The sequence below is a fragment of the Homo sapiens genome, chromosome 8, assembly GCF_000001405.40.
Source record: "Homo sapiens chromosome 8, GRCh38.p14 Primary Assembly".
NCBI classification, from domain to species: domain Eukaryota; kingdom Metazoa; phylum Chordata; class Mammalia; order Primates; family Hominidae; genus Homo; species Homo sapiens.
The window spans coordinates 25042359-25602150 of NC_000008.11; the positions used below are offsets into that span (position 1 = coordinate 25042359).

General features: G+C 41.5%; 4 protein-coding genes, 4 long non-coding RNA genes, 1 other non-coding gene and 2 pseudogenes across 18 annotated transcripts, besides 26 other annotated features; 4 read left to right on the top strand and 7 right to left on the bottom strand.

Moving 5' to 3' along the window:
- Positions 20856–21150: a silencer, noted in NCBI's record as "tiled region #9467; K562 Repressive non-DNase unmatched - State 13:Ctcf". NCBI's record gives its function as "represses a minimal TATA promoter and a strong SV40 promoter by Sharpr-MPRA in K562 cells {active_cell/tissue: K562}" and the evidence as "EXISTENCE:reporter gene assay evidence [ECO:0000049][PMID:27701403]".
- Positions 25461–28559, top strand: LOC124901911 (uncharacterized). Its single transcript, XR_007060860.1, has 2 exons — positions 25461–25611; positions 27651–28559. It is a non-coding gene; the product is annotated as an uncharacterized LOC124901911 (long non-coding RNA).
- Positions 28560–98843: 70284 nt separating this feature from the next.
- LOC100421161 (ependymin related 1 pseudogene) lies at positions 98844–99477 on the bottom strand (annotated as a pseudogene).
- Positions 132732–132935: a silencer, noted in NCBI's record as "fragment chr8:25032605-25032808 (GRCh37/hg19 assembly coordinates)". NCBI's record gives its function as "represses an EF-1alpha promoter that drives an FKBP-Casp9 reporter gene in an ReSE screen in HepG2 liver carcinoma cells {active_cell/tissue: HepG2}" and the evidence as "EXISTENCE:reporter gene assay evidence [ECO:0000049][PMID:32094911]".
- On the bottom strand, positions 135423–142019 carry LOC124901912 (uncharacterized). Its single transcript, XR_007060861.1, has 2 exons — positions 138459–142019; positions 135423–137686 (listed from the first exon to the last, which is right to left on the bottom strand). It is a non-coding gene; the product is annotated as an uncharacterized LOC124901912 (long non-coding RNA).
- Positions 142149–142228: a silencer, noted in NCBI's record as "silent region_19031". NCBI's record gives its function as "represses an Ori minimal core promoter by ATAC-STARR-seq in GM12878 lymphoblastoid cells {active_cell/tissue: GM12878}" and the evidence as "EXISTENCE:reporter gene assay evidence [ECO:0000049][PMID:35858748]".
- Positions 142239–142408: a silencer, noted in NCBI's record as "silent region_19032". NCBI's record gives its function as "represses an Ori minimal core promoter by ATAC-STARR-seq in GM12878 lymphoblastoid cells {active_cell/tissue: GM12878}" and the evidence as "EXISTENCE:reporter gene assay evidence [ECO:0000049][PMID:35858748]".
- Positions 142331–373353, top strand: DOCK5 (dedicator of cytokinesis 5). 2 transcript variants are annotated; one of them, NM_024940.8, is made up of 52 exons: positions 142331–142593; positions 201316–201399; positions 226487–226527; positions 233028–233083; positions 236211–236307; positions 249666–249814; positions 254155–254290; positions 256586–256743; positions 258218–258299; positions 259967–260096; positions 261897–261969; positions 266425–266567; positions 268049–268174; positions 274649–274773; positions 277220–277318; positions 278622–278694; positions 281490–281593; positions 283006–283189; positions 289893–289990; positions 290245–290334; positions 291738–291838; positions 293881–294015; positions 298519–298630; positions 299381–299451; positions 300043–300149; positions 303117–303253; positions 309373–309468; positions 316605–316703; positions 320689–320783; positions 322268–322346; positions 324512–324612; positions 325834–325892; positions 326213–326367; positions 327198–327283; positions 330201–330360; positions 331260–331300; positions 332206–332296; positions 334947–335066; positions 337947–338036; positions 340316–340420; positions 346733–346874; positions 347848–347929; positions 349538–349622; positions 350438–350524; positions 353185–353361; positions 357553–357636; positions 358571–358708; positions 361200–361366; positions 365625–365796; positions 366444–366582; positions 367741–367844; positions 368836–373353. In NM_024940.8, the coding sequence occupies exons 1-52, from the start codon at positions 142551–142553 to the stop codon at positions 368938–368940; spliced, it is 5613 nt and encodes a 1870-aa protein (NP_079216.4). In that variant the 5' UTR covers positions 142331–142550; the 3' UTR covers positions 368941–373353. The 2 variants fall into 2 exon arrangements, with proteins under 2 accessions (NP_079216.4, NP_001309739.1); NM_001322810.2 differs by lacking the exons at positions 233028–233083; positions 236211–236307; positions 249666–249814; ... (44 more) ...; positions 367741–367844; positions 368836–373353 and adding an exon at positions 228432–228863.
- Positions 142579–142628: a silencer, noted in NCBI's record as "silent region_19033". NCBI's record gives its function as "represses an Ori minimal core promoter by ATAC-STARR-seq in GM12878 lymphoblastoid cells {active_cell/tissue: GM12878}" and the evidence as "EXISTENCE:reporter gene assay evidence [ECO:0000049][PMID:35858748]".
- Positions 154644–155584: an enhancer, noted in NCBI's record as "NANOG-H3K27ac-H3K4me1 hESC enhancer chr8:25054518-25055458 (GRCh37/hg19 assembly coordinates)". NCBI's record gives its function as "activates a minimal SCP1, AML or CMV promoter by ChIP-STARR-seq in naive H9 embryonic stem cells {active_cell/tissue: H9 hESC(naive)}" and the evidence as "EXISTENCE:reporter gene assay evidence [ECO:0000049][PMID:30033119]".
- Positions 155585–156523: an enhancer, noted in NCBI's record as "NANOG-H3K27ac-H3K4me1 hESC enhancer chr8:25055459-25056397 (GRCh37/hg19 assembly coordinates)". NCBI's record gives its function as "activates a minimal SCP1, AML or CMV promoter by ChIP-STARR-seq in naive H9 embryonic stem cells {active_cell/tissue: H9 hESC(naive)}" and the evidence as "EXISTENCE:reporter gene assay evidence [ECO:0000049][PMID:30033119]".
- Positions 156676–156765: a silencer, noted in NCBI's record as "silent region_19034". NCBI's record gives its function as "represses an Ori minimal core promoter by ATAC-STARR-seq in GM12878 lymphoblastoid cells {active_cell/tissue: GM12878}" and the evidence as "EXISTENCE:reporter gene assay evidence [ECO:0000049][PMID:35858748]".
- Positions 219282–219482: a silencer, noted in NCBI's record as "peak6954 fragment used in MPRA reporter construct". NCBI's record gives its function as "represses an SCP1 promoter by STARR-seq MPRAs in K562 erythroleukemia cells {active_cell/tissue: K562}" and the evidence as "EXISTENCE:reporter gene assay evidence [ECO:0000049][PMID:32103011]".
- Positions 234556–235172, bottom strand: LOC124901864 (oocyte-secreted protein 4B-like; annotated as a pseudogene).
- Positions 240055–240349: a silencer, noted in NCBI's record as "tiled region #2993; K562 Repressive non-DNase unmatched - State 24:Quies". NCBI's record gives its function as "represses a minimal TATA promoter and a strong SV40 promoter by Sharpr-MPRA in K562 cells {active_cell/tissue: K562}" and the evidence as "EXISTENCE:reporter gene assay evidence [ECO:0000049][PMID:27701403]".
- Positions 266395–266689: an enhancer, noted in NCBI's record as "tiled region #10341; HepG2 Activating DNase matched - State 5:Enh". NCBI's record gives its function as "activates a minimal TATA promoter and a strong SV40 promoter by Sharpr-MPRA in HepG2 cells {active_cell/tissue: HepG2}" and the evidence as "EXISTENCE:reporter gene assay evidence [ECO:0000049][PMID:27701403]".
- Positions 302993–303052: an enhancer, noted in NCBI's record as "active region_27123". NCBI's record gives its function as "activates an Ori minimal core promoter by ATAC-STARR-seq in GM12878 lymphoblastoid cells {active_cell/tissue: GM12878}" and the evidence as "EXISTENCE:reporter gene assay evidence [ECO:0000049][PMID:35858748]".
- Positions 303035–303329: an enhancer, noted in NCBI's record as "tiled region #6380; HepG2 Activating DNase unmatched - State 17:Gen3', and K562 Activating DNase unmatched - State 20:ReprD". NCBI's record gives its function as "activates a minimal TATA promoter and a strong SV40 promoter by Sharpr-MPRA in HepG2 and K562 cells {active_cell/tissue: HepG2 | K562}" and the evidence as "EXISTENCE:reporter gene assay evidence [ECO:0000049][PMID:27701403]".
- Positions 303044–303116, top strand: MIR6876 (microRNA 6876). The gene has a single exon (NR_106936.1). It is a non-coding gene; the product is annotated as a microRNA 6876 (primary transcript).
- On the bottom strand, positions 308250–319154 carry LOC105379331 (uncharacterized). Its single transcript, NR_159962.1, has 2 exons — positions 319111–319154; positions 308250–308381 (listed from the first exon to the last, which is right to left on the bottom strand). It is a non-coding gene; the product is annotated as an uncharacterized LOC105379331 (long non-coding RNA).
- Positions 317363–317972: an enhancer, noted in NCBI's record as "NANOG-H3K27ac-H3K4me1 hESC enhancer chr8:25217237-25217846 (GRCh37/hg19 assembly coordinates)". NCBI's record gives its function as "activates a minimal SCP1, AML or CMV promoter by ChIP-STARR-seq in naive H9 embryonic stem cells {active_cell/tissue: H9 hESC(naive)}" and the evidence as "EXISTENCE:reporter gene assay evidence [ECO:0000049][PMID:30033119]".
- Positions 317973–318580: an enhancer, noted in NCBI's record as "NANOG-H3K27ac-H3K4me1 hESC enhancer chr8:25217847-25218454 (GRCh37/hg19 assembly coordinates)". NCBI's record gives its function as "activates a minimal SCP1, AML or CMV promoter by ChIP-STARR-seq in naive H9 embryonic stem cells {active_cell/tissue: H9 hESC(naive)}" and the evidence as "EXISTENCE:reporter gene assay evidence [ECO:0000049][PMID:30033119]".
- Positions 375835–376129: an enhancer, noted in NCBI's record as "tiled region #10380; HepG2 Activating DNase matched - State 5:Enh, and K562 Activating DNase unmatched - State 15:Elon". NCBI's record gives its function as "activates a minimal TATA promoter and a strong SV40 promoter by Sharpr-MPRA in HepG2 and K562 cells {active_cell/tissue: HepG2 | K562}" and the evidence as "EXISTENCE:reporter gene assay evidence [ECO:0000049][PMID:27701403]".
- Positions 376900–382682, bottom strand: GNRH1 (gonadotropin releasing hormone 1). Of its 2 annotated transcripts, NM_001083111.2 has the most exons (4): positions 381843–381903; positions 380832–380973; positions 379215–379310; positions 376900–377102 (listed from the first exon to the last, which is right to left on the bottom strand). In NM_001083111.2, exons 2-4 carry the CDS (start codon positions 380970–380972, stop codon positions 377061–377063), a joined length of 279 nt encoding a protein of 92 aa, NP_001076580.1. In that variant the 5' UTR covers position 380973; positions 381843–381903; the 3' UTR covers positions 376900–377060. The 2 variants fall into 2 exon arrangements, with proteins under 2 accessions (NP_001076580.1, NP_000816.4); NM_000825.3 differs by having other exon boundaries at positions 380832–382682.
- Positions 385489–416075, bottom strand: KCTD9 (potassium channel tetramerization domain containing 9). Of its 6 annotated transcripts, none has more exons than NM_017634.4 (12): positions 415841–416075; positions 403771–403892; positions 401934–401977; positions 398219–398315; positions 397248–397306; positions 396921–397049; positions 394060–394127; positions 393877–393972; positions 393005–393154; positions 390972–391077; positions 390146–390279; positions 385489–387615 (listed from the first exon to the last, which is right to left on the bottom strand). In NM_017634.4, the coding sequence occupies exons 1-12, from the start codon at positions 415886–415888 to the stop codon at positions 387499–387501; spliced, it is 1170 nt and encodes a 389-aa protein (NP_060104.2). In that variant the 5' UTR covers positions 415889–416075; the 3' UTR covers positions 385489–387498. The 6 variants fall into 6 exon arrangements, with proteins under 6 accessions (NP_060104.2, XP_047277870.1, XP_047277868.1 ...); XM_047421914.1 differs by lacking the exon at positions 415841–416075 and adding an exon at positions 414943–415184; XM_047421911.1 differs by lacking the exon at positions 385489–387615 and having other exon boundaries at positions 390189–390295.
- On the bottom strand, positions 407165–411217 carry LOC124901913 (uncharacterized). The gene is made up of 3 exons (XR_007060862.1): positions 411186–411217; positions 408022–408123; positions 407165–407312 (listed from the first exon to the last, which is right to left on the bottom strand). It is a non-coding gene; the product is annotated as an uncharacterized LOC124901913 (long non-coding RNA).
- Positions 415124–415173: an enhancer, noted in NCBI's record as "active region_27124". NCBI's record gives its function as "activates an Ori minimal core promoter by ATAC-STARR-seq in GM12878 lymphoblastoid cells {active_cell/tissue: GM12878}" and the evidence as "EXISTENCE:reporter gene assay evidence [ECO:0000049][PMID:35858748]".
- Positions 415784–415833: a silencer, noted in NCBI's record as "silent region_19035". NCBI's record gives its function as "represses an Ori minimal core promoter by ATAC-STARR-seq in GM12878 lymphoblastoid cells {active_cell/tissue: GM12878}" and the evidence as "EXISTENCE:reporter gene assay evidence [ECO:0000049][PMID:35858748]".
- Positions 416194–416403: a silencer, noted in NCBI's record as "silent region_19036". NCBI's record gives its function as "represses an Ori minimal core promoter by ATAC-STARR-seq in GM12878 lymphoblastoid cells {active_cell/tissue: GM12878}" and the evidence as "EXISTENCE:reporter gene assay evidence [ECO:0000049][PMID:35858748]".
- Positions 416544–416773: an enhancer, noted in NCBI's record as "active region_27125". NCBI's record gives its function as "activates an Ori minimal core promoter by ATAC-STARR-seq in GM12878 lymphoblastoid cells {active_cell/tissue: GM12878}" and the evidence as "EXISTENCE:reporter gene assay evidence [ECO:0000049][PMID:35858748]".
- Positions 416573–465559, top strand: CDCA2 (cell division cycle associated 2). 3 transcript variants are annotated; one of them, NM_001317907.1, is made up of 15 exons: positions 416573–417115; positions 417882–417942; positions 418026–418196; positions 419696–419850; positions 423817–423967; positions 425859–426055; positions 427538–427622; positions 437555–437766; positions 441041–441128; positions 441608–441852; positions 443401–443479; positions 444888–444976; positions 446194–446331; positions 461015–461205; positions 464152–465559. In NM_001317907.1, the coding sequence occupies exons 2-15, from the start codon at positions 417882–417884 to the stop codon at positions 464195–464197; spliced, it is 1908 nt and encodes a 635-aa protein (NP_001304836.1). In that variant the 5' UTR covers positions 416573–417115; the 3' UTR covers positions 464198–465559. The 3 variants fall into 3 exon arrangements, with proteins under 3 accessions (NP_001304836.1, NP_001304835.1, NP_689775.2); NM_152562.4 differs by having other exon boundaries at positions 416875–417115; positions 461015–461186; positions 464152–465553; NM_001317906.1 differs by having other exon boundaries at positions 417882–418196; positions 461015–461186.
- Positions 436814–438013: an enhancer, noted in NCBI's record as "CDK7 strongly-dependent group 2 enhancer chr8:25336688-25337887 (GRCh37/hg19 assembly coordinates)". NCBI's record gives its function as "activates an origin of replication core promoter dependent on BRD2, BRD4, P300/CBP, MED14 and CDK7 cofactors, with strong dependence on CDK7, by STARR-seq in HCT116 cells {active_cell/tissue: HCT116}" and the evidence as "EXISTENCE:reporter gene assay evidence [ECO:0000049][PMID:35650434]".
- Positions 438741–439242: an enhancer, noted in NCBI's record as "H3K4me1 hESC enhancer chr8:25338615-25339116 (GRCh37/hg19 assembly coordinates)". NCBI's record gives its function as "activates a minimal SCP1, AML or CMV promoter by ChIP-STARR-seq in primed H9 embryonic stem cells {active_cell/tissue: H9 hESC(primed)}" and the evidence as "EXISTENCE:reporter gene assay evidence [ECO:0000049][PMID:30033119]".
- Positions 439243–439742: an enhancer, noted in NCBI's record as "H3K4me1 hESC enhancer chr8:25339117-25339616 (GRCh37/hg19 assembly coordinates)". NCBI's record gives its function as "activates a minimal SCP1, AML or CMV promoter by ChIP-STARR-seq in primed H9 embryonic stem cells {active_cell/tissue: H9 hESC(primed)}" and the evidence as "EXISTENCE:reporter gene assay evidence [ECO:0000049][PMID:30033119]".
- Positions 449058–449558: an enhancer, noted in NCBI's record as "H3K27ac hESC enhancer chr8:25348932-25349432 (GRCh37/hg19 assembly coordinates)". NCBI's record gives its function as "activates a minimal SCP1, AML or CMV promoter by ChIP-STARR-seq in primed H9 embryonic stem cells {active_cell/tissue: H9 hESC(primed)}" and the evidence as "EXISTENCE:reporter gene assay evidence [ECO:0000049][PMID:30033119]".
- Positions 465135–465429: a silencer, noted in NCBI's record as "tiled region #1118; HepG2 Repressive non-DNase unmatched - State 15:Elon". NCBI's record gives its function as "represses a minimal TATA promoter and a strong SV40 promoter by Sharpr-MPRA in HepG2 cells {active_cell/tissue: HepG2}" and the evidence as "EXISTENCE:reporter gene assay evidence [ECO:0000049][PMID:27701403]".
- Positions 557535–558458: an enhancer, noted in NCBI's record as "OCT4-NANOG-H3K27ac hESC enhancer chr8:25457409-25458332 (GRCh37/hg19 assembly coordinates)". NCBI's record gives its function as "activates a minimal SCP1, AML or CMV promoter by ChIP-STARR-seq in primed H9 embryonic stem cells {active_cell/tissue: H9 hESC(primed)}" and the evidence as "EXISTENCE:reporter gene assay evidence [ECO:0000049][PMID:30033119]".

Below are 559792 nucleotides of genomic sequence, written 5' to 3' on the forward strand. Positions count from 1 at the left end.
GGGCAACATGGTGAGACTCCATCTCTACAAAAAATACAAAAATTCACCAGACATTAGTGGCATGCACCTGTAGTCCCACTACTCAGAAGGCTAAGGTGGGAGGTTGGCTTGAGACCAGGAGGCAGAGGTTGCAATGAGCCAAGATCACATCACTGCACTCCAGCCTGGGTGACAGAGCCAGACCCTGTCTCAAAAAAAAAAAAAAAAAAAAAAAAAATATATATATATATATATATATATGTGTGTGTGTGAAGTTGTGTGAGGCAGTACTAGCATAATAGTTACATCTACAATGTGATGACCACTTTCCATCTTATAAACTACACATTGACCTAACATTATGATATATATACATACATATGTATATTAAAAATATCTTTATATAACATACATAGAGGATATCTTTAGGACATTGCACACTTTTCATAATGGTCAGTAAAAAATGCTTTCCTTAGAGGTAGGGTCTGTGTTTTACTCACTCTGGGACTAGCCAGAATATATAGAATAGTCCTGAGCACACAGCATTCAGGCAACACCAAGAATGAGCTTTTTAATTAGTCAAACAAGCTACAAGTTCATTTCCATGACACTGTGTAAGTTCAGTCATTATCAATTTTGTGTGAAGCATTTGCAAATCTGCATGAAATCTGATCACTGCTCTCATGGAGCTCTCAGCACAGTATGGAGACAGCGGTATACATGCTTACATTCCTCTGCTCAGGCTGCCATATAAACGCAATAGATGGGATGGCTTAAACAACAAAAGCTTATTTTCTCACAGTTTCAGAGGCTAGAAGTCCAAGATGAAGGTATGGGCAGGGTCAGTTTCTTCTGAGGATTTTCCCCTTGGCCTGCAGATGGTTACCTTCACTCTGTGTCTTAACAGGGTCTTTTCTCTGTACACACACATCCCTAGTGTCTCTCTGGGTGTCCAAATTTCCTCTTCTTATAAGAATAGTCAGAATTAATTGGGGCCCACTCTAAAGACCTAATTTTAACTTAATCACCATTGTAAAGTCCCTATCTCCAAATATAGTCACATTCTGAGGTATACTGGGGATAATACTTCAGCATGTGGATTTAGAGGGAAATAATTCAGCCCATAAGAAAGTTGATATTGCAATGTGAGTGATTAAACAATAAGGTGAGAACATTTAGCAACACATAGACTTTGTTGGATAAAGGACAGCGTGATTTTGGAAGACACAAAGCTCTTGAAGGCAAAGTAGTAACACCAGTGTTACTGCATTTTTCACTTACTCTCTAAAATCCATTGGGTACTAAGTAGAACCCAGATTGGCAGTACCACTTGTTCTGGTTTCAGAAATAGTATTCTTCTCTTAAAAAATAAAGAGAAAAGGCCAGATACGGTGGCTGACGCCTGTAATCCCAGCACTTTGGGAGGCCGAGGTGGGCAGATCACAAGGTCAGGAAATCAAGACCATCCTGGCTCATGTGGTGAAACCCCGTCTCTACTAAAAATACAAACAATTAGCCAGGTGTGGTGGCAGATGCCTGTAGTCCCAGCTACTCAGGAGGCTGAGGCAGGAGAATGGCGTGAACCCAGGAGGCGGAGCTTTCAGTGAGCCAAGATCACGCCACTGCACTCCAGCCTGGGCAACAGAATGAGACTCCATCTCAAAAAAATAAATAAATAAAAATTTAAAAAAAGAGAGAAAAAATGATCTGGTGTTTAATATGTCACTTCAAGGAAGAGAGCCAGAGTTTAAGTTACCTTTTCATTAAGATTTATACTGTCTCTTCGATGTTTCAATGCAAAAATCATTTGGCTTGCTCTGTCCTTAACACACAGATACTAAAATTCTGCTCCCTAAAATTGCACCTGGAAGTGACTGAAGACATATTTTGATCCCAAAAATTTATTTATGGGAGTCCATTCTAGGAATTGTTTAGAGGTGGAAGGAAATAAAATATTAAGCATCCCTCACTGCCCAAATTAGAGTGCAGAAAACTGAGCACAATATTGAATGGATTCAATAAACAGAACCAATCAATCAGCCAAACTTCGATTTATTCACCCAACAATTTATTCAGTCAAATGAGTGTTTGTTAAATTAAGGAGTAGTAAATCAATGAAAGATTTATTGAACACATATTATTTTCTAAAACTATGCTGAGCTCCATGGGGAGTGCGAGAACTAGATGAAAGGACCCCTCCCACAAGGAATTTATAATTAAAATGAGAGATAAAACTACCAAACATAAGCGAGAGAATAATTAGTGATTAATTGCACAGTACCAACAATAAATAGAGTGGGAATAATCAGTAAAGTTTTCACAGGAGAAGCGACATGTGAACAAAACCTTAGATGATGATTAGAATTTGACTAGGTGGACAACAGTGAAGGGACACTCTAGGTGCAAGTGATGTCATTACACAACATGGAGGTAGAACTGAGCATGGAGAGTGAGTGGAGCAGTGAGGCCACTTGACTAAGTCAGATGATGCAAGTTGAGGGAGAGTGGTAAATAAGGTTGGAAAGGTTGACAACATTGACAACATTGTCAACATTGTCCAATAATGTTGGAAATGGTCTTAAACAGCAGAGTGTGACACTTTGGCATGAAATAATAAAGCAATAATACATACAGATCTCCTAAATGTCCTTTGCTGGGGAATAGACATGGTGTAACATGTGTGTCTCAGTCTATAACAGAATACCTGAGAAACGGTACTTTATAATGAAGAGAAATTTGTTGTCTCACAGTTTTGGAGGCTGGGAAGTCCAAGATTAAGGTACCAGCACCTGGGGAGAGCCTTTCTGCTGCATCATTATGTGGGAGAAGGTGGAAGAGGAGGCACTCAGCAGAGCAAACCCACTTCTATAAGCCTCTTTCATAATGGCACTAATCCACTCATAAGGGCAGCACCTTATGACCTAAGCATCCCCATTAGGTCTCACCTCCCACTACTGTTGCACTGGGGATTAAGTTTCCAACACATGGATTCTGGGGGACATGTTGAAATCATAGCAATGTGTTTAGGTAGATGAGAGAAAAAGAGGCAACAATCTGCTAGGGCAGCATGAAAGTTACAGCAATTTGGGCAAGTGGTCAGAAGGCCTGAAAATCAACAAATGGAAATGGGTTGGGGAAGCTGTGGATACAAGAAATTGTGAAGGAAATGTAGGCTTATGTCATAGGATGTTTTACATCATTAAATCTGAGTAACTTGCAAAATGATGATGCCACTAACAGTGGAAAGGAAGAGACTGGATCTTTTTGGGAGAAGAAGGTAATGAGTACAGTCATATTGGATTGGGGTGCCTTGAACATTGCAAGTGAAACAACCCACAGACTCTTAAAGATAAAAATGAAGGTTTGGATAGGAAAACTGACTTGGAGATACAGGAGTGTCTAAAGGTGGGTATTCAATATGTTGCTCTGTGATGGAATAGAATGTATCTACACATTTGAAACACAACTTATACATTTTAGGGTCAATAGAGTAGCAATGACAACTGAAGTCATGAGAATGAAACAAGCATCCTCAGACCAAGAAGGAAGAGCAAAGAATCAGTTCAGGGGACTGAGGGAACAGTCAGAATAATAGTGGGAAAACTGAAAGAGTGAAATGTAATGAGAGCCAAAGGAGGATAGAGTTTCACAGAGACAGGGAGTAGCGAGAGGTGTGTAAGGGCTGTGGGAAAGGAGGAAGAATCAATAGTGTCAGATTCAGCCAAAATTCAAGATAATTAAGAGTTAAGAATAGATTGATTTATAAAGCACCACTGGTGTCCTCCAGAAGAGCTGCTATAATACGGTGTCAGAACTGGGACCCAGATGTCAAGGGTTAAAAGTGAAGAATGAGACAGGAAGAGAGATAGGCATACCCTTCAGCATAAACCATGTCAATCAAGTGTAGATTTGAGAATGGGAGCTCAGAGACCCAATGCTATGGTCTGAATGTTTGTGTGGCCCCAAAATTCGTATGTTGAAACCTAATCCCCAATGTAATAGTATTAAGAGGTGGGGCCTTATGCACTGATGAGGTCACGAGGGTGGAGCCCTCATGAATGGGATTAGTGCCCTTAAAAAAGAGGCTTGAGGGCCAGGCGCGGTGGCTCATGCCTGTAATCCCATCACTTTGGGAGGCTGAGGTGGGTGGATCACGAGGTCAGGAGATCGAGACCATCCTGGCTAATATGGTGAAACCCCGTCTCTACTAAAAAATACAAAAAAATTAGCTGGGCATGGTGGCAGGCACCTGTAGTCCCAGCTACTCAGGAGGCTGAGGCAGGAGAATGGCCTGAACCCAGGAGGCAGAGCTTACAGTGAGCTGAGATCGCGCCACTGCACTCCACTACAGCCTGGGCAACAGAGCGAGACTCCGTCTCAAAAAAAAAAAAAAAAAAAAAAAAATGGAGGCTTGAGGGAGTGTGTTCACCTCTTGAACCATGTGAAGACACAACAAGAAGGTGCTGTCTGTGAGGAACAGGCCTTCATCAGACGCCAAATCGGCTGGCACTTTGATCTTAGACTGCTCAGCCTTTAGAACTGCAAACAAAAAATTTTTTTTTTTGAGACAAGGTCTCACACTGTCAGAAAGGCTGGAGTGCAGTGATGCCATCATGGCTCACCGCAGCCTCGACTTCCTGAGCTCAAGCAATCCTCCCACCTCAGCCTCCTGAGTAGCTGGAACTACAGGCATGGGCCATGATGCCTGGCTAACTTTTGTATTTTTTGTAGAGATGGGTTTTGCTTGTTGCCCAGGCTGGTCTCGAACTCCTGGACTCAAGTGATCCTCCTGCCTTGGCCTCCCAAAGTGCAAGAATTACAGGTGCAAGCCACCACACCTGGCCAAGAAATAAACTTTTGTTATTTGCAAATGACCCTGTCTAAGACTTTTTTTTATAGCAGCCCAAATAGACCAAGACACCACCTTATTTTAGACATTGTGAAGAACGTCACATGCAACTGGTTGTCCCCTTTGGGAGGAGACATTTCCATTTGGGACTATAGACTTGGTAATAATCTAAGCTGGTGGTGCCAAGAGTCTAACTTGTGAGATTCAGACTCTAGAGGAGAACAGTTGAAGGCAAAAAGCAGAATTATAAACACTGAACAAGTGTTGTTTATTTGTTTACAAAGTAGTTTGAGGGCTCCAACAAATAAGTATAATTATCTCTATGAAACAAATCCAATAGCAGGACATTAGCAAATCACAACAATTAGCAAATCACAATATGGGTCCATGCTTGTCTGGTGCAATCAATTGTTTGCTTTATGTACTGCTGCTACCTTGATGAAAGGTACTAGTGATGCCCTGAGTGGTCTGAAAGCGGACACTTGAAATCAACCCATGCAGCTTCAGCGAAATTATTTAATTAAGGTTAACAAAGTGGCTTTATTGCATGTGCCAACTCTGAGAAGTTGGTTGTGGCTACAAAGTGTGCAGGGTCAAGAAAGACTCTGAGGCTTTTCAGGAAAGGGTGCCTTCAACGAGCAACTTTTTCCGAGGGATTGTAAGGGGGATGTGGAAGCATTGGTGTTTCCCATCTTCTATCTTCCATTAAATGATTATCTCTTTGAATAGAAGATTCACTAAAGCCATAACACTTTGCATTTTTCTCTTTATCCTCTCGGCTTTTACGTTTAGTTAAGCCAAAATCTTATATTACAAATGCAAAACAGCCTAATGATAGGGAAGAGCAAATGAAGAGGAAAGAGTCTAGAAGTGAAATTAGGAGTATATAGGGAGTGACATGTGGGTGGATTAGAAAGAGAGATGCCGGAGAGAGAAAGAGGAACCAACACAGAGGAACGGGAGGGACAGAAATAGAGAGGGAACATGAAGATGGGTCTCCATTTCCTTCCCACTATTTTCTTTCCCACCAAGTCTTCTTTTATTTTCCCCTCTTTTGTTCTCATGCTGGATCTGGCAGTCTGGGGTTCACCAGGCATGTATCAATCTACCTTCTAGTGATTCGGCAATTCCTAAGAGCTTCTTAAGTCTCAGATGACACTGACGTCACAGGACAGCTGCCTTAAGAATTCCTCTAATCAGTGACTAAAATCTGCTTTAATCTAAAACTTGTACCTTTCCTAAATACCAGAGGAACCAGCAATCCAACCACATCTTTGGTTCCTGAGGCTTACCTAAGCTTTTTATTCAAAGAAAGTACAGAATCTCTATTTAAATTTTAGTCTCAGTCCTTGAAAATGTCTGTGCTCCACATACCCAGCTACAGGTACTATGAAATATTTATTTAACCTTCAGCACTAGGACTTTGCAGCAAATTGGCTAGTTCTGACCACACTAAAAGCTTACAGCAGTCATCGGTGGCCTTTTCAGTTTAATTCAGAGTCACAAAAGCAATTCAGGCCAGGAATGCAACAAATTCAAAACCACTGCTTGTCTTGATATCTTAATGTCAATTATTTATAATTTCTCATCCTGGAGACAGTGAGAAGAAGAATAGAATGAATCAGCAATTTTCTTTGCAAAGCTGTGCAGAGAATAAAAAGTATCTGCCTAGCAGGGGCGAGAAAGAAAGGTATATATTCTTTACTATAGTACTTAATTTAAAATCACAAACTGGCCTACCCTTACTGATTTTGTTATTTTATTATTATTTTTTTAATGACCAGACCACAGTCCAGTAATAGGTGCTCTAATTAGGCAGCAGTTTATGTGAGGCAGCGTAGCTCTTCCATGGCTGCGAGAAACAAAGTGATGTTTTGAGTGGCATCAGAACAAGATGTTGCCCGCGAGTGGTGGTGCTGCCTGCATTTTATGTCTGGCATTGCCACTTATGCAAATCTCAAGGATCTAGTCTACAGGATCTAGTCTCTTTTCATCCACGGGGCCAAATAAGGGTAAAAGAATGCAATGGGGCCAGGTGTGGTGGCTCATGCCTGTAATCCCAGCACTTTGGGAGGCTGAAGTAGGTGGATCACCTGAAGTCAGGAGTTCAAGACCAGTCTGGCCAACATGGTGAAACCACATCTCTACTAAAAAAAAAAAAAAAAAAAAAAAAAAAGAATACAAATATTAGCCAGGCGTGGTGGTGTGCTCCCGTAGTCCCAACTACTCATGAGGCTGAGGCAGGAGAATCGCTTGAACATGGGAGGCGGAAGTTGCAGTGAGCCGAGATTGTACCATTGCACTCCAGTCTGGGTGACAGAGTGAGACTCCGTCTCAAAAAAAAAAAAAAAAAAGCAATGAGATTACAAATGTTCAGCAGGCTTCAGGAGAAATGAAGTATTTGTTATGGATGGCTGGGGTCTGGCTTATTTGCAAATGAAAATCTTACTCTGGGGCTATAATAATAATAAAGTTTTCTAAGATCCCAAAGCTAAATTCATGTAGGGTCCTCTCAGGGATTGAACAGTATATCCTGAGAAATGTCTTCTAGCTAAAGTCAGGGCAAGGCAGAGCGTCCCCCTTAATAGGAGTCTGGGGATGTATTTCCCTTCCAGGAAAGAGAGGACAGTGATAATAGCTTCCAAAGCGGGGAGCTTTTCATGCTATTGAAACCAACTTGAACACAAAGCCACCATGAAGATATTCATTGTCTGGTGACATTTACTCATGAATTCTGTCCCTGACTCATTCAACAAACATCCTTCCTAAGCCCCCTATAAAATAGACATTTCTGTGTGTATACAAAGAAGCTAGGGAGCTACGGCCCCCACCAGAGTGAGCCCATGACCTAATGAAACAGACACTTATAGGGGATTATAAAACACTGTGGCAAGTGACCATGGTACCCTCAAACTGCCAGGGAAGCTTTGTGCAGGGATGTACAGCCAGCAGAGAGGCCAGAGGGTTCCCCAGTGGGAGGGATGCCTGAGACAGGCCTTTATTTCAACGTGATTTATTATTTTCTTTTGAATTCTCAAAACGATATGTTCGTTATCAAAAACTTGGAAAATAAAGAGTAGCACAATAAAGGTTAAAAATCACTTCCAGCTAGAAAGAACACCTCATTTGATGTCATCCTTTTCTTTCCATGTGTGTCTGTGCATGTATTGTACTCTACTCAGCGGTGTCAGTCTCAAAGCCAGAGAGACCAAGGGACGCATCCTTTCATTCTAGCTGAAGCCGATGGAATCCTACACTGAGAGCTGTGAGATGGGGACATTTGGGACAATCAGCCATGTAGTTTTAGGTCAATCATTTATACATTTTGGCCTCTGTTCTCTTGTTTCTATTATTCAAGTGGGTGGATGACCTCTCTAAGGTCCCTGCCAGCTCTCTGAGTTTAAGATCTTTATCTAAAGAGATGTTTAGGTTGATCTTAAAGATCAAGGCCGGCCTATGTAAAAGTCACATTGTCCAGGTAAAAAGGGGCTTATAATTCAATATCCATACATGACATAGAAGGGGCTTATAATTCAATATCCATACATGACATAGTTAAAATGCACAGGCATGATGTATAGATGAGGACTGGGATGAAGCTTTATTTAACAGTTTCTCTTAGACTTAAGAATCCTCTGTAAATAGCAACCTGGGGTGAGTGCTGCTTAATAATAGAAATGAATTACTTTGATGTATGTATGAATTAACTTCCGAGGTAGGGCTCCTCTGAATTGCATTCTGAACAAAAGCCCCTGTTATAGCATAATCTCTCCCTGCTTCTGCCTGACAACCTCCGCCCTGCTGCAGTGTTTTGCTGCATGCCATTAGCATTCAGTATCAGATCTCCTGCAGACTGGGTCTCACATGCTGCAGTGGCCACTTTGAAATTTCAATTTGTTAAGAGGAATTGACTTTGGCTTGAAGAAGGTGACAGACCATGGGAGCTTTTAGCTAATTGCAGACATCACCCAATGTCTTGTTCTTAGCAGACAATAATTAGTGAAAACAAAGGTGAATGTTCATAGGCATATTCCTGCTTGCCCTTTACTTCAAACCCTGCGGCTATGAGGATAGATAAAAGGCTACAAATTCATAAGATATGGGATTGTACTTCTAGCCCGACATCTGGCCTTTTGCTTTGGGTTCCTGCAAGCTTAAGCTTTATGATCCATTACCACCCACCACACACACTCCTTTATTTTCAGTACTTATAAAGCAGAATTTGTGAAAGAGCCTTTGATGTTAATAAGCCTGGGTCTAAATAGCATAAAGCTAAGTAACTCTAGGTAATTTGATTATTATAGATTAATCAGCTGAAACTGAACATTCAACTATAGATGCCTATAGTTTATAGTTTATTCATCTGTCCCCATGATGCTGCAGATAAGCTCTCTGGAAGGTTTACTAGTTACAAATGCAGATGGCTTCTCTCTGTGCTCAGCTGAATCTGGAAACCCCAACAGGGGACTCTAATATCCAGCAAATATGCTATTCTTGACAATTAATTCCACCAAAGAATATGTTTTTTCCTTAGGTCCAGTGGGATTTACTGTCTTTTACAAACATTGCTTTTAAGGAGAATAGCCCCCTCTCAAAGTGAGCAGATGCAGTTCTAATTTATTATGCTGGTATTAATTTGATCATCTAACAATTTTTAAAGAGGTACCCAGATGCTTTTTAGAGCCTATTGAATATGTATGATTTAAAGATTAATTATGTTAATCCAGGCCAATTGGTCACCTCCCCACATGTGATTAACAGTATGTGGGCCTAACGGGAGATCCGTTATTAGATTATTTCTTTGTAAAGACGAAAGGAAAGGAGACGGATGATGGATTTGTAGGGCTCTCTAGAGAAAACATGCAATGGCCTGAAAGCATTTACAGGCCATGAAGTTAGGAAGCTTTCTGTAAAAGCCCATCAAGTTCTCTTCTTACCCAGGCAGTCAAAAGCCTCTTTGTTCTGAGCATGGTAAATTACAGTCCCTGATAGGATGAAGCAAATGCCTGTCTTGCTGGCCAGTTCAACGTTCAACATGGGTCACCTCCCATGCCTGATGCCTCTGGCCCAGAAATGAGTTTCTTTTCAGTGGAGCTTATATTTTTCTTTCATATTTCTGACCATCCTAAGGGAAAGTAATGAAACACCTCCAGTAATGGGGTGCCATTCTCACGTGATCAATATCTCCGGGCAGAATTAGGCTAATGGACTTGAACAAATCAATTGCCTCCATTACTCTGAAGCACAGCATTCCCCAGCTTGTTGTAAGTTCTCCTCCTGGAAACTTTGTCTGCAGGCAGAATTGAGTGCCCTCTCTGGTTGAGTCATGTGGCTTCATCAGTGGCCCTGACGCCACTGCCAGCACTCACCCCTCTGCACTGGGCTGCATCCTGCCCCTTGTGAAAGGAGTTGCTAAGTCTTCTTTGCTAGGGGTTTTCAAATGGACCAGAGTTATCCATATGAGATGGTGTAAGTGGCTAGGAGGAAGCACCATGTCTAGAGGGCCTCACCTGATAGAGGTATTTTTTGTGGTTGTCTTTTTCCTGGATGCTACTGCAGTATTTCCTTTTATTCAGATGAATTGGATAGAACAATGACTTTGGTCCCCATTTTTTGAATGGGGAATCTGAAAGTGAGACAGCAGACCCAAGGGTTGGTCTTGTGTCCACTGATGCAGTGAGAGGGGGCTACCCCTGCTCATTCCTAAAGGCTAGGAAGGAGAACCCTGCTCAAACATCTATAAGCTGAAGTGTGCTCTCTCTGTTTCCTGGAGGTGGACAATTTCCATGAAGGAATCACAGTGCCAGAAAGCCCCTGCCTTCCCCATTCTGCCTGGCTAACTTGAGAAACATGTTGTGTTATGTCTGTGTCCAAGGACCTAACCCATGATATTGAAATTATTTGTTCAAGAGTCTTCTCTCAGTAAACAATAAGATGTAAAACCACAAAACCAGCTATTAGTAAATATTTGCTAAGTGGCATGCAAGTATAACCTAGAAACTGGTCTTTTTAAAAAATGCTCAGTGCTAAAGAATTGAAATCAAAATACACTTCTTTTACAACCTTGCATCTGACGGCTTTGGTTTTTTTGCACGGGTTATGACAGCTCTCTTATCTGCAATGTTTAACCTATTTTAATAAATGGTTTGACTACCTGGTGCTGAGGCTTTTCATCATAGGAAGCATTTTTATAGATCATATGATAAACAGGGAAGCGGGTGAGAATCACTAAAAACACTCATCATTTTCTTGAAGAAAAGATTTAATGTGGATACTTAGGAAAAATAATACTATGATGTTGAGCACCACTGCACTGTCAGGCAGTGGAAATTAAAAATTACTGGAGATTGTGATGTTATTGAAACCATTCCTGGCCACCTTCAATAGTAGAATCTTAATTAGGGTAAGTAGAAAGTGACACATGAGGAGAGGTTACCATCTGTGGGGAAAGAGTGATAAGAGAGGAAGGAATGGAAAGAACAGTAGAGAATTCTAAGGATTCCTTGAATGAGTCAGCTGTTGGCCTGAACAGTCTTTTCCATGCTGCTGTAGTAGAATCCGGTCTCTCCAATGCCCCTGGTTTTCAGTACAGATGCACTGTTGGGTATTGTGTATGTGTGTGCTTGCACATGTGTGCACATGTTCAGAGATATCAGGAGAATCATAATAGCAAATCAATGAACTTTCATGTATTAAAAGTTCAATCCCCAGGAATGACTCATTTCTTTCCAAAGAACCTTCTCTTCATGATTGATAGGTAGTCAATTCCTGTCGGCTAATGCATGCATTCCCCTGAGGTCCAAGAAGATAAAAAGATTCTGTCTAAGGAAGGACATGACAATAGCTTTTTCATGGTTACATGCAGAGGGAAGATAGAAGTGCAATTTGGGCATGGTGAAAGGTGGGAAGTGGAAGAACTCAAATCGTAGAGGATTAAATTAGTCAGAAGACTGTGTTAGTCCACACTCTGCTGTTAGCTGACTATAAAACCTTGGGCAAAATACTTCCTGTTTGTGAGCCTCAGTTTCCTCCTCTAACAAAGGATTAGACAACATGATATTTAATATCCCTTTGAGGTACATGATCTTAGAGCTACAATGCATGTCCTCTCATGAATTTTGAGCTACAATTTTCTAATAGAATTTCTTCTAAGTTATAGTCAGCTATATCATTCATTCATCATTTGTTCCTTCACCAAACTCATATTTATTGAACACCTATCCTAGGCCATACCCTGTCATATCTCCACATTATAATCTCCCTGAAAGCAGTTTGCCTTCATATTTTTTACTGTCTAATCTAGTGTCACTGGATGTTCAGTAAGTATTTGCTGGATTGAGTTGAATGTCTTTCCATCAAAACCAAAGCTTAGGTAGGCTATCTGAGTGCCTTCATACCTTGTTGTATTGAGAATAGCACAGGTCTTTAGAGCCAGACAGACCAGAGTTCTAATCTCAACTCTGTCACTGACCAGCTGTGAAACCTTGGGCAAGTTACCCAACTATAAAGTGCCTCATTGTTTTCTCCATTGTAAAATGGGAACAGTAATGCCTATCTCATAGGGTAGTTGTTGGGATTCAGTAAGAACATCCATGTAGGCTGGGTGTGGTGGCTCACAACTGTAATCCCAGCACTTTGGGAGGCCGAGGTGGGCAGATCACGAGGTCAGGAGATCGAGACCATCCTGGCTAATACAGTGAAACCGTGTCTCTACTAAAAATACAAAAAATTAGCCGGGCGTGGTGGTGGGCAACTGTAGATCCAGCTACTTGGCAGGCTGAGGCAGGAGAATGGCGTGAACCTGGGAGGTGGAGCTTGCAGTAAGCTGAGATCACGCCACTGCACTCCAGCCTGGGTGACAGAGTGGGACTCTGTCTCAAAAAAAAAAAAAGAATGTCCATGTGAAATGGTCCTCAAAGTGGTTGAAACATAGTAGGCTTAGTCAATGGTGGTGATTATTTTTCCCTAAATCCATCCAGGTTTCTGGAGGTCCACTTTATCATCACTGCATTTACCTTGTATCTTTCCTCTGGACGAATGCTCTCTGGTGCTCTGAAGGGTTAGCCTCACTCTTAGAAGCTAACTCAATGAGAAAATCGGCCTACAAGGGTTCACTGGTAACATGAAAATGCATCACAATGTAGCAGAAAGGCACCAGCCTGGGAGTCAAATGACTGGAGTGAAACCCAGATAAGCCACTGTTTTTCTGTTTTTGTTTTTGTTTTGTTTTGTTTTGTTTTGAGACAGAGTTTCGCTCTTTGTTGCCCAGGCTGGAGTCCAATGGCACGATCTTGGCTCACTGCAACCTCCGCCTCCTAGGTTCAAGCGATTCTCCTGCCTCAGCCTCCTGAGTAGCTAGGAATACAGGCATGCACAACCACACCCGGCTAATTTTGTATTTTTAGTAGAAATGGGGTTTCACCATGTTGGTCAGGCTGGTCTCGAACTCCCGACCTCAGGTGATCCGCCCGCCACAGCCTCCCAAAGTGCTGGTATTACAGGTGTGAGCCGCTGCACCCAGCCGAGCCACTGTTAACAAGCTATTAGCAAGTTACTTAAGCCTCTCTGAAACTCGGTTTTATTGCCTAAAAATACTAGGATAAAATCCATCTTCCCGTATTCACATTCACTTTTCATTCAACAAGTGTTTATTATAAGTCTTCTCTGAGTGGCAGGCATTTAGGGTGCAGATAAGAAATGGGTGATCACTGTGCCTTTTGACCTCATCACCTAGGGATATGCAAGGACCAAACCAAACAAGATGTTACATGGTCAATGCCTGGCACATACTCTGTGTCTGATAGATGCCCTCAAATGCCTTCTGCTGAATGGAGCAGGCCTTTCAGGTCAATCCATCTCTCATTCTTCCCTGGCCCCTTGATGCCAGAAGATGAACTTAACTTGCCTCCTATGAGGCCTAGCAAGGGAAAGAACAGCACAGAGTAAGGACTCCCTCAGCTTTCTATCTATTATTGTTAGCCTCTTCAGTTTCAAGCCACTTACATTATCTCATAGGTCAAATGATAGGGGAAAGCTCATAATTCACATGATAGAGAAATTTCATGGAAACCCAGGAAAGCCAAGTGGCTTAGTTTAGTCAGGTCAAGAATTGTGTCAAATCTGGGCTGCAGGAAAAACAGAAGCTGCAGAGATAGGCTCTGAACCTTCCTTCCCAGGCTGGGACAGTGGGCAGGTAGCTTTTTGGCAAAGAGAAGCACCTGAGATCTCCAGATGTGGCTCAACACTGTCCTGTTTGGTAGGTGGGAATGGGAGGACAGGGGTTGTACAGTGTTGACTTTTTAAAACATACTGATCATACTAATTGATATTGCATATGTACCTTGGTAACTTCCAATCTCCTTAATGATAATCAAATCCTGATCCTCCAAGTTGCAAATGCTGAACTTTATAGGGAGTAGAGGTGGGCCTGGACCTCAGAGCCCCTCCCTCTGTCACCTGAGACTTGTTTACTCTCGAGGCTTTCTCCCTAATTATCAATCTTGAAGATTGGTGCAAACCCCATACATTCCACCTGAACATAATATACTTCCCAGAGAATCAATAAATATTTAGTTTTCCTATCAATTAAGTTTGGAGGATAAAACAGATGATTTTTTTTAACTTTTTTTTTTAGGTTTGGGGGTACATGTGCAGGTTTGTTACATGGGTAAGTTGCATGTTGCTAGGAGTTGGTGTACAAATGATTTCGTCACCCAGGTAGGGAGAAAAGTACACAACAGGTAGTTTTTCAACCCTCAGTCTCCTCCCACCGTACTTGAGGGTGGAGGCCCCAGTGCCTATAGTTCTCCTCTTTGTGTCCATGTGTACTCAATGTTTAGCTCCACTTATAAGCAAGAATATGTGATGTTTGGTTTTCTATGCCTGTGTTAGTATGCTTAGGATTATGGCCTCTAGCTCCATCCGTGTGGCATGATTTTGTTCTTTTTATGGCTACATAATATTCCATGGTGTATATGTACTACATTTTTCTATCTGGTCCACCATTAATGATCAGCTGGGTTGATTCCACATCTTTGCTATTGTGACGGACTGGGATGAACATAAAAGTGCATAATTTGTTTGTTTGTTTGTTTGTTTTTTGTAGAACAATTTATTTTCCTTTCCAGTAATGGGATTGTTGGGTCAAATGGTAGTTCTGTTTTAAGTTCTTTGAGAAATCTCCAGACTGCTTTCCACAGTGGCTGAACTATTTTATATTCCTACCAGCAGTGTATAAGCATTCCCTTTTCTCCACAACCTTGCCAACATCTGTTATTTTTTGACTTTTTAGTAATAGCCATTCTGACTGGTGCAAGATGGTATCTCATTGTGGATTTGATTTGCGTTTCTCTGATGATTAGTGATGTTGAGCATTTAAAAAATATGTTTGGTGACTGTTTATTTGTCTTCTATTGAGAAGTGTCTGTTCGTGTCCTTGGCCCATTTTTAAATGGAGCCGTTTATTTTTTCCTTGTTAATTTGTGTAAGTTCCTTATAGGTTCTGGATATTAGAGCTTTTCCAGATGCATAGTTTGCAAATATTTTCTTCCATTCTGTAGGTTGTCTGTTTACTCTGTTGATAGCTTCTTTTGCTGTGCAGAAGCTTTTTAGTTTAATTAGGTTCTAGTTGTCTATTTTTGTTTTTCTTGCAATTGTAAAGCAGAGTACCCTTATATGAGTCCAAAAATCTCTGGAAATTCTAGTTTTTATTGACTTTAGGGAACACTGTAAATTATAACCTCAGTGTTCAGATTCAACTGACCACATTCATCAGCCTCATTTGACACAAAATCCTATACTTCAAGAGACAGGACAACATTTCAATTGCTCTCCCAGCATCAATCTTTCTACTTTGAGTGTTTTGGGCCTAAAATAAGAATTTATTTAAATTCTAGCCCATTTAAATTCTAAAGAAACAGGATTTGAAGGTTATTCTATAATTTATTTATATTATACAGTAAAAAATTTATACCCTATTCTGGATCCAAAACTAAAGGTTTTGAGTGGTAAATAAGTATTTATGTTCAAATTTTTTTCCGAGGAAGAAACTAGTTAATATACCACAGCTTCTTATATAGCATCTCATTTCCTCCCAAGGAATCATTTTACTAAAAATGTTTTTCTATAGTGGTATATCAGTGCACCTTATGTTTCATTAAAATGTTTAAACTTCATGTCTTATAATACTATTATTCAAACACATTTTAGATTTACTCCTTATCTGCTCTTTTCTTCTTCTTCTTTAATCATGCAATTCTGGCTGGGCACAGTGGTTCATGCCCGTAATCCCAGCCCTTTGGGAGGCCACAGCAAGAAGTTCGCTTAGTTCAAGACCAGCCTATGCAACGAAACAAGACCCCTCTCTACAGAAAATACAAAATTTAGCCAGGCATGGTGGCATACACCTGTAGTCCCAGGTACTCGGGAGGCTGAGGCAAGAAGATTGCTTGAGCCCAGAAGTTTGAGGCTTTGGTGAGCTATGGTTGTGCCACTGCACTCCAGCATGGGCAACAGAGCAAGATCCTATCTCAAAAAAAAATAAAATAAACAAAAACAAACAAGCAAAAACTACCACCATGCAATTCCAGTGGGTTACCTCAGAGTCACTAATTCTTTCTCAAATTTTATCTTCAGGTCATCTTTTCATGGGTACACCAAAGCAAAAAGTCTTTTTTCCCATCCAGCTTCCCAAATCATTTGTATTTGATTAAAAATACCTTTTAAGGCTGGGCACAGCGGCTTACACCTGTAGTCCCAGTGATTTGGGAGGCCAATGCAGGAGGATCACTTGAGCTCAGGGGTTAGAGGATTCAGTGAGCTCTGATAGAACCATTGCACCCCAGCCTGGGTGACAGAGTGAGACCTTGTCTCTAAAAAAGTATAATATAACATAATATAATATAAATAGATAAATAAATAAACTAAAAATATCTTTTAAGCCCTCTTTCTCCCCTAGATTCAATGGAAATCTTTGCCTCTTCCAGTTCAATCTGGACATCAAGTTCCTGATACCCTCTCTTGATCCTCAAAATGATAAATTTTTTTCTTTTTTATGAGTTCCACCACCCATCACCTGCCACAGAGTCCTCGAATAAGAAAGTCAACTATTGTATAAAATAGAAAACACTGGGTCAGAAATGAAAGGACCCAACTTCCAATCTACCATCTGTCATTTGCAAGCTGTTAGAAGTTTCACAAATTACACAGTCTCTCTGAGCCAGAACTTCCTTATGTATAAAAGAGGGGTAAACATTCTTCCTTGCAGGTTTTTGACACCTGGAAAAAAATCCTACATGAGGCATAAAAGCACCCACTATAGTTCTGGGAACACAGCAAAGGGTCAGAAAGTTGACTGACATTGAACGTAAGCACAATTGCATTTAGGACTCACGTGTCTGTGGCAATAACTTTCTAACAGATAGGACTTCTTTTCCTTTTTAATAGCTCCTGCACTACAATACCAGATTAATCAGCTAAAAGCATCACTGTCATCATGCCACCCTTGGCTTAAGGACATATGTAAGAAAAGCATAAGAATCCTCACTCTGCCATTCAGGGTCCTCTGTGACCTCGAGACTGCACGGAATTTCACCTCCAACCTGGCTAGTCTTCTCGCCACCCCTGGTTTTCCCTACCCTGATCCTTCCCATCTTCTTGCCCTTTACCCTCATTTGTTGTTGAAAATCCTTTCCTCTCCAAGCCTTCCTCATTCTCCTATCTTGTTCATAAGCTTTGCAGCTAATTTTATCCAAATGTCTCTATAATCTCTTATCCTCCAAGAGCCCCACGTGCACACAGAACACACATATATTCTGTAGTGTATATTGATACACTTGGTACATATATTTGGTACTGTATATTTTGTACACACACATTAATCAATTAAATATATTCAATTTATTAATGAAAATATAATATGGCATGTGTACCTCTTTGTTCATTTGTTAGGGGTGAAAACTGTATCACCCCCAAAAAAGCTCTGAGCTACCTGAAGGCAAGAGCTATGCCACTGTCTAGCACAGGCTAATTAAAACACACTTTCTAAAATATACATATGCCCCCATCACCTACTAGACTTTTTTTTTTTTTTTTGAGACAGAGTCTCATTCTGTCACCCAGGCTGGAATGCAGTGGCAAAATCATGGTGTGCTGCGGCCTCAACCTCCTGGGCTCAGCAATTATCCCACCTCAGCCTCTCAAGTAGCTGGGATCACAAGTGTACACCACCACACCCAGTTAATTTTTAAAATTTTTTATATTGCCCATGCTGGTCTTGAACTCCTGGCTTCAAGCAACCGTCCTGCCTCAGCCTCTCAAAGTATTTGGATTACAGGCATGAACAAGCACACCCAGCCTACTATGCTTTTTGAGAACCAATCTCTTCCTTTATTCAGCAATCACAATACCTTTTTGTGCTTCTATCACATATACTCCCTAACCTCTAAGAGTTCATAGCCTGAGAAAAGCAGGTAATTAGAGTAAATGGAGGTGCACTAGTACTGAATGCCTAATAGTAGAAATAACAACACTTCTACTGGTAACTCTCATTTATTGAGTGGCTACTACACGCCAGGCACTGTAGCACCTGTAACTGTGACAGAAACTTGAGTGCAGGTTATTTCATTTCATCCTCTAAAAAAAAAACAAAAAACAAAAAACTATCAACTGCTAGACTGGGTGTGATCCTCATTTTATGCAAGCTCAGAGCAGTAAAGGGAACTGTCCAAGGTCATGGGGCTGGTAAGAAGCTGAATTGGAACCTGACACCACGCCTGCCTGCACCTAAAAGGTTTTCACCACTCTGCAGAATGTTATATTCATACCCAGGCACGCTTTTCTCTTTCTTCAAGGGGCGTATGTGCCATCCCTCTGCCTTCTGGATGCATCTTCCCCTTCCTAGGTGGCTCTTTCTCATTCTTTCCTAAGGCCTTTCTTCCTCTGAGAGCAGGGGCCTGCTATCTCCTCTCCAGATCTGTCACAGGCCAGCCTTCTGCACTTGCTGCAAGCTGATGCCCAGCCAGCTCTGCCTCTCCTCTCTGCCGATGCTCCTGACGCAGACAACTGCAGTGACTACGCCCTTCCTCAGCCCCCACACTCCTCAAAAAGTGCTTTTCTGGGTTTCCACGACTGCCTCCCTTCCTCCCCAAAACGATTCTCCATCCGAGGAATATTTGAAACAGCTGCTGCCCGTCCTAATGTGCCAGGGCTGAGATTGCTGCTGGAACTTCCCAGGGCTGCTGCAGTAACCCCGCCCCACTCCTGGGAAGAAGATTCTAGGCAAGTGACCGCTTCCACCCTCTTTATGGCCCTGGTCTGGGGTCAGAAAGGAAGAGGACTGGTATGCATTGAATTCTTCTTGGGTGCCTGGCAACTTCTAGCACATGTGTGCATGTTGTTTCATTTAAGTCTTCACAATAATTTGGCCAGAGGAGTATTACTACCCTTGTTTTTGCATGAGAGGGAACTGGGCTCAGAGAAATTAGGGGACTGGCTAAACTCATACAGCAGGGCAGGGGATCAGAAGCCCAGTGCACCTGCCCTGTCTCATAGCGTCTTTTTATTGGGGCACACTGTGGTTATATATTGAGCCCAACTGGCAAAACTATGCAGTAGGTGAAGTGAAAGTTGAACTCAGCATCCTTCACCTCTCCCTTGTGTGAGCCTCTCTGGCCTCTCTTCTATCAAATCACCCCATGTTGGGCACTGTGCAAGCACTTTATGCTTATTATCTCATTTGGTTCCCCAAACAGTGCTGCCAGCATATGTGTTATCCTTAACTCCATTTTACAGATGAGTTAACTGAGGCATCCAGGGGCTTCGTGCATGCCCAGGCCACACAGTGAATACATGCAGAGCTACACTCTTATTCTCGGTAACTGTACTTAAAAAAAAAAAAAAATCAGCATTCCTCTCCCAGGCACTCAGTGACAAGGGTCCCCTGAGGTGATCTATAATCTCTAATCTTCCAGCTTCTTGGCACTGTAAAGGAATTGAAAACTAACATAGCCAAGTCAAGAATGCTTTTTGTCCTTCCCTTTTTCTCTCCTAAATTCATCTTTTTTCTTTCTTCTTCTCAATTTTGAAGCCCTCCTTACTAAAGTCAGGGGCAAGGGGTGCTGCAGAAAGTCTACATTTATGCTCACTAACTGGGGAGGAAACACTGAAGTATTTATTTTTGTTTTCAGAGGAAAATATAGGTAAAGGCTGTCCTTGCATTGTGAATGTCCAGCCCAGGGGAATACTTGGCACATGGTAAATGCTCGAATATATTGTATGAATGAATGAAGATAATGAATGAATGAATGAATGAATGAATGAATGAATGAAGATAAAAAGGGAATAGGATCCAGTTCCTGGTAAGTACATGAATAAAAAATTAAAAGTAATAATTAAAAAGGGAATAGAAAAAAATCAGTACTCTCATAGCAAACAAATCAGACTTAGATGGTAATATCTGAGGACAGCAGGAGGATTCATTTGCATACATTATTTACCTCCATCTGGAATATCCACTCTTGAACTTGCCTGCAGAAAGGCCTTCTACTCTTCGGGTAACATCTCAAATGCTAACTTTAAAAAAATCTTCTTCAGTTGGATGTAATTTCTCTCCTCCTTGGCATCTCATAGGACTTTAATTTCTCCTGGCATTTACTCTCTTCTACCTCAAAGTCTATTTATTCATATGGAGACAGGATTCCATAGTGTTAAGTAGATTCTAGTTTGCTGCCAGGTTCCCCGAGTTTGAATCCCAATTTGGCACTTGCTAGCTGTGTGACCTTGAGCAAATTACTTAACCTCTCTGTGCTTCATTCACCTTGTCTGCAAGATGGGAATAATACTAATCCTTCTTATATGTGGTTATTATGAGGATTTAATGAGTTAATATACTAATATACAAGTTAATTTCATCCTTAAAACAGGTCTAGCCGCACAGTCAGCACTACATAAATGCTGGCCATTATTGTGGATCTGTCTGGCTGGAAGGCAGTAACAGCATCTTACTCAGTTTAATGTTTCCTTTAGTTCTGACCACAGGGCTCTGGACAGAGGTTTATTGACCATCCTAATTGTATTTGGGCTTTAAGAAAACACATGTCCTTAATCAGAGTGCCTGGAACCTGACCCACTTTGGGTCTGTGACTTCCTAGCCCCTCTTCCAGGAGCTAAGCTCTCTGTTCTTCTCAGAGGGAGCAGCAGGCAGCTCCTCCACCAGGAGGAGCTCAATGCCCTCAAACCCAGACCCTGCAAAGCCTCAAACCCAGACCCTGCAAAGCCTCGCCTCCATGCCACCACCTGTGCCCTCCCTAACCTCCTTCTGCACTAAAGTTTCTGCTGTTTCCCAATATGCCGGGCTCTCTTTCCACTTTTCACCTTGAATATGTATGCCCTTCCCTCTGTCTTGTTGAATCTCTGTAAGGTTCAACACCTGCCTTTCCCACCTACCCAGTGTCCACAAAAGCATATATGCTTAGACTACGCATGTAACACCAGCTGCTGTCCTGCTTGGCTCCTTGCTTCTTGTAAAGAGTCCACATCAGTAAATGTAGACCTGCTTCTATCAAATTCCACTGCATAAATAGACTGTCTTTATTTAACTACTGAGAGATAGAAAAACAGTTTCCAGGCTTTTGTTTCTTTTACAATAGAAGTACCCCCAGGAAGAATAACTCCTTAAGTTCCTGATGCTTTACTGTGAACAGGTTTACCAGATGCTCTGAATGCAGACAGCAGGTAGGTTGAGCTTAGGGCAGCCTGAGAGGAAGAGGCCTGTGAGGATAAAGAGGCCTGCCCAAGACTCTCTTAGGATGCAGGTTGTGCAAAAACGCAGGATCTCACTACCCCTTTTACAGATAACTTCACTGGGACCCAGTGGTCACTGGCGCAGGGAATACAGTCCTTGGCAGAGATTCTCAGAAAGTTTAAAATGAGCTCGAATACGCAGGTGGGAAGCTGAAAGGCATTTCCCCCTGGAAATATGACTGAGTTTTCAACAGTCACAAATCTAAGAATTCCAAGAAGAAATGTAACCTAAAAATACCGTCTTTCTGCCCTATACACTTTACAGCCCTGGAGGTTGGGATCCTCCTGAGATCTGAGGGTACCCCTTACTGAAAACCAGCCCTTTTTCCCATGGTGCCAGAGCCTGCCCAGGCACAGCCAAAGATGGAGTTTGGCTGGAGGGAATTCAGCACTGCGACTTTAACAGGGCGTGCCAGTCCACTGCTGCAGTCTCTACTGCAGTGAGCTCTGGGCGGCAGCAGCCCCAGGCTGGGCGGAGGCTGTCCAGTGCCTGGGCTGAAACCAGTGCCCTGAGGTGCCACCCCTACAGAGACCAACCACCAGGGCCACCCGTGAGCTACTTGGCTTCGGTGATGATACCATGAGCTCCTGGTATCTACAGATTAATACACAAGAGACAAACAGCACAAACTGCTTTTTTAAAACAAGTCTCCCAACAGACGTTCAATAATTCATTAGAGACAAAGCACTTAATGGGGAACAAGTAATTTCTAAAGCTTAGGTCAGAGATGCTTTCAGTTACACACAACATTGGGCTTTTACAGAATTTTCAAGCTTAAGCCCTGAATGCAGATGGGTTGTCTTTTTTTTTTTTTTTTTTCACTTTTCGCATTTTTCACACTTTGGGAAAATTTTTCTTCTCTAATTGTGCTGTTTGCGAGGGTTTATTTAACCTTGTTATAGCAAAAACTTCACTCATTTAAGGACTGTGACTCATCAAGAACATGAGACCACATGAGCCTGTTAGAAACAAGTTTTCGTTCACGGTCATGGCCGCGTCAGTGACACTCCTAGCAGAGTTTGTGTGCAATTGGAGCGTTTGCCTGCATCCTCCCTTGATTAGACTTCCTCAAGTTCTTTATATAAGATTTTCCCCCTTTTTCAAGAGCCTGCAGTTACATAAAGATATATAGAACACAGCACCAATTAAATGTCTTCCCTCTCCTCTTAAACTTCCCACCTTCCAGATCTTACTAACAAAGATGACAAACCCAATTAGGTGGTTTAAAATAGCAGGTCTCTGTGATAGCCCCATGGAGGCAGCTATATATTACTTTACAGCATCTTACACCCCGAGCGAAAGGTACAAAAAAGGAAACAAAGATATTAATATGTTCCTGCTCCTGTTGGATCGTAATTTGGCTTGTTGAGCTAAATCGGATAGAAGAGCTGAATGTTCCAGCCCATTGCAGGATGCTCAATATATATTTCCCTCCCACTTATTCCTTTATGGGGGAAGCAAAGCACTAGGCAGAAAGGGAAAAAAGGTGAGGGTTCCATAAACTTTTGCTTTATTGGAGAATTTGTCCTCATAGGATTCATTCTATAAGTGGCTAGTTACAGTGCCCTTAGAATAAGAGTCAAAAGAGTGAGGGGACTCTGTGCTCACTTTGGCAGCACATATACTAAAAAAAAAAAGATTGAGGGGACTTAATATGCTTGCACATACATACAATATTTGCACAGATGTAGTCAATGCCTTTTTTTTCCAACTTAAATTTTCTCTTTGGAGGCTCCTGCCACCTAATGGTCAAATTGCATCACTGCAAAGCACCAAGCGCAGGCCTTGCACAACCTGGTAGGATTCTTTCCTGGGTCAAAATTGCTCAAAGACATACGAATATCTTTCTACACAAAGTTCACATGCCCAAGTGGTAGAAGAGTTAGTTTGAGTGTGACCTTCTAAGTCTGTTGAGAAGAGCTTATTGCGTTCTTGTCATCAGGAAAACTAGATTTGGGTTTTGTCTTTGCCCTTAGCCTGACGTTGAGAAGCTTAACCATTCTAGGTTCACATACCTAATGTAGAGGTTGAGCAAATCAAGATAATGTCTTATTTCCTTCCAAACTGTGTTGAAAAGAAAATATTGGTGGACTTAGGTAGGTTGCTGTATATTGCTTTACTCCCTATTACACCTTGAGAAAACTATGCAAGAAAGGAAACATATATCTTTTTGATGAATACCATAATATCTTAAACACACAAGTTGAAAGCTTACTAAGATAGTGGTCTATTTGAACTTAGAGTCAGTTTAGACCATCATAATACAGCTGATTGCGCACAACTTCATTGGATCAATATAATGATTAGTATAGCATATATTTTAAAAATATATTTATGCTATGTATAAATTGTGGCAATAAAAGTGACAAATACCAAAAATAAAAATCTTCCAGTGTATTGTCTATTGTCTTTGGAGCTAAGGTTGTTTTGTTTGTGTTTTTTTATAGTGTCTTCTGAATCTGGAATGTGGCATGACCTTCTTTTCTACCCTGTTCTCCTAAAATTGTCATGGATTTATAGCATGGTGGTAGGCTAGTGGGTAGGAAAGGGGCTGACATCTAAGAGCCCTCTGTATACTGAACACTGTGAGTGTTTTCAGGTATGCCTTCTCCCTTTGCCTCCCAGTACCCTGATAAGAAAGCATTTGTCTTTGTTTTTACATAGGAGGAAATGAAAACACAGCCATCAGGTGACTCAACCAGTTAATACGGTGAATAGGGAAAGAGCTGGGATTTGAACTACAGATAGGGTAGAATGTCCTTATGGGATTTTAACTGTTGTACCATGGTCAGACTCAACAGGTAGTATTTAATATCAGAAGTTAAAAAGGACCTGGCACATAAATGCTCAAATATTACAACTCAGCTCCCCAAGGTGCATGTATAAGAATTGCGCGTGCCTAGTCATACTCACTCGGCTAAGCTAGGAGAAGGCAGTGGTCACCAGGGCTTGACCAGTATCTGCCTCTGAACCTGATTAGAGTTGACCCCAGCTCTGACGTTAGGATGGTAAACACTGTAGACATAAGTTAGGAGGTGACTGGGGCTTCACCAGTCCTTGAAAACACTGTGACACCCAGAACAGTCACAGCAAGTGGGGACAGACACTTTGTTTCGAATATTCAGAGACATCTCAGGAGGTAAGTGTGGTCATTGGTCCGTAGCCAGAGGAGGTCAGCTAAAGCGCCTCCCCCAGCCCTCAGATAGCATATTCAATAACACCACTTGACTTTATCCTGATCAAAACAGACAGCCAAGCCCACAGGGAAGACAGCAAACCTTAACTCAAGGACACAAAACGACCCAGCAAGGGCAACATGAATGCACTGGCCCTAGCATTTGTAGTGGCTCTGTCTGGGGGGACATGGGAGAGGCAGTCTGCCTGCACTGTCACTAGCATTTTATTTTAAAATGCGGTGTGGGTGGATGAAATTGAAATCTACTTGCCACCAGACAGGATGACACTGTTGCAGGGCATGAATCAGGTTATCTGAAGGTTGTGATGGATTAGGAAAGGCTCTCTCCTGCTGACAACAGGGTAAGTTCCTGCCAATTCCGCAGTGATCAGAGGAGACAGAGCATTTTTTTTTTTTTTTGGTCTTTTCTTCTCTCTTTTCTGAGCATGGAGGAGGGAATGAGCAGAGGCAAAGGCAGGCCTTCAAATTCAGTAATCCTTGGCTGTTGCTGGCAGAGTCATTTCCCCACTTCTTTCTTTGCCCTTGCTTCCTCCTGCTGTGGGGTGGGGGCATGGGGGACAGAAACCGGCCCCCATCTCAGCAGCTGCCCCTGAATAACTGAGGAAGGGGGTGCTCTATTCTATCTCCATTTCCAGGGATGCCCCAGCTCAAGCTGCTGCTCCAACAGGACAGTCCTACACTACAGGTTTTGATCCAGGCCAAAAGGGGTACGATTGATTCTGCAGTGCTCAGATTCTGGATGCAGTATGAGGGGACATCGTTCCTCTGCAGATGTTACGGCTGCTGGTAAGAACCTCCACTATGTCAGGGTGTCAGCCTGGTAGACCCGAGGAAACAGATTTCAATACGAGTGGATCCTGGCTTCAAAATAAATAGTGAGACCCTCCCAGCCCACGCCCTTCCTCCATGTGCCTAAGAATAGCTGAAAAGCCTTCCCCAGGAGACCAACCTTTGAACCCATACTAAAGTGGAGGCTTCAAGCTATGATGAAATTCTTAACCTTTGTTTTTTTTTCCTCTTTTTTCTGTCGTTTAAAGAAGCCTATGAACCCCATCTCAAAATAATGTTCTAAATTCCATAAAAGAAAATAATAGGAAGTAAATTGTATTGCAAAGTCCTCTAAGAATCTTTGGTTTAAAATATAATTATGATCTAATAACTTCGGAAGTAAATTCTGTCTCCCCAGTAAGATTATAATACATTTTCAGTTCAGCTAAACCTCCCCTCACCTCTTTTTTTCCTTAAAACTCCCCTTTCAAAGAGTCCTTCCAGACCTCTCCCTCAAGTACAGTGCCTAACGTAGTTTTTGAGTTCATTAAAGGCATATTTCTCTTTAATGAGTTATAAATTATAGGTTAAAAAAGGTAACTTAAAATACCTCAGTTTCTCATTGTTCCTTACTCATCCTCTGCTGATGGGGAAAATAAAATTCCAGCCCCTTAATTAAATCTGTCAATGTGAATTTTAAAAAAATCAACATGTTTTTATCATTTAGAAATTTGCACTAAGTAATGAGGTTACTCCTGGTTACTTGTTAGGATTTTTTCAGCCAATGCTCTCTGAGCTCATAGGCTCTGTCCTGAGACCATCTGTAGAATTACCTAAGGTTATTCTGTGCTCAACATTGGAAGAGCTCACATGCTGAAAAGGACGGAAGCTTGTTGGTGGGGTCACTGCTTACCCCTTACCCTAGCAGAAGGCACAATACAGGGTCCACCCGCAAACACATAGATGTAAGTTGGCCTTTTGAAGGCATTCGGTGATTTACTGCTTGGTCAGGCCAATTATGAGAGAAGTGTCTTCTACTGAAGGGTTCGCCTGGTGAAAAACCTCAGCAATTGTTTATTAAATTAGAAGACACTCAAATTATTTATTGAGCTTGGAAACAGCTATGACAGGTAGAGCGACTCCTAGGTGTCAGACTTTCTTCTAGATATTTGTATTGTTTCAGGTAATTTTCATCACAACTCTGTGAGTAGTTACTGTTATTCCCATTTTCCAGGAGAAGTAAGGTTCAGAAGTCAGATTGGGAGAATATTGATTTTTCATTCCCCAGTCTGCTTAGGTCCAAAGCCCACACACTTCCTTCCTCCCTCCTGACCCTCCACCAATGTCACACAGACAATAAAGAGATCAGCTGTGCAACGCAAGGGGTTGGAGGAGCTTAAAGGGAGTCCCTGCAACCTCTGCACTCAGCAGAGCATCCTTGTACACGATAAGTACTCAATTGAATGTGTTATTTATTATTATTATTATTAGGTTTATTTTTCTTCTGTGTTTGAGGAGGTAAAACTGAAAAGGCAGTTTGAGTTCCTTTTATAGGACTGGGAAAGGCTTTTGGAATGCCCAGTTGAGCCTCAGATTTTATTCTGAAGTTTATAAGAAGTCATTAGCTGTCTTTTATAGGGAATGACATTAAAAAAGATTAGCCTGGGTGCCACATGGATGGAATGAGAAGGCTGATATTACAGACAGCCAGAATCAATTCTATAAGAGTTTTGACTTCAGGGCTTCTGCAAATCTCCTGATACACTCAAAATGTAATTGTGTCTATGCACAATTACATTTTTCTGGGGAAAAAAGGATTCATAAATTTTAATAAAACCTCAAAGGAGTCTATACGCACAATAAAGTTTATGGATCACAAGATAAAAGCCCAGACGTAGCTGACAGTGGTGGGAATACAAAAGCAGGGATCAATTAAAAGATTTCTGGGTAAATTAACAGGATTTAGTGACTGATTACTTGTAGGCAACAAAGGGAAGAAATGAACCAAAAATAATAAAAATATTTCAAATTTGACTGTCTCATATTGTTATCGGCAGAAATGAGGAAGAAGGAAAGGAAAGGAAAGGAAGAAAAGAAGGAAGAAAGAAAAGTCAGGAACCTGTTGAGGTTGTAACGACAAGGAAATATTCAAGAGGAAGCCTTTCAGAACCTTCATACACTTGGTGAGAATGTAAATTCGTACGACCACTATGGAGAACACTTTGGAGCTTCTTCAAAAAACTAAAAATAGAGCTACCATATGGGGCGATCCAGCAATGCTCCCACTGGGTAGAGACCTGAAAGAAAGGAAATCAGTAGGACAAAGAGATAGCTGCACTCCTGTGTTTGCTGCAGCACTGTTCACTATAGCCAAGATTTGGAAGCAACCTAAGTGTTTACCAATAGATGAATGCATATAGAAAATGTGGTACAAATACACAATGGAGTATTATTCAGCCATAAAAAAGAATGAGATCCTGTCATTTGCAACAACATAGATGGAGCTAGGGATCATTAAGCTAAGTGAAATAAGCAAGGCAAAGAAAGACAAGCATCACATGTTCTCACTTATTTGTGGGATACAAAAATCAAAACAATTGAATTCATGAACATAAAGAGTAGAAGGAAGGTTACCAGAGGCTGGGAAGAGTAGTAGCAGGTGAGGGTGAGGTGGGGATGGTTAATGTTAATGGGTACAGAAAAAAAATAGAATGAATAAGACTTACTATGTGATAGCACGACAGGTTGACTATAGTAATAACTTAATTGCACATTTTAAAATAACCAAAAGAATATAATTGGATTTTTTGCAACACAAAGGATAAATGCTTGAGGGGGTGTAATTCTCATTCTCCATATGTAATTATTACACATTGCATGCCGGCATCAAAGCATTTCACTTACCCAGTAAATATATACACCTACTATGTATCCACAAAATTAAAAATAAAAATTTGTTTAAAGAATCTTTAAAAATAATGGCAATGACATAATCAAAATACTTCATAAATAATTTAATATTGATTACATGTGGAAATACTATTTTTTATATATTTAGTTAAATAAAAAAAATTCCAACTTCAAAAAAAAAAAAAGAAATCTTTCATTGTAGGGAAAAGTAGAAACAAATCCTGAGGAAGACATAATTTTATTGTCATCTCTGTGGAGATGTTCACTGAGAGTCTTGAAAATGAGATGCTTTCTGGGTAGAAAGAGACCAGAAGGGTGTATGATCCCAAGGGCTAAGAGAGTTTTGAGATAAAAAGAAATAATCAGGCTGGGCACAGTGGCTCACGACTGTAATCCCAGCACTTTGGAAGGCTGAGGCAGGCAGATCACAAGGTCAGGAGTTCGAGACCAGCCTGACCAACACGGTGAAACCCCATCTCTACTAAAAATACAAAAATTAGCTGGGTTTGGTAGTATCCGCCTGTAATCCCAGCTACTCAGAAGGCTAAAGCAGGAGAATCATGTGAACCCGGGAGGCGGAGGTTGCAGTGAGCTGAGATCACACCACTGCACTCCAGCCTGGGTGACAGAGCAAGACTCCGTCTCAAAAAAAAAAAAAAAAAAAAAAGAGTAAGCAGATGCTTTTAAGAGATTAAGGAGATTGCTGGCTTTGTGAAATCACCGCCTAGACAACTTGTTGATGAGACAAAGGCAAGTTCACTGGTGAGGGAGAGCACTAGTTTGATAGAGCCTACATAGCATCTCAGAGGGATGGGGCAAAGTCAGAATATATATGACATTTGGCAGTTTGGTTTAAGATGAGTCTTTGTTTGTTTGTTTGTTTGAGATGCAGTCTCACTCACTCTGCCACCCAGGCTGGATGCAGTCACACGATCACTGCTCACTGCAACCTCCACCTCCCAGGGTCAAGCAATTCTCCTGCCTTAGCCTCCCAGGTAGCTGGGATTATGGGCAAGCACCACCACGCCCGGCTAATTTTTCTATTTTTTGTAGTGATAGGGTTTCACCTTGTTGTTCTGGTTGCTCTAGAACTACTGACCTCAAGTAATCCACTCACCTCGGCCTCTCAAAGTGCTGGAAGTACAGGCATGAGCCACTGTGCCTGGCCAAGGTGGGTATTTTAATGCAGGGTATTTTTAGGACAGTAGTTACTATATAATCATTAGGATTAGTGGACATCATAAGAAGAGGGTTTTCAGGTGAAGCTTTTTAAGAGACTTGTACAGTAAGCAGATATCTGATGCTATCTATTAAAAGATGGAACAGTCTGATGTTCATTTAAATGAGCTTTTCAGGAAGTTCCTGAAGTGAATAATAAAGTTATTAGCAATTTTCTTCTTATTGGGCAAGAGTTTCCAGTAGAGGGGAGAAAAATCTTTTCCCTGTATCCTCTTATATTCCATTTCTGAGGCCTGCTAATTAAACTGATAAAAGAAAAGACAAGTTAACAGGAGAAAAGGCATACTTTTTTGTTGTTGTTGTTAATATTTTAATCTTTATATGCACAAAGACCTTCACAGAAAAGAAGTGGAGGCCCAAAAAAGTGGTTATAGCTGGAGGGTTATATACCATTTTAACAAAGGGTAATAAATTGTGGTGAAATGATAAAATGAAGGAAAAGAGGTTTGGGCTTCTAGGAATAGTAAATGGTAGGAAGGAGGAGCAGTCTAATGAAAAATAAGGGCAATTTTAATAAGGCTTGCATGTACAGACCCTTGTTGGTGCCAAATTTCTGTCTCCAGGGATAATGGTTGTTTTTCTTCCTCTTGCATGTGAGAGTGGAGGGGGAAGAATTTCACAAAGGGAAATTTATCCCCTACTTCTAGAAAGATAGGGGAGGACAGAGAGCGAGCTCCTTGTGTGCTTACTACTTAATTGACTTCAGCTCAAAATAATCTTTATGCCAAAGTGTCATAGTTTGGGATGTTATATTCTGATCTACTTCACTGAAATAGTAAGGCACATCAGTGAAGTCAGCATGAGAATAAAGTCATGTTAGCGAAGATGGCCAAATAATACAGTGATGTTTACATAGGCAACAAGCTGTTGATGTGGATGGTTTTGAGTCTCAGAAGTAACAAATTGCCAGCAAAGCTAGTTAGTGAGAAGCTGTTGATGCTCTTTGAAGCTACAGGGATTTGAATTGCTCAAGAATTCACCCAAATTCCTTGTCTCCCTTCACGGCTGCCATACTTTCACTCCTCAACCCCTAAGGTCTGCCCAGATGTAGTCCAATCTAGTCCTACAGCCAGCAGCGTGCTCTACCATCTAACCTCAGTCCCATACAGAATGGTGCCACCAGATTGTTTTCAGCTCTTCCATCATCGAGGTCCTAATGTGTCTATTATTTGAACACATTTGCAGTGCTAACTTCAAAACACTCCATTTGAGAATCAAAAGAACAAAATTTTTTCCAGCCTGCTGCAATGCTTCTCAGGCCAAACATTCACCCCCACCAAAAAAAAAAAAAAGTAGAAAAGAGGATTTTAAGTCACTACCAAGAGTAAGGAAGAGAAACTCTTCGCTTCCCATATTTGGAATACTTGTACGGCTCTGAAGCTTGTGGCAAGGGGGGCAGCTTAGCAGTTTCCTTCTCCCCTCAGCCTTCGCCTTTCCTTCTCTCTGTTTGCCCACTACTGGTAATTGTAGCAGGAAGCAGCCTGCTCCCAGACAATTTCCTGAAAATAGAACAAGAGGAGCAAAGGATTTATTCCCTGAAACAAGGAATCTCAGGAATCTTCATTCATCCTCATTATTATTAGATATCTGCATTCCCTCCCAGAGAGAAACAGAATGTTCCCACCCTGAGGTTGAGCAAATATACCACACCATCTGTGATTACAGGAATATTTTTTTCTCAGAGGAATTTTTTTCCTTTGAGAATTTTTGTCTGCAGGACACAAGCCCTGCCGTGTTAAAGCTTATTGCAGACATAAAGCCCTTACTGCTGTGTGTGGCACTCACCTTTCACGGTGAAGGTCGAGGCAACAATTCAGATATGCACATCTCCATTATGTCAGCTTCCTGATCTTACTCTTAAGGGTGTCTTGAACGTCTGCGTTAAAAGATTTTATTCTCTGAACCAGTTCCTGCCTTGAAAATGGCTGAGATGATGGAGAACTGTACCATGAGTCAGCTAAAAAGAATGCAGGGAAGTCAGAGGTTCTGCCGTGGGTTTGGATGCTCTAATGCATGATCTTAGAGCTGAAAAAATAAAGACAAGCTATTCTCTGAGGGTGGCATCCACATAGTGTTAATATTCACAATGAATACAACTCGCTGGGTCACTTTACGTGTATGGCACATATGAATTGCAGTCCATAACATCAGTGTGCAGGAAATATCACATTTTCCCCTAAACCAAAAACAGTCTGATGTGATCTGCCATCCATTAGGTCACCGAAAAATTTTATTTCAATTATGACATGGGTTCCCACTTTACAGTCCATTGTTTGAGAAGGTCCCAAGAGGCTGTAAACAGTACAGGACATTTAGGAAAATGCCCTAGATGTTTTAGATCACACAGGTCACTTCTGATTTGTTCTTTGTCCACAATTGTAGACAGATGAAAGACTGAATCCAGCTGTCCAGTTGGGTAAACTATTTAATCTCCCTAAATCTCAATTTTCTTTTCCACAAAATAATTGTGCCTACCTTGTAGTGAGGATGAAACGAGAGAAGAAAAGGGAAGTACATAGTGGAGTTGCTCAGAGTCTTTTCTTTCCACACTTCCCCTCATAAACCTTCTGCCTCTAGTCATGCTCCACTTATCTTTCCCTACTTGGTTGCCAGTACTCTTTCTACTGAGGGTGCACAAAAGACAGTTTGGGGTTTGTTTTTTTGTTTTGTTTTGTTTTGTTTTTGAGACAGGGTCTCGCCCTCTTGCTCAGGCTGGAGCACAGTGGCAAGATCATGGCTCACTGCAACCTTGACCTCCTGGGCTCAAGCAATCCTCCCACCTCAGCTGCCTGAGTAGCTAGTACTACAGGCTCATGCCACCACACCTGGCTAATTTTGCCTTTATTTATTTATTTATTTGTAGAGATGGGGGTCTCACTATGTTATCCAGCCTAGTCTCAAACTCCTGGACTCAAACGATCCTCCCACCTCAGCCTCCCCGAGTGCTGGGATTACAGGCGTGAGCCACCATGCCCAATCAAGACAATTATTAAGGCTTAACTTTGGCCTCAAAAAATTCTGCCATCATTTTCCCTCCTAATCCAGATATTGGAACTCCACACATCTGTAGCAAATACTGCTATCCAAATACTGGAACTCCACACATCTGTAGTGATGCTGTGAATAATGACAAAGAAAAATTGCCTTAAAAGCATGGGATGCCTGGGGACTAAAGAAGACTAGGAGGTGTAAGTGACTATGGAGAAGAATCTGTGATTGTTTCTGTCTCCAGGTGATATATCACATGGACTTCCTTCATCTAGAAAGTGTGGGTCTTCTGCTGGAGCAGACATTTCAGTAAATCACGAAGGCACCATCAGCAGACACAAGCAAGTTATGTAGACAAAGGGCTTATTTATCTTTATCAAAGCTGGTTACCATGTTTTCTTTTCTGACACTGTAAGCAGGTTCTTTGACACAAGTGATTTTGCAAACCTAGGAAACAATGAAAATGACAAATGAGATGCACCAAAACAGAAGCTGGGGGTGTGAAGGGAAGCCCTTTCCATTTCACATCACAACTGTATACACTTCATCTTCTCTTGCACCTAACTCTTCCTCTTTTCTCTACAAGGAAATTAATTTTTTGGCAGAGAGCTACAAAAATTTTTCCCATGGAGATTATTAGAAATCTGTCATGCACTGGGCGAAAACTGACTACCTGGATGCCTGCAACTATTAAATCAGCAGCATTTAATTTCACACTGTTATACTGTTTGCTCATTGCTACATGTGCTCTTTTAATTAGTCTTAAAGGATCGTGTTTCTTGGAGCTATAAAGTCATATCTGTAGCAACACTCCATAACAGTAGGTGTTCAGCACTTTTTGATGAAGTCCCACATTGGTAAAATTGCACATGGAAAGGGGAGACCTATGTAGCACATCTGTGCAAAACCAACAAACAAAAAATCCCATAAAGGCAGGGCAGGAACTCCAGTCTATAGTCTGTTTAATAGCAGGGACTTTGTCTTCTGTTATCGCCACAGAATCTGGCACAAAGCTGGGTATACAGTAGGTTTTCAATAAATGCTTGCTGAATTGAACCTCCTTCTACCACAGGTGGCATGGAGACAGAAATGACAATTCAGGTTTGTCATGCCTCCTGGACATTCTGTATTTCTTTTGAAAATTGGTCTGAGAAAAACAATTCATTTGCTGCAAAAGACAATATGTCAAAATTTCCACTTTGAACTCTAAAGAAAAAAAATTATCAAATAATGTAAATAAATTATTTCAATAAGCATAATAATAGCTTCAGGAAGGTAAATCACAGCTAATGTGTTCATTGTTTACAAGGAAGATAGCAATAAGAAAGCAGCGTAATAATAAACACAAAATAAAAACACCCCATCAGCATCTTAACCAGCAAACCACAGCTGTTCTGAGTGCATTCAGCATCCAGGGTTGTCATGTCCTCACATGTTTCTCACTCCTCCTGATTCATATGCCCAGTGATTAGTTAAGATATAAATTCAGTGGTTATAACAAAGTCTCCACAATTTAAAAATGGCTTAGACCAGATTAAGGTTCATTTCTCTTCTATCTAAAACACCATGTAGGCACTTCAGGGTAGATGCGGTGGCTCTACAATCTTGAGGGTCCCAGACTACTTCTATCATATTTCTCTGCCATTCTCATCTTCAGGTTTCATCTCCTATCCCAGTGTGGCTGCTTTGGCTCCTACCATCACAACTGCATTCCAGCCAACAGAAATAGGAGAGGTGAAGCTTAAAATATGTTGTAACATGGAGGTTTCTCATATTGGTTCCTCCAGAATCCAGTGTTTTTACCTCCTGCAAAGGAGGCTTGAAAGGAAGAATTTTCTGGGCTTTTCTTTGCATTGTTAAAATTTGGGAGTGGTATTATCAAAAGAAAAAGATGAGAATGGATACTGGGGAACAATCAGCAGTCTTTGCCGTACTATGCCTACTGTTTAGTAATCTCCCAGGCTTTTCTGGTGACATAGAGCAGTAATTCTCAAGTTTGTTTAGGAGATAAAATACCCAGGTATCATTAGCTAAACATGAACATGAGATGCTCAATATCAATGTTTAAAACAAACAGAAAGCCTTCTATGGAACACTAGCCCCACAAGATAGAGTGGAGAAAAACTATGGTGCTGAGGTCAAATATGTTGGGAAAATGTAGCTCCATTTTTTCCTGGAGATATGTAAGGTACAACTCATTTCATAGACTCTGAGGAACAGTTTAATTTTGTTTAAACCAGTATTCCCCAAACTTATTTGACTGAAGAGTTTTTTTAGGTAAGCCCTGAATCCCACAGAATTAGTGTGCTACAAAATACACATTGGAAAAGAGATTTCATTTCATCCTTCAAAGTGGGAAACATAATTGCTAACTACTGTAATCGCCCAATGGGTTCACCTTGCCTGCTACCTAGACAGAGCTGATTTATCAAGACAGAAGAAGGGGGAATTGTAGTGGAGAAAGAATAATTCATGCAGAGCCGGCGGTGAGGGAGACTGGAGTTTTATTATTACTGAAATCGGGGATTGGAGGGGTTTTTTTCTTTGTTGCGTTTTTGTTTTTGTGTTTTTGAGACGGAGTCTCGCTCTGTCCCCCCGCCTGGAGGGGGATCAGAGTTTTTAAGGATAATTTGATGGGTAGGGGCTTGGAAAGTGGGGAGTGCTGATTAGTTGGGTTGGAGATGGAATCATAGGGGGTTGAAGTGAGGTTTTCTTGCTGTCTTCTGTTCCTGGGTGGGATGGCAGAACTGGTTGAGCCAGATTACCTGTCTGGGTGGTGGTGATCCATCCAGTGCAGTGTCTGCAAAATATCCCAAGCACTGATCTTAGGTTTTACAATAGTGATGCTATCCCCAGGAGCAATTTGGGAAGGTTTAGACTCTTGGAGCCAAAGGCTGCAGGACACCTAAACCACAATTTCTAATCTTGTAGTAAATTGGTTTGTCCTGCAAAGGCAGACTGGTCCCCAGACAAGAAGGGGGTCTTTTCCAGAAAGAGCTGTTATCAATTTTGCTTCAGAGCCAAACCATGAACTGAATTCCTTCCCAAAGTAAGTTCAGCCTATGCCCAGAAATGAACAAGGAGAGCTTAAAAGTTAAGAGCAAGATGGAGTCGGTTAGCTCTGATATCTTTCACTGTCATTATTCCCTCAGTTATAATTTTGCAAAGGCGGTTTCACTGTAAGAAGAAGAAAATCACAACTGTAAGCTCTCGTATTCCAAAATAAAACAAGTCCTTGGACTAAGAATAATCAGGTGTTTCTGACTCTGTTGTTATATGTGTGTGTGTGTGTGTGTGTGTGCACGCGCGTGTGTGTGTGTGTGTGGCACTTTCACTCATTTTATCCCACAAGGGTAGCAGGTATAAAAGGTTTTAGTAACAGTGTAGGAGAATGACTTGCAAAAATTCTTACTGATTAAATTCTACCAGGAATTGGGAAATTTCCTCATTAATGAGTGAATAAAACACCTGAGCCCATGTCACAAAATAGTTCATAGGAGAGTAGCTTGAAAATCCATAGGCTTTTAAGCCACAATTTCTGCTTTCAAACGCATGTAACCTATTTTGGAAGCCATGACTCACCCACAAGATCAGGCACGTTTGAGGATTCTTTTCCCCTCGAGTGCTGGTTCTTCACACTTGTACTGCTTTCCAATTATTATTGACTCTTGCCTCTCAAAAGAGTTTAAATAAATAATAGCCATTTTGCTGATCCATTAGATAGGGACAGCAATCTCACACAGTAACACACAGGCTGTCCTACATGGCCCCCACTAAGAACTGTAAAGTGTCTGCATGCTCATGTACTAAGACATGGTCTCCTTTTCCCCCTCAATATACCAGCAGTAGCAATAGTTTCAAAATTTGATCACATGGACCCTGGATCACCCATAGTTTTGAAGATCTATTGGCAACTGTTCCTATTAAATGGTTCTTTCCCTATAAATGGTTAATTTAAGTGAAGATTTCCTATTTGCAGGAAACGATTTGGAAGGTAAATGAGTTATTGTGAGGTGGATAACCTGAGTCTCAGTCCATTTGTTTCTTCCTTTTGCCTTTCGTTTTTGAGTGATCTGATACATAAGTGTGGCTTCAATATTTATCCACACCAATGATGTCAAGTATATTTCTAGCTCAAACTTCCCTTACCTTAACACCAGTTTTCAATTTAGACACCAAACAAAACTAGTACCACAGCATACCCAGTTCCCCTAACGACAAACTTGAATGTCATCCAAGACGCTATCTTCTTTTTTAACGAGCATTGTTGATTCTTCCTCCTAAAACTACCAAATACATCCCTTACCCTGAAACTTAACAGATACTCTTCTTCTCTTGTTTGGACTATTACAATAGCTTTTTTTTCTTTTCTTTTCTTTTCCTTTTTGAGGCGGAGACTCGCTCTGTCGGCATAATCTTGGCTCACTACAACCTCCGCCTCCCGGGTTCAAGTGATTCTCCCGCTTCAGCCTCCAAGTATCTGGACTATAGGTGCGCGCCACCACGTCCAGCTAATTTTTGTATTTTTAGTAGAGACAGGGTTTCACCATGTTGGCCAGGATGGTCTCAATCTCCTGACCTCATGATCCATCAACCTTGGCCTCCCAAAGTGCCGGGATTACAGATGTCAGCCACCACACGATCTCTCTGTCTATAATCTTCACCTTTTCCAATTTACACTCCAATTCAACTTACCCTTTCTAACACTTAATTCTTAAATTCCTCCTCTACAACAAAATTTATAATAGTTGTCAATCTCCTACAGTAGTGATTCTCAAATTTAGAACTGTAATGTCTCTTTATATGTGAAAAAAAATCCATGTGAATTAGTCTCCTTTTGCTGCTATAACAAATTCCTGCAAACTTGGTGGCTAAAATGACACAAATGTATGATCTTACAGTTGCAGCGGTCAGAAGTTTGATATTGAGTGTCACTGGGCTAAAACCAAGGTGTCAGCAGAACTGCATTCCTGCTGTGGAATCCAGGGAAGAGTCCCTGTCTTGGCTTTCTCTAGCTTCTAGAGGCTGCTGCATTCCTTAGCTCCTGGCTCTCTTTCATCTTCAAAGCCAGCAAAGGCCAGGCGAGTCTTTCTCATGCTGTGTCACGTCTCCTTCTCTGACTCTGACCCTCCTGCCTCCCTCTTTCACTTACGAGGACCCTGTTCCGGGCGTGGAGGCTCATGCCTCTAATTTCAACACTTCGGGAGACCGAGGCGGGTGGATCACTTGAGGTCAGGAGTTCAAGACCAGCCTGGCCAATATGACAAAACCCTATCTCTACTAAAAATACAAAGATTAACCAGGCGTGGTGGTACATGCCTGTAATCTCAGCTACTTGGGAAGCTGAGGCATGAGAATTGCTTGAACCCGGGAGGCAGAGGTTGCAGTGAGCCAAGATCACGCCTCTACGCTCCAGCCTGAGTGACAGAGCAAGACTCTATCTCAAAAATAATAAAAATTAAAAATTAAAATTAAAATTAAGGACGCTTGGGATTACATGGGGGCCATCTGGATAATGCAGGAGAATCTCCCTGATATAGGCTGAATAGCTGTCCCCACCCAAATCTCATGCTGAATTGTAATCCCCAGTGCTGAAGGTAGGGCCAGGTGGGGCCAGGTGGGGCAGGGGAGGGCAGGCAGGGAGGTGTTTGGATCATAGGGGTGGATCCCTCATAGCTTGGTACTGTCTCTGTGATAGTGACTTCTTGAGAGACATGGCCATTTAAAAGTGTGTGGCACCTTCTCCCTTCGCTACTCTCTCTGTTGTTCCTGCTTTCACCATTGAGGCACAAGCTCCCACTTAGCCTTCCGCCATGTGTGAAAGCTCCCTGGGCCTCCCCAGAAACCGCCCAGAGCCAAATGATGTCAGTGCCATGCTTCCTGTACAGCCTGCAGAACTGTGAGCCAATTAAACCTCTTTTGTTTGTTTTCTTTCTTATTTATTTATTTATTTATTTATTTATTTTTGAGGCAAGGTCTCACACTGTCACCCAAACTGGAGTGCTAAACCTCTTTTCTTTTTCTTCTTCTCTCTCTCTCTCTTTTTTTTTTTTTTCTAAGACAGAGGATCTGTTGCCCAGGCTGGAATGCAGTGGCATGATCTTGGCTCACTGCAACCTCTGTCTCCCAGGTCCAAGCAATTCTTCTGCCTCAGCCTCCCAAGTAATTGGGATTACAGGTGTGTGCCACCACACCCAGCTAATTTTTGTATTTTTGGTAGAGATAGGGTTTCACCATGTTGGCCAGACTGGTCTTGAACTCCTGACCTCAGGTGATTCGCCCGCCTTGGCCTCCTAAAGTGCTGGGATTACAGGTGTGGGCCACCAGGCCCAGCCCTAAGCCTCTTTTCTTTACATATTACCCAGTCTCCAGTATTTCTTTACAGCAATGCAAGGACAGCCTAAGGCACTCCCCACCTCACCATCTGTAACAGAATCACACCTGCACAGTCCCTTTGGCCATGTGTATTAGTTTGCTTGGGCTGCCATAACAAAATACCATGAACTGACTGGCTACACAACAGACATTAATCTTCTCCCAGTTCTGGAGGCTGGAAGTCCAAGATCAAGGTGTTGGCAGGATTGGATTCTCCTGACACCTCTCTCCTTGGCTTACAGCTGGCCATCTTCTCACGGTGTCCTCACAAGAACTTTTCTCCGTTCATATACACACCCCTGGTTCTCTCCCTCTTTTTATAAGGACAGAAGTCCTATTGGAATAGGGCCCCACCCTAACACCTTATTTTAATTTAATTGCCTCTAAAGACCTTATCTCCAAACGCAGTTACATTCTGAGGTACTGGAATTTGGGACTTCAACATACGAATTTGGGGGGAAGCTGATTGAGCCATAACATGAATTTAGCCCACCTATGAGCTCCTTAACTTTGATCAAGCTGACTGCTCTATTTATGAGTTTCCTAATATGTAAAATTGGGAAATAAGAGTGCCTACCCCAAGTGCTTATTTTCAAGAGTAAACAAGATAAATCATGACTTGGAACAGTGCCAAACATGGAGCATGCACTTGGTAAATGATACCTAATTAAGATATAAAAGTAAGAAAGTTATCTGTTCTCACTCCCTATCTTTACCTTTGGTTTAAGCTGCCCCTTGGGCACGTTTTTCCATTGTGTTAGTGCTGAACCTCCAAAAATAAGAGTAAAAACCGATGCTAAAGAGAAAACGTAAGTTCTCTCTTAGTTTTGGCTTCAGAAAATGAAAAGTAACAAAGAATATGAAGAAATAAGAATGACCTTTGAGATTCAGGACTGCTTAGGAACATGGTGGTTTCATGAATGTGGTCCTCTATCAAAACTCATCAAACTGCACTGTTGAGATCTGAATGTTTTACGTCTTCCCAAAATTCATGTGTTGAAACCCTAGTTCAAAATGTGAGGGAGATGGGGCCTCTGGGAGGTGATTAGGTCAAGAGGGTGGAGCCCACATGAATGGGACTAGCGCCCCATAAGAAGAGATGTAAGAGAAACCTCTCACCCCTTTCACCATGTGAAGACACAGAGAAGACACAAACTGTGAGCCAAGAAGTGTGCCCTCACCAGACACCAAATTCATCAGCACCTTGATCTTGGACTGTCCAAGCTCCAGAACTGTGAAAAATGAATTTTTGTTGTTCATAAGCTACCCTATTGTATTTACTTATAGCAGCCTGAATGGACTAAGACATGCACTCAAACTAGGTCCAATTCATTAGGGGGAAAGTATTTACCAATAAAAAGTGTTAACAGCTATATATTTGTATCGATAATTTAAATTATTTAGATGTTTAAGGGCAATTATTTTCAGCTTAGCAAAAATTAATAAAAATAATTCTAGAACTGCTGGGAGGGGTGGCTTACACCTGTAATCCCAGCACTTTGGGAGACCAAGATAGGCAGATCACTTGAGCCCAGGAGTTCAAGACCGGCCTGGGCAACATAGCGAAACCCCATATCTACAAAGAACACAAAAATTATCCAGGCATGGTAGTGCGCACCTGTGGCCCCAGCTACTTGGGAGGCTGAAGTGGGAATGTCAATTGAGCCCAGGAGGGTGAGGTTGCAGTGAGTCATGATTGTGCCACTCCAGCCTGGGTGATAGAACGAGACCTTGTCTCAAAATAATAATAATAATAATTCTAGCACCCTCAAGTGGGGTGGGAGGGAAGAATGCTACTCTGTGCGTACCCATTAGGACTCTTTCAGTTGCAGGTGACTGAAACCCCAATCCCAGCTGCCTTGAGCCATAGGGATTTTATTGGCTCAAGTAAATAAAGCAGTGGCTGTAGGTGCAGCTGGTTATGGACCCAGCTGATGTAATCAGGATCTGGTTTCTCTCTCCCCATCTTGGCTTCTTCAGTAATACCTGACAGTTGCCAATTCAGCAACAGCCAATTTCACTGCAGTTGCCTCAGGGAGCCAGGAAGCACACAGATGAGCTTTCCTTATGGTGCTAATTTGAACACAAATTAGAAACAAGTAAATTAAAATCAAATCATTAAAAGAAATAAAGAAATCTGGAAAAGTGTTACGGCTAAATTGTGTCCCCTCAAAATTTATTTGTGGAAGTCCTACTATTCAATATCTCAGAATGTGACTGTATTTGGGGATAGGGCCTTTTTTAAAAAAAGTAATTAAGGTAAAATAGGTCAGGTGATGTGGCTCTCGCCTGTAATCCCAGCACTTTGGGAGGCCGAGGTAGGTGGATCACCTGAGGTCAGGAGTTCAAGACCAGCTTGGCCAACATTGTGAAACCCCTTCTCTACTAAAAATACAAAAATTAACCAGATGTGGTGGCAGGTGCCTGTAATCCCAGCTACTTGGGAGGCTGAGGCAGAAGAATAGCTTGAACCCAGGAGGCAGAGGTTACAATGAGCCAAGATCTCACCATTGCACTCCAGCCTGGATGCCAAGAGCAAAACTCTGTCTCCAAAAAAAAAAAAAAAAAGAAAGGTAAAATAAAGTCTTTAGGGGTGAGTCCTAATCCAATATGACTGGTATCCTTATAAGAAGGGATCAGGACACAGGCACAGAGGGAAGACCGTGTGAAGACACTGGAAGAAGATGGTCATCCACTAACCAAGGAGAGCGGCCTCAGGAGAAACCAACCCTGCCAACACCTTGATCTTGGACTTCCAGTCTCCAGAACTGTGAGGAGATAAATGTCTGTTGTTGAAGCTGTACTTTGTTATGCCAGCCCTGCTGACTAATACATTTGGCCCATGTGTCTTCATTGTCCAATTCACCTCCACACAGCAAGATGGATGCTAAAGGCCAGGAATGGTGGCTCACGCCTGTAATACCCACACTTTGGGAGGTGGAGTGGGGGAGAATTTCTTGAGCCCAGGAATTCAAGACCAGCCTGGGAAACACAGTGAGACCTCACCTGTACCATGAAAAAAAAAAAAAGATGGCTGCCAAGACCCTGGGCTACATCCTCCCTGGTTCACAACCCAACACTAGCTGGGATCCTGAGTGTCACTCTGATTGCAGAACAAAGATAATGTATGTCATGAAACAGTACTTGACATTTATATGAAAATTCTTTTTGTATTTGGTTTGTACTTGCACCTGGGTGACCTCCCCTACTCTCTAAGGCAGAGTCAAGTGTCCACATTTTGACTTCCAAAAGAGACTCTTGAAATCTGTAAACCATAGTTGTAAAAATTGAAGCTTTTTTTCTGCATGAGCCAGGCATTGTAGGAGGAAAGAGGAAGGCTTTTTTCCCTCAAAAGGCAAAGCCTGAAAGGAGCAGGGCATAACGTTCATTCACTAAATTAGACGGAAAATAGAAGTTCACAAAGAGTTAGGCCTCCTTGCTCTGCAGAAGAAGATGAAGGTTTTCCCGGCTGGAAGGGCAAGAAGACAGAGGAGGAAGAGGAGAGAGGAGACTGGAGGCTTCTAACCTAGAGCACCACTTGAAGAAGTGTGGAGCCAATGTCAAGGACAGCCAAATGCAGGCAGGTGACACCCTCAGTCTACAGTGCTGAGGCTCAGGGGAGCTGTCGCAGAGGCCAGAGCCAGTCTAGGCAGGGCAGTGTGCCACCCACCTGTGCTGAGCAGCAAGGCATTGCTAAACTTCTTATGCCAGGCGGGGAAGCATCCAGCCAACAACAGACCACCCAGGACCTATCAAGAGTGTGAGGGACTCAAACTTTACTTTCAGTACACTGCCTGTGTCAGGACAATTCTAATTCCTTCCCCCCTCCCCCACCCAAATACAGGGTGATTCCTTGAATACTCAGAGAAGGTAGAGATGTTGGGGAAAGGAAAGTTCTAGGACCTGTACTTGTATGCCTGTATGGGACTAAGTAGAGCTAGCTACATATTTCTGCCCCATCACCCTCCTACAGCAAGCTGACAACCAACCTCCTTTATATATGTACACTTCTGGCCCAGGAACTAGGGCAATACCCCAACTGACTTAGGCTTGGTCCTGTGCTCCACCACCACTTCCTCTGAGTGCGAAGCAGATCCCCCAAGTGCATAGAACAAAGATGAGAGAAGCATCAAATGCAAAAAAGGCAGGTACCAAAATGAGGCTAGGCTGATTTGCTACTTTTGCAGCAATGTATGTTTGGGCAGCCAAAACAACCGTTTTTCACTAGACCTGATCATATCTTGTTGTCATACTTTAGATTTTCCCAGAAAAGACAACGGTTTTTTTCCCTCTCAAACTCACATATTCTCTTGACCCAGAGGCTCTTGACCTTCCTGGATTCTTTGATGAACAGTTATAGTTAATGCATAATAACTGCAGACCACAAGTAAGAGACATCAGTAATTGGATGACAAGGCCAGAGAAGGTCAGTGTCATAGGAGTAAATAGGAATTCAAACAAAAAAAAAGGAATGAGCAATTTATGTAAATATTTCCAGTGTGTCGACCCCATTAAATTACATTTTGCAAATGTGGTTAGGGAGAACAGTGTGTCTCCCACAGATCTTTAAAATCCCAAGGATGCCTCCCAGAATCTCATCAAGAAGACACCAATAAGATATATTATGAGTAGTGATCAGGAGAGAGCATGAGGGGAGCCCCTGGGGTGCTGGGTGAGGTTCTGTTTCTTGATCTGGATGTCAATTATCAGAGGTATTGAGTTTATGAAAATCATCGAGCTGTATTCTTATGATCTGTATTCTTTTCAGTATGTGTTTATACTTCAATTAAAAAAAACTTAGGCCAGTTTCAGTGGCTCATACTTGTAAGCCCAGCACTTTGGGAGGCCAAAGTAGGAGGATCACTTGGGGTCAGGAGTTGGAGACTAGCCTGGGCAACATAGTGAGGCCCCATCTCTACAAAAAATAGGAAAAGTAGCCTGGTCTGGTAGTGTTTGCTTATAGTCCCAACTACTTGGGAGGTTGAGGTAGAAAGATCACTTGAGCCTGGGAAGTGGAGGCTGCAGTGAGCTATGCTCATGCCACTGCACTTCAGCCTGGGCAACAGAGCAAGAACCTGTCTCAAAAAATATATGTGTATATATAAAGAGAGAAGAGGAAGAGAAAGAGACACACAGAGAGAGAGATACTCTTGTAAATTAAGTTATGATTTGATGTCTAAGAATTTTGAAGAAGTCCCCCAATAATAGAAGTCATTTGTCATTGCTAGGGAATATGGACACACAATAATTTCGTGGTAGGACCATTTTGGGTTTATCTAGGTCTTTGTATGGGAAAAACAAACTGACAGATTGAGTGGTCTGGTTAAAGAGTGGGCTCTTCTGTTACAAGCAAAGAGGATTCTCACAGGTCCTTCAAGAGCCTGGTGCTCAACCAGCGTCTTCTGATTGGGTGCCATGCTCCCCTGCTGGCCTTGGGGTCCTGTTTCTCAGGCACTTTGACACCAGCGAGGGGTTTCACCCAGGGCTGGGTGTAAGGTCTCTGACCTCTGGCAGCACAAGTGCACTGTTCCTCACCTGAAACCACTGGGACCAAGTGTACTTTAAAATGCATTTATTTTTGAATTCTAGAAAGAAAACAGTGCCTATATTTAATATCTGTTGTGTAGAAATAATATACATATCAATTTTGTGTGCACATATATACATATATATAGTGTATTAATTATGTACCAACTCCAGCAGAGTCTAGGGCAACACCATGAAATGAAACACATATTTCTGGAGTGCAGTTCATAAATATTCACATGAAGGAAGATGAAAAGGAAACTTTAAATATCTCATATCACTTTAGGAAAGTTTTGCTCCATAATAAGTATAAAAACTGTTTTTTAAAGATGGGGCGATTACAATTTGTAAAAAAATATTCTAGACCCATATATACTTACCATTTTAAAGCGGTAAATTAATAGCCTGGGTTTATATTTTTTGCATAACTGTTATTAGTGTGAATTCATGTCCTAGAGTCAAATACTCATCTACTCTCGCCCCAGGTAAATTGATAAAATAAAATAGCTGGAGTTGGTAAAGCCAAGTAAACTGCTGGGCAGTTTGCCCCTCTCTTGCCCCATTCTGGGCAGGACAGAAAACATAGGCCTGCCAGTAGTCTCTCTCCAGCTTCCCACTAGCCATCATTAATTTTTGGATATCGTGCCCTGTCTATGACTTTCTCTTTCACCCCTTTCTGGAAAATCTTCTAAGAGACCTCAATGGTCAAGTAAATCATTGCTGAAGAAAAAGTCATTCGATTTAATACATTTAACAAATATTTGAATCTATACATTAGTACTGTGCCATTTTACCCTATATAATTTTGATCATCAAGTTGTGATAAGGTACCCTAACAGAGAGTCAATCTCAATTTTTCTAAAACTTGGTGGCTAGCATCAGGATTTGGCTGCAAGTCTAAAACTGGGAGTTTTCTGCCCTTTTGTTTGGGGAGAGTTAGGAACCTCATTTGGAGGGTTTTTTGAGAAAGAAAAAACAAAGGGGATGCGGAGGGAAGGGGCAGGGGAGGGGCGGGGAGGGGCAAGGGAAGGGAAGGGGAGAGGAAGGGAAGGGGAGAGGAAGGGGAGGGGGGAAAGGGGAGGGGAAGGGGAAGGGGAAGGGGAAAGGGAAGGGGAAAGGGAAGGGGAAAGGGAAAGGAAAGGGAGAAAATCCCAGTTCCTGCTCAAGAATGGAGATTTTGGGAAAATGTAGAGTTCAACTGCTCTGTTTTCATTGTGCATCTCTGCAGGGCAGGGCAAGGAAGGGAGAGAATCCCAGTTCCTGCTAAAGAATGGAGACTTTGGGAAAACACGGAGCTCAACTGCTCTGTTTTCATTGTGCAACTCTGCAGATTATCAGGCTGTCTGGAAGGCAGCCATGAAACGGGAAGAGGTTGTCTCCCTCTCTTTAGGCTGCAGAAGGAAAAAGAACCTGAAGAGAAGGACGTGCTCAAGGCAATCCTATTGTGGAGGATGGGCTTGCTACAGCAACACGGCACCCAACCAGGAGCTAAAATAGAGAGGTGGCCAGCAGAGGGATGGCCTAAGAACTGTCAGCAAAGGCGTCCATTTTTAGGTTGTTTTATGGTTTGGTTTGGTTTTAGTCTTTCTGGGTTAGTAATTCCCTTTAGCTATCTATTTGCCATGCTTTGTTAAACATTTTGGAGGAGAGTGCTGGATTGCAAATAAAATAAATACAGCCAAAAAAGAAAATGCTGAGACCACGTATGAGAAGAAAGAGGTCAGATAGCTGCAGTGCAACCCATCCCATTTATTGACTGGAAAAGGCAGCCAAAAATCTGTAGAGAATATTAAAAGAAAGGATAGACTTCTGTAAAAAAAAAAAAAAAAAAAAAAAAAAAAAAAAAAAAAAAAAAAAATCAGTGGATAATGACTTGGCACTTGCAACAATGCAGGTGACAGCCCGTCAGTGGAAAGGGTAGTGGAGTCACAGAACAAGGGGCACAGCTTCTGCCTAGGACATACAGGACGGGACAGTGGGAGACCCACAGAACAACCAGACTGTACCACGCCAAGATCGATTTCAAACCTTGCCTTCACCTAGAAGCTCTGTGACTTGGAATTATCCTTGAAAACTCTGTTTCCTCATCTAATAAATAAATTTACTTATTCCTGCTTCATTGGACATGTATAAAACCAAAGATTGCTTATATAAAGTTTTTAGCAGATATTCAATAAATGCTAATTATCATTATTGTTTACACACTAATTAAGGTTTATTAGAGATTGAAAGTTGATAAATCCTTTAGCATTTATTATGTATAAAGCTGTTCATAAGTAATGCCGTTCTCATTACAGAATGGACTCATTATTTGCAAATCACTGTGTTGTAATGATGAAGCCTCAGAAAAAAGAACATTTCAAAACCTATCAGAGTCCTAAAAAATGTAAAGATCTGGTGTGCCAAGTGTTGGTGCCTGTGTAACTACATATCAACTCCCAAACACTGGTTTTGGCAATGAAACGAGGAACAATTCAGCAACATGACCCAGTATTTCTAACCCCAGACATATATCTTCTAGGAACTCTCATCCAGGCAACAAGGAGACATGTCTGAGAATCCTCACTGCAGCATTTCTAATCAAAAATAAAACAGGCTGGGCATGGTGGCTCACATCTGTAATCCTAGCACTTTGGGAGGCCGAGGCCGGCCGATTGCCCGAACCCAGGAGTTTGAGACCAGCCTGGGCAACATGGTGAGACTCTGTCTCTACAAAAAACCCAAAAATTAGCCAGGTGTGGTAGCACACACCTGTAGTCCCAGCTACTCAGGAGGCTGAGGCAAGAGGATAGCGTGAGTTTGGGAGGTCAAGTCTGCAGTGAGCCATAATCGCGCCACTGCACTGCAGCCTGGATGACAGAGCAAGACCCTCTCTCTAAAATAAATAAATAATAAAACAAACATCTAAGATAACCTAATGTCCATGAAAGGAAGAATGAATAAGTAAATTCAGTTGGAGACAAACAGAATATGCTTTAGAAGTTGAAATAAATAAACCACAAGAAAAGCATGTTGCAAGAGGATAGGTACAGCAAAATACTATTCCTAAAAAATCTTACAAACATTTAAAGCAATAATGCATTGTTTAGAAAAATGTAATATTTAGTTAAAGTAGGAAAGCATATGTGACCATTATAAATATTGAGGTCAGGAGGGGCATGTGACTGTTGAGGGCCACAGAGGAAGCTTTAAGTGTATCTGTGAAATATTTTTCTATTAAAAGAAAAGCAATCTGGTAAACATAGCAAAAAATAAATTAAGGGAAAAAAGATGGGGCTTGGTATCAAGTATATTGTTATTCATTATATTATTCTCTTTAATTTTCTGAATATTGAAAATAGTTCACAACAATCAGGATTTCAAGGTACCTATAGAACAATGGGGACAAGTGAAATCTAAATTCCTTCATACCCTATTCAAAAACCATGCAGATGAATTAGTATGAAAGAGATAAAACCACCTATCACCAAAGTCTGCAGCAAAACTAGGAGACAAAGAACATTGAAAATCTCATGTATGCAGGAAAATTAATATCCAACACCAGTAAGACAGCTGTAGAGCTCATGTCAGAATGAAGAGACAGGTTGGGAGTGCGTGCAAAGAGGGGAAGGCAGTTGATATGATAGTCCATCTGGGAAAGCCAAGAAAATCAGTGGCAAAGCTAGTGTGAACAAGAGAACTCAATAAGACAGCAGGCTATGGACTAAACACTGTAAAATCAGTAGCTTTCATATGTACAATCAATGACCAGTTAGAAGGTGTGAAGGAAAAGAAAACATCATTTTTGGTACCAATAAAATAAAAATACATTTCTTAGGAATAAACTGAACAAAAACATTTGCAAAAGCTGTACAAGGGAAACTTTCAAAGCCCGCCTGAAAGACATAAAAGTTGACTCAGACAAAGAAAAGGGCATTCCTTGTTCTCTGATAGGATAGCAACATCTGAAAGATGTCAGCTCTTCACTAGTTAATATGTAAGTTTAAAGTGATCCCAATAAAAATAATAATTTCTTTTTCTAGAGATGGACAAGTTTTATTTAGAGTCTGTAGGAAACACACACACACACACACACACACACACACACACACACACACACAGAGAGAGAGAGAGAGAGAGAGAGAGAGAAGGAAACCAGGAACCAGTTGAAAAAGAAGAGGAAAGAGGAGAATTGGCCCTACAAGACAGTGGAACACAGTGTAAAACTTCTGTAATTGAAACTGCAATGGCACGGAAAACAACAATCCAACAGAATAGAATAGAAATGCAGGAATAGTCCCAACTACATGTAAACATTTAGTATGATGCTGATAGCATTTCAAATCATTGAAAAGACAGACTTTTTACTAAATGATGTTGGAACAACAGGAGAGCCATTTTAATAAAAGGCTAAATGAGACTATAATTCATGTCATTAAAAAGTACAGTGAAAGAAAAAGGTGCAAGAACCATGAAAAATATGATTACGTTCCTGGGTGTAGGATATAAGGAAAGCTGTTGTATCTATGACTCAAAATCTGGAAGCAATTAAGAGAAAATTAATAAATTTGACCATGTAATAACAAAGTCCAATTTTTAACATGGCAGAATCCCATAACAACAACAACAAAGAATGGCAAGCTAGGATAAAATATTTGCAACTGGCCAGGTGCAGTGGCTCATGCCTGTAATTCCAGCACTTTGGGAGGCCAAGGTGGGTGGATCATGAGGTCAGAGGTTCGAGACCAGCCTGGCCAACATAGTGAAACCCCATCTCTACTAAAAATACAAAAAATTTTCCAGGCGTGGTAGTGGGTGCCTGTAATTCCAGTTACTCGGGAGGCTGAGGCAGGAGAACCACTTGAACCAGGGAGGCAGAGGTTGCAGTGAGCCGAGATCATACCACTGCACTCCAGCCTGGGTGACAAGAGTGAAACTCCATTTCAAAAAAATATATATATATATTTGCAATCTATATAAAGAGATCTTTAAAAAATAAAAGGAATAATAAAAAAACTTGAGAGAAAGATGAATAGAAGACAAGAACCAACATATCACAGAAAAAGACTCACAAATGGTCCTCGGGCATGTGAATAGAGGCTCAACTTCATTTGTACTAATAATGAAAATTAAAACCTCACAAAGCTACAATTTCACATATGTCAGACTGATAAAATTTTAAAAGCTTGATGACACACTTTGTTGGTGAGAAAATAGGGAAATGGGCACTCTCAAGCCTTGCTGGTAAAACTGCACAATGTTATACACGTAATACAGAAGGGAATTTGGGAATAGATAAAAAACTACCTATGCACTTACCGTTTGACTCAGCAATCCAGCTTTTAGAAATTCACCCTGAAAATACACCTCCAGAAATTCTAAACAACTTATACACTACTCATCTTACAGTATTTGTAATTTACTAGGTTTCTAATTTATAATTAGAAACCACCAAATTCCCAAACAGGAGACAGGTTTACTAAACCATGGTACAATCATACAACAGAGAAATCTGTATAAAAACAAAAGAATGACTCCCTTTGAACTGATATGGAGTCACTCAGAGTAGCAATCAAAATCTCTAAAATAACAAATAAAAGCCCCCCTCCCCATTGCCCCCACCACATCCCTGACCTTATCTCTGATTGATTTTTTTTTTTTTTTTTTTTTGAGACAGAGTTTCATTCTTGTCGCCCAGGCTGGAGTGCAATAGCGCGATCTAGGCTCACTGCAACCTCCGCCTCGCGGATTGCAGATCAAGCAATTCTCCTGCCTTAGCCTCCCAAGTAACTGGGATTACAGGCACCTGCCACCATGCCTGGCTAATGTTTGTATTTTTAGTAGATATGGGGTTTCGCCACGTTGGCCAGGTTAATCTCAAACTCCTGAGCTCAGGTGATCCACCCATCTTGGCCTCCCGAAGTGCTGGGATTACAAGCATGATCCACAGCGCCCAGCCCCCTCTTACTGATTTCTCTCTGGATTAGTCCATGACAGCTACTGGTTGTAGTGTCAGTCAATGCTGGGTGCACTCCTGTCTTCCCTCGCTTGCACTTGATCAAGAGGTCCACGTGGCTTCTCCTTTATGTCTTGTAGAACTTACTAAACCATAATCTTCTCAGTGAGACATTCACTGGCTATCTTATCCAAAATTGCAAGCTCTCCTGCCACTCTCCTTCCTTTACCTACTAGATTTTTCTTCCTTAGCACTTACTAATACACTCTCTATGAAAGAAGCTGAGTTTTGCCTCCTGTCAGACCAGTGGCAGCATTAGATTCTCATAGGAGCTCAAACCCTACTGTGAACTGCAAATGCAAGGGCTCTAGGTTGTGCATTCTTTATGAGAATCTAATGCCTGATGATCTGTCACTGTCTCCCATCACCCCCAGATGGGACTGTCTAGTTGCAGGAAAACAAGCTCAGGGCTCCCACAGGTTCTACATTATGATGAGTATGTAATAATAATTGAAACAAAGTGCTTGAATCATCCTGAGACCATCGTCCCCCTACACTGTCCATAGAAAAGCTGTCTTCCACAAAACTAGTCATTGGTGCCAAAAAGGTTGGGGACTGCTGGTCTAGGTAGTAGCCATTCTTTTGTTTCTTTACTTTGCTAATAAACTTGCTTTCACTTAAAAAAAATCTGGGCACCATGTATACAGAGATTATCACAACTAAATCCTGGCCCTTTCATAAGTTCCACTCTGGGGAGGAAATTGACAAATTGCAATAACCATTAGTAAAGGAACCCAGCAACTCTATTCTGGTGTCTTATTTCTGTTATTAAAATGTTTCCATATCTTAGTTTTCCTATCTGTAAAATGGTTGAGAGATTCTTGGTAAGATACATCAGACATTTTGAAGGGAATTCTTAGTATTGCTTTCACTAATTGGCCACTGAAATTACTCTTTCACGAGGAGATGCAGAGAGAATTGGCATGGTTTAATCACCCCTTCCATACACAATTTTCCTAATGCAGAAAAGCAGAGAGCCCAATATGAATGCAAGCACCTGACGCCAGCAACATGACAGCGAGGGCATCTCTAGGTAGTCAGGGCAAGTAGAGTCAGAAGGAGACAGAGTGACAAGGGGTAGAAATGAGAGTAGGGGGGAAGGACCAGAACATGGCTTGCTTTTTGCTATCTTCTAGAATATAATACAGGGACCTAAAGCAACTGTTTAGGGCAAAACAGGCTGTGCAAAAGAAAGAAAGTTGAAAAATTTATTTCAAATTCCTACCTCTCTTTTTTTTTTTTTTTTTTTTTTTTTTTGTGACGGAGTCTCGCTGTCTCCCAGGCTGGAGTGCAGTGGCGCGATCTCGTCTCACTGCAAGCTCCGCCTCCCGGGTTCACGCCATTCTCCTGCCTTAGCCTCCTGAGTAGCTGGGACCACAGGCACCCACCACCACGCCTGGCTAATTTTTTGTATTTTTAGTAGAGACGGGGTTTCACCATGTTAGCCAGGATGGTCTCGATCTCCTAACCTCGGGAGGCCTCGGCCTCCCAAAGTGCTGGAATTACAGGCGTGAGCCACTACGCCCGGCCTAGCTTTCCTTCTTAATTCTAACTAAAGCCATAACGTTTCTCTATAACAATCAGAATTTACCCAATCACAATGAGCTTCCAAATGGCAAAGAGACTAAGTGAGCCAGTCACGTTGAATGAACTTCTGAATTTGCTTTACAGATGTTTGAGACTGCTCAGGGAGGACAGATCAGGGGCCTGTGTGCAAGCTCACTTTCATTGTGCAGTACACAGCAGGCATTCACTAGAAGACCTCAAGGTGGACAGCATTCCTTGGAATCGTGCAACATGATGCCCTGATGGGGATATGTCTGGACTGGCAAAAACCCATCCCAACTACTTAGAATCAGAAATAGCATACGCTTCACTGTAGCATTGTCTTTTGGCAGGAGAGGCAACAATCTGACTTCTATCCATCCTGCTCAGTCTTAGAAATCATCTCCCAAACTCAGGCCTTTTTTTTTTTTTTTTTTTTTTTTTTTTTTTTTTTTTTTGAGACGGAGTCTCACTCTGTCGACTAGGCAGGAGTGCCGTGGAGCGATCTCGGCTCACTGCAAGCTCCACCTCCCGGGTTCACACCATTGTCCTGCCTCAGCCTCCCGAGTAGCTGGGACTTCAGGCGCCCACCACCATGCCCGGCTAATTTTTTGCATGTTTAGTAGAGACGGGATTTCACGGTGTTAGCCAGGATGGTCTCCATCTCCTGACCTCGTGATCCGCCCGCCTCGGCCTCCCAAAGTGCTGGGATTACAGGCGTGAGCCACTGCTCCCGGCCACTCAGGCCTTTTTAAGTAGATTTTTACTCTTCTGGGGTATTTGCTTTAAGAAATTGTTTACATGGGAAAGAGAAGGTTGCGCTTTTCCCGATTTAGCCATTTCTATCTCTGTACTTAGAAGAATAATTTTTTTTTACATTCACTAAAGTGTCACTTAAATAAGATGGGCAAGATGATCTCCAGGTACTAAACTATTAATGAGAACTTTTTCTTCTAGAAGGAAATTAAATGAATAGCAAATAGTCCTATTATTAGATTTTAAATGACTTTAATTTCTTAACACCAACTGGAAAGAAAATAGCCAGTGTTAGAATGTGTAATTGCTTATAATAGTAACAATAAAGATTTTATTTGCAATCTTATTATTCAGTGAGAAGGTTACTAAGCAATTTACCAGAGTGTGGGCCAAGGATTATAAAATTTCATTTACACACAAATGATAAAATGTGTTGCCATGGTGAAGGTCTGGTCAAAACAGGATAATGTTTTAGCTCATTTTAAATTTATCGGTGCAAGAATTGTCTGATATAAAGAAAGCAGCTTGATTCTCATAATCCATGAACCTTTTGGAAATAATGCAAAGAATAGCTGAAAACTAAAAACTCTCAATTACTCTTTCTTAAACTTTCACTTTGATACTACCTGTAAAGTTTTTAAATATACTGATGCCCTAGTCCTTCCCCAGAGATGCTGATTCAATCAGCATGGGGTACAGTATGGGAACCTGAATTTTTTATATTTTTATTTTTTTATTTATTTATTTTTAGAGTCACGCTCTTGCTCTGTTGCCCAGTCTGGAGTGCAGTGGTGCAATCATAGCTCACTGCAACCTTGAACCGGACTCAAGGGATCCTCCCATCTAAGCCTCCCGAGTAGCTGGGACTACACATGCGTACCACCACACCCAGCTAATTTTTGTATTTTTTGTAGAGATGGGATCTAGCGATGTTGCTCAACCTGGTCTCGAACTCCTGATTTCAAGCAATCCTCCCACCTCAGCCTCCCAAGGACTGGGATTATAAGCATGAGCCCCTGTGTCACGCCTGGGAATTGAAATTCTTAAAGCTCCCCAGGTGATTCTAATATGCTTCAAGTTGCAAAAATTTATTCAGGCGGCACATCCTTCTGTCCAAAGACTACAGTAAAAGTGAAGCTTATTTATCACATATTTGTGCCTCAACAAGGGCTTTGCTTTAGAGATATTGTATTGGTGTGTCTAAAGACAAATGAAGAAATAGAAATATAGAAAGATATATAGAAATAAAATAGAAATAGAACACTTAATAATAGGCAGCAGCAAATTATCTATTACTATAATAGTATTCTGTTTTATATAATATCTATTAAAATAACTGAAATATAAAATAAATCAAAATAAATATAATCTCAGAGTTTATAAAGACTTACATTCAAATAAACTTATCAGAGCCATATTAGTACATGATGAAATGCATTTTGTTTCCAGAGAAAGTTTAGTGCTTATGCATTTTAAAGAATACTAATTCCACTGTGGGTATACCCAAAGGAATATAAATCAGTCTAATATAAAGATACATACATGTTATGTTCATTGGAGCACTATTCACAATAGCAAAGACATGGAATAAACCCAAATACCTGTCAATGATAGACCAGATAAAGAAAATGTGAGTACATATATACCATGGAATACTATGCAGCCATAAAAAGGAGTGAGATCATGTTCTTTGCAGGGACACGGATGGAGCTGGAAGTCATTATCCTCAGCAAACTAACACAGGAACAGAAAACCAAACACCGCATGTTCTCACTTATAAGTGGTTACTGAACAATGAGAACACATGGACCCCGGGGGTGGGGAACAACACGCACTGGGGGTTTTCAGGGGGGCAGAGGAAGGGGGAGCATCAGGATAAATAGCTAATGCACACGGGGCTTAATGCCTAGGTGATGGGTTGATAGGTGCACAAACCACCATGGCACAGGTTTACCTATGTAACAAATCTGCACATCCTGCACTTGGGTCCTGGAACTTAAATAAAATTTTTAGAAAAAAAGAATACTAATGCCATCCCATCATAAAATCAGGCTGTAGCCAGGTAACACAGGTGGTTTGGATACAAGTAGAGGCAACAGATTTAGTTTCTATTCAAATCTGAATTAGCCTCATTGCATTTCATGGAGTCAAACTATTATACAGATGTTAGCAAATGATCGCAGAAATGCATGGATTTGATCATAAAGGAAATCAAATTTAAATCAACTACCACCAGTGAGAAAACAGTTCACTGGTATCAGACTTCACGTGTCCATTCACAAAGCATTTCTTGAATACTTGTGAAGTAATGAGCTTTGCAAAATGGAAGAATGAGGATTCCAATTCTATCTGTGAAGCTTTATTACTGAAAACGAGTCTAAAGCAAGTATCAGCAAATTATAACATTTGCTCAGTATGGCTGACAAGTACATTATGTTTGCTATATTATTCTTCATACTTCTCATATATACTTGAAATATTTCACTTAAGAAAAGTTCAGTTTGGCCCAGGCACGGTGGCTCATGCCTGTAACCCCAGCACTTCAGGAGGCCGAGGTGGGTGGATCACCTGAGATCAGGAGTTTGAGACCAGCCTGACCAACATGGTGAAACCCCGTCTCTACTGAAAATACAAAAAAAAATTAGTTGGGCCTGGTGGCGGGTGCCTGTAATCCCAGCTACTTGGGAGGCTGAGGCAGGAGAATCACTTGAACCCAGGAAGCAGAGGTTGCAGTGAGCCGAGACTGTGCCATTGCATTCCAGCCTGGGCAACAGCATGAAACTGCATCTCAAAAAATAAATAAATAAAAAAGAAAAGTTGAATTTGAAGAAATCTACAATCAAGGAAACAAAAGAGCTTATGAACAATAACATAAATTTGAAGGTAATAGGGTGGTACATGGTACAGGATAGTAATGTATTTCCCACTCTTTCAACAGTTCAAACAGTTGAGCAGCCAACTCTATATGATGGTATAGAGACCCAGGTTCTGTCATCTCATGTCTCCACCATTTCCTAAAGCGTCTTGGTGCATCACTGGACCCTCAGCATCCAGCTGGCATTCTGGGGAACAGAGTGGAAGATTGCACAGAAGATGTTTTACGAGACAGACTGAGGACTCACATACATCACATCTGCCCACATTCTATTGTCTAGGACCCAGTCACGTGGCTGCCCCTCCATGGAGGCTGGGAAATGTGGTTCAGCCCTTTGTCCAGGAAGAACAAGAAAAGGGCTAGGGGAGCATCTCACCAGTCTCTGTTGGTGGTGATTGCATAAGAAAGCAGATAAAGGGCTGAGGCAGCTCAAAGGAAAGAAACACTGCTTTTGGCAAAAGGGATTACGAAAAGCCTCACAGGAAAGGTGACTTCTGAATTGGAACTTGAAAGATTTGTAGGATTTAGAAGTGCAGAGATAAATTTTATTTGGGGTGGGGGTATAAACTATGTACAAAGGTAGGAAAGTAGAAAAGTAAAAGTCCATGCAGGGAGCAGAGAACAAAAGGGGGACAGCAGAGTATAGATAGGCTGGGCTGATACTCAGCTGTTACATACGGGAAGGCTATAAAAGTTGCTCAGAGAATGAGATGCTTCTGAACTACTTGACATCAAAAGTCACCAGTCCCAGCTCCTGAATGCCCACATGGCCATCCCAGCTGCCACTGGGACATCCTGAGCTTCTCCCACTGTCCAAGGAGATGCCCCCAACAGAGCCGACTCCTGCAGGACCCTGCTCCAGCACTGTGGTCATGTTAGTTTTGATTGTTAGCATCTGCATTTTACTGGCTGTTACATATTTTTCACATCATCTCTGAACACCAGACCATAAGCAGAACTAATGGCAGGATTTGGAGAGGTAGACTGGAGCTAGTTCACAGTGTCCTCAAATGCCACAACATGAACTTTGGATTTTATTCATTAACAGGGAATTGAGTGTTCATCACAGACCTTTTCTGAGGAGACAAGTAATATGATCAGAGCTCTGTTTAGAAAGACGATTCTGACAGCAGCTAATTTAGGATGATATGAAGAGAGAGAAAATAGATTACAAAGATTAAGTGATCTTTGTAAATGAATGGCACCAGGTTATTAAAACAGCATGGAGGCTCCATCTAACTAGTTATTACAGTTACTAAGATAAGGAAAATATTGCCAACAAATTATATCAGACCTGTCCTTATTACTTTGTTCTAATAATCAATGTTTATAACTGTAGTTGCTATTGCTGTATCTATAAGAGTGGACATATTGGCTGGTCGCAGTGGCTCATTCCTGTAATCCCAGCACTTTGGGAGGCCAGGGCGGGCAGATCACCTGACGTCTGGAGTTTGAGGCCAGCCTGGCCAACATGGTGAAACCACGTCTCTACCAGAAGTACAAAAATTAGCCGGGCATGGTGGCAGGCACCTGTAATCCCAGCTACTCCGGAGGCTGAGGCAGGAGAATCTCTTGAACCTGAGAGGCAAAGGTTGCAATGAGCCGAGATTTCCCACTGGACTTGGACTTCGGACTTCAGCCCAGGGGACAAGAGTGAGACTTCGTCTCCAAAAAAAAAAAAAAAAAAAAAGAGTGGACATGTTATTCTGATATATGTCTGAGGGCTCTAGTGCCACAATTCACAGAGCATCACTGGATAACCGTCCTTCATACTGTCCCTCAATTATCTCTGTAAGGGCAAAAATCTACTGGTTCTATTATTTAAGGAAAATACCTGGAATTTCCCCATCCTTATATTTTCCGCTGCTTTAACTCCCTACATACACATACATGCACACACGGGAGCAAATGCACACACATGCACAGAGACACACATATACACATGAGCAAGTGCACACACACAACCATGTGCATATAGATGAACACCCACACATGCATGCAGGCACCCACCAGGACACTGGCATCTATGAGGGATCCTATGCCTGCCCCAGGATGTTGATGAGAACCTGCTTGCTTGCTCCATCTTTGCCACCTCCATATCCCAGATAGACATGATTTTAATTCTTTTCTTTCTAGCTTTCAGACTTTTTTTTTTTTGACTTAAAAATCAAAGCCAGGTTATCCTTACCATGTAAGCGTATAATACTTCTCACTGAGGCCATAGTTCATCCCACTCACCTCAGACCTGATCCTTCCCTTCCCACATCTCCCACCCGTGCTCTTGAAATGAATGGTGTTTTCCCTGCCCATTCTTGGGCTCCATCTCCATCTCCATCCCATCTGAGCACAGAAGCTTCTGTCCCCATGGAGTTGGAGTGCACCACCCTATCAGCACGTCAATGCATTCACCAACCTGGAAGCTTTTCAAACTTCATCATTTACGGGTTTTTTTGGAGGTACCATTACATACGCATGATTTATTAAATCATTGGCCACTGGTGATTAGCTCAATTTCCAGACCCTCTTTTCTCCCTAGAGGTCTGGAGTTTCAGCTGAAAGTTCCAACCCTCTTATCATACCTTGTTCCTTCTGGCAACTAGCCCCTACCCTGAAGCTATCTAGGAGTCTACTCTTTTGATCTAAGAGTAGCCTCGTTATATCAAAAGATGGTCCTATCACCCAGGATATTCCAAGGGATTTGGGATCTGTGTGCCAGGAACCAGGGATGAAAACAAAATACTTATTTATCATACATACCGTCCTAACATCAATTAGTGCAAGAAAATCATCTCTCCATTATCATTTTAAAATGTGTACTGAAGTCATAACTGTGCTAATTTTAATAAGACCAATCCCTGGTATATTAGTTCATTTTCATGCTGCTGATAAAGACATACCTGAGACTGGGAAGAAAAAGAGGTTTTTAATTGGACATACATTTCCACATGGCTGGGGAGGCCTCAGAATCATGGCAGGAGGCAAAAGGCACTTCTTACATGGCGGCAGCAAGAGAAAAATGAGGAAGAAGCAAAATCGGAAGGCCCTGATAAGCCCATCAGATCTCGTGAGACTTATTCACTATCATGAGAATAGCATGGGAAAGACCAGCCCCCATGATTTGATTACCTCCCCCAGGACCGTTCTACAACACGTGTGAATTCTGGGAGATACAATTCAAGTTGAGATTTGGATGGGAACACAGCCAAACCTTATCACCTGGACATAATAGTACTATATTAGTCTGAGTCAAGTTGGGAAATTAGAAGCCACATTAGGCTTTACAAATAGAGGGCATTTAATACAGGGAATTGGTTATATGGTGTTGGAAGGTTGAGGCAACTCAGATATTAATAACTGCAGGAAGCAGTTCCCACTCCAGGTTGGAGGAACAAAGTGAAGAGAATTACCACAACTTAGGAGCTCGAAGGGTAGGTGGTTAGATTTCTGGTTAGATTCGCCAGTGCTTAGATTTCTGAGGGGTGGTGCATTGCACAGCTGCTGGAAGGAAAGACTTTTGAAGGGTGGGCACCACACAGCAGGTTCCAGAAGTACTGAAAGAAGCTGGGAGCCTGGCATGTGCTGCTGGCAGGATGCTAAAGGAAGCTAGAAACAGGACGTCTCCCCTCCTCCTGCTTTCCCGTCTCCCACTGGAGCTCTACTTGGTAACATGTTACCATGTAACAGGACACCAGACAAAACAGAATCCAGGATATCTAGTTTGCACACTCCAACCCTAACCAAGACAAATTTCACATGAATACAAAATGAGGTGAGGCTCGACTCAAGGTGGCTGATTGGAACGGTCATATTGTAAACACTGGGAGGCAAGAACCACAGAAGATAATGGCCAACATACCCTTTAATATTTACAATTAGGGCCAGGCACGGTGGCTCATACCTGTAATCCCAGCACTTTGGGAGGCCGAGGCAGGCGGATCATCTGAGGTCCGGAGTTCAAGACCAGCCTGGCCAACATGGTGAAACGCCATCTCTACTAAAAATACAAAAATTACCCAGGCGTGGTGGTGGATGCCTGTAATCCCAGCTACTCAGGAGGCTGAGGCAGAAGAATTGCTTGAACCTGGGAGATGGAAGTTGTAGTGAGCTGAGATTGCACCATTGCACTCCAGCCTGTGCACAGAGCGAGACTCCATCTCAAAAATTAAATAAACACATAAATAAATTATAATTTGGCTTCCCAGCATTGTTTTCTATTTTAGTATTATGATTTTTTTAACCTAGCATGGAAGCTAATTTGTATTTTTAAAAATCTATCTTTGGCCTCTCCCTCCCCCTCTTTGCACGGTCTCCCTCTGATGCCCAGCCGAGGCTGGACTCTACTGCCGCCATCTCGGCTCACTGCAACCTCCCTACCTGATTCTCCTGCCTCAGCCTGCCAAGTGCCTGGGATTGCAGGTGCGTGCCACCACGCCTGACTGGTTTTCGTATTTTTTGGTGGAGACAGAGTTTCACCATGTTGGCTGGGCTGGTCTCCAGCTCCTGACCGCAAGTGATCTGCCAGCCTCGGCCTCCCGAGGTGCCAGGATTGCAGACGGAGTGTCGCTCACTCAGTGCTTGATGTTGACCAGGCTGGAGTGCAGTGGCATGATCTCGGCTCGCTACCACCTCCACCTCCCAGCCGCCTGCCTTGGCCTCCCAAAGTGCCGAGATTGCAGCCTCTGCCCGGCCACCACCCCGTCTAGGAAGTGAGGAGTGTCTCTGCCTGGCCGCCCATCGTCTGGGATGTGAGGAGCCCCTCTGCCCGGCCGCCCAGTCTGGGAAGTGAGGAGCGCCTCTTCCCGGCCGTCATCCCATCTAGGAAGTGAGGAGCGTCTCTGCCCGGCCGCCCATCGTCTGGGATGTGGGGAGCGCCTCTGCCCTGCCGCCTCGTCTGAGATGTGAAGAGCGCCTCTGCCCGGCCGCCACCCCGTCTGAGAAGTGAGGAGCCCCTCCGCCCGGCAGCCGCCCCGTTTGGGAAGTAAGGAGTGTCTCCGCCGGGCAGCCGCCCCGTGCGGGAGGTGGGGGGCAGGGCCAGCCCGGCCGCCACCCCATCTGGGAGGTAGGGGGGTGCCTCTGCCCGGCTGCCCCATCTGGGAAGTGAGGAGCCCCTCTGCCCGGCCGCCACCCCGTCTGGGAGGTGGGGGGCGCCTCTGCCCGGCCGCCCCGTCTGGGAAGTGAGGAGCCCCTCTGCCCGGCCGCCACCCCGTCTGGGAGGAGTACCCAACAGCTCATTGAGAACGGGCCATGATGACGATGGCGGTTTTGTCGAATAGAAAAGGGGGAAATGTGGGGAAAAGAAAGAGAGATCAGATTGTTAATGTGTCTGTGTAGAAAGAAGTAGACATAGGAGACTCCATTTTGTTATGTACTAAGAAAAATTCTTCTGCCTTGGGATGCTGTTAATCTATAACCTTACCCCCAACCCCGTGCTCTCTGAAACATGTGCTGTGTCCACTAAGGGTTAAATGGATTAAGGGCGGTGCAAGATGTGCTTTGTTAAACAGATGCTTGAAGGCAGCATACTCGTTAAGAGTCATCACCACTCCCTAATCTCAAGTACCCAGGGACACAAACACTGCGGAAGGCGGCAGGACCCTCTGCCTAGGAAAACCAGAGACCTTTGTTCACATGTTTATCTGCTGACCTTCCCTCCACTATTGTCCTATGACCCTGCTAAATCCCCCTCTCCGAGAAACACCCAAGAATGATCAATAAATACTAAAAAAATTTTTAAAAAAATCTATATTTGGACACATTTTCTTATATCCTTGTTAGTACTGGCAAGGTAAAATTATTTCAGGCTATGAAACTAAATCCGAAATTTTTGCAACACTGAATATATTCATGGAAAATATGTAATTTCAGTTACTATATTAGAATATCAGAAATAATGCTATTTCCAGTTTAATTCTTTGTTTTATAAATGTGCAAAATCTTTCTACAGCAACCCATTGTTTCAAAGACTGTTCTGATGCAAAGATTTTGAAACACATAAAAACCCATAATAAATACATTCATTCTTTCAAAAGTGCTCATTTCTATGACTCAAAAATGAAAAACAGATGATAAATATTTGTGCAAACTGGAAAAAGAAAGACATCGATTTCAAGAGTCCCAAATCTGGCAACTTTTGTTTTGATTAGCCAAATAGTGCCTCTCAAAACTCATTTTATTTCAATGCCTGGTTTCCGTGGGGGAAAAAAGGGGTTACTTAACCTTAAAATGTCAGATCATTTGGCTCCAGGACTCTTTGGATTTTATGAGAAATGAGCTATCTCTGGGCTTGGATCCACTCAGCCTTTCTTTATACTTCACGTCTATGGCACGAAATACTTTAGTTCCAGTATTAACAGTTAGTTCCTAGAGACTGAGAGGTCATGGGAGAGAGAAAAGTTCACAAATTTTGTTGAGAAAAGTTCTCAAATCTTGGCCGGGCACGGTGGCTCATACCTGTAATCCCAGCACTTTGGGAGGCTGAGGCACATGGATCACAAGGTCAGGAGATCGAGACCATCCTGGCTAACAAGGTGGAACCCCATCTCTACTAAAAAAAAAAAAAAAAAAAAAAAAAGAAAACAAAAATTAGCAGGGCATGGTGGCGGGAGCCTGTAGTCCCAGCTACTCGAGAGGCTGAGGCAGGAGAATGGTATGAACCCAGGAGACGGAGCTTGCAGTGAGCTGAGATTGCACCACTGCACTCCAGCCTGGGCAACAGAGCGAGCCTCCGTCTCAAAAAAAAAAAAAAAAAGCTATCTCAATTATGGTATCTCTCAATCATGGTATCTTTTTTGGGCAACCAGTAGTATTAACAGCCATCCTGACGGGCATGCATTTTAAAATCCTTCTCAACTGCTGTTAATAACTCTGGAAAACAAGTATATTAAAGGACAGAAACCCTAAAATGGCCAAGACATCTCAGAAGGAGTGACAGTAAAATGACAACGCAAATACATGGTGTCCTTCAAAATAGGCACCATGGAGAGGATAACCTATTTCAATGATGCTGCCATTATACAAGTGTTTGGGGACCATTCTGAATCTTTTTGAAGCCACTTTAAATGACCCACAACCATAAAACAATCTATTTAATCACTTTCTTCTCAATCTTGCTTTTTGCCACCATAGAACATTTACACACCTCAGTGGGTTCCAAGTGACTTTTGAATGTTTTCCATTTTTAATAGCTATCATCAAAGACAAGCGTATATGAATGCTCCAAAAAATAGGCTTCATTACCAAAAAAAAAATTCCAGAATGAAAGTTTCAAGATATTTTGCATCCTGGGTATAACACAAATGTTAGCTCCCCAAGTTTCTACATTAAAAGAAAAAAAAGCCATTGTAGTGTTCAGATTCTGGTTTTGCTTTTTTTTTTTTAATGGATCATAACATTTTATATAGCACATACGTTACCTGTGCCTTTAAGGGCAAACACGCTTCAGTGATCTTCCCCTGAGATTTTGCTGTCATTACTTAATTACAGTTTCATTTAAGAAGATGTTCCTCTGGAATGAGTTTCCCAGTGATTTTATCACATCCAATTACACCACTGAAGGTTTATAATGAATAAAGGCTCACAGAGTCAGAAAAACATTTGTCATTGGTAAACAAACACTAGAATGTCATGAAAGACAACAGTGGAATAATTTCTCAACAAGTCAAGTGACCACAAGGAAACCAATGGACCAGCAGATGGAAAATGCTTCCAAAAAATAAATGTTGGGGCCGGGTGCTGTGGCTCATGCCTGTAATCCCAGCACTTTGGGAGGCCAGGGCGGGCAGATCACCTGAGGTCAGGAGTTAGAAACCAGCCTGGCCAACAGGGTGAAACCCTATCTCTACTAAAAACACAAAAATCAGCCAGGCACGGTGGTGCACACCTGTAATCCCAGCTACTTGGGAGGCTGAGACAGGATAATCACTTGGATCTGAGAGGCAGAGGCTGCAGTGAGCCAAGATCACGCCACTGCACTCCAGCCTGGGTGACAGAACGAGACTCCGTCTCAATAATAATAATATGTTGGGTAAGGATGGCTTCTGTGCTGTATGAGTCATCTTGGGCTGCCCTAACAAAATACTACAGAAATTTTCTCCAAAAGGAGGCTAAAAAGTCCAACATCAAGATTTAGACAGGGTTCAGTTTCTGGCGAAGGCTGTCTCCCTGGCCTGCTGGTGGCCCTGTCCTCTCCTGGCCCTTCCTCTGAGCATGGATGGACTGGGTGAGCTCTGGCATCTCTTTTTCCTATAAGGGATCAGACTTATCGGATTACAGCCCCACCCTTACAACCTAATTTAACCTTTATCATCTCCTCATGGGCCCTGTCTCCAAATACAGTCACTGATATGGTTTGCATCTGTGTCCTCACCCAAATCTCATGTTCAATTGTAATCCTCAATGTTGGAGGTTTACACCAGATGGGGCCTGGTGGGCAGTGATTGGATCATGGGTGTGGATCCTTCATCAATGGTTTAACACCATCCTCAGTGCCATTCTCGTGGTGAGTTCTCACAAGATCTGGTTGTTTAAAAGTGTGCAGCACACCTCCCCCACCCTTTCCTCCTGCTCTAGCCATGTAAGAGATGCCTGCTTCCTCTTTGCCTTCCACCATGATTGTCAGTTTCCTGAGGCTTCCCCAGAAGCAGATACTGCTATGCTTCCTGTACAACATGCAGAACCATGAGTCAATTAAATCTCTTTTCTTATAAATTACCCAGTCTCGAATATAGAGACTTTATAGCAATGTGAGAACTGACTAATACAGTCACATTGGTGTTAGGGTTTCAACATAAGAATTTGGGGAGGACACACACATTTAGACGATAGCTGCCTTCCTCCTGAACAGTAAAGTCATTTCCAATGGAGTCAACAAATAGGTTAAAGTAAAAAATAGGCCAAACTGTCAAGCAAATGGATCCACTAGAAGTTACTCCAAGTTACTGGATAAAGGTCAGAATAAAAATCTGAATCCAGGGCAGGACATGGTGGTTCACACCAATAATCCCAGCACTTTGGGAGGCTGAAGCAGTAGGATCACTTGACACCAGGAGCTCAAGACCAGCCTGGGAAACATGGTGATAGGCCATCTCTAGAAAAAATTTTAAAAAATTTTTAAATGAGCCAGGCATAGTAGTATGTACCTGGGGTCCCAGCTACTCAGAAGGCTGAGGAGGGAGGATCACTTGAGCCCACAAGCTCGAGGTTGCAGTGAGACTGTGATCACTCCACTGCCCTACAGCCTGGGTGACAGAGCAAGACCCTATCTCTAAAAAAAAATTAAAATTAAAAAAATCAGAGTCTAAGAAAGAATTAGAGGACACACACACACAGATGTCAAGCAGGAGACTGTTGGGACAACAAAGTTCAAGCTCACTACCTGTTTGAAAATTAATAAAGTCAAAGGGAAAATCCACCAAGAGGGGCAAGAATGAGGCTTAAACATCCACCACCACTGGCTCCCATTGTTCCCTGGAAGGCCTGACAAGTTCTTGCCATGCTGTTGGGCCCTGTGCTCTCAGCTTCCCGTGTCAACTCCTTGGCAGCCAAATTAGTCTCCACACCCCTCAGCCCAATGAGAATCTCATCTTCATTCTAAAGTCATGTCTCCCTAGTGCCCCTTCTGTTGTGTCACAAAAGTCAAGTCCATTTTGGAAATAATGTACAGGGAGCATTCTGGACTGCCTGGCTCCTTTGGGTCCCCTTCAGAGTCGAACACCTACCTTAAACCTTACAGCCACTCTCCCTTCCATATTGCCCAGAGAGACATTGATGATTGATTGATTGATTGATTGACTGTTCATCATCTGAACCCCCTTTCTGTGTCTGAGGACTCTCATTGTGTGACTTTTGGTGGTTGGTCAGATGCCTTCTCACCTTGGAAACCCCAAATTTGGACAGTTGTTTTCTCAGACCCTGGAAGCTGTAACTTGGGCCTGGGATGAGGCCTCAGCCACCTAGATGCCCTCCCCCAACCCCCCCGCCAACCCCGGGAATTTGCTCTGGATTAAGTGATGCAAGCTATCAGTGAATTCCCAAGAAGTTTCCCTGGTGGCAGTGTCAGCAGAAGCCTGGAAATGGCATTTAGCTTCTCCTGGCTATAGCAGCGCTGGGCCCAGGCCCATACTCTGCAAAAGCAGTGGAGATACCCCAGCCAGCCTCTTCCTGGGGCATCCTCAAGGCCACTGACCCCCTGGTCTCCTTTGACTACTGCATGATTTCTGTTTTCTCCAGCTCCCTGTCCTTTCTGTAAGTTTTCTGATACCCTTCTAATAAATTCCATTTCTGCTTAAACTAACCAGAAATGACCTCTATCTGCAACTAAGAAGCTTCAATATCACACCTTCCCTGGCTCTGAGCATTGAAATTGAAGTAAAATTCTAGGCCAGAAGAATCATGGAGAATTGAACATAACAAGCATTGAGTAATAAAGCTGGACACAAACTTGATTTGGAACCAATTAAAATACAAATGCAAAATAATCCACAAGTAATTCTTTTTCTTTTGTCCCTGAGGCTTTGTGAAGGTCGTGTGGACTTTTCAACAGCAGACTTAAAACATTCCCTGAATCAAGATCTGCTTGGTTAGGAATAGAATACCTTTTTGATTTGCTTGGCTAGTTCTTGAAGCCAACTCTGTGCAGTGTCTTGCAGAGGCCAAACAACTTTAAAACTTAGATTGCTTCTAGACTGCAAAGCTTAGCCAAGTTTTGAGAAGTAATTTATTCTCGGCCTCATGTGTTCCATCAGATAGAAGCCCAAGGGTCCCTTTCATATTGAGTGTGTCAGGGACAAATTGGCTTTGGTGGATTCCAGAAAACAAAGACAATTTGGGAACAATTTTGGAGGGGAACATTCAAAACTTTCTAGCACCACAGGGCCTAATTTGCTGCTGTATTGAATTTCAGCAATCCTAATTTTGAGAGTTTTACAACACCTGCTAGTGAAGCCATCCAACTTTTTCTTACTGAATTGATAAGTAGGTAAGAAATAATGTGGCCGCAAGAGTGGGGTAATCAGAAAACTCAGGAAAAAAAAAGATGAATTGCTCTTTCTCTCAGAGATAAACCCACACAAAACGGCATGAGACTTCTACATTTTCGCACAAACTAATTAGAGTTTCTTGGCCTTACCTCATTAGACTAAATTCATCTGAACTAAACACATGCAGAGACTCCTACAGTCAACGCACTTCAAATAATACAGGATATGAGGCTGGTGTAATTGCCAACTTAGCAGAGGAGCCTCTCTTTGCAAAGAGAGTGGAATACTGGTTAAGCACATTCACGTATTTCCTGCCTAATGTAACCGCTAATTAGATGAAGGGGTTAGACCCAAAGGTAAATATAAAAAGAATTGCATTGCAGGCCATGAGCTGATCACAGTGGGCAAATCAGTGCTGATTACTTTGATTACAAACATAAATGATTAAACCAGATTTCTGTTTCCAACTACCAAAGCTTTCACCACTTCCTTTTAGTTGAAGTTTTACTTTTCATTTATTTTGTATAATAACAAAATTAAAAACTAGTAAGCTTCTCAGGGGGTTCTGGATGTCATTGCTGTAGTAGATTGGCTGTTTGATATTGAGTATCTGATATATCTGATTTGTCTTTGATGTTTCTTCTCTACTTGCATTATTCCTTTTTTCTACTGCCTGAAACAAAATTTCCTATTAGGTAGCCTGAGGAAAACCACAGCTGTTGGGCTCCACTCTTAATTTAGACTCTGTTCAGATTTCTGCCTACAGGGTGGGCATTTGTCACAGTGGGAAGCACACAAAGATTCTGGCGGGGACAATGCTGCATCTCAGAATCAAGCTCTCCTTGGCATTTGTCGCAATTTGCTCTGCGGTGGGCAGGGTATGCTGCCACGTGGCGGCGTTCTTGTGAACACAGGGACACTACTGAGGGGAGGGACATGGCAGCAGAAGCAGAGGAATCTTGAGGCGAAACAGAGAAGCAATGAGCAAGTCCAAGCAGGGCTGCGGCCTATTCAGCCCTAATTCTAGGCCAGCACCAAGTCAGCTGACCAGCCAGGGGCTGGGAGCAGGGCAGGGGGGTAAGGGGGAAGTTTGGGAGGAAGTCCCAACTTTGCAAGTGAAAGGCAGAAATTATTAGAACATCAGGCAGAGTCCAGGTCATTGCAAGAATTATATCTACAAGTCAAGGGAGGGCAAGAAGCAAGGTCAAGACTTGCAAATGACTCTGGAAGAGACCAAGGAGAACCCCAGACCCCCGCTCTTGGGTACAGTGCAAGGCGGGACTCCACTCTCAAGTCAACCTGGCCCCAGTACCTTCAGGAAGTCCCCCCACTCTGAGCACCTCACCCAACAGGACCTGGTGACAAGCTGGCCTCCATAGAAGTTGTACTGTGAGGGAAAGGGTGGTCTAAAACATGGCAGCTTTATGGAGACTTTGCCTTATAGCTCAGCACAGCACAAAGCAAATATTTTCAACAAGCAAGAGCTATTGTTATATAGTGGCCTTTCAGACACTAGGTTTTGGGGTTGGTTTATTTGTTGGCTTGCTTGTTCATTTGTTTTGTCTTTTTGCTACATAGAACATAACAATACATTAGGCAAGATTTTGGGTAGCAAGCAACAGATATCAAATCTGGCTAACTTAAGCGGGAAGAGTGATGTTTTAAAAAGGTATTAGGTAGCTCATAGAATTACTAGGAAATCTAGAGAGCCAGACCAGGAACAGGACCCAAAAACCCACAGCAGAACTGGTTCCCAACTCCAAGTTAGCAGTCCTTTCTCCTTCATTCTTCATCCACTTACCCCCAGGAGTAGAAACCACAGGCTGCACTCCTATCACCGCTACTGTGGAATCTTCATCTTATTGTATCCTGTAACCATTAGTCCCGCAGCCACTGCTGCAGTGGGGAGATGGTCATGCTGCAGCCACTGCCACCACCAGAGGATTCACTGCAGGACTTGCTTCTGTGTGTTCCCAGATCCTGGTTCAAAGTCAAGGAGTGTGTGAGGTTGGCAAAGCCCAGGTTGCATGATCATGGCCTCACTGCAAGAGAGGGTGGGAAAGTGAGTGCCTGCCGATCTTTGCTTCCATCATGGTAGGTGAACTCACTCCCACCACAACATTCATAAGGCAGAGTTCTGCACACTGGAGACACTGGAATGGGACTCAATCAATGGGCAACCAAAGAGAATGACCAACATCTACTGCAGACATCTATTACATATGTAACAGTCGGAGTGGAGAGAGACCTTATCAGGGGCTGACAGTGCTGGGCCTTTCACCTCTAGCTCACCTGGTCTTACTCCTCCTGTTCCATAGTTATCCCCGTGCCCAGCTGCCTACTGGGGTTTCTCAGTGTTCACGTCATCTTTGATCTCATCTGCCAACTACCCAGTTCTTGACCTGTCACTCCCGCTAATCTCTAGAATCTGGCTTTAGCTTGCTTTCCTGGTTGCTCAGAACATTTCTGAGTCTCAGGTTCTGGCCTCTTGTGCTGTCTGATGGTCCTACCCCTGCAAATGATGCTGATACCACTTCTGAATGATGACTATGCAGTCCTCAGTGTACCTTAGGACTGTGGCTCTGTAAAGTTCCATTATTGTAAGATCCTATAAGTAATTGAGTCCCCACAGATGGGACTATGGTATATGTGGTTCATGCCAAACCCTGTGTCTCAACAGACTGCATTAAGCCAGCTACACTGTGCCATTTAAGAAACATTTTTGCTGACTTGCAATAATCAGCTCCCCAACCAACCATCCCCCTCAAACATGTCTGAATTTTCAATAAGTACATTAAAATATTACTTTAAAATACTTCTGTTAAGCACTCTTTTACAACAATTGCCAAAAATCTGACAAGAAGTTTGAGGGAAGAAAAAGCGGTCACATCCACACCTCCGCAATGAAGTCTTGTGTTCCCTGGTACAGCCCCTTATTTGACATATTTGCAAGCAGAGCCTCAGCCTGCAGTGGCTGTATTTCTTCAAACATGAAAATACTAAGGACACACCTCAGAACACTGTTAGAAGAGATCATTCAAGAATGTTTGGCAAGACTTTTTGCAAAACAAACTGCTGAGTAAATAATCTGGGATGCATGTTGCCATTCAGAAGGCAAATAGAGAGAGGAGGAACCATCTCATCAGGACCAGTCATGTTCTTTTCATCAAGAATCAAATCCAATATGGAATATACAATGCAGCAGCATTGCCTTCTGAAGGGTCCCGGAGGTAAGCAAGGAGTTGGACTCCAAGGAAGCAAAAACAGGAAAAGAACCAAAACCATGGATAGAGATTTGGTCTCTGGTCAGAAGTTACTGATAAAACCTCTCTAGGGCAATTTTACACAGCTGTCGTCTTCATCTACCCTGAGTGCAACAAAACTCTTCACTGTGAACTTGGAAGTCTGTTTCCTGGTGTGTTCAGCTTTGTAAGCTACTGTCTGTGATGCTTTCAAGCACAGCCACTTTGGAATTTAAAATATCTGCGTGGTATGATCCTCTATATTCAAACTACTCTGCAAAACACTCTCACATCCATTCTTTTGTCTGAATCTGAGAAGCTCAGTGGATAAGTGAGGGGATAAGGGTACAGGAATCAAAGCACAGACACAAGGTCCCTCACTTTCCCAAGATAGCACAGAGAGTCAGAGGTAGTCAGTCGAGGTCCCCTAATTCCTACTTTGTGACTGTGTCCCCCTGTTTCCCTCCTCATTTCAAGTAAAATATGTTATCTCCTCCAAGGGGTTCAGAAAACAGATTTCCCTCCCTTACCTTTCAAGGAGACATTGGCTGCTTTTATCTACTCAGCATCTCTTATTTTCTTTGGAGAACTAACCCTTCCCTATTTTTGATGGTTCTGATGTCACCGCCATCAAAGGTTGTCCCAGAGCCTCTTGTCCCCACTTGGTATGTTACAAATAGGTAACATATGTCTAAAAACTGAGTTATGAAAGGCTTTCTGCTACTCCCAAAAGAAAGAACTGGCTTGCATCTGCTCCCGAGATCTTCAAACATCCCTGGCACTGTCCTTCTTAAGGCTGGAAATTCATGTCATGCTTCAGTTTGCTAGCCTATGCCAACCTAACTCATTCAACTCCGTTATTGCCCATTAATCAACCACATTGGGAGATGGGAAAGCCTTGGTTTTTAAGTCCTAGGAAAGCAAACAAACAAACTAGTTTCTGGGAAGCATATCAAGTCATTTTTCCTGCATGCAGGCAGACACTTTTGATTTGAGATTTGGCTGTAAGTGTAAACTTCGCCTGACATCATAATCTAAGTTTACTCAGGCTCTTCAGCTTCAGCAAAAAAGGCCTCACAAATCATTGAGGGAGTGGTAACACATTTCAGACAGTCACTTGTGGAAGTGCAATACTCATTAAACATCTTCATTGTCTTTACTAGACAGATGTAAATGGCTTCTGAGTCCAGACTGACGGGCATCTCAGGGGATCTTCAGTAACTACCTTGCCAAGCATTTCTTTTTTTTTTTTTTTTTTTCTTCTGAGACAGAGTCTTGCTCTGTCACCCAGGCTGGAGTGCAGTGGTGTGATCTTGGCTCACTGCAGCCTCTGTCTCCCAGACTCAAGCAATTCTCCTGCCTCAGCCTCCTGAGTAGCTGGGATTACAGGCACACACCACCACACCCAGCTATTGTTTGTAATTTTGGTAGAGACAGGTTTTCGCCACGTTGGCTAGGCTGGTCTCAAACTCCTGGCCTCAGGTGATCTGCCTTCCTCGGCCTCCCAAAATGCTGGGTGAGCCACCACATCCAGCTGCCAAGCATTTTCAAATGCACATCAAGTCCCCCAAGTTCTATTTGGCCAAAAGGCTGGTGTAGGCTCAATTGCTCCTTCCCTGCCCTTGGAGATCTTCCCCTTCTTCCCGGTACCGGCCTTAAGCAAAAATGAAAACCCAAGAAAATATAGGTTGGTTTTCTCCAAACTCTTTCCTTCACTGGGACTATAACCTCTTCCTGGATCTCCTCCTTAACAGAGTTTGCTTACAGCAAAAGAGACAATATCCATTATTTATTCTGCAGCACACATTTCAATGAGCATGACCTGTCCAGAGTATTAGCATGCTCCCTTTCAGCTGTCGGCCAGCAGGGAAGGAAGGAAACATTAGGGGGATGGCACTGGCACAGATGAGCTCAGACTTCTATGCTCACAGACAAGCCTGGTACTGCCTTCAGAACGAGTCTAAGAACACAGAGCCTGTGTTGAAACCATCATAACCTCTTCACATTCGGAGACCCTTACTCCTAACCCCCAGAGTGAAAAAGCTGCCAGACGGATATTACGTTTCCTTTTCTTGCTAGGTTTTCTCAGGCCTATATCAATTTTTTATTTTTTGCAAATGGACAAATGTGTCCATTTGCAGAGCAGAGAGGCTCAAATAACAAACAGAAGAGTTGACAAGATGCCAGAACCCGATTTCTAGTCCTCTCTTCCATCCATGCAAGCAAACCACTTAGACCTCTACGTCCCACACACCTCATCCTTCAGAGGCATTTCCACAAGTGTCATTAGCAGCTTTAAAAAGTGAGGAGAGCATTAAATAATTCCAAACGCATTTTCCCTTTTGGAAATGATCCTTCAAAAGCACCATCTTGAGACAAAACTTTAAAGGTATGTTGACTTTTATTCCACTGCATAGCTTTAGAGCCCCTGATGTCACATTGTCCTACTGCCTTCATGGTCGGTGGGGATGAGAACAGTGGGAATCACTGTGCTGTGGAGGAGAAAAGGAGAGCAGGGTCTCGTTCCATTTCTTCCAGAACTTCCCACAACCTTGGCCAGGTCACTCCTTCTCTGGACTTCAGTTTCTGCATCTCCAAGGTGAAGAGATTGGAGATAATGAATGCTAAGGTACCTTCAGCTACTAACCTCCTCTCCAGCACCGTCTACACTCTACAGACAGCTGCTTCTCTTCTCTGTGATGGCCTAGCCTGGCTGGAATGTGAAAAATGAGAAGAAAGCCAAACAAAGCAAACCAAATACCCCCTAGCAATGCTTGTAAATTATAAGCAATTATTTTGCACAACTAAGAAAAAGACAAACTTTTTTTTTGAAATGTAACATATTAATGGTGCTAAGAAATAGAAACACTCATTGTGTATCTGTGGTACTTTTATTAAGATTAGGACAAAAATTAAAGACATTAGTCCATTTCCATAAGCAAAGTTTGGGGTGGGAGACAACAGTGAGGAGAAGGGAAGGGAATAGAGATTATTTATATCTCACTCAATTATCTCTGAAAAATTATAAATCATCTGAAGAAAGTAGGTAACTTTGATATTTTAATCCTTAGTTTGAAATTTTAAAAATTGATTCTCATTATTTTGATGTGCAGTAATTTAAACAAGGCTGCCAACATGTTAGGTAGTGCAGGGAGCTAAATGGTGGCCTCAAAAAGATACACACGCATCCTAGTCTCCAGGACCCGTGATCATCACTTTATAAGGCAAAAGAGTTGATGTTACTTAATATAGCAAAATTTATGTGATTAAATTAAGGATCCTGAAAGGAGGTGCTCATCCTGAATTATCTGGGTGGGCCCTAAATGCCATCATATGTATCCTTAGAAGGAGGAGGCAGAGGCCGGGCATGGTGGCTCACACCCGCAATCCCAGCACTTTGGGAGGCCAAGGCGGGTGGATCACCTGAGGTCAGGAGTTCAAGACCAGCCTGCCCAACATGGCGAAATATCATCTCTAAACTAAACATACAAAAAATTAGCCAGGTGTGGTGACAAGCGCCTGTAATCTCAGCTATTCGGGAGGCGGAGGCAGGAGAATCGCCTGAACCCAGGAGGCAGAGCTTGCAGTGAGCAGAGATCATGCCATTGCACTTCAGCCTGGGCAACAAGAGCGAAATTCCATCTCAAAGAAGAAGAAAAAAAAAAAAAGGAGGAGACAGAGGGAGTTTTCAGAGACACACAGAGAGAAGAGGAGGAACAATGTGACCACAGAGGCAGGCACTGGACTGATGTAACCACAAGCTAAGGAAAGCATAGAGCCGCTGGCTTCAGGAAGAAGCAAAGGAATGTATTTCCCCTCGGAGCCTTCGGAGGGAGTGCAGCCCTGCCTACACCTGGCATCAGACTTCTGGCCTCCAGAACAGTGAAAGAGTACAATTCTGTTGTTTTAAGCCACCTAGTTGGCATAATTTGTTCCAGCAGGCTAGGAAACTATTATGGATAGCAATGATGCTATAATAAATAGATAATAATTATTCATAATTATCATAACAAAACAATAGCCTAAGTATGAGAACATGGCTTATATTATTGTTCTAACAATTTGCTTAGAATTATGGCTGCATAAAACCTCAAGATTTTTATGAGGCTGAGGAGGCCACCTAACTTTCTCTACATACTCTTTAAAAGCCTAAAAAATGATTTCAAGTTCAGTTTCAAATGCCATCTGGTTAACATGACCTAATACAGTCTTTCTCTACTTCTCTCAAATTAATCTCAAAGATCCTGGAAAAAAATACCAAAATCTAAAATTTAAGGCTAACAGATAAACTATTGTAAACTCCTGGGTTCAAGTGAGTCTCCTGCCTCAGGCTTCCAATTAGATGGGACTACAGGCATGCACCACCATGCCCAGCTGGGAATTCTTTTAAAAGAATTTGAAATGTCTATGGTTTCAAAGGTAAATGCTTGAATCTACTAATAAACATAAGAGAATAGAACAGGTTCAAGAAGTTTACCACTTAAAGTATCACTTCTGGGAGTCCCCTGCCCTGGTGTAAGAGCAGGGCTGGACCCAAAGTCCCTTCCTCTTCCATGGAAAGAAGAAGGATCTGGCTTCTCCCTGGACTTCTGTGAATATTTATTCTATTTATGGTTCCTAGGAAGTTGTTTGGTGACAGAAGCCCCTTCCTGGGCACTTTCTACCAGTGCTGGAGTAGCCTCCTCTTCTGGACCTGGCTCAAGAGGCTGGGATTTTAACATATTTTTTAACACAGGACTTTATCTTGGCAAAAATAAGAATAAAGAAAAAGATACAACTTTTTCAAATGGAATAAAAGCATATAAAGCTTTCTATCTATATTAGGTAGGTATTATTTACAAGAGACATAATTAAAACCTAATAGTATGTAGAGATAGAAAGTAAATCAATCAGCATATGCACAGACACACACATGCACACTCACACACACGAAACACATACACCAGGCAAATGGTACCCAAAAGACAACTGATGCTGCTCTAACTGGGAAAAAAAGCATTATTAGAGATAAAGTTAATCACTACTTAATGTGGCTCATGCCTATAATCCCAGCACTTTGGGAGGCCGAGGCGGGCGGATCACGGGGTCAGGAGATCGAGACCATCCTGGCTAACACGGTGAAACCCCATCTCTGCTAAAAAAAAAAAAAAATATATATATATATATATATATATATACAAAAAATTAGCCAGGCGCGGTGGCGGGCGCCTGTAGTCCCAGCTACTCGGGAGGCTGAGGCAGGAGAATGGCATGAACCCGGGAGACGGAGCTTGCAGTGAGCCAAGATCGCGCCACTGCACTCCAGCCTGGGCAAGAGAGAGACACTCCGTCTCAAAAAAAGAAAAAAAAAGAAAGAAAAAAGAACAATTCACCATGAAGATTTAACAGATTTAAACACATATATGCCTAACTATATATGTTCCAAGTATATAAAACTTTTCAGATTATGAGAAGAAAATGATAAATGCATTTATTGTGGTAAGAGATTTTAACACAATTCTCTGTAAGTGATACATTAGGCAGACAAAAGATTACTAAGAATATAGTTGTAGACCACAACTAGCAACCTTTATCTAAGTGACACAAGGATAGAACCCTGAAGCCAATGGTGAGAAATTATAAAACCTCCCACAGGTGTGTGAATTGTTTACAAATACGGATGATGCACGAGGCTAATATTCTACCAACAAAATTCTCTGACCACAATATCCTGAAATTCAGAAGAAATGAATAAAGGACAATTCCAAAATGTGTATAATTGGATATTAGAGAATATACTTCCAAATAATTCAAGAGTAATTGAAGAAATGCATGAAAATTTAAAAATAAAAATGCATATAAAAAGCATTAATATAAAGCTTAAGCAGATTGGAGAAAAATATACACACTACATGCATATTTTAGAAAAACAATTGAAATCATGAACGAAACATCAAATTTGAAATTCTTCAGTATAAATCCTAAGAAAGTAGAAGAAAAAGTAATAAAGAGAAGAAATTAAAGAAACATGAGTATAAGAAAAGCTGTTTTTTGAGAAGATAAAATAGAAAAACACTGATTACTGACCTAGAAAAAGAAAAAAAGAGATAATCTCTCTCAAAAATGAAAACAAAAACATACAAGTAGAATAGAGATTTTTTAAGTATAAAATAGTAATATAAAATGTTCATGCCAATAAATTTGAACTAGGATAAGATTTATAATTTCTTAGAATTTATAGTAAGAATCCTAAAGTAAATCAAAGAAAATATATGTGAATATATAGAACCACCTCAGAATGGAAAAGGATTGTATAATCATGATGCTAGAGACAAACTTGTAATGAAGAGATTAAGTTGAAAGATAATAAATTGAAAAATATAAACACTAAAAATTACACTGCAAGTTTAAAAATAACCTAAAATATTTTAAATTTAAAAAACTACGAAAATTTTCAATAAATATGAGACAAATGTGAATATATTAAATATTCAAAAGAGTTATTTCTAGTACCTAAAAAGACAAACACCCCAGTAGAAAATAGAAAAGGTATACAAGCACATAATTCACAAAAGTAAAAACCAAATTGCCATTGAATTATTGAATATATATATTTTTGAATATATATTGAAAAAATATATATATTTTAATCCACCTTTGGCACACTAGTAAATTAAAAAGCAAAAACAAAATGGAGAGACATAGTTTGACCTTAGCCCAAACATAAATTTACAGATAATTTTAAAGAAATGTATAAGCATTGGTGTAAAGATGCACTGTCATGTAATATCGGCAGACACTTAACTTGGTATATTTCTGACAGCAATTAGAAAAAGTATAGGAACACTTACAACATGTACATCCCTTAGATTCAGCAATTCTAGTTCTATAATTTACCCTATGGGGAAAAAAGTCATGGATCTGCATAAAAGCCTATTTCTAGGGATATTCATGCCTACAAAAGAGAAAGTTTAGTAACAAACTACATAACAATGGGAGAAATTAAACCAATGAGCTTTGAAATCATTAAAAACAATGCTATAATGGCACAAAGATAGATGAATAGACCAACAGAACAGAGAAAAATAATAGACCCACACATACACCTGACTTACAACAAAGGCACCAGTGAAATTCACCGAGGAAAGGATGATCTTTTCAATAAATGGTGCTGGAGCAACTGGATATTATATGGAAAAAATGAACTTTGATCTCTAGCTCACACCATACACAAACATTAATTTATGATGGATCATAGACTAAAATGTAAAACTTTCAAGCCTCTAGAAGAAAACATAGATGAATGGCTTTATGACCTTGGGGTAGGTATAACTTTTTTTTTTTTTCTGCTCTTGTTGCCCAGGCTGGAGTGCAATGGGGTGATCTTGGCTCACTGCAACCTCCACCTCCTGGGTTCAAGCAATTCTCTTGTCTCACCCTCCTGAGTAGCTGAGATTACAGGCATCTGCCACTACACCCAGCTAATTTTTGGTATTTTTAGTAGAGACAGGGTTTCACCATGTTGGGCAGGTTGGTCTCAAACTCCTGACCTCAGGAGATCCACCCGCCTCTGCCCCTCCAAGTGCTGGGATTACAGGTTTGAGCCACCATGCCTGGCCGGTAAAACTTTCTTAAACTGGAAACTAAAAGCTTTAACTACAAAAGAAAAGGAATTGATAAATTGGACTTCATTAAAGTTAAAAAATTCTGTTTACCAAAAGGCATCACAAAAAGATGGCACTTCACAATAGAGGATGTTTAAACAGCCAGTAAACATGAAAGAAGTACGACATCATTACTCATCAAGGGCATACTCATGAAAATGGCAATGATACCACCACATACCCACTAGAATAGTTGCAATTTAACAAACTGAGAATACCAAATGTTGGTGAGGATGTGGAAAAATTGGAACTCTCCTACACCACTGGTGAGAGTGTCAATTGAAACATACACCTACCCTGAGATATGTTCTTCCTAGGTATGCAAGAGAAATGACAACATATGTCCACGAAAAGACTTATACAAGAATGTCCACAGTAGCTTTATTCATAATTGGTACAGCAAATGAAAACAACCCAAGTATTTGTCAATAGGAGAATGAATAAAGCAAATGTGGTATATTTGTACACTAGAATACTAACAGCAACAACGAAGAAGAATGAACCATTGAACATGCAACAACATAGATGAATCTCTTTTAAAAATTATGTTGAGTAAAAAAAAGGCAGATCCAAAAGTGTACTTTTTAAAGAAAAAATCTGTTTATACAAAATTCAAGAGTAGGCAAAATAATCTCTGGTGAGAAAAGTCAGAATAGAGCCACCTATCAGGATGTTGAATGGGAAGGGACTCAAAAGCGCCTGTGGAGTGATGGAATGTTCTGTGTGCTGATTAGGGTGGGGCTAATAGATGCACACAGATGTAAACATGTATTGAGATGTATATTTAATATATGTACAATTTCTGTACGTAAATTATACCTTAAATATTTTAAAGGGATGCTATAAAGAATATTTAATATGGGGAAATATTAACATTGTTTTAAATTTTAAAATTTTTACTAAGTTGTTCATTCAATAGACATTTGTTAGGCATCTACTAAAAGCCAGACATTATCCTAGGACACAGATAATAAAAATGAATAAAATGGAAAATATCTTTAACCCTTGGCAGCTTACCTTCTAGTGTGAGGTTTGTTATACAATAAGTACATACATTCAGTATAGGGTAGGTATTATTTTGTGTGTGTGCGTGTGTGTGTGTGTATCTGTGTATATGCTCATTCTTGTCGATATATGTTTAAAATACACGTAGAAAAAAGAATGAAAAACTTTAAGGATGGCATCCGTTTTGGTGATTTAAATTAATTTGTATTATTATCTTTGTGCTTTCATCATTTTCTACAATGAGCATGCATTCCTTTCATAATCAGGGAAAAAACATTGTTAACAAAACTCTTAATGCAGACATATTGGTTCCTGCAGTTTCTCAGCAGAAGGAGAGCCACAGCATGCTCCCTGAGAACTTGTAGCTAGTGAGTTTCAACAGCTGTGTAACACCTGGAGCATCTGCATACAACTTGAATGAATCTCTTCCAGGCAATTGATGTGGAAAGTTTTATTAAGAAAGGAAGGAGAACAAAAACATGACCAGGAAAACTTTAATTGGCATCGTGAAAGGGTCTCTGTAGGGATTATTAACTAAGCCAAGATTTTTCACTGAACATTAGGTCAAAGTAATTAAATCAGAGCTAGGAACATATCTGAACTGCAGTGGAATGTTTGCCCAGGCTACCAAGTTATATCCTTCTGTCATTGACTTATAGAATAATACCCTTATGTAAATTCACACAACTTAATTTCCTACCTATAAAATGGGAATAATCATCCCTGTATTAGAGGTCTACCACAGTTTTTCACATGGCTCTCACTGACCTAAGTTATATTCTGACATCAAAAAATTAACAGTAGAGCATGCACCCAGCTCCCCAACTGACCACAGTTTATTTCTCACTTAAATCCCTTCATGTGACACATTCCTTATTGCCAAACTCGATGCTAGGGAAAAGTTACTCTGTGCAAATATCTTAGGATTTAGGTTACTTAGAAATCTATATTCTACAATTAATTAGATAATTAGATACAGAACAATTAAGTGAGACATTAACTCTGAAGTGTTAAATCTTGCTGTACATGCATCATCATTTCTTTTTTTCTTTTTTTTTTTTTTTTTTTTTTTTGAGACGGAGTCTCGCTCTGTCGCCCAGGCTGGAGTGCAGTGGCGGGATCTCGGCTCACTGCAAGCTCCGCCTCCCGGGTTCACGCCATTCTCCTGCCTCAGCCTCCCAAGTAGCTGGGACTACAGGCGCCCGCCACTACGCCCGGCTAATTTTTTTTGTATTTTTAGTAGAGACGGGGTTTCACCGTTTTAGCCGAGATGGTCTCGATCTCCTGACCTCGTGATCCGCCCGCCTCGGCCTCCCAAAGTGCTGGGATTACAGGCGTGAGCCACCGCGCCCGGCCGCATCATCATTTCTTTATATCCCAACACATAAAGGCATTCAGTGATATGAATCTGCTTCACGTGTAAGCCCTTACTTTCAGAGCAAGTAAAGTTTCTACATGTATTCCGGGTAGTGCTGACATTAATTGTAAAATATACAGATATAGAAAAAAATATATGTATGACTGGGCCATGAGGTGCCCAGATATTTGGTTAAACATTATTCTGGGTATGTCTGTGAGGATATTTCTGGATGAGATTAACATTTGAATCTGTAGATTGCCCTCTAACAAGGGAGAGTCTCATCCAATCATTTGAAGCCTTGAATAGAACTGAATAAGGCTAAGAGGGAATTTCTTCTGCCTGACTGCCTTCATTCAGGGACATGGGATTTTTTTCTTCTTTTGGACTCAAACTAAAACATTGGCTCTTCCTAGGTCTCAAATCTGCCAGCTTTCAGACAAAGAACTACACCATTTCGTTTCCTGGGTCTCCATGTTGTCAACTGCAGATCTAGGGACCTGTCTGCATCCATAATCACAAGAGCCATTATAATAAGTTTTTTTATACTTATATATTTTATTTGTTTTATTTCTTTATATATACTATTTATTCTGTTTCTCTGGAGAAACCTGACTAATCCATATTTGGTAGTGAGAGGGGTTCTAGAGGAATAGAATTTTAAGAATGAGTTCTCTGAACTATTTCTTGGGTTTCTGAAATTGGCTAATCTGATCATGTTTAAAGACATTAATGACTCAATTTCCAGTAGTAAAGAGAGCACTGATAGTGGTAATGATCTGGCAATAAAGATACACAAAATAATATCATTGGATATTCCTAATTTATCACTTATAAGAAGCAACTCTCTGGGTGACTGTATATTTCAAACATTTCTAGCAAACTAATGCATACAATAAAATTGACTGGTTGCTCCTAATGTCACTGGACAAAGTGGGGAAAGAAAAATATGAGGTCAGAGATTTTAATTCCCAGCTCAAAAACCACATAAATGATCTGAAATCTTCTATGCATGCCTGAAGGAGACCCTTCTATCCTGTAGCTGCAGGGCTGAGATTGCTGAAAATCAGAATCAGAATCTCATCCCAATGACTAGCTAAATTACAACACTATATATATATATATATGGAGAGAGAGAGAGAGAGAGAGAGAGGCCCAAGCAAGCCTTCAAGTCACAAGTAAGTTGCATGAAGAGGTAGCCCAAATACCCATGATACCCTGTCCAGCTACAATGCCTTCTCTCTCTCAGCCTGCACCTATGCCCTAATGAGGAGTTCCCTACAATCAGTTGACAGAGCAAGAAAAGATTTGGAACTGGTTTATAGATGGCACTACTCAAAAGTAGGCGGTTGCAACATTGCATCCACTTTCCAGGAGATCCCTAAAGGACAATAGTGAAGGAAAATCCTCCCAGTGGGAAGAACTTTGAGCACTGCACTTGGTTGTTTACTTTGCTTGGAAGGAAAACTGGCCAGACATGGGTATCCTCAGCACAGGAGGATTTTAATAATCTAGTGGATAGGATGACCAGTCAGCATGATGTTATGTAAAAGAAGATGTATTGACTTTATATCAGTATTTAAGTGTTAATTTTACATTACAGTATTTTAGGTTATTGCGTATCAAAAAGAAAAGTCAATATTACTTAAAGGCTCCACCTCCCCTTTGGGGGAAGGAGTTACTGTATTTTCATTTGTACACAAAATAGTTGTGTCAGGTTAGGCAGAATTATGACATTGTTATTGTCTTCATTTGGAGATTAAGTATGGGTTAAGTAGATGTATATGGGTGCCAAGTTGACAAGGGTTGAGCCTGTGATGGATAAAGTTTGTATCAACTCGATTGGGCCACAGGGTACAGAGTACTTAGGTATTTGGTCAAACACAATTTTGGATGTGTCTATGAGGGTGTTTTGGGATGAGATTAACGTTAGAATCAGATTGAATAAACAGAGGGTGGGCCCCATCCAATCAGCTGGAGGCCTGAGTAGAACAAAAGGGCTGAGTAAGAGGGAACGTCTTCTGCATGATGCCTTCGGTTAATCAGTTGGGTTTTCTCCTACCTTTGGACTTGAACTGAAACATTGGCTCTTCCTGAATTTTGAGCCTGCTGGCTTTTGTACTGGAACTATACCATCAGCACTCACTTGCGTGCTCTCTCTCTCTCTGCCCCCCACCCCCATATATACATATATATTTTTTAATTTTTTTTTCTTTTTTAAGAAGGAGTTTCACTCTTGTTGCCCAGGCTGGAGTGCAATGGTGCTATCTCAGCTCACTGCAACCTCTGCCTCCTGGGTTCAAGTGATTCTCCTGCCTCAGCCCCTCTAGTAGCTAACTAGGATTACAGGCATGTGCCACCACACCAGGCTAATTTTTGTTTTTTTAGTAGAGGCGGGGTTTCACCATCTTGGCCAGGCTGGTCTCGAACTCCTGACCTCATGATCCACCCGCCTCAGCCTCCCAAAGTGTTGGGATTACAGGCGTGAGTCACTGCACCCAGCCATACATATATCTTATACACACACAAACACACGCATATGCATATATATATATATATATGTTCTGTTTCTCTGGAGAATCCTCATATACATACATATCTATGTATGGGTATATATGTATGAATATGTATGTATTTGTACATATATATACACATACGCATAATTTAAACATAATATTAATAAAGATTTTTAAGTCACTGTGGTGGCTAGAAATATTATGTCTCTAGATCTGTCAAATATAAGTGGTGTTTTTATAATTTACTCATTTGGCAGGTTTTAATCTTATAACTGCTAAAATGACTGTTAACTAGCTATGTGAATATACTACCTCACAGAATTCATCCATAATTATTGGACCTATTCCAGCTTAGTTTTCTCTAGAAAATAAATTATATAAGTAAGATTCTTGTGACTGTCTTTATGTAATTACTTTTATTAACATTTCCTTGTGGGTTACTCATCTCCTTGATCTCTAAATGTTGGAGTATTCCAGTGTTTTAACTTTGGACCAATTTTTGTTTCTATCTACACTCACTCTCTTTGTACTTGCATCAAGTCCCATAGGTTTAATTACCATCTTTTTGCCATCCAAAATTTACTTTCCCAGCACAGACATTTCCTTAGACTTTAAGCACACATTCCCACTTATAAGCCTCATGAACATTTCAAAATTATTTTTTCTAAAACTGAGCTCCTGGTATTTGCACACTGACTCTCCCTCTTTTCAGCCACTGGCAATTCCAATCTCCCAGTTGCCTCTTTATCCTTAATATCCTATTTGTCAGTAGATTCCATCAATTCTGCCTATAAAATATATTTAGAATCTGACATCTGCTGCTACAACCCTGGTCCAAGCCACCATTACCTCCTGCCTGGACTATTGCAACATTCTTATAACTGCTCTGCTTATTTTTTTCCCTTGACACCAGTCAAGCCCACTCTCAAGAAATCATCTATCCAAAATCCTTTCAAAGTATAAATTATATCATGTCATTCCTCTGCTCCAAACCTTCAGAGCCTCTAATTTCAATCAGAGAAAAAGCAAAATACTTTTAAATTCTTTTAAGTCTATATTCGTCTGTGGTCTTAGAGAAGTAGATGCAAAGATGGGATTAAAATTACAAATATAGAAGTTACATCAACAAAATGGCAAACTGGGGAGATCCAAGCACTCATTTCTACTGAGAAAAAAATAAACAGAACCTCAATAAAATTAATTTTTGGCAGGGCATGGTGGCTCACGCTTGTAATCCCAGAACTTTGGGAGGCTGAGGTGGGTGGATCACCTGAGGTCAGAAGTTTGAGGCCAGCCTGGTCAACATGGTGAAACCCTGTCTCTACTAAAAATACAAAACTCAGCCGGGCGTGGTGGCACATGCCTGTAATTCCAGCTACTCAGGAGGCTGAGGCAGGAGAATCGCTTGAACCCGAGAGGTAGAGGTTGCAGTGAGCCGAGATCGTGCCTCTGCCCTCCAGCCTGGGCAACAGAGAAAACTCTCTCTCAAAAAAAAAAAAAAAGCAAAGAAAAGAAAAGACTTTCTAGGATTCTTGGAAACCAATGAAAGATCTACAGCAACCAAGGAAATAACAAATCAAGGAAAAGCTAGATGCAAAACAGTAGGGAAATTTCATGGTGTTTTACTCCTCTTGTTCTTCCCCCTTCCCAGTGTGGTGCAGTCTGGAGGAAATGGTGACCTGGTTCCCAACCCTCTCCCATTAACCAAATTTTCACCTTTCTAGCCTGTCTGTGGACTGCCTGAAGTATTGTTCTTTGTACTGACTCAGAGCCCAGACAGCCAAAAACAACTCAGATTTCTGGCTAGAACAAGCAGTGGTAAGCAGTGAGCATGGTTCCTGAAAACTATAAGAGGACTATAGAACCACAGACACTTGGGCAAGAGATTACTGATTGAGGAATACAATAAAACGGCAAAGGCCCTGAGAAGAATCAGGGGTGAGACTCTTAGGCAAATTAAGACATTTAAAAGTAGCCATGAATATAGGGGAATTGGAGGGGGGAAAAGCATACACATGGCCCATGGAAGATGCATGCCCAAAAATTTCTTGAGAAGACCTTAAGCCTTTGTGCTACGCCAATCGCTGAATGTCTTCTCTTAAAAGGAGTCAGTCTGCAAAGACTAGTGAAGGTGGCTGTTTCCCCAAATGCCCAACTTTCAACAGAAAGTCACAAGGTATACAAAAAAAAAAAAAAAAAAAACCAGAAAACTACTACACATGCAAAGGAGGAAATAAATAAATTTTCAGAAACTGTCCATGAAGAAACACAGGCATCAGACTTGTTTGACAAAGGCTTTAAAACAACCATCTTAGCCAGGTATGGTAATGCATGCCTGTAATCCCAGATACTCAGGAAGCTGAGATAGAGGATTGGTGGAGCCCAGGAGCTTGAGACAAGCATGGATAACAGCGAGACAGACAGACAGAATGAATGAATGAATGAGAGAGAAAGAAAGAGAAAAAGAAAAGAAAGAGGGGAAGAGGAAGAGGGGAAGAGGGGAAGGGGAAGAGGGGAAGGGGGGAAGGAAGAAAGGGAGGGAGGGAGGGAGAGAAGGAAGGGTAAAACAACTGTCTTAAATATGCTTAAAGACCTCAAGGAAAACATGAACAAAGAGCTGAAGGAAATCAGGAAAATGACTTACGAAAAAAATGAGAGAGAATTTTTTCTCTCTCAGAGAGAAAATTATAAAAAGAACCAAACAGATATTCTAGAGCTGAAAAAACATAACTGAACAGGAAAATTCACTAGAGAGTTTCAACAGCTCACTTGAAACAGGCAGAAGAAAGAATCCGTGAATTTGTGAGTTTCAAGTCAGTAAAAAATTTATAATTTTAATAAAATTAAAGTCAATAAATTTTATAATTTTATTTAATTTTTAATTAAATTAATTTTAATTTTATTTAATTTATTAATTTAATAATTTTAACAAAATTAAAAAATAAGATGGCCCACGGGACACAGCCATGTGTAAGAGCTTCCACGCAGAAACGAAGAGGACTGGCACACTCCTAACATCTTCAGAGGGAAGTCACAGAGTGGGCAGAAGGAAGACACAGAAGCTGGGCTGAAGGGGGAGGAAGCTGGGAACCCTGCATGGGGCTGCCATGCACCAGGACTCATTTCTGGCCCCCACCCAACTAATCTGGAGAAATGGATGAATTGAACTGGCAAGGAGCAACCCGCTCTCACCAGGAGCCGAGATTCTGAAATCTCGGCGGGAGACCCTTCGACCATGAGTTGACCTGCTCCACTACGTGACACTGCATGGAGCGATGTGTAGTGTGCGGACTCCGATCTTAGAGGTCAGATGTGGATGCTCAGGGATTCACCGAACTAGATTCCTGACTGATTGACCAGCGGGTGGACTCTGGGGAACACGATTGAGAAATGCGTACTTTGGGAGTGAAAACTGGCCCCGGGACAGGAGGGAGTGTGGTGCAAGCTGTCTTCTCCGTGAAATCCACGCTGTGTCCGGCAGCGTGGATTTCATGGACTTCGTTCCAGTGTGACAGATATTGCCACTCTGAGGTCGTGGGTCTGGAGTCTACTCTGAACTGCTGCTTAGAGAAGTGGTAAGGGCAGCAGCCCAGCTGATACCTAGTCCAGGATTTGGTGCTGGTGCGTCTGTAGCCCACCACAGCTAGGAACACCCATTTCCCAAAGCTCAACTTGCTCCCTTAGGAGACTTTAGCCCTAGGGGAACTGTCCAACCTGAATTCTGCAAGGTGGTCTTGCCCATCAGATAGGGCCATCCAACCTGAGGACTCCTTGGTCTGCTGGCCTCTCCCAGGGGTCCAGCCTGGCTGTGCCTGCTTACAGGGTAGCCTTGGGTGCCCTAGGGGCCCACACCATAGCTCCTGTGCTGATGGAGCCTGCCTGACTGATGGGGAGCTCCAGCCGGGCAGCCCCCACAGCCGCACACCAGCCTGCCAGCTCCCTCCCCACACTACAGACTTCCCTGGGCCCACAGCAAGCCCCCACATCGCTTTGCTGGCACTTTTGTGCACAGGCGGGTTTTGCCTTCCTTGCCCCGCCAGCATGTGTGTGTGCATGCACCCCGCCCTGCCACTGCTGCAGCAGGAGTACACTCTGGCACCCCCACATGGAAGCCATTGCAGTTGGAGCCAGCCCCACCAGTGCCCCACCCTTGCACCAACACTGCTGCAAGAGTGAAACTAGGCAGAGAGAACAGCCGACCATCCCCCTGCCCTAAGCAACCACCCTTGCCTGCTGTACACAAAAAGCATACACAGACCTGCACCTGCCAGCCCCCCACCCCCAAGCTAACACCACACCGCCACCAGCGCAACCGCACCAGCAAGACCCCCCCAGCCCAACCCCCAAGGCATGCTGCCTCTGCCACTGTGAGTGAACACCAGCATGGAAGAAGGCACCCCAGCATCCACTACTTAGGTCTTAGGAATTGATTTCTTGATTTCTTCTTTATTTTATTATTAAGGAGATATTATTAATAAGCACATTATTAAGGTGCTCCAACACAGGAGCTCCCAGGTTCATAAAGCAAGTTCTTAAAGACCTTCAAAGACACTTCAAAGACACTTAGATTCAGATAAAACAGACTTTAAGCCAACAATGATCAAAAATGTGAAAGAAGGGCATTATGTAATGACAAGGGATTCAATCCAATAAAACTTAACAATCCTAAATATATACACACCAAACATTGGAGCACACAGATTCATAAAGCAAGTACTTTTAGACCTACAAAAAGATTTAGCCACACAATAATAGTGGGAGACTTAAACCACTACACTGACAGCATTAGGTGGATTATTGAGGCAGAAAACTAACAAAGAAATTCAGGACTTAAATTTGACGCTGGAAAAATTGGACCTAATTGACATCTACAGAATACTCCTCCATCCATCAACCACATTCTTCTCACCTGGACATGGAACAAACTCTAAGATCGACCACATGCTTGACCATAAAATAAGTATCAATAAATCCAAGAATATAGAAATCATACCAACCATACTGTCAGTCCACAATGGAATAAAAATAGAAATCAATACCAAGAAGATCTTCCAAAACTACACAATTACATGGGAATTAAACAACTTGCTTCTGAATGTCTTCTGGGTAAATAATGAAATTAAGGCAGAAATCAAAACATTCTTTGAAATAGATGAAAATAGAGATACAACATACCAAAATCTCTAGGATGCAACAAAAGCAGTGCTGAGGAAAGTTTATAGTGCTAAATACCTATATCAAGAAGTTAGAAAGATCTCAAATTCAGATCTAACATTACACCTAGAGGAACTAGAAAAAAAAAAAAAACTAACCTGAAAGCTAGAAGAAGAAAAAAATTACCAAAATCAGAGCAGACCTAAATGAACTTAAGACCTAAAAACCTATACAAAGGATCAAAAAAACCAAAAGTTGGTTTTTTGAAAGAATAAACAAGAGCAATAGATCATTAACTAGATTAACAAAGAAAAAGAGAATATCCAAATAAGCACAATCAGAAATGACAAAGGTGACATTTCAATTTATCCCACAGAAATACAAATATAAAAAATCCTCAGAGACTATTAAACAGTTATAGCCACCTGATCTTTGACAAAGTTGTCAAAAGTAAACAATGGAGAAAGGACTCCCTATTCAATAAATAGGGAATAGCTGGAATAGCTGGCTAGCCATATGGAGAAGAATGAAACTGAATCCTTACCTTTTAAAATATATAAAAATCAGCTCAAGATGGATTAAAGATTTAAATGCAAGACCTCAAACTATAATATCTCTAGTAGAAAATACTATTCTGGACATCAACCTTGATAAAGAATTTATGATTAAGTCTTCAAAAGCAATTGTAACAGAAACTGACAAGTGGAAACTAAACTAAAGAGCTTCTGCACAGCAAAAGAAACTATCGACAGAGTAAACAGACAACCTACAGAATGGAAGAAAATATTTACAAACTATGCATTCGACAAAGGTCTAATATACAGACTCAATGGGGAACTAAACAATGCAACAAGTAAAAAACGATAACCTCATTAAAGGGTGGCCAAAGAACATGAACAGACACTTCTCAGTAGATAACAAATGGCCAAGAAACATATGAAAAAGGGTTCAATATCACGAATCAGAGAAATGCAAATAAAAACCACAATGAAATACCATCTAACAGGGAGTATGGCCATTATTAAAAAGTCAAAAAAATCAGTCAATGAAAAACACCACATTAGTAGAATGAAGGGTAAAAACTCATTATTATCTCAAACAATGCAAAAAATTTTGACGAAATTACTGCCTTTTTATGATTAAAAAAACACTCAATAAGCTAGGAATAGAAGGAAACCACCCCAACATAATGAAGTCCATAAATGAAAAAGCCAAAACTAACAGCAAACTCAAGGATAAAAGACCAAAAAAGCTTTTCCTCTAAGATCATGAACATGTTACTGAAGTCCTACCCAGAGCAATTATGCAAGGAAGATAAATAAAAGGCTTCCAAATTGGAAAGGAAGAAATCAGATTATCTCTGTTTGCAAAGGACATTATTATTTATTGGGGCATATCTGTGAGAGAGAATGGGTAGAGACTGGAAGAATTTGAGAGAGCCATCACCATGGAGCTAGTCTGAACCTAAGAAAGGGAGAGAGGAAAAAAGTTTGGATGGAAGGATCCTAGACCTCCATGCAATCTAAGGAAGGTTTAGCAAGTACATTTGCCAATGTCACCCATTAGAGAAATCCCCATTGTCTCCCAGAAATGGGTCTACTGTAGTATTCCTGCCATACTTAGTTATAAGCTAAAAGCAGTTCTGAGAAATATTGGTGGGTTTCAGAATGCAGTAACTGGAGTGCATCGTCAATTACACTCTCTGTAGTAGGAGGTCCACAAAGTATATTCTCATTGCCACCCCAAAAGCCTTACATAATATGCATCCACCACTGTCTTTTGATGCCCTAACCTTCTTCCTCTTGAACCCTTTTTTCCAGCCACACTGACCTTGGCAATCCTTGACAACAGTAGGCATATTCCCCTGCAGAGCCTTTGTACACATTACCACACCTAAATTTTCTTCTCCCAGATACCCCATGATTTGTTCATTCACTTCCTCCAGGTCTTTACTCCAATATCACCTTCTCAGTGAAGTCTGCCCTAGCCACCCCGTCTAAAAGTCCAATACTTCGTTACTCATCCTTACAATGTACACATACATTTTTCTTAGCAATTATCACTAAAAAACATATTATACTCACTTATTTATCTTGTTTCTTTTCTATCTCCCCTACTAGACTGTAAGTTTCATGTCAGCAGGAGCTTTGATTTGCTTGGTTATTGTTGTTTATTCAGAAAGTGGAATACTATATTGAATATATTAACCACTCAATACATACTTGCTGTATTAAAGATTGAACACAGAAGAAAAAAAGGGTTTTAAAATAATACATTTATTGCTGGTATACAGATGAGTTACTACAAGAAATCCAGAGGGACATTTTGGCAGCATTTTTTTCAGTTAATCCAAGTCTCTATGTACACTTGGAAGGAAGAAACTTCATGAAAAATCTATAAGTAAATGTTTCTCAAAATCAGAATGGTTTTTCATGACAGAAATCAAGAAGTCTTTCAAAGATAAAAATGACAAAACTAAAAGATAATCTTCAAATGGCACCAAAACCAGCCTTCAGTAACTTCTTTGACCAAGAATGGAACAATTTGTGCATCAAAACAGTTAGTAAAAGCAATTAATTTGAACATATTGACTTATTTTTAAATAGCCGGTTTTTTGTATAATTATACCAAAAAAGGAAGAAAAGAAAGAGAAAGTCAAATAAGGGCAACATCAAAAACAAAAACCTGACCCACGGGAAACCAGTAGGAAAGACCAGGAAACTAACTTTTTACTCTGAAGATTTGTAATTTAAATACAAAGATTCATTGCTTAACCTAATTTTAGGAAAACCAAATAGCTCTGGTGGATGAGAAAATGTCTCTCTTCTCAGAAAACATTGAGCTAATCCGTGAAGAAATGTAATAACTTTTCTAAACCATCATTTTGCAACCCCTAGTGAAATATCATCAGTAGGGAAAACAATTAAAGGATAAACTGAGGGCCGGGCACAGTGGCTCACGCCTGTAATCCCAGCACTTTGGGAGGCCAAAGCGGGTAGATCACCTGAGGTCAGGAGTTCGAGACCAGCCTGGCCAACATGGTGAAACCCTGTCTCTACTAAAAATACAAAAATTACCCGGGTGTGGTGGCATATGCCTGTAATCCTGGCTACTTGGGAGACTGAGGCAGGAGAATCGCTTGAACCCGGGAGGCGGAGGTTGCAGTGAGACAAGATTGTGCCACTGCAGTCTAGCCTGGGCAGCAAGAGTGAAACACCATCTCAAAAAAAAAAAAAAAAAAAAAAGATACATTGATGGGGAACTTATAATGCAAGTTTCAAGCCATCGCCCATTAAAACAAGCGACGAATCTTAGCATCACTAAAGGCTGAACAAGCAGACATTTGTGTGCCTTCTATTATGACACAATAAAAACACAAAGCATCACCAATGAAATTGGTCAAGAAAGCAGAAACTGAACTTAAGCAAGCTCTGTGGCTAACTTCTGTGTACGAGAAATATGAGGAATAGAAGAACAAATTAGGTGGCAGCCCCAGAAAAAAAACAAATTCAAAACATGGCATGTTCTGTACGACAACTGACCCAGTTTCTGAAACAAGTAAGTAGCGTGGAAAAAAAGGTGAGGAGATAATTGTTCTAGAGTTTTTGCTTAACTTAAGAACACTAAACAACAAAATATAATGTGTAGAGTTCTTCTGGGATTCTGTTTTAGACAAACTAAATATAAAAATACTTTTGAAGGCCATTGAAAGCTTCTGGTTGTGATCTGGATACCAAAAGACATAAAAGAGTTGTTAGTAATTTTGCTAAACACGAATAATGTCATAGTTAGTTCAGAAAATATCCATATTTTAGATCCACACCTAACTCTGGAAAGGAGAATGACATGACTTATTGAATCATATGGAAAAGGGGAAAATAGATAAAGCTAGTGGGGCAAATTGTGAGAATAACTGAATCTGTATAAAGCATGTAAAAAGGTTTATTTTACAGCTCTCTATTTGTGTATGTTTGAAGAATTTTATGATAAAAATGTAACTGTTTATTCCAATTAATTCTAATGAATAAGTGTTTACTGTAAGTTACAATTAAATTATCTACTTAACCAACTTATACTCCAAAATATTTATTCGTTTCATTAAAGGAAAAATATAGCATGAAGACATTTAATCTTAAAACAGATACTTGGAAGATATGATATCCATTAATTCAACCTATATTTATAGAGCCCTTATGATGAATCAAGCATAGTCCTAGATGCTAATACAGAGGTGAGTCAAATTAAGTCCTCTTCCTCCTAGAATCTATATACTAGGAAGGAGAGTACTAGTAACAAATAAAAGATAATAGCAATCCCATAGTGATGAATAATCACACACTAATAAGTGCCATGAAGAAGATAAAGCAAGGAAAGATGACAGAGGGACAAAAGGAATGGAGCTATATGGGAAAGGTGGACAGGGAAGGACTTTCTAAAAAGGTGAGGCTTGAGGTTGAATCTAAATGATAGGTAGGTTAGGTGCATGCATGCCTTATGGATCTGGGTGGTAAAGGGGCGTGGAGGTGGGGAAGAGCAAGTATGAAAGCCCTGAGTTGTTTTTAAAAAAAAAAAGCAAGTTATATGTAATGGACAGTGAAACACAAGCGTGGAAAGAGAAGGGAAGAGGGTAGGAGGAATCAGACAGCCAAGTATAGAACAAATGGTGTAAAGCCTGGTAGAGCCATGGTAAGGCATTCTGATTTTATTCTACATATGACAAACCGCTGAAGAACCCAAATTAGGGGATGGTCATGATTAGATTTAATATTTTCAAAAAATATACATTGCTAGATTTAGATTTTATGTATCTGTGTTCATGGCAAGATTAGCTTAAAACTTTCCTCTTATTGCCTTGAATGGTTTTGTTGACAAAGTTTATTAGCATCATAAAATGAAGCTGAGAAAATTCCTTCATCTTTTGTTCTCTAGAATATTTTGTATGAGACTAGAGTTATCTGTTCCTTGAAGAATTTATAGACATTGACTGTAAATCTGCCTGATCTTGATGTTAATTTCTGCACAGACTTCAGTTTCAATTTATTTTGTAGTTACATATCTCTTCATATTTTCTAGTTCTTTAGTTAAATTTGGTAAGTTATATTTTCCTAAAAACATACCCCATTTCTGAAGATTTTAAAAATATATTTATATAGCCTTATATTTCTGACCAATATAAAATAAATGGTTACATGAAATGATTGTTAATAAGTAGCAAAATATATGAAACAAAGTTTGTAACACATTGAACATCAGACAACAAAGAGGAGTGACCCCACAGAGATAGAAAACTAACAATATGAACATTATGACTGACCAGATTATGGCCTTGAGAGAACTTCCAGGATGCAGCACAGGGTGGAAAATCCCATGTGGAGTGTAGGGGACTCTCAGAGTTTAGAAGGTAGAGCTGAGTCCAGGGAGACCAAGGTGGCTACAGTTTATGGGCAGAGTACCAGAGAGGAGAGACTAGGAGCACACGAGAGAGAACTCCAGAGATCTGCAAACTGTCCACTAGCAAAGCATAGATGGGCCTAAATATGTGAGAAAACTACCCCAGGCCAAAGAAAGAATGTCCCAAAATGAATAAAGGGAACAGTGTGCAGAGCTCACACAGGGCTGGGAATTGTGCCTGTTACCACCAGCCAGTCAGGAGAGCCTCATAATTCATGGTACATTAGGTAGAGCATTCAGAAGAGTCTTGCTTTCATAGTGGAAAATGATTAACTCCAGATTAAACACTGCTCTCATCCTACCTAATAAATCTTAAAAGCAAGAACCAAAAGAATCAAACAATTTCCATGTAATTTAATAGTCTATCAGAATAAAACTCAAAAACGTTTCTAGAAATGCAAACATATCCAGCAAGAAAGTACAATTCACAAGGTTTGGTATCCAGTCAAAATTTACTAAGTAAGCAAAGAAGCAGGAAAATACGACCCATAATGAGGAGGAAAATAAATCCATCAAAACCAACCCAGCCTTGGCACAGGTATTAGAATTGGCAGACAAGAATACAAGAATAGTTATAACTGTATTCTATAAGTCCAAAAAGTTAAAGAATCAACATACTAAACACAGATTCAGAAGACAAAAAAATTCATATCAATAGTCAAATGCCAATATTTTTCAAAGATCCGTGAAAGTGATAAACCTCTAATCCAATGCTTCTCATTTGGAGGTGATTTGCCAATGTCTGGAGATATTACTAATTGTTACAACAGAGAGTACTGCTGGTATCTAGTAGGTAGAGGCCAAGAATACTACTAAACATCTTATAACCTACAGGAAAGCCCCCATGACAAAGAACCATCTAGTATTTGGTTTCCTGTTCCTGCATTAGTTTGCTTAGGATAATGACCTCCAGCTGCTGCAAAGGACATAATTTGGTTCTTTTCTATGGCTGTATAGTATTCCATGGTGTGTATGTACCACATTTTCATTACCCAGCCTATCATTGATGGGCATCTAGGTTGATTCTTTGTCTTTGCTATCGTGAATAGTGCTATGATGAGCATATGAGTGCATGCCTCTTTTTGATAGAACAATTTATCTGGTTTCATGTATATACCCAGTACTGGAATTGCTCCGTCAAATGGTAGTTTTGTTTTAAGTTCTTTGAGAAATCTCCCCACTGCTTTCCACAGTAGCTAAACTAATTTACTTCCCCACCGGTAGTGTATAACTGTTCCCTTTTCTGTCCATCCTCACCAGTACCTGTTATTTTTTTACTTTTAATAGTAGCCATTTTGACTGATGTGAGATGGTATCTCATTGTGGTTTTGATTTGCATTCCTCTGATGATTATGATGTTGGGCATTTTTTCATATGTTCATTGGCAACTTGTATGTCTTCTAGAAGTGTGTGTTCATGTCTTTTGCCCATTTTTAATGGGGTTATTGGTTTTATGTTTGTTGAATGGTTTAAGTTCCTTATAGATTCTGGATATTAGACCTTTGTCAGATGCACAGTTTGCAAACATTTTCCCCCATTCTGTAGGTTTTCTGTATACTCTGTTGATAGTTTCTTTTGCTGTGCCAAAGCTTTTTAGTTTAAATAAACATGAATTCAAACTAGATTCCTGTAAGCATGCTAGTGGTAATCCAGGACAACCACCAAGAAAATAACTCAAATTTCAGGAAAGCTTCATTATAGAAAGTATTTGTTTGAGGGCAACTTGACATGATTTCTTATTCAGGAATGGCCCAGAAAGAGTGTCATTGATCTCTCTCTCACTTGGCCATAGCAACCCAGATGGGATCTTTCAATATGGAGGGCAGTTGCCTTCGTGGTTTTCTACTTGCTCTACCTGCCTTTGGGAAATCTTTTTGGAAACTTGCATTCACAGAGCAAAATATCTGCACAGACTGGACCAGTCATTATCGAGCCAAATCAGGCCAGAAATGTCTCTCAAGGATCTTCAGAAAGATGTAATGGATGGCCCAGATTATCCAAATTGTGGTAAATGAAAACATTAAAGACATCAATGAGTGTTCAAAGAACAGATTCCGTATGGCGTCCAATAGCGTAATTGAAAGGACTTGAAAGATGTGAAGACTGAGAGTAGAGAAGGAAAATTTTGAAGGAGAAAATAGGTAATTCAAAAGTAATAGTTGGAGTTATCAATATCCCATTTTCTTTTTCTTTTTTTTTTTTTTTTTGAGATGGAGTCTTGCTCTGCCACCCAGGCTGGAGTGCAGTGGTGTAAACTCAGCTCACTGCAAACTCTGCCTCCCAAGTTAAAGCAATTCTTGTGCCTCAGCCTCCAGAGTAGCTGGGACTGCAGGCGCCTGCCACCACGCCAGGCTAATTTTTGTATTTTTAGTACAGACGGGGTTTCACCATGTTAGCCAGGCTAGTCTCGAATTCCTGACCTCAAGTGATCCACCCACCTCAGCCTCCCAAAGTGCTGGGACTATAAGCATGAGCCACCACACCCAGCCAATATCCCATTTTCAATAGTGGGTCGAAAGCAGGCTGAAGAGCAATAAGATGACTAAAAAAAAAACTATAAACTAATCCTACCTAACAGACATCTATAGAACAATGTACTCAAAAAGATAGAACACAAATTCTTCTCGAGTTCACATGGATGATTCTCCAGGATAGACTATATGCTAGGTCATAAACCAAGCCTCAATACATTTAGGAAAGTTGAAATCATACAAAGTATGCTTTCTAACCACAGTGGAATAAAAGAAAAAAACAATACAAAGAAATTTGGGAAATGCACACACATTGAAATTAAACAATATACAATTAAATGACTAATGAACTGAAGAAAATCATAAGGGAAATTAGAAAATTTGAGATTAATGAAAATGAAGATACATCATACCAAAACCTATGGGACACAGCTACAGCAGTGCTTAGAGAGAAATTTGTAGGTATAAATTCCTATATTAAAAAAGAATAAACACCTCATATCAACAACCTAATGTTCTATTTTAAGAAACTTGAAAAATAAGAGGAAGCTAAATTAAAAGCAGAAGAAAGAAAATAAAAATTCGAGTTGCAATAAATGAGACAGAAAATAGAAAAACAGGGAAAATCAATAAAACAAAAAGTATTTTATTAAAAAGAACAACAAAACTGACAATCTTTTAGCTATACTGACCAAGGGAAAAAAAAGAAGACTCAAATTACTAATTCCAGAAATGAAAGAAGAGACATTACTATTGACCTTACAGAAATAAAAAGAAATATAAAAGAATATTTTGAACTATGGTATGCCAACAAATTAGATAACCTAAATGAAAGGAGAAATTCCTAGAAAGCCAGAAAGTCCTGAAATGGACCAAAGAGAAAATCTAAAATCTGAATAGACCTGTAACAAGTATTAATTTTAAAAAATGAATTAGTAAGGACCAGGCCTAAATAGCTTTACTGGTAAATTTTACTATATGGTTAAAGAATAGCTAACACCAATGCTTCTCAAACTTCCAAATAATAGAAGAAGAGGTAACACTTCTCAACTTATTCTAAGAGGTTTGTATCACCTTGAAAGCAAAAGAAATCACAAGAAAACTGCAAACAAATATCACTTATGAATATATTTGCAAAATTTATCCACAAAATACTAGCAAACCAAATCCAACAACATATAAAAAGGATTATACCCTTTGATTAAGTGTGATTTATCACAGGACTGCAAGGTTGGTTCAACATATGAAAATTAATCTATATAATAATCCATATTAATAAATAAAGCAAAAACCCACATAATCATCCCAATAGACACAGAGTCTGACAAAATCCAACATTTCATAATACAAACACTCAATAAACTAAAAACAGAAGGTAACTTCTGCAACCTTATAAAAGACTTCTGTGAAAAAGCCACAGCTAACATTATACTTAATGCTGAAATATTGACAGATCTCTCCTTAGATGAGGAACATGACAAGGATGTCCAATTTCAGCACTTCTATTCAATATTCTAATGGAGGTAATTAGACAAGAAAAAGAAATAAACAGCCCTTTGATTGGAAAGGAAGAAGTAAAACTATCTCTATTTCCAGACTGTGTCTTGAAACTCCTAAGTAATTCACAAAAATCTATTAGAACCAATAAATGAATTTATCCGTTTTCAGGATACAAAATCAACATAAGAAAATGAATTATATTTCTATGCACTAGCAAAGGACAACTGTATTAGTCCGTTCTCATGCTCCTATGAAGAAATACCCAAGACTGGGTAATTTATAAAGGAAAGAAGTTTAATTGACTCACAGTTCTGCAGGGCTGGGGAAGGCCTCAAGAAATTTACAATTGCAGCAGGAGCAGGAAGTGCAGAGCAAAGCAGAGCTTGAGAGGGAAGCCTCTTATAAAACCATCAGATCTCACGAGAATTCACTATCAGGAGAACAGCATGGAGGTAACCACCCCCATGATCCAATTACCTCCCGCTGGGTCCCTCCCATGACACCTGGGGATTATGGGAACTGCAATTCAAGATGAGATTTAAGTGGGGACACAGCCAAGCCATATTAACAATCAAAAATGAAAACAAGTGCATTTACAATAACATCGAAATAATAAAATAAATAAATTTAACAAAATAAGTGCAAAGCTTATACTAACAATTATAAAATGTTGAAAGAAATTAAAGAAGACCTAAATATATGGAAAGATGTCCCATTTTTATGGATCAGAAGTCTCAGTATTATTAAGATGGTAACACTCCCCAAATTTATCTACAGATTCAATGCAGTTGCTATTAAAATCCCAACTGACATTTTTGCAGACACGGAGAAGCTGATCCTAAAACTCATATAGAAATGCAAGAGACCCAGACTAGCCAAAACAATCTTTAAAATTAAGAACAAAATTGGAAGACTCACACCTTTTTGTTGTTGTTGTTTGTTTGTTTGAGACAGGGTCTCGCTCTATCACCCAAGCTGGAGTATAGTAGTGTAATCACGGCTCACTGCAACCACAAACTCCTGGGCTCAAGCAGTTCTTCCACCTCAGCTTCTCAAAGTGCTGAGTTTACAGGTGTGAACCACCATACCCAGCTTACACTTCTTCATTTGAAAATGTATTACAGCTGGGCATGGTTGCTCACACCTGTAATCCCAGCACTTTGGGAGGCTGAGGTGGGTGGATCGCGTGAGGTTAGGAGTTCAAGACCAGCATGGCCAACATGATGAAACCCCATCTCTACTAAAAATATAAAAGTTAGCGAGGCCTGGTGGCACGCGCCTGTAATCCTAGCTACTGGGGAGGCTGAGGCAGAAGTTGCAGTGAGCCGAGACTGCACCATTGCACTCCAGCTTGGCTGACAAGAGTGAAACTCTGTCTCAAAAAAAAAAAAAAAAAAAACATATAGATCAATGAGTGAGAATCAAGAATCCAGAAATAAATTCTAAACATTCATAGTCATAGTCAATTGACTTCCTTTTATTTTTGACCAAAATCATTCTGCTTTTTATTATCACCAACAATGTGGAACAATGTTGGTAAAAAAACTACTCCTTCCTGCCAAGGTAAACTGCTCCTACTGACCTCTCCCTTCTTTGTATGGCATTGCACTACACTGCATATATACCTGCACATGCAGAAAACCCAGACCCAAATAGGCACTGGAAATATGTGAAGTGTTCATATTAGCCATCTAGCCAGCCCATGTTACCACATCCTCTCCATTCAATTTTCTTCTGTAAACATATCTTGAGTAGTCAAAATCAAACATACCAAAAAACCCACAGCAATGTGTATCTTCCTAGAATTATATTTATCTCAAATAAAGATTCTTATCCCAACTAGCCTCAAAACCATCTCCAGCAGAATCCATTGGCAACTGACATCCAATGCTATAACTTCTGTGTGTTCACAGTCTCACGAGGAACAATTCTTGCTCTTCTTCTGTGCCTGGGCCATCTGGCATGTGCTCGGAGGGGTAAACACCAAGGGATCTTTAAAGCCCAGCCATGTGTCAAAAAATCACACGGACAATATCACACTGTAATTTTTGATAAATGCTTCCCGGACAGGGCAACAATCCTTGACTGTATAGATGCCAATCCAGATTTCCTAGGATCTGGCTGACTTTCTGTCCGATGACACCTGGACAGTGGTCTGCACCTGGGGGCCCCCAGTAGAGTATTGATCTTCAAAGGTGGAGTTCTGTGGAATGTCAGGAGGCTCCTAGGGCTCTGTCAGAGTCATCTTTGAGCACTGCTTGGTAGCTTTCTCAGTCTGAAACATCACTCCATCCTTACGGAGCAAAATATATTCAAATAATCTCTTGCAGGGAATTATTACACCGTCCTCTCATCCAGCACTGCATGTGCTGGTTCAGACTATCCTAGGAGAATGGGGCACAGCTGATGCAACTGTTGCTCTGCTGGTACACAACCTGGTGACCATCTGATTTTCAATGAATGGCCATGAAATTTACCCATGTAACAAACCTGTACATGTACCCCTTAAACCTAAAATATGTTGGAAATAAAATAAAATAAAAAGTTGGAGAAATTAAAGAAATAAATAAGAATGTTAAGACACTACAATAGGGGAAGAATACAACAAACGGTGCTGGGACAAGTGAATATCTACATGGAAAAGAATGAATTGGAACCTCTACCTTACACCATATTTAAAGATTAACTCAAAATGAATCATAAACCCAAACATGAGAGCTAAAATATAAAATTGTTAGAAGAAAACATAGGAGTAAATACTTGTGACTTGGGGTTAGGCAATGATTTTTTTTAGATATGACACCGAAAGCACAACTGACAATATTAAAAATAGATGAATAGAACTTAATTAAAATTAAAAACTTTTGTGCATCAAAGGAACCATCAACAGAGTGAGAAGGCAACCCGGGGAATCGGAGAGAATATTTGCAAATCATACCTGAGAGGGGATTAATATTCAGAATATATAAAGAACTCCTAGAAATCAACAACAAAACCCAAACGACTCAATTTAAAAAATGGATGGCAGCCTGGGCAACATGGCAAAATCCCATCTCTACAAAAAATACAAAAATTAGCTGGGCATGATGGAACACACCTGTAGTCCCAGCTTCTAGGGATAAGGAGAGGGGCGCTGAGATGGGATGATCACTCGAGCAAGGGAGGTGGAGGCTGCAGTGAGCTGTGATCTGGCCGCCACACTACACCCTAGGAAAGAGTGAGACCCTACATTTAAAAAAAAAAATGACTTGAACAGACATTTCACTACTAAAGGAGACAGAAAAATGACCAGTAAGCACACAAACACATTCTCAAGATTATTAGCCATCAGAGAAATGCAAATAAAAATCACAGTAACATACCATTTCATATTCACCAGACTGGCTATAATAAAAAAAGACAGACAAGTGTTGGTGAGGATGTGGAGAAATCAGGACCCTCATTTATTGCAGATGGAATTTTAAAATGGTGTAGTCATTATGGAAAACAGTTTGGTAGTTCTGAAAAATTTTCACAGTTATCTAGACCCTCAAAATTTTCGGAGTTATTAGCTGGGCATTGTGGTGGGTGCCTGTAATCCCAGCTACTAGGGAGACTCAGGCAGGAGAATCGTTTGAATCCAGGAGGCGGAGGTTGCAGTGAGCCGAGATCACGCCATTGCACTCCAGCCTGGGCAACAAGAGCGAAACTCTGTCCCAAAAAACAAAAAAAAATCAGAGTTATCTAGACCCAGTCCATTCTTAGGTATATATCAGAGAGAAAAAAAAACATATGTATACACAAAAACTTGCATATAAATGTTCACAGAGGAATTATTTATAATAGCTCAAAAGCAGAAACAATCCAAATGTTCTTGTATTGGTAAATGAGTAAACAAAATGTGGTATATTCATACAATGGAATAGTATTTACCAGTAAAAATTAATGAACTATTGACACATTCCATAAGATGGATAAACCTGGAAAACGCTAGTTACAAAGGTCATATAAGATTTCATTTATATAAAATGTCCAGAATAGGCAAATCCATAGTAACAGAAAGTAGTAAGTCATTGACAAAGTCTAGGTGGACCTCAGCTTCCCAAAGTCCTGGGATTACAGGCTTTAGCCACTGTGCCTAGTCCAAACGCCATTTTATAGGAAATGCAGAGGACAGGGGAGCTTGTTCAAATACTCATGTAGATGGAATTAACAATATCTAGTACAATTTCTATAAGGAAGCCAGGAAAAATGCTTATTTTCATTTTTAAGAAAAACAATATTAAAAACAATGAGTTGATTCCCTATCACCCTTCAAAGAGAGCCAAATTTTTAAAGCATCATTATGAACTCACGTATTTACTTTCACTTAAGATTAGTATAAATTGTAATTTGTGTTTTTCAAAAAAATTTCCAACTTTGTCTAAATTTTCAAACTTATTAGCATATAGTTATTCATAATTTTTGCTTATTATACTTTTAACATATGTAGGATCTACCTGGGTATGTATAAAAATGTGCCCAGATATACATCCATGATTTTTTACTCTTGTAGGTATGTTTTATTTCAACAATAAAAGTTATTTAAAAATAAAACAAAGAAGGCACAAGAGAGTCTTCCTTAGCCTGCTTAATTTACCCTTCATTTTTTATTTTAGGAAATGTTGCCTTTTGGTATCATCTGTGTCATGGGAGAAATACATAATTTCATGCTCAATTTAGAAAGAGTCCAGATGCTGTTACATTATTTAGTTGGCACTGGGTGGAAGTGTTGCTTAAAGAGAGACTTACGGTGCCAAAAATTTCTTTGCAATATATCATATTAAACACTGTTGATTTGTGTTTTAAATGTTGCCTAATGCTTTTTGTAGTATTTGAATTCTTATTGTAAACTATGGGAGCTATCTGCAGGGAATCCAAGGCCTTTCCTGTTTCTCATTTCCTTCATTTTTGGAGATAACATCACAGTATGGAGAGAGAACCCAGTTATTTCCAAATCCATAGATTCACTGGGGCTGGGCAATGTCAAATCAGCACCTGAATAAATAAAACATGAGCCCATTAGTGCAAGCTTATATGACCTGTCAGCATCATTAGGCTTTGCTGTGCACAGGAAGCCAGCAGGGATAAGGCCTTTCATAATTATGGCATCTCTCAAGAGAGCCTAACAAATCCAGGCTTTGCTTTTTGAATAAGCATTCTGGTGTTTACTTTCCAGGCAAGGGTCTCACTTCATTTCTAGGTTGCTGTAATTCAAACCCTGCCCTCCTAGGAGTCCTCCTGCCCTGCTGTGAATGGATGCACCCAACTAGATTCCATGGAAATTCAATTCCGCCAACTTAACACACATAATGACCAAGCAGTAGCAGGCTTATTCACCAGGGTTTACATCCCTGATACTGGTATTCTCAAAGGTAGTCTCTGCAAGAACCCTCATATTTGACAGGATAAACTTGTTAACTTTATGATTCAAGCTCATGCAGTGCATGTTAATGTTTAGGAGTGCAAAGCTTAGGAGCGTGGACCTGCACCCAAAATGTCCAGATTCAAATCCAGCCTTGCCACTTGTGTTAGTCCATTCTTGTATTGCTGTAAAGAAATACCCGAGACTGGGTAATTTATAAAGGAAAGAGGTTTAACTGGCTCACAGTTCTGCAGGCTGTACAGGAAGCATGACAGCATTTGCTTCTGGGGAGGCTTCAGGGAGTTTTTACTCTTGGTGGAAGGTAAAGCAAGCAGTTTACATGGTGAAAGCAGGGGCAGGACAGAGCAAGGCTATTCTGACATTACAACACACTTGTAAAGAACAAGATCTCGGGCCCGGCACGGTGGCTCACGCCTGTAATCCCAGCACTTTGGGAGGCCAAGGCGGACGGATCACAAGATCAGGAGATCGAAACCATCCTGGCTAACACTGTGAAACTCCATCTCTACGAAAAACACACACACACACACAAATTATCAGGGCGTGGTGGCGAGTGCCTGTAGTCCCAGCTACTCGGGAGGCTGAGGCAGGAGAATGGCATGAACCCAGAAGGTGGAGGTTGCAGTGAGCCGAGATCATGCCATTGCACTCCAGCCTGGCGACAGAGTGACACTCCGTCGCAAAAAAAAAAAAAAAAAAAAAAAAAAGAACAAGATCTCATAAGAACTCACTCACTATCACAAGAATAGCACCAAGTGGGCAGTGCTAACCATTCATGAAAAATCCACCCCTATGAGCCCGTCACCTCCCACCAGGCCCCACCTCCAACACTGGAGATTACAATTCAACATGAGATTTGGGCAGAACCACAGATCAAGCCATATCACCACTTACTAGCTGAGCAGCCTGAGACAAGTTTCTGAACCTTCCTGGGCCTCAATTTACTCATCTATAAATGGGGGCCATAATATTGTCTATCACACAGGGTTCATGTGAGAATTAAATGGCATTATTATACATAAAGCACTTAGAGAAGCGCTCTAATACAGTAAGTGCTCTATGCATTTGTTTTGATTATTATTGTTATTACCTGTGTGAGCTCACGCAAGTAACAAGCTCTCTGTGCTTTTGTTTCGTATCTATAAAATGAAAATAAAAACAGTACCTGCTCTATAGGGTTGTTATAAATATTGAGTTAGTTAATTCATATACAGTATCTAGTGAATTGCCTAGCACATAGTCAGCACCCAATGAATTTTAGCTATTCTCATTTGATCTTTTCTATTTTCTTACATATGGAAATGCAGACAGGACGGTAGGTTGAATGTAATTTATGCCAAAGTTTTGCTGATTTTCAGGGAAAAAAATATTGCTTTTTTAATACATCTGTTATATTTTTCCTATGATCAAGGAAATACATTTTTATAATAATAAATTTGTAAAAGAGAAAAAAGTAAAATGTTCATAATCTTACTCTGCAATTACGTGTACTTTATATTTTTATATTAGGTTGATGGAAAAGTAATCGCAGGTTTTTGCCATTGAAAGTAATGGCAAAAACCGCAATTATTTTTGCACCAACCTAATATTAGATTTTTCTTTCCAATCTCTTCTTTACCATGCACAAACTCAGATCAGGGTAAAAGAAAATCATAATTTTAAAATTTGGCCATTGATTTCCTTTTAGAGGAGAACAATTTCCCTTTAGTAAAATTCCTTAAAAAAATCACTTGGGTGGAAAGTGAGACTGTAAGGGCGTAATAAGTAGTTAAGAACACAGAAAGAAAGCTAAGCCACTCAGCATTCGGAATGAGCAATAATCTGTAAATACAGAGTGAGAAAAGTAAAGAGAAAGCAGAAAGGGAGTTAAAAAATATAATGAAATGGCTGAGGATCTTTAAAGAAAAAGAAAGTCCTGGATCATTACTGCCATATGATCCAGCAGTCCCACTTCTGGGAATTTATCCAGAAGAATTGAAATCAGGACCTTGAAGAGATATATGCACTCCCATGCTCATTACAGCACTATCTGCAGTAGCCAAGATACAGAAACAACACAAACCTCCATCGAGAGATGAGTAGCTTAAAAAAATGTGGCACATGCACACACACACGCACACACACGCACACACACACACACACACACACATGAATGTTATTCAGCCTTAAAAAAGAAGGAAATCCTGCCATTTGCAACAACAGGTATGGACTAGAAGACATTATGCTAAATGAAATAAGCCAGGCACAAAAGGACAGACACAACATGATTCCATTTATGTAAGGTACCTAAAATAGTAAAACATAGAAGCAGAAAATAAGATGATGCTTTCCAGCAGATGGGCCAAGGGAAGAATGGGGAGCTGTTCAATGGGTATAAAATTACAGTTAACATAAAATAAGTAAGTTCTAGAGATCTGCTGTACAACATTGTGCCTATAGTTAACAATACAGTGCTGTACACTTAAACAGTTGTTAAAAGTGAAGATTTCATAAGTGTCCTTAACACACACACACACACACACACACACACACACACGGCAAAGGGACATAAGGAAACGTTTAGAGGTGATTGTTTATTACCTTGACTGTAGTGTTGGTATCACTGGTGCATGTGATGTCCAAACTTATCAAATTATATACATTAAATTAGTGCAGTTTTTATGTATATCAATCATACCCCAGGCCAGGTGCGGTAGCTCACACCTGTAATCCCAGCACTTTGGGAGGCCAAGGCAGGAGGACTGCTTAAGTCTGGGAGTTCAAATCCAGCCTGGGCAACATGGTAAAACCCTGTCCCTACTAGAAATACAAAAACTGAGGTGGGGGAATTACCTGAACCTGAGAAGGCTGAGGCTGCAGTGAGCCGTGATTGTGCCACTGCATTCCAGCCTGGGCAACAGAATGAGATCTCATCTCAAAAACAAAAAAAGAAAGAAATTATATCCCAATAAAACTGTTTCTAAAAGTTCTAATATTATAACTTTAATCATGTGTTACATAATGCCATCAATTTCCCCAAACTTAATAGTCTATTATCACCAACAAAAGCTTTGTGTGTGTATGCATTTATGTGTGTATGTGAATCATGGAATCATGCTGAGGTCCATGTTTGGGCCAGTGTGGTGTCGGAGAGAGACAGCCTGCCCTGGTGTGACAGAAACTGACTATTCATGAGTATCCTTTATCTAATAAGAGGTTCCTTAAGTTTTAGCCAAGGACAAACCCATCTAGTTGAAGTCTACATTTCCTACACTTGCAGTCGGGTATGGCCAAGTGTAAAGTTCTGGCCAATGAATTGGGAGAAGAAATGGTGAGTGCTAGTTCCTAGAATCGACTATAAAGCCTCCAACACATCATTGAAAAGACAGTGCATCAACCTGAGATCCTGGACTTTGAACCAGATACAATAGTTTGTTAAGACTTTTGATTGCCTCCCCGGGGAAGAGCTGAGTGTATCCTGCAACGAGACGACATAGGTGGTGAAAGCTACACAGACTTCAAATGGGCCAGACTCTCTAGTGTCTAGTGTAACTGCAGAATTAGGGGCCACAGAGAACAACAGACAAGGTGATTCTTCCCGAAGAGTAGAACCAGAGTCCAACCAAAGCATCACTCCATTGCTAGCTAGGGCAGGGAGTCTTCACAATCCAATGCTTCCAGATTTGATCATTGCTATGGACCACTGGCTGTGGTGACTTCACATTCTTTGCTTTTCCAAGTAAGTGTTTTTGTAACAGTTGTACTGGTCCTAGTCCACCATTTCATACTGCATACAAAGGAAAAGATACAGATGATGTGATTTTTTTATAGGTCATAAGACCGTGCGTAGCATCTCCAAACTTGGTGGAGAAGAATGCACATCACCTTGAGATCCTAGCCATTAAACTGGATGAGATTTTGAGGTGTCTCACTGAAGGAGGTATCAGTGTGTTCTGTACAGTGGAAGGGAACAGTGCATTAATTTTTAAGTGTCCAGAGAGAACAACAATGGCAGACTGCTAATAGTTCCCCACCATCTCCATGTTTCCCTTCTTCCACAGTAATAGCTGTTACTGGATCCAAGTAAGCCAAGTAAAGCTACATTTTCCAGCCTCCCTTGCAGCTAGGTATGGCATGGGATATAAACAGGATTGATATGTGCCATTCCCAAATAATTTATCCAAAAGAGTTGAGCATGCACTGTTCTGGCTCTTTTTGTCCCTTTCTTAATGCTTGGAAGATGATGAGAGCTGAAAGCACTTACCAGACCTAGACTTTCTATCTCTAGACAAGTGTTTTCCAAGCTATCTGTGATGAAGGACAATCTCTCATTAACTCACACTTTTGAGACATATTATAAAATGGTTAGAAATCATGAAATAGACAAAAAACAGATTTTTTTATTATTTTATTATTAGTCAGTAATATTTTATTATTAGTCAAATAATATTTTATCATTAGTAAGATTATATTTCAATAAATATAATAACAAATAATATAGAAAAATTTTTTAAATTGGCTACATTAAATTTACCAAAAGACATGCAGACTTCTTCACTGAAAAGAATAGAATATTGTTGAAAAAAATTAAAGAAGACCTTAGTAAATGGAGCAATATAGCATGTTCGAGGATGGGAAAACTCGATATTCTCAGTTCTTCCCAAATTGATTTATGGAGTCAATGGAATCCCCATCAAAATTCCTGCTAGTATCTTTGTTGAAATTCACAAGCTAATTCTAAAATTTATGATGGGAATTCCTGCAGACGTAGAACGCAAAACTCATTTTTAAAAATATAAAGTTGGAGAGGCCAGGCATGGTGGCTTACACCTGTAATCCCAACATTTTGGAAGGCTGAAGTGTGTAGGATTGCTTAAGCTCAGGAGTTCGTGACCAGCCTGGGTAACATAGCAAGACCTCATCCCTACTAAAAATTTAAAAAATCAGCCAGGCATGGTGGCACATACCTGTAGTCCCAGCTACTCAGGAGGCTGAGGCAGGAGGATCACTTGAAACCAGGTGACTGAGGCTGCAGTGAGTCATCATTGTGCCACTGCAATGCAGCCTGGGTGACAGAGTGAGATCCTGTTTCAAAAAGAAACAAAAAAGAAATTGAAGGAAAACATCTGATTTCAAGATTTACTATAAAGCTACAAAAATTAAGACAATGTAGTATTGGTGAAAGCAAAAAGATCAATGTACAGAATAGTGAACTTAGAAATAGACCCATTTACATATGGTCAATTCATTTTCTACAAATGTACCAGGGCAATTCAATGAAGAAAGGAAAGTCTTTTCCAGAAATTGCGCTCGAACAATTGTATATTGTTCTGTATAGGAAAAAAAGATCATTAATCCTTACCTCACACAATCACAAAAACTAGAAATATATTGTAAACCTAAATGGAAAAACAGCAATTACAAAACTTTTAAATGAAAACATAGTAGAGAAAATCTTTATAACATTAAAGTATGCAAAGTTGTCTCATATGGGACACAAAAAACTCAAACTATAAAAAATATAATTATTTTCTTTTCAAAAGTCATCATTAAGAAAATCAAAAGACAAGCCACAGGATGGGAGAGTTATTTATAATTATTCATAATATATGTCTTTATTTAATTTATTTATAATATATTTATTTATAATAGATAAATTTATTTATAATAGATTGTTTATAATATAAATATAAACTTATTTATAATGGATATATATTTATATATATTATATATAAATCTATTTATTTATAATAGATATATATTTACATATATTATATATAAATCTATTTATTTATAATATATAAATCTATTTATTTATAATATATAAATATATTTTTATATATTTATATAATTAAATATAAAATATATTTATTTATAATATATATAATATATATCTAACAAAAGGCTTATGTCAGGATATATGTCTTACAACTCAATAATAAAAAGACAAATGACCACATTAAAAAAGCTGAACATACACTCTACGAAAAAAGATATGCAAATGGCTGATGAACATATGAAAAGATGCTCAAGACCTCATCTCTATAAAAATTTTTAAAAAAAATTAGCCAAACATAGTGACATGCACCTGCAGGGCCAGATACTTGGTAGGCTGAAGCAGGAGGATCACTCAAGCCCAGGGGGTGGAGGCTGCAATGAGCGGTGATTGTGCTACTACATTCCAGCCTGGGCAACAGAATGAGACCTTGTCTCAGAAAATAAAAAAAAGTAACATTATAGTGCATTGATTGAAATAGGAATCTTGAGACATATATATATATACATACAAAAAAGGGAAATGCTAACTTATGGTAGAATGCCAACTGATAAATGTGGATGGGGCTGGGCGTGGTCACTCACAGCTGTAATCCCAACATTTTGGGAAGCTAAGGCAGGAGGACCACTTAAAGCCAGAAGTTCAAGACCTGCCTGGGCAACATGGTGAGATCCCGTCTCTACCAAAAAATAAATAAATAAATAATGTGGATGGAATAATGAAATTTAAAAATCAATATTTAGCAACCACTATAGTAACAGCTGATTAAAGCAAAGAATCACAAATGGACACTAAAACTAGTGGGTGAGATTCTGATAAAGAACACAAAATTTACACAAAATAATAAGTACAATGTTTATTAACCTTACAGCTGAGAACTTAGCAGGCACAATTTTAACCAAGCGATAAACAGTAAAATCACGTGCCTCCTAATTTAATGCCCTAAGAAGAACACAGAATCACTTCAATAAAACTTCTGAAAAAAATACATAACCTGAGGAAACCTGTGAGGAAATAAAGAAATATCCATGAACAAATGTCAGACAAATCCAAACTGAGGGACATTCTACAGAGTAAATTGCCTGTGTTCTTCAAAATTGCTAAGGTTATAACAGCCAGATGGAGGCTGAGTTCCAGATTGGAAGAAACTCAAGACACATGACAACCAAGTGCTACATGTGATCTGGATCGGAGCTTAGAGCTGGATGGGACACTGTTGGGACAACGTGAGTGGGATCCATGGATTTGAAGGTGGTATTGTCTCAATGTTGATTTCCTGATTTTGATGGCTGCTCTGTGGTTATGCAGGAAACTCTCCTGGCTTTTAACAAACATTAAGAGGTAATGAGCATCGTATCCCTAATGAATTCCCTTAATGGCTCAGAAAAAAAGAAAGAAAGAAAGAAAAAAGATTATTAATGTGTTGTTCTAGTTAATATGGCTGAGTAACTACCCCAAAAATGCAGTGGCTTATAACAACCAGTTACTATGCTTGTGGTTTCTGTGTATCAGGAATTTGGACAGAAAACAGCATGGGAGGCTTCTGTCTGCTCCGTGATACCTGGGGCCTCAGCTGGAAGACACAAAGGGTTGAGCATGGAATCACCACTCCCTTGTCTGGTGGTGAATGCTGGCTGTCCGCCAAACCAATGCTGATGCTTTTGACTAGAAAACCTACCTGTGGCCTCCCCATATGGCCTGGGTTTCCTCATTAAATGGCATTTGGGCTCCTAGGGTGAGTGTCTCAGGAGTGGTAACGAGGCAGAAGTTGTATCCTTTCTAGGACCTAACCTCAGAAGTTGTGTAACCTCACTGCAGCCATATTCTATTTGTTGTAGCAGTATCAAATCCAAGAGGAGGGGCTATAGATGCATCTCTTGATGGGGAGAGGCAAGATTCTAGAAAAGCCTGTGGGACAATGGCTAACGCTGTGGCCATTCTCAGAAAGTACCATCAGCCATGTATGTACATACAGAGAAAGAAAGGGAAAATAACACAAATGTGATAAAATATTAAAAGTAACAACCACAAAATATGGCTAAAGATTATACAAGGGTGTTTTACATTTTCTCATAACTTTTCTGTGGGCCTGAAAGTATTTCAAAATACAAAGCTAAAAAATAAGCAATAAAAATGTAATTATCAAATTGAACTAATAATGTTAAACTGTGAATTTCAAATAGAATTGATTAAAAATAAAATCATCATTAAAAGTAGCATGTTTAAAAATGTTTAAAATGCGGTTACATTATCCCAGACTAAACTCAGTATTTTTGCATTCAGTTCTTAATTGTAAAAGAGTCCTACTGCCCATGACTAGCCTATGTAGGCCCCATGACCATCACCGCACCACACATGTTCTCAGCATCCAGACGGCAACGTACACTGCTCAGCAAGACTGGCCCAACAACCACACACGTGGAGGTCACAGCAATGTAAATTGCTCTAAAAGTTTCTAGATGCTTACACTCAATTTTAGAAACTACCTCATCATGGCCCTTGAACAGGCTGTGGATCAACATCAGTGTGTAAACCACACTTAGAGTAGCACCATTTTAGGCTGCATTTTTGGTACTTTCGCTGAAGCGGCTCATGCTACCCTTTGTTAAATATTTTAGAGTTTTCCATCTAATTTGAAATGTCATTTTACCATAAATTAAATTCTCATATGTACTTGGCCTTGTTCTGGGTCTGATATTTTATTCCACTAGTCTTCACTGGCATCATGTTGGTTTAGTTACTACAACTTTAGATAATGGTTTACGTACTACTCTTCATTACAAGATTTTCAGAAATCTCCCTGATGACCTCTAAAATACCTTTTTAGGCCAGGAGCAGTGGCTCACGCCTGTAATTCCAGCACTTTGGGAGGCCAAGGCAGGCAGATCACTTGAGGCTAGGAGTTCAACACCAGCCTGGTCAAGAAGATGAAACCCCATCTCTACTAAAAATACAAAAATTAGCCAGGCATGGTGGCAGACACCTGTAGTCCCAGCTACTTGGGAGGCTGAGGCAGGAGAATCACTTGAACCCGGGGGCGGAGGCTGCAGTGAGCCAAGATCATGACACTGCACTCCAGCCTGGGCAAGAGAGCAAGACACTGTCTTAAAAATAAAATAAAATAAAATAAAATAAAATACCTTTTCAACTTGGAAAAGGATTACATTTTTACTTTTATTGGAATGTAACAAATAATTAATTTAGAGAGAAATATCATTAAATTTTCCCTTTCAGGAACATAGTATCTCTTTTAATTCATGTGCCTTCATATATTTCCTTCAGAAAAGTTTTACAATTTTTATTTCTTGTTTTATTTTTGTTTTTTAAAGTTTTTATTTCTATAGGTTTTGAGGGAACAGGTGGTATTTGGTTACATGAGTAAGTTCTTTAGCAGTGATTTGTGAGATTTTGGTGCACCCTTCACCAGAGCAGTATGCGCTTAACTCAATTTATAGTCTTTTATCCCTCACCCCCTTTCCACCTTTCTCCCCAAGTCCCCAAAGTCCATTGTATCATTCTTATGCCTTTGCATGGTCATAATTTAGCTCCCACTTATGAGTGAGAACATATGATGTTTGGTTTTCCATTCCTGAGTAACTTCACTTAGAATAATAGTCTCCAATCCCATCCAGGTTGCTGCAAATGCCATTAATTCATTCCCTTTTAGTATTCTGAGTAGTATTCCATCATATATATATATATATATATATATATATATATATATCACAGTTTCTTTATCCACTCATTGATGGATGGGCATTTGGGCTGCTTCCATATTTTTGCAATTGCAAATTGTGCTGCTATAAACATGCATGTGCAAGTATCTTTTTCGTATGATGATGTCTTTTTCTCTGGCTAGATACCCAGTAGTGGGATTGCTGGATCAAATGGTAGTTCTATTTTTAGTTCTTTAAGGAATCTCCATTGTTTTCCATAGTGGTTGTACTAGTTTACATTCCCACCAGCAGTGTAGAAGTGTTCCCTTTTCACTGCATCCACACCAACATCTATTATTTTTTAATTTTTTGATTATGGCCATTTTAGTGAGAGTAGGGTTATAATTTTTATTTCTCATTAGATTTGTGTTATTCCTGGATATTTGAGGAGGCACTAACCAATACTGAAAGGAAGAATGAACATGTCATCAAGGCCAGCTTGAGCTTCAGCTGTGACAGTGGTAGGAATCAGAGTGGAGACCACAAGGCCTCTGCAAGAAAGGTCATGTCAGAGTCCAGAGAGTCTCCTAGGGTACACTTATCCTAAGGAAGAAAGTAAGGTGTGTAGGTTTGGTCTTGTGACAATACTTATATCATTAAAAAAGGAAGAGTATATTAGAGTGTCTAAGTCCTGAAGAAAAAGACTGGGTATAGTGGCTCACACCTGTAATCCCAGCACTTTGGGAGGCTGAGGAGGCAGATTGCTTGAGCGCAGGAGTTCAAGACCAGCCTGAGCAACATGGCAAAACCGCATCTCTACAAATATAAAAATTAGCCAGGTGTGGCGGTGGGCGCCTGTGGTCCCAGATGCTGAGGAGGCTGAAATGGGAGAATCACTTGCGCCCAGGAGGTCCAGGCTGCAGTGAGCCAAGATTGTGCCACTGCACTCCAGGCTGAGTGACAGACACCCTGTCTCAAAAACAGAACAAACAAACAAAACCAAGACAACAAAAAAAGCGATAAGTAAAAATGAAAAACTTGTTTATATAGTAGACTTCTGGAAGAAACTGAATCAAAAGTGTATGTAAGTAAATAAGAAAGCAAAAAGAGGCTAGGAGCAGTGGCTCACATTTGCAACCCCAGCACTTTGGAAGGCTGAGATGGGAGGATTGTTTGAGCCCAGGAGTTCAAGACCAGGCTTGGCAACACAGAGAGACCCCATCTCTAAAAATAATAATAATAATCATGTAAATATGAACTAAACTAAACTGAATATCATTTTCAACCTTTGAATTTGACAAAAATCCATATATTTGGCAGCACATCCTATCAGTAAGACTGTAGAGAAATCAGCATACTCACAAACGTCTGCTGAAAATGCAAATAGTTTCCATTCTCATCATCAGCTATCAGGAACATCTGTTGGCATCAGAGTATTGAGTAGCAGCAATGAATGTGAGAGGAAAATTAAATGACAACTTCAAATTTCTGAGAGAATTAATTTCTCACCAAGTATTCCATATCTAGCCAAACAATTATCAACATTTCCAAAGAAGCAAAGACCCGAAAAGTTAACCTCCAATGAACCATTTCTGAAAAAATTACTTCAGGTGTTATTCCAGCAAAATGAAAATGGAATCCAAGAATGAACACGAATATAACATGAATAACTTTCTTTTTAAGTGGCGTTTACAAAACATACAGTTTGAATAGGACACTAAGGCTTTTTTCTTCTCTTCCTTGAACATGACAGTCAAAAAAAAAAGAAAAAAGCAATAGAGTACCCAGTAAAACAAAAGCTATCCAAGAAAGTCATGGGTCTGTATGAGGCAAATTAAAATGTAGACTGATAATGAGTAGTTGCTCAAGGGGAAAAAGATTCCATTTGATTTTGATGCTTACGATATTTTTTTTTCCCAAGCAGTACAGTTTCAGTGATGTAGGATTGTTATTTTCTTTTCTACAGGCCTAAAACTCACTTGATTCTTCAGTGGTTAATATCTTCATCATCATTATAGTGAAAGTCCCACTGATTAATGTTCAATTTTAGAATAAATCTATACACAACGCACATGAAAGGTTTAATTATAATTACAGAAAAGTAATCCTTAACAATGTACAACTAATGATATCATAGACAGAAGCCAAACATAGAGGAGTCAGAGGGAAAATGGAGGAAAGTACAGGTACAATAACGTTCACATCTTATGTGTGGGCAATCAATAAAGAGTGCTGAAAGTCAATGTCAAAAGTTATATAAGGCTGGGTGTGGTGGTTCATGCCTATCATCCCAGCACTTTAGGAGGCTGAAGTGGGAGGATCACTTGAGACCAGGGGCCTGAAACCAGTCTCGGCAACATGGTGAGACAACATCTCTATTCTACACATTAAAAAAGGGGAAAAAAAGTTATTTAAGCCAGGCATGGTGGCTCATGTCTGTAATCCTAGCACTTTGGGAGGCCAAGGCAGGCAGGTCACGAGGTCAGGAGTTCGAGACCAGCCTGACCAACATGGCGAAACCCCATCTATACTAAAAATACAAAATTACCCGGGTATGGTGGCGCATGCCTGTAATCCCAGCTACTCGGGAGGCTGAGGCAGGAGAATTGCTTGAACCCAGGAGGCGGAGGCTGCGGTGAGCTGAGATCATGCCATTGTACTCCAGCCTGGACAACAAGAGTGAAACTCTGTCCAAAAAAAAAAAAGTTATTTAAAATATAACTAAGTTAAAGAAGTAAGGAAGTGTCAAGGGGCAAGAGAAGGGAGGCAGGTGTGTTAAGTTCAGAGATTCAATAGATACTTTTTAAACTTTTATTTTAGGTTCAGAGGTACATGTGTAAGTTTGTCATATAGGTAAATTGCATATCATGGGGGTTTGGTGTACAGATTATTTTGTCACCCAGTAATTAGTTTTTCAATCTTCACCCTCCTCCCATCCTCCACCCTCTAGTAGGCTCTGGTATCTGTTGTTCCCTTCTTTGTATTCACGTGTATTCAGTGTGTAGCTCTCACTTATAAGTGAGAACCTGCGGTATTTGATTTTCTGTTCCTGTGTTAGTTCACTTAGAATAATGGCCTCCAGCTGCATCTGTGCTGTTGCAAAGGACATGAACTAATTTTTAATGGCTGTGTAGTATCCCATGGTGTATATGTGCCACATTTTCTTTATCCAGTCTATTGTTGATAGGCATGTAGGTTGATTCTATGTCTTTGCTATTGAATGCAATGAACATATGCATGTATGTGTTTTTTATGGTAGAATTATTTATATTACTTCGGGTATATACATAATAGGATTGCTGGGTCAAATGGTAGTTCTGTTTTAAGTTATTTGAGGAATTGCCAAACTGCTTTCCACAGTGGCTGAACTAATTTATATTCCTACTAGCAGTGTATAAGTGTTCCCTTTTCTGTGCAACCTCACCAGCATCTGCTGTTGTTGTTGTTGTTGTTGTCGTCGTTTTAGACGGAATCTCACTCTGATGTCCAGGCTGGAGTGCAGTGGCACGATCTTGGCTCACTGCAACCTCTACCTCCCAGGTTCAAGCGATTTTCATGCCTCAGCCTCCCAAGTAGCTGGGATTATAGGCATGCACCACCACGCTTGGCTAACTTCTGTATTTTTAGTAGAGATGTATTTTCACCATGTTGGCCAGGCTGGTCTTGAACTCCTGACATCAGGTGATCCGCCCGCCTCGGCCTCCCAAAGTAATGGGATTACAGGCGTGAGCCATTGCATCCAGCCGCATCTGTTGTTTTTCGACTTTTTAATAATAGCTAATCTGACTGGTGTGAGATGGTATTTCACTGTGGTTTTGATTTGCATTTTTCTAATGATTAGTGATGTTGAGCATTTTTTCATATGCCCGTTGGCTGTGTGTATGTCTTCTTTTGAAAAGTGTTCATGTCCTTTGCTCACTTTTTAATGTTTTTTTGTTTTTGTTTTTTGTTTGTTTGTTTTTTGCTTGTTGATTTAAGTTCCTTACAGATTCTGGATATCAGACCTTTGTCAGATGCCATAGTTCGCAAATATATTCTCCCATTCTGTAGGTTGTCTGTTTACTCTGTTGATAGTTTCTTTTGCTGTGCAGAAGTTCTTTAGTTTAATTAGGTCCCACTTGTCAATTTTTGGTTTTGTTGCAATTGCTTTTGGCATCTTTGTCATGAAATCTTTGCCAGGGCTTATGACCAGAATGGTATTTCCTAGGTTTTCTTCCAGGGTTTACAGGGTTTACATTTGAGTCTTTAATCCATCTTGAGTTAATTTTTACATATGGTGTAAGGAAGGGGTCCAGTTTCAGTCTTCTGCATGTAACTAGCCAGTTATCCCAGCACCATTTATTGAATAGGGAGTCCTTTCCCCATTGGTTGTTTCTGTCACAGAAAGTTAATATATATTTTTTTAAGCTGATGAATTAAGAAATAGAGATATAGAAGCAAGTTATCTAGCATTTCATGTCAAATAAGCCAAAGAACTAGATAATAGAAGCAGTCAAAATTATTGGAGGTGAATTCACTTTTTACTTTATATCTCTGTGCTACTATTATTTTTTTAGTAAGTATGGGAGACAGAATAACGGTTCCAAAGATGTCCATGTCCTAGTCCTAGGAACCCATAAATATGTCACCTTACATAGTAAAAGAGATTTTGTGGATGTGATTAGGCTAAGATTGTGAGATGGGGAGATTATCCTAGAGTCTCTGGATGGGCTCAATGCAATTACAAGGGTCCTTACAAGAGGGAGGCAGGAACGTGAGAGTCAAAGAGGAGATGAGACAATGGAAGCAGATTGAAGTGATGCACTTTGAAGATGGAGGAAAAGGCCATGAGCCAAGGAATTTGGGTAACTTCTAGAAGCTGGAAAAGGTATGAAAATGATTCTCCCATAAAGACTCCAGAAAAAACAAAGCTTTGCCAACATTTTGATTTTATCCCTAAAGACTCATTTTGGACACCTGACCTCCACAACTTCAAGATAATAAATTTGCATGGCATGGCAGCTCATGCCTAAATCTCAGCTACATGGGAGGCTGAAGCAGGAGAATTGCCTGAATCCAGAAGTTCAAGGTTGCAGTGAGCCATGATTGCACCACTGTACTCCAGCCTGGGTGACAGAGTTCCCATCTTTAAAAGTTAATAATAAAAATAATATTTTAAGACAATAAATTTATGTTGTTTGAAGCCACTAAATTTGTGGGAAATGGAATGGAGTCCTACTCTTTTTCCTTGGTGAAGGTAGGAAGGGGCATATTTTCATTTTATATGTATTAGCTTAAAAAGCTTTAACCAGCCAGCAAAACTTCAGGACTATCCCTTATGTCCCTGAAGGCCCAAATACTAAATTATCAGACACAGTTCTGTCCTGAAAGACTTCAACATAGAAGAATTTTTTGCCATCCTACCCACCTGCAGCTGACCTAGGAAGCAAAGCAATGTCCTTATAGAAGGACAGCTCTGAGAAGTCTAGAGGCTAGCCCTCCCTAGCCCTCCCACCTGACCCTGTCGTGGCCATCCATTATGAAATTGATGTCACCATCAGTCAGAGAGATTGCTAAGAGGTCACAGGACATTGCCTAGGAAATCCAGGACATGGCACTATTTTAGCCAGGCAGATTGGGGCCTCGCTTCTTGTATCACGGCTCCAAGTCACCATTCTCAGCGGGGAGGGGTCTTTTTTTTTTTCTCCCAATGCCAGAACTTTACCCTTTAGAAGAAGTGTCCAGCAGAGTGACTTCCAGGCACATCACTAATTTAGAGCAATATGGCAACTTTTTTTTTTTTTTGAGGCAGGGTCTCGCTTTGTCACCCAGGCTGGATTGCAGTGGCATGATCACAGCTCACTGCTGCCTCTACCTCCCAGGCTCGAATAATCCTCCCACCTCAGCCTTCTGGGCAGCTGGGACCACAGGTGCAGGCCATCATGCCTACCTAATTTTCTGATTTTTTGTTGAGACCAGGTCTCACTACTTTGGCTCAAGCAATTCTCCTGCCTTGGCTTCCCAAAGAGCTGGAATTACAGGTGTAAGCCACTGCACCCAGCCTATGTAATGATTTTGAAGGCACTACAACTCTTGGTCTGACTAGTGGCCATTTATAAAGGCACCCTCACCCCTAGCCTTCTCACTTTTTATCACAACTACATCCTTGGTGGTCTTAGCTCAGGAAATCTGGTTGGTATAACTCAAGTGAAATACAATCTTTCTCCCACGGAAAAAGGAAAAGAAAGTGACCAGGGCAGGTGAGGAGCTCAATTGGGAGCTCTGAAATGTAGCATAGAGGAGTTAAGGGGGAACTAAAATAGTGCATTGCAGCTCCTTTTACAAAATTTCTCCATCAAAACCCTCAACACACTCAAAAGGGTTTGCATTTTATCCAACATCCTGAGGTGTTGATGTTTCTCCTGTACCTCCCAAGTCTCTCCTGAAACAGCATTCTTTTTTTTTTTTTCAGCCAATGGAATTGTTCTCCCAGCTACTCAGGAGGCTGAGGCAGGAGAATGGCGTGAACCCGGAAGGCAGAGCTTGCAGTAAGCCGAGATCGAACCACTGCACTCCAGCCTGGGCGACAGAGCGAGACTCTGTATCAAAAAAAAAAAATAGAATGAGTAGATTTTTCACTGCTTTGGTTCATGGAAGGAATATTCATTTTTAGGGGGAAAAAACCCAACTTAATGAATAAGTACTGGGACAAACACAAAATTTAATCAACAGAACATATACAAGCAAAAAAGGACTCAATTTAAGGACAAAGAGTTCTCTTTTAAGAGATTATTATTGCGTGGTTGATCCATGGTATACTACAGCAAGATGAAAAGACAGTGTGACATCAGTATAAATCCATCATTTGAGCCCATTCTCCCAATGAAGACACTGACACCATGAAACCCAACAACTGGCCCCAGGCCTGTCAGGTAGTAAGTGGCAGAGCCAGGAACTGAATCCAGATGTCCTGATTCCAAGCCCTGGGCTTCCTTCCTGGTCAAGCTGCCTACCTGTTAGGAACCTTTGTGGATACCAGTTGCCTTACCTCTATATCATATGACTCAACATAGAAGTAATGTATATCCGGTGAAACCCTGTCTCTACTAAAAATACAAAAAACTAGCCAGGCATGGTGGCGGGTGCCTGTAGTCCCAGCTACTCGGGAGGCTGAGGCAGGAGAATGGTGTGAATCTGGGAGGCAGAGCTTGCAGTGAGCCGAGATCGCGCCACTGCACTCCAGCCTGGGGGACAGAGCAAGACTCCAACTCAAAAAAAAAGAAGTAATGTATATCACTTCTCACATGTTATTAATCAAAGCAAGCCACATATCAACAACATATGATATATACTTCTCTTACTGGGATGGTAGTGAGTCATTACAGGCAATACCAGCCTGGGCAACATAGTGAAACCCCCTCTCTACAAAAAATAAAACATTAGCCAGGCTTGGCGATACATGCCTGTAGTCCCAGCTACTCAGATGGCTGAAGCAGGAGGATCACTTGAGTCCAGGAGGTTGAGGCTGCAGTGAGTAGCGAACACGCTACTGCACTCAGCCTTGGTGATAGAGTGAGACACTTTCTCAAAAAAGAAAGAAAGAAAGAAATTGGGGGAAATAAACGAATACAATCCATACAACCTCTTCCCTCTCTCCCTTTAGCTTAGCAGTGGTAGCAGCTGGTTATTATCTCTAGGTGAACTTGCTGTTCTGTTCGGCTTTTCCATCCTCTGAGTACACAGTCCCTGCACTGGCATCTCTCTGTTTAAATGCTCAAGTGGTTTCTGTTTCTTAGTTAAGCCAATAATCTCTACCTCATCAAGTTTTGGACCCTTTCTATGTTTTAGGATATGCTAGACACAGAAAATAATGTGTGCTGTGGATTTTTAAAAAGTAGTGTAAGTAAAAATAGCATGTGAGAAATAATTATGAAGATGATCTTATATCGGTTGGGATTTGGTTCCATTCTGAGCTGCCGTGGTGGTGCACGCCCATAGTTCCAGTCACTTGGGAGGCTGAGGCAAAAGGATCACTCGAGCCCAGGAGTTCGTGGCTGCAGTGAGCTATAATGGTGTCATTACACTCCAGCCTGGGTGACAGAGTAAGACCTCATCTTAAAAAAAAAATTAGGCCGGGCGCAGTGGCTCACGCCTGTAATCCCAGCACTCTGGGAGGCCGAGGAGGGCGGATCACGAGGTCAGGAGATCGAGACCATCCTGGCTAACACGGTGAAGCCCTGTCTCTACTAAAAATATAAAAAATTAGCTGGGCATGGCGGCGGCCACCTGTAGTCCCAGCTACTCGGGAGGCTGAGGCAGCAGAACGGCGTGAACCCAGGAGGCAGAGCTTTCAGTGAGCCGAGATTGTGCCACTGCAATCCAGCCTGGGAGACAGCAAGACTCTGTCTCAAAAAAAAAAAAAAATTAAATAAGTAAATTGATAGATAAGTAAAAATGCATGTGGCTCCATTCTGAGTGAACGAAAATTTAAAGCAGCAGTGGTAGCTGGGTATGGTGGCGTGTACCTGTAGTCCCAGCTACTTGGGAAACTGAGGCAGGAGATAGTCTTGAACCCAGGAGGTTGAGTTTACAGTGAGCCAACATTGCACCACTGCACACCAACCTGGGCAACAGAGCAAGACTCTGTCTCAAAGGAAATAAATACATAATAAAAATAAAGCAGCAGTAGCATAAGTAAGAAAGAACTTTATTTCTCTTGCACATAAACCATGCCTAGACATGAATGACACAGGGGGCTGATTTGAAAACCCCCCAATCATTAGGGACTCAGATCATCACTTGGCTTCCACTTCATGTTCTAAGATGGACAGCAGCAATGACAAAGTGTTCTGGAACTTGGTAATTCAAGTGGCAGGCTTCTACTACCCCTCAACCCTCAAATATATATATATTCCTCAAATATATATATATATATAGAGAGAGAGAGAGAGAGAGAGAGAAAGAGTTTCGCTCTTGTTGCCCAGGCCGGAGTGCAATGGTGCAATCTCGTCTCACTGCAACCTCCGCCTCCCGTGACCAAGCCATTTTCCTGCCTCAGCCTCCCGAGTAGCTGGGATTACAGGGGCGTGCCACCACACCCGGCTGATTTGGTATTTTTAGTAAAGACAGGGTTACTCCATGTTGGCCAGGCTGGTCTCGAACTCCTGACCTCAGGTGATCTACCTGCCTTGGCCTCCCAAAGTGCTGGGACTACAGGCATGAGCCACTGCACCTGGCTTCTTCAAATATTTTGAAAGGGGGTAATTAACTGCCTGGATTAACCTTTTCTGTTTTTTATTTTTCCTTAAAAAAATATGGAAACACATATCATTTCAATAGCCAGAGCTCAGCACATTCTAGCCACACGGGAAGCGGGGAAGTACTAGTCTTTATTCTTGACAGCTTTGTGTCCAGCTAAAAAACGGGATTTCTGTTACTAAGGAAGGAGGGAGGAGAATGGACATTCAGGAAAAACTAGCAATCTCTGGCACACCCCACAAATGTTCTCATTAATTAATAAATCTTGAGTAACCACTTTGTATTTACGGTAGCCGTAAACCCCAGGGAAGACACAGGCCTTTTTGCATTAGGATTGAGAGGGGAGAATTATCCTTCTGATTCCTTAGAGAGATCTGATAAAGAAACTTGCACAGAGTTATGAAGAGAAAGGAAGCAGCTATTAATAAAAGACAAGTAGAATAAAAAATGTATTAGAAATGCTATGCAATGATAATCACTAAAACTAATATAGACACTATGTATGTAAAACTTCTTTTGGCCTGGTGTGGTGGCTCACGCCTGTAACCCCAGCACTTTGGGAGGCCAAGGCAGATGGATGGCTTGAGCCCAGGAGTTTGAGACCAGCCTTGGCAACATAGCAAAACCCCATGTCTACAAAAAGTATAAAAATTAGCCATGCATGGTAGGGGGCGCCTGTAGTCCTAACTACTCAGGAGGCTGCGGTGGGAGGATCACCTAAGCCCAGGAGGTCGAGGATGCCGTAAGCCGTGATGGTGCCACTGCACCCCAGCCTGGTTGACAGTGTTGAGAGGTGACAGCGTGCTGGCAGTCCTCAGAGCCCTCGCTTGCTCTCGGCACCTCCCCTGCCTGGGCTCCCACTTTGGTGGCATTTGAGGAGCCCTTCAGCCCACCACTGCACGGTGGGAGCCCCTTTCTGGGCTGGCCAAGGCCGGAGCCCACTCCCTCAGCTTGCAGGGAGGTGTGGAGGGAGAGACACGAGCGGGAACCGGGGCTGTGTGCAGCACTGGCGGGCCAGCTGGAGTTCCAGGTGGGCGTGGGCTTGGTGGGCCCCGCACTCGGAGCAGCCAGCCAGCCCTGCTGGCCCCGGGCAATGGGGGACTTAGCACCCGGGCCAGTGGCTGCGGAGGGTGTACTGAGTCTTCCAGCAGTGCTGGCCCACCGGTGCTGCGCTCGATTTCTCGCCAGGCCTTGGCTGCCTTCCCACGGGGCAGGGCTCAGGACGTGCAGCCCGCCATGCCTGAGCCTCCCACCCACTCCATGGGCTCCTGTGCGGCCGAGCCTCCCTGACGAGCGCCACCCCCTGCTCCACGGCGCCCAATCCCATCGACCACCCAAGGGCTGAGGAATGCGAGTGCACGGCGTGGGACTGGCAGGCAGCTCCACCTGCAGCCCCGGTGCGGGACCCACTAGGTGAAGCCAGCTGGGCTCCTGAGTCTGGTGGGGACGTGGAGAGTCTATATCTAGCTCAGGAATTGTAAATACACCAATCAGCACCCTGTGTTTAGCTCAAGGTTTGTGAGTGCACCAATCGACACTCTGTATCTAGCTGCTCTGGTGAGGACGTGGAGAGTCTTTATGTCTAGCTCAGGGATTGTAAATACACCAATCAGCACTCTGTATCTAGCTCAAGGTTTGTGAATACACCAATCAGCACCTTGTGTTTAGCTCAAGGTTTGTGAATGCACCAGTCGACACTCTGTATCTAGCTGCTCTGGTGGGGCCTTGGAGAACCTGTGTGTGGAAACTCTGTATCTAACTAATCTGATGGGGACGTGGAGAACCTTTGTATCTAGCTCAGGGATTGTAAACGCACCAATCAGCGCCCTGACAAAACAGGCCACTCGGCTCTACCAATCAGCAGGATGTGGGTGGGGCCAGATACGAGAATAAAAGCAGGCTGCCAGAGCCAGCATTGGCAACGCGCTGGGGTCCCCTTCCACACTGTGGAAGCTTTGTTCTTTCGCTCTTTGCAATAAATCTTGCTACTGCTCACTCTTTGGGTCCACGCTGCTATTATGAGCTGTGACACTCACCGTGAAGATCTGCAGCTTCACTCCTGAGCACAGCGAGACCACGAGCCCACTGGGAGGAACGAACAACTCCAGACGCACTGCATTAAGAGCTGTGACACTCACCGCGAAGGTTTGCAGCTTCACTCCTGAGCCAGCGAGACCACGAACCCACCAGAAGGAAGAAACTCCGAACACATCTGAACATCAGAAGGGACAGACTCCGGACACGCCACCTTAAGAGCTGTAACACTCACCGCGAGGGTCCACGGCTTCATTCTTGAAGTCAGTGAGACCAAGAACCCACCAATTCCGGACACAGTGTGAGACCCTGTCTCAAAAAAAAAAAGAAAGAAAAAGAAAAACCACTTATTTTAAAGTTTACAGTTATTCTCATTGAATCCTTACCAAACATGTGTAAAGTCTTTATTATCATCCTCATTTAACAAATGGAGGCCGGGCGCGGTGGCTCACGCCTGTAATCCCAGCACTTTGGGAGGCCGAGGCAGGTGGATCACGAGGTCAGGAGCTCGAGACCAACCTGGCTAACAGGGTGAAACCCCGTCTCTACTAAAAATACAAAAAAATTAGCCGGGTGTGGTGGTGGGTGCCTGTAGTCCCAGCTACTCAGGAGGCTGAGGCAGGAGAATGCCGTGAACCCGAGAGGCGGAGCTTGCAGTGAGCCGAGATCGCGCCACTGCACTCCAGCCTGGGCGACAGAGCGAGACTCTGTCAAAAAAAAAAAAAAGGAAAGCTAAAATGTAAAGAACTTAAATTATTTACCCAAGTTTGAAAACAATGGCAGTGTCAGGACTAAAATTAAAGTCTTCAGAGTCCAGAGTTCAGAACCTGTGCCCTTTCCTCCCCATCATTAGGCCTCCCTTCAGGCAGTTTGGCAGAGCACATACCCCCACGTTGGAAGTGAGTGGTTCCTACAAAGTCGCTGGGTGAGATATAACGATGCTGGAGATATGAGCTATGTGACATGGTTGGAACATTGGAAAAAAGATCCACCCCTTTGTGGCAAGATAGTCTGCTAAAGTCTGAATGTTGGTGTCCCCACTCCCTGCGAAAATTCATAAGCTGGAACTTAATTCCCAATGGGATAACATTAAGAGGTGGAGCCTCTGGGAGATGGTTGAGTCTTGAGGGCTCCACTCCCATGAATGACATTTGTGTCCTTATGAAAGAGGCTCAAGGAAGTTTCCTGGGCCTTTCTGCCATGTGAGGATGCTCACAGCAAGAAGGCACCATTTTTGAAGCAATCACCCAGATGCTGAACCTGCGGGAGCCTTATCTCCACTTCTCAACCTCCAGACCTGTGAGCAATACATTTCTATTGTTTATATCAATAATTTCCCAGTTTAAGGTACTTTGTTTTTTTCTGTTTGCTTGTTTGTTTGTATATTGAGACAGGGCCTCACTCTGTTGCCCAGCCTGAAGTACAGTGGTGCAATCACGGCTGACTGCAGGCTTGACCTCCTGGGTGTAAGCCATCCTTCCACCTCAGCCTCAGCTGGGATTACAGGTGCATGCCACCACACCCAACTATTTTTTTTTTGTATTTTTTGTAGAGACAGGATCTTACTGTTTTGCCCAGGCTGGTTTCGAACTCCTGGGCCCAAGCAATCCTCCTGCCTCAGCCTCTTGCCTCAGCCACGTGGGATTACAGGTGTGAGCCACCACGCCAAGCCTAAGGTATTTTGTTACAGCAGCAGAAACAGATCAAGACGTTGCCTTTCTATAAACCAGAGGTCATGCTAAAAGCCAAACTCTTTTTCCTAAGTGAGATGTACAAGTGTTCAGGTGATGTGAGCCAAGAATTCTCCCACGCAAGCTGCTTCCTGAGATATTTAGCCTGCTACTGCCCAGCACCAACTTTTTGCCTCAGTTTTCATACATTCTCCCTAGACTGCTATACTTCCAGTTACCATGGCAGTTTTGATTTTCAAAAAGTAAAAGCAAAAACCCATATTCATCTCAATATTATTCACAATAACGAAGAGGTGGGAGCAACTCAAATGTCCATCAACAGATGAATGGATAAACAAAATGTGGTATATCTATACAATTGTATATTATGCATCTTAAAAAGGAAGAGAATCATATCTCACTACAACATGGATGAACCTCAAGAGTATTAGGCCAAACAAAATAAGCTACACACAAAAGGACAAATCTCATATGCTTTCACTTAATATGAAGTATCTAGAGTAGTCAAAATCATAGAAACAGAAAGTTAAAAGATGATTAACGAGGGCTGTGGAAAGGGGGAGGAAGAATTAGGTTTAATGAGTATAGAGTTTCTATTGCATAAGATGAAAAAGTTTTAGAGATCTGTTATACAACCATGTGAATATAATAAACACTATTTAACTATAAGATGTTACGATTTTTGCCACAATTTATTTATTTATTTATTTAGAGACAGGGTCTCGCCCTGTCATCCAGGCTGGAGTGCGCTGGGACAATCTTGGCTCACTGCAGCCTCAGTCTCCTGGGATTAAGAGATCCTCCTGCCTCAGCCCCACTGAGTAGCTGGGCCTACGGGTGTGCAACATCATGCCCTGCTAATTTTGATAGTTTTGTAGAGATAAGGTTTCACCATGTTGCGCAGGCTGGTCTTGAACTCCAAGACTTAGCTATCCTTTTGCCTCGGCCTCCCAAAGCGCTGGGATTACAGGCATGAGCCACCACGCCTGGCTGTGAAAATTTTTAAAAAGGAAAAAAAGTTACAACATATCACACACACACACACAAACACACACACACAAACACACACACACATGTATGAAGTAGGGTTTTCCAGGCAAGAGGTAGGATGCTGGCCCAGCAATCAATTGCACAGCTTATTGTTACAGCTTACAGCTACAGCTCAGCTGTAACTAGGTAATTGGGCTGTGGTTCTTGGGTTCAGATTGAAACTCAGCAACCCAGGTTTCTAACTATTTACAGCTGGATTGAATCAAGTGCTGTCAATGGTAAATCCGTGGAGGAGAAGAAAGGGAAAGGATATGAGGCAGATTTTTGACTACTCATAGCATGCAACGACAATGTTTTCCACAGCAAAGACGCTGGATAAATCTTTATTCAACTGAACTGACTGGACCCTAATGGTATCTGGTGTTGACTCACTTGCCTTCAGAGATGTTCTCCTAAGAAACAACACACATTGCCGTGGCGTCCCCAACCACTTGCCTCAAATCTGCCAGAACAAGGAAAGATTCCAACTATTTGAACTGCATCTCCACTTCTACTCTTCCAATAACTGACTCCTGGGTACACTTTCCTGATTTTGCTGCTCTTTTCCACTTGGATTTATTAACCTGCCTATGTCTCCCTCCTGGTTTTGCCCCTCTGCCCTACTGGACTCCAGCTATTGCTGTATTTTTCCATCTGCTTCATCCCCTCTCCGTTTTGTGCTTTCAATTCTTGGACACAAAATATCACATTTAGCAACAAACCGTTAGACTCATTAGAACATGGTGCTAAGAGTTCTTAGCATGTGCATACAATAACCAAAAAATGTCTTATAGCAAGCCGTGTACATTATACCAAATAAGGACCGATAAGCCATTCTTGTCACCCTGATAGAAATACAATGTTTGTACCATCCTCAGTCTAAGGGAGTGCCTTTCAGGGGAAATCTAATTCATCTTCTCACTTCTAAACTAGGTTACTCTGAAAATATAGGAGTAAAAGTTATTAGTGTCCATTATGCAATGCAAATTAGCATGAAGGAACATAAAGGCCTAAAATTTGATAAGAATTTTGGTTTTTTGTTTGTTTGTTTGGGAGACAGAGTCTGGCTCTGTCGTCCAGGCTGGAGTGCAGTGGTGCAATCTCAGCTCACTGCAACTTCCACCTCCCAGGTTCAAGCGATTCTCGTGCCTCAGCCTTCCAAGTAGCTGGGATTACAGGCATGGACCACTATGCACAGCTAATTTTTGTATTTTTAGTAGAGAGGGGGTTTGATCATGTTGTCCAGGCTGGTCTCAAACTCCTGGCCTCAAGTGACATACCCACCTTGCCCTCCCAAAGTGCTGGGATTACAGGTGTGAGCCACCGCTCCCAGCCAAGAATTTTGTATTAAAATGTGAAAGACAGAACAGGCACAATGGCCCACATCTGTAATCCTAGCACTTTGGAAGGCTGCGGCAGGAGGATTGCTTGAGCCCAGGAGTTCAAGATCAGCCTGGACAACATACTAAGACCTCGTCTACACACACACACACACACACACACACACACACACACAAAATGTAAAAGACCACCCCAAATAACCTGCAGAACCTTTGTTGGGTCTAGTAATGTTTCCTAATAATCCATTCCACTAGATTAATCCTTTTGAATATAGAAAACTGAGGCTGAAGTGATAAAAACATAAATTTCCTGTAAGATCTCCAAAAAGGGAGATCTCAATGAAAAGTAACATAGCATGAAAGGCAGAGATTGTATTCTGACTGGACATACCGAATTCTGATCTGCCAGCCTCCCTGGCTCTGCCACTCACCAGCTCCCTGTCCTGGGGTAAGTTATTTAGCAACTCTCAAGCTCTCTTCTGTTCACATATATAATGGGGACAAAAATGCTACCTACCTGGTAGAGTTGTTATGACATCTAAATGAGAGGATTTATGTAAAGCTCTTGGCACCATAATTCTTAGCACGCAGTAAGATTTGGATAAGTGGAAATAGTGAAAGCAACATAAAACTCATGGTTCCCGCCATGAGGGGGCAGGTTTTAAAAGAATACTGAATATTCAGAGCAACCAGCTATTAGATAGCTGCACTTTGTATCTACAACAGCAGGTGGCACTAGCACCATATCTATCTAGTTTTACCTTGAACCAATTTTTTTTCTTTTTTTTTTTTTTTTTTTGAGACAGGGTCTCCTTCTGTTCCCTCTATTGCTCAGGCATCCAGTGGCACAATCACGACTCTCAGCAGCCTCAGCCTCCTTGCGTTCAAGTGATCCTCCCACCTCAGCTTCCCAAGTAGCTGGGACCACAAGCACACATCACCATGCCTGGCTGATATGTAGTTGGGTTTGTTTGTTTGTTTGTTTGTTTGTTTTTAAAGATGGGGTCTTGCTATGTTGCCCAGGCTGGCCTCGAACTCCTGGGCTCAGGCGATCCTCCTGCCTCAGCCTCTCAAAGTGCTGGGATTATAGGCGTGGTCTTAATTTTTTTTTTTAAGCTTTTTTTTTAGCTTTCTTTTTCAGGAAAAGCAGCACTTCTCCCTGATCTTTTTTAGTTTTTGTTATTCTTACATAGTTTCATAAGCTATTTTCAGTAGTATATGATACATTATTGCTATTTCAAAATGCATTGAATTGCCATGGACTGATTTCATGAAATTTTAAAATTTATTGAAGTTTTGTCTGATTTCTAATTCGTTTTTTTAAAATTAGATAGTGTTGTTCTACTATGGGCCACTGAAACAAGAATATTCCATGTCTGTGACCTTTTTTAAATCTGGAATGGTCAAGCAACCTTTTCTAGGATAGTACAGGTTATGCATTTGTTAGTAGGAATGTTCAAAAGACTTTGAGTATCGTGACGGGAAAACTACCAATGTCTCTGAAATCACTCCTAAATTGCTTGATGGATATGCTTATGGTTAATTTAGCAGCAATTGTAATTATATTTTCCAATTATATTTTTGTTGCTCTCACAAGTATCTTCATATATTTAATTTCATACGCTGCTGCCTTTACAACTGATGATAGTTCATTCTCTAGGCCCGCTTGGGAAGCCACAGATTTTTACTGACTTGTGTGATCAGACTTGGACTATAACATGGCTTGGGATTCCCTTGTACCACAGGTTTGGAGACACTCTAGAAGATTGAACTCAGTCAATAGGGGTAAGACGCTCATTTTGAGTCAACTTCAGGCAAACACGGGCTCTGTGCGAAATATATTTGTGCAAACACCACCACTAAAGTCTCCATTGCAACCAGACTTCTGTGGTTAGTGCAGAAAGGATAATGTTGACAGAGACCGCAACACCATGCCAACCACAGGGGCAGGGCTGTCAGCTGCCACTGGGCTGGGAGGTGAACTGTGAGGTCCTCCAAATGCCTTTTATGGGGGCCTTGGCATCTGCCTTGCTGGAAGGGTTCAGTATGACACCATGTAACCCACTGCAAAGACTGATTTCCACCCAGAGAGTACCCCAGTGACAAGCAGAAGAACAACAATCGGGTTGACCTATTTAAACTTTTCCGTAACAAATTATTTGCAAGTTAGAGTCTCTTCTGTGTTTAAAGATGAATAAATTCAGAGAGGAAAACGGAATTTGCAGAATTGAAATATCATACATTACAATAATAGCAAATTAGTAAATTTAATGAATCACATTAGTATATTTTATATATTATGTTATATATTTCATATATAATGTATATTATATGTTATATATTTCCTATATAACGTATATATGTTATATATTTCCTATATAACGTATATGTTATATATTTCCTATATAACGTATATGTTATATATTTCCTATATAACGTATATGTTATATATTTCCTATATAACGTATATTATATATTTCCTATATAACGTATATTATATATTTCCTATATAACGTATATTATATATTTCCTATATAACAGACAATATGTTATATATTTCCTATATAACAGACAATGTTATATATTTCCTATATAACAGACAATATGTTATATATTTCCTATATAACAGACAATATGTTATATATTTCCTATATAACAGACAATATGTTATATATTTCCTATATAACAGACAATATGTTATATATTTCCTATATAACAGACAATATGTTATATATTTCCTATATAACAGACAATATGTTATATATTTCCTATATAACAGACAATATGTTATATATTTCATATATAACATATAATATGTTATACGGTATGTTATATGGTATGTTATATGTTGTAATATATTATGTTTTATATAACATAATATATTATGTGTTATATATCATAATATATTATGTGTTATATATAACATAATATATATTTTATATAATTTATATATAATTTGTATTATATATATTCATATAATTTATATTATATACATTTATATAATTTATATTATATATATTTATATATTATATAATATATAAATAAATATATATTATATATATTTTATATAATAAATATATACTATATAAAATAAAATATGTATTTATATTATATATCATATATTATATATTATATATTTATAATATATAATATATTTATATAATATATTATATATTATATAAATATATTATATAAATATATTATATAAATATATTATATATTATATATTATATATTTATATATAATATATAATACATATAATGTATTATATATAATATTTTTTTATAATATATTATATATATAGCCTGAGAAGTCCCTTTACATGTACTTCAAAACAAGAGAAAAAATTTAAACATGATACAATTCTGATTTATTCAACCACGAACAGTGGCTCATGCCTGTAGTCCTTGTGCTTTGAGAGGCCAAGGTTAGGGGATTGCTTGAGGCCAGAAGTTCAAGGTTGCAGTGAGCTATTATCATGCCACTGCACTGCAGCCTAGGAGACAGAGCAACACCCCATCTCTACAAAAAATTAAAAAATAATTAGCTGGACATAGTGCCTCTTGCCTGAAGTTCCAGCTACTAGGGAAACTGAGGTGGGAGGGCCGCTTGAACCTGGGAGGTTGAGGCTGCAGTGAGCTATTATCGTGCCAGTGCACTGCAGCCTGGGTGACAAAGTGAGATCCTGTGTCCAAAAAAAAAAAAGGAATTCTGATCTAATCAAAAATATTCGCTGTTGATTCTACTAGCGAATTATGTCATGAGCAAATATTGACAATTAATGTCTCTTATTTCCTTGCATGGGATAGAGCAACCTCTGGATACTGCTTTCACTATGCTGTGATAGGACATTCTTCTCTTATTTCTGATTAATAGGAATTCATGGCAATTCACGTTTAAGTGTGATGCTGGCTGCTTGTTTCTATTAGTAATATATACTCTATCATGTTTAGGAGGTATAGCCTGTTCTTAGTTTACTAAGGGTTTGGATCAAGAATGAGTGTTTTCAAATCCCTTTTACGTATCAATCCAGATAATCATTTGGCTTTTCTCTACTGACCTTTTGATGAAATGAATTCTATTGATAAGTTTCCTATTATTGAACTTCTCTTGTACTTTAAGAATAAAACTTATAGCTGGGCGCCATGGCTCACGCCTGTAATCCCAACACTTTGGGAGGTGGAGGAGGGTGGATCACCTGTGGTCAGGAGTTCAAGACCAACCTGGCCAACATGGTGAAACCCTGTCTTTACTAAAAATACAAAAATTAGCCAGGCATGATGGCAGGCACCTGTAATCCCAGCTACTGGAGAGGCTGAGGCAAGAGAATCACTTGAACCCGGGAAGCAGAGGTTGCAATAAGCCGAGATCACACCACTGCACTCCAGCCTCGGCAACAGAGTGAGACTCCATCTCAAAAAAAAAAAAAAAAAGAATAAAACGTATTTAGTCATCCTGTATCATTCTTTTCATGCAGAACAATATGAGATTCACTAATATTTTCTTTACTTTTGCATCTCTGTTTATAGCTGAATTTGTATTACATTTATACAAATACATGTTTATATTTTCGGCTCCATATTTTAGCATTCTTTACTGCCAGGGTTAGGCTAGTTTCATAAAACAAACTTTTCTTTTCCTTTTTTTTTTTTTTGAATCAGAGCCTCACTTCATTACCCAAGCTGGAGTGTAGTAATGTGGATCTCGTCTCACTGCAAACTCCGTCTCCTGGGTTCAAGTGATTCTCGTGCCTCAGCCTCCCAAGTAGCTGGAATTACAAGCGCATGCCACCACACCCAGCTAATTTTTTTTGTATTTTCAGCAGAAACAGGGTTTTGCTATGTTGTCCATGCTGGTCTTGAACTCCTGACCTAAAATGATCCACCCACATAGGCCTCCCAAAGTGCTGGGATTACAGATGTGAGTCACCACGCCCGTCCTCACTCTATCATTTTCTGTGAAACGGTTTATATTACATTTAGCTGACCTGTTCCCTGAACGTACAAAAGTATTTGTCTTTATAGCTAGGCCTGGCACATTTTTTAGCTATAGTATTTTGACCACATTTTCAATTTCTTTTATGCTGTTTCGTTGGCTCAGGTTTTCTATTTCTTGGCTCAATTTTGTTTATTTACATTTTCCTAATGAGTTCTGTTTTTATTGTGATCTTTACAATTTATTATGTAAGAACTATACTGCACATCCTAGTCTTACGTAAGTTGCTTTTCTATGGTCCCATACCCTTTTAATTAATTACATCTATTTGTGTTTTTCTTTTATTCTTGACTAGATTCACTAAAAGTATATTCATTTTATTGCTATGTTTCTACTCAAATAGCTTACAGAATATTAAGTAAAATACATGGTCATTTGAATTTTCCTATTTTTCACATTCTAGGTAAACTGAGGTGGAATTTCCTGTCTTCAAATAATACACCATCCTGAAGAATTCTAACATTTGTACCCAGGCAACACATCACAACAACAATTTTACAAATAAGAAGACTGTGTTCAAGAGAGGCCTTTTTGGCAATTCACAGGAGAAATAAAAATGTAACTTCCAGGGCCAGCGTTTGCCCAGCTCTTGCTGTGGGGGCCAAGCCCAAAGTTAACAAGGACTGACATTAATCATCACATCATTTCTAAATGGAGTTTGCATCCAGGAAGAACCTAAGCGAGTTTTCTCTCCTCTTATGAGACTTTTTGCGTATGTGCTATAAGTCATTCAGGGGAAAAAACCCTGGGGCATAATTTCATGGGAGGGAAGGGCTTGTTTAAATAGGAACTTTATGCCACAGTACATGACTAAGAAACTATGTAAGTATGAACCCTAGGGCCCTGTCTTCCTGATTCAGCCAAGCCAGGTAATTGCTGCAAAGTATTCAAAGATTCCTTGTTATTTTGAATGAAGTGAGTTCAGAAATATTGCTCAAATATGACACAGACAACCCTGGGGTGAAGCCAGACTTTGAGATTGGAGATTACACACACACACACACAAAAACCCAAACCCCAAACTGTAATAGCATAGCCTACATTTTAATATTAAAGATGTGTAGTTTGGCTATTATGAGGGAGTATTGCAATCACATAGTTGCTTAATTAAAATGCTGCCTTTCAAAACATCTACTAAGAAATTCAAAATCTGGCCATCCAAATGAACATTCCCTAAAACTTTAAGTCACTTTTATTGGTGCTATAACAATTCTACACTAAATGTAGTTTCTCCCAAGAGGGTAAAGACTGACATTCAAAAACATGAATTCTGAGGACAAGGACCAATTAGAGACAACAAATAGCTGTCCCAATCTCAGTGAGATAATGAACACGAAAGTGTTTAGGAACATTATCCATCTGGAGCTGGTTCTACGATTTCATCACCCCCACCTCCTTTTCAAGCCTCCTTCAGGTATTTCTGGAAGATCTCAGGGTGTATATCTGAGTACTCACAAATCAGTTGGGCTATTTTGTTTTTTTCTGCTCTGACCTTCACCAGGTGGTATCACCAATATCTACTCGGCCTTGCAAATATTTTAATAGATGTTGTCATACCTCCTTCTAGCACCCTTATCTCAGGCAGGCCCCATGTCTTTTCCATTGGGATACCCATGAGAATGCCACACTCCCCTCTGTAGAAGCCTGCTTGTTCAGTGGGTACCAAAGCATTGTTTGTGTGTTGCTATCTTACCAGGGCTTAGTCAAAATTTTTTTTTGAGACACTCTTACTCTGTCGCCCAGGCTGGAGTGCAGCGGTACAGTCTCCGCTCACTGCAACCTCCACCTCCCATGTTCAAGCGATTCTCCTGCCTCAGCCTCCCAAGTAGCTGGAACTACAGGCGTGTGCCACCATGCTCTGCTAATTCTTGTCTTTTTAGTAGAGACGAGGTTTCACCATGTTGGCCAGGCTGGTCTCGAACTCCTGACCTCTGGTAATCTTCCCGCCTCAGTCTCCCAAAGTGCTGGGATTACAGGCATGAGCCATTGTGACCAGCCAAGTTTTATATTTATAGTTCTTATCACTGGGAATAGAGTTCAAAGGGCTAGGCCAGTAGACAATTCCCCAACACACGATATTCACTGCTCTCAGAAGTGCCCCCATCCTCTGATTTCTATGGCAACTTTTACTATTGGAGTCCTCCTCTTCCCATGACTTTTTTTCCAAGGGCTTCTCACAAATCCTTATGCAAACAGACTTCCAGTGGGAAAGCACCACACATGCTTCCTTAGTTATGCTGCTCCTTCTGGAGGCCCCCAGCCTTCCCACCCACCTAAAGGGGTGACAGTCATAGTGTAGAGCAGGGATTGGCAAACTAAGGCCCAAGAGCCAACTCTGCCTCACCACCTGCTCCTGCGCAGCCTGCAAGATAAAGATAAGATAAAGATAAGAATTTTTTTTTTTTTTTTTGAGACAGTCTCGCTCTGTCACCAGGCTGGAGTGCAGTGGTGTGACCTCTGCTCACGGCAACCTCTGCCTCCCAGATTCAAGCCATTCTCCTGCCTCAGCCTCCTGAGTAGCTGGGACCACAGGCACATGCCATTACACACAGCTAATTTTTGTATTTTTAGTAGAGACGGGGTTTCACCATATTAGCCAGAATGGTCTCGATCTTCTGACCTCGTGATCCGCCCGCCTCAGCCTCCCAAAGTGCTGGCATTACAGGGGTGAGCCACCACGCCTGGCCAAGATAAGAATGTTTTTTACATTTTTAAATGATAAAGAAAAACATCAAAAGAAGGATAAACAATAATATTTCTTTTCTTTCCTTTCCTTTTCTTTTCTTTCCTTTCCTTTTTTTAAGATAAGGTATCACTCTTATCGCCCAGGCTAGAGTGCAGTGGCACAACAATCGCAGCTCACTACAAGGTCAACCTCCCCAGGCTCAAGTGATCCTTTCACCTCAGCCTCTTGAGTAGCTGGAACAACATGTGTGTGCCAACACACATCTAATTTTTGTGTTTTTTGTAGTGACAGGATTTCTTCATGTTGCCCAGGCTGGTCTTGAACTCCTGGACTTTAGCAATCTGCCCACTTCGGCCATTCAAACTGCTGGGATTACAGGGGTGAGCCACTGCACCTGGCCAGAATAATATTTCATATGCATAAAAATACATGAAATTCAAATTTCAAATCTACTGTTAAAAGAAAGACCATAGCCAAATTAAATTTAACATACTTTAATTGAGCAAAGAACGACTTGAGAATCAGGCAGCCTCCTGAGCCGGGGTAGGCTCAGCAACTCCAGTGCAGCCACGTGGTGGAAGACGATTTATAACAGAAGAAGGAAAGTGATGTACAGAAAACAGAAATGAGGTACAGAAAACGGAAATGGGGTACAGAAACAGGCGGATTGGTTACAGCTCAGCAGCTGGGCGTTTACCTTATTTGAAGACAGTTTTAACAGTTTGCCTCCTCTGATTGGCCAAAACTCAGTGATTGGCACAAGAATAGGTTTTGGTCTGTTTACACTTCCATTGAGATTATAGTTCGCTATGTACAGAGAAACCTTTAGGCTGAACTTAAAATATGTAAGGAGGCAGGTTTAGTCTAAACTTGATCTAACACAACTAATGAAGTTTTACTGGGACACAACCACACTCAATTCATTGTATGTATTGCTCATAGAGGCTTCCCTGCTACAACTGCAGAGTTGAGTGGTTGCAACAAGGCCATATGGCCTGCAAAGCCTGGGAACTATCCATAGTGGGGCCTTTATAGCAAAAGCTTGCAGACCTCTGCTTTAGAGCATGGACCCTGGAGTCAGGCTGTCTGGGTCTGGATTTTATTTTGCCACTAATTAATTATGTAGGTAATTTCTGGACACCTCCTAAGCCACATTTGTGAGGTGGGAATGACCGGAGAGTTATATTTACCTCATTAGGTTGTATGGGGATTAAACAAGGTGATTTGGAGCCAGTACTCATTACTTCATACGCAGTTATTATTGTTACTTTACAGTTGGTGGCTGTGAAAAAATAAAATCGTTCTGGTATTAAATACAAGTTCTGGATTAAATGCTTGTTTTCTTAACTGACCACAAACAGGAAGAAAAATCTGCTGAATATGACAGTCGTCTAAACAAGATAGTCATAGTGTCCGTGTGCCCAAGGAACTGAAGAGTGAAACTTCACTCTTGTCACAAAAAATGATCAGATTTAGGCAAATAACTTCCTACTCTTGCTACATAGCCCAGAGACTTCAGCAATCAAGTATTTTTCTTTATTTTGTTTTGAAGAAGGTTGAATAAAATTTGTCATTTATTCATGTTCTTCTATGGTCATTTTCCCTGTAAATCTATGACTTTCTATAGCTACAATCATTTTGCGGCATAGACAATCTAATTATTTTCATTTATGCCTACATTATACATTTTCCACATTTCTTCTAAGTTTTCATCATCTCTCTTTTTGTTCTTTTTTTTTTTTTTTTTTTTTTTTGGCAGGGGGAACAGGGTCCCCCTGTCACCTAGGCTGGAATGCAATGGTGCCACATCAGCTCACTGTAACCTCCACCTCCTGGGCTCAAGGAATCCTCCTACCTCAGCTTCCTGAGTAGCTGATACTACAGACACACACCACCACACCCTGGTAATTTTTGCATTTTTTGTAGAAACAGGGTTTTGCCGTGTTGCCCAGCCTGGTCTCGAACTCCTGGGCCCAAGTGATCTGCCCGCCTTGGCCTCCCAAAGTGCTGAGATTACAGGCATGAGCCACTGCGTCCAGCCCATCATCTCTTATTTTAAACAGTTTTATGAATATAATTTTTCAATGTATATAGGAATCAAGACATACGGTAAATAAACATAGTTTGTTTTTTTTAAAATCAGGTAGTTTGATTTCATCTCACCTAAATATGGATCTAGTTTTCAAGAAACTAATGCCTTCTTACTGCTCACATCATCCACCTCTCCCAACAGTGGAATCAGCTCATTTAGACACAGCAAAGAACATTCCAGAAACAACACTAGAAAAAAGAATTTTCCCATGTTCATGAAAAGGGTAAATCATAAGTATAAATCTCCTTGTGACAGAGATGAGGAGATAATAGCATTGGAGCCCCGAGCATTATCTTCCCATCCATCAGAGAAGCCGGACCCCCACAGCCACATGGCAGAGCCTGTGCAGACTCAGAGATGCTCACGACCTAAGTCACTTGCAGAGTGGAGAGTGAATAATGATGTTGGAATCCCTGGGGCCTATGAAAAGGTACTTCTGGGACTAGGGTGATTCATGGTTTCCTTTGTCCTGCTAAGCTCATGGGTCCCAGAATTACAATGTATCACCTACTCCTGGCTTACTTAGAACCATCCTTAGGAGCCTGCAAAGCACTGCTTAGAACCAATTACATTATTTGCATTGTTATCATTTTTTTGGTAGTTCCATTAGCCACTGACTCGTATAGGATCACAGAATAATCTTCTTTTATCTAGAGAGAGAGAGAAAAAAGACACTTTAAACGACTCCACAGCATCTCATAGAGAAGCCATCAGACCAGCCTGATTTGGCAAAAACAAGCCTGGTAATCAACAGGGAGGTGAGGCTCTTGCCAGTTCTCTTCACATCCTGTCCATTTATTCTCTAAGGCATTGTAAGGGTTAGTCACAATACTCATGTCAAACTAACCCTCAAAGCCACTTACCCTCATTTCTTTCTCCATGGCTCCTTCAAGCAGAGCCTGTGAGTGTCTGTGCGTGCTTAAGTGTGTTTGTATTTGTGTGGGTTTTGGAGTCTGAAGATCTCTGTGGAATATGCTTAATGTTTCTTCTGAAAAGATATCAGAGGAAAAAAAAAGGGTATTTCTGGGCATCACGCTGTCATTCCAACTGCCTGTCTGGTTAACTGTCTAATTTTAAGCCTCATTCTAATAAAAGACTTTGAAAAGCTCTGCTTTTATGATTTAAAAGGACATTCACACTAGGATTTAGCCATCTGATATAGCAAAGTGAGTGGATTTCAGTTTTCAAAAGGAAATGATAAACATACTGAAAGCTGTAATTAAAATTTTCCATTTTCCTCCAACTCTCTTAAAGCCATTGTCAAATTTGAAATCTCTGGCACCCAAATTCAAACCTCTAGTTTTGGAAGAAGAAGACTTCAATGCAAAAGTGGGATGAGGCAGTTGAAATCGCTTTGGTAGAAACCCAGTTCCACTGGATAAGAGCATTAACATTCTGATGTATGGTACATTTGAAATATACCTTTGGTCAGAGAACAGAGGTCATCCAATTTCCCTAAGCACGGAGAATTCATGTAACTTTGAGAAGCCCTGAGTCCACAACAGGCAAGTCATATAATCCAGTGCAGAGCGCTTTAGCTCCTAAGGGGCCACATGGAGAAGTTGCTGAGGAAGGCGTGAAGAAGTGGGTCCTAAAGAAATATTGAAAGGAAAACTTTGATACAGAGCAACTGGGACAGGAAAGGGTGAAGACAAGATAGATATAAATGGTGACCAAGACAATGGCAACTCTACTCCCTTGCTATTCAAGCCCCAAACCTTAGAGTCACTCTTTTTGTTTTGAATTAATATTTGTTTAGAGACAGGGTCTTGCTATGTTGTCCAAGCTGAAATGCAGTGCCAATTCACAGGTGCCATCCCATTATTGATCAGAAGGGGAGCTCAAGAGAGGGTGCCACCTGGAGCCTGAGGCAGTTCAAATGTGAAGTCCCGGCTACGGGATCTTTGTCAATAATGCAGTCAGTGACAGAGAAAAGACAAGGATGCATCCAGTTGCTTTCTACACAGGGATGCTCTCTGGGCTGCTGGCTGGTTGGAAAAGGGAGGTCTTGGGGTAGATTTCCCCCTGGATATGTGGGCCTGAATTTCTTCAGCTAAGGAGGAGTACCGAAGTTTTGGGATATAGGACTTCCAAATTAGGGCTTTCCAAATAATTGACCCGCTCCATTTCTGACCTGGACCAGTTCACCCCTCCTTAGGCAACCTGGTGGTCGCCTGCTCCCAGGATGTCACTATATTGATGCGGAACTTAGTGCAGACACCTGATCAGCATAGCTCACTGCAGCCTGGAACTCCTGGGCTCAAGCAATCCTCTTGCCTCAGCCTCCCTAGCAGCTGGGACTACAGGCATGTGCGACCTAGCTGGCTTTAGAGTCATTCTTGACCCAGCTTGTATCTCACATGCAGGGACAAGAACCAAGGTGTGTGGGGCCTGAAGGGTGTACGATACGGGTAGGGCTCTTTAAAAAAAAAAAGAAAAATACAAGCATATCTCTTTCTGGGGGAAAACTTTCCAAAAAAGATTGAAGCCTCACAGTAGTAGATCCCCCTGCCGTTCATGTGGCCCTCCTCTTGGTTCTTTTTCATGCTGTGATGCAATCATAGCTCACTGCTAGCCTCGACCTCCTGGGCTCAAGCAATCCTCCCACCTCAGTCTCCTGAGTAGATAGGGCCACAGGCACAGCCACCATGCCCAGGATATATATATAGTAGAGGAGGGTCTCACTATGTTGTCCAGGCTGATTTTGAACTCCTGACCTTAAGCAATCCTCCCACCTCAGCCTCCCAAAATGCTGGGATTACAGGTGTGAGCCACCACATCTGGCCAGGCTCTATTTTCACGTATGTCAAGAACCCAACATCTTTTTCACCTCCATCCTTATCCTCCTGGACCCAACTACCTTCATGTCTTGCCTGAATGACTGAAATAGCCCCCAACATCCATCCATGTGGGCCTCCCTTGCCCCTTTACAATGGATTCATACCACAGCAGGCAAGTTCAATATGTTCCAGGTTGGCTCAAAGCCCTCCAAACCTCGCTTGTAGTAGTAATATATAAAGTCCATATGCCTGCCAGGGTTCTGCTCTATCTGGCATTCCTCTGCCTCTTAGACCAAGTTTCCTCTCACCTGTTACTCAGCTCTCATTACCTAGGATCTCTGGGTGACCTGGGAACCTGCCAAACACGCTTGGTGTCCTTTGCCTTTGCTGTTCCTCTTTTCCAGAATACTTTCTCCCGGAATCTTCACTTCCTTCAGGTCTACACCTCAACCTCAGCTTAGCAGAGCTGCATTCCCAGACCACTCCATAAAAACAGCAGCACCCTACACGCCCTATCCTCCCTGCTTTGGATTTTTCTCTAATGTTTACTCTCGTTTGGTGTACATTTCTTTACTGTCTTACTCTCCCCGTCTAGACTAGAAGCTCTGTGAAGGGACACATTCTACTGTATTCACCGCTGCACCCTCATTCTTAGAGTGATGCCTGGCACTTAACGTGTAGGCATTTAATATGTGTGTGAAGAAGGAAGAAGAAATTACCTAACCTGGGAAATTAGAATCATGATATACTAATGGAGGAAGATAAATTATTTTAGGGAAGATGGTGGAATTCTTTCTGGATGTCAAGTCTAAAGTGACAGAGGAATTTCTTAAATTATTGTTAAACATTGTGAATAAATACCTATTGGTTGATGGAGAAAAAAAAAGCCAGCTCTAGTAGTTACCCACCGTGAATAGGACTTAAAAAAAATTTCAGACCTCGTTTGGTAAAAAACCACCAAAGTTAAAATGCACTAATTCTCCAATGAAACTTTACTATCTTGTTACCTTGTTTGCCTATCTATCTTTACTGTCTTTTTTTTTTTTTTTTTTTTTTAGACGGAGTTTTGCCCTGTTGCCCAGGCTGGAGTGCAGTGGCGCGATCTCGGCTCACTTATAGCCTCTGCCTCCCGGGTTCCAGCGATTCTCCTGCCTCAGCCTCCTGGGTAGCTGGGATTACATGAGCACACCAGCACGTCTGGCTAACTTTTGTATTTTAGTAGAGAAGGGGTTTCACCATGTTGGCCAGGCTGGTCTGGAACTCGTGACCTCAGGTGATCCACCCGCCTCGGCCTCCCAAAGTGCTGAGATTACAGGCATGAGCCACCACGCCTGGCCAACTACCTGTCTTTACTATCTTTACTACATGTTTGTCTTCCTTTCTTTTATATTCCTAAAACGCATGAAAACCTTCACAGGCTGCAAGGAGGATATAATTTCTCTCTAGAGGAATCTTCTTCGAAGGTGAACGTAATTAAGCTGGTCATTTACTCTACTTGCAATGTTACTTCTCGGTACAAGGTAGGGAGAAACCCCTGGATCTTCATTCTCCAAGTCTCTCCAGGAAGAAATGAATTCCAAGAGGGGAGCTCCAGAGAGGGCGCCACCTGGAGCCCAAGGCGGTTCAAATGCGCAGCCCCTTTGGGATCTTCGTCAAGAAAAGGCAGTCGTTGACGGAGAAAAGACGGGGATGCGCCTTGGCCCTTTCTCCACGGGAATGCTCTCTGGGCTGCTGGCTGGTTGGGAAAGGGAGGTCTGGGCATGAGGGTCTAAGTTTCTTCAGCTTAAGGTTGGGGGGTCCCCGGAGTTTGGGGATACAGGACTTCCAAATTAGGGCTTTCTAAACAATTTCCCTGCAGAGGATCCCCTAGCAAACGGTCTGATACTTCTGAGGAGCCCACCTCCCTTGCACCAGCTCTCCGGTGATAAAAGTTCTGCTTTCCAGGCTCTAAGCGGTGGCCCCGGGAGATTCAGTCTGCCCTGAGTCCGGCTTCTCCCGCTCGCGGCGCGGGTTCAAGCTCCAGGGGGTGAAGGCAGAAGTCAACTGCTCATTCATTCAACAAATATTTATTGCGCGCCCGCTTAGTGCCAGGCACCGGAGGTGCCCCGAGCAAGAAGCCGCTCTCGCTGATCCGTTTCCGCTCCCCAAGTGTCCGGCGCGCGCCGTGGGAGCGCAGCCCGCATCCCTCGCCCACCGGCCGCCCGGCCTGGGCGTGCCCGGCTCCTCCAGCGCAGCCCTCTGTCGGGAGCCGGACCCCCGGGACCCAGCCTCCGGGGTATCAGCCGGGTGGGGAGGGCGGGAGAAAGGCAAAGTGCCGCCAGCGTCAAAGTCCCGCCGGCCCAGGAAGCCGCTCCAGGGAAGCGCGCGAGGCGGAGCCGCAGTCGGCCCCCGCCCGGCAGAGCGCAGAGAGCGGCGCGGGCGGGAGAGGCCGGGCGCCCGCGGCTCGGAGGCGGCCCCGGCGGGCGGAGGGTGCGGCCGGCGGGAGGGACTGGGGCGGCGCCAGGAGGGGCGCGCACTGCTGCGCTGCAGCCCGGCCCAGCAGGTGACCGCGGGCGGCGCGGGCACGGGCACGGGCGCGGGCGGCGCGGCGAGGAGGCGGCCCGCGGAGTCCAGCGAAGTTTGGCGGAACATGGCGGAAGCGTCTGGGGCACGCAGGAGCGCGGGGCGGCGGCGGCCGGAGCCCGAGGAGCTGTAGCAGCCTTAGTCGCCGCCGCCGCGGGGCGAGGTCGCCGCCATGGCCCGCTGGATCCCGACCAAGAGGCAGAAGTACGGGGTTGGTGAGTGCGCGCCCCACCTTGTCCCGGCCCGACCCACGCGGCCAAGTTCGCGGACAGCGGCCCTGCCAGGTTTGCGCAGAGCCCGGCGGAGGACCCTGGCCGGGGGCTCGGCCCGGCTGCGCAGCTCTGGGAGCCGGGGACGGTAGGAGTCCTCTCCAGGGAGCGCCGATGGGGAAGTCGCCCAGGGTTTGGGGACTCCGAGTGCTTCCAAGTGCAGCTGAGCTTCGGGACCGTAATCCCGCTCTTGCATCCCAATCTCCGGCACTTCACACCAGGGAAATGTCAACGCGAGGGGGGCGCGCCTGCTGCTCTTTTGGGGCCGCAGCTCTGTGGCTCGCCCCGGTGCGCCCAGCGTGGGTTTCACCTGGGAGTAGGTGACCAGCCCGGGTCGGCACATGGACTGGTGCTCATTGTCCCAGTGCTTTCTGCCCCCCGCTTTCGTAGGTTCTTCTCAGACGCCCCTTAAGTGAGGAGTTGAGGGTGGAAAGCCGCCCTGCCCCCTTTCCTCCAGAGACTGGGATCTTGATGACAGTTGTGAGCTGGATGGAAACTAGAGTCGTGGCGTGGAAGTGATGGAAGGGACAGGAAGTTGTGGCACGGGAAGGGGGTGGCTGGCCCCTGGGGCTGTTTGTGCGCACTCATCCCCTAACGGAGCCTGTCTGGAGAGGGTGTAAGGCTGCCTTCCGGATCCTGAGTTTCATCCTGGAGACGAGAAGAGGACATTTTATTAAGGAAACTGTGCCAGACCCCGTGCTGGGCACTTGGCATTCAGAACAGCGGTGCTGGAGAGCCCCGGGTTGTGCGCAGGGGTTGCTGGTGGTGGTGCTTTGGCTCCGAAACAATAGATGTGCGGGGATTTTGACCCAGGTGGAAAGTCAGGCTCCTTTGGCTTTTTATCAAGGATTGAAGTTATTGAGGGCCTGTGGGAAGACTTCTGCCCTGAACGGGGTGATTACAATGGCAGTTAGACCTGGGGTGATTCCCTACAATAAACACGGCTGAGTGTGTTGCGAATTTTATCACTTCCTCTCAGATCCATTCATTTGGCCTGTTTGTAATTTAGTCTTTGACTTTACTCCCTTACTGAGGTCCTGTTTTTCCTCACCTCACTGGTTAATGAAGTGCAGTCTCAATTAAGAGCTACTCAACGTGTCTAGGGGCTTTTCAACTCTGTAGCCAGGAGTCAGGGTTTTTTGTTGTTGTTTGTTTTGTTTTTTAACAGTCTCATATTTACTATATTATTCTTAGGTTGTGATCCTTTATATATTTATTATTTTTTGTTTTCCCTCAATTCAAAAGACATTTTCTTTTTTGCTCTTAAGTTGCTTTTAGAATCTTAGTCTCTCCCTTAGCTGCATCTCAGAAATGGGTAGAGATGTTGCTTCTGCCTCAGGGCTCTTTTTTTTTTTTTTTTTGGTTTGTTTGTTTTTGAGACGGACTGACGAGGGAGTCTCACTCTGTCGCCCAGGCCGGAGTGCAGTGGCGCAATCTCGGCTCACTGCAAGCTCCACCTCTAGGTTCCAGCAATTCTCCTGTCTCAGCCCCCCTCCCCGAGTAGCTGGGATTACGGGCTTGCATCACTACACCTGACTAATTTTTGTATTTTTAGTAGAAACCAGGTTTCGCCATCTGGGCCAGGCTGGTCTCAAACTCCTGACCTCAGGTGATCCGCCTGCCTCGGCCTCCCAAAGTGTTGGGATTACAGTCATGAGCCACCTCACCTGGCCCCTAGATGAAAGCATATTTACAATGCCCAATCACTACAGAAATGTTATCAACTCTAATTTTATCAGGATTAAAAGCTCTTTTCAAAACTATTCAGTTGAGGGTAATTAATGCAAACATGTTTCAAAAATGTGGTTTTTATTGCCATAGTCCTAGGAGCAAGTATAATTGTTTTTAATATTTTGTTTTTATGTTCTGGAGTCAGTTTACTGTGTCACTTATCAGTCAAGAAAAATATTTGGGCCAGGTGCGATGGCTCACGTCTGTAATCCCAACAATTTGGGTGGCAGAGGCAGGAGGATTGCTTGAGCCCAGGAGTTCAAAACTAGCATAGCAACATGGCAAACGGGTCTTTACAATAAATACGAAAAAAATTTAGCCGGGCATGGTCGCCTGTGCCTGTGGTTCTAGCTACTGAGGAGGCTGAGGTGGGAGGATAGCTTGAGCCTGGGAGGTTGAGGGTGCACCGAGCCCCCATCACGACACTGCACTCCAGCCTGGGTGATACTGTGAGACCCGATCTCAAAAAAAAAACTATATATACATATATATACGTATATATATATATACACACACACACACACGTATACACACACATATATGTATATATGTATATACATATATATGTATATATGCGTATATGTGTGTGTGTGTATATATATATGTATATGGAAATATGGGTGGAAATTGTGTGTGTGTGTGTGTGTGTGTGTGTGTGTGTAAAATATTTGGATTGCATTTCCAGGGCCTAGGTGTTAGGGAAACTGCTCCAGGATATAATTCTGAACACTTATTTCACCAGACATAGATTCTGGTTTGTCTGGGTTTGACAAAAGGACCCACAGTTGGGATAAATTAACTGAAGAGAGAAATCTCCATTGCTTATTGCTAAAACTCATTGTTTTTGTCACCTCCTTGCTTATGTTTATGTCACCTCCCTGCTTGGAAGTCTCTCGTGGTCAACAGGATAAAGTCTGAGCCTCCGTTCCAAGGTTCCTATAATCTGGTTCAGCCTATCTTCAGCATTATCTCTCGAGGCTTCTTTCACTAGCTCTCCAATGCAGACCAACTGCCCTTCCCACTGTTGTGCAACATACCCTGCAGAGTCCCTCCTTTGGGACTTTGCTCCCATTGTGCCTGTCCCTGCCAGGAGTGCCCTCCCAACTCTGCCTCAGACAGCTCACCTTTCCTTGAGGGCTCAAATCCATTCCTACTCCCTTCTTCAAATTTGCTATTTGTCAGACTGTCCCAAACCTCCTTGCTTCTTCCTCGCAGTTCCTGGACTGTGCCATCCTTGGGTTCAGTGAATCAGACCATTGTGGTTTTGTATTCCTAGCACTCAACAGGTGTACCAGGTATTAGTGCATTCAGTTTGCTTGTCCTTGATGTTGGGGTGCCGTTCTAAAGTACACTAACCTAGCTTGTCTGGTAATTGAATGCAGTTTTTTCCTCTTCTTTTTCTTCCCATTAGGCATAACATCTCATTCACCCCAATATGAGTTGAATTTTGTTTGGTTAGATGGAGGAAGGGAGAGCCTCCACTCTGTCTTTATCTCTGCAAGTAAGAGAATGAGATATTCTGCTGAGAAAACAAGGAAGCATGGAGCAGACAGACTTTCTTAAATATAGTTGGGAAAATTGGCTTTCTGGACTTCTCTAAGTGTGTACTGGTCAGATTTGGTTTCTGGATGAAGGAACCGTAGGATAGTCATGTTGAAGCATTTGGATGACTCAGAGCTAGCTATGACTTTGCCTGTTGTGCTCTAAGAGGAGTGTGCCTCTGCAGAGCTAGTCTGTGTGAGGATAGAGCTTTGGACTCAGTATGAATTGTGCCTGCTGAAGCTGGCAGTCGCTACTGTCATATTTTATCTTGGTGCCACTCTTGGCTGTTCCTGACATATCCTAGATGTTTCTACAGGGACTGAAATGCAGCCTGTCTGGGCTTTCTTAGTTCTTAAACAGCAGTGTTGGCTCAGGCTCTAGCATTAAGTGGATCTCAATGGTTTCTGTGTGTTATCAAGTGAAGTGACTGATCTATTTGATTCTTTAAACTTATGGTGCTCTAGTACCCCAGTGTTAAGTGCTCAGTGGCTAAGTGTTCTTCCCTGGAGACGTGGAAAATGTGCTTTTTTCTCATCTTTTTTCTTTCTTTGTTTCTCTTTTCTCTCTCTTTTTTCTGTTTGAGCATATGAAGATATAAAACACTTTTAAGCAAACATTAGTGATAAATATCCAGAATAGTCTGATTATAAAAACATTTATTTTTAAGTTTGCTTCCACACAAGCCATTATGTAAAGAATAGCCCCAGATTAGGTTGACTATGGATTCTTTGCAAAGCTTTTTTTTCTTTTCTTTTCTTTCTTTCTTTCTTTTTTTTTTTTTTTTTTTTGAGACAGGGCCTCACTCCACAGCCCAGACTAGAGTACAGTATGATCATAGCTCACTGCAACCTGCCATCTCAGCCTTCCAAGTTGCTGGAACTGCAGGTGTGCACCACCATGCCTGGCTTAAGTTTTTTGATTTTTTAAGTTTTAAAATATTAAACTTTTAAAATAATCATTTTAAAGATGGAGTCTTTCTATATTGTCCAGGCTGATCTGGAACTCTTGGCCTCGTGTGCTCCTTCAGCCTTAAGCCTCCCATGTTGCTAGGATTACAGGGGTGAGCCATGAGCCTGGCTGATTTTTTTTTCTTTTCTTCTGAGACAGGGTCTCGTTCTGTAACCCAGGATAGAGTGCAGTGGCAAAATCATGGCTCACTGCTGCCTCAACTTCCTGGGCTCAAGTGACCCTCCAGCCTCAGCCCGCTGAGAGCTGAGAGCTACAGGTGCGTGCCACCACAACCAGTTGATTTTTGTATTTTTTGTAGGGATGGAGTTTCACCATGTTGCCCAGGCTGGTCTGGAACTCCTAGGCTCAAGCAGTCCTTCTGCCTCAGCCTCCCAAAGTGCTGGGATTACAGGCATGAGCCACCACACCCAGCCTTATTCTTTGAAAAGTAGCTCATTGTTGCATGTTGGGATTTGTGATCACATATATTTTTATGATGTAACAAAAGGCAGTTTTGGGAAATATTACTAGTTAGCTCTTCAGGTGTTTACTTGTTTAAAGCTCTTTAGTTGTTTAGAAGCATCTGACTTAACGGAGTAGAGCTTTGAATGCTGATTTAAGACTGACTTCAGACTTGGGCTTTTGTTGTGTTTTTGTTTGCTTATTTGTTTGTATTTTGAGATGGAGTCTTGCTCTGTCGCCCAGGCTGGAGTGCAGTGGTGCAATCTTGGCTCACTGCAACCTCTGCCTCCTGGGTTCAAGCGATTCTCCTGCCTCAGCCTCCTGAGTAGCTGAGATTACAGGCGCACGCCACCACGCCCGGCCAGTTTTTGTATTTTTAGTAGAGACGGGGTTTCACCATGTTGGTCAGGCTGGTCTGGAACTCCTGACTTCATGTGATGTGCCCGCCTTGGCCTCCCAAAGTGCTGGGATTACAGGCGTGAGCCACCGCTCCTGGCCCAGAATGTTTTTAAATGCATAAAGTACGATACAAAGTTCCAAGTCACTGTAGAAATAAAAATTAAGTAAATTACAAAGGATAGAAAATGAAAACAGCCGTATTGAAATAGGCCGTGAAGGTGTTTTTCAAAGTTCGTGATACTGCAGTATATGTACTTCTTTATTAATGCATAAAGTACCAAGATCTAGTGACAGGTCTAATAACTAGCATAATTTTGAATTAGTCACGAGCATATATGATTTTTCAAGATATCTGCAGTAACCATACTATGATATAAAAATCCCTGTTTTATTGGTGACAGTATCACAGGCGCTAGTAGTGCAATTGCGGTTTATTGGCTACAGTCGTAATTAAAGTGAGTGCTGAATGTCAGAAAATAGAGATGTAACTTTTTTCTTGTTCAAGTTCGTGGATCCTCTGGATTTAACAGATTAAGTATCCTTGGCTGAGGATCACATAGCTAATTAGTTACAGTGCCATCTGAGCAAGACAGTGATACTTGTTGACCACCTCTTTGCACATAACACTGTACCGGATATTATATAATTATAATGACCCGAAGAAGGCCTGGCCTTAACTTGGTCATGGGTTTTTTTTTTTTTTTTTTTTTTTTTGAGACGGAGTCTTGCTCTGTCGCCCAGGGTGGAGTGCAGTGGCGCGATCTCGGCTCACTGCAAGCTCCGCCTCCCGGGTTCACGCCATTCTCCTGCCTCAGCCTCCCGCATAGCTGTGACTACAGGCGCCCGCCACTGCGCCAGGCTAATTTTTTGTATTTTTTAGTAGAGACAGGGTTTCACCGTGTTAGCCAGGATGGTCTTGATCTCCTGAACTTGGTCATGTTTTAACAGCATTGAGGCTAAGAACAAAAGGAAGAGAGAATTAGTATTCATTGAGAACTTCTCTTGTGAGGTACCATTCTGAACCCTTTATTTTAGTATGTTCCAGGGACATGTGGGGTCTTGGAGACACGTTCAGAATGGGGGGGGTCCATGAAATTAAAACTTTCTTTTTGCAATAATGCTAAGCCGTTATTGGCCTGTTTACATTCTCATTCTCTCGTTAGTGGAGTTTTCCAGAGGCTTTGCAAAGTGCGATATGGCCACCGATGGAATGCAGGGGCAGCTATAAAGACCCAGCTGCCTATAGTGAAGTCAGACATTAAAGAGACTTCCAAATATGCAAAACAAAGCCACGCTTCCAAGTGTTTTTGTTTGAGAAAATAGTTCTGTTCCTTGAAAATATGTATTTTTACAAACATGTATTGGATTTATCATAGTTATTTTAAATTAATTACCAACTACTTTTTGAATGTTTCAATTTGAATTTCTGATATGGCAAGTTGTGATAGATGTCACCCACATAGAAGCTCTTTGGTGGTTCTCAGTAACTTTTAAGCAAGTAAAGGGGTTCTGAGACAAACATTTGAGCTGCTTTACCTGTTATTTCATTAAATCATTGTGGCAGTGATATGAAATGCTGTTGTCCCCTGTTTCTGATATAGGAAATGAGGTTTGCAGAAGATGAGTTTCTCATCCATGGCCATATAATCTCACTCCAAAAACAAAATCTTTTTTTTAAAATTATATATATATATTTATTATACTTTAAGTTCTAGGGTACATGTGCACAACGTGCAGTTTTGTTACATATGTATACATGTGCCATTGTGTGCTGCACCCATTAACTCGTCATTTACATTAGTTATATCTCCTAATGCTATCCCTCCCCCCTCCCCCCACCCCACAACAGGCCCTGGTGTGTGATGTTCCCCGTCCTGTGTCCAAGTGTTCTCATTGTTCAGTTCCCACCTGTGAGTGAGAACATGCAGTGTTTGGTTTTTTGTCCTTGCGATAGTTTGCTGAGAATGATGGTTTCCAGCTTCATCCATGTCTGTCCCTGCAAAGGACATGAACTCATCCTTTTTTATGGCTGCATAGTATTCCATGGTGTATATGTACCACATTTTCTTAATCCAGTCTATCACTGATGGACATTTGGGTTGGTTCCAAGTCTTTGCTATTGTGAATGTGCCACAATAAACATACATGTGCATGTGTCTTTATAGCAGCATGACTTATAATCCTTTGGGTATATACCCAGTAATGGGATGGCTGGGTCAAATGGTATTTCTAGTTCTAGATACCTGAGGAATCGCCACACTGTCTTCCACAATGGTTGAACTAGCAAAAACAAAATATTTAACCCATGTTGTGTTTCCCAAGTTCCACTTGTTCATCGTCACCTTGGTTTTGCCCTGTTCAGGTACCACTGTGTAGCAGCTTCAGGGCTATTGCTATACCCATTTCCATCTGTATTCTTTTTTGTTTTTCTTTTAAGAGATAGGGTCTCACTGTGTTGCCCAGGCTGGAGTGCAGTGGTGCAATCTCGGCTCACTGCTGCCTGGACTTCCTGAGCTCAAGCGATTCTCCCACCTCAGCCTCTGGAATAGCTGGAACTACAGACACACACTACCATGCCTGGCTAATTTTTGTTGTTGTTGTTTTCGTAGACACAGGGTTTCACTGTGTTTCCCAGGCTGGTCTTGGGCTCCTGGGCTGAAGCAGTCCTCCTGTCTTGGCCTCCCAAAGTATTGGGATTACAGGCGCCAGCTACCACGCTCAGCCTATACTATTTTCTATGTTATATTTTCTTTATATTGTCTGCTTGTTTTCTTTTTTAATTTTAGCAGTTACTGAAAAAGAAAGCCTTATCTTTCTACCACTACTTGCTGTAGAAAAGAAACAATTGTAAAAATGAAAGCAACAAAAATAAAAGCGGTGTATTAGATTCTGGCTAGATACTGTTGCTGTCAAGCCTAGAGCCCCAGACCTGCTTTTTCTTCATTAAAAAAGGAGGAAGCTGATACCCAATGGAATCTTTCTCTTCAGTATAGTGTCCATTCTCATTATTCATGGTAATTATGTTCTATTTAGTCACAGTGAACACTGAGTTAGTGAATACTGACCCGTTGCTCCTAGGGGAGAGGCAGGGTTCCTGTGAGCCTCTGGTCACAAGCTTTTCATCAGCCAATCAATACATAACCTTATTTTATGTGTGTTTGTGTTTAAAGTTACCTTATTTAACATATATAGTTGGTTCACTAACATTGAGCCCATGGCAAAAAGCACTGTAACTCATGCCTGAATGAAGAAACTTATCTAACGTGTATTTTTTTTTTTAAGGCACATTACAGCTTTTTTTTTTTTGCATTTAGGTACTTAGACAGCACTGTAGCACTATGCTTGGGACCATTTTAAATAGAAAAATCACCAGCAAAAAGCACAAAAATGAGGCCAAATGTGGTGGTTCACACTTGTAATCCCAGCACTTTGGGAGACTGAAACGAGAGGATTGCTTAAGCCCAGGAGTTTGAAACCAGCCTGGGCAACGTTGTGCAACCCCGTCTCTACAAAAAAAAATACAAAAATTAGCTGGGCATGGTAGCATGTGGTTGTGGTCCCACCTACTTGGGAGGCTGAGGTGAGAGGATCATCTGAGCCTGGGGAGGTCAAGGCTGCAGTTAGCTGTGATCGTGCCACTGCACTCCAGCCTGGGTGAGCGAGTGAGACCCTGGTCAAAAAAAAGGCAGAAAAATAAGAGAAATGTGGCAGTAAATAGACCCTGAAAAAGACACTTGTTTACAATATGTTAGCTGAAAAAAGAATGCAGAGCGTCACCTTGCTCACCCTTAGCTAGGAACTTGTGCAGGAGTATTGGTTTTAAGGTTCCATGTATATTTTAGTGAGTAGGTGAATTCGCAAATATGGAGTCTGTCAACAATGAGGATCTACTGTAGTTTCACAAAACGATAATTGAAGCCGGGCATGGTGGCTCACACCTGTAATACCAGCACTTTGGGAGGCTGAGGCGGGTGTATCACCTGAGGTCAGAAGTTCGAGACCAGCCTGGCCAACATGGCGAAACCCTATCTCTAAAAAATACAAAAAAAAAAAAAAATTAGCCAGGTGTGGCGGTGCTCACCTGTCATTGCAGCTACTAGGGAGGCTGAGGTAGGAGAATTGCTTCAGCCCAGGAGGCGGAGGTTGCAGTGAGCCAAGATCACGCCACTACACTCCAGCCTGGGTAACAGAGCAAGACTCTGTCTCAAAAAAATAAAAGATAATTGAAAATGGAATCACTTCCTTTCCCCATGTGTTTGTTTTTGTTCACATATTGGATGCAGTTGACTTTACTTCTAGAAACATTTTCTTCTCTAGACTTTTGATCCCATTTCTCCACAGTTTTCCTCCCATATCCCCACCCTCCATCCTCCCTGCCTTCCCTCCGCTTTGCCACAACTTTAAGTCTTGCCATAGCCTGGCTGGCTTTTGTGTCTCCTTTATCTACCTGATAACAAGTGATCTCATCCCCCGCCTTGGCTCTCATTCCCATTCATTTGCTGCAGCCTTCCACATGGATAGCCCCAGACCCCTTCCCTGTGCTTCGGGATCACATACAGCTGTTCACTGGGCGTCTCCCAGTGTTTTTCTTAACAGGCAGTCCCTGCTTCCAGAACAGAAGTTTGGATCCTCTCTAACCCCAGAACCGCACTTTCCCCAGTTTCTTGCTGTCTGTCCAGTGGCCCAGGCAGAACACTAAGAGTCACCCCACATTCTATCTGTCATCAAGTGCAGTCTGTCCTTCCTCCAAAATATGTCCTCAGATTACTGCTGCTGATGTTTCCATTTCAATGCAAGCCTGCATTAGCGTCTGCAGGGCTACTGCAACGGTATTTTTTTTTTTTTCTTTTGGGGACGGAGTCTCGCTCTGTCGCCCAGACTGGAGTGTAGTGGCGCAATCTTGGCTCACTGCAACCTCCACCTCCTGGGTTCAAGTGATTCTCCTGCCATAGCCTCCCGAGTAGCTGGGACTACAGGTGCGCATCACCACACCTGGCTAATTTTTGTATTTTTAGTAGACATGGCATTTCATCTTGTTGACCAGTCTGATCTTGAACTCTTGACCTCAAGTGATCCACCCGCCTTGGCCTCCCAAAGTGCTGGGATTACAGGAATGAGTCACCACGCCCAGCTGCAATGGTCTTCTAACTGGACTCCTTATCACTTTTTTTTTTTTTTTTTTTTTTTTAAGATGGGCATCTTGCTTTGTTGCCCAGGCTGGTCTTGAACTCCTGGCCTCAAGTGATTCTCCTGCCTCAGCCTCACAAGTGCTGGAATTACAGGCATGAACCACCAAGCCCAGCTAAGAGGAACTTTTTAAAGGCAAGAACCTGACATTGCCACCTCCCTGCTTCCACCTTCCCATTGCAGTTGGGATGGCACTGAAGTTCCTGGTCATGCCCTCCCGGCCCTGTGGGATCAGACCTGCCGCCTCCCTCTTTCCCTTCTGCATTCCAGCCACACCAGCTTTATTTCTGGTTTTTGAACTTGCCAAGCTCAGCTTGACTCAGGACCTTGGCACTTACTCCTCCCTCTTATGGAATGTGTTTCCCTAGATCTTTAGATGTCCGGTTCTCTGGTCTTCCTTCAAATAATCCCTGCTTAGAGAGAGCCTTCTCTGAGAAGAACCCTAGCTGCATGATCCCACCTCCTTGCTGACACCTCACAATGTCTAGCCCTTTTCCTTTATTTATTTGTTAGTGTTTACTGTCTGTCTCCCATACTAGAATGTAAAGTTATGAGGACACGAACTCTTTTTCATCAGTGTGCCCCAGCCCCTGGAATAGCACCTGGCTCATAGTAAGTCCTCAGTGAATATATGCTGTATGAATAAATGAATACTGACCCCATCATCTCTTTAAATTCATCTTGCTTACCATCAGCAGGATTTTGCCCACACTTTGGAAAATACCACCCTGTGTGTATTTCCCATGAGAGAAACATCAAAGGCAGAGAGAAAGGGACATTCAAGTAATGGAGAAAATAGATTTAATAAACTGCATAAGCAAAAGATTACGTGAATCCTGTGGGGTGGGTGAGGACTTAGAATCATAAATGTTGCATTATTAGATGGAAGTGATGGGATTTGCTTTTTTATTTTTGGGTCATTATTTCTGGAGGCTTTATGGAGGAAGGGGCACTGCAGACTTGGCTACCTGGAAAGAAAATGCTTGACCATGTGGTGTACAGAGTTTAGGAGGTTCTGAGTCATTGGTTGGTGCTGTGTTGAGCACATGAATTGGAAAGGAAAGAAGGCGCAGTCTCATGGAAGAAACAAGACATTTAGATTCATCTGTTATTTCCCATTTCTAATACAAGGAGTTGAGATTCCTTACAAAAAGAGCATATGTACTGTACACTCAATAATTAAATAAAAAATCTGAGAAATCACAAGTAATTTGGAGAAGAAGAAAAAGTAATTTAGAATACTGGCAAGGGGCTTTGAAGCCATGGTTACTCAAACATTAGTCTGTCTAAATTTTTCTTGTGGCCATAGCTGTCATGTAGCCATCTTGTTAGCTGAAAATATAAATTAATTTGTGTTTTCTCCTCATCTAAATTTCAAGAGACAAATCAGTGGGGCTTGAATGTAAGGAATCAAATCTCATTGTACTTAATTTTACCATAAAGCAAAGTTTTTCTAACTTCTAGCTTATTGCCAGCAGTATTCAATGCAATGACGTTATAATGCAATGCATATAAAAGATTTTAGTACTTTCAAAAGAATTAAAAAAAAGGAATCATCCAGTTCTTTGGAATGAGTTGTAGCGGAATTGAACCGTATGTCTGTGGTCAAGGAACACACAGTTTGTTCTTCACTAAATATTTTGGCTGGGCACCGTGGCTCATGCCTGTAATCCCAGCACTTTAGGAGGCTGAGGCTGGAGGATTGCTTGAGCCCAGGAGTTTGAGACCAGCCTGGGCAACATAGTGAGACCCTGTCTATTATTTAAAAAAAAAATTAGTAGAAAGAAAAATCGTTTTCCCCTTCCTCAAACAGGTAAAATCACCCAGAATATGCCTACTCTCCGTGGACATTAAAGGACATAATAAGCCCTTTGGGAGTCCTTTGACTGATTTATAACTACACCAGCATACCTCCGGAATAATGGGGGTTTTATTGTCAAGCTTTATAAAAGTGTTTTTTGAGAAATTATTTTGAGGCAGAGATGTGGATGAGCACGTTAATTGTGTTTTTCCAAGTAATGTTTGGGCCATGTCCTCTCAGAGCCTGGGCTCACTCAAACGATTGTCTGAATGCTGGCAGCCACTTCCCAAGCAAGAGACAGAAGTGGGCTTTGTCTTTCAGAAAGCTCTGTGCCATTGCAAAGCCACTGTTGTTCGAATGGGTTCATGGTCATTATCCACCTTTTCCCAAATGTGCCGTTTGCTCTCATATTTCCACAGCTGATTAAACCCTGTCACTATCCACATCAGATAATAGTTGGACCCCAAAGATGCCCTCTCTTTAAGGATCGTGTCTTTGTCTTTTTTTTTTTTTTTTTTTTTTTTTTTGAGAAGGAGTCTCGCTCTGTTGCCAGGGTGGAGTACAATGGCGTGATCTCGGCTCATTGCAACCTTCGCCTCCTGGGTTCAAGAGATTCTCCTGCCTCAGCCACCCAAGTAGCTGGGACTACAGGTACATGCAACCATGCCAAGCTAATTTTTTTTTTTTTTTTTTGAGACGGAGTCTCGCTCTGTCACCCAGGCTGGAGTGCTGTGGCGCAATCTCGGCTCACTGCAAGCTCAGCCTCCCTGTTTCACGCCATTCTCCTGCCTCAGCCTCCTGAGCAGCTGGGACTACAGGTGCCCACCACCATGCCCGGCTAATTTTTTGCATTTTTAGTAGAGACGGGGTTTCACTGTGTTAGCCAGGATGGTCTCGATCTCCTGACGTCGTGATCCGCCTGCGTCGGCCTCCCAAAGTGCTGGGATTACAGGCATGAGGCACTGTGCCGGTGTCTTTGTCTTTTAAAACAGCTTGAGGGAAGGAAAACACAGTGGAGACTAATTCCCTCTTGAAAATAACTCTTTGCTGACTCAGCCAAGGTGCATTAGAATGCACCCTCCTGATGGGTTTGTTACCTGTATACCTGCAACAAGTTGCATCGTATTTGATTTGTACTTTCTGTGAGCCTGGAACAATGCGGCTCTCATGACCCAGCCTTCCCTGCCAGAGACCAGTTATAAGACGAAGTGACGACCAGACACGGTGTCTCATACCTGTGATCCCAGCACTGTGGGAAGCTGAGGCGGGTAGATCACCCGAGATCAGGAGTTTCAAGACCAGCCTGGCCAACATGGTGAAACCCCATCTCGACTAAAAATACAAAAATTAGCTGGGCATGGTAGTGTGTGCCTGTAATCCCAGCTATGCAGGAGGCTGAAGCACAAAAATCACTTGAACCCGGGAGGCAGACGTTGCAGTAAGCTGAGATCGTGCCACTGCACTCCAACCTGGGCAACAGAGCGAGACTCCATCTCAAAAAAAAAAAAATACTAAGTCATAAATAAGACTCAGTTGTCAAAATCTAACAGTTTTGCCCTCTTGTATGTAGAATCAGAAGATATTAAGAGCCGGAGTTTGTAAGTATTACCTCTTGGCTAACACCCTCATTTTATCAGAAGAAAAAAAGCCCCAGAGACATCAGATGACTTACCTAAAAGTCACACAGCTAGTAGCAAATTTTTGTTTCAACTTGCTGTCTATCTTTCTCCTTACTTACAACTCTGGAGAGGGGTTTGTTAATCAGATCTCCTTAAGGTTGGAAGAGTAAATTCTCCCCTCTCCATCCAAAGGGGAAGATGCCTGTGTCTCCTGGGTTTTTTCCAGGTGGAGGTTTTGTTATAAGTAAGGTTTGGCTGTTAAATATCTTCCCTTTTTTAAGAGTTCTAGGAAGGAAGTGTGTTTGAGGAGGTTTGAGCCTGCAAAGTGGAAGTGACACTGTGGGTTGCACGGTTTGGCCACTGACTTCTCACGTGGTTTCAGTCCTTAGCACCGTGGTATTGACATGACATCAGTTGCAAAATTAATAAGTAATGTGGCATTGTTACTACATCACAGGCATATTTGAGAATGAACATCACTGTGTTTTGCAAAGTAAACGTTTAAGGGGTGAAGAAAGGGTCATGTATTGCTAATAAAGGATTATGTTAGTAACCTGGATGTGAGAGAACATTTCTACTTTTTCAGACCTGTATTTCAAATAAAATGTGATGTCATCTTCTGAAGACTTAGGAAAAGTTTGAGTGAGTAAGCGCCTTCTCCCTCAGCTTCCATTTCCGCTCTGTTCTTTTTTTTTTTTTTTTTTTGTGAGACGGAGTCTTGCTTTGTTGCCCAGGCTGGAGTGCAGTGGCACCATCTCAGCTCACTGCAACCTCCACCTCCTGTGTTCAAGCAATTCTCCTGCCTCAGCCTCCCTAGTAGCTGGGATTATAAGCATTTGCCACCACACCCGGCTAATTTTTGTATTTTAGTAGAGACGGGGTTTCACCATGTTGGCCAAGCTGGTCTTGAACTCCTGACCTCAGGTGATCCTCCCGCCTTGGCCTCCCAAAGTGTTGGGATTACATGCGTGAGCCACCACGCCCAACCAACTTCTGCTCTATTTTCTTTGCTGGGAGTGGACAGCTTTACTCTGGAGGAGGAGATGCAGCCTCTTCTCATGCAGAGACAATCACTGTCATTCTCCATCGGGAGCAAACTCCTGAAATGGGGCAATATCTACCCACGTGGAACCAGAGGTGCTGGTGCTGGTGCTGGTGCTGAGCTTTGAACTTCCTTCAGAACAAAAGTAAACAGCAAGTTGCCCTTGTTCTTTACCATAAGCAGAGAAGGCCTGTCTATCCAATTGTGACTGCATGATTTGTTTTAGATTTGTTAATTTACATTTTGCAGAATACTGAGGCACATTTTCTGTGAACTTATGTGGTTATATATACTTTCAATCAGTGGATACTGGAAGCATTGTTATACATTTGATGTCTTTTATAAAAGAATCCTAAGGGCCAAAAATGTTGGGAACTTTGGAGTAACTGAAATGGCAATGTGCTGTATCTTATCATAATACTTTGGAGTTCATTGTGACTTGAAAATTCCAATTAAAGTTGGTATAACCTCTATCATGTATTGATTAAAAATGCACATACCCTTTGACTTAGCAACTCCGTTTCTCTGAGTTTATCTTACAAATATACTCCACATGTGGGGAATAATACATGGACAAGGTTATTCATTATAGCATTATTTATACCAAAAACATGGAAACTCTCAAGTGTTGGCTAATTGGGGATGGATTTAGTAATTTATAGCACATGCATACAATGGAAAACTATATAGCCATTAAAAAGATTCTGACGCAGTGATAGATAAAGTGTTGACAAAGGTGAGAGTGGCATGTAGTGGTTGAAGGATGATCTTTTCAAAAAATGATACTGAGTCGTTTGTTTATCTATACTGAACAAAATGTATCAGGACCCCTACCTAATACCACATAAAAAATTGATTCCAGCTGTATGAAAGATAAAACAGTGGAAGCTCTTAGAAGAAAACATAAGAGCACATTTTTGTTACCTTAGAATAGACCATCTGTAATTTAATACATTTTGCTTTCTGCCATTCAGTTAGTTACTTATGACCATCTCTTTGTTAATCAACAAAAACCAAATCCAATATTTTACTTCAATAAAGGGCAAAATAAAACATGCCTGTGCTGGTCTCATCTCTTTATAATCCTACTTTTTAAAACTTGTATAATTACATCTTATTAATTGTAGTGTTAATTTGTTGGTTGTTTAAGGATCTAAATGGCTATTTCTTCTTCTTCTTTTTTTGTTTGAGATGGAGTCTTGCTTTGTCACTTAGGCTGGAGTGCAGTGGTGCAATCTCGGCTCACTGCAACCTCCGCCTCCTGGGTTCAAACAATTCTTCTGCCTCAGCCTCCTGAGTAGCTGGGATTACAGGTGCATGCCACCATGCCCGGCTAATTTTTGAATTTTTAGTAGAGACAGGGTTTCACCATTTTGGTCAGGCTGGTCTCAAACTCCTGACCTCAGGTGATCCGCCCACCTCGGCCTCCCAAAATGCTGGGATTACAGGCGTGAGCCACTGTGGCCGGCCTAAATGGCTATTTCATGGTGAATAAACCATTAGCCTCAGGCTTCGTCTCCTCTCTCTGTTTGAAGACAATAAAGTATGATGTAATTGTATTATTTTGATAAGGTAATATTTAGTCCCATGACATACAAAACACTAGTAGCATTACATAAAACAAAGTATTTCAATAGTGAAAGAGAACATTTATATACAATTATTTCTATAGTCTAACAGTATCACTAACATTACATGCCTTTTAAAAAATATGTTTGAGTTACTGAAGAAGATTGAGATACAGATGTTGACTTGTTTAGGGCAACAGGTTAAGCTAACTTTAGAACGCTGATTACTACCTTTAGTCCTGCAGGCTGTGGAGCCGGGCAGCCAAGCCATGCTTGAAATCAGAATCGTCAAGGTGGATGCAAGAGCCATTGGCTGCAGAGTGAGGTTTTGGAGAGTAGTTGCTTGTGGCTGGGATTTTTGAAGTCCAAGTCTCCTAACTTTTATTACTCTTTACCTTGTGAAGTCATATAAGGCTCTAAGTCAAGTAAGACGGAAGGAATAAGATTAGCACACTTCCTGGTACAGTGGGCAGTACGTGATAGCTATCTGAAAGTTTGCTCAGTCGCAGCCTCCCTGACAGTACCCTAGCCTGGCAATCAGGTGCCTTTGTTTGCAGAGTGGGGCTGATTACCAAGTAGTTAATACTGGTTGGCTCAGAACCTGTCCTCAAAGTTCAGAATAGATTTGAGTATATTTTTGATTTTAGAGCCTTATGGCCAGAAATGGCCTTATCTTGCAAGAATCTTCCTGGGAAAAAAACATATATATATATATTTTTTTCTTCTCTTTGAGACAGAGTCTCGCTCTGTCACCCAGGCTGGAGCGCAGTGGCACAATCGTGGCTCACTGCAATCTCTGCCTCCCGGGTTCACGCGATTCTCCTGCCTCAGCCTCCCCAAGTAGCTGTGACTACAGGCATGCACCACCACCCCCAGCTAATTTTTGTATTTTTAGAAGAGATAGGGTTTTGCCATGTTGGCCAGGCTGGTCTCGAACTCCTGTCCTCAAGCGATCCACCTGCCTCGGCCTCCCAAACTGTTGGCATTACAGGTGTGAGCCACCGCACCCACCCCTGGAAAATATTTGAATTCCCAGGGATCTCTGGGTGATGGGACTGTTACTTTCTTCTGATCCTGTGCTTTTGGGGTGGTACTCACTCACTGGCTTAGAACAGCCTGGAATCCTAAGAGGAATGGATGAATGAATGAATTCACACACAACAAACTAACGGAAATGTTTTGAGTCACGCCACCTTGCGTGTGAATCCCCTTACTGTGGCTAACCCACCTCACTGTTCTGAGGAAGCCCATGTTCACTGAGCACCTTTTATGTTCCAGGGTCTTGCTGGGCTGGATGGTGGTGAGGATCACACAGTAGTCCCGCCTTATCCTCAAGGCATGCTTGAAACCACGGATAGTACCCAAGCTTGTATATACAATGCTGCTTCTATACAAATATATTTATGATAAAGCTGAATTTCTAAATTAGGCACAGTAAGAGGTTATCAACAATAACTAATAATAAAAAAGAACAATCAACACAATATGCCAGTATTACCACTCTTGCACTTTGGGGCCATGATTAAGTAAAATAAGGGTGACTTGAACACCAGCACTGCAATACCCCGGCAGTTTGTTTTTGAATTTTTTTATTTAATATTTTTGGACCTTGAGTACCTGAAGCCACAGAAGGTGACACAGGGGACACTAGGAGACTACTGTGTAAGATAAAGAGTCTATAGAAACACACATAGAAGCAGTAGGCAGGGATTCATAATGGCTGCTTTCCTTTTCTTTAGCTTGATAAGAGTGCTACCAAATACATCTCCAGTGTCATGAATTCATGGATGTGTGACCAGTAGCTCTTGGCCAGCCATTTCTGGTCTTAACACCCAGATCATCATAGAATATGAGGATAGGAATCCACTGATGACAGAATCCTGAATGACTATCTTATGTGCCTGAAAGCCTGCCTCAAAGAAGGCTGATGTCTTCTTGAATTAAAGAGTTGCTTGCATATAGAATATACTGGAGTCATTTTTCAGAAGATCCTTACATGGCTTGGCAGAGGGTGGCATCCAGTTTATCTTTGGCGGAATTAGATTTGCTGCTCAAGATTGTTTTCAAATTGTTTGATAGCTTCAGGGAGGTCCACTGGTAAGCTCACAAATTCAGAAATAGTTTGAGGCTACAGAAGAATTCTTTTCATGTTTGAGCTGTGATCTAAGCCAAGAGCCTTGGAAATTTTGAATCCGTCTTATATTTTCTTTCCTGAATGAGAAATGGGTATACTTGCTCAGTTCCGATTCTGACAACATGACTTATTTCAAAAACAAATAGCTCACTCCGTGAAGCAAACCCTGTATCACTCTCCTCTGGTGACATTTCGATTCTGATACAATGTGGTGGCATGGGGATAGATTTTAGACCAGGAAAAGAGAGAGCCTCTCATTTGTGGCCCAAAAGACTCAATTTTAAAGATCAGATTGGAATCTGTCAGGGAGGACATATGGACATAGTGATTTTTTCTTTTATTTGCCTTTTTTCGCCTCTCTTTACTTTTGGTTTAATGTCTTTTAGGACTTGAGGTACAAAATCCCATGTTGTGGAGGCATTAGCTAACAGTTGTAAAACCTTAGGAAAAGTACAGCATCTCAGTGATCCTGCCTTCCTAAAATTGCTCCTCAACAAATACAGATGGAGGAAATAGAAATATCTAAAATGAAACGTGTTCTTTCGTCTTAGATGTCTTTATCTTCTTGCTTTTATCAGCAGCCTTGAGTGACAGGATTTTATACTTTTGGAAGATTAGAGGGTTTGTTTGTTTTTCTTGCAGAAATAGTTACTTATACCATGTTCATTTATCTGCCTCAGTTCTGAGAATTCTTTGCCAATTTTTTTAATAGCATGTGTTTGGATGAATTATAGACTTCATAGAAGTAACTTCAGGAATTATCGACTTCATAGTCGATACAACATAATGAGACCCTGTCTGTACTTTAACTTTTTAATACAAGAAATTTTTTAAAATTTTAGGGGCATTTAGGTTTTTGGGGGATAGTGCATGGAGTGAAACTAACAGAAGTATTGATCCCAGGATTAGGAAGTTGGGTTTGTATTTCAGTCTCTGTTACAGGAGTGACCAAGTGGCTTGACTCTCTTTAGCTTAGTTTTTCCATCTGCAAAACAGAGATAATATTTTCTATTACCTTCTAGATTCTCAGAGTGTGATGAATTTTCAGTTGTTGAAAATTTCTGCAAATGAATTAAGCGATGCCTGTTAGGCCACATTAATGGACTAAAAACTGCTAGGATCTAAAGTTGACATGCCATTGAACTTTCTGCCTGAAGACTTACTGAGGAAACTTTGTCTACAAAGGTTTGGTGCAAAGAACCCCATTACTTTATGGCCAAATTTTCTTCACATGCCGATGGTAATCCAGTAGTCTTTCTTCTAACTTCTTGGCGGCTTTCATATACTCTTCAGACTGGCTAAGTCATACGTTAATAGGAAGAACTAATTTTCTCTCCCTGAGGCTGAACTTGTGATCTTTTTCATCTGGTTTCCACTTCTCAGATTTCCCCAAATCTCTCAGTCGTCTTTCCCAAAGTATTTAAAGGAAGATTGATTTTAACAGAGTGCTATGGACTGAATTATGTCCCTCACAAATTCCTATGTTGAAGCCTCAGCCCCTAGTGTGATGGTATTTGGAGATGGGTCCTGGGAGATAATTAGGTTTAGATGAGTTCATGGTGGGGCCCTCATGAGGGGATTAGTGCTTTTTTTAAAAAAAATTATTTTTAAAAATGTCTTTTATTAAAAAGTTAATTAAAGTACAGACAGGGTCTCATTATGTTGGCCAGGTTGGTCTTGAACTCCTGGCCTCAAGCAATCCTCCCACCTCAGCCTCCCAAAATGCTTGGATTACAGGTGTCAGCCCCTGTGCCTGGTCTCTTCTTTTATGTGGAGAGCGCTCTCCCTCTCTCTCGCTCTTGCTGTCTCTCACTCTCTCTCCCTCTGTCTCTCTCTTTCTGTCTTTCTCTTTCTCTCTCTATGCTATGTGAGGATACAATGAGAGGGTGGCCACCTATAAGCCGGGAAGAGAGCCCTCACCGGAAACTGACCATGATGGTAACTTGATCTTGGACTTCCAGCCCCCAGAGCTGTTAGAAAACACATTTCTGTTATTTAAGCCACATGGTGTGTGGTATTTTGTTATGGCAGCCTAAGCTGACTGAGACACAGGGAGTTGCGTGTTATTTGAAATACGAGTCCACTGTTGCCAGATCAAAGTTCAATCTCTGTAGTTTAATCCTAGATTTTTCCCTCCTCTTTTACAGGGATTTGAATCTAGTGAAAGTAATTCACATGCACATCAGATACATGCCTTTAGCAGCCTTCTGGCCTTGAAAATCCTGCTGTTGCTGATTCAGTTGTCAGGGCCCAAATCAGCTGGTGAACTCATGAGTTTGCAGGTCTAGAATTGTAGGTGTGGGAAGGGGAGAGAGACATGGGTTACTGAAGACTTGTGCAAATAAATGCTGTGTTCATCTTCACCGATTCACCAGGTATCTGAGTAGGAGGTATGCACTTAGCACTTGGAATACTCAGAGATAATGCCATTGCACACTTAATTGATACTTCTCCTAACACTTAAGAGAAGTGGACATAGATTCTGTTTGTGGGAAGTTTATAATGAATTAAAAGACCCCAAGTATAAAGCCATAAATAACTCCAGGGAAAGGAAGGCTGAACATGAAAAAAGTTGCAAAAAAAGTCCAGTTGGGGTTATTGGAGTTTAGAGAAGCAGAGATTATTCTAATTGAGGGAGTTGAGGAAGCTTCAGGGAAGTAGTTGAACTTTATAGAGATGGACATCAGGTTTGGGAAGGCTGGGGACCTGGCACAGCGTGAGCCCTGGCCCTAACGCAGTTATTTGTGGCAAGTGGATAATGAGGAAGTTGTCCATTCTTGCTGAAGCAAAGGGTGGGTAAAGTGGAAAAGAGGGAAATGATATAGATTTTGTCAGATTATGGGGAGACTTGTTTACCTTGATTTTTTTTCTTCCTCTTTAACCATTCATGCTGCAATAGTGTGCTGGTAAACTAGCTCTGTAGAGTGGGAGGAAAAAACTTGAGTTTGTAGCATTCACCAATATCTGTGGTGTAAATACTCCCACAGTGGCCAATTTCAGACCAGCAGTGGATTAAGAGATAGCTCACAGAATTCCTGAAAATTCCTGAAAATGTAACAGTTGGCCCTTCCAAACTAGTACAAGTTTGCTCCAGTATTCTGTGAAAAACCTGGGCTAGTTCCTACATGACAAATAGTTACAGTACCTGCCTGCCCACAGCCTGGATAGAAGACCCAGGGAAGGCCTAGGTAGCCTCGTTTTACACCATCTAAGATTCCTGTGGCCATCACTGATTGTCCCTGGATGGACACACTACCTAGAGGCCATTCCGTAGCCTGGACAATGACATATGGTTTGACGCAAAGAAGTAAGTACTCAATCAGGTTCCTTCTCTTGGGAATTTGAATGAGGAAATACCAATATGTTTTGCCACAGGGGCAAAAGCTAAAAGGATGTCGTTTGGGAGTTGAGTTGGTGGCAACCTGAAGCCATGTGGAAGCCAATGTTGTGAATGGAAACCACAAGGAAACTGAAAAAGCTGATTGATAGAGAGAGGGGAGCAGATGTGGAGAGACCCTACAGCCCTAGAGTGGCCCCTGTTCTTAGCAGCTTTCCAAGTCCAGGTCTAAAACATCCCTTTTCTGAGGCAATTTGAGTGAGTCTCTGTTCCTTGCAATACCGTGGCATCACTGAAGAAGTTTATGTGGCAACTCAGGGTACTTTGCAGAGCTTTCTATGAATGCAGACATACCTCCTTCTATATAGCACATCACTTTATTGATCGACCATAAGATTCATGGTCGATCAATAAAGCAATGGTTCATGAAGTTTGATGAAAGAAGTTTAATAAAAGAAGCCATTGCCATAGCATAGAAGTGCAAGGTGAGGCAGCAAGTGCTGATATAGAAGCTGTGGCAAGTTATCCAGAAGATCTAGTGAAGATATTGATGAAAGTGGCTACACTAACAACATATTTTAAGTGTAGATGAAATAGCCTTCTATTGTAAGAAGATGCTGTCTAGTACTTTCATAGCTAGAGAGGAGAAGTCAGTGACGGGCATCAAAGGATAGGCTGACCCTCTTGTTAGGGGCTAATGCAGCTGGTGACTTTAAATTGAAACCAGTGCTCTTTCACCATTCTGAAAAATCTGAGGGCCCTTAACAATTATGCTAAATCTACTCTGCCTGTGCTCTATAAATGGAACAGCAAAGTCTGGATGACAGTACATCTGTTGACAGCATGGTTTACTGACTATTTTAAGCCTACTGTTGAGACCTACAGCTGAGAAAAAGAAGATTCCTTGATTCAAAATATTACTGCCCATTGACAATGCACCAGGTCACCCAAGAGCTTAGATGGAGATGGACAAGGAGATTAATGTTTTCATGCCTGCTGACACAACATGAATACTGCAGCCCATGGATCAAGGGATAATTTTGACTTTCAAGTCTGATTATTTAAAAGAATACATTTCATGAAATGGTGGCTGCCATAAATAGTGATTACGCTGATGGTTCTAGGTGTAGTACATTAAAAACCTTCTGGAAAGGATTCCCCATTCTAAATGCCACTAAGAATATTGATGTTTCATGGGAGGAGGTCAAAATATCAATATTAGTAGGAGTGTGGAAGAAATTGATTCCAATTCTCATGGATGACTTTGAGGGGTTCAAAACTTCAGTGAAGGATGTCCCTGCAGATGTTGTGGAAATAGCAAGAGCACTAGAATTAGAAGTGGAGCCTGAAGATGTGAGAATTGCTGCAATCTCTTGATAAAACTTGAGCAGAGAAGAGTTACTTTTTATGAATGAGCAAAGAAAGTGGTTTCTTGAGATGGACTCTATCTTGGTGAAGATGCTGTGAACATTGTTGACAACCAAGGATTTAGAATAATCCATAAACTTGTTGACAAAGCAGTGGAAAGGTTTGAGAGGATTGACTCCAAATTTGAAAGAAGTTATACTGTGGGTGAAATACTATGAAATGCTATCAAATAGCATCACATGCTATAGAGAAATATTTCATGAAAGGAAGTATCAATTGATCTGGCAAACTTAATTGCTGTCTTATTTTAAGAAATTGCCACAGCTGCCCCAGTCTTCAGCAACTGCCACCCTGATCCATGAGCTGCTATCAATATCAAAGCAAGACCCTTCACCAGCCAAAAAATTAAGAGTCCTTGAAGGCTCAGATGATCATATGCATTTTTTTAGCAATAAAATATTTTCAAATTAAGGTCTGTACATTTTTTAGACATAATGCTATTACACACTTAATTGACTGTAGTGTAAACATAACTTTTATAGGCACAGGGGAACCGAAAAATTTGTGTGATTGGCTTTACTGCAATATTTGCTTTATTGCACAGTCTGGAACCAAATCCACAGTATCTCCTAGGTATGCCTATATAGCAAATTTCTTAAGAATAGAGGACAAATCACTTGCTTCTGATTGAGGTTAAAATATGCCCATGACCTTCATTTCTTTGCCTTCCCTCCCTCCCTGCACTCCTCCCAAATGACTTGTGAATATTATTTTTTCATTCTTTTTCATTCCAGCAGAGCTGGTTTGGAATTCATGATGTTGAAAGAATAGCCAGTAGGAACATGTGGTGGGGTGATGTTTTGTTGGCATTTACCATTACAGAAAATCACAAGAAAATTGGAGCCATTAGCAGCAGGGAAAGGAAAATGAGTTCTTTATCTGCTGAGGGCATCTGGTGAGGGAGGGTCTGTGAAGATGCCGCGGGTGCACTGCTCTAGTATGAAATGCCATTTGAAGGAGGCTCAGAGCACATTAGCGCCGTCATCCCTGTCTGATGTTCTCACCACACGCAAGTTCGTGAATAATTAAATTGTTAGGAAGGGGAAAGTCATGCATGGCGGGTCTTGCCCGAGGCTCAGGCAGACACACAATGAGGTCGCTACTCTGGGAGCCCAGTGGTCCAGGATGCCAGTCTGGCAGTGCCAGGGAAGGATGCTTCCTTTCAATAAGCGAACATTGTGAGGGAGCGGGGTGGAGGCAAGAGACCGCTTAGAAATCAGCACATGTGAATTCTGCTTCAAACTCTGCCACTAACCAGCTATTTGACCTTCCAGAAGTTGCTTCTTCATCTATAATGAAGGATGATGCCAAGAGGATTTTAACTTTTTGAGAAATAAAGCTCCTTTGAGACTGTAATGAAAGCTGTGGATTCTTTCCACAGAAAATGGTGCATATGTCTGTCGATGACATTTCACATACAACTTTAGGAAGTTTAGAAATCTTTGGGGACTCAAGGATCCCAGCTTAAGAAGAAGTCTTGCATGAGATGATGTCTGAACTTTTTTTGTATCTCTACAATTGCATTTTTCTGAGACTTTGGATCTTGGAAGGAACCTAGAATGTCAGCTGGGCTCTCACTTCTACTCTCAACAAGAGGCAAGCCTGCCCTGCCAGCATTTCGTGCAGAAGGCGCAAGCAACATGGGAGCCTCCTGTGTTTTCCTCAAAAGACACCATACTTCTTTTTCATTAGAGACAGGGTCTCAGCCTCGCTCTGTTGCCTAGAGTGCAGTGGCGCCATGATCCTCCCCCCTCAGTCTCTTGAGCTGCTGGGACTACAGGCACATGCCACCATCCCCGGCTAATTATATATATATATATATATATATATAAATGTGTGTGTGTGTGTGTGTGTGTGTGTGTGTGTATCTGTCTATTTATCTATCTATCTATCTATCTATCTATCTATCTATCTATCTATCTATCTATCTATCGAGTAGAGATGGGGCCTTGCTATTTTGTCCAGGCTAGTCTTGAACTCTTGGCCTCAAGCGATCCTCCTGCCTTGGGCTCCCAAAGTGCTGAGATTACAGGCATGAGACACTGCATCTGGCCCTCTATAACCTCTTGATGTGTGCATTCTAAGCGGGAAGAAACAGACAGCAAATGCACAGTATGTATAGCATGATGTCAGTGATCAGGGCTTTGAAAATATTGATGAAGCACAGTGATGCCATAGACAGTGATGGGGTGAGGTGCTGTTGTCGAGTTGGGATGGTCAGATAACGGCTCTGTGGAGGGGATATGTGGGAAAAGATGTGAATAAAAGAGGGATTGGGACCGGGCGCTGTGGCTCACACCTGTCATCCCAGCATTTTGGGAGGCCAAGGTGGATGGATCAGTTGAGGCCAAGAGTTCAAGACAAGCCTGCCCAACATGGAGAAACCCCATCTCTACTGAAAAATACAAAAATTAGCCAAGTGTGGTGACACATGCCTGTAATCCCAGCTACTTGGGAGGCTGAGGCATGAGAATTGCTTGAGCCTGGGAGGCAGAGGTTGCAGTGAGCTGAGGTGGCACCACTGCACTCCAGCCTAGGCGACAGATCAAGACTGTCTCCAAAACAAAAAAGAGGGACTGAGCCATGCAAATCTAAAGTAAGAACATTCTAGGCAGAAGATGTGGCACAGTTAAGGAGCAGTGGAAAGTGCCAATGTTCCTGGAGCTGAATGAGGGGAGGGGGAAGGGAGGAGGGAGAGGTGGGAGACAGGTTGAGAGACTGGCAGAGCTGAGGTTGGGGTAGTTCTTTGTCTACTGGAAACACAATTATCTGTACTCAAATGACATCTAATAATAATGGTTATTGATAAGCCACCCATTCATTTCATAGGCTTGGTTCATTACCAGCAATGGGCTGCTTTAATAAGACAGTGGTCCTCAAACCTCCTTCTGTCAACAGCACCTGGATAGCCTGCTTTGCAGAGTACCATTGGAATCAGATATCCCTGTCTTTAAGGAACTTACAGTACAGCAGAGGGGACAGGATGGTGTCTCCATTATTTTGTGCACATGGGAGAATTGCTGTGTCTCATAAGAGAAGCACAGAAAGTGCCAAATAGAGTTTCAGGAGAGGAAGTGAGTACTATCTATTGGAGAGGTCAGGAAGGCCCCAGGGAACAACTACGCCAGTTTTATCACCCATGCACTGGGGATGGTATTAGAACCTCCCACAGCATTGTATAGATAAACTGTTTGAGTGCCTAGAAAGCTTTCCACACAGGGCCTGGCACACACCTAGTAAGTGCTCAATAAAATATGGGCAAGCATTTGACTTGCGTCTTAAAGAAGGTTTACGATTTCTGAAATATAAAATGCTGTCTGTGGCCAGGCACAGTGGCTCATGCTTGTAATCCCAACACTTTGGGAGGCTGAGGCGGAAGGATCACTTGAGCCCAGGAGTTTGAGAGCAGCCTAGGCAACATAGAGAGACCACATCTCTGCAAAAACATTAAAAAATTAGTCTGGTGCAGTGGTGCATACCTGTAGTCCCAGCTACTCTGGAGGCTGAGGCGGGAGGATCGCTTGAGCCCAGGAGGTCAAGGCTACAGTGAGCTACTATCATGCTGCTGCACTCCAGCCTAGGCAACAGAGCAAGAGCCTATCTCTAAATAAATTAATTAATTAATAAATGCTATCTACGTAGTTTATCATGCAGATTTTTTAGAAATACAGCTTCCGCCGGGCACGGTGGCTCATGCCTGTAATCCCAGCACTTTGGGAGGCCGAGATGGGCAGATCACAAGGTCAGGAGATCGACACCATATTGGCTAACACGGTGAATCCCTGTCTATACTGAAAATACAAAAAAATTAGCCAGGCATGGTGGCGGGCACCTGTAGTTCCAGCTACTCTGGAGGCTGAGGCAGGAGAATGACGTGAACCTGGGAGGCAGAGTTTGCAGTGAGCCGAGATTATGCCACTGTTTTCCAGCCTGGGTGACAGAGCGAGACTCCGTCTCAAAAAAAAAAAAAAAAGACAGCTTCCATGTAAAGAACTATTCAGGTCAAAATAGCTAGCTATTTTTTTTTAAATCTGGTTGTTTGCTTTATGAGTAGTCTTAATTAACAAGAGGATCAAGATTTTTCCAAATCTAAATCCATCTGTATAGCCTTGTTCAGGAAACATTTTGTTCTTGACTTTGGCTTGTGTTTGATACACTTGAACTGTCTGTGTTATTTATTGCTTCTTTAATTAGAGCAGCTTTTAAGGACCAACTGTGGGCCAACAGTGTGCTAAGGGCCACGGGCAAGTTTCATGTGGGGTCTTGAAAGAGCTTACATTCTAGTCGGGGAAATAAGAAGTATACACAAAAGTCAAATTATGTTGAGTCTTCATTATGTGGGTACCACCTAGGAAGGGGACTGGATGTACCTCTGCTCAAAACATCTGGATCCCATTTCACTTGCGAAGTCTGTTTTGAAAGGAAATATCCAGATGTGTCACGTGACTGTGACCAATTCATCTGAAGTAGCTAGAGAGTGTCTGAATAATTTTATTTCGATGCTTGCAAGAGAGAGGGTCGAAAACCCCTTTATGCTGGACTAGAGGAAAACCTCAGCAAGGGAGGTCTGTGTCAGGCCAGCGTGATTCTAGATGGGGCTGACACCATCCTCTACCCTCCCCAGCCATGGCAGGGAAATGCTCAGGAAATAGATTAAGGCACGAGGGCTTGGCGTGGCTTAATTGACCCCTGAGTTTTGACTGCCAAAACCCTGAATAAGGATGAATCTGCTGTTTGGAGAATATTCCCTGAGCAATTTAAAGGCTAGTTTCTGGGTTTGCAGAAAAAGGCAAGGTTCACTGTGAACGGAGTCTTGGAGGTTGCCTACAATGGTCATGGGTGGACGAGTTTGTTGGAAAAGCCCCCGTGACTGGGCTCTCGGTAGAGTGGCAGGGCGTGTGTGTTGGAATGGAAGATGGAAAGTTAAACCTTGGGCTCAGTGGGCGTCTAATCAAGAGAGAAGTTTCCTGTGCGTCAGGCCCAGACCTAGGAAACGGGGAAGGTCTCCGTGTTTCCAGCCTCAGCCTCAAATGAATGGGCACCAGGATGGGCCGCAGTGACTTCTCCGGGGTCTCTCTGATGTCCAAAGCTCTCCCCACACCCAGATATTTTTGTTTCACAGGAAAGTCAGGAGCCTCCTGAAAACAGACATGAATGTAGCAAAAAAAAAAAAAAAAAAAAGCTGATAATCTCTAGGTTTCATCCCCCTTCTGGCTGCTGCAGCTATTTGTAACCTTTCCTTTGTGTGCGTCTGGTAGTGTCCCCTTTTTGAAGCCTTTTAACGTTTGAGAAACTGGAGACCTGGTGTTTTTTGTTTGTTTGTTTTTTTGTTTTCCTAGTTTTTACTCTTGTTTAGGGTCTGGCATTTTCATTTTCCTCATGCTACATCAGGGTTTAATTAGCAACTGTCTTTGAAATAGCCTTCAGGGAGGAATGAACTTTCTTTGTGAATACCTCCTCACCCCCCAAAGAAAAGCAGTAATGCAAATTAAATGTGTATCCAGAATTGCAGTCACTCTAATCCTGACATCACAAACGCATTTGTTCTTGGAAATGACTTTGGTGGAGCCTGACAGTTTTATGCTTCTTACTGTGGCTGAGGTGGAGTGTCCTCTTTAGATGCAATAAGAGATGGGGGAGAGGTTGATGCTTTGATTAGTAAACCTGTTACAGGTTGTGTGTCCCTTATGGAAAGTACTTGAGACCAGAAGTGTTTTGGATTTTGTATTTTTTTCAGATTTTAGAATATTTGTGTATACATACTGAGACATCTTGGGGATGGGACCCAAGTCTAAACACAAAATTCATTGGTTTCATATACACCTTATGCACGTAGCCTGAAGGTAATTTTGTACAATTATTTTCAATAATTTTGTCCATGAAGCCAAGTTTGTGTACATTGAACCATCAGAAAGCAAAGGCATCACTCTCTCATGGCAACGCTCTAACAGTTTCAGATTTTGGAGCATTTTGGAGTTCAGGTTTCTGGATTAGGGATGCTCAGCCCTTAGCAGGTTCTGTTGTCTCCCTCACTGACCCCTCTGCTTTTAGAGAACGAATTCTCTGCTTTGCCTGTTCCTCTTTGATCTTAACCTTGGATATTTTCCTCTTTCTCCTGGATGTTTGGTATCCAGGAGGGCACAGAGAGGTGAGCCTGGACCCCGTGTTGGGTGTGTGTCTTGGGGTCAAGGGATCCTGGGCACATGAGTGGGGAAGCCATTTCTGAGCACCTTTGAAAAAGGAAAAGTGGCATTTTCACAGCAAATATGGGTTGTGTCTAATCTGGTAGTTCCCAATTTCAATCTCCTATTTACCTCTTCAACATCCAGGCGGGTGACACACACTGTCAGTATCTATAAGTATACACAGTGATTCCTGTACCTTCACTGTAAGACTGTCAGCTGCCAACCCCTGACCCCCAAGCCCCACTGCCACTTCTCTTAAAGTGTGACTTAAATGCCATCCCCTGGCACCTCTTTTATCCTGTGGGAATAGTCTTATCGATTCAGCAGTCATCGGTTGGTCATTAATCTTCCACAAACCACGCACTTTATCATTGCGAAAGGGGACAGAGAGGATCAGGATGTTGGGTTGTGACACGCGAGAGAGCCCCATCTGTCCCTGGCTGCTCCGCTGAGGTCATGGTACAGCACAGAGGACCAGATGGGATGGCTAGAATCTGTGTCCTACCCTAACTTTGTTTTTATCCGCCACTGGCCAGCTGCAAATTTGCTCTTGCCAGCAGAGGCTAGGGCCTGGAATGAAAGACTTCCTATACTGCTGGCTGGACATATTTCTCCCATGCATCAGCAGATGAGCCTTTTGAAGGGTGAGACATGATCTGTGACTAGGGGCTGTGGGAAAACATGCCTGTCCTGGAGCTGGGGGAATCCTGGACTCCATTTTGGAGAGGGAGTCATCCAGCCCCCGTTGGGATATGGTTCTTCAGGCCAGGGAAGGCCCTAACAATGGCTCAGCTGGACTCTTTGTGTCTGTTTGAAAAACAGGGGAATTGGGTGACCAGTTTGATTTCAGCTTTAAAACATGGATAGGCTAGGGTGACACTGCCATCAACATATTCCATGGGAACAGAGGGCCTTTGGACAAGGCAGTGTCTCTGGGTGAGGGTAGGATGGGGGTGGGGGGATGTCTTTTCTCCTCTGTCCTGGATCTGTAGAGGCTGGGGAGAGAGAGAGAGGCACAGAACTTTCAGTGCTTCAAGTGCAGGAAGTGTTTCTTCTACACCCCGATCCCCAGTACCCTGGCCATCATCAGAGGCCGAGTAAGGTCACTGGTGCAACTTGTCCACTATGTGACAGTTGCCATTTATTGTGAAGGTAGGACAGTGACTCTCGGGAGGGCACAGATAAGGAGAAAGGAATTCTTCCCAAGCAGGGCAGGAGAGCAATTTGCAACCTACTCAATCCCTTGGTCATTGTGTTATTTCTATTTCCAGCAACATTTCTGACAACAGTATGTATGATTAGAACACATCTCTTTTTTTTCACCTTTAAATATAAAAAAGGCTTTATTAAAGCAGTACTGTTCTGTTTTTAATGAATATATAATAATTCCTATTACAATAATAACAGAAAGTGATAGCTATTAACTTTGATATTGCTTCCCCCAGTTTGGATAGAGAAAAGGTTATTGTCATTTCTATATTAGATTATTAAAAGTAACACCTCTCAGATTTTTTTCTTAATCTTTTCAAATCCTGGAAATAAATACACACACACACACACACACACACACACACACACACACACGTATACGATATGAATATATATCTGCATACAGTATGTATATATGTATACAACATGTATATACGTGTATACAATATGTATATATGTATACAATATGTCTATACGTGTATACAACATATGTACACAATGTCTATATGTGTATACAATATGTATGTATACAATATGTCTATACGTGTATACAATATGTATATATGTATACAATATGTGCATACAATATGTATATATGTATACAATATGTGCATACAATATGTATATATGTATACAATATGTGCATACAATATGTATATATGTATACAATATGTGCATACAATATGTATATATGTATACAATATGTGCATACAATATGTATATATGTATACAATATGTGCATACAATATGTATATATGTATACAATATGTGCATACAATATGTATATATGTATACAATATGTGCATACAATATGTATATATGTATACAATATGTGCATACAATATGTATATATGTATACAATATGTGCATACAATATGTATATATGTATACAATATGTGCATACAATATGTATATATGTATACAATATGTGCATACAATATGTATATATGTATACAATATGTGCATACAATATGTATAGATGTATACAATATGTGCATACAATATGTATAGATGTATACAATATGTGCATACAATATGTATAGATGTATACAATATGTGTATACAATATGTATAGATGTATACAATATGTGTATACAATATGTATAGATGTATACAATATGTGTATACAATATGTATAGATGTATACAATATGTGTATACAATATGTATAGATGTATACAATATGTGTATACAATATGTATAGATGTATACAATATGTGTATACAATATGTATAGATGTATACAATATGTGTATACAATATGTATAGATGTATACAATATGTGTATACAATATGTATAGATGTATACAATATGTGTATACAATATGTATAGATGTATACAATATGTGTATACAATATGTATAGATGTATACAATATGTGTATACAATATGTATAGATGTATACAATATGTGTATACAATATGTATAGATGTATACAATATGTGTATACATGTATAGATGTATACAATATGTATATATGTATATATAATATGTGTATATATACACATATATACGTATATATGTGTATATATACACGAATGCAGGAGAAGGTGATAGCATTGTTCACTTTCCTGTTGTAGGGAGAGAGAGAGATATATATATATATACACATACACATGTATACATACAATATGTATATATGTATACAATATGTATATATGTATACTATATATGCATATATATGCATATATACACACAATATCATATTAGTGGGAGATTTTTAAAACTAGTTTGTATTTAAACAATTAATTATACTGATGATCTCTGGACACCTTAGTAATGAACAACTTAAAAACGGGGAACTGAAGTTAGGGGTTTGAGTCACCATGAGTTTACTGAAGTTACTACCCCTGGGACTTGCCCTGACCAGTAGCATTCACTTGTTGGAGAGTTTGAGATTCTTCTTTCTGTGCCAGCTGATACCAGCAACGCATGTGCCAGACATCAGGCAAATAGAGTTGTTCTAATGCCTTTAGTTCCAGTGGCACAGAAGTCAGCAGTCAAGGTTGGGTGCTTCTTGGGTGGGTTATGTTGGTGGAGAACAATGTGTCAAAGTTGGTGGGAAAATATTATTGCCCAGACCAGCACCTGCAAGAAGGGGACCATGTCTGTGATTTCAGAGAGCCATATGGTAGTTTGAGAGGGTGCAGTATGCATGACATTAATCTAACATTGAATCATGTAGTGAGGAAATAATTCTTTAAAAATTCTCTTTCAGTATTTCTGGTTTCACCAAAGAGAATGGGACATGTTAGTAACGACTCTCTAACATTTGCAATCCCAGTCTTGCAGGCCACTGCACCTACTAAGATTGTTCTTTATTACCTTTTATTCAAAGGGAATGGTGCTGGTTTTCCAATTACTATAAAGAAATCAATTTAAATAATTTGATTTCAAATACATCTAAATGATGTACTTATGAGAAAAACAGTGAATTCGTTTAAGCAAATAGTAAGCAAATAAGTATCACAGGTGGCTGATGGGACTGAAATCCTGGAGGCAGGTACATGAACAAACAGAGCCTGGGAAATCCTGAGCTAGGTCATTGGTGTCTCTGGAATTTGTTTTCAAGTGGGTTTCATGAATCTTTTCTTCTATGAAAGTTAAACTTTTTAAGATTTTTTCAGAATGGTTATGACCTGATTAAGTGACAGGGACTCTCCTGCCTCCGTGGACAGGAATGGAGTGTGGAATCCCAGGGTGCCCTCAGGTTGGTCACACAGGCTCTGATTATCATAGGGCATCCCTGCAGGGCCCGGGGTGGCCGCAGAGCTCAGCTTCTGTCCTGGTTACCACACACATGCCACCATGACCACTGTGCTCTTACAGTTTTATTTCACGCTGCTTGCCTCCATAGTGCCTCTGTGTGGTGTCTGGACCTTGCCATGGTCCAGGGACAGCTGGATTGTTACAAGGGGGCATCACCAATGTCACCTTAGTGGTGGCTAGGAGATGTTCCTAGTCCCTGACTAGTAGGATCTTTTAAGTCCCTCCTGTGGTGTTTATGACACGTTCAGCTGTATGCTGGGGGCAATGGACAATGCAGGAGAAGGTGATAGCATTGTTCACTTTCCCGTTGTAGGGATAAATCTAACATAGAAGGAAACACTAACCGATTTGTCACAATTAAGGACTGTCTTGTGTGGAGCCTCTGTGGCAGTGCTGTGGCTCTTCTAGGGAGAGGCTTGAAGGCTAGAGCAGGAAGACAAGTTTCCAGGAAGAGAGCTTAGGTGGCAGGACCTTGAAGGCTGGGTAACAGAAATAATAATCATTGTAATCAAAATAATGCATGCATATACTTTTTAAAAATCCAAGGAGCACTAACAGGCTTATAATGTATCAAGTAACACTTTCCTTCGTCTTCTTCTCACCCAAATCTCACTGATACTCCTTTTTAAAGAGGATTCTTTTGGTATTCATATTGATGACTCTAAACATGCTTATTTTGCTCTCTTGTGATTCATCGGTTTTAGGCATTATTTACTGACTTCCGCTATCTGTTGGTAGACGAGTATCTGCTCTTCTACCTGGCTACTTCCCCTCCCCTCTGAGTCACAATTTTTTTGTTAAATTCACATTCCATGTTTATGATATTATGACTATGCAGATATTCTTGGCTGAATAAAATATGTATTATGACCCTGAGCCCTTCCTTGTACAGTTTTCTTTTTCTGGAGTTAATAATTGCTTCATTTCTATGTCCTCCAATATATCCCCTCTGATAATCTGTCAGTGGCATGTTTTTTTATTAAAGACCTCATCCCTGGAGCACTTTTTCTGTTAATTTCAATCTGGCATAGTCGCTCTTTATATCTCTGTCCATGGCTATCATCCGAGACCTCCTGTCCTCCTCATTTTGGGACCTTCCTTTTCCTCTCTCCATTGTTGGATTTTGTCTTTCCCCTTCTTGGTTTACTTATTTGTTTTTCTGGATTGCATCCTGTAGTAACTCTTTGAGGAAAGGTTCCGTGGTAACTTTTGAGAGCCTAAATGTCTGAAAATATCTCTATTCCACCCTTCCACTTCCTTGACAGTTTGCACATAGAACTTGAAAGTGTTTTCCCATGGGAATAATGCATATGTAGTAGTCTGTTGTCCTCTGGGGTCCGTGTTTTTTTTTTTTGAGACGTTCACAACCACTTTTGACTTTCTGTCCCCTTCAACTGTGACCTGGTTTTTCTTTCTGGAAGGTTCTAAAATCTTCTCTTTATTTTTGTGTTGGCATGCCTTGGTAGGAATCGTCTTTCCGTTATTTGTGCTAGGTATTCATTGATTCCAGAAAGTTATGCTCTTTACCTGGAAACTGTCTTGTGTCATTTAAGATAATATTTTCTTCTTACTCATTTTGTATATTCTTTGTGAAATTTCTAACAGATGTTGGTCTTTGGGAATTGACCCTTTAGTTTTCTTCTTCTTTTTTTTTTGTCTATTGTCCTTCTCTTTGTTTCACAGACATGATATTTCATCTTCTCTGCAGGTATCAATGATCGCTTTGATATTATTATTATTATTTTAGTTTTTCCTCTAATACTTGCACTGCCTCTTTTTCTGCCAGGTTTTGTTTTGTTTCGTTTCGTTCCTTTCCTTTCCTTTCCTTTTCTTTGTGTGTGTGTGTGTATATGTAGGTGTGTGTACTTCCTGTTAGAGAATTTCCCCAGTGGTTTCCTGGTCCTTGGCCGCTTGTTCCTATATAAAGGTGAGAAACTGAAAGTTGATTGGATGCTCTGTGTATGGCTAGGCATGTTGACGGGTGGACTTCACACTTAACTGCCTTTTTTGTTCTCTTTCTCTCTAAGACTTTCAAATGCCTTTATCTGTAGAAATTTCTCTGTGGCAATTCAGATTCTCCAGGAAAAGATTTTCTGATTTCATACCGAGGCAGGACACACCTGCTGCTAGGGCTCTTTGTCTGCAGCAGGAGGGGCTGGGGTCACAGCACGTTTCATGTGTTCTGTTACCCCCAGCTCTCCACAGGTACCGGGTGTCCCTGAGGCCGGAACATCTCTCATTCAGTTTTGTTTTGTTTGTTTGTTTGAGACAGAGCCTTGCTGTGTCGCCCAGGTTGGAGTATAGTGGCGCAATCTCGGCTCACTGCAACCTCCGCCTCTGGGGTTCAAAGTGATGCTCCTGCCTCAGACTCCTGGGATTACAGATATCTGCCATCATGCCTGGCTAATTTTTGTATTTTTGTAGAGTTGGGGTTTCACCATGTTGGCCAGGCTGGTCTTGAACTCCTGACTTCAGGTGATCCGCCCACCTTGGCCTCCCAAGGTGCTGGGATTACAGGCACGAGCCACTGCGCCTGGCCTCTCATTCAGTTTTTACAGGGGATGAACTTTCCTGTCTCCCGTGGGAGTGGAGAAGGGATTGTTATCTGGACCTGTGGAGGGGGTGGGTAGGGATGGTGGTTATTTGTCCCATCTCTCAAATTTCCCTGTTTCTTAGCAGTCTACCTCTCCAGTCTGTCCCTAACTGGGACCAAGCTACCTATATCACTTTATTTCTACAGTTCATTTTTCAGTCCCCCCCATTGTTGGGTATTTAGCTTGTTTGCTGCTTCTCCCAGTTTATTACTGAACTTTATGTTTAATTTGTCTTGTCTTTCTCTTTCCAAAGGAATATATCTGATAAGTGAAATTATTAGATCAAAGAATTAAAATATTTAAAATACTTGAAGCTTTTTAAAAGCTTCAGCTACATTCTGCCAAATCTTTTTTGTTTGTTTGTTTTTTGAGATGGAGTCTCGCTCTGTCGCCAGGCTGGAGTACAGTGGCACAGTCTGGGCTCACTGCAACCTCCGTCTCCTGGGTTCAAGCAATTCTCCTGCCTCAGCCTCTTGAGTAGCCGGGATTACAGGCGCCCGCCACCATGCCCGGCTGATTTTTGTATTTTTAGTAGAGAAGGGGTTTCGCCAAGTTGGCCAGGATGGTCTCAATCTCTTGACCTTGTGATCCGCCTGCCTTGGCCTCCCAAAGTGCTGGGATTACAGGCGTGAGCCACTGTGCCCGGCCCATTCTGCCAAATCTTAAATTCCACTTCTGCTACCTACCATCATCATCATCTCCATCACCATCCCATCATCATCATCATCATCATTAGTTGAGTACTTACAGGGACCATGCTGAGCAGTTTTCGTTCTCATCTCATTTAATCCTCACAGGAATCATGCATAAAGTGTACAGTTATTCCTCAGATTGGCAGAGGAGAAAATGAAGGCTTAAAGAAGTTTAATGACCTGTCCAGAGCCCCAGGGTTAGTGGGTGCTTGGAGCTGGGACTTATATCCAGGCTCACCTAATGGCATAGTAACGCTGATCATATCAGCTCCCCACTGCCAGGGCTATGCTGACCCATGCCAACCAAGACTCACCTTCAGGGCCTTTGAGAGTGAGGAAGTGTGCTCTGAATCTTACCTTTTCTCCTGCTGTCAGCCCTGCGAGTTAAGAGAGAGCATTGCTTTTTGCTAGGGGTTTTTGCTGTTTAGGACACTCTGTTTTCTGTGAAGGAAAAAGGATGAGTTCGTGATCTCGCTTTCTTCATGCTGGTCCACTCTGCACTGTTATTAGATAGAACAATGCTCTCCCCAAGGTCCTGGCATATGATTAATGCTTTGGTTTGCTTTCTAGGGTGGCTATGGATTTGTCTTTCTTTGAATAATTCCAGTATTATTTCAAACGGGATCTGAGAGGCAGACCATACTCTTGAGGGCCATGCCTTATTACTTATGAATTGTTTCCAAACCCTGTCTTTAAAATAAATGGAAATATAATTCAGTGGGTCATATTATGTTCACTTCTAGGCTGGGGGGATATGAGAGCTCTCCTAGGAGTCAGGTGGCCTGAACCGGCCCCTGACTCAGATGGTCCTTTATTTTCTGAGCCGTTGAGTAAAAGCGTGTGATATGCCCCGTCTCTAGCTGTTTCACAGGAGTTCCATGAGAATAAGTAAGAAGATCTCTAAATTCATTCTTTTACCCTCTAATCTGATAGGATGAAGACCAGGAATCATAATTATTGCCACATTAACACACTTAGTTAGAGCACATTAGAAATCCTTTCTTCCTTTCTAATCTCCCTTTCTTCCATCTGTTCCTCGCCTCCATCAGGGGCTCCTGGCAGCCCTGGGCTGTGTGTCCTCATCTTCCGCAAGCACCAAGCCCATGGCAGCTCAATGAGACCTTCATAGAGGCTGTCGGTCCTCAGCATTTCCCTGCCTGCAAGCAGATTCCCATCATCCAGTGAGGACAAAGTATGTGAAATTTGCCAAAAGTGTCTTGCACGCTTGGTGCCCTTGGCAGCTACGTCGCCAGCAGATGACACCCCAAGTAATGCCCTTCCTAAAGGGCTTCTCACCCTACCTGGAGTACTGCTTGCCCAGGTGCCCATGAAGTGCTTCCATGGAAAGTCCTGGAACCGAGGAGCTAATTAATCCATCCTTGCTTGAGCCCAGTGGCTTACCTAGGAGCCAAGTTTTGGAATATGTATTCAGGGTCTCAGTCCCATAAATAAAGTACATGTGCTGGAATGTTTTATGATTGGGACTATTGATATGTGAAGGTTTTTAAAAAAAATTTTTGAAATCTTATTTTAAATATAGAGACAAGGTCTCACTACGTTGCCCAGGCTGGTCTTGAACTCCTGGCCTCGAGTGATCCTCCCACCTTGGCCTCCCAAAGTGCTGGGATTATAGACACAAGCTACCACATCCAGCCAGAATGCTTTATTTATTTATTTATTAATAGACAGGTTTTTGCTCTGTCATCTGGGCTGGCATAAAGTGGCACAATCACAGCTCACTGCAGCCTTGACTGCCCCAGGTTAAGTGATCCTTCTACCTCAGCCTCTTGAGTATCTGGGACTACAGGCGTGGGCCACCACGCTCAGTTAATTTTTAAATTATTTGTAGAGATGAGGTCTCGCTCTGCTGCCCAGCCTGGTCTCCAACTCCTGTCCTCAAGCAATCGTCCTGTCTTGGCCTCCTACCATGCTGGAATTATAGGTGTGAGCCACTGCTTCTGGGACTGGCCGTGATTTTTAATACCACCAACAATGGGCATAAAAAATGAAATAAGAGCGAGTGATAAGAATGGTTTGCTATTATTGTCAAGAGAGGTAACTTACTTTTGTAACAAATGTGTTGATTACACATTTACTTGTTAAGATGGATTTGGGCCCTTTTGGGTAGATGATTATTTTGTTTTATTAAAATCTCTCTGAGATTAAATTTCTGTTAAACAGCGAGACCCTGTACTTTATGGATGAAGCATTGAATTCATGACCTGTCAAAACTGAGGCTCATCATAACAGACAGTTTCCCTGACCATGCTTTGTACTATTTTGTACAGCACTTATCACCTCCAATTTCTCTGTTTTATTTACTGCTGTATCTCCAACATGGAGAACAAGGCTAAATTGCACTCAGTTAATATTTGTTGAATGAATGAATGAGGCATTTTTAACTTTATCCTTTTTTCATGCTTTCCACGTTTATATACTATCCTTGAGTTCCAAATCTTTGTTTTTGTTTTTTGTTTTCTTTTTCTGAGACAGAGTCTTGCTCTCTTGCCCAGGCTAGAGCACAGTGGTGTGATCTTGGCTCACTGCAACCTCCGCCTCCCGAGTTCAAGTGATTTTCCCGCCTCAACTGCCCGAGTAGCTGAGACTACAGCCGGGCACCACCACACTCAGCTAATTTATATATTTTTAGTAGAGACGGGGTTTCACCATGTTGGCCAGGCTGGTCTCGAACTCCTGGCCTCAAGTGATCTGCCCACCTTGGCCTCCCAAAGTGCTGGGATTACAGGCATGCGCCACAGCTCCCGGCCTTAATCATCTTTGTCATTTCTGTGTGTAAACAAATATCTCCTTTTCACTATGTGGCATATATTATGGACATTCTTATATCCATGAGAAAAAGTGCAAGGAAGTGTGTCACTCTGAATCTTACTAACTTGTTGTTGGAAAAGGTACAAATGAAGTAAGAACGCTTCAACTAGGGGAGAGAAACTTTCATTTAAAATAGTTATGGTTGAGGGAAGATGGACTGCAAATTGTAGAGGCTGGCCTGAGGCTCTTCTCTGCATTGAAAGACATGGCATCATATTTTCTTCCTATAACACATTAGATATAAAAACAGCCAGAAAGGCAACCCCCATGTGTTTTATAACAAATCAAATAATACAGAAATGTATAAAGAAAAAGTTACTGTGTTCATTGGCCCCACCTCTGCTCTGGGCCACCCTGGCACCCTTCTCAGGAGACTGATGTGAAGAAAGTCATCTGCCCTACAGCTTAACCATCAAAAAACCTCATAACTCAATTAACAAATGGGCAAAAAACTTGAAAAGACGTTTCTTCAAAGAAGATATGTAAATGGCCACGAGCATATGAAAAGATTCTCAGCACCACTAAGCAGTATGGAAACGCACAACAAAACCACAATGAAATATCACCTCACATCCATTAGAATGGCTGTTATCAAAAACAAAAAACAAAAACCAAAATAAATGGTCATCCAGGATGTGGAGAAATTGGAACTCTTGTGCTCTGCTGGTGGGAATGTAAAATGGTGCAGTCCCTATGGAAAACATTGTGGTAGTTCCTCCAAAAATTAAAGATAGAATTACCATGTGATCCAGCAATTCCACTTCTAGGTATATCCAAAAGAACTGAAAGCAGGGTCTGGAGGAGATATTTTTACACTCGTGTTCATAGCAGCACCATTCACAATAGCAAAACATGGAAGCAACAAAATTGTGTACAGATGAATGGAGAAATAAAATGTGGTCTGACCATACAAAGGAATATTATTCAGCCTTAAAAAGGAAGGAAATTCTGCCGTGGTGGCTCACGCCTGTAATCCCAGCACTTCGGGAGGCCAAGGCAGGCGGATCACTAGGTAAAGAGATTGAGACCATCCTGGCTAACACAGTGAAACCCCGTCTCTACTAAAAATACACAAAATTAGCCGGGCGTGGTGGTGGGCACCTGTAGTCCCAGCTATTTGGGAGGCTGAGGCAGGAGAATGGCATGAACCCGGGATGCGGAGCTTGCAGTGAGCCGAGATCTCGTCACTGCACTCTGGCCTGGGCGACAGAGTGAGACTCAGTCTCAAAAAAAAAAAAAAAAGGAAATTCTGACACATGCTACAACATGGATGAACCTTGAGGACGTTATGCTAAGTGAAATAAGCCAGACACAAAAAAGCACTGTGTGGTTCTACTTATATGAGGTCCCTAGAGTAGTCAGAGTTAAAGGGACCCAAAGTAAAAAGGGAGTTACCAGGGGGTGGGAGTCTGGAGAGTGAATGGGGAGTTATTGCTGAATGAGTGTAGAGTTACACTTTTGCAAGATGAAAGAGTTCTGGAGGTTGGTTGCACTACAGTGTGAATATACTTAACACTACTGAACTGTACAATTGAAAATGCTTTAAGATGGTGAATGTTATGCTATGTTTATTTTACAACAATTGAAAATTAAGAAAAAATACTGAAGTCATTTAGCAGGTAAAATAAAACAAGAAAAATTGAATCTGTTTATTAGTTAAAATGAAACAAACATAGAAATAAATTAAGAAAAAAGTAAAATAAAATTTAAAAAGAGGGTAGTATGTATCCTCCACACTAGTCTTAATGCTTATATGTGCCAAATGTGTGTATAGGCTGCTTTTTTTTTTTTTTTTTTTTTTGGACAGAGTCTCACTCTGTCACCCAGGCTGGAGTGCAGGTGGCATGATCTTGGCTCACTGCAACCTCCATCTCCCAGGTTCAAGTGGTTTTCTTGCCTCAGCCTCCTGAGTAGCTGGGATTACAGGCTCGTGCCACCATGCCTAGCTAATTTTTTCTATTTTTATTAGAGACGGGGTTTCGCCATGTTGGCCAGGCTGGTCTCAAACTCCTGACCTCAGGTGATCTGCCCGTCTAGGCCTGGGATTACAGGCGCAAGCCACCATGCCTGACGTTACCCATGTTTTATTTTTTTATTTTTTTAATTTTAAGTTTTTTTTTTTTCGAGAGAGAGTCTCGCTGTGTTCCCCAGATTGGAGTGCAGTGGCGTGATCTCAGCTCCCTGCAAGCTCCGCCTCCTGGGTTCACGCCACTCTCCTGCCTCAGCCTCCTGAGTAGCTGGGACTACAGGCGCCCGCCACCACGCCCGGCTAATTTTTTGTATTTTTAGTAGAAACGGGGTTTCACCGTGTTAGCCAAGATGGTCTCGATCTCCTGACTTCGTGATCCACCCGTCTTGGCCTCCCAAAGTGCTGGGATTACAGGCGTGAGCCACCGCACCCGGCTCCTCCATGTTTTAAATCCATACCATGGACATCTTTCCAGGTCAGCAAATATAGATCTGACTCACTTTCCTTTAAAAGGTGACTAATTATCTGTGGGATGTGTGTACCATGATTTATTTCACGTTTCCTTTTTCTGAACCTTCAGGTTATTTCCAGTTTTGTTGCCACTACAGTGTTGCAATAAACAGCCTTATTCATATTACCATTTTATTGTGGTTGTTCTGACTTCTGCCGAATTTCAAAAAGTGTTGCTAGGTCAAGAGTAGTGCCAGATTGTTTTTCAAAAAGTCCAGAGCAGCTCACGTTCACACCACATCTGGTGAGAAGCCTGACTGCCGACCTCCCATGAGGGCCAGGTACTGTAATCTGCAGGTAGAAAATGGCTTGCTGTGATCTTTCAAACATATAGTTAGGAAGTTGAGTAGCTTTTATAAATTTATTACTTGCATTTTTTTTGGATGTGATAAAAGATAGGGAGTCTAATTTTGTTTTTTTTTCAAGCAAATAGCCAATTATACCCATGCTGTTTATTAAATCATTTGTCCTGCTAAATTAAAATACATAATTATATGCATTTTGGATATTTTCTTATTTGATTCCATTGATTTATTTTTTTATTTCTGTGTCAGTGCTAGATTGCTTTGGGTATGTAAACCTTATAGAAAGTTCCAATGTCTTGAAAGCAAAATCCCTTGCCATTTTTCCCTTCTCAAAATGTTGTGAACTCTCAGATACTTTTTCCTTCTTATGACGTTTTAAACCATTTGTTCAGTTATTTAAAAAAGTCCAAGTGAGGTTCTAATCCTATTTAAATCTACCACATATAATCTGGTGTGTGTATGTATTTGTATGTCTCATTGTGTTTTATGAATAAAGATATATCCTCATCTTTGTCAAGCAAACTACAAAGTATTAGATAATACTTTCTCTAGTTTTCTAAGCATCCATTAATAATTTATAGTATGGACATGAAGATGTTTTTCTGTGCTTTTGTTGTTGTTGTTGTTGTTTGTTTTTTTGAGACAAGGTCTCTCTCTGTCACCCAGGCTGGAGTGCAGTGGCAGGATCATGGCCTACTGCAGCCTCCACCTGCCAGGCTCCAGTGATCCTCCCACCTCAGCCTCCTGAGTAGCTGGGACCACAGACATGCACCACCACACCTGGCTAACTTTTTGTAGAGATGGAGTTTTGCCCTGTTGCTCAGGCTGGTCTCAAACTCCTGGGCTCAAGCGATCTGCCTGCCTTGGCCTCCCAAAGTGCTGGGATTACAGGTGTGCGCCACCATGCCTGGCCATTTTCTGTGTTTTTGAAACACACATTTACTTATTTAATGAAAATAGAACATCATATACTAAGATATTTCAGCATAGTTTTGTTCCACTTAGAAAAAGTTATGGCAATTTTATCAGTAACTGTCTAACTTAATACCCATACATGATGCAGGATAGGTGTGTCCCCAAATTGGGGCTTAACCTGGGAGGGTTCTTGGCTTCACTTAGGATGGAGTTCAAGGGTGAGCCAGTGGTGTTAAACAGTGACTTTGATTGAAGTGGCAGTGTACAGCAGTGGCAGAGGGGCTGTTCCTTGTGGCTACCCCATAGGCAGTGTGCCCACAATGGCAGCTCTGGTTCTACAGTCATATTTATACCACTTTGAGTTACAGACAGATTAAGGGGCAGAGTATGCAGTAATTTCTAGAAAAAGGATTGTAGCTTCTGTGTCTTTGGGTTGTTGCCATGGGAAGGGCAGTAACTTCCATGCGTTGCCGTGGCAGTGGTAACCTGACATAAATATGCTGAGGCAAGTCTCCCTTTAATTTTTCATTTTCAAGCTATTTTAAACTATTTTTAACCTTTTTTCACATGTTTATTCTTCCAGATATATTTTATTACCATTTTTGTGTCATTTTCTAAAAACCTTTTTTATTTCATTTGGAATTTAATTTAGTCTATGTTTTATTTAGAGAATTGAACTCTTCGTAAGATTACTTTTTTTCCTACAGGAACATGATGTGTATCTATTTTCTTGGTTCTTCTTTCAATCTTTTAAACAAAAAAAATTTGTGGGCTGGGCACAGTGTCTCACACCTGTAATCCCAGCACTCGGGGAGGCCAAGACGGGAGGATCACTTGAGCCCAGGAGTTCAAGACCAGTCTGGGCAACGTAGTAAGACCTCATGTCTACCAAAAAAAAAAAAAAAAAATTGTGATGCAAGAATTTTACACTCAGTTGAACTTGAAGGCAACGAAAAGTCGCAGATGCAGGAACCAGAAAGAATGCCACACATACGTTTCTTGACTTAAACAAATTGCTTGGAGCCAGGTGCAGTGGCTCACGTCTGTAATCGCAGCACTTTGGGAGGCCAAGGCAGGCAGATCACCTGAGGTTAGGAGTTTGAGATTAGCCTGACCAACATAGTGAAACCCCATCTCTACTAAAAATACAAAAATTAGCCGGGCATGGTGATGGTCACCTGTAATCCCAGATACTCTGGAGGTGAGGCAGGAGAACCTCTTGAACCCGGGAGGCAGAGGTTGCGGTGAGCTGAGATCTTGCTACTGCACTCCAGCCTGGGCGACAAAGCTAGACTCTGTATCAAAAAAAAAAAGTGCAGTTCCGGTGAATTTAAGTTTTCATTTCTTTTAAAATTAAGTCATAGAAATACTGATTTACCTTTCTTCAGACTGGAAGAAGAAATGAGATTGAAAAGAATTTTTCGTTTCTTTGCTTTGAATTGATTGCGACTAATTGTATCTCAAAAAGAAAATTTTATTTGGTTGCTTACATATATATATGAAGAAGGAAAATATATCAGAGGGTCATTCTAACCCTCTGATATATTCATATTTAATAATTCATAGACCTGAATGTTTCATTTGTTTATTTGATTGATTATCATTCCTTCATTGCATAAAAGGTAATTGGTCATTTGTTTTTATTCCTCCACTGTTTTTATTGTTCACTGTAAAAGTATAATTTAATACAGGGTAAAATTTATTATAAAGATCACTAATGTGGCCCTTGAAAAAAATGGTTCCAGCTTGCTCATCCTAGACTGCTTTTAATTCTCTATGATTTTAAGCAAGCTACTTTATTCAGGTCATAGTTTTCTCGTAAGTGAAAACTGCAATTGGATCTAGAATTACCTTCAATAAGAATCAGCAAGTATAGAGCCAGGGTTGGACATAAACAGTCTGAGTCCAGAGCTGGTGTGATTAAATATTATGTAATACTGCAGACCTCTTAATCTCTCAGAGATTATGTTTCTTTATCTGTAAAACGAGGACTATGAGCTCTTTCTTCTCTGCTGGTTTGCATGAGGCTCACATATAGTAATGCAGGAGTTTTGCAATGTCATCTCTGAACCAGGAGCACCAGTGGTATCTGAGAATGTGCTACAAACACACATTCTTGGGCTGTATTCCCAACCTACTGAATCAGAAACTAGGTTTGGGACCTTGCAACCTGGGTTGGAGGAAGCCTCTCACGTAATTCCGATGTGTGCTAAACGTCGCGAACCACTGGAATAATACCTATATGTAGGTTTGTGTTAACGTGCCATCAATTATGTAAACAGGTTTCCTTTTGTCATTATGATCCTCTCCTGCATACATATATAAATATCTGTCTAACTGGTTTTTGTTGTTTTAATTAAACATTGAATGCATGAAGAATATTTATACCAGGCTGGGCATGGTGACTCATGCCTGTAACCCCAGCACTTTGGGAGGCCAAAGTGGGAGGATTGCTTGAGCCCAGGAGTTTGAGACCAGCCTGGCCAACATGGTGAAACCTTGTCTCTACTAAAAATACAAAAATTTGCCAGGTGTGGTGGTGCATGCCTGTAACCCCAGTTACTTGGGAGGCTGAGGCAGGAGAATCACTTGAACCTGGGAAGGGGAGGTTGCAGTGAGCCAAGATGGTGCCACTGCACTCTAGCCTGGGTGATGATGTGAGACTCCATCTCAAAAATAAATAAATAAATAAATAAATTTACACCATTTGCGAAGAGTATGAAGAAGAACAGTAGCAAAAGTACCTACATATCCCTGTCAAATGAATTGCAAACAACATGATTCTCAGTATATTAATCCTATACTCATGCTCTTCCCTAATTGTCTGACACCTTGGCCCCACCCTGGATGTAAACATACCCTCGGGTTAGTGTGTTTCATTTCCTCCTTTTTTTTCTGTAGTTTTATCATCCATACACATATGTATATGCAAATTCATTTCACTTAGTTTTGTAAGACTTGGTATTATATCTAAAGGCATCATCCTGTGTATATTTTTTCTATAATTTTTCAATTCTCTCTACATTCTGTTAGTGTCATGCATGCACTCATTTTCCCTGCCATATAGAATTCTATATCTGAATATGCCATAATTTATTTCTCCGTTTTCCTTTCCATGGACATTAGGGGTGAATCTCTTTTCAAAGGGCTATCACACACAGTGCTTCCGTGAACTTTCTTGGACATATTTCCTGGTACACTTGTGCAAGTGTTTCTCTGGGGCATAGTCTTCAGATTACTACACTTGCACTTCGTGGGAAGAAATGCACTTTTTATCATAACCAAGCAATTTCATATTGTTTGTTGTAGTATAGAGAAATACAATGGATTCTTATACATTGACCAAAAAATTAGGCCCTGAAACCTCCCTAAAAACTCACATATTAGTTGTAGTAACTTTGTTTTTGCAAATGCCTTAAGATTTTCTATATAGATAATCATGGTATTTGCTCATAAACACAATTTTATATTATCCTTTGTAATTAATATGCCTTTTATTTCTTTTTCTTGCCTTATTGCATTAGCTAGACCCACCCTTAAAATGTGAAATAGAGCGATTCAAGCAGATATCTTTGCCTTGTACCTGGTATTAGAGGAGCACATTTAATATTTAACAGTTCATTATGGTGTTTTCTAGATGTGTATGATGGATTTTTTTTCTACTTTGCTGACAGGTTTTTATTATGAATAGAGATCAGATTTTACCAAATGTCTTTTCTATATCTATTAAGATGATCATATTTTTTTCCTTTTTTCATCATAATATGTTGGGTGATGTTGATATTGGAATGTTCCTCGGGTTATTTAGAGGTGTGTGTTTAGTTTTCAAATATTTTGAGAGTTCCTAAGTACCTTTCTGATACTAATTGGTAATTCAATTCTATTGTATTCAAAGAAAATGCTTTGTATGATTTGCATCCTTTTAAATTAATTAGGACTTGTTCTGTTGCCTGATCTATGTCATTTCTGGGTCTTTTTCTAAAAGTCTCTTTTCTCCTAACTATGAGTAATATTTTTCTTCTTCTTTGGCTACTTGGTAATCTTGAACCAGATGTCAGTCATGAATTTAATCCTCTTGGGAGGATTCTGCAATGCAGAATGCAATGCAATGCAATGCAGATGCAATGCAATGCAGAACAAGGCTGAGCTAGGAAACGTATTCAAGGTTTGCATTTAAGCTTTGTTATGCAGGACCAACACAGCCTTTATTCTGGGGCCAGTTTGGCTACATGTCTAAGTCTATTTGGGATACTATAACAAAGTCTCATAGACTGGGTGGCTAGTAAACAACAGAAATAGATTTCTCACAGTTTTGGCAGCTCAAAGTCCAAGGTCAAGGTTCCAGCATTGTCAGGTTCTGGTGAGGGCAGTCAGGTTCTGGTGAGGGCAACCTTCTGGGTTGCAGACTGCCAACTTATCACTGTGTCCTTGCATGGTACAAAAAGGGCAAGTGAGCTCTCTGGGGCCTTTTATAAGAGCACGAATCCCATTCATGAGAGCTCCACCCTCATGACTTAATTACCTCCCAAAAGCCCACCTCCTAATACCTAATACTATGGGCGTAGATTTCAACATAAACATTTAGGGGTACAGGAGACAAACATTCAGTCTGTAACACTGCACTACCGAGTACTTAGTACCCTTCTGAGCTCTCAGCCCAGTACCCTCATATTCCAAGCTTTCTCTACTCTGGTTGTGGGATCTGTAAGCTGTTCTCATCCATGTGCGTGGGTTGGGAACAATGCCTCTTGCTCTTTTCCAGTGATTTTTTTCTTAGCCTCGGGTATTTTCACACACATGCACTGACCAGTACTCAGCTAAAGACTTGGGGAACCTTCTACACATCTCTAGCACTCTCTCTGAGCAGCCCTCTTCTCTCTGGTTCTCTGCCCTGCACATTCTAGCCACCTTGACCCCCCTGAATTCTCCACTCTCCTGGTCTCAGAGTGACCACTGGCTGCCTGCACAATAGCCTGGAAACCCTGTTCAAGCAGTAAGTGCAGGCAGGTGTAGACTTCACTTATCTGTTTCTCTCCTCTCAGGTATCACTCCCTGCATTGCCTGCTGTTCAGTGTCTGAAAACCAACGTGTCATGTACATTTTGCCTAGTTTTTAATGCTTAAAGCAGGATAATTCATCTGGTCCCTGATGGGTTGCTTCCCTAGTCCACCTGGGCAACAAGTAGAATTGATATATGTATTTTTTAGGTAGAAAACAAATCCCAAATTCAAACTGATATTTCCAACCCACGTCATCCCAGAATCAGTTAACCTTTTTGATTGTGTACTTGTCTTTGATGCTGAAAGATCTTGGTTCCAAAGACATGACCAATAGTTGCTCGTTGTTTCTTCTCATTTTATTCTTAACCAGAAGAGTTAGGTAAAACACCAGCTCACTTTACTGATGAGGGAACAGAAGCCTGCAAAGATTGAATCACTTGCCCTAGAGTCCAGGATGGTAGTTTTTTGGCCACATTATGGAAAATATCTTCAATGGCACAGCTGTAATTTTGTTCGCCTTGGTCTATCACTTTTCTTTCTTTTTTAAAATTCTAGATATTTTTTAGTGCTTCACTTTTTAAAAAATTTTGTTTTATTTTTAATTTTTATAAGTACATAGTAGGTGTATATATTTATGGGGTACACGAGATGTTTTGATGCAGACATGCAATGTGAAATAATCACATCAGGTCTGTCACTTTGAACTTCACACACACACCTATGTACACATGTCCTATCCTTCTGTTTCCTCACTGCAATTTCAGTAGGGTGTGATTCTGGAGTATATAAATACCCAGGAAGTTGAGATTCAGTTCTAAAATCCTCCTGAGTAGGATCCAGAGGTTAAAGGAGTCAGGCCAGAGCTTGTCCTCAGACTGGCCCAGGGCCGGAAGCTGCTGTTGTACTTGCATTTTTTAGGTTGTTATTGTCAAAGTAATGACTTGTGTAGCCTGGTTGGGGATCATTGCTTTTCTCAGTGAAATGTGTTTGTCTCATTCATGTACATATAGAGAGGATAATCGGTGACATCCTCAACTATCATTTAAAAGTGCTTTTTCTAGATTCCACAGTAACCTCTGGCATTTATCTTCAGATTCTCTATTCCTTAGTGATGATTTCTGTCTATAACAGAGTCTTAGCTCAACAGAGTCTTAGATGTGACCGTCTTAATCTTAGATCTGTTCACCTTTTGTTTCATAAGGATGTGTACCAAGAAGAACCTGATAAGGAGACTTTATTTGCTTTGGAAAAGATGTTCTGGGCTGGGTAGTGAGCTGTTTTCCTTCATTATTAAAGACTGCAATAGTTGCTATCAGATTTTTTTCTGTTTTACTTTTTCCTATTTTGTTTAATAAGGAAGATATTCATTGAGAAAAATGGAGGCTAATAGAACTATAGGCATGAATAACATTAGCATGTGTACCTTTGATATTATATACAGCCTGAGGGTCCTGTGGTGAGTACATGGCTGAGGCCATCTTTAGTATTCTGGATAATACCCTGGTTTCTCAATGAATTGTTGCAGAAATGCTTGGAAGGGGCAGCAAGAAATGGTGAATGTATTAAAATACTCCCCGCACCTGGTGCTGTTTCTTAAAGGAGCTCTGTATTTAGCGGCCTGCAATAAAATGGCTTTGCTCTAATCAAAGACATCTGCATTTCATTGTCCATCAACCATTGCCTTGGAAGGACCATTGAGGCTGATTTGTTCTTGACCTCTCCAGTCCTTCCTGATTCACTGTTTTCATTGACCGACTCCCACTGGTTTATTGATGAGGGGTTAGTGTCCATCTTTGAGGATGTAGGTGTCACCATGCCCTGAATGGGAAGCTGGACACGGCGAGAAAGGGGAAGGAGTGGAGGGGAGGAGACTGCTCTTTACTCACTGTCTGCCAGGTGTTAGTCATCATTCTGGCCCTGCACAAATTCTCCTTTTTGGGCCTCACAAAACCATAGGAAGAATGTACTGTTGCCTCCCTTTTTCAGAGGAGGAAGCTGTGGGAAAAAACTCCTATGATTATACACCATAGACTTTTTGTTCTGTAATTTTGTTTTTGTTTGTTTGTTTGTTTGAGACAGGATCTTGCTCTGTCGCCTACGTAGTGCAGTGGTACAATCTCAGCTCACTGTAGCCTCGACTGCTACAATCTCAGCTCACTGAAGCCTCAACCTCCTGGGCTCAAGCGATCCTCCCACCTCACCCTCTCGGGTAGCTAGGACCATAGGCACACACCATTATGCCTGGCTAATTTTTATAATTTTTTGAGACAGGGTCTCCCTATGTTGCCCAGGCTGGTCTCAAACTCCTGAGGTCAAGCAATCCTCCCACTCAGCCTCCCGAAATGCTGGGATTACAGGCGTGAGCCACTATGCTGGGCCTTTGTTCTGTAATTTCGAATTGCCTTGTTTCTGCTTTCCTGCTGTAAGCATTTCATATAAATTTAATGTCATATTCATGTAAATGATGTGGCTTCTAAGTCATCACTTGCTGCCAGTGAGGCAATCAAGAAACAATATTTGAGTTTATATCTGAGAAATACCCCTCCAGTTCAAGATATTTATCTATTCCCTTCACAAATATATGTAATCTTTAAGATAGAGATTTTTTTCTTTTCTTTTCCTTTTTTTTTTTTTTTTTTGAAACGGAGTCTCACTGTCGTGCAGGCTGGAGTGCAGTGGCACGATCTCAGCTCACTGCAACCTCCACCTCCTAGATTCAAGCGATTCTCATGCCTCAGCCTCCCGAGTAGCTAGGATAACAGGTGCGTGCTGCCATGCCTGTCTAATTTTTATATTTTTAGTAGAGACTGGGTTTTACCATGTTGGCCAGGCTGATCTTGAACTCCTGGCCTCAAGTGAGCCACCTGCCTCGGCCTCCCAAAATGCTGGAATGACAGACATGAGCCACTGCACCTGGCCAAGATAGAGATTTCTAAATAGTAATCAATGCATTGATTATGAAATCCTCTCTTCTCCTAAACTATCTAGAAAATGAAGTTAAGAATCCTGTAAGAGCCTGCTCTTATGGAGTACTGTTGGTGAGAAGTAGAGCTGATGTCCTAACCTGATAGCCTCCGTCCTGGATGGGTCTGAGCAGAGAGGTGGCGTGATGGTCATCTCATTGTAGAAAGACTGATTTGGAACCTACTTGTAATTATCATCCTAAAACCACAGATTTGACTTCTTGGTGTTATACCTATTATTGAATATGATTTTCTTGTCCTTATAGTACAGTGTAATTACAGAGCATAAGAAAATGAAATCTGTTTGGCCCTCTTGGATATCATTGCAGGAAAGCCAAGATGAAGATCAAAGATGAGTTGTGCCTCTTTAGTTTTTATAGAATGCATATCTGAAACTAGGCAGATCAAGATCATAATGGAAAAGAAGAATTGTAACCATCTTTTTTTTATTTTTTTTGAAACAGAGTCTCACTCTGTTGCCCAGGCTGGAGTGCAGTGGTGCGATGCTGGCTCACTGCAGCCTCCGCCTCCCAGGTTCAAGCGATTCTCCTGCCTCAGCCTTCTGAGTAGCTGGGATTACAGGCATGAGCCACCACACCCAGCTAGTTTTTTTGTGTGGTTTTTTTTTTGTATTTTTAGTAGAGATGGGGTTTTACCATGTTGGCCAAGCTGGTCTCGAACTCCTGACCTCAACTTATCCACCTGCCTCGGCCTCCCAAAGTTCTGGGATGACAGGCATAAGCCACTGCGCCTGGCCATAGTCATCTTTGGAATATTATGAATGATATATGTCTCCAATGGGTATCTCATTCTGTGTTTGCTGGATCTTTCTTTTGTAGATTCTATCAGGTGACTAATAAAAAATATAATGTAGCTATTCTTCAGGGGATTGTAATTTGAGGATTCATGTAATAATCTCATTCATTAGAAATATTCATTACTTGGCCGGACTGGATGTCCCATGCCTGTAATCTGAGCACTTTGGGAGGCCAAGGTGGGTGGATCACATGAGCCCAGGAGTTCGAGACCAGCCTGTCCAACATGGTGAAACTTTGTCTCTACAAAAAAATTTTAAAAATTAGCCAGGTGTGGTGGCACATGCCTGTCGTTCTAGGTACTTGGGGGGATGAGGCGGGAGGATCACCAGAGCCTAGGGAGGTCAAGGCTACAGTGACCCACGATTGTGCCACTGTACTCTGGCCTGGTTGATAGAGTGAGATCCTGTCTCAAAAAAATAAAAAATAAACATAAAAAAAGAAATATTTATTACTTTCTAGCCTACAGACTTTTCATTGTCAAAACTGATCACTCAGTTTGCAGCCAGTAAGTCTGTTCTGTTGGTTTCTTATTGCATAATCCCAGGACTTCAGTTTTCTTCTCTCATGTAAGCCTGGTTTAAAAGAAAGAGCCAAATCAAAGATTCAGTAAAATGCAAACTATTTTGTCTTGTCTACTTGGCTCTGCAAAATTATACTTTCCTGTTATAAACAGTAAGCTGCTTAGGGAAGAATTCCAGCAATTTGTCTTTCCCAGTGCTGTTCATGGCAGCCAGCGAGGCAACGTATGTACAGCAACTCCCGGTTCTTGTTTAATTTCCTCAGTCAAAACAAGAGATTGTGGTGGTGCCTGCCGGTTCAAAAATGGCACATGTTTCTTTTGCCTCTTCTCATTACCCCGTGAATCAGAAGGCGTTAGAACCAGAGGGCTCTTTAAAGGCAATCCTGTTTTACAGATAAGAAACTGAGGCCTAGGCTTAGTAGCTCATTCAAGGTCATGCATTGTGTAAGTGGTAAAGTTGAGTCTTGAATCCGTTTTGCTTACCCTGAGGTTTTTCTTGGTTTCCCATTTCTCTAGCTTTCTCTATAACAGTTATTCATGTTCTAGAAAGAAACTATGGGCCCACTAAGTGCATTAGCTGTACTCTCATTCTTGAAATAGCATCAGACTAGCGGACAATGTGATCACCAGTCACTGATGTGTGTGATGAGAAAGCTTGGTTTGGGAAGTAGGATGGTCATTTAAAGAGAGAAATCTAGGCTCTTCTCTTTGTTTCTGGGCTATTCCAGGGCATATCTTCACCACTATGGACTGGCTTGGTCAAATGTGATGAATAGACCAGCTTTATAACAGCTTTGCTGCTTGCAAGCTGGGTTTAACCCTTCTGAGTCTCAGCTTCCGCATTAAATAATGTGACACCTGGCATCCACTGTATACAATTACTAAGATATATATGAAAGTAAACTATGAAATACGCTGGAAATGTGAGGTATATTATGATATGGAGGGCATACTACCAAACCCAAGAGTTAGAATGAATAGATGACGGCGGTGATTGGAAATCTTGTTTGTGCTTTTGCCCAGAGACATGAAACAGATTGTACAAACATCCTCTAAGCGGTGACTTTTCATTCCAGTGAAAGGCATTCTTGAAGGGATGTGCTTCTAACATGAATCTCTTTGAAAGCTTAGGTTGGAGAGGCAGATTCTCTCTTGTGATAAACCAAATGGATGGAGAAGTGATTTTAGTAACCCTTTCTTGAGTGATGGGAAACCACAGCCTCTGCTCTGGAGGAAAGCAGAAGTGTGTTTGAGTTTGGGGAAGAAGTGGTGAATAACTGAATTTTTTGATGGATTTTATAGAAGAGATAAAAATATGTGTTTTTAAAATATATTCTTTTCTGACATCGTTATTATACCTTGAGTACTTTCTTTGGGACTAAGCCTGTGCCTTGTAATGAGAAAGACACAAAAGTAATGTGTAACGAGGGCCCCAATCATAGGGATTTCCTTCTAATTGATGGCAGACAATTACACAAGATTGTCTATGATTAAAAACCCAAACTGCGCTGGAAGGGAAAATTGTTGTGGAATGTCAGAGAAGAAAGAGATCCACGCAGGTAATCGGGAGCTAGTAGCCATTTGTTGAATTGCATTGTGGATGTGAGATTTGGATTGTTACAAATCAAGACAGGCCCTTGTTCTAGGCAGAAACAAACCATGGACTGAGCTCAGAATTTAGGGGAGAACATAGGAGTCTTCACTGGAGAGTAGGCTGGAATTTCGCAGATAGTGGAGACAAAGACAGATAATTACGGGCTGGGACAATTTTGGAGGTATTTTGGGTCAGGCTTAGAGATCTAGGTTTTAAGCAAACCGGTCTTTGGTGTGTGCGTGTATATGTGTGTGTGTGTGTGTGTGTATGTGTGTGTGTGTGTGTGTGTGTGTGTGTTTCCAGCAGTCCTTGGTAGGTGTTTGTGTTTGGAGCTTCCAGTGCAAGGTGCTGCCTTTGAGAGCTTCTGCTTACTTTTCCAATGACCGGAACCAGGAAGAGGTGAAGCTTGGTCATTACACAATGCATTGTGACTCAGTGACCTCACTACTTCCTGTTTTCATTTGAGAAGGGGGCCAATGGAAGGGACCATTTCAGTACAAGGCCATGAATAGGGAGTAGGAGATGTCAAGGATATGAGGTCTGCCAAACTAGCAGGCAGAGCATTTGCGTAAACCAGCAGACGAATGAAGGAGTTGAACTCCACTGGAATAGCAGCGGTGGCCCAGTTACCCATGAGAAAGTCTAGGAATTGGGAATTACTCCTACTTCTGAATCGCGTGCGATTTCTCCTAACCTATGTCACCAGCCAATCCTGGTTGTAAATTCATAGCCTAGTCCATAAGCTCAATAGTAAAATAAATTCCAACATACTTTGTCCAGGCTTCTGTGCCAGGAGTGCAGGAGAGCACTACTTGGATGACTTCCTTTATCAAGGAGAGGCCACTGGAAAACAGGTGGCTGGACGTGTGCTCCTTCCTGCTCACTGAGAGGTTGACTGTGATGTAAGCCAAGCTGCAGGTGCAGGGTGCACTGCAGGCCCAGGGAAGAGCTGGGAAGAGCCGGGAAGACCCACCACTGGCAATGTCAAGGACGCCTTTCTTCCCTGTGGGATATACTGATGGACTGAGTGACTATCCATTCATCAGTGTGGATGGCCACTCATCAGGCCTGCAGAGATGGGAGCCTTATGGGTTCCTTGGATTGTCAAGTCCATGGCTAGAGCTGAATCTCTAAGGGAGTTCTTTTTTCCTGGAAAGATGTAGTTCCCTCATCAGTAGAGTGAGGGTAAGAAGTAAATCTACTTAAAAAAAAAAAAAAACCAGCTTCCGTCAAGTGTAATTTATATACCATAAAATCCACCCGTTTTAAGCATATAATTCACTGATTTTTAGTAAATTTACAGAGTTGTGTAAATATCACCGCAACCCAGTTTTAGGATGTTTTCATCTCCCCAAGAAGCTCCTTAGGGCCTTTTGTGGTCAATCACCATTCCCTCCTCACAGCCCCAGGCAACCAATAATCTCCTATATTGCCTTTGATAGATTTGCTAAATTCTGGACATTTTGAATAAATGGTGTCATAAACTATGTGGTCTTTTGCATCTGGCTTCTTTCCTTTAGTGTAATGTTTTGAGGTTCATTCACGTTGCAGTATGTGTCTGTATTCCATTTCTTTTCATTGCTGCATAGTATTCCATTGCATGGATATACCATACTTTGTGTATCCTTTCATCAGTTAATAAATTATTTCCATTTTGGGGGCTATTGTGAATAATGCTACTGTAGTGGATTTCAGTGGCTGCTGTGACAAATTATACACTTGATGTCTCAAGACAGTGGGGGTTTATTCTCTCACAGTTCTGGAGATGGGAGTTAGGAAGTCAAGGTGCAAACAGGGCTGTGCTCCCTCCGGAGGCCCTCGGGGAGGTTCTGTTCCTTGCTTCTTCCAGCTTCTGGTGGATACTGGCCTTCTCTGACTTGCAGTCACATCAGTTCAATCTCAGCCTCCATCTGCATGTCGCCTTCTCTCAGGTGTGTCTCTCAGCTCTCTCTCTTTCTCTCTTATAAAGATATATGCGATTGCATTTAAGGCCACCCTGATAATTCAGGGAAGAGAGCTCCTCTCAAAATCCTTATCATTGGTCATTAGAAAAATGCAAATAAAAACTGCAATGAGATACCATCTCAAGCCAGTTAGAATGGCGATCGTTAAAAGTCAGGAGGCTGGGCACGGTGGCTCACGCCTGTAATCCCAGCACTTTGGGAGGCTGAGGCGGGTGGATCACGAGGTTAGGAGATCGAGACCATCCTGGCTAACATGGTGAAACCCCATCTCTACTAAAAACACAAAAAAAATTAGCTGGGCTTGGTGGCGGGCACCTGTAGTCCCAGCTACTGGGGAGGCTGAGGCAGGAGAATGGTGTGAACTCAGGAGGTGGAGGTTGCAGTGAGCCAAGATCACTCCACTGCACTCCAGCCTGGGCAACAGAGCAAGACTCCGTCTCAAAAAAAAAAAAAGTCAGGAAACAACAGATGCTGGAGAGGACATGGAGAAAGAGGAACACTTTTACACTGTTTTTGGGACTGTAAACTAGTTCAATCATTGTGGAAAACAGTGTGGTGATTCCTCAAGGATCTAGAACCACAAATACCATTTGATCCAGTAATCCCATTACTGGGTATATACCCAAAGGATTATAAAACATGCTACTATAAAGACACATGCACATGTATGTTTATTGTGGCACTATTCACAATAGCAGAGACTTGGAACCAACCCAACTACCCATCAATGATAGACTGGATGAAGAAAATGTGGCATATATACACCGTGGAATACTATGCAACCATAAAAAAAGGATGAGTTCATGTCCTTTGCAGGGACATGGGTGAAGCTGGAAACCATCATTCTCAGCAAAGTAACACAGGAACAGAAAACCAAACACCACATGTTCTCACTCATAAGTGGGAGTTGAACAATGAGAACACAAGGACACAGGGAGGGGAACATCACACACTGGGGCCTTTTGGGGGGTGGGGGTCTAGGGGAGGGATAGTATTAGAAGAAATACCTAATGTAGATGACGGGTTGATGGGTTCAGCAAACCACCATGGCACGTGTATACCTATGTAACAAACCTGCATGTTCTGCACATATATCCCAGAGCTTAAAGAATAATTAAAAAAAAAACCTTAACTTAATCAACTCTTTTGCCTTACAGGGTAAGATACACAGGTTCCAGGGATTTGATGTGGATTTCTTTTGGCCGGGGGGCACCTTTACAGCCCACCACTGCAGCTCTGAACATTCACATAAGGTTCTTATGTAGACACATGGCTTCATTTCTCTTTGTAGGTACCTAGGAATGGATTGCTAGGACCTATGGTAAATTTATGTTTAACTTTTTGAGAAGTTCCCCAACTGTTTTCAGAAGGGGCTGTATCATGTTACATTCCTACCAGCAATGCGGGAGAGTTCTAGTTTCTCCACATTCTTGCCATTTGTCTGCCTTTTCTTTTTTCTTTATCATAGCCATTCTAGTGGGTGTGGAGTGGTATCTCACTGTAGTTTTAATTTGTATTTTCCCATGACTAATAGTGTCGAACATCTCTTCGTGTGCCTGTTAGCTATTCATACATAATTTTTGGCAAAATATCTATTCAAAGCTCTGGCTTGTCTTAAAATTGGGTTGTCTTCTTTTTTTGAGTTATGAGTTAGTCTATCATTTTTCACAACCCGGCCCAGCCATTGCCAGCCCTAAAGACTGTGGTGGCTGAGGTCACCTTGATTAGGAAGTGCTGGGGTAACCCAGTTGCCCAGGGTGCCCTGGGCTGGGGCCAGGCACCATCGTTGCACCGTGCCCTGTGTCAGTTTGTCACTGGAGGGTGGATGGGCCTCACAGGTGGCCTTTTGCCATCAGATACTGTGCCATGGAAGCCAGGACATGGCTCGCCTGTGTACTAGAGATCATCAGTTCCGTGTTCTTGCAGGCTGGCTGTTGTCTGATGAACAAGGGCACTGACTAACAAAATCCCACAATATATTTTCATTGTAACTGGATTGTTTCTTTCCTAACACTTATCACAACTTTAACTAGTTATTTCTGTGATTATATATTTGATATCTTTCTTCCTTCCACTCAACTGTTAAGTTCCCTGGGGACAGGGGCCATGTCCATGTGATTTGCCCCTCTATCACTAGTCTCTAACACAGTTCGTGATGTGTAGCAGGCAACTGATCCATATTTGTTGGATGGGGGAAATGAGGATCCATTTCTGTGCTTTACAGTGGGCAATTCACATGAAATTATTAAATAGAGAGTTGTTTGTTGACCGAATTGTTCACTGTGACATGCATTCTTTTTTTTTTTTTTTTGAGACGGAGTCTCATTTTATCACCCAGGCTGGTGTGCAGTGGCGTGATCTCGGCTCACTGCAATCTCTGCTGCCCGGGTTCAAGCAGTTCTCCTGCCTCAGCCTCCCAAGTAGCTGAGATTACATGCGCCTGCCACTACGCCCAGCTGATTTTTGTATTTTTAGTAGAGATGGGGTTTCACCATCTTGGCCAGGCTGGTCTTGAACTCCTGACCTCATGATCCACCCACCTCACCCTCTCAAAGTGCTGAGATTATAGGCGTGAGCCACCGTGCCCAGCCAAGTGACATGCATTCTAATTTCCCTTTTTTATTTCTCATTTCCAGCGATCTATAACTACAATGCTTCTCAAGATGTGGAGCTCTCCTTGCAGATCGGTGACACAGTTCACATCCTGGAGATGTACGAGGGTAAGTCTGGCTGGCCTTCTGCCAGATGAGGGCAAGGGAAAAACAGTGTAAGTTACTTATTAAAAAGGCACTTAGAGTAAACATCAACATGCTTGACTTCCTGAAACAGTGCTAGTAAAAATTCAGGAAGTACTTGGGTGACACAATTTTGAACAGAGTGTGATTTCAAAACAGCCAGCTGAGTACATGAGCACAAACTTGCACAGACACCAGGGTGAAAGCTCATGCATATGTGAAGGGTGCTGGTGTGGCCAGGCCACTTGGGCACAGAAGGATCAGTGACAGAGCTGGCTCGCGAGGAGACACTTGGGATGTTGGGCTGGCAGTAGCTCAAAGGAAGCACTGCTGATTAAGGGTCTCTTTCTGTTCAGCACTAAATGTTCCCAGGTTGGGGGAGAAATGAGGGAGAGTCTTTCTGGTGTTGCTGAGATTCTTTTAGAAAATTAGGTCATGACTGCAGCAGGTCCAGAAAGCCTGATTGTATATCTCCTTCAACTAGGTCAGGCGAGGGCCGTGGTTCCATTAACCTGTTAGTGGGCTGCGGGGCAGTACTTAGGACTGCCTATTTGTCTGCCAAGCATTGGTCATGTCTGTACCCACTCCACTGCAGGCTTCCAACTTCAGCTCAGGTTCTCTAAATCCTAGAAGAAGTCTTCCTCCATATATCCACATTTTTAATCCAAACCTCTGGAGCACAACAAAAGCATAGCCAGGCCACTGAAGTTGAGGACCAAACCAAGAACTATGTTTAGGGTCCAGTTATTCTCTCAGAAGGTTAGGGTACAAATGAGGTGGAAATTAGGCAGATTTGACAGGGACCGTGCATTTTCCGGGTCTAGCCCCCATGTAAACCCTTGTGATGGTGAAACGGCAGAGATGGTCCGCGAGGACCCCGTGCAGGTTCCTAGGGTGGGATGGGATGACACAGGATGAGAAAGAAGAGATGGGAAGGCAGGAGGAAAGGAAGCAGGATTTGGCCACAGAACAGCTAAATTATCTGCATGGTTGCATGGAAGACTCTGCTATTACTGCAGCCTCCCTTTAGTTTTTGGCAGAGGGCTGGGGTTTCACATTATCCTTTTCCCTTCCACACAACTCAATGTAATCATGTAGCTCCCAGGGGCAGAGAGAAGACAGAGAGGGCTGTGTGAACTCTTCCCTTTTTCTTTCTACTGCTTATTCTCACCATCTCAGGCCCAGCCAAAGCATCAATTCAAAGTCTCCAAGACACTAGGGCAGTCGCCTTATCTTTTCCAGAATCTTTTGCTTATGGAAACCACAGCTCTTCCAATCTTTTTATTTATTTATTTATTTTTTGAGACGGAGTCTCGCTCTGTCGCCCAGGCTGGAGTGCAGTGACACGATCTCAGCTCACTGCAAGCTCCACCTTCCGGGTTCATGCCATTCTCCTGCCTCAGCCTCCCAAGTAGCTGGGACTACAGGTGCCCACCACCACACCCAGCTAATTTTTTATATTTTTAGTAGAGACGGAGTTTCACCATGTTAGCCAGGATGGTCTCGATCTCCTGACCTCGTGATCCGCCTGCCTTGGCTTCCCAAAGTGCTGGGATTACAGGTGTGAGTCACTGCGCCCGGCCTACAGCTCTTCCAGTCTTATCAGCTCATACCTCTTTTGTCAGGAGGCCAGGTTAATTCACTTTGTCTAGCCTCAATGGATGCATATTTTCCTATTGTGCAGGTAAAAAGCATAAGTTCAATTTTTCTAACTCTTCCATGTGGGCTTGGAAAGAATGTATATTTAAGGATTATTGGGTGCAAAGTTCTTTTTTTTTTTTTTTTGAGATGGAGTCTCATTCTGTCGTCCAGGCTGGAGTGCAGTGGCACAATCTGAGCTCACTGCAACCTCCACGTCCTGGGTTCAAGCGATTCTCATGCCTCAGCCTCCTGAGTAGCTGAGATTACAGGCATATGTCATCACACCTCGCTAATTTTTGTATTGTTAGTAGAGACGGGGTTTCATCATGTTGGCCAGCCTGGTCTTGAACTCCTGAGCTCAGGTGATAGCCCCATCTTGGCCTCCCCAAGTACTGGAATTACAGGTGTGAGCCACCATGCCTGGTGGCAAAGTTCTATATATGGTAATTAGGTTCTAATTTCTGAGTCATTTTTCAGGTTTGCTATATGCTAACTTTTTTTTCCTGCTTTCTCTGTTACTGATAGAACTGTGTTAACTCTTCCACCATGATTGTAGTTTGTGTCTCTTTATGGTGATGTCAGCTGTTTGCTTTATGTATTCTGAGACTTGTTTTTAGGTGCCTGCTAATTTAGAATTGTTGTGTTAAACAGTTCTAACTTTTAATTCCTATTTATTAAACCTTTATCATTGTCTTACTCTGTAGTAACATGCTATGTCTTACTCTGTGTTGTGTAAAATTGCAGCCAACTCACTGGCAAGTCCCAGGGCTTCAATTTTTGTCCTCCTGGCTCCACAAGGCCATCAGAAATGCTGCTCAGCTTCTCAGCCACTCAGGAATCCTTTCTTTTTGTTGTTGTTGTTGTTTTTTGTATTTTTTGGAGACAGAGTCTTGCTCTGTCGCCCAGGTGGAGTGCAGTGGCTCAATCTTGGCTCACTGTGATCTCCGTCTCCCGAGTTCAAGCGAGTCTCCTACCTCAGCCTCCTGAGTAGTTGGGATTACAGACACCCGCCGCCATGCCTGGCTAATTTTTGTATTTTTAGTAGAGACAGGGTTTCCCCATGTTGGCCAGGCTGGTCTCGTGGCCAACTCCTGACCTCAGGTGATCCGCCCACCTTGGCCTCCCAGTGTTGGGATTACAGGTGTAAGCCACCGCACCTGGTCAGGAATTCTTTCTTAAATCAGCAGATGGATGCCCCAAGCGGAAAGCAGCCCCAGATGCTGAGCTGGTCTTTTTAGGTTTTGGTCTCTTTCAGATTTTGACCTGGTAATTCTTCACTGCCATGTTAGTTTGTGTGTGTGTGTGTGTGTGTGTGTGTGTGTGTGTGTGTGTGTGTGTGTGTGGCGGGGGCGGGGTGGGGCAGTGTATATGTTTGTGTGTGTTGTTTTGTCAAGCTTTTCTAATTGTCCTACAGAGTGTGGGAGGGAAGAATGGAGACTTGGTCTGAAATAAAGTAGGTAATGTCTTTTGTTTTTTGTTTTTTTTTTCTTTGAGACAGGGCCTTGCTCTGTCACCCTAGCTGGAGTACAGTAGTGTGATCATAACTCACTGCAGCCTTGAGCTCCTGGGCTCAAGCTATCCTCTTGCCTCAGCCTCCCAAGTAGCTGGGATTATAGGCATGTGCCACCACACCCAGCTAATTTATTTATTTATTTTAATGGACACAAGGTCTCACCAAGTTGCTCAGGCTGATCCCAAACTCCTGGCCTCAAATGATCCTCCTGCCTCAGCCTTCCAAAGTGTTGGGATTGTAGGCATAAGCCATAGCACCTGGCCCAGGTGATACCTTTAAAATATTTCTTCAAATTTTTTTTCATTTTTATGTGACCTCAGCGTATTTCTAAGAAATAGTTAATTGAAACACTTTGTCCTGTTAGGGTTCATATCAATAGTAATTTTAAGGATGAGTGTGGTGGCTCACTCCTGTAATCCCAGCACTTTGGTAGGCTGAGATGGGAGGATCCCTTGAGGCCTAGAGTTCAAGACCAGCCTGGGCAACATAGTGAGACCTTGTCTCTACAAAAAATTTAAAACTTAGCCAAGCATGGTGACATGCACCTGTAGTCTCAGCTACTTGGGAGGCTAAGGTGGGAGGATTGCTTGAGCCTGGGAGGCAGAGGCTGCAGTGAGCTGACTACACCACTACACTCCAGCCTGGGCAACAGAGTGAGTCCCTGTCTCAAAAAGAAAAAAAAAAGTAATTTTAAGTGTCTCACTATACTTTACCAAGAGTTCTCCAGTTGGCCTATAAACATTCCTCAAGACAGCATCCCTATGGACCAAGCTAAGGGGGTCACTGAGCTTAGTTGAATATAAATATAATCACAGATACATTCATTTCAAATACCATGCACTTGAGTCCAAACAGTCCAAAACCCACAGTGCTTCTAGTATATTACAGCTCACACTACGATATGCTTGTAGGATGTGCTGGCCCATTTGACAGTCACACAAAAATGGTTAACTTCTTCAGTTATGGTGATCCGGATGCTGTAGTCCTGCCCGCAAGAAACCGCTCTTCTTAACTGCTACCATAACATTTTTGCTGCGTCAGCCGTAGAACTTTTTCATCTCAAAGGACGTCAGTGCCTGTTCTTTAAAAGTAAGCGCATGTCAAGGCGTGAAGGGGAGGGAGGTTGAGAACACTTGAGCCTGCACCGTGAGCTTACTGAGTTCATTAACCACCAAGGGGCAGGTCAGCTTGACAGAGAGATTACTATATTGGATTATATTTTTCATTAGTGTTTATTTTCTGGGATTAATTTTTAAAATCGTGCCTACCTTGCCAGATGTCCCATGATAGGTCCTTGTATCTGCTAAGCACTTAGAGTTCTTGGCTTGATTCTCAAATTCCTTTATTATTTAAGGCAGCTCGAGGCAAGGGCCGGAGTGCTTTGCAAACATGAAACGCGATGGGAATGCTGAGTAATCACTTGTCTTCTACCCCTCTTCTCCTAGTCCCTCTTAACTTTAGAAAAATAAACACAATGAAAACACCGACAGTCCTGCCGGGTGGAACTGAAGGGTGACACTGGCACTGTATTGTGGCCCTGGGATTCGTGTCTTCCAGCTTCCTGTCGGAGCTGACTTTGGGGCGCTCCCTCTGCACTCTGCCCCACCCTGCCCTCGAGATGTCTGCATACCAGATCTGTGTGTGTTTTTCCAGCGTGGACATGAATCCACCCAGACATGAAACATTTTTTCTGCCCACCGCCCGGGACAGAATACTATTTTTGATTCTCCTTTTTCTGTTTCCTGCCGTGTGGTTGGCTGAAAAATTTCAGAAAGTATTGGCTCCTTGAAGGCAAAGCCTGTTCCTCCTTCATCTGCAGAGCCTGTGCCTCCCTAGCTCCTGGTATACGGCAGGTGCTCAGCAACAATCTATTGAATGATGAAGGTAAAATAGGAGACCAAGGCAAGCTGGTGTAGAGAGTAAGGGGGTCAGGGGTCACCTCCACAAAACCCTGGGTATTACAAGGCAGAGGTGCTGTTCCTTCTCTATGAGGGAAATACAGGGGGTGCTAATGTTTTTTGGTCCTCTGCAATTATAGGAGGATTTAGTCATTGCTGAAGTTTTTGTTTTTATTTTATTTATCTTTTTTTTAGAGACAGGGTCTTGCTGTCCCCCAGGCTGGAATGCAGTGGCATAATAACAGCTCACTGTAACCTTGGCCTTTTGGACTCAACGGATGCTCCTGCTTCAGCCTCTTGAGTAGTTGAGACTACTGGTACATGCCACCATGCCTAGCTAATGTTTTTAATTTTTTAGGAGAGGTGAAGCCTTGCTGTGTTGCCCTAGCTGGTCTGGAACTCCCGGCCCTTAGCGATCCTTCCACCTCGGCCTCCCAGAGTATAGGGATTACAGGTGTGAGCCATCGTGCCTGGCCTTGTGGGTTTTTTTGTTTGTTTTTAATAACAGCTTTCTTGAGATATAATTCAAATACCAATCAATTTACTTATTTAAAGTATACAATTCAATGGATATTTACTAATGCAGAGGGTTGGGCAAATATCATCACTATCTACTTTCAGAACACTTTCATCATCCCATAAAGAAGCTCTGTACCCATCGGTAGTCATGCCTCCCCTGGCTCTAGGCAGCTTCAAATTCATTTCATGTAAGTGGAATCACATAATATGTGGTCTTTTGTGACTGGCTGCCTTCATTTGGCATCAGGACTTCATCTCTCTCGCCCTCTCTCTTGCTCTGTTGGTCAGGCTGGAGTGCAGTGGCATGATCACGGCTCACTGCAGCCTTGACCTCCTGGGCTCAAGGAATCCTCCTACTCCAGCCTCCCAGGTAGCTGGGACTATAGGTGCACACCGCTACACCCAGCTAAATTTTTATTCTTTGTAGAGACAGGGTCTCGCTATGTTACTGAGGTTGGTCTTGAAATCCTGGGCTCAGGCAGTTCTCCTGCCTTGGCCTCCCAAGGGCCAAGTGTCCCAGTGTGTTGGGATTATAGGCATGAGCCACTGCACCTGGCCCAACTTCATCTCTTTTCATTGCTGAGTAATATGTATTATGTAGGTACATTATATTTTATTCATTCATCAGTTGGACATTTGGGTCGTTTAGATGTTTCAGCTACTGTGAATAATACTGCTGCAAACATTTGCGTGCAAGTTTTTATGTGGACATATGTTTTCATCTCTCTTGGGTAGGTACCTAGGAGTGGAATTGCTGGGTCATAGGGTAACTCAATGTTTAATATTTTGAGGAACTGCCAGACTGATTGAGCTTTGGCTCCAAAACAGGCGACCAGAGTCCAGATGAACGAGCTTCTATCCATCATCTTTTTTCACTCATTTGACTCTCTGGCCTTGCCCCTGAACTTCATTTGTTGCTAAATGAAGGAAAGAAGCAGAACTGACTGAGAAGCTATCTACTGCTCATCCGTTACAGGTCTCCAGGAATTATTTGTCTTTAGAGACTTTATCAGGAAACAGAATTCCTTAAGGACTGAAGCGAGCGTTCTTGCCTTTCTTCATCTTTGGCACTGGCTTGCCCACAGTCATTTTTGTGTCTTTGCTTCTTTTACTGTGGAATGTATTTGGCAGCGAGGTAGCTGTTTATTACTGTGAACGTTCCTTTCCACCCCAGATCCATGGCAGAAAGTGCACTGACTTCTGGAGATGCCCGGCCGTGAGGTCATTTATTCATTCAACATTATTTGCTGAGCACCAAGTATGTGCCAAGTACATTTATTGAGCATGAGAGATGTTCTGGGTACTCTGTGGTCTCTTAAGTGACAAAATGCAAGTTCCTGCTCTCATAGGGTTTACATTGGAGGGATAGACAAAACCAAGTAAACAAAGTAAGTAAACAAAACAATTCAGATATGTGCTTACAAATGCTATGGGGAGAAGAGGGTGGTATTGCAGAGGCCAGAGGTGGAGGACAGCGATGGAGAGGGAGACGGAAGACTATTGTAGGTTGGTAGTTTTGTCCTTGTCTAGATTGACTGTCCCTGGGCAAGATATTGCAGCTGTCTTTGTGACAAGGACATTTCATCTAAATTGGAGTCACTTTTTGAGTCAAGAGTGATCAAATGTAAGTGCTTTGAAAAGTGCATAGTACCTTGTATGTGTCAGGTTTCAGCATCCTGTTACCATGGAGCTCCCCTCTCCTGTGATTAACGTCACTCCAGTCACAAGTGGTTTTAGGCCTGGAGTCTGAGGTTCCTCTAGTGCTGGTTTCCTGTGTTTAATTCATATCCATCGATTAACTCTTTTTCTGCTCCGTAAACCACTCACAAGCTCACGAGAAAGGGCGGCTGGTATGCTGGTGTTAGCAGTGATTTCTGGGGTAAATACAACACAATTGACCGCTGTTGGAACAAACACAACGAAATGTCTCAAAGGTGAGCTGAACTGTACAGAGGCAGGCACAGCACATATTATTTCAGGGCAATTTGTAAAGACTCGAAGGATAGCACAAATGCTTGGACTGGAACCAGAGGAAACAGGCAAACCTGAAAAGTTAAAAGAAACAAAAAGAAGGGTTTGTATACGTACAGGAGTTCCCCAGAATACCCATGTTATTTCTTCTATATAGAAGAAGTCTAGTTTTTGAATGCACTTTAATCAAAAAATCTACTTCCCTCTAATATGAAAAGGAATAAAAATGTATTAAGACTTGAGCTGTATGTGTTTTGAATCTCATTTTTATAAAGCAGGCCTTTGTGAGTAGGGACAGTGGGCAGTGTTATGACAGGTAAGTTACATGGCAATGAATTTTGTCTGCATGTTTGCCAAAACTTTCTAACAGAGATATAAAAAAGAAGAGAGTGGGCTGGGTGCGGTAGCTCATGCCTGCAATCCCAGTACTTTAGGAGGCTGAGGCGGGCAGATCACATGAGGCCAGGAGTTTGAGACCAGTCTGGCCAACATGGCAAAACCCTGTCTCTACTAAAGATACAAAAATTAGCCGGGCATGGTGGTGTGCACCCATAATCCCAGCTACTTAGGAGACTGAGGCACAAGAATCGCTTGAACCCGGGAGGCAGAGGTTGCAGTGAGCTGAGATCACGCGTGCCATTGCACTCCAACCTGGGTGACACAGCAAGACTCTATCTCAAAAAAAAAAAAAAAAGAGTGCTTTTAAAAGATTTTTTTCAAACAGAGGCTTAATCATCATCCTTTAGAGATGTGGTAATAGGAACCCTGCATTGGATTATGATACAGTATGGTATCTAACGTTTTGAGAATGTCTGTCTGATTGTCACATTCTGTTATGCTCTATGACAATTAATTCTGTAACACTGAAATCTCTTTATTGTTCCTCCTTTCTACTTGTTTCTTTCTCTACTTGGTCATCCATGCACAGTGGTCAGAAGCCAAGAGAGAGACAAAAGATTCAAAATTGCTGTTAAAAATCAGTTCTTAATAGAATGTGTAAAAGTTTACTGGATATAAGCTTCAATAGGGGTGTCCAAGGTATTTGTAACTTCCGTTTACTTTTGTTACCCGCTAATTAAAATAATTGAAAGTTTATTGTAATTCAAAATCTATATAGTCTCCACGATCTAGGTATAGAAATACTGCCTTTCTCATACATAAATGGCAGTGAGCCTAACAGCTTGGATTTTATGACGCTGCGTGCAAATATTTTGGCATTAGCCTGGAAAGCAGATAAGGCCATGTGGCATTTTGTTGAGTGTGCTTGGTCACTTCCCACATCTGTTTGACCTTTACCTTAAGTACAGCTTGTGAGCTACTACTGCTGGTGACATATGTTCCTGAGATGTGTTTTTCAAAAGATATGTGTGGCAGTAGGAGGGTGTTTACCAGAGAAATTAATTAAAAGGAGTGTCAGTGAAAAGTCTTATCTCGGATTTAATCTTTAAAAAAAGCGAATGCCTTCTATTTTTCCTTTTCAGGTATGTTTCAGTATGCTTCTAAAATTCTAAAATTCCATCTTTATTTATTTTTTTGAGACAGAGTGTTACCCTGTCTCCCAGGCTGGAGTGCAGTGGTGCAATCTTGGCTCACTACAACCTCTGCCTGCTGGGTTCAAGTGATTTTCATGCCTCAGCCTCCCGAGTAGCTGGGATTACAGGCACGTGCCACCACGCCCAGCTAATTTTTAGTAGAGACGTGGTTTTGCCATGTTGGCTAGGCTGGCCTCAAACTCCTGGCCTCATGTGATCTGCCCACCTTGGCCTCCCAAAGTGCTGGGATTGCAGGTATGAACCACCAACCCTAAAATTCCATCTTTAAAAATGTACGTGATTCAGGTATAGGCATATATGGAATTTTCTACTGTAGAGTTCACAACTGTTTCCTGAGTGGTACCTTCATTCAGTTATTCTGTCATGAGTAAGTACTTGGAATTACCTATTTGGGCAGCTCCTATGCACCTAAGGAGGCAAACTCAGTCTGAAAGCAAATATGCTTTTGGGAGTACTCTGGAGGAATATTCCCAGGAGCTTTTAGCATTCCACAGATTTTGGACCGCAACAGATCTTGGTTGGATCAAGTGGTTGAAATGGGAGCAGAGTCCTTCCATCCCATGCACACACATACCTGCTCACAGCTGTCTTCACACCCCTGATTGCTGTAGCATTCACATTATTTGGTGCATAACCTTTATTTTTTTTAAATGCGTTAGGTTATGTCCATATAACATCACGGTTGGGCTGGCTAAGCCTCATTAAGGATTAGTGTAAGGAGAAAGCCTTAGAGGAAAGTTTAAAATTGATTGAGGGCAAATGATCATACTTCTCCTCTTGCTTATATCTGGAAAAAAAAGTTAAATATATGCCTCTGCTTCATCCATAGTAATATAAGAGTCAGTTATTATCTTTAAAAGCATATATTGATGAAAGAATTTGAAATACTAAATAAATGGAAGCTATCCCATGTTCATGGGTAGGGAGACTCAATGTCAAAATGTCAGTTCTTCTGAAGTTGATTTATAGATTCAAAGCAATCCCAATTAAAATCCCAGACAGTTATTTTGTGGATATCGACAGATGGATTCTAAAGTTATGTGGAGAGGCAGAGGACTCAGAACAACCAACATGAAGTTGAAGAACAAAGTTGGAGGACTGACACTACCTGATTTCACAACTTACTATAAAGCTATAGTAATCAAGACTGTGGTATTGGCAGAACACTAGACAAACAAATCTACTGAACAGAACAGAGAGCTCACAAATAGACCCACACAAATATAGTCAGCTGACCTTTGACAAAGAACAAAGGCAATACAATAGAGAAAAGATATTCTTTTTAACAAATCGTGCTGGAACAACCTGACAACCACATGCCGAAATAATAATTTAGACACAGACCTTTCACCCTTGACAAAAAATAAGTCAAAATAAATTCAAGACCTAAATGTAAAATATAAAGGTGTAAAACTCTTAGAATATAATAACATGGAGAAATGTAAATGACTTTTGATATGGGGGTAACTTTTTAGATATAACACTGAAAACACAGTTATATGAAAGAAATAAGTGATAAACTGGACTTTATTAAAATTTAAAACTTCTGCTCTGCAAAAGATAATGTCAAGAGAATGAGAAGTTAAGCCACAGTATGGAAGAAAATTTTGTAAAAGAGAAATTTGAGGGTGGGCCCAGTGGCTCACACCTGTAATCTCAGCATTTTGGGAGGCCGAGGTGGGCAGATCACGAGGTCAAGAGATAGAGACCATCCTGGCCAACATGGTGAAACCCCGTCTCTACTAAAAATGCTAAAAATTAGCCGGGCGTGGTGGTGGCCAGCTGTAATCCCAGCTACTTGAGAGGCTGAGGCAGGAGAATTGCTTGAACCTGGGAGGCAGAGGTTGCAGTGAGCCGAGATTGTGCCACTGCACTCCAGCCTGGCGACAAAGCAAGACTTTGTCTCAAAAAAAAACAAAACAAAACAAAAAAAAAAAACATTTGATAAAGGACTATTATCTAAAACGTATAAAGAGCTTTAAAATCCAACAATAAGAAAACAACCCACTTAAAACATGGGCAAAGACCTTCACAGAAACCTCGCTAAGGAAGATATATATCCATATGGCATGTAAGTGTGTGAAAAGATATTCAGCATCATATATCATTAGAGAATTGAAAATTAAAGTAATGAGATACTACTGTGCACCTATTAAAATGGCCAAACTCCAGAATACTGACAACACCAAATGCTGCCAAGGATGTGGAGCAACAGGAACTCTCATTCATTGCTGATGGGAATGCAAAATGGTACAGCCACTTTGGGAGACAGTTTGTTAGTGTCTTAGAAAGCTAAACACACTCTCATCACACAATGCAGCAATTTCTGTCCTTGGTATTTACCCAAAGGAGTTGAAAACTTACACCCACACAAAAGCATGCACATAGATGTTTGTAGCAGCTTTATTCATAATTGCCAAAATGTGGGAGTAAACAAGATGTTCTTCAGTAGGTGAATGGATAAACACAGTGTTACATCCAGACAATGGAGTATCATTCAGCGCTAAAAAGAAATGAGTTATCAAGCCATAAAAAGACATAGATATGCATGTTACTAAGTAAAAAGAGTCAATCCACATGATTCCAACTATATGACATTCTGGATAAGGAAAAACTATGGAGATGGTAAAAAGATTCGTGGTTGCCAGGGGTTAGAGGGAAGGAGGGATGAAGAGGTAGAGCACAGGGAATTTTTAGAGCAGTAAATCTACTCTGTATGATACTGTAATGGTGGAATCATGTCATTATACATTTGTCCATACCCATAGAAGGCACAACACCAACAGTGGACCCCAATGTAACCTATGGACTTTGGGTGATAATGATGTGTCAGTGTAGGTTTGATTGCAATAAATGTACCACTCTGGTGGGGTATGTTGATAGCAGGGATGTCTTGTCAGGGGACAAGAGGTATATGATAACTTTCTGTACCTTCTGCTCAGTTTTGCTGTGGACCTAAAATTGCTCTACAAATTAAAGGCTATTAAAAATTTTTAAGCATATAAGGAGACTTCTGTGTCATAAATATTAACTCTGTGCTTGAGTACACCCATTCTGTTTCACCCATGGAGTTGAATGATTCAACAGAAATGGTCATAGTAGCAGGAAACAGACTGCCTAAAAAACTTGTGTTTTATTGATGGGTCTTAGAAACCCATGAAAACTTCACTTCTCTTCCTTGCCTCATCTCCAGGTATAATTCAAGCTACAAATAAGAATGGACAAGGCAACACAGGAAAGTTTCTAGTTACAGAAAGATTCTTAGTCTTACTATTATATTCTGTGTATCTGTTCCTAATGTTTGTCATGCAACCAAGAATATTAGATATGTGTGTGTGTGTTTAACTTTTCCAATAGGAATATAGGATTTTAAACAACTGTATCTAGCAATTTGGTTAATCTTCTAAATGGCAGGAACAATGAGTATTACATTACTAACCTTGAATACTTGTTTAGTTTTCACCAATGCCAGTGTAAGAATCTGTTACAGGCCGGGTGCAATGGCTCAAGCCTGTAATCCCAACACTTTGGGAGGCTGAGGCGGGTGGATCACTTGAGGTTAGGAGTTCAAGACCAGCCTGGCCAACATGGCGAAAACCCGTCTCTACTAAAAATACAAAAATTAGCTGGGTGTGGTGGAGTGTGCCTGTAATCCTAACTACTTGGGAGACTGAGGCAAGAGAATCACTTGAACCTGGGAAGGAGAGGTTGCAGTGAGCCAATATTGCACCACTGCACTGCAGCCTGGTCGACAGAGCGAATCTCCATCTCAAAAAAAAAAAAAAAAAAAAAGAATCTGTTATAGTTGGAATTGAAAGATACAAAGGGTGAAATTTTTTCTTAGTGTCACTTTCATTGCTGACACTAAGTGTTTAATCAGGCCTTAGATAACCAATTTGGGTAACTTTTGAGTTTGGCCCCATTTGGTCTCTGCCAAGGCCCTGGTTACTCAGTGCCATGTTTCTCGATTATTCTAGCCACAGTCTTAGGGTTTTTCTATCACTCAAATTGTTTCTTCTTGACTTTTTTTTTTTTGGTCCTCTTTCTTTTAAAGTCATCTTTTCTACCATTTTCTTGGAGTAGGGAAGTTATGCTGGAAAATAAAATTATGTCTTCATATCAGGTACTATAGTCTGGACACCCCTAGCATGGTATTCTAGCTGTTTTGTGTGTCTCAGCTTTGGTTGTTGGCAGTAATTTAAGTAGTTGAGAGAGGTTCTGTTCTTTTTGAGGAGCACAGACACATTCTTCAAAAAAATAAGTAAAAAAGAACTCCAAATAGAGCCCCCCACAGCACAGGAACCAGAAGACAGACCTAAGCACTGCCGTTGGTCCCTGAACTGTGCCATTGTGTACCTTCCGTGTCTGACATTTTACATCCCTCTCTATGCCAGGCATCGAGCTACGGCCTTTCATGTACTGCCTCTCAGTTCTTACAATCCTGGGAGACCAGAATTATTGATGCTCTTTTAATCAATGTGGAGATTTAGGTTAAGAAACTTGAAGAAATTCATGCAGCTATTAAATGGCAGAGCTGTGATTCCCACTGGGGTCCTGTGGAATCCTAGTATATTGTTCTTTCCACAACATGCAGCCCTTTAGCAAATGACGTTTATACTTTTGGACACGACATAAAGTTTTCCAAAGGGGTTAGGGTTGTTTTGCTTTTGAAATAGCCACCTGAAAAGTTCAGCAGCACCCCAAATGTGTCTGTATTGCGGTGAGCTCTTTCTGAACTTAGCTCCCCTCCATGGCTCTTGGCACACAAACTTGCCACTCTTACCCAGTGGTCTCGTTGCTGTCCTGGAGGGAGATCAGGGATTGGGGTTATACTCTCAAATTCCTTGAGGTCCCATAGCCTCTAGCATAACTCTTTATAAAAAGTGGGCCTCATGTTGGTTGATTAATTGTACATCTCTCTCATTCGTCTTTCGAAGTCATGCTGATGATAACAAAACCAGCATAAGAGTGAGTTGCAGCAAATTCATTGCTCCTACTGACAAAACCACATGCTACCTCCTGTCATCTCAGCTTTCTTGACTGCTTGGATAAGCTAGAGAAATGCACCACAGAAGAGGAAAGTTAGACTTTTAGCAAGAAGGACTAACCGCTGGCAAGATTACTTTGCTTTAAAAAGGAAAGAAAGAAAAACCACATCCAGAAAATATAAAGCGAATTGGCCAAAAAGTAGATGATGTTGTCCAGGCTACAGGAAGTGTTATTTCCTTCCTCTCACTGAGCTTCCAGGGCTCTGTGAAGGCACAGAGGGAGGTTTCCTTGTTTTGCAGTGGAAATTTGGATATATCATCTCTCTATTTTGCTGACTGTGATTTGGTCCTCTTCCTCATCCCTCACTGCCTGGACCAGGTCTCTCTGCTTGTCTCAGAAGGTATTTACTGGTTGCAAATAGAAATCTCTGCTATCACCCTCTGTGATAGGCAACCAGAATAAACCTTCTTGGCATTCTTTGCTACAGATGTTATGGGGTAACAAGATTAAAAATATTGTAATGTTTTTGTGGAATGAAATTTAAGAGATTTAAACTGTAATTACTTAAAATTGACAAGGGAAAAAAATGGAGTCCCCCAGAGCTGGTTACTGTGGAGCTAGGATGGAGAACCAGGCCTTTTGGTGTCACACAAGCTCTCTTTATAAAGAAGCAATGGCTCCTCTATTCTGGGCATTCTGGCCGTGTAGGCAGGGTGCTTTAGCGCTGCCTGTCTCTGCCCACTGGGCATGGGATCCCAGGAGAACAAAGAAGGGTCACTCAGACCCTGCTATCCAAGTGTGTCTTGTGGGTGCAGGTTTCATTGCATATTCCTTACAGCAGTCTATTCTATACCTAGCCAGTGGCTCAAGAACACCTGTCTTTCTCATTGCTATATTCATCAGATGTTTACTCAGTGCCTGCTGCATGCCAGGCACTGCGAAGGACAGTTCCCTGTTTTGATCATTAAAAAAATTAAATAGACCGGACACAGTGGCTCACGCTTGTAATCCCAGCACTTTGGGAGGCTGAGGTGAGTGGATCACTTGAGGTCAAGAGTTTAAGACCAGCCTGGCCAATATGGTGAAATCCTGTCTCTACTAAAAATACAAAAATTAGCTGGGCTTGGTGGTGCATGCCTGTAATCCCAGCTACTCAGGATGCTGAGGCAGGAGAATTGCTTGAGCCCGGGGGGGCGGAGGTTGCAGTGAGGTGAAATCATGCCACTGTACGCCAGTCTGGGTGACAGAGCGAGACTCTGTCTCAAAGAATGAATAAATGAATGAATGCATGAATGAATAAATAAAGCCAGAAGACTTATCTCCTTTTTCACTTAGATGGTGTGCCTATGCGTGTGTGTTTTATACTGATAGAATTCCATGGCCAAGCTCACCTGACCTGAGGGGTGGCGCATTGAGAAAGTGTCCTGTCTACTGTGCCCCAGCAGGGCCGTGGGCTAGCTTGGTATAAGGTAAAGCAATGAGCTGGCAGGTAGGAGGCCTGTGTTTGTATCCCCAGCTTAGGTAGTAAGTAGCTGGGTGATATGGGACAAACCTTTTCAGTTCCTTAACTATGTTTTCTTTCTTTAATTAATTTATTTACTTTTTATTTTATGTTTTAAGAGGCAGTCTTGCTCTATCACCTAGGGTAGAACACAGTGGCACCATCATGACTTACTGCAGGCTCAACTTCCTGAGCTCAAGTGATCCTCCCGCCTCAGCTTCCTGAGTAGTTGGGACTACAGGCATACATCATCACCAGGCCTGGCTGATTTAAAAAAAATTTTTTTAGAGACAAGGTCTTACTATGTTGCCCAGGCTGGTCTTGAACTCCTGTCCTCAAGCGATCCTCCTGCCTTGGCCTCCCAAAGTGGTGGGATTACAGGTGTGAGCCACCGCACCTGGCCTCCTTTGTTTTAAGTAAGGTTGTTATATTTTAGTGAGCTGTGAGTTCTTTCCAATATCTGGCTATCTCAAATCCACAAAATTGAGCTCAGATAATTAACCTGGAAGACTCATTTGTCTCACCAAGAAGTACAAAAGAATAGAATCATCTTTTACCATCTTTGCATCCCTTGACTTTCTGCCTTTGAACTTATTTTCAAAAGCCCCAGTGAGTTCCATGTGGAGTGCGGACATCTTGAGACCTGAGGCTCAGGAAGGCGGTGAGTGTGCTGTGCACAGGGAGAGGTGCAGCCACTGTCTGTAAGGAAGGATTTTAGACCCAGCCCTTTGTCTGTCCTGTGACGAGTTTGCACCCAGCAGTTTCTGCTCACTGGCTTCCCAAGAGACAATCAGCTTCTATTGGAAGGACAGCTCACCGGGGATGGGAGGACAGGATATGCCCGTGGAAACCTGACGAGCTTACCTGGCCCACAGGGGATGGAGCCTTTGCCCTTGGCCTCATTTACTGTGTTTTATCCAGTAAGATACCAGACCAGCAACACTTAAAGGAAAAACAACAGGATTTAGCACCTGCTCCTTCTCTGGGGTGCCGCCCACCCCCGCCCAGTCCCCACAAACACACACATAATGCAGGTGTATAGAAACATAGCTCTTTTATGTGTGTACGTGGGGTAAAACTAATTTATCTTGTGATCAGAAAGTAGGGAGAGATTTTATAAAACACTCCATAATTTCAGCATCTGAATGATGCTTTTCTTGTTGGGAAATCATGCGTCCCTCTCAGTAATTGCTTCTGAGTCTTCAGCATATTCATGACTTTCTCTTTTGTGTGCCAGAGTCTACAAGCATTACCATTAAAAGCCCTTTTGTATTTAGTTATTTGTTTACAGATCTGTTTCCTTCCTCCTTGAAGACAATGTCTGGCACACTGGTGTTCAATAAATGTTTTCATGTATAATGAATGAATGACCACATTAGTAATGTAAATCCTCAGCCTAAATGTACATCCTCAGAGAGACAATTTTCTTTCTTTCTTTCTTTTTTTTTTTTTTAAACGGACAGAATCTTGCTCTGTTGCCCAGGCTGGAGTGCAGTGGCGCGATCATAGCTGACTGCAGCCTCCAACTTCTGGGCTCAAGAGATCCTCTGACCTTGGCTTCCCTAGTAGCTAGGACTATGAATGTGTGCCACCTCACCTGGCTAGTTATTTTATTTTTAGTTTTTTGTGGAGACAGGATTTTGGCTATGTTCCCCAGGCTGGTCTCCCACCTCAGCCTCCCAAAGTGCTGGAATTATGGATGTGAGCCACCACGCCCAGAGAGAATTTTCTAACCATGTTTTCTAAAGTAGCTCCATCCTCAGGAGTTGGCCTTTCCCAGGTTAGCCTCTTTTATTCCTTTATAACTTTTAGCCCTATATGAAGTTACTTTTCTTGTTTATATGCTTGTGTGTTTACATATATATTTTTTTCTTTCCATTATTAAGTAAGATTTAGGACACGGAGACATTGAATACCCTGCTTTCCTAACATCTGTAACTAATTGCTCACTGGAGAAATTAATCTCCAATCTGCAGTTGAACTTCTGGAAATAGCAAAACTTGTTCAGAATGAATTTTGGAGCATGCAGTAGTAATTAAGATGAATAATGTCTTTGGGAAGACAAAATACCACGTAAAGTAATGGAGAAATAGTTCTGTGCTTTTTCACACATGACTCAAACTTGTTTCAGAGGCATTTCCAAACAAAAATATTCAGTCATATTTCAGCAATGCAATTCCATGTTACTTTGAGGTGGTTACTTTATAGAGTAATATTCATCTGACGGTGTCAATTTTTACATTAAAGAAAAAGTGCAGTAAAATTTACAAGCAACAAAAGGCATTCATCTTAGGTTTACAATTCAATGTGTTTTATCAAATGAATGCAGCTTGTATGCCTAACATTCCGATCAAGATAAAACACATTTCCCTTACCCCAGAAAATTCCGCGGTATCTTTATCCACACAGTTCCCACCCTCAGTAAACAGCCACCGATCTGGTTTAGATCACTGCGAGTTAGTTTTACCTGTGAGTCAACTTCATATCAGTGGAATTAGATGTGTCTATTGTGTTTGGGCTCTTTCACTTATTGTAATGGTTTTTGGGTTCATCCATGATGTTGCACATCCGTAGTTCATTCCTGTGTATTGCCAGGTATAACTATATTACGTATTATATATCATAGTTATAGTATAGTAAGTAATATATACATATAACACTGTCAGTACTCCCATTGATGTACATTTTGATGTATTCCAGCTTTTGACTATTAAAAATAAAGCATTCACAAACATTCTTATAAAGCACTGGAGTGAGGATGTGGCCAGGTCATAGGATAAGTGTACGTTTAACTTTATAAGAAACCACCAGCAATGAGAGAGAGTTCCAGTTGCTCCATCTCCTTACCAGTGATTGGCACAGTCAATCTTTTTAACTTTAGCCATTGCAGTGGGTGGATAGTATTTCACTGTCTTTTTTTTTTAGAGTTATAATTTGCATAGAGTAAAATTCACCGTTTTTAGTGTACAATTCTGCAGGTTTTGACAAATGCATACAATCTTGAAACACAACCGTGGTCAAGCTACAGAACCATTCCGTCAGCCCCCAAGTTCTCCTGTGTCCCTTTTCAGTCATCCCCATGCCACCCTGAGCACTTGGCAACTACTCATGTGTTTTGTATCCCTATAATTTTGCCTTTGCCTAGTTCTGGCCTACCAGGGTTTATCAGCGGTATATTTTTTAAAATGTTATCAGTCATATATGTTTATAAATTTAAACATCAAGACCATTTCTACAAGGTTTATAACGAAAAACAGGAGACCCTTCTTAACTCCTCTCGAATTCTGAGGAGTTTCAACTTTTTCAGAAGTCTTTCAACTCTTTCAGCCAATGTTTTATGCCATAAATCTCTTCATTTCTAAATTCATTTCTTACTATGGAAGATAAGGATTTCACTCTTCTGTACACCCCACCAACGATGCAGATACCCATTAATCCCTCATAGAAAAGCAAATATAGATACAATTTTTTTTTTTTTTTGAGACCGAGTCTGGCTCTGTCTCTCAGGCTGGAATGCAGCGGCATGATCTCAGCTCACTGCAACCCCCACCTCCAGGTTCAAGTGATTCTCCTGCCTCCACCTCCTGAGTTTTTTTTAAACACTTAGGATTTGGGTTATTATGCCTATGTAGTGTAAGCAGCAGAGGCTGTGGGATTTACCTTGATTACATTTCCTTTCTTGAATAATATGTTTTTCTAGAGCTAATTCCTTTTTTTCTTCATTCTCTGTGAATTTACCTCTATTTCATACTCAAGGTTGCTGACAGGAGTATTGACTGCCTTTTAATATGTTGAGACAAATAAGATCATTTATCAGTTTCTTTTTTTTCTTGGATTCATTCCTCATGGGACCGTCTGTCCTCCTCCCTTGTTTGGGACGTTGTGCTTTCCCAGTGACAGCTCTTTTTCTGAGGGCTCTCTTTATCATCTGTCTTGGGGACAGAAAAATAGGAACTAACTAGGTAATTCAACAGAGCTAGGGGTAGTATGCATTTGTATAAATACAGATTAATACCTGTTAATTTTGACTGATCCACATGTATAAAAAGTCATGAATTCATGTGGATACCTTCAATCCCAATCCGGCAGCACAGGGTTCATTCGAGATTTTTCCCTTCTGGGGCTTATAACTCCATTCTATAATAGTAAGAAACCTAGCTTCCCATATTTTTAATAGATTTAGCTATTTGATCAGTTCCCTGGTATGTAACTGATCACTCATCCTCATTAGCATGCTGTCTCCCATGGGAACACCCCCCTCACCCCGTTTTAGCTCAGCTATCCGAGGCCAGTGCACCACCCCCAAGTCCTATGTGCGGATACCCCCTCGCCCCACTTAGGCTCTGACACCCCGTCTGCTCCCTTACACGGATGCCCACCTCGGTCCCCCTGGGCTCTGACATGCCATGCCAGTCTGGACCCCTCTGCGGATGTGCAGCCTTCCCCCACTGCGAATGCCCAGGTCACTCTGCTCCACCCCATGGCTCAGTACTCAGCTGCCCAGGAGGGACGGCAGAAGGGGCAGGATCCATCTCCTGATTCTGTCCTGATTCCCATTCCCCAAGGTTTTCCTTTCTTCAATCTTCCTATACCAAAGACTACTGTCCTCCTATTTGCTTAAGCCCAAAATACAAATACCTTTGAGAATTTGCCTTTACTCCCCCATTCATGGCCACCCCCAGCAAAATCATGAGCAACTCCTGTTGATTCATATATATCATTCGTCTGGGTGCGGTGGCTCATGCCTATAATCCTAGCACTTTGGGAGGTCTAGGCAGGCGAACCGCTTGAGTCCAGGAGTCCGAGACCAGCCTGACAGCATGGGGAGATGCCATCTCTATAAAAAATGCAAAAAATAGCCGGGCATGGTGGCATGCACCTGTATTCCCAGCTACCAGGGGTCGGGGTTGGGTGCTGAGGTGGGATCCATGGAGCTGGGGTGGCGGAGGTTGCAGTGAGCCATGATTGTGCCACTGCACTCCAGTCTGGGTGACAGAGTGAGATCCTGCCACAAGAAAAAAACAACAAAAAAAACCTCATCAATGTATATATCCTACATTTTTTTCATCTCTCTTCCTCTTCACTGCACCCACCACTCCCCTTTGGTGTTCCTCTTGCTACTACACCTCACATCCCACAATCCATTCCCATATAGCAGCAAGGATGCTCTTTTAAAAGCCTAAGGCAGCCAGGCACAGTGGCTCACGCCTGTAATCCCAGCACTTTGGGAGGCCGAGGCTGGTGGATCAATTGAGGTCAGGAGTTCAAGACCAGTCTGGCCAACGTGGTGAAACCCTGTCTCTACTTAAAATACAAAAAATAAGCTAGGCATGGTGGCACACCTCTGTAATCCCAGCTACTGAGAAGGATGAACCATGAGAATTTCTTGAACCTGGGAGGAGGAGGTTGCAGTGAACCAACATTGCACCACTGCACTCCAGCCTGGGTGACAGAGCAGGACTGTCTCAAAAAACAAAAAACAACAACAACAAAAAAAACATAAGGCATGATGACATTTGAAACCCTCCAACGCTTCCTGCTGTACTTAGAATAAAACTTGAATTTCTCCATGGCATATAATACCTGTGTCTGATAATTAATCTTGGCTACACATTAGCATCACCATCTCCATGGCATATAATACCTGTGTCTGGTAATTAATCTTGGCTACACATTGGCATCACCATCTCCATGGCATATAATACCTGTGTCTGATAATTAATCTTGGCTACACATTGGCATCACCATCTCCATGGCATATAATACCTGTGTCTGGTAATTAATCTTGGCTACACATTAGCATCACCAGGGGACCTTTTAGAAGCATTAAGTCTGGGCCTCACCCCAGACCAGTTAAATCAGAATATTTGGTGGTGTGGACTAGGCATCAGTGTTTGTAAAAGTTCCTGGTGGGTCTCACGGGTGCCCAGGGTTGAGAACCAGGCCTCCTCTAACTACCTTCGTATTGCCTCTCCCCATTTCAGTCTCTTGCGCTGAACTCTGGCAATGACATTTTTCTTCTTTCTTTGAACTTCAGGCTTATTCTTGCCTCACAACTTCCTCGCTTGATTTGTTTCTGTCTGGAAGTTTCTTTGCCCAGATCTGTTAATGGCTCATTCCTTTTAGCTTCTTAGAGTAATCTGTCCTTGGTCACCGTATCTAAAATAATGTGCCATGTTACCAACCATTCTCTGCCATATTACTTTTCTTGAGCACTTCTTCCTCTTAGCACTGTCATTATCTCAGGTCATTCTACTTGTGTATATTTTTAACATTAGAGTGTAATCTTCATGTGAACTCTTGCTTTCCATTATGTCATGGTTCTTAATTAGTGTTTAATAAAGATTTGTAGAATGACTGCATGTAGCGAGGAGAAGAATCAGGGAAGAGATCTGTTGGACAGAAAGTGTGCAGGAGCCAGAGAGACATTTGGATAGGTGAAGTGAAATGGAGCAGATAAGAGTCCTGACTGATGGAGATTACTTGAGAAGCCAGATTTAAAGTAAATAATTTTGACAGTGGAATTAGCAACTCTCTGTTATTTTCAGTTGGAGAGGACAGATTTTTATTCTGGATTAGAGCAATCCCAAGAAAGCAGAAAAGACTTGTGAGCCTAGCGAAAGAGCAACCCTCAGCATAGAATACGTTGGTGTTCACCATGGTTGCCATGAATTTGCTTTTTGCAACTGTCATTTCCCCTAAATGTAGGCAAGAGTGGCCCTCTGGACTCATTATCCCCTCACGATTCCCTTTATTTTAATGGTGTAATAACTTAAAGCATCTGAGATCCTGCGGACCACTTCACACCACCCACCGATTGCAGCTACTGATATGCCCATCACTTCCTCTTTGCATTATGCCTTCTTTTTTTTTTTTGAGATGGAGTCTCGCTCTTTCACCCAGGCCAGAGTGCAGTGGCACTATCTCGGCTCACTGCAAGCTCCGCCTCCTGGGTTCACCCCATTCTCCTGCCTCAGCCTCCCTAGTAGCTGGGACTACAGGCACCCGCCACCACGCCCGGCTAATTTTTTGTATTTTTAGTAGAGACGGGGTTTCACCGTGATAGCCAGGATGGTCTCGATCTCCTGACCTCGTGATCCGCCCGCCTCAGCCTCCCAAAGTGCTGGGATTACAGCATTATGCCTTCTTAAGTCTAATATCAAGCTATATTTAATTATGATTGTCTTACTGTAAATACGCGGGATTAATTGGAAAACTGGATTCTTGCTTGTATGACAACCCAGGTATGTAATGTGGAAATGAGCAAACATATTTGTGAACTATTACCATATTCTGTGCAGTTATTAAAATTGAATTTATGGAGTTCTGACAGTATACGCTTAAAACTCCAGAGATAGATCTGTTCTCTCATACCTGATGCAAGGAAAATGAACATTCACGTTTACAAATTCAGCATGATAATTTTGTGCCTTTAGGTAGGGCTTACACACACACCACAATTCTAGAGAAGACATAGGAGGTTAAAAAAAAAAGTTTTTTCAACAATGACAGGCTTAGGAAGCATAATTCCGTGATGAATGGTTGTGCAAAATACTGTTTACAAACGTACAGATAAATTCTTCTTTGAAAGTGGAATGAAGTTTGTATTGTGACAGCTTGGCTTTATAGGGCACAGAACGATGAAAACTGTTTGGAAAAGATGAATATCTTGTTTCTCAGCCTGCCCGCCTCCCACTCTGCCCTTTTCCCAGGGTGAATTCGAAGCCATTTATTCATGCAAAAGCCCATTTTCATGTTTTCACAGAACCAAGCAAGTATATACAGATGGGTACAGACCTTGAGACCTGGGGAGAAATGCTTAGCTTAGTATCCTTCTTATTCCTGAATCTCTTACACCTTGGCATCCTAAATCGGGGGAAGTGTTTCCTGTTTAGATATCTTTTTCTCAGCCATGTGCCTTGATGCAAGCCACAATTCCACAGCATAGTACCCCACGCCTCCCTGTAAAATGTAGCAAATCCTTTCAATGTCTGAATGCCACAGTTTAAAATATTTATGAAATACTACTTTTACAATATTTGTGAAAATATTATTGAATATATGCCCAAAGAAGATAAGTTCAGTTTTCTACCCATAACATGCACGAAGTAGAGTATGTGTCTATTTTTTGGTTGATTTCATGTAGAACAAATTACAAGAGAGTTCTAGGATCCTATTGGCAGATGCCAGAAGTTTTAATTACAGTTTGCATCTACTCACTGTGTATATATGGCTACCTTATACGTGTATGCCGTTACTTTCAGTGGCAAAAACTGCAGTTTCTTTTGCACCAACCTGATACCACAAGGTTTACCTGGGCAAGATGACCACACTGATGCTTTAGTTGATGGGCATGGGGAATGAGGGAAATTATTACAGTGAACTTCCTACAGTAGGTGTTCAGCAAATAGTTAATATAAAAAATCTGTTTATGGACAGAGTAAATTGTCTACTCTCCACAAGATAGAGGGTTGGAAAACATCTATAGGGGTGTGTACCTTTATTGGAATTTTTTTTTTTTTGGAAACGGAGTCTCGCTCTGTTGCCTAGGCTGGAGTGCAGTGGTATAATCTCGGCTCACTGCAACCTCCGCCTCCCAGGTGCAAGAGATTCTCCTGCCTCAGCCTCCTGAGTAGCTGGGATTACAGGGGCACACCACCACACCTGGCTAATCTTTATATTTTTAGTAGAGACGGGGTTTCACTATGTTGGCCAGGCTGGTCTTAAACTTCTGACGTCATGATCCACCTGCCTCAGCCTCCCAAAGTGCTGGGATTACAAGCGTGAGCCACCGTGCCCGGCTGGAATTTTTAAAAAGAAGTTAAAGCCTTTACCTAAAGCCTCAGCAAACAAACGCATAAGATCTTTTTATGGGGGTGGCGGGGGGATGTTGCTTTTAGCATTACCAAGAATTGCACGTAATTTTGTTTTATTATTTCATTATTTGGATTATTTTTAAAGTGCAAATATTTGTCTTCATAAGATCTGCTAGTTCAATTTAAAATTTTTCCAGAATAGTGGTTCTTAACCTGGGAACTCAGAAGAGTTACAGCAAATATAATTTATTTAAAAATATATATTTTAATAGTATAAGGTGACATGTAGAAAGCATGTATACAATGAAAGTCCATATTTATTCATGCAAAAACATTTATTAAATGACTGTAAGGTATTAGGGTGATAAGAAACGGGCTGTCTTGTTGGTTTTTTTTGCTATTGTTCTATTCTTCCTCCAAAGGAGTAGAGATGAGGCTAGGTTCTAAGTGAATTTTAAATCCAATTGTTATTAAGAGAATACAGCTCTAAAATACAGTTAGATTTTTCTTGTGTAATAAACTAAAACATTCATCTTCTAACGTACTGTTAATTGTCTCTGTCAACTGTTGTATCCCAGTATTGCTAATAGAACATGAGAGTATATATTGCTAATAACTTTATGATATCCCAGAAAACATAAAATATTTTGTGTTCTCTTTTGCTCTGACAGGTTGGTACAGAGGATATACCCTCCAAAATAAATCTAAAAAGGTATGACTTATCATTCACTTTTTAATTTCATTTGAAATCTGTCTGCTAGTTTTGTATTGTGCTATGTGACCCTCTCCTCTGCTCTCTGCTGTCTCTAGACCTAGTTTGCTTTCTCTTTGATGGCTCTTCTTTGGATTTGAAAGCAAATTCTCTGACCTCAGTGCCTAAATGTAATAGTGTAAATCCCATTGACTGTATTTCCTACCAGCCAATTCAAGGAGAAAATCCTGGAAGACTTCTTGCTTCCTGTCCCTCAAGTTAAGCAAGTTGGTAACACATTCATTGCCCTAGTGGGATCTCTTTTGCAGGGAGGGGTGGACCCACCCTTCTCCCTTTGTCCTTTACTTCCAATGCTACAATTCCAAACTAAAGGATCTCCCCATTTCCACTTGATCCTTTCCTTCATTGTAAATTGGATAAACAAGAGTGGTTTTCATATTATGAGCCTCACATCCCAATAATACATTATGAAATCAATATGGTGGATTATAACCAATTTTTTCCAAAAAATGAAACCGAAAAGTAGAGAACATGAGATGCAATGGTAAGTACTGTTTCACGAAACTTTTATTTTAGGTATATACTTTTATTTATTGTTTTTATTATATTTTATGTATTTGATATGTAATATTGGTTGCCATAAGAATGTATCTTTTACTGTGCAACAAAGGCACAGTTTGAAAAATACTGACCTAAATGGTTCCTTTTGCCAGTGCCAAAACTACTAATCGTCAGGCTAAAGAAAATCTATTAATTATGTTAATACCTCCCTCAGTTTCTTTTAGGTCTTGTCAGCACTTTTCCTTTGATACTGCTCGCTGGGGCAGCATGACATGTCAGCACTTTCTTTTGAAAGAGCAGAGTTGATAGGGCCTTATTATTTCACAATTAGTTCACATGCCAAATAGCAAATTAGGAAAGGGATGAGAGAAACGTTTTAGAATTTATCAAAAGAGGAGTGAAAAAACAAAACCAGACCCACGGTTCTTACACTTCACGGACAGCATGAGAAAGACGTAATCCTGCACAGATAGGCTGATGTTACACACCCAACTCTCCAAAGAGTACGGGGCCCAGGAAAACACCTTTCTACAAGGTATAGTTCATTAGAAACCAGGACTGCTTCTGCATTGTTGATGCTTAAGTCACACTCAGTATTTGCACATGTATGTGTACACATACACATTTTGTTAACTTTGACAGTTTATTCATCTAGCAAAATAAAGGAATGTTTGCTTTTAATGCAATTCCCACAGTTTTGGTCCTTTTTTCTCACCTCAAGCCAGAGAATGAATTTTTCTACCCACAGTTATTCTAGTGTCGCATGTCTTTATTTCAAACCAAATTATTTTCATTTAATCTCTTGCTGACTTCAGTTTCTCTGGGCCGTCAAATAGGGGTCCAAGACAGCAGGCATGCCAGAGTAAATGAGAACATGACAGAACTAAAGTGAAAGCTTTTCTTCTGGGATCCTCAGTGACACAGAGTACTTGATTATGGCCACTCTTGCTTTTTTAGCCCTATTGGTGTTAATTTTACTCATAGTTATGGAAGTGGTAGTTACTTCAAAGCACCATTAGAGTTAACAATTTTGATGTTCTGAATTTGTTAAACAGTAAGAATACTTATGTCACTTAATTCCCAATCCTTTTTTAAGAAAAAAAAAGTTAATTTAAAAACAATAAACAAAAAGCCATTCTCAAACAAAATTATGTGATGAACTTAAGGAACAAACGAAACTCTTGGATTTTTCACTGCGAAATTCAATTACGTTCAACCAAGGTCCTAGATCAGGTCTTCTTTTTCATAGACTACAGTATGTAAGGATCCTTTTGAACATGGCAGACCTTGCTTTCTAAAGTATCCTATGATTTTTTAATATAGTCATTTCCTCATTTCCACAGGCAATTGGTTCCAGGACCCCCACAATACCGAAATCCATGGATGCTCAAGTCTCTGATATAAAATGGCATAGTATTTGCATATAACCTCTGCATTTCCTCCCGTGTACTTTAAATCATGTCTAGATTATTTATAATACCTAATACAATGTAAATGCTATGTAAGTAGTTATTATACCGTATTGTTTAGGGAATAATGACAAGGAAATAAACCTCTGCTTACTTTTTTTTTCTATATTTTTAATCATCAGTTGGTTGAACCCATGATATGGAGGGCCTTGTGTATATAAAAATCAGTCTAGCTAATAGTGCCATTGTTGTTGGCTTTGAACAGTAGATAGATAGGGTTCCCCCAGGATCTAAATGATAAATTCTGGATTTTTTTTAAATTTTTTTGTGTTCATTAAAGAGTGCTTAAAACCTTTAAGCTTAAAATCTCACCCTTCAGAAGAAATCTTTCGGTAAGAGTTTCTCTTTGTTCTCTTGGTAAGTAAAGAAAAACTTTCTAATTCAATGAAATGATGACACAGACAAGGGACATGCATTTATTTGATGATTGTTTTAAGCCGAAATATCCTTCTTGTGGAGAGATTCAGGGAAAATACAGGCAAATCAAATTCAGTTGCCATGAATTCTGCTCTGCTTTTGACACCCCGTCATTAAGAGATCAGCTCATTAGAAACGCTCTCCTGTGCTGTGTCCCTCATTTCTCCGTCTTTAAGGGGAAGAGCTACTTGAAAGGCCTGTTGTTTTAATGGAAATTCTTGGTGTCATTTATAAGCTGACCCAGCCATTTAGAGTGATGATAAAAGGAGCTAGTTGATGATAAAAGGAGCTAGTGGTTTTACAAATTGAAGAAGCCAAGCGCTTTTCCGAAACTGATTATTGATCCTGGTGGAATTGTGGGAGTGTGGATAAGGGCAACATCTAGAAAATCATTAGTTTATTTTTCTACTCAAGTGAGTGGGTTACAATGAGGAAGGAGAAGCAGAACTGAGAGACAGGCTGTAAATCAGAAACACATGACCTAGGTTTACTCTGACTTTCTGTGTGTCATCATGGCATAGGAGTCATTCTATAAGCATCAGATTTGCCAGAGCAATTCTATGACTGTAAATGGCCAAGTGTCATCATGGAAAGGTGAAGCCTACTGATGACAAATACACACATACTATGTAACAAATACACACATACTGTATAACAAATACATGCTATATAACTAATACATACATACATATATACATACATACATACATATTTGAGACAGGATCTCAGTCTGTTGCCCAGGCTGGAGTACAGTGGCGTGATCACAGTTCACTGCAGCCTTGACCTTCTGGGCTCAAGCAATCCTCCTGCCTCAGCCTCCCGTGTAGCTGGGACCATTGGCATGTGCCACCATGCTGTGCTAATTTTTTAAATTTTTGTAGAGACGGTGTCTCAGTTTGTTGCCCAGGCTGGTCTTGAACTTCTGGGCTCAAGCGATCCTCTTGTCTTGGCTTCCTAAAGTGCTGGGATTACAAGCATGATCCACTGTGCCTTGCCTCAAATATTCTCCTAATATGAAAATCATCATGTCTGAACATCCAGTGTAAATTGTCTGCTTATGATCTGCTTAGATGTCACAAGATTCATCACTCTGCATTTATGTTTCTGAATACTTCTATCTTGAATGTTTTCCACTTATTAGGAGCGACTAGTCACCAGATTGTGAATGCATGAAAATTTTAATTGGTCCTTTACCTTCTGATTTCAAAAACCTTCAGCAGGGATGTTCCTTTGTAGTAGCAGTGTTACATTTTACTTTTGACTTCCAGAATTGGATCCTTGTAACTAAACAGTTTATCCGTGCCCAGCGCCTCCGCAACCCCACTCCTGCTTTTTTATGAGTTTTGGACTTTTTTTATTGTGGTAAAAATATATATAACATAAAATTTACCATCTTAACCATTTGTAAGTGTACTTTCCAGTGGCACTAAGTACATTCTCATTGTTGTGCAACCATCAACACCATCCATCTCCAGAAGTCTTTCATCTTTCCAAACTAAAATTCTGTCCCCTTTAGATACTAACTTCCTATTGTTCCCTATCCCCCGCAAGCCCCTCAGAACCCCCATTGTACTTTCTGTCTTTATGAATTTGACTACTCCAGGTGTAAGTGGAGCCGTACAGTATTTGTCCTTTTGTGACTGGCTTATTTCACTTAGTGTAATGTCTTCAAGGTTAGTTCCCAACATCCCAGTTTAGTTCCCCACAGAGATGATAGTCAGCAAATCATTTGCCGTGGCGCAGTGGCACAGTGGCACAGCGGCACAGCAGGCAGAAGAAACACCCAGAGTTCCTTAGGCCTCCTAGGGACAGGCCTAGAGCTTCCGAACTGCAGAAATCAGGCCCCAGAGGAATCACACGCAGTTTTTGAACTGAACACCCTCCTTTCTCATTGCTATATTCATCAGATGTTTACTCAGTGCCTGCTGCATGCCTGGCACTGCAAAGGACAGTTCCCTGTTTTGATCATTAAAAAAATTAAATAGACCAGGCACATGGCTCATACCTGTAATCCCAGCACTTTGGGAGGCTGAGGTGAGCTGATCACTTGAGGTTAAGAGTTGAAGACCAGCCTGGCCTGGCCAATATGGTGAAATCCTGTCTCTACTAAAAATACAAAAATTAGCCGGGCATGGTGGTGCATACCTGTAATCCCAGCTACTTGGGATGCTGAGGCAGGAGAACTGCTTGAGCCCGGAGGGCGGAGGTTGCAGTGAGCCGAAATTGTGCGACTGTACTCCAGTCTGGGCAACAGAGCAAGACTCTGTCTCAAAGAATGAATAAATGAATGAACGCATGAATGAATAAATAGTCAGAAGACTTATCTCCTTCTTTTTCACTTCGATGGTGTGCCTATGCGTGTATGTTTTATACTGATAGAATTCCATGGCCAAACTCACCTGACCTGAGGGGTGGCGCATTGAGAAAGTGTCCTGTCTACTGTGCCCCACAGTAGACACACATTTAATTTTTGTTTTCAATTATTTGATCAGTTTTCCAAAATGGTTCTGAATCCCACCTCCATAATGAAAGAGGTCATTGTCACCTTGTGTCTGTGTGTGTTCTTGGTCTCATCAGTAACGGGATTAGAATTCACACTCATATTCCCCACGCCTGCCCCCGTCTCAAAGCGAGGAGGAGAAGGGATGTACTTTTTATTTGGGGCTTTGTGTCTGGTGGGGAAGCACATGCAGGATCCACTCTGTCATCACCAATGCTAGGGGCAGTTTAATCTCAAATGTTCTTGCTGTTTCCTGTTTTATTGGCAACGGATTAAAAGAGAGAAAGCAGAGTGTTGTACAGACAAATATAGCACATGCAACTGGACACAAGAACAACCCTGTCAATGTTCACTGGTTTCCTGTCTGAGTGGAGTAAGGATCAGTGGGTATATATGCCTCCGGGCACTGGGACATCCCCTCCCACCTTTATGATCAGCCACCCCTGACATGTCATGTTCATGGAGTTCACACCAACTCTTCCAGGAATAGGGCTGGGAGCAGTTAGCCAACAGTGCCAGGTATAAGCTCCATGTAAGATACCATGAAACAGATCAGCATCACTGTCTCCGGATGACATCTCCTCTGTGTGTGAGCATATCACACAGTAAACAGCAGAAGCTTTGGTACACATAACACTCACATCTGGGACTTGCTTCCTGTTGGTTAGATCTGGTCCTCTGTTCTCTGATTTCTATCCACCAGTTTCTCCTCTTTCTCTTAGGTCTTTCCAGGCCTAAGTCTTCCCCATGGGCAGTGTTACAATACTGATGTAGAACTGCCTCTTAGGGATATAGAATGGAGAGCAGTTTGACACTGTGAGGTGCTGAAAATAACCAGGTAACTAACACCCGTTGATTTTGAGTGCATTTGGTTTAAGTGGGAGTGCTGAGAGGAACTACTTTAGAAAAATCACTATGTAGTTGACCCGTGAAAAATATGAGTTTGAACTCTGCAGCACTTCCACATGGATTTTTTTTTTTTAGCCAAATGCAAATCAAAATTACAATATTCTTGGGACATGAAACCTGTGTAAAAGTATATGCGGGTTGTGCAGGGCTGCGTGCCATACTTGAGTATGTGTGGATTTGGGTATATGCTTTGTGGGAAGGAGGTTTCTGGAACCAACCCCTTGCATATTCTGAGGGATGACTTATTTTATGGGCTACTGAGTACTGCATAGTTTCCATGTCACCCCTTATGTGAAACTTATGGGAAGCATCTCATGGCAAGTAGCATCTGAGGGGTTTAGGAGTTCACAATTACACTCCTTCCCATTATGTTATCTCTGAGCTGACACAGCATGTTTGCCTCTTCATTCACAAAATATCCTATGCTCTCTGAACCCAAATTTTAATTTCTACCTTTTTGATGTTTCCACCATGCTTTTGTGGAGGTAGCCAGTCAACGTAAGTGGTGTCCTGCCAACCTGATCTCAGGAGTTTAGCTATTGCCTGGGTGTTCCCATTTATTCTCTTTACTTTGGGCTGAGGTGTTTTTGTTTGGTTTTTGTTTTGTTTTTATGGCCATATAACCAAAATTCTTTTCTCTGTAGGGCATTTTCCCTGAAACATATATCCATTTGAAAGAGGCAACTGTGGAAGACCTGGGGTAAGTTCCAAGCTAGGAAGATTCCCCAAAAATGATGAAGATGTAACATTATCATTAATGATAATCTTTAGGCATTAATGCCTTATGTACGTTAATAGTTCTCTCATCTCAGGCCAGGCGTGGTGGCTCACGCCTGTAATCCCAGCACTTTGGGAGACCGAGGTGGGCAGATCATTTGAGGTCAGGAGTTCGAAACCAGCCTGGCCAACATGGTAAAACCCCCATCTCTACTAAAAATACAAAAGTTAGCTGGGCTTGGTGGTGGGTGCCTGTAATCCCAGCTACTGGGGAGGCTGAGGCAGGAGAATCACTCGAGCCCAGGAGGCAGAGCTCGCAGTGAGCTGAGATCATACCACTACACTCTAACCTGGGTGACAGAGCAAGACTCTCTCTCAAAAAAAAATAAAATTAAAAAATTTCTCTCATCTCATCAGTTCTACTTCTCCTATGAGAGAGAAATGAAGAAAAACTTTTCACTCATACAATTCCTTCCTCTGTCTTCTCTTTCTATAATTGTTCCTCCTTTCCATTACTTCTCCAGAATACTAAACACAGAAGTAGCAAAAACTGAGGGCTTTTGCCTCTACATTACATTTATTATCTGTTCACTGATTGTGTGTGTGTGCGTGTGTGTATGTTTGCACACATGAACATTTGGGACTCTGACTGATAAGATCTGAGAAGCCCCCAATTCAGGATCCTTGAGAGAGAGATGATTAAGCAACAGCCTGCATTTACCAGCTCTGAGCCTTGGATGAATCACTTAAACTTAAGTGGATCCTGGGTTTTTCACAGCATATTAGGGGAAACAATCTGACCCTACTTTGATCATGAGCTTGTCATGAGATTCGAATGAGGTAATGTATGCAAATGTGCCCTGAAGATAAGATCTGCTATATTTTGGGTATTCATATTTCTTGCCCACCTCATCTTGCCCACCTCATTTGTCCTGGGAAGTACTGCCTCTGTGACAGCTAAGAAGAGTGAGCTACTTAGTCTAAGTGGGAGAGAGAGAGGTGACTTAGGTGATGGTGAGTCTCTGGACAGGAGAATTCTGGAGGCAGTACGGAGAGGCTGGGGTAGGACTGGAATCCTGGGGCTGATGGAGAGGAGAGTGGGGCCGAGGAGAGAGTGGACAGCTGGGTCACAGAACCATGCAGCCTCACAGCTAGAAAGAGCATTCCCAGTTGTAGTTCAGCACCATCATTTCTTTTCTTTTGTTTTCTTTTCTTTTTTTAATTATGATGGGCAAGCTTTATTTTGTATGAACTTGATTTCACAAAATTAGAATGGCAATTCCACTTAAAATTAACTGTTTAAAAAGTGTAAATGTCACGGTATAGATCTGTTATCCAAAACTCCAAAAGGCAGTGAAATTGGTAACAGATATTCCTCCTCATCTTTGGACCCATACAACAGCAGAATTGATGAAACTGGTTCCCAGGCAAGTATGTGCCACTTGCTCCCGTGCCTCAGGGAGGAGAGGATGTTATGACACAGGCGTTTTTGTTGCAGTGACTTGTGGATAATTGCTCCTTATTAACACTGCTAAAATTATGTTCACATGTTTTACTTTGTGTGGGAGCCGATGACTCTTGTCCTTTCGTTTTTTGAGTATTATCTTTCAAATGAGCGTTGGCCTCAAACCCGCTCATTCCAAAATGCATCACAGATGGGAATTTAAGCCTCTTCACAAAGCAAACCACTGGAAATTCATAGGTAGTATGCAACATTGGTCTGTAACTGATAATAGGGCAACATCATTTCTTTGGAACGTAATTTTCTTGATTCCACAAGAAGTGACAGGATAAGAAAACTCATAGTTAAATGAGAACAGTCTTGTTACAGGACAGTTATCTCCCAGGTGTATGTCATCAATTCTAATTTCCGTGTTGTTACCAAAGGGCCTTATTTTCATTCTGACTAACAACCAATCATCAGAACACATTGAAACTGTTGCTGGGTCAAGTTCAAAAGGATTCCAAAACAGTAAAAAAAAAGAGGAAGGGCCCACCAAGAGCACAGAGGTCTTCATCGCTCCAGACTCCCAGATACAGCACAGGGAACAAGAAATGGCAGAACCATCATTTCATAGACAAGTGGTCAAGATGTCCTCAAAGCCGTACAGCTCTTTGGTGGCAGAACCAGGACCAAAAACCAGGTCTCCTGCCCTGCTGGAGAAGTCCTCTTTCCGGTGGGCCGTGGGCTGCCTCCACTGCCACCCACCATGTTGGAGGAAACGTAGGTGGGGAGGCACATTCACACCAATTAGGGTTATACAGGATGCCCAGTTACATTGGCAATTCAAATAGTAAGTAATTTTTCATAGTAAGCATTTCCCAGATATTTCATGGGTCACACTTATTCTAAAAAATCTTACTATACCAGAAATTCAAACTTAACTAGGTCTCCTATATTTTTCCTCATTGAGCCTGGCAGTCCTACCACCAGTTCCAATTTGTTTGCTTGCTCTTGCTTTCTCCTTTTTTCTTTTTGCTAATCATAAAAATGCCAGAGAGGATTTCTGTGAATAAATGTAGTACCTACCTTTATGAGAGTCTTCTGTGAGTAAGCAAGGATTTTGTTAAGTGTACGTTTTCTGTGTTGTGAAACTGCAGATGAGAAGAAAACATGGGACTATTCCAGAAAGGGGTGCTGCCTCCGTATCCCCCACCTCTACCCTGGCCTCTGCCCCAACCAGGTCCTGGGTGGAGTCACAGCCCCAGGACACTCGTGCCACACACACCTTTCCATCCAGCCTCCCAAATGAAACAGCTGCTTGGTGGAACCAGCTAAAATGCTGCATATTTTGCTTCCATCTTTGAGAATCACTGAAGCCAGCCTGGCTCAGTAATCGAGTCTCCTGGAGAAATCTACACTGGGGAGGTCGAGGCTGGGCCGCAGGCTCATTCAGTTGCAGGAACGGAGCCCATTTTGAGGACTGTGCTGCCTTACTCTCCTTCTCTTCTCCCAGATGCTTGGATGCGATAAAGTCCCCTGCACAACTCCTGCCCCCAGGCCTAACCAGCTTCATTCTCAACCTTGAACGTTGGGAAGTCTGATCCCCATCAAGTAAAGCAGTGCTGATCAGCCTAGAAGAAAGTGACCCTCGTTTGGTTCTTTGTAGGCAGCATGAAACCGTGATTCCTGGCGAGCTCCCCCTGGTGCAGGAGCTCACGTCCACTCTGCGAGAATGGGCTGTCATCTGGCGAAAGCTCTACGTGGTGAGTTTCCCCTTGTGGCTTGGAGCCCCAGGGTCACTCTGGGTCCTCAGCCTGTAGGTCCTTTGCAGGGTGTTGGCCCCTTATTGCTGACTTCATGGAGTGGGATGCATTCTCCCTGGATCACACAAAGGCTGATAAGCAGCAGATTCTCATTTCCCCAGAGCTGGGTCACTGATAGCGGGTAGTGGAGTAACTGGGCGTAATCATTCTAGCAGTCTTTTCTCAAATGATAAACATGCTGATTGTGAAAGTACTAATGATAATAATCACTGCAAACACTTCTGCAGTCTTTCCTAAGTGCCAGAAACTATGAATCCTCACAACATTCCTATAAAGTAGGTGCAATTATTATTAATTTGTTAATAAGGAACCTGAGTCATGCTCTTAGCCTCTTCATGTATACCAGTGAACTGAAATTTATCGATATTTCAGGGCTCAGCTGCATGAGGATGACATTCTTTACCTTGGCCCACATACCTTACAGACTCAGAAACTTGAATAGTGTTAAGTTGTGGTCTGAGAGTCACCTTTTTGGGCAGACTCACAGTATTCTTTCTCCCAACACTGGTTTGACCTCATAATGCTAATACAGTGTGTCAGTTCACAGGGAAATTACAAGGAGCCAGCACATCCTCTCCGTAATAAACAATAAGCTCAAGTTGTGTGCAGGAATCAGCACCAAGTAAATCTAGCATTTAACATGATGAAACTGAGAACAGCTGTCTTGCAAGAGACCAAGGATGCTCAAAGTCTATTGGCAGCAAGTCTGCCTCATCTCCAGTGTAGAAAGCTCTTTCCTTAATGTTTTTTTTTTTTTTTGAGACGGAGTCTCACTCTTTCGCCCAAGCTGGACTGCAGTGGCGCTGTCCCGGCTCACTGCAAGCTCCGCCTCTTGGGTTCATGCCATTCTCCTCCTTAATGTTAACATTGGAATCCACAAAGACTTTTTATTTTATTTATTTATTTTTTTGAGATGGAGTCTCGCTCTGTCACTCAGGCTGGAGTGCAGTGACACCATCTCAGCTCACTGCAACCTCCGCCTCCCAAGTTCAAGCAATTCTGCCTCAGCCTCCCAAGTAGCTGGGACTATAGGCGTGTGCCACCCCGCCTGGCTAATTTTTTTTTTTTTTTGTATTTTTAATAGAGACAAGGTTTCACCATGTTGGCCAGGCTGGTCTTGAACTCCTGACCTCAAGTGATCTATGTGTCTTGGCCTCCCAAAGTGTTGAGATTACAGGAGTGAGCCACCATGGCCGGCTAATTTTGTGTGTGTGTTTTTAGTAGAGATGGGGTTTTACCATGCTGGGCAGGCTGGTCTTGAACTCCTGACCTCAAGTGATCCAACTGTCTTGGCCTCCCAAAGTGTTGGGATTACGGGCGTGAGCCACTGTGCCCCGCCCACAAAGACTGTTTATTCTAAAGTTGCTTCTTTGCCTATAGCCCTTGTAGTTCAGCATCACTGGGTCTTGCCTCTGTTAGTGGGTTCCAGCCTTCTGTGGCTGACCAGAAATTCCTATGGCGAATGTATATTCTCTCGTTAGATGTGTGTACAAGTTCAGGGAGGTTGTAGACCAGACTTGATGGCCTGGGAACCCTCCTCTTTTCTTTATGTGGCTTTGTTTGTCTCAATTTTTGTTCAGTCATGTGTTGATTCATTTTAACTCTGAAAAGCCAATCTTAATAAGTTACTGGGAATACCTCACTCTAGACCCTAAATACTGAAGGCAGTAATCAAAAGCTAATTTTGGCATAACTTATAAGAGTTCATGGAAGATATTTCATTTTCATTCAGGGCTGTTGTTTCCCTTGGTTAATCACAGCAGTAGAAATCACCAACCCCTTTGGTGGAAAAGCACATGGTATTTCTCTACTTGGTCATCCTTCAAGACCTTGTTTAGACGCTTTCTTCTTCATATTGTATTTTCTAAACATAGCAATCTATAACGTTTCCCTCTGGACAATAGAAGCACTTACTGCTAAACTCATCATCTGACCCTTGGGGCACACTGCTTCATAATAAAGGTGATCTTTTGATCTCTTTATGTTTAGTTGAAGAGAGAATGCACATTAAGTTGCTAAATCACAAGGAGGATGGAGACACTGCTGTCAGCCCCGTGGCCTTCATTGATCATCTTGCACTTATATTGAGAGTACTCTCTGGTTCTGGTTTATTGATTAGTTAGTTGGGTGGATGTAACAAGGTTGATGGATGAGGAATTGCGTGTACGTGGGTTGGTTCCTTAACATGTTCTTTCTGGAAATTGATGAGTGTTGAAATGCATTAGATAATCAGTATTGGGAAAGGAGTTTTTTTTTTTTTTTTTAAAGATGTATGAGACTGGAGAGTATGAGTGAGGCCGACTTTTTTTCTTGCTAAAACACAACTGGTGTGCCCAGTTTATTACCTATGTCTTCTACACATCCACAAGTAATTGTGCCAGGTCTACCATTGAATAGAATGAAGAAAGAAGTGAATGGGGGCCAGGTGCAGTGGCTCGTGCCTGTAATCCCAGCACTTTGGGAGGCTGAGGACGGCGGATCACTTGAGGTCACGAGTTCAAAACCAGCCCGTCCCAATATGGTAAAACCCCTTCTCTACTAAAAATACAAAAATTAGCTGGGTGTAGTGGCTTGTGCCTGTAATCCCAGCTACTCGGGAGGCTGAGGCAGGAGAATCGCAGGAGAATCGCTTGAACTGGGGAGGCAGAGGTTGCAGTGAGCCAAGATCACACTGTTGCACTTCAGCCTGGGGGAAAAGAGTGAAACTCCGTCTCAAAAAAAAAAAAAAAGTGAACGGGGATGAAGAATTAGGACTCATGTATTTTGGCTGCCAAAATCTCTTAGTAGTTAAAGGTGATAAGGTCTTGTTGAACATTTCCTTGGTGGGAGAGTTTCATGTTGTAGTAGCAGAATTTGGTTAAAAAAAAAAAAAAGGCCAGGCGCAGTGGTTCACGCCTGTAATCCCAGCACTTTGGGAGGCTGAGGTGGGCGGATCACAAGGACAGGAGTTCAAGACCAGCCTGGCTAATATGGTGAAACCCTGTCTCTACTAAAAATACAAAAATTAGCTGCGCATGGTTGTGGCCACCTGTAGTCCCAGCTACTCGGGAGGCTGAGGCAGAAGAATCACTTGAACCCGAGAGGCGGAGGTTGCAGTGAGCCAAGATTGTGCCATTGCACTCCAGACTGGGAGACAGAGGGAGACTCCGTTTAAAAAAAAAAAGAAAAAAAAAAAAAAAAAAGCCATCCCCTCTTCGAGGGCAGCACATTTCTCATTTTAATTTAGATATCTAATAACATAATTATTTTGGTATTTGTGAATAATTTAAAATGTCTTATAGCCGCTGTTGATTGACTAAAAGACATTCTTTGTAGAAATTCTCAGTCAGTCGATAGGACTGAGAAACCTGCTTCTGCTCTTGATACATGCTCATCCAGTAAGGAACAATCCACTAAGATTTGTTATTATGGTTAGTGCAAAAGTAATTGTGGCTTTCACCGTTACTTTAAATGGCAAAACCCACAATTATTTTTGTACCATCCTAGTATTAATTGTGGCTTTCTCTTTTTTTTTTTTCCTGTCCCTTCCTAAAGCATTGACAGTTAACTTGAGGCAGAACTTCTGAACTTCTTACTGAAACGTTTCTGTATCAAAGTAGCAAACATCAATATTATGTTTCACTAGGAAACAAGTAAAAACCCAAATCTCTGGTTTTCGTGTCCCATCTCCTTTCACCTGCTGTATGCTGTTATTGATGTTTTTGCTTTCTGATTCTGTAAGTTCCTTCAGTCCATGTAAAGATAAATACAGATTTTACTAGTATGTAGCAATACTTGTATTATTTCTCTCTTGCATTTCCCCCTGTAGATTACAACACCAGACGCTCTGTTTGATGTCTTTAAAGACACCTGTGGCCAGCTAGTGGCTCACGCCTGTAATCCCATCCCTTTGGGAGGTCAAGCCTGGGGGATTGTTTGAGTCCAGCAGTTTGAGACCAGCCTGGGTGACATAGCAAGACCCTATCTCTACAAAAATTAGCTGGGCACAGTGGCACATACCTGTAATCTAGGCTACTCAGAAGGCTGAGGTGGGAGGATTGCTTGAGCTCGGGTGGTTGAAGCTGCAGTGAGCCATGATTATACCACTGCATTCCAGCCTGGGTGACACAGTAAGACCCTTTCTCAAAAAAAAAAAAAAAAAAAAAAAAAAAAAAAGATACCTGTGATGTCTTAGAAATCCCACATTTCTATAGTACATTTCCTTGTTCTTTTCTTTTCAGTCTCAGTTCACCAGAAATGTACGTTGTGGATCCACAGTCTCATATGAGGGGAAAATGCAGTCCACTAACCAGATTAACCCCAGCCATGTAGACGCTGGTGATTATTCTAGAAAAGAAAAATATTTGCCTAGCTGTGATTTATTTTTAGCAGTTATACGGTAACCATGTAGAATAATCATAAATATGTCTTAAAGGGGAGGGGAGTATGTACACAGAACAGAGGTGAACCCACTTATCCAAAATGGAGAGAACAGATGACTCCCCCCGTGGTCTCTCTGTTCCTTAGGTATATTATTATTGTTTTCTGTTGGATTATCTTCCCCAGTGGGTGTTGGCCTTATGCTCAGGAGAGGAAGCGGGTTTTAGGAGACAGACACTGGCCCAGGAATTGGGAAGCTGAGTATCCTGTGCGGGTCCTGTTCTGACCAGTTCTGTGGCCTTGGGCAAGTCACTTGAACACTTCAAGTCTGCTGGATGTTGTTCCTCTGCAAAAGTTGATGTAAAAGCTGCCGTGTTGACCGCGTAGAACTCTGAGAGTATGGAAAGAGAGAGTGGCTGTGATCTGTGCTGCTGACAGACCACAAGGACTCCGCCAATGGGAGCATGTGCTTTTGATGTTATCTTAGCTGGAAGCAGTAGCCATCTGGACACCCTCCCTCTGGGAAGCCTTGGCATAGCTTCTCTCTTACCCGACTGCCTGCCCAAGACTCTGAAGCTCCCTTCTGTATGGCCCCTTATCCAAGGTCGCTTCCTTTGGAACAATTATCTTAGGCAAAGTGGCCTTGAGCACTCAGCAGCCAAGCTAAATTTCTCACCATACATAGAGAACCTGCTTGGTTTAAATTCAAGTCCAGGAGGCCCGGGTCATTCCAAAATACAGAGAAACTGCAAATGTATGGCAGTTTCTGATGGTCTTTCCCTATACTGCTGTGCCTCAGTTGGAACTAGTCACTGGGTGTGTTTTCATTGGTTGTTCAGGAAAGGAGGGAACATTGTGATCAAGGAGACCTCCTGGTGACGTACCAAGACCTTGGACATTGGAGTCAGACAGACTGCCTAGTTCTTAAGTTCTGGCTTCTCCCTTACTGGGTATGTACTATTATATTCAGAAAAAAATGACAAACCCAGTAATAGTTACTGAAAATAAACCAAAACAGAAAGAACTTGGATGCAGAAGGCTACTAGCTGATCCTGCTGCCTAAGACAAGTCCCTTGATCTCCTTAAGTTTTCTTTTCTTCTCTTAAGTGGGGATTTTATGTGCTATATGCCTTGCAAATTTATTGTAAGGATTCAGCGGGATAGTCTGTATAAAACCCCAGGGTAGTACCTGTCACACTGTGGTCAATACATGACAGCCCCTGACTAACCCCTCACAACTCTGCTCCTAGAAAGAGCTGATTGATAATGAGAAGTGTAAGAGAAGAGCTGGATCACACTAGAAGATTTAGTGACGTTTGCCTTGAGGTCATGTAAGGGTGCAGTTGCCCACCTACTGTGGTTATTCCCCATCTTCCAGCTTCGGGCAGAAGGGGTGGGCAGATAATGTCTAGCCTCCCTCCAGCCCCGTAGTAACTTAACTAGGTCGATGGGTTTCAGATTTTCTATCCACTATTCTTCCCAGCCTTGGAAAGCAGCTCCAGCGAGCTGATCTTTGGCCTCTTTTCCTTTCTGTCAACACCTCTTCCTGCTTCCACACGGCTGAGGTGGAATCAGGGCAGATCCCCGTGCTAGATGGGCGGATGCCCATGCAGTGACTTAGACACGGTCGGATTCGTGTAATGTCTAACTTTTATCTTGTCGATAACAACTCAGTTATACTTTTTGAATATAAACAATTCTACATCTCAAGTCAAAGGATCATACTTTTTCAACTAAAAATCTGGTCTTGAAACTGAAGAATTGCAGTGTATTCGTGGACACAGTAGGGCAAGAGTTTTCAAATACAGGACTGTCCTGTAAATTCTAAGGTGTTTGGATGCCATAAACATGCTGTGCACCATCTCACCCTAAGATTTAGTTTCGTGCTATTCCTCATCTTCCCATGGGAGAAAGGGTTCAGTGAATTGTGGTCAATCGGGCTGTTTTGTTCGTGTAACTTTGGAAGACTGGATCTAATCCTACTCCTTATGGAAAAGAGATAGAAGATCTTTTTTGGTGATAGAAGGTATTGAAGGCATAGTGTTGAATCAAGTGAATTTATTATTATTTTTTTTTTTGAGATGTAGTTTCATTATTCTCGCCCAGGCTGGAGTGCAGTAGTGAGATCTTGGCGCACTGCAACCTCTGCCTCCAGGGTTCAAGCGATTCTCATGCCTCAGTCTCCGGAGTAGCTGGGATTACAGGTGCGCATCACCACGCCTGGCTAATTTTTGTATTTTCAGTAGAGAAGGGGTTTCACCATGTTGGCCAGGCTGGTCTCAAACTCCTGATCTCAGGTGATCTGCTCGCCTTGGCCTCCCAAAGTGCTGGGATACAGGTGTGAGCCACTATGCCCAGCCAATCAAGTGAATTTAATTGCTAACATGTAGTTTGTACAAAGGACTGATCTCCCCTCACTTAAAATTTGCCAGCAATAAAGAACCCTGTGGCAGTCTATAGTTCTGGAAAAATCAGGAGCAGAAAAAGTGCCTATAACTGGGAAGAGGGGGTAGGGGAACTTGCAGAACATACTGAATGGCCCTTTCTTCCCATCATCGCATATCCAGGCAGTTTAAAGCTGCTGGATTCTAATCTCTTTGAACCGGTGGTTATTACTGGCTGCTGGAACGTAATCTCTGAAGTACAATTAAGCTGGTCTCATGGTTTGAAACCAGCATCTTATTCCTTATTACCAAGAACAGAAAATTCCCATAGCAAACTTTGTCCTCTTGTCAGGGCATTTTATCTGGGAGTTGCAAGCCCTGCTTCAGTGTGGCTCTAACAAGAGAGCCAAGATGTGGCGTGGGACTGACTGATGGGCACCAGACATGGGTGGTGCTTTGGGTATTTTTCCAGTTTTGATTTCCTCTGACCTGGTTGCCTGGCTGTCAGGATTTCTTTTCCTTCAGGAGGCAAAAAATGGCCTTTAACTTGAATGGTTTCTTTAAAAATCAGACCTTTGCTGGTCAGACTGCACTTTTATCTGACACAGAGAAAAGGCACTAGAATGGATAGGAAGCGTGTTTGGGGCAGTGGGAATTCTCTTCTTCCCGGGGTCCCTGGAGTCAGTGTAGCTCAAGAACACAGAAGGACCCAAACACCCCATCTGGACCCAGGTGTTACAGCTACGTGGAAAAGGCATGAGATTGATTGCAATGAGCTCGACACCGGGAAAATTTGATTCAACGCCAACTGAGTGTGCAAGCAAGTGAGATGATCAGAGTCAGATGCAGTTAATCAGGAAGCTGCCTGGGAGGAGTAATTGAGTTTAATGTCTCAGTCATAGACTCAAAGACGCTTATCCTTGGGAATGGATTTTAGTTCCAGTCTCTTTATTTTACATGTGAGTTTACCCTAGAGGGAATATGCCCGAAGCCACATAGCAAGTTAATGATAGAATTCGAGATAGAAGCCAAGTACCCATACTTTCAGCCAAGCCTGTTTCCCCCTAAGTCATAAAATCTGCATGGAAGAGGAAAGGTTGGTGAACAGAGTGAATATTGATTCTTTTATACATGGAATGGTAGAAGACCAGAGAAAGGGTTTTTGACTGTGGTCTGCATTGTTTTTCTCTTTTTTGTTTTTTTTTTGTTTTCAGAGATAGGGTCTCGTTCTGCCACCCAGGCAGGAGGGCAGTGGTGCAGTCACAGTTCACTGGTGCCTCAAACTCCCAGGCTCAAGCAATCCTCCCACCTCAGCCTCCTTGGTAGCTGGGACCACAGGCGTGCACCACCACATCTGGCTAATTTTTTATTTTTTGTAGAGACAGAGTCTTACCATTTTGTAGAGACAGAGTCTTTAGCCCATGCAGGTCTCAAACTCCTAGGCTCAAGCAGTCTTCCTACCCCAGCCTCCCAAAGTGCTAAGATTATAGGCATGAACCATTCTACCCATCCCTGTGGTCTGCATTCTTTGGGAAAATGAAGAATAGAGTCCAGGTTTTCTAATACCCATTGCAGCTGGGCCATCATCTAAATGGCCCCTCAAATTTCTATAATACTCCTGCTTTCCTGTGAGTATTGAAGGCAAAGCTATTTTTTCTTGTGACTTTGTGTTTATCTCTAGACATTCTAAAAAAAGAAAAAAAAGTTATAAACATCGGGAGGCCGAGGTGGGAGGATCACCTAAGGTCAGAAGTTCGAGGCCAGCCTGGCCAGTATGGCAAAACACTGTCTCTACTAAAAATAAGAAAATTATCTCATTGTGTGGTGTGTGCCTGTGATCCCAGCTACTTGGGAGGCTGAGGCAGGAGAATTGTTTGAACCCAGGAGGTGGAGGTTGCTGTGAGCCAAGATTGCACTACTGCACTCCAGCTTGGGTGACAGAGCGAGACTCCATTAAAAAAAAAAGTTATAAATATTTGGACTAAAACTACAAAAAGTGAGGCTTCAGGTATCTCCGTATCTCCAAGTAGAAGAGGGAGAAATTTTAAGCAAATGCAGGAATATCTTTGCTATCTTGAAAAAAATTTAGATTGTTTTATTTTGTGGACACATTCTTCATTCACATTGAAAGCAGAGTATTACAGAGTGTTATTTTAAATTTAAGCTGTCAAAGTTTGTTTTTGAGTCCCTATTGTGTTCCAGGATTGTGCTCTTTTGTGGAGAGGGTCACAGAAATTCTTGGATGATGTGACAGTGGCGGATAATGCAGAAAAGGCTGAAGTGAGTGATGACGAGAGATAACCGAGAAGGCTTCTACAACAGGCGGGCCTGGGCAGTATGGGATTCAGGAAAGAAAGAGCTGGAAGGAGAGCAACTGGAGAGAGAAAATAGAGCCTCAGAGGAGCTTAGCATATGCTCTTTTTTTTTTTTTTTTGAGATGGAGTTTCTTTCTTGTCACCCAGACTAGAGTGCAATGGTGTGATCTCGGCTTGCAGCAACCTCTGCCTCCTGGGTTCAAGCAATTCTCCTGCCTCAGCCTCTTGAGTAGCTGGGATTATAGGTACCCGCCACCACACCCAGCTAATTTTTGTATTTTTAGTAGAGACGGGGTTTCACCGTGTTGGTCAGGCTGGTCTCGAACTCCTGACCTCAGGTGATCCACCTGCCTCGGCCTCCCAAAGTGCTGGGATTACAGGCGTGAGCCACTGCGCCCGGCCAGCCCGTGCTCTTTTGGTGAGTGTTTGGTTTTCTCTTCACCTGTCCTCATATGCTTCCCCCAAAACCCATGAAGTGTCAGGGACCAACTATTATGTGAAACATCTTGCTTAGAACGCTCTTAGGAATGTAGCAACAAAGTCCATCTCCTTGAAGTGAATGGGGAAATTGTTTCCTTTGGTGTGTTATAGCTTGTCTATTCAGAATTCACTTGGCACAGTATATCAGAGAAGAATGACTGTCTTCATCCTTCCTTGGGGGACAAAGTTGGCAGACAAGGCTGGTATGGACGGGCAATAATTAAATTGCCACGGATAGTGTCTAATGTAACTGAGACTAAGAACTTGTGCACATGTACCCCAAACAAAGCACTGTGTCACACAGAGGATCCCCGGAGCCTTTGAACCCTTTCTTTACCATATTATGAGAAGCAATATCTTAACATTAGAAAACACTTTGAATAGCTAAAAGTGGACAAATGCGTTGCAAGAAAGAAAACAAGAGTCTCTTTCTGCTTAGCAGTTTTGAAAAGCAAAAACTGACAGGCTTAATTTCTCACTTCTTTTTCCAATTTTGAAGAAAATGAAATGGAAACATTTTATATAAGATTGAAGGAAAAAAGCAGGGTTTTTACCTTTGCTTATTAAAAATAGTATCTTAAAAGCCCTCATTTTTATGTTTTGCTAAGGACTGGGGGATGAGGAAGAGGCAATTCAGAAAATGCTAAAAGCAGTAAATGTAGGTAGTTTCAAAATTTTAAACAGGCTTTGCCTTCTGTGTTTTTTTAAGATCAGTGGTGTTAACAGAGCATATTGCAATCACAGATAAATGGGTTGTTCATCTCTTTCCTTTGTGTTGCCACAGAACTTTGAACTTGTGTTAGGGTTTCAACACACTCTGCTAATCTCAGTTTTGTTCATTGCCCCCTACTTTACACCAAGGCCTCTTTCCTCCTCATTTATTCTTTGTTAAGGAGTATTTTGGATGTTTTCAGCCCTGTTTCTAGTCTACACCTGGTCCAGGAATCTGTGTCCTTAGGATCGTCATAGAAGGACATCACTAGAGAATATTGTGTGCTGTCAACATCTCTCTCTGTGTGTGCATTGTTTTTTGGGGGGTTTTTTGTTTGTTTGTTTGTTTGTTTATTTTACAGAAACAAGGTCTCGCTATGTTGCCCAGGCTGGTCTCAAACTCTGAGACTCAAGTGATCCTCTTGCCTCGGCCTCCCAAAGTGCTGGGATTACAGATGTGAGCCACCACGCCCAGCCAGTGTGAGTTGTTTTTACAGCAGATAAGAAGAATGTTTTCTTATAATTTCAGAAGTATATGGTTATATAACTATATCATGACTTTCAACTATAAAGAAGAAAGAAATGGGGCTGGGCGTGGTGGCTCACGCCTATAATCCCAGCACTTTGGGAGACTGAGGCAGGCGGATCATCTGAGGTCGGGAGTTTGAGACCAGCCTGACCAACATGGAGAAACCCCATCTCTACCAAAAATACAAAATTAGCTGGGCGTGGTGGCGCATGCCTGTAATCCCAGCTACTTGGGAGGCTGAGGCAGGAGAATCACTTGAACGCGGGATGGGGAGGTTGTCGTGAGCTGAGATCACGCCATTGCACTCTAGCCTGGGCAACAAGAGCAAAACTCCGTTTCCAAAAAAAAGAAAGAAGGAAATAGATTCATAGTATATGTGGATTCAGTGGAATTCTGTGGGGTTTTATTTAACTAACATTTCAAAAGTGATACACAGAAGACTTTTCTCTGAACGCAGTACCTAAAGTAACATCCTTCCCCTATATACGCAAGATCATATTGTCCTATTTATTCTTCTTATACTTTTCATCATCAGAAATTATCTCATGTGTGTATATATATTATGATATAATATATGGCGTATATATTTACTTTCTTATTGCTGTCTTACCTTCTCTGGAATGTTAGATCCTTGAGGGCAGAAACTTTATTACCAGCACATAGTGGATGCTCATTAACTTAAAAAAAATTAAAATGAAGACATCAATCATTTAGGTCAGGGGTGTCCAATCTTTTGGCTTCCCTAGGCCACATTGGAAGAAGAATTGTCCACATATGAGATACACTAACATGAATGATAGCTGATGAGCTAAAAAACAAAAATTGCAAAAAAAATATGATAATGTTTTAAGAACGTTTATGAAGTTGCATTGGGCTGCATTCAAAGCCATCCAGGGCCACAGGTTGGACAAGCTTGATTTAGAAGTTTGTGATGGCTTAGGTGTCAAGTATTTGATTCTTAAAATGATTGAAAAACAAATGATTAGTTAGTTGTAAGGTAATTTAGTTTGGTTACAGTAAGTTACTAGTGAAACCAAGATTAACAGTTTAATATGTGGATGGTCTAACAATTGGGGAAATGGGGACTTTAAAATAATATTTAAAATTATATTTTCTAGTATTTCTTATCTCTGAAATTATAATTATTTCTCCATTCATAATTCACTCATTTAGTACATTTGCTAGAGTGCCTACTTATACCAGCTATATTCTAGGGACACACAAATGAACAAACTCTCTGTCCTATAAAGGCCTACCAGCTAAGCAGGGAGGCAGATGAGCCAGTGTAACCCAGGGTTCTCCATGCTATCATGGGAACAAATTCTGGGCACTGTGGGTGGGACCGCTAACATGAAGTTGAAGTTTCAAGGTAGAGACATCTAAGTTGAGACTGAAGAAATCAGAATTACCAGTTGGCAGAGGGTGTAGTGTGAGTCAGAAAAGGATAGGGGTGGGGTAGATTTGGAGGAAGAGGACAAAAGAAGAAATAACATATTGAGAGGATCTGGAGCCTTGGAGAGAAATGGATGTGACTTTGCATGGAAGGGAACATAGATTGTTGGGGTGGAGACTGGTATGAAATGCAGCTGGGAATGTGTGGAAGAGTCAAGATATGGAAGGATCAAGATATGTGTCTGGAGGACATTGAGACTCACTGGAGGGCTTTAAACCCAGGAGGGGCATGGCTAGAGTTTTAGGGTACATGGATGATTTGATATGTTTGTGAGTATGACCCACTGTTTACCCTACAATCACCAGTTTCCACAGTTGCAAGAGGGGAGGGTGTAGAAATGGCTCGGGAGAAAGCCATTCCTATTAATATATTTTCTTAAAATCCCTGGATGCATGCAGCTTACTCTATGACACGATTGATTAAATAACACCTTATAAAGAATCAGGCTAGGCGCAGTGGCTCATGCCTCTAATCCCAGCACTTTGGGAGGCCAAGGCGGGCAGATCACTTGAGGTCAGGAGTTCGAGACCAGCCTGGCCAACGTGATGAAACCCCATCTCTACTAAAAATGCAAAAATTAGCTGGGTGTGGTGGCATGCTCCTGTAGTCCCAGCTATTCAGGAGGCTGAGGCAGGAGAATCACTTCAACCTGGGAGGTGGAGGTTACAGTTAGCCGAGTTTGTGCCACTGCACTCCAGCCTGGGCAACAGAGCAAGACTCCGTCTCAAAAAAAAAAAAAAAATCAACCAGGCCAGGCGTGGTGGCTCAAGCTTATAATCCCAGCACTTTGGGAGGCCGAGGCGGGTAGATCCATGGTGAGACCCTGTCTCTACTTGAACCCAGGAGGCAGAGGTTGTAGTGAGCCAAGATAGTGCTACTGCACTCCAGCCTGGGTGACAGAGCAAGACTCCATCACAAAAAAAAAAAAAAAAAGAATCGGCCAAAAGATGTTCCCTCTCATCTGTCTGACATTCCCGTTAAAAACAAACAAATAAAAAAAGGATGTTCCCATCCTCTGTCACACCTTTTTCTAAGAATCTTTTCTTCATCATATTTTCTCATCTTAGAACAACAAGCTCACCCTCTTCCGCCAGCTGCAGCAGATGACGTACAGCCTGATCGAGTGGCGGTCCCAGATCCTGTCTGGGACGCTCCCCAAGGATGAACTGGCAGAGCTCAAGAAGAAAGTCACAGCCAAAATTGATCATGGGAACAGGTAGGTAAACCAGGGATGGCTTTTCACTGAAAACTTGGCGAACAGTGGGCATGTTCACGCTAATGACACTGTTTGCAGCGACCTTTGATCTTAGAGTTGCCAAAGAATAATGCTTACTGCTCTCATTTTGTCTTTGAAGACATTTAATTTTGTTGAAAAAAATGTCACAGTTCCCTCCATGGCCAGGCTCTGTGTTGGATCTCTGATCCCATGGAGGTGACAGATGATCAGGAAAGATGGGTCTTGGACTGAGGCTGCTCCACTCCAAATAAAGAAAACAAAAACAAAAAACCTGGCTGGGCACAGTGGCTCACACTTGTAATCCCAGTACTTTGTGAGGATGAGGCTCGAGGATCACTTGAGCCCAGTAGTTTGGAACCAGCCCAGACAACATAGCGAGGCCCCATCTCTACAATAAATATTTGGAAATTAGCTGGGTGTGGTGGTGCACACCTGTCATCCCACCTACTCGGGAGGATCACTTGAACCTGGAGGTTCAAGGCTGCAGTGAGCCATGATTGCATGCCTGCACTCCAGCCTGGGCAACAGAGTGAGACCCTGTCTCACAAACTAAACTAAACTAAAATCCCTGAAAATGACCAAGCCTCTGAAGTTGACATTTTCAGATACTTGGGACTGTATCTATTTTTATTCTAACAGTGGATTCCAAATCAATACCAGACTCATTCTCTTTATTTCTCTTCATCTCCCCCTAACCGGGACCATTGTCTATGGTGTGTGAAAAGCAGACTTGCAGGAGTAGTAAAACATGTTTGTAGCCTGTTGATTATGGCTACAATCACCTCTACAGAGTTAATCACTTCATTAATCTTCTGATTAACTCAGGCACATATCCAGGCTCCAGATATCACTGCCTTTAGGAAAATGAGAAATTCAGTCCTATATCCAAATTGGTGGTGGCCTGGGGTTTTTGCCTCCTGACCAGCACTTTTTTAAAAGGCAAAAGTGGTTCCTCGGTTAGCTGTTATTGGTGATTCTTTTGGAATTAGTTTCATTTTCTAAATTTCTTCAACTTGTGCATATGTGATTTTTTTCCTCCTCCTCTACCTTGCTTTTCTAGTGTCGGAATTCTTGGATATCCCTCAGAGACCTATTAAAATATAGATCATTATGCCACTTATTTAAATGTCATAGACTCTGACAACTATATTCTGAAGTAGCCGAAGTGAACATGCCATGCAGGATTCAGATTCAAGCAGTATTTAGGAAACACCTTCTATGTACATTTCATATACATTACTTGATTATAATCTTAAAACATAGGGTTGAGGTAGCTGTTATTATTTACATCTTATGGATAAAGAAACAGACCAAGTGAGCTTAAGTGATTTATTTCCCAGTCACATAGATAATAAATGGGAAAGGTTAAATTTGAACCCAAGACTTTTGACTCCATGTCTAATGCTGCCTTCTTAGGGTTAAGAATTAATAGTGCCCTTCCCTATTACTTGACCACCCAGAAGACCATACCTACAGTGGCTGCACTGCCAGGCTTGTGGTGTCAGAGGACTTATTAAAAGGCCAATTAGGCCAGGTGAGGTTGCTCATGCCTTTAATCCCAGCAGTTTGGGAGGCTGAGGTGGGCAGATCACCAGAGGTCAGGAGTTCGAGACCAACCTGGCCAACATGATGAAACCCCATCTCTACTAAAAATATAAAAATTAGCTGGGCATGGTGGCATATGCCTGTAATCCCAGCTACTTGGGAGGCTGAGGCACAAGAATCGCTGGAACTCAGGAGGTGGAGGTTGCGGTGAGCCAAGATCATGCCACTGCACTCCAGCCTGGGTGATAGAGTGAGAATCCCTCTCAAATTAATTAATTAATTAATAAAAGGCCAATTGGGTAGGATAAGGAAACTCCATTGCACATAGGACACCTCTGTCATTTGGTGTCTTGCCATGACATTGGCCTGGAGGTCCCGTGATCTCTGGCACAGGATGTTCACACCCCACAAACGGCAGAACATGACTTCTTTCCCGTTCCAGCTCTTGGAAGTCGCTCAGGAAATGGAGCTGCTGTGTCAGTGCCTTCCTGATCCAGTCTCCGAGCAGCCAGCATGGCCATTGTTCATGAGTCTGGGTGGCCTGTGGGTCTGGCCGCCATGGAAAGGAACCTGCCAGATCAAATCACTTGATAGAGATGCTGTAAAACAGGGAGGAGGGAGAGGAGGCATTTTTGCTTTCTTCCCAAAGACTTGGCACATTGCAGTGTTATCCCTGAGCGGTCTTGCTCTTTGGTACCGGGAATGCATGCTGGGTATTCGGATAGCAGTATCCTATTTCCACCACAGTCCTCAACTTCTTGAGCCTAAGCAAAATTTTTTCTACTTCTGTGTGCACTTTGGGCACAAAAGCCTTGAGGGGAGGGATTGCACCCACGATATGGCCGTTAGTATTCCCAAGCATATGCAGAGCTACAACTTCACACACAGCCAGGTGTTTGCTTCTACTAGTTGCTGCGATAAGAGCTGTGTTAGTCCATTCTCACACTGCTATAAAGAAATACCTGAGACTGGGTAATTTATAAGAAAAGTGGTTTAATTGACTCATGGTCTGTTGGCTGTACAGGCAGCATACCAGCTTCTGCCTCTGGGGAGGCCTCAGGAAACACAATCATGGCAGAAGGGGAAGCAAGCACGTCTTACATGGCCAGAGCAGGAGTAAGAGAGAGAGAGGTGGGAGGGGCTACAGACTTTTAAACAACCAGATCTCGTGAGAACTCTATCACGAGAACAGCACCAAAGGGATGGTGTTAAACCATTTATGAAGGATCCACCCCCATGATCCAATCACCTCCCACCAGGCCCCACTTCCAACATTGGGGTGAATGTGAGATTTGGGTGGGAACATAGATCCAAACCATATCAAGAGCTAACATTTATGCTTAAGCTGAGAGTTTACTGTATGCTACATATAGTATTAGGTACTGTACATGCATTATCTTATTAAATTCTCACAACAGGGCCAGGTGCAATGGCTTATGCCTATAATCCCAGCACTTTGGGAGACCGAAGTGGGAGGCTCACTTGAAGCCAGGAGTTCAAGACTAGCCTGGGCAACATAGCAAGACCCCATCTCTACAATTTTTTTTTTTTTAATTAGCTGAGCATGGTAATATAAGCCTGTAGTCCCAGCTACTTGGAAGGCTGAGACAGGGACTGCTTGAGCCCAGGAGTTTAAGGCTGTCTCTAAAAAAAATAAAAATAAATAAATTCTCACAACAACCTTGAAGGGTAAGGAATGTATACAAATGAAGAAACCAAAGTTGTGCAGAATTAAGTAAATTCTCCAGGGTCATAATGTTAGCAAGTATTCAAGCCAAGATTCAAATCCTGGTCTAAATGACACCAGAGCCCATGCTCTGGGCATGAGATAGCAGCAAGCCAGGACTTACTTCACTCGTCTCCTTTATGACCATCTTAAGTTAAGGAAATCAAGGCAAGCCCTCAAATAATTGTTCATTGGTCCTTCATAGCAATGTAATAAACAGTGAGACCACGCCCACTTGGTCTGTTCCTTTACTCATAAAATGGAAATAATAACATTTACCTCCACCCTACCTCATGGCATTATAATCAATCAATGTTTGTGAAGTGTATATAGGAGGTATGTGTGTATGTATTTATTTATTTATTTATTGTTTCAGACAGGGTCTTGCTTTCTCATGCAGGCTAGAGTGCAGTGGTGCAATCCTGACTCATTGCAGCCTCAACTTCCTGGGCTCAAGCCATCCTCACACCTCAGCCCCCCAAGTAGTTGAGACTACAGGCGTGTGCTACTACACCTGGCTAATTTTTGTATTTTTAGCAGAGACAGGGTTTCAACATGTTGCCCAGGCTGGTCTTGACCTCCTGGTCTCAAGTAATCCGCCCACCTCAGCCTCCCAAAGTGCTAGGATTACAGACGTGAACCACGACGCCTGGCAAAGGAGGTGTTTATTAAACACAGGTTGAATCTTAATTTTGTTTGCTCTATTTACTTCATAGTTCCTCTTCATAATAACAGAAGATTACAGGCAAGAAGCATTGGCCAGAGGAATTTAGTCAGAATCAGTGCCAATTTTACTTTTCTCTTCAGGGTCTATGGACCATATTTGCATATCCTTCTACGACTTTGGCTAATATCATCTCATGAGTTTTCTAACAGTGTTGAAAGGTGGCAGAAACTGAAATGAGAAAAGTCAATGAGGTGTGCTTCCCTGGGCTTGTCCAGCATCTCCCTTTCTAACTATGGATCCTCTGGGCTCCTTGACAAGGACTCCTCAGTAAAAAGTCTGCCCCTGGTGAGGAGAACCAGCTGACTACTCCTTTCTCTCCAGAATGCTGGGGTTAGATCTGGTGGTGCGAGATGACAATGGGAACATCCTAGACCCTGACGAAACCAGCACCATTGCCCTCTTCAAGGCCCATGAGGTGGCCTCCAAAAGGATTGAGGAAAAGATCCAAGAAGAGAAGGTACAGTTCCTCAAATGTGAAATTCTGCCCACTGAGGTTCCATTTTTGCCTTGGTTTTTAATGAAAGAAAGGGAAATCATTGAGAACAAAACTACTTCTGTAGTTTTCGTCCTCATTTTAAAAGTGAAACATAGCAGAAAGGATGAGGCAGGTATATATATATATATGTTCTGATATGGAAAGATCGCAAAGATACGTATTAAGTGAAAAGATCAGGATCCATAATGGTATATATGAAATGCTATTATTTGTGTTTCAAAAAATGTATATAAATCTATGCTTGCATATACATAGACTAACTCTGAAATAATAGACAAGAAATAATTATTAATGGATGCATCTGGGAAGGAAAACGGGGTGGGAGGGAGACTTCTTAAATGTGTAATCTCTTGCATTCATTGCATATATTGCAATTTCAAAATAAATAGTATTTATTTTTATTTTTTATTTATATGTTTATTTTTGAGACGGAGTCTTGCTCTGTTGCCCAGGCTGGAGTGCAGTGGTGCAGTCTCAGCTCACTGCAACCTCTGCTTCCCGGGTTCAAGCAATTCTCCTGCCTCAGCCTCCCGAGTAGCTGGGATTACAGGCACCCACCACCACACCCGGCTAATTTTTGTAATTTTTTTTTTTTTTTAGATGGAGTCTTGCTCTGTTGCCCTGGAGTGGCCAGATCTCAGCTCACTGCAACCTCTGCCTCCTGGGTTCAAGCTGTTCTCCTGCCTCAGCCTTCCGAGTAGCTGGGATTACAGGCGCCCACCACCACGCCTGGCTAATTTTTGTATTTTTAGTAGAGACTTTCACCATGTTGGCCAGGCTAGTCTTGAACTCCTGACCTCCTGTGATCCACCTGCCTTGGCCTCCCAAAGTGCTGGGATTACAGGCGTGAGCCACCAAGCCTGGCCAATTTTTGTATTTTTAGTAGAGATGGAGTTTCACCATATTGGTCAGGCCGGTCTCAAACTCCTGACCTCAGGTGATCCACCCTCCTCGGCCTCCTGAAGTGCTGGGATTATAGGCATGATCCACTGCACCCAGGCTAAAATAAATAATATTTAAAAATAAAGTGTTTGAAAGACTTCAAAGGTAATAATTGGACATTAAAGAAAAATTAGAATCCATGCATGGTGCCTCATGCCTATAATCCTAGCCCTTTGGGAGGCTGAGGTGGGCGGATCATTTGAGGCCAGGAGTTCAAGACCAACTGGGCAAATAGTGACATAGTGAGACCCCATTTCTACAAAAAATTTTTTAAAAAATTAGCTGGACGTGGTAGTGCATGACTGTAGTCCCAGCTACCCAGGAGGCTGAGGCAGGAGGATCACTTGAGACTGGGAATTTAAGGCTGTAGTGAACTATGATCATACCACTGCACTCCAGCCTGGGCAACAAAGCAAGACCCTGCCTCTTAAAAAAAAAAAAAAAAAAAACTTACTCATATTTTGATTTCTCAGACCCAAACATATTGACATTTTAATATGTTTTTTTTCCAGTCTTTCTGTTCTAATGAGTAAAGATTTGTGTCAATTTTCTTTGGTTTGTTGGTTTGTAGTGTTTACTTCTTTAGCATGGTCATGATAATATTTGTGTTCTGAATCCAATGGCAAACCACACCTGAAGGTAAAGCCTTTCTAGTGGAATATTTTGTTTTTAATGAGAGTTATTTCTTTATCCAGGATAATGGATCATGATGTTTGTGCTTTTGAGCTTCATTCAGAAGCTATTGTGTAAGACAAGCACCTCTTGGAGCTACCAAAACCCTGGAATTATCACCTTTAGACAGCATTTGTTTGAATGTCTGGGATTCAAGGCCCTGAACAGGACAGTCTTGATCACTGAAAATATAATGATTATATTTTGCTCACTGCATTTGTCCACTTACATACACTTTTTCTTAGCAAATGCACTTCCTCTCGGGTGTTATCTGTGTTTTGTTTTTTGTTATTTATTGATTAATCAACTGATTGATTGAGACAGGGTCTCACTTTGTTGCCCAGGCTGGAGTTCAGTGACTCCATCATAACTCACTCACTGCAGCCTCCTCTGTTCCCAGGTAGCTGGGACTACAGGCACAGCTAATTAAAAAAAAATTTTTTTGTAGAGACAGAGGCTTGCTGTGTTGCCCAGGCTGTTCTCAAATTCCTGGGCCTCTAGTAGCACTGGGATTACAGGAATGAGCCACTGTGCCCAGGCTTTGTCTGCCATTTGCAGGCTTATTTATTTATTTATTTATTTTTGCCAACATTTCCCATTTGCCAAAATCAAGATGTTTTTCTCTGTTCCCTCTTTGTTCAGTCAATCCTGCAGAACCTCGATTTGCGGGGCCAGTCCATCTTCAGTACCATCCACACCTATGGCCTCTATGTGAACTTCAAGAACTTTGTCTGCAACATCGGGGAAGATGCAGAGTTGTTTATGGCCCTCTACGACCCAGACCAGTCCACTTTTATCAGGTAGCAGAGACCCACATCCCCTGCTGCTGACCTAACAAAGATACCCAGCCTTCCCCTGACCCCTACCCGGGCAGCTCTTTGCCAGATTTGAGAAGAGAAAATAGGGAAGCATGGAAGATTTCTAAGCAGTAGAATGTAAAATCATATGGTCTATGAAGCCTTCATATGTCACTACTAGAACAATGAGGCCAGTTTGTATACTCTCTGGGATTTAGAGATCACATAAAACTCATTAGGGCTTGGAGATGGGAACAAAGAATTCAAAACAGTGTGTGGGAGGGTGAGAAAGGGATGAATAGGCAGAGCACAGAGGATTTTTAGAGCAACGGCAGTATTCTGTATGATGCTATAGTGGTGGATGCATGTCATTATGAATTTGTCTAAATGCACAGGACGTTCGATGCCAGGAGGGAACCCTTATGTAAACTGTGGGCTTTGGGTACATGATGTGTCAATGTAGCTTCATCAGTTTTAACTAATGTTACTACTATGGTCGGGGGAATGTTGGTAGCAAAGGAGGTTGTGTCTGAGGGGAGAGAATATGTTATGGGACTCTATTTTCAGCTCAACTTTGCTGCAAAGCCAAAACTGCTCTAAGAAAATAATGTCTATTAAAAAACATTTTTTTTAAGACTCTAAGGAGTGTGATGGGCATTGTTCAGCCCTACAGTGGTACTACTGTTTAGCAGCTAAGAAAATGGAGAATTTATTTTTGAGAAGATAGTTAAAAGTAATTGCTGACAATTTGTTTCTTTAAAAAAAATTTTTTAATGTCAATGTGGATTACAGGGGATAGATTTGGAATGACTGTTATAAAATTAAATTCTTTTTTTATCTTTTATTTATTGTTTATTTTTTGAGACAGAGTTTAGCTCTTGTCGTACAGGCCCGCATCCTGGGTCCAAGCGATTCTCCTGCCTCAGCCTCCCAAGTAGCTGGGATTACAGGCACCTGCCACCATGCCCAACCAATTTTTGTATTTTTAGTAGAGATGGAGTTTTACCATGTTGGCCAGCCTGGTCTTGAACTCCTGACCTCAGGCGATCCGCCCGCCTTGACCTCCCAAAGTGCTGGGATTACAGGCGTGAGCCACTGCGCCCTGCCTAAAATTAAATTATTAATTTAGCAAAGCTGAAACTTTTATTCAAAGATTTTGAGATGGAAGGACAACCCAGACCGTAGCATCCCATAAGCTCTACCATGTCTGTGCCCACCAGGAGCAGTGGGTTTCCTGCATCTGTGTGGGGCATGTCTTGCGGAGCCACAGCAGGGACGCTTCTCTAATGCCAGGACACCCAGCAGTGGCCATCTGTGTGGTCCCAGTTCCCAACTCAGCTGTTTTCACACCGGCCTGTTGAATTTCACTGAGCATTTCTGGCCTTTCCTCCTTCCCTTGTAAGTCTATACTGAGGGTAGCCTCATCTCCAACCCCAGTTAGCCTCTCATTAAGAGCAATTTTTTTTTCCTTTGCCAGTGAGAACTATCTAATTCGTTGGGGCAGTAACGGGATGCCCAAGGAAATAGAGAAGCTCAATAACCTCCAAGCAGTGTTTACAGTAAGTCCTCCCTTCTGTTTAATCATTCTCTTTGTTTGTGATATGAGCATATTCACATAATGAATATGTGGAAAACATACAAAATGAAAAGATGAAAGGAAAAATCATCAATCTGCCTAGCAGGAATAACCCACCCATTTATTCAACATGTACTTCAATGCCAGGCACTGATTTAGACACTTGAGATACATCCGTGAAAAATCGGGGAAAAAAAAGCAGCTTTTGTCCTGATTGGTAAGACACATAATAAACAATAATCAATCCAGGCACAGGGGCTCACGCCTGTAATCCCAGGACTTTGGGAGGCCAAGGTGGGAGGATCACTTGAGCTCAGGAGTTCGAGACCAGTCTGTGCAACATGGTAAAACCCTGTCTCTACTAAAGAATTTAAAAAAGGAAAAATGACCTTAAAGTACAAGAGGAGTGATGCTGGCAATTCGGATATGCCAAAGAGAAGCGTGCTCCCTTTAAGTGAAAAGGTAAAACTTTATAAATACTTATGTATAGGAAAAAACAGCACATATAGAGTTCGGTACTGTCTTTGGTTTCAGGTATCCACCAGGGGTCTCAGAGCATATTCATCACAGACAAGGGGGGGCTACTCTATCAATGTGCCACAATATATGTAACTAGTCACCTGGAGTCTTTATTTTTCCATTAACAGAAGCCTTGCAGACCTAGAGTAGAAATGCAGGGTGGACGTTATCATTGATGTATATCTTGGAGACCTGAGTTAACTAAATTACAGGGGCTGGATTTGGAATGATTATGTTAAAAGTGATTCTTGCTTCAGTAAAGAGAGCTTGGGCAGCTGTTTCATATAACCAATTTGAGATGTGATTAGTTTTTTTTCTGAAGTCGAACTGAATGAGAGATATCAGCTCATTCCTGGGTTTACTCACCCATCCTTAAGAAAACAAATAATGGCTGGGCGCGGTGGCTCATGTCTGTAATCCCAGCACTTTGGGAGGCCAAGGAGGCTGGATCCCTTGAGCCTAGACGTTCAAGGCCAAGGCCAGCCTGGATAACATAGGGAGACCTTGTCAAAAAAAAAAAAAATACAAACAAGTGTAGAACCCTAGCTGCAAGAGAAATAGGTATTTCATTGACACATCTGTCATGATTCAGTATACACTGATAAGCTCTCAATAGAGACCTCTCATAAATCAGGTGAATAGTCCCATAAAGCAGTGCCTGTCTCATAGTTGCCTCATGGGCTTGTTTTGAAGAGGAAATGAAATGTCACAGACTTGTGTGGATACCCAATAAATGTCAGTGTTACACAAGTTTTTACTTCATTTGATGTTGAAATGCATCCTGTGCTGAGATACGTCCAAAGATATACAATCGCAATGATGAGGGCCCTGATTTTTCAATACCCTGCTTAAGCTGATGAACTGGAGACTTCCAACGGGCTGTGATCTGATTTGTAAATTTGAAGTAGGAACTGGGGAACAAAAAAGCACTTGTTTACAAGCACAAAGTCATGTTTTCTGATGCCATAATAGCTCTTGGATGGAGATGGGGGAGAAGAGAGTCGTTCTAATACTTCAGCATTGAGAAATAAGGTCGGAACAGGATTTTGTTGTAGAGGGTAAAGAAAAAAGAGACACAGGTGACACAGTGGTCCAGCCCCACCTCCTCTCACACTTTCTCTGCCCCTTTAGGACCTTAGCAGCATGGACCTCATCCGGCCCCGCGTCAGCCTTGTGTGCCAGATTGTCCGCGTGGGCCATATGGAGCTGAAGGAAGGCAAGAAGCACACCTGTGGACTCCGAAGACCTTTTGGAGTGGCAGGTACAAGAGAGACCCAGAGACAAATGTGAAATAGTGCAGTGCTGTGGAAAATAGCATGGCGATTTCTCAAAAAATTAAACATGGAACTAGCAAATGATCCAGCTGCCCTGCTTCAAAACAATCAAAAGCAAGGTCTGGAGGAGATATTTGTGCATCCATGTTTGTAGCAGTATTATTCACAATAGGCAAAAGATGGAAGTAACCTAGGTGCCCATCAGTGCATAAATGGACTAAGAAACTGTGGTGTGTACGCACAATGGAATAATACTCGCCTTAAACAGGACGGGAATTTTGACTCATGCTACACACTGCGTGGATGAACCTTGAGGACTTTACACTAAGTAAATAAGTGAGACACAAAAGGACAAATATTGTATGATCCCACCTATATGAGGCACCTAGAGTAGTCAAATTCTCAGAGACAGTATAGAGTGGTGAGTGTCAGGGGCTGGAGAGGGGGAATGGGGAGTTAGTGTTTAATGGGTACGGAGTTTCCATTTGGGAAGATGAGAAAGTTCTAGAGATGGAAGGTGATGATGGTTGCACAACAATGTGAATACACGTAATGCCACTGAACGGAATACTTTAAAATGGGCAAGATGGTACATTTTATGTTATGTGTGTTTTACCACAATTTTGAAAATAGAGGAAGAGAAGGAGGAAAGGAGGAAGAAAGGTGGAAGAAGGCACAGAGATAGTAAGAGATGGATCACGTTGTCATTGTCAGTATCAGACACGCAGCATTTACTGCCTGGCACTGCCCGTTTTCTTTGCATGGGTTCTGTGTCCTCACCTGGCCCACGCTCCTTTCTTTCCCCCTTAGTGCCCAACACTGTGTCTTATACACAATAGAACCTAAGTTGTGACTATTGGAATCCTCCCTGTCTGGGTCTGCGTATTGATTTTAGTGGAATAAAATACTCGCTGGGAAGTGGTTTGCCGGTCTAGGAAATTTACTCTTCGAAGACAATGTTGTGTTTGTTTCTAAATGCTTTCAGAGATCCTCCTTGGCTTACATCAAACCCCAGAACCTGCTTAAACGCCCAGCATCTTCCTCTGTAGTTTGTTCAATTGAGGAAATACATTTTGGGCCTTACATTGACATTTTGGTTGCTCATAGATTGAAAGCGATCAAGGAAATGTTATAATTCTGCTCCTGGACCTTTGGTTCCATACTTACTAAAAAGTAACCTGATGTTAAATTTCTCAAGAATTTAGCAACTCGGGCGGGGCACGATGGCTCATCCCTGTAATCCCAGCACTTTGGGAGGCCGAGGCAGGCAGATCATCTGAGGTCAGGAGTTCAAGACCAGCCTGGCCAACATGGTGAAACTCTGTCTATACTAAAAAAATACAAAAGTTAGCCAAGCGTGGTGGCATGTGCTGTAGTAGTCCCAGCTACTTGGGAGGCTGAGGCAGGAGAATTGCTTGAACAGGGGAGGTGGAGGTTGCAATGAGCCAAGATTGTGCCACTGCACTCCAACCTGGGCAAAGGAGCAAGACTGTCTTTTAATAAAAAGCAAAAGAATTTAGCAACTCGATCTTGTAGAGTTTTTAAAGTGGGTAGTCTGCAAAATTGATCCAGTAAAACCCAGACCCCTTCCTTAGCACCTCATGAGTCACTTTTTTGCTGGGCTAGGTACACTGGGAATCACCATTGGCAAAGAAATTTTAAAAAAGTCCCTGCTTAGTACCTTTCTTCCTGCAGTGTTTGATGTTTGCTGATACTGTCCTTTTCCATAGTAACTTACTGAGGCATGAAGCAATTAGTTTCTTTAATGAAGTTTATCTTTTTCCTAGTGATGGATATTACTGATATCATACATGGGAAGGTGGATGATGAAGAAAAGCAGCATTTTATTCCCTTTCAGCAGTAAGTACTTTGGCATGTGTCCCAGGTGACTTGAGACCTGGATTAGCCATTCAATTGTCTTTTAACACAGAAACAGGTGTTAGAAACCATTTTCTCAGAGAAGGAAAGATTCTAAGCTGCAAGATTGTCAGATAGGAGCTGAACAGAAGACTTTATTCAAAGTCCTTGATGTTGGACTCCCATTGAAGAGGGTAAACTGAACTTTCCTGATTCTATAGAAAGCATCAAAGGAATATAAAAGGGCACATATCTGTCTGCTCTGGAATGCAGAGAGGGTGCCGTCCTTGTGTCAGCAATGCCAAAATATATGTGCAGTCTATTGCATGAAACAGGCATCATGGATGACACGGAATCACGTGGGCTAGCATAGGGCTTCTCAGACTGCATCATGCATATGAATCAGGGGAACTTGTTAGGCTGCAGGGGAGTTCTGCCTCTGACAAGCTCCCAGGTGATGCTGATGTAGCTGGTCTGAGGGCCACACTGTCTGTAGCGAGGGTTTAGGAGATGAGAGAGTGAAGGGCTGACCCACCCATGGGCCAGTGTTCCTGCATGTTGGGGGAAAGCCAGCCTGGGAGCATGTGAAAGGATCCTTGCAGAGCTTTACTGAGGCCCTCCATATTGAGCTGCAGGAGCTGGAGCCATGGGTAGGCCATTGAGGAGCTGTTGGGAGCAGATTCAAGCCGTGTCACTCTGAAGAAGTGCAGGTGTGAACGTCATGACCTGCTCCAGCACCTGCACAGGCAGTGGAGGCCTAGTGGAGGCCAAGAGCATTGCCGGGACCAAGTCCCACCAGGGGCCATCGTGCCAGTCAGAGGGCATCATCTCAGCTCACTTGCAGCTGCCACTGCAGACAAGTAGAACAAACTGAGAATTCCACAAACCAGCCAGAGTCATATATTTGAGTTAATATATCACTTTTTACAAATGATATCACAAATTAGTGGAGAAAGATACATTATGCAAAAAAAAAAAAAAAAGGTTTTTGGAGAAAGTTAGCTAGCCATTTAAGATCCCGAAGTTAGATTCCAGTCTCACAACTTATGCCAGTGTAAATTTTAGATGATTAAACATACAACTGTAAGAGCTAGAATCTTAAAATATTAACGGGAAAATAGAAGTTTTATGTGGTAGTCATGGGAGGGAGGCCGTTTTAAAGATTCAGCCAAAAAAAGAAAAATTGATAGGTTTAACCACCCAAAAACTGTAAAGAACTTAATACATAGAAAAAAATCGATACAGTCTTTGCACTGTGTTTGAGAAAGGATGAATATTTGTAATATATAAAGAATTAATAGAAATTAATAAGGACATGAAGGGAATACACACACATACAGAAATGGTGTTGTACATTTATTGAGGATGAGTGAAATGCAAATCGAAACATCAAGGTTTATTTTTTATCTTGACCACACTTTAGTGTTTGGGTAGATATAAGGAGACATACATTACTTATAGAGAATATGAATTGTTACAATGCATTAGAAGTCTTAAAATTTAGATATTTCAAAAAATGTACTCCATGATTAACAGTGATTATTTCTGTTGATGTAACTCTTGGTGATTTTGCTCCTGTTTTTGTTTTCCTGTTGTCTGTTTTTTATACAAAAAATATGTATTATATGTAATATATAAAATATAACAATTTTAATCTTTCAATGTTAAGTCCACACCTTCGGACCAGTTTCTAAACATAATAGTGCAAATAGCCCATGCTAAGTAGTACTTGTCTCTTTTATCCAGAGGCTGCTATGAATTATTTTTTTAAAATATGGCCATTGCACTCCATCCTGGGTGACAGAGCCATACGCTGTCTCAGATAAAATAAAATATAAGGTAAAAATAGATAAAATAAAATAGTTAAAAAATAAAATGCACTTACCTTGTATGCTACCACCTATATATTGACCTTCCAAGACGAGACAAATATTTTATGTAGCACAGTGCTAAAGTTAATTATGTGATAACTTTCATCTCCATGAATGCTGCTCTTGTTTTGTGCATAATATAAAACACTGCATGCACATACCTATATAAATATGTATTGTATAATATATAAATATGTTTAAGTATATTTAATAAACATGTTGAATTTAGGTCCGGGCGCATAGGCTTACGCCTGTAATCCCAGCACTTTGGGAGGCCAAGGCGGGCAGATCACAAGGTCAGGAGATCGAGACCACGGTGAAACCCTGTCTCTACTAAAAATACAAAAAATTATCTGGGCACAGTGGCGGGCGCCTGTAGTCCCAGCTACTCGGGAGGCTGAGGCAGGAGAATGGCATGAACCTGGAAGGTGGAGCTTGCAGTGAGCCAAGATCACGCCACTGCACTCCAGCCTCGGCGACAGAGCGAGACTCCGTCTGAAAAAAAAATAAATAAATAAAATAAAATAAATAAATAAATATGTTGAATGTAATACAATGTTAATTTGTTAATTACATTTATAAATATGCTAAATAAAATACAATCATGCATCACTTAATGGCAGTGATACGTTCTGAGAAACATGTCACTAGGCTCTCTTGTCATTGTGTAGACAACATAGAGTGTACTTACACAAACCCGGAATATATAGACTACTACACACCTACGCTGTATGGTATAGCCTATTGCTCCTAGACTGTAAACCTGTCCAGCAAGCTACTGTACTGAATACTGCAGGCAGTTGTAACACAGTGCTATTTGTGTCTTTAAACATATTTAAACATAGAAAAGGTAATGAGTTGGGCTGAGATGTTAAAACAGCTATAATATCACTAGGCAATAGAAATGTTTCAGCTCCATTAATAATCTTTTTTTTTTTTTTGAGACGGAGATTTGCTCTTGTTGCCCAGGCTGGAATGCAGTGGCGTGATCTCCGCTCACTGCAACCTCACCTCCTGGGTTCAAGCAATTCTCCTGCCTCAGCCTCCTGAGTAGCTGAGATTACAGGTGCATGCCATTACACCCAGCTAATTTTTCTATTTTTAGTAGAGACGGGGTTTCACCATGTTGGTCAGGCTTGTGTCAAACTCCTGACCTCAGGTGATCCACCTGCCTCGGCCTCCCAAAGTGCTGGGATTACAGGTGTGAGCCATCATGCCTGGCCAGCTCCGTTATAATCTTATGGGACCATGGTCATCTAGGCAGTCTGTCATTGACAGAAACATTGTTAGGAATATGACTGTATATTGAATAAATATAAATGTACCATATATATTATAGTACTATGAATGTGTTATATTTGTATTTAAGATTATATGTACATAATAGGAGTGACCTTCATGGATATGAAAGGTGTCTGAAACAGCCATCTGTATATTTGCTGGTGGTGATGTGCCTCCTGCTTAATTTCTGAACCAGCTTTCCTCCAGCAACCATATCACAGTACTTAGTCCTGAGATTGTCCCCACTGTATAATCCGTGCCTTGAGTCCCTGACGAACCCTGCCTTAATTTCATTACTGCTCACTGTGCAGCCAACAGCCGCAGTGGAGTATTCATGATGCAGACTGCAGCCTCTGGCATTGAATGCCTAAGATTTATGGCAAGCGCTACTATAATCTACTTCAAAAACTTTACAGTGTTTTCCAGTAGGAGAGTGTTGTATGTATATTCTGCAAGTCCATTTAGAGAGAATCATTTGTAAAAAACAGGAACTCAAGACTATAGCAATCCCATTTGCCAGTCACATATTGCAGTGTGTTTTATTGTCAGGGTACAGGGAACCCTGCAGAGAAAACTGGCCTACATGCAGTGGACAGAGGAGACAGGAGACTATTGTACTGCACCAGGCCGATGTGCAGTTGCTTATAGTGCTTCTGCCTTCAGTAGAATGGAGGCTGTATTTGGTTCTTTGATCGCCCTTTACAAGCCGCAGCCTGATAAGGTCACTCAAGTGGAGCTTGTTTGGCAGCACCTATGCCAAGATCTAGCTTGTCATCACATGGAAATCTGAGAACATCTACCAGACACCAGGCATATACACTGTGCTTATATATAGGGGGTTGACACTAGACAGGAGCCTTAACAGGCATGCGATCCCAGCCCATCTCTTACAGATGGAGAAACTGAGGCCCAAAGGGAGCCTCTTGCAGAGCTCACTATCAAGCAGAAGTAGACCTGGGGGCTCCTGCCCCTTCCGTGGGTGCTCTGTCTTCAATTCTATTGCAGCAGCCTCTTCTGCCTCTGAAAGAGCATGGAGTGTTGCCTCTGATTTTAGTTGCTAACCGTTGGTCACCAGTTTTGTGTACTCTTGGGTTTTTTTCCTCCCTCTTTGCCTCAAGTCATTTCCAAGGTGAATTTAGTATTTAAGATGACACAAAATGGAAAAATAAAGGAAAGATAGAAAGATAGGGGTACTTAGTGTTGATATCTCCAAATTATTCCTATATGACTCACCATTATCTGAGGTTGTGCTGCAGAGACTTCCTTTCTCCCCCTCCCACCTTACCTCTTATTTCTCTTTCCCAAGAATTGCGATGGAAACCTACATCCGCCAGAGGCAGCTCATCATGTCGCCTTTGATAACATCACACGTGATTGGGGAGAATGAGCCACTCACTTCAGTCTTGAATAAAGTGATTGCAGCAAAGGAAGTGAATCACAAAGGGCAAGGTACAGTCCAGTGCCAGAGCTGGGAGGGACTCTGCTGAGGGTGGGGGACATTCACAGCTGGGTCCTTGGACTCCTGCCCTTTATTATCTTTCTCTGATACAAAACAGCCTCTGCTGGGGACCATCCCCCTCAGCTTCCAACCACAGGCTTTTAATACTGAACTGCATTGAGATGCACCCAGCGGTGATTTGATCACAGTTGTGTTTTGTAAATTCTTTGGAACAAATTTTTATCCCATGAGTCTTTACTCTTTATTCATTTATTTATTTATTTATTTTTGAGACTGTCTCATGTTGTCACCCAGGCTGGAGTGCAATTGCATGGTCTTGGCTCACTGTAGCCTCCACTTCCTGGGCTCAAGCATCCTCCTACCTCAGCCTTCCAAGTAGCTGGGACTACAGACATGTACCACCATGCTCAGCTAACTTTTAAATTTTTTGTAGAGATGGAGTCTCACTATATTGCCCAGGCTGGTCTCAACTTCTGGCCTTAAGTGATCCTCCCACCTTGGCCTCCCAAATCCCTGGAACTTTAGGTATGAGCCACCGCCCCTGGCCTCCATGTTTTTGCCTACCCTTCATTCCCAATGTCGACCCTAGATAATAATTATGCTCTATTCTGAATAAGTTTATCCCATCACATTTTTTAAAATTGAGAGGAAGGAAACCAAAGTAATACAGATGAATATGTATTAATACAAAATAATGTAAAAATTGTAGTTTTTAGTATCTCCATATCATGTTCTGTTGATAGAGTGTGTTGGTGCACACCTGTAATCCCAGCTACTGGGAAGGCTAAGGCATGAGAATTGCTTGAACTCGGGAGGCAAAAGTTTCAGTGAGCCGAGGTGATGCCACTGCATTCCAGTCTGGGCAACAAAGTGAGACTCTGTCTAAAATAAAAAAAAAAGAAAGAAAGACAGAAAAATGGTTTGTTCTCAGAGGTTTAATAGCTATACACTTCTTTTTTCTTTTAACATTCTGCCTTCTTTTTCTATGTAATTCATTATTGGGAATTTAATGAAAATACAAGATGGGAAATTAAATTTTCTTAAGTAGCAAGAAAATAATCCCAGCATATTCATGTAATTATTGGATTTTTTTCATGATTTGTTATGCCTCTTTTGCCATATATTAAATTGCTATATACTATAGTGTTTCATTGTTTCATGTATATATCTTTTTTACCCCTAGGATCACAGATGGTTGTAGCTTTACTATATATTCTGGTATCTGGTAGGGTCTATCTTTACCCCTTTTTTCCCCCAAAGTTAGCATCTGTTCACATCTCTGTCAAATTCTCAAAGAGGTCCTGTTGTGATTTTAATGGAAGTGTCATTAAAATTATAAGTCAACTGGGGGAGAATTTACATCTTTACAGTAAGGTTGTGACTATACAACTCAAATGTTCTTCTCACCAGTTACGCATGTGTTTTATACATCATACAAAGAACTAAACGTTTATCTTTTATTTCTTTTAAGGCCTTTGGGTATCCTTGAAGCTCTTGCCCGGTGACCTCACCCAGGTTCAGAAGAATTTTTCACACTTGGTTGATAGATCAACAGCAATAGCCCGGAAGATGGGCTTTCCTGAAATCATACTGCCAGGTAAGCACTTTGCATGGCTCACCTGTTTGCTTCCTCCTGTTCAGCGATTATTTCTTATTGGACGGTGGAGGCAACTTGGATCCAGAAGACTTGGTTATTTACATTCATTGGTCCTGAGACACCTGGGACACAAACAGAGACACCTGCAATACTTAAACACTTAGGTGCTTCCTAATTTGTCATTATTACAAATATAAAAACCTCTGCTCTGACTATCCTTACCATGAAGTCTTTTCCACGTTTAAGACTATCTCCCCGAGAAAATTCCTGGAAGTTGGATATACAGTGTGCAAGTACAGTACACTGATATACGGTGTGCAAGCCCAAGATAATGCTTTTAAACATAACTCAAATTTTCTTACTCTCTCTTTTACGCAGACTCTCTCAAATAGCACAGGGTGCTCTGTTCAGGAGACTAATTGGCCTCATTTGTGTGTCCCTTTCTTGTTATGACATCCCCAGCATGTGGGCGCCTTGCTCTCTCCATTCTCTGAAGCTCCAAAAGCGCTCTGGCTCTCCCTGTTCTTGTTGTGACAAGAATGTCAGCATTTTCCTGTTTCATCTTCTTTCTAGTGATCTGCATATGTGTGTGTTCTCTGGAATTTGCTGACTTCGCCCATTTAATTTTAATCTCCATACTAAGAAAAGGGAATTGGTCCCTTGAATTTTATACATATTGCTATAAACTAATTGATATTAATAGAAATTCTAGAAAAACAACCATGGCTTGGCCGAGCAGGGTGGCTCACGCCTGTAAAATCAGCACTTTGGGAGGCTGAGGTGGGCGGATCATGAGGTCAAGAGATCGAGACCATCCTGGCAAAGATGGTGAAACCCCATCTCTACTAAAAATACAAAAAATTAGCTGGGTGTGGTGGCACGTGCCTGTAGTCCCAGCTACTCGGGAGGCTGAGGCAGGAGAATCGCTGAAAACCGGAAGGTGGAGGTTGCAGTGGGCCGAGATCGCACCACTGCACTCCAGCCTGGGCAACAAGAGCAAAACTCTGTCTCAAAAAAAAAAAAAAGAAAAAAGAAAAACAACCATACCATGTTAGAAAAATTCTAGAAAACCAACTTACCTATTGCACAAAAATTCAGGTTATTTTAGGCCAGGCATGGTGGCTCACGTCTGTAATCCCAGAACTTTAGGAGGCTGAGGCAGGCAGATCACATGAGGTCAGGACTTCGAGTCCAGCCTGACCAACGTGGTGAAACCCTGTCTCTATCAAAAATACAAAAATTAGCTGGGCGTGGTGGCTGGTGCCTGTAGTCCCAGCTACTCAGGAGGCTGAGGCAGGAGAATCGCTTGAGCCTGAGAGGCAGAGGTTTCAGTGAGCTATGATCGCACCACTGCAACCCAGCCTGGGCAACAGAGCAAGACTCTGCCTCCAAAAAAAAAAAAAAATTAGGTTATTTTAAAGTAATACAAAATCTTATTTCTCCTTTGAGAAATTAAGGGGCAGTGATAACTTGTTGCTGCCCACATTGTCTACATGTAGTGGGTCTTAAATGAGTATTTGTGGAAGGAATGAATAAAAATGTTATAAAATGGAGATCACTCTTTTTTCCTTTTCTCATAAAAGAAGATAGTTTTTTGCTTATTTTGTCCATTACATAGCTATTTTACCCTGATATACATTCATCAACATTCTGGGAAAATGTTTTGTCTTCTTGTTAAGGAAAAAAAAAATTAGTAGTAATATTCTCTACCTGAAGGTTGTTTTACTACTACAACAAGACACAAATCTGAAAAAATAAAGTAGAGAAGTTTATTCTTTGATCAAGGTGACAGCAGGGTTGGCTTCTCCTGAGGCCTTTGAATAAGGTGAGTTTACCTTTTAAATCTGGCTTGTAAAAGAACATTTAGTTTTGTTTTGTTTTTTAAGTCAATAGGATTGGTTCATAGGATGCCAAGGGCTACATTGGTTTTAAAATTCATCTAGAATACGGCCAGGCCAGATGGCTCACATCGGTAATCCCAGCACTTTGGGAAGCTGAGGTGGGTGGATCACTTGAGGTCAGGAGTTCAAGACCAGCCTGGCCAACATGGTGAAACCCCATCTCTATTCAAAATACAAAAATCAGCTGGGCGAGTTGACGTGTACCTGTAGTCCCAGTTACTCAGGAGGCTGAGGCAGGAGAATTGCTTGAACCCGGGAGGCGGTGGTTGCAGTGAGCTGAGATTGCACCACCGCGCTCCAGCATGGCGACAGAACAAGACTCCGTCTCAAAAAAAAAAAAAAAAAAATTAGCTGGGAGTGGTGGCGCATGCCTGTAATCCCAGCTACTTGAAAGGCTGAAGCGGGAGCATCACTTGAACCTGGAAGGCAGAGTTTGTAGTGAGGTGAGATCATGCCGCTGCACTCCAGCCTGGGCAACAGAGTAAGACTCCATCTCAAAAAAGAGAAAAAAATTCATCTAGAACAATCGTTTCCAGTGCTAGTATGTGGATCAGCTAATCAAGATCTCCTTGAAGATCTCCTTGAAAATACAGATTCCCAGATTTCTAGAGACCGATTCAGAGCTCCCAAGGTGATCTGGTGGTGAGTCAGGTCTGAGAAATTCAGGTCTAGACCCAACTCCCTGGGCTCAGAACTCCTTCCTGTTGTCCCATCACCACGTGAACTCGTTCCAGTTGCCTCCTAAACTCTTCCCTGTACCCCCTTGCCCTCTAGCAAGGAGCTTTGACTCTCGTCTTCAGCATCGCAGGAGTGATTCTGTCCACGCTCTTTCTCTGTTCTCACCTCTGCCAGCCCCACTCCAGCCTCTCAAGAGTAGCTCTCATGAGAGTCACCCATGATCATGGTATCGCTACATCTGATGGGAGTTTTCTAGCCTAGCGATCAACTCTGACCTCTCAGCAGCATCTGACATTGTTGAAATATTTCCTTCCCTTCTCATTGGTGACCCCTCACTTTTCTCTGCTTCTCCATTTCCCTGGGGCTTCTGCTAGAACCCCTTTGCCACCTTCTCATATTCTGCTTCACCTCTAAATGTTGAAGTTCCTTGTTATTTGGTCCTGAGACCCTGTGTGAGTGTGCTTGGGCTGCCATAGCAAAATACCACGGACTGGGTGGCGTCAACAACGTTTATTTTCTCACAACAAAGGACAGGGACTGGAAATTCAACACCAAGGTGACAGCAGGGATGGCTTCTTGTGAGGCCTGTCTCCTTGGCTTGCAGATGGCCATCTTCTCCCTTCGTCTTCACTTGGTTGTCCCTCTGTGCATGTCTGTGTCTTAATCTCTTTGTATGAGGACACCAGTCATATTGGATTAGGGCCCACCTATATGACCTCATTTTACCTTACTTACTCTTTTAAAGGCCCTATCTCCAAATACAGTCATATTCTGCGTTACTAGGGGTTGTGGCTTCAGCATATGAATTTGGGGAGGACACAGTTCTGCCCAGAACAGCCCTCTTTCTGTCTCACCTGTGTTTTCTCCCTAGGGGTATCATCCACTCACTTGGCTTTCATCTGCCTGTCACCTTCAAATCTGTAGCTCCAGGACCAAGACCTCTTTAATGAATTCTAGGACCCTATAGCCAGCTATTTCCTGCCTCAGGACTCCCCTCTTTTTTTTTTTTTTTTTTTTGAGGCAAGGTCTTGCTCTGTAGCGCAGGCTGGAGTATAGTTGTGTGATGATAGCTCACTGTAAGCCTCGATCTCCGAGGCTCAAGCAGTCCTCCCACCTCAGCCTCCCAGGTAGCCAGGACTACAAGCATGAGCCACCACATCTGGCTAATTTAATTTTTTTTTTTTTTTTGTAGAGATCAAGTTTCATTATGTTGCCCAGGCTAATCTTGAACTCCTGGGCTCAAGCAGTCCTCTTGCCTCTGCCTCCCAAAGTGCTGAGATTACAGGCATGAGCCACAACACTCAGCCCCTCCTTGCTTTAATTGGCTAATTCTTACTCAGCATCCCCATTTGGACCTCATAATTCTGTGCATCTAGGCCTGAGGCACCTCTCTTGTGTTTTATCTAAGAAAATAGCACCTCCATCCATTCATCCATCCATCCATCCACCCACCCACCCACCCATCTATCATCCATCCACCCACCCATCCACCTACCCATCCACCTACCCATCCAACCGTCCACCTATCTATCTAACCGTCCACCTATCCAACCTCTATCCATCCATGTATCTATCCATCCATCCATCCATCCATCCACGTACCCAACCTCTATCCACCCATCCATCCCTCCCTCCACCCACCCACCCATCCATCCACCCACCTATCCATCCACTGCACAAGCAAGAAGCCAGAAAGTCACCCTTGATATCTCCTTTTCCTTTATAACTCACATAAATTAGTAGATAAGACCTGTCAGCATTACCTTTGAAAGGACTCTCAAGTCTCTCTCTCCCTTCTCTCCATCTGCATTGTCACTACCCAAATTGGAGCTACGATGACCTCTTCCCTGGACAACTGCCGTAGCTTCCTACCTGGTTTTCATGTTTCTGTTCTTTCTTTGCTCATTTTCTCTTCTCCTTACTGCATCCTGAATGTTCTATTCTGTAAGCACACCTGATCTCATCCCGCTCCTCCCTCGCTGAAAACATCTTACTGACTTTCATTTATGTTGAGGGTAAATATTAAAATTCTTAATTTGCCCACCGGCCTCAGGGGGATCTGACTTATATCTGTCTCTGCAGCCTCATCTCACACCAGACACCCCCTCACTGTGAGGATGTCAGTCAGGTTGTCTCCTACCTCTGGGCCTTTGCACAGGCCACTCTCCCTGACTGTGCTAACAGCTGAAAGGAAAGATTCCCATACCCTGCAGACGAGGTCAGGACCTGGTATTGTGCATTCACAGAGCCTGGCACATTCCTCCATTGCTAATGGTGGGTTTACTTGTGCAGATTATTTGACTGGTGCTTCTCTCTGGCACTAGACTGTAACCTGAGTTGGGGCAAGGCTGGTGAGTGGCTCACCATAGCCACCCAGACACCCAGCACACGCCTGCTGCAGAGTAGGAGCTCAAGCACTTTTTAAAATGAATGTTACCTCCATTACGTGATTATACCATAATTTATTCAACTAATTCCCTGTGCTTGGAAATCGAGACTGTTTCCATGTTTCCACTTTTATAAACACCGCAATGAATATCCTTACAGATAAATTATTGCCCACATTTTTAATACTTTGAGACAAATATTACCAGTGGGATTGCTGTATTAAGACTTTTGACACATTTTCAGTTTCTCCATTGACAAAGAGTGTGTCAAGTAAGATTTCAAACTGTGCTGTGTGAATAAGCCCCTTTTTCTTCATCCTCAGCAAGTGATAAGCAGTATCTTATTTTTTTCCAGTTGAGGAAATGATGAAAACGATCAGTGCTCTAAATATGCACTCCTGTTTTCTTATAGTGTTAAAAGGTTTTGTTTTTTACATTGGGTGGCAGTTTAATATAGTGCAGGTGTTGGAATCATTTTTTCAATACTTTTTTCATCTAGGAGTTTAATATACTTCACATTTATTCCAAGTTTCTTTTATGTACCTCAATAACATTTAATATTTTTCTTCAATATGTGGGCCACACATTTATTAATTAAAATTTTTTTTGCTGGGTAACAAAAAAGAAAAAGAGCAGCAGAAAGCATTCTTTCATTGATAAAATCAAGTAAACTGATTTAAAGAAATAAAAAGTACTCTAGGCTGGGCATGGTGGCTCACACCTGTGATCCCAGCACTTTGGGAGGCTGAGGTGGGCAGATTGCTTGAGTCCAGGAGTTTGAGACCAGTCTGGGCAATGTAGTGAGACCCCTTCTCTACAAAAAATACAAAACATTAGCCAGGTGTGGTGATGTGTGCTTGTAATTCCAGCTACTTGGGAGGCTGAGGTGAGAGAATCACTTGAGCCCAAGAGGCCAATGTTGCAGTGAGCCGAGATTGCACCACTGCACTCCAGCCTGGGCAACAGAGCAAGATCATGTATCAAAAAAAAGAAAAACATACTCTATAGGCTTTCAGAAAGAGTGTCTACCTCATCAGGTTGTTCTGTAGATTAACAAGTTAGTCTATAATCGATTACATTAATACATATAAGACATTTTGACCATTGCCTGGCACAGCATATAATAAGCACTCAATAGACAATTGCCTTCATTATTATCAGATGTATTCAAAATATCACACTCTCCAAGGCACTATTGAAAAACCGTCTGCCACTGTAACCTAACAATATATACTATGTATTTATTATTAGATAGAAATTTTTAATAGAGAAAGAATTACTACTTAATTTTCTGTAAAACTACAGTGCAAAGACATCTTGGTATGCATGGAAAGGTAAAATGTGATAAGCTGAAGACAGCAAACGCATATGAAAGCCTTTTGTCGGATGAGTAGTTCAGTATAAAACCAGACCATTTCGTGTTGTCTTTACCTTTTATGTCGTATGACATTCTGAAACTTAGAATGACTTCTCTCAGCAACACTCACAGCATGCTTATCATGTTGCAGGAGATGTTCGGAATGACATTTATGTCACCCTGATCCACGGTGAGTTTGACAAAGGGAAGAAGAAGACGCCAAAGAATGTGGAGGTGACGATGTCTGTGCACGATGAGGAGGGCAAGCTCTTGGAGGTGCGCGGCATGGCCCAGAAATCCTGCTACCATCGCATCCGTCTTTACAATCACGATAGAATCTTGGCCGTATTTTAATTCTTCTTTGCATCAGGATGGGTTTGATTTTTCCTGAGAAAAGAAATATAAAGCCTGTTAAATTTGTGATTAGCAGTGAGCAGTTTCACTAAGGAAGCTATCTAGACTCTTCTAGACTCTTATTTTTATATTTCTCCTGTGCTAAGAAATAGCTCCAGCCACTAATGATTTTATGTGTAAGCTTCCAATGCAGATGTTATTTATCGTTTTCAACTTAGTTAGCCACTTTCAAGCTTGATCAGTTCCTCTTAGGCTTGAGCTAAGTGGCCTGGGTGCTCGAATAGCATCAGAAAGCATGTTTCCTTCCCTGGGTGAGCAGAACCAAAGGAGATGTGCTCATCAGAGACTGAAACTGGAAGAGCCCTGGGGTAGGCATCCGCTACCACTGCTCTTTAGTTTGTTTGTTTGTTTGTTTTTTTGAGACGGAGTCTTGCTCTGTCGCCCAGGCTGGAGTGCAGTGGCACGATCTCCACTCACTGCAAGCTCCGCCTCCCGGGTGCACCCCATTCTCCAGCCTTAGCCTCCCAAGTAGCTGGGACTACAAGCGCCCACCACCACGCCCGGCTAATTTTTTTGTATTTTTATTAGAGACGGGGTTTCACCATGTTAGCCAGGATGGTCTCGATCTCCTGACCTTGTGATCCACCTACCTTGGCCTCCCAGAGTGCTGGGATTACAGGCGTGAGCCACTGTGCCCAGCCTACTCTTTAGTTTTAATGAACAGGAAACTGTAAGAAACTTTAAAAGGATGAGTTATTGTCTCTGGGAAACACAGGAGTTAGTGGCAGAGCTGGGAGGGTATCTAAGTATCCTGAATTCCAGTCCAGTGTTCCTCCAACTCTGGCAGCTTTTTCTTTTCTTTTCTTTTCTTTCTTTTGTTGCTGTTGTTGTTGTTGTTTGATGGAGTCTTGCACTGTCACCCAGGATGAAGTGCAGTGGCACAATCTCTGCCTGCTGCAACCTCTGCCTCCCAGGTTCAAGCAATTCTCCTGCCTCAGCCTCTGGAGAGCTGAGATTACAGGTGCTCGCCACCATGCTCGACTGATTTTTTTTATATTTTTAGTAGAGACGGGGTTTCACTATGTTAGCCAGGCTGGTCTCGAACTCCTGACCTCATGATCTGCCTGCCTCAGCCTCCCAAAGTGCTGGGATTACAGGCATGAGCCACCATGTGCTGCCTGCTTTGCTTTGCTTTACTTTACTTTCTTCTTTCTTTTCTTTTCTTTTTTTTTCTCTGTCTTTCCGCTCCCTTCCCTTCTCTCCTCTCCACTCCCCTCCCCCACTTTTCCTCTCCTCCCCCACTTCCCCTCCCCTCCCTTCTCCTCCCCTTCCCCCTCCACTTCCCTTCTTCTATTTTCCTTTCTTTTCCATTTTCTTTCCTTCTTTTTTTTTTTTTTTTTTTTTAATTAAGACAAGATCTAATGCAGGTATCTGCCAGCTTTCTGCCCACATAAAGAAGTGAGTCCCAATTCTGACATCAAAGAGGATAGGCAGGAGGTGGTCACAGGAGGCTGCATGGCCTCTGCTGAACTCCACCTCTTCTCGTATGAGCCGTAGTTAACTGCTTTGGTAACCAAGGACCAAGCTCTTGATTGACTTGACTCACTGAGTGTCCTGTTGCATAGTTGTTTGAGGCTACAATGAAATACAATTTCATCACTTGCCATGGATGTTATAATCTATTAAGGAAGCAGATAGCTAGGCAGTTTACTAAGGCAAGTCGTATTCTGCATGAGAGGGAGAAACTGAATGCTATGAGCCACTGTATGAAAGTGCTTTATTTGTGCTGTTGATAAGAGCACATGAGCTCATTTCACGTAGACACCTTCTCCTGGTTGGTCATTTCGTTTGATAGTGCCCCACCAAGGCCTGGTTCTACTAAGCTCAGTGGTTCATGACCAGGAAAAGATGCAGCCCTGAGTTGAGTGAATATGCTGTGCCAATACCCTAAGTCCCTAAAACAGAATGTAGACAGGAAAAGAGAAATGCTTTTCTGCAAATAGCGGCGCGTCTGCAGTTGTCACCTAACTTCTCGTCATCGTCATGTTCCCTGAGAGAGAAGAGGAAAGAATCAGAGGAGAATGCATGCCTGGGGAGGGAAGAGAAAATACAAGTTACAGGAAAGAAGAATATTTAGGCGGTGCTGGGTTCCTTAGCTGCTACCAAATTGATATTATAGACCCTTGAATAAAGTGGTGGAAATTCAGTCTTCTCTGTTCTTCATCCCCCAAACTTAATCAGCCGATCAGTGCCAGTGTAGGGCATGTGTGGACGTGTTTGGGGGTGAGGGGCTTGTGCATGGTATATGGGGTCCTCTTACTTTTCTAAACAAAATTATTCCCTTCTAATTTTTTCCTTCCATCTGAAGAAAGCAATTCACCCTGGTGCTGGATATGAAGGCATTTCAGAATACAAATCAGTAGTCTATTACCAAGTCAAGCAGCCCTGTTGGTATGAGACTGTCAAGGTGAGAATGAGTCATTTGTAACCCCTGTTATCTGTTAAACCTCAGTTAGATTCCTATCTTCTGTTTACCCCCAAATTATTCCTACTTTATTTTGAAATTTTTAGATAAGTTGCCTATGGTGTGCAGTAAGAAATGAATCAGTAATTATAATTCTGTATTAAGAGCATTTATCATTAAGAAACTCAGTGATGTATGAGAATTTGAATAGCAAAGCTTGTGGTTGACGTGATGGATATAATAGACTGCCAAGATGGTACAAAACCAAACAGAAATTTTCACACTGTGCAAACAGTTTCCTAACATTTTTTTATTTTTGGCCTCTCACCAAGTGTTCTGGGCCTCTTTTCAACTTCAATATGTGTATTACACATTCCAAAGTGCTTTTCAGATCAGTCATCTCCTTTGAGCCCCACAAGGGCTCTGCAACTAGAACAAGCAGGTGTTGTAACGCCATCTTTCATATTAGGTACTGAAGTTCAAAGTTCAGTGACTTCCCAGGATCCTAGAGCTGACTGGTATCAGGGCCCAAACTAGAGTCCACTTCTTCTGAATCCCGGGCTCCATCAGCTCTTTCTGGTTGTCGAAGTCACACGAGTTCTTCATAGAAAAAAAAATTTTTTAATTGCATTCATATATCTCAATTTAGAATTAACCATTTTCAACAGTTTTCTATAGTTCATATGTTTTGAATGATGCTGTTGATACAAATTTATATTGTGCTTTTTAAAACTACTTATCTCAATGCATATAAATTCTTCAGATATGTATTTTAGATACTTGCATAAGGTTCCAAAGTATAATCATGCCATGATTTGACTGCACACCACAAATCTCTGCTCGTTTGAGTGCCCTAAGGCTCTGTTTCTTCTCTCCCCTGTAGATAGGTAAGCAGCAGAAAACTGCTTTATGAGCCCTAATTATTACCTTTCCCCCTCTTTATGGAATAATCAGGTCTTATAGATCCAATTATTACTATATTTATACACATCTTGCAGTCTGAAAGATCCTGTGTGGACCTCAAAATACCAGTATTTCCCCTCTGAAGTATTACTGTTTCTTACTTCAGAAAATGCTAGAAATTCACAGTATCCCTATGCTCAGAATCTATGATAAACAGCAAGATGATCTGAGATTCTTTTGATTTGAAAATAGCTCAGTCTCCTTTGAATGAAACCTATACCAAATCTCACTCTCTAGTAATTTGTGCTGTGGAAAGTATAAAATTGAGCCTAATTCCATGAAATAAACCATGCTTGCAAAGTACTGTGTGTCTGTAAACTATTAATTTCTTACTATGACACAGGTATCCATTGCTATAGAAGAAGTCACACGCTGTCATATAAGATTTACCTTCCGACACAGGTCATCTCAGGAAAGTAAGTATTAAGACGTCTATGACATATTTCCACTTAAAAAAAATTTGCTCTGGCTTGACAGCCATCTTGTGAAGCTGGAGAACAAGATATTTGGAAACTAGAGACTTGGCAGCTGTATTTTGTAACTCACTGGTGCTAAGGAAATCAGCATAATGAATTTTGCTGGGCGTGCAAGGTCTGTGTTGTCACTCTATATTAGGATTTCCTCAAAATGTGTTTTGTGAACACTAATATTCTCAAAGACAGCAGTCCTCAATCTTTGGCACCAGAGACTGGTTTTGTGAAAGCCAGTTTTTCCAAGGACCAGGGGTGGGGTGATGGTTTCAGGGTAATTCAAGCACATTACATTTATTGTTTTCTTTATTCTTATTACATTGTAATATATAATGAAATAATTATACAACTCACCATAATGTAGAATCAGTGGGAGCCCTGAGCTTGTTTTCCTGCAACGAGACAGTTCAGATCATCAGGCATTAGATTTCCACAAGGAATGTGCAACCTAGATCCCTTGCATGCACAGGTCACAATAGGGTTCGGCTCCTGTGAGAATCTAACGCTGCTGCTGATCCAACAGGAGGCGGAGCTCAGGTGATAATGCGAGCAGTGGGGAGCAGCTGTGAAGACAGATGAAGCTTTGCTTGCTCCTCCGCCGCTTACCTCCTGCTGTGTAGCCCAGTTCCTAACAGGCCACAGACTGGTATGGGTTTATGGCTTGGGGTTTGAGGTCCCCTGCTCTAAGATGCTACTAGATGCTCTATAACAAAAAGTGTTGTATTTCACAATCAAATAGGTATAGGAAAGGCTATATATACATTGTATCTCCCTCCTAGACGTTCACAATGCGTGTTGCCATGTTGCAGTAGCAAGAAAACTCTTTATTCACTTGTCTCCCCAAATTATCATTTTTCTCATGAAAAAACTCTTTCAAGTCTTAGGTCACAGTTCTTGAAATGGCTACACTAAAGTGTAAGCAGAGAAGAAAATTGATTGTTTTCAGATTGATCACAAAATTTCTGGAATCGTCTTATTCTCATTTCGCACTGCATAAAAATGTAACCCCTCCTTCCAAAAATGCATGTGTTGAACACCATCTACACAACAGGCTGCAGGCGAGGCCCTGGTCTATGACAGCCAGCTGGACACTCCCACGCAGAGTCTTTGTGGTCTGGTTAGGAAGATGAACGAAAAAGTGGGTGGTTATGTACGGAATAGTATGATATGTACATTACAAGGGGCAAAGACTTGTAATGGAAGCGTAGCACAGCACCTTACCCAGTCTGGGGGATTTATGCATATGACCTCCTACATCTTAGCTGAGACTTGAAGGTGAGTAGAAATTAGCCCAGTGAAGGGTGATGGGAGAAGTGTGTTTGGAGAACCAAATGAACTCAGTATGGCTAAAGCAGGACCAGTGGAGCAATAATAGTATCAGGTTGAATCGTGTGAAATTGGCATTTTTTAGGTCTAAATGGCCAAATATCAGCCATTTCATATGGTTCTGCATAATAACTAACAATTGTCAATTAACAATTAACAAAGGTCAAGTTTGTATGAAGTATTATGTGAAGCTATATTTGTACATGGTCCTGTTTAGTATCCACAATAATATAACAAGGTACATTCTACTTTTATCTACATTTATACACAAAGAAACTAAGGCATGGAGAGGTTAGGCACTTGCCTGTGGTCACAAGGCTAGCATATGACCAGGCTGGGTTAGCACCCAGACAATCTGATTCTAGCTGGGCTGGAGCCGGATCATGAAGGCTGAAGATGTTTTTCAGCCATGTTAAGGAGGTGCAATTCAAGGGTGGTTTCTGGTTTTGAGGTTTTGGGAGGGGTTGGTCTATGTTCATAACAGCTTCACCCATAGTACTCCAACACTAGAATAGCCTAAATCCCCATCAATAGGAGAATGGATAAACAAATTGAGGTATGATCATACAATGGATGACTACTCCACCACTGTGGGGACCCAAGGGGCACAGCAGACCACAGAGCCGTGCCTATGATAAAAACAGGCCACAGGTTACCCTACTCAGAGCCACTGAAGCAGGGGACCCGGTGAGTTCAGAGACTGGCCCCGAAGACCAAGAGAGAGGAGCTCTGCCTCCTCATGAAGCTGCACCCTCCTCCCAGCTGCCACAGGGCATGCAGATCTTCTTTCCTGGCACTGGAGCTGGTATTCTGGGGAGGAAGGGTAAAGAAACTTTGGGCAGCACCATAAACCCTAGAGTAGAATAAATATCTTGCAGAGCCTGTTTTAGAGCAACATAAATTGAGATCTCTCATTCAAGTGTTTTGAAGCAGCGTGGTTGACATGATTGGATTGGACTTTGGAAACCTCATTCCAACATAGAGAATGTGTTTGGTGGGAGAGCCTAGAGACAGAGAGATGCGCTGGGAAGGTCTTGTAGAAATAAAGAGAAGAGGTGAGTGTGGCCTGAAGTCAGGAAGGACAGCAAGATGGAGAGAGAAGAGACAGGCTCCAGAGCTGTTTAGGACATGGAGTTGACGTGGGGTGGAGTTGGTGTCAACACCCACATTTCTGATTTGGATGACTGGGCAGATGCTAGTCTCATTTATTAGGGGATGTAGGAAGAGGAGAGCATACTTGGGGGTGCCAGGCAGTTTCAGTGGCACATGGTACGTGGCTTATTGCAGTTTGCTCAGTTGTGCTTATTAGAATATGGTTGAACGCTGCACCCCCGAGCAAAATGTGAAATCGTGTCATAGCCATCGCCTCCTGGTGTCTCTCTGCACTGCTCAGACATGTCTTTCTGCCTTTTCAGCCAGAGATAAATCGGAGCGAGCATTTGGGGTGGCCTTCGTGAAGCTGATGAACCCGGATGGCACCACTCTGCAGGATGGGAGGCACGATCTGGTGGTTTATAAGGTGGTGCTAACAGAAAATGGCTGAGAAAAATACTCCCTTTCAAATGAGCATTTAAGACTCCTTTCATATTTATTTGTACAAACATCAGAAACCTTTCTAGAGCTTTCTGTACTTGCCCATTAACATCTAGAAACCCAGAGGGCTCTGGGCCCTCCAGCTTTGTGGTTTCCCACCTGCTTTCTGGAGAGAGTGAGTTGCATTATTACTGAGTCTTCTAAGGAGGCTCTCACCTCCTTAGACCTCTCACGGGAGAGGTCCTGTGAATGGTGTTCCCTAGCAGTGAATGGTAAGGGGTCGGCCTCTCATGATCTGCTCTTTTCATCATCCTGCATGGCACATGGACAGGTGCACTGTTGGGCTTCAGTAGTGTGTGGTGGATATGGTTTTCCCATCACCATGAGCCACATACTATTTCTGTGCTCTGGGGGCCTTATTTCCTTCCCTGAAAGTTTTGTCTTTGTTCTTGCCTTCCAACTGATGCTGAGCTCCCACTTCTACTGAGATTTTAGAGTATAAAGTAGATGCTGGAAGATCTCATTTAGCCAACAATATCTGGGGATTTCCCCACAGTTGGCTGCTCTTTTGAGATGCATCTACCTGAGGAATATTTTTCTTAACATCTTAGTTTATGAATCATTTTGGAAGGGATGGCAAGCTAATTCTTCTTCCATCAACCCAATAAAGTATAATTGTCCCCATTTTTTAATTACACTTCAAGTTTTAGGGTACATGTGCACAACGTGCAGGTTTGTTACAGATGTATACATGTGCCATGTTGGTGTGCTGCACCCATTAACTTGCCATTTAACATTAGGTATATCTCCTAATGCTATCCCTCCCCCCTCCCCGCCCCCGCCACAACAGGCCCTGGTGTGTGATGTTCCCCTTCCTGTGTCCATGTGTTCTCATTGTTCAATTCCCACCTATGAGTGAGAACATGCGGTGTTTGGTTTTTTGTCCTTGTGATAGTTTGCTGAGAATGATGGTTTCCAGCTTCATCCATGTCCCTACAAAGGACATGAACTCATCCTTTTTTATGGCTGCATAGTATTCCATGGTGTATATGTGCCATATTTTCTTAATCCAGTCTATCATTGTTGGAATTGTCCCCATTTAGAGACTGAAGAAAATGAAATTTAACCTTATTCTGAAATATGTGTATTTACTCTAACAGAGACTAGGATATTCTGGTTTCTAGTTCACAACTTATTCTGTTTCCATTCAATCATGAAATTATTTCTGGGCTCAATGTTTACAGAAAGATATCAGAGTATCTCAGAGGTGGAAGGGATCTTCAGGATAAATTGATAAGTCCACGCTTCTCATGCTGAAAATGCATGATAGAAATTGTTTTTATTTGCATATAAGAGATTTTGGCCATCATTTGGTGTTCCTAACATGCTTCCTTTTAGGGTGACAACAAAAAAATGGAAGATGCTAAATTCTACCTGACCCTGCCTGGAACCAAGATGGAGATGGAAGAAAAAGAGCTTCAAGCATCCAAAAACCTGGTCACCTTCACCCCAAGCAAGGATAGCACTAAAGACAGCTTTCAGATTGCCACCCTCATCTGCTCCACAAAGCTCACCCAGAATGGTAGGAGTGGTGAATACACTGACACAAATAAGCTTCTTGCTCAGCCTTTCTGGGCTCCTTGGTTAGGCTCACAGGGCTGGACTATATGGGGCTGGGTCTTATTAGGTAGGATGTTGGCCAATTGGATTCTGCTCTCTGCTTTTCAAGTGGTATTCTGGGTAGTGCTGATCACATTGCACAGCCTCTTCTGAAGTTTCATCGTCCACTTTAGAGCAGGATGAAAAACATTTTAGTATTTAATATCTTAAAACCTATAAATGCATTTATTAACAGCAACTGTAAAATTCAAAAGCCGTATGTTCCCTGATAGTGCATTCTGTGTAGTATGTGCAGGAAGAGATGTTGGTAGTAAGAGGAGGAGCTTGGCAAAGAAATATAATCAGTTTCCTGTCCAAACAGGTATGGCAGGGCTTCCTGTTTGAGTTCTGTCCTTCCCTCCTATATTCTCTTCTTTCCCATTTTTTTCCAAGCAGTCAGGGATTTTCCATAAATTCAGCTGAATAGTTCAAAGAGGGATTCATTTGGTTTTTCCTTCAAATCTCTGATATCAATTTTAACCTCTCTTGTGTAGATTATGACATGTGCTAGCCAATATCAACTTCTTATTTATTTAACTTAAGTAATGTGTAAGGAACCCTACTGGATGTAGTAAACCAAGAATGAGCTGCCTAGGGGACTTGCGCTAGAAATTCTGTCTCCCATATGCCGTGTAGAGACTGTTGCCTTTGGCCTTGTAGACAGTTTGAGTGAGGTACAGGCAAGAGCTCTGCCTTAAGGGGTGCCAAGATAGACAAAAAAGTGTAGTTATAGGGTAAACCCAGGGATCAGATCCCTGATCTTTAGAAGGGCTCAGTGTTAGGTTTGTTTCAACAAGTCGTGGTTGACAAAAAGATAAGGATTGTATTTCAACTTGGACAAGTGGCTAGACTCCACAGAGTGAAGTTTAGGGCTAATCCGTATGTGCAAGTAAAAGCATCCTCACCAAAAATGAAGCCAGAAACATAAAAGACGTGACAAAACCGTCAGCAACATACCCCGTGTTATGGACAAAGCGAATCCATTAACAATGAACTGCTGGTAGGTTAATGGGTACAACATTTATGGAAGATAATTTAGAAGGCATATCAAGGAGTTTAACTGTCTTCAGACCCTTTGAGCCTGTGATTTGATTCCTGGAAGTTGCACTTAAGTAAACAATGAGAGATGGACACGAAGATTTATGTACAAGGATGTTGTTTCCCTATTATTTGTAACAGGGAAATACTGGAAACAACCCAAATGTCTGATAGTCAGGGTCAGTTTAACCACGTTTTATAATATAATTAAGTGATGAAATATATGCAGCTGCTAAATATGGTATTTCAAAACATAGTGAAGGACACGGTGAACTTTTTAACACTATATACAGTATGATCCCAGTTTTATTTAAGTATATGTGAGCAACCTGCAGGCAGATTGCCTGGCTTCAAATCCCAGCTCTGCCATTTACTAGCTGTTTCATCTTGGGCAAGTGACTTGATATCTCTGTGAATTGGTTTCCTTGTCTTTCAAATGGGAGCAATAATAGTATCTATTTCAAAGAATGCAGTAAATTAAAACACGTAAAAACTCACATTCGATCTATATAGTGAACACTATAATGTCAGCTATCACGATCATCATCACTATTTGTACACAGAAAACGATGAATAGGACTAACCCAAAGTTTGATAATTCTTGTTTTCTTTATTCTTTTTGGTATTTTCCAAATTTTTAACTATGAAATGTCAAAATGTTATTTTTTAAACTAAGTATGGTAGTATACTATATAAAGCATTAATGTTCTTTTAAAACTATCAAGGGATATTTGAGAGGGATAACACTTATTGAACATCTAGTAGATTATCCTTTCTGGACTACAGATTAAAGAAGAATAAAGAAAACAAGAATAAAAGTTTGTGAAATTAACTAGTAATGAAAAGCAAAAGGAATTTCTGTTAGAGATAACCATATTGTTACATTGTTTGTTATCTCCCTGTCAAAAATGTAGGGTTTCCTGACAACCCGCAGTTCTCAATGTAGACCCTTCGTTTGCTGATACATCTACTTCACCCCATCTTCTGAATGTTCTTAACTAGCCTGTACTGTCCCGATATGGTAGCCCCCAGACACATGTAGCTTGTAAAATTTAAATTAATTAAAATTGGAGGGTGGGGAGATTGGGGAGAAGTTGGACAAAAGGTACAAAAGCTCAATTAGACAAGAGGGATAAGTTCAAGAGATCTGTTATATATCCTCGTGTCTATAGTTAATAGTATAGTGTATACTTGAAAATTGGTAAGAGAGTAGATTTTAAGTGTTCTCACCACCAAACAATAAGTGAGATAATGTGTGTGTTAATTACCTTGATTTACCCTTCTACCGTGTGTGTGTGTGTGTCAGAACATCATGTTGTACACTGCAAATACATACAATTTTTATTTGTTAATTAAATTTTATTAATAAAATTAAATTATAAATCAGTCCGCTAGTTGCCCTAGTCGCATTTCAAGCATTCTGGTCTTCTGCAGCTGGTGAGTTTTGTGTTGGGCAGACGGATATACATTTTCATCATCACAGAATGTTCCTTTGGATGACACTGTATGCTTTATTTTGTCATCCTTATTCCTGATGTTTTGATTAAAAAAAAAGACAAACTCATCATAACACATACAAAAAAAGTCAGAAGTAATATCTTATTACAAAGAAGGGTTAAAAAGGCAAACCTTGTCTGAGTCAGAGAGGAGTGAGCTGCCATCCAAACAGACTGCGAGCAGGGAGAGGGAACAGGGTACAGAGAGGGAAAGACGGAGACTTGGCAAAGGCATCACGAGCATCAGGGAAAATGGGGTATTCCAGGGACAAATGATTGCAGATTATTCATGCATTTGCTTTCTTCTGACTTGATGGAAATTATAAAGAATGAATTTGATTTAATAAAAAGCTGAAGAACATTAATAAGCCATCAGCTAATTCTGTGAGGGTGTTGACTGAGTAGAGAGGGTAGCAGTGTTCTCACTGAGAGGGTGAACAAAGGCATTTCTCCTTCGCCTGAGGAGAGTTATTCAGACTCAAAAGGTTAAAAGCCACTGGAGTTTTAACAAACAGATCTTGGAGACTCTTTTGTTTACTTGATTTGTTTTTTAGAAACTAAAACAGACCAATTTGTGTGGGATCATTGGTTTCTGGGCCCACTGGAAGGTAAGAATAGATTTGTTTCCCAGGAAAAAGAGAGGAATGTGCAGGTCCCCAGAGGTGCGTGGCCTTGGGCCAGGAGGTTCATACTCAGTCAGTCATTGCACCCTCCAGCACCAACTTTGCCAGATCATCTCCAGCTTATTGATCAGAAAATTGAGTTTTAAAGTGGCAAAAAATCTTTCTTAAGCTCCTAAGTCGTGGACTTGTATTTTGAAAGCAGCTCTTTGTAGCTCCAAACAGTTTATAGTTTATCGTTTTGCAGTTACAGAGTCTCCAAGATCTGTTTGTTACGAACTCCAGTGACTTTTAACCTTTTGAGTCTGAATAGCTTTGTCTTTCTTTTCTCTTTAAAAGTATGTGTTCTTAAATTCTCTCCTTTAGGGTAGAAGGCAGTTACTACCCTAAATGTGGGGATTGTTATTCTCTTGCTTCTCTTTATAGTTTTGCCACATCTGTAGCCCTTAAGGTATATTGTTTCATTTTGCATTTTTTAATTTTATGTTAATAAATTAAATTATGAGTCAGTCCCTTAGTTGCCCTAGCCACATTTCAAGTGCTCAGTAATCTCCTGCAGCTGGCAACTTTTGCATGCCACCTTACTTATTTTTCGGTGGTGAGAACACTCAAAATCTATTCTCTTAGCAATTTTCAAGTATACAGTATACAGTACTATACAGTCTACAGTATTAATGTAGTTAATAATTGAACTGTCTAATTGAAGTCTTGTGTCACGTGTGAAATCATGTAACTTGCGCTTTTACTCAGCATTACTGAAGATTTGAAATATCCTGAATTCTTACACATTTCTGACAAGAATGTAAAATGAGGACAGTGACTTTGCATAATATTTAATATGGTTGAAGATATTCTTCCTGATGCCCCAGAAATCCCACCTTAGTTTTCTATCCCAGAGAAGCTGCTCTACCTGTATACCAGGAGACGTATGAGAATGTTCATGGCGGAATTGCTTATGATAGCAAAAAAACTAGAGACAACCCACGTGTTTATCAGCAGCAGAGTGGATAAACAAATTGTGTACACCCATACAATTGAATAGACACTATACAGCGAGAAAAAAAATTAACTAGAGCTACATGGATAAACCTGTATAAATCTTAGAAACACAGCAAGCATGGGGCTCTTTCTGTAACCCCGTGTCACTGCTCTCCTGGCCCTAAGACCTTAACAATTCACCAGATGCCAAAATATTTTCCTATGTGAGCAGTGATCTGGCATGCAGATATCACTAGGAAATAAACCTCTGGGCTGATAGATGGGTACTTTGCCAGAGCTGAAGCTGCTGGGTGAATATTCACCCCTGGTGAAGGGACTAAATCCTTTTCCTCCAGCAGCTATGAGTCAAGTGATGGAATGAGTGATACCTTCGACTAGCCTGTGACAGAAATAAGAGCTGGAGAATATGGAAGTAGATGGTGCCTAGTGGATGAATGAATATATTAATGATTGGGTTGAGCATATTATCAGTTTCCTTAGGGCTACTGGTTCCCTTTCCGTTCATTCATTTATTCCTTCATCAAACATGTATTGAACACCTAATAGATGGCTAGTACTAAGGCAAGATAAAAGAATGAATACTATATGATTCCTGCCTTCAAATGGCTGAGAACTATGGGAAGAGTCAAGGAGATACCAAGTACATCTTACCAAATACATAGTATTTCTGGGTATTTCAGGCAAAGGGAAGAATATACACAAAGACACAGAGATATTTCAGAACCTGCCATGGTTGGGCTGTAGTGATTGGATTTCTCTGACTGCTAAAGGGTAAAAGAGAATGGTGGTGGTTGGAAGTATGCAGGAGTGATATAGGTGGGGCCTTATTACATTCTCTATGTGGCATTGGAAGTTTATCCTGTAGACACGAGGAATCCCTAGGCACTAGGTTTTGGAGGGTGTTGATAAACACCCTCAAGAAGGACTTTGACTATTTATGAAAAATACATGTGTAACTACTTATATATTTCTACAAATTCATTGATTGAAAAATATCAGCCGGGCGCAGTGGCTCACACTTGTAATCCCTTTGGGAGGGATTTGGGAGGCACTCTGGGAGGCCGAGGCAGGAGGCTTGCTTTTGAAGCTCAGGAGTTCAAGACCAGCCTGGGCAACATGGTGAAAGCCCTTCTCTACAAAAAATACAAAAATTAGCCAGGTGTGGTGGTGCACCTGTAGTCCCAGCTACTCTGGAGGCTGAGGTGGGAGGAATGCTTGATCCTGGGAGGTGGAGGTTGCAGGTTGCAATGAGCTGAGATTGTGTGATTGCACCACTGCATGAGATTGCACTACTGCACCCCAGCCCGGGTGACAGAGCGACCTTGTCTCTCAAAGAAAAAAAAAGTATGTATTGCTACATTTACTAGATAGTGCTCTGAATAGAAATAGTAGCTTGATGTACTAAACTAGGTGATAATACAGTAACAGTCCAGATAACTGCAGTTTCTCTGTGACACACACACACACACACACACACACACACACACACACACATATATGTGTATTTCTTAATAGAGACAGGGTCTCTCTATGTTGCCCAGGCTGGTCTTGAATTCCTGAGCTCAAGTAATCCTCCTGTCTTGGCTTCCTAAAGTGTTGGGATTACAGGTGTTAGCCACTGTGCCCAGCCCCTTTGACATTTTTAATAGCTCAACATTTATTAAACCTGTAAGTGGCTTAAAGTTTCAAAATTCTCCATTGTAAGTCAAAAAATGTCTTAAGATTTTTATCCCAGACTTATGCTAAGGGTTATGAATCTGTTCCACCTTTTGTTTGAAATAGCCACCTGTCTGATTTGCTTGTCTATTTCTTCAAAGAACTCTGGGGAAAACAGTATGATAGAGTAGCAAGGAGTTGGTTTTTCAAATCAGATAAATATGTAATAAAATTCCATTTCTACCTCTCCTAAGACATGTAATTTAACTTCACAAAGCCTCAGTTTCCTCATCTAAAAGATGAAAAAAATAAAATCTGTGCAGTCATGATGTTGAAATAAATTAATGCATATATATATATATATATATAGAGAGAGAGAGAGAGAGAGAGAGAGAGAGAGAGAGAGAGATACACACATACCTATGTTCCTCTTTCCCTCTGAATCCACCCAGACATAGGTAGTGATAAGGGACAATTTAAATAAGGCAGCAAATTAAAAGTAGGAAGGTTACATTAGCATGCTTCTTAGCTTTACTTCTTATGACCATGATGTCATTATTTGAGAAATGTTAGTTTCAGTCAGATATTCTAAGTTCTTATGCATTAATAGTTAATTTTTTTCTCTTTGAAGAATGAAAGAGGACCACAAGGTTTTCTCTGACTTAGATAGGAGATAGTAAATTAAAAGAATATATAAGGCATCTTGAATTAGCCACTATTGAGAGCAATTACCTGTTCTAGAGAATTCTTTAGCTATGTCCTGAAATGGTCTGGGTTGTTCTCACCTGTATCTAATGTTTGTGGTTGTTCTTCCTAGTTGACCTGTTAGGCTTGTTAAATTGGCGTTCCAACTCCCAGAACATTAAACACAACCTAAAGAAGTTAATGGAAGTGGATGGAGGAGAGATTGTTAAGGTATGTTTATATATTCATAGTTAGAAATACACATACCTACATATATATACCTATCTAATTATACCTAATTGGTTCACCATTTAAAATTAAATCATTCATTGTAAATATAAAATCTACGTTGTTAAACAAGTGTGCTAGTTTTTTAAAAAATGCTATTTTAAACCTCTTTGATTTAAACTAGTTGTACCCAGATTTCTGTGGTGTGGGGCTGAATGAAAGCATCAAAATAACCTCTCCGTTTTTCTTATCTTCAGTTTTTGCAAGATACACTAGATGCACTCTTTAACATAATGATGGAAATGTCAGACAGTGAAACCTATGACTTCCTTGTGTTTGACGCACTGGTAAGCAGTTAAACATATTAACTAGTGTTTATTGTTGCAACTTTGTAGTTTTCAATATTTCACTATTATAAGTGATTGTGTGAATATCTTCTCACATAAATATTTGTTTACATCTCTCTGGTTATTGTTTTAGGCTGAATTCCTAGAAGTACTATTAGAAACAAATGACTTATATTTCAGGCCTTTGTTTGTTTCCTGTTAGGTCTCATTTTTTGATATGCTCTTTCTCATTAGAGAAGATAAGATGTTTTATTTTTATTAGAAATCAGGAATCATTTTAACTCACATTACCATGATCTGGAGCATTGTTACATGTTGGATTTGTGTGTGCACTGGTGTGTTTATGCAAGGGAGACTGAATTCACAAGTCAGAGGTGAATCTGAGCCTCATTAGGCAGAATATTCAACCCAGCAGAAAATTGAATTTGTCGCACAAAGCACTTAAACCTACAACCCATTGCAAGAATTGAAATCAGATCAGGGATAAGTGATATCAGAATCTGGGAAAGCCAGAGGTGAGGGTGGAGGGGAAGAAGCTGAAAGGCTCAAAGCAAGCATCGTTTTCACCTTGGTGGGGTGAAATTTCAGGACAGGATTTTACCTGAATGCCACAGCTGAGGAGGAAGGTCAGTTGCAGCTTTAGGCGATTTACCAGCTTTGAGAAACTAGTCAGTTTAGGAAATGATTAGGGTATTAAAGCTAAGGTTTAAGATAAAGAAAGAAAAGGCCACCTACTTGAGATCCAACTGGTTGGACTTGGGTTTATGGGAAAGAGAGACAGTGGTTATGGTTGCTGTGGGACAAGGTCTGGAAACAGATTCCTGAGGGACATAGCAGCTGGCAGTGGGCATAGATGGAAATCCCAAATGCCTCTTTCTTCTGACCCCTCTGTCTTAAACAGGGTAGTGTGGCTGATTTTAGGTCATGTGCCTGATAGCAGTGCAAGAGAATATACAAGAGGTAATTGGGAGATAAAACTCTGGTGCAGTTGTTACTGGGGGCACTCATAGTGTACACAGGAGAAAAATGTCATGGAATGTTTCATTAGCTGCATCCTTGGATTAGAGAAAACACCTTTCCAGAGCCTCCTTCCTCCTGCCCGTTAGGTTACCTGGGCATCGACTCCCCTGTCTTTGAGATAGTCAGCTCCCTGAGGCCAAGGATGCTGGCTTGAGTTGGTTTCTTCACAGCATTTAACATAGTGCCTGACACATAATAGTCTCTCTATTTATGCTAAATAAATACAATCCTCAAGACTTGACATCAGCTCTGGAATAGTAGAGTGGGAATGCTGCAGAAAAGATCCAGAGAGGAAAGAAGGCACCGAGATGTTAAAATGCGGCTTGTTGACAGAATACTTGGGATTGTGCAGTGCTGCTATTTCTATTTTTCACTTTTGGCAGGTATTTATTATTTCACTGATAGGAGACATCAAGTTCCAGCATTTTAATCCTGTACTTGAAACCTACATTTACAAGCACTTCAGCGCCACTTTGGCATATGTGTAAGTATGATCTGAAGGAACTACATGTTGTTGGATCTTTGGATTTGTACTCTTAGGACTGGATTGTTGAGAAACGAGACGGACCTATTACTATTCAGTAAATACGCCTGTTAAGGCAGAACTCTTATTCTAAGCTTCCGGGTGGAAAAAGGGAACCATCTAAGTATTCTAACTCTGGAAAGGGGGCTAAGATCAGGGCCTTCATTCTGGATCAGGCGAAATTTCCTTAAGGATCCAGAATAGGCCAGGCGTGGTTGCTCATACCTGCAATTCCAGCACTTTGTGGGGAGGATTGCTTGAGGCCAGGAATTCAAGACCAGCCTAGGCAACATAACAAGAACCTATCTTTACAAAAAATTAAAAAGTTAGCCAGGTGTGGTGACACACACCTGTAGTCCTAGCTACTCGAGAGGCTTAGGTGAGAGGATTGCTTAAGCCCAGGGAAGTCAAGGCTGCAGTGAGCTGTGATCATGCCATTGCACTCCAGCCTAAGTGACAGAGCAAGACTTAGTATCTAAAAAAAAAAAAAAAATCGAGCAAAATCAATAACAAATGACTCAACCCAGGATCTCAGAGGTTGAATGTCAGTGGGATTGGCGTGGGACATCAAGGAGATCAAACCATGAATTAAACAAGACCAAGTTTGATAGAAGAAAAGGTCATGCCCTCAACCCTGTACCACAAATGCTTTGTAAAATGTATTGCTTACAGGATATGAGAAGATTTCGTTTTCCCATCTTTTGCATAAGAGGCAGTGGTCTCTACCTTTTTTGTAGTGCAGCCTGCCTTCTATCATTGGTTTATGGGCCCCTGACTAAGGAAAGCAACTGATGTCCACTCCGCATTCCTCCCCAGAGCACTCAGCTCACCATGGCATTGTGTGTGCCTGCCACACCCACCCGTTGCCTTCCAGTTATTGTGCAGAATGTGATAAATAGTGAAAGGAATGTAGCTGGATTGGTCCATGATCTTCTTATGACAGTGGCTTAAGCCACATCCTGTAGATTGCTGCCCACTGACTTGTCAGCAAGAACACCAGTGACAGTGGCCGTTCCACCCAGGAGCCTCACATCCAGGTGGGCAATAGCTACAAATGAGGAAATCCCATCACTGTGATCATACCGAGCCAAATGCAGCACTCCAGGTGGTAGTAATCTGGGTTTACTTGCAAGACTTGATCAATTCTATATGTTTCCTTTTTAAAAAATAATAATTCGGCCGAGTGCTTGAACCCAGGAGGCAGAGATCACGCCACTGCACTCCATCCTGGGTGACAGAATGAGACTCCATCTAAATAATAATAATAATAATAATTATAAGTGACTATTATTATATTATTATGTATGACTATTATTGTATATAACTATTATTATTATTCTAGGAAAGCTCAAGGATCCCCAGAAGGAAAGTTTAAGTTTAAAATATCAGTGCCCTCCAAAGTCTAAGGGATAGCACAAAATGAAGACCATTCCTAGCCCAAAAACTCTAGAAAGACACAAAGAGCAACCTATAACCCCAGAACAGCTTTATCTGTTGAATGCTTAGAACCATGAATGTTCTGGAGAGTGAGCTCCTCTTTCTTCACTCCATAAAGTTTCTATCTGGCTCCATATTGATGGATCCCAATGGGTTGAGGCAGAATAAAAGGAATTAGGCTTCTTTTAAGTCAACTCCTGTAGGCAGGCATAATCCCTCATTTATGGGAGCATCTGAAGATGTCAGAATTGCATACCAGAGATTAAAATATCCTAGCAATTTGGGTCACTTCAACCATTTCATTTCATAACCCTCCGGTTTAATCCCACAAAGGGAAAGAAACCTTTTCTAGTATTTCTCAGCAGAAGGTAGTTCCAAACCTAGATGGCAGATGAGGAAACTTAATTGGAAAAGAGTTAATTTTGCTGTTCAGGGCATATTCTAGAAGATATAATTAGTTATGACTTCTACTTCCAGGATGCCATGTTCCCCTCTTAGATAACTTACCCAAGCCTCAGAGTATCCTGTTGCTCATTGGCTTAATTTTTCTTTCTCATTCTTCTAAGGAAACTCTCCAAGGTACTGAACTTCTATGTGGCTAATGCAGATGACTCCAGCAAGACTGAACTGCTTTTTGCTGCGTTGAAAGCCTTGAAGTACTTGTTTAGATTCATCATCCAATCCCGAGTGCTCTACTTGAGGTAATGTTAACTGCAGTGAAGATGTTTAGATTATCAGCTGTCACTCTGTGTGCTTTTTCCCTCACTCTGCACAGTGGTGTTCAGCTCTGTGAGCAGTTAGTTCTTAGAATTGCCTTATTTCAGAACTGCAGGGCTGAAGATGGATTTGGGCTGCGTGTCTGTTGGAGAAGACTCATGAGAAGTTTTTGTAGATCAGCAAAATTCTGGGGCAGTAATGACCTCAGGACTTGGGGAAGCAGATTCCTGTGGAAAGATTGTACCTAATACAGCAGATGACTTCATGACAATATTGAGTGTGCAAATCTAGGATCATGATCTGCTGTCGCTAGCAGAAGCAGCAGTCATCTCAGGGGAGGTGTTGCCTGAGATGAGTGTTTCCTTGTTGACACTGTGCTTAGCTACCTGGGCAACTAAGCACTAGAGACAGGATTATTCCCTGTTTGGATTTCTAGCATAACAGTTCCATCAAAAACAGAAGAAACTGCAAAAGAGCAAGTACCTTTGCAGGGAACATTCACAACCCCAGTGACTTTCCTACCCTTCAGAAATAGCTGTATTTCCAAACTGTTAAAATTTTTTTCTAAGGAAGAAAGAAAAGGTTTGTAGAATTGAGCATATGTATTTTTAAAAGAAACTTTATTGAAAAAAATAAAATTAAAGGCAAACAACCTGCAAAAAGGTTACATATAGTACAGATGAAAGTTTAATAGCTTTTCTCAGTTAAAGCTTTTATAAATCAATAAAAGAATGATAAATAGCCCTAATGGAAAACAAAAACAGGTAATTTACAAAAGAAAAACTTAAATGGTCAATAAACTTTTTAAAAAATTTCATACTATCAAAAGAATTTTGATACAGACGCACACACATGCATGCACACACACACCATCTTTTACCTATACATTTGAAAAAGATTAGACATCTTTGTCCTTGATGAGATTGGGCAAAAATTGGTCCTGTATTTCAGTTTTGATGCTAATGGAGATATAAATTCTTCAGGATAGAAATAGATAGTCTGAATAAAAACAAAAAAGAAGATTTTTAAGGGAAAGGAAAAAGTGTCACATTTGTCCAGTAATACCTCATCTAGAAATTTATCTAATGGAAAAAAAAAATCTTATCAGGTATGACAAAAATGAATGTGAAAGTATGTACATTCAGTCATTTCAAATGTAGGGTATGTTAATGAGGAAAGACGACCATGATAGATTCTTTTTTTTTTTTTTTTTTGAGATGGAGTCTTGCTCTGTCGCCCAGGCTGGAGTGCAGTGGTGTAATCTTGGCTCACTGCAGCCTCCACCTTACAGGTTCAAGCGATTCTCGTGCCTCAGCCTCCCGAGTAGCTGGGACTACAGGTGCATACCACCATGCCCAGCTAATTTTTTTGTATTTTTAGTAGCGATGGGGTTTGACATGTTAGCCAGGATGGTCTCGATCTCCTGACCTCGTGATCCCCCCGCCTCGGCCTCCGAAAGTGCTGGAATTACAGGCATGAGCCACTGCGCCTGGCCCGATACATTCTTAAATGATAAAACAAAGGTATTAAGCATGAGTACAGTATGATCTTCCTTTTAAAATAATACAGATTTGAAATATGTATAGTAAAGAAGACTGGATAGATCACATGCTAAAGTGTTTTTTTGTTGTTGTTTCTTTAGAGTTTTTTAGGGTTTTTTGTTTTTGTTTTTGAGACAGGGTCTGGCTCTGTCACCCAGGCGAGAGTTCAGTGGCATGATGTTGGGTCACTGCACTCTGCTTCCCGGGCTCAAGCGATCCTCCAACCTTAGCCCCCCAAGTAGCTGGGACCAAAGGGCACGTCACCATGCCCAGCTAATGTTTATATTTTTTGTAGAGACAGGGTCTCTCTATGTTACCCAGTCTGGTCTCAAACTCCTGGGCTCAAGGGATCTGCCCACCTCCGCCTCCCAAAGTGCTGGAATTACAGGCGTGAGCCACCGTGCCTGGTCTGAAATGTCAATAGTATGAAAACTTCATGTGACAGGGTTGTAATTTATTTTTTCATTCTTTATGTTTTTATTCTTTCAGCATTTGATTTACATTTATTATTCTATTTTTATTTGCTATTTTTTATATTTTTTTGAATTTTTAAATGAATATGTACCTTTCTGATTGTTTTTAAAAAATGTTTAATGACTTGAAACCCATCTGGCTGAATGACTGTCCCTCCTTTCCAGGTGGAAGTGGGCAGTGTTTTCCCCACACATAATTTATGCTCAGTCTCTGTATTTGCTTTCTTTTCAGAAGGTCTTCTTTTAAAGTTGTTTCATTATATTTTCCAGTTATGGTACATTTCCATGTATTCAGAATGGTTGGGGCATGGAGTGTTCGACCAAGGGAATATTCTCTTACCCAAAAGTTTGTATGTATAGTAAACCCTGATGTCCAAAAATCAGTATCAACTTTAAACCACAGAAAGAAAACCTGAGTGTGAAATTAAAATATATTTTCTTATGGATGGTTCACTAGTTCATTTCCTCTTCATTTGTTGAGGCACATCAGAGTCCTCATTCTAGACACCAGATAGGACAGTAAAGGATGGTGAGTGTGGAAAACAAAAGGTTAGGGCGACAGAGGACCCATGAAATTGACTAGGAGAGTTGCTTCATTACACACTGTCTGTGATGGCCTGCGTGTGGTTACTTTTCCCTTATATGTTATTAAAGAAGAACCTGAGCTGGGGAAGAGACTGGCAATGTGCGTCCCCTGGTTGCTTAGATTTAATGGTCACTTCAGTGCACTGGCCATGTCTGGAGGCTGCAGTGGAATGTCACCTGGTCCCTGGGCCCCCTGTTGCCTTCCGCAGAGCTTAAATCTCTCTTATGAGCTCATTACCTGGCTGGATTTCACCTCAATCAGCAAAACACCAAGAAAAAATTGTAAATTGCTCCCAATAGGATGTTGAGAAGCTTGATCTTAATCCCTTAGCCCCCTATCATTAGTACTTAAAAAAAAAATCAAGTCACATACGTAGAGTGCCAAGTGTTCTGCATTGGTGCAGGGCTTTTGCAGCATATGTGACCAGGCTCCCACTATGATGGTGTGTGTGGGTTCCATGGAGTTCAGGGAGGCAAGGAGTAAAGAAATCAACCCCTAAATGAAGGCAGTGTTGGAGTGGTGGAACCAGCAGGGAAGGCTGCCTGAGCTGAGCTGGGTGGAGGAGGAGGTGGTATCATGTGAGCTGAGACTGAAAGATGAAGAAGCAGCCTCCAGAGATGTCAGGTAAGGGTTAGTGGGAGCAGGACCTGCCCCAGGCAGGGACCTATAGGGCACCAAATGTGGATGCGTGAGGAGTAACGAGAACCCAGTGTCGGGAGAGAGAGCGGGAGTGGCCAGCAAATAGTAAATGATGTGGGGCCTTGTAGGCCATAGTGAGGAGCTTGGATTTTATTCCAAGTGTAGTGGGAAGCCGTTGGGGGACAACTAGAGAAGTAATAAAATCTGGCTTATATTTTAAATGATCATCTCATCTCCCACATGGAAAATGGATTATCGAAGGCTACAGGTAGAAGCCAGTGACCACTTTAAGAGGCCATTGTGGTTTAAATGTGAGATACTCCAGCCCCATCTCAGAGGCAGATGGAGAGAATGGACTGATTCGAGCTCGTAGGATTTGCTGTTGGGTTTGATGGGGCAATGAGAGAAAGAGAAGAAACATAGATAACATCTAGGTTTGGGGTGGATCTAGGTTCGAGGTGATGCTGTTTGCTGACATTTGTAATACTTAGAGTTGAGCAGGGAAATCAAGCGAATTCTGTTGTAGGTGTGTTAATTTTGAGATACTTTGGGGACTACATTGCAAATAAAGTTCTTTTCTAGTTCTGTAAAATGGGTGAATTGAGAATTACCATTAACCCTCTGATTAACGATCTCAGTGAAGTTCATATTCTTTGGGTACTATATAAGGTATAGGTGAATGGAGGAGATGAATTTAAATGTACATGTGTGTATTTGAGTGTGTGCATGAAATTTTGAATTCAAGCCATCCTATTCTTGACCAGTTAGTGGTGAAATTGCCACCTATTATATGTGCATATGCACTTTCATTTGGGACTTTTGTGTGTCTTGGAAAGTGCCCAAATATCTCTTGATTTCTACTTATGAGAAAGAACCCACTTTTGAGTTGGTGGACAGATCTTTTGGAGACAAGTAGAGTACTTTAATTAAGGCAAGCATGTATCAGCGAAGACTAAGGGGTCTTGTCCTGGAAGGCCCTTATGGTAGAGCAGGCCAGCATCGGCACGGGCAGTTCAGTGGCTAAAGTGGAACAAATGGTTTTGTAGGCTGGGTTGGGGATCAGAGCCTTTCCGGGTTGAGCGGCTTCTCTAACCCATTGCCTGAAACTTCAGATGACTGGGGCTTAATTAGGTGAGTCAGAATGATTAGGGTGATACGATGAAGGAGAAGTGAGGGAGGCAACAAATCTATTTTAAAATTTCTTTTAACAATGGAAAGTCCAACTGCTTTTGTCTTTTTCCTATTAAGATTTTATGGGCAGAGCAAAGATGGAGATGAGTTTAATAATTCAATTCGCCAGTTATTTCTTGCTTTCAATATGCTGATGGACAGGCCTCTGGAGGAAGCCGTCAAGATCAAGGTCAGCCTGGCAGCATCATGGGTAACTCTTCTTAGGCTGTGGTAAGGATGTTCTGGGACCGCTTAGAATTGGCCATCATGAGGGAGAAACAAAGTGAATCATGGTTCATGCATAGCTTATGAATTTTAGTATGATTTACAGAAAATAAAGGAAAAAAAATCCATTTTAACTTCTACAGAGCTTGTATTTTCAAGTGTCAACTTGCCAAAGACAAGCTACCCAATTAGACATCCCTTGAAAGGCCATTGTGAACCCTGTTTGACCCCATGATTTCAGCAAACTGATCCCAATGCACTACAGGTGACAAATTTTTATTTTTTGTCCCTCATTTTACCCAGAAGTGCAAAGTCACCATCTTTATTATCATAATTTTTTTAAAAAATATGAAATATATAATCCCTGAAGGCTCAAATGTGAACTTTACTATTAATATTTATTTTTTGCTCTTTATGGCCATGTTGCAAGAGAGGCTTCAAGAATTTAACCACCTCCTTAGGCAGAGAAATGAACTCCAAGTGGACAGAGCCTGCTGGCAGTAGAAACCAGAAAGCTGTACCCCCTGGCATCTTCAGGAAAAGCATTTTAGGAGATCGTGTAGAGCAATGCCAGCTTTCCTTTTTATTGTAAGGGTATCTGTGTCCAGTTCCCTATATAAGTTCCAAGCACAGCCTTTTCTTCCTGGGATCAAGCAGTAAATACTGTATTTGTCTTGCCTGGCAACTGAATTTGCCTTTGGTGTTTTTCTTACAGGGGGCAGCTTTGAAGTACCTTCCTAGCATAATTAATGATGTCAAACTTGTATTTGATCCTGTTGAGCTCAGGTAAATAGCAAAACAAAATTTTGTTCCTTAACTCTAACAGAAACAGCTCCCCTGCTTGGCTGGAGCCTGGGCTGCTACACCTGGCTTTTATTTTTCTAAGAAGTATTAACTGAATACCTTTTTGTGCTCAGTTCTGTGGAAGATGCAAAAGAACATCCAAAACCTGCCCTGAGAGAGGTTTGCACTTTCTCTGGGAAAACAAGACATGCAGACATAAAATCGATTACAAAAGATAGTGTATAATGACATGCTTCCAGCCCTACCCCTAAGTATCCCAGCAGTGCAAAGTCAGACTGCAATCAACATGAGAGTGGAGTTGCCAAGAAAGCCATTTTCATAAAGGCGGGTCTGGAAAGTGATGATGGACGTGGGTGTTCTTTGGCAATTTAAATACTCAGCTCTAAGGCAGAGCCCTCCAGTAAGTGAGGATAAAATCTCCCTTGCTGCCATGTCATAAACTCTCAGGTCATTTTGTAGTTTTCCAGGTAAATCTCTCCATGCCCAAATCTCAGAGTGGAGGAGAAAAGTTTATAATGATGCCTTCAATTTGGCAGAACGAAGACACTACTAACCCTGAGGTTTCTCTCCCAGCGTGCTCTTCTGCAAATTCATTCAAAGCATTCCTGACAACCAGCTGGTTCGGCAGAAACTTAACTGCATGACCAAGATAGTAGAGAGCACTCTTTTTCGACAGTCAGGTAAGTCTCCTTCAAAACTTGCTGCATGAGGTTGCAGTGAGCTGAGATTGCACCATTGCACTCCAGCCTGGGTGACAGAACAAGACTCCATCTCAAAAAGCTAAAACAAGCTGCTGCATGCTGAGATGACAGCCCCATTTCTGCAGCTAACACTTGGGTTTTGTTGTTTGTTTGTTTTTTCTTGTTTTTTTTTTTTTTTTTTTTTTTTTGAGACGGAGTCTCATTCTGTCACCCAGGCTGGAGTGCAGTGGCGCAATCTCGGCTCACTGCAACCTCGGCCTCCCAGGTTCAAGCAATTCTCCTGCCTCAGCCTCCCAAGTAGCTGGGACTACAAGGACCTGCCACCAAGCCCAGCTAATTTTTTTTTATTTTTATTTTTAGTAAAGACGGGGTTTCACCACGTTAGCCAGGATGGTCTTGATCTCCTGACCTCGTGATCCACCCGCCTCGGCCTCCCAAAGTGTTGGGATTACAGGCGTGAGCCACCGCGTCCGGCTTGTTTGTTTTTTAAGACGGAATCTCACTCCCTCACCTAGGCTGGAGTTCTGTGGCACTGTCTCTGCTCCCTCTAACCTCTGCTTCCCAGGTTCAAGTGATTCTCCTGCCTCAGCCCCCTGAGTAGCTGGGATTACAGGTGTACATCACCACACCCAGCTAATTTTTTTTTTTTTTTGTATTTTTGGGAGAGGGGGGGTTTCACAATGTTGGCCAGGCTGGCCTCAAACTCCTGACCTCAAGTGATCTGCCCAACTTGGCCTCCCAAAGTACTGGGATTACAGGCATAATTACCGTGCCCAGTCAGCACTTGACTTTTCTTTTTTAAAAATGTCATTAATATTCTTGCCAGTTGTTTGTTGGCAACATTAATATTGTTGCCAGTTGTATGTAAGGACCTCCTGGGAGAGCGGTTTTAAGGAGAATCTAAAGTCAGCTCGGTATTTCCAACAGTTCCTAAAAGAGCAAAATCATGTGTTCCTTAATCTTTAATTAGAACAATCTGCAAGTGGTTCATTAATTAGAGAATTTTGTCTTTAAAACAGGAACCTCAGGAAGTAACAAGCAAGTAGGAAAAGATGACCCTTTTAAAAGAAATTATTCTTCTTTAGTCTATACTTATTGCATGACCTTAAAAACCAGGGGACAGGGAAACAGCAATGTGTTGGATCCCACAGGAGAGCTGGTTACATGCATCCCTTCTCAACCCCACGTTCAGTGATATCACATTAGTAGCTGGAAATTGACCATGGTGGAAGTCTTTACACCAGGGTAACTGGCAAACATGATAAAGCAAGCGTTTTTTTGTTTTGTTTTGTTTTGAGATGGAGTCTCACTCTTTCGCCCAGGCTGGAATGCAGCAGCATGAACTTGGCTCACTGCAACCTCCACCTCCCAGGTTCAAGCAATTCTCCTGCCTCAGCCTCCCAAGTAGCTGGGATTACAGGTGTGCACCACCATGCCCAGCTAATTTTTTTTGTAATCTTAGTAAAGCCAGGGTTTCACCATGTTGGCCAGCTTGTCTCAAGCTCCTGACCTCAGGTGATCCACCCACCTTGGCCTCCCAGAGTGCTGGGATTATAGGCATGAGCCACTGCACCTGGCCAAGCTGTTTTCTTTAGGGGGTAGGCTGGCAGAAGCCAGATTACTAGTATTCTGCTGGGAGAGGAGTGGGGCATGGAGGGGAAAAACTCTTACACTGATAAAATACTTTTCATTTTGTAAGTAGAGTCTAGCAAATAGCCACCAAGTGTTTCTGTCCCAAAGCTGATATAAACAGGAGGTCCAGCACCTGGGCCTTCCCAATAAACTCAAGACTTGCTAGAGTGAGGCAGCCACGGAGACTTCTTCTGGGGCTAACTACCTGGTCAGGGGCTCCCAGAGTGTAACCTCATTTTATGTATGTATATTGCCTGGAGATCTGAAGACCAGCAGGACTCCTCAACGTTAAACAAGTTGAGTGGATTGTTGGTGGGAGAGCCTTCCTGGCTTTGCCCCTGGCTAGTTATGTAACTGGACAAATGAGTGGCCTTCTCTAAGTCTCAGCCTCCAGTTCTGTGGAAGGAAGGACTTGAGCTAGATCGTATCAGTAGCCTCCTTGGGCTCTGATATTTTCTGACCCTATGAATTTGCACTTTGAAATTGCAAATGTTCCTAAGACACAATTGGAGGTAGAGGTAATGCCTGCAAAAGGTTAGTGAATGCTCATAAGTAGAAAACATTTATTACTAAAGCAAATTATTACTAAACATTTTAATATGCTTTGATCACTTTTTAAGGATACAGAAAAGGTAATTGAGATAGTAAAGATAAGGTGTTTGAGCAGAAGAGCAAGCATGCACTGGATAGTTCTACTTAGAGTGTGATCACGGTTAACAGTCATTTCTGTAGCATTCAGAGTACCTGAACTCATTATAAAATGTGTTACAATAGCAAAGATCTCAGAAGACATAATAGGTCATACCTTACTTTCTGAAATCCACACGCCTGCACAGACATGAGCAGAATGTCATTGACATGTACTAGGGAAGCTCAGTATTTATAGGAACTTTATTTATAGGAACTTCTTTCAGTAAATTTTCTCCATTAGGTGAAAAAATTTTTGAAAAAAAAAATGTATAACTTGCTTGGTTTTATTTGTTTCATATGACCCTCAATTTCGTGCATTAGGTTGGCGTTTTGAAAAGCTAGAGAAATTGTTAAATAATTTAAACATTTTGCTAAGTTCCCACCTTCACCTGTGAGAAGGGTCATTTTTTTTTTTTTTAATTCATTCATCTGCGCATTGAACAAGGGTAAAGTTCCGTGCCTAAAACCAGGTGTTCCTGGGTGGCCTGGAGGGGCTGCATCCCTGCAGGGCTGATTGCAGAGCTTAGAGCTACTGGTACTGGTCGAGGAAGAGTTGCAGGAAGGAGACAGGCAGTTCAGGAGGTGGCACTGCTGTGTGTGAGCTGTCTGTGTTTTCCTTCTCAGAGTGCAGAGAAGTGCTGCTGCCACTGCTGACAGACCAGCTCAGCGGCCAGTTAGATGACAACTCCAACAAGCCTGACCACGAGGCAAGCTCGCAGCTTCTGAGCAACATCCTGGAGGTGCTGGACAGGAAGGATGTGGTGAGTTGAGTCATCACTGATGCTGCACAGAGTTCACACTGTCCCCTTTGCACCAGACAGGAGTGACTCCGTGGCCTTCCTATTCTCAGGTAGTTTCCAGCTCCGGTATTAGGGCAGGCTGTGCCCATTTTAGAGATAATTAGGGAGGCCAGAGCCTCCAGTGCAAAGTCAGATTACTGCTGGGGCCTTCTGCAGGCTGATTTTCCTGGCTTGCCCAGTGTGCGCACTATTGAGATCCCTGTGACTTTTTTTTTTTGAGAGGGAGTCTCGCTCTGTCGCCCAGGCTGGAGTGCAGTGGCGCGATCTCGGCTCACTGCAAGCTCCGCCTCCCGGGTTCACGCCATTCTCCTGTCCCAGCCTCCCGAGTAGCTGGGACTACAGGCGCCCGCCACCACGCCCGGCTAATTTTTTTGTATTTTTAGTAGAGACGGGGTTTCACTGTGTTAGCCAGGATAGTCTCGATCTCCTGACCTCGTGATCCACCCATCTCGGCCTCCCAAAGTGGTGGGATTACAGGCATGAGCCATCGCGCCCAGCCCCTGTGACTATTCTTAAGAATCAAAGACCTGACTGGGCATGGTGGCTCAGGCCTGTAATCCCAGCACTTTGGGAGGCCAAGTCAGGAGGATCACTTGAGTCCAGGAGTTCAAGACTGACCAGCCTGGGCAACTTAGTAAGACTTTGTCTCTCTAAAAAATAATAATAATAATAAAAAATAAAGAATCAAAGGCCTTTCTGTTTTTATGCAGACACCTCTTCCTTCTTATCCTCTGATGCCTAACAACCTGATATTTCTGAGCTGCTGAGAAGTTCTCATTTCCATATCCTCTTGGACACTGATACTTTCTCTGGAACCTAATGGAAATTATGTTTTCTCATCTTGCGTTTTCTCTGTGACCTGGCCCCCATCCCTCTTGAAAACACAGGGCTAAGGCCGGGCGTGGTGGCTCACGCCTGTAACCCCAGCACTTTGGGAGGCCGAGGTGGATGGATCACGAGGTCAGGAGATCGAGACCATCCTGGCTAACACAGTGAAACCCTGTCTCTACTAAAAATACCAAAATTAGCTGGGCGTGGTGGCACGCGCCTATAGTCCCAGCTACTCGGGAGGCCGAGGCAGGAGAATCCCTTGAACCTGGGAGGCGGAGGTTGCAGTGAGCCAAGATTGTGCCACTGCACTCCAGCCTGGGTAATAGATTGAGACTCCAACTCCAAAAAAAAAAAAAAGAAAACATAGGGCTGAACCTGTCTGGATTCACCATGTCCTAGAAATAGTGCAGCCCACAGGCCTAGCAGAGCCCCCACACAGGAAGCTGGAGAACTTTGCAGAATGTGTTCACTCGAACAGTTGAGGGCTGAGAAAAAAAAAGCATCTTACCACAAATTATAGTTACCACGTCTATGGTGGTTTCATGGCACAGGTGTTCCCACAGAACAGGAAAACCACTCTTTGTCATCACCTAAAGTCTTTATCTTTCCAGTATCTTGGGATTCTGTCCTACCAAAGGATATGAATACTACACCTTTTCCCATAGCTAAACCGTTAGTTCACTTGTCAGGGTCCACCACCGTTTGACTACAGCCCACCTTTTCTCCTGCTCATGGTTTGCACTGGGATGTCTACATTTCTGTGAATCCACATTGCAGCCTCAGAAGTATGTGAGGGTACCATTGCCATCTCTAGCTGCTCCGCCAATCTCTGTCCCTCCACTTCCCTAAGCCCCTGTAGCCCACTTACTCTTTGCACTGCTTACTTGATATTTATTCATTATAGATCATTCCCCCTTTTTTTCATTAAGTATGTTTATAGAAACCACATTATAAAATGGAATACATTTTCTCAAAGCATGTTGCGATTGGAGATTTGGTTCCTAACCAAGGACTTTGCACCAAATACGTAAATGTGACCAATCACGTCATAAACTCAATACTTTTTTAAAAGTAACTCTTATAATTCAATAATTCCTTAAAATAATAAAGTAAAGCTCCACGCCCTATAAATTTGGCAGCAATGTACCTGGCACATTGGTTTAGCCAGGGATCAGTGTTCTAGAAATCATATGTTTATGATCCAAAGTTAATGTAAAACACAAGAATCAGAGCATTGGATTCTAGTCCCAATATTACCACTCTGCAGCTATTTGTCCTTAGTCAAATATCTCAGTGCCTCAGTCTCCTAACCCAGTCCATTGTATGTAGGAATTGTTCTAGACGACCTCTTTAGTCTCTTCCACTTCTGACCCTATTGTTTAATACATCACATCTCTACCAACCTTCTCACCACCCAGAAAGACTCTTTGGAAATGACTTGAATGTATTTAAATCCTGTGCAAGGAGATTTAAGTTAGCTTTTTATTTTGGTATTCCCAATATTATGTTCCCTGTAATGAGCAGAGACATTCAAAATTATCGATCTTGGAGCTCTGGTAAAGTAGTAAGTCCAATCGTTTTTTGTCCATCATGATGGTACCTTTTTTTCTTCATAAACATTTTGAAATATGTGCACTAGTTCAATATCTCTTCTCTTATCCTCTCATCTCCTTAGTTAACTCAAAGCTCTAATTACTGATATTTGTTCTTCCTGCCTTTTGTTTTATTTTTTTAAACATTGCAGGATTCCCTCCTCTCCCCACAGCTCTGTTTTGGAATTGTCCTGGTTCTTTCAAGTCCAGCTGCAGTAAGCACCTCTGTGAAGTTGTCTCTGGTGTGGTCCTGCCAAATTCTACTCATTCTTTTCATGCTCCCTTTGAGTTTCTTTTGAGGATTTTATCACTTTGTACATTGAGTTAGGAATGCAGCTCACAAATCCTTGGGAAGCTGCTCTTATGCTCCAGGCACTGGGATCAGCTAGGGCTATGACAGTGAACTAGAGAAGCAAGCACCCTACCCCCAGGAGCCCACCTTCTAGGGAGATTCTTGTGTTATGCTTATTTAAATGTATGTCCCAGCTGGGTGCAGTGGCTCAGGCCTGTAATCCCAGCACTTTGGGAGGCTGAGACAGGTAGATCACGAGATCAGGAGTTCGAGACCAGCCTGACCAACATGATAAAACCCCATCTCTACTAAAAATACAAAAATTAGCTGGGCGTGGTGGTGCGCACCTGTAACCCCAGCTACTCTGGAGGCTGAGGCGGGAGAATCACTTGAACCCGGGAGGCAGAGGTTGCAGTGAGCCAAGATCACACCACTGCACTCCAGCTTGGGCAACAGAGCGAGACTCTGTCTCAAAAAAAAAAAAAAAAATTTATGTACCACTCACCCGCACCCCCACAATAGAAATCTCTAAAGGCTCAGAGGAGCCTTATTCATTTCATACCCTCCCCACAAGGCACAGCGTGTAACTTGCACAACTATTTAGGGCCACACTAAGGAAATGTTATGTAAATGGAAGTGAAAGCAGCATCTCCTGGAGAGGCTGATTTTATGAATCACTTTCATTCAGGGAAATGGGAAACAAGTAAATGACTAATAAAAAGTGAAGGAGGAAGAGAAGAAGGGACAGAGGGAAGCAGAGAGGGAGGGTGGACCCCAGGTACTTGATACTGTAATTAAAATACATATAGCCATACCATAATTGAGAAGTCAAAAAACAATAGATGTGGGCATAGACGTGGTGAAAGGGGAACATTGTTACACTGCTGGGGGAATGCAAATTATTAGTACGACGACTATGAAAAACAGTATGAAAAACTATGAAAAACAGACTATGAAAAACAGGGAATGCAAATTATTAGTATGACAACTATGAAACATGTTTAAAGAACTAAAAGTAGAAGTACCATTCAATCCAGCAATTCCACTCCTGGGCATCTACCCAAAGGAAAATAAGTCATTATATGAAAAAGATACATGCACGTGCATGTTTATAGCAGCACAATTTGCAATAGCAAAGATATGAAACCCATCTAAGTGTCCATTGACCAATGAGTGGATAAAGTGTGGTATATATGCATCATGGAATATTACTCACTCATAAAAAGGAACAAAATAATGTCTTTTGCAATAACTTAGGTGGAGATGGAGGCCATTATTCTAAGTGAAGTAACTCAAGAATGGAAAATCAAATATTATATGTTCTCACTTATAAGTGGGAGCTAAGCTATGAGAATGCAAAGGCTTAAGAGTGATATTATGGACTTTGTGGACTTTCCGGGGAAAGGCTAAGAGGTGGGTGAGCGATAAAAGACTACGCATTGGGTACAGTGTACACTGCTTGGGTGATGGGTAAACAAAAATCTCAGAATCACCAATAAAGAACTCATCCATGTAACCAGAAACCACTCGTACCCCCAAAACTATTGAAATCAAAAAGAAAATTCCTACAGCCATAGACAAATCCTACCTGATCTGACTTCTATGTGGAATCTAAAAAAGTTAGACTCCTAGAAGCAGAGAGTAGAACATTCTTTACCAGGGGCAGGATGGGGAGATGTTGATCAAAGGGTAGAAAGTGTCGGTTATAGGATGAGCAAGTTCTGGGAATCTAATGTATGGCATGGGTGGCAATAGATGTGTTAATTTGACCGTGGAAATCATTACACGATTACGTGGATCAAATCTTCATGTTGTACACGCTGGATAAGTACAGTCTTTGCCAGTTAAATTTGTAAAAGATAATAAAAATGTTAAGCAAAAAAATACAAATAGCAATGATTTAGTTATTTGAAGCATTAAGCAGGAGTTTCAAAGTATCTATCATAAAGCAAGGACAGATAGAGGCTATGAAAAGTCAAGTTGCATGTGGGTAAGTCGGAGCCAAATGAGGGTAATATCTAGCTACAAAAAAGGAAAGAAGGTGAAAGAAAGAATGTGTACATCAGCCCTACTAATTCCAATAAGAAAACTGTTACTGTCCCCCTTTTGCAGCTATGAAAACTGCAAGCTCAGCGAAGTTGAATAATTGCTCAAAGTCACACATGACACAGTCAGAATACAAAATCCTTGTATTAGTCTGCTCAGTCAGTCTTCTATAACAAAATACCACAGACTGCGTGGCTTAAACAACAGACATTTATTTTCTCACAGTTCTGGAGACTGAGTTTCTGAGATCAGGGTGCCAGCGTGGTTAAGTTTTGGTTAGGTCTCTCTTCCCAGCTTGCAGACAGCTACCTTCTTGCTGTGTGCTCACCTGGTGGAGAGAGAGATCCACATCTGTGATACTCATTTACTAAGAGCATTTATCCCGTCAGTCCAGGGCCCCACCCTCATGACCTCATCTAACCTTCATTACATCTCAAGAGCTGCATCTCCTAATACCATCACGATGGGGGTTAGGGCTTCACATATGAATCTGGAGGAGACACAAACATTTACTCCATAACAATTCCCTTGACTTGAATTTCTTGTTTTTTTCCCTCCAACACAGAAGGTGGTAAGAGCTTTGTATTTTTGCCTTTAATTTCCCACACATGTGCCTAATTGACCTGAGCAATTCTTTTATTTTTATTTTTATTTTTATTTTTTTGAGATGGAGTCTGGCTCTGTCACCCAGGCTGGAGTGCAGTGGCGTGATCTCAGCTCACTGCAAGCTCCACCTCCTGGGTTCCCGCCATTCTCCTGCCTCAGCCTCCCGATTAGCTGGGACTACAGATGCCCGCCACCACGCCCGGCTAATGTTTTGTATTTTTTAGTAGAGACGGGGTTTCACTGTATTAGCCAGGATGGTCTCGAACTCCTGACCTTGTAATCCGCCCGCCTCAGCCTCCCAAAGTGCTGGGATTACAGGCGTGAGCCACCGCACCTGGCCTGACCTGAGCGATTCTAATCTGCTCAACCTCAGAACAGAATACGTCATGCTAATGGGGGTCCCCCAAAACTATTTGTTGAGTCAGTGGCCACAGTGAGCTCTCAGTGAACCTGAGCAATCTGAGTTATTAAGAAGGCACTCATCCCTGCACAGCCACATTCATCTTTTAAGTGTTATGACTGATCATTTTCAACTATTTTCTTCATAAAGTTATATATTATTCTGTGAGACCATTTTCCACTTTTGGACAAGAGATTGCTTTGTAGGGAAAAGCCAAAAAGAGATCTAAAGACAAAACTCATCTATCTGAGGTTCCTTAAAGAAAGTGAAACTGAGTCAGAAGGAATGGAGTCAAATCCTGTGTTCCCTGCAGGGTGCCACTGCGGTGCACATTCAGCTTATAATGGAACGGCTGCTGAGAAGGATCAACCGGACAGTGATTGGGATGAACCGGCAGTCTCCCCACATCGTGAGTATCTCTTTGTTGGATCCCACGGCCGCTGCTGTTTCTCTGTCCCCTTTGCCTATCGGGAGGCCTTCGGGGCCAGTGGCTTGAGACTATTCTTCACATGGGCCTCTCACATCATGGGTCATTGGTTATAACCTTAGCAGATCTTGATTCTGACATGGATTTTCTGTTGAGAGAAAATAATCCAGCCTAGGCAATATAGTGAGACCCCATCCCTACAAAAAATTTAAAAAATTAGCTGGGTGTGGTGGTGGCACGTGCCTGTGGTTGCAGCTACTCAGGAGGCTAAGGTGGGAGGATCACTTAAACGTGAGATGTCGAGGCTGCAGTGAGCTGTGATTGCACCATTGCATCCTAGCCTGGACAACAGAGCAATAGCCTGCCTTTGAAAAAGAAAAAAAAAAAAAAAGCAGCAAGCAGGGAGGGAAGGGAGGGAGGGAGGGAGGGAGGAAGGAAGGAAGGAAAAAAGGAGAGAAAAGAAGAAAAGAGAAAAGAAAGAAAATGATCCAGTATGAACCACCCAGCCCCTTTGATTCAAGGAAGAAACCAAACATTTTAAAGAACCTGTGGTTAGCATGCTTGTGGAAAGGCCATTGTTGGTCTGGCCTCTTATTTTCTGTGCACTCTATCTAAACAGATGCCGGGTAACAACTATGATAGAGGCCATAGGTAGCTGTTGAAAGGCTAAGTGGTGTCATCATTAAAGTGAAGCATCTTTTACTTCCTATATTAAAAGCTTCCTATATTAAAATCGAATTAGATTTTAATTAGAGGACATAGGAAAAGAACTATTTCAAATTCCTATCAGATAAGAAAAATTCATTTATTTCACAAATACGTATTTAAAAACTGCCATAAAACAGGCACTGCTCTGGACACTGAAGAGGTACCCATAAACAAAACAGAAAAATCACTGCCTTTGAGGAGCTGACATTCCAACAATAATGACAGCAGTTACAGCAAAATAAACTACATAGTGTTAGGAGGCAACAGGGGCTAGAGAGAAAAAAAATGAGCAGGATAAGGGAAGTGAGGGTGGGGAGTCACACCTTTAAATAAGATGATTAGGAATTTTACCAGAGAGGGTAAAATTTGGGTAAAAACTTGAGGAAGGTAAGGGAGTGAGCCATGTGGCTATCTGGGAAGGGTCTTCCAGGGAGAGGCCACAGCCATAGCAGAAACCCTAAGACATGCCTGGTCAGAACCTGTAGGGTGATGGAGCTGATCCTAATAAGAATAAAGAGAAACGATTGCAAGTAAAACTGTCTTTCTGCTGGATTAAAACCCAATCTCTGAGCCGAGGAGTTCGAGACTGGCCTGGGCAACACAGCAAGACCCCATCTCTACAAAAATTTTTTAAAAAATTAGCCAGGTGCAGTGATTAGTGCCTGTACGCCCAGCTACTCTGGAGGCTGAGGCAGGAGGATCGCTTGAACCCAGGAGATCAAGGCTGCAATGAGCTATGATCTCGCCATTGCACTTCAGCCTGGGTGACTGAGTAAGACCCTGTTTCAAAATATAAAATAAAACAAAATAAAATAAAAATCCAAGCTCATCCAAAACATATTATAAAAGGATTTAGATCTTGTATTAGTGGATTATCAGTTAACTAGACTAGTCCTACATCTTTTTCTCAAGGAAGTATCTGAGGGAACAAAGACTAATATGGAAATTGGAGAATTCCTCATGTAAAATCAAGGCTTTTATCTTTAGAACAGTCAGATTGTTGGCAAGGAAATACTATTTTTTTTTTTACCAACAGAAAGAGGGAATAAAACCTAAAATCTATCAATTACTTTTTATTTCTAGGCCCTGATAATATTGCTGTTAATCACTTGTGCAAAAATAAAATCTATAGCTTAACTGATCTGTCTTTTCCACCCATTGACTATTGAAGGGTAAGAATGACTTAGGAAGCTGGGTGCGGTGGCTCATGCCTGTAATATCAGCACTTTGGAAGGCTGAGGCGGGCAGATCACCTGAGGTCAGGAGTTCGAGACCAGCCTGGCCAACATGGTGAAACTCTGTCTCTACTAAATATACAAAAGTTAGCCAGGTGTGGTGACACATCTGTAACCCCAGCTACTCCGGAGGCTGAGGTAGGAGAATTGTTTAAACCCAAGAGGTGGAGGTTGAGGTTGCAATGAGCCAAGGTCACGCCACTGCACTCCACCCTGGGTGACAGAGTGAGACTTTGTCTTAAAAAAAAAAAAAAAAAAAAACAAACAAAAAAAAAAACGTAGGAGAGAAAACTAGTCAAATCACTTATATGTTTTATATGTTTAAAAGTTGGGCATGTTTTAACAGCATTGCTTCACTAATCCCTTTATAATTTACTGAAATTACTAACAGATGGAGTGCAATTTAGCAGATCAAGATGGAAAAAAACAGGATTGAAGAACATTGCGTTATGCTAAAACTGATATACTTTTAGAGTATTTTACATATTTTGTGAAATTTAAGAAAAGACAATGTACCATTAATTGCTATTGCCAAGCCATTTCTATCATACATTATAAAGAAAGATTGATATGGGAAATGATATATTGGCTATAGATAATTACATACTTGAATTCAAATTTCCTGAGCTCCTTTTAGGAATCAAATTGCATGTTGTCTCCCTTGTTTAAACTCACTCAAGGACATCAGCTCCATATGTTTGAAGGGAAGGGCAGGACTGGATGTAAAGGCAGCAGTACTCCCGCCGTGCTTCCGCTAACATGAAATGAGAGTGGGAATGACTTAGATCCACGGAGTGATGGCGGTGCCAAAAGAAGCAAAGTGAAGTGGGAATGATAAGCATAAGAAGGAAAAAAAGTGAGGGGAAAATGTACAGACAGACACAGACAGTCGCGAAGAGAGATGTGGAAAAAGAAAATCTACATGGCTTGATACAGTTTATTCCAGATATTCAAGAATGGTTAAATATTAGGAAATACATTTATAAAATAACATCAATTCAATAAAAGGAAAAAAGCCTTATAATTTTCTTCATAGATGCCAAAATGGTATCTGATTATTGTTACATTTTTTCCCAAATCAAGAAGAGGAGGGAACTTTTTAGCGTGAAATCACCAGGCATCATGATACTCAATGGTCGTTAAAAAAGGGAATCAAGATATTTAGGCCAAGCACAATGGCTCACACCTGTAATCCCAGCACTTTGGGAGGCTGAGGCAGGAGTATTGCTTAAAGCCAGGAGTTTGAGACTAGTGTGGGCAACATAGCAAGACCCTGTCTCTACAAAAAAATTAAAAGTTAGCCAGGCATGGCAGCATGTGCCTGTAGCCCCAGCTGCTTAGGAGGATGAGGCAGGAGGCTTGCTTGAACTCAGGAAATTGAGGCTGCAGTGAGCTGTGAAGGTGCCACTGTGCTTCAGCCTGGGTGACAGAATGAGAACCTGTCTCTATTTAGAAAAAAAAAGGTATTTAATTTCAACACTGTTGTTTAGCTTTTTCTATAATTTCTAGCCAATGTAATAAGAAAAAGATACTAAACATAAATATTGTAAAAGTAAAAATAATTGTCATTATTTTTAGCTGAAATGACCAGCATATCTACAAAACCCAAGAGGGTTTACTCAAATTTTAGTAAAACTAATAAACAATTTATTAAACTAACCTGTTTATTTATTTTGTTTTGAGACAGGGTGTCACTCTGTCAGCCAGGCTGGAGTGCAGGGGTGCTATCTCGGCTCACTGCGACCTCCACCTCCCAGGTTCAAGTGATTGTCCTACCTCAGCCTCCCAAATAGCTGGGGTTACAAGTGTGTGCCCTGACACCCAGCTAATTTTTGTATTTTTAGCAGAGACGAGGTTTTGCCATGTTGGCCGGGCTAGTCTTGATCTCCTGACCTCAAATGATCCACCCGCCTTAGCATCCTAAAGTGCTGGGATTACAGGCATGAGCCACTGCACCCAGCCTCTAACCTGTTTTAAAATAAATGATATTTAATGCCTGTTCTTTAACAATGGAAGCTATTTAGAGATTATAAATAAGAAATTCTATTTAATTTAGTCACAAAAATATCAGAGTAAAAATAAATACTAGTTACAAATAAATAGCCAAATAGAAATAATAATGGGGCCTGGCATGGTGGCTCACGCCTGTAATCCCTGCACTTTGGGAGGCTGAGGCGGGCAGATCATGAGGTCAGGAGATCGAGACCATCCTGGCCAATATGGTGAAACCCCGTCTCTATTAAAATACAAAAAAAAAAAAAAAATAGCCAGTTGTGGTGATGCATGGCTGTAGTCCGAGCTATTGGGAGGCTGAGGCAGGGGGAATCACTTGAACCCCGGAGGCAGAGCTTTCAGTGAGCTGAGATCGCGCCACTGCACTCCAGCCTGGTGACAGAGCGAGACTCCGTCTCGAAAAAAACAAAAAATACATAATAATGGAGAGCTTGCCTGTCAGACTTAGTGGACACATATCAGCAGAACAGAACCATGATAAGTGAAAAGGAGACTTTGGATTATATGAACATTTCATTACCTTTCTAAAGGGAAAATGAAGGTTTTTAGTAAATGTTATTTAGAAAATTAGTTAACAATTTGGGGCTGGGTGCGGTGGCTCATGCCTGTGATCCTAGCACTTCGGGAGGCTGAACCTAGCAGATTGCTTGATCCCAGGAGTTGGAGACCAGCCTGAGAAACATGGCAAGACCCTGTCTTAAAAAAAATACACAAAAATTAGCCAGGCATGGTGACATGCGCCTGTAATCCCAGCTACTCAGGAGGCTAAGATGTGAGGATCGCTTGAGCCCCAGGGAAGTCGAGGCTACAGTCAGCCATGATCGCCACTGCACTGTAGCCTGAGTGACAGAACGAGACCCTGTCTCAAAGAAAGAAAAAGAAAATTAGTTAACAATTTGGAAAAAATTTGTTCAACTTCATGCTATACCCACAAAATAAATGTCAGAGTGAAGTGTTCAATTAAAAAAAGTTGTATCATAAAGCACTAGAATAAAATAATAAATAGATAACTGATTTGAGGAGGAATAGGATTCATGGATTTTTTATAGTTAAAATACAAGAAAACAATTTTACTAGATAAAATTTTAAATCCCTCTATATGAAGATTATATATATATATATATATATATATATATATATATATATGCAAATTAAATGTCAAGTCCCAAGCTTTAAAAATTTTGTAATATAGGTGACAGGTGGCTAATAAACTTAATATACAAAAGCTATTATAAGCCACTAAGCAAAGATATTGTTTTAGTAGAAAAATGAGTAAAGAATGGGTGCAAACAGCAACATGAGAAAGCTAAATGGCCAAAAAGTTCATGGACAGACTGTTTAATTTAGAGAAAAGGAAATGAAAGTGCAAAGTGAGATTAAACCTCTGAGTATTAAACCTCAGTGTTAAATTCTGAGTATTAAACCTCTAATACTCAGAATAGGCAAGGTCTTGGAGAAACAAATTGTGTTAGACACCGTTGGGAAAACAAGCTATATGATAATTTGGCAATATATATATATCAAAGGCCTTAGTACAATAAGTTTATACTGCTTTATAATTGAAAAAATAAACTTTTTTTTTTTTTTTTTTTTTTTGAGACAGGCTCTGGCTCTGTCACCCAGGCTGGAGTGCAGTGGCAGAATCTCGGCTCACTGCGTCTCTGCCTCCCAGGTTCAAGCAATTTTCCTGCCTCAGCCTCCCGAGTAGCTGGGATTATAGGTGCCCACCACCATGCCTGGCTAATTTTTGTATTTTTAATAGAGATGGGGTTTCACCATGTTGGCCAGACTGGTCTCAAACTCCTGACCTCAAGTGATCCGCCCACCTTGGCCTCCCAAAGTGCTGGGATTACAGGTGTGAACCACCCCACCAGGCCTAAAAAATAAACTTTTTAAAACAAAAGAGACAGTCTAAGGCATACGTTCAGAAAGAGATAGACATGGACAGTCTTTCATTGTTCTGCTTGGGGAATCTTTCCCTCTGTTTTAGAAACAGCTGTATGTTCATCTGTCCTGTGCTAAATTCCTTTGTGTTATTTTCATAGCTGCATGAATACAGGAGGTTAGCACCCCTGGATCTTTACTCCCTGTCTAAAAAACTAAGTCTATAATTCACATTTTTTTGGTCTAGGGGATAGCACCTTGAATATGTAATTCCTGAACTCACAAATGGAAGCAGTGTTAATGAATCATCTAGTTATTGATTTTTTCTCTTCAAGTCAGGGTCACAATTCACGTGGGTAGTATGTTGGAACAACTGGCTGAAGGGCTCTGGAGTTGGAGAAGCGGTATCAGGTTGTATTAGTCCGTTCTCATGCTGCTAATAAAGACATACCTGAGACTGGGTAGTTTATAAATTGGGTAGTTTATAGAGGAAAGAGGTTTAATTGACTCACAGTTCAGCATGGCTGGGGAGGCCTCAGGAAACCTACAATCATGGCAGAAGAGGAAGCAAACGTCCTTCATCACATGGCGGCAGCAAGAAGTGCCAAGCAAAAAGGAGGAAAACCCCTTGTAAAACCATCAGATCTCGTGAGAACTCACTCACTATCACGAGACTAGCATGAGTGTAACCGTTCCCATGATTAAATTACCTCCCACTGGGCCCCTCCCACAACACATGGGGATAATGGGAACTACAATTCAAGATGAGATTTGGGTGGGGACACAGCCAAAGCATATCACAGGTATTCTAGCAGGGAGTTTTCATCATCATCGCTTGCCCTCCTCTCCTTCATGCTCAGTGTTGCCACCTCTTTTCCTGCTAGCCTTCCTCCCCGTTAAGATTTGTTTAACTAATCTAAGTATTTCAGACATTTCTCCATGGAATTCTATACTACAGCTCTGTCTCAACAAGAAACCCAAAGCCCCACAAGTTGTTACATCTTCACTGGTAATCTCATTGAGGTGTCCTGTCTATAGGATTCCACACTTCTTAGCTGTTAATGAGATTTCTTCACTCAGACCTGGAAGGAGGTGGTTTGAAGCAGAAACCGCAAAGCACGTGGCCTTTGGACCTTTAGAATGCAGCGTGTTTCCAGTGTGGTGGGATACCTGCGTGGCTCAGTGGGTGGGAAAAGCCAAGTTCATGGGGCTCACATAGTGTTTTTGTCAGTTGGTGGTCTAAGGAGTCTTGGATTTGTGCTTTCCTTTTCCTTCCAGGGGAGTTTTGTGGCTTGCATGATTGCCCTGCTGCAGCAAATGGACGACAGCCACTATAGCCACTACATCAGCACTTTCAAAACCAGACAAGACATCATCGTAAGTTGCCTTTACTGGTCCTGGTAACCTGAAGACTTCTTAAATTTGGTTTAAAAAAATGACTGAAGCTGAGCATCGTGAGTCCAGGGTTCTCTTCCCACGCACCTCCGGTGCTATGTGGCTGTCCACAGTGATTACAGAAAGGAGAGAGCTGATTCCTACTTTCTCTCTTTGATAGGATTTGAAAAAGAGTACAACACATATACCAAGAGGTTATCACACACTTTAATCTCTCTTGGATTTAGAGAGAGCCCTTATTTAGCAACATTTGGGAGATGTTTTTTGCTCTGAAAACAGGACTTAATACTTGGTACAGTAACTACTCATGGCAAGGATTTTAGAAGGCAGGGGTGTGCAAAGTCTCCTAAGACGTGGTTGATACCATCATTTTGGAGAGGGCAACAAAAAGAGGTAATCCCTGCCCTTTACAACTGGTCCGTGTGGCCTGTTAGGAACCTGGCCGCACAGCAGGACATGAGCAGCAGGCCAGCAAGCATTAACTCCTGAGCTCCGCCTCCTGTCAGATCAGCAGAGGCATTAGATTCTCATAGGAGCTGAATCCTATTGTGAACTGCACATTCGAGGAATCTAGGTTGCCAGCTCCTTATGTGAATCTCACTAATGCCTGATGATCTGAGGTGGAACAGTTTCATCCCAAAACCATTCCTGCCCCCATCCGTGGAAAAATTGTCTTTCCTGAAACCTGTCCCTGGTGCCAAAAAGGTTGGGGACTCCTGCTTTACAATATTTGTAAGTTATCTTCAGATGAAAATATTTTGTTCTCTATTGTTTTAAGCAGGAAAATTGTTCTCATAGTTGCTGTGAAGCACTCATCTAAGAAGCTGAGTTAGGCCTCCGGCTGTGGCTTCACGGCACCTTCCCTTCAGGGGATTATTAGTGGCCCTTCAGACGTCCATGAAGGTGTTATTAGACTTTGCAGAGCAGTGGACAGGATGTGCCGCTGGATTAGCACACTGTTGTCATGTTGACACTAGTCTTTGGATAACTTCCCATCATCTGTGCGTACTCCAGTCTCTTTGTTCTAGATTTTCCACTTTCTGCCTCTGTCATGCTGAGTAGATGGCCAGTGCCCCCATGGATTCGCAGCTCCTTCCTTGCCCATTACCCACCTTTCTGCCATGCCCACATGGTGGACAAACATACAAGGAATTGGAAGGAAAGTGCTGTTTGTTATTATTAGTTGGTTCCATGGTGGACTCTCAATGCCGTGTTAGACTACGTGGCTTTAGCTGAAGGTCTCCATGAGCCTCTGCTTGGGCCATACCCTGGCAGGCAGCATGGCATGGGAACCATAGCAATATGTAGATGTGCCTGTGGAGACCAGGCGCAAGAGGCCCAGTATGGGGGGTGGGGGGTGGAGGAGGAAGCCCAAGGTTAGCCATGTGTTCTCTACAGGCAGGTGGTGTAGCGGGTAAGAGCACAGGCCTTAGAACACGCAGCTCTGGGTTTGAATTCTGACCATTCCACTCCCTTGTATGCAATTTGGGGCAAGCGGTTTAACCTCACTGAACTTCAGTCTCCTCATCTGTAAGATAGTACCCACCTTGAGGGTTAATTAAGTGTTGCTTGGCTCCATGCATGGGAAATGCCCAGCTTCGTGCAGGTAGGCATGTAGCTAATGCCTATGAGGACTAGCTGTTTGTAACAATAATTGTATTATTATTGCTATATAAAGTAAAATTAACAATAAAAATTCTAGGGATTTTGTTTCAAATTTCCTTCAGAGAGCAGGCAAAATAGGGAGGTTTTAAGGTCAAACCGTGACAATTTGGCTCCATTGTTAAGTAAGAAAAAAAGGGGCGTACCTCCTGTTTGCCAGCATGGTGTTGAGCTCCTCCAGCTGTATTATGTAATTAAAAGAGGATCATTATCCTCACGAGGGAACTAAGACCTGGAGAAATGAGGGAACTTGCCTGAATTTAGTCCCCGGTGGCTGAGCTACCGTGCACAGCTAGGCCTTTGCCTCCCAGTGGCCTTTCAGTCCCTCATGCTGCCTTCTGAGTGAACCGCATGAAGGCCCTTGGGAAGTGGTGGATAAAACCAGGCTTTGGGATTCCCTGTGAGTTCCATCATGCCGTCTCATTAATTTAGATTTCCAGGAGTTAAATAGAGAGTCTGTATCTGAAGCAAATAACAAGTATCTAAATTCAATCCTTGCTTCACAAACCATGAATTCTTATGGATTTAGAAGAAAAGTTAACAGAATGGCCAATAAATTGGTGGAAGCACTTAAAATATATAATGAGGCCGGATGTGGTGACTCATGCCTGTAATCTCAGCACTTTGGGAGGCTGAGGCAGGTGGATCACTGGAAGTCAGGAGTTCGAGACCAGCCTAGCCCACGTGATGAAACCCCATCTCTACTAAAAATACAAAAAATAATTACCCAGGGGTGATGGCAGACACCCGTAATCCCAGCTCCTGGGGTGGCTGAGGCAGCAGAATCGCTTGAACCCGTGAGGTGGAGGTTGCAGTAAGTCGAGATTGTGCCGCTGCACTCCAGCCTGGGCGACAAAGCAAGACTCCATCTCGAAATAAATAAATAAATAAGTAAATAAAATATATGATGAAACGAATTTGAATTCATTAATTATGTCTAGGATTTCAGAACTGAGGGTGGGTATGTCTAACTCGCCATAAAACCAGGGGAGAATCCACAGTTGCACACACACACTGGCCGGCCAGGGAGAGTCATTCCCCATGCCGTTCAGCATCCAAAGTATAGGAAGTTACCCAGCTTGACCAGCATCTCAGAAAAATATGGTTAGCAATAGGACCTGGGCCTCCTGTCTCTCACATACTGTGTCCAGGCAGAACTGTGTAGGTTAGTGCCAGAGAAACTGGACAGGACTTTCAAGAATCCCAGTGGAAAAGGTCTAAATTTAGCTAACTAATAAAAATGCCTTCAAAACATTTTAGCTTTGATTTCAACTCTGATTGTTCTATTTCTGAATTAGTTTTTGCTCACAGCCCCCTTTGGAGCAGAAGAGCTCTGTATGCTTAAGTGATTAGTTATTAGTCATCACCAGCCACTGTTACGATCCATTTTGAAGGACCGTTTAGGACCTTTCTTCCAGGCTGCACATGATAACGTCCCTGGCGCAGGAAGAGTGGTGATTCTGCTTCTTGTGTGTATCACTGTGTCCTTTTCTAACCATAATAAAGGAGAATTGAACTGAAATCTATTAAAAGTATCCATTTCCCCACAATTGTTGGTGAATTATGTTTAAGTGCATGAGATACATTCTGACAACCTGTGGCAGCAGAGGAAGAAAGAGATAAGGGTTGCAAACTTGGGGTCCAAAGCTCCAAGTTCTCATCCAGCTCTTCTCCTTCCCACTTTCTTTTTTTCCTTTTTTCTTTTCTTTTCTTTTCTTTTCTTTTTTTTTTTTTTTTTTTTTTGAGATAGAGTCTCACTCTGCTGCCCAGGCTGGAGTGCAATGGCACAATCTTGGCTCACTGCAACCTCTGCCTCCTGGGTTCAAGCGATTCCCCTGCCTCAGCCTCCCGAGTAGCTGGGACTACAGGCATACACCACCATGCCCGGCAAATTTTTGTATTTTTAGTAGAGATGGGATTTCACTATGTTGGCCAAGCTGCCCACCTCGGCCTCCCAAAGTGCTGAGATTACAGGTGTAAGCCACTACACCCAACCCTCCTTCCTACTTTCTATGCCCTTAAGTGAGTCCTTTAGTTTTTCTCAGCCTCAGTTGTACCATTTGTAAAATGTGGATGATTCTTTTTGTCCTCATCTTCCTTATAGGGTCCTACAATATAAAAATCAAATTGCATCACAGCCAGCTGTAAGAATGCTTTGTTATTCCTAAAACCCTTGAAAGATGGGCTGTTACTGTGGGGCTAGGAACATCCTGTTCTGAGGTTGTGGTTCTGCTTGTATACACGCCAGAATAAAGACTATGAACGTAACCCAGTTTTCCCCCAACCACTCCTCTGTTCTCCGCAGGACTTCCTCATGGAAACTTTTATCATGTTCAAGGACCTGATTGGAAAGAATGTCTATGCCAAAGATTGGATGGTGATGAATATGACTCAAAACAGGTGAGACAGCCCATGGCTGGCCCTGAGGCATTTGTCTGAATACCTAAGGCTGCTGTGTGAACTTTGGGAAATGTCTTTAAATCCCTTTGCCTCAAACCCATCATCTGTAAAGTGAGGATCTTCCTGCTCCAGAGGTCCTAATTTATGTGCTCGTGATCTTGATTTTCCCAGGGTAATTGCCTTTGCTCCACCTCGGGCTCTCTACTCCCTTCTCTAGCGTCGTCTCTTCAGTGCTCTCATGGTAATTGTCATCCTCAACTCTCCACTGCACCTTTCCGTGGCTCCACGTGGCCTGTGTCATCCTGATATTCAGGGCTCACCAGTTAGTGTCTGTTCTATGACCGGTCCATGATGTATTTAACCAGATTCTTCTTATGAACATTTAGATTCTTTCCATTTTCTATTAATGTGAAATAGCACTGTCATGGCCTTCCTTGCTTTACATATTTAAAAATATCCATGGTTATTTTATCAGGATATACTCCTAAAATAATTTAGTAGTTCAAAAGTTTGGTGAAATTATAGGGCTTTTGATACACAGTGCCAAACTAACTAGTTGCTTCTGCTACTTCCCTGTGTATGCTACCTGTACTCCAACCAAACTGGCCTCTGCCCAGTCCCTGAACACATGGTCTGCTCTGCCTCACACCGGTCTTCCGCTAGCAGTGCCTTCCCCATAACCTCTGGCTGTCAGCATTCCAGCTATTCCATAAGGTTCTTCTGAAGCGTCACCTCCAGAGGAAGCCTTTCTGACCTGGATGTCATCTCTTCTTCCTTCGATTTTCCATACCCCATTCAAACCTTCTTATAGAATTGTTTTCAGATTCTATGTTGGGTAATAGATGTACATGTTGTTAATTTCCCCAACCAAGCTGTAAATTTCTTAAGATCAGAAACTGTGTCTTTCAACACAGACGTGAGCCTGTGCCTTGCAATTGCTAGCCCACAACAAATACTTGTTGAACAGAAGTGAAATGAACTGAATATATATTATATTAAAAGAGTGTTAGAGTTTAATGAGATAAATAAACCATTATTGTAAGCATTATTATTAACTCTACATGATACCCAATTCTGAGTAATTCTACTCTAACACCTGATTAGAAGAAGCCTTCTCTGCTATGTACAGATTAGATTTAAAAAATTACACCAGAAACCCTAAGCTTAAACAGAAGGATCATAATAGAGTCTATATATATTACCCTCCTCTGAGGCTTAAGAGTCCTGGTTTGCAGTCTCAGATCTACCTTCAATTACCTAAATTGGGATGTGGCCCTGAGTGGCTCTTCTTGTTTGTTCTGTAAACTGACCTCCTGTGCCCCATCTGCGGATGGTGTTATGCTGTTGTCTGCAAGGACACTGTTAGATTATGAGGTCTTATGATGCCAAGTTCAGGTTTGGTTTGGTTTAGTTCTTAATATAGGTGGGAAAAGGTTTCAAAGGACATACAGTTGGCTTCTTTATCTGGTGTTTTCCTTCCGCAGGGTTTTTCTCCGTGCTATAAATCAGTTTGCTGAAGTTCTCACAAGATTCTTCATGGATCAGGCAAGCTTTGAACTTCAGGTAGGCATGTGACTCACCTACCTGCTTCTAGAATTCTTGGCCATGGCAAGAGAACTATATGAATTTGGAAAATGTCTCCTCAGATTTCACTGTTTTCACATGAAAAAGGTTTTCCTGTGTTTTTTCATTTCCTAAAGCACATATGCCTGTCACACTGTCCTCCAAACACAACAAAATAGGGGTGGTTTCTTCTTTCTATAAAGGTAACATATGTAAAAAAAAAATCTTAAAGAGTAATAGTAGAAGATCAAAAATATAAATAGTCCTCCTTGTCGCTATAAACATTTGGAGTTGACCCTTTGTATATTTACACAAATGCACATAGACACACATGGCTACAAATAAGCACACAGGTAACTCTCCTACCGACAAATGAGTTTGGTTCTAAAGAACAGTTCTTATGCACAGTTTGTTGAAAGTCCAAAGGAATTGCAAAACGGATGACCGCTAGCTCTATTTTCATTCATTCATTCATTTACTTATCCATTCATCCATTTAACAAATGTTAGAGTACTTACATGTACAGGGCCCTGTTTTGCGCCCTGGTAGGGGCATTTCCCTGGTGAAGGCAGATAAGTTCCTTGCTGTCATGGAGCTTACCTTCCAGAGTACTCTGCATTTTGTGGGTGATGTGCTTTCTGTGTTCTTTGTCTTTGCGTGTATCTGTGGAACTGTTATCAGTGGAGGTCCTTGACTACAGATTGTCCAAGTTCTTGACGTTTTGAACAAAATGCACAAACAAAGCAATGAAAGAATGAAGCAATAAAAGCCAGATTTATTGAAATGAAAGTATACTCCACAGAGTGGGAGCAGGCTCAAGCAAGTAGCTCAAGAGCACTGGTTACAGAATTTTCTGGCGTTTAAATACCCTGTAGAAGTTTTCCCATTGGTTACTTGGTTACACCCTATGTAAATGAAGGAGTAGCATGTGACCAGTCTGACCCTCCCACCAATTGTGGGAGGGGACTAATCAGAGGTACTTTCAATTTTTCATCTGCCACAGAGTGCAAAGGGGTAGCCTCTGATCCTTTTGTTACTTGGGTGTGGAGAGGTGGGGTTTTCCTTTTGATTCAGTTCTAGGAAGTCAGTGTGAATTGGCCTTCAGTGCCCTGCCTCCAGGCCCTGTTTTCCTGCCTCAGAACTTTAAAAGTTGAAAATCATAAGTAGAGGAAAGTATACACACATACACACACAGAGATGCATGCACATATAGATGAATATATATTGTATGTATGTGTATGTATATTTGCCAAAATGGAATTGAGCTGTGCAGTTCTTTGGTACTCTGTTAATCTGTTTTCCTTTTTCAATGATCTGTGATCTTTTCAATAATGTTGAATATTTTCCTGTTTTTAATGGCTGAATATCATCTGTTCTATGACTGGTCCATGATGTATTTAACCAAATTCTTCTTACGAACATTTAGATTGTTTCCATTTTCTATTATATTAAATAACACTGTGATGGACTTCCTTCCTTTAAATATTTAAAAATATTCGTGCTTGGCTGGGCACGGTGGCTCACGCCTATAGTCTCAGCACTTTGGGAGGCCAAGGCGGGCAGATCACCTGAGGTCAGGAGTTTAAGACCAGCCTGGCCAACATGGCGAAACTCCATCTCTACTAAAAATGCAAAAACTAGCTAGGCCTGGTAGTGGGTGCCTGTAATCCCAGATACTCGTCAGGATAAGGCAGGACGCTTGAACCTGGGAGGCGGAGGTTGCAGTGAGCCGAGATTGTACCACTGTACTCCAGCCTGGGCAACAGAGTGAGACTCTGGATCAAACAACAACAACAAAATTCATGGTTATTTCATCAGGATAAAGTCCTAAAAGTGTTTACTAATTCAAAAGTTTGGCAAACTTTTAGGACTTTTGAAACATAGTGCCAAAGTACATACTATAAATAGATACACTTCTTGGCAGCAGTTTTCCTTTATCCCAGGAGTAAAGAAAAATATAATAGCTTAAATTTTTTTAAAAAGCTTAACATTAAGTCTCAAAACTTTTAGGATTGAATAATCAAAACCTAAGAAGAATGTAGATTGTATTTTGTTCTTTCATTAATCTCTTGTTAATGACTTTTTACCATGTGACATTGTTTTATTATGGCCCTTATTAATGTTATTTTTCATTTCCCTTTACCCACACAATTAATTTTGAACAGCTCTGGAACAATTACTTCCATTTGGCAGTTGCATTTCTCACCCATGAGTCCCTTCAGCTTGAAACCTTCTCACAAGCCAAGCGCAACAAAATTGTTAAAAAGTAAGTGTCCTTTTAAAGTTAAGATCGGGAAGGGGCTTCTTCCATTTGTTTACATTGAGAGCAATATTTTAGGTATCACAGAAATTACTATTTAGTGGCTACCCATGTTGTTAGTGAGGTAAGTCTTCAACTAATTACTTAATAGGCCTCACATTCACCCAGGTTCAGCTCTCTTTTCTTAAGGCCCAACCATCTTCCCATCAGTCATCCCATGCTTTTTATCAAATCTGTACCTGGAGACGGACCTTGGCTGTCAGCTTGCCCATCCCCAAGAACAGCTGCGCCTCTGCTGGCAGCTTCCCCAAATTGCAGGCATAGTACCTCCTCATTCATAGCGCTTCACAAAGCACACTCCTTCAGCACAGTTGCTCCACCTCCCTGCCATTTCAGCAGAGAAAGCCAGGTCTCAGACATTGCATTAAAATGCCCTCCAGATTCCTGGTTTGGAATTCAAAATGGAATTATGTGCAGAAGTGATAAGAGATTTAGGGAAGCATTTCATTTCATTGAGAGACTGGAATCCAAAGACCATGTCGTTAAAAAATAACTTGAGGAATGTATTATTTGAAGACTTTGAAATTTTAGTTGTGTTCCCCTTGTTGGGATATCTGCGATATGTAGGAAAATTATTTAGTGTCCCTCTACTTCTGGTTCCTCCCTCAAAAACTGCCTACATATACAAAAACAGCAAAGTATTTTTTGCTCCCAAGGACCAATATTTATCCCTTTGTGGACAGTATCACTCCCATTGAGAGTGCATGGTGTAGAGCCTTCCAATGTGAATATTTTGAAAAACACGCTAGAATGGATGTATATTACCCCAATATCAGTCTATAAAGTATATAAGTATTTAGTCACCTGTTAGGCATTAGTCACAGTACTGTATGATCATACTTCATTCACCTTCCTTTTCATCAGTGTTTGCCGTGTTTTGTTTGGCTTTGTCTGTGCCTCACTCTTCTCCCTGAAGTGAGTTTGTTAATCTCATCTTCTCAGCTATTTTTCAGCGTTTCCATTTGGCTTTATTGCGGCACAAGGTCCCCCGGCCTCTGTGCGCCTCATTCCTTTTGGGGGCTCGTTTAGGTATGAACCTCATCTCTTAAGGTTGGGCCTTAAGAGTGACCAAGAGAGACACAGACTGTTTTTACTTTCCTTCTTATTGTGTTTATGCAATTCATTTCTACTGAAAATCCTCCTTCTAGTTTATGATCTTCTTCCTAGATATGGGGACATGAGAAAGGAAATCGGCTTTAGAATCCGGGACATGTGGTATAACCTGGGTGAGTGTCTAGCCTTGAACAGGCCTGATCACAACCTCTGAGTGATAAGCATCCCACGATAAAGTCTTTTTTTTATTTTAATCCAGATAACCCTGAGATGTATTTGTCTGTGTGTCTGGAAGTGAAAGTTGATTTGTGGGTTTCATTGACAATGAACTGTCTCTTACTCTGGCATCCACATGCTATCAGAATCTGAGTCACTCACTTCTGAATTGAGTTGTTTTAACCTTTTCTTTTCTTATGGAACTTGTGGAGGAAGATTTTAACACTTTACTTTCAGTGAAATAATTTTTTAATATCTTCATTCACTTTCATTTCAGGTCCCCACAAAATCAAATTCATCCCATCCATGGTGGGTCCCATTCTGGAGGTCACTCTGACCCCTGAAGTAGAGCTCCGGAAAGCCACAATCCCCATTTTCTTTGATATGATGCAGTGTGAGTTCAATTTCAGTGGAAATGGCAATTTCCATATGGTAAGAAGTGGCAGACCGCGTAATATTAGTAAATGGACATATAGTCAAATCATAACTCATTTCTTTCTATATAGAGAAGCAGTAACCTTAATAATGCAAGTCCATGTTGATCTGAAAGTTCACTTTACATTTCATTTTATAAAGCAATTAGAGATAGAGTCAGACAGTGCAACCCAGAGCCTGGAAAAGATTTTTTTGCTACATGTCTTTCCTAAGGCAACACCTGTCTGTAGAAAATTAAAGGAAGTTAACTTCATGCATTTTAATCCTAGCTGTTTCAGTATAGCCTAGAGAATAATGTAGTGAATTGAATTTAAAAACCTATCTATTATAGTACGGCTGAAAGCAGTGCAATGGATTAAGTTCTAATCCATTACTCTGTAGCTTTGAGAATGTCATTTTCCTGGTATGTCTTCTCTGTGCCTCTGTTTTCTTATCTACAAAGTGTATTAATATTGAAAGGACGATTTCGCATCTATGAACCTCTGCAAAAGCAATCTCACTGCAGAGACTTAGACATGAAACTGAAGTAAAATAGAAAAACAAGAATTATTATTCTATTTTTATATGAATAGTTGTAACAGAAAGCAATGTTTTGGATAATATGTTTTTAATCAAATGTAATGCAAAGGACAAAGTAACATGAGACTTTGTTAGAAGATTTTGATAGGGCCTTGGTGCACAGTTTATGAGTGACCCTCTGTGATCCTCCCTGTCTGTGCTGGAAACAGTTCACAACTCAGCGAATGGGTTGGCCAAGTCTAGAAAGTTGGCCATGTCTTCTTCTAAGGATGCAACATTATCCTGTGAAATTCTGCCTCTACTTTCAGTTTGAGAATGAGCTGATCACAAAGCTGGACCAGGAGGTAGAAGGGGGCAGAGGAGACGAACAATACAAGGTTCTTCTGGAAAAACTGTGAGTATTTCAGGAACGAAACCTGAAGTCAGTGGTGTCATTTAGTAATAGAGAAAAACAGGGGTCCTGTTTCACCAATAGAGCAATTGAGTAGTCTCAGAGTCACTAGGGCCACCCCCACTGTGGTCTTCAGTATGGTTATGGGGTGTATACTGTCCACAGCTGACATTGTTTATCTCGTGGGAGTCAAATGCTGGTATTTTCCTGGCCAGCCTGGCCCTAGAGAACACAGCAGATGGAGGCAAGGAGGAGGTGCAGAGTGGTGGCATTTTGCCCAGTGTTTGAATTTTTGAACTTCAACAAAAGTATTAGCACTTCTAATTATAACTGCAAAGTAACAATTTAAAGGAAAAAATATTTCAAGGTCTGCTGTGTATGTAAAAAATACCTTAGGACCCATAAAGGACATATAACCAAAGCAGTTCTGTCTCCAGCCAGGTTGGTCTTTTTCCTGCCCTGTCATCCACCCCATCCAACACATCTGTACCTCTGTCTGGGCTCCCATTATCACCACTGTCCCCTCTTCCCCCACCACCACACTCACCTATAACCCTCTTGCCCTCCTTGGCACATGTGGAGTAATGAAGAGTGGGAAAGTGATTAAAAACACATAGGTGTTGGCCTCAGTGAGAGATTGAACTTCAAACCCTGTTTTCGCCACATATTAAGAGTTTGGCTTTAGTCCAGTGATTCTGCTTATCCAACACTTCATTTTTTTTCCCTCTCCAAGAATAACATCTATTTTTTGATATCATCATGAGAATTACAGGAGATGATGTGCTAACATAGCATCTGTTGCAGAGTTCATGACTAATAAATATTGGCTGCTCTGGTGTTCATGGTTGTTATTATTACAATTTGTTTTTGGTGTTTGTTTTTAAGAGATAGGGTCTCTCTCTGTTGCCCAGGCTGGAGTGCAGTGGTGCAATGATAGCTCACTAAAGCCTTGAACTCCTGGGCTCAAGCAGTCCTCCCGCCTCAGACTCCCAAGTACTAGGACTACAGGCATATGTCGCCATTCCCAGCTGTTTCTTATTTTTACTTGTGTAGAAATGGGGTCTTGCCGTGTTGCCAAGGCTGGTCTCGAAATTTTGCTTTAAGTGATCCTCCCACTTCAGCCTCCCTAGTAGCTAGGACTGTAGGCGTGCACCACCATGCCCAGCTGGTTTTCATTTTTATTTTTGTAGAGACAGGGTCTTGCTATGTTGCCCAGGCTGGTCTGAAACTCTTGGCCTCAGGCAATCCTCCAGCCTCGGCTTCCTAATGGGCTGGGATTTACAGGCATGAGCCACCACGTCTGGCCTAGTATTATTATTATTATTATTTACAGGCCTACCCTTCATTCAGGTTGTAACTACTCTAGACCATTGCTTTCTCATGTTCCCTGAACTTTTCTAGTGTTGACCAACTGCATCTCCAGCTGGGTGCTTGCCTCAGTCACTTAGTTGTTCACCTGTTCGCCTGTTGTGTGTGAGTTTTGTGGATGAGAGTCTGTGTTTGAGGACAGTGCTCCCAACTGTATTCTTTTTTGAAGATTCTCTAAGGAACCAGCACTCTGAATACCGAGAAATGGAATTGAATTGTATTTTCAGTAGAGATGGGGTTTCACGATGTTGGCCAGGGTGGTCTCCATCTCTTGACCTCGTGATCCACCTGCCTCGGCCTCCCAAAGTGAGCCAAGTGAGCCACCGTGATGGATGCCTGTAGTCCCAGCTACTTGGGAGGCTGAAGCAGGAGAATCACTTGAACCTGGGAGGCGGAGATTGCAGTGAACTGAGATTGCACCACTGCACTCCAGCCTGGCTACAGAGCAAGACTCCGTCTCAAAAAAATAAAAATAAAAAAAATAATTGAATTGATGAATAGTCTGTATTTTAAAGGACTAGAAGCCTTTCTTGTTTTGTTTTTAATAGTGACAAGACCTTTTATTGGTCTTTTTTATCCTGTTTCCATTAAGTCTCTCCATTTGAGCTTCAAACCTCCCAGTTTATATCTTTTGCAATTCTGATCTTATATGGAATTAAATGAAGTTATGCACATATACACACAATATTTATACATGATATGCTACTTTTTTAAATCCTACAGCTGATTTGTTTTACATAAGGATCTTACTTTGTTTTCTTCATTCTTCCTAGATCACTAACTTAGAAAAAATACGGATACATAGGTCTCCAGTGCCCAAGAATAACCCTAAATCTGGATTAATGTGTTGGACCCATTTCTTTCTCTTTCCCTCTCCCTCTTTTCCCAGGTTTTCTTTTAATTATCTAATAAGCCCCAGAACTTGGCTCTGTGTGGGTCCAAAGGGACAGGATTTAGACTGAAAGTTTAGCCTCAGTTTGCTTCTTTATAACTCTGCATTTTTTTCTGAAGCTAACACTTTTATCTAAAGAGCCGCATTGCAGGAGATGTACTAGGTTCCCAGGTTCCTCTAGGCTGGGCATCCATACGAGGCATTCCAGAATGTTCAGAGGATGCCCTGAGTGCCAGGCCTTAGGGAGAATAAAGACATAGGAAAAATGGTCTCATACAACTAATTAGAGTCCTCACAGAGCACACACGAACCTTTTGAGCAAGGGTTTGTTGACTGAATAAAACACAAACAAAAACAGACATTGAAAGAAGGACATTGTGTGCTCAGATTCTAAGTGATGTTGGGACTTGAGCTGAGTCCTAAAGAAAACTGGAACTCGAGTCCACAAAGAAGCGCAGCATAAGTGAAGGTCACAGGATAGGAAGGTGTTGCATGAGGTGTGTGTGTGTCGGCTTAACTGTGTCACTTAATATCTAACATTGACGTTCTGTGTCATCAAATCCTGCCCCAGCCACTGCTGAGACCCTGGTCAGTGCTGGTCAGTGCTGCTGGAATGATAGCATGGAACCTGGGCTTTTGTCTCTCCCTCCGCCCCTCCAGGCTCCTAGAACATTGCCGGAAACACAAATACCTCTCCAGCTCTGGGGAGGTCTTCGCCCTCCTGGTCAGCAGCCTCTTAGAGAACCTGCTGGACTATAGAACCATCATCATGCAAGATGAGAGCAAGGAGAACCGTATGAGCTGCACTGTGAACGTGCTGGTATGTGACATGCCTCCGGTGTGATGGGAGGGTACTGTCAGGCCGCCCCTGCACCCTACAGCTCAGCTCTAGGTAGATCCCACAAACACAGAGGCGCCCTGAGGCACCTTTGTGGAGCCGGTGTCTTCCTAAGTCTAATTGGAATGGCTGGCTCAGCTCACAGGTATCAGCAGCCACAGACCCTGAGGATAAATTTGGTGTGTTTTTGATTGTTTGTTTTAATTTTTATTTCAGTAGGTTTGGGGGTACAGTGGTTTCTGGTTACATGGATAAGTTTTGGGGATTTTTTTTTTTTTTTTTGAGACGGAGTCTCGTTCTGTTGCCGGGCTGGAGTGCAGTGGTGCGATCTCAGCTCACCGCAACCTCCGCCTCCTGGGATCAAGCAATTTTCCTGCCTCAGCCTCCCAAGTAGCTGGGATTACAGGCACGCGCCACCATGCCCAGCTAATTTTTGTATTTTTAGTAGAAACAGAGTTTCACCATGTTGGCCAGGATGGTCTCGATCTCCTGACCTCATGATCCACACGCCTCAGCCTCCCAAAGTGCTGGGATTACAGGCGTGAGCCACCGCACCCGGCTGGATAGGTTATTTCTTTAGTGGTGATTTTTGAGATTTTAGAGCACCCGTCACCCGAGCACTGTACCCAAAATGTAGTCTTTTATCCCTCACCCTCCTATAACCTTCCCCACTGAGTTCCCAAAGTCCATTATATCACTCTTGTGCTTTTGCATCCTGAGGATAAATATCCCCTTTTCTTATGGGGATATTTGTTAAAGGGAAACAGTGATCTCTTTGGAAAAGTGAAACTTTTGAAAAGCAACAATAGTGGTTTGTCTATTTTTGTGTCAATAGCTCTTGATTTATGTTGGGATTCTGTGATCCTTTTTTTTCCTGGCAGAACTTTTATAAAGAAAAGAAGAGAGAGGACATATACATAAGGTAAGCTGAAGGAAATTTCTTGCTTCTGCTGTTTATTTCATGGCTTTGTGATTGATTTCTTCAGTAAACAAATACTTTCCCAACACCGTGTTTGCTGCTTTGAGAGACCCCTAAAAGTACATGATACGCTCCATTCACCCTGAACCGACAAACTCTTTAGACAGATACATGAATAAGTACGACAGGAAGGAGTGCCTATGTGAGGTCATGTCAGGGATCAGGGGAAGGATAGACAACTTCTGGCCTGGGTGGGCAGGAGAGGCTGTACAGGAAGAGGCAGGAAAACCCACCCAAGAGTCTTAGCTTGAAGTCTGCGAATCCCTGAACATGAAACAAACTTGTACGTAACCAACGTGCATGTTGTTGGGGAGAGATTCCATAGCTTTCATTAGCTTCCCAGAGGGGTCCAAGACCTAATATTTAAAAACATTAAACACCACTGCCTTAAAGAAAGAAGAGAAACTAGTCTAGGTGGAGTCAGAGAAACACGGAGGCAGGAGGTGCACAGTGTATTGAAGAAATGGGGAAGATCCGACTTCTTGGCTCAAGAGGAAGGAATTGCTTCTGTACAGTAGTGGGGAGGGGGGTCAGGCAGGGAAGCAGGCTGGGGTCTGGTTATGGAATGAGCTGAACACTAAATCAACTCTCGAGCCTGGGCAGCATGGTGAAACCCTGTCTCTACAAAAGATACGAAAATTAGCCGGGCCTGGTGGCACGTGCCAGCTACTTAGGAGGCTAAGGTGGGTGGATCACTTGAGCCCTGGGGCTTAAGGCTGCAGTGAGCCATGATCGGACCACTGCATACTGCAGCCTGGGCAATACAGCAAGACCCTGTCTCAAAACAGAACTAAAAAACCTATAAAACTCTCGAGTGACAAAATGCTTCCTTCTCCCCTTCTTGCCAGATATCTGTACAAGCTTCGAGATTTGCACCGAGACTGTGAGAACTACACAGAAGCTGCCTACACGCTTCTCTTGCACGCTGAGCTTCTGCAGGTGAATGGCTCAGAGAGCTTGTTTCAACAGGGTGGAGTACAGTGTCCTTTCAGACTAAATTCTATACATTTCATGATTTTGATGGGAAAGAACTTTATTCCAGGAATATCCTTTTATACAAGTTTTTTTAGTTCTTTCTAAATAGGCACAGCTAATTTGTAGATCAAGTATGGGAAAATGTCAGTTATCTTTTATTTAAAAATCCTTAGAAAGCAGAGCACGACTTATGAACCTTTGGTAATTGACACTCTAATTAAAGCAATAAAACACACATTGATGAATACATAAAAAAATTTGTAAAACTGCAGAAAACTGCAGAAAGATGAGTTATAAGTGAATATAGTACCATAGAAGTACTCTATTTTTATTCTCTCCCTAAATAAATGTATGTTGTGGTTTAGATATAAATACATCTATATGTTATGAATCCCAAGTAATTATTTCTAGCCCTGAGCACCTTCTCTAACTTTGGATTTACATATAAACTTTGATTGGCCAATATGCAGCTCAAACTGAACAAGGCGGTAACAGGAACCTTTATTTCTCACTCTTTGCTCCTCCCCAGCCCATCCTACCTCACTTTGTTACCATGTTACTAATAACATTCCCATCCATTTAGTTGCTCAGGCAACCTCATAGTCATCTTCAATTTCTCTCTTTTACTCACCACCTCCCACATTCTCCACAAGCGAGAGATGTGGCCCCTCTGTTCAGAACATGCCCCTAACTTATCCGCTTTTCTTTTTCTTTCTTTATTTTTTTTTTTAAAGAGATGAGATCTTGCTATGTTTCCCAGGCTGGTCTCAAACTCCTGGGCTCAAGCAATCCTCCCACTTCAGCCTCCCAGAGTACTAGGATTACAGGCATGAGCCACCATGCTAGCCAATCCACTTTTCTTTATCTCCCTGACTACCACCTTGGTCCATCCCGTAAGCATGTCACACCTTGAGCACTACAGCAGCCTCCTGTTTGGTGTCTCTGCCTCCAGTTTTGTTCTCAGCTATTAATATTCTTTTACAGTTTATATTTTATACTAAAGTAATATATGGGCATTGTCCGAACATATGAGTTAAAAATAGGATTCCTATGCCTCACCACTTCCCAAAGGAAATTCACAATTCATATTTAAGTTTAGGGCATTAAAAAGCTTATTGTATAATGGACTGGGCCTGGTGGCTCACGCCTGTAATCCCAGCTCTTTGGGAAGCTGAGGCCAGCAGATCACTTGGGGTCAGGAGTTCAAGACCAGCCTGGCTAACATGGTGAAACCCCATCTCTACTAAAAATACAAAAAATTAGCAGGCGTGGTGGCACCTGCCTGTAGTCCCAGCTACTCAGGAGGCTGAGGCAGGAGAATCATTTGAACCTGCAAGGCGGAGGTTTGCAGTATGCTGAGATGGTGCCACCATACTCCAGCCTGGGTGATAGAGCAAGACTGTGTCTCAAAAGAAAAAAAAAAAAAAAAAGCAACCTACTGTATATAGCTTAGAAAGTGAGGCTTGTTGACTGTGGATTTCGCCATTGTATGATCAGAAAGAAATCCCCAGTGTCTGTAACTGTAGGTCTTTTCATTTGGGAAACTCAGGAAGGTAAACTCTCCTATCCTGGTGTAAGATATGAGGTATGAATGCAGCTTTTTTTCCCCCCAGATTGCTATTCAATAGAGATGCTGTTTGTTAAGTATAGTTCACATTTTGCTTATTGGTATAAGATCCCATCTTTATTACTAAATTCTTATTTTGGGGGGAGGGAATCTCTTTCTAGATTGTATATGCTTTTACGTGGGTCTCTGTCTGTTCATGTACCAGTACCATACTGTATTAATTATTAATTCTTGATAGTGTGTTTTATGACCTGGTAGTTACTCTTGATTGCTCTTCTTTTTCAGAGTTTTCCTACCTATTCCTTTTTGTTAATTTTTCCATATGGACTTTGGAAAGATGAAATTTAAAAATTAATTTAGTGAGAATTTACATGTTAATGAAATAGAATTTTCTTATCCAAAAGCATGGTATGACTTTCCATTTGTTCGAGTCTGCTTTTGTGCCCTTCAATGGCGTGTGAAAGTTTTCTGCATATAAGTCTTGCATATTCCTTGTAATGTTCACTCTTAGAAATGTTCTTTTTGGACTTATTTTTGTTTGGTTCCATTCTTCTATTCTGTATATTTAGTCTCCGTGTATCTGAAATAAATTTTATTTCAAGTATATTAATTGTTCTTCCTGCTGCGTAACTTAATTCTCTTATTGTGTGTCGCAGTTTCTTAGTCAACTGCCTTGCATTGTGAGGAATACAACCATAATGTTTGCAAATTGTGGTAGTTTTACCTCTTCCTATTCATTTTTATACTCCTAATTTGTTCCTTTTATCTGACTGTGTTACTGATGCCCCAGTACAACGACAGTCATGTCAGTTAGCGACCTTGCTTTGTCGCTGGCATTTTGGGGGGATGCTGTGAGTGCTCCTTCATTTGGCATGATACTCTTGTTTTGGAGCTGGCATGTGTATATGTGTGTATATGTAACTTTTGTGTTTAATACATAATCTAAAATACAAAATCAATGAGTCAAATATATATACAATATTTTCTTGATGTTGGGGGGCTGAATATTTGTTGTATTAACCGTGTGTCGCTTTTCTTCCTTTTCAGTGGTCTGACAAGCCCTGTGTGCCTCATTTGCTTCAGAAGGACAGTTACTATGTTTATACCCAGCAAGAGCTTAAAGAGAAGCTGTATCAAGAAATCATATCATATTTCGACAAAGGCAAAGTGAGTATTGGATTGTTTTTGTACTAGGGGAAAGAGGAAAATGACCGCAGTATCGCAATACAATTCTGATGCTCACCACTTGGAGTTAGCACTGACTACCCAGGTTCAGGGCACTGTCTCCAACGAGACTGCCCCCGCTTCAGATGCCATCTTCAAATTTGGGGGTCCCCAGTCCATTCACAGTTCTGGGCAACTGGGTATACATCTGGGGGGCTTCCACTGCCCCCTCAGGTTTAATAGTCTGCTAGAACAACCAATAGTACACAGTGAAGTGCTATATTTAACCATTCCAGTTTCATCAGGAAGAATGTAAACTGGGGCCAGCCACATGAAGGGACCCATAGGGAACAGTCTGGGAGAATCTCAAGCGTGGGGCTTCTGTGTCTTCCCCCTGTGAACTCGGGGCACCTTCCCAGCAAATCAGTGTGTTCCTCAATCAGGAAGCTCACCCAAGCCATGGGTGTACAGAGTTTTTATTGGGGTTTCTTTTTTTTTTTTTTGGTAAATATGGGGTCTCACCAGTTGCCCAGGCTGGTCTAGAACCTAGAACTCCTGGGCTCCAGTGATCCTCCTGTATTGGCCTCCCAAAGTGCCAAGACTACAGGCATGAGCCACTGTGGGGTTTCATTATACAGGCAGGATTGAATGAATCGTTAACTACACAATGAACTTGATCTTTAGCCTTCCTTTTGTCCCTGAAGATTGGGCTGATATCGCATGGCTCACAGCCCTAACCTTCTAGTCACATGATTAGTATTTCTGGCATGGCAGCCCCCATCCTGAGACTAGGAGACCACCATGAGTCACCTCATTAGCATAGATTTGGGTATGATCCTGGGGTGGGGGCACCAGGAATAACAAAGACACTCTTATTATTTGAGAAATTCTAAGAAAATTCACCGGAACTCAGGACCAAGACCAGATACATGATTTAATATACAACAATAACTCACAGCTACTGTTTATTCTTCCCTTGTGTATTCTTGAATTCTGAGATTTCAGAGGGGGACAGATTTTGCAAACAATGATTTTAAAAGATTTAATTTTGAAGTGTTTCCCAATGGCTTGTGGGCTCTGCACACATTTCCTCAGAAGCCAGAAACAATGGAACATAGCACCTTGTGAACAGGAATGAAGCAGGAGGTGACCCGATGCTGCAAGTTGAATAGTATCCGTCTAAGAGACAGCTCATGAAATACCAAAGGGGTTAGAAGGCTCAATCTGGGCTGCTAGCCTCAGACACTGAGGACGTGCTTTAGCCTGTAACTTACATGGTTATACATGCTCGGAGGCATTTCCTAAAACTCATCCACTAAGTAGGGAAATCAGTGCCCTGCATTGAAATACAGTTTGCCAAATTCCACACTATCGGGGAAACCCACCCCCAATATTTCAACATAGGTTCTTTCTATTTTCCATAAGTGTTGGCCGGCTGATAAATAAAGAGAAAGAGTACAAAGAGAGGAATTTTACAGCTGGGCTGCCGGGGGCGACATCACATATCGGTAGGACCGTGATGCCCACCTGAGCTGCAAAACCAGCAACTTTTTGTTAAGGATTTCAAAAGGGGAGGGGGTGTACCAACAGGGAGCAGGTCACATACTTCAAGGGGCAAAAAGCAGAGCAAAGATCACATGCTTCTGAGGAAACAGGACAAAGGGCAAAAGGCAGAAACTCCTGAAGAGGGTCTATGTTCAGCGGTGCACGTATAGTCTTGATAAACATCTTAACAGAAAACAAGGTTTGAGAGCAGAGAAGCGGTCTGACCAAAAATTTACCAGAGTGGAATTTCCCAACCCTAGTAAACCTGAGGGTACTGCAGGAGACTGTTTATTCTTCCTTATCTCAACTGCATAGGACAGACATTCCCAGAGTGGCCATTTATAGACCTCCCCCCAAGGAATGCATTCCTTTCCCAGGGTCTTAATATTAATATTCCTTGCTAGGAAAAGAATTTAGTGATATCTCTCCTACTTGTACGTCCATTTATAGGCTCTCTGCAAGAAGAAAAATGTGGCTGTTTTTGCCCGACCCCGCAGGCAGTCAGACCTTATGGTTGTCTTCCCTTGTTCCCAAAAAATCGCTGTTATTCTGTTCTTTTTCAAGGTGCACTGATTTCATATTGTTCAAACGCACATGTTTTACAATCAATTTGTACAGTTAACACAATTATCATAGTGGTCCTGAGGTGACGTACATCCTCAGCTTACAAAGATAACAGGATTAAGAGATTAAAGTAAGACAGGCGTAAGAAATTATAAAAGTATTATTTGGGAACTGATAAATGTCCATGAAATCTTCACAATTTATGTTCCTCTGCCGCAGCTCCAGCCGGTCCCTCCATTCGGGGTCCCTGACTTCCTGCAACACCACACAACAGTACTGTTAGCCTTTTTCCATCTCCACAAACAACATCACTACACCTACACACACACACACACACACACACCCATACACACACCTGTACACACACATTTCAGAACCAAAGTCCCACAGAAACTTCCCTTCCCCCTCCAACCAGACTTGCATGCTTTCCGAACCTGGGCTGGCAGAGCTTCCTCTCTACTTTGAAGTGCTGTAGGTGCTTGACCTGTTAAACACAGTATTGCTTTTTTGGGCGACACATGGTACTTATTCTTAATGTCCGTGCAAACAGAACTACAGAAGACGCCCCTGGCAAAGCTGCCAATATACACTGTCTTTATGATGTCAGGAAATGAAGGTTTCACTGATCTAAGGGATAAAGCGAGTGAGGAATATCTACCGAAACTCAATCCCCCAGACCACTTGCTCATTCCCAGTGACTCGCCAGTGGCTTTTGCCACTGAATCAATGACTGCCTTGTTCTCCACTTTTAACCTTACTTTCCTTTTTCTGAAGATGTGGGAGAAGGCCATCAAGCTGAGCAAAGAGTTGGCTGAGACTTACGAAAGCAAAGTATTTGACTACGAGGGCCTTGGCAACCTCCTGGTGAGTCTGGGTCAAAATATGTTAGGCCTCTGACAGGGTTGCTAAAATTAGCACTCATGAAAATGTTTCCGTAAGTTGAAAGTCAGGATGAATGGTGTTTTTTTACAATGGAAAAGTCAACTTTGCTTGAAATGAGAATGAAAAAAGATGTAGTCCAAAGGCTCTGATCAATATTTCTGCCAAATATCCTTCAGAGAAGGTTCAGGACATCTCTGGAAGTGGAGTGGGGTTGTCTCGACAGTGTGGTGGAATATTGAGTTTCAGATAGTAGTGACTCGCTTTCCACATCCCTCAGGATCTCTGTCTGCAGCTCTCTCATTCTTCCTGAAGCCATTTTTCTTTCTGTGGGCCCTCCATATTCCCAGCCATCAGTAAAGCAAAACAAAAATGAGTGCCCAGTGTTAGGCAGCCACCATTCTGAAAGCTCAGTGGAGGCAGCCACCATTCCGAATGCCCAGTGGAGGCAGCCACCATTCCGAATGCCCAGTGGAGGCAGCACCATTCCGAATGCCCAGTGGAGGCAGCACCATTCCAAATGCCCAGTGGAGGAGGCAGCCATTCTGAATGCCCAGTGGAAGGCAGCCACCATTCTAAATGCCCCAGCGGTAGGCAGACACCATTCTGAATGCCCAGTGGAAGGCAGCCACCATTCCAAATGCCCAGTGGTAGACAGCCACTCTTCTGAATGCCCAATAGAAGGCAGCCACCATTCTGAATGCCTGATGGTAGGCAGCCACCATTCTGAATGCCCAGTGGTAGGCAACCATAATATTAAATTTAATAATTTCTAGTAGAGGAGTTAGAAAAGATCAGGTCACCCATAGTCATGAAATAATCATTTATTTGAGGAGCTGGGTGTCAAGATCACTTTGTAAAAAGTTTACCAGTGTGCTATTACCAGCCCCTGGCTTCACATGCAAAAAACTGACTTATTAATTTCATCAACTGGGCTGGGCACGGTGGCTCATACCTGTAATCTCAGAACTTTGGGAGGCCAAGGCAGATGGATCACTTGAGCCTAGGACTTCCAGACGAGTCTGAGCAACATAGTAAGACACCATCTCTACAAAAAATATAAAAAATTAGCTGGGTGTGGTGGCACCTTCCTCTAGTCCCAGCTACTTTTGGGAGGCTGAAGTGGGAGGATCACCTGAGCCTGGGAGGTCAAGGCTGCAGTGAACTGTAATCATGCTACTGCACTCCAGCCTGGGCAACAGAATGAGACCCTGTCTCAAAAAAAAAAAAAAATTTCATCAACTGAACTGAGCTGAAATATTAGTAATGTAACATGTTACATACCGGTCTAAGAAAATAGTATTTTGACGAGACCATCACCTAGATAGAAGAGTAATGGCATGCTAACCATTGTAGGGGAGGGGGCTCAGGTCATTGCTCAAAGCTGTCCACGTCTGGCTGGCTATTTTGCTTTCTTTAAGGCTGACCTTGTGAGCCAAAGCTGGAAAGCCCCTCATCTTGTGAAGAATTAAAGATAAAGATGGTAGCAGATACTGAAAAACCGAACATCACCACCACCTTCTGGGCACTTATAATTTACCAGACACTTTCATCCAGACCACCTGCATGAACTACACAGTCCTTCTTTTTAAAAATGTTCTTTATTTTATTATTATTTTTTCAAAACAGGGTCTCACTCTGTCACCCAGGCTGGAGTGCAGTGGTGCAGTCATAGCCCACTGCAACCTTGAACTCCTGGGCTCAAGACATCTTCCTGCCTCAGCTGCTGGCTAATTTTTTAATTTTTTGTAGAGATGGAGTCTCACTATGTTGCCCAGGCTGGTCTCAAACTCCTAGCCTCAAGCAATCCTCCCACCTCTGCCTCCCAATGTGCAAGGATTATAGGCGTGAGCCACTGCGCCTGGCCTTGGAAGGTTCTTTATCTTCTCCCATGGGTGTCTGGTTAAGTGCAGCCGCCTTCTGTGAATCTCAGAATGCACTTTTTAACCTTTTGTAGTCCCTGAGCCCACTTTGAGAAACTGCTGAAAGTTGTGCACTGCCCCGTTACGCAGAAGAATTCCAACGTGCACACACTTCAGCATACACCCTCAGGGAGTCACAGCCTTCCAACGTCCATTCATGGAGCCCAGGTCCAAAACCTGTGATCCGAGAATAGGATAACCCTTTTCTGCCCATAGGGTGTTTTCCAAAGACCTTTCATTGCTCTGGGTTACGTGGGAAACAACAAAACAAAGTCTGACTTTTTTTTTCCCCCAACTGTGTACTTATAACCTCCCCTTGGAATGTCTTGTTTTGTTTTCCAGAAAAAAAGGGCCTCATTTTATGAGAACATCATTAAGGCAATGAGGCCTCAGCCTGAATACTTTGCTGTTGGATACTATGGACAGGGCTTTCCTTCTTTCCTACGGGTAAGAAACCTGATGGTGGTCTCCCAGGCCATTAGGAGGAGGGAAGAGACTCATTTCTTTTCCAGATGGGCAACAGGGTGTTAGCAGCTGCCGACCCGTGTTCTCGCTGTGGGAGGTAGGGGAGGGAAACCACTTCCTGAGCAGCCGGCCTCTTCACCCCACACCCCCGGACACCCGTGGTGTTCTGCAGGTCTTTTGTGAAATGACTTTTCCCAGGTGCAGTGAAAAAGGGAAAAACAGAACCATCCCCCGCACTGGTCAGCTGCTACGGGTCACGCCAGGGAAAAGTGTGGACTGATGTATTTCGTTGTTTACCATGTTTCTAGCCAGAGCTAATTTGAAAATAGGTATCCCAAGAACCAGACTGCAGGAGTATCCCAAAATAAAACATTTTATTATAATAATAATGACAAGGATGGTATTTTTCTTCCATCTCAAAATTGTGTATAATGCGATATTCAATTTATAGTTTAATAAATAAAAATTCTTATCTCTTACGAAAAGTTTCTTTTAGAGCTGAGCTTTGCTTAAACATTTATTATCCATCTGCTTTCTCCTAATTTGAAAACAAGCGATAAAGCAAGCAATTTACATTCCTAACAGTGCCTAATGAGACAGTTTATTCATTCAGTCAGTAAATATTTATTGAACATCTACTGTGTGCCAGGCATAGGGAAGGCATTAGAAAGATCTTGCTGATTACAGTCAAACATAGTCCCTACTCTCATGGATTTTACAACCTAAACTCATGAGGGGAGATTTTAATCACACATGAATGTAAAATTTAATCTGCATGTCGGACGCAGTGGCTCATGCCTGTAATCCCAGCGCTTTGGGAGGCTGAGGCAGGCAGATCACTTGACGTCAGGGGTTCGAGACCAGTGTGGCCAACATGCTGAAACGCTGTCCCTACTAAAAGTACAAAAATTAGCTGGGCGTGGTGGTGCATGCCTGTAATCTCAGCTACTCAGGAGGCTGAGGCAGGGGAATTGCTTGAACCCAGGAGGTGGAGGTTGCATTGAGCCGAGATCACACCACTGCACTCCATCCTAGGTGACAGAGCGAGACTCCATCTCAAAAATAAATAAATAAATAAACTATAACCAAGAAAGATACCCTGTGCTATAAGAATCTGTAACCAGGAAGTATTTACCCAAGTGAAATAGAAACTTACCCTTTTACAAAAAATGTACAGGAATATTTATAGCAGCTTTAATCATAGTCACCAAAGACAGGATCCAATCCACGTGTCCCTGAACTGGTGATGGGATAAACAAACTTCAGTGTATCCACACAACAGAATACTGCAGCAGCCAAAGGCAGTCAGCTCCTGATACACACAACTGCGGGCATGATTCCCACCCACATGCAGCTTGCTAGGTAAAAGAAGTTACACTTAAAAGGCTGCGTACTCTGTGGTTTTATTTATACGAAATTCTTGCCTAGGCAACGCTTCCTATCAGGACAGAAAGTAGATCAGTGGTTGCTGGCCAGGGGGAGGTTGGCTGCAGAAGGGCCTGGGGAAATTTTTGGTGGCAGTGAAACTGTTCTGTATCTTGATTGTGGTCCTGGTTATGTTTGTCAAAACTCACAGAATTTTACACTAAAAGGGGTCCATTTTACTGTATGTAGATTATGTCTTAATATTATTATTTTATTTATTTATTTATTTATTTATTTATTTATTTTTTTTTTTTTTGAGACAGTGTCTCGCTCTGTCACCCAGGATGAAGTGCAGTGGTGGAATCTCGGCTCACTGCAACCTCCGTCTTCTGGGTTGAAGCGATTCTCGTGCCTCAGCCTCCCAAGTAGCAGGGATTACAGGTGTGCACGACCAGGCCCAGCTAATTTTTTGTATTTTAGTAGAGATGGGGTTTCACCATGTTGGCCAGGCTGATCTCGAACTCCTGACCTCAGTTGATCCCCCTGCCTCAGCCTCCCAAAGTTTTGGAATTATAGGCATGAGCCACCGTGCCCAGCCTATGTCTTAATAAAAAAAAGAATCAGGGCCTGGCACAGTGGCTCACACCTGTAATCCCAGCTACTTGGGAAGCTGAGGTAGGAGAATCACTTGAGCTCGGGAGGCAGAAATTGCAATGAGCCGAGATGGTGCCACTGCACTCCAGCCTGGGCGACAGAGCCAGACTCCATCTCAAAATAAAATAAAAAAAATCAGGAAAGACTTTCCAGGGATCCTCTGTTTCAGCTGCAACCTGAAAGGTAAGCTGGGAGTGGAGCAGGTAAAGGGGGTAGGAATAAGCATTGCAGGCAGAGGAAGCATCAGGCAAGAGCAGGGCAGTGCCTTGAAAGGAAGGGCCAGTGCAGCAGGCACAGAGAGAGCTGGGGTGCCAGCGGGGAGGCGGGGAGCCCTGGAAGAGCCTGCAGGGCCTTGGGGTTTCCTGGGGTGTTCTGTCTACATCCTGAGAGCAGTGGGAGCTGCTGCAGACTTTTCGTGTTGGAAAGGTCATCTGGCTTTTGTCTCCATGGTCATCCATGGAGAATGGATGGGAGGTGCTGCAGGTAAACCACTAAGAGACCATTGCAGATGTTCAGAAAAGAGATGACAGGCTAGACTCGGGACGTGGGGGTGGTGGCTTTACAGAGAAGCGGAAATACTAGAGGGGTGGAGATGAGGTCACAGCCATCTGATGATTGATGGGCTGTGTGGGTGAGGAAGTGAGAGTTGTCAAGAATGATTTCTGGGCTTCTGGCCTGCATCATTGGAGGGGGTAGTTGAACCATTTACTGGGACAGGAGGACCGGAAAAGGCCAGAGTCACAGAGGAGAGAATGAATTTATTCCTTGAGTAAATATTTATTAAACTCCTACCATATACTTGGCTCTAATATAGGCATGGGAGCAGAGTCAAAACGAACCAAAATCTTGAAATTATCTAGCTTATGTTCCAGCTTGGAGAGATCAAAAAATGAGATAAATCAATAAACTATTTAGTATGAGAGATGGCCTAGAACACTGCCTCCTACAGTGTAGCTACTCAGTAAGTATCATGGAGAAAAGGACTTAGGGAAGGGGACTAGAGAGGCAGGTGTTGGGGATGGAGTTACAATTTTAAATACAGTAAACAAGAAAGACTTCAGAAAGAAAATGGCATTTTTGCAAAAACCAGAAAAAAAGTTAAAGAATAAGCTATGCAGCTATCAAGAGGTTGAGCAAAGGTCCCAGACCTTGAGAATAGCAGGTCCAAAAGCTATGAGGCTGGAGTAGTTGTGTACAAGAGGGTGTATAGGAGAATGGGGCAGGTGGCTGTTGGTACCAGATAGCAGAGGGCCTCCCAGGGCTTTCTAAAGTGTTTGCAAAGTTTGGTTTTGCACGTACTCAAGGGGAGGTACATTTGGAACATCCAAAAGGCACAAGTCAACCATTAGCTGTATAGATCTGGAACTCAAGTGAAGTTACAGACAGGAGAGAAAAGTTGGTGAGTTACTTGTATGGAGTTAAAATAACCGTGGTTGGGGATGAGGTGGACCAGGCAGAGGAAAGAATAAAGAGTGGAAGGTCTGAGGCCAAGCATGGTGACTCATGCCTGTAATCCCAGCACTGGTAGGCCAAGGCAGGAGTCTTGCTTGAGCCCAGGAGTTTGAGACCAGCAGTTTGAGGCCAGCCTGGGCATCATAGCATGACCCCGTCTCTATAAAAAAATTTTTTAAAAATTAGCCAGGCATGGTAGCATGTGCTATGGTCCTAGCTACTCAGTAGGCTGAGGCAGGAGGATTGCTTGAGTATTGGAATTAGAAGTGACAGTGAGCTGTGATCAAGCCACTGCACTCCAGCCTGGATGACAGAGTGAGACCCTGTCTCAAAAAATAAAATAAAAAATAGAAAGAGTGTAGGGTCTAAATGCATCAGGGTCTAGTGTTAGCTCAGCTTCAATCCAGGTCAACATAAAAGAACAACCCCTGCCATAGCCGTTACATATGCCTGCATGTCCCATGAAATCAGAAATGTGACCACAGAGACAGCAGTGATTCTGTGAAATCAAGAACACCAGACTTTCAAGTCGAAAGCATTCTCGTCTAAATCACCTGCTGAGCGAGTGTGCAATTTTGGTGAAATCACGTAATCACTGAGTCTTGGTTTTCTGATCCGTAATTTAGAAAAATAATGCCTACATCGCAGGAAAGTTTTGAGAATTAAGTTAATAGCATATAGGAGTGCTTTATAAACTGTAAAGTAGTTTAGAGATGTTAACATACCTCAAAGGCATACTGTAGAATATAAAATCCTCAGGAGTGATATAACCTCACTGCCACTCTCTTCTATGGGATATTTCCCTGAATTCAGAATATTTAAAATTACATCATCCTCTCCTTCCAACCCAATGAGATCTCATTATCTCTTTTGTTTCTGTCAGGGGTACCACTGTTCTTCCTACTCCAAGACCAGTGACTTTTTTTTTTTTTTTTAAGAGGTCTCGCTCTGTCATCCAGGCTGAAATGCAGTGGTGTAATCACAGCTCCCTGCAGCCTTGACCTCCCAGGCTCAGGCAATCCTGCCTCAGCCTCCTGAGGAGGTGGGATTACAGGTGTGCACCATCACGCCCAGTTAATGTTTTTATTTTTTCTTAGATATGGGGTCTCACTATCTTGCCCAGGCTCAAGACCAGTGATCTTTGAATCAGCGTCGACTCCCCTGTCTGCCCTGCCCTTCTCCCGACACCAAAGAAGCAAACACTGAATGCTGTTACTTCTGTCTCTCCTTCTGTTACTTTTCCTTCTTCTGCTCAGTCCAGCCTGTGAGCTTTCAGTTGGGCATAGATGCCACTGTTGGCTTACATTGTCTACACTTCTTCTTTCATCATGCATCTCCTGCCTTCCAGAACCTCCAGTGAACATTCCAAGTCTTTGAAACCTCTGCCTGCCATGCGAGACCATTCATTTTCTGGCTCATTCTTCCAGTCCAAGCTCATTTCTTCTCCCAGAATTCTGTGCTTTCCGCCCCTGGGCCTGACTCTTTCCACATACCCACCTGGTCCTTCGCACCCCTTCTCTTTACGCTTCCTTATCCCATTCATCTGTCTATGCCCATCTAAGGCCCATGTCTTGCTTGAAGCCTTCTCTTTCCAGTCGAGCTAATTCTTCCTGACCTGCTTCTGTGATTCCTTTTACAGTTATCGTCTGCATCATACAACTAGCGTTGTATTACACTCTGATCCTTTACCCACCATTGTTTCATCTGAATGATGGAATTTCAACAGGCTTGAGTCCCATAGACTTTTCCTAACTTGGAAAAGTTTTATCATATATTCCAAAAGATCCAGTAGTTTTTACTCCCTTCATTCAGTGTTTGCCTGGAAAGTGTAATTGCCCTCACGGTACTTACACTATCATGTTTACTAATATATTTACTTGCTTGTTTTTTATTCTCTCCTCTAGAAGGTAAGTTCTGTGAGAGCAAGATCACCATTGTATTCCTGTTGTCCAGCTGATCTTCTCTTTGTGCAATACATATTTTTATATGAATGGACAAGTGATTTTGAAAGACATTTTACAAGACAACCTGGGCCCAAGTGTTGCTTAAAAAGGAATCATGTGTGGGCTACCAATGGAAACTGCTCATTTCAAACATGGCTATGTTTGCACTTGCCCAGGCAACCACACCTGTGAGACAAATTACTCCCATGCCTGGGGCCTAGGAAATCTCTTTGGGGAAAAAAAAATGATTAAAGAGATTATATTTACAGTCTAGAGTGGAGAAAATAGTATTTAATGCAGTAATTTTCTATTAGACTTTCAGGATTGGCTGGGGACTGTGGTACATTGCTTCTGTTCTCTGTCACTCTGTTTCTGTGCCAGAAGACACATTGCTTCTCCTCATTCTCTTATGCAGTGCTGTTTAAGTGGTGGTCCACAAATTGTTGCTGGATGGTGATGAGATCGATTAGGAGTTTATACCTCAATGTAAATTAATGCACTTCCTTCCTTCCTTAAGAATGTCTTGCCATGAAAATATCAGCATGCCTGTGGATGTCATTGATTTAAATGAGGGCACAAGTTCCGTATTTCCTTGCAGATGGGTCCAGACTGTTTGCAGACTGGCCATGGTCCTTGGGCCACACTGGAAGAAGAACTGGGCTAAGTATTTTTTATGCCTGTGATTTAACTTCTCCAATAAACCGCAGCTCTTGTAGGATATGATGGTCGCTGTCAGGCAAGGACTAGATTTTCAGTGAGAACTTGATGGTGGGGATTGAACGTTGGCTGGGGAGTGCAGTGGCTACCTCAGTACCCGGAACTCCAGTTGCCTCTCCACTCTTCCTATGTAATGACTTCCCTTTCTGTGTCTCACCTGCAGAATAAAATCTTCATCTATCGGGGAAAGGAGTATGAGAGGCGAGAGGACTTCAGCCTGAGGTTGTTAACCCAGTTCCCCAATGCGGAGAAGATGACCAGTACCACGCCTCCTGGGGAAGACATCAAGTCGTCCCCCAAGCAGTGTATCCTTTCCGGGGGGAGTATGGCCCCGAGGCTCTTATGGCTGTGCACAGCCCCAGCTAAGCCAGAGAACATAGGAGCTACAGTCCCTTCTCTGCAGACACACCATCTTCTCAAGCATTCTGACACAGGTTCCCATTCCATGTAAAATCTTTGGGACCCTAATAGCATTAGCTGGTGGTGATGACATAACAAAAGAGGAGAGATAATAGACAAATGATGGATATGAAATATACTTCGTAGCCAGATGGGGAGCTTAAGTGGAATATATACTTTCTATTGTGAATTCTGGATTCTGTTGTAGACTTTGAGACAGTATCTCTGTCCTGGTGGGTTGGGGAGCTAAGACTTTCTAAGACTTGATCATTAAATCAGAGCAGGAGCGCTTACACTTGAGCTGCTTTTGAAGCCTAACTTTACCATTTACCAGTTGTGTGATGTTGGATTTTAACCTCTCTTATCCTCAGATTCTCCATCTGTGAAAAGAGAATAAGAATATCCCTCATGTAGAGTTGTTGTGTATAGTAGAGATAACACATTCAAAATACCTAGCACAGTGCCCAACTATGGCACTGGATAAACAGACGGGATCCAAAGATAAAAGTAATTCTTGTTGCCTGGGCTCTGATTCTGGTGATTTCAGAGGGATGCTTGTCCCAAGAAATTGTTTAAATCCATTTCTAAGTACCTATTTCCTGATATTGCATTGATGTCTATTTCCCTATGGCAAGGATTGTTTGCCAGATGTCTGACCGAAAAAAAAAAAAGGGCCCTAGGATTAATTATAATCACTGAATAAGGCATTCCAGTGATACACAAAGGAACTCCCATTTTCAGTGTGGTCCTGGCATTGGGGTCAAAGGGAGTGATTGGTGCTGGTGGCATTTCCGGCTGTGAAGCAGGAGGAACAGGGGTGTTTGGTGTCTGACACCTTCACGACCCCAGCCCCTCTCCTTTCCTTAACGAGCTCTTCAGACATGCAGTGCTTCACTGTAAAGCCAGTGATGAGCTTGCCGCCCAGCTACAAGGATAAACCTGTTCCAGAGCAGATCTTAAAGTAAGTGGTTTTTCATTTAAAAAAAAAAAAAATCTGTGTCTAGGCACAGTGGCTCACATCTATAATCTCAACATTTTCCGAAGCTGAGGGAGGAGTATTGCTCGAAGCCAGGAATTTGAGACCAGCCTGGGCAACAAAGTGGGATGCTGTCTCTACAAAAAAGAGAAAAGTTTGTCTCTCCCTCACACCTGTTTGGAGTACATCAAAACCAAAGCCTTACATTTATTACAGTTTGCAAGACCTACTGTCTGTTCTACTTTGAGTGTAAGATAAAAGCTTGGTAATACAAAGGGATGTGGGGGTTTTGGTTTTTTTAGGCAGAGGAAAATCAGAAATTTCACACCTAGCTTACAGATCCCTGAGCTTTTATTTTCACCCAAAAGCATCGCAGAGGAGTGGCTGGTCCCCAGTGATGGAGGGGCTCATTCCTTGTCTTGAAAAGCTGAATGCTAACAGTATTGAAAGAACTGTTATAAAACTAGACTAATGAGATCACAAATGTATGTGTAAGTGCATACACCTTTTTTTTTGTTTTTTTTTGAGACGGAATCTTGCTCCGTCACCCAGGCTGGAGTACAGTGCGTGATCTTGGCTCACTGCAACTTCTGCCTCCCAAGTTCAAGCAATTCTCCTGCCTCAGCCTCCCAAGTAGCTGGGATTACAGGTACACGCCGCCACACCTGGCTAATTTTTTGTATTTTAATAGAGACGGGGTTTCACCGTGTTGCCCAGGCTGGTCTCAAACTCCTGAGCTCAGGCAATCCGCCCACTAAGAGACAGGGTCTCTCTGTCAACTAGGCTGGCATGCAGTGGCACGATCATAGCCCACTGCAACTTCAAACTCCTGGGCTCAAGAGACCCTCCCTCCCACCTCAGCCTCCTAAGTAGCTGGGACATACACCACCACACCTGTGTGTGTGTGTGTGTGTGTGTGTGTGTGTGTGTGTGTGTGTGTGTGTGTGTAAATGGGATCTTGCTGTGCTGCCCAGGTTGGCTGGTCTTGAGTTCAAGCGATCCTCCCACCTCTGCCTCCCGAAGTGGTAGGATTACAGGTGTGAGCCACCACACCTGGCCACATATACCTTTTAAAATTGTGTGCTGTGACTTTGAGGCTGAGGCGGGTGGATCACTTGAGGTCAGGAGTTCAAGACCAGCCTGGCCAACATGGTGAAACCCCATCTGTACTAAAAATACAAAAAAATTAGCCAGTCGTGATGGTGCGTGCTTGTAATCTCGGCTACTCAGGTGGCTGAGGTAGGAGAATCACTTGAACTCAGAAAGTGCAGCCTGCAGTGAGCCAAGATCGTGTCACTGCACTCCAGCCTGGGTGACAGAGTTAGACTCTGACTCAAAGTAGATAAATAAATAAAAATAAATAAATAAAATTGTGTGCTGTGAAATAAATTCCTAAATAATATAAAAGTAAGGTGTGAAATAAAATCAAATTGTACACTTTCTCAGGCCTTCATGTGGAGGCACTATTGATTATGAGATAGCTTAGTGGGTAAAACTCAGACCAGGCAGATGTGTTATAGGTTTTGTTGAAGTCAAGTCAAGCAGTGGTTGTTCTAAGAGAGAAAAATACAGCATTGCTTTGTCCTTCTCCAGCTACTACAGAGCCAATGAAGTGCAGCAGTTCAGATACTCCCGGCCGTTCCGGAAAGGAGAAAAGGATCCAGACAATGAATTTGCTGTGAGTTCACCCCTTTTGTCCTTTAAGAGGTAAAATTAACGGGCTGAGCACGGTGGCTCACGCCTGTAATCCCAGCATTCTGGGAGGCCGATGCGGGCGGATCACGAAGTCAAGAGATCGAGACCATCCTGGCTAATACGGTGAAACCCCATCGGTACTAAAAATACAAAAAAATTAGCCGGGCGTGGTGGCACGCACCTGTAGTCCCAGCTACTCGGGAGGCTGAGGCACGAGAATTGCTTAAACCCAGGAGGCGGAGGTTGCAGTGAGCTGAGGTCGCACCACTGCACTCCAGCATGGGCGACAGAGCGAGACTTCGTCTCAAAAAAAAAAAAAAAAAAGGTAAAATTGACATCCCAAGTGGAGATCTTCCACCTACCTAACCAGCTTCCACAGGAGAAACGATGGCACCCCTGGGAACAGAGACTTCACCTGCTAATTACCTAGACAGCAAGTACTAATTACCTAGACAGCCAGCTGTCATCTCCATGGAAAATGCTAGACTAGGAGTCCAGAATCTGGTCTCTTCCTGGGCCTGCTGCTTGTAATGACCTTGGGCTAGTCATACCTCTCTAGACCTCACATTTCCCTCTGTAGGGTGAGAAGTCCCAAGTAGACGATCCCTTTCAGCTTTAAACATCCAGAATCCTTGAATTTTATGAGAAAATTTGGCTCAGTCTCTACGAGGCATTTGAGAATAGAATCTCACTTAAGTGAACCAGGGAGTCTTGCTGTTTTCCCTGGGAATTGACCAACATTTCATGTTTTCCTCCTGGGAATTGACCAACATTTCATGTTTTCCTTCTTGCCACCAGACGATGTGGATTGAACGGACCACGTATACGACTGCATATACCTTTCCTGGGATTCTCAAGTGGTTTGAAGTCAAACAGATTTCAACAGTGAGTCATTTGAAATTGGCATTTAGAAAAAAACTTTCTGTTTCCAAATATAATAACAGCCTTTGTTGAATTCCCTCTGCAGTTCACACCAGCTTGGCCAGCCTCCTCTGGCCAACTTTGTTTTTCAAAAGAGAAATAAAAGGCATGCTTATATAATAGAGCTCCTTTGTAAAACTGATGTGACAACACCAGCCCTAAAGGTCAATCACAGTGAATGACTCTTTTATGTCCAGAGGAGTGGTGTCTGCTCAGCGATCCTGCCAGCACCCAGAAACATTTTTGGAATGCTGCTTTGGAGTTTCTTGTCAATTACATCTTCCCTCCCAAAGCCTGTTCTCTTCTTTTATTCTCTGCTAATCATATCCACAGTTACCCTAGACTCCTCCCTCTTCATCTCGCCCAAAAGCTGCTTATTTTACCTGTTTAGTATTGATTAAATCTGTTTTATTTCCCACCTCCTCATTGGCCTCCCTGCCATGCATGGCCTTCTCAGGTCCAGTTACCTCACTGCCTCAGTGGGAATTCCATTAAGGAAATCTCACCATTTCGTCCATTCTCGTGCTTAAAGTCCTTCCATGGCTCCAAGTACCTGGAGTATAAAGCCTGTCCTCCTTAGCACACACACGTATGGCCTAACTCTTCTGCCCCATCTCCTAGGCAATCTGTTGGAACCATACTGTTCATCCCATGCTAATTTCAGTCCTCTGTGACACTGGATCGTTTTCTCTGCCTGAAACACACTCTTGCAATTTCTGCACCTAACTAACTCCCATCAAGGTTCAGTTTAGGCACCAGCTTCTCAATGAATCCATCTCTGGAACACCCAAGTTGGGTGACCTGCCCTTTGTCTGTCCCCTGTGGCATCCTGGGCGTGTTTCTAACCTACCATGTTTACATGTCCTGAGACCCCGCTAACACCATCAGCTCCTCCAAGCCATGAAATACATACATCTTAATCACTTTTGTATCTGTGGTGCATAGCATGGCACTTAGCCTAAAGTAGGTGTTCAAGAAATGTTTCTTGACCAAAGCTGAACTGAAGTTTGATGTGTTATAAGTCATGGCTAGGTACAGTGGCTCATGCCTGTAATCCCTGAACTTTGAGAAGCCAAGGTGGGAGGATCACTTGAGCTCAGGAGTTCAAGACCACCCTGGGCAACATAGCAAGACCCCCACCTCTACAAAAAGAATAGCAGTATGTGGTGGCATGTGCCTGTCATCCTAGCTACTTGGGAGGCTGAGGCAAGAAGATGGCTTGAGCCCAGGAGTTGGAGGTTACAGTGAGCTGTGAATAATTGCACTACTGCAGTCCAGCCTGGTCAACTGAGTGACACCCTGTCTCTAAAAGAAAAAAAAATTAGACATTATTCCTCAGTTATGGATATGAATTTTGGATGGAGACTTTTGGAATCAAGTCTGGAATAGGAGGTCATGTTGACTGATAATGGGTAAAATGAAGAAGGAGATACTTTTTTTTTTTTTGAAACCTGATTTTGTAGACATTTCCATAGGAAGAACTCTCTGAATCTGTACTGTGTCTCATTTTCTTTTCATTCAAAATTCAGCCTGTATATTCGAATACATCCTATTATTTCTGACTTCTGATACACATAGAATTCATACTAAGATTATGTATGGTCTGAATGCATGGCCTCCAAGATCACTTACCTCTTTTCATGGAGGAAGCATCAAACGTTTTGCCAGTGGACATTCTTGGTGGTTCAGAAGTGACTCAGATCTGATATCCTGCTGTTCTCTTGTCGTTGATCTTCTCAAAAGTCTCCAAGGAAGTGTTGCCTAGGAAATGATTCTTACTACAGGTCCAGTTCTTTTCTTCTCAAATTTTCTGTAGACATTTTGTCCAAGGAATAATCATTACCATAGCTCCAATGTTTAAGTCATCATTCTACTTTGTAAGGAGATTTTAAATAGCTTATTTTGTATCTTACCACTATTCCAAAAAATTGTGGTGTCCTTATAAGCTAGCAGTCCCCAATCTTTTTGACACAGGGACTGCTTTCCTGGAAGACAATTTTTCCATGGACCTGGGGTGGGAAGGTGGGGGGTGTTGGGGGATAGGGGATGGTTTTGGAATGATTCAAGCACATTACATTTACTGTGCACTATATTTCTATCATTATTATATTGTAACACATATTGAAATAATTATCATGTGGAATCAGTAGGAGCCCTAGCTTGTTTTCCTGCAACTAGAAGGTCCCTTCTAGAGGTAATGGGAGACAGTGACAGATCATCAGGCATTAGATTCTCATAAGGCATGCACAACCTAGATCCCTCGCATGTGCAGTTCACGATAGAGTTTGCACTCCTATGAAAATCTGATACCACCACTGATCTGACAGCAGGCAGAGCTCAGGTTGTAATGCGAGCGATGGAGAGTGGCTATAAATACAGATGAAGCTTCCCTCACTTACCTGTCGCTCACCTCTGGCTGTGTGGCCTGTTTCCTAATAGGCCACGGACTGATACTGGCCTGGCATTTTGGGACCCCTGCTATAAGTCTAACCTTGATTAGCAAATCTTCCCTTTTCTATAGCTTGTGGGCATTTTATACCTCTTCAAGGGAAGAGTTAAACTTTTTTCAGTCTTTACTTGGAGCTGACAAGTGTCCTCTTTCTCCCATGTGCTCTGTCACTCAGGAAGAGATCAGTCCTCTGGAGAATGCCATCGAAACCATGGAGCTGACCAACGAGAGGATCAGCAACTGTGTTCAGCAGCATGCCTGGGACCGGTCCCTCTCTGTGCACCCTCTCTCCATGCTGCTCAGTGGCATCGTGGACCCGGCCGTCATGGGGGGCTTCTCCAACTATGAAAAGGTTCGCTTGGTCCCAGAATCCCCTAGGGATTCACAGACCTGGGTGTCTGTGTGCCTCCCTCTGTGCCATTTGCCACTGACAAATTCATTTCCTACAGCTGCTCTAAGAAATGTTCACTTTCCCTTCTGGCAAGTGAAGTGAATGAAACGATTGTCCCTGACTTCTTAGAGACTATCAGCAACCCAGCTGGTATAGAACTTACCTAGTAAAGCGTCACAGAAAAAAAACCAACATGCCTCTGGTCAAAGCACCTGTTATTCTGTCTCCCCTGAGGGTTATACAAACTGATTGGTGGACCCCAGAACCCAGGCGCACTGGAAATGAAGCAGCATCTCTGGGGATGGCAGAGCCACACTCTCTTTAGAATTAGCTTCTAGGGGCCAGGTGTAGTGGTTCACACCTGTAATCCCAGGATTTAGGGAGGCCAAGGCAGGTGGATCACTTGAGGTCAGGAGCGCGAGACCATCTTGGCCAACATGGTGAAACCGCGTCTCTACTAAAAATACAAAAATTGGCCAGGCATGATGGTGCATGCCTGTAGTCCGAGCTACTCAGGAGGCTGAGGCACGAGAATCACTTTTAACCCCAGAGGCAAAGGTTTCAGTAAGCCGAGATTGGGCCACTGCACTCCAGCTTGGGTGGCGGAATTAGCTTCTAGGACCCCTGCCTGACTTGGTGTGCCAGAGGTTGTATGGACAACTGATGGCCCTGACTCTACAATTAAATTAGTTCAACTAAGTATTCTTAGTTGAGACATGAAAGCAGTACTTGGCACAATTTAATCCATGGGATAGGGTTAGGATGTAACAGCATTTAAAATACACATCATGCATTCAGTGTATGTTAGGTATAATTAATGGAGGCAGAATTTTTCATTGCTGTGGTATGTTTACAGTGGTTAAATATTTTTTGAATATAAACTTTTTGGATATAAATCAACATTTGTCAAGGACGCCCCTGTGGAGCCGCCTGGAGAGTGGGTAGAAATTAAAGGAGCCAGAGGGGAAGGGTGAGCAGCATTAATTGGGTGGCACTCTTGTGTCCGTGTGTGTGTGTGTGTGTGTGTGTGTGTGTGTGTGTCCCGGGAAGAGCAGGAGCTTTGCACTCAGTTGCTCCCAGGACCCAGTTCTGGCTTCCAATTGGCCACTGTGTGCTCTGGGCAACATGCTTCACCTCTCTGAGCTCCATATATCTGCAAAGTGAGAAGAATGCCTGACTTGGCCAGGCACGGTGACTCATGCCTGTAATCCCAGCACTTTGGGAAGCCGAGGCGGGAGATCACCTGAGGCCAAGAGATAGAGACCAGCCTGGCGAACTTGGCGAAACCCTGTCTCTAATAAAAACATAAAAAAATCAGCTGGGCGTGATGGCGGGTGCCTGTAATCTCAGGTACTGGAGAGGCTGAGGCATTAGAATTGCTTGAACCCGGGAGGTGGAGGCTGCAGTGAGCCAAGATTGTACCACTGAACTCCAGCCTGGGTGACAGAACAACACTCCGTCTAAAAAAAAAAAAAGAAGAAAAATGCCTGACTCACAAGATAGATCACAGGATGGTTTGGAAGATTAAGGGAGACATCCTGTGTAGAAGGAACATCAGACAGTGCTTGACATAGAGTCGAGGCTTCACCAGTGTTGGTTTTCTTCCTGCCTACTTGGAGCAGACGGTGTAATTGGAATGTTCTTCATGGGTGGTGACATCTATGCTCTGTGGCTGCCACTATGATCGTCTTCTTTCTGTCCTTTTTCTCAGGCTTTCAGCCTTCTGTAGCCTTATTATACTCAGCAGCTGGGAAAGACTCAACACCAGAGACAAATTCTAGTTTCTCCATGTTAGGTGCCATAATAATATCCAGTGTTACAATGGCAGTCAATATAAAAATAGGATCTAATATACACTACTTTTTAAATACTGTAATACTTTCAGTGTGTACTTTTTCATATATATTGTTTGATACTAATCTTCATGTATTTTTTCCAAGTATTAATTTTTACAGAATACCCCTAATCACAGATTTATATATGCCAATATCTGTGACTGACACATAATATCATATGAAGTTTTTCCAGCGTGACAGTGTTCTAATTAAAATGAACAAAAAGCTAGGATAAATACATACATACATACATACATACGTACATTTCGGGACCTTTGGCTTAAGATACTAATGTATTCATTTAGTTAATATGTATGACTGCACATTTCTAAACGTAAGAAAAAGGTAAACTCATTAATCACCATGATGTATTGCAATCAGTGGGGTAGCCCGTCATTACATATTTGATGTAATATGTAATGGTAATAGGTAGTAGGTAAACTATTCTAATCCAGCTCTTTATTCATCGCCAAAATGATAAGAACACAGGAGCTGTGTGCTGTAATTCATCTCCCCTTTCTGTTCTGAGGCAGAACCCTACTAGAAAAATGAATTTCAGGGCTCTCTGCTCCAGTGTTCCCTGATCTAACCAATACTTTGGGAATTTCCATGTGTCCTACCATTTACCAAAAACAAAATTGTTACAACTTTCAAAAATTTCAAGTACTTGTATTTGAAAGGTAAAAGTCAATGAAAACTTAAGTAAATACTCCTTTTTCATTTATACTGACAGTCCCTCTAAATACGATCCTGGCTAGAATGAGCTGTTTTGCTAATGTATTATATTGTCATGCTTCTTTTTCTGATAATTATTTCATATATATTCATATTCTCTGTTGTATTAGTTTGCTAGGGCTGCTGTAACAAAGTTCTCCAAACTGGGTGGCTTAAAACAACAAAAACTTCTTGTTTCACTGTTGCACGAGCAAGAAGTCTGAAATCAAGGTGTCACAGTGTTGGTTCCTTCCAAGGATGTGTGAAAGAATGTTCCATGTCTCTCGTCCTGGCTTCTGGTGTCTTCTTGGTGCTCCGTGGCTTGAGGATGCTCCTCCATGTCTTGTCGATGGCCATCTTCTTGCATCTCTTCACATAATGTTCTCCCAGTGTTTGCACTTCTGTCTCCAAATTTCCCCTTTTTATAAGGACACCAGTCATATGGGCTTAAGGGCCCACCCTACTCCAGTATGTATGACCTCCTCTTAACTAATTAAATCTGCAACAGCCTTGCTTCCAAATAGGGTCACATTCTAAGGTACCAGGCATTAGGACTTCAGCATAGGAATTTGGGGGACATAATTCAACCCATAATGTCTGCTCGCAAGATAGGCTTTGCACATACTTTGTTTGCCACGCAAAATGGGCCATTCACTTTTATAAGTCTGTCCTGTAGTTCCAGGAGCTCTTGGTTTTATATAATGGGGGGTTTGGCTCTCAAGGCATTAAAGCAGAAGACCGAAGGGGAATCTGAAGGCTGGTCTTCGAAAGCACTTTCAGAAATGAATGTTAAGGTCTGGGAAGAAAACATGTCACTCCAATTTTGGAGTCTGTTGGAAACGTTTGCTGCAAACTTCTATTTCTCTTTCCTGATGAATTCTGTCTTTAAAACAGTACCCTATATAAGGCCTGTGTTTGGAATTTAAGTTTGGGTTTTATTTACCTGTTACAGGGACTTAGCTGGGGGGTCATGAGTGTTTACTGATGAGCCTGGTGCTGATATATAATAATAAGGGCAACCAGCATTTAATATATTTGAAATGTCTTCACATCTACATCTCATTTTCTTTTTAAAATAGCACTTGGGATAGGGGACTAGTAAGAAAGTGCAAATATTAACCTTCACTTAATATAGGAAAAAAGCGTGATATAGCCAATGTCACGGGACGAGCAGAAAAACTGTCACCTCCATCTTCTGTTTTTTAACTTTTTGCTCTTTCCCTTATAATATCTATGCACTTAATTTAATGATTAGCCTTGAGATATTGCCATTTCGCCTTTGCTTTGTTCTTTGGGAAAGTTATTTTAACGAATGACGTTTTGCTTTGTTGATGATGATTATTTGATTAGTGTGTGTGTGTGGTGGGCTGGTGACTGTTAAGAATGTAGTTTTGCTAAGAATTTGCTAATTAAGGAAAGACCACACAATAGCACACACTTTTTTGCATTGTCCAACATAGTATAAGAGCTGTCTGAGGAAAGGGATGCATTTTTAGTTAGACACATCTGGTTCTTCCGCACAGGACACATGTTTCACCCTTCCAGGCTTTCCTGCACAGATAGGAATGTGTTCTAATTAAAACTTGCATATGCTTTTTTTTAGGCTTTTTTTACAGAAAAGTACTTGCAGGAGCATCCTGAAGACCAGGAGAAGGTTGAGCTGCTAAAGCGACTAATAGCATTACAGGTACAGGACGGCTTTCCTCTACACTCCCAGGGAGGCCACAGTGTGGGACACCCATTATTCTCCAGGGCTTAAGTCTACAAGCCCACTCAGGGTGACTTTTCTTTCTTTTTTTAACCCTTGTGAAAGCACCACCTATCTATGTATTTGTTTGCTCGGCCGGCAGTTAAACTGCCCAGGGTTGACGGAGCCTTCTTAAAGCTGAGATCAAAGTTCATCGGCTGGGGCCGGGCCCAGTGGCTTATGCCTGTAATCCCAGCACTTTGGGAGGCTGAAGTGGGTGGATCACCTGAGGTCAGGAGTTCCAGACCAGCCTGGCCAACATGGTGAAACCCCATCTCTACTAAAACTACAAAATTAGCCAGGCATGGTGGTGCATGCTTGTAATCCCAGCTACTCAGGAGGCCGAGGCAGGAGAATCATTTGAACTCAGGAGGCAGAGGTTGCAGTGAGCCGAGATCACGCCACAGCACTCCAGCCTGGGCAACAGAGTGAGACTCCATCTCAAAAAAAAAAAAAAGAAAAGTTCATCTGTTGGTTTCCTGGCATGTGTTTCCAGCTGAGAGATGCTGGCCTCATTTTTTTCTCTCAAGACTTCAGTGGGCAGTGGTAGAAAACATGACTACCAAATTCAGTCTAAGACTTAAACCTATCAGTTGCTCATCCACGGAAGTGCCCCAGGACTCCGTTAGATTTGCCTCATCCCACAGTCCTTCCCCAGTTTAGGGCCAACCTGTATTCTTGGTGTGCACATTTTCCCACATCATTGACCAAAGTCCATCCAGTCCACAAGTCCTACACTGAGAAGTGGCCTTCCCATTGGCCAGCACTATGTCTAGCAGTTTACCTTTCCACCCCATCCCTCCCTTCCCCAACCAAATCAAAACGATCCCTCTTCCTGAAGCACACTGCACTCATTTTTTGCCCTTCTTTCCAGATGCCCCTGCTAACAGAAGGGATCCGCATCCATGGGGAGAAACTCACAGAGCAGCTGAAGCCGCTGCATGAGCGGTTGTCTTCTTGCTTCCGGGAACTCAAGGAGAAAGTAGAAAAGCACTATGGGGTTATAACACTGGTAAGCATGATCTAAGTAGCCTTCACACCTTTTTCTAGGCTCTGTGACCTTTTATGACACTGATTCGTTTTTCAGATGCCAAGTGAGTTGTAATAACTTAGCTATGGCATGGAAATAGTGAGGCTGGTGGGAGAGAGTGTGTTCCCCTCTTGGTGACCTTGAGCAGTCCTTGTGCTGGTCAGAGGTTCTCCAACTTGAACAACTATCAGAACCTCCCAGAGCGCCTGTGAAAATACAGATGGCTGAGCCATCATAACCCTGGAGTTTATGATTCCATAGATCTGGGGGTGGGGCCCAAGTAGTTGCAATTCTGAGAAGTTCCCGGGTGATATTGATGCTGCTGGTCTGGGGACAACACTTTGAGAACCACTGTACTAGAAATCAGGCCAGGTGCAGTGGCTCACAGCTGTAATCCCAGCACTTTGGGAGGCCAAGGAGGGCTGATCACTTGTGGTCAGGAGTTCGAGACCAGCCTGGCCAACATGGTGAAACACCATCTCTACTAAAAATACAAAAAATTAGCTGGGCATGGCGTCAGGCACCTGTAGTCCCGGCTATTCAGGAGGCTGTGGCAAGAGAATTGCTTGTACCCAGGAGGCGGAGGTTTCATTGAGCCGAGATCACACCATTGCACTCCAGCCTGGGCGACAGAGCGAGACTCTATCTCAAAACAAACAAACAAACAAACCAAAATAACTCAAAGTTTTCTGAATCCTAGACACTGGTTATTCTTGTGCTGTCTGGCCAAATTCTTACATTTTTTCCTAATCTTAGAAATAGTATCTATTTTGATGAAAAGTATACAGTTTTCACGCCTTTGAAGGGAAGAAGGAATTGTGAATTACATTTCATATGCATGTAGCTGCTTTCATAATTGTTTTTGACGAGCTCCTCACAGCTACAATTTTCTTTTCTCCTCCTGAGCAGTTCAGTGGATAGTGCGTGTATGTACTAACCTTTTCTCTCCAGTGAGTGATGGTGTAATACGTTCTAGCTCTACTTATCTGCATTTTTTTCTTTGAATTCATCCTGTTCTCTTTAATGGTCTTATTCTTTTTGTTTTGTTTTGTTTTTGTTTTTGAGACAGGATCTCTCTTTGTCACCCAGGCTGAAGTGCAGTGCGAGATCACAGCTCACTGCAGCCTTGACTTCCCAGGCTCAAGCCATCCTCCCACCTCAGCTTCCTGAGTAGCTGGAACTACAGGTGTGCTCCACCACACCCAGCTAATTTTTTTTTGTTTGTTTTTTGAGACAGAGTCTCGCTCTGTCGCCCAGGCTGGAGTGCAGTGGCACGATCTCAGCTCACTGCAAGCTCTGCCTCCCAGGTTCACACCATTCTCCTGCCTCAGCCTCCTGAGTAGCTGGGACTACATGTGCCCGCCACCATGCCCAGCTATTTTTTTGCATTTTTAGTAGAGACGAGGTTTCACCATGTTAGCCGGAATGGTCTCAATCTCCTGACCTTGTGATCCGCCTGCCTCGGCCTCCCAAAGTGCTGGGATTACAGGTGTGAGCCACCGCGCCCGGCCCACACCCAGCTAATTTTTAAAACTTTTTTGTAGAGATAGAGTCTCCCTATGTTGCCCAGGCTGGCCTCCAACTCCTGGACTCAAGCAATCCTCCTGCCTCAGCCTCCCAAAATGCTGGGATTACAGGTGTGAACCAGCATGCCCAGCCCTTTAATGGTCTTATTCTTAAACCCCTTATTTTCACATTATTTCCTCAAACCAAAGCTCTGAGTTTCTTTTCATGCTCTTTTCTCCCCCATTCCTGTCTGCCCACCTTCAGTACAGTTTCCTCCAGGGTATCTTTTTGAGCGTGTCTTTCAGCCATTAAGTGTTCAGTCGTGCCTTCTTCCTAAGATTGTGCCTCCTAACCTGCTGCTACTTAAGAGTTTTTCTAGGAGCATTTGTCTTTTGCACACACATTCCTAGACAGCAAAGACTGTCTTCGATTTAATGAGCTTAGTCATTATTAGAACTTGGCCGGTATTAGTGAGTCATTTTCATATGGTGGCATCTGGGGGTAATCCTACTGGTGACATTTCTAGAGAACATAGGATTCACCAGGTTAAGCTGCATGTCTACAGTGTCAATCTAACAATTTTCTCTAACCCCAATATTCCATATTTTAAAAGACTGAAAGCAGCTGAGCTGGGGAAGCAGACGGAAGGTTTTGCTATTTATTGGAGAGTGTGAGGCACATCTTAATTTTTTCCTGTCTCATTTAGGTAGCAGAAAATTATGACAACTTTTTCTCTAGTCTTAGCATCAGGGAGGTTTAACCTAAGTTGTACCTATAGCTAACAGTATCAGTACATGCAATATTTAACAATAGAGGCAGCACAGGCACCAACCAATCAGAATGGGGTGCCAGCCACATAACCAGTACAGATGGGTACTGGTTAGCCACAAGCAAACAGGGCAGCTGTGGCCAGTTCATAGGGGCTGGATTCCAGGTCCGCTAACCATGTGGAGTCATATGTTTTCAGCCACCCAACTTGACGGAGAGGAAGCAAAGCCGCACGGGGTCTATTGTGCTCCCCTACATCATGTCTTCCACTCTGCGGAGGTTGTCCATCACCTCAGTCACTTCCTCTGTGGTTTCCACCTCTTCAAACTCGTCTGACAATGCTCCTTCCAGACCGGGATCTGATGGGTAAGGGTTTCATCTTTAATCTGCAGGAAGGGTGGGGTAACGCCTTACTAATGTTTGCCTTTAGCCACGCATCACTCCTTTGAGAAAAATAGCCTTTGGGTCATTCTCATTGTCTTCCTCATGAGGAATGTCATGATTAGCAGAATAATAACAACAGTTACTAAAAATGAAAAATGACAAAGAAATCACCCATAATCCTACCACACTATTACATACCTATAGTCATTACCTATTTTTTTCATCATTTCCATTTTAAAAAATAAATTTTTACATCTATTTTATGAATAGGTTTTATAATCACATGGCATGAAATTCCAAAAGAACCAAACGATATATCACAAAAAATCTCCCTTTAATCTGAGACTTCCCACTACAGTAGAAGCCCTGCAGTAGCCCCACCCCTAGAGCCAGATGATGCTAACATTCAGGTTCTTGGTAGCCCCATGGCAGCTCTTTATAGGTTCACAAGCATTGCGTAATTATGTGTTCTTCCCCACACTTTTTTTATATGAATGGTAGAATTTTCTTTACTTTGCTTTTTTTCATTTAATATTATATCTTGAAACTCTTTCCATTTCAGAACATAAAAAGCCCCCTCTTTATGCTTTCTGTAGCTATAGATATGGCTCATTGTATGTATGTGGCATGATACAGATTGAGTATCCCTCATCCAAAATGCTTGGGGCCCGAAGTGTTTTGAATTTCGGATGTTTTAGTATTTTTGGATATTTGCGTTATACCTGTTCAGCATCCCTAATCCAAAAACCCCAAATCTGAAATGTTCCAGTAAGCATTTCCTTTGAGCGTCATGTCAGCATTCAAATATTTCACATTTTGGAGCATTTTGGATTTTGGATTTTGGGATTGGGGATATTCAACCTGTATATTCTACCAGTGCTTACTGGTGGTTATTCAGTTGCTTTCACTCTATTACTGTTACTTCAGTGTGACAATGAATAACCTTAAACACATGTTATTTTGTACATATACAACTATATCAATATGGGAAAAATCTCGTATGTGAAATTGCTCTGTCAAAGATGTATATTTGCAATTTTGAAAATTATTCCTAAACCGACTTCCATAAAGATTATACCAGTTTACACTCCCACCAGCAACACACAGGAGTGCCTAGTTACTCACCCTAGCCACCAAACTGTACTCTTAGTCTTTTTAAATTTTACCAATCTGATAGGTGGAAAATATTTTCTTGTATACTTTTTGTTTGTTTTTTGGTTTTTGTTTATTTTTCTTGTTTTGCCTGAAGTTGAACATCTTTTCATTTGTTTGTAGTTTTATTTTCTGTGACCTGTGGTCAAATACTTTTTTCTGTTGAATTGTTGGCCCTTTGTCTGTGAAATGAGTTGAAATGTTTTCTCCTAATTTCTCCTTTATCTTTTGACTTCTAATTTGTTGCTTCTAATTTTTTATTGAGTTGTGCTGATTTTTTTATGTAGTTATATAATCAATCTTTTATTTTATGACTTCTGGGTTTTATTTCACAATTAAAGGCCTTTCCCACTCTAAGATAACAAAAAAGGTACTTTTTTTTTTTCATTGACTTTTAGGGTTTCACTATTTACAATTTTGTCTGTAATCCTTTAGAATTTATTCTAATATAAGATGTTAAGTATGGAGCCAACATTTTTATTTCCAAATGGCTACTCAATTCTTCTTATAACATTTAGTGAACAAGTCATCTTTTTGTTTTTTTTGAAATGTCAATCTTATAAAAAATCAAATTTCCACATACTCTTTAGTCTGTGGACATTTTTTTTCTATTTCTTAGATTTACCTGTCTATTCATGTATCAGTACTATGCAATCTTAATTATTATAGATATAAAACATTTTTTATTTCCTAATATTCCTTTTCAGAATTTAATCTGGCTAGTGTCGCTATTGCTCACTGTTAGATTAACTTGTCTAGAATCCTATTGCTATTTTTATTAGGATCATGTTAAATGTATGGACTAACTTTAGGAAGAGTGATGGCTTTTTGATGCTGAGGCTTCCTTGCCAGAAACATAAAATGCCTTTCCATATGTTCAAATTTAAAATATTTGAAAGGAGTTATAGTTGTGTTCTTTCTGCCTAGCAATATATTTAAATAATATATTGCTAAAATACAGGAAAGGTTTAAAAGAAAACAATGCTTTATTACTTCATCACTCAAAGATAACCACCGTTAAAGCTCAGGTATATAATATCAAAAAAGTATGTTTATTTTTTATTTTTTATTTTTATTTCTTTGAGATGGAGTCTGGCTCTGTCACCCAGGCTGGAGTGCAGTGGTGCGATCTCGGCTCACCGCAAGCTCCGCCTCCCGGGTTCACGCCATTCTCCTGCCTCAGTCTCCCGAGTAGCTGAGACTACAGGCGCCCGCCACCATGCCCGACTAATTTTTTGTACTTTTAGTAGAGATGGGGTTTCACCATGTTAGCCAGGATGGTGTCGATCTCCTGACCTCGTGATTCGCCCGCCTCAGCTTCCCAAAGTGCTGGGATTACAGGCGTGAGCCACCACACCTGGCCCTGTTTATTTTTTATACAAGTGGAAAAGCATTGCATCTATCATGTTGTGACCTACTGCTTAATTTAATATAGGTGATGAGCATTTATGCATCATTAAGTATTTAAAATAGTCTTGAATATAAGTTATCAGTTGACTCACCATTTTTTCACAAATGTTTAATTCCATAATACAATAATTACATCATAAAAATAACCTACCTGAATGCCACCCTGCCTGGAAATCAAATATGTAGTGTTTCTTAAATTATGCATTCTTTTCCGTTGATATAGGTATATTTACATAGCTCCAATTATAGCATATAGTTTGGTACTTTGCTGTTCTTTCTTACCTTTTTATTATAAGCATTTGTCATGTTGCTGTGTAATTTTTATTTATGTATTTTTTTTTGAGACAGAGTCTCGTTGTGTCGCCCAGGCTGGAGTGCAGTGGTGCAATCTCGGCTCGCTGCAACCTCTGCCTCCTGGGTTCAAGCTATTCTCCTGCCTTAGCCTCTTGAGTAGCTGGGACTACAGGCGCCCACCACCACGCCTGGTGAAGTTTTATATTCTTAGTAGAGACGAGGTTTCACCGTATTGGCCAGGCTGGTCTCTAACTCCTGACCTCATGATCCGCCCACCTCGGCCTCTCAAAGTGCTGGGATTACAGGCGTGAGCCACCGTGCCTGGCTGTGTAATCTTTATTACTATCAGCTTTTACCATCATTTTTGATGGCAGTTGACATTGCATCATACAAATATGCCATGATTAATTATTCTTCTACTATAGAATATTTAAGCTGTATCCTTCTTTCTAAACAATTAACCATAAAACTTCATTATAGATTTTAATACAAAAATATGTATGTAACTTGTATCAGTATAAAATATATTTTTATTAAAAACTATAGCAAACATATTTGGACATGTAGCTTTCTTATTAGGATGCATTCTTAGAAGTGGTGGGATTATTTCTAGAATGTAGTAATCTAGATTCTAGATTACTTCTAGAATCTAGATTACATTCTAGTAGTATATAGTAATCTAGATTACTACATTCTAGTAGTATGTAGTTTGTGGGTAGGATTTGAACACAGGCTATCTGGCTCCAGAGTTGTGCTCTTACCCACTACATAAAACTGTCTATTGAATCTCTTACTTTAAAGATTCTGTCTTTGCCTGTACATTGAATTAAGCCCTTCACTTCCTGGGATAAGATACTCCCTAATATTTTCGTCCAGTCGTCTGATGGTCTTGTTTCTGTACATTAACACCTTGAGATGTTTGTTCAGTTGTAATTGAAAATTTAGATTTAGAATCTGAGAGTGAAGTCATAGGTCAAGAGTAGGTTGAGGAGGCCGGGCATGGTGGCTCACGCCTCTAGCCTTAGCACTTTGGGAGGGCTGAGGTAGGAGCATCACTTGAGCCCAGGAGTTTGAGACAGCCTGGGCAACAGTTTGAGACCAGCCTGGGCAACATGGTGAAACCCCATCCCTACTAAAACAATACAAACTTTAGCTGGGCATGGTGGTACACACCTGTAGTCCCAGCCACTCAGAAGTCAAGGTTATAGTGAGATGTGATCGCACCACTGCACTCCAGCCTGAATGATGGGAGAAAGACCCTGTCTCAAAAAAAAAAAAAAAAAAAAAATAGCCTAAAGAGTCATAACTGCTGGTACTTTCATAGTGAATTTTGATTGCAAGGTGATCAGTATTTGTGATGTTTGTCCTTGTTCCTGGCCAATAGCTCAATCTTGGAGCCACTTTTGGAGCGCAGGGCCTCGTCAGGTGCCAGAGTTGAAGATCTGTCCCTTAGAGAGGAGAACAGCGAGAACCGGATCAGCAAGTTTAAGAGAAAAGACTGGAGTCTGAGCAAGTCCCAGGTCATTGCAGAGAAAGCACCAGAACCCGATTTGATGGTAAAAAACAGAAAAGAAAAAAAGAAATCTCTGGAGGCTTGCCCCCCTCTCCCCTGTACCCAGGCATATCACCATCCCCTCCCAGATTGAAGCTGGGCTATGGCTTGTTTCAGGACTCAGCAGCCTGGGTTAGTGTCAGGTCGCAGATTGTGGTAAGGAAAGCACATACCTCATGAGAAGTTCGAGTCTATAAATCAACATTGGTGAAGATCTTGTACCCACAATGTAAACATGTGGGTTGATGCTTAGAGCTGTCGTTCTTGCCACTCTGTCCCCTGAGTCAATCCAAACATTGTCATTTCTCTTCTTTAATTTTTTTAAAAGGTACTTTTCCTTCCATATCAAGTTGTTAAATGTGGCAAGACCACCTTTTCCTGAGAATCAGGGTGGCTTATTTCCAACATAAATGACACAGCCCAACTGTGATCAGAAGAATCAAGTCTGTGGCCATTCAGAAAATAATCTGTGGTTCAGTGGTTCTAGTCAGTGCCTGTTCGGTGTTGCCCATCATATGACAATGCTTAAAAATCGCTCCTTCAGTTAAGTCCTTTTCCAAGTGTCTTCTCAGAAGACAAGGCTGTTGAGAGCATTGTTGAGCTCAGCCTTCCTCACCGTGAAAATGTTTTGCTTTTTCTCTCTGGTCCTAGAGCCCAACCAGAAAAGCACAAAGGCCAAAGAGTCTCCAGTTGATGGATAATCGGCTATCACCATTTCACGGTTCTTCACCTCCTCAGTCAACACCCTTGAGCCCACCTCCACTCACTCCCAAAGCCACCAGGACCCTAAGTAAGTTTTCCTGTATTCCTTATAGTCTTTTTACTAGGGAATGGAGTATGTTTATGCATCTGGGCAGTTTGTAACTAAACCAGCCAGAATGTATGTAAGACCATTGTAAAACTGGTTCAATTTCGTGTTCGTGTATTATACAGTTAGACTGGAGTTTGGCAAGGAGGCCACTAGGACTCATTAAACTTTTCTGGATAGTGATCCAAAGGGCATTAGTGTCAGTTTTATAATTGTGAAGGTATAAATGAGGCAGATCTGCACTAGGACTAGACAGATAACAAGTAACTTACAAGCTAACCATTAGTTAGGTAGACCTGAACAGGGACAAGAAATAGACCCATTCCATCTACTGCTTATAGTCTGGCTTGGGGAACCAGCAGTGCACAACACTTGAGAAGAATTGCAAAGTACCCATAGTCCAGAGGCATGGTAGAGGGATAAATCTATCGAGCCAGATGGGAGACAATTGTCAACCAAGAGTTAGAGATAATCAGTTACAGTTTCCTGGAGGAAGTGGATATTTTCCTAAGCACTTGGGCTATATCAGAGAACAGAATAATACCATACATTCCAGAAAATGTTGTCATCTTCAGCTTAATACTAAAACCCTGAACAAAAAAAGTTTTGGCCAGGCACGGTAGCTCACGCCTGTAATCCCAGCACTTTGGGAGGCCGAGGCAGGTGAATCACGAGGTCAGGAGATCGAGATCATCCTGGCTACAGTGAAACCCCATCTGTACTAAAAAATACAAAAAATTAGCTGGGCGTGATGGTGGGTGCCTGTAGTCCCAGCTACCTGGGAGGCTGAGGCAGGAGAATGGCGTGAACCCGGGAGGCGGAGCTTGCAGTGAGCTGAGATCGCGCCACTGCACTCCAGCCTGGGCAACAGAGCGAGACTCCATCTCAAAAAAACAAAAATAAAAAAAATAAAGTTTTTGCTTCAGAACACCTTGTGGAGCTCTTGAAACTTCTGGCGAGGGCGTCACCTGTGTGATGTGGGGTAAGAAGTCTTCTTCGTTCTATCCGCAGAAACCATAGAATGTGGCTTTCATCAGTTGGTTGACCAGGTTGGCTTAGGTGTTACAGTGCCAGCAACATTTCCATGAGCTTCCTTGCTCAGTGCCTCTCTCTGCCGCCTGCACTTTCTGTCATTTCTAGGCTCCCCATCGTTGCAGACAGATGGAATCGCGGCCACTCCTGTCCCACCTCCACCTCCCCCCAAAAGCAAGCCCTATGAAGGCAGCCAGAGGAACTCCACTGAGGTAGGGAAATCACAGCTGGCAACTGTGGCCAGGGAGCGCCACTCCTGGGAAGGCAGCATCAGGTTTTCCAGGCTCTTTAGTGGGCAGGTTTGCTCATAGACCTGTCACTGCAGTCGATTCTTGGCTCATTCCTGAAACCACAGGAGATAGAGAAGTTTTCAATGGGAAGGACAGACATGCAAGCAGATGATGAAGGTAGAGGCAGGTGTTCTCTGTACCTCGTCCTGGGTACCTGTGAAATAAGCCGTGAGTTCTAGTTCACCTTTTTAGGGGGGCGGGGGCAGGGTCTGGCTCTGTCACCCAGGCTGGAGTGCAATAGTGCGATCATAGCTCACTGCAGCCTCAAACTCCTGGGCTCAAGTGATTCTCCTACCTTGGCCTCTCAATTAGCTGGGACTACAGGCATGTGCCACCATGCCCAGCTAATTTTTTAATCTTTTGTTGAAATGGGGTCTCTCCATATTGCCCAGGCTGATCTCAAACTCCTGGCCTCAAGTGATCCCCCCCACCCACCTCAGCCTTCCAAAGTGCTGAGATTACAGATGTGAGCCACTGCCTGCCCCCAGCCCTCTATTTCACATTTGAAGAGTTTACTTCTTCTGAATAAAGGACAGTCATTCTGGAGTGACCTCAGATGGGTTTCCTTCAGTCATTTAACAAATGACTTTTAAGTGCCTCCTGTCTATACGCCAGGAACCCAAGTGTTGGGGATATGGCAGCGAGAGAGAGAGAGAAAATGTGTGTGTGTGTGTGTGTGTGTGTGTGTGTGTGCGCGCGCGCGCACGCACGCACGCACGCACGCGTGTGTCTGATTAGCTCATGGGAAACAAGGAGGATAAGTCAGTGTAGTTTTCCATTTCACTTTGCAAAGCCTGTGTAGATAAACTCAGATCAATTAGAAGCTAAAGCAGAATATGAGAAATAGGAGGAGAAGGCAGAATTGGGAAGAAAGCTAAGACCTGCTTCTAATTTTGTGTTTCTGCTTCTGCAGCTCGCTCCCCCACTGCCTGTCCGAAGAGAAGCCAAAGCACCACCCCCTCCACCTCCAAAGGCTCGGAAGTCTGGCATCCCTACTTCCGAGCCTGGATCCCAGTAAGGATCTTGCCCTCCCTGCAACACCGAGTGCCTTAGACAGCTGCTGCCTGAGAACTGGCCTCCAGCCGGTGTCCTCATTCCATGGGGCTCCCTGCTGACTGCATTTCCTGATCTGGGATGATGTTTACCAGCCCAAAACCAGTCATGTTCTTCCAAAAGCTTCTCTTTGATAGAATTTTGAGGCCATGCCACCTCCCTTCCAGTCCACATGGAATTCCAGAATCAGTCACAGCCTCTGATTTTTTCCAAGAAGAGATTGCCTTCACCATTGTTAAATGTCAGCCTGTACGGCAGAGACATGGTGGTCTGCACAAGCCTGGACAAGTTCTTCCATATTGATGGTGGAGCAACCCCTGTAATCTACTCCTTGGAAGGATTTTTTGCTTTGCTTATGAAAAGCTGTGCTTGAGACTTAGGTACTTTTCTCACGTGGACACACTGATCCCATCCCATATTGCATCTTGGAAGAGATGGATATCAAGTACACTTTGGTAGCTGAAATAATCATATCTTTCTGATGTCTATTGTATCTCCTTTGAGGAAAAGAACACACATTTTTAATGGAGATTGGCTGCTTTCAGGTATGTGTGTCTATCATTGAAAGAGCATGGACTCAAACATCAGCCCTGAGTTCTTGAGTCCACCCAACTCCCATCTTCTTGTGGCACAGGAAAGCTGCCCTCTCCCTCTCCCACCACACTCCTGACTAATGGCCTTCACTGCGTCGCAGTCACTCCTTCCCTACGGACTTCTTTGAAGCTCTTCCTTTTGCACATACGGCTTTTTTTTTTTTTTTTTTTTTTTGTCCTATTACCTCCTCTGAGCGCAAATCACTGGCTACAAGGGACTTACCAGTCTGGATTCAGCAGTTTCTTTTCTAAAACCCATTTGGGTGACTCAGCAGCCGCATCTGCTACCTGATTTTATCCTGGAGAATACAGTGCAATATTTCTCTTTGATTATTTATTCCTCTTGATTGTGGAATTAATTTGATTGCTTGCTAATGGTACTAGTAGTACTCCTTTCAGAAGAAAAAATGGAGCGATTTAGGTGACCAAATATTACATACATAAATAGCCACATGAAGTTTTAGACGTTTGGACTTGAAGCCTCAAAGATCAACCAACCAGTCCCCTTATTTAGTAAATAAGGAAATTGAGGCTACACACAGAAAATTGTGCTACAGATTATTACTAATAACCCAGCTTGCTAAATTAGGCTATACCTAGGTAATCTCTAGAAGACAACTCTGACAGACTCTTTAATATTTACCCCTGGTTGGAACAATATTTGAAATGTCCCAGATATTTCTATGCTACTTAGATATTTGTGGCAAAGCAGAAAGCTTTTTGACTGTGAAGGCAGAGGTCAGCACTGGGGGAAACTTGCTGGTGGTCTCTCCCACAACCTTGCCCAGAGTCCTTTCCACTAAGGAGGTGAAGAGAACAGAGAAAGAGATTTCCATTTCTGCTGCCAGAGCTGGTATTTGCCTGCCTGATTCTCTGTGTTTCCTGTTTCACCGCCACCCTTTCAGGAGAGAACTACACCAGTTCATCATGAGGGTCAGGGAAGCAAAAGCTCTCAGATGTGTCCAGGGCGTTACTTAAGAAATGAGTATGCAGATTCTGGAAGGGGTGTGGAAAAGGTGATCCTTTACCCCCACCCAGGAAAACCTGCATTGTGCTAGCATGGAAGAATCATGGGCTTTGGAATTAAACCCATTTGGTGGAATTAAACCCATTTGGTTTCAAATCCCAGTTATGACATCTGTTAACTTTGCAAACTCACAAAAATTATTTGAAATTATCTGAGTTTTCATTTTCTCACCTTCCAGAATGGGGATAATGCCTCCTGCATCGGTTGTTGTGAGGTTTCAATGAGATGAAATATGGGAAAGAAGAGGTACTCACCTGATGGTCCCTGCTTTCCTCTGCTAGGCCTGAGTAGGAACTGGAACTCTCTAAGAGCATTACTCATACTTTTTTTTTCTTCCAAGGTAGTTTGGAATGTGAGTGCAAGTTAGTTCTGCACATACAGCCCTTCTCCAAATGGTGGTTTCCTTTGAGGTCTTTTACATGATTATTTATGACTAGAGACAAACTTAATAAGAACTCAAGAGGATTTTAAATGGAGAGAACTCAAGCTGTAGAGAAAGGAGGAGGCAACAGACAGGATATGTAGGGGCTTACCTAGAGCCTGGCACGACTTCTGAGAAGTCACCCAGCAGACCGGCTAGAGGGGATTTGTGTGCCACACTCTACTTGCCGGGCTGCCATTAAAATAGAAAGATATAAAACTGGGTCACCAAAAAAACCAAACCTCAAGGCTATCCTTCCAGAGCAGTAGAAATGAGTCCCACAGCCTGGTCTTTGAGCAGAGGCTGGGAAGATAGGATACATCACTGTCTGGATACCTTCTCTTTTTAATAGAATATATTCCGTATGATTCCCTTTCCACCTTAATGGAAATAATAGCTCTCTCCTGCCTGAACAAAAGGGATTCCAGGTAGTATTGTGGCTAAGAGATTACAGCGGACGATGGAAGGTTCATTTTTTAGGGAAGGTGTTGGGTAGGAAGAGTCACATTTGACAGAATTCATAAATAATGTGTCCTGAAGTCAGAGGATGACTGCAAAGAAACACCTCATGATTCCATTAAATATAAAGAGATAAGGAGCAAGGAGGAAAAAAGAGAAAGAATTGGTCTTTATTTTTCTTGCTAAGAACTCTCTGGAGTATTGAAAGACATTGAAATTATCCCTAAAATTGTCACAACTTTTGTGAATACTGGTATACGGTTGGAGGTGTTTTTAAATCTTTATTTCCTCTCTTTCTTTGTTCTAGTGACTTGTCTTGCTTTAAGATTTTTTTTAAAGGATTGTTTTATTCAACATATATCAAGTTCTTATGGAATGCCAGTCATGGTACTAGCCCCTTGGGATGTAGTGGTTGAGTGTGTTCAATGGAAACAGCCCCAGTATACAAAGACAGTTCACTCTGGTGTGCTGTAGGATTGGAAAGGGAGTGGTACCAGATGAAAATGAAACCCTAAAGAAGACTGCTGGGCCATGAGTTGCTTCCTCCTCCTCCACCTTAACCCTCTGATTCCAGAATTGCAGTCATTTTCTTCTGCCAAGGAAATCCATTAAAAACTGCAGCCACACTGCAATTTCCTAATGTAGAACAAGATATAAAGCAGGCTTTGAGACAACAACCTACCTTTGTTTACTCTTTCCAAGCTGGAAGAGTCCTTCTCCTCTAGTTGCCCCTAGGTCACTGGCTAATTTATTTTAAAATTTAGATGGAACTCATGTATAGTTAAGTGCACAAATCTTAGCCGTGCAGATGGGTAATTTTCACATAGCTATTTGCCCACATCCGTGCCTCTAAGATAGAGACATACACTGTTTTCAGCACCCCAGAAAGTTCCCACATGCCCATGGTGCCATTTTGTGAAAGGTATTTATAAGGCCCTTCAAATTTGTGGCTTCCTTTCTCATACTTCTCAGGTATAATGAAAGGGGGAGAAAAACCCCACCATCAACACAAAACAAGGCTATAAAGACTGTGCACCTTTTAACAAGTCAATTTGTAGTCAGTCCCTGGGCCTGTCTTTTTTTTTTTTTAATTTTGAAGCTACCTGAGGTTTAGAATTCCTTCAGCCCTAGCTGCTTTTATTCTGCTTTTTATTTAAACAAAAAGAGGGGGAGGATCTGAAGGAAACTAGTTTTCTGTACAAAGGCTTTGAGGTCCATGGACTATACTTGTCCCATTTATCATCCCAGGTGGTGCTTTGACCCTGCCATACCCTGGCTATTAAGATAAAAAGATTTGTGGACATTAAAATTATGAATATGTCAGTAATAATCCAGCACACATTGAAATATTGACACAGATTACCATAATTTGTGCAACATCTTATAAACAATGTCATTTCCATAGTAGTCTAAGGCTTCACCAGCCTGGCCCACTGTATCTAGACTTTAGGTTCATTTTAATAATTATGCTTTCCTTCTCTGTATCATTTGGGAAGTTGATAAATATCACTTCCTTAGATACCTTCATTCAGTGATATATCTGGCTTTTACAATTAAATTGGAAAAGGTAAGTTTCTCTTTGGTGGGTTGAGAGTTGGACCATCAATTCTAATCTACAAAAGGAAATTCATGATTTCACTCTGACGCCTAGGATCTAGCCAAGGCTGGTCTGCAGTATCAGATGTCCAAACTCATCTACTATTAGCCATATTTTGTGAGTCGTTTGTCTAAACTTTGTCAAAAATGCCTTTGCCATGATTTTGTTGCTATCTGGATTTCAAACATGGACAGTTAGGAAGATGTGCATTGAAGTAGGAAAATTTTGTTCAGATTTGCTGTTATTTATTTTTTAAATTAAAAATGGAAATGTATTTTAAAGTTTATTGTGTGTTTAGTTTGTTATTGCCCTTAAGTTGATGAAATCATTCCTGAACTTGGCAGTTTTTCCTTATCCATGCCTCCTTCATGACACATCACACCTAGCATTTTTCTGGCTTGTTTCCTTACAGGTCCTGTTAGGTTAAACCTGCACTGTGGGGTCCTGGAGTCATCTTTGCCCAGAAATAAGAAAAATTACAAACCACTTGCTTCCTTTCACCCTATCTATTTTTTTTTCTATCTAGGCTGACAGTTTTCTGATAGCAATTCATTTAATGTACATAGGTTCTGTTTCTTTACCCATTCCCCATAGATATTTAGACAGGTAAAGAGAGAAATAAAAAGGTTAAAGGGGATATCTAATAACTTACATGAAAAGGATAGGAACTGGTTCTAAAATGGTTGAATGTTTGTATCACCTGGGGAGAGGCCATTCCCAGACCAATTACATCAGAATTTCTGAGGGTGGGGAGTAAGATCCCAGGCATCCATATTTCTTTAAAGTCCCTCCCAAGTTATTCCAATGCTAGACCAAGGTTGGAAAACCACCACATAAAGGAAATGAGACTTTAGAAAATTGGTATTTAAGATGTGTTTCATAAAATCCCTGCTGGTGGTGGGTCAAGTTGGAGAGAGGGAAGGGGCAGTCACACCTGTATTAGCACCACTGTTTAGTCCTGAGCTTATGCTTACGATTTTTTTTCCCCCAAGAAAGTGTTCTGTCCAGGAGCTGTGGCTCAAGCCTATAATCTCAGCACTTTGGGAGGCCAAGGCAGGAGGACTGCCTAAGCCCAGGAGGTAGAGGCAACAGTAAGCCCTGATCATGCAACTGCACTCCAGCCTGAGTGACAGAGTAAGACTCTGTTTCCACAAAAAATTTAAAGAAATTAGCCAGGCACAGTGATGCGTGTCTATAGTCCCAGCTACTTGGGAGGCTGAGGTAGGAGGATCGTTTGAGCCCTGGAAGTCAAGCCTGCAGTTACCCATGATCATCTTACTGCACTCCAGCAGGAGCGACAGAGGCCCCATCTCTACAAAAAATAAAAAAAAATTAGCTAGGCATGGTGGTGCGTGCCTGTAGTCCCAGCTACTTGGGAGGCTGAGGTGGGAGAATCACTTGAGCCCAGGAGGTCAAGGCTGCAGTGAGCTATAATTATGCCACTGCACTCCAGCCTGGGTGACAAAGAGAAACCCTATCTCAAAAAAAAAAAAAAGTGTTCCAGTGCTTTGCTTTTTAGAAGCAATAATGCTTCACTGTGTTCATATGATTTGTAAGAGTCACGCTTCTTGAAAACACCACAGCGTTTGGGCCGTAAATACTAACTTGACAGATCTGGGTAATCTTTTGGCTCTAGGATCCCCATAGAGAAATACTATAAAGTGTCTTCCTCTGTCAAAATCCAAGTGCTATTATCTTATGCAGTGATTCTTGGCTTTTTTCCAGTCATCTGTAAGCTACTGCAACTTCTAAAAGTTTTGCTAAAATGATCTATTTTTGAACCATTTTTTTTACTACTTGATCATTTAAAGCCATATGTATTTGAGAACTCATCTCATTAAATGTATCATTTGATATGTTTCCCTACCCTTTATTATGAAAGGCTTAGGATTTTTTTTTTCTTAAAGCTACATTGATGAGTTAGACTCTTCAGATTCAGTGTTTATGATTTTTATAAGGAGGCCATTTTCATTTTCAAAATGGGGTCTCACTCTGTTGTCCAGGCTAAAGTCAGTGTTGCAATCATGGCTCACTGCAGCCTCAAACTGGGCTCAAGCAATCCTTATGCCTCAGCCTCCTAAGTAGCTGGAACTACTGGTGTGAGCCACCATGCTCAGCTCCAAAGTGGCCATTTTCACTCTCCTCCTTCCCGTTAGTTATTTGGGCCATTGGAGCATCAAGGGTACCTCCTGAAAGCCTCTAACATCAGCATCAGGCAGTTGGATGAGCATCTTTTTATCCCATTCAAGGGAGGCCTGCAGCTGGCCCTCAAGAAATTGTCCCAAAGACAAACTTTGGCTAAGGAAATCTGATGCTTCACACAGGATGTGTAAGTTAAGTGGGTGTGTTGCTTTTTGTTAATGTGTTAAGTAATGTGAAGATTGTATACTGTTTTCATTAAAAAAAAAGTCACCGGGTAATTGGCTAATGGAAGCCTCTCATCTTGCTCACATGTATTGATTAATGAAATAATGCAGTTTTGCTTTTGTTTCATAAAGCAGGTTGTGGATCACATCATTGCCTAATTTTATTAAAGACGGAGTGAAGACATTATTTGATTCCACTTTAGAGACTCTTCCAATGGAGGTATTTGGGAAACCTGTCATTGTGCAGTAGCAAATATTTGTATTAAAAAGAGGCGGTTTTCCCCCACGGGATGTTTCTCACCCCTGTTCAAATTTCTTAGCATAAGTCTTTCCTTTTTTGAGGGAGCAGGGTAGGGGGTAGGGAGGCGAGTTCATTTGATTAAAAGAGGAAAAAGGGCTTAGATCTTTGACAGGTCAGTTTGTTACTGAGACATTGGGCAAGTTATCTGAAATTTGTTTTTTTTTTTCCAATGGTCTCATAGCCACTTGGAAGTTATGTGGCTAAATGAGAACATCAATGTCATAGTGTCTGGGGCCTTATGGAGGATTAGTCATTGCTAAATCTACATTGACCTATGAACCCTAGTTTCCTGTTTCAGCTCCAATGGACAAAATAACCCAGCCTCCAAAGTCCAGTTCTGTTAGCTGCTCATCATAGGGCAATACTAGAATAGTGAACATGGAACCAAACATGGCTGGGTCTCTTAAACTCTCTGAGCCCGTTTCCTCATTTTAAAGCAAAGGCAATACTAACTACAATCCAAGGTTCTTATGATGGTTAGTAAAAATATCTGTGCACATATGTAGCACAAAGCCTGCCCCTGGTCTTTTTGGAGAAAGAATGGTGGCAATGCTATCTGACCAGGGGACATAGGAACAATAGAGTCCCATCTCCAACGGTCTGTCTGTACTCCATTGTGTTTCTTAAATGCAAACCAAACAGATCAAGCAGATGAACACTCTATTATTTTTTAGGTCTCAGTCCCAACCCTCAGTGTGCACCACTTGGATAGATTGCGTGGGACCAGAAGGAGCGCTGGACTAGGAGTCCTTGGAGGCCCCCTCTCCTTACCCCCAGGCCTCATTTGGGTTCCAGTAAACTTTCAAAGGGTTTGGAGACGATCAAGGGAGGGAACTTCTTTCCAAGTGGAAGAAAGCCTTGGCCGTGGCCCCACCTCAACTTCTGAAGAGTATGGTCGAAGATAAAGTTATAATCCCAGAGAAACTGGAGCTGAATCAGCTTTTTCTGGCTGGACCAGTATGTGGCTGTTCTGCTTGTGGGTAGATGCAGGGTATGGGTGCTGGAGAGCCTGAGATCCCTTTTGTCAACAACAGACACTTTATCTTACCTGCCCTCCCATCTGCCACCTGTATACACACATGGAGGGCTCCCTTTGGTGGGTTTACAGTGATCCTTCCCCCGGAGTTCTGAGTTGGAGAAAGATTTAACAGGTATGCCACTTCATTCACAACACAGCACTTTATTATGGAATATGTGCAACTTGGTGTAAGGATTTCTGAAATTCATACCATTTACAGGTATTTAATGGGTTATAAATTTTCAATGTCAGAATTATACTTAAGTCATGTTAGTAATGGTCATTCCTTCTGGCCCAATGGATTTAAATCTTCTTCTGCCCAGTTTCCTCTTCAATCAGACTTTCCTGAAAAATATATAACAAATATATCAAGACTGACTTTACCAGCTGAATTTCATTACATTTTGACATTTTAATTTCTAAAATATCAGTCTGGAAGGAATTGGTCTGTTTGATTTTGTGCTCTAGTTAGTGCTAGGGAGACATGATAAATTGGGTTTGTTTTTCTGGTTTTTTTTTTTTTTGAGACAGAACCTCACTCTGTCACCCAGGCTGGAGTGCAGTAGTATGATCTCAGCTCATGGCAACCTCCACCTTCCAGGTTCAAATGATTCTCGTGCCTCAGCCTCTCTAGTAGTTGGGATTGCAGGCATGCATCACCGCATCTGGCTAATTTTTATAGTTTTAGTAGAGACAGGGTGTCACCATGTTGGCCAGGCTGGTCTTGAACTCCTGGCCTCAAGTGATCCACTTACCTCGGCTTCCCAAAATGCTAGGATTACAGGCATGAGCCACTGTGCCTGGCCGATTGGGTCTTTTTAAGCACTTAATATACATAAAATCTACATTAATAGTTTAAGGATGAGTTGTGAGGAAGGAAGTGAAAAAAAAGTCTGGTCAATTACTTTGCTATTAAACCAGCCTTTGCTTCAATTTCTTCATAATGTCATGTTTGACAAATTTCACTGCTTGCCATTTTTGTAATGCAGTAAGCAAGATTAGAAAAAGAAAGGAAATAGGCTGGGCGTGGTGGCTCATGCCTGTAATCCCAGCACTTTGGGAGGCCGAGGTGGGCGGATCACAAGGTTAAGGGATTGAGACCATCCTGGCCAACATGGTGAAACCCCATCTCTACTAAAAATACAAAAATTAGTCCAGTGTGGTGGCTCATGCCTGTAATCTCAGCTACTCGGGAGGCTGAGTCAGGAGAATCGCTTGAACCCAGGAGATGGAGGTTGCATTGAGCCGAGATTGCGCCACTGCACTCCAAAAAAAACGAAAAAGGAAATAACGACGTCTGCCCACTTTTTTCTTTGTTCTGTGGGTATATTAAGTTGAAGTCACTGTAGACAATTAAAATTACAGCTTATTTTTATATATGATTTATTTGGGCTTTCCCAGCTCCTAGGCATAACTGATCATTAACTGTAATGCCTTCTGATTGCTGCAGATAAGTGGACAATAGAGATCAGAGAATATCAACATTGAATCCAAGATTCAACTTAAGTCAGGCACAGTGGCTTGCACCTTTAATCCCAGCACTTTGGGAGGATCTTGAGGCTGGGAGTTTGAGACCAGCCTGGGCAACATAGACCCTGTCTCTACAAAAAATTAAAAAATAAAATCAGCTGGGTGTGGTGGCAAGTGCTTATAGTCCCAGCTACTAGAGAGGCTAATCTAGTCTCCAGAATTGCTTGAGCCTGGGAGGTTGAGGCTGTGGTGAGCATTGATTGCACCATTGCACTCTAGCCCGGGGAACAGAGCAAGATCCTGTCTCAACAAATAATTTTTTTAAAAGATTCAATTTATACATTCAATTCTCTTTATACTTTTTCATCAAAAACCTAATATGATTAGTGTATTTCCATTTTGGGGGGCGGAATTTGGAGGTGATTATTGTCCTATCAGGAAACTGGAAATCAAGTCCATCACTCTCTAAATTATAAATTTAGTAGTTTGGCATTTTTCATTCCAAAGAAGAGAAAAAAAAACCCATCTACAGCAGTGTTTCTCATGTCTCTATTCCCCAAGGTTCTGGAAAACCATGTAAGATAAAGCACAGTTGCAGGATCAGGTGGAGGGCTGTGGAGTAGCCTGGAGTGGAGTAGTCTAGGGGGTTTGGTGATTTTACTTGAAGAAATGAAATGCAGCAGTGGGAAGAAATTTGTTTTGTTAGTTATCCCAAAAGCTAGAACCAGGATTAAGAGATAAAAGTTACAGAGAGATTTCAATTCAACTTCAGAAAAAACAAACAAACAAAAAAACGTTTCAGCCCCTAGTGCTGTCTAACCACCAACTGGGATTGTCATGAAACACGGTCCTACCACAGGAGGTAACAGAGGAGTCAGGAATGTAAGCCCCACAGTATCTGGGAGGTAGCTGTCCTAAGTGATCCCCAAAGGCTTATCCACCTCTAGAGCTCTATGCTGTGATCATGTTATGATCACTTTAACTTACCAGAGCTCCTTTCAGGTCTCGGAGGGGAGAACGTGGCTGGTGCGTGGTGCATTCGAAGCGTTGGGTTTCTGCCAGTTGACCAACCTCTTTGACTATCTGAAGAAAGAGAATGTGATGCTTTGAGATGGAGATAAAGAAATGAAATGGTGTTTTCCATTTCCACCAAAAAATTGTGGAGAGTGGGGTCAAGGGGGATGTGGGGCTGGGGGAGATTGGGAAAGTTGCAGGATTAGCATAGGGACTTTAAGGACACAGATCTGCCATCTGACATTTCTACTGAATGGCATGGGGATCTGGAGATAATGGAGACAGTAAGAAGATATCATATTTTCCCCTTAAAGATGAAAAGAGGGAGGCACTTTGAGCCTCATGAGAGTCAGTATACCCAAAAAAACAAAAAGCAAAAAACCCCCAAGAGTTTATAGTTGTAAAAAAAGGTTGGTTTTTATTTTCTAGGTTTTACTAAATATGTTATAGTTCAATGAGATTTGCTTCATGTATAACCTGCAGAGAAGAGGCTTCAGATTCTGGGTCTTCTTTAATACTAAATTATCTTTATTATTTCTCAGAAAAGAGATAATTCCTTCCAATGATAATGAAATGATTTAAAATTTTTCCCATTCTCAGTCCTAGGTTATTTTTCAGGTTAATCAGCTAACATAGATGGCTTCTTTCCTTACATGACCCTGATGAGTGGTCATATTTTATAAACAAAAATCCTCCCGGCACTTTGGGAGGCCAAGGTGGGAGGATCCCTTGAGCCCAGGAGTTTGAGACCAGCCTGGGCAACATAGGGAAACCCCATCTCTATAAAAAGTTTTAAAAATTAGTTGGGTGTGATAGTGCATGCCTGTGGTCCCAGCTATGCAGACGGCTGAGGTGGGAGGATCACTTGAGCCCAAGAAGTCAAGGCTGCAGTGAGCTGTGATCGTGCCACTAAATTCCAGCCTAGATAACACAGCGAGACCCTGTCTTAGAAAATAACCCCAAAAAACAAGAAAGCAAGTACCTCACGTTAGTGTTGGTGCCAGTCCTATAATCTAATCTATATGAATTTAAATCAGCATGTTTTCTACTACGTTATCTTATCATCTTGAGTTTGCTAATTCCTGTATTCTACCAGTCTCCAACTTTGCTTAAATGCCCCTATCAGTGAAAAGAAATTATAGGGCATGCATCCTTGATAAGGATACTCATTTATAAATTATAAAAATGTACTGATCTAATAGCATAGATATGTTTAAAAGATGAAATGAGGAAAAAAAAAACGAAGTTCTAACGTTTTTTCCAAATCCCAAAGAATCATCTTCTGATACAGACCTTGACCCTATCCCATTGTTTCTAATTCCTTTAGCAATCCCATACACTCAGAGTATGACGTGCTGTCTCACACTTGTTGCTATTAATATATTCTTTTGGAATTTTTCCAGCTCTTTGTTTAGTCCCTGTGTGAACTGAAAGTAGGAATGGGACTTCTACTTTGTAAGTGCCTTATCTCACCTGGAGCATCTAGGGTACAACATCATAGAATATTGACATTGGGGCTATCCTGAATGTTTAATATAGTTAAATTGAATAAAATCACTATGTCTTATTTTGAAGCTGAGAGAAACTTACCTCTTGGAAAGAATCAATCAAATTTTCGGCATCTCTCTTTCCTCCAGGGCGCAGTCCATAGGACCAGTGCTGGCTGGAGCAGCCTTCCACGCACCAAGTCAGTAGAATAAGGCCAGCTAGGAGTTTTTGAATTGGCTTCATTCTAAGGCACATGAATGCACAATCAAATTAGATCCAGACAAGGTTGAGTATAAACTAAAAGACCTCTTTAGTGAAAAAGCTAGCATCTGTATCACTAACCCTGCAGAAGATGGAAGTCAGAGTCAGTTTTTACATACAGACACTGAAACTCAGAGACACTTGCTGGCTTGCCTTTAGTTTCTTAGCCACTGGGGACAAAATGAGTACTTAAGCTCACATGTTCAGGACCTTTTTAGTACTAAAATAGTCTATACTTTTATTTTTATTGTTTGGTTATCCAAACCCCATAATTCATCCCTTATCAAGTTCATCATTTTGCCTTAACATTTCCCCTGTTGTGGATTGGTCTTCAACTCTTTCATTCCTGAGATAAAGAGAACTGAGTCATCTGTTAAGAAAAGTAGCTCCTACTAGGAATCTCTGGCTAATATAAAATTGCTTGACATTACATGGCTACCCCATGGTACTAATGACATTTTTCTATTTATCCTTCAGTCTTCCTAGCATTACTGCTGGCTGAACCATCTGTGGGAGAGAGGACTCAACACTGTTCAAAGTAGTTAGTCCCAGACCAGATGCCTTCCTAGCCAAGGGGGCCTCTAATTTTCTAATGAAATGTGTCTCCAAGTTAATTTTCATTTGATGGGAAAGAGGCTAAAAACTAAATCAAACACTGGTCGATAAGCTGTGGGAGTCCCCAAAGCCTGGATCTCTGTGGCTGGTGATGGCAAGGACAGTGAAGGACAGGACATCATTAGATACCGTCACACCTGGATTTAGCCCTTGGGCTGTCAAATGCCCTGTAGACATACAATAGCATGCAATCTAAAGAAGAAAAACTCGTGCTAGAAATAATACAAAGCCTTTTACCTGTTTAGAGGCAGAGAGCCAAAAAGATCCCAATCTTCCCTTGAAGTAGGTTGAGTACTGTGACTTTTCTGTTTTCCTATCTTCCTTTTTATAGGGAATTTTTCCAGGACATTGAAATCTTTCCTGCTGGTAAATTATACTGCAAATGGACTATGCTTTTTTTTTTTTAATGGTAATTTTTAAAAATCCTCACATAAAGCCCTTTAATGGTGTATGTAATTGGAACACCCCCTGGTATATCTGTTAGATTTACTTAAGTGCAGCCATTAAAACCTCAGCTAAAACTTTTATAGCTGAGGACACAATTCAAAGAGATTAAAATCCAGCTAGATTGGATTCCCTTGAGGAAACCAGCAGACCTATCAAGAGTTCAAGGAAAATAGATGTCTTAGATTAAGTGAAGTCAAATGCATACATAACTTCCACAAAGGAGGCTATACAACAAATATAGGACATTGAGTCAGGATGTCTGGGAGCTTCTGGCTCTTGGATTCTTCATTTGTAAAAGGAAGGGTGTAGACTAGATGGACTAGATGATCACAGAGTTGCTTCCAATTTTAAAAATCTGATTTACAAGTAAGTGACACTATATACCAAGTCCATGTAGGATCCTAAATCAGACAGTTGTGTGTTTGAAAATTCCCTCATCTACCCACCAGGTTCCCTGCTTGACTTACCTTGAAAGCCTTCTAAAGCATCAAAAAGGCAAGAAACATATTCTGAGAGCAAGACCATATTGAGCAGACTTACATCAACAGATCAACTCATTTCAGTAGATGCTTATTGAGTTAAATATGCAAATCACTCTTAAGGGCAGTGGGAACAGAAAGATGAGAAATTATAGTTATTTAATAAATAGCAAATGTATAAGAGCATTCATTACAATAGCCATGCAAAGTGGGTATCATTATCTAAATTTTATAGATGTTCCACCCCAGAGGTGCAACCGTGGACGTGTTATTTACACAGGACAAGCATGTAAAATACACACACAACCATTACTCTTAATTACATTTATTTGAATACATGGTTGTCTTCCCCTAATTTACCCCTAGGCTGAAACCTGTAATAGTCAAAGATCCCATCTTATTTAAATCTCTCTTAATAAACCCCCGGCATTTAGTGAGCATTCAGTAAGTATAGGTTTGAATGAATGAATGAACGAATGAATGAATAGAAAGCAAAAAGCTTTTAACCAGGTAAGGCCTAATGCTGCCTCTATTTCTGCATCAAAGATATGCTTTATCTGACACAGAATTAAACTTTCATGTATAATTGGCTGTAAATCCTGTTATATTAGCTAAGCTGTAAGATGGCTAAAAAAAATAACTGGATATTTGTTCATTTTACAGCTGGGAATGGCAATTTCCCCTCATGTAGGATGCTAAACCCATCAGTCATTGCACAGTCTCCTCTGGAATAACTACATTTGCAGGGATTTCAGAGTAAAGAGAAATGGTGTCTTACCTAAGTAAATTCCCTTGCTTTGTCCAGCCATCTCTGTGGAGGCTGTCCAGTCCTCATGATAGGATAGAGAAGGGAGTACACTTTAAAGTATAACTGCAAATAGAGGAGAATTTAAAAATAAAATGTAAGTATTTGACTTTGTTCCATTTAAATTATTTCATTTAGACACTTTGACTCATGTAAGTGCCATTCTGACATGAAGAGTGGAATCTCATCTCACTACAATATGCAAGTAGGGACAGACTGTTTTTCAACCAGAGTTCATTATGGTTGAATAGTGCTAGTTTAAATTGTCCAATTGGTTTGTGTTTGCTGAGAGATGTGCCTCTAAGTATTGCTTAAGTAGAAAATGTGGTCTCTGGATAGGACTAATGAAATGAGAGTTAAGACTTGTGATGCATATTGTCAGGTGAATCACTTATCTCTGGGTAGGTAGGCCTCACTGGATTTCTTGTAGGTTATTTCTAACAGTTGGGATTAAATTTTTGAAAAATGTTTTGAAATTATTAAGATGAACACAGCAATATTGTATTACTCAGCATTCTCTAGAGGGACAGAATACATACACACACACACACACACACAAACACACGCACATAGGAGAGTTTATTAAGTATTAACTCACACGATCCCAAGGTCCCACAGTAGGCCGTCCGCAAGCTGAGGAGCAAGGAAAGCCAGTCTGAGTCCCAAAGCTGAAGAACTTTGAGTCCAATGTTCGAGGGCAGGAAGCATCCAGCACAGGAGAAGGATGTAGGCTGGGAGGTTAGGCCCATCTAGACTTTTCACGTTTTTCTGCCTGCTTTATATTTGCTGGCAGCTGATTAGATGGTGCCCACCCAGATTAAGGGTGGGTCTGCCTTCCCCAGCCCACTGACTCAAATGTTAATCTCCTTTGGCGACACCTTTATAGACACACCCAGGATCAATACTTTGCATGCTTTGATCCAATCAAATTGATATTCAGTATTAACCATCACAAATATGGTCTATGAATTCATCCAATATGCTGTTGTCCTTAAAGTCTCCATTAGCATTGTCTTAGGTCACACAGATCTCAAGGCAAGAGTCAACTTTGTTTTGTCTTACTTTCTATAGCACCAAATAGGTTATCAAGCCACTATGCAATTAATGAGTTTTTGATATTGAATGACAAACTTAAAACCATTTAAGGATTCCATGGTTAGGTCAGTTTATCAAAAAGTTAAATATAATAAATTGGGTTTAAATAATTGGATTTTATATTTGTCATATTTTTTTCTAAATTTGAAAGAATGGCTTTAGAGAAAAAACTGCTTCATCAACATCAAAACACCTCAAAATTATTACAGCGATGATCTCATAATATCACTGAAATGACAGATGAAAAAAATCTTTTCTTGCCCTAATGTAAAATCTCAGCAGGAAGCACTTAAGGTTAACTCCTGCTGACATGTCTAATCAGGTTGTAAAAGGGTTTCAGAGAATTAATCCTTGGATAAGGTGCTTTATACTGAAATAATGTAACCACTTTTCTTTGTAGTAATGAACCTTTTAATTTTAAAGGTAATTCTTCCTTGGGGACTTACTTAGTGCAATTCTAAGTTTTTTCCATATATTAAAGATGATTTAAAGTTGACATAGGGCAGATTTACAGTACACATAAGAGTCATAAAATGAAATGGAGAAAATATTCCAAGTCTTGATTTATGATTGAACCCTTCATAAGAATAATTAATTTACAACATTTTCTACCAGAATTTCCTTGAGACTATAGTTGAAAGAACTAGACTACAATAGATAGTATTGCTTAGTTGAGTACCAAATTTTATTAATGCAGATAATCCAGCTAGTTTAATTTTGATTTAAAACCTTTTTCCTGTCATCCCAACAGCTGTATTTTTACCTATGTGTACAGACATGTTTCATCTCTAGGGTTAATGGAAGTTTTACTATTTTAACGGTTTCTTCCCTCCTTAAAATTCTCTATCCTAGTTATCAGGCAAAAAATGTTTTGGGGCATGCTATTTATCCAGTCTAATAAAGCTAACTGGTAATATTCATCACCTAAAGAGTGATGAATTTAACACAAACAAATTAAACGAATTATTGGGGAGGCAGTCTTTTCTTTTGTTCAGAATTCATAAGGTTTGTGTTGTTAGCATGGTGTATTTTTAAAAGAATGATAAAAATAATCATGTTTAAAGAAATAAATTTACTTTAATGGTACTTTCAAAAAGACTAATCCATAACAAATTAAGTTATACTGTATTTCCTTTGCTACCCAGAACCACAGGGCTGGTTGTCAACACATATTGAAGAAATGTAAGCAAAATACAGAAAGTGATGATTTTCAAAAGGAAGAGAAGAAACTCCTTTTCAACAAACACTTTATATCATTTATTAATGCAGTATACATTAGATCTAAAATCTGCAGTTTCTAAGCACACCATGTTTAGATCTTTCAGATCCTTCTGCAGTTTTAGGTTATTTCTACAGAGGTACCTTTAAGTGAATGAATACCACATTCTGTAATTCCTGAAAATATAGTACAGAGTGAAATGATTTAAATATAATTTAGGCACATATTGATTATGAAAATAGATTATCTCTCAATACAATACTTCTCTGTCTTGGTAAAAATAATAAAGCAAAGAAAATAATTCATTTCTGAAGTTGCTTTCCTTCACTTGTAAAGGTCTGATCTCCTCCCACTATGCATATGTACCCTTTACTGTTAAGGAAAGCTTTGCATATGTAGATATAGAAGAATAAGCTACGTAAATACTAAAGATATGTCATTCTCCCAAAGGAGACACAGGTGGTTTTCAATGATTCCTTGCCTCATGTTGATGAGTCTGTAGAATTCAGAACCCATTTGGACACAGCTAATATCCCTGCTCTTGGGGTAGAAAATAAGGACACCAAGTCATTGGTAGGGAGGTACAGGCCCTTCCTCTGCTGCTGCAGAGAGAGAATGACTCAAGAAAATTGGGCTAAAATTTGTTTAAAAAAAAAAAACCACAAAAAAATAAGTAAAAGAATCACAGGTGCTGACTGATTGATAATTACATCTTGGACCAGCCAAATGCCTTTATTTTTACGTCTATTTTTTTGGTGGCTGTAATCAAATGTGTGTTTAAAATTCCTCATTCCCCACTGTAGGGTTCTAGCTGCAATTATATTACATTGCCTTTTAGCAGGCAACTCTACCATATTCACTCATATAAGCTTTGATTGCAGTAGCTCTGGATTTAGTATCTATTTCTAAGCTGGCCCTATGTAAACTATTTGGTATTTGAATTAAATGAATATTAATGATGCACCTTGGTTTTTTTGGTTTTGAAGTATCTTCCTATGCTTGTGATGACTGTATGAGAAAACTAGGCTAATAGTGTAAATAGATAGAATTGCTTGATCTGGTGTTGAGTGGAACTTGCCTAGAATGAAATTCTGAGAAATTCTCATTTGTAAGTGTTGTAGTGATAGGTAAGTTATTCCTCCATCCAGAGTTACACTGTACCTTTGGAATGACAGTGATGTACAATGATGTCTTTCTTTCCACTCTGTCTCAATCAGTAAGAACTGGATATTACTTTAATTTAGCTACTGTTCTGTCCTAAAAAGTAAACATTATAAAAATGAACCTGAAAAGAGTCTTAGGGAGTCTGATCTCACCATATTCATACGGTGTGACAGGTATTTAAAGAGGGGAGGCATCACTAAAGCTATTTATAAACCTGAACAACCTTTTCCAAGTTTTCATAAAGTTTTAACAATTTAAATATCCATACTGCATCTAGGAATTCAATAAATATAATTGCATATGTTGTGCTTTCCATAAATTAAAATCCTCAAATGCATCTCAAACCAAGATGGTATTTCCACATCATGCCTATTTAAAAGCAAATATAATAGATACTATGCCTGGTCATAAAACCAGGTAAACCCCCCTACCCCATTCAAAAGGCAGCAATATCTAGTTTCCCTACATCTATTAAATGAGTGCTTTTCTGTTAAAAATCAGAATATGGAAAAAAAGTCAGTTTTTTCCCTTATGCACCACTCAAAACAAGCATAATCCTCTAAATGTTTTTTTTTTAAATTTCCTTACAGTGTTATTTCTTCTAGACAACTGAGTGGGTGGAGAAAGAAAAGTGATAAGGAAAACATTTTCATCTTTTACATCTTCCTCCAGCCCCTAAAATTCTCATCTGACACTTTGTGACATGTGTAGTGGTGTCAGCATCTCTTCAAATATAGCTCCCTTCACGTTGGACCCTCTCAGGTTGGCTTCTTGAAGATCACACCCAGACAGATCACAATTCTGCAAGATGAAAACAATATTCATGTAATTCATGTGGAAATTTCAGGCCTTATCTATTTCTGCTCAAAATGATTTCTGGGGCAGATTAGGAAAATGTTCTTATACAATAAAACTCAGTTAATTTCCGGAAAACTGATGATACACCACCCTAAATTAAGATGTTCTTCTATCTTTATTTGTTACCTCTAGTTCAGGCTGATCACCATAAATATGTATAAACAAAGGTTAAAGAGGAAGCATGTCCCTTGTTCTTGCATATTTTATAAGGAGACATTGAAAACAGGGGTCCCCAACCCCTGGGCCACAGACTGATACTGGTCCATGGCCTGTTAAGAATCAGGCCACACAGCAGGAGGTCACCAGTAGATGAAGCTTCATCTGTATTTACAGCCAGTCCCTGTATGGCTCAAGTTACAGCCTGAGCTCCACCTCCTGTCAGATCAGCAGGGGCATTAGATTCGCACAGGAGCGTGAACCCTATTGTGAACTGCACATGTGAGGGATCTAGGTGGGGTACTCCTCATGAGAATCTAATGCCTGATGATCTGTCACTGTCTCCAACACCCCCAGATGGGACTGTCTAGTTGCAAGAAAACAAACTCAGGGCTCCCACTGATTCTACATTATGGTGAGTTATATAATTATTTCATTATGTATTACAATGTAATACTAGTAGAAATAAAGTGCACAATAAATGTAACGCGCTTGAATCATCCCAAAACCAGCCCCCGACTCTGATCTGTGAAAATATTTTCTTCCACAAAACCAGTCCCTGGTGCCAAAAAGGTTGGGGACCACTGATTTAAAATACAGAATGGATTCCAACATAATAAATACACACACACACACACACACACACACACACACACAATTTTTTTTTTGAAACGGAGTTTTGCTCTTGTTGCCCAGGCTGGAGTGCAATCTCGGCTCACTGCAACCTCCACCTCCAGGATTCGAGCTATTCTCCTGCCTCAGCTTCCAGAGTAGCTGGGGTTACAGGCACTCACCACCACGCCTGGCTAATTTTTTCTATTTTTAGTAGAGACGGGGTTTCACCATGTTGGCCAGGCTGGTCTCAAACTCCTAACCTCAAGTGATTCGCCCACCTTGGCCTCCCAAAATGCTGGGGTTACAGGCATGAGCCACTGCGCCTGGCCCCAAAGTAATAAATATTATCAAAACAATTTTACTATGATCCAAGAACAACAACAACAAAAGGAATGAGATGGGGGGAAGACTTTTTTTTTAATCTGAAAAGATTTTACTTAATCAAATTGTGTAATAGATTTTTCCATTCCCTAGCCCTAGTATTTTTATAGCAAGGAACTGCCCTTCTTTTTAAAGCCCCAAAGGTACGTATATAATACAGTGAGTTTGACAGATGTACAGAACAGTGTAACCACCGCAATTTGAAGCTATTTCTTAATTTGTCTTGAGATCACGGAGCAATAAGATAGAGATTCCACTTAAGTCCCTGGATATGATAGGGGACAATGGTTAGAGAGAAGGGTGACTAAACGTAACCTGTTAGGAGAACAAATGTCAGCAGCTCTCCCCTCAATAGTCAACCTGATCAGTCTTTGCAATCAGAGAGAGGGAGGCTTTTGCTGCTAGGCCACACTGAGTACACAGTACTAAAACCAAGGAAAAAAATATAATCTTAGGTGAAAGTAATGTAACAAACAATAAATAATTGTGCTCGTGATAGGATTATACTTAGGCCAATTCTTTTTGCCTTGAAGTTGAAAGGGGCCTGCTACTCTGCTACCGAGAGCTATCAAGATATCTAGGCAAAAATATTATGAAAAAACATTAACAGCAAGCTAAATTTTGACATACCGTTCTCTGCTATCCAATTTATACCAGATTTCATAGCTACCAGCCACATGTGGCTACTTAAATTTAAATGAATTAAAATTAAATAAAATTTAAAAATCAATTTCTCATTTGCACTAGCCAAATCTCAAGCGCTCAATAGCTATATATGGGTGGTAGCTACTATACTGAACAGCACAGATATAGAACATGTCCCTCCTGCACAAAGTGCTATTGGATAGTGCTGATATAGACCTATCAACAGCTATCAAGTCTGCTAGCTAAACTGGCAAATTAAGAAGACATACAAATATAATTCTTTGAAAAAGATGACCAGGCAAAATTATAATCTCAAGCTGAAAACCAAAAAACATATGGTTCCAATTTCAAATAGACTTTTCCTGAACCTGATTTCAAACCTGGATATCATTTAAATTTCTCAAGTAGTTTAAGAAGTAATCTAGCCCATTTAATTCTATTCGGAATTAAATTTTATGGAAAATGCAATACATTAGATAACACATCTATCAAACTTATTTACTTGAGAAAAACTCAAGGAAAAGGAGAGAAATGAAATCAACTTAGACTGAATGTCAGATGAGTCTTCCAATCCAGTTTTACCAGCCAACTACTTTGTTTTGATTTCAATAAATTTTGCATGAGATGCTTAGTAAGTCTAGAGTAATAAAAATTCTTAAAGTGTTGGTGAACTCACCTCTAAATCAGTTCCTGCCAGAGTTGCTCCTCTGAGGTTACAGTTCTTCAACTTTGCATTTTTTAAGGTAGCCACTCTCAGGTTAATTCCTGTCATCTGACTTCCTTCCATATCCACACCTTTCAGATTAGCACCTACAGTGAACACATTCTGGGAGTAGTTTAACTTAAAAATATAGTTATCTACCTTCAACAGAACTGCAAGATGACTTAATGGAGGCCTCTTTTAACTTTTGGAAATTAATCTAAAATCTTGTCTCTCAACGAACTTATATATATAAACAGTTTACTGATGAAAGAATGCTTTCACAATACTTTTGAGGGAAGAAATTTAGTTCTGTCTTATGATAGTTAGCACTTTCATAATATGCCTCTACAGGTTTATGATAAGGGAGTGAAGTAGTCTCCTAAATATACAAGTAAACAAAGTGATCAGTCACAGATAGTAACAAATTAAGAAACAATACATTAAATCTAAAAATGATTTTTAAAAACTCCCTGGCTTTATGCAAATGAAATTTTTCCTTTTGGTCAGTGTAAGAATATTTTATTCCATTTGAAAGTTTAAGATGTTGATATTTAATTTTCCAACTAAAACCTTATTAAATATTTGAGGTTTTATTTTTTCTGAGTCCTCAATTTTGATTAGCATTTGACTGAAACCAAATGGAGGTTTCTTACCACTTTGGAAGTTCTCCAAATATGATGACAGAAGAAACCTATCCCCTACAGCTATCCTGTTTCACCCTTAACAATTATTTTCCAGGGCTTTTTTCCTTTACAGTCTGCTTCCTTCGTAGAATAGGTATTTACAGAAAGGATCTCACCTTCTAAATTGGCTTTAAGACCAGAAGGATCCTCAAAATTACACAGTTTCAGGGATGCTCCTTCTGCATTAGAACAGAGCATCTTGACTCCCTGGAGATTCGCACACTGCAAAGAAAAGAGAAAAGTCCTGGTTGTAAGGTTCATAATTTTGTTCAAATTAGCTCAAACAGTAAAAGAAAAAAAATAGAAAAGAGGGAAAGGCTCAACTCAAAACACTCATACTCAATTTTATTTTCTGTTTACAATAAAGGCTTTTCTAATTAAATACAGTAAGAACTGGGAACATTTGAAAGAAAAATTTTTTTAAAGAACTGTTTTTTAAAAAATAAATGCAAATTAACAATAGCATGCTCATTTTACATGAAACATAACGGTTTAGATAAAGAAGTTGGGTGAGTCAGAACTCTGACACCTCTATCTCTATTTTTATAAACATACCTATGCATGACAATGAAACAGTCAAAATGTATGGGTAAGGAAGGCATAGACTTGTTAGGGGTATGGATTTTCTTATTACTGTAGGAATCTTGATGTTCTAAGTGAAATTCTTGATATTCTAAGATGCTACTACTGCCCTCAAGTCAGAGGTCAGAATACAAAAGCCAGCATTTAAAGGCATTATTTAGCTAGAAAACACTAACAAGATGCTGGCTGGGTCTTTCTGCACCAACCATGGCTAAACATTATTAACCCTGAGCAGGCACATCACAATGCATAATGCAGGGCAGAGAGTAAAATGGTAGAAAATATATGTTTTAAGACTTTATTTTTTTGTTTTGTTTTGTTTGAGACAAAGTCTCACTCCGTCACCCAGGATGGAGTGCAGTGGTGCTGTCTCAGCTCACTGCAATCTCTGCCTCCCAAGTTCAAGTGATTCTCGTGCCTCAGCCTCCTGAGTAGCTTGAATTACAGGCATGCACCACCACGCCTGGCTAATTTTTGTATTTTTAGTAGAGACGGGGTTTCGCCATGTTGGCTAAGATGGTCTTGACCTCAAGTGATCTGCCTGCCTCTGCTCCCCAAAGTGCTGGGTTTACAGGCATGATCCACCACACGCAGCCAAGAGTTTTAAATTATGTTCATTTATCTCAAAGCGTTTTTGACAAACATCTTTTTTTTTTTGTCCTTAACACAAACAAAGATGCCTCTCGACATTTCACTATTTAAAGATTAGGTCCTTCAAACGTTTTTTTGATGTTAGTCTTTTTCCTGTTTTGCTACTAACCTGACCCTTCATGATAAGACAGAATAAAGGACAGTGAAAGTAACTAAAATGCATATTTGGTAGATTTTGTTACTCGCCCTGATACACAGCTTCATGGAAAAATAAGCTGCAGCTAATGAGTAAAACCCAAATTAGAGTAATTCAATAAATGACTACCAAAAGCAAGATGGTATTAATTCAAAAGACATACAGACACGGGCCTTGGTGGTAAGGAACTTAAAGTTGTTAAAAATTAATAGATTTCATTGTTGGTCTGCATATATCCTCTAACTTCAAATAAACACAGATAACTGTTATAAATACATACATATACATATATATAAATATACACATATATGTAGAGAGAGGGAAAACGCCACTGAGATGTTAACTTCCACAAACTGATGCATACCATGTTTATTTCAAAATATCTGTCAAATACTTCTTGAGCAGTAACATTTTCCCATTCCAGAAATGAGGCTGAATAGATTTCAAGGTTCCTTTCAGCTTTACCTTTACAATTAGCTGAAAATATGAGTCCTGATAAATAAAGTACAGTATATTGAGGAGATCAAGAACTAATTCCAAGATTTAATTTCTTATTAGTTACTAAACCTTTCAAGTCTATGTTTAATAAAGGATATCAAACCTGTAAAACCAAATTCATTTCACTTTCAGACCTTTAGTCTTATATCAACATAATAAATTATCTGTTTTCAAGTAAAAGCTCCAGTAAAAGATAGTTATAATTCCTGTCTCAAAGGCTCTTTGAGACTGTTCAATAGACTAAACATTTAATTTTCTCTTGTAGCCTAAAATGATACTTACGTCAAGCACTGATCCAGAGAGATCAGCTCGTTCAAGATTTGCACAGCAAAGATTTGCATGTGCAAGATTACAGCGGCTTAAATTGGCCATTTTGAAGTTAATGTATCGAAGGTCCAAACGAGAAAGATCAGCACCACTGAAGTTCAAACCCTGAAATAAAAAAGCACAAATTGTCACCATAACTAAATCGTCTGTTTGTATTAAATTTAATTACTATAGCTAACCACCAAGTTTTTTTTAGAAGCAATTGGCAGTTCAGTCACTTGGAGTTTATTACAGAACATGATAAAATGGAACTTAGATACATAAAAGAAGTGTCCTTAAATAGGTTCCTCATAAAAGAAACTCTATCAATATATACATTAGAATATAGCCCGGCTATAATTCATTTCTGTGTAGAAGCTTCTAAAGAGGGATCCCTGTTAGTCCTATACCTGCTAATAAGTATTTAAACCTAATTATATTTAAATTATTTTATTAATTCAGTAATTCAAAACAGTTTATTAGGCAAAAATGAGTACTGTGGTCTTTACAATTTGAAATGCTATAGTACACATAAGTAAAGTACCTGCCACTGATCAGCCCATATATTGCAAATGTACAAATACTGACTTTTAAAAAACTGCTGCAATTTCTATGCATTATTCATAAACTGTTGCATGAGGTATAATTAGACAATTTAAAAAGGCTATTATTGCATCTCTTTTTCGTTAACCATTTCAGAACTAAATCAATGCTATGACTCATAATTAAATTAGATCTTGCATGTAAAAGAAAAACAAAGCAAGATAATCCCAAAACACTAGAAGAATGTAAAATTTTATTCATAGATTTGCTGATAGAAATAATTGATGTAAAAGCCTGCTAATTACCTGGCATCGCAGTTCTGACTTGGTTGGAGTTGCTAGCAAAAATCGGACAAATTCCTTTCGGGATATTGGTGAATGATCCTCCGGTGGTTGAGAATTCTTAAAAAAGACATTAAGAAATTAGTGGAGTCTTTTGGGAGATAGCTACAATGAATGTAACACTGGCTAATGTAAAAACAGGCTTACCTTTATTGCCACTTCTAGGTGTTCAATCAATGAGTCAATACCAAAAAATCTTGCTTCTTCTAACACACCTATCAGAACAAAAATAATTCTGAAACAACCTAATTTAGTGAATGTATTACATTCATTTTGAATTTACTAAAATACGATTAGTTCACATAATCTTAACATTTAATTGCCTTTTTAAATGGAGCAGATCTGAACAGGTTTGCCACAAGTATCTTTTACATACTGAATCAGAAAATGATAGAAATGAATAAAAGTTTAAAAAGTACAAAAAAGTCAAAAGTATAATTCAGAAATCTGTCTTATAGGAGAATAAATTTTAAAATATTTGTAAATACTAAAAGAGCTTTCATTTATCATTTACTTTAACTTGGTAAAAAAAAATGTACATCCTTTACATGACTTGGTATATTTACTTATTCTAATCTGTTAATAAACATCATCAGAATGTGTGGGAATACATTTGGGTTCCATTATCTTTCAAATGAGAAGACCTCAATCAGTTGGCTGTTGACTCAGTAAAAAACTACTTAGAACTCTGGAATTACAAAGAAAGTATCAGACATAATCCCTCCCTTCAAACACTTACAAGCTAATAAGGGTAAGTAGATACAGAAAACCAGAAGCAGTTATTTGGGAAGAATAATACAATCTTTTCTGTGAAGACCAAACTCTATGGTCAACAATCCAATTGTAAAACAAACGTCATCCAAGGTACAGCATCGGGCTACCACTCTGGCATACAGGGTCCACATTTCCCCTTCAAGAGGCATCCAAAGATTATGCCATTCCGTTCGGATATATATCCCTGGTGGAAACTCAACATATTATAAAAGAGGTTCTTGTGGGCCACGCTCTCAATTTGCCAAGGTCTAAGTAAAGCAGAACTCTTAGGGAATGCAGCCAGGATACGTTTCCAATTCTAGGTTTAGAATTAAACCTTTAAAACATCCAGAGAAGCCATAGAAATACAAAAGACAGGCCGGGCTCACACCTGTAATCCCAGCACTTTGGGAGGCTGAGGTGGGTAGATCACTTGAGGTCAGGAGTTCGAGACCAGCCTGGCCAACACATGGTGAAACCCTGTCTCTACTAAAAATACAAAAAATTAGCCAGGCGTGGTGGCAGGTGCCTGTAGTCCCAGCTACTCGGGAAGCTGAGGCAGGAGAATGGCGTGAATCCAGGAGGCGGACCTTACAGTGAGCCGAGATCGCGCCACTGCACTCCAGCCTGGGTGACACAGCAAGACTCCATCTCAAAACAAAAAAAATACAAATATTAGCTGGGCATCATGGTGTGTGCCTGTAATCCCATCTACTTGGGAAGTTGAGGCAGGAGAATCACTTGAACCCAGGAGGCATAGGTTGCAGTGAGCAGAGATCACACCATTGCACTCCAGCCTGGGTGACAGAGCGAGACCCTGTCTCAAAAAAAAAAAAAAAAAAAAAAAAAAAAAAAAAATCTGGATTTGAATCCCAGCTCTGCCACTCACTACTTTTTGGTGTTAGTGAAATTACTGTAGATTGTTTTAAAGCATATAATTACTTGGGGCAACCTGTAGGCAATGTAAAGAGTTTGGATGGAAACTGTACTAACTGAAAACAATGCTTTATAAAATGAATCCAGCAGAGAGCTCTGCTTTTTGAACACTTGAACAAATAAATGGTTGAGAAACATGAAAAAGAAAAAACTAGCAAATCTTGGTAATAGCTTGGTTTGCAGATGTGTGACACAGCATGGATAAATATATTTCTGACATTTTCTAGGCAAGTGGGATACAAAATGCTATCAATAATTTGAAGAAAAATTAAAATGGGAGAAATAGAAAGCAACAAGAATTTAGTTATAAAGTTATAGAACTAGCTAAAAGGGTCAAATAATATCTTTTTTTTTTTTTTTTGCAATAGGTACATGTTCAAGGGAATATAAAGTTTGTTATAGCAACACTAAAAGTTAATGGGTGTTTTGTATTTCACTACAGAAACTGTAAGCCAGCAGTCCTCAGGCTGATTCTGATGTGTTCAGCATGTAATGTTTTCAAAACAAAAACATGTCACATAAAATTTTAGATACCCAGGTTTTCTTTAAAAACCAAGGTTCTGGCACTCTACGTCTGACCACTTTGCACATGGCAATGATCTGCTGAAGCTGACAGGCATGTGACCTCAAGATTGCCAACTGCCTACCATTCCTCAAGTACTAACATCACATCAACTTCAGTCACTTGGAGGCCTATTAGCTTCCAAATATGCAACCAGTGTTTTATAAGGGCTTTGTCTACATCACCTCCGTGAATCTTCACAAAAATCTTGTGATGTAGATAGGGTCAAGAGTGCTTTTAACACTCATTTTTCCAATATGACTCAGAGAAATTTCCCCAAGTTAGTCTCCCTAAGTTAGCAAGTTGTAGAATCAAGACTCTAATTGAGAATTATGATTGCAAGGCATGATTTGCCCTCTTGACTACTCTAGTTCTCACATAATGTGGGGAATATCCAGAACTTGGAGCCAAGTTACATTCTTAATTCAATTTTTAAAAAAGGAAACAACAAAATCCTTTAAAGTCACTTGTGATAGAACGTAAATCAATTTAGAATATAAAGTTGATGCGTATGGCTTACATATTTAGCTATATGTACAAAGACTATCTACCTGAAGGACCACCTGCCCGTGCCTAAATCTATTTCTACACCTATATCACTCATATACATGTGAAAACATCTAGTTTAAAAAATAGAAAAAATATATACTTTTACTTTATGGAAATATACTGTTACTGAGTGAAACAAAGTTAAAATCTTAAACTTACAAAAATGTGAGTAGTTACATAATTATATTGAAAGTCTAAATAAACTCACCCAATAAATTAATGCCATCATTTACAATGAGCTGTCCATGACGCAAGTAGTTCAAAATGGGTTCGAAGTACTCAGGACTTCGGTCAATTAAGAAAGCTCCTCTATGATCTTGCTTATTTCCCCAGACACCTGTGTCACCATTATAATAAAGAAAGTCCCCCATAAACAAAAAATAAAGTCAGAAATGTATGAGGAAAAAATTGCTAAATATAAGTTTTTACTCTTAAAAACTGACATAATTAGTAAGTACAGAAGGTCAGGAGTTATAAAGTCAGCACAGATATAAAACAGGTAAGATGAAATGTGAAAACAACGTGTTACACTCACCTTTGTCCTTAAACATGTGGGCCAGCATACTGTCAGGTTCTTTATTCACTAAAGTGCTCCTAAGAATTCAGGGAAAAAAATTGATTTCTCCATTTGTCTTTATAAACAAACATATTTAAGTCAAGAGTATACTCGATCCCAGCTGCTCTCTCAAAAAGATGCATGCTACAACCTGGTAGGAGTAACGCTGGGAAACAAAAACGTGCAGTAAGTTGCCATTTATCAGATCCCTTCTAATAGGGTACTTCCTTTGATTTAAACATTGTTTTAGTTTCCTTTGCTTTAAATACTTGTCTGTCTATCCTGTAAGCAAATTATTACATAATAATATTCTTGATCTTCCAAACTTACATTTTTCTGCCCTTTAATAAAAGCAGTTGTAGTCTCCACAAATTTCAGTAGTGTTAATTTTTACTTATATTGTGTGTTTATTACTCAATATCTAAAAAGCATGTTTTTTTTTTTTTTTTTGAGAAGGAGTCTCACTCTGTCACCCAGGCTGGAGTGCAGTGGCAGGATCTCGGCTCACTGCAAGCTCCGCCTCCCGGGTTCACGCCATTCTCCTGCCTCAGCCTCCCAAGTAGCTGGGACTACAGGCGCCCGCCACTACGCCCGGCTAATTTTTTGTATTTTTAGTAGAGACGGGGTTTCACCATTTTAGCCGGGATGGTCTCGATCTCCTGACCTCGTGATCCGCCCGCCTCGGCCTCCCAAAGTGCTGGGATTACAGGCGTGAGCCACCGCGCCCAGCCAAAAGCATGTTCTAAAACACTGAAGTGATGCCTTTTATGCTTTCTCTGGAGTGAACCATGTTTTTTTCTTCAAAAAAAGTTATAAAAAATGGTTTCAGATCACATAGTATATTTAAGCAGCATTTGAGTATCTTTTAAGGAAATCAGCAAATTGAAGAACAAAGGGTACACAGTGCTTCTTTTGCATTCTCTTTCTAACACACATACACACACACCTACCGTGTAGTTGTAAAGTACCGCCCTCCAACATTTAATGTCAGCCAGTCTGTGTGGAATCCTAACAATCCCTCAGGAGGCTTAGAATCTGTCTGAGGATCTAGAGATGACATGTAGAAAATAATACAAATATTAAGATTGGGGATTCTGGGAAGATGGTAATGGCATAATTTTTTAAACTGAATACACACATAATAAAAGCATACCAGAGCTACTAGGACAGCAATACCCAAACCCACAGACTGCATCTAAAACAACACTAGGTGATAAGGTAGTCCCACCAATACCAACAGCTATAAGAGCAGCATGCTTTCAGCGCCTGTGAAAGAAAAAGCAGAGAGAAGCAACAGGGTATATGATGAACCCATGAATGTTAAAGCCATCCATAGATACTGACTTCATTGCTTAATAAGTCTAGCTGAAAACAACAGATTGAGATCATCCCAAAAGTGGGTGATGCAAGTAGTTTGCAGTAAGATCTTATAGGGCTGAAAATAAACTCTTAAAACCAAATGGCCAAAACTCCCTTCCATGGACAAAGCCCCATACTGATAAGATGCTGGGAAAATAATCCAAGTTGAATGCAACAAAGACAACAGAGACAAAAAAAAAAAAGGACTGCAGATGAAAGTTAAGAGGTTTAATAGACCAGAATATATCAGAAAATGAGTTCTGTGTATTTTAAACACTTCACAAAAACAACAGAAAAGGGAACTCTAGAGCCATGAAATTGGAAAAACTGTCCTGTCAGCCCTCTTTTCAAGTTAAGAAAAACTAATTTCATATAAAAATGAGCAATACAAAAAGACTGATCAAATGTTAATACAAAAGTGTTAAAATAATAATTGTCCTTATAGATAATGAAAACATGCCAGAAATACCCACAAAATAGATCAAAATTATAATCTAATATTCCAAAACATGCTAAAAGAAGTTTATACAAGGTATAAAACAACAATATAAACCAGGATTTAAAAATTCAGAAATGAGTAGCAAGAACTCCCAAGAGAATTAGAAATAAAAGAAAAATGATTTTTAAAGACTAAAGCAAAAGAAATACAAGAGTGATTAAACACAATAGACAATGACTTAAGGGAAAGAAAAGGTAAAAAAGAGAATAGCTTGAAAAATTAAAAAGAAATGGTCAGACGTGGTGGCTCATGCCTATAATCCTCTGGGAGGCCGAGGCGGGTGGATTGCTTGAGCTCAGGAGTTCGAGACCAGCCTGGGCAACAGGGCAAAACCCCAAAACCCCATCTCTACAAAAAATACAAAAAAATTATCCGGGCATGGTAGCACACATCTGCAGTCCCAGCTCCTGGTTGGGGGCTGAGGCAGGAGGATCACTTGAACCCAGGAGGTTGAAGCTGTAGTGAGCCAAGATCATACCACTGCACTACAGCCTGAGTGATGAAGTGAGGCCCTGTCTCAAAAAAATAAATAAAATAAAAAGAAAGGAAAAGAAAGTTTCAAACATAAAAGACAAGTGTAAAAGATCCACCCTACATACAATAGAGTCCTGAAAGAAGGAAATCAAATCAAAGTGAACAAAATAAAAATGTCAACTTCAAGAGAACTGTACTGAAATTTTAAAATACATACACTTGAAACTATATATTGAAAGGATCCATCACATACTGAGAAAACCAATCCAGAACAACTCAGAACACCAATAAATATTCTACTAAAATTACTGTACTTTAAAGAAAGAGAAATATCCTTTGGGTGATCTATGAAAAATAATCACATAAGAAAGATCAGATTTTTTGAGACCAACACCTCAGGCCAGAATAAAATGCAGTAACATATTTAAGATATTCAAAGAAAAATAATGTGAACCAAGGATTTTTCAATAGCTTCACTGAGGTATAATTAACACAGAACAAGTTACACATACTAAAGTTTATAATTTAATAAGCTTTGACATATAATTTTATACCAAAATTATATAAAGATGGTGGATGGCAATGGCATCTTGCCATTGGAAGATGTCACCGAATATTGTTCTCATAGTATCTTGGAGAGAAATCTACTAGAGAACAAGTTTCAGATAAACACTGGAAACATAACAAAAGGACTGGAGGTAAGTGTACGCTTGAAGAAGTAAAACTAAATGAGTGTATAAAGGGAGACACTATAATATACAATGGCTATATGTTCCGACAATTCAGAAACAATACAATTATTTTTAAGTAAGGGGAGAAGGGATTTAGCATATGAAAAACATTTAACTGTTTTTAGTAATTATATTGGTACTGAAAGTATTGAGTTTGTTACTCTGACATTTTTAGATGTGTTCTGTATGGGGTAAAGTAAATGAGTAATTATGTGACATTATAATTCTATTAGTCTCCATGTCCCTGAAAGTCAGGACTATTGATATAGAAAAAGGAGACACAGATGTAAGACAGAAGAGGATAAGTAAAAACCTTATAATCCTTAATATAAACTTTAAGTACTACTATGAAGCCATGAGTTATTTCATCTATCCATATTTTGTTATATATGACATATAAACTTTATATCCTATAACATACATTATATACAAATTTTATCTCTACCTATATATTTTCAATTCTGTCCACCAAAAGGCATAGCAACAATAATGAACCCAATAGCGAAGAGCCTCCCTAGCACCCAGATTTGTCTTGGAATGACACTTCCCACTAAAAAAATCAAGGCTTGTTGGAAAAATGTTGATCCAGGTCTGAGACAGGAAAAGGTTTTAAGATGAACACCAGTTATTCCAGATAATAAGAAAGCCATAAAATCCAACAAGGTTTGTTAAAAAGACCCGAAGAGATTTCCAGTGGCAAAAAATTAAGACCATCTGAACATCAATAAATGCAGAGGATGAAAATATACCAAATATTTTTAAATCCATGAGTTAATAACAATAAAAAAACCTTAATTGATCATTTTTTATTGTGTTTGTATGCAGTGGACCAATTAAGTGACCATTGCCTGCCAGTCACTGTTAGGCCAATGGATAAAAGAAGATGAGAAGTTCTTGCTTACAGTTTTAAGGTAGAGACAGACAGACAAGAGTATGCACTTACTTCTAAGTTGACAATTGCCTGTGCAACAATCGTGAGAACTACTTCCACTCACCAAATGCAATTAGTATGATGCTTTAAAAAATACTTAAATATTCAGAGTGTGGACTGTATGGATCTAAATAAATCAAATACTTTATCTTCCTTTCGGCCTTTTCTTTTGAGATATACAACTATAAGCTTTCTTCCAAATCAAAGGGTAGTGTGTGTGCACACCTGTGTGTGTGGTTGATACCAAGTCATTTTTTGGCTGATCTGATCACTGTGAAATACTGTCAAACACTACTTACGCAAGCAATATTTACTCACAAATATGTAATACAACACGTAGAAAAATTTTGACATTCACCATCAAAGAAAAAATTTTCAAACAAAACAATTGTTTCTAAGATCAAAACTACCTTACTATGTTACAGTTAATGAATATGTATACCTCCAGAGCATTTTAACGGCATGTAAAACATGCATCTATAATAAACTACGATCATATAGTAAAAAATTTACTTTAACATACCCAATGCAGAATCAAAAAGTGTGAAGATTTGAATACAGCCATAAGATCATTTTTAATGTTTAAGCTTAATAGCCCCATTTAAAATAATTGTCATTCCATCTTTTTTTTTTTTTTTTGGCAGATAAAATTGGCTTTTAAAGTCACTTACCAATAAATGGCTCTCCTTCACAAACAAACAAAACATCATCATCCCTGGGGAAATCAAAATTTAAAAAGCTACCATCAAAATCTAAAAATCACATTAATTATCTGTTGCTTATAGGAACTATTCCTTACAATTATATAGACAATAGGTTTTGCTATCAATCTAGACTGCAAAGAAGCTAAGTTTCCAATGCTTTGTTTAACCCCTTGAACTTAACTGTCTTTGAATTTAAATTCAAAAATAAGATCTTGCACATGAAAGTACTTTTGAAATGTGGGGAAAAAAATCTCCTTACACAAACGATGTTGAGTTCAGCTTTCTTATCAATTGAGAATGAATAATTATGCTGAAAGGATAGATTAAAGTCACAGCCAACTATTCTTTTTTTCTTTACATTTTTTACCCCTAAATCATCAGCTGTTGTGTGCTTTGGAGATGAAATAAACTGTCATATTAAATCTAGGAAAAATATAGCTGGAAGTAACTCTACTGTCAGTGTTTACCCACTACACATCCACCATACACCCAAATGTAAATGGCTGCACATAACCCAGAGTTCTGGACAATCAGTGCACATCCTCTTCCTCAACCCATTACCCCAGATACTGTATTGTGAACCAAAAATGAATAAACAGATATCTTATAGCTCAGAAGGCTTCAATTATAACCTTCCATTGTAGACGTTTTTATTTCCTATAGGACATCACAGGACACGTTAAATTTTTCTAAGAAGCAGAGTTCGTGTTTGTTAAGAAGAAAGTTAGGTTGATGAGGATCATCATCCAACAATGTGACTCAGTTTTCCTTAGAAACTGAAAGAAGCTGGGAGATACATATTGAAAAACTAAGAAGTTATCCTAATTTATTTGGATTTAAAATGTAGTGTATAGTATTTCCTACTTGTTCACCATGCCAGTTTACTTTTTCAGATTAGTATAAAAATCTGTTTTCATTAACAAAACCCAACTAGCTGTATGACCTGAGTGAGTCCTCAGCTTCACAGGTAATTCGTTTCCTCATCTGTAAAATGAAGGGTCTAGAACTGATTAACTGCAAAGCAGTATATTATACTGAAAGGTCATTTTGATCTAGATTTATACAGAGACTTTGTATATCATTATAGGTTAAAGCATCATTATCTTCACATCACTGATAAAAAAAACTCATGTTTTGCCAATTAAATGGTATAACTCAGGCAAAGCAATGATAACATAAGTGGCATAGTCAATACTTAATTTGTGTTCCCTTTACCATCTTCTTTGTTAAGCATCTTCCTGCTCCAAAATTCTCTGACCTCATGAAGATGAAGTAAGGTGAACTACACACTTGTTTTAAAGAGATAAATCTGCCTGAGATATTTAAGGTACAAACATAAGCCTATAATTATGGTGGATCACTGGTGATATCACTACTTAGAATTCTATCATATTTATAAAGTTTTTACAAAATCTGGCCTTTGTAATGATTATAAAATGCAAAGCATTCTTAGGAAATGATTAACAAGCAGGCGCATATAAAAGTGAAGAGATGAATTAGATTTTTAATGTTAAAAACTGCACGTCTTACTAGATCCTTCTCTAGTACCACAAAGAAGAAATTCCTCATAGCTATATATGAACTATGCAGAAAGACTATCAGTATACTGAAATGTACTAAGGGTTTTCTAGCTGATCAATTCACCTTAAGCCCAAATGATTTAAATTCCAAAGAGCAAATTCTAGGTAAACACTTGCCAAAATCCTGTACTCTTAACAGTGATTAAATTACTGCTTAAGGGAAACAGCATAGCACCAAGAAGTTGAGGCACACTGTTGACAGCTTATAAAAAGGTGAAGGTTACCTGATCAAAGCAATATCATCAATCAGTCCACCTTTCCCATTATACACACTGGTGGCTTTTATGCCGAGTTTACTGCTGGCCACAGAAAGCAAATCAGATAAAGTTCCATATACAGCAACCACCTGTAAACACACCAGAATAATATGAACAATTTCTTTAATACATGTTATCCCCCATAAGTTATAAACTACCACACTAGAACAGTGCTAAAAAGATTATCATATAAAAGGAGACTTCAAAAGGTTCTTAACAGTGCCCCCTTTTCTTCCATGACTCATTTATTCACTTGGTGCCTAATATTGCCGACTCCTCAACTAGAACATAAGAAATCATCTCTGACCAAAACAATCTACAATCCTAAGGTGTGTTAAATAGCGCTCCAGTTGTGAAGTAAGATAGACCTACACTTCGATCTAGAGTCTGACATTTTCTAGCTGTCAACTTGAGTCAACCTACTGATGCTTCTGTTGCTTTAACTAGAAATGAAGAAAATAGTAGCACCTACTTCAGAAGGTATTATGAAATGAGTTCATGCATAAGAGCTTAGCAAAGTGCCTGAGACCTAGTAAGTCCCTATTATGTTGTCCTTTTATTATTTATTTATTTGAATGGTTCATCCTTAGAACAGGAGTGTGCTGGTACTGTTTATTATATCATTAACGACATCAACTACCACAGAAAAGATAACTTCTCACCTCATTTATTTAATTCTTCACTAACTAAGCCAGATTTTAGCATCTAACATTTAAGAACAGAGCAAACAGCTGGGTGACAATGAATTGATGTGTCCTGCTGTGAATCAAGCAGTCTGATATATGTGCAAGATACATGCAACTGTCTAAGCAGGGTGCTGAGAATTTCTACATGTAAGTGAATTTTGTGCCCTGGTCCTAACTGTAACTATGGGTTCCCAGCGACTGAGTTGTGCAGTTGCACCATTATCAGTTATGACCTCTGAAAGTTAGGAATAAAAACTAGGTAAGGGTCGGGCGCAGTGGTTCATGCCTGTAATCCCAGCACTTTGTGAGGCTGAGACGGGCAGAGCACTTAAGGCCTGGAGTTTGAGACCAGCCAGACCAACATGGAGAAACCCCATCCCTACTAAAATACAAAAATCAGCCAGGTGTGGTGGTGTATGCCTGTAGCTACTCCAGAGGCTGAAGCATGAGAATTGCTTGAACCCAGGAGGCAGAGGTTGCAGTGAGCCAAGGTTGCACCACTGCACTCCAGCCTTTATGACCAAGCAAGGCTCTGTCTCCCCGCTAAAAAAAGAAAAATAAGTAGGTGAAGAGCTAAACACGAAGCACAGTCAGCTAGCTCATGGACGTCCCAAGATTTATTATGTCAAGATGCCATATGAAGTGAGCACTAAGGCTGGTCCTCTGTCCACCAGTGACTGGAATAGAGTGGACAGTTTCTAGTTAAATAAATACAGTAAATGGAGGACATGGAAAAAGCTGCTCGATAACATACGAGTGTGCAGTTTTTCAAAAGCAGAGTACTCAGATTCTAACTTTTTTCTCTTGGATCAGAAGGATGAAAGCCAGAAGAGTGCTGGGGCATTTTGGAAAGTGTTGAAGGCAAGAAAAATTTAAGCGGAACCAAGTGCATTATAAAAAATAATGTACAACCCAAGTGTCCATAAGCAGGTAATTGCATAAATAAAATATGGTATATATATACAATGGAATATTATTCAGCAATAAGAAACAATGAGGCCAGGTACAATGGCTCATGCCTGTAATCCCAGCACTTTGAGAGGCTGTGGCAGGTGGATCGCTTGAGCCCAGGAGTTCGAGACCTGCCTGGCCAACATGGTGAAACATGGTCTCTACAAAAAAATACAAAAAGTAGCCAAGCATGGAGGCACATGCCTGTAGTCTTAGCTGCTTGGGAGGCCGAGATGGGAGGATCACTTGAGCCTGCCAATTCAAGGCTGCAGTGAGCCAAGATCACGCCACTGCACTCCAGCCTGGACATGATGGGACGGAAAAGAAAAAAGGAAAGGAAAAAGAAAAGAGAAAAGGAAAGGAAAGGAAAGAATAAAGAAAAAGGAAAGGAAAGCAAAGCGAGAAGAGAAGAGACATGAATTCTGACACATGCTGCAACATGGATGAACCTTTTTGACAGTATGCTAAATGAAATAAGCCAGTCACAAAAGGATAAATATTCTATGATACCACTCACATGAAAGTACCCAACACAGGCAAATTCATAGAGAAAGAAAGCAGAATAAAGGTTACCAAGGCATAGATGGGAATGGAGACTTATTTCTTAATGGTTACAATTTCTGTTTGGGATGATGACCAAGTACTGGAAATAAACCGTGGTGATGGTTACACACATTGTGAATGTAAACAATGTCAATGAATTACACATTTAAAAAATGGTTAAAATAATAAATTTTGTTCCATCTTTTATCACAATAAAAAAAATACTGCAAAGCACTTGGCACAGTGTCCTACACACAGCAGGCTTGCCATAAATAATTAAAGCCTGAGTAGGGCTGGGCGCGGTGGCTCACGCCTGTAAAATCTGCACTATGGGAGGCTGAGGCGGATGGATTGCTTAAGCTCAGGAGTTCGAGACCAGCTTGGGCAACACAGTGAAACCCCATCTCTACTAAAATACAAAAAATTAGCCGGGCGTGGTGGCGTGTGCCTGTAGTCCCAGCTACTTGGGAGGCTGAGGCAGGAGAATTGCTTCAACCCGGGAGGCAGAGGTTGCAGTTAGCTGAGATCACACCACCACACTCCAGCCTGGGCGACAAAGTGAGACTCCTTCTCCAAGAAAAAAAAAAAGAAAAAAAAGCCTGACTAAAACATGTCCCCCATATTTCCTATGATTGTTCACCTCTGCAACACAGTGAGGTATTCTGTAATTGCATTATACACATTCCTGGGACAAAGCGAAGCGAAATACAGTACCTAGGGCATTGCACACGGCAAAGCTGGGGTTGTGTTAAGGCAAAGAGCATGAAGAGAGTAAAGACAGAGAAGAGAGAAGCAAACATGCAAAGGAGCAAGAGATTGACCAAAGCAGATGCAAAACAACTCCTGCAGTCAGAAGGTGCTGTGAAAAGAGGGTAAGAAGCACAAGCACCTCTTTCCCAATTCAATGTTCTTGGCATAGTTGCCATCATACAAAGAATTTTCTAAATCTTTCTTTTCCCTCTTATTTACCTCTGGCTCTTACATCTCAGTATGGCTTTCTTTTGCCTGATATCCCCTCCTTGCCCTAACATCAACTTTCTCTCTCAGCATCTCTTTCACTGTTCTCTCTTGGCCATACCAAAAAATAGATGCAAGTTGAATGCACCTGCCTGTATTATGCTTAATACTTAATGTAATATTATAGCTTAAGATCTTATATGACTTATTCAAAATACACTAACTTGAATTGTCGTCTACTTCCATATGATTGACTTGGTTTTTCTGTGGGTCTATTGTCTTCCGATGAAAATAAAGGCCACCTGCCATGTTTTAAAGCTGTGCTGTCCAGTGTGGAAGCCACTAGCTTCATGAGTCTATTTAAATTTTAATCTATTAAAATTAAAAGTTAAAATGCAGTTCAGTCACACTAGCCACATTTCAAGTGCTCAACTGCCACACTGGCTAATTGTTACCATATTGAATAGCACAAATTTCCATCATCTCAGTAGTTCTATTAGACAGTGCCATTTTAAAGAGCAGAAAAAAAAAAATGAAGAAAAAAAAACACAACTATTTTAATTCTATTAGGCTTTCCCATGACATAGGAACCCAAAGTAACAAACTGATGAAATACAACTCAAGACCTGTTTGTTGTTTTATTTAGAGGGTTGGGATGTTGCCATCTTCTGTTTCTTCCCCACTGAAGTCAAATGTGACCAGATGATAGAAAAAAACCACACATACTGCTTGGCAAGGACTATTTTCAAGGCAATCAAAGTACAACAGGTATTTCCTTGTAGGCTGTAAAACTACTAAGGAGCACAGTCTAGGTATAAATTGAATTCAACTTTTATTGCCACTTAAATCAATCCTAATAAGGTATCAAAAACAATTTACCGTATCACTAAATATTTTCTAATCTGGCTGTCTGCCTGGATCCTAAAGGTCCAATAAAAAAAATTAATTTGCAAAAAGTTGTTATGAATTCTGTGAATAGAGGTGACCAATTATCCCTTGGTAAAGCTGATAAGCAGCACTAAAGAAGTACATTCCTGAGCTGTTCTACTAATAACCGCCATAGGTTCAAATGGTACATTACCTGGCTTACAGCAGGTCTTTGACAAATATTTCTTGAATGTTGAGTGTTGAAGTAGGACACACCTTTTTTGTGTGACAGTCATATTCATTTAAGTCTCTTACACTGTCATTAGGGTAAAAAAATACACAGTATAAATGCAATTCTAAAGCAGTCTGGGCATGGTGGCTCAAGCCTGTAATGCCGGCACTTTTTGGGAGGCCAAGGTGGGTGGATCACCTGAGGTCAGGAGTTCAAGACCAGCCTGGCCAACATGGTAAAACCGTGCCACCACGCCCAGCTAATTTTTGTATTTTTAGTAGAGACGGGGTTTCACCATGTTGGCCAGGAGGGTGTCAATCTCTTGACCTCGTGATCCAACCGCCTCAGCCTCCCAAGTGCTGGGATTACAGGCATGAGCCACCACACCCTGCTAAGTTTTTTGCTTTATTTTGTTTGTTTTCCAAATTTGTTACAATGAACCTATATTACTTTTGTAATAAGGGGGGAAGTTTTAATTTATTTTAAGGTCTCCATAGCTCCAGATACTAGTTCTATAAATAAAATTATTTTAGCAGTTTGCAATCAGGCAGTTAACAATTTCCTTTAAGTGAAATAACCAAAGGGTGGTCAATTAGAGAAAACAGAATTAAAATTAATACGAAGAATCTTATAGTTCTAGAAATTTGAAAATTTCCCTTAAGTTGGGCCAATATACTTGTTTTCACTTGGAGGGCTATTCTTGACGTTTGTTTTCCAACTAATCATTCGCACATACTAACAATACCATACAAATAAAAAGGAGTTATGTTGCAATACTAATATTCAAATATGCAAAAACTCTGTATTTTAAACTAATTAGAAACCAGGTTTTAAAATATATATATCAACATAAATTTGTCATACATATGGAAAAGATGATTAAGTTACGGAGAAAGTTGCAAACAGACTGGCACATGCATTCTTCTTTATATAACTCTTTTGAGAAAGAGGAGCAATAAAAATCTTGTATATCATGGACATAAGCTCCAGTTAGTATATACTAAGATTGTTTTTGTCCTCATACTGAGCCAAATAAATCATAAAATGATAGTGCTTACAAAGGTCATTTACTTTGTATGTGTTATCTCCACCATGTGGCCTGATGTTTCCATGTCACTGGGATTATCTACCTTAACAACTTAGGCCCTAAGAATAGAAGCATTTTACATTTATTGAGAAGCATGTCTATTAAAGTTCATGATGTCTGTATTATACTACTTTTCAGAGTCAATTATTTTTAAATTTCAGATCCCATGACAAGTGAAAGCTGCCTATGAGTTGGAGAGTAAATGGAACACCATGCCTAGTACGATTGGCTAGTTTTAATTTACCTTTAAACACCATTTTCAAATTGTAACCTGTATTATTTAAATTTAAAAATTAAAACCTGCACATGCATGTAAAATATTTTTTTCTTTTATACCCACAAGATTTATTACATAATACACAATAAATACACAAGTATTTGTGTATTTGAATTCAACTTTTATTGCCACTTTAATCAATCCTAATAAAGTATCAAAAACAATTTACCATATCACTAAATATTTTCTAATCTGGCTGTCTGCCTGGATCCTAAAGGTCCAATAAAAAAATTAATTTGCAAAAAGTTGTTATGATAAATACACAAGTATTTATTGTGCATTATGTAATATACAATACACATAAATTGTTGAATTTATGCAGGCTGATTTACCCAACAAAACCACTAATCACCACTAGTAACTAAATACAGAACTCAATTTTCTCTACCTATACTTTTAGTCAAATACATTTTAAATATTTACATGATCTTATTCTTTAAAAGATGAGATAATTTAAAAAAAAGATGAGATAATTAACTCTAAGGTGAAAAAAGAAAATTTTAAAATGGAAAATACTGGTAATATCAAGTGTTGGAGTGGATGTGGACCAATAGGGAAGATTTATGCAATGGTGGTGGGAATATAAATTACTGCAATGACTTTGAAAAACAATCTGGCATTATTTTGCAAAACTGAATATTTACATATTCTAACACCCAATAATTACAACTATGTGTCTATACCTTAGAGTGGTGGTTCTCAAATGTGTGATCCTGTCACCTGCAGCATCTGAACCACATTTCACCTGCAAATTAAAAATGTACATTCCTACCCCACCCCAGACCTACTGAATATTAATCTTTGGGGATGAAGTCCAGCAGTTTTCTCAAGTCCTCCTCCTCCTCCAAGTGACTCTGATGCATGCTAAAGTTTGATTAACTACCTCCCTAGAAAAATGCTTGCTGCTGTGTGCCAGGATACATATACAGAAATATTCATGACAGCACTGTCAATTTAACAACAAAATATAAAGAAAATAAACAACCTAATGTCCACTGACAGGAATATCATGGTAGTATTTGTATAACATGTACTTTAATAAAGCAGTAAAAATGAATAAATTATCACTATGTCAGATATTATGGTTGGAAGAGAATTATATTGAACGAAAAAAGCAAGGACTGGCCTGGCATGATGGCTCATGCCTGTAGTCGCAGCACCTTGGGAGACTGAGGAAGGAGGACTGCTTGAGGCCAGGAGTTTGAGACCAGTCTGGGCAATATAGGAAGACATTGTCTCCACAAAAAACTATATACAGTATAATATCAATTTGAGATACCGTATGTCCCGAAGCTGATTTTTTAAAAATGTAACTTAGTGGCTAGGCAGAGTGGCTCACGCCTGTAATCCCAGTACTTTGGGCGGCTGAGGCGGGCAGATCAGGAGGTCAGCCGAGACCAGCCTGACCAACATGGTGAAACCCCATCTCTACTAAAAATACAAAAATTAGCTGGGAGTGGTGGCACGTGCCTGTAATTCCAGCTACTCAGGAGGCTGAGGCAGGAGAATCGCTTGAACCCAGGAGGCAGAGGTTGCAGTGAGCCAAGATCGCGCCACTGCACTCTAGCCTGGGTGACAGTGCGAGACTCTGTCTCAAAAAAAAAAAGGTGAGGGCCGGGCACGGTGGCTCAAGCCTGTAATTCCAGCACTTTGGGAGGCTGAGGCTGGCGGATCACGAAGTCAGGAGTTTGAGACCAGCCTGGCCAATATGGTGAAACCCTGTCTCTACTAAAAACACAAAAATAGCCAGGTATGGTGGCGGGCGCCTGTAATCCCACCTACTTGGGAGGCTGAGGCAGGAGAATTGCTTGAACCCGGGAGGCGGAGGTTGTATTGAGCCAGAGATCATGCCACTGCACTCCAACCTGGGCGACAGAGTGAGACTCCGACTCAAAAAAAAAAAAAAAAGGTAATTTAGTTATGCATATATATGTGACAAAACTATTTAAAAACACACGGCAAAGAGAAAAACAAAACAGGAGTACAGGAACGTGGATAAACACATTATGTTATTGATAACATGCTACTTCTTGGGTTATCTGGCAGATTTACAGATGTTTGCTATATTATGTTCCTCTTTTTATGTATATTCTTTATTGTATTCTTTTCTATGTATCAAATATATTAAGAAATGTTCAAGCTTAAAAAGTGGGCCCTCACTAGGTTCTTATTAATGTTTAGCCTTCAGAGGCAGAGGTTCAGATAAATTTTCACCTTTCTCCAACTCTAACAACGTAATGGATTCAAACCTGGATACTTACTACTAACAACATATTTCTTTTTCATTCTTTGTTGTTGTTGTTGTTTTAGAGATGGGATCTCACTATGTTGCCCAGGCTGGTCTTGAACTCCTGAACTCAAGCAATCCTCCCATCTCAGCCTCTCAAAGTGCTGGGATTACAGGCATGAGCCATTGTGCCTGCCCCCAACATGTTTCTGACCTAATACCAAAACCTGAAGAAAAGTTATTTCTTGGACCAAGAATGAAAACACGGTACAGAATGAAAGTATTTCCTACCCTGTTTGCCATGTTTGGCATGATGCCACATACTCAGAAGGCATTTACTAAGTGTTCACTGAATGAATGAATGAATGAATGATGAATTAATCAGTATACAAAAGGCCTAGGACTTGCACAGCTCATTATTGAATATTCTGAAGTAAAAAAAGCACTCTGTGTTCAAGACGTATAGAAACTCTGCACTGACATTAAGTTGCTCAGAAGCCACACACTGCATGCAGATGTGCAAGTCCCCATTTCAATTTCCTTAATGCCAACTCTTACAGGGAATATTAAAAAGAATAACGAAAATGTTGAGGCACATGGAAAAAGGATGACAGGTACAAACAACATAACTGACTCTTTCGGAGCAGTTTTAAAAAACAAAAACAAAAAAAACCCTCAAAATTTAAACCAAAGATTCCAGTGATTAGAACTAAGGCCTTCAAATGTTTCTGACCACACACCCCATTGGTAACATACTTTTGGGCATGTACTCAAACATCTGTATATTTATGTATTTATGAACTACATTCCACTGTTAGAAAGTACATGTTTTCCCAAATGATGAGGACTTTCAGTGACTCAGACTATGAATTAGCCACTAAGAATCTCCTAAATATTTATCATTAAATTTAGTGAAATTCTGCCAAATACAGGATTGACTTTAAACATTAAAATAAGCCGGGCATGGTGGCTCACGCCTGTAATCCTAGCACTTTGGGAAGCCAAGGCAGGTGGATCACATGAGGTCAAGAGTTCAGGATCAGCCTGGCCAACATGGTGAAAACCGTCTCTACTAAAAATACAAAAATTAGCAGGGCATGGTGGCAAGCCCCTGTAATCCCAGCTAAGCAAGAGGCTGAGTTAGGAGAATCGCTTGAACCTGGGGGGCAGAGGTTGCAGTGAGCTGAGATCACGCCACTTCACTCCAGCCTGGGTGGAAGAGCAAAACTCCGTCTCAAAAAATAATAATAATAAATAATAAATAAATAAATAAAAGTAAAAAACAAACAAAAACCAAAAAATCAGAAAAGAAAAAAATCTGAAGCCATTTGTCTTCATGCACTAGAACTTATTTCTAAATATCTTGCTAACTAGGATGACTCATCCTATCAATGGCTAATATTTCAAAGAATAACATACACTTAGGGAGAGGCTGATTATTAATAGCAATTAATAAATAGGACTTCAAATATTCTTCTTTAAAACTCAGCACTGTTTCAACTTCTCAGGTCCAAAGAGACCCACTCTTTTTTTAGTCTCATGGTTTATACATACTAGGAGAAGTGGCAGCTTCTGCCATTTCCTCATTGTTTACTTGTGCTTGCATAATTAATATTGTCTCAAGCTGCAGTTTCTTTGAAGTAATCCTTTAAGATCACTTGGCATTTTGGTGAGGGTTAATTTGGTTAAAACTAGATATAAATCTTAATGTGCCGGTTGTAAGCTTCCATATCACAATGTCAATGACAACCAATCTGTGAAGAAGACACTATTAACCTTTTCACATGTGAAGGCCGTCCCTTCTTACAGGAGACCTGAGACCAGCTGAATGTTCAGTGACTGGAGGCACCTGTGTCTTTCTAGATCGGAAAAATCAAGTTTTCACATTATTTTATATTTTTAAGTGTAAGATATAAACAAAAGGTATATTTCTTCCTGACCTCCAATAAATCGTCTTGGACACTGTCTGTGGTGTGTCATCTCACTCCAGAAACCACAGTTTAGAGAATGCATAGCCCTCTCTCCAACGTCAAATACGTCCACCACTAGTTACATTCATTCAATACACAGACAATTCCTGGCGAGCATATAACACAGCACCTTGGAAGAATTCTGTGCCTCTCCACGCCCTTCCCCAGGCTTCATAGTCTCACAGTCTGGTAACTACTAAACAAGCTATGAGAGGGAAACTTACTTGAAAAAACAGAGATTATTCTTATAACCAGGAAACAAAAGCAGAAGCGAGGTAAGGGAGATAAAGTAAGTGGTACAGATATTCCAACTGGTGGATGGGAAATCAAATTCTATTCTATTTGAGTAGCACTTTTCCCAGCTTATTCTTAATGAACATTCATGTCATGATCATGCCAATCCAATTAGTCACTTTATATATAAAAATGCAAGCTGTTATGTATTATGCAGCTCTTTTGTCAAATAAGAATAATTATAAATTTTTTTAATCAACTGAAGGGAGAGAAAACACTGCCAACGTCTTAGAATATGTTCATCAGCTGAGCAGTGAAGATCATGGCTTTGCTTCTTTTTATCTAGTACTCTCCAGTTTGGATTTTTACGTTGTAACATAAACATATTTATATTTAATTATTTGAGATGCATTTTCCCCAATCTTCTGAGATTCTCTAGCAGAATATTTTTAAAGTAAATAAAATTTAAATCCAAGAATCTAATCTAGTCAAAACTAGATAGCTTAAAAAAAAAATCCGTGTGAACAACAATATGGAAAGACCAACTCAGTTAATTTTTGACAACCAAATTGAGTGGATTTGGGAGAGATTTAGAGCAAAAATATTTATGACTAGGTTTAAATATTTGTCTTCCATGAGTAACATAGCAGAGATACTGCATTAAAAAGGTCAACCAGAAGTTTGTTTTTGAGAAATATTACCAATTTTGAACATACTAAATCTTTCTTAGAGTAACAACATACGTTTTAGATAACAGGTAGTAGCTAAGTACAGAACAGGTTTAGAAAAAGTTAATAGTGATGAGAAATGTAAACTTCGTGAACATATTTTCGGGGTAGCATTCATGATAACTCAAGAACTCGAATTTATACGAATTCTGATTTTAAATGAGTATTAAATCTCTAAGACCAAAAGAACATAAAATTATAGCCAACAAACCACACTCTGGTTCGAATTTTCGGAGCATGTTTACTCTACACTGAATAATCGGAAAGCCATTTTTAATGCCACTGGACAATTTCACTATTTAAAAATTTACAGTGTTCCCCGAATGTGCAGGCAGCAGAGTATTTTGGCAACCAACACAGCGAGACCCATTTACCTTTACCTTAGACTCGTAAAGGCTGAGTTACTTCTAGGTATCATTTAGCAACGCAATAAATGTCTGCCTCGAACAGTGAAAATTTCCCAAAGGAGCAGAACAACTTTCATGGGTGGGGCAAAAGGCTGGGAAGGAAGAGAATTCGTTTTGGCTTGCTCCAGCGCTGGAAGAACACTGAGCACCACACTCTCCGCAAAGGCCTAACACAGCAAAGGCGACTGTCAAATCGATCCCTTTTGGGTCTGCTGTACCCGTCCTCTAGGGAATCAAAATAAGGCAAAATAATAAAAAGAGTACAGAGAAGTTTGGCGGCGGCGGGGCGTGGGGGCTTGAGGCATCTCAGAGAGGAGGGCAAAAATCAACAAGAAAATGCCCCCATTTTAAAAATCCTGTCTGCGACCTCGGATGGGAGATTTTGTTTATCCACGGGCAGTTTACTTCTGTCTCCCTGACCCATCTCCACAGGCTCTGGTGCTCGCCGCCACTTTCCGAGCAGATCATTACTCAGCACCGGAGCCGGCGCGCCTCCTCCCGCAGGCGGGAGCGGGGTCTCGGGGAGAGGCGGGAAGAGGCGCGACCGCCCGGGCGCCCAGGTGACCGCGGCCCTCCCCGCGCCCCCGTCCCCGCGCCCCCCGCACCAAGCATCCGGGAGACCCGGAGCCCCCGGGCCGAACCGCGCCGGCCCCCAGGCAGCTGAGGCACTGAAGGGCAGGCTCGGGCACGGGGGTCCTGAGGGTCGGGAGGAGGCCGCGGGGACCCTGTGCTGTCCCCGAGCGCCCCCAGCCCGCGCACGCCCACCTCCCAGCCCCTCTACCCAACTTCACCGCTGCCCCGCCAGCCGGTTCCGCACCGTCCGCCCTCGCCCCGACCCCCGGCCCGCCGCGCCCCCTCACGCCCCCGTTACCTTTCCGTTCTTGGGGCTGCCGTTCAGGAACAGGGTCACCCGCCTCATCGCGCTGCCCCCGCTGGGTCCTGAGTGAGCCGCCACCCTCCCACCTGGTCCTCCTCCCACCTTTTTCTCCTCCCGCCCTTCCCCTCCCTCCACCCACTCGGATTCGCCTCCCTTCGCCACCTTCCTGCCCTTGGGGACACACCACACGCACGCACTCTGTCCCACACCCAAGGTTCGGCCGGTCCTCCTTCCCACCCCGCCCCTAGGCTCCTCAGCCTGCCTGGGGCCCTTCCCCCACCTCTCCGAGACTGACACTCTGCCGTACCAACCAACCCGCGTCACCGGACAGAGTCCAGCCAATCAGCACCCAGTATCGGGCGGGCTCTGGCTAACCTAGCCGGGACGGAGGGAGGGAAGAGACGCTGAAGGCTAGTAGACGGGAAGGGGCATCAGCCAATCAGAGAGGCTCCTGGAGCCGGACGGCGGCTTCCAGCGTTACTGAGCAGGCGCACCCTCTAGTTTAGGTAGCGCTTATCTGCATACGAGGGCGGGGTCTGGGGAAAGGAGGTGGAGCGCTGAAAGGGACCCAAGCACCAGTCAGCCCCTCCTCCAGCGTTAGCCCCGCCCACAAGCCGGCCCAGCTAGGAAACGGCTGCGGTAGGGACGGACTGATTGGGTAAGAGCCAGCTCGTCGCTCTGTTAGGATTGGTTGAATGAGTCTTTTCGAAGTTTGCAGCATCCAATAGAAAGGTGGGAGGCGGAGTTAAAGCGCTAAGAGAAGCGTTACTCCGCGAGACTCTCCTGAAAAGTAGTCCCCGAGGTCACAAGGCAGTGGCAGGTGTCTGTAGTCCTCGGGTTGACTGCAGCTCGCGGTGGTCCCTCTCCGAGCCCAGGAAGCCACTCCAGTGCCGAGGGAGAGGCCTGGGAGCGCTCGGAGTGTGCGCGGACTGGAGAAGGGGGAGGTGGCGGAGTGATTCGTAGAGTAAATTCGGTACCGAGGGGCGGGGTCGGGGATTTGAATCGGTCGGCGGGCGGAGGAGGCGGGTGGAGGAGGCTGCCGGGCAGAGCGCAGGCCAGGATCAGCGCAGGCTGTGAGTCCAGGTCAGCCGTCGGGACCTCGGGCTCCGGGTTCGAAGAGCGGCTCCCGGCTGCGGGTGCTTTGCCAGGAGAGCCCTTCCGGACAGAGGAGCCGGGGTCTGGAAGGAGCGGCCGACGCGACGCTCGCCTGCCACGGGGCTCTGGGAGTAAGCCTGTCTGCCTGGCGGGCCTTCAGGTGCGGCGTGAGAGGTAGGATTGCATCCGCGCTGCCACGGGGCTGTTTCTCCGGGGCATTTCTAGGCACTTTGTTCGGCTTACCCTGCAGCACAGAATTAGTACTCCTGTCAGGAGCTGCTCTGGGTGACCAGGAGTGCATCCGGACCTGTTGAGAGAATTTCTGGAAATGGATAGAGCTGCGTCTTGAGAGGGGTACCCTTATGATTCAGGTTTTCGCTACGGTTGAAAAGCCATGGCTTATCCTTTGGGGTCTGCTTTGGTGCCTGAACAGCAGTTTTCTCCATTTCTTTCTGTTTAATTTGGCTTTAAAAGTACGCGCTTAGAGTAAAAGAATGGTTAGCACAGGGTGGGAAGTGTATTGGGGATGGATGGGAAGGAAGTGGAGATGGTTAATAGGTAGAAAAACAAAGAATGAATAAGATCTAGTATTTGCTAGCACAACAGGGTGGCGGTCCATAATTTAATTGTGCATTTAAACATAACGAAGTATAATTGGATTGTTTATAACAAAAAGGATAAATATTTGAGATAATGGCTACCTCATTTACTTTGATTTGATTATTACGAATTGCATGCCTGTATCAAAATATTTCATGTACCCCATAAATTATACATCTACTGTATACCCACAGAAATTAAAATAAAAAATGAAACCTGTGACGTGTGTTTCTATGCCAGTATGGACTGTATTACAATTCAGTCCTGAATAAGGTACGTGATCGAATCACGTTCATCTTGCTGGTGGGGTTATTTTTCATTGTTTTTCTTCACCTCTTAGATGGATGCCAATTCAAAAGACAAGCCCCCTGAAACCAAGGAGTCTGCAATGAATAATGCTGGTATGTGATGATCTGCCTCCTTGTGAAGTTGAAGGTTTAGACAGAGAGTTGTCCTCACCCCTACAATATGTCGTCCGTTTCAGGAAATGCCTCTTTCATTTTGGGAACTGGGAAGATTGTGACTCCTCAGAAGCATGCCGAATTACCTCCTAATCCTTGCACACCAGATACTTTTAAATCACCTTTGAACTTTTCCACAGTAACCGTAGAGCAATTGGGAATTACACCTGAAAGCTTTGTTAGGAACTCTGCAGGTAAGAAAAGTTGTCATTCTGTTGTAATGCTTTTCAAGTTTAAAAATAACTTTAATATAACTCAGCTTTATTTGTTTATACGTACTGTCATATTTTAGGTACCTAAATTGCCTACTCTGCAAACTTGCTTCTTCAGAGAGACTTCTTTGCACATGCACAGTTCATTTAGCATAGCAGGGATCACGGAATCGCAGGGCACCCAGCATGATAATGTTCCCAAGTCAGAGTCGTGCTTGATGCCAATACTAGAAAATAATGTGTGTGTGAGTCACTTTTTGACCTGTCACCTAGGATACAGGAGGGTGTATGATATGAATAGTAATAATGCATTTTGTTTTCATTTATGGCAAAAATAAGAGAAAGTTTAAGAGCAATTAAGAAAATATAATACTGAAAGAGCAGGATGTACCTCCTTTAACAATCACAAACAGGGTTGGGCTCAGTGGCTCAAGCCCGTAATCCCAGCGCTTTGGGAGGCCGAGGCAGGCAGATCACCGGAGGTCAGGAGTTCGAGACCAGCCTGACCAACATAGAGAAACCTCGTCTCTACTAAAAATACAAAATTAGCCGGGCATGGTGGTGCATGCCTGTAATCCCAGCTACTCAGGAGTTTGAGGCAGGAGAATCGCTTGAACCTGGGAGGCAGAGGTTACCGTGAGTCGAAATCGCACCATTGCATTCCAGCCTGGGCAACAAGAGTGAAACTCTGTCTCCAAAAAAAAAAAAAAAAAAAAAAACACAAACAGAAGATTGATTCTGGCTAATGTCCTTCGAGCAGTAGAAATGAAGTTTACTTGTGAAGTCTGACTTAGATGGAAAAGAAGGAAATACTATATGAGAATGGAATTGGATCAGAGAATAGCATTTAGAATTGGAGGATAATGGAAGTCTTGAATATCACAGGGCACTAGACCAGGTAATACATAAGACAAGGCGAAAGTGGCACGCCACCCTAACTTTCATTCTCAAAAACATCACTCTTAGACCTTTAAAAGGCTGGATTCATTTTGTGTGCTTAGGCATATGTCCAAAATTCAGGGTAGTGCTGATGGTAGGTATCAGAAAGAAACAATCATCTTGAAGAATTAAGAACCTGAGACTGCATGTACCTAGGTGGAGATCTTACCTTTCAGTTGCTGGGGATAAAACTGACTTATTTAGAAAAAGAAAAATACTGAGTCAAAAGCAAAAGCCATCTGTGTGTAGGAAATAAGAAACAAAAATGAAAACTTAAAATGTGTTCATGTATTTATTCAACAACTTTTAATAACTGTTCTATGTACCAGGCACTGTTCTAGGAGCATAGACTAAGTCAGCAGACAAAAAGATTCCTCTTCCACTGATTGTATATGAATGACTGTGCCAGTAACTCTCCACTGAGTTTTTTGTAGCACATGTTTATCATGTTTTCTCTCTCAGGCTGGTACATCACGAGTATTGGATGTGGTTACTGATGATTGCCTTGTTTTGTTCCAATTTATAAGAGAGTTTCATTACAGGAAAGTCATCATCCTACCTTAAAAAATGTAGACGACGTTCTGCAGTCGGTGCTCGGGGCTCTCCTGAAACAAACCATCTGATTCGTTTCATTGCTCGGCAGCAAAATATAAAGAATGCTAGGAAATCTCCTTTGGCACAAGATTCTCCTTCCCAGGTATGATTTTCTTCTAAGTTCTGTCGTGAATTCCGTTAATGAAGCTTTTGTGCTTTCTTTACACCTTCTAGTGCATCTGCTCTGTTTCAAATCTGGAGGGAGATTTTCTCTGTGTTTTAGAGAACATGCAGTTAGCGGCCGGGCGCGGTGGCTCACGCCTATAATCCCAGTACTCTGGGAGGCTGAGGCAGGCAGATCATTTGAGGTCAGGAGTTCGAGACCAGCCTGGCCAACATGGTGAAACCCCATCTCTACTAAAAATACGAAAATTAGCTGGGTGTGGTGGCAGGTTCCCGAAATTCCAGCTACTTGGAGGCTGAGGCACGAGAATTGCTTGAACCTGGGAGGCAGAGGTTGCATTGAGTCAAGATCATGCCACTATGTTCCAGTCTGGGCGACAGAGTGAGACTGTCTCAAAAAAAAAAAAAATGCAGTTAGCCTAAATGATGATGTTGACCATGGGTGATTTTTCTTTGTTTGCTTTGTTTTAGAGACAGGATCTCAGTTGCCCAGGCTGGAATGCACTGGTGCAATCATAGCCCACCGCAGCAATGAACTCCTGGGCTCAAGGAATCCTCCCACCTTAGCTTTCCAAGTAGCTGGAACTATAGGCATGTGCCACAGCAATGGGCTAATTATAAAAATTTTTTTTTGTAGAGATGGGGCCTCACTATGTTGCCCAGGCTTATTTTGAACTCCTGACCCTAAGCAATCCCTATCAAAGTGCTGGGGTTACAGGTGTGTGCCACAGTGCTCAACCCAAACGAGGGTATTTTTAGAGTTATGAGACCCTGGATAGAAATAGCTTTCTAGAGGAGCTTTTTATTTTATTTCTCAATTTTTTTTTCTAGTTAAGATCTACTTTTCTATGAGGTGAGGCACTACTACCTTTTTAAGAGCTTATCTCTAAGTTACTGATTTTTTCATGACTACTGTGTGTTGATGTATAGGGGCAAGGGTCTCCTGGACAAAATGTATTTGGGACAACCTTGTGGAGAGGAGTAGATTATTTATCTGCTGATGGGGATATATTTAGCTGTTTTTTCAAATTTTTATACATCCCCCTAAAAAGTCAGATACAGTCTTGTGCTACATAATGACATTTTGTTCAGTGATGGACTAAATATACAATGGTGGTCTCATAATAATGGAGCCGAAAAATTTCTAAGGCCTGGTGATGTAGCTCATATAACATCATAAAACAATGCATTGCTCATGCATTTGTGGTGAGGCTGGTGCAAACAGTTCTACGGTGCTGCCACTTGTATTAAAATCTAGCACAAAAGGTTACCTACAATACATAATACTTGATAGTCATAATGAATGACTGTTCCTGGTTTATACATTTACTATAGACTTTGTATCATGAATTTAAAGTGTACTCCTTCTACTGATTAAAAAAAAAAAGGACCTTAATGTTGTACGTGTGTTGTGCTGGCAGCAGCCTCCTACGTTCTCCCTAATCCATTGGCTATCCCACAGAGCAGTCAAGGAGAGGCATTCATTTAAAGTAGAAATCGAATCATTCACCCGGCTGCTCAGAATCTTCCCATGGCTTCCTGCGATCCCTTGAATTAAACCTACACCCCTTCCTGATGCCTTCGTACGCCCACTCTAGTCTCTCCCCATCTCCTTCCACTCACAGGGCACACTGGCTTTTCTGCCCCATCCTGTTTCCACTCAAGGCCTTGGCCCTTGTTCTTGGAGAGTACCTCCCTCCTGTGACATCTTCCCTTAGACCTCTTTCTCATTGTTTTGGCTTCAACTCAGATTTTACTAAAGATAGAGGTCTGTCCTGATTCTAGCTAAGCCAGCACTTTTAGGGACTCAGCCACATTCCTGATATTTCTTCTCAATAGCACCTCTTTTACCTGTAACTACGTTTATATGTTTTCAGAATTTCACTCTAAACGGTAATTTCCCTGGCTGGGTATGGTGGCTCACACTGTAATCCCAGAACTTTGAGAAGCAAAGGAGGGAGGATCGTTCGAAGCCAGGAGTTTGAGACCAGCCTGGGCAACATGACAAAACTCCATCTCTACAGAAAAATTTTAAAAATTATCTGGGTGTGGTGGCACATGCCTGTAGTCCAAGCTATTTGAGAGGCTGAAGTTGGAGGATCGTTTGAGCCCAAGATATCGAGGCTGCAGTGAGCTGTGATTGTGCCACTGCACTCCAGCCTGGCTGATAGAGCAAGACCTTGTCTCAAATAAAAATAAAGTAATTTTCCCTAGATCCTGAGCCCCTCAAACAGTTTGTGGTGCATGGAAGGAAGGTTGTTGACTGACCGACACAATTCCTAAAACAAAAACATCAAAAAAGCAGTACATTTTGAATGTTTCATTTGCTTTGTATGTAAACATTGTTCTCCTTCTCCAGTAGAAAATAGAGAAAAAACAATTTTGACTAGAGAAACTTAAAATTTTTTTAAGCAGCATTTCAAAGTGCTGCATGTTCCTAGGATATTAAATCTGCCCCTACCATGTTCAAATATGTGTGCAAAAAAAGCACATTCAAAGTAAATTGTATGAATTTGAGATCATCTTTTCCCTGTCGTTCTGTTAGATGAATTGACATAAGCCTTTTTTGAATATTATTGCTGTTTATGTCGTGAACGTTTGTGTCATCAAGGATATTTCAATGTAAAATGTTCTCATTATGTAATAGAGAATTTGCTTTATATTTAACTGGGAAGAGAATCAAATGTGTGAACAGATCACCATCAAACATGGCTTCACGATATGAACTGCTTTTTCTCCCTGTGATATATATATATTTTTTCTGAGACCAAGCCTTGCTCTGTTACGCAGCCTGAAGTACAGTGGCATGATCTCGGCCCATTGCAACCTCTACCTCCCAGGTTCAAGCGATTCTCCCACCTCAGCCTCCCACATAGCTGGGATTACAGGCATGCACCACCACGCCTGGTTAATTTTTGTGTTTTTCGTAGAGACATGGTTTCACCATGTTAGCCAGGCTGGTCTCAAACTCCTGACCTCAAGTGATCCTCCCACCTTGGCCTCCCAAAATGCTGGGATTACATGCATGAGCCACTGTGCCCAGCCTACTCTGTATGATATCTTAAACGGAGGTAATTTTTACTTCACTTTTTGCCCATTGGTATAATTTTTAAACATTGCCACAAACTTCATATCAGTGGAAATGTTAGTAGTCCAAGTAATAAAAAAAAATCTAGATAGAGAACTTCATTTGTAATTTAATTTTTATGTAAAGGGAACTCTCAATTTTTATATTACTTGTCTTTAACTGGCACTTCTATCCCTGCTAATATAAATTTCATTTTATCAGTCTTTGGTTGGAACCCTGTTAACGGGGTTTCCAGAGAGCTTCTGTGCTTATACCATCAAACTTTGTATTTTAAGAGAATGGCTGGCTTTCAACCCTAAGAAGGAAATATCCTCCAGGTCCCATACAATCAGGAAAATTAGCTGGGAAGAGCCAAAAAGGAGAGCAGTGCAAGTGTAGTATCTGAGCATGTATGGAACTTCTGTGTCTCGTTCTGGCCCCTGGGCTGGAGGGCATGTGTAGACCCGTGCTGAGTAGAAACAGCTTGGACTGAAGGAGGTATGCTGAGACTTACCTGTGACACAAGCACCATGCAGATGGCTTCCTATGGATACATCCAGCACAACATTTGGTAAAAATTGCAAATAGACAGGTTCCTCCTGTCCCTTTTTTGTTGCACCATCCCAGAGCGCAATGTTTTTTTGGCACCTTCCATATAATCTTAGGCTGGCCTCTCAACATTTTTGTGTTAAACTTCCTTATTCAAACTGAAAATGGGTAATTCCAGGGTGAAGAAGCTCTGCCACACTAACTCCTTACCGCTGATCTTCAAAAAGCATATGTGTACTGTATTTAATTTTGGATTCAATGGCTGTAGGCCTAGAATATAGAAAGTATGAATTGATTATAATACTCCTTGTATATTTTGCACTTTCACAGGGCAGCCCTGCACTGTATCGAAATGTTAACACTTTAAGAGAACGAATATCAGCCTTCCAGTCAGCTTTTCACTCCATAAAGGAAAACGAGAAAATGACCGGCTGTCTGGAATTCTCAGAGGCAGGAAAAGAGTCCGAGATGACAGACTTGAGTGAGTAGAAATAATTCGTTCAGTTTTGACTTCAATATTTATAAAGACAAGCTTCTGAGTTATGAAATGATTTAGTGTGAAGCCAATCTTTTCAGAACACAGGTATATTTATAAAGTGAGACTAACATTAAAAATTTGGGACATTTCACACAAAAATAAGGATTTCTGGTTTCTCTTAGAAAAAAAAACCTGTTATCAGGCATTCCTAATCCTACATTTCCGCATGGTTGCAATTAAATTTTAAGTTTTAAAATGCCAGAGATAATTAGCTCATTTCACCTTTACCATAGAGCTTGTGGCAAATTTGAGTTTACAAATCTTGATTTTTACAGGATTATTATTAAGCTCGGCAAGCATTTAGTAAATGAAATAAATTCATATAAATTTTATATGAGTACCAAACACCCAACCCTGATGTTAAAAACAAATATATTCAGCCAGGCGCGGTGGCTCATGCCTGTAATTCCAGCACTTTGGGAGGCTGAGACGGGAGGATCACTTGAGGTCAGGAGTTCAAGACCAGCCTGGCCAACATGGTGAAACCCTGTCTCTACTAAAAATACAAAATTAGCCAGGCGTGGTGACACATGCCTGTAACTCCAGCTACTGGGGAGGCTGAGGCAGGAGAATCACTTGAACCTGGGAGGTGGAGGTTGCAGTGATCCCAGATCGTGCTATTGCACTCCAGCCTGGGCGAAGAAGTGAGAGTCCCTTTCAAAAAAAAAAAAAAAAAAAAAAAAACACACACACACACACAAATATATCCAATCTGATAATCTGCTATATTCTTTAACTCTTAGATTGTAATTCATTTGGTTGTTTTTTCAGTCTTTTTTTTTTCCCCCCCAATCACGAAGCATTTCAGATACCAGAATGTGACAAAATCTTGGTCTTACTGTAATCATTATAACCATTCTCTGGTACTTTACACACTAAGGTTTCAAATGATTCTGTTTTGAATTCTTGAACCATCTTTAAGTGCATTTCAGCACCTCCCATGAGGATTGCTCTGTTAGCCCAAGACAAGTCCCCCTCATCTACCTCTAGAGTGCGTGACCCATTCAGATGTACCGATTTATATTTGTAGTTTGTGACTCACTTATTGTTTCAGTTTTTTCCTGGGTTTTAAAATTTATTTACATCATTATAATTCTGCAGACAGTTCCTTTTTTTTAGCTAGAAAAAAACAGGTACGTTGTGGTTGTCTTTTTCATAAAGTCATACAGAGTATTAGAGCATAACCACATCTTTCAAAATAACAGGTGTCATCATTTAAAAAGCGTGAGGTACCATATTAGACATGCAAAAGTATTTTAGTATATCTTTGTACCTTTTAAGGCCTGAAAAAACTTAATTCTAATAATATGAATGTATTATCTTTTCAATAGACATGTTTTCATTCCTTTCAGTTAGATTTAATTTTTTTTGGAATAAAAAAGTGTGGTAGATTTTTCTTTTCATTGATAATTTAGACTTAAGCACTAGATTTTACTAAAATTACGATGCACAATAGCCGGGCGTGGTGGCTCATGCCTGTAATCCCAGCACTTTGGGAGGCTGAGGTGGGTGGATCACCTGAGGTCAGGAGTTCAGACCAGCCTGACCAACGTGGTGAAACCCCATCTCTACTAAATATACGAAGATTAGCCAGGCATGGTGGCATGAGCCTGTAATCTCAGCTATTTGAGAGGCTGAGGCAGGAGTATCACTTGAGCCCAGAAGGTGGAGGTTGCAGTGAGCTGAAATCGCACCATTGTACTCAAGCCTGGGCGACAAGAGTGAAACTCCGTCTCAAAAAAAAAAAAAAAAAAAAAGAAAAGAAAAAAAATATATATAATATATATGAAAACATTTATGCCTGTGTCGTTTTGTTTTTATTTTGTGTTTATAGCCAGAAAGGAAGGTCTCAGCGCTTGCCAGCAGTCTGGGTTCCCTGCAGTGTTGTCCTCCAAACGTCGGAGAATATCCTATCAGAGAGACTCTGATGAAAATCTGACGGATGCTGAAGGAAAAGTAATTGGTCTCCAGATATTCAATATTGATACAGACAGAGCATGTGCAGTTGAAACTTCTGTAGATCTTTCTGAGGTAATTCACTTACTTTACGCATAGGAAAATGAAGTTGTTGGTTTTCTGCATAGGCAGTTTTAAGGCTGTCAGTGCCGTTCTTCAATTTTAGTACCTTGTTCTGCCCTGTGGTTCCTGGGGTGTGTGTGTGTGTGTGTGTGTGTGCGTGTGTGTGTGTGTGTTTCCTACCTGTTAATTTTATGGTTGCTGGTATTTATCACTTATTAGAAACAGTTTGGATAATGATCTCACTTTTGACTACTAACCTTACAAAGAGAGTAAGCCCTGGGGTCTTCTACGTATGAGGTATTCTAGAGGGTGATGCTCCAAGAAGGGAGGAAGTTACAGTCTTGCCCTTAGGCAGTATTTTTTCTACTGGGGAGCAGGGTATAAGCAGATGGCTTCAGTGGAGCTGGTGGATCAGGTGGAGATTCTGTGTGGGGTGTACTCCACAGGCTTGGGAGTCTTGCACTTATACCTGCCCCTGACTGCTTTCCTTCTGATGGAAATCAGGGTGCCATTCAGCAATTTCTCCTTTGCTCACTTCTTTCAAGTAGCTCTAGGGATTTTTGTGGCTTATAACTACCTAAACCCTGTCAAGACGATCAAAAGGCGATATTAGAAAAATAATACTACTGAAGATCAGTTGACCTGCGCGCACGCGTGAATGGAGAGCTGGTCTCTCGTGACGGACTTTTCTTACTTCATGCTTCTAGTTCTGGTTTGACACAGTAGCTCCTCATGGCCTTTGTGAGAGGAGACACCTAACACCGTTACAGTTGGAACCCTTTCTGCACTTTCTCTGTCACTTAGATCCAGTGCTCGTCCTATTCGTTTTATGTGGACTGGCAGAACAAAGATTTGATAGTTATTAGACATTCTTCAGGCTCCAGTGGGTTTCCTTTGTATTTCAGTCGCCTGTAATCTCGGCTGCCTCCGCCCTTTTCAGGTTGATGTGAAATCCCCACTGGACAGAAGCAAGAATAATTGTTTGTTATCAGAACTTTGATTAATTGTTTGAACATACATCATGATTCAGATATTATTTCTGAATTAGTGTGAATGTGTTTTCTATCCTAGCCTTTAATGTTTTTCATATCCTAGTTATTGATATCGTTTGGCGTTTGATTAATAATTATATAAACTTTATTTTGAGAATTTTCTCTAAAGAATTACAGATGATACAGCTATCTAGGCTATAACAACAAAAATATATCCTTTAAACTTTTCCTGGGGAATTAAAAGTTGATTTGTGGGATGTTTAGGATGCAGTTAATATGAATAGTTCATGTTAGATTCCTGTACACTTTGAGATACACTTTATGAGATAAAGTGTACACTTTTCTCAGGATAAAGTATCTCCTGTACACTTTATGAGATAATGAAGGTGACTGATTGAACATCAGATTTCCAGGCAATCCATAATGTTTACTCAAATCTTCAAAAAGGCATTAGTAGTACTCTAATTAATAAAATGTAATACTCTTTCAATTTTTCCCCAAGATATCATCTAAACTTGGTTCAACACAGTCTGGATTTTTAGTTGAAGAGTCTCTTCCCCTTTCAGAGCTCACAGAGACTTCAAATGGTAAGTAATCTTTTCTTAGTACATGGCCAGTTGCCCGATTCATAGACATTTATGATTAGTGTACCTATTTGCTAAAATTTGGGGGAACTGAAATTGTTTCCTACTTTTTAGGAGCTCATGGCCTAGTAGAAATGCTTCTGAATTCTTGTTATATGAGAGATACTCTCTTTTTTAAGCTACGATCAATAAGAATTAGTGAAGTATTTTCAAGCTCATGGAATTTAGTATAAAGAGGTAGCACCTATGAACATATTAACAAGTATTCTTTGTTATAGGAACACTACTTGTAATATTTTTATTTGTTTTTAAGCATGTAAAAAGAGTCTTACCAGGATGTAAAAATTATTCTTTCTCAAAATCAGTATGCTTGTACTGGGTGAACATTACTAGCAAGGGTTTAGATTGACTTTTTTTCTACTTGGGTCTTTAAAACTCTTATGGGCATATAATTGGATCTTGTGTTTTATTAATCCATTCTGATAATTTATTGTAATTGGAATATTTCGCCTATTAACTTTTTAGGTAATTACTTAACATGGTTTTATTCACATCTGTCATTTTATCATATGTTTTCTATTCCTGATTATTGCTCTGTAATCTTTCATAGTCTGGTTAGTTGATATTATACAATTTCACATAAAATACAGAAACTACAAACTCTACAGATCAATTTCCTCTCCTTTCCAGCCATGGCTTTTATGATCCTTTACAGATACACACTTACTTCATTATAAGCCTCACAAGATGTTGTTTTTGGATTAAACAGCTGTATGTGCTTTGTTTTTCTTTTTTTTTTTTTAAGGCAGTTTCTTACTCTCTTGCCCAGGCTGGAGTGCAGTGGTGTGATCTCAGCTCACTGCAACCTCCCTCTCCCAGGTTCAAGCCATTCTTGTGTTTCAGCCTCCTGAGTAGCTGGGATTACAGGCGTGCACCACCATGCCCAGCTAATTTTTATGTTTTTAGTAGAGATGGGATTTTGCCACATTGGCCAGGCTGGGCTTCAACTCCTTGCCTTTAGCAATCCACCCATCTTGGCCTCCTAAAGTCCTGGGATTACAGGCATGAGCCACTGTGCCCAGCCAAAACAGTTATATGTGCTTTAAATAGGTTAAGAGGGGAAAAATAGTCTTTTATATTTACCCAGATGTACCATTTCTTATGTTGTTTTTTCCTAAAGATCTGAGTTTCTCTGTCTTATTTTCCTTCAACCTGAAAAAGAACTTCTTTAGCATTTTTGTAGTGAGCATTTGCTCTGACTTTTAATTTTAATCATAAGATAAATGGGTGGATGTCCGCCTGCATGGTCCCCCTGCACAGGGCAAGGTTGTGAGTTTGTTACCACAATGGAATAAGGTGTTCTTGCCTTCAATGTTTTCTTTCTTCTTCTTCTTCTTATTTTTGAGACAGAGTCTCGCTCTGTTGACCAGGCTGGAGTGCAGTGGCACAATCTCAGCTTACTGCAACCTCTGCCTCCTGGATTCAAGCAATTATCTGCCTCGGCCTCCCAAGTAGCTAGAATTACAGGTGCCTGCCACCAAGCCCAGCTGAGTTTTTTGTATTTTCAGTTGAAACAGGGTTTCACCATCTTGGCCAGGCTGGTCTTGAACTCCTGACCTCATGATCCACCCATCTCAGCCTCCCAAAGTGCTGGGATTTGCCACCGTGCCCGGCCCAACAGTTTCTTAACAATTCTTTTTGCTTTGCTCTTATGGGACTTTGCGTAGGAGTGACAGATTCTCTGTGACAGTGATTATAGATTGTATGAAGTGTAGCGATTCACAGTTGTCATCATACTAAACACCTCACTCTACAATGTGAAATGTTGAAATCACACAGGCCAAAATTTTATTTAGGCATGCCATGAGGCCGTACTCAGAAACAGTGTAATTAAACAGGGAAGAATAGATCTACCATAGTAGATGGGGCCTTGATGAAAGGAGTCTGGTGTTGATTTCTGTATTTTAAACTGCGTTGTTTTTTGGTGGCACCCCAGACAGTGCACCTTCAGGAAGAATAAAAAGATGTTCCGAGATGGAATCAAATGTCTCTTTGTTAAGGGGGAGCTTAGGGGGACCTGCATGACACCTCTGATCTCCTTTACCCCCTCTGCTTCCTCTGTTTTACCTATGTAGCCGGAAATCCAACATCCAACTCAGCGAATCTCCCTGCCTTCTCTGCACCTGCCCCAGAGCTGCTAATATTTGGTATGCTGATAGCCTCAATTTTTTTTTTTTACCTCAAATGGTTCTGTGCTGTTTCTTTTTTATTTTTTATTTATTTTTTTTTTTTGAGACGGAGTCTTGCTGTGTCACCCAGGCTGGAGTGCCATGGCGCGATCTCAACTCACTGCAACCTCTGCTTCCCAGGTTCAAGCCATTCTCCCACCTCAGCCTCCCGAGTAGCTGGGATTACAGGTACCCGCCACCATGCCTGGCTGATTTTTGTATTTTTGTAGAGACGGAGTTTCACCATGTTGGCCAGGCTGATCTTGAACTCCTGACCTCAGGTGACCCACCTGCCTTGGCCTCCCAAAGTGCTGGGATTACAGGCATGAGCCACCACACCTGGACTGTGCTGTTTCTTAATCCACACACTTTCACACCTTATTTTTCTCTTAAAATATCCAACGCTCCTTCCTTTATTTCTTTTTAAAATTTAGATACATATAATTTATGTTTTCAACAGATAATTTTATAGTGTGTCATGTAATTGTTTTGTTTTTCTTAAATTTATTACTATTATTTTTGAATGACAAACCATAACTGTATATATTTATGGGGAACAATATGATATTTTGATATATTTATACAATGTGGCATTATTAAATCAGGCTAATTAACATGTCCCTCACTTCACTTACCTGTCATTTTTTTTTATGGTGAGACGTTTGAAAATTACTCTCTTAGTTATTTTGAAATATGTAATACACTAATATTGACTATAGACACTGTTGTGCAATAGATCTCAAAACTGATTCCACTTATCTATCTGAAACCTTGTATTCTTTGATCAACAATTCCCCATTTCCTTCCTCACCACTTCTACAGCCTCTGGTAACCACTATTCAACTCTTTACTTCAATAAATTCAACTTTGTTAGATTCCTCATGTAGGTGAAATCATGTGGTTTTTGTCTTTTGTGCCTGGCTTATTTCACTTAGCAAAATCTCTTCCAGATTCATCCATGTTGTTGCAAATGAGAGTCTCCTCGCTTTTAGGGTTAAATAGTATTCTGCTGTGTGTATATATACCACGTTTTCTTTATCCATTCACCCATTAATGGATGCTTTTTCATTGATGAGAATGATGTTAGCGACAGGTTTGTCATGTATGTCCTTTATTGCGTTGAAGAACATTCTGTTCCTAGTCTGAGAATTTTTACTGTGATATTGTGTTAATTTTATCAAATGCTTTTTCTCCATCTATTGAGGTGATCATATGGTTTTTATTTTTCATCTTTTTTCATTTTTCAAGAGCGTTTATTAAAATAGGCAGTAATCAGTACATGTGCATCATATGAGCATTTATTCAAAATCAGCCCTTCCAGGAGAGGGGCTGCATCTCAGTTTTTCTATCTATATAATTAAAATGACCAAAGTACTTCCCTAAAGTAGAAAGGCATTTCATTAGTAGTCTTGGGACCATAACAGAATATGATTACTAAACATCTCCAACGTGGTTTTCATTACAGAGAAACATGTTTCACATAAGAGCTTCATAATATAATCCAGAGACAGAATTTGTGCATGGTTAAAATTTGAAGCCAGACTATTTCTGATACATATTTTTTTCATTTCTTCCGGTTTTTATTTTTGTAAATATGCATCCAGTTTCCTACCAGTTTAAAACACACACACAAAACACTGCTCAGAGCACCATGAATGCCTTACAGTAGCTTCTTTGAGACTATAATCCTAATTCAAGGAGGGCAGTACTAATTTCTATTCTGACTTGCTCCTTTCCCCAAATCTCAGCAATTGTCAGATACAAAAAAAGGTTTCTGGGCAGAGGGCCAAAGAATAATTATGAATAATTTCACAATGATCTGGTTAAGAAAACACACAGAAAATGGTGATGATATGGTTTCTATTTTTCATCTTCTTTATGTCATGTATCACATAGATTTGCATATGTTGAACCATCCTTGAATCCCAGGGATAAATCTAATTTGATCATGGTGAATGATTCTTTTAATGTGTTCCTGAATTAGGTTTGCTAATATTTTGTGGAGGATTTTTGCATCTTTGTTCACCAGGGATATTGGTGTATAATTTTCTTATATGTAGCAGGGTAGTGCTAACCTTGTAAAATGACAAGGAAGTATTTGGAAGTATTTTCTCTACTTTTATTTGTTTTGAAAGTGTTTGAGAAAACTTGTCAGTTCTTTAAATGTTTGATGGAAGTCAGCAATAAAGCCATCTGGTCCTGGGCTTTTCTTTTGGTGGGACATTTTTATTACTAATTCAGTCGTCTTCTCACTCATTATTGGTCTTTTGAGATTTTCTATTGGTTCATGATCCATTTCTTTTATCCAATTTCTTGGCATTTAATTATTCATAGTAGTTGCTTGTGATCCTTTGTATTTTGGTGTCAGGTTCTCTGGTTGCTTCCTGTGCTCTGAAGTCAAATGATATTGCTAGCTGTCCTCCATGGTCTAGTAAGATCACTGGCTGGACTCTGCCTTCAGTCAGGTAGAGCTGCTCTCTGGGTTCTGTGATTGTCTCTGATTTGGCAGAGTTGCAGGTTGTCTTCCTTGGCTGGTCAGTACTATTGTTTGGAATCTGTAGTTGGGCAGAACCATGTGATGGGCTCTGAGTCTGCTTGAGGTTGTTGCTTGGCCCCATAGGGTGGGCAGGGCCTGAGGCTGTACTCCACAGATGTGTGTGGATTCGGGCTTGCCTCCCAGCCCAGGGTAGGGTTAAGCAGAGCACTGAGATTTGGTAGAGTCACTTCTCTGCAGCTGGGGTCGAGCAGGGACAGATGCTCCTTCCACAGGTAATCACTGACACAGCCTGGCTTAGGGAAGACTTAGTGACAGCACAAGGGCTTAGTTTGATCACCTTTCCACTGCTAGGATTGGGTAGGCCCAGATGTACCTTTCATGGGTAATTGCTGACCTACAGTTGCTCCCCCTAAGCCAAAATCCAAACTCTGAAAATTTTTGAGTGCCAACATGATGCTCAAAGGAGATGGTTATTGGAGCATTTCTGGATTTTCAGGTTAGAGACGCTTGACTAGTAAGTAGAATGCAAATATTTGGGCTGGGTGTAGTGGCTCACGCCTGTAATCCCAGCACTTCAGGAGGCCGAGGCAGGCAGATCACAAGGTCAGGAGTTCTAGACCAGCCTGACCAATATGGTGAAATCCCGGCTCTACTAAAAATACAAAAATTAGCCAGGCGTGGTGGCACCTGCCTGTAATCCCAGCTACTCAGGAGGCTGAGGCAGGAGAATTGCTTGAACCCAGGAGGCGGAGGTTGCAGTGAGCCGAGATTGCACCACTGCACTGGAGCCTGGGCGACAGCGAGACTCCATCTCAAACAAAGGAATGCGAATATTTAATGCAACCACCAGAACTTAGTTGGCTCACATCTTTACAGCTAGGGTTAGATGGGGCCAGATATTTCCTCTGTGGGCAATCACTGACCTACAGTTGCTTCTCGACCTGGCGAAGACCTGATGGGAGCACCCAGGCTGTGTGGGGAAGCTGGACAGGGATTTTAACCTGGAAGACCCACTAACCATGTTTCCTGCAGTTTAATACTGCTGGCTGGTTTCTCTGGTGTGGCATCTCTGTTAGCTGGAATGCAGGAAGCCACCAGAATTCGCTCTCTGGTGGCTGTGATCCCCATCCCACGTTCTTTGTTTTTATCTGCCCCCCAGTGGCCCAGCCTTGCCAGTACTCCCAGTGTTTCCTGGGGGACAAGACAGGAGTGCAGCTCCTGCGAAGTATCCCAGAATGGTGGGGAAGCCAAACGTCTGCTTCCCACTCACTCTTCCCACTGTAGAAACTGTGGGTCCAGGGGAATTCTCTGTGTGTGGCACTGTGCCAGTTGGGAGAAGGGCAGCACAGTCAAACAGAAAAGTTTCTTACCACTTGTTTGTGGCTTTTCTCCATTCTGGGGTCCAAGGAGGTGTGTCAACCTCACTCCCAAATTCTGGGATATTCAGAATGTTATTTTTGCCTGCAGATAGTTGCTCATTGGATTTCTCTGGGAACAGGGAATGAAGCCACAGAACTCTTACTCCACTATCTCCCCCACATCACTCCAGTGTTTTTGTTTTATATCAAAGTACACATACGTAAGGAATTAGATATAATTCAGATTTAACTGGGCCCCTGCATCTTTATTTGCCAAACCTGGCAGCTCTACTCATGAGTGATCTGAGAGAAAGTTCCCTGGTAGCCTTTTGCAGTTCCTTGCTTCCTGTACCATTGAGAAAATAAGAGATTTTGGGAGCAAAGGTCTTGGTCCTCTCACCCCTAAGCCCTCCTGCATCTCTGTATGTGTGTATCTACCTTTGCTCCTCTTTCAAAAGGGTCTCAATGTTCTTACCTAGGGCCAGCCTCTTTTTTTTCTTTTTTTTTTTTGAGATGGAGTCTCACTCTGCCGCCCAGGCTGTAGTGCAATGGTGCGGCCCCAGCTCACTGCAACCTCTGCCTCCTGGGTTCAGGTGATTCTCCTAACCCAGCCCTCCTGAGTAGCTGGGACTACAGGTGCCCGCCACCACACCCAGCTAATTTTTGTATTTTTAGTAGAGATGCTGTCTCACCATGTTGGCCGGGCTGCTCTCAAACTCCTAACCTCTGGTGATCTGCCCACCTAGGCCTCCCAAAGTGCTGGAATTACAGGCATGAGCCACCACGCCTGGCCTCTACCCTCTTTTTTAGGGACTGATTCCCATTGCTCCTTCTCCTTCTAAGGACCTTGTGTCTGAGTTGTCTCCTCTCTTTTCTGAATTGTTAACTTTTCTTATTCAGCTACAAGATGCTGTAAAATATCCCATCTTAAACTTCCCTTTGCCCCAGGATTGCCTTCTAGCCAGAACACCATTTCTTTACTCTACTTTAGGCAAAACTTTTAAGAGAAGGCCACACTCTGTCTCCTTGCCTCCCATTCTTTCTTGATCCAGCTCCAAATAGGCCTTGTTGACCAGCCATCTCCTGGCTGCCAACCCAGTGGTAGTCAGACTCAACACATTCCTTTCCTTGATGTCTTAGCAGCACTATGGACGGATATAGACATCTACAACCAGGCCCTCCTGTGAGAAGCCTTTTCCTCACCTGGGTTTCAGGATGTCATTCTCATTTTCCCTTGCATCACTGACCATTTCCTCTTTGTGTATTTTCTTTGCTCCTCTTCTTTCATCCTGACCTTCAAATATTTGAATGCCCCCCCTCGACCTTCATGTTCGGTGCTTGGACCTTTTGTCTCTATATACAGGTTGAGCATCTGTAAGCCAAAAATCCAAATTCTGTAACTTTTTGAGTGCAAACATGACACTCAAAGGAGATGGTTATTGGAGCATTTCTGGATTTTCAGGTTAGAGATGCTTGACTGGTAAGTAGAATGCAAATATTTCAAAATCTGAAAAAAATTTGTAATCTGAAACACTTCTGATCCCAAGCATTTTGGATAAAGGATACCCAATGTGAACTCTTTCTAGGTGACTTCAAACATTATCACATGCTGTTGACTTCAAATTAAAATAGTTGCCCGTGGCCTTTTCCCGGAACTCTTGAATTAAGTATCCAGCTCCCTTTCATGACCTTCACTTGAATGCCTAATAAACATCTCAAACTGAACATAGTCAAATAGGTCTTGATGATTTTTTCCTTCACCAACCTGCTCATCTCTGTTTTCCTCATCTTAGTAAATGACACTCTCATTCACCTCATTGCTGTATCTCAAATATTGGACTTAACTTGATACCTTTCTTTTTCTTTTCCTTTTTTTTTTTTTTCTTAAGTTAGAGTCTCGCTGTCACCCAGGCTGGAGTGCAGTGGTGTGATCTTGGCTCACTGCAGCCTCAACCTCCTGAGCTCTAGGAGTCCTCCTACCTCAGCCTTCCAAGTAGCTGGGACCACAGGTGCTCACTACCATGCCCAGCTAATTTTTTTTTTTGGTAGGTACAGGATCCTACTATGTTGCCCAGGCTGGTCTCCAACTCCTGGGCTCAAGCAATCCTTCCATTCCACCTTGGTCTCTCAAAGTGCTGGGATTACAGATGTGAGCCACTGCACCCAAGTGATACCTCCCTTTTTCAAATGAAACTTGTAATCGCATTGACAAATGCTACTAGGTCTTCAAAATATGTCAAATGTCCACCCACTTCTCACCTTTTGCATTCCTATCAGTGTGGTCCAGGCCATCACCATCTCCTGCCTGGATTTTTTTATGTATCCTCTGAAGTGGTTTTCCTGCTTCCCCTCTTTCCCCAATCCCCTGTTACAGTTTTTCACACAGTAGCCAGAGCACTGGTTTTAAAATGTAAGTCACAGTATCTCACTGCCCTCCTCAAAATCTTTCATCGACTTCCTGTTATACTTAGAGAAGTAGCCAAAGACCATATTATTTCTACTAGGCCTTCCCTGGCCTGGTTCTTAACCTTTGCTCTGAGCTTATTTCTCAGCTCTCTTGTCCATGCCCACTGTTCCAGCCACAGCAGCCTTGCTGGGCCTCTGCTATGCCAGGTACATCTTTACCTCAGGTCTTTGCACTTGGCTTTGTGTGCATAATGTCCATCCCTAGATCTATGTGTGGTTCGCCTTGTTCTTTTCAGGTGTCTGCTCAGGAACTCTCTGTTTACCCAAAGCAGTAGCACTTCCTTCCAGCTTATCATACTGTATTCCTCTCTTGCTACATTATTTTCCTTAATAGCATATATTAACTACTTGTTGTGTGTGTGTATATATATATATATATATATATATTAACTTTTTACTTGAAATAACTATAAATTTGCTATCTAGTTGTAAGAAATAATATAAAGAAATCCAGTATTCCCTTCACCTAGTTTCCCGCAGTAGTGACATGTTGCATAGCTACGATATATTAATATCACAACCAGGAAATTGACATTGCTACAATCCACCAACTTGTTTTCAGATTTCACCAGTTTTACATGCACATACTTTTTGTGTATGTTTAGTCCGTGTGGTTTTATCACATGTGGATTCATGTGAGCACAGTACAGCCAAGCCACAGCATGGTTCTGTCCTGAGGATCCTCATGTTACCCTTCATAGCCATCACTCTTTCCCTCTCCCTCCTCCCTGCTGTGAGATTTTATAATCCCTGCTTATTCCGTGCTGGTTTTGGGGGTTTGCTCATCTTTACTTCTTCAGCACCCAGAGGAGTGCCTGTCACATCATGTATTTGTTCAATGGATCACTTAATCATAAGGCAACGCTCTCCTGTGGGAAGAATTTGGGAAGAAAAGCCACGCCTGTTTGGGGCACATACAGTGTGTTTATAGTTTGGTGTGATGATCTTTCTTTTCTCATTCCTGCCACCCTCGGATGTTGAAATGCCTGTGACTCTAGCGGTAAAATTGCTTATTAGTCAATGCTTGGCTCAGATTAGTTTTTATGGTCCAAGTAGTGGGTGTCATGAGTAGAGGCACGCTAATAGCTTATAGCTGATTCATGATACCTTCTTTCAACCTCTGACTCAGAGATTTCCTGGGGAGCCAAATCCCCATACCCACTTTACCCTTCGTAGTCCGATTTGAGGTAAAAACTGACCGATGCTGCTTCTTTACCTCCTTTTCTGTTTCCAAATGAAATCCCAGACGTTACTGCCCAATCAGGTTATATTAGGTTTGAATTTCTTCATAGCATGTTATTATCTTTGCAAATACTATATTTTTGGTCTAGAACAAACAGATTTAAGAGATCTTCTGCCTCTCAAGTTTACATGTTTATCTTGAAGCACTAAAGGTTGCTGACTGTGTAGTGGGCAAAGGATCAAGTGATGCCGTTTCGCCTGACACGTTCACAGCAGAAGTGAGCTCAGACGCAGTCCCTGATGTCAGGTCACCAGCTACTCCAGCCTGCAGGAGGGACCTTCCCACCCCCAAGACCTTTGTACTTCGTTCTGTACTGAAGAAACCCTCTGTTAAGATGTGTCTAGAGAGCTTACAGGTAAGAAGAGAGTTAAATTTCCTAAAGCAAATGAATAAAAATGCATTTTGCTTCAAAGTAATACCCTTGAAATGTCATATATCATGCTAGTTTAAAAGGAAATGTCTTACTCGTCTTACCGTAAATTTTTTTCCTCATCTTTTCTTATTAACAACACTGGGTGTAGTTTCTTTTTGTTCTTATTTTTAAAAAATTAAGTATCGTATATAGCATGCAGAATTTAATGTAAGTAGACTGTAGTTTATAAAGGGTCATAATCTTACATAATCTTATTGCACTAACATAATTATATGTTATTGATTCATTTTATATAATTATATAAGTGATATTAATTACTTAATCATAATTAATGTGTCAATCTGTTAAACTGATCATTCCACCCAAAATATTTAGTCTTAAAAGTACCTCTTATAGCCATCCTTTTTTCTCGAAGCTCAGTCAATATGAGGAAAGAGAAAGTTGATGGGAACTAGCTGGCATTTATTGAGTAGTTTCTGTTGACAGTTCTGGCATATATATATAACAGTAGTGCTCCGAGAAAGGTATAGGACCTGTTTGACATACACTTAGGCTTGTAGGTTGTTAAGTGAACCCAGATAAGTCTGCTGTTAAAATCCATGACAGGCTGTCAGTCCATGAGAGGTTGAGAGCCTAGCCTCAGGAGTCAAAATGCCAAGTTTCAGATCTTGACTTGGAAATGTAATCACTGAGCAAATTATTTGACCTTTCTCTGCCTGGTTTCCTTATCTATAAAAATGTAAAGTTGGTAACTACTTTTAGAGTAATTTGAGCATTAAATGGGATAATATAAAATCACCACGAGTGTCTGGCACTTCAGAAATACAAATCTTTTTTTCAAACCATAAGCATTTTAACATACAAGTATGCCTACAAGCCTGTTCTGATTTGTTCTGAAGCCAAAAGGAACTAAATTACCTTCTATTTACATGGATCATTGATGGTCAATTGCTATTTGTAAAGCTTTAACAATTTTGTTCAAAGAGCTGATTTGGGGCCAGGTACAATAGCTCACACCTGTAATCCCCTGACTTTGGAAGGCCAACACTGAAGGATCGCTTGAGCCCAGGAGTTTGAGACCAGTCTGGGACAAAAAAAAAAAAAAAAAGCTGATTTGGGTCTGTAATACACACAGCACTGTTTGTTCATATCTTCTCCTCAAAAAGACTTAACATCTGAACGATCCATGGAACTCTTACTTTCTAACAATATGACACAGCAAATATTAAGTCTTGTCATTAGAATCATGTGAAAACATTTACAACTGGCCGGGCGTGGTGGCTTATGCCTGTAATCCCAGCACTTTGGGAGGCCGAGGCAGGTGGATCACAAGGTCAGGAGATAGAGACCGTCCTGGCTGACACAGTGAAACCCCATCTCTACTAAAAATACAAAAAATTAGCCGGGCGTAGTGGCGGGCACCTGTAGTCCCAGCTACTCGGGAGGCTGGGGCAGGAGAATGGCGTGAACCCAGGGGGCAGAGCTTTCAGTGAGCCGAGATTGTGCCCCTGCACTCCAGCCTGGGCAACAGAGCGAGACTCCATCTCCAAAAAAAAAGAAAAGAAAACATTTACAACTAATGATCTTTATACTAAGATGGCAAAAATTAGGAGGCATATAAAATGTGAGTTGTTTGCTGACTTTTCTGATTTAGTTAAAAATAAATCTAAAAGTAAACATGAGCTTTGTTGTATAAGTTAACTTATTTTGCAATATTGGTATGTACATTTTCCTGGTCAGAAAAATGAACTGACTTGAGAGACAGATGAAGGAGATTTGTTTGGGGCAGGACTATTTCTTAGAGCAGGTAATGTTCTTAGAATTGGATGTACAGGAGAAAATGAGGAATTCTTGATAACAAGGACTGGTCAGAGGTTTAGGTTGAGGCCGGATGAGTAGGTGGTGATTAAGAGGGAACTTTGATCCAGTCTGCAGCCCTGGCTGTCTCCTGCTGAGCTCCAGGGGCCCTGTGTTTAGACTCGTTCTGTCTTTTTATACAGGGCTTACAATATCCCTTCTTTCCTAACTTGCCTACACTGTATTCTTTATTTGCAGAAACACACAGGGACAACTGCTACCTTCTTTCCTTGTTTCTTCCTCAAGAATATAGTAATGTAAAAAGATTCAAATACTAAGAATAGGTGTGGTTCCCATGTTTAAAAGACAGAACACGATGTTATACCATTTAACTGTTGGCTTTTTTTCTTGTTTTAATGCAGTTCTTCTATCTGGGATCATTTACATAGTTTTCCTCATCTGACACCATATATGGTACTTGTAACCTTCAAATCTGTTGGTTCTGCATCCATGGATTGAACCAACCACAGATCAAAAATTATCAGGGAAAAAAGTCACAAAACACATAAAAACAATAACATATAACAGCATCATACCATACATATTAACAATACCATGTAACAATGCCATTTAAAAGTATTCTTTTAGGTTGGGCTCAGTGGCTCCCAGCTGTAATCCCAGCACTTTGGGAGGCCGAGGCACACGGATTGCTTGAGCTCATGGGTTCAAGACCTGCCTGGGCAACATGGCGAAACCTCGTCTCTACAAAAAAATACAAAAATTAGCTGGGTGTGGTAGTGCGCACCTGTAGTCCCAGTTACTCAGGAGGCTGAGGTAGGAGAATGGCTTGAACCTGGGTGACAGGTTGCAGTGACCTGAGATTGCACTGCTGCACTCCAGCCTGGGTGATAGAGCCAGACCTTGTCTCAAAAATAAATAAATAAATAAAAAGTATGCTTTTACATGACATTTACATTGTATTAGGTATTATAAGTATTATTTAAAGTATACGGGAGGATGTACTCAGGTTGTATGTAAATAGTATGCCATTATATAAAAGGGACTTGAGCATCCGTGGATTTTGGTATCTTCGGGGGCCCTAAAACTAATCTCCCATAGATATTGAGCAATGACCATATGCTATTATTCTAGCTACTCACGTTTTCCTTAGCTTTATTTGCTAGATCAAACATTGAATGAATTTGACCCATGTTTATTGATTTCTATGCTTTAATTTTGCCCTAAAATTCTGTTTTCTAAAGTAGTATCTAGGGGACATAGTTATGATTTGTGCCTGATATCATGGTTTTGAGCCAGAACAATTATTGAAAATAAAGGTAATCTTTAATACTGGAATATCTATCTGCAGTTGACAGAGAATTTCAAAACTGCTGTTCTTAATGATGACGTCTATGTATTTCTATATGTAAAATTATTCATTAATGTTTATTCTGTTTAGGAACACTGTAACAACCTCTATGATGATGATGGGACTCATCCGAGCTTAATCTCAAATCTCCCAAACTGTTGCAAAGAGAAAGAAGCAGGTAAGAAATTCATACTTGTTTTTAAGCTTGAGGATATCATTTTCATGTTAGTAAAACCTAGTATAATATATGAAATTTTCAATGATCTATAATGCCTTAGTGCTTCTGAAATAACACGTGAATGAAGAACAGTTGAGAAGGTTAGAATCTCCTTGGAGAGCCTCAGAATTGGTCTGTCCATTTCATGGATCCATTTTTACTTAGTGGTGGTATTTGTAAAGAAAATTTATATTTCAATTTTATTAACGTTTAATATGCAAATTTTTACTTGGAAATCTGTTGCCATATTTTAATTGGAAATGTGCTTATCTTCTCCATTTTGAATTTGCTCTACCAACAATTATTTTATAGCTTTGCTTTACTAGCTATTATACAAATAATAGCTGAATATTATCACATTAAAAGATTCTAGTATATGCCTTTTAGATAAGAAATATAGCTTAATTTTTAAGTTACTCTCATTTATTGTCTAATTATAGAAGATGAAGAAAATTTTGAAGCACCTGCCTTTCTAAATATGAGGAAGAGGAAGAGAGTTACTTTTGGAGAGGACTTAAGCCCGGAAGTGTTTGATGAATCTTTGCCAGCAAATACTCCATTGCGTAAAGGAGGAACACCTGTTTGTAAAAAAGACTTCAGTGGTCTCAGTTCCCTGCTGCTTGAGCAGTCACCTGTTCCTGAGCCATTACCTCAACCAGATTTTGATGACAAGGGGGAGAATCTTGTAAGTATGAAAAGCGTGGAACAAGCTTGCCATATGTATTTTCATCAGGCTTCACCTGCTTTGCATGAGCAATAACTATGCTTTGAAATAATGAGATAGACTAAATGATATGCCATGGTTTAAATTAATCTATTTTGTATGTAGGTTTTTATGAGTTTTTGCCCATTACAAATAATACTTCCCTGACTCCTTGTACATATTGAACAGATTTATGCCAATGAATTTAACAACTTAGGTAAACTGGATACATTCCTTAGAAGACACAAATTACCAAAACTCACTAAAGGTGAAATAAATTACCTCATTATCCCTATATCAACTTAAGATATTTAAATTTTAGTTAAAACCTTCCCACAGAGAAAACTCTAGGTATAGATGATTTTTTTTTTTTTTTTTTTTGAGATAGGGTCTTACTCTGTCACCCAAGCTGGAGTGCAGTGGTGCGGTCATGGCTCACTGCAGCCTCAACCTCCCAGGCTCAAGCTATCCTCCCATATCCTCCCGTCTTAGCCTCCCGAGTAGCTGGGACATGGGCACACATCACCATGCCTGGCTAGTTTTTGATGATTTTACTGATGAATACTACCAAACACTTGAGCAAGTTAAAATACTAATTCTACACAAGTGTTTCCACAAATTGAAGGGGTAGGTTAATTGATGTCAGCATTGTGATTTCAGCATTAACCTGGTGCAAAATCAGACAGGCATTATAAGAGAAGAAAACTACAGTTCAGTATCCTTGTAAACATAGCAATATATAAAAAGATAATACATCATAACCATGTGAGATTTAGCCTTGGGCTGCAAAGCCATTTAATGTTTGAAAAACAATCAGTGTAATCTGCCTTGTTAAAAGACTAAGACAGAAATACGATCATCTGAGTAGTTGCAGAAAAAGCAGCACACCAACATGGCACGTGTATACATAACAAACCTGCATGTTGTGCACATGCACCCTAAAACTTAAAGTATAATAATAATAATAATAATAATAATAATAAAGAAAAAGCATTTAACAAAATATAGTATCCACTTCTCATTTAAAAAATAAAACCTCTGAGCAAAATGGTAATAAAAGAATTTCTTCAAATTGACTAATGTCTATGCAAAACCAACAGTTAATGTCTTACCAACAATTATGTGGAAAAGATTTGCTATCTGTATTTATATTGCCATCTTACTCTGGAGTTCCCTGAATAACATTATAACGTTAGATTGTGTTTATGAATGAATTTTTAAATTTTCTTTATAGGAGTTAGAAATTTAGCAGTAGATCATTATGTGTACTTTCGCTTATAAATTTTCTTAGTAGTTTGATGGATTGCAGTTAGTAAGCATTTCATTGCAAACATGATTGGTAAATGGTATACATATATTTTTCTATTCAATATCTTTGTTTTGCTTTGAATTTTAGAATCTTTTATTGATTACCCATCTTTATGCTTATTATAGTTTCTCCTACCAAAATAAATTCTTACTCTTCTTTTGGGCACATTATGTATTCACTGCATTTAAAGATATCTAACTTCTGTCTTTTCCTTTGTTTAGGAAAACATAGAACCACTTCAAGTATCATTTGCCGTTCTCAGTTCTCCTAATAAATCATCAATCTCTGAGACCCTTTCAGGTAGTAACTTGTTTATCTTAAAATCATAAATGTCATTTTTTATATGTGTATATGTTGATTATTTTTGTTTTCTTTTAAAAATTTCATATTTGTTACCACAACATATACTTGGTTTAAAAACACCTAATAGTATTGGGAAGCTGACATGAAGCTATTCATCCATCCCTTTTCCATTCCAAGCCTCATACTTCATAATCACCCAGAATTTACTTCCTCAGATGGAATCCCCATTTTGTTAGTTGCTAGAAGCAATGGAGTTAGCCTCTCAACTCTTAAGTATCAATGACAAACTGCTATTCACAGTTTACAGAATTGACATCTGGATTGTAAGGATCATTCTTAAATATCCAGACTTTTTCCTCAACATTCATTGTGGCGTTTTTAGCACATGTGCTTTCCAAGGTCTCTGGATTTTTTATGATTATGACAAAGCAACAGATTGCTCCCAGCTTTTCTGACAAACCAGGACTTAGCTGGCAGGTGTCATGGGCCAGGCACCTTTATTCAGGTGTCTTCCCTGGCGGAAACCCCTTAATGGCTTCTTGTTGACACAAACCAAACCTAGTAGACTCCAAGCCATGTGTTACTAAGTTAGAGCTAAAATTTGAATCACAGTCTATCACATTCCAAAGGCCATACCCTTAAACATATTATACCACCTTTCATTTATATCATTAAAAGTCTGCCAGGTGCGGTGGCTCATGCCTGTAATCCCTTTACTTTGGGAGGCTAAGGCAGGCAGATCACTTGAGGTCAGGAGTTCAAGACCAGCCTGGTCAACTTGGTGAAACCTGGTCTCTACTGAAAATACAAAAAAAAAAAAAAAAATTAGCCAGGCATGGTAGCGGGTGCCTATAATCTCAGCTACTCAGGAGGCTGAGGCAGAAGAATCACTTGAACCGGGGAGACGGAGGTTGCAGTGAGCTGAGATTGCACCACTGCACTCCAGCCTGGGTGACAGAGTGAGACTCCATCTCAAAAAAAACAAGTGGTCAAAATAAAATTTTCCTATCCTACACTTTAAATAAAATTTAAAACAAAGTATTTTCATGGTTATCTTAATGTCCTTTATTGCGATTTCATTATACAAAATGTATCGTGGAATAAATGGGTGTTCATGAAAATACATGCATTTATTGTAATGTGATTTATTCTGCTATCTTAGCTTGGTAATATGTTAAGCAGTCACCATGGAAAGTGGCGAAAGTTTCTGAGTATCCAGTAAACTTAAAATTTTTTAAAACAAAAAAAAAAAATTGGATTTCAAAATTTCTGCTGCTTGGCTCCTCTTTTTTTTGTTTAGATATGGTATTAAAGGTGGATATCCTAAACACAGTGTTTCCAAAGGAAGATGTATGTTATAGTTTTTGGTTTCCTACCCTGATTTAGCTTTTGTCTTGTTTATCAGGCACTGATACCTTTAGTTCTTCAAATAACCATGAGAAAATATCCTCTCCTAAAGTTGGTAGAATAACAAGGACTTCTAACAGAAGAAATGTAAGTGTTTGTGTTTGGCACAACGTATTTGTTTTTAAATCGTGCAATATACTTTTCTGTTTTCATGGCCAAATGATAATGGGTGAAATCTTAGTTTAATCAGTGTCATTAAGAATTAATACTTTGGCCAGGCACCGTGGTTCACGCCTGTAATCCCAATGCTTTGGGAGGCCGAGGCAGGCGGATCATGAGGTCAGGAGATTGAGACCATTCTGGCTAACACGGTAAAATCCCATCTCTACTAGAAATACCAAAAAAATTAGCCGGACGTGGTGGTGGACGCCTGTAGTCCCAGCTACTAGGGAGGCTGAGGCAGGAGAATGGCATGAACTCAGGAGGCGGAGCTTGCCGGGAGCCGAGATGGCGCCACTGCACTCCAGCCTGGGCGGAGTGAGACTCCGTCTCAAAAAAAAAACTAATACTTTATCCTACCTAGCATGTAACCTATAAGGTGATAGTGTGTTTCTGATTTGATTTTAATTCTATTAGAAGAAAAATCTAGAAAGATGCTTTCAGAGCTGTGTTAACATGGAAGTTAACAAAATTTGTTTGGGATCTATATGATTTTATGAATTTCGTTGAGGTGAAAATGGAGAAGATCAGCATGTAATTAACAGAACCAGAAAATAATATAAGTATAATCTTTTTTAAATTGTGCTTCAGTCTGTTTTTTAACACTGGGTTTCAACTGGGAGTTATATATAAGCATAACTCCCATTGAATGCATGTCTTTTGCTATTTCGTTAAATTAGATAAAATTTGGATTTTTGTTTATAACATCATAAAGTATAAACATATACTGTTATGGGGTATTTAGCTTATAGGGTTGGATATTAAACCCAGGATTCAAACCTAGATAATCTAAAAATTCATGATTTTTTTCCCCATAACCCAGTAGTTAGGTGCTAAATTGTAGGTTCTTAATGAGTAGTTGATGAGTGAATAAATTAACGAATTCTTAAGCTGTTTTTTCTTTCTTCCCTAATATAATTGGGTAATATATGTATACTTCTGGGTCTGCATTTGATAGTTCAGAAATTGGTAATTACCATTTCCACCAATTTTCATCAAAGTGCTTTTAATAAGGTTTGTGAATTAAGAATAAATGGGATCTAAAGTGGTAGAAGCATCCTGGGAAGCACAACAAGAGTGAGAGCAGCACATTAACATGTAATTGCTTGTGCTTTACGGTATCCTACTTTACACTTTCTTTATAGCAATTGGTCAGTGTTGTAGAAGAGAGTGTTTGCAACTTATTGAATACAGAAGTTCAGCCTTGTAAAGAAAAGAAAATTAATAGGAGGAAGTCTCAAGAAACAAAGTGTACAAAGAGAGCACTTCCTAAGAAGAGTCAGGTAAGCATGTGTTTAAAGATATAATAAAGAGTAGAAGTGGTGTGTTTCCTTATTGTATAATTAGGAAAATATAGAAACACATTTTTTTCCAGTTGACTTTGGACCAAGATTATTAATGCAATCTTACCGTGGAGTAGAATGGGGTGGGGGGGTTATGTACTTAACTCTGAATTGCCTAAGGAACACTTTTGCGTCTTCTTCATCTTCTTGTGTTGCGTACTTCCTGCACAGTAAATTAATAGGCACTCAAACCTGAAATTCTCATTCTCATCTTTGAATCTACCCCAACATATTACCCTATTGGGAATCCTGATTTTTTTAGGCAGGGATGAGTGTGCCGCTTGCTACTTCTTAGATTCTCTTCTTCCAGTTGCTGAATCAAATTTTTCCCTAAATTTAAGGGAAAGTTTAGAAACTAGCTCTCAGTCTTTCTTAACACTTCTGGTCGTCTCAGATACCCTTACAGTCCATGTGGTTAGCCAATTTAACACCTTAACCCAGTTCCTTTTCCTTCTCCAGCTCAGTGATCTGGACTCCACACTCCAAAGCCACCTACTCACTCTTGCTGCCATTCTTACAACTTGTTACTGCCCGTGTAGCAGTGCTCATTCTCTGACCCCCAACTTCCTGTCCATCCAGCCTATTCACTCTCTTACTCTGCAGTTCCTTCTGTACTGCTAAGCTTTCAGATACACCTGAAGTTCATGTTTCCCTCTTCATCCTGAACTGAGTGAACTGTTTCCAACTCTTGTCAGGAATCTCAATTCCGGATCCTTTTCCTTCCACCTCATCCATCCAGCAAAATTTCCAGTCTGACTGAGTTATCCTCTCTTCCATCTGACATAGCCCCTAGAGACACTCACACAGGAGTTGGGGATAGTACTACTACACATTCACTGACATCTGGCCTTCTTCTTCACCACTTTGCCGCTTCACTTCATTTTTAATACTAAAGCCAGTGCATACTTTTCAGTTCTGTTCTTAATGGACATCTTAGCATTTGACATGATGGAACACTCCTGTACAGTCTCTAAGGTTTGTTTTCTGTCCCCCATTGTTAAATGTTTGTGTTTTCCAGAATTCTCTTCTTTGCCCTTGTAAATTGTTTATCTTCTGGGTAATTTCATACACAGCATGGTTAATGACCATATATGAAGACCAGAACTTCCTGATCTGTAAATCTGTGTTCAACTACGTACTAGACATCTGTCTTTAACCATGCTATGTCAAAATCAGCATTTCTAAAACTAAACTTATCAACCTATACACCCACCCAAAACATTCCGTAAACTTCCTTCCCCCTCTATGAAATAAAAATGACTGCTTTTCTTGGTTGAGTAGCACAGATATCCTTAAGTCATTAAATCCGGAAGGAACTAGGTGTTTTCCTGCTTTAGTTCCTTTTTAGGTCACACACTCTTGATAAAATGATGAAAGATTATCTTGCTGAAAAAATACCATTAATTCAAAAATATACATACAACTTATTACATTAGAAATTGATTTCCTTCGTGTGTGTGTGTATATATATTTTAAAGCACTCTTACAAAGAATATACACCTATTCATATAAAATTACGGCCAGAAAGTACAAAAAGGATTGAGCATTAAGTCACTGCAATCCCTCCCAGGACCTTGCTGAATTAATACCATTTAGGTACTAAAAGGAATACACTTAGAATAGCAATGAGAGGAGGAAAGGGATGAGGAGGGGTATTGAGAAGCCGACGACAGCCTTCAATGAATTTCTAGAAGACCAAGCAGATGGGAGCATGTTGACAGATAAAAAAAGGTGGAAAGATTTACAGTTCAGAATGTGCTAGGAGGGAGCTAGAGAGGAGCTGGGAGCCGGCCTGTTCATGGGAATCCCAGGAGACCCTGGCCCAGAATTGGCAGGTACGATGGATGGTGAGAGTGAGAGGTGGTACTGAAAAACAGAGAAATGAATTGAAGTCCTATACGTGGGACAGTTTGCACCAGTTGGCACACCAGCCTCCTCCCACCCTGATGCTCAGAACAGATGTTGTCATCTAGATTAAAGCCCTCATTCTGGCATTTGGAAAGTCCCACAGTCTTGACAGCCAGCTCTTGCCCTAATGCAAATCCTGACAGTTGACCCTCCAGTATTCTGCCCCACCCTAGGTAGGATTTCCACGCAGGAAAGAGACTGAGCTGGAAAGCAGAGGAAACCTATATACCAACTTACCCAATCTTAAATAAGAAACAAGGCAATTGAATAGAACAAATAGCATGAAAGTGAAAAGACCAATGTTAATAAGGTTAAAAACTGACTTCAGAGAAATAGGTTATTCAAGGAATAGAAGGAAATTTTACATACATAAATACTCCACTCCAATTTAAGAAAATATCATCTGCATAAAAGTAAGGAGATACTATGAAAAAGGAATTGCAAAAACATAAAATTTAGTAGTTGGACAAAAGAATTAAAGTTAAGGAAAGTCTCCCAGAAGATAGAGCAAAAGAAAGACTGGAAACGAGAATCTAGGAGACACCATAGGACTCTTAGGAAAAAGAAGGAGAAAATAGAATGGGAGAAGTCATCCAAATAAAAGAAGAGGATTTCCCAAAAATAGAATGGAAGAAATTATTCAAATAAGAGGATTTCCTAGAACTGAAGAAAGGAGTCTTCAAGTTAAAAGCGCCCACTGAATAACTGGTACAATGAAGAAGGGCCAGGGGGTAGGCCTGTAACTGTGAAACTGAACAATAAGGATAATGAGGAAAGTGGGCTTTTCCTACAGAGAAATAAGAACCAGAGTGGCATCAAGACTAGCAATAGCCGGAAAGCTACAAAATCATACAAGAGTTCATTTAAAGCTTAGAAGAAAATTTCAACCGAGTATTCTACACCCAGCCAGTCTCAATTAAGTGTGAAGGAAAAAATAAAAGACATTTGAGTGTTTCTTTTTTTCTTTTCTTTTTATTTTGAGAGAAGGTCTCACTCTCACCCAGGCTGGAGTGTAGTGCTGTGGTCACTGCTTACTGCATGCTTGACCTCCCTGGCTCAAGTGATCCTCCCACCTCAGCCTCTTGAGTAGCTGGGACTACAGGTGCACGCCACCACGCTTGGCTAGTGTTTTTTGTTTGTTTTTTGTTTTTCTTTTGAGATGAACTCTTGCTCTGTTGCCCAGGCTGGAGTGCAGTGATGCATGATCTTGGCTCACCACAACCTCCACCTCCTGGGTTCAAGCAATTCTCCTGCCTCAGCCTCCCAGTTAGCTGGGACTACAGGAACGCACCACCATGCTCGGCTAATTTTTGTATTTTTAGTAAAGACGGGGTTTCACTATGTTAGCCAGGCTGGTCTCAAACTCCTGACCTCATGATCTGCCTTCCTCGGCCTCCCAAAGTGCTGGGATTACAGGCGTGAGCCACCACGCCTGGCTGGCTAATTTTTTTTTACTTTCTTGAAGCAGCGGGGGGTTGGGGGGTCTCACCTTGTTGCCCAGGCTGGTCTCAGACTCTTCCTGGGCTCAATCACTTCTCTCACCCCAGCTTCCCAAAGTGCTGGGATTACAGGCTTGAGCCAACATGCCCAGCCAGAAAGTTATTTTTCTTTGGATGCTACTGGAGGAGGAACTCTAGCAAAATGAGGAACTAAGCTTAAGAATTCAGGACACAACGGATCTAACAATACAAGAGCGCAATCAAAGGGAAATCGCTGGTTGTAGCTGTTCAGCCAGCCTAGAAGAGCAACCAGTCCAAATTTGAGCAGGGAGAAGGAGCTGGAGCTAAAAAACGGAAAAGACCTGTGATTGAAAGAATGAATGGTATGAAAGGTATGTCACATAAGAAAAAAACGGTAATTATATACCATTTCAAATAAAAGTCTATATAAAAGTTTTAGAGTAAATATGAAGGAAACATTACTGTGATTTCAAGCAATAATGCAGTATAAGGAAAAGTAGATTTTATAGTGCTAGGAATCATCTCCCTCAAGGGGCCCGGAGGAGAAGAAAAGAGTATGAAAGCTGTACTTGGCAGAGCCGTGAAAAATGTTTGCAGTCATAATAATACAGATGCTATTTGTTTTCAACTAAGGACGAAGCTTTTAACAACTTGGTTGTTGTGCAGGACAATGTGAGTATTAACAATCTAATGATAGGAAAATGTAGTTAATAGCAGAAGGTGAAAAGTGAGTTAAGGTAGAAACAAGGGGGCTAATGGTGTGCTGGTAAGAGTGCAGACTCTGGACCAGACCCCTGGGTTTAAATCCTGGGTTCATTCCTGCCTCCAGTGCAATGCTGGGTAAAATTCTGGACTCTGTTTTGTTTGTGTGTTTGTTTGTTTGTAAAACAGTGGTGGAAATGGATGTTAGAAGCTTCTGAATCTTAATGAATTCATGCATGCTCAACTCTTAGAACAGTGCCTGGCCATAGTAAGCTTTGTGGTCATTATCATCATTATCATGAGACATTCAAGATATATATTTTAAAATTTAATGAAAAGAAATAGAAATATAAAAGTTCAATGTTTACCAACTGAAGAGCCACAATTAACATAGAAAAGAGGCAGGTTTGGTTTTAAATGAGCAGTTTTTTCATCTTTCATAGCAAGATGTTGACAGATAACTAAAATTAGATTAAATGCCACTTCTCAACCAGAAGTAGCATTAGAATCCTCAAGAGTAAATTCCTTTATAAACCAGAAATGGAGAAAGTTCCCAAAGTGTGACTCAAAAACCAGAAACAGTGAGGGCAAAGGATTGGTGAATTTGATATCTTTTGAACCATACAGCATGGAGCATGCGTAAGGAAAAAAATCCCCATAAGAAAATTTAAAAGACAAAGAACAAGCTTGGGAAAAGTATTTGCAACTCATATCAGACACCAAGGATTAATGTCACTAATATTTGAAGAGCTTCTAAATTACTTAGAAAGGAACAGTCTTCAAAAGATAACAAAACATTTACAAAACTGAAATGAAAATGACCTTCAGCACAGGAAGAAAATGTTCAGACTTCCTCATCATAAGAGAATTGCAGCTGTAACGTGCATTGAGATGCCGTTTCTCACCTTTTAGATTACCAAAAATCTGAAAGTTGACAGCATACTCACGTGGTAAGGCTATGGGGCAAACAGGCACACTCATACATTTTCTGCTAAAGCAGACCTCTGTGGAGGAGTATTTGGCAGTATCTGGCCAAATTAAATACTCATTTGTCCTTTGACCCAACAGGCCTATTTCTAGGAATCCATCTCAAAGATCCACTGATCAAAATACAAAAATATATGTTTATTTATTGCAGCATTCTTTGTAAAGCAAAAGACTAAAAGCAAACCATATGCTCATCAATATGAGACTTGTTGAAAAAACTATGGTGTTTCCACAAAGCGAGTATTAGGCAGCTGTAGAAAGTTGTGAAGAGAACTTCCATACACTTCTATACAGTGATGCCAAGGGGACACAGATGGCCCTCTATATACTGTTGTCCAGCATCTGTGGTTGGTTGAATCAAAAACACTCAGGGCTGGGTGAGGTGGCTCACACCTGTAATCTCAGCACTTTGGGAGGCTGATATTGGAGGATTGCTTGAGGCCAGTAGTGCGAGACCAGCCTGGTCAACATAGCACAACCCCATCTGTATTTTCTTAATATATTACTTAAAAAAAAAAATTCAGAAAAACCCAATAACAATACAACAATTAAAAAAATAAAAATTTTAAAATACAGCATATTAACTATGTAGCATTTATATTGTACTTGGTGTTAAGTCATCTAGAGATGCTTTAAAGCATAGTTATTATGCTGTATTTTTACAGTATAATGCTGTAAAAGGAAGTTTACATATGCTCTATGCAAATACTGTGCCATTTTATGTCGGGGACTTGAGTATCTGCAGATTTTTGGTATCCACAGGAGGTCCTGGAACCAATTTCCCTACAGATACTGAGGGATGACTGTGTTTACTGTTAAAATGAAAAAAGCATGTTATAAAACAATATATGTGGTCAACTACTGGTTATGGACTGAATTGTGTCCCTTCCCAAATTTATATATTGAAGTCCTAACTCCCAGGATCTCAGAATGTGACTGTATTTGGAGATTTGGTCTTTAAAATAGTTATTAATTTAAAATGAGATCCATAGGGTGGGTCCTAATCCACTCTGACTGGTGTTCTTATAAGAGGAGGAAATTCGGACCCACATAAGGACACCAGGGACGAGTGTGCATTGAGAAATAACCATGTGAGGACACAGCAAGAAGGTGGCCATCTGAAGGCCAAGGAGAGAGGCCCCAAGAGACACCAGCCCTGCCAACACCCTGATCTTGCACTGCTAGCCTCCAGAACTGGGAGAAAATTAGTTTCTGTTGTTTGAACTACCTAGTTTGTGACATTTTATTACAGTAGCCTTACAAACTAATACATTACCCTTTGTCTAAGAAAGTAGAGTACACATATAGTTTTGATTTTTCAGTTGAAGAATAAACCAAAGAGAAATAAAAAACTGGCTATAGGGAGAAGGGAGGAGACAGGAGAGAATGTGAATGCAAGCTAGACTTCGTTAAGTGTGTACTGTTTTTCAGTTTTGATTGTGGGACCATTTAAATGTTTTACCTGACTATGAAACAAAACTAAAACTAGTAGAAAGAGAACAATCTCTAATAAGCGAAAGCAAAATTTGACAAATTCTTACTATGTCAAGTTGGTGGCTTAACTTCATTAAGAATTTTTTCAAACCTAGAAATTTGAATATAAGTGGGATAAATCTTTTTTTTTTTGAGATGGAGTCTTGCTCTGTCACCCAGGCTAGAGTGCAGTGGCGTGAGCTCGGCTCACTGCAAGCTCCGCCTCCCGGGTTCATGCCATTCTCCTGCCTCGGCCTCCCGAGTAGCTAGGAATACAGGCACCTGCCACCACGCCCGGCTAATTTTTTATTTTTTATTTTTTAGTAGAGACTGGGTTTCACCATGTTAGCCAGGATGGTCTCGATCTGCTGACCTCGTGATCCGCCCACCTCGGCCTCCCAAAGTGCTGGGATTACAGGCGTGAGCCACTGCGCCTGGCCCTATAAGGGGGATAAATCTTAAGGACAAAAATAACTGCAAAGAAATTATAAACAGTATGAAACACTCAATAGAAGCACTGAATTTAGAATAAAGCAAATAAGCAATTTTTCCCATCATTAAGAATCAAGATGTGCACTCAGAGACAAAAGATATATTTTTAAATCCAACAAATTTAAAACTTTGGAAGACTAAATTTGAATTGGAAATAAGAGTAGAAACTCATTTTATTTTCCATTTAAAAGAATTGTCCAGCTCTATCCATTGATAAAGCTTAAAATTCATGAGCATCCCTGGTGCATAGATTATCATTAGACATACCAGTTAAAAGGGGTTAGGGTCCCTTGGTGAAATGGCTGCTTTCAGATTTACAACAACAAATTTAATAAGTGAGCCTGGTTGGGTCTGTACCAGAGTACAAGGAAGGATGCTAAAAAAAACTACTGGTGTCATGTTAACAGACACAAATCCATCTTCAAGGGACTTACACTGACCAGATATGATCATCAGCATTGCAAAGCATTGAAGTACAATCATGAAATAACACATAAGTTTATTACTTTTTTTTAATTAATGGACACTTTAGAAGCTTGCTAGGATACCCACTCATTTTTCTGATAACAGGAAAATAAAATTTGAGCTCTATTTCAGGTAAACAAATAGTTGATGAGGGAAAAGTTGTTTATAGAAGAATTTCAGGTAATAAAAGAAATGCTCAACAAAGCTGCTTAAAACGTTTGATAAAAGGCTGATGTGACATAGTAACAATCAACAGAGGAAAGAAACACCGTATAGAATGGGAGAAGATACTGTAACTACAAACCATACATCTGATAAGGGGTTAATAGCCAAAATGTATAAGAAACTCAAACAGCTCATTAGCAAGAACACACCAATTTAAAAATGGTCAAAGGTCCAGAATAGACAGTTCTCAAAAGACATGCAAATGGCTAACATCACTAATCATCAGGGAAATGCAAATTAAAACCACAATGAGATATCACTGGCTATTATCAAGCAGATGAAAGATTACAAGTGTTGGAGAGGATATGGAGAAAAGGGAATCCTTTGTACACTATCAATAGGAATGTAAATTGCTACAGCCTGTTTTGATTGGCAAAGTCAACTAAAAATATAGAACTGAATCTCTAAACAAAATGTTTTATTTGGGAAAACGTAATTGCAGTTTGGGGCAAACACACAGACCGAGGTGGTCTTTGATATGTCCTAAGAACGTAGAAAGTTGGGGTTTTTAGTAGAAAAAGAAATGTTACATATTATTTAGAAAAAAAACTCACTGGCCCTAAGCAAAATTTTGGGGAGCTGGTAAACTCTGGTGAGTGATGGTGGTAGTTAAATTTAGTCTTACAGTCCCAAGTGCTTTTTTTCCCCTGGTCTCTGGACTCTAGTTGTTTATGACACAGTGACTCCAAATAATCCATTTTCACAAGCCATTGTGGGAAACATTACGGGGGTTCCTCAAAAAATTAAAAATAGAACTACCATATGATCCAGCAAATCCCACTTCTGGGTATGTATCCAAAGGAAATCAGTATATCAAAGAGCGATAACCAAGTTACAGACTCAAGCTGAGTATCCATCAACAGGTGAATGGATAAAGAAAAAATATGTGTGTACACACACAACAAAATGCTATTCAGCCTTAAAGAAATCCTGTCATTTTGACAGCATAGAAGGACCTTAAGGGCATTACGTTAAGTAAAATAGTCCAGGCACAGAGAGACAAGAAGATCTTACTTACATGTGGAATCTTTAAAAAATAAAAAATAAAAAAAAAAAAAACTCACAGAAGCTGAGAATAGAATGGTGGTTGTCAGGGGGGCTAGTGGCTTGAGTGGTGGGGGATGAGGAGATGTTGGTTCAAGGGTACAAAGTTTCAGTTAGGATGAGTAAGTTCTGGAGATCTGTTGTACAGCATGGTGACTAGGAAATAATAATGTATATGGGAAAATTGCTAAGAGATGACATTGTAAGTGTTCTTGCCATAAAATAATTATGTGAAGTGGTGGATATGTTAGTTTAATCATTTCCCAATGTGTACATATGTCAAAACCTCTCATCCACCATGCTATATGCAATTTTTAATTTGTTGGTTATACAATTGTATTCAAATTTGCCCATCAAAACTGAATCTAATCAAGCTTCTAGATCTAATTACCAATTTATAGGACATGGAGGAACATAGACTCACCTACTGTAGTGAGCCAAATCTAGGACTTGGCTAATTCTATAGGAAAAATGCCTCAATTTACTCACCAAATAAATGTCAAGGGAAGTAAAAAAGGAGCCATAGAATAAAAGAGACTAAAAGACATGAATCAAATGGTATGTGTGGAGATCTTATTGGGGTCCTGATTAGAACAGTTGTTTTAGAAAAAGAAATTATGGGCCAAGGGAGAAATTTGAACTTTGAGGAGATACTAGGGAAAATTGCCATCATGGTTTTTGTGTTTTGTTGAATTACATTTTGTTTTGTTTTGTTTTGTTGGAATGGAGTCTCGCTCTGTCGCCCAGGCTGGAGTTCAGTGGCACGATCTCGGCTCACTGCAACCTCCTCCTCCCCGGTTCAAGTGATTCTCCTGCCTCAGCCTCCCCAGTAGCTGGGACTACAGGTGTGCACCACCATGCTCAGCTAATTTTTGTATTTTTAGTAGAGACGGGGTTTCACTATGTTGGCCTGGCTGGTCTCAAACCCCTGTCCTCAGGTAATCTGCACCCCCCCCCCGCCCCCCAGGCCTCCCAAAGTGCTGGGATTACAGATATGAGCCTCTATCCCTGGTGTACATTTTAAGTTTTGTGATCATTTTGGATACACACACTCTTCTAAGAAGTAATGCAGAAAGATCCCAAGTACCCTTTACCTAGTTTCCCCCAATTGTGACATCTTGCGAAACCATAGTTCAGGGTCGCAGCCAAGATATTGATACAGCCGAGATCCAGACAGCTTTCCCATGGCCCTTTGTAGCTACATCCACTTCCTACCCATAACCCCGCCTCATCCCCTGGCAACCACTAATCTTTCTTCATTCCTACAGTTTTGTCATTTCGAAAAGGTTACCCAAATGGAGTCATGTACTGTGTAACTCGGGGACTGGCTTTTTCACTCAGCATAATTCTCTGGAGATTTGTCCAGGTTGTTATGTGTATCAGTAGTTCTTTTTATTGTTGAACCATATTTGTAATTGTCTCTAATAGAAAAAGAACCTTTAACTCTTCAAGACACTGCAGGATTTTCAGATGAAATGATGTGTAACGTCTGGGATTTGCTTTAAAATAATCTGGGGTTAGGGGAGTATAGATGAATCATGATTTCTATGTGCTAGTAATTGTTGAAGTAGCTGATGGGTACATGGGGTTCTGTACTTTTTGGGTGTTTGAAATTTTCCATAATCAAAAGTTAAAAATATAGCAGTATGAGCCCTTTATCAGAGAGAGGGAGCTAACTGCAAGAGCTAAAAGTGGAGCCAGCAGATAAGTAAGCACCAGGGGCAGGCAAGTGTGTGCTTGATCACCGTAACCTCTCCTATATGGTGTGATTTGTTGCCATGTCCATGAATTTTTTTTTTTTTTTTTTTTTTTTTTTTGAGACAGAGTCTCTCTCTGTCACCCAGGTGGAGTGCAGTGGCTCGATCTCAGCTCACTGCAGCCTCCGCCTCCCAGGCTCAAGTGATTCTCCTGCCTCAGGCTTCCCTAGTAGCTGGGAGTACATGGCTTACCACCACACCCAGCTAATTTTTGTATTTTTGGTAGAGACGGGGTTTCGTCATGTTGCCCAGGCTTGTCTCGAATTCCTGAGCTCAAGCAACCCACCCACCTCGGCCTCCCAAAGTGTTGGGATTAAGGGCATGAGCCACCGTGCTGGCCTGAATTAGTTTTTAAAAATTTTAAAGCTATTCTCTGAAAATAATTTAAAGAAGTCTTAATTATGCAAATAAGACAAAAGATAAACATTTACTTCTGCCTCCTGACCTCCTTCACTGTGTGAGAAGAGGAATCAGTGATTTTGGAGTAAACGAAATTGCTTTAGGGACAATCCCTTCAGTTGTTCTTTGGCGATTCTAAGCCATAATCCACCCTAACCATTTATTGATCAAATGGCTTCCCCCGGGGGTTCCAAGCATATACAACTTCTTCTGTTATTACACTATCAGCAAGGCTTTTGTACTGTGGTGAATTCAGATTTTGATAAGTTTGTGGCCTTTGCTGATGAAATCTTCTCATGACTAAGATCAGCTCTGCCAGATGTATTTTCAGGACAGACAGACAAACCTGAGGTGCTTTAATTGTTCTTTTTTGGGAGAGGTGGGGTGGTAATATACTTCTCTTGGCCCATGACCATGAAAAAACAGAAATTTAGTCTTTCAATCATGTTGAGCAAATTTTATGTAAGCTTAACTGTACTTCTTTGACCATTCATTCATTCATTCATTCGTATTTGTGGAGTAGCCACTGTGTGCTTGGCACTGTTGTAGATCCAGGGACATAACTTCCAAAATCATGTGAAGAGGGGATCTTTTTTTTTTTTTTTTTCCCCATATATCAGAAGCTATTCTGGCGATTATAATCTGGTGGCATTGCCCACAGTGTATTAACTGACCACACTGGGTCTATGCCCTACAATAATACTAATAACATAATTTAATATTAAAAATTAAAAGTATATGAAGTAATGGATATGTTCATTAGCTTGATTTAATCATTCCACAGTGCATACATATATCAAAATATGGTGTTGTATGCCATACGTATATTCAATTTTTGTCAATTAAAACTTTTTTTTCTATCTTTTAAAAAGGGTCACTCTGTTGCCCAGGCTGGAGTGCAATGGTGCAATCATAACTCACCGCCGCCTCAACCTCCTGTGTTCAAGCAGTCCTCCTGCCTCAGCCTCCTGAGGAGCTAGGACTACATGTGTGTGCCACCATGCCTGGCTAAAAAAAATAAAGTTGTCATGTTTTTCCTCATATTAACTCTCAAGTAATGGAAAAGAATTTGAAAGAACAAGATAGCTTTTACCATGGGTCAGGCCCTACATTAACCAGCTCTATCACATGTCAACTCATTTAATATTCCCCACAGCTTTATGTGGAGTGTGCTGTTGTGATTTCTGTTTTGCAGAGGAGAATGAGGTACAGAAAGTTGACTTGCCCAGGGTTATAAAACAGTTAAGTAACAGAGTCAAGACTTTAACCCAAAGTATCTGCCACCAGAGGCCATTTTTTTTATTTATTTATTTTTTGCAACTTATCTGTGAGCCCCAAGTTAAGATTTTTCTTTTCTCTTGGCTTTCAGGTTCATTGACCAAGCCAGCATTTCCCCAACTGTTCCACGGAATGTCAACAGATGTTCCATGAAAAAAATATTTACTGGAAAAATATTTAACCCAGCATTTTCCTAATGTGTATAGAGATTATTTATACTGTGGACTTCTCATAGAATTTCATGTTAAATGTACACTGTAAATCACCAGGAGGAACATTCATCTTGTACAGTTCTAAAATTATTTTTCCGTGGAATGTTTTGTTTTCACAGGATATCTATAGATTTCTCAAGGAGCACATAGTTTTGTGCCATTTCTGTACTCTTGAATCTCACCATTAGTTTCACCTATATATTCTGTGCTGTCACCCAAATGACCTTTCTTAAATTTAAGATCAAACGTTGACACTCTCGAAGTCACCATGCAGTGAGCCTTCATTGCTTTCATTCAAGTCACTGGCAAGGGCTCTGCTCCTGCCACTCCTGCATGGATCCACGGGCCGGGCCATGTCTTGCTGCATGCAGCCCTGCACCTGTGCTGTGCTGTCTCACTTTGAGTTCATGCACATGGCATTCCCTTCTCTTTGAAGAGCCTTTCTGCATCGCCCCCATAGTAGGCCAAAACAGCCCTTGCTTGTTTGAGATTTGACTTAGACATTACATTTTCCGTGGAGCCGATCTTGAACACCTCCTACAGGCCAGGTGCCCACCTTCACAGTTCACACAGCCAGTCATGGTGCGTGTGTATGGTCACTCCTTTACTTTACACCAGCAGCTCCTTGAAGAATACATCCTCTTTGCTTCCAGATCCCACACCTGGCAAGTTATTACCTGGCACACAGCAGTCTCAATAAATGTGTGAATGAATTCCACTTTCCAGATGTTTGTTTTTGTTTTTGTTTTGTTTTGTTTTGTTTTTTTGAGACGGAGTCTCACTGTCGCCAGGCTGGAGTGCAGTGGCGCGATCTCGGCTCACTGCAACCTCTGCCTCCCTGGTTCATGCAATTCTCCTGCCTCAGTCTCCTGAGTAGCTGGGACTACAGGTGCGCACCACCACGCCCAGTTAATTTTTGTATTTTTAGTAGAGACGGCTTTCACCATGTTGGCCAGGATGGTCTCGATCTCCTGACCTTGTGATCTGCCCACCTCGGCCTCCCAAAGTGCTGGGATTACAGGCGTAAGCCACCACGCCTGGCCTGTGTTAATTGTTAATATGTTTTATGTTGGCCCTAAATTCTGGTTCTCTTCAACATTGTCACATTGAATATATTTCATTCCTTTCGCCCATAACAGTCTGTCTTTCTAGTATTTCAGTACAGCATTTCCCCAAGGTCTTTTCCATATGAAACTTTTTTAAAAACATAAAACATTATTTCTTGGTTGCTGATACGTTACTCAGAATTGAATGTAATACCCCATTCCGGATATTATTAAGCGACTTTTAATTTTTATGGAAACCTACATTTTCAGTCAATTAATGTCAGACCTTTGTCTTCCATCTTCTGCTTGTGCTTGTTAAAATCCATTTTGTTTGACTGAATCTTGATTAAGTCATCTGTTGTTTGAATCTGCAGGTTCAGCTAGCTTTGTGTTTTCTTCATATTTTACATACACACCTCCTGTTTCTTCATCCGGACCTGGGAGCATAAAGCAGTCTCCCATAGCTTGCAGTATGTAATTCACACTAGGTTAATCCTGAGTCATCACAACTGTGCGTCTTACAGATATCTCATGACATTATATCTGTGCAGTTCTAAAGCATCTTATATATTTTTTCATTTATCCAGCCCTAGTTTTGGCAAGTGCCTTGTGGAAATGTAGAAAGCTACCATACAATTTATAAACTGAATCCTGCTTTGTAGTTTATTTGACTTTGTGGAAGTTACCTGACTTCCTACCCTCGATTTAGATGCTTACAACTTTAAATGAAATATAAAAGTTATCTATGCAATAAAGCACTGTATGAACAATAATTAGAGATATTATAGAAGTTGAAGGGTCAGACTGGGCATTGTGGCTCACACTTGTAATCCCAGCACTTTGGGAGGCCAAGGCAGGAGGATCTCTTGAGCTCAGGAATTTGTGACAAGCCTGGGCAACGTGGTGAGATCCCATCTCCACCAAAAATACAAAATAAAAAGCCAGTCGTGGTGGTATGTACCTGTGGTCCCAGCTACTTGGGAGGCTGAGATGGGAGGCTTGCTTGAGCCCAGGGGCAGAAGTTGCAGTGAGCTGAGATTGTGCCACTGCACTCCAGCCTGGATGACAAAGTGAGACCCTGTCTCAAAAATAAATAAAAATAACTAGTTAAAGGGTCAAAATTTTACATGGTGCTACATCTTTCTCAATTGCAATGTTTTAATGCATTTTCTCAGGTTTTAAAAAGTTGCAGAAAGAAGAAAGGAAAGGGAAAGAAAAGTGTTCAGAAATCTTTATATGGGGAAAGAGACATTGCTTCTAAGAAGCCCCTCCTCAGTCCTATTCCCGAGCTGCCTGAAGTCCCTGAGATGACACCTTCCATTCCGAGCATCCGAAGACTGGGTTCAGGTATCCTGACATTTTCCTGGTAGTTATATTTTATCTTTTCTCTTCACCCTCTTTGTTGCTATTTTACTTTTTTCACTTTTTTCCCATTCACTATGTAAAGAGTACGTAAATTTTAAAAAGCAATGTTTCCTCACATTACCATGAGGATTTCAAATGGAGGAAACAGTCACGTGTAACTTGTAGGTGACTTAGATCCTTTTCAGAATCTGATGGAAACTGGATCCTTTCCCCAGGAAAACCGAGACACAAGATTTTGCATATAATATCAGTAATAATTTCTGTGCATCCTGTTTCCTTTTGTTTTTTAAAGCATTTTGTGAAAATAAATTCCATTTGGTGGTGTAGTCCATCGTTGAAAGTGAACGAGAGCTGGGGCACCTGCCTGTGATCCCAACCATTTGGGAGCCTAAGGCGGAAGGATTGCTTGAGTTCAGGAGTTTGAGGCCAGCCTGGGCAACATAGCAAGACCCCATCTCTTAAAAAAAAAAGGAACAAAAAAAGTCAATGAGGTGATGATTCAGTAATATGTATACCTTATATGAGTTAAGGACAATGATGTTTTGTTAGAGTTGGCACTACTGTTTTCTAAAAATAATACATATAAATTGAGCTTGATTACCTTGAAAGTTATTTTATTATCAAGTCAGTTGATATATGGGGTAGATAAAAAATGGACTGGAATTGTTTCTGGTTTCTAATGCCCAAATTTTAAATGGACTGAATCTTGCTGAAAATAATAATGATTTTTTTTTTTTTTTTTAATTTTTAGTAGAGATGGGTGTCCCTGAGTTGCCCAGGCTGGTCTCAAACTCTTGGGCTCAAACAATCTTCCTGCCTCAGCCTCCCAAACTACTGATATTACAGGCAAGAGCCACGCTGTCTTGCCTGAAAATGATAATGTGTGTCCATTTGGTGTGTTGATTTGTATAGAATCATTTTTCAAATGGCTACCTTTGTCAATCATCAGATATTTATAGCCTACCTCCTATTTGCGGTATACCATACAAGATTAATAATAGACTTGAGGATGAATGAGGTACATGCCACCATTGACTCCTGGCTTCTGCGTCCTGCTTAACATTAGGATAGCACAGGAGTTTAAATAAACAGCCACCCCTCTGTCGCATACGCCCTGGCTCACACTCTTCTCCTGCCATGCTTTCTCACAGGCTGTGTTGTGACAGGGCATCCACCACTCTACCTTTAATCTGACCTAATGTTGCTTATCTTCCAAGATTTTGCTGTATTGTCTGTTTTTCCAGGAATACTCTGCAACATACTTCCATCACCTAGTTTTATGATGATCTATTTTCTATGTTCCCCTGCTCCCTAAAACTTCAGTCTCCTTGAGAGTGGAAACTAAGTCTTATTTTCATTACATCTCTAGTTCTTAACAGTTTTTCAAAAGATGATTAAACAGTGACTGTAGTAAAATTTTCCATGTTGTATCGTATTAGAGAATTTATTTTTTAAAATACCTAAAGCATTTTTTGTCTGTAACCAGTGGTATCACCTGCTACATGGGTTTAAAGCAATTCAGCTCCTTGCTTCCTTTATCTTCTCTATCTCTTTCTCTTTTTCCTTTCCTCTCTCCCTATATCTTCTTTACCTTCCTTCTCTAGTATGTTGGATTTTATGCGAAATACATATCTTTTTGTTTGTTTGTTTGTTTTTTGAGATGGAGTCTCACTCTGTCGCCCAGCCTGGAGTGCAGTGGCTCAATCTTGGCTCACTGCAACCTCCACCTCCTGGGTACCAGCAATTCTCCTGCTTCAGCCTCCCAGGTAGCTGGGACTACAAGCACGCGCCACCATGCCTGGCTAATTTTGTATTTTTAGTAGAGACGGGGTTTCACCATGTTGGCCAGGCTGGTCTCAAACTCCTGACCTCAGGTAATCCACCTGCCTCGGCCTCCCAAAGTGCTGGGATTACAGGCGTGAGCCACTGTGCTCGGCCATAAATATCAATTTTTAAAGCTGTCTAAAGAGCCCAACTAACATTGGTTGGCACTGAGTGGGCACTGACCTGTTTAATCTCTAGCTTTAAGTGACATGATTTTAAGTACCTTAATCATGGATATATTTTTAAATGGAAACATTGTTTTTTTAGACTTTTGGCTCAACTTATGTTTTATACTTTTTTTAGTTTTTATTTTATTTAAAACACTTTATTCATTTGACTGGCCACTTAAAAATATCATCTGAGGTATCAAAAAAGATTGCATCTAATAGTTAGTTCTAAGATTTAGAACTCATAAAGCCTGAACTCATGTGGGCTGTGTTACTTACCAATCTGATGATGGTTTTTCCACCTCTGATGTGCCAGAAATACATGAAAGCCTACCCACACGTGTCTTCCTGGAGGATATTTAGTCAAAGGCTGAGGAATTAAGGGTCGATTTTTATAATATTGAAACAAACCTGGTTCTGTTTCGGAGTACAGTGCACTTTATAGTAATTTTTAACAAAGGGCATGAGACCTGAGTGTCTTCAGGCATGCTGTTTTAGCTCATAAGTCCTCAAATACCCCAGAATTCCAAATTTTCCCTCCCCTGTTTCGGAGGATACATTGGTAGAAAGTTTCAGAAGCATAATGTTGCCCATTTGCAGTCATTCATTTTCAGGGAAATGGGAAATGTCACTGCCTCATACTCATGGACCTTGTAGCACGGGAAGGGTGTTAGAATGGAGGAAGCTGTTTCAGATGCTGTTCTCATTTTCATGGTTTGAGGTTATATGCTTTATTAATTCATGCGTTGAATACCTATTTTCTTAACCTGTGGATCGTTGGAGAACTAAAAGAGGAGGAGGAGGATGACAGAAGGGCAAGCACAGTGTAACATTTGTGGGTCTTGTGAATGCTTAAAACACAAAAACAAAACAGGTCACCTGATTATTTAATAAATGTAAAGTTCATTCCCATTGTTACTTTTTAATTAGATTTAAACCTATTTACATGCCCATAGGTTATTTCAGTTCAAATGGCAAACTGGAAGAAGTGAAGACTCCTAAAAATCCAGTGAAAAGAAAGGATCTTTTGCGTCATGACCCAGATTTGCATATGCATCAAGGCTATGATAAATATGATGTCTCTGAATTCTGCTCTTATATAAAAAGTTCCTCATCGCTTGGCAATGCTACTTCTGATGAAGATCCAAATACAAATATAATGAACATTAATGAAAATAAAAATATTCCAAAAGCAAAAAATAAGTCAGAAAGTGAAAATGAACCAAAAGCTGGAACTGACAGTCCTGTTTCTTGTGCTTCTGTAACTGAAGAACGTGTGGCATCAGATAGTCCCAAACCTGCTCTGACCCTGCAGCAGGGTCAAGAATTTTCTGCTGGTGGTCAAAATGCAGAAAACCTTTGTCAGTTCTTTAAAATTTCACCAGATTTAAACATAAAGTGTGAAAGAAAGGATGACTTCTTAGGAGCTGCAGAAGGAAAACTGCAATGCAATCGTTTAATGCCTAATTCACAAAAAGACTGTCATTGTTTAGGAGATGTCTTAATTGAAAATACGAAAGAATCTAAAAGCCAGAGTGAGGATTTGGGAAGAAAACCCATGGAAAGTAGCAGTGTTGTGAGTTGCAGAGACAGGAAAGATAGAAGACGTTCCATGTGTTATTCTGATGGTCGAAGTTTACATTTGGAAAAAAATGGAAATCACACACCATCCTCCAGTGTGGGCAGCTCTGTAGAAATTAGTTTAGAAAATTCTGAACTGTTTAAAGATTTGTCTGATGCCATTGAGCAAACCTTTCAGAGGAGAAATAGTGAAACCAAAGTGCGACGTAGCACGAGGCTACAGAAGGATTTAGAAAACGAAGGTCTTGTATGGATTTCACTTCCACTTCCTTCCACTTCCCAAAAAGCCAAAAGAAGAACAATATGTACATTTGACAGCAGTGGATTTGAAAGTATGTCTCCCATAAAAGAAACTGTGTCCTCCAGACAAAAACCGCAGATGGCACCTCCCGTCTCAGATCCAGAAAACAGCCAGGGCCCTGCTGCTGGTTCTTCCGATGAACCTGGTAAGAGGAGGAAGAGCTTTTGTATATCTACACTTGCAAATACTAAAGCCACTTCCCAGTTCAAAGGCTACCGGAGAAGATCCTCTCTTAATGGGAAGGGAGAGAGCTCTCTGACTGCCTTGGAAAGGATTGAACATAATGGAGAAAGAAAGCAGTAATTGACATTTCCTGCAGAGTCTGTGGCAAGAGGGAAAGTAACCATCTATGCTGAAATGATCTGTCTAGTTCCCATTCTCTGTTCAACCTCAGTGTTTCAAAAGTTCCTAATAAATAAACTCATTTGAGTTGAACCTACTTTTATGTAGAAATAAATAAGTTTCTTCATCATTCAGATAGAAAACATTCTATTAAATATATTCTTCTTCCGCCAGAGAGTAAATGCTTTATTACTACTTTGCTAAAAAGGTTATTTTTAGGCACAAGAAGACATCTCTCAATTTTTAGACTTTTTTTTAGCATATATATTTTTAAGTACATATTTACCACTGAAGTCTTAGACTCTGTTGTTAGAAGCATCTTTTAGAATTGGCTGATTTTATCTGGATAAGAGGTTTGTTTTTTTGTTTGTTTGTTTTTCTTTTTTTTCCCCACAAAAGATAAATTGATAGAATTAATGGAACTTTATGAAAATTGAAGGAAATATAAACTTGAAGACTTAAAGCGGGTAAGATATGTATTTTTCTTTAGAAAAAAAAAACCTGGCTATAAATTTTAACTAACAAAAGTTGAAATTATAAAACTTGTTTTCCTTTTGGTTAAATTTAAGAGAAGACTTGATGACTTGTTTTATCTGTCTCAAATGAGATTTTTATTTTAATAGTTTAAATCCTAAACAAGAAATTTCAGAAAATTATTTCAGTAACCACAATCTTATAAATTCATCATTATAAATGAATATATAATTTAGAAATAACTCTGATGTGAAACTATTCATTCCTTTAAACAAGATTCCTTTATATTTTGTTGTGTGTTGGGGGGAGGAATTTTTTATTTTTTATTTTTTATTTTTGGTGAAAATATAGCTCAGTTAAAGACTGGGCTCTCAGATTATTCTAATTAGTCACAGGCAGTTTGGGACTTAATTCATGGTTTTCCATTAAAAGTTTTGAAAACCAAAAACTCACTGATAAAATTAGTTTACTAACCTGAAGTGTGGCAGTAGGTCACTGATTTTTTAACACTGAGTTTTCCAGCGGTTCTTTTTTTTTTTTTTTTTTTTTAATAATATCTGGCACTTGACTTGGTTTCTCTAGCTTTTGCAACATCTCCTATGGCTGTTTTGGTGATAGCAGTTTGAAAAACTAAATTGCTATATATCTGGAATTTATGAATGCACATAAATCATTATATCATTAAACAATTGTCTTTGAAATCCTTTAAATCATTAAACTCCCCCTCTCCATGATAGCAGAAACATGTTAACAAATAGAGCTCTCTATAAATAACACAGCAGGGAAGAAAGCTCCCGCTGGGCACCCATTTCCCCCTTCTTACATAGAGACTATTTGTTACCTTCTTGGCACCGGCAGGTCTGGAACTCCTGCTGCTAAAGACTAATGTATTTTACATTAACACTCAAAGTGATCCCCAATTTCTTCTGCTCAAGGGTGGATTGTTTTTAAAATTCTTTTATCTTTACATGTAAATTATTTATAGACTTTTTTTTTTTCCATTTCTAGTTTGGTGTGGTTGGCAAATCTCTACCACTAAAAACAAGCTCACCACTCCCCCCACCCCAAAAAAATGAATGAATTAGCTTCTCTGAAGCTTTTTCGTTTTGCTGATTTTAAGAGAAAACTTTCAGAAACCTAATAAAATTGTTTTGCATTTCTACCTTGTCTAATATGAAGACTAACAACTAACTATTGATTGTTATTTCACTCCCTGTTTTCTATGATGATATATGATCACAATTGTATTTCAATTTTTAAAATTACACATGCTTTGTTTTATTTCTCAAAAAGTGCTAATGAGAATGAGGGAAACATTTCCAATCTGTGATTTGGGCATGGTTTTTCAAATGTGAAATGTTCTCTTTTTCTAGCAGCAGTTAAAAATGTAAACACACCGTTAGTTTCAAAATGTTTCATTATAAACATTTTGTTGACATTTGTCAATAACAAATAGGCATTTTTCCTAAAAAAAAAAAAAAAAATCTGAAAAATCAAAGCAAGTTAGATGCAGTTTTATCTACCAGGTCTCATTTGTACAAGATGTGTAAAACATTAATAATTTCTGTATTTGGTCATTCTTGTTTTTTGTTTTGTTTTGTTTTTTGTTGTTGTTGTTTTCCCATTTGTTTTCATTCATGGTTAAATCAAAAGCTTGGCTTCAAAATGGTTTTTTTTCCTGCCATGTTTTTTCGTTGCAGTAACTAACCCTTGTTCTTCCATCATGTTTCTGTTCCTGTAGATTCTTGTTTGTTCCAGAAGATGGCAGCACAACCTCTGAAGTTTTTCCTTCTCTGTGCATAACCTAATGGCTGTTGCCTGTGTGGCCCCCTATTTTTACTTTTTTCTTACATAAGTAGTATGTATCAATTGAAAAACACAGAACTGTACGGAATTTAAAAGTGGAAATATGGCATCTATCTTCCTTGCATTCCACGCAGGTGTCATCCAGCCACACCCTCCTCTCTGCAGCTCTCTCTGCAAGCACTTAACACCTGGCATGCACCTTCCAGACCTTTCTTGTATAAACATGCATGCATCGTTTTGTTGTTTTCTAACAGGATCACTATATGTGCCATTCTACCACTTGGTTTTTTTAATTCAACAAAATGCCATGAGTATCCTTTAGTCTTTTTATGGACAGCCCTAGTGCTGCTACTTCAGTCTTTTTTAACCCCTTCATATACCTTGAACATCTGTAATGAAGGTGGTCATCTCCTTACTAATGGATGAATGTCAGTTATCTCCAGCTTTTGCAATTATAGCAGTAAATGTAGCAAATACAAAGCCATATTGGGCTTGTTGAAAATATCTGTAAGATAAATTCCTTGAAATTAAAATGATTACGTTCTCTTCTGTGGATCTTAGCTGGCACATTCCCCTTACACACATTTTGGCATCCTTGCCTTCTTTCTGCCTCTCATTTTCTGTTCCTACTACTTAATGCCATTTTGCTTCCATCTTCTGTCACTACTGCCTCTACTTCCACTTAAGCTGCAGAATTGAGGGTGGGCCTTAGACCTGGTATGTGGAGGAGAGAATGATTAATTATACCTGGTTCATGCTTTAGATTGAAAGAGCTACCTTTCAAAGTCAAGTTTATTGAGGTATAATTAACCTACGGTGAAGTTCGCGTTTTTAAAGCATCCAGAATTTTGGCAAATTTATACAGCCATGTAACCAGTGCCACAATCAAGTAATAGGACATTTCTGTCACCCCAAAATTCCTCCCACCTCTTTGTAGTCAATTTTCTACCTGCCAACCCCGGGTCTTCACAACTGCTCATCTGATTTCTAGTGTTACAGTTCTGTCTTCTCCAGAATGTCATACAAATGAGATCATATAATATATACCCCTTTGTGTCTTTAGCTTAGCGTAATGCTTTTGAGATTCACCCATGCTTGCATGCTGTAAGTAGTTGATACTTGTTTATTGCTGATACTTGTTTATTCCATTTTATAGATGTACCAAAACTTGTTTATCAGTTTACCACTTGATGGATATTTCGATTATTTCTGGTTTGGGGCTAATGTGAATAAAGCTGCTGTAACAATTCACATATGGATCATTTTTTATAGTCACATGTTTTCATTTATCTTGCATAAATATCTAGTGGTAGGGTTCCTGGGCTGTATGGTGGTAGTATTAATATATGTTTACCTTTTTAGGAAACTGCTAAACTTTTCCATAGTGGCTGCATGATTTTGCATTTCCACTGGCAACACGTTTTGTTTGTTCCACATCTTCACCAGCCTCTGGTATTGTTAGCCTTTTTTCATTGTAGCCATTCTAGGATGTGTGCAGTAGTTTCTCATGGGTTTTGATTTATTTCTCTAATGACTAATGATATTGAACATCTTTCCTATGCTTATTTGCCATCTTTATATCTTCCTTGTTGTGATGTCTATCCAAATTTCTTGCCCACGTTTGTTGTTGCTGTTATTGTCTTACTGTTATTGAGTTAAAAGAATCTGTACATTTGGATACACATCCTTTATTGGATATGTCTCTTAAAATATTTTTTCCCATTCTGTGGCTTGTCTTTTTATTTGCTTAGCAGTGTCTTTTGAAGAACAGATTTTCATTTTGATGAAGTCCAGTTTACCTTGTTTTTACTTTAATGGTTCATGCTTTTTGTGTCCTAGCTAAGAAATCTTTGTCTAACTCAAAGGCACAAAGATTTTCTCCTGTGTATTCTTCCAGTTCTATAGTTTTAGCTCTCACTTAAGTGTTAGATCCACATTAATTTTCTTGTGTGAGATGAAGGTGGGTTATTTATTTTTAATGGAAATCATTCAACACCATTTGTTGAAAAGATTAACCATTTCTCATTGAATTACATTGGCACCTCTGTTAAAATTATTTGACCTTATATGTGTAGATCTATTTCTGGACATTATTCTGTTCATCTGTATGTCTATTCTTCTACCAATATACCACTGTGACTATATAAGAAAGTTTTGGATTTTTTAAAATCATAGTTTAGGGGTTTTTTTGGAGGGTAGAGAGGAGGCCAGAAGAAGCAAAAGGTTGACCAGCCACATCTGTCTGGGGCCTTCAGTTATTCCCAGACTTGTAGTACCATTTGGGTGCAAGAAGTGAAGCCAGCAATGACAGGCTATCAGAGACACAACAAGGAAACCAACTTCTCTGGGTGCCTCTGCGTTCAGCCTAGTCCTCTGGAAACTAGTTTACTATGGTTTATGATTTAAAATTTGACCCTAAGTTACTAAAAGATTCAGTCATCAAGAAGTAATTCTCTCTCTGGACACTACTCTGTATAGCAGTAAGAAAATAAGGTGAATTAAAATAAGATTCAAAATTCAATTTGCTAAAAAATTACCTAATAAGCATGACTCATTTATTTTCATAAATTGAAGTTTGTATTATAGTTTGATTTAGTGTAAAACTTAGCCAGGCATGGTGGCTTACACTTGTAATCCCAGCACTTTGGGAGGCCAAGGCAGGAGGATTACTCGAGCCCAGGAGTTTGAGACCAGCCTGGGCAACACGATAAGACCCTTCCTCTACAAAAAAAAAAAAAATTTAAATTAGCTGGGCATGGTTGGTTTCAGCTACTCTGGAGGCTGAGGTAGGGAGGATCGTTTGAGCCCAGGAAGTTGAGGCTACAGTGAGCCATGTTCGTGCCACTGCACTCCAGCCTGAGTGACAGCGAGACCCTTTCTCAAATAAATAATAAATGTCACTGTCCTTACTCAGTAACCTTAGCATTTGAGGATTGTTTCCTAATGTAGGAAAATTTTCCTGCACCAGCTCATTCTAGGTAGGCAGATTATGGACTCATTAATAAAATAATTTGCCAGCCATTTATTCAACAACTACTATGTGCCAGGCATTAATTTCTAAATAAAATTGCTTTCAAGATGCTCAGTTTTCTTTCTGTAAGGGGACAAAATTACAATACAGGGTATGATAAAAAAGAGATACCCCAACCTGTCAGCCCTCCAGGGGGTATCAACCTTCAGATCACGCAAGTTTAGTTTCTTTCCAGAATAAGTGATGCTTGAGCCAAATTCACTAATAGGAGTTTTAGAGGAATGGGGACCCAAAAGGCACATCCCATTCCAAATCTCCTTTGATTATTATTCAATAATTTCATTATTCATTAAACTGAGACTAGGTGATACAGGCTGGCTTCATCTCATGTTTTTCTTTTAAGTATTTTTTAACTTTCATTAAATTCTAACCTATAAATACATCTGGAAAAGCATGGATTTGAAACTAGACTACAAGTTGTGAATTGTACCTAAAATTTTAAAGAAACCTGCTCTGTTCTCAATTGCTTAGGCATTTCTGTCTCATACTATTGGGTGTCTTTGTAGTGTGTCTAAAGGGTTTCACTGTGGGTTTGGAGTCCTAGACCAAGTGAGTGGAATTGGGATTAAATTACAGCAAATAATTGTACATCCCCCTTTTGGGGTGTCTTAAATTTATTTGAAGATTATTGCATAGCCTTGATTTAGCTCTAGAATGGGTTAATTACTAACATACTATGGCCTAATAGTTTCAAGTTTGTCTAATATTGTGCAGGTGTGTTCATTTTTGCATATTCTTTGATGCTTTTCTGTTTATGAAATTGTGTTACAGACTGCGAGTAACATAGCTTAAATGAGAAGATAAGTAATTACTGCCTTTCAACTGATACATATTTCTGTTCCACATCTTCAACCAAGATCATACTTAGCCTGATTTTGATATGACCTTAAAGATTTATTAGAAAGGTTTTTAGAAATTTCTAGGCAATTGAGAAGCAAATATTTTCTGAAACTGCTTTTAATTTTTTGATACTTTGTAAGCGTTATATCTCTTACATGAAAAGAGAAAATAAATAAGCATTTACATTAAAGAAGAATACAGGTTTGCATTTTCTAAAGGGTAAGTTGGGATTTCATCACAAAATTTCCGGTGACCACCTGGAAAGCTGACTAAGTCTTTTTCTCATTTATCCTAGGCATACAAATTGACTATCTTGATTTATGTTCTGTGATAATAAGTTGCCTTCAGGGATGCAAACAGCTAACATTTTGGTTTTAGATGTAATTGAAGAAATGTCAAATTATCTTAAGTTTTTGAAGTTCCAAATTCTTAAGTGTATGTGTGTGAATTTTTAAGCTTGGAATTTAAAAGTACATATATTTGCCATATCTAATAATTTATTCTCATGGTTTATTCACTGTCTTAAAGTTTGCTTTAAAAATTCTTCCACTTTGATAATATTTTATAATGTCAAATACAGTGATCTGATACTGGCATTTCTTTTGCTTTTGAAAAACAAACTGCATTCCCAGTGTTCTCATATCCCAGGTCCTTGTTGAAACAAGGAAGTAAATGTCAATAATTTCTTCTTTTTTCACATCACATAACTGCTAAGTAGCAGGTGCTTGCAAAAATAGGTTCATCCCTATGTCTGATTCAAACATGGGAATAATTTTTCAGTATAAAATGGGGGTCAAACAGTTGAAACGTTATAGAGAAGATGAGTAAAATGGGATTTTTTCAGTTCAAGTACATTTAGTTTGGATGCCAATCACTCGAAAGTAAAATGTAAGATTTTCTGCCTAACGTTTGTACAAAATACAGTATGTCCATTTTCTAATTGTTCACAACAGAGGAATAATCAATAAAGCAGCCAGTCTTGTCTTTTCTTTTTTAAGTAAACGCTGGGAATGAAGATTGCAGAAGTATTCCCTGACTCAAACCTGAAAAACCTGGTGTTAGTCTTGGGTGATTTCCAGTGACCCTCTGCCTCCCTTCTTCCTGCCCCCTGTGTAGATTTGGAACCGGGCAGCCATTTTTGTTTTTGGAAGGGAAAGGAGACAGATATAATGAATGGCTTTTATTGTGCAATATTTCAGACTCTCTTGAATGCATTCGAAGGGATGGAAACTGTTCTGCCCTATGTCATAGCCAAAACAAACAAAACATATTCCCTAAACCTGGATATGTGTTTCTCTCAAACTGGCTGTAGTTAAGAGTTCAGCTCTCAAGCAAGAATTCGGTTTGACAATTTTTAGCCCTTGTTCAACTGAGTATTCGGATAGGTCACAGCCAAAGCAAATACTATGGGGAAAAATTAATGCACATATTTACAGCTTGCAGGTGGCATTCTTTCTAAAAAGTTGGAGATTTGTCTTAAGAAATTGCATTTGTGGTAATACTTTTAAATAGACTACTTTTTGCAAATATTTTTTAAATGAACTCTGATAATAGTAACTCCAAATGTAAATAAATTCTACAGAGGTCCCCAAAGAGTGATAAATGCTTGAATTTAAGTATTTAAACATTTAGAGACCACTAAGAATCTGAGAATTCTAGAAATATCAGACCCAGCGAATATGCACCAAAACCCCCTTGACAGTAGCCTTCTACCGTCCCTAAGGCCTCCACTGTAGGAAGCATCAATGGCTCCTTTCTGATGCAACCCCCAGCATTGTTTACTGACTCCAACCCCCCTCACTTAGGCTGTTAAGTGTTCCCTGCTTTGGATCTGCGGGGAGAACATATTCTACACCATCAAGATGATTCATTTTGTAATGTGCCATTGTGCTTCATGACCCTGACAAAATATATTTATTATTGGTCACAATAATAACTTTGAATTTATGGTTGCCTATAACCAGCTGGCTCTCGGTTTGTGTCTTAACCAAGAAATACGGGAAACAAATTGTAAGCCAGGCAGCCTGCCTCGCATAATGGTAGCAAAGACTTCACCGTTGGTCATCCCTTTGAAACATAAAATTCTAGCCTTCATTGAAGTTTTGCTGAACAATATTAGACACCTGTGTGAGTGGAAATAACTGGAAATTCTGTTGGCTGCTACTTTTCCATCTAATAAACAGCAGATGAAACGGCCCACGTCTTGCATCTCAGAAGCACTGCATGGCAGTGGAAAGATAACCTCTTCCCAAGCACTGAGAGGTCCAATGATATTCCTGTAAACCAGCCTGACTGGCACATCCTGGGCATATAAAGAGTTTCAAGCAGTGCGTGTTGAGTGTTTTGTAGTTTGTCATGAGTGGGTACGTGGGTATTGCCAAGATCTGTGGCTCAGGCTGTCAAGAGGCGAATGTAAATGTGAGGGAGGAGGCACTAGAGTCTTGGGGGGAAAAGCAGGTCCCTTTTCAACTTGTAAATGTTGCTTTAAGTTCTTAGTCTTCAAACTTAAATGTGGTAGGCCATAGAGTTCTTTCTTTGGGTAAAAGGACTAATTGAACACTTTGGTTTATCCAAGTTCTGCCTTACTATTTTTTAACCTTGTGACAGCTGAAGGGATCCCTTTAAACCTAAATAAAATTTTCGGGTTTAAAAACAATTTACCTTCTCCAGTCAAATTTACCTTCTCCAGTCAAATTGGAGACTCTTAAACAAGTCCCACTGTGGCTTTCTTTCCCCTCAGAGACAGAGGGAAACAACCGGCTTTCCTTTAAATAAATATCCTGCCCCCCTTATAATGCTTAATCTAGACTTTGTCTCCCCCTGCCTTTTTTTTTTTTTGTGCAACTCACACTATAGTAAACATATAAAACATCCTTCTAAGGTATTGTGAGATCTTCCTGCCTCTGGAAGCACAGAGGGAGATGTGCTATTGCTTCCATTTTTATGAATGAGACAGCCAGAGGGAAGCGCTTGGAGGAGCGGGCCACGGCCATGCTGGGAAAGGCTGGAGGCCTCTGACCCTCAGCTTGTGGTTTATTTCCCTGCCTCAGCCACCGCCTCCATCTTGCAGCTGGCTCCCCTTCCCATGCTTGAGGATGTCAGGCCATTTGGATTCTTATTGGCTGGTCTTTCAGATTTTAGTTGGGGATCCAGTGAAAGTGACCCACAACAGAGTTTTGAAGCCATCCAGAATCTCAAATAATCCAAAGTTGCATCTATTTTCTTAAAATTAACTGAATGATGAATGTTGACTTACATGTTCTTTTCATATTTGGGGTGGGGGAGGGGTTGGGAGCAGGAAGAAGACAGAAGCAGCACTGTTTAAAGCAGAAGTCGGCCAGGCACAGTGGCTCATGCCTGTCTTAATCCCAGCGGTTTGAGAGGCTGAGGCAGGAGGATCACTTGAGGCCAGGAGTTTGAGACCAGCCTGGGCAACATGGCAAAATTTCGTCTCCACTAAAAATACAAAAATAGGCCAGATGTGAGGACACGCTCCTGTAGTTCCAGATACTTGGGAGGCTGAGGCAGAAGGATCCCTGAGCCCAGGAGTTGGAGGCTGCAGTGAGCTATGATTGCGCCACTGCACTCCAGCCTGGGCAAGACAGCAAGATGCTGTCTCTAAAAAAGTGAATAATCTAGGTCAGCACTGTGTCTGCCTTCCAGTGTCAGCACTCTGTCTAAGGAACATTCTGAGTTCAGTCCCTAAGGTTTGTGCCCAGTGCCCTAGAGCTGCCCTATAAATGTCTGGGTGGATCTCTACCCTGTATTTCTCCAAGAGAAGAAAACAATCCTAGCCATATCCCCGGCACTTGTGAGGCGTGTGTCCCTTTGACTTTTCCTGCCTTTCCCTCTCACTGTACCATCCACAAGCAAAGCCTGTTTCCACGGGGCCAAAAGCTGTAACAATATTAAGATGTTTTCCTCAACCTTGTCCCCAGAAAGATACTCTGTTTCCAGAAGATTGTTCTCCCTTGGGCATTACATCATGAATTGATTCAGTTCTTGGAGGAAGAAATTGGACAAAATATAATAGATGACCTCTTGGGGAGACATACTTAGGTTGTTAAGTATTCCCATCAGAAAACTAAGAAACTGCTTATATATTACTACTCTGTCCACATTTAAACTTTCACCTTCTTGCAGCTGAGCAGGGTGCTTTTTTCTGTAAGGGTTTTTGTTTTACTGGGGGTCAAAGAGAACATTTCTCCTTTATTTTTTTAAGGAATACAAGTATTCTTTGTTTTTTGCCATTACCCTCCCTTGGTTTCAGGAGCCGGGGCAGGACACCAGACCCTGGGGCAGGTTGGGACGCAGCAGCCGCAAAAGGGTGTCCCCTGACCCCCAGATGAGTAGGGAGAAGGGAAAGGGGCTACTGGGGCATCATGGCCATCAGGAAAGGGGCAACACTTGTCAAATGTTTGGAAGGGATCACTAAGGTCTTGCAGATAGCATGGCTCCATATGCAGCATCCATGCTGGAGAAGAGGCTCGAGTTCGTCTTTCTTGGGAACTGGTTCTCAGGGAAAGATGTTAATGACTGATGAAATAACTCCCATCAAATAAACAGTGCAGTAAGAAATGTGGGAGCTGTTTGCTTTTCCAAGTTCACAAGCTGGAGTGGAGAAGAGACCCAGGAGAACTGGCTGTTTGCGTCTGCTGGCGGCAGATAGTGGTCACTTGGAGGGAAGAGCTGAGAAGCAGGAGGGACTAAGCAATGAAAGTGACGAACCTTTCATCGCTAAATGCCCATCTAGTGACTGGCAGCTTGCCGGTGTCCAGCGCCTGGCTAACAGATTGAAGGGCCGGGGGGCGAGTTGGCTGTCTCCTTTGGCAGGATCGTTGAATTGGTAGGGCCGATTTCCTTCGTGGAGGCAGGAGCATTCTCACAATGTCAGCCAGTCTCAGCGTTGTCTTGTCTTATAAATCTCCAATGGGAATATTAGCACAGCTCCCCAGCTCACTGAAATCTATTCCTCTGTCCTAATAAAAGCCCTGCAGTGGCTCCAACCAGGCCCCTGAGTCAGCCTCCGGGAGGCCAGCTCCTTTTCTGAGGTGTGCAGGTGAGGAAATGGAAAGCCCCTCTTGGACTCTAGTCAGGGGAGATGCAACGATTGAGGAAATTGGATGAAGGGTACACGGGGCCTCTGCTGTTTTTGCAACTTCCTGTGAATCCATCATTATTTCAAAATCAGTTTTAAAAAGTAATGTGCTTAAAACCACAAAAGTGTGAGCCTCAGTTACTTCATCTGTAAAATGGGAATATTAGTAATGCCTCCTTTATGGGACCTCTATGAAAATAACACAGATATTCTGTATTTGTTTTCATCAGACCAGCATCCTATGCCTTGCTCACCTATTCCCTTGATCACAGGGTACCTATTCCCTTGATCACAGGGTAACCAAAAGATGAAAAATATTCCATTGTATTGTTCATCCGCAGTGTCGTCACTGCAGCAGGTGTTCTTCCACATGCCCTCATTTTATGTGACTTCATTATCACACCCACATTACTGATAAGGAGCTGAGACTTGTTTTTTTAAGAGACAGGGTCTCACTCTGTTCCCCAGGCTGGAGTGCAGTGGCAGGATCATAGCTCACTGTAGCCTTAAACTCCTGGACTCAAATGTTCCTCCTACCTCAGCCTCTCAGGTAACTAGGACTACAGGCATGTGCCACCATACCCAGCTAGCTTTTTTAAATTTTTGGTAGAGATGGGGGTCTTGCTATGTTGCCCAGGCTGATCTCAAACTGCTGCCCTCTAACAATTCTCCTGCCTCAGCCTTCCAAAATGGGACTAAAGGCATTAGTCACTATACCCAGCTGGAAGCTGAGACTTTTAAGAGGTCATGTGACCTGCCCAAAGTCTCAGAGCTGGTCAGTGGCTGAGCTGGAATTAGGAGTCTCTCTTCCCCTCAAGTTGATTCTTCTTTGATGAAAATGCTGTACCTGGAGAGGCAATGATTTGGAGGCTGTGAAAGAGGAGAATCGAGTCTCATCCAGAAAGATAAGAGTTCTGTGCAAGACCTGCCAATGTCCTCAGAAATGGAGAGCCGCCCTCACTACGTGATTGGAGATACAATGACCATGTCTTGGCTCCACTGGAGGGATGTGTTTCCCCTTCCAGTCTTACTCTCCTGTCCGTAAGCCATAGCCTCATCCTGCATTTCTTCCAAAGGAATCCATCCCATTAGTACACACATGTCAACTACTGCAGAGCCCACTGCATTCCTTACTCCTAATTTAGATTTGTCTTGATCACATTGTGAGGAGGTTATATGGATCTAGCAAGGTCATTTTTTGTGTCATCCTCTATTGAATACACTACTTTTGGCTAAAAATTTAAATCAGCCTATCCATAGCCTTGTTCTAGCTTGTCCCTAGCCATGGAAATCAAATACCATCCATGTATCTTTTCACCATGTTACCAAAACATCAGGGGTTGAGTCTAGGTCCTACTACTCACTGCACTAAAAGCCAGTCACTGAGATGATTGTTGCCAAGGAAGAAGGCTTTAATCGGGTGCTACAGAGAAGGAGATGGGAGCTCAGTCTCAAATCCATCTCCCTGACCAGCTAAAACTAAGGGTTTATATAGCTGGGAAGAAATGAAACAATATGTAAGAAAACAGGAACTAGGGAAAGGCAAGGAAAAAATCAGGATGAATGAGGGGTCCAGCATCTCATTGTGTAGATGTGGTGATCTGATGAGTTTCACTTCTTTGATCCTTTTTTGAGAAACCTGAAGGTCACTTCCTAAGGAAGGAACTCGGATAAAACAAACACATGTTTTAAGCTTTGAGACCAGAAGGGTTGGCCGGGCTCAGTGGCTCACACCTGTAATGCCAGCACTTTGGGAAGCTGAGGTGGGTGGATCTCCTGACATCAGGAGTTCGAGACCAGCCTGGCCAACATGGTGAAACCCCGTCTCTACTAAAAGTACAAAAATTAGCTGGGCGTGGTGGCACACACCTGTAATCCCAGGTGCTCAGGAAGCTGAGGCAGGAGAATCTCGTGAACTCAGGAGGAGGAGGTTGCAGTGAGCTGAGATTGTGCCACTGCTGCAGCCTGGGTGACAGAGTGAGATTCCATCTCAAAAAATAAGACCAGAAGGGTCAATTTCTATGTTTAGTCTATGGGACTATTAAATCAGTTTCACACCCAAAGTGTGTCTACCTATGGCTTGGCAGGAGAGGTCAGGTGTGTGTGTCAGCAAATGACAGGAAGATTGCCAGGAAGTTCTCTCTAGAGTCTGGTAAAAGAACAGCTTCTGTCAGGAAGTCTTACCCTGTTCTTAGGACAGTTGTAGGGATAATCTGAGTTTAACAGCCCTCCCTCCATCCTGGGCACCTTAATTCCAGGAAGAGACAGGTCTGTACTCTGGGCAGCTGTTGGCATTTCTGTTGGGAGGTCTGGAGGGGAAACTGGCACAGGTCCTGTGTTGGGGGCTTAGGACAGCAAGTGCCAAAAGAAATCTTTATTAAGTGATAACTAATTACCAGATGGTGAGTAGAATGTAATTGTAGTTGGTACGCTGAAGTTGTGAGACTTGTTAAGAGATTTCTCCAGCTCCTTGCTCTAGTTCTACAAAGAAATTTTGGGGAGAGAATGGGAATCCCCTCCTGTAGGAGTTAATTTCCAAACCTGGGGAAAGCTACCCTCCTTTCCCCAATAGCTTTTCCAAAGAATCAATGATTTAAAAACTGTATCTTGGCTGAGCATGGTGGTTCACACCTGTAATCCCAACACTTTGGGAGGCCAAGTCAGGAGTATCACTTGAGCCTAGGAGCTCAAGACCAGCTTGGACAACATAGTGAGACCCTATCTCTATGAAAAAAATACAAAAATTAGCTGGGCATGGTGGCACGCACCAGTAGCTATTCTGGAGGCTGAGGTGGGAAGATGGCTTGAGCCTGGCAGTTCAAGGCTGCAGTGAGCTGACTGCACCACTACACTCCAACCTGGGCAACAGAGAAGACCTTGCCAATTAATCAGTCAATATAAAAATAAATCAATGGCCGGGCACGGTGGCTCACGCCTGTAATCCCAGCACTTTGGGAGGCTGAGGCAGGCGGATCACAAGGTCAAGTGATCGAGACCATCCTGGCTTACACAGTGAAACCCCATCTCTACCAAAAATACAAAAAAATTAGCTGGGCGTAGTGGCGGGCACCTGTAGTCCCAGCTACTTGGAAGGCTGAGGCAGCAGAATGGCGTGAGTCCGGGAGGCGGAACTTGCAGTGAGCCGAGATGCGCCACTGCACTCCAGCCTGGGTGACAGAGCGAGACTCCGTCTCTAAATAAATAAATAAATGAATAGGCCGGGCACGGTGGCTCATGCCTGTAACCCCAGCACTTTGGAGGCCGAGGCGGGCGGATCACGAGGTCAGGAGATTGAGACCATCGTGTCTAACACGGTGAAACCCCATCTCTACTAAAAATACAAAAAATTAGCTGGGTGTGGTGGTGGGTGCCTGTAGTCCCAGCTACTCGGGAGGCTGACGCAGGAGAATGGCGTGAACCCAGGGGGTGGAGCTTGCAGTGAGCTGAGATCACGCCACTGCACTCCAGCCTGGGTGACAGAGCAAGACTCCATCTCAAAATAAATAAATAAATTAATTAATTAATTAATTAAATGTAAACATATAAAAGAAATGAATAAAAAACTTTTATTTCAGTTATACCCCATTTCACTTGCAAATGTTCCTGTGACAGTAAAACATCAAATTATAAAATTTCAAGATATCTTGTTTTGTACTTGTAGTTGGGATTTGCAGTACTTGACCATTATATAACATTACAAAATGATCTGATGGCTGGCAAGATGGCCGAATAGGAACAGCTCCAGTCTGCAGCTCCGAGCGAGATCAATGCAGAAGGTGGGTGATTTCTGCATTTCCAGCTGAGGTTCATCTCACTGGGACTGGTTAGACAGTGGGTGCAGCCCATGGAGGATGAGCCGAAGCAGGGTATGGCGTTGCCTCACCCAGGAAGTGCAAGGGGTTGTGGACCTCCTTCCCCTAGCCAAAGGAAGCAGTGAGGGACTGTGCCATGAGGAACGGTGCACTCAGGCCCAGATACTATGCTTTTCCCATGGTCTTTGCAACCCACAGACCAGGAGATTCCCTCGGGTGCCTATACCACCAGGGCCCTGTGTTTCAAGCACAAAACTGGGTAGCCATTTGGGCAGACACCGAGCTAGCTGCAGGAGTTTTTTTTTTTTTTTTTTTTTGTATCCCAGTAGTGCCTGGAATGCCAGCGAGATAGAACCATTCACTCCCCTGGAAAGAGCGCTGAAGCCAGGCAGCCAAGTGGTCTTGCTCAGCGGACCCCACCCCTACAGAGCCCAGCAAGCTAAGATCCACTGGCTTGAAATTCTCACTGCCAGCACAGCAGTCCGAAGTCAACCCGGGATGCTGTAGCTTGGTGGGGGGATGGACGTCCACCATTACTGAGGATTGAATAGGTGGTTTTCCCCTCACAGTTTAAACAAAGCTGCCTCAAAGTTCAAACTGGGTGGAGCCCACCCCAGTGCTGCAAAGCCACTGTAGCCAGACTGCCTCTGTAGATTCCTCCTCTCTGGGCAGGGCATCTCTGAGAGAAAGGCAGCAGCCCCATCAGGGGCTTATAAATAAAACTCCCATCTCCCTGGGACAGAGCACTTGGGGGAACAGGTGGCTGTGGGTGCAGCTTCAGCAGACTTAAATGTTCCTGCCTGCCAGCTCTGAAGAGAGCAGCAGATCTCCCAGCATGGCACTCAAGCTCTGCTAAGGGACAGACTGCCTTCTCAAGTGGGTCCCTGACCCCCATTCATCCTGACTGGGAGACACCTCCCAGCAGGCGTCGACAGGCACTTCATAGAGGAGCACTCCAGGTGGCATCTGGCAGGTGGCCCTCTGGGACCAAGTTTCCAGAGGAAGGAACAGGCAGCAATCTTTGCTGTTCTGCAACTTCTGCTGGTGATACCCAGGCAAAGAGGGTCTGGAGTGGATATCAAGCAAACTCCAGCAGACCTGCAGCAGAGGGGCCTGACTGTTAGAAGGAAAACCAACAAACAGAAAGGAATAGCATCAACATCAACAAAAAAGAACATCCACTCAAAAACCCCGTCTGAAGGTCAGCAACATAAAAGACCAAAAGTAGATAAATCCACGACAATGAGGAAAAACCAGCGCAAAAAGGCTGAAAATTCCAAAAACCAGAATGCCTCTCTCCTCCAAAGAATTACAGCTCCTCTACAACAAGGGAACAAAATTGGACGGAGAATGAGTTTGACAAATTGAGAGAAGTAGGCTTCAGAAGGTGGCTAATAACAAACTCCTCCAAACTAAAGAAGCATGTTCTAACCCAATGCAAGGAAGCTAAGGACCTTGAAAAAGGTTAGAGGAATTGCTAACTAGAATAGCTAGTTTAGAGAGGAACATAAATGACCTGATGGAGATGAAAAACACAGCACGAGAACTTCGCAAAGCATACACAAGTATCAATAGCCAAATCGATCAAGTGGAAGAAAGGATATCAGAGATTAAAGATCAACTTAATGAAATAAAGCATGAAGACAAGATTAGAGAAAAAAGAATGAAAGGGAATGAGAAAAGCCTCCAAGAAATATGGGACTATGTGAAAAGACCAAACCTATGTTTGATTGTACCTGAAAGTGACGGGGAGAATGGAACCAAGTTGGAAAACACTCTGCAGGATGTTATACAGGAAAACTTCCCCAGCCTAGCAAGACAGGCCAACATTCAAATTCAGGAAACACAGAGAACACCACAAAGATACTCCTCGAGAAGAGCAATCCCAAGACACATAAACGTCAGATTCACCAAGGTCAAAATGAAGGAAAAAATGTTAAGGGCAGCCAGAGAGAAAGGTCGGGTTACCCACAAAGGGAAGCCCATCAGACTAAAAGCGGATCTCCCTGCAGAAACCCTGCAAGCCAGAAGAGATTGGGGGCCAATATTCAACATTCATAAAGAAAAGAATTTTCAACCCAGAATTTCATATCCAGCCAAACTAAGCTTCATAAGTGAAGCAGAAATAAAATCCTTTACAGACAAGCAAATGCTGAGAGATTTTGTCACCACCAGGCCTGCCTTACAAGAGCTCCTGAAGGAAGCACTAAATATGGAAAAGAAAAACTGGTACCAACCACTGCAAAAACATACCAAATTGTACAGTCCATCAATACTATGAAGAAACCGCATTAACTAATGAGCAAAATAACCAAGTAGCATGATAATGACCAGATCAAATTCACACATAACAATATTAACCTTAAATGTAAACAGGCTAAATGCCCCAATTAAAAGACACAGACCGGGAAATTGGATAAAGAGTCAAGACCCATCAGTGTGCTGTATTCAGGAGACCCATCTCATGTGAAAAGACACACATAGGCTCAAAATAAAGGGATGGAGGAATATTTACCAAGGAAATGGAAAGCAAAAAATAAAAAAAAAGCAGGGGTTGCAATCCTAGTCTCTGATAAAAGAGACTTTAAACCAACAAAGATAAAAAAAGACAAAGAAGGGCATTACATAGTGGTAAAGGGATCAATGCAACAGGAAGAGCTAACTATCCTAAATATATATGCACCCAATATAGGAGCACCCAGATTCATAAGCAAATTCTTAAGAGACCTACAAAGAAACTTAGACTCCCACACAATAATAGCGGGAGACTTTAACACCCCACTGTCAATATTAGACAGATCAATGAGACAGAAAATTAACAAGGCTATTCAGGACTTGAACTCAGCTCTGGACCAAGCAGACCTAATAGACATCTACAGAACTCTCCACCCCCCAAAAACAGAATATACATTCTTCTCATCATCACCTCACACTTATTCTAAAATTGACCACATAATTTGAAGTAAAACACTCCTCAGCAAATGCAAAAGAATGGAAATTGTAACAAACAGTCTCTCAGACCACAGTGCAATCAAATTAGAACTCAGGATTAAGAAACTTACTCAAAACTGTACAACTACATGGAAACCGAACAACCTGCTCCTGAATGACTACTGGGTAAATAATGAAATTAAGGCAGAAGTAGCACTAAATTCCCACAGGAGAAGGCAGGAAAGATCTAAAATCGACACCCTAACATCACAATTGAAAGAACTAGAGAAGGAGGCCAGGTGCAGTGGCTCACACCTGTAATCCCAGCACTTTGGGAGGCTGAGGCAGGCGGATCATGAGGTCAGGAGACTGAGACCATCCTGGCTAACATGGTGAAACCCCATCTCAACTAAAAATACAAAAAATTAGCTGAGTGTGGTGGCGGGTGCCTGTAGTCCCAGCTACTCAGGAGGCTGAGGCAGGAGAATAGTGAGAACCTGGGAGGCGGAGCTTGCAGTGAACCGAGACCACACCACTGCACTCCAGCCTGGGCAAAAGAGCAAGACACTATCTCAAAAAAAAAAAAAAAAAAAAAAAAAAAAAAAGAACTAGAGAAGCAAGAGCAAACAAATTCAAAAGCTAGCAGAAGACAAGAAATAACTTAGAGCAGAACTGAAGGAGATAGAGACCAAAAAACACCTTCAAAAAAATCTATGAATCCAGGAGCTGGTTTTTTGAAAAGATTAACAAAATAGACCGCTAGCCAGACTAATGAGGAAGAAAAGAGAGAAGAATCAAATAGACACAATAAAAAATGATAAAGGGAGTATTACCACTGATCCCACAGAAATACAAACTACCATCAGAGAATACTATAAACACCTCTACTCAAATAAACTAGAAAATCTAGAAGAAATGGATAAATTCCTGTACATATACAACCTTCCAAGACCAAACCAGGAAGAAGTCAAATCACTGAATAGACCAATAACAAGTTCTGAAATTGAAGCAGTAATTAATAGCCTGCCAACCAAAAAAAAAAAAGCCCAGAACTAGACAAATTCCCAGCCGAATTCTACCAGAGGTACAAAGAGGAGCTGGTACCATTCCTTCTGAAACTGTTCCAAACAATAGAAAAAGAGAGACTCCTTCCCAACTCATTTTATGAGGCCAGCATCATCCTGATACCAAAACCTGGCAGAGACACAACAACAAAAGAATTTCAGGCAGCCAGGTGCGATGGCTCACACCTGCAATCCCAGCACTTTGGGAGGCTGAGGCCGGAGGATTACAAGGTCAGTAGATCAAGACCAACCTGGCTAACACAGTGAAACCCTATCTCTACTAAAAATACAAAAAAGTAGCTGGACGTGGTGGCGTGCACCTGTAGTCCCAGCTACTCAGGAGGCTGAGGCAGGAGAATGGAGTGAACCCGGGAGGCAGAGCTTACAGTGGGCCGAGATCGTGCCACTGCACTCCAGCCTGGGCGACAGAGCAAGACTCCATCTCAAGAAAAAAAAAAAAAAAAGAATTTCAGGCCAGTATTCCTGATGAACACCGATGCGAAAATCCTCAATAAAATACTGGCAAACCAAATCCAGCAGCACATCAAAAAGCTTATCCACCAAATCGGCTTCATCCCTGGGATGCAAGGCTGGTTCAACATATCCAAATCAATAAACATAATCCATCACATAAACAGAACCAATGACAAAAATCACATGATTATCTCAACAGATGCAGAAAAGGCCTTTGATAAAATTTAACACCCCTTCATGCTAAAAGCTCACAATAAACTAGGTATTGATGGAACATATCTCAAAATAATAAAGAGCTATTTGTGACGAACCCACAGCCAATATCATACTGAATGGGCAAAAGCTGGAAGCATTCCCTTTGAAAACCAGCACAAGACAAGGATGCCCTCTCTCACCACTCCTATTCAACATAGTATTGGAAGTTCTGGCCAGGGCAATCAGGCAAGAGAAATAAATAAAGCGTATTCAAATAGGAAGAGAGGAAGTCAAATTGTCTCTGTTTGCAGATGACATGACTGTATATTTAGGAAACCCCATTGTCTCAACCCAAAATCTTCCTGAGCTGATAAGCAACTTCAGCAAAGTCTCAGGATACAAAATCAATGTGCAAAAATCACAAGCATTCCTATACACCAATAATAGAGAGCCAAATCATGAGTGAACTCCCATTTACAATTTTTACAAAGAGAATAAAATACCTAGGAGTACAACTTACAAGGGATGTGAAGGACCTCTTCAAGGAGAACTACAAACCACTGCTCAAGGAAATAAGAGAGGACACAAACAAATGGAAAAACATTCCATGCTCATGGATAGGAAGAATCAATATCGTGAAAATGGCAATACTGCCCAAAGTAATTCATAGATAGATTCAATGCTATCCCCATCAAGCTACCATTGACTTTCTTCACAGAATTAGAAAAAACTACTTTAAATTTCATATGGAACCAAAAAACAGCCCTCATAGCCAACACAATCCTAAGCAAAAAGAACAAAGCTGGACGCATCATGCTACCTGACTTCAAACTATACTACAAGGCTACAGTAACCAAAACAGCAGGTAACATACAGTAACCAAAACAGATATACAGACCAATAGAACAGAACAGAGGCCTCAGAAATAACACCACTCATCTACAACCAGCTGATCTTTGACAAACCTGATAAAAACAAGCAATAGGGAAAGGATTCCCTATTTAATAAATGGTGTTGGGAAAACTGGCTAGCCATATGCAGAAAACTGAAACTGGACCCCTTCCTTACACCTTATACAAAAATTAACTCAAGATGTATTAAATACTTAAATGTAAGACCTAAAACCATAAAAACCCTAGAAGAAAACCTAGGCTATACCATTCAGGACGTAGGCATGGGCAAAGACTTCATGAGTAAAACACCAAAAGCAATGTCAACAAAAGCCAAAATTGACAAATGGGATCTACTGAGCTTCTGCACAGCAAAAGAAACTATCATCAGAGTGAACAGGCAACCTACAGAAGGGGAGAAAATTTTTGCAATCTATCCATCTGACAAAGGGCTAATATCCAAAATCTACAGGAACTTAAACAAATTTACAAGAATAAACAACCACATCAAAATGTGGGCAAAGGATATGAACAGGCACTTCTCAAGAGAAGACATTTATGCAGCCAACAAACATATGAAGAAAAGCTCGTCATCACTGGTCATTAGAGAAATGCAAATCAAAACCACAGTGAGATACCATCTCATGCCAGTTAGAATGGCCATCATTAAAAAGTCAGGAAAGAACAGATGCTGGAGAGGATGTGGAGAAACAGGAACACTTTTACACTTGGTGGGAGTGTAAATTAGGTCAACCGTTGTGGAAGATAGTGTGGCGACCCCTCAAGGATCTAGAACTAGAAATACCATTTGACCCAGCAATCTCATTACTGGCTATACACCCAAAGGATTATAAATCATTCTACTATAAAGACACATGCACATGTATGTTTATTGTGGCACTGTTCACAATAGCAAGGACTTGGAACCAACCCAAATGCCCATCAGTGATAGACTGGATAAAGGAAATGTGGCATATATACACCATGGAATACTATACAGCCATAAAAAACGATGAGTTCATGTCCTTTGCCAGGACATGGATGAAGCTGGAAACCGTCATTCTCAGCAAATTAACACAAGAATAGAAAACCAAACACCACACGTTCTCACTCATAAGTGGTAGTTGAACAATGAGAACACATGGACACAGGGAGGGGAACATCACACACTGGGGCCTGTCGGGGGGTGAGGGGCTAGGGGAGGGATAGCATTAGGCGAAATACCTAATGTAGATGACAGGTTGATGGGTGCAGCAAACCACCATGGCACATGTATACCTTTGTAACAAAACTGCATGTTCTGCACACATACCCCAGAACTTAAAGTATAATAAAAGTTCTTTATAGATTCTGTATATGAGACCTTTGTTGGATGCATGGTTTGTGAATATTTTTCCCATTCTGTAGGTTGTTTGTTTACTCTGTTGATAGTTTCTTTTGCTGTACAGAAGCTCTTTAGTTTGATTAGGTCCCACTTGTCCATTTTTGTAATTGCTTTTGAGGGCTTTGTCATAAATTCTTTGCCAAGGCTGATGTCTAGAATGGTGTTTTGTAAGTTTTCTTCTAGGATTCTTATAGTTCGAGATCTTACATTTAAATCTTTAATCCATCTTGAGTTAATTTTTGTATAAAGTGAAAAGTAGGGTTCCAGTTTCATTCTTCTGCCTATGGCTGGCCAGCTATCCCAGCACCATTTATTGAGTAGGAAGTCCTTTCTCCATTGCTTATTTTTGTCAACTTTGTTGAAGATCAGATGGCCATAGGCATGCAGCTTTATTTCGGGGTTCTCTACTCTGTTCCAGTGGTCTATGTGTCTGTTTTTGTACCAGTACCATGCTTTTTGGGTTACTGTAACATATATAGTATAGATTGAAGTTGGGTAATTTGATGTCTCCCACTTTATTCTTTTTGCTTAGGATTGCTTTGACTATTTGGGCTCTTTTTTGGTTCCATGTGAATTTTAGAATAGCCTTTTCTAGTTCTGTGAAAAATAACAATGGTAGTTTAATAGGAATAATGTTGAATCTGTAGATTGTTTTTGGTAGTATGGCCACTTTAATGATATTGATTCTTTTAATTCCTAAGCATGGAATTTTTCCATTTGTACGTGTCATCTATGATTTCTTTCAGCAGTGTTTTTTCTCCTTGTAGAGATCTTTCACCTACTTGGTTAGATGTGTTCATACAGACTCTATTTTGTGTGTGCGGCTGTTGGAAATGGGATTCTGTTCTTGATTTGCCTCTGAGTTTGACCATTATTTGGTGTGTAGAAATGCCACTGATTTTACTTCAGTAAAATCTTCAGTAGAAACTTCAGTAAAGTTGTTTATCAGTTCCAAGAGCCTTTTGGTGGAGTCTTTAAGTTTTTCTAGGTATAGAATCATATCATCAGTGAGGAGAGATAGTGTGACCTCTTCTTTTCCTATTTGGATGTGTTTTATTTCTTTCTCTTGCCTGATTCCTCTGGCTGGGACTTCCTGCTTAATCCTTTTGAAATAGTAACCAATGGAACTTCTGTGAGTTGAGAGTGTGGGATCTTAGGTTAGACCTAAGTGTAAATCTCAGTGCCTCAGTTACTGTGGTGTTTGCTAATTTATTTAACTTCCCTGAGCCTCAATTGTCACATCTGTAAAATGAGGATAGTCGTAGTATTTTTCTCTTACAGTTATTGTAGGTGTTGAATTATGTGGTGATAATGTATGTAAAGTTCCTTGTTTGGTATTTGGTACGTGACGGGAATGCAATAAGGTTACATTAATTTTTTACCTTTTAGTCTGACATAATTTTATCCTTCAAGAAAAGTTACAGGAATAGTACAAAAAGATTCCCCAAATATTAGCATTTTACTTTATTTGCTTTCTCTCTTTCTCTCCATATATCTAGCTAGATATATGGATTTTTCTGAGCAATTTAAGTAAAGTTGTAGGCATGATCCCTCTTTACCCCTAAATATTTCAGGCTGGGCATGGTGGGTCAAGCCTGTAATCCCAGCATTTTGGGACATTGAGGCAAGCAAATCACTTGAGGTCAGGAGTTCAAGACCAGCCTGGGCAACATGGTGAAACCCCATCTCTACTAAAACTACAAAAATTAGCCACACATGGTTGCACATGCCTGTAATCTCAGCTACTTGCTGAGGCAGAAGAATCACTTGAACCCAGAGGCAGAGGTTGCAGTGAGCTGAGATCCCATCACTGTACTCCAGCCTGGGCAACACAGTGAGTCTCAAAACAAAACAAAAAAACTTCAGTGTATATTTCCTAAAAATAAGAGATGACCTACTTAAACTGATTACTTATTTAAGGTATTGTAATTATTGCAGTTATTACAGTGAAAGTACTTGAAGCAGTTCCACAGTGTTTCTCTAACTCAAATTCACATTACGATCAAAGTTAAGTTTACTGAATGCATATTATGTGCCCGGCATAGTGCTAGATGCTCTGAAAAATATTCTGTTGACTTTTCTCAACAGCCCAGTGAAGCAGCAGATTAGTAACTCCACTTTGCAGAACATAACAACTAAGACTCAAGGAAGTTAGTAAATTGCCCAAAGGACTTCAGTGAAGTGGTGAACTGGGATTTGAACCCAATTCACTCTAGTAAAAATGGTGCCCTTTCTTGCCTAATAGATTGACAGCCACATTCTGCTATAAAAATGAGAAAACTGGCCAGGCGCGGTGGCTTATGCCGTAATCCCAGCACTTTGGGAGGCCGAGGTGGGCGGATCACCTGAGGTCAGGAGTTCGAGACCAGCCTGGCCTACATGGAGTAGCCCCGTCTGTACTAAAAATACAAAAATTAGCCGGGAGTGGTGGCGGGTGCCTGTAATCCCAGCTACTCAGGAGGCTTGAGGCAGGAGAATCGCTTGAACCTGGGCAGCAGAGATTGCAGCGAGCTGAGATTGCGCCACTGCACTCCAGCCTTGGCGACAGAGCAAGACTCCATCTCAATTAAAAAAAGAGAGAGAGAGAGAGAAAACTACTTAAGGAAAACAAGAATCAGCTCTACTGAGGCCCCTGAGTCAGTGTGTGCTCATTGCCACTAAACTGTCACGTACTTCTGTGGCCTGAGCGGCAGGGGTTTGGTTTTCACGGTTCTTTCTAATTCTGAAGCGCTCTTCAGAACTTCATTTCAAAACAATTGTAATCCTTTTGCACATTTTGCTGCTGGCTGGGAACCAAGCCTTTTGTCTTCAGATACCTTTAGTCAGGTTTATTTTTAAAACGAAGGTTTATTTTCCCAGGAAATGCTGAGGATATTGTTAACAGCTTGGGTGGTTAAACTTTGCTTTAGAACCAGGGCATGTCATCTGTTTTCAAGCGTCTGGCTCTGCTCCGAGATTCTAGGAGCAACTGAGAGATGTCAGCTTGTTTTCTCATGTCCCAGCTAAATGTAGCCTGGCTCCATTGTCTTCTGCCTAAGCAAAGAGAACAACAAACACAACATAATGTGTTGGGGTGAAAGATCCTTTCCTAGATATTTTTATGTCTATCCCTTCCTAGATATATTTATATCTATATAAAAAAATCCTAGAGATTTTTAGTACTGAAGAATTCTAGCAGATCCCTTTTAGAACCAGCATTAATTCTACTTAAATAAAATCCTGTGCTTGAATCAGTGGCCTTGGCTATCAGTTGCATTAAAATTCAATGGGAAAATAATCTCAATTCACAGATGATGCACTTCAATAGTTAAAGAACTACGGCCAGGTGTGGTGGCTCACGCCTGTAATCCAGCACTTTGGGAGGCCAAGGCGGCTGGATAATTTGTGGACAGGAGTTCGAGGCCAGCCTGGCCAATATGGTGAAACCCCATCTCTACTAAAAAAATAGAAAAATTCGCCGTGCGTGGTGGCATGCACCTGTAGTCACAGCTACTCGGGAGGCTGAGGCAGGAGAATCACTTGAACCCAGGAGGCAGAGGTTGCAGTGAGCCAAGCTGGTGCCACTGCACTCCAGCCTGGGCGACAGAGCAAGACTCTGTCAAAAAAAAAAAAAAAAAAAACAAGAACTACAAGTAACTTAGAAGCCACCAGTTAGGATTGTTTGGCCAAATTGAGAGAGCACCTGGGAATATTTGGGGCCTCTGCCTATGGAGCCTGGAAATGGGGAAACAGTTCTCTATAGAGGTTCAGCACTTGGGATCTGGGGTCAGACTGATTCGAATCCCAGCTCCACCACTTAACTGTGTGACCTGAGCAAGATAATTTAAAATTCATTGTCTGAAATAACAACAGCACCTACCTTTCAAGGTTTTATTGTGAGACTTAAATAATGTAAGTTAAGCACCTAGGATAGACCCTGACCCTTAGGAGATTCTCATGAAAAGTGGCTAATTATAATAAACACAAATTTGAATTGGGCAAAAAAACTGATATTTTTTTCTCTTCTTCTTTTCCTTCTTCGCTGCTTTTTCTCTCCCTTCCTGACCGTTCCCCACTCTTCCCACCATCCTCCTTCCCTCCCCCTCCCTCAGTCCCATTCTGCATGATCCAGAGTAAGAGGTTAGTTATTAAGGAACATCCGGTTCTTGGCATTCTATGTAGAAAAAAAAAACCCAATGGTGTTGAGGACTCTGAAGAGAATCACTGATTTCATAAAGGCTTAATGAAAGTCAACAATCAAACGAAAGCTTTTCCCCCCTGAATCATTACATTCTGTTGTTCCCGAACATCTGGGCAGAGCCAGGGACGGCCTTTGCTTGGCCCTGCTCACAACACAGCTTCTTGAGCTGCAGCTCTGTCTGTGTTTCTGCCTCATTTGGAACATAAGCCATCAGTCCAGGATTCTCTTTCTGGAGCTGCCACTAACTACGTGGGTGAGTTATTTCCCAACTTTGAACTTGAGTTTTCAAAATGGAGCAAGTCAGATGAGACTTGCTATAATTGATGAAAGTCGATAAAAATACCACTCAGATTTAATGCTTCATCGTATACTCTTCTGTGTTTCCTGCATATTCATCTCGTCTTGACAGCAAGCTCTTCAGGCAGGGGGACCAGTCACACACCATAGGAGAGAGCTTAAGATTTAGAAGTAGAGGCCTGAATTGAAGCCCTAGTGCTGCTACCTGCTAGCCCAGGTAACCTTTAGCTAGTCACGGAACCTCTGCCTTCTGCCGCTTCCTCCACTGTAAAATGGAGCTGATGTACCTGAGACACGAGAGGTTCTCTAAATAAGATAATCATTAAATAATTGATAAGATAATAATTAATACAATACTTGGTAGGCCTAAAACAGATGTTCATTATTGTCATTTTTATCGTCCACGCAGCTTACTACCATGCAGTGTGCATAAATTTTTGTTGAAACCCACCTGTTTTAAGAACAAAGCTAAGACTTTTGTTATTATTGATTTAAAAATCACTAAAGAAAAATAATGTTGGTATATAATTAAAACTGATTTCATATCCAATGCAAAACTTTTAAACACAAAAAATATGCTCTCAAAACCAGTAAAGGCTTTTAGTGATGTTTTGTAAATAATATTTAGGTTAATACTCTCCAGGTGCTCTCAGATTTATGCAGTAACAATAAATATCAAAATTAAACCTGAAATGAAATATGAATGTTTGCAGTGGGATTAATTCTGTCAGATTTTCTTTGCATAGTACATGGTTCTTCTTAAATTTGTGTAGGTAATTTTTAAAAATTATTTTCTTTTTCTTTTCTTGAGACAGGGTTTCACTCTGTCACCCAGGCTGGAGTGCAGTGGTGCGATCATGGCTCACAGCAGCCTTGACCTCCCGGGCTCAAGCAATCCTCCCACCTCAGCCTCCCAAGTACCTGGGACCACAGGCATGTGCCACCATACCTGGCTATTTTGTTTGTTTTTTGTAGAGACTGGGTCTTGTTATGTTGCCCAGGCTGGTCTCAAACTCCCAGGCTCAAGCAATCCTTCACCTCAGCTTTCCAAAGTGCTAGGGTTACTGGTGGAGCTACTGTGCCCAGCCTAAAAATGATTTTCTAATTATAGAAATAAAGTCGGTAGTAAGTGGGTAAATGCAAAACTAGTTGTGGGAAAGTCACAAATATTTCCATATGCCTCTGATTTTCCACTTACAAAACAATTATTAGAAAACTGCCTTGAATATATAAAATATGCTGTTATTATAAGCAAATAAAATGAACATGGAACACAAGTGCATGTCATGGATTCCAGAGAAACAGAAACAACAGGAGATATGAACATATGAAGAGATTTATTATAAGGAATTAGCTTACATGATTACGGACACTGAGAATTTCCAACATCTGTAGTTGGCAAGTGGAAACCCATAAGAGCTGATGGTGCACGTTCCAAAGTGAGTCTGAAGGGAGGAGAAGATTGATGTCCCAGCTTGAAGATGTTGAGGTGGAGAGACCCCTTCTTACCCAGGCTTTTTCTTCTATTCAGGCCTTCAACTGGATTGAATGAGGGCAACCTGCTTTCCTCCGCCTACCCATTTACATGTTAATCACATCGAAAAACACCTTCACAGACACTCCCAGAATAATGTTTAACCAAACATCTGGGCACTCTGGGGCTTACTGAAGTTAACACATAAAATTAACCCCTGACGCACTAGTGTAGAATATATGGGAAATGCAGGAAAGAAGTCAAAACTCCCCCAATTCTGCTACCCACAGATAACCATTATTAAGAGTTGGCACATTTTCTTTCTTGTTTCTTTTTTTAGATGTGTCACAGATCAATGTTTGTTTTTTTGTTTTTTGTTTTTTTTTTTTTTTTGAGACGGAGTCTCGTTCTGTTGCCCAGGCTGGGGTGCATTCACAGATCAATATTTTAATTACCCATTCTGTTTGACTAGAGATTTCATGTTGTTTCTTATTTACTTGGGAAAGTCATGAAGATTTCTATTATGCCTCTGATTTTCCACTTATGAAACAATTATTAGAAAACCTGCCTTGAATATATATAAAAGACACGTTATTATGACCAAATAAAATGAACACGGCCCACGATTCTGTCTCTCCTCAAGGAGAAAGAAATGTTTTTCTTTCATTTCATAAATATGGCAACCACGTTTAGAAGGTGGTGAGGAGGGTGGGTGTTCGTAATTCCTGAAAGACACCAGGAAATTCTGTCTGCCCCTCAAAGCTGATGCCCACTTTGGGGAAACATCCCCAGATGGCCAACCTGTTGCTCTTCCCCCAACCCAGCACTGAAGGTGTTAATCCCCCATCTCACCTTCTCTGTGTCCCAAGGCTGGAGATGTGAGTGACTAGGGAAACCCCCAGTAAATTAAAGGTGGTAGTCTCTCTGAGGAGGGAGAGGTAGCTTGTTCAGCTTTATAAGCCTTTTAGCTAGCATCCTTTATCACTGATTGATTTATTGGATATTTATGCAGCAGGCAGGGGGATTTGAAATATAACATAGGCGCTTCCTGAGATGTCAGTACTCTAATGTTAGTGGTCTGAACAAGGATGTAATTCATATCTGCAGGTGCTTACTCTAGTATCAAATACTTCAATAACATCATGCCTGTGGAATCCGCTGTTCCCAAGGGCCCTATGTGTATTCTGATATGCCCGTGTCTTTTCCTATGTGTGTTTTCCTTTCTTAAGGAGCGCTCATTTCCTTCAATAGGATATGTTTTATTTCATCCCTTTTCCTGCATTTACTCATATTAATGTCACCGCGTTCACTGGTAATAGCTGGGCCTGGATCTAACCCGCATAGCCACGTAAATACTAGCCTGAAACAGAAAGCCTGGAGTGCATTATTAAGAAATAATGGAATGGAGCAGGGTAGAAGTTAGGGAGTTCTAACTCAGTGTAGCCCAGTAAGAGGAGATAGGAGGCAAATTGTCCCAAGCACATGGTAGCCTCTCCCCAGAGCTGGCAGGGTTGGGAGACAGGAGGGAAAATTTAGGAGTTTGGATACTTCATTTCCAGCAAGGGAGTTCTTCGTTGATTGATAGAAGCATAGCACAGTCAAAACATCCTTTTGAGTTTTGTGTTTCTTTTCTTCCTCTGTCGTAGCACAGTCACTGACCATACCAACTGGCCAAAGCAGGCTTCTACATTTATGAATAAATGTTAAAACTCCAGGGTCTGCAGGGCTGGGCGATGGAGATGACATGCTGTCTTCTGGGCAAGGTTTGCTCCCCTTTTCTCTCTTCTGGTTCTTATTTATTTATCTGGAAGATTGGTTTGTGCTGGCGAGACAGTGTTGCTTAGCAGAAGAAAACTCTGTCCTGGGCCTCTGGAGAGTTTGTTTTGTTTCATTTGCTCTCTAAGCCCCACATTTTTCATCTGTAAAATGGAGCTAGCAATCTGCCTGCTATTTATGTCACAAGAAAGTATAGAGATAAAACATTTTTTGGACTGTTACGGGATACAGTATATTACAAGCACATTAAAGGACATAAGGGTCGTGTTCAAAGTTAGTCACTTAGAACACAAAATGGAGCCTGTAATGCCAGCTATTAGGGAGGCTGAGGCACGAGAATCGCTTGAACCTGGGAATCAGAGGTTGCAGTGAGCCGAGATTGCATCACTGCACTCCATCCTGGGCGACAGAGTGAGACTGTCTCAAAATAATAATAATAATAATAAAATGAAAGAACACAAAATGGATGTTCCCCAGAAACTATTTACAATGTGGAATGCAGATAATTACTACATATCTCTAGTATTAATATGTGTATAGGTTCAAGGATGCTTTCATTCAAATGGTGTAGGTTCACTTGTAGCTGTTAAATTCCTATTTTATCTGCTGTTATAAATGTTGTGTAGGGGGACCCTCATCTTACTATTAAGAGCAACGACTTTGGGGTGATGTCTTAGGAGAACAGGGACATAGGCTAGGCAGCCATTCATAGGCATGGAGTGTTAATATTTCAACTGTTTATAAGTCAGGGATAACCATTCATAGTGTGCTATATTGTAGATTATGTATAATATATGTTTATCATATTATATTATCTATGTGTGTGTGTGAGAGTGTGCGCGTGTGTATCATATAATACGATACAGGCTGTGATCCCTCGGGATTGCTGTGGGGGGGCAGTTTCCCATCTTAGACTGCTGGTTTAGAAATATTTCCTTTTTGCACGCGCTGCTGCAGTGTAAGTTGGGAAAAGACAAGTATAGACACTGTGAACTTGAGCCCTGGCAAAGAATTAGTCTTGGGATCTTAGAAACTTTGATGAAAAAAATAATTTAAAAGGTGGAGTCTTGAAAGAACTTCAGGACAAATATTTCTTGATTGTGGGAAGACCAGCTCAGTGGAAACTTGGTTTTGCATATGTAATCTAACAATCCTTTTCTTCTTGGAAAGGATAGTTTTCAAACAAACTAGAGGTTCTAAGAAGATAAGCTGTTCTTTCTTCTTTGTAGGCAAAGTTGTATCTCCAGAGATTATTTTTTTTATTAGGGAAAATTTTTTCCTTATATATGGATTTAGATAGTCCTCTTGCCAAAACTGATAGTGGTTCTTGATAAAGCCATTCCTCAGTCCACAAATGGGGCAAGCCCAGATCACACTGATGGCGGGGGGATCCTGAGATGACCCAGACTGGGCACTCAACACTCAACCTTCGAAGCCCCACAGGAATGTTATTCCAGGTGTAGGGATGCAGCCCATCAGCAGTGTACTGGGAGTGGATTACCTGGCTCCTACAGGCAGGGGGAGATTAGAGTGAAACACCTGGCCAGGCACAGTGGCTCACACCTGTAATCCCAGCACTTTGGGAGGCCAAGGCTAGCAGATCACTGAAGGTCAGGAGTTCGAGAGCATCCTGGTCAACATGGTGAAACCCTATCTCTACTAAAAATACAAAAATTAGCCGGGCATGGTGGCGGGTACCTGTAATCCCAGCTACTCGGGAGGCTGAGGCAGGAGAATTGCTTGAACCCAGGAGGGAGAGGTTGCAGTGAGCCAAGATCACACCACTGCACTCCAGCCAAAAATAAAAATAAAAAATAAAAAGAAACTAAAAATAGAGTGAGACACTTGTGTGGGAGAGTTTTCCCTAAGGGTGAAAATTCCTATGATCAATCACCCAGCAAGGGGACAGATCCACGGGTAAAAAAGGAAGATGTGAATGGTACTGGGGGGCAAAGGAGATGGGGTATCGAGGACATGAGTCTCCACGGGAAGGAGGGATGCCAGAGGTCCCTTTAGCTCCACAGGTGGGAGAGGAGATGGCCGGCCCAGTTCAACAGACTGTGAGCCCGGCTGGCTGCTGGGCGTGTAGCGATCACTGAGGACAGGTCAGCCTGGGGATTTGGAGCGCAGCTACCTGCAGTACCTGTTCTAACTCCGTCTGTGTCGGAGCGCCCTTCTGTTATCCTCAGTGCATTAGCATGGCTATTTTTTTTTTTTTTTGAGACGGAGTCTCGCTCTTCCGACCAGGCCGGACTGCAGTGGCGCTATCTCGGCTCACTGCAAGCTCCGCCTCCCGGGTTCATGCCATTCTCCTGCCTCAGCCTCCTGAGTAGCTGGGATTACAGGCGCCCGCCACCGCACCCGGCTAATTGTTTGTATTTTTAGTAGAGACGGGGTTTCATCGTGTTAACCAAGATGGTTTCGATCTCCTGACCTAGTGATCCGCCCGCCTCGGCCTCCCAAAGTGCTGGGATTACAGGCGTGAGCTGCCGCGCCCAGCCAAGCATGGCTTTGATGACAGTCACCACCTGGTCTTAGCTGAGCTGGAGGCTTAAAAGACTCTATCCACACTGAAGATGAAGTATCGCAGGGGAAAGCAACCTTTCTGTCCTTACTCCTCTACTTTCAATACCATCATGGAGATGGCAGCTTCTGTTCTAGGGAGGACAGTGGTGCCAGAGCTCCTGGAGGTCACCAACATTTAAGAGAGTGGCAGCCTAAGTAGGGGCTAAGCAGAAGTGAGACCTGGTGTGTACCTGAGGTTTGTACCAACACTGGAGCTGATGTGTCCCACGTCACTCAGCTGTGCTCTAGGGAAGGACGCCCATCATCTAGCCACCCTCTCCACCCTGCCACTATGTCAGAGAGGCTACCAAAGCCAGGGATGTTTGGGTCATCTTTGTTGCTCTGCTCACAGCCTGCAAAGGGGCTCCATTTGTCCCCAATCCAGAGGTCAAGACTCCTGAGCATGGCTCACAGGGCCGAGCATAACATGTTCCTGCCTACCTCTCTCCCCAAACTAGCATTTGCACATATCTTTTACCTGACACAGGATGTTGATTGTACCTGGAACATGGCAGGCTCTTGCACCCCAAGTTGCTTGCACTTCATCCTTACTAATCTTTTTTTTCAATTCCTGGCTGCAATCTCTTTTGTCACCTGGCCATGGGACACTGTTCCTTCCTTCAGGACCACTGCTGTGCTGTCTGCTTCCTGCTGCCACACCCTGCCCCTGCCGGCAGCCAGCCTCTAAGTTGTCCATCAGGTCTTGCATTAGATGCCACGTACCCCAGGAAGCTGTCTCTGATGCTGTCTTTCCCCCGGCAATGCAGCCTGAGGTCCTTCCTATCCAAACCTCCTTCCCCTCTTCACTCTTTTCACAGATGTCAGAAGCCTCTCCCTGCCTCCTCCTGCTCCCTGTCTCTTTTACCCTTCATGGTATTTCTTGGATAAATCTCGGAAACTGCTAATTTTATCAAGGCGTCTGCCTCCTGGAGCACCAGAACTGATCTAGTTCTTTTCCACGAGGCCTTGCCGCGTTAATGAAAACATTTCCCCCAGACTCGATTCTCCCTTTCAACCTGTCCCTTTCCTCCATGGCCATCTCTCTCTTTGCCGTATCAGTGCAAGTCCACCAACTCTTCTGCAAAAATATAGAGTTGCTTTGCACTTGTCACATGCCCTTGTAAGGGTATTCCATAGTAAAGGTGACAAATATGTATGTGTTTGGGTGTGGTATACACGGTGAGGTTAGTGTGCCTGTGTTGTCCAGGAGGAAACTGAGGTTTGGGAGGTTTAAAACCTTTTATTAATTTATCAATTTTTTGTTTCATTTTTGTGCGTGTGTGTTTTTTCAAGACAGGGTCTCACTCTGTCACCCCTGGCGTGCAGTGGCACAATCTCGGCTCACTGCAACCTCTGTCTCCTGGGTTCAAGTGATTCTCCTGCCTCAGCCCCCCAAGTAGCTGGGACTTCAGGTGCACACCACCACACCTGGCTAATTTTTGTATTTTTAGTGGAGACAGGGTTTTGCCATTTTGTCCAGGCTGGTTTTGAGCTCCTGACCTCAAGTGATCTGCCTGCCTCAGCCTCCCAAAGTGCTGGAATTTCAGACGTGAGCCACTGTGACTGGCCTGATTTATCAGTTTTTTTTTTTTTTTTTGAAACAGAGTCTTGCTCTGTTGCCCAGGCTGGAGTGCAGTGGCGCAATCTCAACTCATTGCAAGCTCCGCCTCCTGGGTTCACGCCATTCTCCTGCCTCAACCTCCCAAGTAGCTGGGACTACAGGTGCCCGCCACCACGCCCAGCTAATTTTTTGTATTTTTTTTTAGTAGAGACGAGGTTTCACTGTTTTGGCCAGGATGGTCTCGATCTCCTGACCTCGTGATCCACCCGCCTCGGCCTCCCAACGTGCTGGGATTATAGGCATGAGCCACCGCACCCGGCCGATTTATCAGCTGTTTTAGAGATAGGGTCTCACTGTGTTGCCCAGGCTGGAGTGCAGTGATGCGATCACAGCTCCCTGGATCCTCAAACTCCTGGGCTCAAGCAATCCTCCCCCATCAGCCTCCCAAGTAGCTGGGACTACACACACAGGCCACCATGCTTGACTTGGCTTGGGAAGTTTCATAATTCGAGGCTGCAACAGAACTGTTTAGAACTCAAGTCTGTTCTTACTACACTATGTTTTCCTCCAAGACACTTTCCATTTAAAAGTTAAATAATAATTTGACTAGCAAATATTAAGGACTACGATATGACAGGAATTATGATAAGCACTGGGGATATAAAAATTAGTCCTTCTGGCTGGGTGCTGTGGTCACGCCCAGGTCAGCATTTTGGGAGACCTAGGAGGGCAGATCACCTGAGGTCAGAAGTTCGAGACCAGCCTGGCTAACATGGTGAAACCCCATTTCCACTAAAAATACAAAAAATTAGCTGAGCTTGATGGCTCATGCCTGTAATCCCAGCTACTCAGGAGGCTGAGGCAGGAGAATTGCTAGAACCCGGGAGACAGAGGTTGCAATGAGCTGAGATCATGCCACTGCACTCCAGCTTGGGCAACAAGAGCAAAACTCCATCTTAAAAAAAAAAAAAGAAAAAAAATTAGTCCTTCTGATTCACTGAGGATGTTGTAGTCTTTCTCTTCAATAAGGTGATGATCAAGTGGGATCATGTGAATAAATCGTAAAATGTGTGGTGCCAACAGTCAACGCCTAGAGGGAGGACGTGGACAAGCTAGGGCTTTTAAGAGACTAAGGAGGCCGGGCGCGGTGGCTCACGCCTGTAATCCCAGCACTTTGGGAGGCCAAGGTGGGCGGATCACGAGGTCAGGAGATGGAGACCATCCTGGCTAACACGGTGAAACCCTGTCTCTACTAAAAATACAAAAAAATTATCTGGGCTTGGTGGCAGGCACCTGTACTCGCGAGGCTGAGGCAGGAGAATGGCATGAACCCCAGAGGTGGAGCTTGCGGTGAGCTGAGATGGCACCACTGCACTCCAGCCTGAGCGACAGAGTGAGACTCCGTCTCAAAAAAGAAAAAAAAAAGAGTCTAAGGAATTTGTTCTGGGTGCAGTGGCTCATGCCCATAATCCCAACACTGTTTCCCCCTTCTTCTCACCCACTCCCTTCTTGAAGTCCTGGAGGCTGAGATGGGAGCAGCACTTGAGACCAGCAGTTTGAGGCTTTAGTGAGCTATGATCATGCCACTGCATTCTAGCCTGAGTAACAGAGCACGACTCATCTCTCAAAACAAAAATAATTCAGAGAATTTGGGAAGAGAGAGAAAAATGAAAATTTCAGACAGGGGGATCAACTCAAGAAAAACCTTGACAGTTGGAAAGTAGCCTGGTATATTTGAGGGATCTGAGACAGAATCAGTTTCATTAGGGTTCCCTTTTGAAGTAATGGGAGGTGAGGTTGGCCAGATAAGGGTATACCTCAAATGCCTGTAGGTAGTGAGGGAACCTTCTTAATCAAAGGAATAACAGAGAAAGTGCTGCTTCAGATAACCAAGGCCAAGGCTGAGTTTTGAATGCTGTCTGGGCTTAGCTTCCAATGACTGAGGGAGTTATTTCCCTGGATGAAGGTATGTTCTTATTTCAATTGATTCTTAAAGTACTTTTTATTAATATTTATTAAGGAGAGTTATCCAACTGCTCATGAAGTTTAGGCGGTTACACTAGGGCAAGATATGTTTCCCTCATCTTCTCATCTACCACCTTCTTGAAGTCCTGGAAATCTAAGGAATGGAAGGAGGCCCTTGGTACTATACCTCAAGGCTACAAGGAAGACATACATCATCCAACATAATAGATAAAGATAACAGGAGGGTAATCTTCACTATATAAAAGGGTGATTATGTTCCAGATACTCTGCATCGGATGCAGAGAAGACTTCTTCCTGACATCAATGCCAGAGGCAGATCTAAATCTAAATCTAATCTAAAAGGTGGTGGGACCTTGGGACAGGCTTCAGACTGGGGACAGGAGGTAGGGGTTAGGGGAGAGCAAAGGCCTAATCAGATTAGGGAGTGTCTAGTCAATTGTCTGTTGTAACAAAATATCATAAGCTGGGTAATTTATAAAGAAAAGAAGTTTATTTAGCCTGTGATTCTAGAGGCTGGGAAGTCCAAGAGCATGGTGCTGGCATCTGGTGAGAGTCCTCCCATGGCAGAAGGCAGAAGCAAGCACATGAGACAGAGCAGGAGCACAAGGGCAGACTTGCTCTATAACAGCCCATTCACAAGGTAATTAACCTGCTCCCGAGATAATGACATTCATCCATTCATGAAGGCTCTGATCCCAAGACCTCCCACCAGGCCCCACCTCCCAAGACTGCTGCATTGGGAATCAAGCCTCCAACACATGGATTCTGGAAGAAAAACACTCAAACCATAGCAGGGGGGAATGAAAGAGTTGAAAGAGACAGAGAGTGTGTCTAGGGGAAACGCTGTCTGGACTGTGATTTGGTCATAGGATGCATTTTGAGAGTTAGTATTGATGTATTAAGTCTTGCACATTTTTTTGTCAGATTTATCCCTCAGTATTTTTGTTGCTATTGTAAGTGGTATTGCTTTTACATTTCAATTTCTAATTGTTCATTGCTACTGTTTAGAAGTACAATTGATTTTTGTGTATTAATTTTTCATTCTGAAACCTTGCCAAAATCATTTATTAAGTCTAGTATCTTTCTTGTATTTGTTTTAATAGATTTCTCACTTTGGTTCTTTTAAAAATATCTTCTATGACTCTATTAGCTTGTTCTACCTTTTCTGTAGCATCTTGAATACATGGAATACCATTATAAAAACTATTAATGTCCTTCTCTACTGATGCTAGCATCTATGTCAGTTATGAGTCAGTTTTAATAGTCTTTTCTCCTCATTATTGGTTGTATATTTCTACTTTGCATGCCTTATAACTTTTTATTGGATGCCAGACATTTTTGAATTTTACATTACTTTGTGTTACACCGGGCGCCTCTGCCTCCTGTACTCAAGGGATCCTCCCTCCTCAATCTCCCTAGTAGCTGGGACTACAGGCTCATGCCTGGCTTATTTTTGTATTCTTTGTAGAGACAGGTTTCACCATGTGGGCCAGGCTGGTCTTGAACTCCTGAGCTCAAGCCATCCTCCTGCCTCAGCCTCCCAAAGTGTGGGATTACAGGTGTGAGCCACTGTGCCCAGCTGAGACTGGGTAATTTATAAAGGAAGGAGGTTTAATTGGCTCATGGTTTTGCATGGAAGGAGGTTTGCATTGGCTCATGAAGCATGATGCTGGTAATTGCTTGATTTCTGGGGAGGCCTCAGGAAATTTACAAACATGGCAGAAGGTGAGTCTTACATGGCAGGAGCAGGAGCAAGAAAGAGAGTGAGGGGAAAGGTGCTACACACTTTAAAATGACCAGATCATGTGATAACTCACTATTATGAGAACAGCACCAAGAGGTTGGTGCTAAATCATTCATGAGAACTCCACTCTCATGATTTAATCATCCCCACCAGGCCCCACCTCCAACACTGGGGATTCCAATTCGACACAAGATTTGGGTGGGGGCACAGATCCAAGCCATATCAGAAGATCATTATTTCTGGCCTTGTGTATGCTCTGGGTATTGTTCCCTCTAATCCTTTTGAGTGGCTCATGTCCTAAGCTCAGGTGGTTTACTCACACAATATTCATCTGAATACTCAATGGGGACCCCCTGCAGGTCTCCAGAGTTCACTCTCTGTGCAGCTCTCACTTCTCTAGTACTCTGCCCCGTGAACTCTAACTGCTTTGGCTTTCCCAGACTTCCAGCTCCATTTCCTGAATTCAGGGGGAGGACAGGGATCTTCCTGGATTCCCCCTCCCCATGCTGAAGATCAGAAACCTTCTCCAGGCAGTAAGTTTGGGCTAACATAAGGCTCATCTCATTTGTTTTCTATCAGGCAGGCATCACCCACTCTTTGTTTTCTTGAGAATCATCACTTCATATATATAATCTGGTGTTTTGGTGTTCATGTGTGATGGTAAATCTAGTCTCTGTTACTGTTACCAAAATGGTAGAGTTCAGTCTAGGTCATGTTGCTCACTGCACAGAAATCCAATCACTGAGACAACAAGCATTGCTAGGGAAGAAGGCTTTAATTGGGTGCTACAGAGGAGGAGATGGCAGATCCATCTCAAACCATCTCCTTGGCCAACTAAAATCAGGGGTTTATATAGCAGGGAGGAAACATAATACACGCAGGAAAACAAGAATTGGGGAGGGGTAAGGAAAAGGAGTCAGTCAACAGGAAGCAGGTGGTTGCTTAGGCAGTCATGAAGGACGATCTAGCGTCTCATTGTCCAGAGGCAGTGATCTGGTAAGTTTCAACTCTTTGCTACTATCTGGGAGGCCTGATGGTAGGTTTCATATGAAAGGAACTCAGATAAGATCAATGTAACCTTTTCAAATGTTAAGACTGGAAGGGTCAATTTCTGTTTGTTCAAGAGAAACCATAAGCATCAGTTCTATGGGACAATTGGGCTGGTGGGAGTGGACACCCGCTCTCTCAAGGGTTAGGGCTACAAAACTCCATCCACTTTCTACTGGTGACAACTAGTTGTATGGTTCCACTTGGATACAATGGGGGTGAGGAGATGTTCTTGGCTGAACAGTTACTTCTCAGCAATAACTCTGCACTAGAGGAGGGGAAGCATGAATTTTAGTGGCCAGCTAGCTGTCTCTGCTACAGTGTTCTTTTGTATTGTTTTGTTTTGTTTTGAGATGGAGTCTCGCTCTGTCCCCAGTCTGGAGTGCGGTGGCACAATCTTGGCTCACTGCAACCTCTGCCTCCTGAGTTCAAGAGATTCTTCTGCCTCAGTAGCTGGGACTACAGGTGTGCACCACCACATCCAGCTGATTTTTTTGTATTTTTAGTAGAGACGGGGTTTCACCATATTGCCCAGGCTGTTCTCGAACTCCTGACCTCAAGTGATTTGCCTACCTCGGCCTCCCAAAGTGCTGGGATTACAGGTGTGAGCCACCGCACCCAGCCATGCTACAGTGTCCTTATCCTTATCTTACAGATGAGCAAACTGGGGCACAGTAGAGTAAAAAGAAGCTCAACTGAGAAAAATTAGCATAGTGATGGTCACAGGCGAATGTGCATTTGCAGCTCCTACAGGCTTTAACCTCCTAACTCATTTTTCTGTTTAGGAGATTCTGAAAGCCATAAAATCAGTTGACCTCACTGACTGTTAGAGCCAGGAGTGCTGATTGTGAAAACAGTTATCTCAATATTCCACGTGGAATTGCATATGCGGTAAGAGAAAGTTTTAAAACAAAACGGAGTTCAATTTCTAGGGAGCAGAGCTTTGTTGTCTTTGTTTGACCAAAACCTCAAGTAAAAGAAGAGAATATAGTGGGAATAATTAGCCACAACGGGTGGTATAAATCCAAAGAGAAAAATAATTCATCAACTTTAAAGCAACTCATTTAAAACTGGGAGTGTGGTTTATTTGACCTGCATTTGGGAGCAAATGTTAATGAAGAAGTAAAGGCAACTTATGGCTTTTTCAGTTCTTTCATTTCCCTCTAGATGTCTTTGATAGAAACTAATTATCAATGCTCTTGATTTAATTTGGAAAAAAATTGGATGAAGGTTTTTCTTAAGTCCCATGTCACTGTTCATAACCTGGGAGAGCTAAAATTCACCTCTGATCCTTCATCAGTAACTGCTCTAGTCAGTAGAGTCCGAGGAGTCCACTTTGGAAAACAAGAAAAATTATTATTATGGTGATTATTATTTTTTAAATAAAAATTTCTTGTGGGAATGCAGAAAGACCAGAGGAAATTTTCCCAGTGCTAAAGTTGCTTTTATTAACCCATTAAGCAGATAAACAAAACTTTCATTAATTGAAACCCAACCAAATTGAACCCTTTTTTTTTTTTTTTTCTGCATTCTGTTTTCAAGGAAAGAAAAAAAAAAGACTCAAAAGCAAGAAAACGGCCGGATGCAGCGGCTCATGCCTGTAATCCCAGCACTTTGGGAGGCCGAGGCGGGCGGATCACGAGGTCAGGAGATCGAGACCATCCTGGCTAACACGGTGAAACCCTGTCTCTACTAAAAATACAAAAAATTAGCCAGGTGTGGTGGCGGGCGCCTGTAGTCCCCGCTACTCGGGAGGCTGAGGCAGGAGAATGGCGTGAACCCAGGAGGCGGAACTTGTAGTGTGAGCCGAGGTGGCACCACTGCACTCCAGCCTGGGCGACAGAGCGAGACTGTGTCAAAAAGAAAAAAAGCAAGAAAACAAGATACTGTCAGGAACTTATCATAAAATGAACTTTCAATATGATATTTAGGATCCATTAGATATGTAGCCCAATCATGTACACTTCCTACATTTCGTCTGCAGTATTTCTTTTTTTTTTTTTTTTTGAGACAGAGTGTCACTCTGTTGCCCAGGCTGGTGTGCACAGGTGGAATCATGTTTCACTGCAGCCTCAACCTCCCCAGGCTCAGGTGATCCTCTCACTTCAGCCTCCCGAGTAGCTGGGATTATGGGTGTGTGCTACCATGCCCAGCTAAATTTTTTTTTTTTTTTTTGTAGAGACAAAGTTTCGCCATGTTGCCCAGGCTCATCTCAAACTCCTGGGCTTGAGGGATCTGCCCACCTTGGACTCTCAAAGTGTTGGGATTACAGGTGTGAGCCATCACATCTGGCCGGCAGTGTATTCTTAGTTATTGATGTTTTCCAGGGTTATATCCTCAATTTTCTTACCTTTTTTGGTAGTATAAGATTGGGATTAAGAATGTGGGCTTTGGATTTGAATCCTAGCACCATCATTTATAAATTTTGCAGCATCATCTGAATGGGCAAAATATCAATACCTACTCATAGAATTGTTTGATTAACTGAGTTAATACATGTCAAGTGCCAGATCAATGACTGTCATGGAGGAAATGCTCAATACATACTTGCTATTATTATTCTTATTCTACATGGCATCCCTGGATGGCACTTTTCCTCCTTGATATTCATAGCTTCAACTTTCATTTATATGCTAGTATTGATAGCATCCAAACAGAAGTGTAAAAATATACATGTGTATTTATAAATATGGCTTTGTCCCATAGTTTATCTACTGGGACTGTTTTTTTTCATTGACCTTCACCCTTGAGGGACCCACAATATCATTTCCAAGTAGTCAGCCTTATATATGGGGTTCTACATCTTATTTTATTTTGAGACAGCATCTTGCTCTGCCACCCAGGCTGAAATGCAGTGGTACAATCATAGCTCCCTGCAGCCTCGACCTCCCAGGGTCAAGTGATCCTCCTGCCCCATCCTCCCAAGTAGTTGGGACTACAGGCATGCAGCATCATGCCTGACTATATCTTTAAAATTTTTGTAGAGATGGGGTCTCACTATGTTGCTCAGGCTAGACTCAAACTCCTGGCTGAAATGATCCTGCAGCCTCAGCCTCCCAAAATACTGGGATTACAGGCATGAGGGGTTCCACATATCCTTACATTCTACCACTGCAGAACCGTATGGTGCTGCCCACTGAGACCCCTGTCTTCAGCTTTGATGATTGCTGTTCTCTTCTAGTGAGGTTAGAATCTACTTATCCTGCAGACTAGTCCTCTCCTGCCAGTGGAATCCATCAAGGCTCTGCAAGACTCCAGGCCTGAGTGTCCCTGTGCTCACTCACCAGGAGGCCGCTGTGACATGGCCCTTTAGAAAACCCCCCACCACCGAGTCCATCATGCCTCCCCTTCCCTGTTACCTTTGGTTATTGCTTTCTCTCTGGTTCTAGCTCTCTGCTTGCTTTTCTCCGACTCACCTTCTTCACTGCTCTCTTTCCAAGCCTTCCACTTGTCCCATAGTAAACAGATGTCTCAGCATCCTCAACCTTTTCACTGAAGGCTCCTCTATTACCATGCCTGAGCTGAAACTGGGCTGGCTCCTCTGGACACTGCTTCCCCCCAGGAGCCATCTCAAATGGGTCCTTTTCATTTTCTCACTCCATGCATGCCCGAAGGTGGGCAGAAAATCTCTGCTTTCCTCCAGTTTTTGCCACAGGTTTCTCCCTCCTGTTACTGCCACCCACTGTCCGCCTGAAAGATGTTCTCCATTTAGGGAAGTCACTGGCATGGGGCTCAGGCTCCTACCTTCCACTCTTAAGTCCTGCTCATCTCTGTGACATTATCTTGCTGTTCCCCAGCAACCCTTTTCACAAACATATCCTGTACTTTATCATAACACATAACTGTCCATCCCCAAAAGAATAAGTGTAGACATGCCCTCCATCAACCAGGGCCTCTTAATGTTGCAGCTGCCTCAGGGGCTCACGCCTGTCCCATGTGTTTCTTGACCCTGTGGTCTATTGTTATTGACCCTTAATCCCTTGAGGCTCAGCTCTTCCCCTATCCAGTCTTCACCTTATTTTCCACCCAACTTAGACTTTTTGATTCATTGTTTCCATATTTCCCTTGCTGATATGATTGGGCTATGTCCCCACCCAAATCTCATCTTGAATATTAGCTCCCATAATTCCCAAGTGTTGTGGGAAGGACCCGGGGGGAGATAATTGAATCATGGGGGCGGTTTCCCCCATAGTGTTCTCGAGGTAGTGAACAAGTCTCACAAGATCTGATAGATTTATAAAGGGTTTCCCCTTTCACTTGGGTTTCATTCTGTCTCGTGCCTGCTGCCATGTAAGATGTACCTTTCACCTTCCACCATGATTGTGAGGCCTCCCCAGCCATGTGGAACTGAATCCATTAAACCTCTTTTTCTTTATAAATTACCAAGTCTCAGGTATGTCTTTATTTTCAGCATGAGAATAGACTAGCACACTTGCCAATTAACTTCTTTGCTCACATTTCCTTTTTTGTTGTTGTTGTTATATCCTCCCTAAAATACCTGGATTGACGTCCCAAAGCGCTGGGATTATAGGTCAGTTTGTGTCTGACTTCACCTTGCTTAAACCTGGACTACTGCATTTCTAAAGAAAATAGCATTATCATATAGATTGGTAGACTCTAGATTCATATTTTTTTCAGCCCTAACAGGGCTGAATTCTCTGAATTAATGATTTCAAACCTTTTTCATTCTCCTCAATGGCCTACAACACCCTGCATTGCAGGCCCTCCATTGTTTCTCTGACCCCACCTCCTACTGCTGTCACAGTTGCCCACACCTGTCCAGCCTCACTGGCCTCCCTGCTAAATCTGGAATGGATCTGTGATGGTCAGTTTGTGTGACAACTTGACTATGCTATAGTCTCCAGTTATTCAATCAAACACTAACCTAGGTGTTGTTACGAAGGTAGTTTTTAGATGGAATTAAAACCCATAATCAGCTGACTTTAAGTAAGGCAGATAATCCCAGATAATCTTTCTTTTTTTTTTTCTTTTTTTTTTTTTTTAGACAGAGTCTCTCTCTGTTGCCCAGGCTGGAGTACAGTGGCGTGATCTCGGGATCTCAGCTCACTGCAACCTCTGCCTCCTGGGTTCAAGTGATTCTCATGCCTCAGCCTCCTAATCAGCTAGGATTACAGGCGTGCACACCACCACGCACAAATAATTTTTTTATTTTTAGTAGAGATGGGTTTTCACCATGTTGGCTAGGCTGGTCTGGAGCTCCTGACCTCAGGTGATCTGCCCGCCTCGGCCTCCCAAAGTGCTGGGGTTACAGGCATGAGCCACCACACCAAGCCCCCAGATAATCTTAACAGGCCTGATTCAGTAAGTTGAAAGGCCTAACAAGCAGAACTGAGGCTTTTCTGCAAACTAGAGCTTCAGCTCATACCTCAGAATTCTAGCCTGCCCTTCCTGTTGGCCTGCCTTACAAATATTGGACTTTCTTAGCAGCCTTCACAGTCACATATGCCAATTCCTTGCAACAAATGTCTTAATATATATCTCCCACTGGTTCTATTTCTCTGATTGAACCCTAACATGGATTTTTGGACCTGAAAGTGAAGTGCTACTGTAACAAATACTTAAACATGTGAAAGTGGCTTTAGAATTGGGCAGTTAATGAGAGAGACTGGAAGAACTCTGAGAAGCGTGATTGAAAAAGTCTAAATTGGGGCCAGGTACAGTGGCTCACACCTGTGATCCCAACATGTTAGGAGGCTAAGGTAGAAGGATTCTTTCAGCCCAGGAGTTCAAGGCTGCAATGAGCCATGATTGCACCACTACACACCAGCGTGGGTGACAGAGTGAGACCCTATCTCTAAAAAAGAAAAAATAAATTAAAAAGTCTAAATTGTCTTACAGACTGTTAGGAGAAATATGGATGTTAAAGACTCTCTGAGGGGTCAGAAGGAAGTGGGGATCATACGAGAGAAGGCCTAAATTGTCTTAGAGGTTACCTAAATTGTCAGAAACAGATGGTTTGTGGAAGTATGGACATTAAAGACGTTAACCTACTGGCTTGGATTAAAGTAAAAATGAATAATTTTTTAAAAAGAAAAATAATAATTAAGAAACAAAAAAAAGGTGCTAACTGTGAAGATCCAGAATGAAATGGGGACTATATTTTTGAAAACAGGAGGAAAAGAGATCCTTGTTATATAGTGGCAGAAAAGCTGAGTTGAGTTGTGTCCTACATGTATATGGAAAGCAGAACTTTTAAACAATGTATTTGGATATTTAGCTGAGGAAATTTCCAAGCAGGGTGTTGAAAGCATAGCCTGGTTTCTTCTTGCTGCTTATAGTAAAATGTGAGAGGAAATAGATCAATGGAGGGAAGAACTGTTTTCGTTGTTGTTGTTGTTGCTGTTTTGGTTTGTTTTGAGATGGAGTCTCACTTTTTCGCCCAGGCTGGAGTGCAATGGCACGATCTTGGCTCAATGCAACCTTCACCTCCTGGGTTGAAGCAATTCTTCTGCCTCAGCCTCCCAAGTAGCTGGAACTGCAGGCATGCACCACCATGCCCAGGTAATTAAGAACTGTTAATCAAAAAGGAACAGGACTTCATGATTTGGGAAATCCTCAGCCTATCCAGATTGCAAAAGATGCTAAAATGAGATTCACTGTCAGGAGAGCTGTGCTCTGGAAAGAAGGCCAAGGGTGTGGCTCGACAGCTTTTTGCTAGTGCCTGGAATGGATAAAAATTCAGAATATTCAGTCATAAAGAGAACTCTGAAGAGATTAGGCATATGATTCATAGGTTCTCTTAGCCATCTCAGCAGAAGCCAGGAATAATGATGAAATTATCAGGTGAAACCTGTGAAGGAGTCTTTGGTCTAATGGAATGGATTTCCATGATATACATAGTAGACCTACAAGGCTTTTGAGATTTATAACAGCAGAAACACTGAATTGAAAGAGAGGGCTGAAACAGAGGACTGAATGAAAGAAAGCTGTAGGACTCCCAGGCAGAACAAGCTGATAAAACTTCTCAGCCACAAACAAATACAATCTTTTCTGAAAAAAGAAGGATGGCCCAGAAGGTAGAACCTTGGGCCCAGAGGGTGGAGCCTCTGGCCACAGAGAATTATTCACTGGCCTTGAAAACTAATGGAGTTTGCCTTGCTGGATTTCAAAATTGTTTAGGACCGGTGCTATTTTTTCCTTCCATTTTGTCCTGCTTTGAATGGGAGTAGCTGCAACTGGCATCCTGTTCCATCATTGTATTTGCTGAGCAGATAATTTGTTTTCTAATTTCACAGGTCCATAGATGGAGAGGAATTTTGCTCAAGGATTGATGATACCCAGAGTCTTACCTATACATGAGTTAGATGATTTAAATATTTAATAAAGTATCTTATAAACATGATATTCTTTATTTTTTTTTCTGTCACCCAGGCTGGAGTGCAGTGGTGTGATCATAGCTCACTGCAGCCTCAAATTCCTGAGCTCAAGCTTATTCTCCTGTCTCAGCCTCCCAAGTAGCCTGGGATTATAGGCACGTGCCACCACACCTGGCTAATTTTTAAAATTTTTTTGTAGAGAAAAATTTTTTAATTTTTTTGTTATGTTGCCCAGGATGGGATATTCTGTAAAATATATAAAAATAACTGCAAAACTAAAATGTAAAACAAACACTAGATTAGGAGACAGGAGACCTGACTTCTGCCCCACTCTTTTAACACCTTACTAGTGACGTTGTATAAGTCACTCAATTCTTTCTGGGCCAATACCTGCACTTGGTAAATCAGGACTATTAATAGTACCCTCCTTATATCACAATGCTATATGAATCAAAGTAGGTCATGGGTATGACCATGCTTAAAATTGTGTTAGGTATTGTACAAATATATAGTATTATTTTTGCTGAGGGTTGAAGTAAACAAAAATAATTCAGTTGTTAAGCAGGAAATATCAAATGGTCTGAGAGACACAGCTCATATCATACCTTGACCTCAATGTTACCAGCCTTGATTTAGATAATGAGATTTGAGATTTTTTAACAGATAAAGTTTAGATGAAATTTTGGTCTTTGAATTGATGCCATAATGGATTGAGCTGTTGGGATGAGGTGAATATATTTTGCATATTGGATGGTTGTGAATCTTTAAGGTTCAGGAGATGAGCTGTGGTAGACTGAAGAGTGATTCTCAAATATATTCAGGACCTAATCCCTGGAGCCTGTGAATATTACCTAATGTGTCAAAAGGGACTTTGTGCAGATGTGATTAAATGAAGGACCTGGTTTTGAGATAGGGAGATTATGCTGGATTGGCCTGATAAGCACTAATGTAAGTGTTCCGAAGGGAGATTTGACTATGGAAGAGGAAGTAGCAGGTGTGAGAATGGAAGCAAGAGGTTGGAGTGGTACAAGGAGCGGCCATGAGTCAAGAATTGCAGGCAGCCTCTCCAAGCGGGGAGAGGCAAGGAAACAGATTGTCCCCTGCAGCCTCCACAAAAAGTCCAGCCTGGATGACACCTCAACTTTAACCTTGTGAACTTTTGGCTTCCAGAACTTATGGGAGAATAAATTTATGTTGTTTCCAAGGACAAAGTTGATGGTAATTTGCTGCGTCAGCAATAGGAAACTCACACAATATCCTACACGCTCTCACCTGAGGATTTTTGTGCTGGCTATTCCTTCCTCCTCAAATATTTTCGCCAGATAGCCATCTGGCTGACTCCTCCACCATCTTCAAATATTGGCTTACACGTGAAGCCTCTCTTTACCTTGTCATTTGACATTGCAGCCTTCCCTCTACATCCTCCCCACCAGAGCTCTTCATTCCCTTCACCCTCTATTCGCTCAAAGTACTCACAAACTTCTAGCATTCTATGTAATTCACTTACTTATTATATTCATTGTAGATTACTTGTCTTCCCACCTTGGGATACGAGCTCCACAATGGCAGGGGCCTTTTTCTACTTTGTCCATTACTGAATTCTGTGTACTCAAAATAGTGCTTGGTGCATGGGGGTTACCCAGTAAATATTTATCGGATGAATAAAACTTCCTATCCAGTTGCCTCACTCTTCATCTCAGCAGATGATTTTACTTCCAATTTCATAGAAAAGAAACTAGAAATCATCAGGGAGGGCACCATTAATCTTGTGTTTCTGCCTTTCCACTGTCTTCTCCCCATTCTACCTTTTGCTTCCCTTCCTCTTCCAAGTGAATTCCTCCACCTGGGTTTTGGTTTCCACTACTCCTACCTAGTCAGGAAAATCAAACATTAAATTATCCTTTTTCTTATATTCTTTCTTTTTAGACAGGGTCTCGCTGTGTCACCCAGGCTGGAGAGCAGTGGCACATTCATAACTCACTGCATCCTGGAACTCCTGGCCTCAAGCCATCCTCCTGCCTTGGCGTCCCAAAGTGTTGGGATTACAGTGTGAGTCACCATGCCTAGCCTCTCTTCTGCTTCTCTAATTGTGCATTCTCAGTTACCTTTTTCTTTTTTTTTTTTTTTTATGTTTTTCAAGACGGAGTCTTACTCTGTTGCCCAGCCTAAATTGCAATGGCGCAATCTCAGCTCACTGCAACCTCTGCCTCTCAGGTTCAAGCGATTCTCCTGCCTCTGCATCCTGAGTATCTGGGATTACAGGCACCTGCCATCATGCCTGGTAAATTTTTGTATTTTTGTAGAGATGGGGTTTCAACCACGTTGGTCAAGCTGGTCTTGAACTCCTGACTTTAGGTGTTCTGCCTGCATCGGCCTTCCAAAGTGCTGGGATTACAGGTGTGAGCCACCATCCCCAGCCTTAAGTTACCTTTTCAGACTCCTCTTTTTGTGCCCTCTAAATGTCGCTATTTCCCAGAGTTTTGCCCTAGTCTACTTTGTCTTTTTGTATCGTACATTCTTTGAAGCCCATGGATTCAAGAGCCATCTATAATACAAGTATTCCCAAGGGCATTACTTCATCAGATAAGTGCCAGCCACTAACTAGGTGCTGTGGATATAGCAGTGAATAAGATGGACATAGTCTCATGGAGCTTCTACTTGGGGTCTGAAGGCAAAACTAAGAAAAAGTTTAAAAGGTAGATAAGATCATTTAGAATAATATAAGTGCTATTAAGAATAGCTCAGGGTATGCTGGGCATGATGGCTCATGCCTGTAATCCCAACACTTTAGAAGGCTGATGTGAGAGGATCCCTTGAGGTCAGGAGTTCAAGACCAGCCTGGGCAACATAGGGATCTTTTGTAGAATCTCTACAAAAAATAAAGAAAATTAGTTGGGTACGGTAGCACACACCTGTAGTCCCAGCTACTCAGGAGGGTGAGGCAGGAGGATCACTTGAGCCCAGGAGTTCGAGGCTAGTGAGCCATGATCATGCCACTGCACTCCAGTCTGGGCAACAGAACAAGACTGTCAAAAAAAAAAAAAGTCCTAACTCACGGTAATGGAAAAGAGCAACAGAACAAGACTGTCAAAAAAAAAAAAAAGTCCTAACTCACGGTAATGGAAAAGAAGGTAACTGGGCAGGTGCAGGGTTGGAAGGCTACTCTGGATAGAGGGGCAGTGAAGGTTTCCTTGAGGAGATGGCCTTTAAGCTGAGCAGGGCTGGACCTAGGTGAGGCTAGTGAGCACAGATTTGCAGGGGTCGCCAAAATCTCAGTAACCAAAATAAATATAATTTTTTAATGCAATAATTTAAAAAAGCAAAATCAATGCCAAAAACATTAGGAATGCAATACCGAAATTTAAAAGTAAAGTGCTAGTAAGATGAATTTAATTAAAAATTATTTAAGATCATCAGTTGGTCAAGAGATATGAAATATGACAGTCCACTCAGTTGAAAATGAGATAAGCCAAGAAGTCGATTTTGAAAATGCTATTGATGAATTGGCTTCTGTGGAAACTAGAAAAGGAAAATTACATTAAATCCTGATTTTGGTGTAAATAGAATCTTTAAACTTAAAATAACATTGTGAGTTTTAATATACTTATTTTTTAAATTTTTCAATATTTTTTCAACTACTTTAATGTTCTGGAAAAATACTGACCATTTAAATGATACATATAAAGATGTATATAGGGGAGCGTGTTTTTCTTTCTTGCCTCAGTCTCCCATGGTTCTGTACAGCACTGAGGCTAAGACCTGAATGACAAGAAGGCAGCCACATGGTCATTGTTTGGAAGAGCCTCCTAGACGCGGGGAGCATGCTGTGATGGCATTGGGAATAAAAGGAGCTGAGTATAGTAAAGGAACTGATGGGACCAGTGTGGAAATGAAGGAAAATATGTGTGAAAGAAGATTAGAGACATACAGGGGCCAGATCCTGGAGATGCTTATAGACCAGAGGAAGAAGGGTGGATTTTTTTTTCTTATTGCATTACGGACTCATAGGAAGCTTTTAAGCAAGGGAGCGATATAATTTGGGATTTGCGAAAGATCAGATTTGCTGTTGAGTGGAGAATGGACTATATCAGAGCAGGACCAGAAAAGGTGAAAGGCTGGTGCAGCGGCTCATGCCTGTAATCCCAGCACTTTGGGAGCTGAGGCAGGCGGATCACTTGAGCTCAGGTGTTCTAGACCAGCCTAGGCAACATAGCAAGACCCCATCTCTACAAAAAATACAAAAATGGGACAGGTGTGGTGGTGGGTGCCTGTAGTCCCAGCTACTTGGGAGGCTGAGGCAGGAGGATTACTTGAGCCTGGAGGTCAAAGCTGCAGTGAGCTGAGATCATGCCACTGCACTCCAGCCTGGGCGACAGAGCTGAAGACTCTCTGACTCAAAAAAAAAACAAAAACAAACAAACAAAAACTGTCTCAAAAAAAAAGAAAAAATATCCTGTGAGAATGGTTAAGAGGCAACTGCAGCACTGCAGCTGAGAGGGGAGAGGCATGTCTCCAGCCACAGCTCATGTGTCCCTGCTCAGTCTGAGACCCAGGTAACTTTGCTTACTGGGCAGCTCCTCAGGATTGTCCCACAGGCTTTAAATCAACCACGCCAAATCTGAGTTTACTGTCTTTTCCCATAAACCTGCTCCACCTTGCTCTTCCTCTCATTGAATGGATCACTGCTCACCTAATTACTGAATCTAGAAACCCGATCCTTGACTCCTTCTCGCTGGCCCCCCAAATCCAGTCAAGGATTCACTTCCTTTGAACCCAGCTTCTAATTCAGGCCACCCAGCTTTCCCTTTTCTTTAGGCTCCGCTGCCATCTCCCTAATTCAAGTTGCCAGCATCTCCCTTCCATATCGCTGCCCAGTCTTCTCACTGTGCGTCCTCACTTGCTGTTTTCTTTTCTCCTATCTAGTCTCCATTCTACAACTGAAGTGGGTTTTTTGGTTTTTTTTGTTTTTTTTTTTTGAGACAGGGTCTCACTCTATTGCTCAGGCTGGAGTGCACTGGTACGATCACAGCTCACTACAGCCTTGGCCTTGACCTTCCGGGCTCCAGCAATCCTCCTGCCTCAGCCTTCCAAGTAGCAGGGACCACAGGTGTGCACCACTATGCCCAGCTATGTTTTTCATAGAGATGGGGGCCTCACTATGTTGTCCAGTCTGGCCTTGAACTCCTGGGCTCAAGGGACCTGCCCACCTTGTCCTTGCAAAGTGCTGGGATTACAGACATGAGCCACCACGCCCGGCCTCAAATGGTCTTTCTAAAAACAAGTGTAATTGTGTCCCTTCTGCCTAAAACTCTTTAGTGGCTTCTCTCTTCCCTCACAGCAAAGCCCTAATGGTGTTTGTGAGGCCTTGTGCATCTCTCTTGCCTCCTCATTTTCCCCGCTCATTCTATGTTCTACTGCTCTAATCTCACATCATTTGACTCATTGGCTTTTTCTTGGCACTGGTCCTACCTGCTCACGATTTGTTCTGTCTTCTCTACTCTTTTGTCATCATTCTACTTAGGTTCTAGGTTTCAGTTTTGACATTGTCCCCCAGCAAGCCTTTCTCAAATTCAAATCCAGATTTGTGATTTCTTGGCACCCTCTCTTCATTTATCTCAGCATGTCTCACACCATTTCACAGCATTTATGGTCATAGCATTGACTTGTCTGCAAAACCACTCCTCAGTAAGGTCCATGAAGGCAGGGAGTATTTCTTTATTGATACTGTACCCCAAGCACACTGGTTCAGTCTCTCCATCGTTTCTTGCTCTAGTTCTTTTTTTTTTTTTTTTTTTTTTGAGACAGTGTCTCACTCTGTCACCCAGGCTAGAGTGCAGTGGGGTGATCATCGCTCACTGCAGACTCAACCTCCTGGGCTCAAGTGACCCTCCCACCTCAGCCTCCTAAGTAGCTGAGACCACAAGTGTATGCAGTCACACCCAGCTAATGTTTAAATTTTTATTTTATGTAGAGATGGGGGTCTCACTGTGTTGCCCAGGCTAGTTTCGAACTCCTGGGCTCAAGCAGTCCTCCCAGTTCTGTCTCCCAAAGTGCTGGAATTAGAGGTATGAGCCACGGTGCCTGGCCCTTATTCAAATACTGATGGGAGAGAAAGATTGACCTAGTAAATTACCTATTGGGTAGAATGTTTTATGCCATGCCACCTTAGCGGTTGGGGACCAGCCTATAGATTGGCCAGTATTGGATCAGGTGGCATTTCTGGTCCAATAAAAGACTCTCTTGCTCAAGAAACATCTTTCATCACTTGGCGACTATGGGTGCTGAAGTCCCCTTAAAAAGAGCTAGTGGGCTTGTTAAGCATTCTAAGTGACATATTCAGCATAAACAGCAGCTTTGGAACAAGGGGCCAAGCTTGATCAGCCCACCTTCTATTTATTTCATAGCATTTACTCTCCCCAAAAGACAGTATTTGGTTGGATCAGGTTGCTACCATTCAACCTAGAGCATTTCCATTGAGCAACGTTTACCTCCCAGTCCACCCCAGCGCTCCTCATGCCTACAGAATGGGTTGCCTGTGGTTTGCATTGATCTGTGGTCCCATGTGGCCTATGTGGGTTTACTTAACTGAGAAGACACATGCAACAGTAAGGCAAACCATGTAGGGAAAAAACCCCTCTTGGGGTTTACTTCCCTCCCTCAAAAGGAGGCAGTTTAAATGGCAGAACTTTGAGCATTCTGGGGCTCCCTGGCATACTCACTTATCAAACATCATTAGAAAATGAGGGATTCTGGGTCAGAGAATCTTCCAGACAACTGAATGAATTCCATTTTAAACAGCAAAACTTAAGAACAAAACGTTTAAAGCATTTAATGAGTATTTGCTTTTCTGCTTTCATTAAGAACACAGAAGGTATTTAACTCTTAAAATGATGCCGTGCTGTCCTTATTACGTGCATCAGTCATTGTTCTGGGCCCTCAGGGCCTATTAAGCTGCAAAGAGCTGTTTGCTCCAGCACTAAATCGCCTCCCCTGGTTGACTTTTATTACTTTTGTATATGCTTTTAATCATTATCCAATATGTTTCTAGACTCTGGGTCTTCCTTTAACATCTCTTCTTGCCACATCCTCCTCTCTTCAGATGGGCTGCGCTCCATCTATTGTTGGCTGAAAATCCAGAAAACCAAGACTGGGAGAGGTGGCTATTGAGGTTCAGTAATTTCTTTTTTTCTTTTTTTTTTTTCTTCTTGAGACTGAGTCTTACTCTGTTGCCCAGACTAGAGTGCAGTAGCACCACCACAGCTCACTGCAGTCTTGACTTCCAGAGCTCAAGGGATCCTCCTGCCTCAGCTTCTCATGCACCACAGGTACACACCACTACACCCAACTACTTTTTGTATTTTTTGTAGAGACGGGGTCTCCCTGTGTTGCCCAAGCTGGTTGTGAACTCTTGGGCTCAAGCAATCCGCCTGCCTTGGCCTCCCAAAATGTTGGGGTTTCAGTCATGAGCCACTGCACTTGACCTGGTCAGTAATTTCTGAGTTAGAAAATGCTCTAGTCCATGAGAACTATGACTTTCCAGCCTAGGGGTATTTCTTCCCTACTTCCTCACCTCCTTTTGCATTGTGTCTCGGATCCTGTGGCCTATACCATATTATCTATGTGCTGACATTTAGAAAAAGTAAAAATCACAGTGTCAAAATCTAGGTTTGAAAGAATCTCTTAGGATCACCTAGTTTCACCTCCCTAGCATAGTTTCACCACGCTCTCTCTAGCGCATGCTCTGAGACTAGCTGAATATTCCATATTCTTTATCCTGGCTTGTTAAAGGAAGTATCTTCAAGTACTGAAATTGTAAGTTTTGAGGAAATAGAGATTGATGTAGGATTTTTCTTGGCCCCTTTGCTGGACTCACAGCAGGAGTGCCCCATCTACTTGGCCTGCCGTGCTCAGCCCATTGTGGGAGGGAGCACGTGGGTGAGTAAGTGCAAGACCTAGCTGGCTGCCCCTGACACAGAAGCAAGCTCTGTGTGGGCCCCTGGCCAGACCAGGTGTGTCGCCTCAAGGGGAATGTGGCAGCACCCAGATGAGGGTGCCTGTGACCCTGAAGCCCCAGAGGGGGTGTTACAATGCTCTCTTAGTTCCACCATGAGACAGTGGACTGTGGCGTGTTAGCAGCTCAGTTGGCCACTTGCCTCGTCATGGGGGGTGGCTGCCCTCCGTTGGCAAAGGCAAAGAGCCAGTGTGACAGCCTTTCAGGGTGCCCACAGTTGGTGGGTCCTGAGCTCTTGTCTGGTGTCCAAGAAGAATGAGGTCACACTGAAGATTGAAGGATGGTGAGGGCAGATAATTTTATTGTGAGATGAAAACAACTCTCAGTGGAGAGGGGAGCTGGAGAGGGAATGGGAAGGGCAGGTCATCTTCTCCAAAGTCAGGTTGTCTCTTCTCCTAAGTCAGGTCATCTCCTCCGCTACTGACTGAGTCTGGGGTCCAGAGAGGGGAGCTGGAGAGGGAATGGGAAGAGCAGGTTATCTTCTCCAAAGTCAGGTTGTCTGTTCTCCTAAGTCAGGTCGTCTCCTCCTCTACTGACTAGGTCTGGGGTCCAGAGAGGGGAGCTGGAGAGGGAATGAGAAGAGCAGGTCATCTTTCCCAAAGTCAGGTTGTCTCTTGTCCTAAGTCAGGTCATCTCCTCCTCTACTGACTGAGTCTGGAGTCTTTATAGGCACAGGGTGGGGAGTGTGTGCTGATTGGTTTGTGAGTATGCAAGAAAGGTTAAAGTGAAGACACCACTCAAAGGTGGGCACGGCAGTGTAGAAAACCAATTAGGAAAGGGTAGGTGTGTGTAAAATAGGTGAAGGGTGAGGATCAATCAGAGGAAAGCACGCCAAACGGGAAGACAAGTTCTCAATCCTGTCTGAGGATTTAACTTGCAGCTTGGGTTTCAGGCTTTAAACTGTCTTCAACCTGGAGGTGGGGTTTCACCAGGTACCCACTCCTAACTGCCTAGGCATTTGGCTGCCCCCTGTTGCTATCAAGATAAGCAACAGTAACACTTAAGATAAGCATCCCTTCCCTGTCTGAAGGTAGTTGTCTGAACCAGAGCTTCCTCTTCCAGGTGAGAGCTGTGTGGTTTTGGATAGAGATGCTACTGACGCAGACATCCTGTCATTTGGGAAGGATGGCCCAGAGTCATAGGGGAGAAGCAGGGAGTCACCTTGAGGCTGTTTGGCCAGAGAGACAGGCCCACATACGAAAGCCCAGAAGTTGAATGGCCATGGGCTGACACAGGGAAATGAATGAGCCTGCTTCATATCATCCACGTCCTCACTCCCTCCTTTGTCTGCTCCCCTTAGCCTGTGACAAAGCAGAGCCAATCGGGTCACTGGTGTGGGTTTCAGTGACTGAGTAAAGCAGGCTCCTCCACCACACTTGGCCACAGTGTCTTGGAGTGGTTCCCATCTGCGAAGAGGAAGGCCTGGGAGAGACACTGACCTGTTGTCCAGAGTCTGATAAGAGGACAGGATTGAGGTCATATTTCAGACAACTCAAGGGAGTTAGGATGGGGACTAGGGTTGTTACAAACGATGAGGAGAATTTTGGAGCCCCCAGCAGATATTTACCAGCTGTATCTTCAAAGAAGAATTAATCTTGGTCTTTGCTGTTTTTTCTCTGTCTGGCTTTGCAAACCTAAAAAGAGACATCATGTATCTTCTTCAGAATATATTCTTGGAATGGTAGATGAGGAGAATTAGGAAATAATAGCCCAAGTTAAATCAGATGTATAATTATAAAATCACAGCTCTAGGGTCTAAGGGTCCTTGAAGATTCTCTAGTTAACGCACACTGGTTCATGCATTTCAACTGTAACGTTACAGATAGCCCTCTCTTTTGGAGCACCTAAACAGCAGGGAATTCAGAATGTCCTAAAGTAGCCCAGGCCGGTATTGGACAGTTCTAATTCTTAGAGATTGCTGTAAGAAATCTGATTACCTGTAGATTTCACCTATTGATGTTTGCTTTGTCTCATAGAATAGTGCCAATCCATCCTCACATGCCAGACCTAAAATGTGTGGATAACTATTATAATCTTTTCAAAGTTAAAATGTAAACTTTTCAACTTTTGTTTTATTTAATTGGCTTCAAGCCTCTTAACTATGCTAGCCACCCTTCTCCAAGGAAATTTCAATTTGTTAATGGACTCATTATTTCTGATAGGGGAGCTTAAGATCACACTGGATTTTGCACAAGCTACTACTGTTCCACTGCTTTTTTATTACTGGTATTCAAACCCAACAAACTTTGTCATATACCACAGGGTCCTTAGTCTCAAGGCCTTAAGGCACAAAGCACCGTTGGCTGAGACCTTTATTTTTATTATTATTTTATTGTGTTGTACTTTTTAAAGAGATGGGATCTTGCTCTATGGCACAGGCTGGAGTGCAGTGGTGCACTCATGGCTCACTGCAGTCTCCAGCTCCTCAGCTCAAGCAATCCTTTCAGCCTCTGAGTAGCTGGGATCACAGGCATAAGCCACCATGCCCAGCTGCTGAAACCTTTAGTTGACCACAGAGATCAAGCTGAGTGCCAGGCCAGTTCTTGAAATTTGCATATTGATGGAGCTGAAGAGGGCTTCTGTCCTCAGTGACCATCTTGGGTTTGTCGTGGGAATCTGCAATATCCTCTGTCCAACAGGCTCAGCTTGATCTCTGATGTCACCTAAAGGTTTCAGTCACCAGGCACAATGGCTCATACCTGTAGTCCCAGCACTTTGGGAAGCCAAAGCGGGAGGATTGCTTGAGCCCAGGAGTGCAAAACCAGCCTGGGCAACTTAGTGCGACACTGTCTCTACAAAAAAAATTTTTTTAAAATTAGCCAGGTGTGGTTGTGCACACCTGTAGTCTGAGGAGGCTGAAGTGTGAGAATCCCTTCAGCCCAAGAGTTGGAGGCTACATGAGCTATTATCACACCACTGCACTCACAACAGAGTGAGACCCCATCACCAAACAAAACCAAAAGAATTGGCCTTGTGGCTTCCTCACTGAGAAGGGGAGCGAAGTGCTGCAGGCTGTAACTATGGGTTGAGACTTGGAAGCTTCTTCATGGGGAGCAGGGTGCCAAGACAAGGGATGGAGGAGTCATTCTGGGGGCGAGTCCTAACAAGAGCCCAGGGATGAGATAAGAGGCATTGTGCATGTTATGCTGACCACAAAACAAGACCGGCCAAGAAGAGACTGGAAGGCACATTGTTTCTGGTGGCCTGATCACAGAAAATGGTGGAAATCTGGTTTTTAATCACTCAGGAGAGTTTTTTCTGGCTTCACCCTATCTGGTCTTTCAAGGAGCTGAAGGGGTATTTGTCATTGTGAACTAGGGCAGATCCTTGCATTGCAAATTTATGAATGTTGGCCCATCTCAGATTGTTTGAGCAGATTTGAGGCCTGAAATCTGTTATCTATCCCTCCTAGTTTCCTGTCATCCGCTGATTTAATGAACATATCGTCATTGTCCTCATGTAAGTCACTGCAAATGTTTCACGGAGGAGGCCAAGGACAGATAGTTCTATGGCATGATATAAAAACCTCCCTTCAGGTTGACAGTCATTTATTAATCAAACTCTTTGAGGAGAGCCATCCAAGTGCTTGCTAATGTATCTAATGGTACCAGCATTGAGCTCAAATTTCTGAATCTGGTCCAGAAGGATCTAATGAGAAAGTGTCCAACGCCTTGCCGAGGGGTAACTTATTATGTTTTGCAATTCTATGTGCCAAAAGCAGAGTGGAGGTTAGACTGGCATGATTTATTCTTAGTTAACCCATTCTGACTCTTGGTGATCACTGTTTTCCTTTCAAAATATATCAACAATCCATTCCTTTAGTCCACTGCTCTTTAGTTTATAGAATCTTTTTTTTTCACCTTTTCTTGAAAAGTGGGAACATATTTAATCCTCTCCAGCCTACAGAGACTTCCCTCATTCTCCACAGTTGTTCAGAAAGTATCTGTAGCATTTCACTTTTCATTATTTCTTCAAGACCTTGGTAGTATAATTGGTTTATTTATTTATTTATTTATTTATTTTTGAGACAGGATCTTATTCTGTCACCTAGACTGGAGTACAGTGGTGCCATCATGGCTCACTGCAGCCTTGACCTCCCAGGCTCAGGTGATCCTCCCACCTCAGCTTTCCTGGTAGCTGGGACTATAGGAACTCCCCACCATGCCCAACTAATTATTTTGTATTTTTTTGTAGAGACAGGGTTTCACCATGTTGCCCAGGCTGGTCTCGAACTCCTGGGCTCAAGTGATCCACCTGTCTTGGCCTCCCCAAGTGTTGGGATTACAGGCATGAGCCACTGAGCCTGGCCTTTGGTATAATTGGTGTAGATATGGAGATCTGAACTCATTGAGAGCAATAACAACCAACTTTGGCTTTTCTCTTACAATGTTTGTATTATCTTTCCTAATATGAAGATCAATTGCCTTGAGATAAGATAGAAAGAAAAAAAATAAACTGGAGCTGAGTAGTTCTATTTTCATCTATGATCAATTAATATTCAGTCTCTTCCCCAAGCATAAGACTTCCTTAGTCTTCTTGCACTTGATATACCTTTAAACTCCCATCTGCTTCTTGGTTATCAGTGGTACTTATCTAGGCTAAAACCCAGAAAAGTGCTAATACAGTTTTTATAGATGACTGACATGGAGTTCTTTTTTGTTTTTTAAATAATTGTTTTAATTTATTCCAGAACCACCTAGTCATGGTGAAACCTAACTTTATTAAGCTCCTGATTTTGGAGACCTACAATATCCTGCCTTCTGTATAGAAGAAGTATAGCCTTTCTACCGCTGCCTCCATCGTTTGCTTAAACTAATGTGAGTGAGTCTCCTTTATAATAATCAAATGGGCCTAACCAGAACCACCAGCAACCTTCATGCTTTGTTGCTTTGGGCTTCTGAGACTGTCCCTTTTAAGGTAGTCTTCGTGTTTGGTTTAGGCACTCTTTGTAGAGGATCCTTCATTCTCCCAAAAAAACTGCTGTTTGAAAACCAACATGGGCCAGTATTTCCCAGATCCCTTTGGTAACCACTGTCATGATCGTGCCCAACAAAATGCTGGCACTTGTGGGTGCTCCAAATGCTTGCTTGAATGAAGCAATGATTGAAGAGAAGTCTCTAGCCCCTGAAAATGCTCTCAAAAAGCCAAAGGAAAGCTCCATGGGGTTAGCAGAAAAAAGAAAGGGAGAGAGAAAGAGAAATTCTACACAATCATGAATTTCTTTCCCCTTCGTCTTTCTTTCTCTGCTTCCGTGTCAGAGAGAGACTTAGAGGTGTGCTGGAACACAAGTCACAGAAGAAGGAAGTAGAGAAGGAAGGGGAAAGGTAAGAAAAAAAGGAAACGGACATTGTCATATAAGAGGGGGAGTCATGGCATTTCAAACCTAGAAGGGACTCAAGCATCCATTTAGCCTAACTTCTTCATGTCACTGATGAAATATGAGCATTTGGTTTGGCATTTAATACAAATCTGCTGAAAAAAAAAAGTGAAGAAATTGAGGTCGAAAGACGTAGGTTAAACAATTTGTCTAAAGTTACAAAGCTAGTGAGTGTCAGAGTGAGGGCTAGAAGCCAGCCCACCTATCCAGTAATCTCCCACCACTTGGCTCTCAGGGTGGCCGAGGAGGGGACAGAAGAGAGGGGTCAGGATGAGAGGGGAATGGCGGGGTGGGCGGATGGCAGACTAAGTGGGAGGAGAAAAACTAAATTTGCACGTCGGCTGTTGGCCTCCCTTGTGACTTGCTTTTCTCCAAGCAGAAGAAAGTTTACAGCCACCTCACCTACTCAATCTGAACTTCACGGTTTCCCCATCCCGCCAGAGTGCTCTAGTTGGCTGGAGGCCTGGTCGAGACTGCCCTGTGACACAACTAGCTAGCTGCACAACCAGGGCAAAATACTGCTGGATTAACCCATGCTAATGGGTTACCTTTATTTAGTAATCATGGGTCCCTCATAAGCATGGTCCAGATCCGAACTGTTTTTGGAAAGATCTTGGACTTTCTAGAATTTCACCTACCCTGGAGTATGAAAACACACTGAAACAGAACTGGATAAGGATTTTAAACAGAACTTGCAAGTGAGATCATCATGTCCCCACCACCACTACCCTGCTGCCTCCTGACCCAAGATGATGAAGAACTGCAGCAGATTTTTAAAAAATGTTCCACATTCCCTTTGCTTCTCATCTCTAGAAAACTCTCCAGATCAAGAACTTTGGCCTTGGAGTATGGAGTTGGAGGTCATGCAGACCTGATTTCAAACGCAAGCTGTCACATGGTTGCGTTACAGTGGGGAGGGGACTTACCATCTTGAAGACAATTTAGATAGTAATAGCAACATGGAAAGACTGTGAAGACACTTATGATTTTGTGGGACCACAGTGCCTGGGAAACATCACGTGATTCATACATGTTGATTACATGTGTTGCTTGAATGAGGCCCTGTGGGCTTGAATCCTAACACCCTCACTCTCCAGCAGTGTGAACTTGGAGCAAGTTACTTGATTTTCTTTTATTTTTAATTAATTATTATTATTTTTTAGAGATGGAGTCTCACTCTGTTGCCCCGGCTGGAGGGCAGTGACGTGATCATAGCTCTCTACAACCTCAAACTCCTGGGCTCAAGCAATCCTCCCGCCTCAGCCTCCTGAGCAGCTAGGACTAAAAGCCTGCACCCCCATGCCCAGCTAATTTTTAAAGCTAATTTTATAGAGATGGTGTCTCACTATGTTCTCCAGGCTGATCTCCAACTGCTGGCCTCAAGTGATCCTCCTGCCTTGGCCCTTCAAAGCTTTAGGATTACAGGCATGGCCACTGTGCCTGGCCTTACTTGATTTCTTTATATGTTGGTTTTCTTACCTGTAATAAGGATATCTAATTGCAGATATCTTATGGAGATACTAATAGTGACTGCCTCATAGATGTGAGGATAAATGGAAATAATGCACATGCAATGCTTAGCACAGAAGCTAACAGATGATCAACCTTAGCTCTCGTGATTATTTCCTCATGTCATGTGATTTCTTGATGAACGCCTTGGTGTCTTGGGGGGCACCAAACAAGCTGGTTTAAAGTCCGTGTTCAAAACATCTGCCAAGGGCAGCCTGGCACCACGCTTGGGATAAATGTCTTCACTCCAACACAGCCTCATCTGGGCTAAGGGAGTCAAGCATCAGGTTTTATGGGTCTGACGAAGATGTTTGAAATATTGTAGGAGACTGTCAAGGAATACTTATACCCACTCTGAAAAAGGGCCGTTCTTAATTTTCATCTTTCCTGTAAGTCAGAAAGATATATACTCTCCAAATAATGGCAGTTTCCTTGTCCTGAAGTTATGGCAGCTTGGTGATACAATAAACAGCACCCTGTCATAAGGACCACATAAAACATGGTCTGACATTTCTTTAAAAGTAAAAAGAAACACAACCGCAGCAGATGACCTTTCCTCCGAGGGCACAGCTGTTTTGTGTGGTTAGAGGGACCCGCAGTCTCATATTTGGGGGCTACGATATACGACTGGCTTTTCACAAAGTGTTTCCATGAGAAACTACAGTACGTTCCAAAGGGGAGCACCAATTCACATCAGGCAGGGAGGATTTTTTTCCCCTCTTGATGTTTTCCAAATGATATTTGTGCTGAATATTTGCTATTAGAAACTTCTTTGGTGCATGAAGTGTGAGTGGTATCGAGAATACCAAGGTGTCTTTTGCTTCCTGGTGGAGTTTGATGGTGGGCTTTCTACCGGGTTGGTGAGCCAGCACCTTCGTGGACTTATGAGGAGTCACTCAAGCAGTGGTGCTTCTGTGGGTCAGGACTGGAAGTTTCTGGGGGAAAATTTAAACTAGTCCCTTTGTTAGAGATGGTAGGCGATTTCCATTTCATCTAAAAATGTTTATTCCTTTTGTTGAATATTATTTGTGCAATGTGCTAAAATGAACATTTAATAAATCTAAAAAATGTCTAGTTGTACATATGTTAGTGAGACTGGATGTTTTCTTCTTTTCCTTGTTCTCCAAATTATCTTTAACATGTTTTTATTTACATCCTAATAAAAATGAAATTAAAAAGGAGTGTTACATCTCCATTTAATTTTCTGATTGAGTTATCCTGGACATCAGTGGTAACTGAAAACATTCCTATTAAAGCACTAGATCCCCTCCCCTCAAAACCTCTATCCTCTAAATTAGAATAATAAGCCCTTTGAGATGGGAATTTGGCAGCCTCTCCACAGGATGGAGAGGAGCATATGTCAATTACTGATGGCCGTGGTGCCGAGATAAAAATGTGGTCTTGTTGCTCATATCCAAAATCCTGCTACTGACCTGACAACAGCAGAACACTGAGTGCATGTCCCAGTATGGTGGGAGATTTGTTCTGATTTATCTCTGGTCTCTCACCTTGTCCCCTGTGTGACCAAAGCTGGGCATATGCAAAATGACTGGCCTGGTTGAGAAGTACAAGGTGAGGCCCCCGAAACAGTTGACTTATTGGTAATTAGACCACACTGGTATTGAACCCATGACCTCAGCCTCATTAGAGCTGCATTCAGGCCAACTGAGTTGACCAGAAACAGATTCAAAACAGTGAGTGATAGAGGTCTTTGGTGCAGGGTCAAAGGCCTATTTACACTACCCAAGAGCATAAGTGGGTTCCTACTCTACCGTGTTAAAGGAGCGGCAGCAGACAAGATGGCCCAGTGGGTAGGTCATGATTCCCTGCTTTATACAATTGTACAGCATTGCTGTTCTGGCCAACTCCCACCTTCCTTTAACTAGGTCTTCATGTAACTCACAGGTTAAAAAGGAGAGAGACAAGTGTTTCAACAGGACTCTTCCCGTCCCCGCCCCTGCCAAGTTGCTAATGGCTTATAGTAACAAAAACACTAGGACTAAAGTCCATTTCTTTAGGAAGGAGTTCCTTTGAAATGACACTCTTTAAATTAAAAATATCCAAGTCTAAAATGGTGTCCATGGTGAATTATTATTTTCATCCTTTGCTTTTCAAGGAGATCTAAACACAGCTGACCAGTGATCACTTTGTGTAGAAAAGGAATCGGTTTCCCAGTGGGAGAGCAAAATACATGGAAAAGGCAAGACATGGGACTGATGAGATCTGTGTGCTACATCAAGGAAACAGACTAGAAATAAACTCAATATATGACAGAATGTTATGTGTGATAACAGTGGCACTTCCAGTGGGAGGAGAATAGATTGCTTAATAATGGCCGGCCATTTAATTAAGAGAGTTTATAAAATCTCTCCTTCAGACCACATCCAAAGTGAAGATTTAGATGTGAAAATAAAACTTTACAATTCTAAAATATAACTGAGTAATTTTTTAGTAATCTTGGAAGGCTTTTCTGTGCTTAAAAGTACAGAAATCATAAAAAAAAGAGATAATTTCATTCTGTAAAAATGTATTATGAAAACTTATGTATATATAAAATACTAAATATTAAAAGGCATACTAGGTGACCATATTTTTGGTGCCTATGGAAGAGTTAACCTAAAGATATTTATAATGCAGATGGAAGATTTAATAAGAAAGCATTTAGAAATCAACAAGAAAAAGATGAACAACTTAATAGAAAACAGATGAAAGAAATGGACATCCTTCACATCAGAAAAAATGTAAATGGCCAGTAAATCCATGAACAATATATTTAACTTCCTTGGTAAAGTCAAGAAGTACACATTTTAATCAATTGAAAGTTAACTTTTTTCCCAAAAAAATGGCCAAGATAAAAATAAAATCACTGACAGTGTTGCAAGGAAATTACTACTTTTTTATACCACTTGTGGCCATATAAATTGCTATAACTTTTCTAGAGGGTTATTTGACAATACAGAAGAAAAGTCTTAAAATTTTACATGGGCCATGACCCAGAAATTCTACTTGTGGGAATAAATCTGAGAGGAATAATCATGTATTTGTGCAAAGATTTTGCTATTAGAATGTTGATCAAAGCATTTTTATAATAACTAAAAATGGGAAACATCTTAAATCTCTTACAATAGGTTACATATATCATGGTGTATGATGTATGTTGGGACTTCATGCAATCATAACATATTGTAGAAAAAAATTAAAAAATTATATCTCATATCATGGAAAAATATTCACTAATGTCTTGTTAAAAAAGTAGCTTCAAACTGATAATATTATAAATTACATATGCATAGAAAAAAATGGTAGATAATATATATCACATATATCAAAATGCTAAAATTGTTTTCCTCTAGCTGCAGGAATTATAAATGTTTTTAAATGTTTCTTTTTATCAGATTTTTTTTTACAGTGAATACATTATTTGGAGCACAAAAGGTAAAGCAATATATTTTGTTTCAAATACTATAGCTGTCACAGTTTAATCATGGAGATTAAGTGGGATAATGTATAAGAAAGTTCCTAATACAGGATTAGAAAGATAAGGGGGCCTTGGTACTGGAGATCTGAATTTGAATCTAAAATGTTACCAAGTAGTCCAAGAACTTTGAGCACTCTCCATTTAAGATTGACTTCCCTAGTTGGTGAATTATATGAGCCCAAAGTGACTCTCTTTCTTCTGTGTTCTTGTTAGACTTTCTATTTCAATGGCTCATACATCTCTCCATAAGATGGCAGGCAAGAAGCAGAGGAAAAGAAATAAATTCCCATCTGTCATTTTAAGATCATTCCTATCATATTCATTTTCCTCACTGTACCGTAAAGCACACTGTAGTGGGACTCCCTTCTTTAAGGCAAACTGAAGCAATAAGTCTTCCTTCTCCAGCATTACTGGGTTCAGTAGCAATTGTTGTATTATCTTTTATGCTACACAAAAATAGATGTTATCTGCATGCAAACTGAACATCAAAGTGAACCCAAGACTTATGACCTATGGATTGGTTATGGAAGCACAGAGGTTTTGGCTGACAAGGAGGGATGGGGCTTAGGGCTGGTGAGGTGAATGCTTAGGCGGTGGGAAGTGGAGCAAGATGGGGACAGTGCTGGAGCTGGCATGGAGGTGGTTCTCTGTTAGCACCAGAGTTCACATCTGGGTCTATGGGAAATAAAAAGAAGGGAACCCTACACATGGGAATGTAAAATGTGCTCTATACAAAGGATCCCCTTAAGATTTGGGATATAACACATCTCTTTTTTGGCCATCCTTGTGAGAGACCTTGTCACTAAGGGGCCTGTGTGTGTATACGTGTGTGTATGCATGTGTGTACACTCACAGGGTACTGGTGGCTGAGTGGTTGCTGTAGGTGGGCGTTAGGATTTAGAGGGAGATTTTTCCTTACTCCACAGAATGTAGTGTTGGTGCAATGCTGGAAGCTGAAGGACACAATGGCAATCCTTTTTGGTGACATTAAAGGGGCAGTGAAAGAGACGATGGAACCAAAATTATGCAGATGGACACGACACTGTGGCTGTCGGGGCTTGTTCTTGTGCATTGTAAACCCCCTCCGAGGCCCTGAGACATAACACTGGGGAACTGGTTAGGGGGCTGGATATTCCATTACAGCAAGTAGGGTAGAAACACTCAACAAAATATGGATTACTACTGTTAATGTAACTTTCCTTTAAATCCCGGCCTTAAGTGTCCTGGGAAAACGTGTGTGACATAGACAAGTGTTAGTTTCTGTGATTGATTGAGCTGGCTGGAGCTTGGTACTAATGAGACCAAGGCCAAGGCACTTGGCTGTATCCCCATAGGGTCTGTTAGTGTTTCATGGCTCCAAATCTGAGGTGACACCCTTTACCCTTGCACATATTGGGGATTGGGTGAGAGAGTATAGTGTCTGACTCCAGTCTAATGCTATTCCAACACCATGCTTTCCCCTCTAACACAATGCCACTTCTCTGAGTACATGTGTAGCCGACTTGTGTAATAGGACAATCTAATCAATGACACTGTCTCTAGAGCCACATTGCACTTAAAAAGCAGAGGCTGCCAGAATGAAGGACAGCAAAGGTTTCTGGTCATTTCAGTGGATCCAGGTTGTTCTACCAATTGGCAGTCACAGGCAAAGCAAATAGAGTTTGAAATAAACCATGCCCAGGTTACCCTGTTGCCTGAGAGTTTGACTACAAACCTTGGTTCTTTCTCTGCCTTTTAAGAAGTAGTTGGTAATCTTTAGCCATGTAAATGTTGAAAAGAGTCAAGTTGAATGCTTTACCCAGATGCCCTGAATCCTCCACCTTGAAGTGTCCTGTCACTTTAGGATTAATATGTGGGACCAGTCAGCTTAGACCTGGGTGATATGGTTTGGCTGTGATTCCCATCCAGATCTCATCTTGAATTGTAATCCCCATAATCCCTACATGTAGAGGGAGGGTCCTGGTGAGAGGTGATTGGCTTATGGGGGCGGTTTCCCTCATGTTGTTCTAATGATAGTGAGTGAGTTCTCACAAGATCTGATGGTTTTATAAGTGTTTGACAGTTCCTTCTTAGCATCCTCCCTTGCCTGCTGCCATGTAAGATGTGCCTGCTTCTTCTTCCACCATGATTGTAAGTTTCCTGAGGCCTCCCCAGCCATGCGGAACTGTGAGTCAATTAAACCTCTTTTCTTCATAGATTACCGAGTCTTGGGCAGTTCGTTATAGCAGTGTGAGAATGGACTAATACACTGAGGCTCAGAGTAAAACCAAGCCTTGTTATCCTGGTCACATGGGCTTTCTGGGGCCTGTGTCACAGCATTGGGTCAGAAGGAAAGGAAGGGAGAGATCAAAATTCAAACCCAGCCTGGGGTTCTGCTTCCACTTAAGATATAGAAAGCCACAAGAGAACATTGCTTCCACCCTAACGTTGAGCAAAAGCTGGGCAATCTACAAAATCATAACTTTTTTTGAGCCCATCGGAGAGCTGAGGTCACAAGGCAACCCAAACTGAATTCCAGTGTTGGGGCAGTAAGCCCATCCGAGGAGACCTGAGACACATGAACTACTGTGCTTTCTGCAAGGCATGGGAAGAAGTGGCAACCGTGAGCAGCTGAAATGTTAGCAGATTCTCAAAGGCCAAGTATGGGTTCATGCTACTTGCTAGTTATTTGACCACTGACAGGGCGCTGGGCAATGAGCTGAGTAGGGACTTTTTTGAAGTGGTCAGCCTCGTTTGGATCCTTTTTATTCTAGAGTAATGGAAAGTGGGTATCTTGGTTATCTACAGCTGTGTGACAACCCCAATCTCAGCAGCTTAAAACAAACACTTATTATCTCCCAGTTTGTGAGTCAGGAATTCTGGTGCAGCTTAGGGTTAGGATGGAAGGGCCTAGAGTTGTAAGAACAATGGGAGAAGGAAGGAAATAAACACGTGTCACATGCTTTATGTTATGTCATCAAGTGCTCAATACAAACCCATGTAAAAGGTGTTAACCCCATTTTACAAATGAGAAATCAAGGCTCAGAGAGGGTAAGTGTCTTTCTCCATATATTATATATTATATGTAGGTTATATAGGTATTGCGATGGTTGCACAACTCTGTAAATACACTAAAAATCATTGCATTATACACTTAAAACAGATAAATTCTATGACACACTTAAAACAGATAAATTATACACTTAAAACAGATAAATTCTATGATATGTAAATTATATCTCAATAAGCTATTTTTTGGACCATGCAGGTAGTATGCAGTAAAGTAGGTAATTTCAAACCTAATTATTTTTGACTCTGTATTAGTTTGCTCAGGCTACCGTGACAAAATGCCACAGTCTGGGTGGCTTAAAGAATAGAAATTTATTTTCTCATGGTTCTAGAGGTTAGAAGTCTGAGATCAGGGTGTTGGCATGTTTAGTTTCTTTGGAGGCCTCTCTCCTTGGCTTGCAGACGGCTGCCTTCTCTTCCCTGTGTCTTCACATGGTCTTCTCTCTGTGTCTGTGTCCTAATCTCTTCTCATAAGGACACCAGTCGTATTGGATTAGGGCCCACCCTAACAACCTCATTTTAACTTAATTACCCCTTAAAGACCTTATCTCCAAATATAGTCACATTCTGAATTACTGAGTGTTGGAACTTCAACACTGGAGGGACACATCACAGACTCCAGCTTATTTTTTTCTTCTGTAGACACTTTTTCAGACAATAGAAGTCCATTGTTGTGTTTGTTCATGAAATCTGCTCATAAACATCAATGTATAAAAAGGAATTTTTTCCCCTGGCTTTATTAGTGTAATACTTGTTTTGTTCTGGTAGAACAATATTGGGAAAATTGTCATTTCTACATTTGCAAATAGTAACAGTTTAAAATAAACAGCTCATATTGCAATCTCTGGATACTCTTCAAATACACTGATGCAGAGCCCAAAAGAAAAATAGTTGGATTTAAAAAAAAAACTTGGGTTGAATTACTACCAATATTTAACATCTGTTAATATTCTTTATCGCTAAGAGATAAACAAAATAAAACAAAATAAAAAACATCCAAAAATGTATAACAAATGCTAGCGCTATTTGTAATATGATGTTATTGCAAGTCTTGTCATCTCTTTCCTGGTTACTGTACAACTGACAGATGCTGGGAGACACATGCTCTGAGCAGATATGCATGAGCACAGTCAGTTCATGTTAAAAGAACATACGTGCATGTACAACGTTACACGAGGAGTCATACATTGGCCTGGGTTTGTAAAAAGTCCAGACACACAGGCTAATTTACTGGTGTCCTAATGTGTTAAAATGTGACGTATAAGACATTCAATGGTGCATTTAACTTTTTTAAAGGTAAAACTAGTTTTTAAAGATATGTGATTCACATATTTGTCAAACCCTTGTGTAACCTGGGGTTCAGGGGTATGCATTTTGAAACTGCCTGCAATATATCTCAGAGCTCTCCACACTTCCCATGTCATTGACAACTGACCCTCGAACTGGTCTGGCTCAGACACCATGGATGGCTGGCGGGCGGTTGACACAGGCAGGACCTGGCTTGTGAGCTTATCTCAGATGTATCAGAGCATAAACCGGAGGATGGGAGACCCACTGAGGGAAAAGCCAGGTATGTGCTTGGAAGAACAATTCCAGGACGATTTGAGCTAAAGGCTTCCTTCTGGGTTCACTAACCCATGGAATTAAAGGGCCATGGGCGAATCCCTCTTATCTGTTCTCCAGATCAACCACAAACCTGAGCATTCCCCAGGAAGAATCGAGTGTCACTTAAAGGCAACCACTGTCTTTCTGTCTGCTTCCTCCCTCAATTAGAGAAGGCTTTGTAGCACTGGGACCAAATGAGTCAATAAAAGGGGCTTATTGACCATTTGGCACTCAGATGGGAGCCAGGTCTCTCAGCCTCTTCCTGGTTCTCATTTATTCTTCCTCCACACCCCTCGCCCCATCTTTTAAACCAATTAAGGGAACTGCAGATTTGGTTCAAGTGCCACAAAAGCTGTTCTTTTTGAGTAGTGAGTTTTTCAGTCAACGAGGAGAGTCCAGCCAAAATCCCTTTATCTCAAAGACAAACAAAGGAAGCTAATGAGGGAGATGGGAGGATGGGGGAACAAGGGACATTCTGGAAGCTTTAGCAATTCCTCCGAGGAGATAATGTGATTTTATGCGGGCTGAATGTTGTGCACGGAACCTTTCAGCCAAGAATCTCGCGATCATGCAGTGTTTATCCACGGGATGGCAACAGAGAGCCATCTATGCCTGCGTCCCGGCTCCTGGAATAACTTCACCTCAATGTTGCTGAAGTTTAAAATCCCTTTTCTTTATTGAATGGAACAATACCAAGAATTTTGCTTAAGAGGTGTTTGATTCTTGACTGTTTAGAGCCCCCCTTCTCGCTCTGTGCCCACTTTCTATCTCTTCACATCCACCTGTGGCCACGCTTGTTATTTTTCATTATTAGGAAAATAGGTGTGGATATGGACGGTCACTGTTTTAACCTCCTTAGCAAACTGCCAAGGAATATTTTCCTCTTTTCCTTTTAGACAACAGCACATGTTACTCTTTGAAAAAATATTTTTCTTTTAATTGAGAACTAAGTAGCCAACCTTGCTGCGTATGAAGTTTTTTTTTTGCCTCCTCCCTACAGACAATCAGACCTGTCTTTTGTCAGACTCCAGGCTAAATGTCTCCTTCTTTGGGCAGGTCATTGCCTCCTGGCCTGGTCTGACCACCGAGAAGACAATGTGAGGTTTTGTGGGAAGTTTGAGAGAAGAGTGAGGAAACTCGAGTGGCTTCCTGCTCTCAAGAGGGAAAGCCTGGGTGATATGGCGCACACCAAGGCCCGTGGGGGTTGCTGCTCTCCTGGGACTTAATTGATGGTGTTGTTCTAGAAACAAAGAATTGCTGAGGAGGAGTTGGAGCAAGACAGAGACAGAAAAGGCAGGGACTTCTTGATGTAGCCATCTTGTGAGTTTGAAATAGCTGCATATCTCTTTGGCTCTGAGTGCAGTCAGTAACGTGTAGGTGCCACTGGCTTGACTATCACATTGGAAAAGAGAGCAGGGGTAAAAATTAAAGAAGAAAGAGAAGACAAGAAAGGAGAGGGAGAGAGAATAGAAGAAGAATGGAGTGTTCTCATGATAGAGGTCACCTACCGATGCTTGTAAGACAGTCCTTGCTGGAGCTCCCAGAGCCTTCCACGTCACGTCCGCAGCCTTGCCTGGCTCTCTGCCCAAGTTGTGTGCAGGACACACCAAGAGCCAGATTCCAACCACTGGGGAGTCAAGAGGGCCATGGGCTGGCTGCAGGGATCCAAGTGGCTGATGGATATCCAGCCCAAGAATCTGTCCCTTGGCCTGGGACTCATAGTGGGAGTCCAGAAAAGACCCCAAATCAGTGTCTGTTGAGCTGAGAACTGGAGCCGGACTGTACAACTTCCCCTGGGATCCTGAAACCGTCTCCCACAGTGTCAGCCACTGATTGTCCCTGTAGCCTGGAGCTCCAAAGGAAGGGTCTGAGGCCAGCAGGAGAGGCAGCATGGTCAGAGGAGGCATGTAGACAAGGGAAAAGGAGAAAGGCCGGTCTGTGAGTGTGCGCTGGAGTGCCAGAGCATGCTTATTCAGAGGCCCTTAGGTGGGGAGGTCCAGAAATCAGAATCAAAGAAGAGACTTCTCTGGGGACATCTTTTGAATCATATTGAATATAACCTTATGTTGGGCCTGGTGTGATGGCTCACGCCTGTATTCCCAGCATTTTGGGAGGCTGAGGCGGGTGGATCACCTGGGGTCAGGAGTTTGAGACCAGCCTGGCCAACATGGTGAAACCTCATCTTTACTAAAAATACAAACATTAGCCAGGTGTGGTGGTGCATGCCTGTAGTCCCAGCTACTCGGGATGCCGAGGCAGGAGAATTGCTTGAACCTAGGAGGCGGAGGTTGTAGTTAGCCAAGATCGCACCATTGCATTCTAGCCTGAGCAACAGTGTGAGACTCTGTCTCAATAAATAAATAAATAAATAAATAAATAAATAAATAAATAAATATAATGTAACTTTATATTCAATCAAATATCACTATTTCATATTTGTATAAACTTATATAACAAGCAAAACAAAAGAAGGGCCTTCTTGGCCAAGAGCATATTGGAAAGGCAAGACAGGGAAATTCTCTCAAGAGATGACAGAATTTGATTCTGCTTTTGGAGTACATATGAAACTGTTTCTGTATTTGAAAGCCAGTTCATACCCATTTATTGTGTTCAGAGCATTGTTGATTTCCTGAATGTTTCATGGCTGGTAACATTGAGGTCAAGGTATGGTATGAGCTGTGCCTCTCACACCATTTGATATTTCTGACTTAACCACTGAATTATTTTTGTTTACTTCAACCTTCAACCCTCAGCAAAAATAATACTATATATTTGTACAAGACTGAATACAAGTGACTTATCCAGTGTCACCTGTAAGGTGTTAAAGGAGTGGGGCAGAAGTCAGGCAAAACCTAGTGTTTATTTTACATTTCAGTTTTGCAGTTATTTATATATATATCTTACAGAATATCCCATCCTGGGCAACATAACAAGACTCCATCTCTGCAAAAAATAAAAAAATTAGCCAGGTGTGATGGCATGCACCTATAATCTCAGGCTACTTTGAAGGCTGAGACAGGAGGATGGCTTGAGCCCAGGAATTTGAGCTATAATCATGCCACCACCTGGGTGACAGAAAAAAAAAAGAATATAATGTTTATAAGATACTTTATTAAATATTTCTTATTTTAATTCAATTTTTTAGTTTCTTAGTTGTCCTCCACTCTCTTTACGCTGTAAAGTGAGACCAGAAAATGAGACATCAGAGAGTGTTGTGATGTTCTATGACCATCCTTGACTGTGTGTGGCAGGGTATGGTTAGGGAATGGGAAGACATTAGGGAGGAGTTTGGCCATGGCAAAACTGTAGACCAATTCCATCTTCTTGGTACTGGCACAGCCCCTTAACCTTCATAGTCCTGGCCAATACTTACCACTCTCCTTCTATGACAATTGTTTTATCTACATAAGATATAGTTTTTATGTATCTTAAAATGACTAGACAGCAAACTAAAAGTATTTCTTCTTATGCAATGAAATCTGATGTCTAAAAGTCAGAGGTTTAGAGGTTTTTAACTTGGAGATTAGAAGAAGGAATCATTTTTTTAAAGATGAACACTCATAAGGTATTATTGTCCTGAAGGATTCTTCGAATATCTTTTGATAATTTTTAACGTAATGAGATTGGGAAATCTCCAAAGCCATAGAACTGCATTGGCAGGCAGTAAAATGGTTTTTAAATTTTTCAAGTTAGCCACTCTTCGGTTGTTCTCGTATTCTAACTCACCCAGATATCCAGTGGGATTGAGAACTGGCCCTAATGGAACCTTCAGCAGGAAGACTTCATTACACTATCCCTCATTTAATCTTCTCGCGTAAAATATTCCTAACACCGGGTCCCTTGGCAAACGCCCTAAAGAAGTTTCATTTCAATAATATTGCTTTGTATTTATATAACCTCTATATCCAAGGAGCTTAAAAACACTTACGGCCCATGCTTCATTACTTAGTTTAACCAAAAAGACAGTCAGCCCATTTCATATTAACAAATTTAAGGGCTCCCTTTGGAGACAGGTAGTAATAATAGCACTTGGTATGACACATTTCTCTCCCAGGAAGCTCAAAGTAATTTGGACAATGAAATGACTGAAGAATCTAAGGAACAGACCAAGCAAGTTTTTGGTCAAAAGACAACACAGCAAAAAGCAGGCACACTGGAAATCAGAGACAGGACTTGACTCCAGTCAGTATTCCATTCACACTAGTTGCAAGTAAGTAGTGGTAAATTAGAGGAAAAGGGAAAGTGACTTCCTTTTATTCTTTGTGGCAAATCTTGTGCAGTTTCATTTTTGTTCTCGACTAAAAGGAAGAGTCTCCCAGGCCTTCCTCTGCATCCAGATGTGAGGCTGCATTTTTTATCTCTGTGTTCTGGCTAGTTCTCCCAAGATGTTGATGGAACAACACAGAACATTATCTATGGTAAAGTTGCAATTAACCCAGTACTCAGGGAGTGAGGCATTTTAGTTCTTTGAATTAAATAGTCAATGAATGTCCCATAGTAAACCCTTCCTGTTTGAATGCTTCTTAATGTCTGGAGACCAAGGTTGAATCTCTCGTTGGTGATTCTGGTTCTCTGAGTTCCAGTCCCTATCCAGACCAGCTCATCATTGTCAGACCTGCTGATAGATCAAAGATGAGAAATGGGAAGGAGACCTTGTTCTGGTCTCTGGGTGGAGCCCTGCGTTGTATTTTCACCAAATACGGGAGAATCCCTGCTGTGTGTTTCACATTTACCTGTCCCTACTTCTCTCTTCCCCTAAACCCATTCTTCTAGAGTCTTGGCATGGTGATGCCTCAGTCAACAAGGATTCACCATGGTGCAGAGGCTCAGAGAGTGTGGAGATTGTGTTGCTGAGTGCTGTGGTTACTGCACATTGTCCATCTGGGCGTTTGGTCCTTTGTCTGTCTCCCCTTTGTGCTCCTCTTGGGAAAACTTGGGATGCAGTTCAGGAAAGGCAGAACTCTGCATGACTCTTTCTCCATACTGTATGTTTAAAACCTGCCCTTGATGCCTGATCTCATTCCCTGTGCCATGTAGTTGTACAATTCCTATGTTTGTTGTTTTATGTGGGGGTGGGGGTGTGGGAATAATACGGGGTGGGGGGTGGGAATAATACATTTTCAGTCTCCTATAAATAACCCTCTAATGCCCCTCAGAGTTATCTGTCTTCCCAGTTCCCATCAACAACATGAGCTGGTTGGTCCCTTGAACAGAGCCTAGCATAGAACTTCTTGGGGGCACATGTGTAACTGGCTATGCCCGTAATCTTAGGATGAGTTTTCTTGCCCCAAAGAAGTCTGATTTAATCTCAAGTGAAATACAGGCTGCGGGATCCATTGTTTAGAGACTCCAGGCTTCTCAGAGTAAACACTCCATAGCGAGAGACCTCTAGGTTGCTTGGCATAGATATGGCAACCTGAACTTGGCCCTGTCTCCGAGCGCATATGGTGTTCCAAGTCAGGATCACACGCGGCAATTTACCATACTGTGCATGGGGAAAATATTTATAGGGTAATAAATGTGAGCAAAGCATGTTTGTGCTCTGTGCATAATTGGCAGTAGAATATGTAGATGAACTGATTTCTTGTATTCCTCTTTAAGGAGATATGGCCAGATGCCCTCCCAAACATGTCTTGGAGCATAGCCTTCAACTCCAGGGCAAGGGATGAGGCTGGGGGAAGAGGAAGTCCTTCACCGGTTTAGGACTAATACCTCGTAATGAATTCAGGGACTTCCAAGTATGATCTGGCTAAACAACAAATATAGATTTTTTTTCTCTAAAAGCATATTCTTCTATATGTGGAATATGGATCAACCTTGTGAAATAAGCTTTATGTAGAGCTTTGCAGACATAAAGAAGAATGTGAACATGATAGGACTATTGTTACAGCAAATAAAGGCAGGAGAAATTGTCTCAGTGAGACAAACTTCTCTGTTCGGGATGTAAATCTCTGTTCAGAGATTTGTTGACAAAGAATTCAGAAAGTGCATTTTCAACTGTGTAATTTCATTAGATACTATGTGATCATTCCAACATAACTGTAATGTTATTGAATAGTTATAGCACCTTTACTTTTAAAAAGGCCATAGAACAATAGAAAATCTCTAAAAACAAATTCCATAGGTTAAAAAGATTTTTTAAAGTTCCACTTTTAGTAAATATTTCACAAGTATGTTAGCAGAGGGGCAGATTTATTGAATAAAAGAAACAGTCATGTTTAAGGATAATTTGCAAAATTGTCAGCATACATTTTTCAATAAAATTTAAAATTGGGGTTACATTTCTTTTTGTGAAAGAAACCTCTCATAGTTTTCCTGCCTGCTTGCTATTGTTATATCTTGGGGAGATTTCTCTTCACATTCCTTTTGCATTATTGTAACAGACAAGTCTAAGGCACTGTCTAATGTTAATTCTACACACTGCTGCCAATTATAATCAGAGCTAGTCAAAATAAACAAATTAAACAAATAAACATGTCAAAACATCTCTGATTTAGGGAAAATAAGCCAAGTCTGAACTCTCCCAGTGTTTCGGCATAAATGATGGGCTGTGGGTTGTAAAACGCTCCATAACATTTTTTCACCTTTGCTAGGGGAAGGTGGGTCAGTTTAGAATTACAGCACTGCTCAACTTTGAGAAAGGGGTCTGCGACTGAAACCAAATCAAACCCAAATGTTGCTGGCTTCACCTAGGGTAGTAATGATCTGCCGCGTGCTCTAAATGCTTTAAAGAGAAAAAAGGAGAGAAAGAAAAAGCAGTTGATTCTTTGCTGATGCGATGCCAGAACCCCTAAATCACTGGAGAGGTTGAACACAATGCAGGTGAAAATATACCAAAGGCGGATGTACATTTCAATATGAAACAGACTGTCACTGTGACATTTCCCAATCAGCACATTGAAAATACTAGGCAATTAAGTTAGAAAGCTCTACTGGCTTCAAGAAGGGATATAAAACATGACTTTGCTACCCAAGTAGGATATCTTGGCTTGAACTATGCTTAAATAACAAGACGGGTAGCTGTGTGTGTGTGTGTGTGTGTGTGTGTGTGTGTGTACTGGTATGCAGCTGTGTGTGTGTGTGTGTGTGTGTGTGTAGTGGTATGTTAACCTATAAAAATATGAAGAGAGGTTAAGGGAGAAGGCTGTCATTCTGGCAGGTGGTTCTTGTAAAAAGGTGATCTCTCGAAGTTCAAGAAATTTCTAAATATCTACACCCACCCCTAGGCAGCAAGCCACAAAGCAGGTGATTTGTGTAGAGTCCTTGGTGTTCTTCCTTCAACCAGTACTGAGCCAGCACCAACTGTGTGCCAGGCACAAGGTAACAAAAACGAGCAGGACTCAGTCCATGCCTTCAAGGAATCTCCCTTGGTTATTGAGAAGTTTTTTTTTTTTCTTTCACCAACCAAGAAGAAGTGTTGACCCATCGGGAAGTTTAAATGTTGCGTTTAAGACAGGGCAGTTGGTGATGGGCAGCAAGGAAGAACCAGGGAGACTGGGCTCTGACATCTCTTGCTGTTCCAACTTCACCTTTCACTTGTCAGGGAACAGGATTTGGGAAAGGTTATACTCCAAGGAGAGGGGCTTTGCAAAGGAGTGAGAGGAGTGACATTCCCTACCTCCAGAAGACAGGACTTGATTACTTCTCTCGGCTCCCATGGCTTTTATTTTTAATGTGCACTGTGCTTGGAAGGGAAGGGGCTGGGGGTGGAAATCATTGTGCCTTTGAAACGTTGTTTTCTGAGGACAGTATATAGAATCTTGGTTATTAACAACCTCTCACAAGACAGTTATTTTTGGAGTGGCCTCTTAGGAGGCAACCTCTTGGAAGTGAACTCATTTATTTTGCGTCTCACTGTCCTGCCATTTCCTGCGGAGAGAGGGGAAAAGTGAAACCACATGTTTTGAGGAGCGAATGGAGGAAATCCCTCCGAAGACAAATGACGACTCCTCTCCCCTGGCAATTAGTCAAACCTGGGCTTCAGGCCAGCCCAGGTGTTCCCGACTGTGTATAAATTTGCCAAAGAACAATGAAAATAGCAGTTGATTGTGCTGACAGATTCTTCTGATAATTTCCTGTTGTTTGGCATCTTCAGGTTACTTTCCCACAATTATGGCTGCTGATGAAGTCTGGGGCCCTTCGAAGTAATTTTCCAACTCTCTCCCTGCCCCTTTCTGTCATCCCACCGACAAGCAGCCTCTTTTCCCCAACTTAAAAGAAACGAAACAATCAAAATCCGAAACCAAGTTAAAAATATTTCGGAGTTGTGGATTTTTTCCCCCTTTCCCAGATGTTTGAATTTAATCCCCTTGCAAAATACATATTTTAATGAGACTGCATTTAAAAGAGGAAGAAAAAATGATTTGCACCTGCATCATATAGAGTTTCTTGGCAACTGTGAGCTGGGATTCAGGCTCCTTTGGATTCTCCAACTTGCAAGTTGGAAGGTTTCCTTGTGTTGTCTGCTAATATCTAATCTCAGCAAAGATCAGGGTCAGCTGGTGCTCTGCTGAGAGAGATTGGAATCAAATTGAGCGCCAATCAAAAGGGCAGCCCCAAACAGGCTTGGGTATCATTTTGATGTTTTTTCCTGCCTAAGTAAATACCTTTGCTCAAAGACTGCTCCCTGTTCCCAATCTTCAGTTTAGGACATTGAAACTACTATTATATGTGGGTGGAAGTTATACTTGCACCCAAAGCATTTGGGGGTAAAATGAAAATAAGGGAAATTGCACACTTTTCTCAAATCTCCACATTATCCAATCTGTCAGGAAGCTATGCATACTTTCTTGGTTAGAACAACTATGTAAAAGATTTTTTTTTTTTGAGGGGCTAGGAAGCTGGAGCTATTGTTGAGAAGCAGCCAAGAAGCTGGTTTCTTTCTCTTCACTTCTCCCCTCCCTGGCCCCTCAAGCCCCTGAGGAGAGAGTCAACGTGAATGCTGCAATGTGGGTTTGCAAGAGTTGCTGAGGATATATTAGACTAGAGCATAATGTATTGAATTTTTCCAAACAGGGCTCCGTGTCCCCTATTAATCAGGACTTCTAGTCAGGAGAATTGCAAATGAAATAAAAAATTCCAGGATAATCCAGAGCATTTGAAAAGAAGGTCAAGCTCAGAAATGATGACATCTGAAAAATGTTTTTGAGATTGGCTTTGAATACCTGTCAGTCCACTCAGTTCTGGATATATTTTCAGTAGAAAGAGTGTCTTTCTTTTTGTGTTCAGATGAGAACTGTGGGGAAAAAAAAACCTCACTGAACATATATAAAGCTGAAAGCAACTGGGAAAAGGTTTTTCTAGATTCCTGGACACCTTAAAAATAATAACAAAACATCCAGGTGAAGGGAGGGTTGGAGGACACTGGAAATGACGAGAGATGTGGAAATGTGCTGGTTTCGTGTGACCTGTCAGTAACTCCCCCACCCCACTCCCATGCATACTCAATGACCACGTGTTTGGGACTATGGATAAAGGGAGCTAGTTACATTTTCAGAAAAAATGCCTTTCATTCATGTTACTTGTTATGCCTTTCATCAAGAAAGCCATTCACTTATTTATTTTGTATTCATTCATTAATTTATTCACCAATTTACTTACCGTTTGTTTGAATGGCCTCCATGTGTTGGATGGAAGTCAAAGTATTTTACCTCTGCTATTGAGCATAATTTAATCTGCGTCTTCCCTTTTGTGAAATCGTCCTTACCCTTAAAGGTTCCAATCAAGAGCACCTCCTTCATGCAGTCTTCCTTTCTTTTACACTCCGGTTCTTATCAATCTTCATTTTCTCTAACTATCCACGACATATGTTCATTCATCCAAACATAGTGAAGGGACGCTTACAATGTGCATTGTGCTGGAGGGGGGAATATCATGTGAATTAAGACAATCACAGTTCCTGACCTCATGAATGTTATTGTTATTATTATTATTATTATTGTTATTGTTGTTGTTATTTAGAGACAGGGTCTTGCTCTTTCACCCTGCTGGAGTGCAGTGGCATGATCACAGCTCACTGCAGTCTTGACCTCCTGGGCTCAAGTGATCCTCCCCTTTAAGCCTCCTGAGTAGCTGGGACTACAGGTATGCACCAGCACACCTGGCTAATTTGTATATTTTTTGTAGAGATGGGGTCTCGCCATATTGCCCAGGCTGGTCTTGAACTCCTAGGCTTAAGCAATCCTCCTGCCTTGGCCTCCCAAAGTGCTGGGATTACAGGCGTGAGCCACTGCACCCGGCAACCTCATGGATTTTAAAGTGTAATGGTGGCAGCAATCAGTTAAATAAATACTTATACTATGGTATATTAAATGCTATAATATAGGAGGATAGGAAGTTGTGGGAACAGGGAGAGAGGTCCTGATGGGTGATGTTTAAGCTAAGACTTGAAGGATAGGCAGTAGTCAGCCTGCCAGGCTGTGTGCAAATATTCCACGCAGAGGGAAGTACATGAATAGACATGAGAGAGAGGAAGAGGCATGCTGGGAAAAGACGCATTTCAGTTCTGCAGGACATGGTATAAACTTCCCAGGACACATAGAGGACCAGGAGGAAGGAGATTGGTAAGACACGAGACCCTAGCGGTAAGCGGAGGCCCAGTCCCAAGTGGCCTTTAACACCATTGTAAGGAATGTGGACTTTATCTGGAGGTGAAGCTGTTGAAATGTTTCAAGCATGCAAGTGGCATAATTAGGTTTGTGTCTTGGAAAGTGGCTCTACTTGTGGTGTAGAATGGATTGGGTGAAGCCTTGCAAGTGAAGGTTGTCTTAAATGGAAATCACCTACTTTTGTGCTCAATTGTATGCTGTCTTCTCCCTTCTTTGTTCTATGTGTATTGGCCTTTACTCTAGCTAGATCACAGGCATCTTCAGACAGGAACCATGTTTTATCCTTCTGTGCACAAATGATAGTAGATGCTCAGTAGATATTTGCAGTAGTTTGATTTTATGTTTATGTTGCTCCCTTTTCAGTGTGCCATTTCAACATCTCTGGCTATGCAATAGCCCTTCAGTGGGCAATAAAGAGAGGGAGACCTTTTTCTGGGTGAGTCCCATAAAAACAATCTCTGAACCTCAGTTTACCAAGACGAAAATCCACTCTTTGCCTTTTTGCTTTGTTAATTCTCAAGAGAGAAGAGCTGTGATTTGTACCACAGACAATTTCCAACATTCAAAGTCGAAGTACGTTTCCCAAAAGGCTGGGCAAATTCCAGTTGTAGAGTTAGACAGAAAGAGAGTGTTGGTGTTGTTTGCAAGGCCACGGAGGTACAGACTGGTGGTTAATTCCCTCGTACTTCTCTGGAAAAGTAGCTCCCCTCCACCACCCACCAGGCACATTCCTCAACATCCACCAGGGAATCTGACCCCGTTAGCACTTAATATTTATGACCAACATTTGCTGGTGATTATATTAACAGTCAAATGATTATAATTCTAAATGCAATTTGTGTGTGTGTGCATGTGTGTGTGCACACTTGCATCAGGGGGAGGTTGGTATTCTTGCAGCAAATATATTGTCTCCTTTAAATTGTATCCGCATAATACCAAATTGGAAATTGCGCTAATGTACTTATTAAAGAATATAGAGGCAAAGAATGTAGTCCCAGGAAAGGGTGTGTTACAGGTGAGGAAATTGAAGGCAAGAAAGAGTCTTTGTTTTGGGCCATGCAGAGACAGCAGAGTTGGAACTAAAACTAGGTATCTCGACTCCCAATTCAGTGCTCTCTCCACAGTGCCCCAGGGCTTTTCCTCTATGTGTTTATTGCCTTCACACAGTGCTTGTCTGAAAGCCAGGCTTGGTGTTTTTATGTTTATCCAGACATTTCGTCTTGCCCCCATTTCCTTGCCATCTCTTTGGGCATTGGAGGCTACTGTCCCCCTGTGGGGGTTGCAGGTAGCACCCATGTTCTGTGGTTTTTCCCTCCTGCAATCACTTGGCCAGGAGCTCAGACCCCAGGCATCCACATTTTAGTTTTGGGAGGACAAGGATATTTGTTTCCTTCACTAATTCTTTAAGCTTTCTCTCTAGCTTCCCTGACTACCTCCTCCTCCACTCTCTCGAGCAACTTGGGTCACCTGTATTAACTTCTGTCCATCTTCACATTAGCTGTGGTGCCCAATCTTTATTTGTTTATTATTTTTTGGAGATGGAGTCTTGCTCTGTCACCCAGGTCAGAGTGCAGTAGAGCGATCTCGGCTCATTGCAACCTCTACCTCCCAGGCTCAAGCAGTTCTTGTGCCTCAGCCTCCCCAGTAGCTGGGATTACAGGTGTGTACCAACACGCCTGGCTAACTTTTTTATTTTAGTAGTGATGGGGTTTCGCCATGTTGCCCAAACTGGTCTCAAACTCCTGAGCTCAGGCAATCCACCCGCCTCAGCCTCCCACAATGCTGAGATTACAGGCATGAGCCACTGCACCAGGCTGATGTCCAATCTTTATTCATTAATTTGTCACTTTCACAAATTTTGCCATAGCCATATCCAGACTGTACTCAATGTTATGTTTTTTTCTTTAGATCACCTAATTGGTTTCTTAAACTTGAATACATTTGTTTTAAAACTTTATATGATTACTGTAAATGGAAAACCAATATCATTGGCCAACAGGGAAGGTAATGATTAAAACATGCAAACAGTGTTATTAAATTCTATCTAGATTCACTTGTTTGCTGAAGGCTCTAATGTTGAGTCATGCCCTCTTTTTGTTAAAAAGGATGATTAGCAAATGGTGGAGAGGTTGCAAAGGCTGATTCTCTCATTGATTTAATCAGAATGATTAGAAGGAAACCGACATGATACTTTTCCTACCATATGAATCTGTGGGTACTGCCTACAATCTGACGGTCCCACTCTTGGGTTCATCTTGATCCACAGAATTGTGTTATTCCAAGGAGGCTCTGACCACAGGTGCAACATGATCTCATCCAACTGCACCTACTTTTCCTACGTCTCTCTGCTGCAATGGTGCTGGCAGATCACTGCAGACCAATGTAGGTTGTGTAGTTGCCATCCCCATTTAAAGCTCTCACTTGTACTGGTGCCAAGGATGATGACCTATTTAGATAAGTGTGACCTGAATAAAAGTTGATCTATGATCCCGTGTTCTTGATCAGCACAGAGTTTATTTTTGATGACAGGAGAAAGCATAGGCTATAAACATTTCCTATCACACTCCAAACTCATTTTCTACTGTAGAAAATGAGAAATAGACAGTACTTCCCTTTTCCTTTTCTATTATATCACATGTTCCCTAAACGTCTTCTAGGCACTGGACATTGAAATATACAACTTGGCTGCTTACTTATTTCCAGGAGTCTGACTGTTTCTATTTGGCATGGAGTAAGTCTGGGCTGCCGTGCACTGAAAAGGGCTTGGGAAATGATATGGATTTGGGTTGGCAAGAGGCAAATGGCCTGGCTTAGTATTGTAGTCCCTTGGTATTGTAGTCTCTGTGAAAGGTACCCCTGGGGTTGTGCAGGGCATGGTCAGTGTGGTTGCATGTGGTGGTCTTCAAGGGTAAAGGATGGATGCTGAAGTCTTCTAGTGGAAGCCTGTGAATGCCTTTATTGAATTCAGTTTACCAATCATCTGTTCAAACCTCTCCTAATTCTCAGGAGTTTTTCTAGGAGGTAGGGGAAAGCAAATTTGGAGGAAGATGAGCCCTTGGCCCTCAAGAAACTTACATCCTGGTAATATGCACCATGACTCATGAAGAGTATGTGTCAGGTTCAAATCTTAGCTGTGCCACCTATTAACAGTGTGACACTGGACAAGCTACTTAACCTTTCTGGGCCCCAGTCGTTACTTACTTAAAGGACAACATAGAGGACCTTTGTGAAAATTAAATGATAAAATGATGCCTCGCACAGAGTGAGTGCACGATAAACATTAACTCTTATTATTGCTGAGAGAACAACTTTGAAGTGAAAAGAGAAATCCCTCCAAGGTGTCTGATACTCCAGTCACTAACAGTGTCATACAGATTGTAAACCCAATGCTAAAGGAGTTCAAATCAAGGAAAATGTCACCAAGGACTGGTGATAGGGAAACATATGTCAGAATGTCCCTACATTTCTAGCATGCTTCGTTTCTCCCTCAGTTTGTAAAATTATATTCCATTTATGGTTCCAGAAAACATAAACAGGATTCATGACTAGAAGAAGAAAAATTGGAAGGATACTAGTGTGTCCTTCTCGCTGAATTATTTATTGTTGTGTGCTGAGGAACAGAATGATTGCTTCTTGCCCCACTGTAGATGGATTGAATTTCTTTCTGTCCCCATGCAGTCAGGCAAGCTTATTTTAATAAGAACAACTTAATATTGTAACTATACAGTGAAGTTCTCTTGTCCCTCTAGGACACACCACACTGTACACTCTGAGCTTGGAAGGCTGTTCTGATTATTTCGGGTGTGGAAACTGAGTTACCCTCCCTAGGATGGTTTCTGTGAATGTCTTAGAATTGACAAGTAAATTCAATCAGCATTTTCTTTTCTTTTTTTCTTGTTTTGTGTTTGTCAAGTGCCAGATACCATGCTAGACACCTTCAGGGCTATGATTACATTGAATCCTCAAAATAATCTCATGAGCTAGGCTTTCTTATTATAAGCATATTTAAGAGGTAAGAAAGTTGGAGAGAGGTTAAGTAACTTGTCCAGGGTCGCCAAGGTAGCATGTGTTAGCAAACAAGATTTCAGTCCAGATTCTCTCACCCCCTACCCATTTCTAGCAATGCAGTGCTGCTGGAGACAGCACTTGTTGGCAGCTACCTGTCTGCTTTCCTCCTCTTCTTCTCCTCCTCTTCCCTCTTTCTCTCTTCCCTTCCCTTGCTTCCTCTTCAGTCCCTTCTCTTCCTTTCCTTCCTTCTTTCTCTCTTTCCTTCCTTTTCTCCCTCCCTCCCTTCCTTCTTCCCTTCCTTCCTTCATTCCTTTTTCTCTCCCTCTTTCCTTCCTTCCTTTTTTGTAATTTTATTTTTCTGCAGAATACTGTTTCTCAGTGGTTAATGACAGGTACAGAATAAAGTAACAGTGACATTGGATAAAACTAATGAAATCATCAAATTTGCACTTTTTTTTTTTGAGACCGAGTTTTGCTCTTGTCATCCCCGAGGCTGGAGTGCAGTAGCGAGATCTTGGCTCACTGCAACCTCCACCTCCTGGGTTCAGGTGATTCTCCTGCCTCAGCCTCCCAAGTAGCTGGTGCTACAGGCGCCCACCACCATACCTGGCTAATTTTTCTATTTTTAGTAGAGACAAGGTTTCACCGTGTTGGCCAGGCTGGTCTCAAACTCCTGACCTCAGGTGATCTGCTCGCCTCAGCCTCCCAAAGTGCTGGGATTACAGGCGTGAGCCACCGTGTCTGGCCTGCACTCTTAATTATTTAACTAAATGGGGATAAAAGGAACTTCAGTCCCTATCCCGTGCTGACGTATGGTAGGCATCAGAATATGCTTTCTAGACCTTATCCCAGCAAGCACTCCCTGGTGCTGGGTGTCATCTGTCCCCAGGACAGACAGGGAAGGGAGTCCTAGAGAGTCCTGTGACTTGCCCATTGGCTGCAAAGCTGCAGCAAGAGGAGGACAGAGCAGCCTGACTCCAAATCTTATCTTCTTTTGGCTGCAGTATTTTCTGAATTAGACATTAGCATTAGCCAAAATTTGGATTATAGGAGATAGGTATTTAAGGAGAGGCTTAGGGGAGTTTGTCCAATGGCAAAAATGATCAGATACAGCCTTAGGATCTGATACCTGGTTCCTGGATCTGCTATCACTGGTACCTGGAGCTGATCCGGACAATGGAGACAATGGAAAGATCAGTGAGCACATCTCAGACCAGAGCCCCACACTGAGTTGTGCGGCCTGATCAGTGAGAGCTGGTGCAGCCAGCCCGCCTTGTTGGCCGTCCACAGCAGCAGCCTCCCTTTCCACTGACCTCCCATCTACCCTCATACGGATAAGATTCTGTTTACTTTCCAACCTAAATGATTGTGGTTCTGGGAGCTGTTAAGAAGCCAACATGTTCCAGGCTCCCATGTTAATAGCATGGGGATTAAAACTAACCAAACAAGCATGCATTTGACAATAAATGAGGCTATTGGAAGTGAGTAGTGAGTACAGAAGGGAGCATGTGTTTCTTGCTTGTTTATTGACCCTGGTATGTGGGGCAAGTCTCTAAACCTCGGTTTGCCTCTGTTGTGCTGACTATAAAATGGGAGATAACAGTAGCACGTGTCCCTTAACACTCGGAGGTGGTGAGAGGTCAATTACTTAATGCCTCAAAAATCCTTCGGGCTCCACGGCCAGGACCAGAAATTGGAAGAGTTTTCTTCCCAAACCTTATCAGAATCCTCTCCTGTTTTCTGAAGCTCAAATCTTAGAGGGGAGTTGGAAGAAGACTGAAAGAAGAAAGGAAAAAAAGGAGAATGAAACAGAAAGGATTGGGAAGACAGGAGGTAGAAGGAGGCATTTTTGCATTCCTTTAGATAAAGGGAAGTACCCCCAAAAAAGATACTCTTGCTTTGCAGGTGTCTGCTCTGGAGTCACTGCTCTTTGGTGAGAGGTATGTAAATTGTGCATGTTTTTTGCATGTGAGCCCTTCCATGATTGGGATGAGCAATGGACTGACTTCTGGAAAGCTGTGGGTCTTGGGATTTGATCCTGGTGCTCCCACTGCGGTTCTTTCCCTCCCTGTCTCACAGAGCTTCCATCTTCTGTCAGGTCATTTCTGGCGAGACCTTAGATACAGGACCACACCTGAAGAGTGGGGCATCTTCAGCCCGCTGGGAAGATGCCTAGGTACCTCAGGGAGAATTGGGCCTTGTTCTACAGGCAGTTTTTCCCTTTGAGAAGAGGCAGATCTCCTGTCAGAGACTCCTAAAGCCAAGGTTCAGCTCTCCATGGCCACCCACTTTTGTCCACAGCTTTCTACTCAGCCTGGCAACTGTGGGGTGAGGCAGAAAACAGAGCTGGGTGCTTTGCCTTTTCTAATCAGAGGGGTATATATATATATATATATATATATATATATATATATTTATTTATTTATTTATTTATTATTTTTTTTTTTCTTCACTGTGTTACCCAGGCTGAAGTTCAGTGGTGTAGTCATAGCTCACTGCAGCTCCCAACTCCTGAGCTCAAGTGATCCTTCTGCCTCAGACTCCCATGTAGCTGGGGTTACAGGGACACGCCACTACTTGGCTAATTTGTTAATTTTTTGCAGAGACGGGGTCTCGCTATGTTGCCCAGGCTGATACTGAACTCCTGGTCTCAAGTGACCCTCCTGCCTCAACCTCCCAAAGTGCTGGGATTATAGGCGTGAGCCACTGCATCTGCCAACATTTTTTCTCTTAACCGTTTGTCAGACAGAATCAATAGCAATTTTATTACAGACCCTACGAAGTCCCATGTTTTTTGGTGTCCATTTTAATCTATTTTTACAAAGGACTCCAGTCAATCCTTATTTTCTAATAGAATACCAGACAACACAGTGAGACCACCTGGACACTTTCCTCACCACGATTTTACCAGGGTGCTAAATAGCTTTTGTATGATGAAATTTTGGCAAAATAATTTTATGTCTCTATTATTTATGTCATATGAAAGTTGGAGTTTTCTGGTGGCCATATTTTTTCTTATAACCTAGAACATTTCTTTTTCTTTCTTTTTTTTTTTTGAGACAGAGTCTCACTCTGTCACCCAGGCTGGGGTGCAGTGGTGTAATCTTGGCTCACTGGAACCTTCACCTCCCAGGTCCAAGTGATTCTCATGCCTCAGCCTCCTGAGAAGCTGGGACTACAGGCATGCACCACTATGCCTGGCTAATTTTTTATATTCTTAGTAGAGATGGGGTTTTGCCATGTTGGCCAGGCTGGTCTCGAACTCCTGACATCAGGTGATCCACCTGCCTCGGCCTCCAAAAGTGCTGTGATTACAGGTGTGAGCCACTGTGCCTGGCCTAGAACATTCCTTATGTGTCCCTCTCTGCTTCCACAAGCCCACACTAAATGGGCAAGATGGGGAGCAGTGTGTGGGGGTGGTGGGGATGGAGACTTCGATGGTGCTGACCTACTAGAACATTCCTAGGTTCCCATTATAAACTTGAAATAGGGCTTCTTTCTGAGAGACACAAAGTAAATTTTTCTCCCTGGCAGAAGGATAGATTTATTAAGCTGCTGCTTTTTATTAAAGTAACATAGAAACTTTAAAATCCTGCCATGGTGTCAAGGACTGGGCTCGCAGGATCCCTGGCAGGAGAAGGTCTCCACCTCATCTGAAGCATGAGGGTAAGTGCTGGCCAAGAGCATCTGTATGTTAAGGTTGCCAGAGAAAGCAGCAATTGACCTCTGGTGTTTGTTTTGCAACCAACAAAGGGCAAGAGGAAACTTTTCTGAAATGTTTGCTTCAGGGTGTGATGATGAAACCACTGTTGGCTTCTCTTAGAAAACCTGTTCAATCTGAGAGCAGAAAAATCTTTCCTTTTGATTATAAAAAAGAGGGAAGACTTTGATAATGTCAAATATGGGCAAGGTGGTGGCTTTCTGCGTCCTCCCTGGTAGGACATGGCAGCTCTGCTGGCAGGGATGGTGATGCCTTTCCTGACTACCAATTAAACCAGCCCTTCTCCAGCAGCCTGGCCAGGTGAAGAGGGGACCTGGGGCAGCAGAGATCAGCTCTGACAGTGGAGGACGTGCACCAGACAGGGCTCTCATCCCAAACAGGCTTGATACATTTCTTTCCCAGAAAAGATTGAATTAGAAGAGAATGTTTTAAGGTGAGTTAGGAAAAAGCATTTTAATGATAACCGAAGAAGATAGATTAAGGCTAAATTAAATCACCAAGATTGGTTAAGGAAGTGAAAAAAGAGCCAAATTATACCTAGATGTGTATCATTTCCTGAGTTACTTTGCATTTCGGTCTACTCTTTTCTCTTCTCTTCTCTTTTCTTCTCTTCTCTTCTCTTTTCTTTTCTTTTGAGACAGAGTCTTGCTCTGTCGCCCAGGCTAGAGTGCAGTGGCACGATCTCGACTCACTGCAATCTTCACTTCCCAGGTTCAAGGGATTCTCATGTCTCAGCCTCCTGAGTAGCTGGCATTACAAGCGCCTGCCTCCACACCTGGCTAATTTTTGTATTGTTAGTAGAGACAGGTTTTTCCCATATTGGCCAGGCTGGTCTCAAACTCTTGACCTCAGGTGATCCACCCTCCTCGGCCTTCCAAAGTTCTGGGATTACAGGTGTGAGTCACCGTGCCCAGCCTCCTTTTTCCCTTTTTTGAGACAGGGTCTCACTTTGTGGCCCAGGCTGGAGTGCAGTAGCATGAACACGGCTCACTGCAGCTTCAACCTCCTGGGTTCAAGCGATTCTCCTGCCTCAGCCTCCCAAGTAGCTGGGACTAGAGGTGCATGGCATCACCCCCTGTTAATTTTTGTATTTTTTGTAGAGACCTCCCAAAGTGCTGAGGTTACAGGTGTGAGCCATTGCACCTGGCCTCAATCTCCTTTTAAAACATGATGTTCTTTTCTTTCTTTCTTTCTTTCTTTCTTTCTTTCTTTCTTTCTTTCTTTCTTTCTTTCTTTCTCTCTCTCTCTCTCTCTCTCTCTTTCTTTCTCTCTCTCTCTCTCTCTCTCTCTCCTTCTCTCTTTCTTTCTTTCTTTCTTTCTTTCTTTCTTTCTTTCTTTCTTTCTTTCTTTCTTTCTTTCTTTCTTTCTTTCTTTCTTTCTTTCTTTCTTTCTTTCTTTCTTTCTTTCTTTCTTTCTTTCTTTCTTTCTTTCTTTCTTTCTTTCTTTCTTTCTTTCTTTCTTTCTTTCTTTCTTTCTTTCTTTCTTTCTTTCTTTCTTTCTTTCTTTCTTTCTTTTTGTAGCGATAAGTTCTTGCCATGTTGCCCAGGCTGGTCTCAAAGTCCTGGCCTCAAACAATCTCTCCACCTCAGCCTCCCAAAGTGCTGGGATTACAGGTGTGAGCCACAACGCCTGGCTGAAAACATGGTACTCTTCAGCATGGTTGCATTGAACAGCCTTAGTCCTAGATGAGAAGCAGGATTCCTGAGTGGAAGAGTATATTGGTATTTTCATGTCAGGTGAAACACAGCTAAAGGAACGCTTCTCATCAGATTATGGGGTAACCTGATTGCAGGTGTCTAAGGGGATTAAACAGCTCCTTAAATTCCAAACCGTCACTGATGATTAGACAGTAGGGTCCCAAACCTGGTGCTTGAGTTTATCACCCTGCCGAAGATGGATAGGACATCTCGAATAAGACAGCCATAAAGTACTGGGGCAATTTCTCAAAGCTGCAGCTGGGCCCTCTCCCTCTGACCTGTGGATACCAGAGAGTCTTGGCCAGCTCTGCAGAGCTGTCCCAGCCTGGGTGGGTTTTAAATGATGTGGGGTGAGTGGAGGTAGGCACGATTCCCTGGAAATGCTTCTCAAGTTGGTGTGCAGTATGAGTGCCGAGTGCCAAGTACCAAAGAAGGAAGGGGAAAATAATTAGAAATGGGGCATTTTCCCACATGTTTCCAGGGAGCTTTGCTGTTTTCACCTTGGGACGTAGGTTAATGCAGTTTTCCAACCAGCTGCACAGCGCAACCCAAACCTGGCCTTTGAAGTACCCAGTGCTTATATAGACAATAGACAATGCAACTCGGGAAATACCTCGAGGTATTAGACTTCATTTAGGAAAAAAATTGAGAGAACATCTAACTATCTCTGAAGTGTTGATATGGAAATCCCAGCGTAATGTTCTATTACTTTTTTTTCCCTGATTCCTATTTGGATAGACTCCAATGACATGCAGAAAAAGTACAGTCCTACTTTATATTCATTAGAGACTCGAGGAGCCCAGAAGACAAATAGTCCCTGTGGAGGGACCATGTCTTTAGGGTGGCCCACTGGATTGAGGTCAATTGTCACAAAAGAGACCAGAAAGGCAGAATGAGCTGCTTTGCTTTTGAAAGTAAAGCAAATTACTCTGTTGCCTTGTATTAACATATACCTCTGTGGGTTCCTAAGTATTCTTGTTTCTGGGTGTATCTGTATGTATTTGTGATTCTATGCCTACCTCTTTAACTTAGGAAAATAGCAAATGCAACTTGAGATAGAAAGTCCCCAAATCTTGGGTTCTGTTTCTAGCTCTTACTGACTTCATGGAATGACCTTGTGCTGGACATTGACACATGCTGTTTGCCTGCTGCTCCAGTATGTTATGAGAAAAGGCTAATAAAGTATAATCACAACGTCCTAAAAATGTCAAGTCCATGCCCCTTGGGCCTCCCATAACTATTCTCATCTGCAAAATGGACCTGGTAACTCTGCGCCCTGCCTTCCCCACACAGATGTTAGGAAGCTGGGCTGCAGAACATCTGTAAAGCAGTTTTAGATTTTGGAACATGGGAACAATAAATGACCATAACAGCTATTTATCATGAAAGAGGAGATGACGATATATTCTATATTTCAAGCCCCACTTCTCTCATCTACTTGAAAATAGTTTTGCTCACGATTGAGGCCATCAGTTAAGGAGGTATAAGTGTACAAAATGCAGAGTAAGGGAGGAAATTTTGACTTAAAACTTTGCCACCCTGGGTGAAAATTAACTCTCTGAAAGGATGTGGAAGTGTATATTCATGAGCTGAACGTATCACTGTAGCTTATAAAGAAGAAGAGAATGCTATTGAGTCTGATGCAGAATAAAGTGGGGAATGGCAGGTGCCAAGAATCAGGGACTCTAACTTGGCCAGAACCCGAGTCAGTTGAACTGGGTTACTGTTTGGGGACCTTTGCGGACCTTAGTAGGGTGGGGATGACTTAGCAGGCAACGTCTTCAGAAGCAGAAAATTATGTCCTAGTAAACATCACAAAATTCAGCAAAGTTTAAATCCTAGAGGATCATGGACAATATCTTTGTAGACCAACTGGCTGGTCTTTGACCAAGCATGTGTGTATATATGTATGTGTATATATGTGTGTATATATGTATATATGTATGTATATATGCATGTGTGGGTGTCCATCCAAGAAGAAGCAAAACAATTGCTTTCAAAGATAAGTAAACAACATTTGGGGATAGCCCATGCTGAAAGTGGTTAAATCAATCATCCCATCCTTCCGGAGTCTATGGTCTCATTTATTTAGTCCTCAAATATATGCAAAGTAAAAATACTTATATTTAATATAGTCAAGTCAGTGCTTTGTTTGCATCCAAGGCACTAAGATGAAAATGGTCTCTGTCCTCTAGGAGCTTGCAACTTAGTAGGGGATTTAAGACTTTTCCATAATTAGTTAATTTCTCCAATTAAATTAAAATCCTCTCCTGTCTCTTTCCCTACCCACTAACTTTGTCAGAAGTCCAATATCACCATCTTACGGCTCTCTTGCTCCATCCTCAGAACCATCTAAAGAAAACTCCTCCAAGGCTGGGTGCAGTGGCTCATGCCTGTAGTCCCAGTGCTTTGGGAGGCTGAGGCAGGAGGATCACTTGAGGCCAGGAGTTTGACATCAGCCTGGGTAACACAGTGAGATCCTGTCTCTACAAAATTAAAAAAAAAATAGGTCTGTGGCAGCACATGCCTATAGTCCTAGCTACTGGGGAGGCTAAGGCTGGAGGCTCGTTTGAGCCCAGGAGTTGTAGGCTGCAATGAGCTATAATTGCACCACTGCCCTCCAGCCTAGGTAACAGTGAGATCCTGTCTCTAAAAATAATAAATAACTATATAAATAAAGTGAATAAAACCCCTCTAATAAAGGAGATCCTTGTGATCCCTCCTGCAAACAGGTAAGAGACCGGGTCTGTCCTTGGGCTGCCCCTGCCCCTGCCGTTGTCCCTCACTGCCACACGGTGCCACTGTTGAATGGGCATAGTGGCTTTTTTCAGGCAGGTAAGTCCCAGCTGATTCCACTTCCTAAATTATCCCCTGTTCTCATTGGGTTTCTAGACGACAGCCCTCAGTGCCCAGCCATTTGGGTTCTATACAGTCCTCCTCCTCACCTTGGGGAGCTGTGCCAGGAAGGTTCAGGAGTCAGCCCCCTGCCAGGCTCATGGATGCTGCCTTTCAACCCGAGAAATGCCAGCGTTTCTCACCAGTCACTCCACCCACTTCCTGCCTCCCTTAAATAAACTCCTTTCCTCAAAGGTGTTCCTAGCCACCAGAAACACAAAACAATGGCTTCCCTTCACTTGAAGGAAAGCCTTCTCTATCACAGGGATGAGTCACCTTCCAAAGAATGCGCAGGGATAATCACCAGGACCCCTCTTGCTAACTCGGTAAAAAACAAACACAGGTTCGGTTTCCAGCATGACTCTCCGCTAAGCATATAAAGAAATAGTTTAAACTGGGCAGAATGCAATAGCTGATGGGAGAATTGCAAAGAAAGAGTGATGGGAACACAGATTAGCGAACATTGATGTCAATTTGGAGTAATCTGGGAAGACCAGATTGGGGAGGCATTTGTGCTGACCTTTGATATGCAATAGGATTTGACAGATGAATGTGGTAGGAAAGGGTATTTGCAACCCAAGGAGGTAAGACAAACGAATGCACAGAGGTGGGCAAAACGCGTGTCATATTTGATGCCCAGGGGTGGGTGGTGGTAGTGGAAGTGGGGAACTTTGTGTGTTATAGTGTGGGGGCCATGTGGGGAGATATGGAAGTTGAAGTCTGGGGCTTAGAATGCCCTGGAAGACAACTAAAGATCTGGCCTGTTTTCCTTTTATGTTACTGTATCTGCTGATCAGCTCAAATCGAGAATAAACAAATCAAGGAATGAACACAGAAGCTAAAAGTTGAAAACAAAGGTTGAAATTGAGTTGCTTTAATGTAGCCAAATCCTACATTTTTATTAAAAAAAAATTCTCAAAGAAAAAAAGCTGAACTTGTAGATTTCAGTAAGGTGAAATAGAATGTTTGGAGAATTTCAATAAAACACTGAATTAATAAGTCTTATTTTCCCCACGATTTCAAACCATTTTTGAGTTGTGTAAACAGTCAATACTTCACTGTTATGTCCTTGAACTGAGTCCTTTTAGTGTTCAGAAAGAGACATTTAGAAGAAAATGACACAAAAATTTCTTCCTCAAACCACCTTGTTGAAGTTTCTCCAGGGACCAAAGTCGATGATTTGTAAATTCCTTTACTCTTAAAATAAAAGGCATTTTCATAAAAGAAAAGGTGATGGCCAAAGACAGAAACCATTATGCACACCGTCACCTATTCAGGAGGGAAAATAGTCACAGGGAAGATGTCATTTATTCTCTTCCTCACGGTGCTCGACTGTCTTACATTCAAAAACATTCTATGAAGACAAGGACATCCATAAGTAACAATAAAAGCCCTTTTGCAGCTGTTTTAAAGAGTTGTAGGAGTTGAGGATCTCACAGTGTTAATAGGACCATCTTATGCTTTAGTCAGGAGGCTTTCTTACCCGGCATCTCGTTTGCTTCCCTGGTAGCAGTCCCAGGGAAGGTGGTAGGACAATGACTCTTAATTTTGATTTTATAGCTGACAAAACCAAGCCCTTCAGCAGCGACAGGACTGAACCAGTGTTTCTCAGTGAGTCGACGCAGGGCCAGAAAAGATTTGGAGACCAGATCTCTTCAAGCTCACCTGGGCATATTCTCGCCCTGCTGCTCCCAGCTGTCCCACCAGACTGTTGCCCTGCGGGACTGAAAAATTTCTTGAGGGTGGGAATTGCATCTTAACCATCTTTTTATCCTTCCACAGTACCCTCCCCATAACAGGTGTTCCATAAATGTTAATTAAATAAGGGCTGTAAGTCCTGGAGTCTAAATGGCTCTAAATTAGATTTTCAAAGCTTTCTGGGTCCTTGCATATTTCTAGAAAAAAGAAAAAAGAAAAACTTTCACTTTCTTAATCTGGCAGTGAAGAAAGAGAATATTAGTTGGCTTCATTCCCTGGGATATTCAGAAACAAATATTGAGGACTACTGGAAGCTGAGGGTTACGTGCAGGATAAACAGCAATAATGAATGGATCTAGAATACAATTCAGTCTCTTGTTTATATATGTCTGTTCCTTCTGGCTCAAGGGTTTTAAAATGACCTTTCCTAGCAAGATCTGGAAATGAATAGTCTTTTCTTTTTTTCAAGCAGTTCTTGTATTTCCTGAAGTCAGTTACCATGTGTCCTCTGACAAATGAGTTGCAGGAGTGTTGACCTTACCTTGAAGAATACTTTCTCCTGTATTTTTTACTTTCACCGTATGACCACTTTTTACTCCTGCAGAGTTGGATGCAAATAAGACCCATCCCCTAAGTAATTGTGAAGTGGGCAGTTTTTTTTCAATATATATGTTTCTTTTCTTTGCATGATTGTGGGAAAGGGGAGAGGGGACTTGGAGAGGAAGAAGCTTGTCCTGAAGATGAGGTCAGCTA

Coding starts and splice junctions, on each gene's coding strand:
- DOCK5 (NM_024940.8), top strand. CDS start 142,551: ATGGCCCGCTGGATCCCGACCAAGAGGCAGAAGTACGGGGTTG. Junction 290,335..291,737: donor TCCTTGTGTTTGACGCACTG/GTAAGCAGTTAA, acceptor CACTTTTGGCAG/GTATTTATTATTTCACTGAT. Junction 327,284..330,200: donor AAGGTTCTTCTGGAAAAACT/GTGAGTATTTCA, acceptor CCGCCCCTCCAG/GCTCCTAGAACATTGCCGGA.
- GNRH1 (NM_000825.3), bottom strand. CDS start 380,984: ATGTGCCTTAGAATGAAGCCAATTCAAAAACTCCTAGCTGGCCTTATT. Junction 379,311..380,831: donor TGATTGATTCTTTCCAAGAG/GTAAGTTTCTCT, acceptor CTCTTTCTTCAG/ATAGTCAAAGAGGTTGGTCA. Junction 377,103..379,214: donor GAGACCTGAAAGGAGCTCTG/GTAAGTTAAAGT, acceptor TATATTTTTCAG/GAAAGTCTGATTGAAGAGGA.
- KCTD9 (NM_017634.4), bottom strand. CDS start 415,888: ATGAGGCGGGTGACCCTGTTCCTGAACGGCAGCCCCAAGAACGGAAAG. Junction 397,307..398,218: donor CGGTACTTTACAACTACACG/GTAGGTGTGTGT, acceptor CTGAATTCTTAG/GAGCACTTTAGTGAATAAAG. Junction 391,078..393,004: donor TCTCTGGATCAGTGCTTGAC/GTAAGTATCATT, acceptor TTTTCTTTGCAG/TGTGCGAATCTCCAGGGAGT.
- CDCA2 (NM_152562.4), top strand. CDS start 417,882: ATGGATGCCAATTCAAAAGACAAGCCCCCTGAAACCAAGGAGTCTGCA. Junction 417,943..418,025: donor GTCTGCAATGAATAATGCTG/GTATGTGATGAT, acceptor CGTCCGTTTCAG/GAAATGCCTCTTTCATTTTG. Junction 418,197..419,695: donor CTTTGTTAGGAACTCTGCAG/GTAAGAAAAGTT, acceptor GTTTCATTACAG/GAAAGTCATCATCCTACCTT.